This window comes from Emys orbicularis, chromosome 2 (assembly GCF_028017835.1).
Source record: "Emys orbicularis isolate rEmyOrb1 chromosome 2, rEmyOrb1.hap1, whole genome shotgun sequence".
In the NCBI taxonomy this organism is placed as follows: Eukaryota; Metazoa; Chordata; order Testudines; family Emydidae; genus Emys; species Emys orbicularis.
This window is the reverse complement of record NC_088684.1, coordinates 199,709,354-200,286,069: the sequence shown is the minus strand read 5'-3', so window position 1 is coordinate 200,286,069 and position 576,716 is coordinate 199,709,354. Positions and strand designations below refer to the sequence as shown.

The following is a 576,716-nucleotide window of genomic DNA, read 5'->3' as shown; positions in this document are numbered from 1 at the left end:
TCTGATGAACCTACCAACAGCAGTGTCAATTGTAGTTGTTTTGTGATGTAAGCACTTGTCTGCTGGGAGCAGGACAGAGACTATTAACTCATTTCAACTCAGCTGCCAAACAAGTGGCTAGTTTCTCTTGTTTTTTTTTTTTAAAGTTTCACGTAGTTAGGTTTGAGTTTGTTTCTTGATTAGACTTGTCTTTATAACATTGTCCTTCTGTAATTTTTAATTCTTACAATGTCAAGTCAAAAAGGAAGAACAAAAGACACGGGTGTCTTGATCAATTTTTTGGCTCCACCACTGACCTGGTAGGTGACCCTGGGCAAGTCATTTCACCGCTCTGTGCCTCAGTTTCCCCACCTGTAAAATTGGGACAATAGGCTCCCATTTGTAAAGCACTTTGAAATCTACTGATACAAAGTGCTGTTTAAGAGCTAAGTATGGGGCTGGTGAACCAGCAAAACAGTCATTCAATGCTTTTTACTTTGGGGTGAAGAAGCCAGAAAGGAGGTCAAATCACTATCGTTCTCTGCCTGATCCCTGTATTGTGAAACAGAGAGAGAGAGACAGAGCTTATGTGCTTTACACAAAACTAACTAGATTAACTTTATGGAGTGATGGAGCAGAAAGATGGCAACACATTTCAATGCATATACAGGCGAGTCGCATCATACGTGCATTTAACTTACGCGAATTCAACTATACGCGCTCGGCAAAAAAAAGAAAAACAACAAGATACCTGCAAATAGTGCGGGCGATTCCACCCAATGAGCGTATGCCCCGGAGTGAGCGTGAGATGGGAGACGTGAATCTGCTGTTCCCTCAGTCGGTCTCAGTTCCCGCGTGCCTCTCATAGTGTGAGCATCTCGCCGCGCTGAGTGTGATTCCAGTGTTTAAAGATACGTATTTTTCATACAACATGGCCCCTAAATGCAAGCCAACTACTTCATCTGGTGCTCAACTGAATAAACAGTGATCTGTTCCAACGCTGGAGGAAAAACTGGCTGTGTTGGACTTATTGAGAGATGGTATGTCGGTCTCCAACGTGGCGTGTAAATATGGCCGCAATGAATCTAGCATCGTGCCATCAAGATTCAAGAGAGAGAAATTCGTCAAGCCGTGGCATCAAGTGCTCCAATAACTGCTAAGGTGACGAGCCAGGCGCGTGATAAGACTTTAGTGAAGACTGAAAAGGCATTAAACTTATGGCTGGAAGACATGAATCGTAAACGTGTGCCTATCAATGGCAACACATTGCGAGAAAAGGCTCTTAGCCTCTACGCACTGTTCAAACCTCCTGCCAAAGAGGGACAGCCTTCTGATGAGAAGAAATTCAAAGCCAGCCAAGGTTGGCTTAACAGTTTTAGGAACTGCTTCAACCTCAAAAATGTGCAGACTACTGGTGAAGCTGCATCTGCCAATGAAGAGGCAACAAAAGCCTACCCCGAACTTAATTTAAAGAAAATCATAGAAGAAAAGGGCTATCTTCCGGAATAAGTTTTTAATGCTGACGAAACTGGGCTCTTCTGGGAAAAAATGCCCGACCGCACTTACATTTCGAAATCAGAAAGACAAGCCCCTGGCTTCAAAGCAACTAAAGACCGTGTGACTGTGTTGTTTTGTGGCAATGCGGCTGGGCATTTAATAAAGCTGGGCTTGCTCTACAGGGCTGCAAATCCCCGTGCCCTAAAAGGCAAGAACAAAAATCTCCTGCCTGTGTTCTGGCAATCAAATAAAAAGGCTTGGGTGACGGCAGCATTATTTCTGGATTGGTTCCACAAGTGTTTCATTCCAGAGGTCAAGCGGTACCTCGAAGACAAAGGACTTGACTTTAAAGTGTTGCTGATTATAGACAATGCTCCAGGCCACCCTGCGGCACTCCGGTTTAAACATAATGACGTTGAAGTCGTCTTTCTCCCCCCCCCAATACCACCTCCATCCTCCAACCTCTCAACCAAGGCGTGATTCGCTGTTTCAAGGCCACGTACACGAGGCTTATGTTCTCACGGATACGTAGCACTATGGATGTTGATCCCAATCTTAATGTGATGGAGTGTTGGAAGTCCTTCAACATTGCTGATTGCATCACTAAGATTAAACAGGCAATGGATGAAATCAAGCCTGAAACAGTCAATGCATGTTGGCGAAACCTATGAAAAGAATGTGTGAATGATTTTAAGGGTTTCCCGACCATTGACAAAGAAGTGAAACGCATTGTTCAGGTGGCCAGGCAAGTGGGTGGTGATGGCTTCGTCAACATCCTTGAGGAAGAAATTGAAGAATTAATTGAAAGCCATAGAGAAACATTGACTAACAAAGAGTTAGAGGAACTGATAAAATCGTCTACAGAAGACGAAGATGATGATGATGAACAGGAAGAGCCAGCGAGTTGGAATCTTCATAAATTTGCTGAAGTGTTCCAAGCAGCAAAACACTTGAATGATTTAATTTCTGAATACAATCCCTCTATGGAACGAAGCCTCAAAATCACACGTAGTATTACGGACGATTTGAGACCATATCAAGAAAAGTTTGAGCAGCTCAAGAGACAACAGCGACAGTTGCCGATCACCATCTTTTTCAAGGAAAAACAGCCAGCAGCAGATGAGCCTACGCAATCAACTTCTCAAGCTGAACCAGAGCCAACCTCTTCATCTACGACTCGCTCTCCATCACCCAAGCTCTTTGTCACCTCCGTTTCCTGGATCGACATCAAGCCCTGATGACCCCCTGTAATTATCCCCTGTAATTACCGCCTGTAATTAAAAATACAGTACTGTAAAATTATATTTTGCATATGTACTCTTTATTATATAGTGTACATTACTGTATACATTATACATTTATACATATTACTGTACAGGGTTATAGACACAAAACCACGTACAGTGTACTGTACTTTATGGGCAATTTAAGGGATTTTCAAGGGTAATTTTGACTATACACGATTTTCGCCTTACGTGCTGAGTTTAGAACCTAACCCCCGCGTAAGATGCGACTTCACTGTAGTATGCTGAAGGACTACCCAGGCTCAGATCCTGAACCTCTGAGCAGACAACTGTCCTCAAATCACATTGAATTTAATAGGAGTGGAGGGCACTCAGCACCTCTCAAAAGGTACTCAGCATCTTGCAGTTGTCAATACCTGTTATCCCACTATTCCATACGCTGACTCTACTTAAAGATGCCTTAAAGAATTGGAATGAAGCCACTGCATTATTGTAACTTTCTTTCTGGGACACTGTCTCCTTCTGTTTTGTTTGTGGATCTCACTACCAACTACCAAAACATTAAGCTACATTGAACAAGTGAATTAAGGATTTTGCACAGAAAAATAGAGATTTGAACTTCTGTAATGTTCAGGGGACTGTGCAGACTCAAGAGTTTGGGGCTAGCTTTCTATTTATTTATTTATATATTTTTAAAAAAATCTTAAACTACAGATGTGTGAAATTTGGTGGGTTTAATTTTCAAGGGTTCTGCAGCCCATACTCATGTTGGTGAGCACTTATTTATGCAAGCAGTCCCACTGGATTTTAATGGAGACTACTGTACTTGTGGGAGTAAACATTGCTTATGACAAATAAGTGTGGCAGAGTTGCGGCCTGGGTTATCAGCATGAGTTATCTCAAAGCTTAGTGAAGCTTTCAGTAAATCTGACAAAACCTGAAACCAAGCAAGTTTTGTCTGGTTTGGGATTTTGTTATGAAATTTTCTCACTGTTCTAGTTTAATCCTGGTTCACATCCCGGCTCCCAAATGAGTTAACACTAATTTTTCAAAAAATGGTTTAAAAAGAGGATTCATTGACATTGTTTACAGGCTAAAGAGAACTGGCTGGTAAAACATCTATAACTGCATGATGCCATTATTTTGCCTAAAAGCAGGTTGAACCACGGAAAATTTCTGAGGTCAAAAAGTGTTGGGTGTTGCCTGATACACATGTAAAGGGGTGATGATCACAGGACGGTAATTTCAGTTCTCACAAAATGGTGTGAGATCTTGTAATATCTGCACACATGGCTGATACAGATTTTTGCAGGATAGTCCTGATTTTGGCCCCACTCTTGCCCTGAGCTCTGTGTGGGTGGACTCCTGTGCTTGTGCAGAGACCCAACGAAGTCAACAAGGCTCTGTGTGGGCACAGGGGTCTTCTTGCACTAGATCAGGGCCTCTGTAGGGACTGTTCCCTATCCTGTGAGCTCAGAGCCGTATCATGTGAAACGAGTGAATAACAACGTATTTAAAAAATACCAGCGTATAGTTAAATTTCGAGGCCCTATTCTCGGGTCTGTAAAGCTGGCTTTGCACTGGTCCGCTGGTGCAAAGGAGATTTAAATTCAGTGAATCCAGCTCCGCAGTTGTAGTAATTCCTCCCCCCCACTACCCCGCCTCCTCAACTCCTGGCTGCTGGCAACATGGAAACCATATGATCTAAACATACTGGAGAATTTGCAGTAAAAAAAAAGAGATTTAAAACCAACCTCACATTTCCAAGTGAGTTGGAGGGAAGAAACAAAATAGAAATCTCTACTATTTAGAAAATTGTCCAGCAGAAAACAGTTTACATCAGTCATTCTTAACATCCCAATCTCAGAACCAAATCTTTGCTGGAATGAAAAAAAAAGTGATTTGTTTAATAAATTATGAAGAGCAGCTTGATTCAATACTCAGCTCCTTCATAGTACTTGGCAGAGCTACTGCTCGTGAAGATATCCTTAATGCATTTGCTACTGAATAAGTAACAGATTTGTGCAACACAAATGCACCCTGTGCTCAAGTAATTTTTCTTGAACATTCAGACATTCTTTTTGAAATAGCAGGTTTAGTTTGTTGAAATGATCAATCTTGTATCAGATCTCTTTGTATTTCAGATTAATCAATATTGTGTTATCTGTTTGATGGACAGAAGGTAGGCCCTGATCCAGCGAAGCATTTAAGCATGTGCTTAACTTTAAGCACTTCTATTCTATTGAAATCAGTGTGACTGCTCTTATACTTAAAGATAAGCACAAGCGTAAGTGCTTTGCTGGATCTGGACCATGCATCTGTTAAGATGGAGGGTATTGGTAGCTGCCAGCAAGGGTATCTTTGATCTGTGGGGAATTACAGGCTTCACTGAAGCTGATGGGCATATTAGTCGCTTTTCATCCACCCTAAATGAGGGAGCAATTAAATGCCCCTTTGTTTTCATGATAGCTGACACAATAGACACAACTACCAAAATCGCCTCAGGCCAGAAGGGCAACATAACAGAAAAATCCAAGGCCTTATTCTCACCTCAGTTACACTTGTAGAAATCAGAAATAATGTCATTGAAGTCAATGCCACTGCATCGGTGTAAAACTGGCGTTAGTGATATCAAAATGAGCGCCCCTGTGTTCTAAAATAGCCAGCGCAGCCACCAGGGTGCCAATACGTTAATCTAGGACTGGTCTATCACGGGGGTCTTCTGAGCCAGGGCAGTGCCAACCATTTATAAATAAAGCCTGTCGGGGCAATCACCTGTACTCCTCCCTATCATCTCACCCCAACCCCTCAGTCAGCCTACCGTTAATGCATGGAAAAGACATCACTCTCGCAGCGTTACTAACACAGAGTCTCTTTCCAGTCTCTGCTCTGGCAGCCTATTCTTGGATTTAAAAACCTGTGCTTAAAGACACACACACACACACACACACACACACACACACACACACATAATTTTTATTATTGTAAAAATAACAATATAAAAGGAAGTATATACAGTATGTACACAAAGTAGTGCTCTCGAGGGGTGAGACAAAGAAGTAGGACACAGGACTTCTCAGCTTCTTTCCTAACTTTGCCACTGGCTCTCTAGGTGGTCTTTAGCAAATCACTTAGGCCATAATTTCCAAACTTGGATGTCTGAAGGTAGGTGCATATGGGCCTGATCCAATGCCCGTTGAGGTCAATGGAAAGATGCCCATTTGCTTCAGTGGGTGTTGGATCAGGCCCTAAATAAATGTATAAATAAGAATCAGAGCCACAATTTTTGTAAAACACTTTGAGATTCTCTGATAAAGCTGCTATAGAAATACCAAGGGTTATTTTGTAATGAAATGAGGTAATTTATCTGCTAGCCAGGTTCTATAAAAATCAATGATTTTTTTAAAATGGATTTTAAAATTTAAATACAGGTTTAGTTTTTTTTTAATTATGTAAACCTATTTAAAATTAAATTTGAAATTGACAACCTGTGTTAAGGCCTACACTTATTATAACCGATTAAAACCATTTAAATTAAATACAAATATTAAGGAGTACGCGCTTGCAAGTTTTAAAAGAAAATCAAACCACGGAACTGTTGGATGTCATTGGCTAAGCACCTGGAACCAGAGTTTGTTGAAGTGCTAAACCAGCCTTTGACAGCAGTAGCCTCTTCTGCAAATACATGGAGAATATTTTCTTCTTTTCAGCTTATTCAACTGGTCCAGTTCAATGACTAGTTGATTCAAAGTTAAGAAACTGTTTGGGAGTTGAAAAAGCAGGCAAGCCTATATTCCTCTCCAATCTATGAATAAAATGAGATGTGAGGGATGAGATCTACTAGTTCTAAAATCTTGAATGAAATGATGACCAGCAACAATCAGTTCAATTCACTAATTAAAAATATACTTCTTTTGTGTAATAGATCAGTTCATTTTAAATGCAAACCAAAGCTTCCTGCTGCTTTAAATTGGAATTAAAATCAGTGATTTAAATTAGTCCATTCTGCTGCTAGCACCACACTGCTGTCCCTGAATGGAAGAACAGGATTCTTAAGAAGTGCTGTGGTATTAGCTGGTTCATTGCACTTCCCATGTTGTGAATTCAGGTCCATCTGGGCCAAATTCATCAGGTCCATCAGGTCCATCTGGGCCTAATTCATAGTTCAAGGGATGGACCCTATTCTCCTGCCGGGGTCCTTAGCCTGATGATGTGAGCTGGCCCGAAATGAGAAATCAAGCAGAAAAAAGTGACACCTCCTCAATACAATAATCAAATCCCCAGTTCAATGGCAGAGCTGAAAAAACACTGCAACACAACTGAAACAAAATGGAGCCACATAATCATAGGCTGGATGGAATACACCAGTTTATTTAGGAGGAAAATAAAACCTGCCTTCTGACCAGACAAAACCATATCCAAATGGTTCTTCCTCTCCTTCTAGCCCAATACGCATGAATATAAAAAGGGAAAAATAAAGCTTTCCAGCCTTGTCCACACATGGGGTCCATTTTCTGTGCAGTGTGTGGGATAATAGATGTTGAAGAGACTGTTAATAATAGAGTTGTGCACCTAATTACCTCAGCACAGCACTAAATGTTTACCCACATTGTCAGTGCATCTGTGTTCTGTTTTCTAATTAGAACTTGCTGTGTGTGTGTTTGTGTCTTTCCCCTCCCCTCCCAAATTCTCTTTCATTTATCTAAAATAGGAGCTCAGGAAGTGAAATGACAACAAGCACATTAAGTACTGACATGTCATGGCTCTCCAGGGAACACAGATGGGGGCTTCAGCTGCAGCAGGTGCTGTGGTGATAGATCGCAACTCAAGCACAGAATTATTGTGAATCGTCTGTATGGGCCTATTGTCTAGATGCCTCTAACTTGGTCACACGCTACACAGGGCAGTGGTGGTGCCGATGGGGGATAATTCAGTTGATGCTTTTGTTCTGGGAAATGAAAAGGATGTTCTTCCATCACTTTTCTTCCATAATGCAACACTCACTTATAGCTTTCACCACCAGCTCCGCAGTCAGACTGTGTTTGTGTAAGTGGGGGTGGGAGATAGGCAGAGGAAATAGCCTGATTATTATTCTCTTAAATATATTTTCTAACCTTCCAAGAAAACACTGTTCATTTAATTGAATATAAAAGAAAGGAGCCAGGTTCTAAGGTTAACAGCTATTGTTGTACATGCTGTAATCTGAACAATATTTTTGGCTGTGTTAATTAAAACTAGACTGGAAAAAGTACTAGGCAATAATTTGCCCTGGTAGGGGGATGTGTAAAATGGGCCAATTGGTGTTTTCCATCTAAAACTTCCATGAATTAATTGTTGAAATAGTTCACAGCACACATCCCCCAGAGTCCTTGGAGGAACTCTGGTGGCCAGTGACATAAAAGCCACAATCTGGGCCTAAATTAATAGGCATGGTTTAAACCCTCCCCCCCCCCCCCCCCCCACAAACCCCTTTAAATAAATAATAATACTTTTTAGTTTCGTCAGTTAATTGGTTGTAAATGGCTTTGGAGTGAGACATATCTTGGGTCATTAATTTTTTTTGAAGAAACTTTAAAGTAGCAGCATTTTAGACCAGCTTATGCTTAGCAGATGTACGAGATATGGGTTACTATGAATAGGAGAAGAAAGATGAATGGATCATGTTATTCAACCATGACCCAATCTGGACATGTGGTGGGAAAGAGAGGGATAAATTAATTATTGAGGAGGGTCAGAGGAGAGGGAGGGATGATGTTGTTTGCAAAGATGGAGAAGGGAAGTTTTAGGAGGGAAGATGAGAACGGTAACTATTTTTGCCATGTTAAATTTGCATTGATGGCAGGGCATCCAGGAATTAAACAGCAGAAGATAAGAGGTCAGGTGCAGAGGTAGATTTGGGAGTCATCAGCACAGAGATTCTATTTCAGAAGATGCAGTAATGATGACATAATTTTTTTCACCTAAAAAGAAACATTTAACATTGCAGGAGAAAATAATAAACTTTACCAATATTCTATGTGGTTTCTCTTAATTTTTCTTTTTAAATTTTATTACTGTGCATCCTCTTTTTCCTGAGTGATCTTAAAGATTCTTGAATAAAGAGGGGAGGAAAGATAAAGTAGCCATTAAAAAATAGTTACTTCAAATTTCAGTCAGCTGTGTAGTACTGGCTCACAGAGAAATGAACGTTGAGGTGGAAGTCAATCCTTCAAAGGACAAGCATGTAGCAAAGTAATCCTCTAGAAGAGTGTCTTTAATCCATCTGGCCTATACCCTAATCTGGTTTGCCCTATAGTTGGTTTGTAGGGCTGGTTTTAAAAAAATCCTCATGAACAGTTGTTTAATTCTCCAGAATTTCAGAGTAATTCTTTAGGGCACTAGCACTATTCCTAGAGAACTCCTTTGTAATCCTGCACTGCTGTTCTTCTATTGCAAGCTATTGACATCAAACCAGTAGACTTTGTACAGTATGTGAAGATGGGACAAAAAGTCTCTTGCTTTGCTCTTCCACTGCCAGACTTATATTTTTGAAGCTATTTTGTTGGAGAGAGGGAAATGGTCAGCCTGTAAAAAGCAGAAAGAAAAGCCCCAGCTATTACGCTAGTGCTATAGATAAAATCTATTTGATGTTTGCGTCTTATTTCCTTATTTAGAAGTCTTACAATAAAAATTACTTAGAAACGCTGACCTTTTGCTTTCCACAGGTTGAGTTCCACCTTGACTGAACATCCCAAGGACTGGATATTTATCTCAATTGTCCAAACATCAGGAGGTTCCTCATGGCACTACTTCCCCCACTCTCAATGGGTCCCAGTATCCCCTACCCCATATCATCTTCCTCGGAGGAATTTGAGGTCAGCTAGCCCCAGCCAGCCTCTTCAAGTGCCAATAGGATTAGCTTCCTTTCTCCATAGTGCAATTTAGGAATGGTGTTGCACACTCCTTCCCACACTCTGTCTACCAGTAAAACAGCCATTCTTGTAGTATTTCAGAACATCCATTTCAAGGCCTGGCTGAGTATCAGAGGTGAAAATAATATATCTTAATATTTCAGATCCTCAAAAGTTCAGTTTTAAATTTGGTTCTAAAATTGGGCAAAATCCACAAGGAGGTGGATTTGGGAAAGACAGGCTTCTTAATGTATTCAAACCAGTTTGACCATCTCTGCTTAGCCTCTACTTATGGTAGAGAATAATCACAGTTGTTCTTTTCCCTTCCATGCCTCAGCACTCTAAGGTTACAGTAACGTTGCTGAATTCACTCATTTATCCTCTTACTGATAAAGAGAATGATATCCTCCCCACTGCCCTCTTTGGAGTGGAGCCTGGATTTTGAAGATTACTTGGATGTCAGCCAAAGGACATCTGTACAGGGTAACAGAAGAGTCCTATTGGCTGTAGTTAAAAATAGGACATTTTGCACATGTAATTAAATTTATGCTAGTGTTTGATGCATTTCTCATTGTAAGTGTAGGGAATGCTGCCATTAACATTGCTGCAGAGGTGCAGTAAATGTCTGATAACCCCACACAGTGTGTTCAATTGTATGACATGCTTCTGAAGGATTCCCATGATATATATGTATAGAATTTGTGGGTTCTGTATCTAGTCTTGCAAAAGGTACCTCTACTTCCTCCAGGCTTAGAATGCAGTCCAGCTGCTCTGATGCAACTATTTTACAGGATTGCCTTCTTTATTGCTTATGTTAAAATTGATCATGACACTACAATTATCTTTTAATTGCTGACTCAGGCTAGCATTTTTTGTTCCTGTGAAATGGGCTGGTTCAGTTATTTCTAATTTAGACACAATATTCCCTTAAGTAATCAAGTTGTGCATGATTCCAGATCTTAAACTAATCCAGACCTGTGCTTCTCATGATTGCTGTGTCTAGATTGGGCTTTTTCTAAATATCTCCCACTGTTGCTGTTGCACCAGTAGAGTGCCACTGATTCTAGCATAGACTGCCTGAAATAGATTTTACCATTGTATTACCTACCCCGTCTCACAGTAGGTCTAGATGATGGTGTGGTACAAACACTGGTGACCAGTCTATCGTGTTCCCAGACTTGCTAACACTGAGCTGAACTAGTGCTATAGTGATGGTAGGAGATTTTCAGAAAAAGTTCCTTGTAGACAAGGCCTCCTAGAGGAGAGTCCCAGGCACTGAAATCTCACTTGGTTCCTTCATCGATGTAGCATGATTCACTAAATATGACTGCAGAGAAAGCAAATTATTCTATGAATTTTGCAGGAACTGGATGGTTATTGGCAAAGGGGGTCTTCCACTTCTAAATCACTTCTTTGACTCTGTCCCACAATGGTAGCAACCAAATTTGTGCAGTGGCCTTTGTGAAAGTCAAGGTCAGTCAAAACTAAAAAAAAACCCAAACTTTAAAAATTAAAAACTCCAGCTGCAATTTAAGGAAACTGGTTGACTAACTTACTGAACCAGTGCCAATTATTTTGGAAAGTCATGGAGATTTGGGGAGTTACCAGAAGATTAGAGAAAAGCAAACACACTATTGCTTTTCAATAAAGGAAAGAAAAGTGATCCTGGTAATTATCTCAAATATAACTTCTATCCCTACTATATGTAGTGGAACAAATATTTGGGGGTGGAGGGTGGGAGAGAATTCAACATCTAGAATAATGAACAAAATCGTTTTATAAAGAATAAATCTTGCCAGACAAATGTACCTGTAATGTTATGATAGAATTTTAAAATAAGTGGACTTAATATAATTGGATTTTAGTAAAGCATTTAGTGTTGAGTATCTTGAAATGTTGCTTAAAAATTGGCTTGGATGGGAACACTTAAGTGGCATGAAAACAAAATGAAAGGCTGTAAACAAAATAACGAAATGGGAAAATAAGCTGGGGGACGGTGTCTAGTGGGATACGTCTCCTATTTTAAAAGGTCCATTGATGGCACTGCATGGTACTGAACCTCACTTTTTAGACAGACATACAGGGGACTCACAAACTGGGTTTTGGGGTAGCAGAGATTAATTATTTCCCTACTAAAACAAAGTTGTGCCAAATTACTGTAGCATGGTCCAAAGTCAGCTTTCCAGATTTGGTACTTCTAATATTCAAAACTGTCATTTGGATCAACTCTTACATATCTGTATGAATACAACCTGTAACCAATTTAACAGTCACTATGAAATTTCTGCAGAGAAGTACATATTTCACAGAGGGAGGAAACACGTGGTGATGTGAATTATCATGGGAGTTTAGCTAGATGGCACTAAAGCTTACAAATGTATTGCATGCTATTGTGAGTGACTTGTTTGTTTGGTACAATTTTTGTTAAGAAATTTCTGGAATAAAGACTTAAATTATATATGATGCTGTTTATTCTTTCCTAATTAGCGATTTGTTTATCTGTGTCTTGTAGCAAAAGTGATCTAAGAAGACCTAAAGATTATGGTTACATTTGATAGCGGTTTCTCTTTTTGTGCACTAACATGCTGAATCATCTGTTCTCAAAATGGAGCAGGGGGAGGGAAGTAAATTCAAAGACCAATCAATAAATGATACACTGCTTTTATCCCTTAAAAATAGCCTGTGGAGTAAGGAAGGAAACCAGCAACTGTATTAATGAAGGTTTCAAAAGACAAGAGTTCATAAATGGTACAGCAGGATAATCTTATTAAATGACTCTGGCCATGTGTAGTATTTCCCCTCAGAACTAGAATTTTTGGTCATGGACAGCATCAGGGGAATTTGAAAGGATTGCACGTGCTTACATCAGATTAGTTTGGGTTCTTTATGAAGGATTTGATTGAACTACTGATTCTTTTAATGCAACGTTGCTAACAAAAAATCTCAACATACAAGTTTTTGGGTTTTTTATCCCACTTATGCCAATCAAATTAGAAGGACTCAGAGCAGAGAGATTTCTAACTTACTTTGCCACTGGCATGTCACACCTTCACATATGTTACATGCTTTTCTAGGGACATCCCACTGAGACCAATTATACTATACCTTGCTTAAGAAGACAGAGCTGTTTACTTTGATTGTCTTATATTGAAAAAAAAATGTACCAGGTGGCATGCTGCCATCAAATACCAACAGATGTCTTGCAGGATATTTGCATGAAAGTTGGTGCAGTGCTCAGCATCATTAAATTTGACTCTTTCTGCACCTTCTGAGAGAGGTGGTGACTGTACAGGTCTGAGTGGAGGAGCCAGTTGCAAATGTACACCTGGAGTCTTTCCAATGAAGCCAATGGATTTACACCAGCTGGAAATAATTTTCCTAATAAGTTGATTGAGGTTTACCATTACTCAGTTTCCGTACAGTCCTTTATTAGTCCAAAGGCCACTTCTTGTTTACATCCAAAATACCAATACAAGTGTATATACATGCTTATATTCCCACCCTCACCCCCCACACACATGCTTATATTCTGTATCCTAGCAACAATAGGGTTATACACATTGGCCAAAATCCTTACAACAGGATTGGGCATGGGAGACACCTTGCCAACATGGTGTGACTCAAGAGCGGTAAAAAAAGCTCTGGCAAAGAAACCTCTAAAACCCTTGCCCTTTTTATATGCTATAACAAACAAGGGATGACATAACAGTGGTATTTCAAGTATCACATAAACAATCCTTCTTTCTCATGATCTTATGCTTTTTAATTACATACTTTGGGCCTATCACTTCTGCTAACATCAGAACTCAATTTAAAATCATAGTACACCCAGGTCCAGTGCAGGCCTATATTCCTACACCAGTGCAAAATTGGTGTGAGTGATATCAGAGTCAGGCCCACTTAGATTATGAGCAAAGCATAGGCCAGTACTAAATAGGATATGTTAGAAGGCAGGATACTCTTGTATGATCAAAGAGAACCAAGTTTATTACAGTATTTAAGATTAGCAGTTGTTTTTGTAATTTGTTTTGCTATGTAACTCAGGAATTAGTTTGGCCAGCATTTGCCCTTATGTGGGTGCAGACTAGAAGGCCCTAAATTAAGCAGAACACTGTGATATCTAATGCTGATCCTGCACTGAGAACCATATAGATGGATCCCTGTACCCACATGGTTCTCAGTTCAGGACTGGGACTTTAAATGTATAAGCAGCATGAGCCCCTGTGCAGTTACAGCTTGTTCCCAGTAAAATATATACAGTAACTCCTCACTTAAAGTTGTCCCGGTTAACGTTGTTTCGTTGCTGATCAATTAGGGAACATGCTCATTTAAAGTTGTGTAATGCTCCCTTCTAATGTTGTTTGACAGCCACCTGCCTTTCTTGGAGCTGCTCCCCGAGACTCCTGCTTGCTCTGCCGGGGGGGCTAGTGTCAGGGTGTCCCCCTCCCCCCTGCTCCTGCACCCTGCTTACCCCATCTTCCATAGAGCAGGGCTCAGGACTGAGGGAGCTTGCAGCAGCTGCAGTCTCAGCAAGCTGATCTAATTAACAAAGCAGTGTACTTAAGGGAAATGCGCATATCTCCCTCCATTCCTGCTGCCTTGCAGAGTGAGAGGGTTAACCCTTGAGGGCTCAGCCAATTGCTAGTTCATCATTTAGCAGTAAGGGAAATATCCCACCCTCTGACTCCTCCACCTCAACCAAGCTTCACAATCTTTTATTAAATTAAATTGTTTGTTTAAAACTTATACTGTGTGTTTATATATAATATAGTCTTTTGTCTGGTGAAAAAAGTTTCCCTGGAACCTAATCCCCTCATTTACATTAATTCTTGTGGGGAAATTGGATTCACTTAACATCATTTCGCTTAAAGTTGCATTTTTCAGGAACATAACTACAACGTTAAGTGAGGAGTTATTGTACTTTTTTTTTCTTTTTCTTTAAAAAGGTCCTTGTAACATGGCACAGACTCACCACTGTGGCACCTACTGCTGATTGCTCTGGGAATTAGCTCCATTCTAGCCATGGAGCCCCCTCTGTGGGTGGTGGTGTATCACCCATTGCCTGCTCTGCTGTGCTGTATGGGACCTACGTTGCTCCCCGGCTTGCAGCGTCCTCTTCTGGACACAGCCCTCCAGCTGTGCCCCCGCTTTATTCTCCCCCCTTCTGGGGGTATCAGCAGTCCTCAGTCTGTGCCTGCCCTCGTGGCCAACTGCAGCCCCAAAGTCTAGCCCCTTGCCTCAGGGGCAAGCCACAGTCGGTATTGGGCCAGGCTCCTCCACAGCCAGGTGCAGTGTAAGTGGGGGACCCAGGCCCACCCACTACTCTGGGTCCTGGCCCAGGGACCCTCTGGCAGCAGCCATGTCCTGCCCTCCTTCTCACCCCTCTACTGCTTGCACTCCCTGGGCCACTTTCCTTTGGCCCTTGCACCTTCTCGGCCCTTTCTTTCAGAGGCCTCAGCCTGGCAGGTATCAGGCTGGAGCATTCCCTCTGCTCCCCTGAGCCTGCTCAGCACTGCTCTATCCCTAGGAGCTAGTCCTCCTCCCTTGCTTGTCAGGGAAAGACTCCTATCACCTCTGCTTTGCAGCCTTTATATAGGGCCCAGCCTGGCCCTGATTGGCTGCCTTTCTGCCCTTCTCTGATTGGGTGGGTTCTGTGCAGTCACTCCAAGGGCTGCTATTAACCCTTTGGCTGCCAAAGTGGGCAACTGGCCCACTACAGTCCTGTATCTCTGTAGGTGGAGATCAGTCCTCTCTTACCATTAAAGAGAGTCCCAAAAAGCTAATGATACAATCTGGCTATATTCTCCCTCTTTCTATAAATATTAGCTATCATTTTTTGTGTTTTAAAAAAAAAGCTGTTACCTCCTTAAGCAGTTGTATCCACTGATTGTTTTCTGGTGTGTTGTGTTGAACCATACCCTGGCTTAAATAATAAATGCTCTAAAGTGGATGAAAGGTGTCAGGAAGGTCATGTTATTTAAAGTAGTTAAAAGAAAGCACAGAATAGTGACTCAAATGGTGTGAACAGAGTTTTTTTCTGATGTAAACAACCTGTGAATTAGGGGTTTTCAAGGCTGCTAATGTAATGACACCGTGACCAGAGCTGGAAGATTTTTTCTCCCCTAACAAAGTCCCTGCTACAAAATCAACACCCTAATCTACAATGGAGGTTGCAATACAATAGGAAGGTTATTATACAAAGTGGAGCCCCTGAAACAAAAAAGCATTCACAAATAGCACACTACCATTATGATCCCATGGATGTGTCCTCCCAAACAACTCCTGAGATAGGAGCCTTAAAGTTCCTATTATTATCCCTTCCCTACTGAGTCACATTTTGTCTAAATGAAATGGGGCATTATTTTAACTGAGGCCTGGTCTACACTACGAGTTTAGGTCGAATTTAGCAGCGTTAATTCGAATTAAGCCTGGACACGTTCACACGACGAAGCCCTTTTTTTCGACTTAAAGGGCCCTTTAAACCGGTTTCTGTACTTCACCTCCGACGAGGGGATTAGCACTAAAATCGGCCTTTGCGGGTCGGAATTGGGGTAGTGTGGACGGAATTCGACGTTATTGGCCTCCGGGAGCTATCCCACAGTGCTTCATTGTGACCGCTCTGGACAGCACTCTCAACTCAGATGCACTGACCAGGTAGACAGGAAAAGCCCCGCGAACTTTTGAATTTCAATTCCTGTTTGCCCAGCGAGGAGAGCACAGGTGACCACGCAGAGCTCATCAGCACAGGTAACCATGATGGAGTCCCAGGATCGCAAAAGAGCTCCATCATGGACCGAACGGGAGGTATGGGATCTGCTCGCCATATGGGGAGATGAATCAGTGCTAGCTGAACTCCGTAGCAGTAAACGAAATGGCAAAATATTAGAAAAGGTCTCCAAGGCCATGAAAGACAGAGGCCATAACAGGGACGCACAGCAGTGCCGCGTGAAAATTAAGGAGCTAAGGCAAGCCTACCACAAAGCCAGAGAGGCAAACGGAAGGTCTGGGGCAGAGCCGCAAACATGCCACTTCTATGCGGAGCTGCATGCAATCCTAGGGGGTGCAGCCACCACTACCCCAACCGTGTGCTATGACTCCGTCAATGGAGAAACACGCAACAGGGAAGCGGGTTCGGGGTATGAGGAAGATGAGGATGAAGATAATGTAGATAGCTCACAGCAGCAAGGAAGCGGAGAAACCGGTTTCCCCAACAGCCAGGATATGTTTATCACCCTGGACCTGGAACCAGTAACCCCCGAACTCACCCAAGGCGTGCTCCCAGACCCTGAGGGCACACAGGGGACCTCTGGTGAGTGTACCTTTGTAAATATTACACATGGTTTAAAAGCAAGCGTGTTTAATGATTAATGATTAATTTGCCCTGCCAATCGCGGCCAGTACAGCTACTGGAAAAGTCTGTTAACGTGTATGGGGATGGAGCGGAAATCCTCCAGTGACATCTCCAGAAAGCTCTCCTTCATGTACTCCCAAAGCCTTTGCAAAAGGTTTCTGGGGAGGGCCGCCTTATCCCGTCCGCCATGGTAGGACACTTTACCACGCCAGGCCAGTAGCACGTAGTCTGGAATCATTGCATAACAAAGCATGGCAGCATATGTTCCCGGTGTTTGCTGGCATGCAGACAACATCCATTCCTTATCTCTCTTTGTTATCCTCAGGAGAGTGATATCATTCACGGTCACCTGGTTGAAATGGGGTGATTTTATTAAGGGGACATTCAGAGGTGCCCGTTCCTGCTCGGCTGAACAGAAATGTTCCCCGCTGTTAGCCACGCGGTAGGGGGGAGGGGTGAAGTGATCATCCCAGAGAATTGGGTGTGGGGGGGGGGTAGTTGGGTTTGTGCTGCATGTTAACCCAGAAACCGCAGCCCCTCCTTTTACATTGCAAACCCATTTTAAATGGCCAAACCAAGGGGTGCTTGGTATTGGAAATGAGGGTGCTAGTGTTTGAAACCATTCCCACATGTTAAGAAGGTTAAAAAAGCCAAAAGACTGTGGCTTACCATGGCTGCCTGCAAGCCGAAATCTGTTGCCTGGCACTGCGTGAGTGATCTCTCACACCAAACCGGCAGGCCCTCAACATAAGAGGAAAAATGCGACCTTGTAACGAAAGCACATGTGCTGTGTAATGTGAACAGCAAAATTTAACGTGAAAGAGTGTACCCATTGTTCTCTAAAATGTGTCTTTTAACCACCTCTCCCTTCTCCTCCACCAGCTGCAAATGTTTCTCCTTCACAGAGGCTAGCGAAGATTAGAAGGAGAAAACGGTGGACTCGGGATGATATGTTCTCAGAGCTCCAGATGTCCTCCCACGCTGACAGAGCACAGCAGAATGCGTGGAGGCAGTCAATGTCAGACTACAGAAAAGCACAATATGAACGAGAGGAGAGGTGGCGGGCTGAATCGCGGGATGAACAGAGCGAGTGGCGGGCTGAAGATGATAGGTGGCGTCAGCTTGCAGACAGAAGGCAAGAGTCGATGCTCTGGCTGCTGGAGCATCAAACTGATATGCTCCAGCGTATGGTTGAGCTGCAGGAAAGGCAGAAGGAGCAGAGACCGCCGCTACAGCCCCTGTGTAACCAACAGCCCTCCTCCCCAAGTTCCATAGCCTCCTCACCCAGACGCCCAAGAACACGGTGGGGGGGGCCTCCGGCCACCCAGTCACTCCACCCCAGATGATTGCCCGAGCATCAGAAGGCTGGCCTTCAATAAGAGTTAAAGTTTTAAACTGCAGTGTGTCCTTTTCCTTCCCTCCTCCCCCACCCATCCCGGGCTACCTTTGCAATTATCCCCCTAGTTGTGTGATGAATTAATAAAGAATGCATGAATGTGAAGTAACAATGACTTTATTGCCTCTGCAAGCGGTGCTCGAAGGGGGGAGGGGAGGGTGGGGTGGTTGGTTTACAGGGAAGTAGAGTGAACCGGGGGGGGGGGGGGGCGGAGGGTTCATCAAGGAGAAACAAACAAAAGTTTCACACCGTAGCCTGGCCAGTCACAAAACTCGTTTTCAAAGCTTCTCTGATGCGCACCGTGCCCTGCAGTGCTCTTCTAACCGCCCTGGTGTCTGGCTGCGCGTAATCAGCGGCCAGGCGATTTGCCTCAGCCTCCCACCCCGCCATAAATGTCTCCTCCTTACTCTCACAGATATTGTGGAGCGCACAGTAAGCAGCAATAACAATGGGGATATTATTTTCGCTGAGGTCTGTGCGAGTCAGTAAGCTGCGCCAGCGCGCTTTTAAACGTCCAAATGCACATTCCACCACCATTCGGCACTTGCTCAGCCTGTAGTTGAACAGGTCCTGACTCCTGTCCAGGCTGCCTGTGTACGGCTTCATGAGCCATGGCATTAAGGGGTAGGCTGGGTCCCCAAGGATCACGATAGGCATTTCAACATCCCCAACGGTTATTTTCTGGTCCAGGAAGAAAGTCCCTTCCTCCAGCTTTCGAAACAGACCAGAGTGCCTGAAGACGCGAGCATCATGTACCTTTCCCGGCCATCCCACGTTGATGTTGGTGAAACGTCCCTTGTGATCCACCAGGGCTTGCAGCAGCATTGAAAAGTACCCCTTGCGGTTTATGTACTCGGTGGCTTGGTGCTCCGGTGACAAGATAGGGATATGGGTTCCATCTATCGCCCCACCACAGTTTGGGAATCCCATTGCAGCAAAGCCATCCACTATGGCCTGCACGTTTCCCAGAGTCACTACCCTTGATATCACCAGGTCTTTGATTGCCCTGGCAACTTGGATCACAGCAGCCCCCACAGTACATTTGCCCACTCCAAATTGATTCCCGACTGACCGGTAGCTGTCTGGCGTTGCAAGCTTCCACAGGGCTATCGCCACTCGCTTCTCAACTGTGAGGGCTGCTCTCATCCTGGTATTCTGGCGCTTCAGGGCAGGGGAAAGCAAGTCACAAAGTTCCATGAAAGTACCCTTACGCATGCGAAAGTTTCGCAGCCACTGGGAATCGTCCCACACCTGCAACACGATGCGGTCCCACCAGTCTGTGCTTGTTTCCCAGGCCCAGAATCGGCGTTCCACGGCATGAACCTGCCCAAGTAACACCATGATTTGCACATTGCTGGGGCCTGTACCTTCTGTGAGGTCTATGTCCATGTCAATTTCCTCATCACTCTTGTCGCTGCGCTGCAATCACCTCATCGGCTGGTCCTGGTTTTGCTTTGGCATGTCCTGGCTCTGCATATACTCCAGGACAATGCGCGTGGTGTTCATAGTGCTCATAATTGCCGCGGTGATCTGAGCGGGCTCCATGATCCCAGTGCTAGCTATGGCGTCTGGTCTGAAAAAAGGTGCGAAACTATTGTCTGACGGAGGGAGGGATGGAGGGGCGAGTGACGACATGGCATACAGGTACAGGGAATTAAAATCAACAAAGGTGGCTGTGCATCAGGGAGAAACACAAACAACTGTCACACAGAATGCCCCCCCCAAAGATTGAACTCAAAACCCAGGGTTTAGCAGGCCGTTGATTTCATGGAGGGAGGGGGAAGCAAATGAATACAGAACAAATCTATTTTTTACATCTTAAGCTGGCAGCCGACGGTGCAGCATGACTGATAGCCCTCGGCATCTTCTGGGTGCTTGGCAGAAAATACTGAGTGCTTGGCAGAAAATAGTGTACTATGACTGATAGCCGTCAACATCATTGGGAAGGCAGCAGAATATGACTGGGGGACATACGGAGTTTCAGCCATCATCCGATCGAACTGCAGTATGACGATGACGGATACCAGTCGTAATACACCATCTACTGCCAAAAGGCAAGGGGCTGCTGCTGTGTAGCAATGCAGCCCCACATCTGCCAGCCCCACGTCTGCCAGCACCCAGATCGCCGATGAAGGCTACCAGTCATACTGCCCCGTCTACTGCCAAAAGGCAATTAGCTGCTGCTGTGTAGCAATGCAGTACCACGTCTGCCGGCACCCAGATGACATATGGTGACGGTGAGCTGAGCTGAGCTGAGCAGGCTCCATGCTTGGCGTGGTATGTTGTCTGCACAGGTAACCCAGGTAAAAAGGCGCAAATCGATTGTCTGCCGTTGCTCTGACGGAGGGGGAGGGGCCTGACGACATGTACCCAGAACCCCCTGCGACACTGTTTTGCATCATTCAGGCATTGGGATCTCAACCCAGAATTCCAATGGGCGGCAGAGACTGCGGGAACTGTGGGATAGCTACCCATAGTGCAACACTCCAGAAGTTGACACTAGCCTCGGTACTGTGGACGCGGTCCGCCGACTTAATGCACTTAGAGCATTTTATGTAGGGACACACACAATCGGCTGTATACAACCGATTGCTATAAAACCGGCTTCTATAAATTCGACCTAATTTCGTAGTGTAGACATACCCTGAGAGTGTGTCCTTTAAACTGATTTAGATAAACCAGTGCAAAATCCCTGTGTGGACACACAAATCAATTTAAACCTTGGTTTAACTCAATTGGCTTTGAATCCAAATTTTGGTGCAACTGTGTGTGTAAACATGGTTTCAGTTTTCTACCCCCATCTTACTCTTCCTACCTCTTTGCTTTCTGTCTGATAAGGCTCCACCTTAGCCAACCAGGAAAAATCTAACCTTACAACATTTTGTTGTGACTGGCTTGATCAGCAGCTCTTGCTTGCTAGGAATGGCTAACTGTATCATGGCCTGTGTGATGTACCATGTGGTCTTCCAATAACTAAGCTGTTAACATCAGAAACCCAGACTGCATTTTCTGCTCTCAAGAAAAAACAAAATTGTATTTTAACAACAAAACCTAAGAGCTACCACCTAAAGCTGGCACTTTTTTCCCCTCAAAAACATTTGATACCATTTGAGAGACTTTCAAACAAGGGATTTTCCCTTTTCAAATACTCTGTGAAAAGCCGAGGCCCTATTCAATGCCTTTTAAAGTCAATGAGAGTCCTTCCATTGATTACAATGTATGTTGGATCAGCCCTCTAAAGAGAGGGAGTTTGAAATTAAGATTTACTTGATTTTTTTTTTATGTCAAATGCGTTCACCAACTCCTTTTCTCTCCCGTCTCTTCTTTACTTTTTGTCCATTTAATGTGTGTTCTTGTTTGGTGAGAGAGAGAACCAAGTTCCTGGCACCAGAGCCCTAAACCCAAATTATTTTTAAAGTTATGACAGACAGAAAGGTAGAAAATATAGTAACTTAATTATGAGCCTACTGAACCATTGCAACGGATGCTATTTCCTGAACAAAAACGTTGTTTTGCTATGTGAATTAAGAGAGCCAGCAAACCTCTCTTCTGTTTGGAAGAACTTCCTTCTGAGCAACAAAACAGTAAGATCTTTGGGGCAGGAGCCATCTTGTTGTTCTGTGTTTGTACAGTGACTAGCACAAAGGGGTTCTAGTCCACGACTTTGGCTCCGAGGCACAACTGCAATACTAATAATGATTCAGAAGGAAAAGCTTCAGCTTCAAACTCATGAAATCTTCCACTTTTTATTTATTTAATATTGCTGTTCCCTGTTGCCAGAAATCCTACATCTGAGGACATGCCCGCCATGGATCAATGTAATTCCAGGAATTGTGTTCAATTCTTAAGAAATTGGAAGCCATGTTAATACTAAAACTAAAATGAGGCCTATTGTAGTGCAGGCAGAGACCAACACAACACAGCTTCTGTGCATGACTAAACAATATTTTTCTAAAGTTTGACTTGCCTGTTACCCTTTTCAGTAGTTGTTACAATGGGAGAGGGGATAATAATGTTTACTTGATTTTAAAAAAAAAAATGTTTGTGATGTGCTGTAACTAGGTTGGCTACAGTGGGTCAAGGCTACTAAATATAAAAATAATCTTAATCAGCCCTAATCTCTCAGATGGAAGTGATAGTTTTAATGAACTGAGCCTGTCACTATGATAAGTCACATTTTGTCAGATTCAAAAGAAAAATTTTGTGTAATTTTGGCTTGATGCAACCCATGGAGCCAGCAAAAGTAGAGTGATTATCTTTGACTTTGATTTTGTCCAACAGCAGATTAGGAGTCACAGCATGCTGTGGTTGCCCATTACAGATACATCAGATTTGTTTTCTTATATCCGCAAAGATGGAATGATTTCCAAGCTTCATTTAGGAAGTGAGCTTTTAAAAAGTTTGTTAGAGTGTGAAATGTAGCCACAACATTATGGGGAGAGGGACGGGGAATGATTTACTGGATCCTACAATGTCAGTTACATAGTTTCCCTGTATCTTCAAAGTGTGGGGAGAATTGTTTTTTAAATGAAGCAGAAATATAAGAGGAAACGGTGTAGGCTGCAAATCAGCAATTTGTTGTGCATTAAACCTTTAGTGTAACAGTTGAGTTTTTGAGTTAACTGGTTTCTCATGTACTAAAGCCTCCAGAAGTGCTGACATGACCTCCTTGACAGAAATAAACAAAAGCCCCCCAAAATAATATAACATATGAGTCTGCTGTTTATAATTAATGTATACTGTAGTAATACCTAGAGGCACCATTGTACAGTCCCTGCCCCTAAGAGTTTACAATCCAAGTACAGTATATGACAAAAGATGGATATAACAGGGAGAAGCACAAGGAAACCCTGAGACAATTATGACTAGTATAATGAGGGCACCAGCTGCTTTTTTACAGAACACATGATTTTTAAGGAGAGACTTGAAGGGTAATGAAGTGATTTTGCTCATTTTTACATGGAGTCTCCTCCCATGCATACTGAGCAATAGAGCAGCAACTGAGCAAATTTCCAAATTGCTTAGGAAAAATTGATTCAAGGACAATAAATGCTGGCTTTGCTGGCAGAGCGGAGGTGGGAATGAACAGCTTAATAGTGTATAAGAGCCCTGCTCTACCTGTATCATCTAAATTACATAACTGGTGCAACCCCAATAATTCAGACATCTCAGGGGAAAGCAAAAACCTTTAGATAAGTGCAAGTTTGGCTGACAGGTAGCCTCTGAAGCTCCCTAATAGTGCAGGGAAAAAAGGTCCTGAAATCAGTTCAGTGGAAACATGTCAGGCTACTTAAAATGCCTAAAACTAGGTCCACACTATGGATCCAATTGGTTATAAAATCTGATTAGATGAGCTGGTTTTGAAACAGTTAGAAAATGTCCACACCATAGACAGGCCCTTAGAATCCAAAGATTTTGAAGAAGCCACCTGGTCTTTGATTCTCTCAGGAAGTGGTAACAGTTTCTGGAGGGCTTGCAGATTTGTAGGATTAGGGAACCTTATAGGATTATTCTTTTGGGGGTTACGCAGTCCTGCCCAAGACATTATTGGTAGAAAAGATTACTGTAACACTTGTTGGCTGTGTACAGCCTTTACATTTAATTCTCGTTCTTTTCAATTACTTTGTGTGAATGGATATAAAATCCTAGCAAAGTGAGATATGGCGAGATTTTCTGAAGTTTAGTTGCCACTGTTCCAGGGCTTTGGAAAAGGGCTTAGGAAATTCAGTTTACCTACTGTTTTAAATAGTGTCTCATTATAGGAGAGTGTGTTGGTACCCCCTATTATTAAGATTGCTTACCACTTCCCATTTATAGGATCTGTTTTGGTTGCTTATGACTTTGCCAAACTTTAACTGTTTGGACTGAAACATTTCATGCCATGTGTCTGCATCTGGCTGAATTTTTTTGGAAACTTTCAGCCAAAATGACTCCGATGTTTCCAAGAACCAGGGTAGGGGAAAATACATAGTTTTGCCCATGTTAAACATTCTGGCAACTTTTTCTTTAAACAGCAATAGTGCCCCCATGCTTTGCAGCACGGGCTTGAAATTTGGCAGGGATATTTGTGTCAGAGATGTGTCTTTGCCATCCCTGGGAAAACATGCCCAAATTTGGCCATGTTGTAAGCCTTTCAAAAATCTCAATTCACACATGCTCAGTAGAGATGTCTTTGAGTTCTAGCAGCTAAAAGCACTGAAAATTCCATCCTCACTGAGCATGCTTGAGCCTCTCACAGCTTCTCATGCTGACCAGACCGTGCATGCACCATTGCCACTGCGTAACTGAGTGTGTTCCATCCCCTCACAGTTCCTACTTGTGACCAGCCTGTGCATGTGGCAGTGCTATCCCCACAGAATGACAGCATGCTCCAGCCCAACACTACAGGGGCAAAGCTGGACTTTTCTTATAATTGCTGCTGCCAGTTCTCTGGACCAGGGTTGACCTGGCCACTGGGAATGACAGCAGGAAGAGTTTTGGCACTCAGGCAGTATGGAGGAGGAAGCTGCCTGATCTGAGTGCAGAAGGAACAAAAGCTGGACATAGTGAGAAGGAAAGGTGTAGACTGGGACAAGGAATCTGGAGAGACTGGTCTGGAGTGTGTGGGGGAGAAACTGGGATTGGATGGGAAGAAGGCTGGGGGAGAGACTGAGACTAGTTGGACTGGGAGACTGGGGCTAGTTGGGCAAGGTGGCTGCAACTGGGAGCTGGAGGGGAGACTGGGACTGGCAGCTGGCAAGGGAAATGGGGGAGTGTGAGCTACTTGGCTGGGGAGATTGGATGAAGAGGGGGGGAGATGTCAGCTGACTGGAATGAGGGCGATTTAGCCTATTGGCGATGAAAGGCAGCAGGCCGTGCTCAGAGCTGTAGTCAGGCATCAGGAGCGAAAGCCAAGGGTTAAACCAGAAGGCAGAAACTGGATACCAGTGCCAAGGGTCAAGCTGGAGTCCATAGTCAGGAGCCAGAGCTGAGGGTCAAACCAGAGGTCGGGAACTGGAGTGAGCAGCGTATCAGGCAAGGAGAGGTTCAAGGCAGGGGCAGGACAGAGGCAAGGCTGGGTGCAAGGCAGGAGCAGCAGGAACAAGGTAACATAGGAGAAGGCACAGTGGTGGGCATGTGCTTTGAGTAGCCTGCAAACTAATGCTGCTGCTGGTTTAAGAGCCAGCCTGCTGGTCTCTCCAGACAGTCAGGTGGCATGGCTAATCAGGCAGCCTACTGCAGGCCAGCTGTACTGATGAGGCTGCCTGGAGACTAGCTCTTGTGCAGGCCCTGATTCCTGCAGGAGAAGTGGGGAGACTGTGACTATGAACTAGTGCAGGGGAGAAGAACAGGAACAGGGGAGGGGGAGACAGATCTGACAAGCAGTTAGGGTGTGGGGAGAGAACTGGAACTGGGTGGACAAGGAGACTGGAGGCAAAGAATTGGAGAGGGAACTGTGACTGGCTGGGATTGAAGACTGGTACTGTGGTGGTGGTGGGGAGGTGGAGAGTGACTGGGTCTCAGACAGTGAGTCTGGAGTGGAAGAGGAGGGTTGTCCTGCTGATGAACCATGTGAATGTCAGTATGTTGCCACATGATGGAATTTGCTTTTTCAGTTTGTCTTTTAAAAACCTAGGAAATTTACACACACTCTCTCTCTCTCTCCCCATTAAAAGAACATTATTAAAGTTCACAATTTCCTAGCTAGCCAGCCCTAGTCTCCCCTTCTGGGTTTGCCCTCAGAGTCCCAATCTCCTCTTGACTCCCAGTTTCTCCCCTCTCCTCACATTCAATTCCAGTCTCCTTGCCCAGCCAGTTCCAGTCTCCTCCCCCTCACCGTTTCCTTCAGTGGCTCCCACTCCCAGTCATTCCATCAATTCTCAATCCCAGTCTCCTTGCCCAACAAACCCAGTCTCCTCCTCCAACTCCAAGTCACAGTCCCCGCTCCAGTCTCAGTCTCTCCAGATTCCTTGTCCCAATCTATTCCTTTCCCTCCCCTGGGTTCAACTTTTGTCCCCTCTGTGTTTTAATCAGACAGCTTGTTCCTCCAGGGTGCCAGCAAGGGGTCACTGAGACCACAGAAGATACAGGCTACTTGTTCTCAGTTATGGTGCCCAGCCCAACCCTGGCTAAGAGCAGCCATTACAGGAAAAGTCTGGCTTCACCCCTGTAGTCCTGGGCTAGAGGAAGCATGCTCAGTATCTCCATGAGGATGACACATGCACAGTCTAGTCACACGTAGGAGCTGTGAGGGGATAGAATTCAGTGTGAATGGAATTTTCAGTTATTTTAGCTGCTAAACTATAATGTGCAAACTGTGATTCCTTCTCACCCTCACCCCCCACACACAGCCTAATAAGTTGGCCAAATGTGGATGGATTTTCGTGGGTATGGCAAAAGGCACATTCCGGACCCAAAGGCCACACCCTACCAAATTTCAATTCCCTGCTCCAAACCATGGGGGCACTAGAGCTGTTCAAAGGAAGGATCTCTAAAAAAATTTAACATGGGCAAAACAAGATTCCCCCCCCCCCCCCCCCAGCCTCATTCTTAAAAACAGCTGAATCATTTTGGCTGAAATTTTCAGAAAAATTCAGCCTGAGGCAGACACCAAGGGAAAATGTCAGCCCAAGCAGATAAAGTTTTGACAGTCATAAGCAGATGAAAACAGGGACTTATAATGGGAAACGTCAGGCAACCTTAATAATATGCAGTGTTACTGGCTTGACCAATAATAAAAGAACAGGCCTAAAAAAACTCGGGTTTTCACGTGGGTGGGAATGGGTTGCAACTCTTTTGTACATATGAACTTATTATGCCAGTTAAACTGAAAAAAAGCAAAGAAAAGTACTTTTAAAATTATATTAAAAAGAGAGAGAGAGAGTGAGATAGCGAGCTTGGAGTAGGATTGTTTTGTTCTTATTTATGATGGCAGCTTGAAATTTCAAAGCCATCCTGCCTGTGGCATTGAAAACTTTTTTATTTCCTGGGGCAATTTAACAACTTAAGTTTAAGTGAGATGTTGCTGGTGCACATAATTTTCAAGAAAGGAAAAAAGTTGTGAAGTCTCAGTTTTTAATTAGATACAATGCTTACTGCTTTACATAGTTTAGTAGGCCCTTGCAGCAGTCTGCTGGTGGGTTTTGTTTTTGGTGGTGGGAGACCCACAGGGATAATTATACTTATTATTTTCATTGGCATGTGTACAAATCCTTGATGTTGATTTAAAAAAAAAATTATTTACACGAATATAAACTAGACCAAAATTGGAACCATGTGTCTGACCAATCCACACAGTTTTCTTTGTTCAGATAATTTGAGATGGATCCAAGCAGCAAAGTTTGAATTCAGGTCCAGACTTCTCCCAAGTTAGAGAGAGTTCAGAGCCAATGTTCTTCTGGTAATTCATCTCCAGCTTATAAAGTATCTGTCAGTGAGCGCCGCCATTTGCCATTGATCATGATATGGTCAATCTGGTTCTTAACTCTGCCATTTGGAGAACACCATGTCGGCTTGTGAATTTCACAATGTTCAAATAGGGTTCCGCCAATGACTAGGTCATTCATATTACAGAAATCAACAAGCCTTTCTCCGTTTTCATTCATAGTGCCACACCCATGTCTTCCCATTGCTCTGTTTTGTTTGGGTTCTCTTTACCAACCTTGGCATTCAGGTCTCCCATGACGATAGTTAGGTCATGGTGTGGTACTCTCTCTAACTCTGCCTGTTGTGTAAGGTAGCGTTGATCACAGTGAGCTCAGTTTTGATGTCAAAACAGGAGTACATCAGGGATGTGTCATGTCTGCAATCCTCTTCAATATTGCCATTGACTGGGTAATGCAACGTACAACAGAAGACATGCCAAGAGGTATTAAATGGACACTCTTCTCATCCCTTGAAGACCTGGACTTCGCAGATGATGTCGCTCTCCTATCACATACCCAACACCAGATACAAGAAAAAACAACTCGACTCAACACATTCAGCCAGCAAATTGGACTGAAAATCAACTACAATAAGACATATATCATGACCTTTAATATTGCCTCACCATCACCAGTACGGATAGAGGATTATGTTCTCACCAATGTAGAAACATTCACATACTTGGGCAGCACCATAAGCCAGGACGGTGGAACAAGCCAGGACATCCGTAACAAAATCAATAAAGCCAGGAACACCTTCAGGAGTTTAAATACAGTCTGGAAATCATCAAAATCCAACATCAAAACCAAACTCAAGATTTATCAGAGCTGCGTACTTTCAACAATACTTTATAGTGCAGAATGCTGGGGAATGAGAAAGTATGACATGTCCAAACTGTCTTCATTCCATACAACCTGCCTCAGAAAAATCCTCCATATCTTTTGGCCCAGAACAATCTCAAACCAAGATCTACTGACACAGTGCAGCCAAGAGGATCTGAGCACCATCATTGCCAGGAGGTGTTGGAGATGGACTGATCATGTGCTTCGGATGGAAACTGATTCCATCACCAGAGCAGCAATAAGATAGACACCTGAAGGCAAGCAAAAAAAAATGTCGAAGAGCTGTGGAAGTTGAGCTGAAAAACCTGGGGCACAGGTTTTGAACCATTGAAAGACTTGCCAGAAACAGACAGGAGTGGAGGAGCTTCGTCACTGCCCTAAACGCCATAATAAGAACATTATGATGATGATTATATAGTATCATAATTAAGCCTCCTTATCAACTTGCTCTTGGAATCCTCAGATCTGTCCGTTAATTATGTGAGGAATGACAGGCATCAAAACTATGATATAGACTAGTCCAGGGGTTCTCAAACTTCATTGCACTGCGACCCCCTTCTGACAACAAAAATTACTACAGGCCCCCAGGATGGGTGACCGAAGGCTGAGCCTGTCTGAGCTTCATCACCCCAGGAGGGAGGGGTGCAAATCCCCACTTCCCCAGGCAGGGGGCCTGTAACCTTAGCCCCGCCACCTGGGCCCCAGCAAGTTTAAGCCAGCCCTGGTGACCCCATTAAAATGGGGTCATGACCCACTTTGGGGTCACGACCCACAGTTTGAGAACCACTGGACTAGTCACATTTGGAACTAGTTAGAAGCTCACAAGCTGACTAGTCTTAGGACCTCAGAATGAGTGAAACAGCTTGATTTAACAGATATCAGGCACCCCTCTCACAGAGCCTAGTCCTCATTCAGCAGGTTCTTTTTAGAATTGTAATATATGCAACCCCACATGTCTGGCTCTATCAGGTCAAACCATCTGTTCTCTGCCTTAATCCTTTATCCCACCCCTGTCCTTTGATATGACACCGGTAACTAGTAATACAATAAGACGGGGGGGCTTTGTGGAATATGCTCATGAGAATCTGATGATATAATTAGAAAGGATGTGTTTTTAAAGGCTTGGCTTTATGCAACAACTGCCAAACATGCCTTCAAGCCATAATTGGCTTTAATAAAGCTAATAGACAACAAAGATTTCATTGGAAGTTTACTGCTTTCATAGTAAAAACAAAGAACCCCAGCTACGTTTCAGTGTGTCCCTTGTTTTATTTGTCTTTAAAGCAATAATGGAATTTTTGGGCGGGCAGATCTATGAACCTGACTGTCTACTTTTTCAGTGCCACTTGCTGCTGAATGGCTCAGTCAGCCATAGTGCTATGATCTGTGCCATAGCTGCCTAATACAGACCCGATCTGCTACAAGAATATCAAGGGAGTCAGGATTCAGACAATGCTGCCCAGTGCCATGGAAGACAATAATGCTGCTCTGTCATATGTTCTAGTATGTGGCAACACAGCACCACAGAACACACACTGCAACACTGAAACGCAGTGACTGTTACAGAGGACAATGTCTAAAAGCCTAGCTGAAAGGCTTATCTAGGCACTTACCACATGGCCTTTATTGTTGTAGTCTCTGGGCACCTCACAGTCATTATCCTCATAACTCCCACCTCTGAGGTGGAGAAGCATTATCCTCATTTTAGTGAGGGGGAACTGAGGCACAGGGTATTCTGAGTGACTTGTTCACCCAGGAAGTCTGTGGCTAAGCCAGGAATTGTACCCAGATCTCCTGAGTCCCAATCCTGTGCCATAAATAATAGACCATCCTTCCTACCTTCACAGATGTCCAGTCGCGTCTATAATGCCTTCCTTCTTGACATATACAGCAATACCATTCACATTTATATAACTAATGGTCCGCTACCATTTTAATTTGGGTCTTGATTTTGAGGTTTGATAGCATGGGCCTAAATCAGTTCTGCCCCTCCTGCCATTTCCTTTTCCCCTCAGAAACATGTATTTTAGTTCTAGAGATTAAAAACCCAATTTCAAGGTAGTTTTAATTGAAATAAAAATAAAATTAAGACTCTCAAGTCAATAGTTTATGATCTAATCCTGTGATTATTTGTTCCTGGGCATAGTGCTTACTACTGTGAGCAGTTCCATCGCAGCAACAATTGATTTCAACTTCATGCAGGTCCAGCTTCTTCTGCTACTCAAGTCACAACACAGTAGAGGGCTAATGAGAGGCAAAGCCTTCGCCTAAAGGAATGCGCACCCAAAATGCAGTTATCACACCAACCTGTTCAGTTCCTGCAGTTCTGTTTTGGAGGTAGACTACTGATGACTATCCCCAGTTATCATTTGGGCTGTTACAAAGCTGATGAAATCCCATCAGCTTGAAAGATGGAAACCCTGACCATGGCTTTGAAGAGACATTCTGGAAAATATAGCTTGCAGTGAACACCATTAACCAGAGTCAGAGCAGCACTGTATAGGGAAAGATGTTCAGACCAGTCCATTCCTCCAGTCCAGTTGGTCATGCACAAGCACAAGGAAAGATGATTTGGCTAATTGTAATGTATCCTACTGTAGTATAATGTTTTCATGAGTGGCAGCAGCTAGTTTTGAGAAGTACATTCAGTGTTCATCTATTTTTCTGACCAATTCTGGATTGCACGGATCACTTTCCAAATGATCAATAAACAGAACCTCTTCCCATGCCTGAAGCACTTTCTTCCTTAAAATGTACATATCTCTGTTCCACAAGATCTTTATTGACTGATCTGTTGCCAGTGAAAACTTGCATGTTTATAAACTAAAGTAGCATCAGTGATTAAACCTGTGGGTACTGAGATGTAATGTGCACTCAGAAACTAAACTTTTTTTGTGTAGTGCTATTGTTTTGGATGAAACTAAGAATGTACATCGTGCCACTAGATGATTGCTGCTTTGCTTGGCGTAAATCATACACAGGAGCAGTTAAGGATGCTGCTGGGCCAGCGTATGCAGTTCCAAAGCAAAAAACAAACAACTCCCTCTCCTTTTTGCCAGCCAAAACTTGTGAGTCACCGTCTGATAAAGACTCAGTGAGCAGATTCTGCCAACCTGCAAGCCTCATGAGAGCCGGCCAGGCAATCGGACCAACCCCAAGGGAGGCAGTCAGCCAGCCAAGCATCCGATTCAGCCTTGAGGGAGCCAGCAATTTATACCAAGGGAGATGCTAACATTCAGCTCATGCGGAGGCAACTTCTTAACATTGTAGTTCATTATCATAGCTGATTCTATAGTTAGCTAAGGAAAGTTAAACTGGAGGCTCCCTGCACAATTTATTTTTTTAATTAATGTTTCTCATACAGAGGATCAGCAAATGCTCTACAGTGAGGGTCAATCCAATGCCAGGGAGAAAAGGAAAATATTGAGGCAAAATGTAAAGTGATGAAATGACTCAGTGCCTTCCTGTGTGTGTGGTAAGTCAGGCAGATTGATTGGTGTTGGGGAAGGTTTTCGCAGTTAGCTGAGTGACTCAGGTATAACAGTATCCATCTTACAGAGACAAGGTGAGTGAGGTAATATCTTTTATTGGATCAACTTCTGTTGGGAAGAGAGACAAGCTTTCAAGCCACACAGAGCTCTTCTTCAGGTCGCTCTGTGTAAGCTTGAAAGCTTATCTCTCTCCCTAACAGAAGTTAGCCCAATAAACAATATTACCTCCCTACCTTGTCTCTCTAACATCCTGGGACCAACACGGCTACAAGAACGCTGCATACAGTATCTATCTGGTAATTTGATCCCCAAACAGGAAAAAGATTAGATGTAATGATTCTTTCTCTTACCTCAGTAATCTTCCCTCAGAGCTAAAAGGGTGCCGTTCCAGATGCAAGCAGGGTCTGAATGAGTTCTCCCCTCACAGCTAGTTCGGAGGCGGAGAGACTTCAGGAGAAAACTGTACTTACTCTGCCAAGATATCCAGCAGATAGAGCTGTGTTGCTCAAAGTGATCGACTTTGGCTGGTGGTAGGTTACAAATCATTTTAATACTGATTGCAGAGGTAGTGAAATGTTGTTATCCATGTTGTTGTCTTAATAGTATGAATAAAAGAGAGCAGAACTGTGCTTAACTTGTCCTAAATGAGGGGCTCACCCTCAGCTGAAAGGACCTTGTTAAGCCAGGGGCTCAAATGCCAGACCCCTCTGAAAGTAAGAGGGGTGGGGACAGGTGTCCCATCCAGGAGATGTGGAGCCTCCCTCAGGGGACCTGCTCTGGTTTAACCTGTTCCTCCCCACTGTTCAAAGATAGAGCTAAATAGGCTTCATTAGGAGCCTTTTGTTATTTTAAAGTGCTCAAATAAGAGCTGAAATCACTTGTGCTGGGACAGCATTTCTGCCCAACCTTCAAAGAGCTGAAAATCACTAAGAGACTGATGCAGAGGTCACAGCAGAGAGGCAGGTGGCAGCAGAAGGTGAGAGAAGACAGTCTTTCCTAGCAAGTGGGCAAGTAGCCATTTCACAAGTAGTGGTCCAGGTCTTCCCCAGTGTCATTAGCATGTCCTTTCGGGGATAAGCCCTGTTTTGATTTTTCTCCTCTCCATTCTGACTCCACTTTTTCATAGCAAGAAAGGCTACCCCAGTCTTTCTGGATGTTTTTTTCTGTGAAGTAAAATGCAAATGCTTCACAGAGGGCAGCACTAGCATTGTATTTTGGAAGTGGGCAGTATAGGGCCAGATCCTCAGCTTGTGCTAAACACTGTAGGAATGATTTTTTTGGAGCTACACTGAATTGCACCAGCTGAGGATCTGGTCTTTAGACTATTAAGTCTGCCCACGCTTTAGAATAGTATTGCTGGTTGTGATTTTGTGGCTCTGCAGCAGAGGAGCTGAAGGACCTCTTGGTTTGCCTCACACCCACACGAAAGCAGAAATTCCTCTCTCTCCCTTTAAGCGATCAGGTTCAAAGATGGCTTCCAATCTTATTTGGTGGGTTGGGGTGGAAATGAGGACATTCTGCACCATAATATAATAATTTTTGTAGTATGTCAGATATTTTTTGGTCCTAGACTTCTTGATTCCCTACAGTTTTATATTTACCTTTCTAAAGGGAGTCATGTCTGCTTAATGTCAACATCAATTTGGGCAGATGAGTTTGACATTATCTAAGGTTTTCCAAAGTCTGCCTTAGGCTGAAAATGAAATTGCCACAGCAGCTACACATGTTCAAGGCAAAAGGATGCTTAGTTCTTTCACTTGGGGATTGTGCTCAGTCCCAGTGCGGGAAGTGCATGTGTGAGAGTAGTGATTCTCCTTGTACTCTCTTCCCCCACCATACTTGACTTAAGTATTGGATTCCACATGCCTTTCTACCTGACCTTGCCTCCTAATCCCGCAGTGAGCTCTGTGTGGGCAGAACATGTGCCTGCCAGAAGCGCCATTAAAGTCAATGAAGCTCTTTGGGGCGAAGACAGATGCAACTGTGCAGAACAATTTGCAGCATGGGGACCTTTATTTGCTACATGCCTAAATTATTGATTATAGAAAATCTTTCCTAATACAGCTTCTCCAGCTCTCCTACAATTTACTTTATGTTAAAATATTTTTGGTGGAAATACGTCTAATGTTATCCCCATTGAAAAATACAAGTGGATTTAATTCATTCTCATCCAAAAGAGTTTTGTACAAGATGATCACTGTTGTAATTAGCAGCATAGTCAAAATAGTGAATGGGTACATGTAAGTATGTATTTTGCAGCTCTGCAGTAATGCTGTGTTATGTATTGCTTGTATTACAGTAGTGCCCAGACAACTCAAACAAGACCAGGTCCTCATTGTGCCAGAAACTGTATATACACGTAGCATGAGAAAGTCCCCACCCCAAAGCAATTATAAACAAAACTGACAAGACTGACCTTTTTCTCCCAAGGCTGGGAGGAAACAAATACATAAGAATGGCCATATTAGGGCAGTCCATCCATCTCAGTATCCTGTCTTCTGACAATGGGCAGCACTAGTTGCTTCAGAAGAAATTAACAGAAAAGGGCAATTATTGAGTACTCCATCCTTTGTTGTCCAGTCCCAGCTTCTGGCGGTCAGAGGTTCAGGGACATCCAGAGCATGGGGTTGCATCCCTGACCACCTTTGCTAACAGCCATTGATGAACCTATCCTCCATGCACTTATCAAATTTTTTGAAGCCAGTTATACTTTTGGTATTCACAATCAGGGCTGGCTCCAGCTTTTTTGCCGCCCCAAGCGGCGAAGAAAACAAAAACAAAAACAAAACACAATTGAGCTGCCGCCAAAGTGCCGCTGAAGAGGAAGAGAGGGAGTGAAGGACCCACCGCCAAATTGCCGCCAAAGACCCGGACATGCCGCCCCAACAATGGACGGAGTGCCGCCCCTTTCTATTGGCCACCCCAGGCACCTGCTTCCTTCACTGGTGCCTGGAGCTGGCCCTGTTCACAATAGCCTCTGGCAACGAGTTCCACAGCTTACATTTTCTTACAACAGCTTCTAGATCCTGGGTCTGTAGGTTACACCAGCATAGGCTCCCTTACACATCACTAACTGAGTATAAGGAGTCTAAGTGAATCTGAGCATAAGCGACTTCAAATTTCAACATCTTACCATCACTTCTGGATGTACTTTACAGACATGAGTTTGAGCTACAAAGTTCAGCTTTGGATCCAAACACTTCCTCTTTCCTGAGATCAGTGTGGCTCTCCTGGGAGCCATAGGATTTGGGGGGTGAAACTATTTTAAAACTATTTAATTTTTCATACCATATGCATCACTCTGGTATCAAGTGCTTTATTCAAACAAGCTTCCAAGGGAGGTTGTGGAATCCCCATCACTGGAGGTCTTTAAGAACAGGTTGAACAAAAACCAGTCAGGGATGGGCTACATTTACTTGGTCCTGCTTTACCACAGGGGGCTGGACTTGATGACTTCTCGAGGATCCTTCCAGTCCTACATTTCTGTGAATCTATTCCAAGAGGGCTATCCCCTGCCCCCATTTGGATCCATGGGATAATAAATCTTGCTAACTTCCTTCCCAAAGGAACAATCCTCTGAGAGGGGATTTCAATAGGAGCTGAGGTGCTCAATATATCTCAAAAGGTGCTTGGCATCTTGCGGGATTTAGCCTATAATAAACAAACAGTGGTTTGGATTAAAATCAATATGTCCTGTATAGTTTCCCAGCAGTCAGTGCAGTCTTTGTTCCATTAGCTTTCTCTTCTGATGTCTGCCCACAAAACCAACACTACATCTGCCTGGGCAAGTAGTCTGACCTTGAATGAGAGAACTCTTTTGATTAGCTACTGCAGCAGCATGGACTATGAGTACTCCAAACTGCCTACCCACTGCTAAATGTAATGTAATATCAATGAAGTAAACATAGTCAATGTTATCAAAAAAGAGAAGGCCAAGAAAATACATTTTCTCCTGATATTACAGCAGAAGATGTTTTGACTTGGCGTGGTGCACCACATTGAAGATTACCTTTCTGACAGCTTTCTCAGCAAGTGAACCAAGGAGATCAGCTGTCAATAAAATAGCCACCTGGAAGGCTAAATGTGTTCAGAGTTAACATTCAATGGTGGGTCTGATGAATGTGGGAATTTTGGTAATATTATTTTATTCCTATACATGCCTCAGTTTCCCGCTGTTCTTTGCATTGCTATGCACGGAGTGCAAGTGGTTAAAAAGCTGTTCTTGGGACAGAGCAGGAGATATGATGTGTTGGGTCACATAACTGCCTGGGATGGTATGAATGGGTCATTAAAAGAGTAGCTGAAACCAACCCATAACAATGGAGGATCCAGAAACACAATGGAAACCCAAATGGCCAGGACATTTTCGCTAACTTGGCTAACAGCCAAAAGGAAGAAGATTCCTCCCACCTTTCTGCAGGGAAGCAGAGCAAAGGCCCTGAGCCAGAGAGCAAAGGCGAAAGGTGTCAGGTGATGGGGTTGAGCTGCCTTCGGAGAGACACAGAAGCTCTCACCTGAAACTGACTGGCAGAGACAAAATGGATTCTGTGGTGGTGTGGCTGCGTAGAGCCCTGACGTTAGCCAGTCTGGCCTCTCTTAGCCTTTGCTTCTCTATACTAACCTAAGGACTTCCTAATGCAGTATTCCAGTGGACTAATAAACCCTACTCTGTTTTGAAAAGGGTACCTAATGTGGCGGCAAATATTTGCTGAGGTGCATTGATCCCAGAAGAGGGGGAAAAGTCCCTGAACAAGAATCTATCTCAGTTGGACTTGCTGGGCAGAGCTCACAATTTGAAATAGGAGTTCTGGAGCCCAGAGGCTCAGTCTCAGAGGCATTGAGACTGCATGGCCTACCCTTAAGGAAGAATGGGACTCCTTGGGGGTCTGGCACACAAAAGGGGTGCCTTCAAGGAACTTTTTAAAAGCTGGGGTTGTAGCACAGGTCCTGTGGATCTGTGACAGAGGGCAACTCTTGTTGAGAACAGCAAGATCTGCAGCTACAGTACTTCCCCTTTCTTTCTCTACTAAATTAAAGGGTATGCTCTTACCAGTTTTGCTCTTACTGCAAGTGATCTTACACTGCTGGAGATGAAGATTGGATCTGGATTTGTATACAGAGAACTGGAGTCTTGGGAAAAGGCCAAAGTGTTGGCTACTTTTTGCTGTGGTGCCTAATAAACAAGGAAGAAAGCAAGTAAAAATAATTACTTACATCTCTTTCCAGTCTTAGCTTTATAATGCTAATAATTTAACTTCATATTCAAGTTTAGAACTTAATATTGACTTCTCTGGTATCCCAGTGGATATTTCAGGAATTGCCTCCATGTTAATACAGAGATAATAGGGTATGATATTTAATTAATAAATGTACACCAATTCAATAATTTAAAATGTGCTTGTGTGTCTGGGTTGTGGCTCAGTCTTAGGTGCCCAACAGAAACAATATTAAACATCAATTGCCACTAAAATGTACTCTTTTATTTTGTTAAAGTGCATTTGGTACTGTCATGAGCATCTTATCACTCTACTAGCCAAAATTAATTGCTTTTAAATTTGAGTGAATACTCATAGAAAATATTTTGCAGTCAATTTCTACTTGCAGCAAACTTAACAAGCTTGAAGTGAGGATATCACACTTTGCTTACAGAGGTCAGGATATGCATTTCATAAGATCTGTACACCCAGCTTGAGTGAATAACTTTCATAAGCTTTTGTCATAGAGGTGATATTGGTAGTCAGGAACCTAGAAACTATATGTTCAGAAATAATTTTGACAGTCAGGTGTCTGAAAATTGCCTTAGCCACACTTGTAGTCTTTGCTTTCAAATATAGACTAACTGTAAGGTGTACACAAAATTGTGTCTCAGCTTTTTAGGTATGAAAACTATATGCAATGCAATATTACAATCTGTAGATTTGTCAACATTATAGCAAAAACATCGTCTTTCATCTTATCCAAATCCAACACTGCAGCTGTAAGAGAAAATTGCTGGTGCAAGTTGCTGGAATATGGAAGATACTTACTCATAGTTAGGCACAAAAATTAATGAGAGTTTCTTCCATGGTAAAAGTTGTTGGACTGTCTCTGATGCTAAAAAAGACATAAGGGTGAAAGTGGGCATTAAATTAGATGTGAGTTTGGAATGTTGGGGGGAGGGGAATCACTGACTAGGAAGGTGATACTCTCTATATGATTGGTGAGACGATGCCTGGAATACCACATTCAGTTCTGTTACTTCAGTATCAAAAATATGCTGATAAATTAGAGGGTGTTTAAAGAAGAACAAAATAGAACTTTAAAAGACTAAAAGATTTTATAAGGAAAAATTAAAAGCAGCAAATATAGATGATGGCTTGGGCAGATGGCTAAAGGAGTAATGAGATATTATGTATCCGTATGTGAAGGACGTAATCATTACGGAGGGAGATTAATGGTTTAGAGTGGTACAGGTAATATATCTAGGAGAGAGGGGATGAAATTAAGTAAAAGCTGTTATCAGTGAGTCTTCCTGCTAGTGATATCTATAAAATGTGAAATAGACTTCTAAGGGAGTGATAAAAACCCCATTGCTTAGGACGGTCATTTAAAACTGGATTGTACACAGCATTAGAAAAAGAAATCCTGTCACACCACTGTAAATCCAGAGCAACTCCTATAAAATCAAATGGGTCTGGCAAATATTCAGGTTTAAAAGTAAATTGGGTAAATGGGCATGCAAATGACCAACTTGCCCAAATCCTGCCCCACTGATTCCATTAACATCTATTTGATATATTAAGGTATAATGGACACAACATTTTTTGAGTGCAACAATAAGTCCATGGTAGCTAAAGTAACATTGGTAGAATAGTAATGTAGATTCAATCACTTATAGAAAGAGAAACATTAAAATGACAGTGTTGCCAAAACTTACTTATGTTATCAAACAAACAAACAACATGGCATCCCCTCCTCCCACAAATATTTTCCCCCAACCCTAAGATCAGGTCAGCTATTACCTCATTTCTCTTTCCAAACTACAACCTCAGAATTGACTATAATGTGTTAATGCATTCAGATAACATAAGTTGGGTCATGTCAAATACAGTATTTATCACCACTAGCTGGTAGTACAATTGACTCATCTTCCATTGGGACACCTGCAGAAAAGGTCATTATTTCTAGTCTCTTAAGGTAATTCTGGAAAAGGGAAAAATCACTCTCTCATAGTCATACCTTTTAAAAAGATATATTTTTTAAAACCTGCATGTTTCAGCACTCTGACAGTATATGTATCAAAGCCCTGCAACACTTAAACATCATAAACTCAGAAAATCCAGTTATACTGTAGTCCATCTAATTATATTTAGAGGTCCCATGCAAATTAGAACTTTCCATTAGTTAGTTCCAATATTTAAAGTTACATGACTTTTTTTTGGTCACTGTAGGCATGTATGGCCGTTCCTCCCTATTAATCTCAGAGGGAGGCCATGTGCCCTCACTCTCAGGTCCCTCTCTAGGCAAAGATTGGTGCGGGATTAGCAGTCTCTAAGGCCCTGGCCCTCTAAGTGGGGCCAAGTGGCAGGCAGTCCAGGGCCCTGACCGTAGGCAGGGAAAACACCAAACAGCCCAGGGGCTCAGGCCCTTCGGCAGGGCAGAACACCAAACAGTTTGACATCCTAGCTCTGGCAGACGGCAGACAACACAGGCCTCTTGGCCTAAGGTGGAGAGGTTGGCAGGGGTGAGGTTGGCAGCAGGGAGTAAGGGGGACCCAGGCCCACCTTACCTCACCGGGTCCCAGCTGAGGACCCTATCATTGGCAGAGTGTTCTGCCACTGGGTCAGCGGGATCCACCTGAAACACACTGACCTGGATTCAGGCAAAAACCCCAACCAGACTATTATCTAGTGTCACTGGGCTACTTCCTATGACCCCTTCATTCAGTACCTCAGTTCCATTGGTGTCCTCCATCTCCCCGGGGTAGACAGCCAGCGGCAGTCACAGCAGCTCTTCGACACCCTGGTCAGCCAGCAGCTCTGGCAAGCCCTCAGCACTGCATAGATCCTCTTCAGGCTGCAGCCCCAGCAGCGGGCAGGAGGCATCTGTCTCCTCCAGCAGCTCTAGCCCAACTGAGCTGCAAGGCCTGCCTTTTATACTTCCCACCTCTCTGCTTCCAGCAGGGTAGGCATAGGTGTCCTGGCTCTGCCCACTACGCCCCCTCACTATAGTCACATAATACTTAGCCGAAGTTCCTGGTTGCTAGAAAACACTCTCTAATATTCAGACTCTTCACAAAATCTATTACTGTAATGTTTTGTTTGATTGCATGGGTATAAAGTTGTAGATAGTAGCCCTGAACCAAGGAAATTATTTCATTAGAAAAAGAGCCAGCTTTAATGGTGATAAACTCACTGTCTAAAAGAATTGCACCACAACTATGAATAAGCATTTATCCAAGCTATAACTACCCATACAGTTAAATAAAAATTGTAAGACTATCTGAAATATATCTCTACTTATAATGTCATTGTCACAAACCAAGAAGGGTCAGAATAAAAGAAAAATGTACATTAAATTTGACAATATATTCTCTTACATAACCATTAGGGACTTGAAGTTAATGGAATTTCTGGTTCAAACATGGAAATCTAGATTAAACCCCACTTGATTCCATAATTGTATGCTTGAGCTAAAAATCTTAAAAATCTGAAAAGAAATATTTTAAGTGATTGGTAAAATTCACCCAGATGGTGGCACAAGATTTCCAGCAGTGGAATGTCTGCTTGGGGACTGCAGCAGCTCTCAAAGAAGACAAGCAGGAGTATTGCCACTCTTTCATTAACAATGAGAAAGGTGGCAGACAGGCAGAGTTGTAGGAAAGAGATCTTTATTAAGCATGACGCGTGGACAGTGCTACATGCTGAGGCCTGCAAGTTTGAGCACAGGTGTCCTAGCTTATATTTCTGAGCCATTGGTACCACTGGTGCCGCACCAAATGAGGTCCCCCCTCAAACCTGACCCTTTTTTCTCAGTTTCACTCATCATATGACAGCCACTGGTGTCCCTTAGATTAGTCACCATGGGGAGCAGCAGGCCAGGCTGTCGCAGCAAACGGCCATTTTGGTCCTTATGTGCCAACAAGAATGAACCACCTTTGGAGTTGCTAGTAGCTCATTTGATAATCATACCATAATGGCCTTTTACAGCCAATATATTGTTAATAAGGCCAAGGAGATTGTGTCCGCACAGTTCAGAAGAGGAGCTGGTTTTTACAAGGACAAAATTTGATCCATTTAAAAAACAGTCAATAGAATCTCTTGGGAATTGGATTTAGCCGCAAAACAAGTGTATAGCTACAGTTAAAAATGGATGAAATCTGAAGAATCACTAGCAGCTGTGAATCTCTGTCCTGATTTGGCCTTTCCACAGTATGTGCTGAGAGAGAGAGAGAGAGAGAGAGAGAGAGAAAAGTATAAGAGCAGTATGATCTGGTATATAGCATATTCCTTCCTACTTCAGCTTTGTAAGTAAGTGCAGTTTAAGGCCAGTGTTTTATTTTGGAGAAAAGCCTGATCTATGAAGAGGACAAAGTTAAAGCTAGATGTCTGTGAGTGCTGCCTGTCTTAAAGTGAGCTCAAACCTGAATTCCCCTGCCCTGAATGTGAGAAGGGAAAGAATGTTTGTACAGGATAATCTTGGCTGGTTTAGTCAGTCAATTAAAAAGTAGAAAGCTGCCAAAAAAGGCATTAGGATCTTTTATTACTTATAGATGTATACCTCACAGATGTGACAGGAACATGTGCAAATAAACTCTACCATTTTTCCCAAAGAGGGAGATACTTACAAAACTACACGCTCACTGTTTTTGAAGTCAGTTATAAATTGTACCTAACCCAAACCCAGATTACATTCTAACTGATTACCTTTACCACCATGAGAGCTGAACAAATTATCCCTGGCCCATAAATTATATTGAACTCACCCAGCTGTCCATGAATTTGTCATTCATAAATATTTACCAAATAGTATAGATGAAGAGTTTTCAGCCAATGGGTGGTACATGAGCTGTTCACTCTGACTATTCCCCAATAGTTATTTGTGGTAGGGCTGTACATCTGAGTCATAAGGCATGGTTTCCACTCCCCGACTGAATGAATTATTTTGTAAAACAGGAGAATAGGTAACAAGTGAGAAATAGTGAAATGAAGAATACTCTTGCTACACACAATAATTTCCTTGTTTGTATGTCATTACAGACATTTGCATGAAGAACAGCCCAATCCCAAAACATTCATGTAAACAAAAATCTAAGTGAAAAATTGTTTGTTGTTAATAAATAAAATAAATAATAATAAATGGAACAAATATGGCAGATTCATAGATTTCAAAGGGACGATTATGCTCATCTAGTCAGACTCTTGCATAACACAAACCATTGAGACTCACCCAGCAATTACTGCATGAAGCCTATTTCTATGTGAGCTATAGCATGTCTTGATTTAAAGACTTCAAATGATGGAGAAATGCTACCTGCCCACCACAATGGGTGGTGGAACCTGATGGGGCTGGAGGTGAAAGGGGACAGTCCCAGCAGTGAGGGGGGAGACACTCGCTGAGGGACACCAGATAGCTCCTCCCCACCTGGGGAGTCTCTGACATCCATTAGCCAACTGGTGCTGATTGGCCAGCATTCCCCAGATCCCAAGATTTAACCTGGAACAGGGGCCATGTGGAGCCTTTTTTGGCTCCATTCCAGCAGCCCGCCTTACCCATCCTCAACTAGGAACGGGAACCTGTCCTGACAGATGCAGTGGGTCTAGCTCATCACCCTTTGGGGGGTCAGGCAAGATTTTTTTCTCCCATGGGGCAACTGGCAGAAGACCAGGGTTTTGTTTTTTGTTTTTTTGCCTTCCTTGCAGCACCTTCAAGCTGCAGTGGGTTAAGTAGGAAAGTGTTTAGTACCTAACTGTATAGTTGTTAATTTGTTCCAACATGATGGTCAGTTTCTAGAGTGATTAAAAGGATAAAATGAATGGTTCCCAGAGGTAAAAAGGCTGGGATTTTGCTCATGGGCCTTGGGCTCATGGGATAAGGTAAGACCTTGTGGTCTTTGTGAGATGAGGTCAGATCTAGTGGCCTGCTGTCTCCACCCCAGTGCTCCCTAACACCATAGTTAGGTCAGAATTGACCCAAAAGAAAGTGTGCTGCTTGCTGAATCACTGCCTGCAGCAACCTGGGGTTTCCTTGGAGGTCACGGAGAACAAGCAGTAACAACCAACTAGTAACATAGGACCATGGGTTCTTGACTACATGAGATACATGGATATATGGAAGTGACTTCCGGGGTAACATTTCTGCTTCTGGTCTCCTTGGTAAGCAAGTGACTGCACCTTAGACTCCTTTAAACATTAGTAAGTTGATATAAGTAGGTGGAAACAGGGCCGGCTCCAGGCACCAGCGGAGGAAGCACGTGCCTGGAGCGGCACATGCTAAGGGGTAGTACATGCTAAGGGGCGGCATTCTGTCCATTCTTGGGGCGGCAGAGACCGAGCGGCGGCCCTGGGTGGAAATGAGTGTTGGTGGCAGAGAACCCAACTTATACAGTATCAGCTTACATATTCCATCTGAATTTGCCCCAGTGAGATAAAAATCATCAACATGATGAAGCCAAAGGGAAAAAACAATTACATGGCACCAAAACCAAGAAAGACACTCAAGTAATATGGCTTAGATAGACAATGTTGTAAAAGCCCCAGATACAATGAATGTATTTATCGCTTGGTATTTTTTGAAAATTCCTTTAATTTTGTCCAGCAAATATATCCCGTGCTGTTTCAGTCTTTGTTTGTTGCAGTATTCTTGAACAAAATTATTAGTAGCACTGCAGTAATACCCCCCCCCCCCCCAACATGTCAAACCAAGGTGATACATGAAGCCAGGTATGCATGTGGAATAATCTTTCACTCTCCTGTAGTGCAGAATGAGTTTGAAGGCCAAAATATACTACTTTTGCATCTGCTGAGAACAGCTGAATGAAGCAGTGCCAGAAGCTGATCCTGCACACGAAGAGTGGAAAGCTGTTTTGCAACATCTCCTGTAATCATGTTTGGAAAGGATCAACTGAGAAGCATTGGAAATTGATGTCATAACACCAAGGAACATCGAATAAAAACAGACAGTGACAGACTCACAAGCTAAAAAGCGGGCTGGTATTTTGTCTTTGCTCTTACAGCTCTTGAATAATACTCTCATGCAGTGTAGATGCTACATATTTCTAGTAGGTAATCAGTTTATGGCTAATATGAGAGAATCATAGCAATCACGCCTTACAGGTCATCTAGTTCATAATCAAGTCCACAATATACAGCATCTTTAGTTAACACTGACATGCAAAGCAAAACAAAAATTAGACTTTTAGGTGTTCTGTTCTTTAACACCTAGGTAACTAAAACGCCTGACAAACAGAAGAAAATATATCTCTGTTAAATATCAAACTTCCCATACTTTTCAGTTAAGGGCTGAGATTTTTCTCTTCCATTTATCTGGGTCTTTCACATGAAACTTGCAGCAGAAACAGGGATGACAAAAGATGTTTCTGCTCTTTCCAAGGAAGGAAGAAACAAAGCGGGAAAATATTATTTTATAAATACTCCTAGGCATACTTTATAAAGAAGCAAAAACAAAAAGACAAAGCCTTTTTTCCTTTCGTCACATTTAATACTCTTCAGAAATGAATAAGAGATGTTTCTTTGACTGATGTGATAAACTACAAGGCCCAATCATGTAGGCACTTCTTATGTTCAACTCTCATTGAGATCAGTGAGAGCTGCATGCAGATTGCTAGCAGGATTGGGCCCACAGAATGTTTTTATAAGCTTTCACAGGCAGAAATAATGATTAACAATAATGGCTTGCTTTATGTTCAGGAGCAGAAGAACAATGTCTTTGGTTATGGGGTGGCAATGATCTAAGATACCATCTCTGTACGATTTTATAGCATCTAATTTATTGCTCTCCAAATAGGTCTGGATTCTGAGCATGCATTTAGTAGCTTTGAAAATCACAATATTCCAAATGCTCATAGCAGCTTCTGAGTAATTGCTTTTCCCTCTCTGAATGCACAGGCGGTTTGTTAAAATACTATAGTGGAAATGTGTTTTTTAAAAACTCTCCAATTTAGCTGAAATGAAACTAAAAAGTTTTTTCTTTTTCAAAAGCCAGCGGAGTTAGACATTCCCAGAAGAGTATATGTTCTTGTTCTTGAGCTTTAGAAGTAGAATCCTTAAAGGAGGGAATGCTACAGTCAAGTTTCTCACCCCAAGAGACCAAATGCTGCTTTCTCTTCTGCATTTTCCTCCAAGGTTTTACAGCACCAGCTGCTCTCTCCATTTTCATTGCCACACTTGCTAACGATAAGTAGTTTAACTAAAGCAATGAATCATTCATGGTGTTTTTCCAAAAGCCCATAGTTATTTCATGAACTTCTGATGTATTCATTTTGAAGTTGCTTCTTCTACTGCAAGTATTAATTTGAAAGAACTACAGTTAAATCAGGACATGGACACAGCCTGCTTTCTTTGTTTCTTAAAGAAAAATACAGGTTTCTTATTTGAACTCCAATCTGGTAATTTACTATAACATGAAATATACTCTGATGCAGGAGAAAGGACCCTGGTACTTGCAACGGTATGGTACAATGGAAGTAAATTTAAGTAATGGAATAAAATACAAGCTACTTACAGTAACTCCTCACTTAAAGTCATCCCGGTTAACATTGTTTCGTTGTTACGTTGCTGATCAATTAGGGAACATGCTCATTTACAGTTGTGCATGTTACCTCGGTTCCCCTAAAAACCAACCCAGGATCACACTTGTATTAGTTTTATTACGATGCCACTGTTGGGTCAGATAGAAAAAGAGATGGAGCTTATTCATACAGGCACACATTCACCGCATTCATACCCTCATGCACCCACACATTTACACGGGCGGAGAGTTACCAGAGACAGCATGGAGACCGAGAAGCCGAAGCGTGGTAGATCTGGTGTGTCCGCCTGCAGTCACGAATCCAGGCTGCTGAGCAGGTCAAGAAGCAGGGGCTTGTGTGCATGCCTTCTTCCTCTTATTTTGGAACTGGGCAGCTCCTGTCACGTACACTGAGTTTCCTTTCTGTGTCCGTCACCGAGAAGCATTCCCAGACCAGTTCCTTTCATGCATACCAGGTTCTTCTCTTTACAGCACTCTGTGATTGCCTTTTCAGGGCAGATTATACTAGACACACCTGTCTCCTGTCTCTGGGCTCCTTTCTCCTTGCAGTTCCTCTCCGTCCAGTCCCACATACACTTCCTTGTTCACACTCCCTTATCTTCCCCACACACTCCCTTGTTCACACTCTCTCTGATTGTGTGATGGGATATTACACAGCTTGGAAGTTCATACAAGTGGTAACTTGAAAAGGTTAAAGAGCTTGCAAAGGTTACAAAACAAAAGGCTATGCTAACAATAACTGAAGTTACAAAGTCTGCAAAAAGGTTGCAGAACTTAATGATACAAGTTACAGATCTTACAATCGCATTTGAGCGGAGGCTTTACATAACATTTCCCGCCCCTTGGTCACCCCAAATTGTGGTGACCATCCAAAGGGGGACGGCGTGCCTCCGCTCATCCATGCCAGCGCTTCAACTGCCGGAACAATTCCGATTTTCATTACACGTAGCATGTCCACAGTAACAGAAATACATATCAAAATATTGACCGGAGGATGTAACAATGAGCGTCAAACAGCCCTTCTCATGTACAACATTTAGATGAAAATCAGAACATTTGGTGGGAAGGTAAACAATTGGTAAAGGGGGTAGTTCTCACAGGCTTTTGGACAGAGGTGGCCACCATGGGGATAGGTATGTGACTGACAATTGGCAGGAGACGGAGGGGTAAGGAGAGGGAGGGGTCTAGTTGGAGTTAAAGAGGGCTGTGAGAATGGATTGTTGCTATTCCTTGCCTAATACGGTATCTTCCCTCTTCCCAAACACCATACACCATAATGCTAGCAATGAGACAAGCGCTACAAGACAAACATAAAACATGAAACATAAAACACAGAACATGAGACAACATAGAAGTTTTGTCGCGACGATGCACCATGGTATGTTTCAGTTGTTCTTCAGCTGGTACCAGCTCTTTCTGGTGCTCTAAAAAAAACAGAAGCTGCAAAAGGACTTAAACATTGTAAACTGTAGGCTATTGTAGAGAGGAACATGGAGTCGGGGTCATCCCCCCTACATGCTTGAGCTGTCCCCAATGGACCCACTTCCCATTACCAGGATATTATCCACATATGAGACCACCCACCCCTTATCCCCTGCAGGGAGATGCTCTAACATTTGGGTCACTACCTTATGCGCAATAGTGGGGGCGCTATGAAATCCCTGGGGTACGCGAGTAAAGCAATACTGTGCCCTGTCCACGTGGAACGCAAATTGGTCCTGTGATCCTTCCTCGAGCGGGATAGCAAAGAAACAGTTAGACAAATCCAATACAGAAAATCTTTTAGCTTCCCTTGGTATGTCTTGTAACACCTGGGTCATGTGGCAAAACACCACATTTATTAGTAATACATGTATTCATTAACACTGTATCATATGCATATCATACATATATATATATATAGTACACACACACACACACACACTCCGTCTTGTTGTTGTTACCAATTAGTTGCTCCCCTTAACTGCACTGGCCAGGTGAGTTAGAAGGGGGAGGAGGTGGAGCCGGGCTTCTGCCGATCTGGATCGAGGCTCCCATGTTGACAAGACGAGACCCGGGGTCCTCTGCAAGACACCTCACTTTTATAGCAGCTTCCCTCTCATGCAAATCTGTACCAGATTCAAAGTCTGTGTTGCATGTTCTGTGTCTGTCTCTGGTGGGTGTCCTGTGCTAGCATTGGGTCCAGAAAAACAGGGAATACTATACTAGACAGGGTAAATGTATTTTCCTTTGGTCCCCAATGCATCAGGTTTATTTATTTTTTGTTAGGTTCTCTAATAATCATTTTGTTGTTGGTTTTTTGTTATTGATACATTTGTATTGTTAGTTACATTTGCTTGTATTATTAATTCCACACTTTCCTCTATGCACCCTGGTTCTACTTCCCCATGTCCTGAAGGGTAGTTCTTGGGCCCCCATAACCTGTAAGACCTTGGCCCGTGATTGTAGGGCCCCATGTTTCAGGCCCCCAGAAACCTCTTGAGAACAACTGTTAGGAATAGGGGATTCTGCAACATTTTAGCAACTGAATGTTAGTTTAAGTCCAAATCAGCTTAACCTTGCATGACAACTGTGGTACACCTACAAAATCTTATTTGTTGTGTGTGCTTAAGGAGGTCCTGACCTCAGTGACTTTTATTGTTTGATGGCTATTGCAGCATCAAACTTGGGCCTCATTTTGTTTGTCAATGTACCCAATTATTGTAATGGTGATGGTTCTATTGTATTCCCAATTATTATGATTGTTTGCATTTGTGTTTATGTTATATCTGGAGTTTAGTCAATTCTAATGGTTTTAGTTATATTCACCTGGTTATGATTGTTTGGTTTGTTTGCAACAGATACAGGAGATTTATATGGTGACCACTCAAGAATTGTTCTTGAGAGGTCAAAAGGGGGACAATGTGGATAAATCTCTGATAATTTTCATATGACTTTACATTGTACCTCTTCATATAACCTTGTAGTGGGTCTACCCACGTGTGACCTCTGTTTTCATGAAACTTTGTATCAAAGCCTCATATAGAAACTTTGCATTGAACCTTGGTATAATGTTATAGCCCTTAAGGACAGAATAAGATAGAAGAAAAATGTCTTTTTGCTAACAGTAGAACAAGATCTCTCCCCCCACACACTCTTAATCAATTGCCCTGTTGAATGAACGAGGTGTGAATGAGTAACAGCATGGAAGGCAAGCACCTCCAGACAGCTGCAACCCTTGGAGAGGGGATGGAAGCCAGACCCAAGGACAATCAAACTTGTCAAGTGGGCTCATTAAAGAAGAGCAGACATACTGACGGCCTTGGGGGTTAGAAGCAAGCACCTTCTTTTGGAAACACCCTCTTTGCAGCATTGGGACAACACCCAGAAGGAAGCAGCACAAAGGACCAATGGACACAGACACAGATTTTGAATCTGGTACAGATTTGCATGAGAGGGAAGCTGCTATAAAAGTGAGGTGTCTTGCAGAGGACCCCGGGTCTCGTCTTGTCAACATGGGAGCATCGATCCAGATCGGCAGAAGCCCGGCTCCACCTCCTCCCCCATCTAACTCACCTGGCCAGTGCAGTTAAGGGGAGCAACTAATTGGTAACAACAACAAGACGGAGTGTGTGTGTGTGTGTGTGTGTGTGTGTGTGTGTGTGTGTATGAGTGTACTATATATAGTACACTCACATATATATATATATATATATATATATATATATATATATATATATAGTACACTCACATATATATATATATATATATATATATCATATGCATATGATACAGTGTTAATGAATACATGTATTACTAATAAATGTGGCGTTTTGCCTTATTCCCCCTGAAAAGATCCTGTGCAGTACTTTAAGTACAACAGTGCAATGCTCCCTTCTAACGTTGTTTGGCAGCCGCCTGCTTTGTCCACTGCTTGCAGGAAGAGCAGCCTGTTGCAGCTAGCTGGTAGGGGCTTGGAACCAGGGTGGACTGGCAGCCCCCCTATCAGCACCCTGCTCCCCTAAGTTCCCTTCAGCTGTCCCTCCCCACACTGTCATGTGCTGCTCCTGCCCTCTGCCTTGGAGCTGCTCCTGGGAGTCTCCTGCTTGCTGTGCAGGGAAGGGGGGAAGAGGAGGGCTAATGTCAGGGTGTCCCCCTCCCCCTTACTCCTGCCCCCCCCCCCCCGCTTACCCTTTCTCCATATAGAGCAGGGTGGGGACAGGACAGGGTTCAGGACTGAGAGAGCTTGCTGGCCGCAGCTGCTGTCTCAACTTTAACGGCAATGTACTTAGAGTGGGGTCAGCATACTTAAAGGGGCAATGCACATCTCTCTCTCTCTCTCTCTCTCTCACGCAGGGGGTCTGTCTCTGTCTCTGCCATACTTTCTCCCCTCCATCCATTCGTGCTGCCTTGTAGAGTGTGTGGCTACATTAACAACAATGTGTTAACCCTTGAGGGCTCAGCCAAATGCTAGTTCATCATTTAACAGGAAGGCATTCCCTGGGAAATATCCCACCCTCTAACTTCACCACCTCAACCAAGTTTCACAATCATCATTGCTGTGTACAGTATTAAATTGTTTGTTTAAAACTTATACTGTGTGTGTGTGTGTGTGTGTGTGTGTGTGTGTGTGTGTGTATATACATCGTTTTTTGTCTGGTGAAAAAAAATTCCCTGAAACCTAACCCTCCCATTTACATTAATTCTTATGGGGAAATTGGATTTGCTTAACATCGTTTCACTTGAAGTTTCATTTTTCAGGAACATAACTACAACGTTAAGCGAGGAGTTACTGTATATAATGGCATACTAAAGTGTATTATATATTCAGCCACTAGGTGGTGCTGCGTATAACACCTTATTTATGCTATCCTCAGCCATAGGGGGCAGAATGTTAAAAGATCTTATACCGAACACATCTTGGCTATGGGGGCCAAATCAAGGCATTGCCTTCAAAAAGATAAATTATTTCAACAGCTCAAGTACTACAATGTGAACAAACTCACTATGATCAGTGCGGATGCAATGGCCTAGGTGGTATATTGTTGCAAAACATGGATCTGAGTGGAAGCCAGTTGCATTTGACTCTTGCACATTCACAGAAGCAGAAAAAATGCACAGATTGAAAAGGAGTGCCTGGCAAGCACATGGGCATGTGAGAACTTTTACAGATATCTGCATGGATTGGACTTATTTATACTGATAAACTATAAACCACTTGTAACCCGCATCAATGGAAAAGGCCTGGATCAAGCATCGTTGAGATGCCAACATCTATTGATAAGGTTAATGCAATTTAACCCAATTGCTAAATATATTCCTGGGAAATATCTGGTAGTAGCAGACACTCTGTCACGGAGCCCAGCATTGCAGTCAATTACCCATACTCTCAAAGATGACATAAAGGTGTACGTGGATGCTGTGGACGTGTACAGACCAATGTCAGAAAATCGACTATACCAGCTCCAGCAACCTGGCACAAGAACCTAAACAACACAATGAAAGTGACAAGAGACTGCTTTGAGGTACATGAACAATTAAGTGTGTCAAAGGGACTCATGATTAAAGGCAACCGCATTGTGAAGCCAAACAAAATGAGAGGAGAAATCCTAAACCTCATCCATAAAGGATATCAAGGATGAACTGTTGCATCTGAAGAAGTGAGGTTCTTACCCACGAAAGCTTATGCTCCCAATACTTCTGTTAGTCTTAAAGGTGCCACAGGACCCTCTGTTGCTTTTTACAGATTCAGACTAACACGGCTACCCCTCTGATACAAGGATTAACTAAATGCCATGAGCAGGCCAACCAGTCAGCGTGGTGGCCTGGCGTGGCATCAGCAAGGACATAAAAAATAAAGTACCTGCATGTAACCATTGTAGAACTAGCAGACCAACACAACACAAAAAAACCTTTAACAACACCTCTACCAGATAGACCTTGGAAGAGACTAGCTACAGATTTATGCACATTCAGAGACATTACCTGGTCATCATGGACTGTTTTTCCAGGCATATAAAAATAATGTAATTGGAAAGACATAACATGTCTCGGTGTTAGCATGAAACCAAAGTGCACTTTTACTCATTTTGGTATTCCAGAACAATAAATTGTGATGGACAATGCACCACAATTAACGGCAACAGAATTTAAGACCTTCAGAATGAAATATGATTTTGATCATATTACTTGCAGCCCACATACTCACAAGTGAAGGGAGAGGCTGAGAGAGCTGGACAGACAGCCAAGAAAATCTTATAGCAGGAAGATCCATTCCTTCCTCTTCTGAGCTACAGATCAACCTCAGCAGTGGCTACTGAATATCGTTCAGCAAAACTCCTGATGGAAATACCACTCAGAACTACTGTTCCAATTTGGGAAAGGAATCTATCTCCAAAACGGCTAGACATAAAGAGCATAGCCAAATCAGATAAAAAGCTAAAAGCTTATGAACACTTTTATAACATATGTCACACAATTAAAGAACAGATGGGTCTAGAACCTTGTGACCATGTTCATATCAAACTAGATGGAGAAAAAAAAGGACAACTCCAACTGTCGTAAAAAAAAAATTAGTGCCAAGATCATATGTGATCAAGACTGATAGTGGAGAGTTCAACAGAAGAACAGTCAACCAAGGCACCTCTACAGATGGCAGATGCAGCAGAAGAAGATGACGACGACTCAAGGATTCCAAACTGACCACAACCAGTTGTTGTAACTTATGGACAGCCAGATGACCAAATTGTTATGCATCTGGGTCATGTAATCAGAAAACTAGTACGATTCAGAGATACTTAACAGACTGATCCATACTGAACTTCAAAGATCGTGTGATAGTGTAAATTTTGTCAATGGTAGGAATGTAGAACTTAAAGGGGGAGACATAATGGAATGCTAAACCATATTATATTCTGCCACTAGCTGGTGCTGTGGGTCACACACCTCATTTAAACTATTTAGATTTAAACAGATTTGGGGCAGAACATTAAAGGATCTTATAGTGAACACAGCTTGTGTGTACCTCTCTAAGAAGGAAATTCTGTAGTCAGTCCATATCTGATACAGAAGCCTGACCAGTTAGTAGCAGCCTGCAACCTATGATGTACAAAGTGTACATGATAACATAATCAAATTGGAATACTCTTTCAATTAATTCTCTCTTTTTTTTTTTTTTAAGTGGGAATTTTAAACTCCTTTATAGTGTGTCAGAAGCAGGCAATAATCCCAACTGCATTAGTATTGGGATCAACTGTTTCAAAAGTTAACAAAGGCAGCATAGTAGATGTCTGCAGGCCAGGTTTTCAATACAGCCATATATAGTAACAGCCCTCTAGAGCAAGCTGTTTGAAAAATGTTACATCAAATTTAAAATTAAAGAAATCCTAAATTTTAACTTGTAGTTAATAAATCATTGGAATGGGAGTTGGGAGATTGGAGGGCCAAATCCTTATGCCACGGAAATCCATAGGAGCTTTGGTCTGAGCTTCAGTGGAAGAAAGAAATTGGACCCTGTATTCCCAGGTCTGCTCTGTTTCCTGTATAACATCAGGCAAGTCATTTGACTTCTCCACGACTCAGTTTCCAATAGGGGAAATATTGCTCCCTCTGAGAGAGCAAAGGGAATGAGAGAGCTTTCTGCATGAGATCTGAAGCCTGGAGCAGGCTTGCTAACTGAGACACCTGGCCCAGGGAAGGACTCTCAAACAGCTGGTTCCTTATAATAGAGCTGAAGCAGCTGTAGGGGGAGGAGGGAAAAGGGGTTGACTGAGAAGCTGTAAGGGACTCAGCTTGGGCAGGGCAACTGATAAGAGAGGCTCTGTGAGGGATCCATTTTCTGCTTCCCCCAGGCTGCAAGGTAAGAGCTATGCCCTGGGTCATATTTTTGAGTTCTCTGAGGCTAGGTCTACACTACCCGCCTGAATCGGCGGGTAGAAATCGATCTCTCGGGGATCGAATTATCGCGTCTCGTCGGGATGCGACAATCGATCCCCGAATCGACGCGCTTACTCCACCAGCGGAGGTAGGAGTAAGCGCCGTCGACGGGGAGCCGCGGAGGTCGATTTTGCCGCCGTCCTCACAGCTACTATTCGCGTAGCTGAATTTGCGTATCTTAAATCGACCGCCCCCTGTAGTGAAGACCTGCCCTGAGTAACTGGGGAAAATTTTTTTTTAAATTTTTTTTTAAACTTTATTAAAAGAAAGAGAAAAGAAACCAGCCCCCAAGGAGGGCTGTGATTGAAGGAGAAAGAGTTTGTGGGGTTTAAGGAGCCCTGAAGAAGGGAAAACAAGGTGGGGCATGGCAGATGCTTCCTGGCCATGAGGGGGTGCTCAGGTAGTGGTCCCTGTTCCAGTCCCCTACTACACTTGCATGTTGTGAGGCTAAGTTAATTAATATTGGCAACATTCTTGTAGAGTCTCAGACAAAAGATGTGACAAGAGTGCAAAGCACAGTTAACTTTTTAATCTAAATAAAAGAGGACAGGCTTTGGTCAGTACGTTTGACTGAGCAGAAACCTCTGGATTTGGGCCAATAATATCTTCCACTTTTCCAGTATCTTCCATATAATAACCTCAAACTCCTTTAGAAGAATTAATGAATTAGGCTTCATATCATCCCCACTTTACTGATGAGGAAAGCAAGACACAGAGAGGCTAAGTGAGGTGCCTGAGGTGACATAGCATGTCTGTACCAGAGCCATGAACAAAATTCAACTCTCCCAATTCCTAGTACTGCAATGAGCAGTGTGCTGTCATTGATTTTATATGTATGCATATGGGTAAATATGTAGAAACAGGACATCTTGACTGCTAAAAATCTGAGGGTTTTTGTTGTTGTGTGGTTTGTTTTTTGTTTTTCTGGAAAAAGGAGTAATGGTATATTTGGTCACTTTCTCAGGTACCATGTTGGGGTCTGACCCTGCAAATGCTCACGTGAATGGGCCCATTGAACCACTTCATCCCTAAATCCATAATTGTGGTGGTTTGTACTTAATTGGCTTCTAAGTGAATAGATAACCATGCTGAAATTCGGACTTTCTATAATCTTCTACATGTACTCTACGTTCCAATGACATCGTCCCAGGGGCTTTCTGGGTTTGAGGTATGTGCATGCACACACAGTGTGAATCCAAACTGCTACTTCCAGGTCATGCAGCAGTAAGGAATTTAAAAACAGCTATGATATATCTGTAAATCATGTTCACAACATCCATGTTGTAAGTGAGTATTAATTAAAGCTATCATTTGCATGGAACTGGAGTCAGAACTCAATATTTACTGATGCCATAACTATGATGATGATATATTTTCACTGAGAAAATTAAATTATATCAGCTGTCAATACTAGAATAATGTCTTCCTGCATGGTGATAATGTAGGGCCTGATTCTGCAGACCCATCCCCGGATCCTTATTCAGCTCAATGGGACTACTCACATGCAGGAGTGTTTACAGCAGGGGTCGGCAACGTTTGGCACGTGGTGCTGGCCGCGGCTTCCCGCCGCCCCCATTGGCCCGGGACGGCAAACTGCGGCCAGTGGGGGCCGCGATCGGCCGAACCTGCCGCGTCAGCAGGTAAATAAACTGGCCCGGCCCGCCAGGGTGCTTACCCTGGCGAGCCGCGTGCCAAACGTTGCCGACCCCTGGTTTACAGGATCAGACTCTTTGTTCAGGCAAGAGCTGGTTTAAGAACTTGTTACAGTATAACCAGAGATGAGTATAACCAATCACTTTAGCCCCAGTTAGTGATATGCCAGTGGCTGTTCATGGGCTGGCAAGGTCTGTGGGCTTATTTACGCATCAATGTACCTTCACTGGCAGGTCACGTAGTTCAAACTGGCTTCCAGAGTTTGGGCCCAATCCTCCCACCAAAACTCCAGCTGTCTTTAATTTTGCCCTTTATATTTACCCTCCTCTTGCAATAGAGCTGTGTATTAGAGAGTCCCTTAGGACAGTCTTAATCCATATATATACATACACACATCCCTCCTTGCATTTTTGGCAGTTACTCTTTTTTATTCATGATACTCCCTTACCTCCGTCTACCAAATTCCTTTTATAATTCTTTGGATTTAACTGCTAACCTACAACTAAAGAGCAAAAACATATCTATAATGGGGAGACACACCCACACACACCACAAATACATAATAGTATAAACCTGTGGTCTTGAAGCTGTCATCACATTCCTCACTAAACACAATTCTGCTTAGTCTTGTCATCTGGACTTTCTGGAATAGGAAATCTCTGATTTCAAAGTTAGCCTAGTATCTTTATTTGTGTAATCTTGAATGATCTTTATATCTGATGTATGTTCTTATAACTATTTCAATATCCTCTTGGTTTCCTGCTCTTTTTTTATGTGCTGAATATAAAAATGGATAGCAAATAAAGACATAGGACAGCAATACACTGGACTGCTGGTTTTCAGGCTTCGTAGCTAAGGCATGTTGCAATTTCTGACCGATTGCATTAATGTCAACTTCCAAGGCAAAATGGATTTAAACTTTCTTTTGTATATATGCCATCCACAGCCCAAAAGAACACGCATGTTGCATTTCCAGCCACTCCATTTATTGTGGAGCAGTATCATATTGGGGAGGATATTTTTCCTTTTCTAATGTTTTACTGATTCTGCTGACTGAGGAGAAATCAAATGATAGGATTCCTACCACTGAGTGCATGCCCCTCCCCAGCCCCACTCTTAAAATTAATTTGTTTTTCCCAGCAAGTGGCACCATGCAAATGGCAGTCGTAGACTTAAGTGCACAGATTTACCTTGTCATGAATTAAGGAATCTCAAAGCGCCTATTTGGACATAATGGTTAATATAATGCTTAATGTTTGGAATCAATTCAATTTTTTTAAGCAAAGGAATGTCAACAGCAAAACCAAGCACTCCTCTGTCACTGTGCATAGCTCTGATCTATTAAGACACAGGTACAAACTAGAAAATTAGTTGCCATGATGTGTTATGTTTTGGCAGTTCTTACTTGTTTCTATCCAAGATGAACACATCAAGCTCCAGTGTTTTAATTACCCCCATGCAATAGATTGAGATAATATATCTTCTAGTTACTAGGGCCATGATCCACAAAGCTACTTAGGTGCCTAAGTGTGGGGTCTAGACTCTTAAGTTCTAGTTTTAGAGTCCATTGTGATCGACAAAATTCCAGCTGAACCGTGTAGGCACAAACTCACTCAGTGCCTACATTTTCAGGGTAAAAGTTCCCTCAGAACCTATGTTCCTGCCTTTGGGCATGCACACTGCTGCTTTGGGTGACCAGTCTAGGTGTCCATATGCCTACCTCCCACCTAAGCCCCAGAGTAGCAGTAGTCTATTTATTTATTTATTTATTTATTTATTTTATTTTTTAAGGTCCAAATTGCTTGGTCAAGGTATAGTCAGTCCCCGACTCCAGAGAAAATATTTTTTTTTTAAAAAAAAGATAAGTAAATAAATAAATAAATAAATTAGTCCATGGTCTGCCTATTGACTACCCCTCCCCAGAGTGATTCACAAACTGGAGAAAGTTAGATGGGTGGATGCCTATATTGTAGGTGGGGCCCAATCCAGTAGGCATGCTCTGAGGAAATCCAGGTTCAATTCTCCTCTCTGATGGAGGGGGAAAAAGACTTGAACAGAAGTCTCCCACCACCCAGTTGGATTCCTGAGCCACTGGACTACTGAATCATTCTCATGCTCTCACCCAATGATTAGAAGTATTTATTCTGAGTGGAACAGTCATTGGGCCAGAGAGAGAATGACTCTGTAGTCCAGTGGTTTAGGAAACCCACCTTCGGAGAAGGAGACCCAGGGTCCCTGCTCCAATCACTTTCACTATTTATCCAGGGCTTTGGAGTGGAGCCCAGAGCTGGAGCACGGACCAGTAGGTTTTTGCCCAGAGCTGGAGCGGAGCCGGAGTGGAGCAATTCAAAAATTTGATTGCTCCAAATCCCTGTTTTATCTACAGTGACACAGCGTCAACAGGAGAGACTGAGGGAGCTCCACATCAGGCTATCCCATAGCTCAGTGATTAGAGCACTCTCCCAGGAGGTCTCTTTTCAAAGCCTTTCTACCCTCCAGGCAGAGGGGGTGAATTGAACCTTTGTCTCCTCCACATACTAAGTGAGAGCTCTAACCACAGGGCAAAAATTTACAAGGCGGGCACCATCACCGCCTCCTGTGGCCATTTTGGGTGGAGTGAGGCAAGTTCAAGAAACTACTCAGGCGCCTAAGCCACCTGATTCCAGGAGATGGATTCCTGTTTGTAGATAACTAAGCAGAGATAGGTGCCTCCCTTCAGCCCAAGCTTTAGGTATGTCTATACTTGCAGTGGTGTGTAGACTACACATGCTGCATGCCCAACTAGCACCAGTATAAATGGCAGTTTAGATGGTGAGGCAGTGCTTAGGTGGGTAGAGTACAGACATGCCAGAATCCTAGGGTATGTACCCTACGCGCCCAAGCAGTGCCTCCTCCCTCTCCAATGCTATTTTTAGCAGTGTAGTGCCCCGCTGCCTCACTCCTGCCAGAGTCTTTCACTGCCCTGTCTAGCTATACGTATCCTACACATCGCCATCAGTGTACACAAGACCGTAGGCATTTATCTCTGAGAGATCTCCTGTTGGCTACCTTAGGTAGCTTGCCAACTAGCATGCTGGCTTTTGTGGATCACATTCTAAATCTCCTATCTCTCCCCCGTTTGTTGTATAGGGGCCTAAGTGGTGGTCCTGTGATTTATTTATTTTAAATAGGCACCTAAAATTTAGATGCTGTGATGTTCAGTGCTGCAACACTTAAGCCCCTTTGTGGATCTGGCCTAGATTAGGATATACTATTCTGCAAGCACATTAACATACAAGCAATAGCTTACCCAAAGTTACACAGTAATTCAAAACACCCATGCACTTTGTACCTTTTAAAAACAAAACAAATTAAGGTTAAATCCTGCTCATCAGATGCAAATCTCCCACTGAAGATGAAAGAAGATTTTTGTACTGCACACAAGGTATGGAATGATACTTCCCCCCCAGAAATATAGAAGGATAAATTTTAATCCAAAATGTTATAAAAGTTTGTGGTGTAGCATTTGAGTGATGATAATTTGGGCAATATAACACTCTTAACTCATAAGAGTAAAGAGAAAAGTGTGTGTACACATAAATACTATCACTCTGTGTATATTTTGTGAATAAGGGGAGCATGACTTGGCCCCAGTCCCATGGACAGTTTTCTATTTCTTTTTGGTAAGACTTCCTTGGGAGTTATTGTCAACAATAGCATCTCTGTCTTCTGTAGAAATTGATTCAGCCCCAATAACTGGCAAAAGCTGCTGACCCTCTGCATTGGACAATGAGGGGAAACAAATTTTCCACATCAAAGCTTTCAAAAATAATTAACTGAGGTTAAGAGATCGCCACTGAGTGAAATTCTTAAGAACAGCTACTTGGGATCCTGCTTCATGTTTCTCTGGAAGCAGATTTAAAAATGTTGCTCTCACCTTAAAACTGATTTTTAAAATTCTGGTAACTTAGATATTTCCACATTTTTCAATTTGTTAAATACTTTTTATTTCAAGTGGTTTAAATTTTTATTTAATTTGTTTCCCAACCCCACATCTTGGTAGGAGACAGGCCCTGTACTATTACTACTACTATCAGGACTGCAACGGCCAGAAGGAGCATGTGTGAGAACCTGACTTAGCACATTGACACCATGAATAATTAGTACCCAGGGAAAGGGCAAGTGGGAGTTCAGATTGCAGGGATCGAATGAGTAACCAACTGCCCATAGACCTTACTGAGGAGCTGTATCCACAGAGCAGCAAACAGAAAGAAAACATGGTCAGAGTGTGTTTCCTACCTTGTCCAAGAAAAGGGAAGTATGATACTTGCTTAGTCCTATGTGGTATCAATTCACTCAAGGCAAATTGTATTTGTTCTAAGGTGTTCTGGAGTCCATTTTTTTTTAAAGGCAAATTTCCCCCTTAACTTGAATAACTAAAAATAATGACAATACAAACCATGACAGAATTTACTGCAGGGTATAAAATCTGCCATTCACCACCATGTAATAATGAGTCAGACAAGACTGGATCACTCCCCTTTGCTTGCTCCTGATGACTAAGGTCTCAATCCTGCCAACATTTACACATATGCTTAATTCTATGCACAGGAATAGACCCATGGTCAGCAAAAACAATCAGTAAAGATGGTCAAAAGTTTTCTGACAATAGTTTTCTATTGGAAAATCTGATTTGATGGAATAGAAATGTTCTGGGGAACCTGTTTATTCTGTCCAATTTTGAAGAAGACACGTTAGGGGGGGATACCATCTGTGACATTGTCACACCATCCCACTGGGATTCCCCATTACTTGGCACTCCAGTTGCCCCAGCTCCCTAGACTGACTGCTTGCTCAGCTCACTGGCTGCCTGGCCAGCGAACAGGGAAGTCAGTCTGGAATTTTTTTTAATTTTTAAAATCTGTGGAAAATTCTGTATTTCTGACTTTAAGTTCTAAATGGGAGCAAAAAATTGGGAATGCAAAATTTTCCATGGCACAGAAATTCTAATTCCTCCACAGCTGTAGTAATTAGCTGCATACGTGGTCAGTAGGAGCAGGGCCTCAAACTTGTTTTAAGTAGAAGTGGTTATTGTAGACATCTGTTAGCCACAGATATGCACAGTTACACCATTGTCACGGATAGAGTTCAGTATCCAACTCTATGATCATCTTTCACTACCTGTGTTACACCCTCACTGACTGTTTTAAGACACATACCCTCCAGCAACAGGTGTGTTGTGAGCAAGACACCAGAAGTCATTCTTCCGCTCTACTCTGCGCTGGTTAGACCTAAACTGGAGTATTGTGTCCAGTTCTGGGCACCGCATTTCAAGAAAGATGTGGAGAAATTGGAGAGGGTCCAGAGAAGAGCAACAAGAATGATTAAAGGTCTTGAGAACATGACCTATGAAGGAAGGCTGAAAGAATTGGGTTTGTTTAGTTTGGAAAAGAGAAGACTGAGAGGGGACATGATAGCAGTTTTCAGGTATCTAAAAGGGTGTCATAAGGAGGGAGAAAACTTGTTCACCTTAGCCTCTAAGGATAGAACAAGAAGCAATGGGCTTAAACTGCAGCAAGGGAGGTTTAGGTTGGACATTAGGAAAAAGTTCCTAACTGTCAGGGTGGTTAAACACTGGAATAAACTGCCTAGGGAGGTTGTGGAATCTCCATCTCTGGAGATATTTAAGAGTAGGTTAGATAAATGTCTATCAGGGATGGTCTAGACAATATTTGGTCCTGCCATGAGGGCAGGGGACTGGACTCGATGACCTCTCGAGGTCCCTTCCAGTCCTAGAATCTATGAATCTATGAATCAAGCAGAGAAAAGCATAACAAGAACCAATGGCTAGAAGCTGAAGCCAAACAAATTCAAATAGAAAATTGGGAACAATTTTTTAACAGTGAGGGAGATTAACCACTGGAATTAACCACCAAGGGAAATGATGGATTCTCCAACTCTTAATGTCTTCACATCAAGACTGGATGCCTTTCTGGGAGATATGCCTTAGTTAAACACAAGTTACTAGGCTCAGTACAGAGGCAATTGTGTGAAATGTAATGACCTTTGATATACAGGAGGTCAGAGAGATGATTTAATACTTCCTTCTGGCCTTAAACTCTATGAATCAATGAATCATAACCGCATGCAAGTTCTCTCAGAGAATTACGTCTCTATGGTGCTGCCTTTATACTAGTGTCACTTTTCTACCATCAATACAGCCCCAATTTTCTCTATACTGTTCTAAAAATTTACCTTTCAGGGACTATTAATGGGAAAGTAATAAAAGCAGACAATCCGAAAGGAAAGAATCAGTCTATCCACTTTTAAAAAACAGTCATGAATACACTGGATAAAGCCTAGAATTCCCCAGGTTTCTGGAAGCTTAAGATGGCCCCACTAATTCATAGCCAATGAGACTTTGCCTCAGTGTGAATGAATTGCTAGCTACACACTTCTATATCCTGTCAGATGGCTGTCATTCCAAATAGAGCTGGATTGCATTATTCCTATTCACCGAATATTCTAAAGCAACAGATTCAGTTTTCTGCTCTATTTATCAGTTAAGATATACTGAACCAAGATAAAAAGTTGGCAAAAGAATATTAATTGAAGATGGATTTTTGAAAATAAAAGGATTTCAAAGAACTAATCCAACATGCTTTAAGCTCCAGTGAGAAAAGGTCTTCCTTTGAGTGGTATGATCAGGAACAGGCAGACACTAAGACCTATGTGCTCATTGTAATAAAAGTGATACTCTCAGGAGTTCTGGTAGGTAGAGAATACAGAACTTCTAGGGCCTAGGCCCAGTCATCTGATCCAGATCAAGGTTGCAAAGGATCACATTCCAGCATCCACCCACACCAGTTGTTCTTGTATATTCACTTCAGTGGGTTTTTTTTCTTTTACAGTAACACCTCAAAATGCAAGTTGGTATTGCCAATTTTGTATATTGGGCCAGATTAAACACTGGCACAGTTCCACTGAAATAAATGAAGTTAGTTACTCTGGTAAAAAATCTGGGCCATTTCAAGTTTAGAAATTACACCTGGAACTTTCTCGCTTGGCAATTCCAACAAATATGGAAGAATTAAATACTGCTCCTCCACCTTTCCTCCAGAAAGCAGCCAAACTCTGTGTGTGTGTGTGTGTGTGTGTGTGTGTGTGAGAGAGAGAGAGAGGGGGGGGGGGGGGCTGACATACCATAATGCTTCATCATGCAGCCAAACTCTGTGTGTGTGTGAGAGAGAGAGAGAGAGAGAGAGAGAGAGAGAGAGAGGCTGACATACCATAATGCTTCATCATTTCCCTTTACTTTGTAGTTACACAGATGGGGAAGGAAATACCACTCTGCCAAATCTGAGACCAATGGTCAAAAGAAGATTCCTGGCCTAAGGATTCTTCCCATCTTTTAATGTAATTTATTATTAAGCAGTTACAGTAGCACCCAAAAGTGACACTTCAGATCAGAGCCTCATTATGCTAAATCAGAGGTGGGCAAACTACGGCCCACAGGCCCCTCCTGCCAGGCCCCTCCCCCGCTGTTCCCCTTCCCCTGCAGCCTCAGCTCACTGCGCCGTCGGCACAATGCTCTGGGCGGCGGGGCTGCAAGTTCTTGCCAAGCAGCGCAGCTGCAGAGCCGCGGCCTGACCCGGAGCTCTGTGCTGTGCAGTGGCGTGGCTGGCTTCAGCCGGGTGGCAGGGCTGTCTGTCCTGGCGCTCTGGGCAGCGCAGCTGTAGTGCCGCCAGCCATCAGTGCTCCAGGCAGCGTGGTAAGGGGGCAGGGAACAGGGGGGTTGAATGGGGGCAGGGGTCCCTGGGAGACAGTCAGGTAAAAGGGGTGTTTGGATGGGGCAGTCAGGAATGAGAGGAGGGGTTGGATGGGGTGGTGGGGGGCTGTCAGGGGTGGGACATCCGGGGGCGGTCAGGGGACAGGGAGGGGTGGATGGGGCAGGGGTCCTGGGGGAGCAGTCAGGGGACAGGGAACGGGGGGGGATTGGATCAGGCAGGAGTCCCGAGGGGGCCGTCAGGGGGTGAGAAGCAGGGGGGTCGGATAGGAGGCGGGGGAGTTCGGGGCTGTGGATAGGGGGCGGGGCGGTCAGAGGGTGGGGAACAGGAGGGTTGAATGGGGGCAGGGGTCCCCGGGAGGCAGTCAGGAAGGAGACGATGGGGGGGGGTTGAATGGGGCAGCGGGGGACAGTCAGGGGCAGGAGTTCCAGGGGTGGTTGGATGGGGCAGTCAGGAATGAGAGGAGGGGTTGGATGGGGCGGTGGGGGGCAGTCAGGGGCGGGGCATCCGGGGGTGGTCAGGAGACAGGGAGGGGTGGATGGGGCAGGGGTCTCGGGGGGGGGGCATCAGGGAACAGGGGGTTGGATGGGCAGGAGTCCCGGGGGGGCCGTCAGGGGGTGACAAGCAGGGGGGGTTCGATAGGGGGCGGAGGCCAGGCCACACCTGGCTGTTTGGGGAGGTACAGCTTCCCCTAACCGGCCCTCCATACAATTTCAGAAACCCAATGTGGCCCTAAGGCCAAAAAGTTTGCTCGCCCCCATGCTAAATGCTGTATAACAGTGGTTCTCAAACTAGGGCTGCCGCTTGTTCAGGGAAAGCCCCTATTGGGCTGGGCCAGTTTGTTTACCTGCCGTGTCCGCAGGTTCGGCCGATCGCAGCTCCCAGTGGCAGCGGTTCGCCGCTCCATGCTAATGGGGCTGCGGGAAGCAGCGGCCAGTATGTCCCTCGGCCCACGCCGCTTCCTGCAGACGTGACAGGTAAACAAACCGGCCCGGCCCGCCAGGGGCTTTCCCTGAACAAACGGCGGCCCTAGTTTGAGAACCACTGCTATATAATACATACACCCTGAACCTCCAACTGGATCAGCATAGGCACATCTCTGGGCCTCATTGAAGTCCATAAGAATACTCAATATGCCTAAAATTAATCATGTGCTTAAATCTCTGCCAAGTCAGTGGCTTATTCTCAGCCTTCTTAAACAGCAATAGGGGTCAAGTTCAGATGAGCAGTTTGGGCTCAATCTTGTGGAACTCTGATTTGTATGTGCAATATTTACTCACATGAGCAGTTTCACTGACTGCAATGGGACTACTTTTGTCAATAAGAGTGGCCATATCAGGCCCTTAAACCTGACTGGATGGGAAAATGAGCCTTAGGGCTGCTGTACACTGTGGCCAGTCTTCAAAAGTGTTTCTATTTCTATGTTCCATAAGTTGGATTGAAGGGTTCAAAAAAGAACTAGATAGGTCCATCAATGGCTATTAGCCAGCATGGGCAGGGATGGTGTCCCTGGCCTCTGTTTGCCAGAAGCTGGGAATGGGTGACAGGATGGATCACTTGATGATTACCTGTTCTGTTCATTCCCTCCTGGGCACCTGGCATTGGCCACTGTCAGAAGACAGGATACTGGGCTTAGATGCGCCTTTGGCTGTTCTTATGGTCTTACTGAAATATGAATATCACAGTATTGCCAAATCTAAGAATTCCAAAATCCTGCAGGAGGCCTCAAAAACTGAGGTGTGTGTTTTGTTTTGTTTTGTTTTGTTTTTTAATACATTTTAAATTATTTTTATTTGCCTTCTGTTTTCTGAGCATTTAGGGTGCACTTGGGTCATATTTTCAAGCTTTTATTTTTTAAAGCAAGTTTCAAGCCCTCATGGCTGCAGGAAAAAACAAACCCCCCTCAAAATATGACCCAAGTGAAAACAGAACGCAAATAAAATTGAATAAATGAGATAACATGGGTCCTTGAGAAAAAACACAAAACATTGTGAGACTTGTGAAAAATCATGTGAGTTGGCAACACTAATAGCAGCCACCCACATGACTACTCATCTTCTACAAATATAAAATAACTAAACTATATATATATATGTGTGTGTGTGGAAGGGAGGAGACTTGTAGCTCCTTGAGCCTTCCTTGCATATAATGGTCTACCACAGTCTAAAGAATTCTTGGTGGTCTAATGGGATTATGAAAGCTCGGCTGGAAGAGGCAGTATTCTCCTGCTGCCTTTGAAGTCACTGACATGCATGTAGGGGAGGCACTCAGTAGGCTTTTAAAATAGATTTTAAATCTACTTACAGCCAAGCAGCAAAGAGATTTAAGGGCTATTTTTAAAATCAGCTCTTCTTCTCCCCCCACCCACCTTTCCATTGGGGGCTGCTGCAGACCCAGTGCCATGCGCTTGGGAAGCCAGCTGTTTGGGACTGAGTCTGAAACCGTGGGCCAAATTCTGCTCCTATGCCATGCCACTGAAGTGGATGCTATGCTTGAGTGCACAATTTGGCCTTAAAAGTGCAGGTTTCAGGTGCCTCAGGGGCTTTATGATCCTCACTGCCTAGAGCCTCTAGTCCTCTTATTTATTTTAGTGTTAAATGTTGATATTTACAGAGTTTATCCCATACTCGAAGGGCCTGAGGACACCTGGCAATCATTAATTCCAGTTGGTCCTGCAGGTGCTCAGTGCTTCTGAAAATCATGCTCTCAAAGATTTACAATTATTTAAACAAACTTTCAGATCAAAATTTAAATTGATGGTGTTTTAAATGTAACCCCCTTCACTACACATAGTAGGGAAAAATCAGAGTATTTCTCCCCCATTTTCCTTCCTGCCTTTATTTTTTTTTGGTGTATTATGTAGCCAAGTAAGTTCCATTCCAGCCTGTGCATATGTTACAACACAGTGGAATTTTTTCAGTCATTTTATGAGGCTTCCCTACCACCCACCCACCCTTTTTTCCCCCTGCCCTAGTTTATAAGGCTTAATGTTCTCTTTCCCAGAAGAAATAATTCACATAGGAATATCGCCTTGATCTTTTTGTCTTTTTGGATGGGAAAAGAGCTTCCTCCCTATTCTTAAATACAAAAGGCTTCCCTAACAGACACAGGGATAGTGAATTAATATGGCAGATTAGAGTTTACCAACTGTGTAAGGCAGGCAGATTTCCACCTCCTGTTTGCATGTTGGGTACCAAGATTAACAGTAGGAGGTTGTCCATCTCTGACGACAGCCTGATAATTATGCACAACACATTGTTCTTAATCCTGGCTGGAGGGAAACAACCACAATCTCTTAGGAATGCTCCTGGATGGAAAGGAACATGTCTAGATAGATGAATGGGCAAATTTTCTCAAGTCGTTTTATCAGCCTGGCCATTCCTTCTGATTAGAAGAACTGTTGAATATAATTTTCCATGTAGAGGATGACATATGTACAGTTTACAGAAACAAGAAAAGACTGCTACAATTTCCATAACAAATGCCAAAGGGGTAGGAGAGATTAGAGTTCCCTACTGTTTCAGAGAAAGTGGTCTTCTGTATTATCTTGTCCACCTTGGGCAAGTTGCATTGACATTGTATTGTAGGTGAAGTAACTGTAAAAACAAACAGCTTATGTCCCAAGAAAGGTATACCAGACCTTCTGAGGCCCCCTGCTGGCAGCCTTATGGCCTTGCCACACCCTGCCCCAAAAAAGGGCATTGGAGAGGGTCCTCCAAGCTGCCTAGAGTGGTTGTGTGGGACACAGCCAATCAGGGCCCACCAGCCTAGTATAAGAAGAGGGAGTTCAGTTCCTTCCTAGAGCTCTAGGAGTGTGGCTGGCTGATGCAGCTACAGAACACCTGACAGGGCAGTGCTGTCAGAAGCCAGAAAAAGTGAGAAGGAGCCCTGAGTTGGTTGCTGGGACTCCCTTAGGACAAGTCCCTGAGGTAATGGTGAAGATGGCTTGGGGCCACGGGAAAGCGGTCCAGGGAATTAGAGAAGCCATGCAACATAGTTAAAGGGACACAGCAGATGGCTATGATCTACAGGGTCCCTGTGCTGGGACTTGGAGTAGTGGGTGGGCCTGGATCTCTTTCCCTGCCCCCACTCCCCCCCATTGGCCACTGAGGCACCCCAAAGAGGGAACTGAACCATAGTGGCCCAGCTGGAGAGCTGTAGCCAGGAAGCCCCAAGATGGTGAAGACATTGTCCCTGTTCTGGGATAGAGCAGTGCCCCAAGGCTCCCTCCCTGGAGACAGTCGAAGAGAGAGAGAGTGCAGGCGGCATGCACTCGGTGAAGGAGGTGCTCACAAGAGGAGAATACACTCTGTAATGGGGTGCATCATAAATGATTGATTGATTGCCCTTGAGATTGAAGAGCAAAATATAGCTGTCATATGCACTGTGGCTGAAGAAAGGTTTTTTTTTGTTTGTTTTTGCCCCAGCAGGAGAGGAATTGGATAGCTGGATACAAAGACAAGTCATAAATAAAGGATAATCTAGTATCCTACCAAATACATAAAGAAACATGATAAAAGGGCATCAAATTATTTGCAGAGGATAGGATAAAAGAGCAAATCATTTCTGGCATTGTTCTGGCTCACCATCCATGTTGGTTAAAATCATATATCATAATGTATTCATTCTGTAGCTAATCGTTCTATCTATTAATCCTGGCATTGTGGAGCCCACTCTGGGGAAGAGTAGTGTGATTGCACACTGGACCATAAAGTAGCTAATATTAGCCTTATTCAGCAAAGCATTTATATTTAGAGCTGGCTGAAAAATGGGGAACATTTTCATAAAATCTTGTGAAATTCATAACTTTTTTGTTCAAAAATTTTCAGAATTTGGAAAAAATTTTACCAGCTCTCATAATATGTAATTAGAATAACAAAGTAATAACTCAGGTGTGGATCCATGCTGCTCCTCTAAGAAGCACAGCACAGCTCTTGCATCTCAATGGGAAGGTGGAGAGGGTGGTTTTAAGCATCCTGCCTATCCTAGGCTGCTGTGGGGACTGGAGAGGCCCCTGGTATCACTCAGAAAGCCATGCAGGCTTGTCTGAGTTACAGCAACCTCCCCAGGCTGCGCTATGAGCTGCAGTGCTGCCTGGACTATCCTCAGCATTGCGACCTGCACTGAGACACAGCTTCAACCCTGTCCCCAGCATGCCAGGATTTGCAAGGTGGTTCTTGGAAAACAGCCTTATGGGCTTTCCTCCACACTGCCTGTGCCTGGGAGATTCTCCCCCAGCAGGAAACAAGTCTTTTAAGGCCCCTTCAAACCACTCAGGCCCTTCTATCCAACATACAGGGAAGACATGGGGGTGATGATCTCACCCCCCCTGTGTTCTCATGGGTAGTAAGGGCACTGCGCTGTCTCAGACATTCATATTTTCATGTGTAGCCACATTTAATCTAAGGGAATCACCTAAAAATAAACTATGATTTAAAAAAAAACACCCTGATCTGTTAACAAGAGCTCCCCACCAATTAAACATTTAAGTAAAAAAACATTCGAAATAGAACATAAGTAGAAATGATTATACTAAGTACTATATTGAAGCAGTAATGCCCTCTCTAGAGTATAATTAATAACCCTATACAAAAGGCAAGGTTCTTACTTGCCAAACTGGTCTGTAATCCCTGATAATGTCTCCTCTAGAGTGGTTACTAAGCGATTTGTCCAATGCAGTGTTTGTAAAGCCCTATGAAATCCTGTGTATCTGAATGGTTCCATGAAAATGGCTCTTATTAAAATGAGACCTCACATTTAAATAAGCTTTCGTTTAAAAATCTGCACAAATATTTTACTTTTGACTTAAGTCCACTGGAAGGCCAGTCACTGTGACTTCTGGAACTTGTATACAAGGGAATTTATTTATAACATACAAGGGAAAGGTCTTCGGTGGTAAGAAACCTGCCATGCTTATACCATAAAGTGACCTGATTTTATCAGAATTTAAAATCGGGTCATCTGTTGTTTAGCAGGAGGGATGGGAAAAGGAGTGATGCCTCTCACAGCTTTATAAATAAATTAAAAATGTTGATCATAGCCCTAATAATACTCCCATTATTAAGATAAAATTGTTTGACAATTTTTCTTTCACACTTAAAATTAATCAAATACAGTATTGCTGATCCCAAGCATTAAAAAATCATGACTTAAAAAAAAAAAAAATTTGCCTTCTGGTGTTTTGAGCCTTTAGGGTTCACATTTTTAAGCTTTTTCTTTTTTTAATCAGTAGGTAAGTGGAGTGTCTCACATGACTCCAGAAGCTGGGGCTTCAAAAAAACCACCAAATATTGTGAGCCTTGTGATAAAATTGTGAGAGTTGGTAACTCTGCAATAACAAATATAGCATCAAATGTAGTTTTAAAAATGTAACCTACAATTCAAGTTAATAATCCTAAAATACAAAATAATTGTCAATTTCTTACCCTTTATTTTCTAATCCCTTTCCCAAGTCAAGTGGCTGGCGTCTCTCTCCCCCTCTGGCCCCAATAGGGAGACAAGTGTTTCTGCTCCCATGCTCCACAGTGGGAACACTGTTCCCTATAATTACCATCTCCACTCACGTCCTGGGTTAGTGCTGCAAGTGGCTGGGCCCAGCTCCTGCTGGCCTGGCTGATGCCAATGCTGCTGCCGGTGCCCGTACCACCAGCAGCCTCTTCTGGGAAATGCTGCTGCAGCTGCATGCCCATAAGGACAAGGGGAATGGCTTCCCAGATGCCTGTAGGATTGCTCTCTGCTGGGAAAGATGAGCTAGGGTCACTGCTGAGCGTAAACTGGGACACTATAAGGACTTGATCCTGCAGCAACTTTTGTGGGTGTGGAGCCCTCTAGCCATTCAAAGCCCTATTGAAGTCATGATGCAGGATTGGAGCATTAGGTGTCTACTTTAAGCCTCCAAATTTCCAGCATAGATTTGAAAAATGAGCCTGTTCTGGAGAAAATGGGGCAGCTGGTCACTCTTGTAGTGTGGTTGTTTGTTTTTTTAAATCTGATACTTCAAGTGCTCAAAAGAACTTAATAGCTGTTCAGATTATTCCTTTATTTGAGGATACCCCTTTTCTAATGATTCTACCCTTTATGTTCTGGGAAATACACAACTAAATCTTACTTCCCATTTGTGGTTGTGTTTTTGATTTCAGTTGCCATTTTGACGTGGGGCTTTGGATTTCAGCTTAAGTGACGAGTTTATATAAAGGACTTTCTGATTAAAGCCAGACTTCTTTTAATCAGAGCAGACCACATGTTTGTAAGTCATTGATGTTAATAGCTGCCCTTGGGCAGTCATCGTATAGAACTCTTGTAACAATCAACAGACTTATGGGAATTCAGGTGCTCAGCACGTTGCAGGATCAGAATTTAGGGGATATATTTAAATAATCCTGGACACACGGTGAACCTTCATAAATTACCTGTATGATTGGATCAAATGGGAATGCTATGTTCTTGATTCTTGGACACTGTGTAGCTTATTTTCTCCTCACTTGGCTTGTGGTGGCTAATTCTTGTTTTTTGTTTTCACTAAACATCTTTCCATTTTAAGCTTTGTTCACACACAAACTTGCACCTGTTTAATTAAACCAGGGCAAACCCCTGTCTGGATGCTCTGGCTTCCTTTTGACAGTGGTTTATTTTGGTTTTTCTCTGTTCCTAATCAACAAACTAAATTGAAACAAGCCTGGTTTAAACTAAAATAAGTGTCCACATAGCCTTTTGAAAGACACCTTAAGTTAAGCCAGTGCAACTCTGAGTTAGACAAGCCCTTATTCAACCCTACTTTGTGATCTTTGGCCAGATTAATCTCTGAAATAAGTCCACTGATAGCAATGGGGCTCACAAAATAAGGATTGAGCCCAATGGGCCTAATTCTCATTAATATTAAGTAACCTTTCTCTGGCAGTATAAAGGTGCCTTAAAATGTGTATTAATTATGCTTGCAACCTCTAAGTCTCCTTTATATTGGCGGACTTGTATAAAGAGGCCTTCATGTAAATGAGAATCACGCCCTATGTAGTCAATGAAGCCTGACATCAGTCTTATTTGGTGGTCATGATTTATAATGTAAAACTATTATTGGATTGAAAAGATGGCAAACCTTATCTGATGGGATGGAGAAATCTTAATGCTGAAACATATATAGGCTGATAGTGGGGAGCAAATTGGACACATTTTGCATTGTGATATAGGAGAAAAAAAGCCAATGCAATGTCATGATCTATGTGTATATGGAGAGGAATCACATCATGGGACGTCTCTGTAGAGGTATATCAAATCAGGGGACAGAGGTTATGGTTCATTTCTATAAAGCTCTTGTGCAGCTTCACCTGGAATATTGCATTCACTTCTGGTCACCTGATTATCAGAAAGACATTGACAAAGTGGAGGGAGTTGAGAGCAGAGTAACACAAATGATTTGGAGGCTGAGGGAATGACTTATGAGGAAAGATAATCTTAGTTAAGTGACTTAAGGGGGAAACATAACAGTCTACAAATAGTTGAAGAGTGTAAACATCAAGGATGGAGTAGCAATACTGAATATAATCAAGAGGGTAGTGGGAGGCTAAAAAGAGGGGAAATGGGAAGTTTCCGGAGGGGGGGTGCAAATCTAGTATGAATATCAGAATAAAGCTTTCTGTCAGTAAGATCTATTAGCCTTAGATTTACTCATAGACTCTAAGGCAAGAAGGGAACATTGTGATCATCTAGTCTGACCTCCTGCACTTTGCAGGCCACAGTACCTCACCACCCACTCCTGTAACAGACCCCTAACCTCTAGCTGAGTTACTGAAGTCCTCAAATCATGATTTAAAGCTTCCAGTTACAGAGAATCCACCATTTGCACTACTTTAAACCTGCTGCAGGAGAAGGTGGAAAAACCCCTGGGGTCTCTGCCAATCTGACCCTTCCCAACCTCAAAAAATGGCGAATGAGGGTCTGACCCACCAGCAAGACACCTGGGGAAAAAATTCTCTGTAGTAAGTGAGAGCCCTCCCCATCTAGTGTCCCATCACCGGTTACGTGCCATTGTAGGGAGTCTCGTTATACCACACCATCCATAAACTTATCAAACTCATTCTTGAAGTCAGTTAGGCTTTTTTGCCCCCACAACTCCCTTTGAAAGGCTGTTCCAGAACTTCACTTCTTTGATGGCTAGAAACCTTCATCTAATTTCAAGCCTAAACTTGTTGGTGGCCAGTTTATATCCATTTGTTCTTGTATCCACATTGGCACTTAACTTAAATAACTCCTCTCCCTCCCTGGTATTTATCCCTCTGATGTATTTTTAGAGAGCAATCATGTCATGCCTCAACCTCCTTTAGCTTAGGCTAAACAAGCCAAGCTCTTGAAGTCTCCTCTCATGAGGTAGGTTTTCCATTCCTTAGATCATCCTAGTAGCCCTTCTCTGCACGTGTTCCAGTTTGAATTCATTTTTTTTTAAACAGGGGAGACCAGAATTGCACTCAGTATTCCAGATGAGGTCTCACCAGTGCCTTGTATATGGTATTAACACTTCCCTATCTCTAGTGGAAATACCTCACTTGAGAATTGAGAAATGCATGGCAAGAGACTGTTTTGTAAACGATGTCCTAAATTCTGTTTTCAGCTAAACTATCTCCGTTAATGGAACTGCACTGGTGTAAAAGAATTGGGCCTAATGTTTCAGCTCCATTCTTGATTGCCAGCAAAAGGGGAACACTGCTATCTATTGTAAAGTCTAATGATGAACCCATGACTAGTCCTCCTTTCAGTGAATATAGGAGATTTCCCACTACACTTGAATTCTGAGCCAAGCTATTCCATCACTGAAAACTTCCCCTCACAGCAGCAACTGTTAGAATAAATCTTTTCTTTTTGCGTGAAACATCCTCTGGCATAAATATTCCAGACATCAATTGCATAAGCACGCATGTAAGCTGTCTTTTTATTAATCAACCCCAGGTACCTAAAAACTGGGTTACTCTGTTCCTGAGCTGCAGAAAGACCACAGCTACTCTCAGTGCTATGAAAGCAGCAGAAGGTCACTGGCTGAGTCAGGCAGGAATCAAAAACCATCTCCAGCAGCATCCTGCCACTCTCAGAAGTATTGCTTTTTGCAGTCTACAGTTTTAGAAATAACCAAAAATAAACCCTAATACTGTAATAGTAAACAAGGTGACAATGACAAGATACAAAATGAAGCTGTAGGTGTTTCCAAACAACCCTGTGTTTATATGTATAATCAAACATAATGAAATTACATCTACTACATTTTCTGCTAGACTGTCATCCAGTGCCTTTTAACGTGCAAGACAATTTCAAGTATGATGTAATCCATATGGTTGTACTTTAAATACACTGGAACTGATTCTCAGTAGTATAAATCAGCATAGTTCCATTGGCAATCAGTGGTATTAATAAAGCTAGGCCACTAATTGTCTAAATTGGAGTCTATATATATAAATAATGTGGTGTCAAGGAAGGAGTTGCCTAATTAGAGCTTTTCTTGTAACCCATCATGACTGAAGATCTTGTCCATTACAGGAAGACCCATCAATCCATTCTAGGCTGGCTCCAGGCACCAGCGCAGCAAGCAGGTGCTTGGGGCGGCCAATGGAAGCGGCGGCCGTAGAGCTGCTGCCGATCGCGGCCCTTTTTTTTTTTTTTTTTTTTTTGGCCAGTTGGGGCGGAAAAAACGCTGGAGCCGGTACACCGGCCCTGATTCTAGGCCATGAAGTGGCATTGTAAATGACAGGTAACTTTATAGAAATATAGCTGAATTATCAGAATACAAGGGCTGAAGAAGGATAAATAACTACAGTGTCAACAGCAGAGCAATATGGTGGGTAGTACTCTTACAGAGAACTTAACTAAATTTAGCCTACTTTTGAAAATGTTAAGTTATTTGGTGCCTCTATCTTTGAATTGAGGTACTGGGCACCTGAAAATCAGGCTCCTGCATAGTGGCGCCTCCCCCTCCCCCCAGCAGCCAGCCTGGTGGGGAGCAGAATGGAGCTGCTCCCGGTCACCGCTCTATGCAGCGTAGCCAGCTGCCTGGGAGACAGCCTGGCTGGGGAGGGGTGGCAGTAGCAGCCCGCTCCATGCCCGAGCTCAGCTTCCAGGGACAGGGGCCGAGCTTGCCAGGAGAGAGGGGGGTCTCTGGCTCACTTGTCTCTTCTCCCCAGAAGCCGAAACTTGGTGGGGAGGGGGCAATCTTTCCATGCTCTACCAGGCAGCTGCTGCGCTGCACCTCCAGGCAGTGTCCCAGGAGTCAGAAGAGGCTCTGGCCCTGCTCCTTCCGACCCATCTCTGGCCCCACCCCATCTGCTCCCTGCCTGGGTCGGCAACTGGGGGGGTGGCACTTGACTTGCATGCCCCCCTCAATGTGTTGCTTCTACTTTAAAGTGTAGGGCACCCAAAAATTTACACACCCAAAATCACTAATCACTTTTGAAAACGTAGGTCCTGTGTTTGATGTATAAGGTTTACAATGTCTGCTTCTGACATAGCTTTTCTTAGCAATCTTTTGTATATGAAAGGTTTGTAAATAGGAAATTGCATTCCAAAAAGGAATATTGTAATAGCCCAGAACATGCTAGTGTCACTATTATCAGATATATTGCTTTGTAGTTCTAATGTAAAATACATCCTTATTTTTAAATACAAAATGGACTTTTGAGGGGCAATATCATAGAATCATTGGACTGGAAGGGACCTCGAGAGGTCATCTAGTCCTGTCCTCTGCACTCATGACAGGACTAAGTATTATCCAGAGGCAACAGTATTGTCTAACCTGTGCTTAAAAAATCTCCAAATGATGGAGATTCCGCAATCTCTCCCTGGGCAATTTATTCCAGTGCTTAACCACTCTGACAGTTAGGAAGTTTTTCCTAATGTCTAACCTAAACTGCCCTTGCTGCAATTTAAGCCTATTGCTTCTTGTCCTCAACTCAGAGGTTAAGGAGAATATTTTTTCTCCTTCCTCCTTGTAACAACCTTTTATGTACTTAAACTGTTATCATGCCCCTACTCAGTCTTCTCTTCTCCAGACTAAACAAACCCATTTTTTTTCAATCTTCCCTCATAGGTCATGTTTTCTAGACCTTTAATCATTTTTGTTGCTCTTCTCTGAACTTTCTCCAATTTTCCCACATCTTTCCTGAAATGTGGTGCACAGAACTGGACACACTACTCCAGTTGAGGCCTAATCAGCATGGAGTAGAGTGGAAGAATTACCTCTCGTGTGTTACTTACAACACTCCTGCTAATACATCCCAGAATGTTTGCCATTAGTTATTTATTTATTTTTTGTAACAGTGTTACACTGTTCACTCATATTTAGCTTCTGATCACTATAACCCCCAGATCCCTTTCTGCAGTATTCTTTCCTAGGCAGTCATTTCTCTTTTTGTATGTGTGCAACTGATTGTTCCTTCCTAAGTGGAGTACTTTGCATTTGTCCTTATTGAATTTCATCCTATTTACTTTAAAGACCATTTCTCCAGTTTGTCCAGATCATTGGGAACTTTAATCCTATCCTCCACCGCACTTGCAACCCCTTCCAGCTTGGTATCATCCACAAACTTTTTATAAGTGTACTCTCTATGTCAGTATCTAAATCATTCACACATATTGTAGGAGACCACTAAAAATGAAGTGGGCAATTAACACCTCTGCAGTCAGAGGACAATGGAGGGTTACTTGAATGTAACAGGAATGTTTCCTTTGTTTCATAAACAAGCAGATTTGGCTAGGAAGTATATGACAAAAATACATGCAGCATGCCAGTGCTGTGAAAAATGTTTAACTGGGAGCGAATGTATTTGCTCAGAGGTCTGAGGGAACTTGTGACTTGTTAAAGCGGCTCTTGTCTGAACTGATTACTTGTGACTCGTACACATTAGAACATACTACCATGTACAGTGAATGGGCCAAATTCAGTTTGTACACCAGTGTGAGAGCAGAAATAGTCCCCTTAGCTTCAGTGAGGTTACTCAGTGTTTGCATTGGAGTAACATAGAGCAGAATTTGGCTCTATGTGCCCAGTACAACATTACACTGATGTTGCACTCCATATGCTTTATGGAAATATGCTTAGGAGTGTGAATATGATGTAACTGGAATATGCTTTATGCAAAAGGTCTTTTGTAAGGTATCGTTACAAATTTATAATCTACTGAGTATGTTCATCTTATTTGTATGAATGTATATTCTTGTATCTGAAGCTAGAAATATGAAGTATAACTCTGAGGTCCTAATGTAATTATGCAAAGTGTGGGCCATTAATGGTGGTTTAGACTCTTGACCTAGGACAATTGGTTGTAAATGGCTCTGTTTACTTGAAAACCTTCCTGTGTACATGTGGGCCAGCTCAGGAAAAATGGAGGCTAGGGTCTCACAGGACATGTGATCATGTCACCTGATACTGGAATCCATCTTAAATCTGGTACTTTTCAATTTAGAAGGAGGGGTGGGAACCCAGAGAGACAAAAGATTCCCGCCTTGTGCCAAAGCTTAAAAAAAGGGGTGGAACAGAACAAAGGGGCAACCAGTCATGAGAACACGCCTGCTTTCCACCTAAGATGTCTTCTGAAACTAACAAGGACCGTACCAGGGAAAGGGATTGGGCCCAGACTAGGAAGGAGTCTAGTCTGTGAAAGAAGCTTATTGGAACATCTCTGAGGGTGAGTTTTACCTGTAATCAGTTTCTTAATGTATTAGGCTCAGACAGGGCCGGCTCCAGGCACCAGCCTGGCAAGCAGGTGCTTGGGGCGGCTGCTCCGGGGAGGGGCGGCAGGTCCAGCTATTCTACAGCAATTCGGCGGACGGTCCCTCACTTCCGCTTGGAGCGAAGGACCTCCCGCCAAATTGCTGCCGCAGATCGCGGCTTTTATTTTATTTTATTTTTATTTTTTTTGGCTGCTTGGGGCGGCCAAAACCCTGGAGCAGGCCCTGGGCTCAGACTTGTGAGTTTTTGCTTTATTTTGCTTGATGACTTACTTTGTTCTGTCTGTTATTACTTGAAACCACTTAAATCCTACTTTTTATACTCAATAAAATCACTTTTGTTTATTAGTAAACTCAGAGTAAGTGATTAATACCTGGGGGAGCAAACAGCTGTGCATATCTCTCTATCAGTGTTATAGAGGGTGGACAATTTTATAAGTTTACCCTGTATAAGCTTTATACAGAGTAAAATGGATTTATTTGGGGTTTGGATCCCATTGGGAACTGGGTGTCAGGGTGCTGGAGATAGGTGACCTGCTGGGCAGTTTTTGGTTAGTCTGCAGCTTTGGGAGCATGGAACAGACCTGGGTCTGTGTTGCAGCAGGCTAGCGTGTTTGGCTCAACAAGACAGGGTTCTGGAGTCCAAAGCTGGCAGGGAAATCAGTCTCAGAGGTAATCTCAGCACATCAGGTGACAGTCCCAAGGGAGTCTCTGACCAAACCCATCACAGACACATCTCTTGAAAAGCCAGTTCATACATGAAGGTTTCTATTATTGTGCCTTTTACAAACTGCACTGGTGTGGGCTGCCCTCCATCATTCCCAGAGGCAACGGAAGTTCTCTAGAGATGCAGCATACACATCAGAAGGTGTAGTTCCCCTCATCTGCCCTGCTTATGTGCCTTAGGCCTGGTCTACACTAGCACTTTTGTTGATATAACTTGTGGGGGACACACCCCTGAGCGACATAAGTTACCCAACAAAGCACCGGTGTGGACAGCGCTATGTCGGCTCCCACTGACATAGTTGCCGCCGCTTGTGGAAGTAGGTTTATTATGTCAACAAAAGAGGTCTCTCCTGTCGGCATGGAACAGCTATGCAAGCAATCTTTAAGTGGAGCAGCTGCATCGGTACAGCTGTGCCGCTGTAGGATCTCTAGTGTAGACATGGCCTTAGCCCTTAGTCCTGATCTGGAAGGAGTAACAATGGGGGCAAAACGGTTCCAATGTCAATTCAGTCCATGACCCCTCTGCTGAGACTGCAAACCAGGGTGCTAATTAAACCAATCTGGGGGTGGTGACGAATTGTGACACTTTGTGACCTGGAAAACTGTCCACTTTGCTGAGAGGCAATTAGAATTCATACTGTCTTGATACACCTGTAAGCAGTGATGACTCTTCTGTATCACTTCTAAGTTTCTCTGTTTTAGCTACATAGGCCTCTCTGTGCTCCAGGCTTTTGCCTGCACCAAAGCATATTCACTAGGAACTGTTTGTATTTAAATGCAGTGACTTCTTAAAACACACGACTTTGCATGATGAATAAATTGAAACGAAATGAGACCAATATTATGCAAACTTTTGATTTTTGTAAGTATCATTCTCTTAAGAGACACTTGGCTAGCAAGACAGCACAATTTTTTTTTCAGCCCACCAAGCCATTAGAGACACATACAATGACAGCAATGGTAGGTGCAAAGCCTACCACTCTCCAAGATGTACTGCCCCTAAGAAATTTAAAAACTGCACCATGACATAACTTATACTTACACCCACACCCTACATTTCCTGCTTCCTGATCCATCCAGTGGATTATTATAGCGCACACTGTTTTTAATAAAAAATGCCCTTGGCTTCTTGAAACAAATCTCAAGGTCAGTTAAAAGGGCAATTGAAGTAGTTTTACCACATCTGTACTGTTTGTAACACCTATAGTACTACTTGGGTTTGGGCTATTGTGTGGGAAGAGAAAGACATACAATTGCGGTATTCGTCTCTTGGTAGACAACATTGCCCAAATTTAATGGGCCAGCTTTGTGTTCACGTGCAAACTTTGCATGTATACCTAGAGTTACCATATTTCAACAATCAAAAAAGAGGACGGGGGGAGCCCCACCCTAGCCCCACCCCCATCCACTCCCTCCCACTTCCTGCCCCCTGACTGCCCCCCTCAGAACCCCCAACCCCCCTGCTCCTTGTGCCCTGACTGCCCCCTCCTGAGACCCCCCCACCCTAACTGCCCCCACCATGTTCTCTGTCCAGACAGCGGAGGGGCAGAGGGTTGGTCCCACACCGCACAAGATGTGGCAGGATCCAGTTTTAAATTTACCCCCTGCCCTTGCTTCACTGAAGGGGGGAGGGGAGAGTTGCTCTTGACTTGTGTGGGGTACCAGGGAGTGGAAGCCCCGACCCCACCTGAAGTCACTGGTGCAACCCCTCCCGCTCCAGCTGGGGAGCTGCACCTGGCCCTAGGGGCTGCAGGGTCCGCCACTCCGGGAATCTCCCTCCTTCCTGCCGTGGCTGCGGGAGGCTCCCTTGTCCCGCTCGCAGCCTTGGCGGGCGTGATGTGGCAGCCAGAGGGGAGGGGAGGAAACCCCCCCGTTTCCCTCCCCCCTCGCCAGGCAGCCTCCTTTGTGAGGGCTCGGCCCTGACGCGCTGCCCTGCCCGATCTGCAGCCGCACCAGAGAGTGTCTGAGGGCTGCAGGCAGCGCCGGAGCTGCCGGAGGATGAGTTGGAGCCAGCCCCGCACCAGCGGGCTGAGCAGGGAGTTGGCCCGGGAGAAGTTTCCCTGCAGGCTCCGCTCCGGCCGGCAGAAAGCCAGGAGCCCGAGGGCGCCCGTGCTGGCGGCGCCGCACGGAGGGAGGTTACAGGCTTGGGCGCTGCACGGAGGGAGGTTACAGGCTTGGGCACCCAGGGAAACTTCTCCCGGGACAACTTCCCGCTCAGCCCGCTGGTGTGGGGCCGGCTCCGACTCATCCTCCGGCAGCCCCGTCGGCTCCAGCGCTGCCTGCAGCCCTTGGATGCTCCCCGGCGTGGCTGCAGCTCGGGCAGGGCAGCGCGTCAGGGCCTTGGCACTCGCCACCCGGGGCTGGGGCCGGGGGGCCCTGGATGGGTCCGGGCTCAAAGAGCACCCAGCTGTGAGCGTGGCGTCGAGCTCAACAGAACCCCTAGCGGCTCCTCGGCGAAGAACCTCTCCGAGCCCTGCAGTCCCTGGGACGGGTGCTCAGAGGCTTGCTCGGGCAGGGTTACCATACGTCCATATGCCGGCCGGCTGGGAGGGATTTTTAAATATCGAAAAACCCGGGCGTTTTTAGATATTTAAAAATTCCTCCCGGACGGCTATTTAACAACCAAAAAGCCGGACATGTCCGGGGAAATCCGGACGTATGGTAACCCTAGTATACCTATTTGCATGCAAAGTATAACCTAGATTTATATGAGCAAAGAAGCTAATTGTGTCCCTAGTTGTTTAAATTGCAAGTGAACATATTCATCATCAGCAATATTGCATGCAAACAAGTTCACATGCAAATGTAACAAGTGCATAAAATGGAAGCCCTTTTAAAATTTGACTCTATGGCCCTAAAATTCCACTTGATTTGAGGGGCTTGTCTATTGACTACAATGAGCTCCTTTTTCAAAAAAAAAATAAAAAGGGACAGCTGAATTGTTTTAAAGCTCCAGGGCTGGATGCGTTTCCAAAAGAGATCAGATAAGTTTTCTAAAAAAGCTCAGATACAATATCCTGGAGGAAAAAATACTTACTGTAGAAAACCATTAAGATATGTAGCTCAGAACTTTTATTAACTGCTTGTCACATATCAGGTTGCAAAATCAACCAGTTACATAATTTTCTCTAACCAACATTATTGAGAAGTTTTGGTATAGATTATTGTAAAGATATTACCAAGGAGCAGGTTCATGATCTTCATTTTATAATATTCCTGTCCTCTGACTATCAGAGGAAAACCACATGTCCATCAGTAAATAAACCTGCATAAAGGGTGTAAATTATTAGCTATGGTAATCTGGTTAAACAAATGAAAAAAGATTAAATAGATTCTGCCTAATCCCTGTCCCTCCACCCAAAAAGTTAATAAATTGTGGTTGTAAATGGAAACATAACCAAACACAGAAGTTAGGACCTTTTATCAATTTCCCAAAGTGCTTTAAATATTGATTTTCATTATGATCTGAAAAATGGAGGCAAGCTTAAAACAGGACACCACTGTCTTTCTTTCTCCTCTGTATTCCTACTGTCCATTTCCATGTGGATTTTAACTCCAGCTCCTGCAGTAGCAGTGTTTTTAGTGCATCTATACTAGGCTAAATCCTATTCACCATGATCACATCAGTTCTCATAGTCTTATTGACGTCAATGCAGTATTCATCCCATTACATTGGTATAAGATATGTTTTTATTTCATCTGTTTTCAGACATCCACCTATCGTATTACAAGCTGGAGGTAAAACAAAAAATGCCCTACTTACACTCAGCAAGATACTGTATGAAAGACTCACTCTTCTCTCATGCTGAAGAGAATAAACTACATTCGAAAATGTTATCAGCTGCCTGATTTAAAATGATGAATGCAGGGAAACTGAGAATTGTCCCAGGGGACAGAGAATTAGGACTCCCTGGTTCTATTCCAATTTCTCCACTGACTTTCTGCATCACCTTGGGAAAGCTACTGTATGTGCCTCAGTACAGTCATCTGGAAAAGAGATTAAAAATCAATGGCATCTTCAGCTCAGAACTTGGTGATGCACTGTAGATTGCCCTACCTTAACACATGTCCATTAATTTAGTCACCCAAGATTTTGTGTAGTGGCTGATAGGCTGTTCTGTGACTGTCTGCTGTTTTGTTCTAGAACCCCTACTGGAATATAATCTCATGCTCTATGCAGTCTGGGGCACCAGAGCAATTCCCTCCTATAGTTCCTTCAAATGATTAAAGTAAAATTTTTAATCCTGATTACTTTCTGTTTTGGGAAGTGCCCCTATTATAGGGGGGCGGGGACAACACTCTTCTGCACATAGCTGCTGAGGGTTTTGTTATGGGTATAGTGCTTTGAGATCATCACACAAATGGTGCAACGCAAGTGTGAATTGTAATTGTCATGTTTTCTCTGCTACTTACTGCTGGTGTAGCAAGAAGCCATTGTTTCATTTTACTAAATAACAGAGTGATAATATCACGCGCGTATGGGATTTGTAGCTCTCACAACAGTGTGAAAGATCACGTGCTTTGCCTTGCTGTACTGTACAGAGCATCCTCTAATAATTTAACATTTATATAGAACATAGTGCTTTTTCAAGGGGGAAGTTCTCTAAGCATTGCAGAAGTAAAAGTTGTGAATTAAGGATGGAGTTACAGCTCTGTTAATCCTTAATTTTCTTGCTTTGGGTTGTTAAAATCTCACAACTGACACTTCCCTCTAGTTTTCATGTCTCTCCTTTGCTTTGGGCTGCTGATCCTTCAAACCTGATATTGAGTGAATGCAACTACTATAGTTCCTCCCATAATAATGTCTCTTATCGTGTCCCCCTTTTTCAAGAGTTTGAAATGTATTACAACATGCATTGTTTTAAAATGTGCAAAATGCCACCCACCCGCATCAACAGATGAGGGAGACTGATGGGGCCGGCAATGAAAGGGGGACAGTCCCAGTAGCAAGGGAGGGAGACACTTGCTGAGGGACAATAGGTAGCTCATCCCTTGGGACTCTCTGGCACCCATTGGCCAGCTGGGGGAGACAGGTGCTGATTGGCCAGCATTCCCCAGCTCCCAGGATATAGCCCAGTGCAGGGGCCATGTGGATCCTCTTTTGGCTCCGTTCCAGCAACCCACCTGAACTAGAAATGGGAATCCAGCCTGACAGATGCTGTGGGTCTAGCCAATTGATTGTTCAGGGTGTCAGGAAGGAATTTTTTCTCCCATGGGTCAATTGGCAGAGGACCATGGAGTTTTTTGCCTTCCTCCTCCTTGCCTGGGTTAAGTAGGAATGCACATGGTACCTAGCTAAGATACTGGGGTGGTGTTGCTTACATGTCACAACTCGCGGCCAGTTTCCAGTGCAGTTATGAGAATAAAATGAACAGTTCCCAGAGGTAAAAGAGCTGGGATTTTGATGGTGGACCTTGGGTTCATGGGATAGGATCAGACCTTGTGGCCTTTGCAGGCTGAGGTCTCCACCCTGCTGCACCCTCTGTCCCCCTCACACCAGGGAGGATGCTAGGACTCAGAGAGCTGAGTCCTGGAGGGAAGATTGAGGAGAGTCTACCCCGCATTATGGGTTATATATGGTAAGGAGCCCTGTAACCAACATAAGAACGGCCATATGAGGTCAGACCAATGGTCCATCTAGACCAGTATCCTGTCTTCCAATAGTAGTCAATGCCAGGTGCTTCAGAGGGAATGAACAGAACACAGACAATCATCAGTGATCCATCTTCTCATTCACTCCACCTTCTGGTAATCAGAAGCTAGGGAAACCCAGAGCACGGGGTTGCATCCCTGACTATCTTAGCTAATAGCCATTGATGGACCTATCCTCCATGAACGTATCTAATTCTTTTTTGAACCCTCTTATAGTTTTGGCTTTCACAATATCCCCTGGCAGCAAGTTCCATAGGCTGACTGTGCATTGTGTGAAGAAGTACTCCTTTAGGCTTGTTTTAAACCTGCTGCCTATTTCATTGGGTGACCCTTGCTTCTTACGTTATGCAAAGGAGTAAATAATGCTTCCTTATACACTTTCTCCACAATACTCATGATTTTATAGACCTCTATCACATCATCCCTTAGTCGTCTCTTTTCCAAGCTAAAAAGACCAAATCTTTTCAATCTCCCCTCATATGGAAGCTGTTCCATATCCTTAATCATTTGTTTTCCTTCTCTGTACCTTTTCCATTTCTAATGTCCTTTTTGAGATGCGGTGACCAGAACTGCATGCAGCATTCAAGGTGTGAGCATTATATTTTCTGTCTTCTTAGCTATTCCTTTCTTCATGGTTCCTAACATTGTTAGCTTTTTTGACTGCCACTGCACATTAAGCGGATGTTTTCAGAGAACTATCCTCAATGACTCCAAGATCTTTCTTGAGTGGTAACAGCTGATTTAGATCCCATCATTTTGTATGTATAGTTGGGATTAAGTTTTCCAATGGGCATTACTTTGCATTTATAAACACCGAATTTCATCTGGCATTTTGTTACCCAATCACTCAGTTTTGTGAGATCCCTTTGTAACTTTTTGCAGTCAGCTTTGGACTTAACTATCTTGAGTAATTTTGTATCATCTGCAAATTTTGTCACCTCACTGTTCACCCCTTTTTCCAGATCATTGATGAATATGTTGAACAGTACTCATCCCAATATAGGTCATTGGGGGACACCACTATTCACCTCTCTCCATTCTGAAAACTGACCATTTATTCCTACCCTTTGTTTCCTACATTTTAACCTGTTACTGATCCATGAGAGGACCTTCCCTCTTATCCCATGACTACTTAATTTGCTTAAGAGCCATTGGTAAGGGACCTTGTCAAAGGCTTTCTGAAAACCCAAGTACAATATTTATCCACTGGATTACCCTTGTTGACCCCTTCAAAGAATTCTAATAGATTGGTGAGGCATGACTTCACTTTACAAGAGACGTGTTGACTCTTCCCGAACAAATCATGTTAATCTGTGTCAGAATTCTGTTCTTTACTATAATTTCAACCTATTTGCCTGGTACTGAAGCAACTACCACACTGGAACCAATTAAATGCCTCGGCTAGGTGAGTAAGTGTGATGGGCGGGTAGTGCCCCTCTCGTGTTAAAAATGTAATAAATTGCGGCCTACCACTTAGTTCCACAGACACATCCATGCTCATTTTGCCATTGCATCCACATCAAATCCCAGCAAGTGGAAGAGCATATAAATGCTTTGTATTCTTACTTGCAGTGTTATAATTCTAGCAATACATTTCTGGCATTTTACTTAGGATAATATGTCTTGTGTATTAAAAATGGAGGCAAAGGTTGAATTGTTCATGGGTCTAGATAATATTTGGTCTATAGATTGACTCCTCCCCTCCCAGACAATGATCTACAGTGATAGGTTCTTTAGAGCTCCCAGATAGGCAGAAGGAGAACATTGGTCCTACTTCCACCTTCACAATGTCCCACAGTGCAGGCCAGGAGCACGTGGGGTGGGGAGCAGGCTGCACTGTGCTGAAGGATGATAGAACCTGAGTTTGCACAGAGATTATGCTCTGTAGTATGAAATTTGATTACCCCTATGTTAGCTACTGTATTTACACAGATCTGAAATGATCTTGCCAACTATCTTATTCTAATGCCATGCTGGGGGTGGGGGGGAGGTCTGCAGAATGATTAACAAATATAACAATTATAATAAACCCAACCTAGCCCCCAGATAAGCTGGGAGGAAGATAATTAACTTGTTATAAAAAGTTGTTCCCAATCCCCTTTATCCCTTCTTTCCTCCCACCCCACAATGCGAATTGATATTAATAATCAAGAGACGGGATTATTAAATGCTTCTATAACTGTGCTAGTAGGTTACTTCCACTGGATGATCCTGAAATGTAGATAAACAGACCTCAGTGGGGACCATCTGGAACAAGGACATGGCTTTCCATCCATGTTCTCTCCCCTCAACTCTCCTTTGTATTCTTTACTTTTTCTTTAATATCTTTTCTATATCTCAGAGTGACTCACATGAATGAAAACCTGGTTTGTAAGTGACTCAACTTCTTAAGGAGAGGAGATCTGAAGCTTTTTGTCTAAATCCCATCTTTATAAAGATGGAATTGCAGCATAGACCTCTGCCCAGTGAGAACTTGAGAAGGACAGAAAATTCTCTCAGAAATGGAACAGTGATAGAACACAAGGCCCAAATTTTAAAAAGCAACTAGTGACTTTGAGTGCCCAATTTGAAACACTTTAAAACACAGAATTTCCAAGAGTTGTACTCAATGTTTTCAGAAAATCAGGTCATTTTAAGATATCTCAAATTGGGCACCTAAAGTCACTAGTCACTTTTGAGTATCAAAGGGGTAGCCATGTTAGTCTGGATCTGTAAAAGCAGCAAAGAGTCCTGTGGCACCTTATAGACTAACAGACGTATTGGAGCATGAAGAAACGGGTATTCACCCACGAAAGCTCATGCTCCAATATGTCTGTTAGTCTATAAGGTGCCAGAGGACTCTTTGCTGCTAGTCACTTTTGAAAATCTTAGCCTAACTGTGCAGAAAGGTCAGTCCTCTAACTAGTACTCTGTTTATATTCTTTAAAAAAAAATCCATTATTTGTTTTAACTGTTACCTCCTATAGACCAAGAATTATTAGTAGCAATGGGAATTTTGCCTGAATAAGGACTGCATGTTTACAACATGAGTCACTGCTAATGTACTAGAGATGAGCCAGATTAGATTTAGTCAAAAATTTAGGCTAATGTACTGTTCTGTTTTGTATTCTTGTACCATCTCTTCCAAGGCCAGCTGTATTTGTGAATACTCCCACATAAAATATTTCATTGGAGAAGAGTAAATATACACAGCAAGTTCTAGAATATACTGTTCCTCTAAAGACACCAATGTCCATCGAGACTGGATCATTGAATACATTCTTGGAAGCTATGGGATCAGGATGTAAGATGGTGTGTGAAGCCAGGCTGTACTGTACCTAAGATACCATCTTTTTTTCTCTGACTTCTGATTATGTAGAATTTGCTTTCTATTTATTTTAAATGAAGTCATGACTATGTTAAAGGTCCCTCCCTAAACAACCTTCACCAAATGAATATTCAAGTCACCCATATCGCTCCCTCAATTTTTGTCATATGGATACTTTACCAGTAATGGGGGTGGGGATGAGGACGAAAATCAGTATGGTCATCTTAGACTATTCTTTCTCATTTCTGTCCAATAACTAAGGGGGATAATGAGAATGAATATATTTGAGAGGGAAGACTCTCTAAATATGGCTAAAGTGCTCTTAGATCATCAGTGATCTACGTTCTGGTTGTGATCTCTTACCAGCTTTGACAATGTAATTCCATTGACTCAAAATGAGTTACTCCTTACTTAGGCCCTGGTTCTGCAAAACACATGAGTAGTCCTATTGAATTCTGTGGAACTATTCATGTTCTTATAGTTAAGCATGTGCTTAAATGCTTTGCTAAATCAGGGTCCTAGACTGGTGTGAGAACAGAATCAAGCCTTGACATTATTCTGATATCACTGTGCAGTTCACTTGTATGCAACATTTAATGTGATTTTATTCCAGTTTTGCTGGAACAGTCCCAGTTAGAGCTGGTGGAAATTTTTTTGATGAAACGTTGTTGAAAAACGCCAGTTAGTCAAAAACAATGTTTTGCAGAAATGTATCAGTTTCAATAAAAAACATTTGGTTGAGAAGTTCTCATATTTAGAACAGGTGATGGAGGAGAGGCTATCCTATATACTAGTGGGTAAGGCACTCCCCTGAGATGTGGGAGACCTACTAGCTTCTATTCCCTACTCTACCTGACTGATATTTGATTATGGGTCTCCTATCCTTCAAGAGTGACCAAACCACTGGTTACTCTGGGGTGGGTGTCTGCCTCATTTTTTCACAAAAAAATTTCAAAGCACCTCCATTTCATTTGCATCAGAATAAAGCCAAATTTCAAAAACCTCAAATTTTTTCATGGAATTGAATTGTTATTTTCTGGCCAGCTTTAGTCCTGGTTTTCCATAGGACATCCCAGAATCTTCTTTTGGGACACCTGAAATGTCCCAGTTTTTCATTTTCCCCAATCAAAATGTCTGGTTTTATAACAACAAAATGTTATACCAAGTAAAAAAAAAAAGTTCCATTTAGCAGGAATGGTTTAATGGAAAAAAAGATCAGTCTGATGAACAAAGTTTGGAGTGAACAGAAAAACGTAATGGTCAAATACTCTATCAAAGCTGTTTTGGTTCAAAGCAAATATTAAGTACACTTGTTCTGCATTTCATGATCAAGTCATTCTGAACACTAAGACACTGGTTAAAATCCTCCAACCCTAGGAATATATACATCACTGCTGAGTTAGAAGCTGGCAGTAGTGACTCCAGAACCCATTTAATATTTTCTAAGTGTACCTTTCTCCCTTGAATGATGATTTCTAAACTCTTACAAATGTCACTGTGGCAGGCCTGGCACCTTACCGTCCCTTTGGGGTGGGGGGATGGGGTGTCGGAACCTCACCATTCCCAAGTTTGCATGCTCACCTCTCTGTGGGCGGCCTGATGGCCTCCCTCCATGCAATCACCCCTTAGTCAGGGTAATGGGCCCTAGCGGCCGGAGTCCACGTAACTCACTCCCAGCGTCAGAGTGGTGCAGCCCAGTGGCCAGAGTCCATATAAAATCCCCTCGCAGACGAGGTAGTGTGGCTGGAATTCATATAATCACGCCTCACTGGTGGGATAGTGCAGCCAGAGTCCATATGATCCCCGTGCTGGTAGTGGCAAGTTCCCCTTGTTACTGGCTCGGCAGGGATCCGCCCAAAACACGCTGAGCCCCTGCGCAGCTCTAATGCCCCTGGGTCACTTCCTACCAGAACCTCCCTTCCCTCAATGTCGAGGGGTCCTCCGGGCTGTTCCCCTGCAGCAACGTGCTCCATCAGGGCACGTCCCAGCTTGGCTGGCTTCCAGATCCTGGAGCACAGGCTGTCCCTCCTCAGGAGCTGGCAGCATGCCTCCTTCCCCTCCAGTGGTCAGCCCTGACTGAGCAGCTTTGCAGGCTTTTATACCTGTTCTCCAGTTGGAGCATGCCCAGCAGAGCCTCAGGGGTGGGGCTTCCTCTGCTAGGAAGGAAGGGTTAACCCCTGCGGTACCAGCGCGGGGGCGCTCTGCCCCATCACTCTCACCAATATAAGTGTGCTGTGTTTTGATTTGGAAGCTAGTGTGACCTTAATATTTATCCCTGTATCTTGAACAAACTTCATAGCTACTTTGTGGTCATGAATAGTGAATGCCTTTTCAAGTGTAAGTATACAATGCTCCTTTCTAGATGACACATTGCTGCAGAAGCAAAACAATGACTGTAAATTTTTTTATACAGTGAATGACTATAATGTGGATTGTTTTTAAAAAAAATTGAAATCCTAATTGACAGAACACTCATCAGAACTTTGTGGAGCAATATTCTGTCCTCATTATAATACAAGCTCCACTTCTTATCAGCAACCGTACTCAAACTGCCTTTGCACAACAGCTGTAGTGTTTTGTTCTCAAGGGCAGCTCTTTTAAGAGAGTGTCATTCTCTAACTTGGTCTGATTTGACTTTTCTAGGACAATATATTATCTACAAGAATATAATGTAGGTAGGAAATGGCATCCACATCTTTTACCGATGAACTGGAAACTGTCGAATTAATAAGTAAAAAGCAAATGTCAGGAGATTCAGACAATTCAAACTCTTTCAGGGCTAATAGACCATGAGGACTGAAAGCAGAGCTGTAAGCATGAAATTGCTAAGTGATTAAAGAAACAATATGGAACACAAAAAAAAGTAGGACAGCAGTAGTCATCTCAAAAAAAGATGTGGTGGGTCCTCAGACTGGATGCTGCATTTACTAGCCATAGGGAAGGATAGGAGAGAGGTCCTGGAGGCCAAATTTAGGCTGCTAGGTAAGAGATTGAAGTCCAGGACCTCCATGGTAGCATTCTCTGAGATGCTCCCAGTTCCACGCACAGGGCCAGTTAGACAGGCAGAAATGCAGGGTCTCAATGTGTGGATAAGACGATGGTGTAGGGAGGAGGGGTTTAGATTTATTAGGAACTGGGGAAACTTTTGGGAAAGGGGGAGCCTATGCAGGAAGGATGGGCTCCACCTAAACCAAAATGGAACCAGATTGCTGGCACTTAACATTAGAAAGGTCGTAGAGCAGCTTTTAAACTAAGGGCTTGGGGAAAGCTGACAGGTGCGGAGGAGCACATGGTTCGGACATCCCTTAGGGGAGGATCTATTAATACAGAATCTCTATGTCCTAGTGACGACAAGAGGATGGAAAATGATAAAATACAGGCAGGGTCTGATCAGAAACAGTCAAATAAAAAAGGAGTCCCATTTAATTACATTGTGTAATGGCAGACAGCTAAAAGGAGACAAGTTTTTAAAGTGCTTATATACCAATGCTAGAAGTCTAAATAATAAAATGGGTGAACTAGAGTGCCTCATATTAAATTAGGATATTGCTATAATAGGCATCACAGAAACTTGGTGGAATGAGGATAATCAATGGGATACAGTAATACCAGGGTACAAAATATATCGGAAGGACAGAACAGGTTGTGCTGGTGGGGGAGTGGCATTATATGTGAAAGAAAGCGTAGAATCAAATGAAGTAAAAATCTTAAATGAATCAAAGTGTACCATAGAATCTCTATGGATAGAAATTCCATGCTCTAATAATAAGAATATAGTGGTACGGATATATTACCAACCACCTGACCAGGATGGTGATAGTGACTGTGAAATGCTCAGGGAGATTAGAGAGGCTATTAAAAAAAACCTCAATAATAATAATGTGGGATTTTAATTATCCCCATATTGACTGGGCACATGTCACCTCAGGATGGGATACTGAGATAAAGTTTGACACCTTAAATGACTGCTTCTTGGAGCAGCTGGTCCTGGAACCCACCAGAGGAGAGGCAATTCTTGATTTAATCCTAAGTGGAGCACAGGATCTGGTCCAAGAGGTGAATATAGCTGGACCTCTTGGTAATAGTGACCATAATATAATTACATTTAATATCCCTGTGGCAGGAAAAACACCACAGTGGCCCAACACTGTAGCATTTAATTTCAGAAAGGTGGAACTACACAAAAATGAGGAGGTTAGTTAAACAGAAATTAAAGGATACAGTGCCAAAAGTGAAATCTCTTCAAGATGCATGGAAAAGTTTTAAAGACACCGTAGCTAAACAACAAAGTAAAAGAAGCAGTGAGAGGCAAAAAGGCATCTTTTAAAAAGTGGAAGTTAAATCCTAGTGAGGAAAATAGAAAGGAGCATAAACACTGGCAAATGAAGTGTAAAAATACAATTAGGAAGGCCAAAAAAGAATTTGAGGAACAGTTAAGCAAAGACTCAAAAAGTAATAGCAATTTTTTTTTAAGTATATCAGAAGCAGGAGGCCTGCTAAACAACCAGTGGGGCCACTGGACAATCGAAGTGCTACAGGAGCACTCAAGGATGATAAGGCCATTGCGGAGAAACTAAATGAATTCTTTGCATCGGTCTTCACAGCTGAGGATGCGAGGGAGATTCCCAAACCTGAGCCATTCTTTTTAGGTGACAGATCTGAGTAACTGCCCCAGATTGAGGTATCATTAGAGGAGGTTTTGGAAGTAATTGATAAATTAAACAGCAATAAGTCACCAGGACCAGATGGTATTCACCCAAGAGTTCTGAAGGAACTCAAATGTGAAATTGCAGAACTACTAACTGTAGTCTGTAAACTATCATTTGCATCAGCTTCTGTACCAGATGACTGGAGGATAGCTAATGTGACGCCAATTTTTAAAAAGGGCTCCAGAAGTGATTCCGGCAACTACAGGCCTGTAAGCCTGACTTCAGTACCGGGCAAACTGGTTGAAACTATAATAAAGAACAATATTGTCAGACACATAGATGAACATAATTTGTTGGGGAAGAGTCAACGTGATTTTAGTAAAGGGAAATCATGCCTCCCCAATCTACTAGAATTCTTTGAGGGGGTGACGTTATTGACACAGCTTCGTTACAGGGGGTCAACAAGCATGTGGACCAAGGGGATCCAGTGGATATAGTGTACTTAGATTTTCAGAAAGCCTTTGACAAGATCCCTCACCAAAGGCTCTTAAGCAAAGTAAGCTGCCACGGGATAAGAGGGAAGGTGCTCTCATGGATTGGTAACTGGTTAAAAGATAGGAAACAAAAGGTAGGTATAAATGGTCAGTTTTCAGAATGGAGAGAGGTAAATAGTGGGGTCCCCCTGGGGTCTGCTCTGGGACCAGTCCTATTCAACATATTCATAAATGATCTGGAAAAAGGGGTAAACAGTGAGGTGGCAAAATTTGCAGATGATAAAAAATTACTAAAGATAGTTAAGACCCAGGCAGACTGCGAAGAGCTACAAAAGGATCTCTCAAAACTGGGTGACTGGGCAACAAAATGGCAGATGAAATTTAATGTTGATAAATGCAAAGTAATGCACATTGGGAAGCCTAATCCTAACTATACATATAAAATGATAGGGTCTAAATTAGCTGTTACCACTCAAGAAAGAGATCTTGGAGTCATTGAGGATAGTTCTCTGAAAACATCCACTCAATGTGCAACGGCAGTCAATAAAGCGAATAGAATGCTGGGAATAATTAAGAAAGGGATAGATAATAGGACAGAAATATCATGTTGCCTCTATATAAATCCCTGGTACGCCCATACTTTATGCAGATGTGCTTGCCCCATCTCAAAAAAGATATATTGGAAAAGGTCAGAAAAGGGCAACAAAAATGATTAGGGGAGAGATTCCGTATGGGGAGAGAGTAATAAGACTGGGACTTTTTAGCTTGGAAAAGAGATGGCTAATGGGAGATATGATTGAGATCTATAAAATCATGACTGCTGTAGAGAAAGTAGATAAGGAAGTGTTGTTTACTACTTCTCATAACACAAGAACTAGGGGTCACCAAATGAAATTAATAGGCAGCAGGTTTAAAACAAATAAAAGGAAGTATTTCTTCACACAATGCACAGTCAACCTGTGGAACTCCTTGCCAGAGGATGTTGTGAAGGCCAAGACCATAACAGGGTTCAAAAAAGAACTAGATAAATTCATGGAGGATAGGTCCATCAATGGCTATTAGCCAGGATGGGCAGGAATGGTGTCCCTAGCCTCTGTTTGCCAGAAGCTGGGAATGGGCGACAGGGGATTGATCACTTGATGATTACCTGCTCTGTTCATTCCCTCTGGGGCACCTGGCACTGGCCACTGGCGGACAACAGGATACTGGGCTAGATGGACCTTTCATCTGACCCAGTAGGGCCGTTCTTATGTTCTTAAGTTTAGGAAATGCTACTAATCCTCAAATGCTAGAGAGAAGGAGAAAATCCTATATACTGTGTACTGCCAATTGGAAAAATAGTTAAGAGTTTTTCTACTTTCCACATGATAAATCCACTTTGGATGGATCCATGAGTCATACCTTATTTGCTTTGGGCTGAAACTTGCAATACAAAGTCTCAGCCTGGGATCTCTCTCTTTAAATTGTAATAGTTAAAATCTTTAGTTGTATTTTTTAACAGCACTGTATTAAAAATAGTAAATTTTCTAGGCAGGTTTTACTTTTTCAGAAAAAAACTTCCTTTACAAAAGGATATTTGTGAACTAGTTAGAAATGCATTAAAAACCTCCCCCCCCCCCAAAACACCCTTTGAACCTCTAAGAATAATTTTGAAATTCTAAATCTTTTTTTCCCTCTTCATTTTAACACATCTTCACACTGTAGATTGTGAATGAGATGAGACCAAAAGTGTCAAAGTAATTCAAGAAAGGTAGCATTAGGTCTAAACCAAAGCCCCAAATCTGAGCTTCCCCAGCCTGGGAAAATTTGGATCTAGATCCAAACTTTGGTTCACATGTATGTCCTTAAGCTGTTTTTACTGCACTTGTATGTCTTAAAAATATGGCATTTGACCCAAATGTATTTCAGATAAAGTACTTGTAAATTTCCACTTTGGATTAATCCTGAAATAGGGCATTCCCTGATTAGAGAAGAAAAGTAGTATCAGCTGTAGGCGATTGAGTAATAGCAGTAACAATGGATTAAAGGGGCTGATGGTTTAGGAAGAGTATCTATATAGAATGTGTGCTGTTAGCTAAACAGCTGTCCAAGAGTATAGAAAACACATGTCTAGGGATGTTTTCAACGAGTGACCTGACTCAAGGAAAGATAATTAGACAGACATGCCATGGAATAAAGTGAGAAATAATTCAAATATATGGGCCAGATTCTGCACCCATTCACAATGGTGCAATGTGTTGAATTCAGTGGGATTGCATTTAATGCTTTTTTTCTTACTGATTATTTTCCATCAGAGGTATGGGGGGTTGCCCTCAGCAGATCAACCCATGGGTCCAATCCCTAAATGCCACATAGTCTTTCCTTCACCCAGGATCTGCAGGGGACTAGAACTATCTGCTCAGTTTTGTGCCTCTGCCCTGGTTGTCTTATTCCAGTGTCTCCACCCATATGAACCCTGGCAATGTGGCTTCCTTGAACCCATGCTTCAAAGTTTATGCAGCCAGAAGCTGTCCCCAGAACCCCTTAAGGGCAGGTTTTTTGTTATGGAGAAGAGGCCACAGAAATGTAATGTGATCTAAGTCTGTTTTGCTTTTGTGGGAGAATATCTGCAAGCCAGATTGGGGACCTGCCGCAGGACCCTGCCCATGGGATCTGGGGGAAACGTTTGGGGAAGAGTCTGGATCAAAATGGAATGATCAGGTCCCGTGCACAGAGAATTTGGCAATGGTTATACATGCATAGTCCATTATGAAAATGTAGTTACCTGTCACAAAATATACTCCCATATACTGTATACAGCATTGAGATGATATTTTCAAAAGAACTAGTCGTGACTAGGAGATGTCTCACCCCAAGGAACAATTACACTGACATCTGTTGGTCTGCTATACACAACTGTGCTGTGGGGCTTTCAGAACATTTTTATTTTGGATGAACATCACTATCCAAGTGGGACTAACTTCTGACCTCATCTGTGCAACCCAAATAGCTTCAATAGAGTTGCATTGGATTATAGCTGAATGCAAGATTTTGCCCATAGAAACCAATACAGATATAAATTGAAGATTTCTGCATCAGTGATTTTCCTGGCTTTGTTTGAGCCTGGGTTTTAGCTTGTTCATCCTTTTCAGTTAAAAGAGTTCTACTACTGCAATAGAAAAAGAAAAAGGATAGTTTTTGAGCTATCATCCAGTTCTTAGTGATGGATTTCTCCTTACATAGGCCAAATTCTCTCTTGCAGTGATATCAACCTGGAATAACTCCAGTAAGTCAGTGGAGTTTACTCTGGATCTGCACTGGTGTACTTGGGAGGAGAATTTGATCTTATTCTCACAAAGGGCTCTGCGACAGGTAAAATGAACATAAATCATACAGTTCAAACTACTAGATATTCTCTGATAAAAGTTTGTCTTTGGGCAGCTATTTTTGTCTTTAAAGTATTTTTCTCTTCTTATGAGAAGCAATCAGAATATACTTTTTTTGTCCTTGGAACTTGCTGCAGTTTAGCATTTCATTTGACAAAACATTTCCCCATTTTAATTTTCTTATTATGTAATTTCAAGTGTTAGGTCAAAACCAACTTACCGAGGAATTGTAATGCAAGCACAGAGAATCTGATCCAAGCCTTAGCTCTGCCCTCTACAAAATTCTATGCAATTTACTGTATGAGTTTAGACGTTGAAAAACTGAGGGCCTGTCTGATCTGCCTGGACAATTAATGAGCCCATGTTATTTATATCAAGTAGGGGTTTACCCTGATGTCCTTGACCAAAATGTCAGCTTCTTCTATTGTTGGGCATGACACGCTGTGCAACACTTGTTTGTTTGTGTCCTTAGGTACCTATATGGTCCTCATTGCTGTAGTATCTCAGTGCCTCACAATCATTACTGGATTTTATCCCCATGCTACCTGTGTGAGGTAGAGAAGTATTAATCTTATTTTATTGATGAGGAACTGAGGTACAGCGTACATAGCAACTTGCACGAGGTCACATAGGAAGTCTGTGACTGAGCCAGAAATTAAACTTATGTTCTGAGTCCCAGTCTTGTGCCCTATTCCCTAGGCCTTTCCTCCTTTGCCTGTCATCCTCCTGTGATTCAGTGCTGGGTGAAATAACTTGTGTATAGGGCCATATTCTGCTGTGTTACACTGCTGCAAATCCAAAATAATTCCATTACTTCAGATCCACCCTGGAGGAACTGAGATCAGAATCTGGCTCATAACTTGTAAATCCTTTGGGGATCTTTATGTATCAGTAGTAGCTGAAAACCCATGCTGTTGCACAGGTTTGGCAGTTGGGCCAAGTAATCCACTATCTGTGCAATCTCTCTTAAATAACTAACGAAATGGTTGCATTCAGATCAGCTGTAGAGTAAGGGTGGTGGGTTGTTGTTATGTATGATATCACAATGGTCCTGGACTCTTGGCATGGCATAGATAGATACATGCCATGCTGTAGCTGTACACAGCACTGTGTAACACAAAGTCAAAATGGCTGAGAGTTTTAAAAGCTGGACTGTAACAGTGATAGCTGTGAATCCCAGTGATGATTGAACCTGGTCATATTCTCTCTCACATGCGTGTATGTACACACACAAATCTTATTAGATAGATAACCTTTCTCTCCTGTACTCTTATTAAACAGCTTTTAGTTTTGTTTACCTTGATTGATCAGAGATTATTGGAGGTCACATTATTTTTTGCAAAAGCTGAAAATGATCAGAAACTGTTCAAACTAGAATAACTCAAGGGAGAATACTTGGATATACAGTTCCACTGTGTGGAATAATGAATGAGCTTTTTATAACTATTTGTTATGGAGTACTTAAACTCTATTTGTCTTTCCAAAGTAGGGAACTTGTTATCACAGAGGTTTTACAAGAATATAACTTTGTGCCGTATAATACTATAAAACTGAAAAAGGAAAAGGATAACAACTTTATAGCAAGTATTTCAAGCAGGTAGCATAACAATAGAATTATCTGAGACACATAAGACAAAGTATTTAAGAATATTTCTAACTACAGGGAAGGGGATTGGGACAGTAAAAGAAAAGAAGCAAGAGAAGCCCTAGCTAGGGGAGAGACTGAAAGAGACCTGCTCTACAATGGCCTATCTAAAGCGAGTAGAAGGTTGCTGGTGTACATTGCTACAGCCAGCATCACTACTGCCACCCTTGCTGGTAATCTCAGTGGAAAATATCATGAGCTAAATGGGCATGGAGATTATCTCCATTTTAGATGTAGTCCCTTCAGATCAAGGGCGGGGTGGAGAGGGGAAAAATCCTGTACTGCTCATCCATCTGGTGTATTTCCCATTGTGGTTAGAGGACTTCACTATGTTAAGCTGTCACCATAAACAAACAAACTAAAACAATTTTGCTGAGTGAATGAACTCCAGTTTCAGGTGGTGAAAAGCACATCCCTTTTACAACCCATCCATGCATTACATGGTTCCCATTGACATAGAACTGTAAAATCACAAGTAGCTGGAGGAATTTATGACATATTGGGTCACCTGGTCCAATCTGCTAATGCGGGATTGCTCCTGATAGTAAAGCCTATGAAATCACTGTGGTGCTCTTAGTGTGCCCAGTAAGACACCTACTTCCAAAGGCAGATACTTGTCCCCTCATGTGCACATTCATCCCTTCAGCCCAAATTTATGTTCTTCCCTCTAAAATGCCTCCCTGATGAAGAAACCAAATTCAGGAACAAACTATGGCATAGACACTACAGGCCTGTACTTAAGCCCCAGCTTCCGGAGTCACGTAACATCAATCTGTTTTCATTTTTAAAATAAATGTTTCTAGTCCTCATCTTTCCACAGACCATATTAAAAAGGTGCTCTGAGCATAAATACCACATGGCTTTGTTTCGGAGTATGCAGAGATCCTGTAACAAGAGCTCTGCTGTGTGAACTATCCCATTCATCTAAGTGGGGTATTAACTCTGATACCACTGCTCCACAAGGCTCTCGTTGACACCACCGCAGGAGAAGACGCGACGGGTATGTCTACAATTCAGCTAGGGGATGTGATTCCCAGCTTGAGGAGACTTACCTGGGCTAGCTTAAGGAGAGCTAGTGTGCTAAAAATATCAATGTAGCCATAGTAGCACAGGCAGTGGCTCGGGCTACACACCCAAGTACATACCTGTGAGGTCTGGAGAAGCTTGTAGTTGGGGTAGCTATCCCCTCCTGCAGCTAGCCGTGCTACCATGGCTATACTACTCTTTTTAGTACTCTAGCTTGAGGAGAGCTAGCCCAAGTGTTTCTACATGAGATGGAATCACGCTTCCAGCTCCAAATATAGACATACCCAGTGTGCAAGAGGGCCCTCACTTCCCATCATGGCTCTGCTGCAGTGCTGTTCACCAAGACCTTCCCCCCACACACACACATTCCCCTGCTCTAGTGGGTGAGGACTGAATCTTCTGTCCTCTGGCACAGAGCGCAGCCAGCCTGGAGCAGTGGTAGGGGAAGGGAGAAGCCCCAGCCTGCCTAAAGACAGAGAAATCGAATTGGCAAAGTTGTAATGCACGTGTTTTGAGACCTCCTCATTTCTGCAAGTACTCTCTCATGCCCATGCTTTCCTGAAACAGGACTGGAACGCCTGCTGTTGTATCAGCCACTGGAAATGAATCTTTTATCCTAATCAGGAAATTAAGCTTCCTTTTTTTAAATTGAAAAATATAAGTTTAAGAAAAAAATTACTGTAAAATCAGTTTTCAACAGGATAACTGTAAATAAAGTAGGACACTACTAAACTAGGAAGTGTTATGGTAGACTGGGTTGGGCACTGGACTGGGAGCTAGCTGATCCAGATTCTGTTCCTGGATGTGCCTCAGTTTCCAATGCTGTAAAACAGGGAACATGGTACTTTCATTTTTGACATGCTTTAAGATCGATGGATAAAGAGTGCAACAGAAGTACTAAGAATTATTATTCCTTATTATTACTACTACAGCTATTTTTAAAAAATAGATTTTAAGACACTCTCAATGAGCAGATCATCACCAAAATAGAAGGGAGTTCTTCATGTCACGGAATTAGAAGAGGCTTAGCTGAGACAGGATGGCATTGACTAAAAGGAGCCATGATTTTCTCTTTCAAACAGCAGGCAGCTTCAATAAACCTGTGAAATTGTTTTAAAGCTGACCCCTGGAAACTCCTATGTTACAATCAGACCCTTTTCCTCACATTAAATCAGTAATCCTAACCAGGAGAGCAACACCTTAATGTCTTTAATCTGCCACACAACACCACTGGAACAAATATTTATATAGCTTGGAAATGGGATACAGCATAAGTATTACACCCCCGTTCTCGACTGCATTTGTGAACTCTTTCTCCTTGTGAACAGCAGATGCGAACGGGCTTTCTTTTATTAGCAATATGTTTACTGAGGAAGAGAAGTGAGAATGGCATAAAGGTTCAGACTATACATTAAAGTCTGAAGTAATGTATAAGGAGCTCTGTATTACAGGGAAATCTATATCCAAAAAGACTTCCATTACTGAGCTATTACAATGAGAGCTTTTAAGCATAAGGGCCTCATGCTATGAAACCTCCATTAAAGACATTTCATATTAAAAATAAATAAAAGGAACCACTTTTTTTTAAAGCAAACTGATCCATCACAACAAATGAGCCGCATCAAGGGTTATATCTTCCTGTGGCACCAGTCTCCATATTTTGGAGCAGGAGGCAAGGAAAAATATTCTTGTTTTTGCTGGTAGCAGTCCTTAGGCCCCCAGCTCCTTACCCTCCTTCCAGCACCAGTTTCTCTTCATCAAGCTCCTTTTGCAGCATAAATCCCCTTTCCCCATTATACACTCCTTCACCCTTATTGTATTGATATCCCTGGCTGGCACCAATCCCTTTCTACCCTGGGTTTTTCTCCTGGCACTAGGAGGGAAGGGCTCAGAGCAAGAACCCAGTCACTAGTCTAGGAGAGAGAATCCAGCAGAGACAGTCTTGTTTCCTTCTCCCAAGGCGGGGGAGGGGAGGGGAAGAAAAGCAGTGTGTCCGGCTATAGAGTTTTCCTGCCCTCTATACACTAAGAGCTAAGGGGCTGATTCCGAGCTTGCATAGACTTACTTGTGCTAGCTCTCATTGAGCTAGTGTGCCATAGTAGTGTAGCCATGGTAGTATGGGCAGCAATGAGCAGCGGCAAGGGCTAGCTGTGCCAAATACGAACCCGTGGGCTCATGCAGGTTTGTAGTCCGCATAGCTAACCCATGCTGCTCCTCACTGCTACTGCAGCTACACTACAGTTTTTAGTGTGCTAGCTCAAAAGCTAGCATGAGTATGTCTACGTGAGCTGGGAATCACACTCCTAGCTCTTACTGTAGACGTAGCCAAAGAGAGGAAGGGGAAGCTCAATCAAGAACCCTACTTGCTATTGGGAGGAGTGAGACAGTCCAGGAGCAGCAACATCAAGTTTGCACAGCCTGAGAGCCCACAACAGGTGCCCTACTACCTTGTCTGCCTATTCCTGGGTAGAGAGAAGTCTAATAGGCAGGCAGAGGTACTGGAGCACTTATTGTACTGCTTTATGCTGCTGAAAATGGACTAAATCCTAGACGTTCTTGTGGTGTCTGGCCCACATGGCTGGCTGAGTGACAAAAAACAGTTTTTACAGCATTTTTCTTCTGTTAGTCCTGCAGAGCCAGCACAGTGGAATTAGAAGGCTGGTGCCTTACCAACAGAATCCTTCAATACATTGTGAATGAAGAATCTTCACTGTTGCTGATGAGTGAGCTAAAAAGAGAGTTTGACTTTCAGGTCTTAGACTGAATGTGGTGGGCTGGCAGGCAGGAAATGTTTCAACTTCAACTCTGAGCAGATTTTATTTGGAGTCATTGAGAAACAACAAACGTGGAATCTGACCATGCTGTTTTTCAGATTAGAACCATACTTTAAAGTTGCCTACTGTAAATACAGAGGGAAATCCTAAACAAGAGACAAGCTTTCAGCCAAATCAAAATAAGTGTGGGAAATGCTCCATACACTGAAATTTGGTAAAACACATAGTTCAACTAGTAAGTGGGCCAAATTCTGCTGTTACTTTGGTATATCTGAGAGCAGAATTTGAACCATAGATTTCAAGGAGTATTGCACCTGTGTAACTGAGGCATAAATAATAGACCAATATATATAGCCCCTCTGCTTGTTTCTCTCAACCACCAGCTTTCAATACCACACAACTGCAGTTAAGGCAGCAGAACAAGCCATTAAAGCCAAAAGAGTACGCTGTGCTTGATATCAAGGACAAGAGCATTGTTTGGTGTGATTTCCAAGCTGACCTTTCTCTTACAACAGCTGATATGTTATCCAGATCTGATGGAAGTTCTCAGTGTCATTTATGCAGCTTAATCACACACAAAAAAAACAAGATAAATTACATTTTAGATCTTCAGAGCCTTTTTTATAGCAGGAATTCCATGTATATGGAATGACTATCTTTGTTGTTAGGAGGGATTGAACCTGGAACTTCAGAGCATAAGTCTCTGCAGCCTGAGATAAGGATAGGCATCTAGGGGGATTATCTGCATTTTTGGGTGTCTAAGTGTATTTGTACTTCTTCACAATGCAGCCAAGAGGATCTGAGCATCATCATTGCCAGGAGGCATTGGAGATGGATGTGCTTTGGATGGAAACTGATTCCATCACCAGAGTAGCAATAAGATGGACACCTGAAGGTAAGCGAAAATGAGATTGCCCAAAAACAACATGGCAAAGGAAGCTGAAAAACCTGGAGCACAGCTGAGGGACCATTGAAAGACTTGCCAAAAACAGACAGGCGTGGAGGAGCTTTGTCGCTGCCCTAAACGCCAGAGGCGTAATGGGAACATGATGATGATGATGAAGTGTATTTGTAAATCGGTCCCCTCACATGGAGCTGCAGTAGATTCATATCCTCTGTAGATCAGGCACAGAGGGGAACGAATACTGAACAGTAGTTTACACATACCCAGAAAGCACTGTAACTTAATGGCACTATTTTGCATTGCTGCTTAGATGATTTCAGGTTTGGATACAAATTCAGGACTTCTATTCTTATTCACCAGTGGAAAGAAAAAACTTCATGGGAGATGTTCTGACTCTGGTTGGAGGGTGCAAGTTACACCAGTACATGTGTACTTCTTGCCCTCCTGTTGGTAGGATAGAATGACATTGGGTTCATGGAGACCAGTGAGGCATTGTAGTGGCAATTGAGCATAAGAGTGGAAGAATAGGAACACGCATTTCAGTTGTAGTGAAGGGATTGGGGAGAATTTTGAGGAACCTTCTGAGTAATGGTCATTGAACTGTGATTAAAAAAAAAAAAAAAACAACCTATGATGAGCCCATGCCCTCAAAGTCACACAAGTAAGAAAAAAAAATCTTCCTCATGCAAATACATATTTTACTCATTTTTACTTCTTTAAAATCATTGTAATGTGCAAAAAAATGTGGCTGATGTTCATGAAGTAATATGACATTGGAACAATACGAGCAGAAAATTTTTTTAGATGAGACATATGGCCTAACATGCTGGCCCATTTTTGATTGATCTTTTTCCAACCTTCCTGCTTTCTCAACGTACCCTCTCAGTCCCTCCCTTCTCCATAAAACAATCTGCCTTCATCTGTTAAATCAGCCCCTCCATTTCTGCTGAATTAACGGTCAGCCACATACACATGGAGCCTGAGCTCCTGTCACCCTGAAAGGCTGTTCCTCTGGGTCAGGCCAGGACTCCTGCTCATTGACACATCCATGTTGGGAAGCTCAAATTGCTGCTGACTTCAATGGGAGTGTTGGGTGCTCAAGGAAAGCAGGATGAGGCCAGAACACTGAACGTCTGACAGCTTTGAAAATCATCCACATAATGAATAAAACAGCAATCTGGTTAACCCCCATGCTGACCAGTCGATGTGCATCAACCCTGTCTTGACTAGGGGCTGGTCTACACTTGGGGGGGGATCGATCCAAGATACGCAACTTCAGCTATGTGAATAGCGTAGCTGAAGTCGAAGTATCTTGGATCGAATTACCTGGGGTCCACACGGCGCGGGATCGACAGCCGTGGCTCCCCCGTCGACTGCGCTACCGCCGCTCGCTCTGGTGGAGTTCCGGAGTCGACAGTGAGCGCATTCGGGGATCGATATATCGCGTCTTAACGAGACGCGATATATCGATCCCAGATAAATCGATTGCTACCCGCCGATACGGGTTTGGGGCTTGATCTTTCACTGGGAGTTTTCCCATTGACATGCCTGGGAGCAGGATCAAGCCCTAGGACTCCATTCTAGCAAGGCACACCAGCACATGCCTAATCTTAAGCATATGAGTAGTTGATTTCTCTTGGCTGATAAGTAATAAGACAGGAAGGGGGTTGATTTTAACAGGAAGGTAGTTGTTAAATTCCAGAAGTTGTGGCTTCTCTAGTTATCCTTATGGGCAATTTATTGTAATTGTTTGAGGTTTTATTAAATCTGTCACATCATAAAGTGCTAAAAGTTAGAACACCAATTAAATCATAAATAAATACATATGCTAATTAAAATAAATCAATTGTTGGCCTTTCTGCTGAGCTTGTCAACCAGAGTGTCCATTTTTGCCAGCTGTGGTGGTATCTTTTGAGATACAGGTCTCTGACTGCACAATGAGGCTTCTGAAACCATTTAAGTCACTGGAGTTTTGTGATCCAGGATCAAGCTTTTCACAAGCATTAATACATTGTTCAGTAAGAAAAAACTATTTGTTTTTTAATAAATCAGATTTTTTCCCTAGAGAACCTGATTTATTAATAAATAAATTAAATGAAATAAAAGAGTTGGGCTATTTTAGTGTGATTATTTCAGGCTATTAACAAAAACCCCGGTAATATGTTTACCCATGTCAAATAACATTTTATGTAAATCTGTGTAGTTTTTTGCCAAGCATGCAAATAGCTAACTGCTCGTTGTTCTGTAGAGCACAGGTATGCAGCTTCACAAGAGTTAGGGGGACAGAGACTTAGAAGGAGGAATGTGAAACCAATGTGTATCCACATATCAAACAAGTAGAAAAACTGCAAAAAGTAGGCCATGCAAATTACTGCAGCCCTAGGGCTGGAATTCTTTTGATCAAGATGGGTAAGTGCTCTAGTAATTTAGTACTCATGTAACACGCTCACATACTTATTCGTTTTGCCCTTGTTTCATTCTGATTGTGAATAAGTTATATAATGTTACATTTTGTAATGAAAATAAGTTTAAAGGTGGATAGCATTCTTTCAGAGGTGGGAGATTCTGATCTCTCTTTCTCTCTTCTGATCCCTGTTTACTCTAGCAATAATAATCCTTGGCCAGATTATCCCAGTTGGGAGGGCTTTATCATACCATCAGATCCTTGGACATGTTCAGTTTGAGGCAGAAAGCCATGGCTGAGGTTTCAGTGAGGTTGGGTGTTTACCCAACTGCTGTAAAAGTGGAGCCTGAAGCACTAACACGTAGCTGATGGTCCAAAGCATAGCTGTCAGGTGAGTTATATGAGATCCCAATAATGCAATGCAAAGATATAGTGACAGATATTAGATAACATCAGTCAGGCGCATTCTTGCAGATAGTATGAATGTGTCAAAGTGTGTTATGCGGTTCTGAATCCCAGTAGAGAGAATAATCTATAACAAGAGATCACGTAAGCAAGATATGAGAAGATCTGGACATTCCACTTGGACATATGTGCAGTGTCGAGAAATTGCTGCTGTGTACTATGTCTAAGTTATTCACAGCAGAGTGCGTATATTCCAGTCATCTCTAATCGTGTTGTTGTTGTTGGACTAGTTGGACACTGTTGAATGGTTTATACACAATAAAAAAGGCCAATATCGCAGCAAAGGGCAAAGCAGTTATATCCATAAGACATCCAACACCATCAGAGATTAATCCATTACAGACACAGGGCCCCTCACACTCTAACATAAATCTGAACAGTAAATATCCCACAAAGCCCAGCACATCTTGCCAATATGGCCTCAGTGACATACATATCACAAACGTAGTATTTTCAGTTTGTCACCAGTCCATTCTGCAGGTACAGATTGTCTGCCAATGAAAAATGACCCCACAATGGCAGAATGATAGCTACAGTCTCATGTTTGGAGGATTAAAAGTGCAACATAAAGCTTAAGCCACTTTAGGTTGCTCACTTATTTGTTGTGCTTTAGGACAGAAGCATGCTGAGTTAGGGAATAGATGCTGACGACATCTCCTCTGGGGGAGGCCAGGCCTATTTTTTCTACAAGTGCAAGAAAAAATGAAAGAATAAGCCAAGTGCAGCACATTTCACCCCTCCCCCACAACCCACCTAGCTCAAGACAAGAGTGTAGCATCACAGAAGGTAGCATCCTTTTTTCCTGTAACATTAAAGTGACCTTATGTCTGAGTTTTTCATATAATGTCCAGGTGTTTCCTAAAATCTTAGGACACCTGAAATGGCCCAGTTTTTCATCTCATTAGTCAAAAAGTTTGAGGTTTTTTTATAACTACACCACAATGGTTCAAAATATATTTATTCTGTATCTCTCAAGTAGAATTTACTTTGTGTTTACCAGGAACAAACAAGCCTGTGGAATGAGAGTTCAGTGTGATGAATGGTGTTTGGAGTGAAGAGAAAAGTCAAATGAGCGTAAATTAGGGTGACCAGATGTCCCGATTTTTATAGGGACATTCCCGATTTTTGGGGCTTTTTCTTATATAGGCGCCTATTACCCCCCACCCCAGTCCCGATTTTTCACACTTGCTGGCTGGTCACCCTCCAGTAAATGCTATCAAAGCTGTTCTTTCACTCAGTGAGTGTTAGTGACACTTGATCAGTGTTTCATGGAACATTAAGTTAATGGGGGGAAAACCTTCAATCCATTAAATATGCATATGTTGCTGTTAAGTCAGACACTGGCAGTAATGAGACCACAGCAGCACCCATTTAAAAAAAATAAAGTTCTTTTGTACAAGGATTTCATGAACCCTAAAAATGTCATTCAAAAGTGCCCCATTTTTTTATTTTGAAAAGCTAGTCACCTTTTTGCAATATACACTCTTTTGGAGAAAATATGTCAGAACATAAACCCAATTCTGCCCTCTGTTACCCGGGCCTAACCCCCATTGAAACCTGTCATTGAAGTAATTTCCCTTATGGGCAATTTATTCCATATATGTGAAACTTCTTGCACCTTCCTTTGAAACATCAGGCACTAGTCACTGTTGGAGACAAGATACCAGATTAGGTGAACCACTGGTTTAATCTGGTATGGCAAATCCTATATTCCCATATTAGGATATGTCTCCAGAAAGGAGAAATAATAAAAAAGGACCCAGAAAGCATTGAAATAAGGGCAGGAAATAAAATGAGTTTCAGCCTGGAAACGTGCAAGCTAATATGTCTGGAAGAAACAATCTCAAACATCTAGTGGAGTAAGAAAGTTCCCCAGATGTGTTAGCTTGATTTTTCCATGTTGAATCTCATTTTATTTCCTGACTATATTTTGAGGCTCTCTAGGGGCTTGTCTACATGGAGATGTAACACATGGCAAGCTGGGCTGTGAATCTAGAGCACTGTAGTCTGCTGCACAAAGTGGACCCTGCTACTGTTCACTAGAAGTTCTGCAGCGAGTTTTGACTTACTGCTGGCCACACAGCCATTTAACACACAGCAAACTAGTGTGCTGTAGATTGACACCCTGCCTTGCTGCATGCTAAGTCTCCCTGTAGACACGCCTTAGGACCTTCTTTCAGCTGCCAATAGTCTCCCACTTCCCCAGTGAGAGAGACCCTCATGCCAGTCAAAGCAGATATCCAAATTCTACAGTACATCAGGCACACAAATACACTCTGGGGGTGTAAATGAGGAAACCTTACAGTGTACTGTTGTATTAATTGTGAGAGGGTGGCATACCACACCTCTGCTTCTTCCACAAACACAAAACTGCTTCTGCGACCACCTTTCTTATAAATGTCTCTGGGTAGTTTACTTGGTGTTTTAATCCTTCCACCAAGTACACCGCAGTATTTCTATATCTTTACACATTATGTCTCAACTTTCTAACCCTTCTCCAAAGGCAGGGGAGAGCTGTACTCAGGAGACCACAGACCAGACCCCTTCATCAGACTCTCCTGACCTTCTATTGCTCTCTTTCTCTCTCTTTTTTTGTTTCCCCCCCCCCCAAGGAAGCCTTCCTGTGCCCTTTTATACAGCTTCCGCAGTAATGGGCTAATTGGTTCATTGACTCACTAGCCCCAATCTGCCCTGATAATCAGATACACCTCTGTCCAATTAGGCCTTCCCCAGGGGAACCTAATTAGTACTAATAGTGACCAGAGTGCTGGCTCACGTGCTAGTCCTCAGTCACAGGAATATTTGAAGCTGTCAGGAGGCTAGGGGCCAGAGTCAGAAAAACTAGGTATTGCATCATGAGAGTTGCGAAAGCAGAGTGAGATAATGGCAGAGGAGGGAGGCTTGAGTCTAAATTTAGACCAGGAAGCTTGCAGGGTGGGAGAGGGGAGTTGAGGTAAGTAAGCAGGCTAGAAAAAGTTCAGCAGCTCACTTAAAATTCAAATAAGCATCTGAACTATGAAACTTTTGTCTGTTAGTTTTAAAGCTGCTTGCTCATTAAACTACTGTTTCTCCTTTCCTTTTCAAAGCATTGTTCCTGAGCAAATAACATTGTTCCCAACATGGTGGTGGTATTCCCTTCTTACAACTAGAAGACCCAAATTAATCTGATAAGTATTATTTTATTTTCTGCATCACTTACCACACTGCTACATTTGAAACTGTTTGCAATTTGACTGTGTATTTACTAGGGATGGCCATGAGACACACAGTTTGTAGCCTGAGCTGGTTTTTGGACTCCTCAGTTTACTCAGACTCTGTCAATGGACAATCTGTTAAGAGTTGCCTGTTTCTGGGGATTTTTGTAAGCTACTTATATTTTGTGGTGATGAGTATGGTTTCAATGCTTAGATTACATTAGGGTAAATTGAGGTCTATGCAAATATAAAGGACCAGATTCAAAATTCTGATCTGGGCCCAGATTGTGAACTCTAAAAAAAATGTGAGAGCCTTTGGACAGCATATGGAGTTTAGTCCTGTATGAGACCCAGAATGAGTAAGATTCATTCCTAGACTAGACACACATTTTCTATACATAAAAATGTCTTGATCCTACTATCCTGCAACCCTGTAGAACTAGAAATGAGAGGCTCCCTCTTTTCCACTGGGGCCCACCAGCACTTGATTCTGTGCCTTCCAAAGCCTGAGATTAGTAGTGAGCATCATGAATCTCTTTGGAACATCTTCTCCAGTGGTTGAAAGCTCGTCTAGCTTTTGTTCTAAGAGATGAGTCAAAAGATATTTAACCCTAAGCTTATTGTTGCTGTAGACTGAATCATTTCTATCCTTGGCCTAATTTTGAGGAGAAAATTCCCAATTTAAGAAAAAGGCAGAAACATTTTTGAGACAGGGGTTTTTGTTACTTTTAGGGCTGTCAAGTGATTAAAAAAATTAATTGTGCTGTTAAACAATAATATAATACCATTTATTTAAATATTTTGGATGTTTTCCTCATTTTCAAATATATTTGATTTCAATTACAACACAGAATACAAAGTTGTACAGTGCTCACTTTATAATTATTTTTGATTACAAGTATTTGAACTGTAAAAAAACAAAAGAAATAGTATTTTTCAATTCACCTAATACAAGTACTATAGTGCCATATCTCTTTATCATGAAAGTTGAACTTACAAATGTAAAATTATGTACAAAAACCCCTACATTCAAAAATAAAACAATGTAAAATTTTAGAGCCTGCAAGTCCACTCAGCCCTACTTCTTGTTCAGCCAATCGCTCAGACAAACAAGTTTGTTTACATTTGCAGGAGATAATGCTGCCCACTTCTTGTTTACAATGTCACCTGAAAGTGAGAACAGGTGTTCTCATGGCACTGTTGTAGCTGGTGTCACAAGATATTTATGTGCCAGATGCGCAAAAGATTCATGTCCCTTCATGATTCAACCACCATTCCAATGGACATGCGTCCATGCTGATGACGGGTTCTGCTCGAAAATGATCCAAAGCAGTGCGGACTGATGCGTGTTCATTTTCGTCATCTGAATCAGATGCCACCAGCAGAAGGCTGATTTTCTTTTTTGGTGATTTGGATTCTGCAGTTTCTGCATTGGAGTGTTGCTCTTTTAAGACTTCTGAAAGCATGTTCCACACCTCGTCCCTCTCAGATTTTGGAAGGCACTTCAGATTCTTAAATCTTGGGTCTAGTGCTGTAGCTATCTTGAGAAATCTGACATTGGTTCCTTCTTTGCGTTTTGTGAAATCTGCAGGGAAAGTGTTCTTAAAATGAACAATATGTGCTTGGTCATCATCCAAGACTGCTGTAACATGAAATATATGGCAGAATGCGGGTAAAACAGAACAGAGGACATATAATTCTCCCCCCAAGGCGTTCAGTCACAATTTAATTAATGCATTATTTTTTTAACGAGCATCATCAGCATGGAAGCATGTCCTCTGGAATGGTGGCCAAAGCATGAAGGGGGCATACGAATGTTTAGCATATCTGGCACATAAAAACCTTGCAATGCCAGCTACAAAAGTCCCATGCAAACGCCTGTTCTCACTTTCTGGTGACATTGTAAATAAGTGTGCAGCATTATCTCCCGTAAATGTAAATAAACTTGTTTGTCTTAGCGATTGGCTAAATGAGAAGTAGGACTGAGTGGACTTGTAGGCTCTAAAGTTTTTTGCATTGTTTTGATTTTTGAGTGCAGTTATGTAACAAAAATCTACATTTGTAAGTTGCACTTTCACAACAAAGAGATTGCACTACAGTACTTGTATGAGGTGAACTGAAAAATACTATTTCTTTTATCATTTTTACAGTGCAAATATTTGTAATCAAAAATTATATACACTTTCAATTACAACACAGAATATAATATATATAAAAAAATGTAGAAAAACATCCAAATATTTAATACATTTCAATTGGTATTCTATTGTTTAACAGTGCAATTAAAACTGCAATTAATCATGATTAATTTTTAATTGCAATTTTTTTTAGTTAATCATGTGAGTTAACTGCGATTAATCGACGGCCCTAGTTTTTGTTTTTTGTCTTTTTTTTTTAATAAACCATTGGCAGTTGTTCAAAGCGGCTTTGTGATTTGAAATGTTAGAAGTAGACTCAGCTGGATGGATTAATGGTCTGAGTGCAGATGAAGGGGTCAAAGATACATGATAAATGCGATTTTGCTAATGTATGTATTTTGTGTCAATATGAACGCATGTACCTTTTCTCTCGCTTACATGTATGCAAAATATGGTTCTGTTACACTGGTGCAGCCCCACTGACTTCACTGAAATTGCACTGGTGTAACCAAGGACCGATTTTGGCTTTATATTGTTTTGGTCTATAGACTTTCTGAAGGTTTTTTGTTTGTTTGTTTTGTCTTTGCCTGTTCTCTGCAATGTTGTCTCCTTATTGTCAGAAGTGCAGTTTTCCACACTATTGAAGAGCATTGAATGGATTGTATGGGGTTAGGGCCATTATCAACCCCAAAGTGTAGTCTAGAAGAAGTTGGCTGGCCATGGAGTAGAATGCATGGCGTGTTCCCTTAAGAGGTATGTTTCTTCTGTATTCCAAGGAACTTCGGAAGGCACTGTGCTTTGCGGTGCAGTGTGGCTCAGCCCTGCCCCTGACATTAGGCTTGCCTCTACAAGGCAGAATTGAGTGCTGAGTAAGGATTGCTGGATTTAGCAGTGTGTATTTTAGAGCACTTGCACTATTGATTTCTCCATATTGCTAATTTAGAAACATAGAACTGTGCCTGCTGTGAAATTTGTGCTCATTTCAGGTGTCGACCACAGGAATTGGTATAACTGGATGAAGTTTTAGGTCTGTCTTGTCCACTTTACAACTTTTAAAGGTTGCTGGTACTGAATGATTCAGAAAGTGGAAAAATAAGATACTCCCCATGTCCCATGTGTGATGGTAACATGAGGAATCCCTGCCTGACCTTGAGGCATTTACATTTACAACTGGTCGAATGGGTGTACTATAGGCAGGCATGTCTAGTATAGCACAGCACACAACTTTCTGGGAGATCATTAGGTTTAATTATTTCATTGCTAGATCTCTAACTAACTGCACCCACTGTGTTAGGGATCATTCTGTGTGTAATGGCCAGTTTGGTTTAGTGTTGGAGGAGGGGGTTGAGGTGGCCAGAATGTGTGTACGTATTTCAAATTGCTAGCCATATCCCTGCCCTCAGACATGCAGCCTGATGTCCCTTGCATCATTGCTTTGGCTTCCATAGTTGCAATGCTATTACTGCTTCTAAAATATTCTTTGTATTAAACCTGCTGCATATTCATTTCATTGCGTGGCCCCTGGTTTCTGTATTGTGGAAAGGGGTAAACAATATTTTCCCCACCCAATTCATGATTTTATAGATCTATTGCACAGGTTATTTAATCCCCCTAATTTAAGGGTGATTAAAATATTGAACCATTTTTTCCCAAACTTGGCTTGAATTTCTTTCGTCGGTGAGGACTATGCTCATGCCAAGTTTTAACTTTATTTCTACTGTTTTATTTTCTTTTTTAAGATAAATGAGTTGAAATGCCACAAAACAGTCTTTTCCCATTGTGAAAAATATTTCAGAAAAATCTTTAACTAAAAAATAACTAAGCTGATTGATTTCAAGCCTTTCCTAAGAAAAACTACCCTTGGGGTGATACCAACCAGGGTAAATTTCAATCCTGAAAGAATTTATACATGATTTTTAAAAAGGGGCTTTGAGAAGTGGTTTCGATATCTACCTTGACCATGAAGTAAACACTACTGGGAACACCTGTGCACATTTTTTGTCACTTCCTCAGAATCTATTGCTTCAGGTTACAAATTAAGTTCTATGTGAGCCTGGCAAAATTGCCATGAAGATTTGCCAGTTTAATCAAAAAACATACTCACCCACTCTTCACCAGGATGAATAAAACACTAACGATATTTTACTTGCTTATTTAAAAAAAATACTTTTTTGGGTTGAGTGGGGAAGGAGAATTTTAGAAGGCCGATCTATCTTTCGTCTATTCTAGCCGAAACCCAAAGCTAATGTTTTGCGGAAGTGCCTTCCTTCTTTTCCTTCACCAGATGGATACATATACAATACCTTGTCTGTGGATGCTCGCTGGAAACTCCCAGCAGCATTCCCTGTCTATTTTTGGTGAGTTGATTGATGCAGGAGTTTGATGCTAGTACAAATGCGGAACCTATATGGGAGTAATGAGTGCGTGGCACCTTTACACAGATCATTAGCTGTGGTTTGCAACTCCCCGTTCCAGCTGGAGATCACCTTTCTTTGTCAAGAAGTACAACTCGTAAAATGCTCTCAGTACGGGGAGAGTGGGGGAGGAGAGAACGCAGAGATCCCCAATTAGATAGGAAGGAAATTGAATGGTGCGTGGTCCCCAAGAGAGGGAGGTATAGCTGCTAAAGCGGCAACGGTGCCTTCCCGGGCTATCCTTTCAGATAGGTCTCTTTGTGTGAGAGAAAGAAATTGATGATGAGAGCCCATGAGGATAACGGGCTAGGGGAGAGCCATTGGGAGGGATCTGAAAACAATATAAGGAAATGGAGAAGGCGGCAAGTTGGACTCATTGGGCCTGGTGCTGCTCTCACTTACATCAGGTTAACCCCTTTGATTTCAGTAGTTACTCCCCATTTATGCCAGCGTAGCCGAGAGCTGAATCAGAGCCTGAATGTGTATGTGAGGTGGATGGAATCCGAGTGTGCATTTGTTGGATTCCGTGTGTAATCCTGTGCGTGCTGCATTAAATGAGTGCGTCGGGGATTCTGTGCGTGAGGGGGGCGGGGAGGTGATGAATTCCACGAGGGAATTAGGTGTGCGTTGGACCTTATGGCTGCAGGGGTGGCGGGTGTGCACAATTCCATTTGTGAGGGGGAAGGGGTGGCCGTGAACTACCATGCTCGGGGAGAAAGGTGTGCTTTGGCCTCTGGATTGTGGGTCTTGGATCCCAAGTCCGAGGTGTGTTACAACTCCACACACGGAGATGTATTCCATAGCGGTGTCAATCCTGGAGGGTGCTGGACCACGACACGCGTCCATGCAGGCGTGTGAGTGTGCTGGAGCCGATACGTGTGATGGGGGAAGACTCAACACACGCTTGTGGTGTGTGCGCGCGGGGGGAAGGTGGGCTCGGGCTGGGGGGAGGTGAGCAGCAGCAGCAGGTCTCCCGGATCCGTGTGTGAGGGCGGGGGAGGAGGGGCCGGGTGGCGCTGAGCAGTGCGAGCCGCGGCTTGCGGTTGGCTCCATCCGCCTGGTACCCGGAGAGAGGCGGAGGGGAGGGAGGCTGGAGGTAGGGATGGGGGGGAGGAGGAGGGAGCAGCGGCATTAGCGTTGCAGGCGTATCAGTGCGGCTGCCGGTGCTGGACTGTGGCGCGTCTCCGCCGAGATTGACACCCCTGGCGCTGTGGGGACACGGCGCGAGCCGGGCGCTGAGCTCTCCCGCTGCACCGGACTGCCGCGCGCCTGGCCATGAGCCGCACGTGTGGGATCTAAAACCTGCCCTGGCTCCTGCGCGGGGGAGCATGATCTGTGCCCGGGCCGGCATCCTCCAGGTAGGGGGCTGCTGCCTTTCCCTCCCCCCCTCCCCCTTCCCCGGGCACAGCCGCTCGCGGCGGGATGGGCTCTCCTTCCCTCCACTCTTAGGGAAAGAAAAGGCCCTGAACGCCCCTGGGGAGGTTTAATTTTACTCCTGGCATAAGTCGGGGAAGGGGAGGGGTAGCTGCCCCCCCCCCCCATGACATCTTGTCTCTGCAACCCGGGCTGTGTGGGGTCAGATGCACATCCTGGGTGTTGGTAAATGCTCACCGTAAAAAGGCAGCAATAACGTTCATAGCTTGCTTGGGCTTGGGAAGGGTGGGCTCTTGTCAATTAGGGAAAGGAGGACCCGGTTGTCTATTAAGACGTGGGCCTTCTTGTAAATGGTCCATGCTGCTGGCTGTACTAGCGTGCAGGGGCTGGCAGGTCATACAACAAAGAAGCCCCCCTTCCCCCCGGGCAGTTTGTTTTTTTGGACTGAAACAGGTGGAGATGAATGGCTGAAGGGGGATGATTGGCCTCACCCGTTTGACACAGGACTCAAGATGCAGTGGTAGGGGTTGAGTGTGTGTGTGTGTGTGTGTGTGTTCGCTCCATGTCATTTGTTTCAGAGCATCTTTCAGTCCTACCACTGGTTTGGGTTTGCCCGATCTGGGAAGGGAAATGGAAAGCCATATGTATGTTGGATGCTTGTGTTGATGGGGAGTAGGAAAAGGTGGTATGGATCTTGTTCTCAGGACAGCATGTAGGATGTGTTTGATTATTTGCTTAACCGTTGGCCTGTCATCTGAATTTCACTAGCAAGCAAATAATTATTATGAGCTACATGCCATCAGTAGTTGGCCTTGCTTTGAGAATGTGAACATAGAGGTTACAATAAAGAGTCCCATACTGGATTTTTGATTATTATTATCTGGGCTTTTTTTTCCCTTTCAGTCCCTGCCTCCTTGACAATGCAGCACATTTTTAAACATAAACTGTGCTTTTTTTCTCTATGTTGTTCTGAGATAATCTTATAATTTTATATCTTGGTTACTACATTTATTTTTGTTGTTACATCATAACATTTTAAATCTTTTATCACTTGTCATAGGCAGTTGAATTGTCACAACTTATTTTAAGTATGTTAAGATAAATGGCATAGCTATAAATAATATAGCGTGTAAAACTGTCAGATACTGCGTTTATCATTTAGCATAGCATATATACATACAGTTAATTTGGTTTCAATTTGCACCACAGCCCGTGTAATTTTTTTTTATAGTTGCAGAAAAATAATTTGGCCTGGATCTAGTTTTTTGTATCCTTCAATTTAGAGCTGCAGTAGTATCTTTTTATGCTGCACTCAGCTGAAGTGCGTAGAGAGGCTGTACAACAATCACTCAGACTAAAGGAGAATTCTTCTGCTACCCTCTTGTTCATGCATTTAATAACCTGCCATCTGATTCAGTGGGGCACGTATCCCTATATGAAGAGAGCAGCAATTAGGGGATATGGAACTGCTTTACCAAAAATGTCACACAGCAGGTGGTCAGTTGTGCCTTTCTGATCAGTGATCATACTAGGATTGTAGTTATTACAGTAATTCATTTTAGATTGGGGATTCATTTTGAAAATTTGGATTTTCCACTAAGAAGGGATTATCATTCCTCTGTCTAGTGTTTGTTTTTTGTAAATGGAGTACAACATGTATTCCGGCTGCAGTCTGTACTTGGCTTGTTCCTGTCTCTGAAATACACACATCACTGGGATACATAGGTGCTATGTTTATTTACATTTGCCAGCACCAGAAATAAACTTAAAAAGCACACTTCTTTTTGTCAATGTACAACATTAATCCTGTTATTGAATTCCCAATCAGGTATGGGAAGAAACAGTATGTCTTTCCAGAGGAACTATTAGTTCTGTTTGTTTGCTTGTTTGTTTTCAGTGTTCTAGTTTGAAAATATTGAATTGAAGAGTTGGCTAAAATCAGAGTTTTTGCACAGTCAGGGCTTGAGAAGAGCAGTAAATGAACCAGGATGTGCCATGCACGATCTCTTGTATCACATATTAAAGAGTGTGTTGCAAGCACACACTTAGATTTGGACTCTTAAGCAGGCAGAAGGTTTTCAAGTATCATTTCAGCTTTTTGTTTATTGGAAAACAAAGTGGCTCAGAGTGAGAAGTGTTTGGATCAGTGACTCTAACAGGAAATGTCAACATATGAAGGTGGTAATGATTTATTTAATAGCAAATCATATGATTATATCCACAACAGCCCAAATAACTAACCAATACAATCAAATCAAATCACATGTTCCATATTTAAAATTGCCTGTAATAAATAATTGGCTAGTCATTTCACAGTCATTGTTTATGTTGTGTGTGTATATGCAGTCTGATCCGCATTCCTTGCAAACCCAGGATGCTTTGGTGAAGTTTTGGAAATACTACTAATGACACCAAGCAGCACTCTCATGCCAGCTAGAAGCCAAATGTTGCTCATTTTACTTTTGTGAGTAGTCCTAATGAAGACAATGCAATTACTTGCATAAGTAATACAAGTAGGATTTGGCTTATCCACTCCTTTTTTTTTTTTTTTAGCATTGGGAAAGATGTGTGTGTCAGTGAAGGAGTGGAAAAAGTTCCAAAATGGGGGAGCGACTATACCAGACAGTTTTTGGTACTGGACCACTTGTAAACAGACTTTGTCATTTATTCCCTAAAATTGTTTGAAATCTTTGAAAATGTGAATGCATAAGTTAAAGTGGCTCCTAAGTAGCTTTTACTCAAGCAAAAGCTGTTAAAAATAAATAAATCCAACCCTAATTTGGACATATCAAGAACTTCAGACTCAAAGACTTTTATTATCCTAAATCCACTTAAAAAAAAGTACATATCCGAAACTAAAAATTCCAGTCCATATGATAGATTTTTGCCAGCACTACTATGTTCTCATATATTGACACAGATGTACAATTTATCCTGCAAGACAAGCACTTACAATTTAACCGGCTTTTCTTCAAACTTAGACATGAAGGTATTCACTTATTACCCATTTGGTTTTCAACATCTATATAATCTGGCCATTTTCAAGAAAGATCTCACTATCCATTAATATCTTAGTTCCCCAACGTCATTCTTACAGTATCTTAAGGTAATGATGGATCAAAGGAGCTTGTAACATTTCAATTAGCGTTTTTAAAAAGTCCCCTGCAGGACTAGAGCATGTGGAAGTGAAGAGCGGGGAATTAAACTGTCAGGCTTAAAATCATATAGGGGCAGTTTTCCCCCTCCACTATTGCAAGGGAAGGAGTGCAAACAGCAGTGGATTTGAGGTGTGGTGGGGGGCACAGAAAGAAGGAATGCCGGCTCTGTAGGATTCTCTCCCTCCTGATCACAGAGAGGCTATCCTTCGCAGGAAGTAGACTGCAGATGGGGAAGAGGGGAGCTGGTAGAGGGAGGGTTAGTGTCCGGGTTCAGCAACTATTCTTGGCAACGTTTTGCCACTCCATCTCTAACTCCATGTGGATCCTTGGACTAAATTAATGCTGACCCTGTCATCATTAACTAACACAAGTTCTTCCTGCACAGCAAATTCCCTCCCCCTGAAAGGAGTGGCCATCCAGAAGGCATTAGCAGAATGGCTCCTGAGGAGGCTATGCTGCCATGGAGGTCAGAAAGCAGCATGAAGGCGAAGTGGATCGGCCAAGATCTTGGGAGATCTATCTGTTTGGAAGTTGAACTCCTTCCAGTTCTGTGAGGGGCAAACACTCCCACTGTGATGGTAATACTAGGTGGAAGCTCCTTAGCCTTGTCTACATTAGGAATGAGAAAAAAATCCCACCAATGACCGTTTCATTGGGAGCCCTAGTGTAGAAAGGGCTCCCACCGCCACATCTATTTCGACTGCCATGTTAGCTAAACCAGCTTTTCAGTAAATGTAACTAATGTGGTGGTAAACACACTGGAAGTCACCAGAATCTTGTCTACACCAGGGCTTTTGTTGATGCTTTCACTGGTTGGATTTATTTTGTAAAATTCCCTAGTGTAGGCATGGCCAGAGAGTCAAAACCTAGAAAAATAACCCTCCTAGAGGATGATTTGGCTTATATTTTAAAAATATATACCTAAACTTATTTTCTCATGTGTGATCTATAGCATATCAATCTGACCATTAAAATTCAAAGAATTTGAAACACCTTCCTATTTTTTTTGCGTGCTACTTTTGCCAACTGTTTACTTTTAGTATCTCTCTCAGTTTTGACAATAAAGAGAGGAGTCAATTTCACTTCTCTTTAAAACTTCTGTTTGGTTTTAATTTTTGGTCCATTTTACTATCAGGTTTCCATGTACCAGCACCATCTCCTAAACATTGTGTGGCAAATACTGCAGGCAAGTATTTATTTTCTTTTTAAAAAACCTCTACAAATACATTGTCATTTGGTATCAGATTTGGTAAACATTTATTGTCATTAAATTTAGAATTTGGGCCAAATTTGACATAACCATTACCTTTAGATTTATTCTTAAATAGAAAACAGGATATTCTTGTGTGTCTCTCTATGCAGATCAGTGAAAAACACATGCTGATGTGTCCAGAAAAAAGTAAAAAGTACAGACATTAATAATAAAAGGCATACTGGCCACATATTTCAATAAATGATGTACAATCAAGTCTTGAGCTCATCAAGATGTTTTAAAATTAAGAAGAAAAGCTAGCCAGTTCTTTGGCTTGTTCAGGCCAGGGTCATCTTTGTCATACTCCATGAATGGTAGCCAAATTGCGAAGGAACGGATTTATGAGTCATTCCTATAGTGTGTCGTCTTTTCTATGGCTAGGACATCCTATAATTGAATAATTCATTTATTCCAGGTGGGCAGTTTCAGGTTATGCCATTCTGTTGCATTGACCAATGAGCAGCTGGCAATAGATGACATTTAGGCATCATTCTTTACTGTGTTGCACCATGTATACTCAGTTACACCTCTTTGCAGTCAGGTCAAAGTCGGTGTAAAACACTATCAAATGTTAGCATTCAAACCCATTTTTGAGAGGTGTAAATGACCACACGTGGTGCAAGTAGTGGAAAATCAGGGCCACCATCCGACCCCAGTAAAGAATGCATAGGGAATTTTCGATTGACTCTTCATTCTTTTCTCATATAACTGTCCCATTGGTGTCAACAGGAGTTTTGGCTAATTAAGAATTGCAGGTAGATCCCGTGGGTAGAAAAAAACACCTGTTTGTATTCATTTGTTCAAGCAAAAAAGGATGTGGATGTATTAGCTCAGCTGAAGTAGCCCGGATTAGGAATTTCAGCATGGGCCATGCTGTGCTTAAGCATTTTGACTCCCCATTTCCTTGAAATCCTATGCCCTGAGTACTTCTAGAGGCTGTGAACAAGATTCTACTTTTCTTTATACTGGTTCTGTGGCAGGGAAGTTACTCATGATTTACACCAGTGTGAGATATGAATCAGGCCCTCTTTTTGTGATTGAATGAATACCATGTAAAGAGCTAGCATGATCTAGTGGATAAGGCACTGAACTGGGTATTGGGTGATTTGGATTCTAGTCTAGGGGCTGCCATTAACCTTCTGGGTGACCTTGGCCACTTCATCTCTCTACGACTTTGTTTCCCCTCTCACCCTTTGTCTAACTTTTCTATTTAGATTGTAAACTTTTCGGGGCAGAGACTCTCTCACACCAGGTGTTTGCCCAGTACCTAGTACAATGGTGCCTGAACTCAGGTGGGGAATATAGCAGCTATCATAATACAAATAATAAAGTATGGTACTTCTGCATATACTTTTTTTATGCTGTTTCATTACTTGGCTAATAAGGGGGAACCCTCCTGTTCCTGTTTTGAGATTTCAAAATAAATTATCAGCCAAACTCACCCTAGTTATCAGGGCACAGTAGTATATCACAAAGTTCTTTGAGAACTCTGTGCAGTCAACATTCCCTTAATGGAGAACATAAGGTTGGTGGGGAAGAAAATGTGTGCAAACCCTCAAAAATGCTGCTGTTGAGACTTTTGCTGAGGTTTCATTTTATGGATTGAGTAAAGCCGCCTCTCTTACACATGTTCTGCGTAGGGGCAGGCCTATGCCATTCCCAGAGGTACCGTGATGTCAGGTATTCTGGGCATGCATGAGTGGCCATGCTACTGGTAGACCACTGACATTTGGTTAAAACCTGAAGTAAAATTCCCATCTAAGTCTTTAGGTTGAAATATATGTATTTGTCCCAAAATTAAAACCCATTTAAACTTGAGAGTTCTTAACTCCTAAAACAGTAATATGTACAGAACGTATCCTGTACTGAATTGCCTGTATTTAGGTAAAACTGAACTTGGATTAAATAAATGAATAATTTCTTACATGTAGTCAACACAGACCTTAAAGAGATCTGATAGAGTGATTTGTCATCCACCAGCCTGTTCAGTAGTCATCTGGGAAAATTAAGATGCTATTATGTTATATATTTTACATTTTTAAAATATTGTTTAGTTAACAATAAGATCTTGAAAACTAGAAACTGAAATCTGTCTTCCTACTGAATTGATTTTCCACTTTGCGACCACACACTGGGCTGCAGAGCCAGATTTTTGGGATCTGGGAAAACTGCAGCTCAGTGGAGTCTAGGATTTATTGGAGGGGAAATTTATGTGGGATAATCCCAAATTTCACATGGAGCTGTTGTCTGGATGCACCGATCAATGCACTTCAGTCTTTGCCAATATTAATTTCAAACGGCTGTGTGCTATCATGGTATACTTTTGCAAAAGGGAAGATCTGTTACTGTTCCTTCCAGCCATGGGTGGGTGAGGAGTAAGACTTTCTAGCTTTTGTTATTTCCCCCTCCTTCCTGCCATGGGGGAGGGAGAGAGTAAGAAGGAGCAATTGTACATTGGTGCAATTCTAAGAGAGTCTGAATTGAGAAGAGACTAAAGGGGGTAACCCGTCCCCAAATCCTAAATGTGCTGCTGTGCTGGTGGTGCTCTCCTTTTTCCCCAAAGGGAAAAAATCCTACTGAAGCATTGTTTTCAAACATGCACCTGTCACCACCGGTGTAACATAAATTGCAGGGACTTTGCTAACACATATAAGAAGCAATAAGGAAGGTCAAATTGGGACATGTCAATACTGATAGTATTCCTTTAAGAAGGCATGTGATTTTATTTTGCAGCCAGTATTCTATTGCGGACTCAGCAAAATGGCAAACTGTTGTTTTGTCACATTTAATGCAGCACATCTATCATTTATTGGGGATGCAATATTTGGCTTGCATCATTAATTATGGGTAGAAAAGATGCACAAGATACACACATCATTTTGACTTTACATAGAAATGCTTTCTTTTTTGCATATAAATATGTTTGTTGGAGGAGGAGCATGCAGCATATGCTGTGTGAAGCAGCATATTGTAAATGGCAATTTTTTGTTGCAACTATAAGATGCAAGAGAAAAAAGACATCCTGGCAGTAGATGAAATATTTAATTCTGACCCTGGAACATCAGATTTCTAAGCTGATACTGTTCAGGCTTCATGAAAGGCCTGTTAGCCATTAAGATATATGCTGTCTGGGTTATGGAATTGTACATGATATGTAGAGATTATGGATGAGATTCTTTCACAAAGCTAAATTATGTAATGTGAATGCATCATATAATTTTAAATAGTAGGCAGTGCTGGGTCAGCACCATGACTCAGCAATACTACATATATGTACTGAGTCATAGCAGTAACTTGAAGCCAAGATGGAAAGACTATTATTAAATCAAATTCCATGGTCTAAAATTGAGCAAAGCTCCTACTATATATATTGGGAGTTTGTTCAATTAAAGACTGCAGAATCTGGCCTATTTTTACTATCTATCCAAAACTGAACATCACAAGGAACATGGGCTATTGTTTTGCCAGTCCCAAGCATTGAAACTTCCTTCTAATCACGCTAACATCAGAGCCAAAGCAATAGAAATATATGCTGTATTGCCCACTCAAACATTCAAAAATAATGAGTTTGACCCCCACCCCCCAAATCATGAGATATTTTTTAATGGTTGGGTTCTTTCTATCTATTTCTGATTCTTGAGTCTTTATAATACCTTCTGGTCGCATTGTTAAGCTTTTTTTCTGCAAATGTGAGAACTAGAAGCATACTTAAAAAACAAACACCACCGCCCTCCCAAAAGCTGAGATTCTCACGTAATCATATAACTCCACGAGCTGGGATTTTCGATAAAACATCAAATATTGCATTACTTGCAATACAATCATGAGAATTGGCAACACTGTATATGAAGGCCTAAGTTCATTCTCTTTTTATTTTTCTTCTTTTTTTTTCATTACTTTATTATTTCATTAAAAACAAAATAGTAAACTAAAAGGGGCACTGTCCACCTAGACATTACAATTCTTTCTGCACTTTCAGTAGTGTCTTGGATCATTAATGTAGCATTTTGCCACAGTGCCATATTGGGAGAATAATTTTTTTTATATTCTGTAGTGTATTTATAAGGCCAGTAAATCTGAAATGGGAGGTGGCAATGGCATTCTCTCCTTGCTCCTTCTCTTTCTAGCTGTACCTGGGGCCAATATTTGTGCAGACATTTGTAAAATTAACTCAAGGGATGATGCAGAGAACTGGGACCCCAAATTAAAAAACATTCCGGAGAATGGCTTCATCACACAAGCAGACAGTCTCAAGGTAGAGCTCTTCCCGAGTCCCGAGTGCTGCCACCGACTGTTTACAAAGAGTATGCTGTCTGAACCTCTCCTTCCTAGCCTATTTTTCTGCATTCCATACTGAATTTTACCTCATTTCAAAGTGGAGGCAAGCCTGCTGTGCTTACTCAGGTAAAACTCCCATTGAAGAGTGAGAGTTTTGCCTGAGGAATGACAAGATCTTTTGTCCCGATCCAAATCACAGCCTGTTGTTAGTACAGACCCACTATCTGCTTCTGAAAGTCAACATGGAATTTGTGCTTATTTCTCAAATCATTTATTGGGCACCATGGTTCCGCCATTGTGATTTTGCTAGGGGTCTTCCTCTCGACACGCCAGTTTCCATTCTCTTAATAGCTTTGATTTAAAAAAAAATGGGTAATTGCAAAATGCTGTGGTTACCTGCACCATAGCTCACTACAAATGTAGCAATTTCTAGCCTATGCAGTCTTTTTATGTCTCAGACAATAAAAACATGGATTAATAATTCTCTTAAACTAAGATGTTGTTTTGGTTGCACCTAAGAGTGTGATGTAGGCAAAAAACTTAATGTCTGTATTTGAGCAATTATACTAGGACAATCCTGACAAATTATTAAAATATATCATCTCAGCATAAGTGTCTGAATGCTAAAGTATCTCTAGCTTGTGTGTCCAATTGCGTAAAACGAAGAAGCAGGTGCAGAGAGATCCCATATCATAAAGTGTCTAGGCCAGGCTAGCAAATTATGGTGTCTCAAACACTGGATTTTCATATCACTGGAACGGAATGGGAAAGACTCGGGCATGGTTTCTGCTTCCCCTTAGTAATGAACAATGACTCTGAAGGAAATGTAGGTGGGACTTTAATGGAGGTACAGTAGAATGTTATGGGCCCTTTTGTAGTTTCGCTTGCCGCCTCCTTGCTGCTAGGGTTCAGAGGAGGGGGAAGAGGAAGGGGCTAGTGACAATTCCCAGAGAACATAAGCAGGAAGAATGCCTCCAGGAGGTCTGATTTTAAAGAGCGGGTCCTAAATCTCCATTTTGGAGTTATAGGGTCTGCCTGCTGCCCTATCCCTCTTCGGGTGTTTAGCACAAACATTGGTGTTCTGGATGCCTCCAGGTAGGAGTCAGGGATGGGGAGAAGGTTCTCCTGCACTTTCTTCTCACCGTAGTACACCTGCAATAGAGAGCCAGAATCTGATGTGGTAGCTGTACATTTCACCTCCACGTGAATATGACTTTTGGATGCTTAGAATTGGGTTGGTTGCCCAGGCTGGGGTCTCTGAGTGGGGTTGGAGTATACCTTGGTGTTCCCCCATTCTACAAAAACTGCTTCTCCTCTGACTTCTGTGGGAAGAGGGGGTAGAAGTGATATTCCAAAAGAGGCTACAGGAGGAGGTGGCTGGACTAGAGGAAAGGGCGTCTTTTGTATTTTCAAACTCTTGTCAAAATGGGAATGAGAACGTGCTGTGGGAACCCTCCAGATTTGTTTAAAAAGCAATTCATGAATTTTGAATATCATAAAGTTCGCCCATCCCTAAGAACCACCAGCCTTTTAACATTTCGCCAAACCTGGTGGAGCATTTCATAAAATACATGTCATGTCCTTTTCTTCTTTGTGCACATCATAATGCACAGCTAATAGAAAAATGTATTTTAGCAAGATGTCTCTTTGTACAAGAAAATTAATCTCTGGCAATAAAAGTTGGTGATGGGTGGTTGGGTTATGTGTGTGTGCAGGTTTTTATTGCAATATTTTTCTAATGATTGGAAATAAATCAGCTGATGCAAATTTTCTTTTGTAGGAATTATTTGTTAGCAAGGTATGATTCTGAATTTTGACTATAAGTTAAATATGATAATTGCAACCTTTTTTTATTCGTGACCCAATTCTGCAAGTGCTCTATGTACATATATAACTTTACTTGCATAAGTAGTCCCACTAACTTTACTCACTTGAGTTGTCTTATTGAAGTCATGCACATATGTAAATGTTTGCAGGATCATGGATTATATGAGGCCAAGTTGTGCTTGCTTTCTTCCATTTCCCTTTTCAGCATGGCGAGAAATAGACAGAGTGGGTAAGGCATGATGAAGAAGAGTGCTGATTAACAGTGTATCAGCTAGTAGCTCGGACAGGTTCATCATGATTATAATCAGTCTGGTTGATTTGTGACCTCTTTGATCTACTGTCTCTCTCAGAATCATTATAATCTACTTGCTGGCCTTCTATTAACTCACAGATTGGTGACCAGACATCCTGATTTTGTCAGGACTGTCCTGATATTAGGGGCTTTGTCTTCTATAGGACCCCATTTCCCCCCATAATGATTTTTCACACTTGTTATTTGGTCACCCTATTCACAGGGAGACCAAGTTCACCTTGTTTAGTTACTAACTCTTTGAGTTTTGGTAGGATACTTCTGCTCTTTTTTGAGATCTGAATTGGTCCGTCTTGATGATGTCTTAATTGGAAGAAACAGGTTCTTGTTAGGCTTGGTTAATGCAGTAGTTTTCGGATTTCTGGTACTATTCTTGGTATGGATTTTGGTGGCTAAAGCAGAATATGGCAGCTGTGAAGTACACCTCTACCCTGATATAATGCGACCCGATATAACATGAATTCAGATATAACGCGGTAAAGCAGTGCTCCGGGGGGAGGGGGGTGGGGCTGGGCTGCGCACTCCGGTGGATCAAAGCAAGTTCGATATAACGCGGTTTCACCTATAACGTGGTAAGATTTTTTGGCTCCCAAGGACAGCGTTATATCGAGGTAGAGGTGTATCTGATGAAATTTCCTGTGAGAACACACATACATTTAGGGCCTTATCCAGCAGTCTTTAAAATATGTAAAAATACCCTTCATTAAAATGGAGTTATGTGCAATAACTATGAGTAAAGACTTCTAGTTTCCAAATTATGATGAGAACTTTCCCTCATATTTTTGATACTTAAAGTCAGATTGTACTCTGAAAAGTGACTGTGAAATAACTGTGGGGTCCCACACTTACTGTGTCCTGGGGATTTCCAGTTAAAATTTGCTAAGCTTATAAATAAGTTGTTTTCCCCCCTAACTGCCAGCCCTTCAAACTCAGCCAGGGACCTGAAAGTCAAGCTGTGTTCTTACTAGCAATTGTTCACAACCCAGAAACAGTGAATCTCTAGGCCAAATTCCTACTCCAGTGCCACTTTATTGTCTTCACATTTTGCCTTCAGTTACACATGTAAACTCTATCGCTTTCAGATGTGCTATACAGGTGTAACAAACAGAAGGCATAATTTGAAGATGTTTGGATGACACAGATGGCCCTCTTAATGGAGTTTAGTTGACAATTCTGTTGACAATGAATGAGGAGGATGAGAATTTAGTTCCCTCTCAAACTTTTTTGGTTCTTCTGCAGGGCTGACAGTAATAGAGGAAAGTAAAATCTCTTGTCACTGAAGTCAGAGGGTAAACTCTGAATACATCACAAGTAGCAGAGCTGCTGACTAAAAAGGAGCCATTTTTACATAATTGCTTTTTGGAGTGGAACTGCATTTTAGTAGAGAAACTCAGAGCTGATGAGCAGACATTCTTAGAGATAGTGAACTAATTTTTTACTGTGATGTTCCTTTTCCATCCTTCCTTGTATTGCATTTAAGTTCCAAAGTTCTATCCTTTGAAAGGTTGCTATTGGACTAGTCTTCCTTGTTCATCTTTTACAACATTGCATCTTTGCACTGCTGCACCTGCTCCCAAGTCAGAGCTTGCAGGTAGCTGTATTCAGGAAGCAGGGTTCAAGAAACCCTGAAAGGTCTTAGCCAAGTGCTAAGTCACAAAACAGAATGTAAGATAGAGGCATTACTATGATCTATAGAGAATCCATGAATTATGTATTTAAAACAAAAGACATGGCAAACTAGGTGCACCTCTGAATTGTTGAAAAAGGTTATTTGATATGGCAGTTGCTAAGACAGTGTAATTATTATGTATGTTTTTTCTGAATACTAAAGTAAAGAGCTGAATTCATCTCCATGCAGGCTACCCTGAGGCTGCCATAACTCTCGTTTTAAAAAATGTCTCATTACGTCCATTTTCTTGAATATATGTATTATTATGCATAGATGCTCTGATCACCCTAGCCAAGTTGCTGAAGACTCCTTTCCTCTCTCTGAGTTGCTCATCTCCCACACAGAAAGGAAAGAGAACCTGGCAAAAGCAGTCTGATGAAGTGCAAATATGAAACAATTATTTATATGAAGTGCTGCAGTATATGTGCATGTGGGGAGAAGGGAATCATCTAACAGAGCTGGTGGGAAATTTTCCAGTGGAACTGGTTTTTGTTGGAAAAAGCTGTTCTGATTAAATCAAAATATTTCATTAGGTCATATCAAATTTGTCTACTTTTTTTTTATGAAAAATTATAAAAATGTTTAATTTTCATAAGGTTGAAATGCTTGTTTAGACTGTCATATGCTAATATATTCCTTTACATTATAAATTGTAATAAGTATAAGTCAAAAGTCTAGAGTTTATACAAAACACTTTGACCTTATTGAAATGCAACACTTTGGTAAGGTTGTTTTGATATTTTGGAAATTAAATTTTTCAGAATTTTTATTTCACAGGAAATTTTGACGTTTCTTTGTGATTCAGGATGAAAGAAAGAACAGAAATTCTGGCTTTTGCCGAGCTCTTTTTAACAGGGATGAGCGTGTAAAATTACAACTGTCTTCTATGCACCCTCCCCACCTCCTTTTTTTTTTTTTTTTAAGCCATGGGTCCAATCTCATGCCTGACCTAAGTACTGGCCTTACACTCGGGATGCATTTGGCTAAAGAGGTCTAAAATAGTTGTGAAAGGTTGTATTATATTTTCATGGGTTACAGGTGAATGGACTATGGGGTTGAAGGCCATAAAGAACTTCTGCTAACATTTCTGTAACACATTCTTTTAAGATTGAGATACCAAAAGAAAACAATAGACTCATAGACTTTAAGGTCAGAAGGGACCATCACGATCATCTGACCTCCTGCACATTGCAGGCCACAGAACCACATTGCAGGCTACACAACCAAGTTAGCAAGTTAACTTGTGGGAGGAACAAATCTATGTTTTATCATTCTGAAGAAAAATGATTATGGCTAAACAAAATCATTTTAAATTAGGCCCCTGCTTCCTTTTTTATTTTCCTTTTTTCTTTTTCAATGCATGTAGCCTTAGAGTGTTCTTCCAGATTTCTGCAGATATTTTTTTGTTGTTGAGACCAAACATTTCACTGCTAGAATCCTTTCATCATTATATCTTGCCTCCCCATCCTCATCTCCTCCCCTCTTTTTCAAAGCACCCTGCTAGTGGAAGCTGGCATTTCCTTTTCCCAGTACCATGCTTGCATGTAAAACATTAAAACATTTTGGGTTAGAACCTCAGCTCGTGTAAATCAGCATCGCTCCATTGCTCTGGCCCTTTGTTTCCATCTGAAATTGGGAACTTCTTATGTTCAATTGAAAAGTAAAGATCCACATTTTAACACAGCTGTGCTATGCTCTAATGCAGTAAAGGCAAGATCGCTACAGCAGCGTGCTCAAAAGTGGGCTTAATTAAGGAGGAAATGTACTGTTTTGACTTTACATCTACCATGAAAGTGAGAACCAGACTTATAAATGGAGATAGCCTATCTCCTAGAACTGGAAGGGACCTTGCAAGGTCATCGAGTCTAGCCCCCTGCCTTCACTAGCAGGACCAAGTACTGATTTTGCCCCAGATCCCTAGGTGGCCCCCTCAAGGATTGAACTCACAACCTTGGGTTTAGCAGGCCAATGCTCAAACCACTGAGCTATCCCTCCCCCCCATTTTATTGAGCAGGAGAATGATAGCCCTTACTAAACAAAAAACATTTTAAGGGCATTTTGCTTTCTACTTTCCATTTCTATGGTGAACAATCTTAAACAAGATTTTTTTCATATGCTTCCCTATAAGTCATTCTCGTTATATTATTGCAAGCCCTTATTTACATTGCTTAGTGTATTGAGATTTTGATGTGGAAAGATTGCATTTTTCTCAGTGTGTGAGTTTGTTCAGTTATTCATTTGTTCATTGTTCAGAGCACATTCTTCTGCAGCAGTAGCATAGTTTCATTGTTCTCGTCTAAAGATGTAATGTCTAAGATAATGAAAAAAGAGAAGGCTAATGGATATTTTTTATTGTTCTAAGAATGGTATTTCTTATAAGAAGTCTGTTCTGTTCACCAAGATATGGTAGGCAAAATTTCAGGAAGGTTAATTTCTTTTTATGGATGATTAAAATCAACTCTTATAGTGAAAATCTATTTAAATAAGTAAATTCATACTTAAATAAGGAGCTGGTTTTGTTGTAGTACTCTTTTGTCTTCTGGATAAGCATAAGTTTACCACTGCACTACAATGTGATTAGTTTAATGTTTCGCCATTTGGTCTGGGCACTGCCCCAGCAGCATACCAGAGCTTGATGGATACCTGCTGGAGGGGAGTTGGATAGACCAATCTCTCAGTTATCACCTTTGCCACCTTGTATCAACATCCTCAAAGTATTCAAGCTATTTTGCCATACCTGTGTTATGTCATTCTTATTCAACCTGTAAAGTGCCAGCGTTGTGGCAAGTTTTCACCTGTTAAATGCAGTGAAGCCAGAATCAGATACAAAAGGGGGAAATATCCTCAGTAATGGTTATTTCTTAAAAGCATAGTTCTGTATTTCCCCAACTTCCTCCAGGCAATGTTGTTATTCGGAAAGTGTCAAGACTTTTTATACAAGTAGGGTTTATATAGAGTGGGTAACGTTAAAAAGTAATAAATACTATACTACAATCTTGACTTTAATTCTGGTATTACCAAAAATTAGAATGTATATTGCAGCAAGCTGCTTATATTACACCATGGGTAGGGCCAAATCCTTATGGCAGAGTGCAGCCTGAGTAGGCAAATAAGCGAAATGAAATCCTCCGCACCAGACCTTGGAATGTCTGTGGAGCCACTCTATTGAGTCCCCTTTGGCATAGAGGCCCCCTTGTTGCCCGTATGTGTCCCTGCTGTGTGGTGATAGACTGGGCTCTGTTTCATAGTTACTTTTTACACTAGATGCACCAAGAGAAACAAAAGGGACTAAACTGACCTATTGGCAGTGGTTACGGAAAAGATACAAAGCTACCAAAACTCAGGAACTGATATATAGCAAAGTGTCTCGCAAAGTCCAAGGATCACTTGTATATTCTTATTCCACTTGAACTGTCTGCAGTTGTTGACACTGCTGATTACTTTCTTCTCTCAATTTCTGTGATCTGTTCTTTCCTGGTTCCCTTCTTACGTAACTGACCTCTCTTTTGGTATCTGTTTCGGTGAATCCTTATCCTCTTTTCTTCCTTTATCTTTGGCATCTCTGTGTTTTGTCCTTGGTCCCTTCCTCTTCTGACTCTTTACCACCACATCCACTCTTGTTTTTTAAAGACACCATCTCTGTGCTGACACTCAAAACTACTTTTTTCTTCCTCCAATCTCAGCTCCTTTGTGCAGTTTTGTGTCTCCACCTGTACTCCAGCTCATAGATGCTCCACAACTATTTCAAACCTTACTTCCTCCTTTCTGTGTTACCATTGACAAATTAATTTTTTCCCCCGGCTTGCAATCTTGGTGTCTTCTTTGATTGCTCCTTTTACAGTCTCTTAATTCTTTCTAATGTCACTAAAAGTTTCAGTTCCTCTCTATCCCCAGTACTAAAACCTTTGTCCATGTCCATCTCTAATCTTGCCTACTGTTATCTTCTCAGTTGGACAAACTGGCAGGGAGACCAAACATTCCTGCAGCATTGTCTTTCTTCTCTGTCACTCTCAGCATGTCACTCCATCTTTGAATCCCTTCACTGCCTCCTATCTCCTTACTATATCTAATTCATGCTCATTTTCACCTTCAGGTTCCTGCATAATGTCATTGCCAGCTACATCTCCATTCTTGTGTCCTCCCACTTTTTGCTTAGTAGACTCTGTATCCAACTGCTCCTTTCCTCTCCTCCCTCTTTGTGGCATTGCAAAATTTTTAATGCTACCCCCTCTACTTGGTGGACAAAAAGTAGGTGACTGCTTGAGTGACTCCTTTCTTTCCTCCTTCAAATATTTCTCTACAACCTACTTCTTCTGTGAATAGTCTTTCACAAGTCATCTCTTCACTCCCCTTCTTACCTGAACTGTTGTGCTGTATTTTATCTTGTCTGTGTAAGGCTTTGGGGCAAGGACTGTGACTTATGTTTTGGAAAGGACCAGAGCAGCATGATATAAATTCTTATTGGTCATACTTTGCATAATGTTAATATACATATTCTATTAGATCTGGTGACACTGTATATTAGTAATAAGCATGATACTTACATTTTTCTAAAATACAGGAAAACCTCCTTATCACACCCTTGAATTAAAATGTTCTCGCTGAATAAGCTACTGTTCTTGATGCTGCTCTGCAACACTTTTAGCATTTTCATTCCTGTGGGGTATGTGCCTATAGTATCACTCATTGATAGGATATTGCTGTTTTCCTTTCCCTGTCTACTATGACTTTGTTTTACTGCTTTACTGATTGATATAGCATTCAATGGAAGGATGTGACCAGCAATAATCATACAGATACAGTCACTAGCACATAATTACGTAGGGGGAGGTTTTTACGGCTCACAGGGCAGTTGGGCACCCACTTTCCACAGTGTTGCCAATCCCAAGAGCCAACCCTCAAAAAACATGAGTTGGGCTCTTCAAAAATCATGTGATTGGCTTAAAAATAATGAGATTTTTTTTTAAAAAAAAAATCACAATTTGGGGTTTTTTTTTATTTGTCTTCTGGTGTTGGGAGTGCTTAGGGCAGGGGTTCTCAAACTCGGGGTCGGGACCCCTCAGGTGGTCGTGAGGTCATTACATGAGGGGTCGCAAGCTGTCAACCTCCATCCCAAACCCCGCTTTGTCTCCAGCATTTATAATGGTGTTAAATATATTAAAAAGTGTGTTTAATTTATTAAGGGGGTCGCACTCAGAGGCTTGCGATGTGAAAGGGGTCACCAGTAAAAAAAGTTTGAGACCCACTGGCTTAGGGGATGTGTTTTCAAGCTCTTACGTGCAGTCACGAGGCCTAAAAACCTATTTTTTTTACAAAATGAAAGCTGAGATTTGCCCATTTCCCCATGAATACAGGAGCTGCAAACTTAAGAAAAGCAACAATTATTGTGAAACTCACAAGAGGTAACAAACTGCTTCCATTGAAACTCAATGAGAGTTGGGTGCCTGACTCCCATTTGTGCAGTTGAGTCTCTGTCCTGTAAAATTTGGGATAGGAAGCAATGTTATTTTCTGGGTTTTTTTTTATTTGGCCCTATCTTCACTTTCCTTGCAATCCCCTGATCGTTGTTATAATGAGATTTTTTTTTTACTGAACATGAATGTTCTATACTTTTAAAAACACATGTCTTCTCTGAGGGTTAATTGGAAGGAAATCTTTGAAAGCAGAGGGAGAGTCTTTTTTGCTCAGGCTTTCTGCTCTTAAAATATTAAATAAAGGAATCAAATGGAAATAATCCCCAGTGATTATACCGCAGGGAAGGCTTAATTAAGAAATGAAATTGCATTAAAAATGACCCGTTGTGGACTGCCAAAAAGCCAACAGAAGATTGAGAAATTTGTTAGCAATGTCTGCCCATCAGTAAGAAGTTACACAGTGTGCAAAATCTGTGCATTTTGACACTGGGCAGAAAGGTAGAAAGAGATTTTTAATTAATTACTCGTTTTAAGGCCAGGTTTTATAATCAATATCCCAGTAGTAGTCTGTGAAGTTTTTTTTTAAAAGCTCAGTGGGTCAGGCTGATAATGTCAAGGGACAAAGGCCACCGTGGGTCTATATACATGCTTTGTACACTAGGCTACATGATATTTATTTAATGATCACAGGAATTTTGAGAGATTGGGCCATATGCATCGATGGTATAAAAGGCAACTGTTAATAGTGGAAATTATTTGGAGGGTGCAATTAGAAGCGTAAGTGTTTGTTAAAAGCCCAATCTAAACCCCACTGAAGTAGATGGCAAGACTCCTGTAGATTTCAATGGACTTTTAGTCAGGGCCTATATCCCTTTAATCAGTAGGCACCAGATTCTTAAAAGATTTTCATGCTTACACGGGCCAAGAGTGGGCACGGCCTGTGAGTCTGTGACACTTACCGTGTTGGCTATGTGTGTTCATTTCTGCACCAAGCTCTGCCTCTCCTTTGTTTGGAGGTGAAGGGGCAAAGAATTGGCTGGCAGGAAATCAGCAAAGGATTAGAGTAGATATCTTTGTGTGGGAGAGGATATTAAAAACAGTAGCAAAGGCCTTCTGCTCCTCTTTTTTTCCTGTTGCCCGGAAATGCATATAGAGAGAGGCACCCTGGTGGGTCTACACTGTAGCTCGGAGAGTGCCTACCAGCCCACTATAAATAGCAGTCTAGCAGGGTGGACATTGCATGGGCAGCAGCTTGGAGCTCAGATCCAAGGGTTTGTGCAGGCTCGGACTCAGGCAGCTAACCTGAGCTGCCGCCTGTGCCACAACGTCCACAGTTCTGTTTTTGGTTTGCTACCTCGAGCAGAGCTAGTGTGAGTCTGTCTACCTGGGTTGGGAGGCACGCTCCCAGCTGCCATGTAGACATACTGACATACTCCCTCTTCTGGGCTCTGCGGCTTAGTGTGGGGTAGTGGTTTAAGAAGTGGCATTGGAAGAAATCGCTCCTGGATTCTGTTCCCAAGTATGGAGATGAAGATAATCTAGTGGCCTGAGCTGAGGGACTGGGAGACAGGACATCTGTGTTCCGGAGCGGCGACAGCATGGACCTCTTTTGGGGGTTAGAGACTGGTTTCTCTCTCCTCCTGAAGGCTGCATTTCTTTGCTGCCTTTGTCCTGTTCCACAGCACTGAGAGGAATTAATGGGTAATATTGAGGACCCTTTATCAGCTGATGGCTCCCTTTAACCAGGACCTGCTATTTTGCTGTCTGCAATACCAATAAAAATAGAACCAAACTATCCTTCAGGTCTGCTGTCTGGTACGAGACCGTTTACTTGATTTGAGTCTCTTCTGGTTCCAGGCTGCCCTGTACATTTTAGCTGTGGGCTGCAACATTCTCCGACAAGATCGGGAGCAAAGCCTGACATCTGATCCAAATTGATCAGCTAATTTTCTTGCAATTAGCTGTTCAATGTGGAGAGAGCTCACACATGAGGTCTCTAGTTACACTGAAGATAGCTACATCAAAGACCAAATTTTGATCTTTGAACCACTGAGACGCTTACACTTATCAGGGACAATGCAGATTAAAGAGCACAGGACAAAGCACACAAGAGCAGGGGATCAAGCTTTCTTGGCCAAGGGGGTCTGGCTATGGAACAAACTTCCAGAGGAGATCAGGGGAAGCAGAATCTACATGTGTTTAGGAAATGCTGCAAAACTACTTCTTGGAAAAGGCCTATCCACCATAAGAGTGATAGGCACAACATTCATAGATTCCAAGGCCAGAAGGGACCATTGTGATTATCTCATCTGACCTCCGGTATAATACAGGCCTTAGAACTTCCCCAAAATAATTCCTAGAGCAGATCTTTTAGAAAAACATCCAATCTTGATTTTAAAAATTGTCAGTGATAGAGACTCCACCACAACCCTTGGTAAATTGTTCCAATGGTTAATTACCCACACGGTTAAAAATGTACATCTTATTTCCGGTCTGAATTTGTCTAGCGCCATCTTCCAGCTTTCTCTGCTAGACTGAAGAGCCCATTGTTAAATATTTACTCCCCACATAGGTACTTATAGACTGTGATAAAGACACTCATTAACGTTCTCTTTGTTAAGATAAATAGATCCAACACTTTGAGTCTGTCACTGAGGCATGTTTTCTAATACTTTAATCATTCTCATGGCTCCCTCTACAATTTGTCAACATTTTACTTGATTTGTGGATATCAGAACTGGACTCAGTATTGCAGTAGTGCTTGCACCAGTCCCAAATATAGAGGTAAAATAACCTCTCCGCTCCTAGTTGCAATTCCCCTGTTTATGCATCCTGGAATTAGCTCCTTTGGCCACAGCATCACACTGGGAGCTCATGTTCAGCAGGTTATCCACCACAGCTCTGACATCTTTTTCAGAGTCACTGCTTCCCAGGACAGAGTCCTCCATTGTATAAGTAAGGCGTCCATCCTTTGTTCCTAGATCAGTGGTCTCCGCCCGCAGGCCACTTGCGACCTAGTCAGCACACAGCTGCGGCCCATGTGACATCCTCAGGGCCATACAGATAATATATATATTGTGTGGATGCAGCCCACAGAATACATTGAGAGCTGTATATGCGGCCCACAATGGTAAATAGATTGAGAACCGCGGTCCTAGATGTATACATTTACATTTAGCTGTATTAAAACACATACTGTTGCTTGTGCCCAGTTTACCAAGTGATCCAGGTCACTCTGTATCAGTGACCAGTCCTCTTCATTATTTACCATTCCCCCAATTTTTGTCATCTGCAAACTTTATCAGTGATGATTTTATGTTTTCTTCTGGGGGGGGGGGGAGGAGTGATAAAAAATGTTAAGTAGTGTTTACACATTTACACCTCTGTCCACTCTAAAAATCCCAACCCTCCAAAAAACTCCACCCCAAGCAGTGGGATTTTTTTTTGTTTTTTTTTGGTTTTTCGGTTTTTTTTATCCCAGAGAAATGTCAGAGACTCAGTGAAGTCCAATAGGGAGGGGCTTTGCTATTGATTTTATATGGAAGGCGCTCAGATACTACATTAATGGGCAGAAATATAAAATGCCAAGATAGGTAGATGGATCAATAGGTCTAATGCCACTAGATTAGTTACTCAATCGTTGCAATTTGCCTGTGTAGCTTCACTGTTTCTGGCCACATACCTGTCCGTAATGTTAATACCTTAAGGAACAGTCCATGGAATAGTCTCTAATGAATGGGCATTGTGGGCAAATTTAGCAGCACCCATGAGGACTTACACCAAAATGTACCCAGCCTAACTGATGTCCCACCACCAATGGGTGACATGAATGAACTATACCCTCCCTGGGGTCCAGTAGAAATGCAGTTGTATACTTTAGTCACAGATTAGATGCTGAGAAATGAACAGGGCCTTTTATTTTGCTATACAACCATATTGAAAATGACAGAATAAAATATTATTTCCCCTTCTTCTGACCCCAGTGTCACACCGTCCCCCACACCCCCAAGTGGTAGTGGACGTTTAGGGCTTTACAAATTGGCTCCTCACTGAAAGGGAAATCCATGTCTGGGTATACTCTAAGGGTAACTTCCTTTATTTACACACATAAACCAGTCCTGAAATGAGATGGTCAAACAGCACACAGGGCAATCCCTTCCTCCAGGAATTTCAGCCCAACACCAATGTCCAGTTCCTAGGAGGTAACTCTGCTTCAAGAACTGACTCTAATCAAAGCCCAGTGCAGAGAGTAAGCTCTCTTGCTGCTACCACAGCTCTCTTTCTGCTGAAGCTGTTTCCTCACAAAACCTTACATAACCTAACAGCAACAGCATGTCTTCCCAAGAGTCAAAACTTGCTCAAACACCAAGAAAATGACCTTGGAAGACTGGGTGATTCTAGTCATGACACTATAAAAAGCACATATATAACAACTATAGAATTCAAAGTCTCTCCCTTAGTTCATATTAAGATTTACCGGAGGTGCAAAGTTTCATATGAGCCCAAAAGGACTTAACTTCATTTTCTATACTTTAAAGTTAGTGACATTTTTTTATCCTGCATAAAGGAACCCTGGATTGGCCCTTATTCTATTCACTTTTTCTTTAAACAAAACACTGAACAGCAGAAGAATTTTCCTACATTTAAAAAGAATTCTCCTAAATAGAATGTCTCGTTTACTAAGTAAGTAAGTAGGCTTTCACAAAAACACAGAAAAAAATGTTTCAGCATGAAGATTTGCAAGAACTTTTTAGTACTATGAGGAGAATACCCTGGTGGTCATTGTGTTCAGTCCTCTGTAGTTAGTTACTTGTAGTGCTCCTTTTATGTATTATTATTACAATAACACCTACAGGCCTCAACTGATATATCAGGACCCCATTGGACTTGCGACTCTATAAACACATAGTAAGACTCCGTGTCTCTGTCCCAAAGACAGACAAAGGGTGGGAGGGAAAACAGAATCTCAGAGTGGTGAATTGATTTTCCCAGGGTAACACAGGAGGACAGTAAGCAGAACTAGGAATAAAACCTAGTCTCCTGACTCCCAGTTCAGTGTGCTGTCCACTTGACCACGTTGCCTCCCCTTTCTATAGCTTATCTTGACATTAACGTGACTTTTAGTCAGGGCCGGCTCTAACTTTTTTGCCGCCCCAAGCAAAAAAAAAAAAAAAAAGAGCACTGCCCCGCCGAAACAAAAACAACCCCCCCCCCAACACTGCCCCGCCAAACAAAAACAACCCCCCGAGCGCAGCCCCGCCGAAACAAAAACAACCCCCCGAACTCCGCCCCGCCGAAACAAACAAACAAACAAAAACCCGAGCGCCGCCCCGCCACCCAAAGATTGGCCGCCCCTTACAAGGTGCCGCCCCAAGCACGTGCTTGGTCGGCTGGTGCCTGGAGCTGCCCCTGTTCTTAGTACAAAAGATGCAGTGCCAAAGGAGATTTTTGTGGAAAATAATTTGATAGCATGGAAAACTAAAAAGATAAAAGTAAAAAGAAGTCTGAAAATGTGGATCAATTCTGTTATTTCTTTGAAGCAATATTTGGAATGATTTTTTTCTGGTTAGACGTGTTATTGAAAACTATTTTTATAGTGCCAGATACTCTCATCAGTCTGCAGTTATGTGAAATCCAACACAGTAAAGAAGACTCTGGACCAAATCTGCAGCAGTCCTTACTCAGGCAATACAACCACTGAAGTTTTGCCTGAATAAGAACTGTTGGATTTGAACCTTCAAATTTAAAACAGGAAACTTTATGTGGGAAGAGTACTGTGGGGAGGAAGAGGGCTGTAAGGGACCTGACCCTACAGTCCTTACTCACATGTATAATCCTTTAGACTCAAGTAGTCCCAAATAAAGCCAATGGACTACACATGTGAGTAAAGGCTGTAAGGTTTGGCCCAGTGTCTGAATGGTCTGTCATTTTTTATAATTCAGCAGTCATTGCTGTGTTTGGGAAAGAGCGGGTTCTATCACTACCTCTGAATAATTTGTGTCCCCAAAGATCTCGCTCAGTGTGGTCTGTGTTAATTATGCACACTCTCCCACCATTAGTGTAATGGCTGTAAGGAAATTATTTCTCTTTGCTCTGAGGGGCTACTGCATCCATTATCCTTCTGCATTAAACTAATGGGTGACTTTTGTATACATCATTTTTCTCTCTATTACAAGAGGGAAGAAATGCAAGGGGGGTACTTGTCATTGCATTCCTCCATTTGTCTTTTTATTGCATATGCAAATATGAGACTCTGACAAGAAATTGAATCAACTGTCGTCTTCTTTGACTCTCCTCCCTTCCTGCTCTCCTTACTAGTGAGGTGAGTCATTGTATGCGAATAATAGCAAACCCTAAATTAAAAAACAAACAAACATTTGATCACTTTAGTCAAAGGAAACTCCTCAGTCACTGACTGATACCTAGTTTTGTTGCCTTATGGTCAGTTTGTCTTGCTTCACTTCTCTATTTTCCTATAAAACAGCTAATATATATTATATTTACAGTGGCCTGGTTACAAAATGGAGTGGTTACTTTCCATCTTCTATTATGTTCATCATTTCAACACCATCTTCCAAGAGACAGGAAACCAAATTCTGTTCTCCATTTACATGGATGTAACCCCCACTGCCTATTTGTTGTATAGTAGTTATTGTTTTATAAGGCCATCTCATTTTCTTTAGGACAACTTATCTAAAACATAAGTCCTAGAAATACATATCTGTTTTCCTGCGTAGAAATGTTTAAAGAGCACAAAGTATTATTTAGTATTTGTATTATGGTAATCCCTGGAGGCCACAGTCAGGATGATGGCACCTGAGTGCTAGCATACTGTCTAGCTCTTATACTAACACAGAAGTAGACATGAATCCCTGCCCCTAAGATGTTATATTCTATGATGGGGCTAGTAGTTCTTTCCTAGCTCTGATATTTAGGTTCAGAAATAGACAAAGATCTTGCACATCTAAGAATTGTTCCTTGCACATCAGGCTGCTATTCCTGGGAGGATTTGAGGGGACAGAGGAAGAGAAGTCCTTCCTGTTCATCTCAGGAGCCCCATCCAACTCTGATTGACACAATGTAGGTTTCTTGGGGAAGAAGGAAACCAGAAGGGAAATGGAGGACCCCAGAGTTCCAGGCCCCATGCCTTCAGGAAGCATGCACCTAGATATATATATATATTTTTTAAATTAAACCTATCCTCTAGAGGAATGTACAAGAGCTACAGCTTGCTCGGCTCCTTCTCAATCTCCACCACCAAGTTGATGGTACTAGCCCCAACTGTTTATTCTGGAGCTACTTCCACCAGTCCCAACATATCTAAGGCTTTGGAACTGCCTTGCAGCTCGTAATAGTAATACCACACTAAGAAACTGTAGGTTTCAGAGTAGCAGCCGTGTTAGTCTGTATCCGCAAAAATAACAGGAGAAAGAACTAAGAAACTGTAATGATTCATTTCTTGTTACTTTGCTCCTCTCTTGAACTAGTAAAATCTGACCCACTCTCAAATCTCTTGGGACATCTCCTGAGAAAGCTGAAAACTGCTGGAAGGATTCCTTTTTTATTTTCAAGTCATTAAAGAGCTCCTGATGGAGCCATATTGCCCTCTTACTATTCTTCCTATCTTTCTTTTGAATAGGGATAGTTTGCATTTGTATTAAGGAGTATCATGGTCAGGGGAGCTGGAGTCAGAGGACTCATAGTTCCTGGGGGAACTGTTATTGAGGGGACACCAGTGAACAAGGAATGGGAGAGTTAGACTGGACACAACTAGCCACATGGATGGAGCAGCCCACAGGGTTTAATGAAGTTCCTCTGGTTTAACTTAACCTGTATTCATCTTCACTCTTCGTGAATGAAACAGTCTTTAGGAGCCAGTTCAAACAAAGCATTTAAACAGAGGCTTAATTTTAAGCACATGATCAACCCCATCCTTATTCCCACTCACATGCTGAAAGGCTTTGCTGGATAGGATGCTTTATTGAATTGGAGACTAAATGCTTATGGCACCATAATGATTAAGGCCTGGTCTACACTAACCCCCAAATTCGAACTAAGGTACGCAACTTCAGCTACGTGAATAACGTAGCTGAAGTCGACATACCTTAGTTCGAACTTACCGCGGTTCAGACGCGGTCCACACGCAGCAGGCAGGCTCCCCGTCGACTCCGCGGTACTCCTCTCGCCGAGCTGGAGTACCGCAGTCGACGGCGAGCACTTCCGGGATCGATTTATCGCGTCCAGACCAGACGCGATAAATCGAACCCGGAAGTTCGATTGCCAGCCATCGAACTACCGCGGTAGTGTAGACCTGGCCTTAAAGCAGCTTAAATGCTTGTGCAACCTCAAGTCCTTAAAATAATTTAATGGTGGCTTTTTGTTCTTTTTCTTTATAGAAAGCCGGAAAATTAAATGTAAAAAATGTTGATAAAGTTGCATAGTTAAAATTTTATACAGGTAGGAAATGAGCATGAGGTTTCCCTATCAACCTTCGGCCCTGATTCAGGAAAGCATTTAAGAACATGTTTATGATTAAACACCTATTTAATGCTTTTTTGGATCAGGGCCTTAATTTGGCCACATTGCATGTATTTTCCTATCTGTTTTTATTAAATGTATACATTTTATGTAAATTATGAATGTGTGGGTCTTGAACTTGGGTCCACATGTCTTAAGGCAACGCCTGTTTCCCAGCTGCCATTTGGCAGCTTATAGGTAGCTTGTGGGCTGAGTGGCTAATGAACCCTAGCCCTAACTCAGGCACCGTCCCCACCTGGCCCCACCCATTGGTCCAGCAGCGCTGTCTAAGCTAGAAAGAGACTCAGGAAGTTATCCGTGCAGTTGGTTGAGTTCCTGTTAGCTGCTACTTCGGATGCTGCCTTCTTTCCTGACACCTGAACCCTGCTTACCTGACTTGTCTCTGGTTCCTGTTTCTGCCTTACTGCCATGGTCCTGAACCCTGCCCCTGTTCTCTGACTCCGATTCTGACTTTGACCTTCAGCTAGGGTGACCAGACGTCCCAATAAAATCGGGACCATCCCAATTTTTAGCTGTTTGTCCCGCGTCCCGACCGATCTCTGGTCGGGACGCAATTTGTCCCGATATTTTGCTCCGCAGCTCTTTTTTTCTTTTCTTTTTTTGCTCGGCCGGCAGCACTTGGCTTTTTCTTTTTTTGCCCTCCCCCCCGGTGTCCCGATATTTTATTCATCTCATCTGGTCACCCTACCTTCAGCCCTGGCATTTGGCTTCTGACTTCAGTTCCAACCGTTGGCTCCAATTTCTGACTTTGACTCTAGTTCTGACCCTTGGCTTCATTTCCTGGCTCCTTACTTCTGCTCTAACCACAAGGCCAGACCACCCATGTCCTGGTCCCTAGCAGTTTACATGGACAACTTCCTGTTCCTCTTTCTGACTTAAATAGTGCATCCAGACCAATTGGTGGGGCTGCCAGGAGGAGGTTAAGGATGAGCTGGTCCAAGTAGAAACCCCAGCAGGTTTGGACGCCTTCATTGACTTTGCTGTTCAGATTGATAATCGGTTGCGCAAGTGGCAGGAGGAGAGAAGAGGCTCATCACAGCCACCTAGGCCACGCCCCCTGCTGTCAAACCCAGCTTAGCACACTGAGTCCGTGCTGGTAGACCTGGTCCATTGGCAGCTTACCCCTGAGGAAAAGGGACAAGGACAATTCCTCAACTATGCTTCTATTGTGGTGAACCAGGCCACCCCATCTCCATCTGCCCTTTGTGCAGCCCAGCCCAAAGGGATCCAGGAAATTAACCAGCCCAGGCTTGGTAATGGGGGACTGGCCTTGGCATTGCAACAGAGTATATCCTGAAGTCTTCAGCCCTGGAACACATGCAGGTGCCCACCAATTGGCCCCCCAACTTCATGTACCAACATATTCCTGGACAGTTTCCCAACAAATTCCTATGCAGTGAGCACTCAGTGACTCAGGAGCAACTGATAACTTTACGGACATGGCAAAAGCTCAAGCTCTGCAAATCTTCCTGCGGTCCAAGTCTGCCCTAGACTTGGTAGAAATAATTGATGGGTCCCTCCTATCTTTGTGACCAGTGACCACAGAAACCATACCATTGGCCGTTACCATTCAAGGGCACTGGGAAATGTTGCAATTTAGTGTGACCCATTCCCCATGGTTTCCCCTGGTCCTAGACATCTCCTGGCTGACTCTCCACAATCCTTTCATCCACTGGCAGGAACAAAGGGTCAGTTTTTCCCTTGGAGCTTTACCAACAGCAGAGTCTGCTTAAAGCGGGTTTAACCGTCCTCAGGGGGGACTCAAGTGGGGGTGACTGCCCTGGCAGGGCTGCCCACTGACTCTGCACCCCAACTCCTTTCTAAATATGGTGACTTTCTGATGTATTTGAAAAGAAAAAATGCCGATTCTCTGCCTCCACACAAAGACTATGAATGCCCTATAGACTTGCATTCAGGGAGTGACAAATCTGTTTGGCCACATTTATGCCATGTCAGAGCCTGAGCTGGCCACACTGTGCACATACCTCCAGAAAAAAATGGCCAAGGAATTTATTTGCCAATACACCTTGCTCTCTGGGGCACCAGTCCTCTTCATTTATAAAGGGTAAAAAAGGTAGGCTCTGCCTCTGTGTTGACTATTAAGTTCTGAACCAGATAACAATAAGGAATAGTTACTTGCTACCCCAATCCCCGAACTGTTGGGTCATGTGAGGGCTGTCCGAATATTCCCGAAACTGGACTTCCAGAGAGCATATAAAAAAATCAAATATAGTATACCTGTGACAACCTCACATCCCTAACCAATCAACCAGCCACACAATTCAGTTTGGCTGGTCTTTCCAATAGAGCATAAATTAAATTAGGTGTTTTTTTATGTCAAATGGTGTAAAGGGACCTAAAAGCCCATGTTCCAGTCAGGGGAGAATTCCTCCAGCACAGACACTGCAGGAGACAGCTGTCAGAATGCCTCCTGGGGACCTCTTTGAAAGTCTTGTTGTAGGGAGTGTTCTGGTAGGTGGGACTGTGGACACATGAGGGGGTATTCGGGAGGGAGTGCTGCAGCACAGAGTGCTCTGGCCCATTGGGTAGCCTGGGGAGGTTTCCTTAACTTATATACTCCAGCCCCCCAGCAGTATCCATGTTACATTGTGTGCATCCCAGCCACTGGAACAGTTCAGGATTGGAAGGGTGCTAAGGTGGCTTAAAGTCCCATCTCTCTGGGCTAAGAGGTCTCTTAGAGGGCCGGCATAGAATCTCACTCTGAAACTTTAATCCTGTGAGCAATGCAAAGGATGTCATCATCAGGGCTGATGGGTAAGGCTGAAGTTTTGATATAACCGCTGCATAGCTCTGCCACTACTGAAACCCCTTAGGGCTGCACAAAGATGTTTTCATTGTTCGGGATATCCACAGCCTTGCACAGTGCAGGAGCCAGGTGGAAAGGAATTTTTATTGATTGTAGCTTTTAGCGTTTGACAGCATTTTTTATTTTATTTTTAGCCACGGGAATGCACAATGGGAGCTTTTCTCTAAAACTAATAACACCCTAGAGAGATTTCGCTGGTGCGTTTTGAGAGACAGCCAGAACTAGGCGATAACACTCCCTGGAGGGCAGCAGTCCCAAATATAGTATGTCAGGTAGGACAGAGACAAGAGAAACTGAGATCTCTGGAAGAAGAAAAAAATACTAGCACCAAAAAGGCTCAGTCAGAATGGAGGCTCTGTTGTGCTAGGCACTGTCCAAATGCATAGGAGAACATTGTCCTTGCCCCAAAGAGTTTACAGTTTGCTTAAAGTTCAGACATAACAAGTGAGTGTAATGAGCAATAGGAAGGAAAGAGAGAGGTGATGAGATCAGAGTTACACAGGCTAGCCACCTTCACTTAGCAGTAGAGCAGGTTGTGAGTTTTCAGTTGAAATAATTTTTGATGAAAAATGCAATTTTCACAAAATTGATACTTTTCATGGAAAAATTTCAGTTTTGTCCATTTTTTTCTTCAGTTTTTGATCTGAAAAATCAGAACAAAATTTTTAGTTTCAGGTTATTTCATCCTAAATTGATGTACTATGGTTTGTTGAACTGAACCAATATATTTCATTTTGAATCAGTTCAACATTAAACTACATCTTGCCATAGTGCTGTGATGTCTCATGGGACGTGTAATTTGGGTGTTTCATATGAAGAGGATGTTAAAAGCAGTAGTGAAGTTAGGCATTTTTAAATAAGCAGGTCTGGATAACTTGCATCTGAGAGTTTTAAAAGAGCTGTCTAAGGTGCTCTCTGGATTATTAATGTTGAGCCTTGAAATTGAAAAGACAACCAACAGCCAATGTAAGGAATATAGTGTCTACACAGACACTGCATCACCCTAACTACACCAACATAAGATCTACACCTCTCGTAGCGGTGGAGTAGCCGGTGTAGTAGGGCACTTACATCAGCAGGAACAAGGCTGACATAGTTAGGTTGACATAAGCTGCCCTGTGTTACCTCATTGGAGTCACTTGAGGCAGTGTACAGTGGAAGATATAGTCCAGTCAGGGAGGACAGACAATGGGGAAGAATGAGGGTGTGAAGGACCCATACTACAACTCCTCTGAGACACTGTGGCATCTTTTGGCCAATGCAATTTAATTTTGAACTGACTCAAAACAAAACTTTGATTCATTTCAAGGCACTAAACCAAAATGTTCAATGTTTGAAATATTTTGTTTCCAACTCTTTTTTCCAAACATTTTAGTCCTCAAAAAAATTCAATATTTTGACATTTGGTTCCAAATGAGGATGAAAACAAATATTGAAATATAGGAATTTCCTGTGGGAGAGAAATTCTGCTTTTGCTCAGTGTACTTAGCAATTTGCTGTGAGGGCTAGAATCACCTGTGGCTTATTATGACCTCAGATCAGCAAGGTACTTTAATCCCATGCCTAACTTTAAGCCCATGACTTCAAGGGGACTACACAGGTGCTTAAAATTAGGCACATACTTAAGTACTGTGTGGAACCAGAGCATATTTCACAAAATCAGCTGCTTCTCTTTTTCTCATACTCTGTGTGTAACTAGGCTGACAGGGCAGGTGACATATTAGCATCTTGAGACAGTACAACATGTACAGGGCAATGAATATTAAGTATGAACACTTAAAGGACAGATAACAATGAAAGCAGCGGTGCACCTTTAAGGAGCATGAGAGCTAGTAGCTATAGAAAGAGAGGGGCTGTCAATCCTCTTAGGTTCTGTTGGCTTCCCTTGTGACCCGCTGTGTAAAGCTGAGCCAGATCCCTTCTGGTCCTAAAGGGAGCATGAGAAACTTCTACATGCCCTTATGGTCCTGTCTGCAGTCTGTCTGAATGGTACCGGGGAGTGCAGATGTAACGGCCACCATCCTAAATTATGTTAGGAATTGAACTGGGGACATCCGCAACTAAAAGCATAAGCCTCTCCAGCTTGAGCTAAAGATCTAGGCTCTCAACCAGTGAGCTATAACAAACCTATATCCTCTGTGGATTGGCCACTGTGGAGGGGGGAGGTTTGTAACACACAGGGGCCAATGGATTACACAGGCACGGTACTAGGCTACTACTAGCATACTGCCAGACATAGCTCATACTGTAGCTTTTTATAGGCGTCTAAAAATGTAAGGTTTATTGTGTGTTAAAGAAAAAAAATGGAAATCACAAGCAGCTCTAAATTAGCTGCATGGATTTTTAAAAAACGTGGAAGCCAGGAATGCAGTAGACTCTTCCTAATTGGCACACACCCCGGTAGAAACAGAAATGTGAAAATTAAGTGGCTGCCCTAATTATCACGGGCTCCCAGGAATACATTGTGCTGGGAGATATTCATTTGCATTTCATGGATTGCTTTAAAAATAAGCATTGTGCAAAGCACTAGAGCAGTCTTTTAATTACAAGCCTCTGCCCACACAGCAACTTTTTGCCGTGACACTAGCTGGTGAGTTCTGTTAGGGGCAGGCTCAAGGCTGAAATCAACTGCTTTTGTGTCCACTAAGCATGCTGCTATTAATCTGTTAATAACTAATGAATCTTAATGGTGTGTTGCTACAGCTAGTTTGGTTCTTGTTCTTGTTAGCAATTTGCATGGCAGTTTTGGTGTGTGGACAAACTCCTAAGTGTGCATTTGTAACCTATAAATTAAGACCTCTCTTCTCCCATAAGTCTGTAGTTACACATCCCACAGTATACTTTCCCATGTGTTCAGGGTTGCACTCTGTGCCTGACTTTTGGGTATTCTATCCCCTGTGCATACTGAACTATATAACTTGAACAGGTTAATCGAACTGTGCCTCTAACAGATGACAAAATCACAGTTCTAGCTGTTGTGAGAAGAGGGACTCATAGGGATGATATTTACCCATTTATCAGCCACAATGTCTCAGCAAAGCAGTGTACAGTGGATATAAGGTATGTGTAGTGAATGCTGGGTGCTGTTAATGACTGAATAAGCTTGCAGTCATCTCATAAAGTATGCCATTTAAACAGACTAGGTGTGCCATTAATTGATTGTTTAAGGTCTTTGAAATGTTCCCTGCATCTGTTTCCTAACAATTGTCCCAACTGTTTGCCCATTAAACATATTTTAGTGAATGTACCGATTTTCAATTGTATAAAAATAAGGTAATTAATGTTTGCAGAGCCCTGTCCTTATACGGTATTGCAGGCATGTACATGTACATCTGATCCAAGGGCTAAACAGCAGAAATATTTTGCCCAGGAGTTTTTGAGTGTCTAGTCAAAACTTTTCTTTTAGGGTGGGATTTTCAAAAGCATAAGTCTAACTCTGCTTCCACTGAAGTCAATAGAAATTTTAAACATTGACTTCAGTGAGACCAGAGTTAGACCAATGCTGAGAACTTTTGAAAATCCCCAGCCTTTGTTTTTGGTATGACTATGTAATAACCTACATCCTGACACTGGCACCTGCTGCAGTTGCAATGCAGAAGCACAGAATGCTGTCCGGGAGGGAGGGAGGAGAGCCAGTGAGAGGGCATCTCAAGCTGGGGAGGGGGCTTGGAATCCACCCATAGGGGGCAGTTGGAAAAAAGCTGTGTGAGAAGGAGAAGAAGCTAGATGCTGAGCTAGCGGATGAACCAGAGCTGGGGTTGGGGGAGAGGTGATAAAATAAAGGAAGAACAGGAGAATAAAAGTAGGGGACTGGGAAGTGAGCAAGAGGAAGGAAGGAAAATAGGAAAGGTTTCAGGCCAGGAGAAGCAGAAAAAAATAGACCTAGGTATGTGAGCACGCACTATTAAGGAAGGGAAGTGGAGGGAAATAAAATCTACAGACTTACCAGAGAGAGAGTGAGTATCAAGGGGGGGGGGGGGGGGAATGAAAGGAAATAGAATTGGTGAAAAAGGGAATTGATCAAAAAGCTAGATCAGATGAAAACAGATCCTAAACAGTAAATGAGAAGCCCACCCACAAAGGAGCTACAGTATATGACCAGAGAGAATGACTGTTTGAACATTTATTGATGGAATACAGTTCAAAGGTGCCTAATGAACAATTGAGGGATCATTAGGTGAAGAAATCCCACTTGTGGATATACTCAGTGAAAAGAGGTAAAGCCACAGGAACATCTAATCTAGAGGAGCTCTTCAAGCTGAAAAGAATCAAAGAACAGGTTAGCAAGAGTGGAGGTAGACTTACCGCTAAGGAGAGGAAAACTTGATTTTTCTCTCAAGTGACACAGTATACTGTTAAGTAATTTCTTTTGTTCTTGTTAATAACAATGCCTGTGGCACTAACTGAACAGCATGTACAAGATCACAAAGGTTAATAAGTTGGTAACCTATAGTTTATTATAATCAGTAGTAAGTCTTTGGTCATGTTCTATATCATGTATGTTCCTGGTACAATTTTGGAGTTTTCCCTTATTAAATTCTAAAAATTTAAAATTATCCCTTTTTGTTTTGCCTCTGCCTCTCCTCATAGTTAGCCTACCCTAGCCTAGACAGGTCACCACAACTATAAATGTATTAGTTGTGCCAGGACTTCTGGAAAACCAGAAATTTTTGGATTCACACAATAGGGCTATTACTTTTAGGCAGAGAAATGTGTAGATACAAAAATAAGATTATCTGTTTTATTTACTGTATTACTTACACACACACACACACACACACACACACACACACACACACACACACACACTCATGCTCAGATAAAACACCTAAGTTAAAAGAACATTACTAAGGTTACAAGGTCAAGCACTCAAAAATTAGGAAATGCCAAAATTAAAGTTGCTTGTGCCTGAGGCATAGAAATTTTCAGCCCAAATGGTTAAAGTTTGGCAAAGTTATAAACAACTGAAAACAGGGTCTTATAATGGAAAGTGTTGGGCAACCTTAATAATAGTTGCTGCTACCCGCCCGACCTTATAATACTGTACATTGTTCCTGCTTTAAAATGAAGTTAATAACAACACCTGGGCTTATTTATCACAAAGCTAAAGTAAAAACTAAGGGCCTATAAATCATATAAATAAAACCCTATCAAATAACCTGATTAAAATATGGGTACCTCCATAATCTGATTACAATATGTTCCAGTTTAATATGTAGCCTGGACTATAATTGTGGCTTGTAGCCAATCTGAAACTGTCCAAAGCAGAGTTTCAACCAGCTGTGTCTTAACCAAATAAAAATGTCACCTAGAAAGTTTGATAGCTGAGACATAGGCAATGCCAAGATGAAAGAGGAGGATAGAGTTGTGTATCATCAGTGTACTGATAATACCCTGGGCCATACCTCCATATTATCTCCTCCAGCAGCTTCACAGCAATCAGGCTCTCCGAGCTGCTTTCACAAGAATATATGTTCACTCTTTTTATTTTGAAATCCTCAGCTTGTGCATTGAGGTTTTTGTGCATCAAACATGGTCAAAAAAGTCTGTATAATGAGTGATATTTGGCCCTTATATAGTACCAATGCTACATAATTCTTTTTCCTCCCAGAACCTTTTATTAAATCTGATTTCCACCCTACCCCACCTCAAAGTAAGGATATCCAACTGTATTACAAGCTGCAGAGCCCAATTCTGCCTGCTTCTATATGGATATGACTCTTACTGACTTCACTGGGAGATTTACCATTGTACCAAAGGGCAGAATTGGGACCCAGGCTGTTATTTTTCTATACTTGATGCCTGGTTGTCAAAAAGTAATGCTTTATGATTATAAAAAAAAAACGTTGCTTGTCATAGCATACTTACAAATCGGAATAAACAGTTTTAATGAGCTGAAGAACTCAAAATATAATTGCATGTATGATGAGTTTATGTAGTGCCCCTGTCAATTTCTGGAGCTGTTTGACAGACTTTTCAGAGCTTTCTGAAAGAAAACAGAAAAGCTTTCTCTGTTATAATAATAACCCTTTTCTTTCTTACAGTGAATGCAGGGGATTTCAAATATTATAAGTCAAAGGACATTTCAGGTTTCCTGCATTCTGCATCTTTCTAAACAATAATAATAAGAGAGCTGCAAATCGTTGTGGGATGCCACAGAGTGTTCCTGATACATAAACGTCAACTGAAGTCTCTTGTTAACACAGATTCATGTTATTTGCATAGCATGAAAATTGAGCTAGAATCCACTGCAGTGAGACAACAGCAGACTGTAATGTAAGGATTTCCCCCCATCAGTCTTAGAAATAACACTGACTATGATAATAGAGAAAAACTTTTAGAAATACCATATTTCAGACTTTATTCCATGCATTGGCCTGACCTTCTAGTCTCAGTATAATGATGACACACGCAAGATATGTGGTGTACATATGAAAAGTCCAGTTTGCCTCTCAACCAATGTTTTGTGGAAAACTATGCTGATCACTTATATTCTATCGGTTATAATACTGTACCTGTGCTGATTGGCATGTTTAATTTTAGAGATGTACTTATGAGGTATCTGGTTTCTGGTCCTGGGAGTAGGTGATAGGAAAATCTATATTCTGTCCATTTAAAGTCTTGCATTATGGTTTGACTCTGTAGTGATTTTTTTATTGTAACAGAAGCCGCGATCAGTTAATGGCCTGGTACTGTGAGGTGCCCAGTACCTTCAATTCCCATTGACCAGTGGGAATTAAGAATTCTCAGATTTTCTCAGGAGATGCTCTGGTCAATACTAGATTAAACCAAAGTATTCCAGTAATCTTAGGGAGGCTCGATACATCAGAGAGTCAGAGTCAAATTAAGATACTTTCCAGGGCATGCAACTAGGAGAGCAAGATCAAGGAGCCCATGGGTTGGAGGTGGAGGTTATAGAGGAAGAGAATACTTGGGGAAGGGGGACTGAGAGGAAGAGTTCATTTAAAGGGATGTGAGAGGAGGATTAAAAAGACAGAAAGGAGCTGAGAAGAAGTCTTTTGGGGGGGGGGGGCTGAGAGGATTGGAGATCTGAATCTAGGACCCCTTTTTGGTCTTATTCTGCTCTGGCAGAAGCTAAGCTAATTATGCAGAAATGAAAGTCCTTGGCTTGTCTGATTTAGCTATTGTTTTTCTCCCAACAATGAAGCCAGCCTTCTGGGAAATACAGATTTCTACAAGGTTAAAAATAAAAAATAATAAAAATATTGTTCTGTAAAGTTTATAACAGTCTAATCAGTCCTCATAATATGTCACTAGAGCCTTGGGAGAAAAATTGAACTGGGACCATAAATGCTAGATTCTTCTTCCTGAGAGTCAGATTTTAATTATCTCATTCATTTGTTTGCTCAATCAAAGGTTTATATTTGTGTGCCTCACCAATATCACACACACATCAGTGTAAGATGACAACAAAACTACTGTATCTAGGGTCCTATAGTGAATGTTGAAAAGATGAATGCATGGTATTTGAATATATTTGCAGAAGCAGGTGGAAGATAAAAAAGTCCATGAACACATAAGGAACAAGTGACAGTTTTTTTTATTGTAGAGAATATTCTTCGCTTGAATGAGCAGCATTTTGTATTGCAGAAGATAACGTACTATGGCCTTTTGAGATCTACGTTAAAAGCCAAAGCAGAGTTGAATTAGCAAATTACACTAGAGGTTTTGTTTCCTATCTGCTTTCAGGATAAACAATATGTTGCTTTTAAGATGTGTGTTCAGTATTAATACTTTTAAACACAGGCTTTATTATATTACCTTAAGAGATTTTGTGCTGAAAAGAGATACTTTTTTTCTAACAGGGACATATCCTGCAGAATTTAGGCCTTATTCAGTCAAAAATCCCATTGAAATTAGCAATATTTCAGCCTGAATGAAGCATAAGGGCTCCAGGATTTGGCCCACAGAGTCTAAAACATGGTTTAGATATATATTATTATTAAATTTAAATATTAAATATATTAGAATATTTTTTCTGAGGATAAAGAGCAATTTATGTCTTAGGCTTGGTCTACACTTGCCCCCCAAGTCGAAGTAAGGTACGCAAATTCAGCTACGTGAATAACGTAGCTGAATTCGACATACCTTACTTCGAACTTACCGCGGTTCAGACGCGGTCCACACGCGGCAGGCAGGCTCCCCCTCTCGTTGAGCTGGAGTACCGCAGTCGACGGCGAGCGCTTCCTGGTTCGATTTATCGCGTCCAGACCAGACGCGATAAATCGAACTCGGAACTTCGATCCCCAGCCGCCGAACTAGCGGCTGGGTGTAGACGTACCCTTAGGCAGAGCACATGGGAGCCATGATAAATTAAGGGAGTGTTTCTAGTGAATTGAGAGGCTTACTGTACTTTGGTATCATGGCAGAGCCTAGTTTGATCACAAAAGGCTTAAAAATGTGGGATGAATTAAATGTTTTTCAAAATCTCATTTGTAATTTGCATAACAACTTGAGCAAATTTCAAATACTCTCATTTTACTATTTAGAAAAAAGAAATACCATTCAATATTTATCTTATATGGTAGGTATAAATCAACTTGCCTCTATGTTGATTGTATATTTTATAAAACAATGCAGAAAGTTAGTGGCTGTATTATAAAACATATGAAATAGCAAATATGAATGTCAACATGTTTGGTATCAGAATATTTAACAGTAGCATTATTAGAAAAAGCACAGCTAGTTTTGCAGCCCATGGTCAGCATATTTCCAGTATGCACACCTATATATAGGAGTTTTACAACTTGGGAATATTGAATATGCTTGGTACCCGAGATCTCAGCCTAAAAACGAATTTATTTTGCTAACTTTCAAAAAACTGGCTGAGTTTGATTTATCTGCACATTGTATAATTTAATGTAATTTAGGCCTATTCTTGAGTCATGCTGAATATTGCAATCCCTATCAAAGTCAGGATCATGCCCTCAAATTTATCAAACCAAACTGGATATATATCTAGCATGAAAACTACCCAGGGCTCACTTAATATGAATTCACTTCACCCTGTTGTGATTCAGTATGGATATTTAATCCTCCCCTGAAAAGAAAAAAAAAAAAACAGCGAAGTGTTAGAGTGGAAATGGGCATAAACTATGGTCCTGATCCTGCAAACACTTTTTTTCACACGAGCAATTTTTCCATATAAGTGGTCCCATTATTTGAGGAGCAAGCCTGTGCCCATCCGGCAATCTGACCAGCTAGACTAATTTGTGTATGTTTTACGCTGTTGTGCTCTGTTCCATGTACCTAGAACTTAGGTACTCTGTGTGCCCATCCGGCAATCTGACCAGCTAGACTAATTTGTGTATGTTTTACGCTGTTGTGCTCTGTTCCATGTACCTAGAATTTAGGTACTCTGTGTGACGTTGCACTCTATAAAAATATGCTTATGAGTGTAAATATGATGTAACTGGGATATGCTTTATGCAAAAGGTCTCTTGTAAGGTATCATTACAAAGCTTATGATCTGCTGAGTGTGTTCATCCCATTTGTTTGCATGTATTATTTCTATGTCTGGAGTTACGAGAATAAGATATAAACTTGTATTACTGATGCAAACATATTAAGTGGAAGTCATTAAGTGTGCTTCAGAATCATTGACCTGTAAATGGCTTTGTTTACTTGCAAACCTTCCTGGGTACATGCAGGCCAGCCCTGGAAGAATGGGGAATGAGGTCTTACAGTGACATATGATCATGTCACCTGAACTGGACTCCATCTTAAACCTGGTGCTTTTCCATTTAGAAGGGGGGTGGGAATCCAGAGAAACACAAGATTCCCACCTTGTGCCAAAGATATAAAAGGGGGTGGAACAGAACAAAGGGGGTCCCCGTCAAGAGAGAGCCCCTGTTTTTCACCTAAGATGCCTGCTGGAACTAACAAGGACTGTACCAGGGGAAAGGATTGGGCCCAGACTAGGAAGGAGTCTAGTCTGTGAAAGAAGCTTATTGGAACATCTCTGAGGGTGAGATTTACCTGTACTCAGTTTCTTAATGTATCAGGTTTAGACTTGCGTGTTTTGTTTTATTTTGCTTGGTAACTTACTTTGCTCTGTCTGTTATTACTTGGAACCACTTAAATCCTACTTTTTATACTTAATCAAATTACTTTTATTTATTAGTAAGTGATTAATACCTGGGGGAGCAAACAGATGTGCATATCTCTCTATCAGTGTTATAGAGGGTGGACAATTTTATGAGTTTACCCTGTATAAGCTTTATACAGAGTAAAATGGATTTATTTGGAGTTTGGATCCCATTGGGAACTGGGTGTCTGGGTGCTGGAGATAGGTGACCTGCTGAGCAGTTTTTCATTAAAGTCTGCGGCTTTGGGGGCATGGACCAGACGTGGGTCTGTGTTACAGCAGGCTAGCATGTCTGGCTCAACAAGACAGGATTCTGGAGTCCCAAGCTGGCAGGGAAAACGGGCTCAGAGGTAATCTCAGCACATCAGGTGACAGACCCAAGGCGGTCTCTGTGACCCAACCCATCACACTCTGATGGCCGACGGCCTCATCTGAATAATGATTTTTTGGTACTGTTGCAATGATAGTGATTCAGAGCTACTTCAGGGACTAACCTCTGCATGAATATGCACCTTGATCTGTGTGCATAATTCCCACTGACATCAGTGGGAGTTCAGTGTATGGACTGAGGGCAATATATAGCAGATGCATCAATATGCTAGATGTTCCTAGCCCTAAAAGCAGACATGTACATTTTAATGATGATAGTATGTGTGTGTGTTTTCCAGCAAGAAGGGAGTTAATTCTTTTTTTAGACCTCATGCAGGTGTATTGTGTGGAACAATATGATATGGGTGGAGTCTGACAGCACAATCAGACTCATGAAGGATGTACTGGAATCTATAAAAACAGCCACTTGATAGTTAGAAGGGAGTTATTGGGGAACACTGGGAGGTCAGAACATTGCACTTTTTTAAGACTAATATATTTTAAGGCTAGAAGGGACCATTAGATCATCTAGTCTGATATCCTGTGAAACACAGGCCAAAAAATTTCACCCAGTTACCCTGTTTTGAGCTCAATAACTTCTATTTGTTATGGGTCCTGACTGTGGTCAGGTTGGGTTCATTTTCTAAACATTTTGGTTGCCGCTGTTGTAACCAATGCACTCTAAAACTCCAGGAATAAAACTTTTAAAGAGGAAAACTTTCTGAGTGGAAGAAATGGTTCATCGTAGTGCTGAACCAGCTGGTCTACTCCACCAACTTAAAAACCATTTACCAACCTCTTTGGTTTTCGATATTTGCCTGAGAAACCATTTTGTTTTATTGTTTCTGTGGAGAAATATTATTACGAAAGAAATTAAATTCCAAATGTGTAATATGTCTTTCATCTGTGTCCAAAACAACACTCTTGGTAATGATCGCTTGTGACACTTAGTAGAGAGAAACGTGATAGTTCTTCACCTGGCTTTTCTATATTTGCTAGTTTACACCAGTTGAGGACTTGTCCCAATGTCTGTAAATATCAATCAAAATGTAGTCATTTACTGTATATCCTGTGATTCAGTAGACGGCAGCAGCTGTAAACCATATCTTCCAGGTGAATTGATAAGATTTAGCTGAATTGATACTAGATGTGCCAATTATACCATTGAAATATGTTGTACATAACATATAACTATTGTGAGAACTTCTGGAAATCACAGTTAAGGTTCTTCATGTGTTGCAGCTAACTTGAGAGAAACTATTATTCTATACCTAACAAATCTAATTCAAAGTTGATTTTTCAGCATTATGTGGAATGTCCATTTCTTTGTTGGCAGCCAGTTTTATAACATGGTGAAGTTTAAGCAAAGCAAACCGCTCATTCCAACTCTTTCATTGTCAGTTAGTCAGTCCAGTCTGGCTGCAAAACAGAAAAGCTGGGATAAAGAAACCCTACATGGTTTGGTGTGGGTATGGAGCTGGTAATAGAAACCTTTGGATTTGGTTTTCAGGGAGAAGAAATTAATCAAAGACATGGGTCAGCATGGTGCCCACTTAGTGAACTATATGAAGCCCAGCTATCTCTCTACAGGATCTTGTAATCCCCCTCAGAATTTTTCTCTCTTATTCCCTGGGGGGCTGTTGGTCTGATTCAACATGCTCACCTGAGGGCAGTGGCCTTTTCTCTGGAAACTTAAGGATCTCAAATGGATGCTCCATCTCATCTGTGGGGGAGTAGCGCACCAGATAAGAGCCACTGCAATAGTCAAAGGCTCCTTAAAAGTGGGCCGGAAGGGAAAAAGGGAAAATATCCTCTTTCCCACTGGAGCCAGCTGTACAGTGAGCACAGGGTGGATACATCACCCTGGAATCCCTAGAGCAGTAGATAAAGAACCCCTGGGATTAGTTATCACCTATTGGCTAGAGATTATGGACCATCCTAGTTAGTGCATGGTTTCTGGAAAACCCTCAGTGGTTCCCTAGCAAACATGCAAAAGATTATGGGATGCTGTCTACCGATGTTCTCTGTGTAGAATGGCTGCAGCCCACTGCCCTGTGTGTATGTTGGATGGAGTCAGGCCACTTCTTGCCCAACTAGAAGAAAATTGTAGATTAATGAGCTAGATTTACTTTCTGTAGAACAAGATATAATATCCAAGGATGTACTCTGTGTGCTGCTACTGAACTGACAATGACTGCTGTTTTCGTCCTAGTCATTGTGCTTCTATTATGTAATTTATTGCTTGGTAAAACCCTGTTCCTTGTGTCTGCTCTAGTGTCTTGCCACAAGTTGATAACCAATTAGTGGCGCGCACACATCACACACACCCATATGGTGATTAGACTCATTATTTGTACATCCTGTACGCTACAGCCATTGAGGATCAAATTGTGACCCTTGAAGTCTGCAGGGCAAAAGGAAATTCCATTTGCTCAGGCCTGCTAAACTTGCCTCAAAAGCTGCCCATTGCATATTTTACACTTTGAAGTAGAGTCCGGCTCAGGACTAATTTTTAATCTCGCTCCCATCCCGCCCTGCAAAACCCATACGAGAGACAGATTCCCACATGCTATTAAATAAAAAACAACAACAAAAATGTTTGGTTAATATATATACAAACAGAATTCAGACACAATTTTTATGTGCTAAACTGATGAGATTTAGTGTTTTTCTGAAAATTACTTCAGTCTTTTTTTTGGCCTTACCCACTCCTGCCCTTAACGAAGTTCATTTGACCCCTTCCCGCTATTATGGCAGCAGGTCCTGTGGGACCTGCAGGATCCCAGTCCCGCTGCAGGCCTCTATTTTGAAGAATGAAAGTTGCTAGGTGTATGCTCTTTGGGGGCAGGGACTGTTATTGTTTGTGCAGCTCTTACAATGAGGCTCCAACCTGGTTGAGGGGCATCTATGTGTCGCTGCAGTATAAGTGTTAAATGCTAAAAGTATTGGATCTAAATCCCCACTTTGATGAAGCTCAAATCTGAAACTGAAGTTCCCTTTGATGGACCTGAACCAAAACACCAGAGCTGTACACCCTAAAACTTTCCCAAAGTTTGAAACTGGATCTGGACTTTGCAGCTTGTGTCCATCTCTAGATAGAGTTAATTCTTTCTGCATATAAATTGGCACTAACAGAAACTATTGAAATAATTCCAGTTTTTTAAGATAATTCTGTTCCTAGATAAAACATTTTTCTTGTACTTTAGATGCAATTTACACTATTTCAGATGCTATTGTAGTCAGTGCCTTGCAATTCCTGCTTTCATTAAAAGAAAAATGCAGTTTTGCCACTATCAGTCACATTTTTTTAAACCAGATGAGTTACCGAAAGCTGAACAAAGATGGGCTTTCTGTGTTTATGCATTTTAAGCTTAGAATCAAAGACGTTAGTGATGGAAACGACCTGTTAGGTCATCTTGTCCATCATGCTGCCAACACAGCCTTGTTCCCTACAGCTACCTCCAGAATATTTTTTAGTTCTTTGTCCATCTTTAAGTAACTCGGGCAATGGGGTTTCTATCACACAGATTATTTTCCTTTGGATGTATTAATGTTCGCTTTTTCAGGCTGAGTCTCACTTGAGACCTGATCTAAATCCTACTGAAGTCAGTGGAAAGACTCCCATCGACTTGAGTGGGCTTTGGATCAGACCCTTAGTTATCTGCTATCCAAGGCCCCGTTTCAGCAAAGCACTTAAGAATGTGCTTAACTTTCAGCCCATGAGTAGCTCCATTGACTTCAAATTGTGATTCTCTCAGTCTGCAGGACACAAACAGTTTCCAAGTGCTCAGGGATTTCTTGTCTCAATGGGTCTACACGTATACTTTAAGTTAAGCATGTGCTTAAGTGCTTTGCTGAACTGAGGCCCAAATTTTTAGCTGCTGTAGATCTGTTCGTATTCTTTCTGTCTCACTGGTATTCAGAGCACCTCTCAGTGTAGTGGTAGCGTCAGATTGAATTAATGTCCTGTTTAGAAGAGGGATAAATTATTAATAAAGATGTTAAACAAAAACTGAGCTGAATACCAGTCCTCCTGGCATCCCCATGGACATTTCCCCACCACTTGAGCCATGTGACAGTGCTCAGATCCAATCCTATTTGAATTAATTTTTTTCACTTAAGATTTTATGAGGCTTTGTCGCAAATGCTTCAGTAAAGCCCCAATATTTTATATCAGCTCCATTTCTTTTGTGCTGTAATTTTGTAATTCAGTACAAAAAGTGGTCAAATTTGTCTGGCAGGATTTGTTCTTTATAAAACCCATGCTTCAATTAAGTGAGAGAAACTCAACATTTTCAAAGTATCCTAGGAAGCAAAGGGAGACCTGGGAAACCACCAGAATTGTTAACTGTGTATTTTTTTTATAATGCACTGTTAGATGGTGTGAGACCGATTATGGTCAAAACATTTATCTTGTGATGTACAGTAGTTAAATGCAGAGGGCCAACTCAGTGGCCTCTCACGAGTCCCCTTTGTATCACTGCATTAAGGCAGCAACTGGGCATTTGGGGTCAGGTTAGGGCAGAGAGGGACAATGTGCTCTGGTGTTCGTGATCAGAAGAGTAACTATTTGGCAGCCATTAACCAACTAAGAGTAGCTCTGAGGCTGCATTAACTTTTATGGAGGGCTAGTTCAACCTCCAGCTGTCCCCAGGATTTTGAAAGGAGAAGATGGAGGAAAGTCATCTATGTCCCTTTTCCCCATTGGCCCTGAGTTTTATAGTTAAAACTCTGTCCTGTGGATTTCCCAACTTAGCAAAGCTTAGTTGTTTCACCTGTCAAACATTCAAGGTTTTTTGGAGACATGCTAGATCTATTCTTTAAAAGGACTTACTGGATAGTAATGGGACTTCTGCTTATTCCAAAAAAAGAAATAAATGATTCTAGTCCCAACAATCAAGGTATAATTTTGCACGATATTCTAAAACCAGATTCAGATTTCCATTCTGATGCTCCTTTTAGTCTAAGGTTCCAAAATGTCTCTCCAGAACCTCAATTATGATAAAATTATTAAGGTTTTAAGTGGTTATTTTAAAAATGGTTTTGTATTACAGGTAATCCTGGGATTTCTGATTCTACATAGTGTACTTCCTTTAAAATTCTAACTGCATCCTTCACAATGTTTGGGAGTCAACCATTGTTTCACTTGAGTGGATATATGGTTTTTCAGGAAGTCTAAACTAGAGAAATAAACCAAAGGGGGGGAGGGGGGGTTGCTGCTAACCTTCTGGATTCCAGTGCAGCCATTTAGGTCCTATTCAGCATGGTACTTAAGCATGTGTCAGTGATGGCAGCCTTCAGTGCCCACATTTTACATTTTCAAACAAGCACTTTTGTGCTTTCTCCCAAGCTGCCCTTCATGTTTGGGAGGAGAGGCCTGTAAAAATCCACAAAGCTCCCTCATTGTCCTCCTTAAAACTCTCCTCTGCTGTGATGCCTACAAAAAACTTGACAATGGTTGGGCTGCTGGTGTTCTGGGACCACTGCCCTTCATGCTGACCGTTATTCTCTTATTGCTTCCTTGTGCTTCCCTGCCTGTGTCTGTACCCACCTGTTGTCTTTTGTTTGTCTTTTACTTAGATTGCAAACCCCTTAGGTCAGAGACTATCTTTTTGTTCTGTGTTTGTACAGTGTCTAAAACAACAGTGTCCCTGACCAGTCTAGGCACTACTGCAAATACAATAAATAAATAAAAATAATAACTTTAAGCACATGAGTAGTTGTGTTGAATTCATTGGGACTATGTTTAAAGTTAGGCATCTGCTTAAATACCTTGTTGAATCAGGACTTTAAAAACTAGTTTCTTTAGGACTTTGTTTAAGACAAGAAAATAATCCTCCTATAGAATCATAGCAAAATCTTGATATATGTCTTCACCTTTTTAATTGCTAGATTGTTGTTGCTTATTTTGAATAACTACTGGAGTTATGGGTTTGGTAGAAATTACCTTGGCTACATAAGCAATGCTCTGCGGTTAGTTTCCTCCTACTGTTTTTCACAATAAGAAGTTTTCATAGACAACTCTTTGTTTTTTCTAGTCTAGCGGATTTAAGTTTCCACAGAAGACCAGTTTGGTATCCCCATGGCACATGGGGAAATCCAGCTGTGTTTTCTGGTCCTATTGAGGGTGTCTGAACTGAGCTTTTTTCTGTAAAATTTTTCATCATTGCTAACAATGGATCAGCTGGTGAGAGCATTAGCAGAGACCAACCAATGGCACCTGAAACATTCTGTCTTCTCAATCTACTAAGAGCAGGTCTCTGGGCCTGATTTTCAGATATCCTGAGCATCCACAACTCCAGGTGGTGTCAAAGGAGTGGGTGCTCAGCACCTCTGGAAATAAGTCATTGGTGATTAACACACCATTAGCTAGCCAGTATCTTGTCTACTGTGATGCTCCCACTGTTTCTCCTCCCAGTGGAGTTGAATCAATGTGTAAGCAGTGGTGGGAAATTTTAGGATTAATAGTTTAGGGTAGAGAAGGCTGTTTTCTTGTTCCAGGTCAGCACAGCCTGAGAGTGTTGGAAGGAATGTGGAGGTTTGGGGGGGGGAGGGTCAGCAGTAGCCATCTTCTTCTACAACTAATGAAGACGCCAAATCCAGCAGTTCTCACTCATGTATAAACTATCTCTTCTACCTTCTTGAGCAGAGGAGATGAAAGCCCAGACGATATGGGCAGGGATGTGGAGGGCACAGAAGAGAGTGCTGCCTTTGGAGCATTATATCCCTTGATCCTGCAAAGCCCTTTCTCAAGGGACTCCTTGGCTGGGCCGAGAGCAGGTAGGAATGGGTGGGATTAGGGCTGGGAGAATGAGGTGATTCTAGCCTGAAATATTGCTGAGCCTGTTCTATCCAGCTCTTGCTCAGAAGGATGTCTGAAGTCCAGGACTGGTCCCAATTAGTGCTGCTGGTGGGTGAGCTCATGACCTCATTCCCCTTTTCACATCAGCCACTAGAGCAGACTGGCCATGGAATGGAGTGCACACTGCAGTGCCGGAGATGGAGCACAAAGGCTGCAGTCCCTGGGAACTCCAGGAGGAAATGCATCTTTCTGAGGTTCACTGTTTCTTGTAGTTCCCATTAGGTCATAACGGTTCCTCACTACCCCCAATGCAGGGCTGAAGTTTAAAGCCATAATGATATCCTAAATGGTTCAAAGCTGCAAGGAAATAAACATGTGGATACAGATTTAAACCAGTGGAAAATAGTACAATAAAAGTGTAACAATTTTGAAATGATTTCCTGGATCGTGATGTGACTTGCTCTCTAATCTAATTTACAATCAAAGCTCATGTTTGTTTTGGATTATTATTTTCTATTGCTGTCACCTCAGTGGTTTGTGGGAAGTACTTAAAGAGCTCATATTAGGTTTCTGACTTTATTTTTTTTTCTCTGTTTGTAGTAAATCATGTTGGGATAATAAACAGTTATCTCTTAAAATAGTGACTTTATACTGGCTTTATTGCCTGTGATGTTCTAAAAGGTATCGGATGAATTTTGTGGTGAAGTTTGTAGAAAGTGCTTTAAGATGGAGGTGCATGAGATCACCCACCAGGGCGATATAATCAATCTGAGAAATTCATCCCAGTGCAGAGAGACAGCCCAAGACCTAGGCTTCCCACCACTGTTCAGTGATGAATTCCACTATGTAGAGCTCAATTATGTGCAGAGTGCTCTGTTGCTCCCCTATATAAGCTAGCCACGTCACTGGAGCCAGTGTGGTGAGGAGAGCATGCAAATGGATGAAGATTGGGTGGCGCCATGGCTTCCCCCCACCACTACCACCCCACCAGGCAGGGCAGATGGGAAATGCCGGAATGGGATTTTCAGAGTCACAATTTGGTTTGTGCTCAGCTCCTGAATCAGCCCAGCTATATGTTGACCCTTACTCAGGCTAGAATGTAGAGTTACAGTTCAGTTTGTAATAAGTAAAGTTTCTGGGGTTTTGTTTAGGCCTCTGTCTCCCTCATGCGCAATTTTGTTAGTGATGATAATGAACATTTAACAAAAACCAGGTCAGGAATTCTGATTGTTAGTTTATTTTTGTGTTATAACTTGGGATCCCTGTCACATTAGAGCTATTTGTAAGTAACTTGGAATCTAAGACTGTAAAATTACCAGCTTCTTGTTTTTTCATTTCCAGGAATGTGTTCTTTATTCCCATGAAGACATGCAAATCATTCCCTGTGCTTAAAAAGAAACAAGGATAGTGATGTTGCTAATCTAAGTGTTTTGTGTATGTGAGAAAGTGATTATATGGTGTCTGCAAGTTGTAATTTAAAGAAAAAAGAATCCTTAATGTTTTGTAACACTTTTATAGAGACAAGAGCCTAATTTTTGTAATGATCCTTAAATATATGGAGAACTTGGGCCGAATTTATCTCTATAATTTCATTGACTTCAGTGAATTACACCAGGAATGAATTTGGCCCAGAGTTTCTCCTTGCTGGTCACCCCTTTAATATAATCTAAATCTGTTCACTGTTCATGTCACTTTAAAAAGTGGAATAAATTAAGCTGATTTTTGTCAATCTTTAGTAAAAAGGGATTTCAGAGGTAGTGTTGCTTGCTGAGGGGAAAAAGTTCTGTGGGTATCCTACAGCCATCTTAAATTGGATAACCATAGTTTGGCAATGAAAGCATCTTCAGAAGCAGTGGCTGTTGAACCTTATTCGTCAAATAAAGTGAGAGGTGTTACATCCAAGGGCAATTACCACAGTTATATATGGAGATATACCTATCTCATAGAACTGGAAGGGACCCTGAAAGGTCATTGAGTCCAGCCCCCTGCCTTCACTAACAGGACCAAGTACTGATTTTTACTCCAGTTCCCTAAATGGAACCCTCAAGGATTGAACACACAACTCTGGGTTTAGCAGGCCAATGCTCAAACCACGGAGCTATCCCTGCCCCCTATCAGTTCTAACTGATACTGAGGACAGTCTACAAAACTGCTTGAGATGCATAAGGACTTGGCGTCCAAGATAGGGAAACATAAACTCCGGCAAGAGATTCAGCATGAGTTATAATAAAACTAGCCCCAAATCCATACATGATGCAAATGGGAGACCTGGTATAAAACCACACAGTAGCTACAAAAAAGTCAAAGTGCCTTATATGGATCATTAGCAAGAGAGCTCTAGCTTCCAGTTGGTGTCAGTATGTAGATCTTCCTACTGCATCTAGCTACAGAATCAACATTGAAATCTCTATACCTTTTCTATGTGCAGAAAGGCCTTGGAAGAACACTACATGCACTATAGGTGACTGGCATAGCCTACCAAGCTGCCATCCCTGGCAGGTAACCTAAAAGCCTATGAAGGTTCTGTAGTTTGCTTAGCCTTGATTAGAATACCGATATGCGACACATTTTTCAAAACATTCTAATGAGCTGTAATTTACAATAGATGGAAACAACATATAAAGAGCCGGCATGGTTTAAAAATGTTAGCCAGTTTTGCACATTGAAACTAATTCTCACAGGACTCAGTGTGGGCTAGAATCAATTCTGCTATTTGACACAGTGGGAGCAAGTGGGGCAGAGATGTGAATTATAAATTGTACATTGGCATAATTAAAGCATATGTCAGTGTTGCTGGACTGTTAAGACAGTCAGCAGAGATTGTGGAGTAAGTGCTATGTAACCAAACTTTTTCATCATCATCCACATTACAGTACATATGATTAGGTGACATTTTGAAGAAATGGTGGGTGAATGTCTCTTGAACACATTTTGTGACTTTGTGGGTTTCGAATATAAAAATATTCAGCAGATAATGGGAATTCCCAAGACACATGTGACAAGCTGCAGTAGGTATTTTTCCAGTGATATTTGTTTCTCGTCAGGTTTCACCAGAATTTCTCTCTGATTTATATAGGCTTTCAGAAGTCCTCTTTCTATAATTCATTTTTAGTCTTTAGAGAACTAGTAAGGATGGTCTTGTGGTTAAGGCAAATGACTGGGATTCCAGATGTCTGGGGTAAATTTCTGGCTCTACCCCAGATTTCCTGTGTGTCCCTGAGCATATTATTTAATCACTCTCTTGCACCGCAGTTCTTCATCTATAAAATAGGGCTAATATTTCCTTTCTCTTACCCTTTGTCTGAATTGTCTATTTAGATTGTAAACATTCTGGGGCAGAGATTGTATCTTACCATGTGTTAGTACAGCACCTAGCTTAATGGAGTTTTGATCTCAGCCATAGCTTTTAGGCACTGTAGTACAAATTAAAAATAATAAATACAAAGCATGTTTAGTCTGTTTATGCATAGATTCCAAGGTCAGAAGGGACCATTGTGATCATCTAGCCTGACCTCCTGTGTAACATTGGCCATAGAACTCCAAAATAATTCCTGAAGCATTCTATTAGAAAAGCATCCAATCCTGATTTAAAAATTGCCAGTGATGAAGAATCCACCTTGACCCTTGGTAAATTGTTCCAATGGTTAAATACCCTCTCTATTAAAAATGTACACCTTATTTCCAGACTTAATTTTTCTAGCTTCAACTTCCAGCCATTGGATCATGTTTTATATTTCTCTGCTAGATTGAAGAGTCCATTATCAAATATTTGTTCCCCATGTAGGTACTTATAGATTGTAATCAAGTCATCCTTAACTTTCTCTTTGTTAAGATAAATAGATTGAGCTCCTTGAATCTATCACTATGAGGCATGTTTCTAATCCTTAAATAATTCTTGTGGCTCTTTTCTATACCCTCTCCAATTTGTCAATATCCTTCTTGAATTGTGGATACTAGAGCTGGACCCAGTTTTCCAGCAGTGATCACACCAGTGCCAAATTAAGAGGTAAAATAACATCTCTGCTCCTGCTTGAGATTCCCCTGTTTATGTAACCAAGGATCACATTAGCCCTTTTGGCCACTGTGTTGTGCTGGGAGCTTGTGTTCAGCTAGTTTTCCAGCACAACCCCCATGTCTTTTTCAGTCACTGCTTCGCAGGTTAGAGTCCCCCTCCTGTAAGTATGGCCTACATTCTTTGTTCTGCATGTAGCTGTATCAAAAAGCATATTGTTTGTTTGCTTGCACCCAGCTTACAAAGCGATCCAGATTGCTCTGTATTAGTGACCTCTCCTCTAAGTTATTTACCACTCCCCCAATTTTTGTGTCATCTGTAAACTTTATCAGTGATGATTTTATGTTTTCTTTCAGGTCATAGATTAAAAAAAAAGTTTAAATAGCGTAGAGCCAAGAACTGATTCCTATAGGATCCCACTAAATACACATGCTCGATGATTCCCTGTTCATGATTACATTTATTTTCAGACCTTTCAATTAACCACCTTTAATCCATTTAATGTGTGCCATGTTAATTTTATACCATTCCGGTCATTTTTAATCAAAATGTTTTGCAGTACCAAGTCAAACATGTTACAGAAGTCTATTACATCAACTCTATTACCTCTATCAACCAAACTTGTAACCTCATTAAAAAAAATCAAGTTAGCTTGACAAGATTTGTTTTTCATAAACCCATGTTGATTGTCATTAATTATATTACACTCCTTCAATTCTTTATTAATCAAATCCGGTATCAAGCACTCCATTATCTTTCCAGGTGTTGATGTTAGAATAACAGACCTGTAGTTACCCAGGTCATCCCGTTTGCCCTTTTAAATATTGTCATGCCATTAGCTTTCTTTCTGTCTTCTAGAACTTCCCCAGTGTTCAAAGACTTATTGAAACTCATCATTATAAAATAAGACCCCAGCTTGTTCATGATCACAAGAAATCTGCACAGGAACTTTTCCAGTGTTCTCCATACATGTTTTCTGTAAACCAGGTCCATGTATGACAAATATTTCTTAAATAACTGGATAATTAGTGGTGAGGAAAATGAACAAATTGCATAGTAAACAAGTTGAGATATTTTTGCCACAAGGGCTCCTTTTGATGTCTATATGCCAAATGAGCCTCTTTTTAGAAGTCTGCTGCTTATGGCTATTCATCACAAATTAATGAGTAATTAAAACTGCTATTGGATAGAAAATCATGAAGCTTTTGCCCTTGGAAACATTGTGCATGTTTTTCTTGCTACAAAAGTGAAACTTATATAAATGTAATGGGTCTGATTCTCCAGTCCACTACATCAGTTTTACGTTGGTGTCATTCCAGTGGTTTCAAAAGAATGTGAAACTGGTGTAGTGGAGAATCAGCCTGATAACTTTCAAAGTAAATGTATTGACTCTTTTTTTTTTTTTTTTAAAGTAAAAGTATGGCATAATTTGAGTCGCCTGTGCTGCCTGCAATATAATTTGAAAATCTATAGCTTGGACATTTTTGGTTGTATAACTGCACCTTATGAATGCACCTGCATGATTTTCTTCTCTTTTTCAAATGCACTGTTCTCACTATTACTTTTTTTAAATGCCTGACCAAGTTGGTTTCAGCATGTGTTCATTAATCAAATGTTGTATAGATGTTGTGCTTAAAAAATAAATCTTCCCTGGATACATTATTGAAGAGATCTTGAAAGGCAAGTAAGTGTAGCTGAAATTGTAGCAGTAGTTAGTAGCAACCCCTATATTTAGGTTGCTTATCACTTTCCATTGTAAAAGAGTCTTGCAGCCTTTTTTTAAAAATGTTTTAACAACTCCATTTTTTTTTTTTGCAGCACATTTTTGAAACTCAGCAGGGAGAAGGCCCTCAGGCTAGTGAAATGCCTTTTCTTTACCCCATGAAATTATGTTCATGTTTACCTGAGTTAGGAACAGTGAAAAATTGCCATTTCCCTTCTCTCACTTGCATTCCTCAGTAAAATTTTGCCAGAATGCCTAAATAATAGTTGAACAAGATCATTCTAAATGGCTGAGTCCATGGTGCTACCAAAGCAACAGCAGCACATACTGCATTGGGAGTGCCTAGAAGCTGCTTATTGATGGGTAGTTGAGGGAGAAGCTGGCTTCTCATATGTCCCCAGTGTCCCATCCCCCCTTTGTGGGGCAGGAACTTCCCAAACTAGGATGGGGGGGTATAGGGGAAAGGGGAGAGCAAGAGCTGGACCAGTCTCTCAGCATAACCCCAACCTTCAACCCAGCACTTGTTCTCTGCAGATCATCCCACTCTAGTAGCACTGTATGGGGCAGGAGCCCCCCCATCTTCTGGATATGGTGAGAGGAGATCGCCGAGCCAGGCTCCCCTTGAAAACCCTACAGACCCAGCACATGGTGCAGGTGGCCCATTCCTGCTCTGGGATAATAGCCTCCTCCTGCTAGCTGTTGTAACTCAAGAGGTAGATGTCTGTCTGTGCTGCAGTGCTGAAGGCTCAGGGATCAAACCATGCTGGTGATGCACAATAAGGGGGATGCTGCAGTTGGGCATAAAGGAATTTATTTTTACCTTTTCCTTTTAAAACACACACACACACACACACCCCTAGGCGCTCATATAAATTAAAAGAAACTTACTAAGGTTGCAAAGTCAAGCACTCAAATGTTAAGAAATGCCAGTTTTACTGTTGCTCATTCAGCCCTAATTCTGACCCCATGTCCATTTCCATTATGATACAGTTATTATTTACGTGATCACATACTGTTTTTTCCACAGGACTCTTGCCACATTTAATGCACAGTTTATACACACCAGGGAGCAGAATTAAAGTTTCACTGGAAAATCTAGAATGCAGTTGCTGCTGCTAGATGTTCTCCCCCCCCCCCCCCCCCGCTCCTTGTTTAAAAAAAAAAAAAAAAAAAAAAGAATGAGGTTATTTGCTCATATTAGTCAATGATTTCAATGAACAGTTAGGCCAACACTGAGTGCTTTTGAAAATCTCACTGTACTGTTTACTCCCCTTCCTCTTGCAAAGTCATCTTATTCATAATAGCAACAATTAAAATATTGAACCAGAAATTCCAAAAATAAAGTTAAAATTTTTCAATATTTTTCATTTTTAAAACTGAGGGTGTAGTATTGTCCATGTGTGTTTACACTACATATGAAATAAGTAAGCAAGAGGGAGAGATGACTTATACATATCGATTCTTTGTTTTCAAAGGCACTTTTCTTTACCCAAGTGATTGAAATAGGTCAATGTCCTGGATACACTTGTCTTTAAGATGAAATTTGCTGTACATATTATGTATGTTCAAGTCACTTTTTTGGAATTAGGGAGCGTTCCAAGAGACTGAAACTGATCCTGTGGGGATATGCGATTTTTCTATTTACGAGTTTTATGCTGCCATCCATCTCTAAGGTATCAGAGCAGAACTATAACAAAATACGTAATGGACTTTGTGGAGTCTCTGCCATGTCTCTCTTCAGGGTAATTAATGTACTTTCAAACATTATCTGATAAATACATATGTTTGTTTTTAAGCATACACTATTCAGCAGATACACTATAATAGCTTCTTTGTCAGGTGAAAAAACTATAAAACTATTTAAAATATCTAATTTTACACACACACACACACACACTCACACACAAAATAATAGATAGTAATGACTTCTTAGCTGTTATTATTAACTTGAATATGCAAATTTAGGGACAACTCCTGCTAGCTTTACTGACCTGAACAATCCTATTGACTTCCACAATCCCAGGATTTCACACTTGGATTATATCCATGGATTCAGGCTGAGTCTCGCAACACAGAGAGAGATTTTATCCTGCCATCATTTTTTACACAAAACTCTCATTGAGTAATCCCGTTGTCTTCAGTGCATAAAGTTAGGCGTGTATGTAAGTCTAGGTGCCATTGGGGCCATATTGTCTACCAAAGTTTTAAACAACTCAACTTGGCTGCTTTGAAATTTGAGAGAAGAGGCAGAAGGGAAAGAAGCTTTATTTCTTCTTGTCTAATTAAAAATGAGTTGCCATATTGTGCAGGCAATGGGAATCTTCCATAAAAATCGATGGCAACATAAGGCCCTTGGGGGAATATCTTCTTCCACTAAGCTCTGCGACCCAGCTTGTGACGACGGTTGTAGAGCACATGAAGTCAATGAGACTACTCACAGGGCACAGAGTTAAGTATGCATGCAAGCCTTGGCAGGTTCAGGGCTGATCCTGCAAACTTTTATGCAAGCAAGTGACTTTGCACACATGCACGTGTGTGAGTGTTTGCAGAATCAGGACTACTATTTGCTCCCTTCCTGAGACTTTGTTTGTCAAGTTTCAGCAAGAAGTTATTTTTCTTGCAATGGAGTTGTTAGCTTCTGAAAATCCAAAACAAGGTTGCAGAGAAAGAATGAGGTCTATTTAAAAACGATTATCTAAATATATATATCTAAGGGACGGTGGCTTACTGTTTTTCTCCTAATTCTTGTGTCATCTTATCTTTATGTAAAGATAATTTTATTCAAACTCTCTTTCTCAGGTGCCAGACGTCTTGTGAATTGTCTTTCCTTGTTGTTATGATAGATAATTAAGTAAGAAACTTTGTGCTGCCTTGATGCTGCTTGTGAGAAAGGAAGCAGTTAGAGGGTGGGCACTTCTGCAAATGACAAACATCTTCAGGGCTTCTGGCCTGTGGGTATGTCTGCACCTTGAGTGAGAGGTGTGATTCCCAGGTTGAGGAGACATACCCTCACTAGCTCTCATTGAGCCAGCATGCCAAAAATAGAGTGTAGCATAGTGACTAGAAGGGCTGCTCACCATGAGTACTTAATGTTTCGGATGAGTATGTAGTCAGGGCAACTAGCCCACCCTCCATTCACACTGCCATGGCTACACTCTATTTTTAGTGCGCTATCTTGATCAGAGCTAGGATGGGTATGTCCCCTAGAGCTGGAAATCTCACCCCCAACTCAAAAGGTAGCTGTAGCCCATGCCTTTCTCTTCTCTCATGTCTTGTCTCCTTTCTCTTTCCTGTGTGTCTTTCTGTTCCTTGTGCATAACTTGCTTATTTCCTTTCCTTGGGTGACTGTTTTACTTTCTCTATTTATTTACTATGGCATGGTGTGACGTGTTAGATCACAGAAACCCCCTTGGGAGCTGCCACCTGATGTGCCAAGACTACTTCTGCCCCTGCTTTCCCTGCCAAGCTCGGGACCCCAGCACCCTGTCTTGCTGAGCCAGACACGCCCGTCTGCTCCAACACAGACCCAGGGTCTGAATTGCTTGCCCCAAAGCTGCAGACTTAACTGAAAGCAGCTAACAAAAGTGTTCCTGTCTTTAACACTCAGATGCCCAACAGCCAATGGGGTCTAAAACCCAAATAAATCCGTTTTACCCTGTATAAAGCTTATACAGGGTAAACTCATAAATTGTTCACCCTCTATAACACTGATAGCGAGATATGCACAGCTGTTCCCCACCCCCAGGTATTAATACATACTCTGGGTTAATTAATAAGTAAAAAGTGATTTTATTAAATACAGAAAGTAGGATTTAAGTGGTTCCAAGTAGTAACAGACAGAACAAAGTGAATTACCAAGCAAAATAAATTAAAACACGCAAATCTAAGCCTAATACAGTAATACAACTGAGTACAGATAATATCTCACCCTGAAAGATGTTTCAATACGTTTCTTTCACAGACTGGACGCCATCCTAGTCTGGGCACAATCCTTTCCTCTGGTATAGCCCTTGTTCCAGCTCAGGTGGTAGCTAGGGAATTCCTCATGATGGCTCCCCCTTTTCTCTGTTCCATCCACTTATATCTCTTTTGCATAAGGCGGGAATCCTTTGTCCCTCTGGGTCGTGTCCCCCCCCGCACTCTCAATGGAAAAGCACCAGGTTAAAGATGGATTTCAGTTCAGGTGACATGATCACATGTCACTGCAAGACTTCATTACCCACTTGCCAGCACACAGGTATACAGGGAGACTTACAGGTAAAACAGAGCCATCTGCAGTCAATTGTCCTGGTTAGTGGAAGTCATCACGATTCCAAACCACCATTACTGGCCCACACTTTGCATAATTACAATAGGCCCTCAGAGTTATATTTCATATTTCTAGTTTCAGATACAAGAGTGGGACATTTGTACAAATAGGATGGTCCCACTCAGTAGATTATAAGCTTTGTAATGATACCTTACAAGAGACCTTTTGTATGAAGCCTATTCCAGTTACATTAGCATATTTTCATAAAATCATATAGAGTGCAATGTAACACATGGATTTTCAAATAAATCTAACTCTCCTTGGAAGTCAATGGAATGTGGGTGCCTAACTCCCTTAGGCTGCTTTGAAAATCCCAGGCCTTGTAGATTGTTCTTTCTCCTGTTTGTCTCTCTCCTTCTTGGGTTTCTGGTCTTATTCTCCCTACAGTCTTTGTATCCATGTGCCTGTGTCTGCATGCCTTTTTGTTCCCCATGTTCCCCTTTTTGTCTCCCTTTCTGATTTTCCTCCATATTCCACTTTTTCATTAATCCAGAATTATCAACCCCAACCACTCAAAAAATGGAGATTGCCTTAGAAATCATGAGATTTGAAAAAAAAATGGGTTCTTTTTATCTTCTGGTTTTTGAGTCCTTAGGGGTTCACATTTTCCAACTTTTCTCTGCATCCATGAGGGCTAGAAACTTTGAGAATTTCAACTTCCTTTTAAAATAATCATGTGACTCCAGAAGCTAGATCTATAAGAAGAATACCACGTATCACGAGACTTGTGATGATATCATGAGAGTTAACATTGCCATTTATTTTTGCTTTGCTTCTTTTCCATAACTCTGAAATTAATAACTGCATTTTCAGTTAGCCAGGTATGTAAAATACTATATTGTCTCTGAATAAACATCTCTGAACAGAATGCACATAAGATATAAGGAGCATACTTCCACTTGGGTAAAACACATTGCAGAGGTTAAAGAGCCTGCCTAATATAGCACAATGTCTATTATCAAGATTCCTGTGCAAAATAAAATAATACTCAGAAATGCTGCATTACAAGAAAACATTTTAATTTTAAGTGCATTTAATTTAAAATTATCTTTAGATTGTTTATTAATAAATTGTTTTATTTTAATGTGTTTTGTCCCATGCTGTAAAGAGAGGAAAATTGTCTTTAAAAATAAATAAATAAGTAAGCTGACTGTCATGAAACCTGCTAATGAAAATAATTTACTTGTCAAAACCACTGAATTATTACCAGATCTTAGCTGGATCCTTGTTGCTGTAAAGAGAGAAAATGCAGATTAAAGCAACTACCTGCTACCCATTCCCTAATACATAAATAATTAAGTAAAAAAATTCCTAAAATCTGAAAATCAAGGCTAATATCTAAGGCTTTAATCTAGCAAAAAACCTAAACGTGCTTAATTATAAGCTCATGTGTAGTTCCACTAACATCAGTTTACAAGTTAAGCATGCATTCAATTGCTAAACTGGGAACTACTTCTCAACAGTGTTGCTCTTTGCATAGTCATTTACGACTGTGCAAAGTGGATGCAAAACTGTATCAAAACAGTATGGAAGTGTTTTACACCCACTTTGCTCTGAATTAAAGAACTTCACACTGTACAAGACAGTGGAGAATCTGGCCCATAGTCTACTGCTTGAATGCTGGATCAATGGCTTTGCACAGACCAGTTCATGAGAGAGATCCTCATTATATATATATATATATATATGAATGACTTCCCCTCCAGCCCTCGACTGTCCCCAAGTCTCCTTAAACCCTACTCTTGCTTCCATTGAAATCAGAGCAAATTTGATTGACTTCAGTGGATGCGGAACTCAGCCCTCTGTAATAGTGGTCTGTGGATCCTAATTTGCAAATCACCATCATAAGTATTTGGATTCTAAACCCTAGAAATATATCTTTTAGGAAATGAAATGCTGAGATTGGCTACAATGAAATACGCTTTCAAATTATAGAATTCTCTTTTCATTCCTCTTGCTTGGTTCTCAACCAAGGGTCTGAGGCACCTTGAGGGTCGGGGAGGGGCACGAACAGGTTTCAGGAGGTCCGCCATTAGACTTGCTAGAGCCCAGGGGTAGAAAGCCAAAGTCCTGCCACATGAGACTGCAGTCCAGGGCCCTGAGCCCCCCCACCCGGGGCTGAAGCCAAAATCTGAGCAACTTAGCTTTGCGGTGCCCCCTTTGGTGTGGGGCCCCAGGCAATTGCCCTGCTTGCTATCCCCTAGTGTTGACCCTGCCTTTTATATGCAGAAAAACAGTTGTTGTGGCACAGGTGGGCTGTGGAGCTTTTATATCATGGAGGGGGTGGGAGGCTCAGAAAGACAAAGGTTGAGAACCCCTGCTTTATAGTAAAATATTTGTTCCTGCATTTAATATTGTGTAGCAAAGAAAGAAAAAAAAATACAGGAGGTGATGTGTTTGCCCATCGGTGGGAACATGATAGAAACCACTTTAACTATATGAAGCTTTGTGAAAATATTAATGGTTTCCTCTTTCTGTTCATGCTGGTCCTATTTCTTGGACTGTTCTTGTCAGTCACACACTTGATGGTCATTCTGCATGATTTCCAGACTGCTTTGCAATGAAATGTAACAGTCTGGGAAGCCAGTCAAGCTGTAAATTTTAATGTTAGGAGGAGAGAGGTGTTCTGATAAACAACATGGGCCTGTGTTCCTGCATAGATAATAGCATGAGAGCTGCAAAGAGAGAGAGAGAGAAAAAAAAGATGACTTTCTTTGTATCATAGCTTGATGTAATTTGCTTAACGTATTATTCCATGTTGAGAGCTTTCCCTTACATATGTGTATGTTGGGTTAAGATACGTAGTGTTCATGTGGTTTATCTAGGTGTAATGTGGTCACATCTCTAGCATTTCAGCATTAAATATGCAAAGCTACAGACTGGCTTGTAGAAGGAATTTTGAGCTCTGTGCATTTAAGCACAACACCCAAACATAATCATAATGAAACACCCTACTTATCATGGTTCATTTTAGATTGGTTATTATGTTTATACAACACTTATCTAAAATATATACTGATAGAAATTACATTGTAGAGGGCGAAATAATTAGGTTTTGAAAAGAAACAGAAAATTTTGTAGTTGAAAACTGATAAATCATGTTGTAATTTTTAACTATAAAAATTGTGATCAAGTTATCTCAATAATGTCAATTTTATGCACAGTGAAGGAGATATTAAGATAACTTGCTGTTACAGCACTTCTCAAGTCAGATTTGATAAATGGAGTTACACAGGAATTACTTTGGCCCTAGATATCTAAAGTAGCACATACAAATGACACATGCACAACAAAGAATTGTGTATTCATTAGTCAGTTGTGCACTCAGATAAGCATTTGCATGCAAAGTTAGCCATTTGGAATTGGGGCCCATTATTGTTAGAACTAATACTGTGGGACAGTTCCAAGATCTGGCCCTCTGTGTGATATAGTAACATAATATACATTTTTTTTAAAAATCCAACTTTTGCAGGTATTCCTTCTGCAAAGGCTATTGTAACTGATGGCAAATGGCTTTGGCAATAGCAAATACCATCAAATAAGCATGTAAATTGGAGATAAGAGTTTGATGCATAAATTAGAGCTGTCATCACACAAATTTGGGCATACTGATTTGAAGAAATAGGTTATGCTCTATGAGAGGGGAATAGGTGTCACTGGTTCAAGAGCCTCTCTTTCTTCAATCTGCTTCACTCTATACTTTTGAGTAGTGGCCGTGCAAATCAGGAGCCACAGTGAATTTCCAGCTGACTTGGGCTCGCGGGAGGTCAGGCTAATGGGCTGTTTAATTGCAGTGCAGACATCCAGTCTCAGGCTGGAACATGGACTGTAGGACCCTGCGAGGTGGGAGGATTGCAGTGTGGCCATACCCATTGTCAAGGCTCCTTCCCCACTCTGAACTTTAGGGTACAGATGTGGGGGCCTGCATGAAAACTTCTAAGCTTAACTACCAGCTTAGATCTGGTCCGCTGCCACCACTCCCAATGGGCTAACTCCCTTCCCTGGGTAGCCTTGAGAGACTCTTCCACCAACTCCCTGGTGAACACTGATCCAAAACCCTTTGGATCTTAAAACAAGGAGGAATTAATCATCCCCCCCTCCTTACCTTTCCCCCCACCAATTCCTGGTGAGTCCAGATCAATCCCCTTGGATATTAGAACAAGGAAAAATCAATCAAGTTCTTAAAAAGAAGGTTTTTAATTAAAGAAAAAGGTAAAAATCATCTCTGTCAAATCAGGATGGAAAATATCTTTACAGGGTAATCAAACTTAAAGAGCCCAGAGGAACCCCCTCTAGCCTTAGGTTCAAAGTTACAGCAAACAGAGGTAAACACCCTAGCAAAAGGTACATTTACAAGTTGAGAAAACAAAGATAAAACTAACACGCCTGGCCTGGCTGTACTTACAAGTTTGAAATATGAGAGAGTTGTTTAGAAAGATTTGGAGAGCATGGATTGATGTCTGGTCCCTCTTAGTTCCAAGAGCAAACTCCCCCCAAAACAAAGAGCACACACAAAAGCCTTCCCCCCCACCAAGATTTTAAAGTATCTTGTCCCCTTATTGGTCCTTTGGGTCAGGTGTCAGCCAGGTTACCTGAGCTTCTTAACCCTTTACAGGTAAAAGGATTTTGGAGTCTCTGGCCAGGAGGGATTTTATAGTATTGTACACAGGAGGGCTGTTACCCTTCCCTTTATAGTTATGACACCCATAGACTGCAGAGTGGCATTGAAGCTACTCCGGTGGTTTCACTAGGTTTACAATCGCATCTGCAGCAATTTGACTCCAACCTCTCTCGAATGGGCAATGGCCTGGATCTACACAACCAGTCCAGCATTCATTCTTCCCCAGCCTCGCCCTCAAGCTCCCTGTGCACTGGGGTGCAGCGAGCTGCTGTGGAACGAGGCTCGTGGAAGGGTTCCTAATAAAATGTTTCCCCTGCCCCCTCCCTCTCTCTCTCTGTGCATAAAGGAATCACACCAGTTCTGCTGTGGTGAGGGTCCTTGGTGACTACAGAGGGAGGAGTAGGATTTTCCCATAATTGATTAAGTCTCACAGACACCCTTGTGAGGAGAAAATTATCCCATACTGACAGATGGCAAAACTGAGGCTGAGAGGTCAAGAGACTTGTTGTGGTCACACAGGAAGTCTTTGGCAGCACAAAACTAGACCCTACATATATTGTCTCCCAGTATTGTGTTTGAACGAGAAAAAATTCCTTCCTCTGTGGTCTTTAAAAATAAATTCCTTCTCAGCGTATCTCCTGCATTACAAACATTTAGATTTTCAGAAAGATTTTAAGGCCAGGGAGGTACTATTACGATAATCTATTCTAATCCCCTGCCTAACACAGGCCACAGAATCACAACCAGTGGTTCCTGCAGCTAGCCCAACAAACTAGGCCATATCTTTTAGTGAGATGTGTTGTCTTGGTTTAGTGACTCAAGTGATGGAGAATATCCCAGTTTATAAAAGTGAAAGGTGTAATTTATTTTTCTGAACACAGATTTGGGGTCCAAGGATTCCTGAGTTCTACTGGCTCTGACACTGACTCCCTTTGGGCAATTCACTTCCCCTGTCTGTCTCACTTTTCCAGAACAATATTCTGCTCTCTCACTGGTTTAAATGCAGAGTTAGTATTTTAAAGCAATGAGATTTAAACCAGTGCAGTGAAGATCAGATTTTGCCCTGTTTGTAAACTGGAGATAATATTTACAAACTTCAGACAAGCATTTTGAGGATCGTCAAGTGCCAAGTATTATTCTAAGAAAATCTTGTACTGTTATGATCAAGCCACTGTGGTTTTTTGATAATATCTGTCAATATTCGCATATGTCATCAGCTGCTTTCATCAAAAGGCCCAATTCTGTAACTCTAAGCCAGATACCACAGAATGTGCTCTGAGGCGAAAGTCTGGGATACACACCGTAAGGCATTTAAAACCACCTTCACCAAACAAGGACACTCCACCAGAGAAGTAGATTGCATCATGGAAGGACCACCCAAATATCCCAAGAGAACATGCTTCAGTACAGGGACAAAAACCTCCTTCAACTGCACAGCCCTAGTTGTAACCGGTCACCCCACACTGGAGTTCATAAGAGGTATCATTAAACAATTACAACCCATACTCGATGGTGACCACACCCTGAAAGAAATCTTTCCCAATGCTCCTAGCCTTCAAACAATCCCCTAACCTCACCAACCTCGTCATCAGAAGCAAGCTCCCCACAGAGTAGGACCACACCAACTCAAAGTGCCACCAGCCCCTGCCATAACAGACACAAAACCAGCTGCTATATCTTCATTGCTATGGTGCTCAATACTCACCACAACATACCTTTCAAGATCCATGGGTCCTACACATGCCTATCACAATATGTAGTGTACCTCAGCCAGTACATTAAATGCCCCAATAATTATGTGTGTGAAACCAAACACTCACCATGCTCTCAAATTAACTCATACAAAAAGTGATAGAAGACAAAAATGCCTTATCACCTGTGGCCAGACACTTTTCACAAAATGATCACTCCATATCTGCCCAATCAGTCCTTGCCCTCAAAGGAAACCTGCATAACAACTTCAAAAGACGAGTCTGGGAACTGAAATGCATAACTCTGCTAGACACCAAAAATCACAGATTCAATAAAGATACTGGATTTATGGCTCATTACAACACTCTGTAACCCACTAACCCTTCTTTGTACTATGACTTTAGAAGTGTTAACTGCCCACTTCATCTTGAATGGTCTCTTATAACATATATTAACTCCTTATCTGTTCCACCCTGGTGTTTAGCTGTTACAGTCTGAGTACCTTTCCCAGACCTGGCAAAGAGCTCTGTGCAAGCTTGAAAACTTGTCTCTCTTTCACCAACAGAAGTTGGTCCAATAAAAGATATTACCTCACACACACACCCCGTCGGTCAAGTATCTTGGGACCAACAGCTACAACAGCACTGCAGACAGCTCTTATTCACGTTCAGTAGTACTTTGCTGCCTGGTTAGTCTCATTGGTTACAGTGGGATATATTTTTGGAAGAAGGTACTACTTGGTGTGAGTAAAGATGGCAGAATTGGACCCAGAAGGTTAATTTGCTGTTTCTTTCCAGGTGTGTTTTGGCTAATTTGTACACAATAAATCCTTTCTAGGTCGTCTTCTATTTCTCAGAATTGCTTTGCTGTTGGTTCCCGCTACATATGCACTGCCCCCGAAGCATTTTCCCATTAGATTAATTTGTTTATCCTGTTCTGCACTCACATCAGTTTTTCTTCACCCTGATCATCTCCCCAATTGGAATATTATCCCACAGGTGAAATCTGTCTACCCTTAGCAGGGTTTTCTGTTCCATCTCTTTTGATACAGGAGGATATAGAAAATATCCTTCTCTTGAGAAGCAAACTGAGTTAGAAAACCATGATGGCATTATTCTGTATTGTAAACTTTTTTAAAACCGCCACAGTCAGCAAAAATAAATAAATCAGAACAATAGAAATGAGAGCATTGGAAACTTCTAAAGGTCAAGGATATCCTCTTCTACCTTCTACCGAGATTAAAAGGTCTCTATGTGCAGAGACTGTCATGGGGCCAGATTTTCAAAACATTTCAAGGACCACTTCCATTTATTATTATTTTTATTTCTTTTTATTACTGTAGCACCTAGGAGCCCTAATCATGGACCAGGGACCCATTGTGCTAGGCACTGTACAAACACAGAACAAGAAGATGGTCCCTGCGCCAGCACGCTTACAATCTAAGTATAAAACAAGAGACAACAGATGGATCTAGATAGCTAGGGGAGGACAAGAGAATAATGAGACAGTATTGGTCAGCATGATAGGCAGTGGTCTAAATACGCCAATGCCTAACCAGGCCAGATTTTCAGAACTTTGCTTCCATATAGGCACCTAAATATGAGCCAGATTTTCAGAAACGTTCAGAATCTATTGCAGGTGATGAGCTATTTAGAAAATAAGGTCCATATTTTACACAGTGAGACCCTCTTATGTTAAAGGTTTGGGTTTTTTAAGTGTCGGTTTATTTATTTTTTTACAGTATTGGTCCAAAAAGCAATGGAGTTCTGCTGATTTACATCAGCTGACCTGGCCCACTATTTATATGCAGTGGTTCACTGTAATTGCAGTTTGCACATTGCAATGCATTGAAATAATTTGGGACTTCCATTCTCATTCACTGCAAATGACAGATGGGCCTGAACCAGCTCTCCAGATTCAAAAGCTCATTCCTTATAAACATATGAACGTTTGCAATCTTTGGCTTTTTTATAATTGCAGATAAAATAAATGCCAACTAACCCAATCTGCCCCCTTTCATTCAATTGTTAATTGGCTGATTTCTTTTAGGAAAAGTAGATTTTAATTGTATCAGAGTTGACTAGAAGGGAGGTCCACAGTATATTACATACAATAGTTCATGATTTATGTCCCAGAGAAGTTTTATTTTTTTAATAGATACCTTTTAACTTGGTTACAAGGAGATGAACTGTGGAAAGAACTGTCAGTCTCCATTCACTTTGACACAGTGATTCAGTACCGTCACTTCCACAACTTGAAGTCAGTTTTTTGTGTGAAGCTTTCTTCTGAACTGGAGCTGTCGAATTTGCTCCCCAAATGTGAAGGAGGTCAGTCTGTGGTTTCTAACAAAAATCATAACATTTACAAATCCTATCATTACCTCTGTCTATGACAGCAGAAGCTGTAAGTCTAATTGCAAAGTGATTCTGTAACCATCAGCTAGAGAATAACGGCTTGATCTGAAGCCTTGACTTCAGTGAGCTTTGGGTCAGGCCATAATAGCAGGCGTTGAATGCAATGTAAAGGTGCAAAATCTGACTAATCTACTCCAGTAACTCCTTTCTGCCAAACTCTGGTAGTATTTTTGTTGACTTCTCCTGTAACGTTTACTGTTTTGACATTACAAAAACAACTGATTTGCAGAGGGGATAAGTGTTTTAGATAAAATAAGGAATAATTCCATTGAAGTCAAAGGCAAAACTCCCATTGACTTCAATGGGTGCAGTTTGGAGGCTTTGGTCTCTTCTTCATTTTTTTTTTTTTTTTTTTAATGAATATTATGCTCTCTGGACTGTAATATCAGTGGTTGAAATCCTGGTCTGAATTTAAGTCAGTGGCAAAACTCCCACTGACTTCAAGAGAGCCAGGATTTCACTTTGATTTTATCTTTGTCCTACTACCCCACTTTTTGCTATCATGCACAAAACTCCCATTGAGTTATTGGGAGTTCTGTGTTCAGAGGGCTTGCAGCAATTTAGAGGTTTGTCACTTAGCAGACCAAACACTTAAGGTGTAGTGACACTGCTGTAAGAGGAATTTTACTACCAATGATGAAATTTGCCCATAATTTTCAAATGGTTTTGAATGCATTTGCAATGTTCTATTATTCTGCATGAACCTAGCTATTTCTGAAATACTACAGTCACCCACATTATTTATTTACAACCTACAACAAGCAGGTCTGTTTTAAACTTACCTGTTACTTCTCTCCACACTGAAAAGTTGATTTTCCTTTCACTTACACCTTCTGCTTCCTGCTCCAGAGACCTGATTTACAAACTGTGCAACCCTATTCACCTTTGAGCAGGTTGTACGGGGTATAAGTGATGGCAGAAAGTGGTTCCATTTTTAAAAAATGTTTCAATTGCATTCTCCCTCCTGTACACACATTGGGCCAAATTCTACTTAATTTCATCCTATGTAAATATGAAGTAACCAAAATCTGCATAGTAACTCTGAATTTACGCTGGTGTAATTGAGGCATAGGTGCTGGAACTAGGGGTGCTGCCGCACCTCCTGGCTTGAAGTGGTTTCTATTATATACGGGGTTTACAGTTTGGTTCAATGCCTCTCAGCACCCCCACTATAAAAATTCCAGCACTTCCAAGGAGCAAATCTCTACCCTGATACTAGCCTAAGAGGCTAGTCTGAGTACTGAGGAGATGCCCAAGGGAAAGGGAGGGGCCTCCTAAACCTGTGGAGTGGCTCCATAGTTATTCTGTGGATGTTACTACAGCCCTGTGAGGTTGTGGGTTAATATGTGTTATACCCTAACACAACTGGGTCATATTGGGGAGCCCTGGAGAATCCATGCAGTGCTAGTTTTTGGCCACTCCCTCATCGTCTCAGTGGATGCTACCATTCAGGAAGCACCCCTTGCATAGTCTCGTGGAATCTAGGCCCCTCCTTTGCGCAGTGGATCACTCCACTTTTTCTGCCTTGAGGAGTTTCACATTCATGGAGGTGGGGGCTGGATTCTCCACTGTAATTTGGCCCACTGTTTTTTGTAAATCAGTCTTTTGAGCAGGGCAATATTATCAGCAAATCTGAACTACAAACACTTAATATACACTCTTTCACTTCTGTCTGCCAGTTTGCTTATATACCCAAAAGAAATCTATCGGATTCATTTAACATGTTATTTTGGCTATCAATCCATATTGACTTTCCTTTCACTGAGTCACAGCACACAACAGTCTTGCAAAAGGTACATTGTGTTCTTGGCCAAAGTGTCCAGAATCTTACCCTTAGCCATTTCCAGTAGGCCTACAGGCTGACCAGCATTTTGTTCTCTGAATCCTTGTTTGAATCTTTCCTATATAAGGGACCTGCTTTTGCCACTGTTACTTCCTCCCTCCTGCCTGGCAAAGCCTTTTCTCTATACTTTACTATATTTGTCAGGTGTAATTCATCATAACCAGCATGCTAATTTTTCATAGTTCCAGTTGTTTAATAATTCAGTTCAGATGCAGTCGTGAGCTGTTTAAATTTTTCACTTTACCAAGGGAAAAGAGCATTTGTTTGTCCCAAAATGTAACTCTCAACTTCTTTTGTCAATATGGATGTTGGACAGAATTCCTTTTGGCTGCCGAGTGTTGTTTGAGGTTGAATAAGCTCAGTTTTCATCACAGGGGTTTAGTCTAGATCTTAGAATCCCATTTAAATGAGAATCATTAAAATAAAATGCATGCTGGGGTACTGCCTCTCCCTCAGGTGACAGGAAGTAGGAGCATAATCAAAGGGTGCATGGAAAAATAGGTTCCAAGACTGAGAGTGCCATATAGTCACTGAAGAGGAAAAGCATTGCTACATGGGCATCTGCTAAATCCTGCTGCTAATGCAGCTGGAGAGATGGTCTGAGTGCTGCCATGCAGGTTTAAGAGGGGTAGATAAGCTCTATGAGACAGTACAAGTCACAATGGTGAAATATCTCTGTTTGGGGTGAAATTTAGGAAAGAGGTGTGAAAGAGTGTCCACCAAAGTAAGACAGACAAGTGACGTGACTGGAGGCAAGGAGCCGAATATATCAATCAGAGATCCTAATGAGAAGGCCTGGTAAGCCCAGATATAGTAGGAAGTCCAGAGCAGGAAGGAAACTTTGCAGTATGATGCAGAGGAGCTGGCAAGAAGATTCTGGTATCCATTAGTAACTAGTGAACATTACATGACAGAATTAACAGAACAGACAATCATCAAGTGATCCATTCCCTGTTGTCCACTCCCAACTTCTGGCAATCAGAGGCTAGGGAAACCCAGAGCATGGGGTTGCATCCCTGACTATCTTGGCTAATCGCCATTGATGACCTAGCCTCCATGAACGTATCTAATTATTTTTTTGAACCCAATTATACTTTTGGCCTTCACAACATCCCCTGGCAATAAGTTCCACAGGCTGACTGTGCATAGTGTAAACAACCATTTCCTTTTGTTTGTTTTAAACTTTCTGCCTATGAATTTCATTGGGTAACTCCTGGTACTTGTGTTATGAGAAGGAGTAAATAACACTTCCTTATTCACTTTCTCCACACCATTCTCGATTTTATAGACCTCTATCATATTCCCCTCTTAGTCATCTCTTTTCCAAGCTGAAAAGTCCAAGTCTTTTTAATCTCTCCACATACAGAAGCTGTTCATACCCCTAATCCTTTTTGTTGCCCTTCTTTGTACCTTTTCCAATTCTAATATATCTTTTTTGAGATGGAGTGACCAGAACTGCATGCAGTATTCAAGGTGTGAGCGTACCATGGCTTTATATAGTGGTATTATGATATTTTCTGTCTTATTATCTATTCCTTTCCTAATGGTTTCTAACATTCTGTTAGATTTTTTGACTGCTGCTGCACACTAAGAGGATGTTTTCAGAGAACTATCCACAATGACTCCAAGTTCTCTTTCTGGGGTGGTAGTAGCTAATTTAAATCCCATCATTTTGTACATATAGTTGGGATTGTTTTCCAGTATGCATTACATTGCATTTATCAACATTGAATTTCATCTGCCATTTTGTTGCCCAGTCACCCAGTTTAGTTAGATTCCTTTGTAACTCTTTGCAGTCAGCTTTGAACTTAACTATCTTGAATAATTTCGTATTGTCTGCAAATTTTGCCATCTCACTGTTTACCCCTTTTTCCAGATAATTTATGAATATGTTGAATAGCACTGGTCCCAGTACAGATCCCTGGGGGACACCTCTATTTACCTCTCTCCATTCTGAAAACTGACCATTTATTCCTACCCTTTGTTTCCTGTCTTTTAACCAGTTACTGATCCACCAGAGAAAAATTAAACCTGGTTCCTGTCAGGTGAGGCCTGAGGTTAGGGTTGCCACCTCTGAGGTACAAAAAACCAGGACATCTGGGATGATCCTGTGCCCATAAAACTGGACAGCTTGCAGTGTATACTGAGCACCCTTACAGATTTCCCAGGACAGCTACCTCAAAAAAGGGACAATCGTTGGAAAACCTGGACAGGTGGCAAACTTACCTAAGGTATGTCATTAGCAGAGATAATCAAAGGTGTGACTTTATACCTGATAAGTACAAATAGTTAATTTATTATAGCAAAATGTAAAAAAGGAAAAGTAAGGGGAAGAGGCAAAAAAGGGGAACAGGGAATGTAGAGAAAGAAGAGAGAAAAAAATCTGAAAAATGAATTTTTTTTATTTCCCTCCAAAATGTTCACAGAAAATTCTTACCTTTTAGATTATTTCCAAATTAGTAGTTCAAGGATCCAGTGCAGGTAAGCATGTAGAAGTTTTGATACTTAAATGTAACTGTCAGAAACTCTTGGTTCTGTACATGTAAGAAAAGAAGAGACATTTTCTTATGGTTTCTAGTATTTCTTTAGGTTCACCTGGAAATATGGCAAGAGCAATCTTTCTTGTTGTACAGTATGTTGGTAAATCATTTCAGGTCTCTAAACAAACACCAACAGTGCAAAGATGCCAAGATTCCACAGTGGCAGGTGTGTGAGAAATACCTAGACAGTCAGATATGTGAAGATAAAGAATTATTTGAATTTTATGAAACCTCAAAAAAGACTTGGTTTGGTTTGAGTTGTGGATGAAGGTTCAGGAAGTGCTATTTTTGTGTCACCTATCAGTAGTTAGTACAACAAGCCCAAAATATGACATAAACAATATTTGCAAATTCCACATACTTCTTAAATTGTTTACTAAAGCAGGTAAAAATGCAGAATTTTTTGGTGAAAATATTTTGAATTGTTTTGGTGAAAATTTTTCCTTGAAATTTTGATTTTTTTTATTATGACCATTCTATAAGATGGTTGAAAAAAACTGCAAAACAATTTAATTGAACTTTTGAAAGTTTTAACATTTTTGACCAGCTTTAGTGGTCACCATTAAAAAGTCAGTAGTTGACAACAGATATCACACAGCTACCACAGTTATTTCCTATTTGAGGTGTAGGGTGAAACTTTTGTATCTCAGATTCCACTTCATGCTAACTGCTGGAAAATGCTGACTTTAATGCTGACAACTGCATATTATTTTTTATTTATTTTCCAAGCAAATTCTTCAAACTTTTTTGAAAGCATGAAACAGAAAACTCCAAAAAAGGACTAATGTGGCACCTGTGAACATTTAATCGTTAACCAACTAGAGAGTCTCCATCATAAAGTGTTAAAAAACCTAACGTGCTTGGCACTATCTCTTTAAAAGGAAATGCACTTTGTCTACTGTGAACCTACTTACAATTGCACTGGTTTCTAATGATTTTTAGTGGGATATTTACACACCTTGATTTGCTATATAGTTACATGTTCCACACCCATGTTGCAAATTAGAATGTCAATAGACATTATTTGTCTATTTCTCAATCTACTATAAACAAGATGCTGTAGTATGCTAAAATGAGATGTAAAAAGAATTTAAGAATAAAACAGAACTGGAAACGATCTTGTCTAATTAGTAACATGATTAAAAGGGGATTAGCTCCTGCCTGTTTTTATAAGAGGTAAAGGAGAACTGTGCTTCTGTGAACCATTTTTTTCTAATAGTGTAATACTCTTCCGTTGTGTTTGGCAGCTCTGCTGTGAGAGATTTTGGCGTCAGCTTGAATACTGATCCTATTACTTTAATCAGTAATTTACCACACAAATGAATGCATCAGAGTTGTTTTTTAAATCAAAATATTTATTGAAGTTCCATCAATTTAAAAATAAGCAAACACATAAACCCTGTGTATACAATGGAATCCACTAGTAGTTATGATAGTCCAAAATAGTATTGGCATGTCATGTGAAACTTTTAGGGTACGTCTATACTTACCTCCGGGTTCGGCGGTAAGCAATCGATCTTCTGGGATCGATTTATCGCGTCTTGTGTAGACGCGATAAATCGATCCCGGAAGTGCTTGCCGTCAACACCGGTACTCCTGCTCCGCGAGAGGAGTACGCAGAGTTGACGGGGGAGCCTGCCTGCCGCGTGTGGACCCGCGGTAAGTATCTTGTAGTTCGAACTAAGATACTTCGACTTCAGCTACGTTATTCACGTAGCTGAAGTTGCGTATCTTAGTTCGAACTGGGGGGTTAGTGTGGACCAGCCCTTAGGTGTGACAGACTTGAAAGAAAAAACACAATAAAATGCACGAATAGGTAAATATTGGGTAACTGGATGCTTAGTTTGGTGAATACCATTTTTAAATGAAACAAACAAATAAAAACTTGTATTTATCAGTGTTAGAGACTAAGGGCTAGATTATGATTTTACTTGGATGAGAGGTAACATTTAGATGCACTGCCCCAGGAACAGTCTAAGAAAGAAACTGATTTGAACAGTCACAGTTCCTCCCCTGGTTTCCTCTTCCTGGCTTATTTCAGTAACAGAACATTTTTTCCTCTGTGCTGGCTCAGCTAGTGTGCTGGGACTCTGCCCATTGCCTACTCCTATCTGGCCACTGCCTGCCAACCTACATGGGAAAGGGGAGTAGCATCTCTGTGGGGGCTGCCCTATCCCACAGAACACAGACCAGGAAGGCTGCGCTCCTGCAAGTCACAACCTTGCCCTAAGTACTACCATTGATCTTTATGAATAGTTGAGATGCTTAATTTACTATTTTATTATAATTTTATTATTATTAATAGAACAGACTAACAGGACACTGAACAATTTTTAAAATTTTGGCCATGCAACTGAGATGGAGGGAATTTTAACAGTGGTCAAATGGATAATCCAGCTTGAGTATACAAAACACAGATAGAATAGTCATTCTCCAATTATTGCCTCTAGATCACCAGGCTTTGAAGCCCCTTCCTGGTGGAATGAAACATGGTGAACCTCAAACATTGTGGAAATGGGGTGCTGCTAGAGAGTGGTGTGTGTGTGTGTGTGTGTGTGAGAGAGAGAGAGAGAGAGAGGATGCGATGTGCAGAATGAAATACTTGGAGAACAAATGAGAGAAAATGTCAGTGGAATAACATGAAGGAAATTGCTCCAGGACCCGCAAGTATTAGAAGTTGAAAACATGCCGGCAGAATGGCAGTATTGCAAATTGCAATCTTCAGAAATCTTTTTTTTCTTAAGGAAATTTTTTTTCCTGTGTGGTATTTATTTCTGCTCCACAGTGATATGGTTTCTAGGCTGATATAAAATTTCTCTTTCTTATTGGTTAAAAACCTGTATGTCTTTGCAAGCTGCTCTGACCAGAATGTCATCCATAAAAATATATATAAATATACTCCCCTTAACTGAGCCACTACCCACACCAGAACCTTGGTGAACTCTCTTGGAACCAGTAATTCAAGGGATAGTGACGATTGAGGGATTGGGCCACATATTTGTAAGGAAATCTTCTGAATCTTTGGTGACATAATCTTATTGGTACATGACAGCATTGTATGTTTCCTATATATCTAGTGATGTTAAACAGTCCTCAGGAGAACCTGTGGTGGGAATTGATTAGAGTTTCTTTGTGAAATCTGAATTACATTATATGTTTGTTTAGACTTTCTGAGCAAACAGTGCTCAGACTCTCCCGGAACTCCCCAGGGTTACACAAATAATAAAATGTGATCCTATGTAGTGTGTATATATAAATTATCATTGTGGAGGAGACTCCACTTCTCTATCTCTAGAAAGTGTTCTGTGCCTTATTAGATCTTGCTTTGCTTTTCTGTCCTGTGTGAAATTGGCTGCATGGGAAATGAGGTGAAATACACACTCCTGTGATTCAATATTCTTCTTTTATTACCTCTAGGACCCACTTGTATGAGAAAGTTCTGTATCTAATGGATAAAGAACTACCTGTCTCTCAAGGATGTTACATTTCCTTCTAACCTCTGTCCTGCTTTTAGGAATAAGACTTGGCTGTGATTTATTTTTTACCTCTAAAATGAGCTGCTGTCTAATTCTATCTGATTTGACTAATATTAAGGAGTGTTTAGTCGCCAGGAATGAAATCCTGGCCTATAGAAGTCAATGGCAAAATTCCAATTCACATCAGTGGGAGCCGGTATTTCAATCCTAGACTTTATTATTTACAGGGTCTATCCAAACAACTGTTCTGCTGGGTCAGCTTGCCTGAGAAAAGAATTCACTTCAAATATCAGTTGATTTTCTGTGTCTGATATAGTCAGTGTCTTCCAGATTACATAGTCAAAGCCATTTAGATACTCTAGAGAAAGACAGCAATGAAGCCAATGTGACCTTGTATAGAGTGAATTTCAATATTTTACCTACAGAAAAAGATATTTAATGCAGTTCATTGCATCTACAAAATGCTGCCAAAGCAAGAAGATGGGGGATAGCTATATTTGAAGAGTGTCCTATGCTACTTCCTATTTTCTCACTGAAGCCCCATCTTTAGAGCTGAACATTTCCTTGCAAATAAATAATCATCTCCTCAGATGTGTAGCAGGCATCACTCTGGGGCCAGTAGGTCTAGTGGTCAGGCCATGGCCAAACAGTCTCTCCGAATCTTGGGGCAACTCTTCCAGGCAGTCTGGGGGCCCTAGCAGCCAACACCTAGTTTATCGCGCCCCCCACTCCTGCCTCCAGGATCTCTCAGGCGACCAGTGGGAGGAGGGAAGGGTAGAGGGACCTCTCCCTCTCCACCAAGTCCTGGCACAGGACCCAAGGGGGGAGAGGCCAGGGATGGGTCAGTCCCTTCTAGCTGCTGCTCCAGGTTTTCTCTTCAGTTTCAGGTGTAGCCCCAGCTTTTCTTTGCACAGTCTCAATAATTTAGAGCCCCACTTGGGATTGGTGGGCAGCTTCCCACCTCACTCCCAAAGTCCAGTTGTTCTCCCATAGTCAGGAAGAAGGGAGGAAAAAGGGCAGGACTTTGGTCTGCCAGCCAAGTCTTACTCACAGTCCCAGTGTTCCCCCTGTAGATTGCTCTGCTTCAGCAGCTACCCTTGCAGCCAGTCTCTCCCCTAGTCTGCCTGCCAGAACTGCCCTTTAAGATGCTCTTCTACAGGGAGCATGCCTGGCAGCTGCTGAAGAGCATGGCCTTCTTGACCCAATACCGTCCCACCGTTCCTTTAACCTTAGTGTGGGATCTATAAATCTCATCACAAAGTGACTATGTCCTTTGATACGGATGCCCAGATCATATCTACTTCAAGCATAGAAATATCAACTTTACTGTGTTGCCTTTTATAAAATGTTATTTCCTGTCTGCTTAGTGTTCTGCCCTCATTAGGATGTCCCCATTCTGCCTTTAATAACTTCCACAAAGGAAGGAATCAAGGGGAATGGTTGTCACTTTTTTAACCTTAGAGAGAATAAATCTTCCTTTTCTATTGTATTTTTACACCTTGTTCTTAAAGCCCTAAATGCCTCCACTACCCTTTTATAATCACAGCACTAGAAAATTCTCCTCGGAATAATCTGTCACGCTGATCTTGGTCATACTGTGCTGATCCAAAATCTGACGACAACTTCCATCTTCCACGGAGAGAAGATTCAGTGAATAGCTCAGGGATTGATAAGCCTGGAAAGTGAAGTTCTTTGTTTATCCACAAAACAGGTTTGGCCATGGTATGCCATGTATAACCTTCATGATCTGATTTTTTCCAGCACTTTCATAAGCCCCCAGAGCACCCTTGTTTTTCTTTATAATGCTGAATTCGACCACAGAATCATCTAGCTTGGACTCCTATGCTTTTTTTAAAAGACACTAATTGATTGATCAGTTAATCCCATCCTACTGTATTCTACTTTCTGAAGTGTTCATGAAAGCCCAAGTCAATGTATTTTGGCATTCACAACTAGAGTAATTAAAACTCTCTTGATACTAAATTAATTTTCTTTAACAATTAAGTAAGTACTAGATATGGGCAAAAATAAAGACGGTTTTGGAGTTGCAAAGCCTCATTAGCTAATATTGGTTTAGCAAATCCCAAATCAGGGTAGTTTGGATCTGGGTCCCATTTTGTCTGTCTGTGAGATCCATTTTATCTAACTTATCCATGGTATTTCTAGAGAGCAGAAATTTACTGTAGCTTATCCAGCTGCCCACAGTTTGGGTGGGTGGGTTGTTAAATAAATAGTTCCAGTGCTGGCTAGTCTTCAGTAATGACCACATCTTGTGTTTAGGATTATAGAACAGGACAATAATTTTTTTTTTAAACCGCAAACTTCTCCCCGTCCTCTGCTGTAAATCTAGATTGACCTACCATCTTACTGCACTTCTGGAGGACACAAGTGTATTCACTCCAAATGGACACTAATCCTCTTCAGAGAAAAATGCTATTTTTACCCTATTACTGTAACAATGGTGGGGGAGGGAGGGTCAGTCCCAATCCTACAAATGCTTACTCACATGCTTAAGAAAATTGGTGAAGGCAGGGGCGGCTCTATGATTTTTGCCGCCCCAAGCACAGCAGGCAGGCGGCTTTCGGCAGTGCGCCTGCGGGCAGTCCGCTGGTATCGCGGATTCGGCGGCATGCCTGCGGGAGGTCCGACGGTGCCGCGCCATTGGCGTCCCCGCCACCGAATTGCCGCCGAAGCCGCGGGACCGGCGGACCTCCCGCAGGCATGCCGCCGAAGGCAGCCTGACTGCCACCCTCATGGCAACCAGCAGGCCGCCCCCCGCAGCTTGCCGCCCCAGGCATGCACTTGCTGCGCTGGTGCCTGGAGCCGCGCCTGGGTGAAGGTGACATTTGCCAAACTGCTTTCAGTCTTAAGCATTTTGTTCAAAATATGAGCAAAAATTCATGTCAGTCCTTATGATATTGAAACAGTTCATGTATCCATAGGCAAGTCTATCCTTTTAGAAAGAAGCCATAAGCTACTTCTGTGTCACGGGGCTACTTACTTTGTTGTGTCTGCTGTCCGAGCACCATAGACATAGCACATGAACTTTAACTGCTAATAGATGGATTAATTAGGTAAGGTTATTTAAATGTATGTTCCATCAAAAGAAACCCTTAAATAGCGTAAATATTTTCCTTGAAGAAGGCCTTGAAATATAGGACTTCAAGTGAATGTAATGCATTTTGGGGAAATCTCTATTTCTCAGTACTAAGTTTAGGTTGTGCTACTGGAACTTGTGTTGGCTCTTATTGTACAGCCTATTTTTAGAAGTGGGTTAGGGAGTCATACGTCAGTGACAGATTTTTTCTGTGGGATGAAACTTCACATAAAAAGTTCATCCTAGCTTGACTAATTGTATTTATTACCAATTGATTTGATCATTTGAATATATTAATAGTACTTAGAATTTATATAGTGCTTTAGAGCCTCAAAGCGCTATCTAAAGTTTAATCCTCATTACAACTAGAGCTAAATGAAAATCAGCAGATGCAGTTTAATGTCAAACTGACTCGAAATGAAAATTTTGTAGATTGGGAATGTGAGACAGAGAAATTACCATTATTTATTCTTATTGTTATTGTATTAAACATCACTTATCATACTACACATTTATGTAGCATCTTAGAAAAATACAAATATTTAGGGGTGAATTCAGCCCCTGTATTGCTGACTGTGAATTCCCTGTAGCATGAAAATGTAAGCTGGGGGCTGAATGTGAGGAATAGATAGGCAGTATATCATGGGCTATAAATCAGGACAGAATTTGTCTAAAAGATCCCACTTCCATAGCACAATTGTCTTTCACATAAACATTAAAGAAAGTTTCAGCTTCTCTAGATTTTTCTATTATTTACAGCTGGCAGAGGTGGCACTGGGTTGTCAATCTTTCACGTCCACTAAGGATGTTCTGTGAGGCATATTACAATAACTCAGAGAGCTTTTTTATACAGAGCAGAGTGGCGGCAATCAGTCAGCTGAGATTCCTGGTGTGGTATCTTTTCCCAGCATAGGACTTCCTTTTTTTGGAAGCATTTGTTCATTTTTGTATCATCCTTTAATATTAACCATACACAAGCTGTCTTGAAGAAGTGAATGGAGCAACACAAGTGATATCGACTACTAGTGTTTACTGTGCCGCAAACCTTAGACTATGTGTTTTATACACGTGTCAGAAACCAGTGAACAAAATTATCATGTCACAACATTGAGCAGAGAATCTGACCCACAGCTTGTAAAATTCTTTGAAATAGAAGGTCCAAATTCTGAACTTGGATGTCCAAAATAGCATTTAAGAGTTAAAAGTTTTAATTTTTTAAACAAATTTGTTGTTCATAATTAGCATGTGAATGACCAGTTAAAGGCTTTATTACTCAAAGTGGGGCACAGAGTGTTTCCATTGAAATAGTAAGAATGTTAGGTCCTGTCTGGTAAAGTCAGCAGCAGTGAAGTGGTTAAGTGTCATGACAATGGGGCACTGGAAATGTAAGGGCGAGATTTTGTACAAACAGGAGGCATTCTGAGTGTTTTAGGGATGAGAAAAAAAACCTTAGTTACAGCAAATTTGGACAGGAGCTTTCTTGCATTTTATCTGTACCGATTAGAAGCTTTTCTCTCAATTTCTTTCTCTCTCTCTTTTTTTGTGTGTAAACAAGAAATGTAAACGTGTAGGCTGCAGATACCAATCATAGCACTGAGCAAGGGGTGTAGCATGGTCTTTGTGCTGCTAATAGATACTTGGATGTTCTTGTGCCACAGTTCATCAGATAAATTGGGGAGATTGCCAGCTCCAGAGAAATGCAGCAATAATTTATTATACCTGAAGCAGACTGCTTTGCAGACACAAGCTTCCTGCTTTAGTGGCTCATTGCAGTCAGAGAGAAGTAATGGCATTTAGGCAGTGCTAAATAAAGTTGTCTATCTTGTACCTTTTCCTGTCTGAAGTCTAATAGCTTTAACATTCTGCTCTAATACAAGATACCATAGTAGTTTACTATATCACTGTCATACCCCTTATTAGTCCAAGTCTTATTTTCACTGCCCTCATCTGCACTTGCTGCTCTGACAAAGAGTTGCTTGCCCAGACACTCCAAAATTAAAGTTGCAAATACAATATCCAGCTTTTATGGGACTTCAAGATGAGTGATGCAGACATCAGTTCTATTTTTGGGGAGATGTTTAACTAGCATTCTTTTGCTTAATATATATTGCTTATTCTGTCTTAGACTCCATTATTTGTTTTTGGTAAATATTCAATTTGCTAACAGGTATAAATTTACTATTGCTCCTTTATAGCCTACCCGTCAGATTAACTCTCCACCACACCACACCCACACCCACACCCACAGCCAGAAGCCAATTAGTTAATTACCTCCCCAGGTGCAAAGCATGACTGATTGAGTGCTTTCACTAGCCTTGTAGGTGATGGGAGTTAAGTCCCATCATAATACCCAATAACATTTATGCATTGATTATGAGATATAGAAGAATTGCACCACTTCCAGCATCTACACACTAGTGATGACCACCAGATATATTCTCAGCATAAGTCAGCAATGACATTTTTCTAACCTCCTCCAGAAGTCTATATTCACACAACCCCATTTAGCATAATTCACATGACCACACTGAAAGTCAAATGGAATCATCTCTGCAAATGCATCAAGCTCCATTGACTTGTTATCATCTCTTTTTTGTTTCTATGAAATCCATTAGTAGTTTTCCCAGAACAGAAATATATCTGAACAGGTTTTTTCCTTGGTAACATAAGTGTCCATGAGCTACTGGAGTGATTGGGTGCTGTTCATGAAGTCTGCCAGAGCATTTTAAACACAGAAAACATTTTATAATTCGGAGGCAGGGTCGTCTTATCTGCATAACTTCATAAAAATAGCATTCAGAAAAACTTTTCTCAAATCAGTCCATTCTACAAATATTGACAAATATTTTGATGTATGACATGGTACAAACAAGCTCATACTGTTGTGTGACTACAGGCTTTTGCTATAACTGATGGCAAAAGAGAATGGAAAAATGCATAAACTATATCACCTGGGGCTAAGGTGTCTTTATGTCCCAAACTTTCCTAAACAGTACCTTTTTTGAGTATACAGTTGCATTATCAATTGTATTTAGTAGATTTCTGCCAATGTTGGTCAAAATTAAATTATGGTTCTACAAGTTTATGGCCCTTTTTGTTATTTTATGATTTTTTTGGATTGGATGCCCAGTAATGGTTAAACATTACATGATATAGAAAAACGGCACCACTTCCAGCATCTACATCCACCATGATGATGACTACCTGACATATGCCTAACATGGGGTAGCAATGAAATTGTTCTCACTGATGGATTACCCCTTAGTGCCCAAAATGGGTCTAGGCTGGTAGACGTAGGTCACAATTCAGATCCCGTCTATTTCAGGAGCAATTGGTGGCCCGTATTAAAAAGTTTTTGTCTCAGTCATCCCTTTTCTGGTAGTCGAATGTCTACATTACAAGAAAAATCACAACTGGCACTCATTGTCAGCCTTTTTGGGAGAGGGACCAAAGACTTGAGGCCAAATCTTTAGCTGGTGTAAACTGTGATTGCTCCATTTAAATCAATGCTGCTATGATAATTTATATCAGGTGAAGACCTGGTACCTGTACACTTAGCTACCCTATCAAGCTAAATGTGGTCTGGGGTCTCTGTCCAGGTCAGCACTGAGACACACTAGTAGAGCAGTGTGGGGAAGCTTGTGCTACCATTCTTGTAATTGTTCTGTGGTTAAGCATAGGACTTTTGTTTTCCGGGCTTTCATTCTGGCTCCTTTCCCCAGCACTAAATTCACACATTAAATACAAAACAAAAAGTATGCAAATGAAAAATAAACAGAAGTGTAGATTCTCACAGCAACTCTAATTAAGCCTTTTCTTACATATATAATAATTCATATTACTATTATTTTAGTTTTTATTGAGAACTGTCAGTGTGCATGGTGTTGTACAAACACAGACAAAGATATGGTTGCAGCCCAAACAGACTTTACAATCTAAAGACCTACAGACCAAAACCATTGTGTCAGCTGAAGTCATTCATAACTTCAGGTGCACAACATCTCTGAAAATCAGGTCCCAAGTGTAAGTTGAACCCCCAGATTTTGTAGACATTTTTGAAACTGCAGGTCCACAAACCTCTGTTTCTTAGTTTGTAAAATGGGGATAGTAATACTTATCTAGTTGCAGTTTGAAATAAGGATTCCTTTATTAATGTTTAGAAAGATATTTATGATGCTCCGAGGCATACCACTATTTATAAGTGTACGGTGAATCTTATGATAGTTCAGGATGAAGCAGATTCTTGGCAGCGACAAAAATAAATAGGCCTGATTCGTTTATGGGAAGGCCTGGTTACATCACTCTGAATTTCAATGAGACCCACATTAAGGTCTTTCTATATTGCCAGAGAAGTTAAAGGTGCATTACGGTAAATAAAAAATCTTTCCCTGTGTAACGCCCCTATTCTACCCAGTTACCTTCTCTGGTGACACTCTTCTTATGGTTTGATGGACAGGCCTGGGTTCTTCTGGGTCCCGCCTCGAGCCTCAGCTGAGTGTTTTCTTTGTATTATGCTGATACACAAGTACTTGGCGATACCTCCACCTCCCACACTCTTTCCTGGCTAAAGTACCAGTGGTGCTGCTTGAAAGGAAAAAATTCTAACTACCCTCTAACCCTGACCCAGACTCAGGTCTGATAGACTTCCAGGGAATAACATAGGGACATACAGTAAATCAGACAAGGTAATTGTATTAAACAAATGATAAATATTAATTAACAATGCAGACAAATACTCTTAGAGTCTCTGGTGCCCAACCTCCGACTTACATCAGAGGGGAATAAGACTGTAATGTCCTGTTGGAATGTGTACTACGTTGGGGCCCTGGTTGGCTGGTGAGAGCTGTGTATTCAGTAGTAGCAGACAACAAATTATCCCACCACTTTAGGACATAGTCAGTTCATAGATGTCTTCCAAACAATGTCCCTGACTACCAAAATAAGGGTTGATACACTCACAAACCCATGACGTGTATGATCCTCTGGTTTAGAGCCTGATTCCCTTAGCAGACTCAGGGGCAACGTGTTAGAGGCAGAGCAGTGAAGTGGGTAGCACGTGTGAATGAGTGGTGCCCTCTGGTCACCCACCAAGGTAAGTTAAGCTACCTCACTTGGCAGGAATCACAACAGAGTCCTGCGTCTGACGAAGTGGGTATTCACCCACGAAAGCTTGGGCTCAGTAATGGGAGGAATACAACAATCCCTCTAGGAGAGCTCAGGTGTTGGGGAATTTGGGGTGGGAGGAAGAATCTGTCTTGGAAAACTCAAAATGTTGGTGGATCCAGGCTCATTTAGACTTAAATTCATCCCTGTGTAGGTCTAGATATCTAGGACACCATTTTCCCCCAACATGCTGCTGCTGTAGCACTGCTAAAGCCTGAGGATGGGTAGATCCATGCCTTCTCTGTTGAAGAGCAAATGAGCCTGTAAACCTTTACATACACATACAGGATCCAGAACGAGTTGGGCCACTGGAATGCAACACCGTTGCACACCATCTAATGGGGCTTTGGAGACAGGGGTCTTAGTAATACCAAAAATAACTAAGAGATTTTCTTTCCATCCAAAATCGGACAGGGTAAACATTTTGGACATGAGAACTTATCATATCTCATCAAGAACAAAGAGATGCATACCATGGCATACCAGTTGCGATAGCTTGCACGCAACATGTAGTGTTGGCAGTAACATATATCAGTTTTCTCTGGTAAAGGCTTCTTCCCCTTTCAGCATTAGAGACATGTAAGCATTAGAGACATGTAAGCACTTGGCTCAGAGACATTTTGAGGGGTGGGGGAAGATAGCTGATTAATTTTAAGACCTCAAGGTCAGATTATCTGCTGCAGCCAAGATCTGCACTGCACAGTAGGGAGATGGAGTGTCAGGGAGCGGGTTATGCATCCTGGATTCTTCGTCCAGCTTCACCCCCGCCTTGGCTCTGACTTAGGTTAGAGCAATCTAAGGTCTATTTCCAGCTAGGAATATAGCCAGTAAAACTCACATAGGAGGAGTGTGGATAGTGAATATGTATTCTTTCTGTTTCTTATAAGATATGTCAAAATCTGATTGATATAGGAGATCAGTGCTTGCTTTCTTTTTAACCTTCACCATAGACAACAGAAATTCAGTGGTTTTCTGTGTGTAGAAAATGCTGTTGTCACTCAGCTCCTCCAGTCGACACCAGGGACCCAATCCTACACAGTGCTATGTACACTCAGCTCCCATTAACTTAATCCACATGCAGCATTTTGCAGGACTGGTCCTATACTAGGTGTACATCATTTATAGGCCAGGCTGTGGCTCATGCTACATGCCATTAGAAGTTAGTAAAGGGCATAGCCCCCTCCTCCCCTTTACGAACTTGCACCAGTGCTTTCCGTGCTAGAGGGGTAGCAAGTTCCACAGAGAGGCTACAACCCTCCTCACACAGGTAGGTAGGAGGGGGCAAGGAGGGAGCAGAGTCATGATTCTCCCCCCTCCAATGTTCCTGGCGGTGAAGCTATGCTGGCATTTCAGGGAGTGTACACTGTGCTAAGAATAGACCTAATGTAATTTTCTCCCTCCCCAGAGCAGTGTGGATATCTCCTTCCCAGGCTGCCGCAGGGCCAGCACACCAATGCACCACACTTCCTATGGACAAGATTGTAATGTCACAATCTAGCCCTGTATTAATATTGTCTTTAATAATTTATATTAGAGTTGTGCCCCCAAATGTGTGAGATGTTGTATTGGCACATAAGACAACATTGTCCTAGCCCTGAAAAGTTTCCAAACTAGAAAGAAAGACAAGGTGGGGAAAAGGGATGAACCACACAAACACAGTAGAAACATACCTCTCAGAATGCCAGAGCCCAAATGTGGGATGCAGTGTGTGACAAAGACCCAAAATGAGGGCCACAAAAAATTATGCATGCAGGAAACTTAAAATACTGTGGGATTAACTCCTTTGGGGTGGTAAATACATCTCTCTCTAAGTTAGGGGGTCATCCTACCCTATTTCCTTTATAAATAATTTTCCTCAATAAAAGAGAGAGGAAACAAAATGTGTATGGAATGTATAAAGCGACAAAGAGTCCTGTGGCATCTTATAGACTAACAGACGTATTGGAGCATAAGCTTTCATGTGTGAATACCCACTTCGTCAGATGAATGTAGTGGAAATTTCCAGAGGCAGGTATAATTATGCAGGCAAGAATCAGTCTAGAGATAACGAGGTTAGTTCAATCAGGGAGGATGAGGCCCTCTTCTAGCAGTTGAAGTGTGAACACCAAGGGAGGAGAAACTGCTTTTGTAGTTGGCTAGCCATTCACAGTCTTTGTTTAATCCTAAACTGATGGTGTCAAATTTGCAAATGAACTGAAGCTCAGCAGTTTCTCTTTGAAGTCTGGTCCTAAAGTTTTTTTACTGTAAGATGGCTACCTTTAAATCTGCTATTGTGTGTCCAAGGAGGTTGAAGTGTACTCCTACAGGTTTTTGTATATTGCCATTCCGAATATCTGACTTGTGTCCATTTATCCTTTTACGTAGGGACTGTCCAGTTTGGCCGATGTACATAGCAGAGGGGCATTGCTGGCACATGATGGCGTATATTACATTGGTGGATGTGCAGGTGAATGAACCGGTGATGTTGTGGCTGATCTGGTTAGGTCCTGTGATGGTGTTGCTGGTGTAGATATGTGGGCAGAGTTGGCATCGAGGTTTGTTGCATGGATTGGTTCCTGAGTTAGAGTTACTATGGTGCGGTGTGTGGTTGCTGGTGAGAATATGCTTAAGGTTGGCGGGTTGTCTGTGGGCGAGTACTGGCCTGCCTCCCAAGGCCTGTGAAAGCAAGGGATCGTTGTCCAGGATGGGTTGTAGATCACTGATGATGCGTTGGAGAGGTTTTAGCTGAGGACTGTAGGTGATGGCCAGTGGAGTTCTGTTGGTTTCTTTCTTGGGCTTGTCTTGCAGCAGGAGGCTTCTGGGTACACTTCTGGCTCTGTTGATTTGTTTCCTTATTTCTTTGTGTGGGTATCGTAGTTTTGAGAATGCTTGGTGAAGATCTTGTAGGTGTTGGTTTCTGTCTGAGGGGTTGGAGCAAATGCGGTTTTACCTCAGCGCTTGGCTGTAGATGATGAATCGTGTGGTGTGTCCGGGATGGAAGCTGGAGGCATGAAGGTAGGCATAGCGGTTGGTGGGTTTTTGGTATAGGGTGGTATTAATGTGACTATCACTTATTTGTACCGTGGTGTCTAGGAAGTGGACCTCCCATGTAGATTGGTCCAGGCTTAGGTTGATGGTGGGGTGGAAGCTGTTGAAATCGTGGTGGAATTCTTCCAGAGTCTCCTTCCCATGGGTCCAGATGATGATGTCATCAATGTAGCATAGGTAGAGAAGGGGCGTGAGTGGACGAGAGCTGAGGAAGCGTTGTTCCAGGCATATTGTGGGGCCATGCGGGTGCCCATAGCGGTGCCACTGGTCTGGAGGTATATATTGTCACCAAATTTGAAATAATTGTGTGTGAGGATAAAGTCACAGAGCTCAGCAACCAGTTGTGCTGTGGCATCATCAGGGATACTGTTCCTGACACTTGTATTCCATCTGTGTTTGGGATGTTTGTGCAGAGAGCCTCCACATCCATGGTGGCTAGGATGGTGTTTTCTGGAAGATCACCAATGTATTGTAGTTTTCTCAGGAAATCAGTGGTGTCACGGAGATAGCTGGGAGTGCTGGTGGTGTAGGGCCTGAGTAGAGTGTCCACATATCTGGACAGTTCTTCAGTGAGAGTGCCAATTCCAGAGACGATTTCATTTGCAAATTTGACACCATCAGCTCAGCTAGCCAACTACAAAAGCAGTTTCTCCTCCCTTGGTGTTCACACCTCAACTGCTAGAAGAAGGCCTCATCCTCCCTGATTGAACTAACCTCGTTATCTCTAGACTGATTCTTGCCTGCATATTTATACCTGTCTCTGGAAATTTCCACTACATTCATCTGACGAAGTGGGTATTCACCCACGAAAACTTATCCTCCAATACGTCTGTTAGTCTATAAGGTGCCACAGGACTCTGTCGCTTTTTACAGATCCAGACTAACACGGCTAGCCCTCTGATATGGAATGTATGTAACTTTGGGACTAAATTGAGTTACATCGCTCAAAATGAAAGGCATTTGAGAAGGGTAGGCAGAAGACTGGGCAATATCTGTTCTTTTATTTTATTTTATCTGTTGTATTTGATGTCTTTTATATATTTTGCAGGTAGTTTTTTTAATATAGGTGGAATGTAATCAAATGAAATTATTTTATAATTAAGGATGTCTGAAGACTGTACTTTTCCTGCTGAATTATTATTTTTTCCATCTGTTTTCCTTCTCTTGTTCTTTTTTGTGATTTGTTGAATTAACATTTTAATGGTGGTACATTTGGTGTGCCGAGGCTCTTTTGTTCATGCTGTTATGAAATTTTATTCTGCCTAGGCAAGCTTTCTGAGTCATTCTTGAGCACCCTGAGGAAAAGTAGGGATAAGTATGAATTTTAGTTTGCAGGGTGACAGACTCAAGAGATGCACAGATTAAAGAGTTATGGGAGATTATTATCATCTTTTTGTGTGAGGATGTTTCTAGATGTCTATATGCTTCTATGGTAATAAAATGAAGAAGCTATAAAAAAAGCAAGAGAAACAGAGGGGCTTGATTAAAGTTGCAAAATGAAATGTAATGGCCATTACTAAGTATTAAATATAGGTTGAATTAAAATGTTACTAATTTTCTTGTACTGTGGGTTCTTGAAAGTTATATTTATTTTATTGGGAGATATTCTGCAATCCTTAGGAATTTTGCCTGAGTAATGACAGCTGGATTTCACCCATGGTATGACTAAGGCTTTACAGTTTAGTATTTCATGATTATTCCTCTCTGAAGTTTTCCTAAGATTCAAGTGAATAGCTGCTTATGGTTTATAGGAAGAGCAGAGGTTCCTCATCATCATTCTTTACTCCGATATTGGACAAAGTGTAAGCAGAGAACACAGCTGTGATTTTCGTGCCTTTGAATTGTGTTTGATACTAGGTAAATGCAAGTACAGGGCACTGAAATTATCTTCCTTTGCAATGGAGACTCACCTGGCACCACCACTACAAATACATTGGTGGTTTAAATGGAAATCTGGTTGACTGTTGTCTATCGAAACTCTTTCAATCTGACCAATTTCTTATGATGATGCCTAAAGAGCCAGTACTAGTCTGTGTTTGTCATATCTGAGCTGGACGTTTTGTTTCATTTCCCTTTTGGGCTAAATGACATCTGATGCTTAATCTTCGATAGTCTGAAACGTTTATTATACCTAATTTAAATAATTTTTAAAAGCATCATTCACTGTTGTAGCATCCAAGTCTGCTGTATCATAATAATATCTCTCAGTAGAAAAGAATGTACAGTTAACATATGAATTACTAAGTATCAAAAATTTAAGTAAATAAATGAAATATTGGCATATGCAAGATATATTTTGGTAGAAAACACAATGTTCTGTATTTTATGTCACTTGTGTTGGTTTTGGGATACATGCTGAGTTAATCTCATTGAACTTTTCCCCAGGAATTGATGCGCTTACAATTGCCGGGTCATTATGCTGCTCCACCTGTGTAGTGTTAAGGTCAGTGTGTTTTTCTGATTATAAAAACCATCCATACCATTCCATTATAAATTCACTACCATTCATAATGGAATGCGCCATAGCTCAGAGCTAGTTGCAGCTGCCCCCAGTATACGTTTAAATATCAAACAAATGAAGCTTAGGCAATTTGAGATCCCTTTTCAGCTAAACCTGACAATGCTACATTTGAAGTAATCTTCTTTACATGTTAAGTTCCCATACAAAATTGTTTTTAACAAGCCCTGCACAAGTATATTTATTTTATTCAACCACATCATGGTAACCCTTACAAGATGATCCCAAGGAAGTCCTGGGAGCAGCAGGCAACTGTAACATTGCAGTTGCTCACCTTCATACTTAAACAAAACACAGAATGCATCAGTCACCCACAGTCATGGGGCATTTTCTGAAATTCACAGATTTTAACCTTGAAGTGATTCAAAGTAATCAAAACACAAATATCAGTCATCACAGTATATACATGATGTGAAACTCAAAAGTATATGACTGACACTAGCTGTATAATAGTTGAATCTGTGAGATGCTGGGCATGCAGTAACATACTGTTATTGTATTATACACCTTTCTGAAGAGCTTGGATTTTCTGAAGTGCTGTACGTTCATAAAAAGAGCCAGAATGTGTGTGAGTGCCTTGCTAGTATTATTTCCATCACTGAAATAAGCGCAGTCTTCTGTTATTTACCTTTACATTTTTCTTTGCTGTTGAATCCACAGAATAACTTGAATTCCTGGAAAATACAAAATACTGCCTTATATGTAACCAGGTCATTATGTTCTTCCAGTTTTATGGGGACCTGTTCTCTGTGCATTGAATTTTGCAATTTATGGTAGTCAATAAAGGCCTTAGACATTAATTATCTTGCTAGGGGGATATTTGTTGCTTTTTCTGTGTGCAAATTAGACAAAGCTCTAATTGCTGAGGACATATAAGCAGTCATCATAATGACTGGTATCTTTATGTAAATATTGTACAGTACTGATGATTTGAATTCCCTGTAGTTGTAAATATAATGGGATTCTGACTGTGCTTCTACAGCATTTGTAATACTGACAAAGTGGGAAGGAAGATGCAATTAGTTTTAGGAGTTAAAATAAATGGATTTTTTCTTTCAAATGGAGAGAATCAGATGGGAGAGATTCTTTAATAACTAAAAGATATAAGAGTAATGTGTAATTATTGTAAGCCAGTAATAGAGTCTTATATGTGGGTACATTTATAAGAATTTAAAAACAATAAACATCACTTGAGCACAAGACCTATCTGCAGGGTTATCAACTCTTATCCATTGGTGATAATACAGCCTTTCCCAGAAAGTGACCCGGAAAACAGAGAAATAGATTGCATAACTGCATCTTTAACTGCCTCCTAATATCTTTGCAAACTTGTGCTCTGGCAGACCAAAGGAGTGACTCCTAGAGCTCAGGGTTCACCACCAAGAATTCTGCCACCTGTCCCCAGGAGTTCTACCTTACGGATAGATAGCAAGAGCATTCGAGTAACTCATAACTGATATGCTGGGGCAGAGTGGTAGAGGTAGTCTTTGAGGCACAGTGGTCATAGTTTATACTTGACAACCAACAGCTTAGATTGCACAAGAAGGGAATTGGGAGCTTGTGCAGAGCCGAGAAACGCATGTGTTGCGTGATCATGTCAGCTTGCTACATTTAAAAGGAGAGTGAGCCACAGTCTATGCTAGCTAAAGGTCCTGAGTGACCTTCAAGGGTAGCCCTTCCTAGAGCTTATTACAGTCATTCAACCTGGAAGTGGCAAATGGTCAGGTTCACATCTCAGAAGGGTTAAAGGAAGGGGTTGCTGTATCCTATTAGTCAGAGGAGATATGATTTTCCAAAATATTTAAATATGATGCACTACAGCTTACAGCAGCTTCCTGTGTTGCCTGCAGCTGCAAAGAACTATATTTAAGTATACAATGCCTCCTCTCCTCCAGAGATGCATCTTTTACATTTCCTTTGGGCCTCAACCTTCCAAAGTAGTGATGGATGTTGGTGTCAGAGATCGAAAGCCCTGGTATTTTTTAGACATTTCACCAATAATTTTTTTAAATGCCATTAAGTGAAATAAAATATTTTGCACAATTTCAACTGCTGACCTGTCACTGGGACACTTCTCACCATATTTTTCCAAATGGAGGGAGGACCTATTCTTAGATTCATAGAATCATAGATTATTAGGGTTGGAAGGGACCTCAGGAGATCATCTAGTCCAACCCCCTGCTCAAAGCAGGATCAATCCCCAACTAAATCCCCAAATGCCCCCTGTATAAGTAACAGATTAGAGCAAGCTTACACTGAAAATTTAAAAGTAATTCACAGCTGCCACTGCCCGCTCTTCCCTTCTGTCTCTGGAATTGTCATTTTTCAGTAATGGTGCCTTCCTGTCAGTCAGTGGAAGGACATCTCTGGAAAAACCATAACAATGTATAATTAATCCGTGTAAACAGAGAGGTAGCAGGTACTGAGCTACACTGCATATATGTAGAATGGGGTATGAAGCTCACAAAATTCTCCTCCCAACACACAGTCCTTTACTATTTGAGCTAAAGGAGAATCTTTGTTAGTAGCATTAAGACTAACAGACATAGAAGGTGACACGATTCCAAACAGGTGAGTAAATCCCATTATATCCAGTAGAGGGAAGAGGTACACATCCACACAAGCTGATATATCGCAGGTGCAGTAGGAACAACTAATTTGCAGATTGTGTGGAAGTGTAAGGATTACATTTAGAAGGAAAAAAACTAAGTCTCCTCTTCTATGCCAACATCACGGCACCTATGTTCTTTTGAAAATTATGTTTTATCATTAAAATGAATAAATACCTCTAGACTAATAGACTTTCTCTTCTTTCACATCTAAGATGGCTTTATTTATTTATACATTGACTTATAACTATAGCTATAGCCTCTGGGTGTGTCAAGGCTGTATCCCCACTTTGAACTTTAGGGTACAAGCGTGGGGGCCTGCATGAGGACTTCTAAGCTTAACTACCAGCTTAGTTCTGGTCCGCTGCCACCATTCCCTTCCCTGGGAAGCTTTGAGAAACCTCTCACCAATTCCCTGGTGAATACAGATCCAAACCCCTTGGATCTTAAAACAAGGAGAAATTGACCCTTCCCCCCTCCTTCCTTTCACCAACTCCTGGTGAATACAGATCCAAACCCCTTGGATCTAAAAACAAGGAAAAATCAATCAGGTTCTTAAAAAGAAGGCTTTTAATTAAAAAAAAGGTAAAAATCATCTCTGTAAAATCAGTATGGAAAATAACTTTACAGGGTAATCAAACTTAAAGAGCTCAGAGGACCCCCCTCTAGCCCAGGTTCAAAGTATAGCAAACAAAGATAAACACTCTAGTAAAAGGTACATTTACAAGTTGAGAAAACAAAGTAAAACTAAGATGCCTTGCCTGACTTTTTACTTACAAGTTTGAAATATGAGAGACTTGTTTAGAAAGATGGGGAGAACCTGGATTGATGTCTGGTCCCTCTCAGTCCCAAGAGCGAACAACAACTTAAACAAAGAGCACAAAACAAAAGCCTTTCCCCCCCCCAAGATTTGAAAGTATCTTGTCCCCTTATTGGTCCTTTGGGTCAGGTGTCAGCCAGGTTACCCGAGCTTCTTAACCCTTTACAGGTAAAAGGATTTTGGAGTCTCTGGCCAGGAGGGATTTTATAGTACTGTACACAGGAGAGCTGTTACCCTTCCCTTTATAGTTATGACACGCCCCCCAAATTACAGATAGTGTTGGACGTTCGGTTCCACACTGGCTGTGATTTCTTCCTGGAGTTCTAGGAAAAAACAGAGTTAATAAGACACATGTACCTTTAGACATACTACTGATTATATTCTAATCAGTTTCATTAATGAAACTAATCCGTTTCATCAATGAAACTAATTGTTTCATTCCAAGAACAATTGTTAACCAGTTAACTCTGGGAAACTTTCCCGGGAGAGTGCATCAGCCACTTTGTTAGAAGCTCCTGAAATGTGTTGTATTTCAAAATCAAAATCTTGGAGAGCTAAACTCCACCGAAGAAGTTTTTTTGTTATTCCCCTTGGCGGTATGAAGCCACTGTAGCGCAGCATGGTCTGTTTGTAGTTGGAAGCGCTGTCCCCAAACATATGGGCGTAGCTTTTTCAGCGCGTACACAATGGCGTAGCATTCCTTTTCGCTGATTGACCAGTGGCTTTCCCTCTCAGACAGTTTCTTGCTGAGAAACACGACAGGATGGAATTCTTGATCCGGTCCTTCCTGCATTAAAACTGCTCCCACGCCCCGCTCGGACGCATCTGTGGTTACTAGGAACGGTTTGTCAAAGTCTGGGGCCCTTAGCACGGGGTCAGACATGAGTGTTGCCTTAAGCTGGTTAAAGGCCTTTTGACACTCATTAGTCCACTGAACTGCATTTGGCTGTTTCTTTCTGGTTAGGTCTGTCAGCGGGGCGGCGATTTGGCTGTAGTGTGGTACAAATCGCCTATAATATCCGGCCAAGCCTAAGAAGGATTGGACCTGTTTCTTTGACTTTGGAACCGGCCACTTTTGGATAGCATCCACTTTGGCCTGTAGGGGATTTATAGTTCCTTGACCCACCTGGTGCCCCAGGTACGTCACTCTGTTTTGGCCTATTTGACACTTTTTAGCCTTAACAGTTAGTCCTGCCTGCCGGATGCGCTCGAAGACTTTTTCCAGGTGCTCCAGGTGTTCTGTCCATGAATCAGAAAAAATGGCCACATCATCGAGGTAGGCAACTGCAGATTCTCCCAATCCCACTAGGAGACCATCTACAAGTCTTTGGAAGGTGGCGGGTGCATTTCGCAACCCGAAAGGGAGTACATTGAATTCATACACCCCTGCCTGGGTGACGAAGGCTGACCTTTCCTTAGTGGGTTCATCTAGTGGTACTTGCCAGTACCCTTTGGTTAAGTCTAAAGTAGAGATGAATTGGGCATGTCCCAATTTCTCCAATAGCTCATCTGTGCGTGGCATTGGATAGTTGTCACGACGAGTTACAGCATTTAGCTTACGGTAGTCCACGCAAAAGCGTATTTCCCCATCTGGTTTGGGAACTAGAACCACTGGAGATGCCCATGCACTGTTAGAGGGGCGGATTATACCCATCTGTAGCATGTCCTGGATCTCCCTTTGTATAGCAGTTTGGGCATGAGGTGACTCCCGGTAGGGTGGGGTTCTAATTGGGTGAGCATTACCTGTGTCAATGGAGTGGTATGCCCGTTCGGTCCGTCCTGGAGTGGCTGATAAAATTGGTGCAAAGCTTGTGCACAGCTCCTTGATCTGCTGTCGCTGCAGACGTCCAAGGGTCGTGGAGAGGTTCACCTCTTCCACGCCACCATCCTTTTTTCCTTCGTAGTAGACACCTTCAGGCCACTCCGCGTCATCTGTTTCCTGGGCTGTAAACTGGCAAATGTTTAATTCTCTGGAATAAAAGGGCTTAAGAGAATTAACATGGTATACCTTAGGCTTTATGTTGGAGGTGGGGGAGGCTATGAGATAGTTAACAGCTCCTAGGCGCTCCTGGACCGTGAATGGTCCTTCCCACGACGCTTCCATTTTATGGGCCTGGAGCGCCTTTAAGACCATGACTTGGTCTCCTACTTTGAAGGACCATTCTCTGGAATGTTTATCATACCAGGCCTTTTGCTCTTCCTGAGCATCCTTTAGGTTTTCTTTAGCAAGGGCTAAAGAGTGTCGGAGGGTGCTTTGTAGGTTGCTTACAAAGTCTAGAATGTTAGTTCCTGGAGAAGGCGTAAACCCCTCCCATTGCTGCTTCACCAACTGTAATGGCCCCTTAACCTCGCGGCCATACACAAGTTCAAATGGTGAAAACCCTAAACTGGGATGTGGTACAGCCCTGTAGGCAAAAAGCAACTGCTGCAACACTAGGTCCCAATCATTGGAGTGTTCATTTACGAATTTACGTATCATGGCCCCCAAAGTTCCATTAAACCTCTCCACCAGACCATTGGTTTGATGGTGATGAGGGGTGGCAACCAAGTGATTCACCCCATGAGCTTCCCACAGGTTTTTCATGGTCCCTGCCAGGAAATTAGTTCCCGAATCTGTAAGGATGTCGGAGGGCCACCCTACCCTGGCAAAAATGTCTGCTAATGCCTGGCACACACTTTTAGCCCTGGTGTTGCTTAAGGGTACAGCTTCCGGCCATCGGGTAGCAAAATCCATGAAAGTCAGTACGTACTGCTTTCCTCTGGGTGTCTTCTTTGGGAAAGGACCCAGAATATCCACAGCTACTCGCTGAAATGGGACCTCAATTATGGGTAGTGGCTGGAGAGGGGCTTTAACCTGGTCTTGGGGCTTTCCCACTCGTTGGCACACCTCACAAGACCGGACATAATTAGCAACGTCCTTGCCCATTCCCTCCCAGTGGAAGGACTTCCCCAACCGGTCTTTGGTTCTGTTCACCCCAGAGTGGCCACTGGGATGTTCATGGGCTAAGCTTAAGAGCTTTACCCGATACTTAGTGGGAACTACCAACTGTCTTTGAGGATGCCAGTCTTCCTGGTGCCCACCAGAAAGAGTCTCCTTGTATAAAAGTCCTTGTTCTACAACAAACCGGGATCGGTTAGAAGAGCTGAGAGGCGGTGGGGTGCTCTGTGCCGCCGCCCAAGCTTTCTGAAGGCTGTCATCTGCTTCCTGCTCGGCCTGGAACTGTTCCCTTGATACTGGAGACATCAGTTCCTCCTTGGACTGTGGACTGGGGCTTGGTCCCTCTGGAAGCGATGCAGGTGCTGGGGCTGTTTCCATTGACTGTGAACCGCTGTCCGCTGGTGCACTATGTGGTATTTCAGGCTCTGGCTGAGCCTCTTGGGTAGGGTTATCTGCTGCTTCCACCAGTTCAGGCTCGCTGGTGCCCTCTGGCGTTGGAGTTGTAGACGGGTTTGCAAGCGCTGGACTCAGTGCTGGCAATGGTTCTGGTGCTGGCTGCGTTGCCAGTTTCGGTTCTGGGACTGGCTTTGGCTGGGCCTCTGGGATTGGATCCACTACGGCTGTTGCAGTCGTTGGCAGGGGATCCGGTTCCACCACCTTTGTTTGGGTCTCTGGTAACACAGACGGGGCCCTGGTGGACGGCTCAGGAACAGGGATGGGGGTGAAAGCTTGCTTAGCCTGGCTGCGGGTGACTATTCCCACCCTCTTGGCTAGCTTTACATGGTTGGCCAAGTCTTCCCCCAGTAGCATGGGAATGGGATAATTGTCATAGACTGCAAAAGTCCACATTCCTGACCAGCCCTTGTACTGGACATGCAACTTGGCTGTAGGCAAGGTTACCGACTGTGACACGAAGGGTTGAATGGTCACTGGATGCTCCGAGTTGATGAGTTTGGGGTCCACTAGGGATTGGTGGATAGTTGACATTTGTGCCCCAGTGTCCCTCCAAGCGATAACCTTCTTTCCGCCCACTCTCAAGGTTTCCCTTCGCTCCGAGGGTATGAGAGAGGCATCTGGGTCTGGGGATCTTTGGTGTGATTGGGGTGTAATGAACTGTAATCGGTTGGGGTTCTTGGGGCAGTGAGCCTTTATATGCCCCAGTTCATTACATTTAAAACATCGCCCTGCTAAGGTATCACCGGGGCGATGTTGGTTGATGGAGACTGGTGTGGTGGGGTGAGAAGGCATCTGGGGTTTCCCTTGGGATGTGGGTGGGGCCTTGGGTTGTCCCCGGTGATAAGGTTTTGTTTCGGCTTGCCCCTTCTGATATTCGCTCCAACTGCTACTAGCTTTTTTCTTTTCTGTCACCTCCACCCATTTGGCTCCAATCTCCCCCGCCTCGGTTACAGTTTTGGGCTTCCCATCTAGGATGTACCTTTCTATTTCCTCAGGAACACCCTCTAAAAACTGCTCCATTTGCATTAGGAAGGGCAACTCTTCCGTAGATTTAACATTTGCTCCTGATATCCAGGCATCCCAATTTTTCCCAATGTGGTAGGCATGTCGGGTAAATGACACATCGGGTTTCCACCTTAGGGCTCTGAACCGTCGACGGGCATGCTCGGGTGTTAGCCCCATTCTGATTCTGGCCTTGTTTTTAAAAAGTTCATAACTGTTCATGTGTTCCTTAGGCATTTCAGCCGCCACCTCTGCTAAGGGTCCACTGAGCTGCGGCCTCAGCTCTACCATGTACTGGTTTGGAGTGATGTTGTATCCAAGGCAGGCCCTTTCAAAATTTTCTAAGAAGGCCTCAGTATCATCGCCTGCCTTGTAGGTGGGGAATTTTCTGGGATGGGAAGTGGTACCTGGAGAGGAGTTGCTAGGATGGGCTGGTGCATCCTGCCTAGCCCTTGCTACTTCCAGTTCATGCTTCCTTTCTTTTTCTCTCGCCTCCTCTTTGGCTTTTTCCAGCTCCATCTCTCTCTTGTGGGCCTCCTCTTTGGCTTTCTCTTCTCTTTCATGGGCCTCCTCTTTGGCTTTTTCTTCTCTTTCATGGGCCTCCTCTTTGGCTTTTTCTTCTCTTTCTTTCTGCTCCCTAACCCTCTCATCAGCTTCTTTCTCGAGTTTTTTAATTTGAAGCAGTCTCTGATGTTTTTTCTCATTTTCTTCTGCTTCTAGTCTGGCCAGTTCTATTTTGTTAGCTACTTCTTTGGTAGTCATTTTCCTGTTTTCTTGTGCTGGGTCACACCCCTCTGCAGTTGACTGAAACTGGGATGCACTTAGCTCAGGCTGCTGCTGAGTTAACAGAGACTTTCTAACTAGCTACTCCCGAGGATGTAAAAAGAAAAAAAAACAATTCAGCTTGTAAATTCCTTTTACCAGTCAAAGTTTGCTCATTAATTGAACCCTTCTCTTAACAAAGGCTCTTGTTAAAAAAACTTAACACCTCTGCCTTCAGGCAAGGAGAGATAAGATATGCATCTACCTTCAGCTCTGCTTTCCAAGCAGCTAAAAGGAAAAAAAAATCTCTTACTGGCTTTTGGGTTTAAAACGATCTCCACCGCTCTGCCACCATGTCAAGGCTGTATCCCCACTTTGAACTTTAGGGTACAAGTGTGGGGGCCTGCATGAGGACTTCTAAGCTTAACTACCAGCTTAGTTCTGGTCCGCTGCCACCATTCCCTTCCCTGGGAAGCTTTGAGAAACCTCTCACCAATTCCCTGGTGAATACAGATCCCCTTGGATCTTAAAACAAGGAGAAATTGACCCTTCCCCCCTCCTTCCTTTCACCAACTCCTGGTGAATACAGATCCAAACCCCTTGGATCTTAAAACAAGGAGAAATTGACCCTTCCCCCCTCCTTCCTTTCACCAACTCCTGGTGAATACAGATCCAAACCCCTTGGATCTTAAAACAAGGAGAAATTGACCCTTCCCCCCTCCTTCCTTTCACCAACTCCTGGTGAATACAGATCCAAACCCCTTGGATCTAAAAACAAGGAAAAATCAATCAGGTTCTTAAAAAGAAGGCTTTTAATTAAAGAAAAAGGTAAAAATCATCTCTGTAAAATCAGTATGGAAAATAACTTTACAGGGTAATCAAACTTAAAGAGCTCAGAGGACCCCCCTCTAGCCCAGGTTCAAAGTATAGCAAACAAAGATAAACACTCTAGTAAAAGGTACATTTATAAGTTGAGAAAACAAAGTAAAACTAAGACGCCTTGCCTGGCTTTTTACTTACAAGTTTGAAATATGAGAGACTTGTTTAGAAAGATGGGGAGAACCTGGATTGATGTCTGGTCCCTCTCAGTCCCAAGAGCGAACAACAACTTAAACAAAGAGCACAAAACAAAAGCCTTTCGCCGCCCCCCCCCCCCCCAAGATTTGAAAGTATTTTGTCCCCTTATTGGTCCTTTGGGTCAGGTGTCAGCCAGGTTACCCGAGCTTCTTAACCCTTTACAGGTAAAAGGATTTTGGAGTCTCTGGCCAGGAGGGATTTTATAGTACTGTACACAGGAGAGCTGTTACCCTTCCCTTTATAGTTATGACAGGGTGTATTTGCAAAATTGAAATATAATTTGAGCAATAAAGCATACTGTTATAGGCAGCAATGTCCCAATATCTGCCCATCACTTAAAACTACTTACACTATATATCCAAAACACAAGAAAATACTTGAGTAAATAGAGCAGTCATGCTCTGTTGTGTTTGTCTTTTCATATATATAAAACAAAACAAAAAACCTCCATTAACACCCACCCCAAAAAAATAAACAGTTGAAATTTGAATTTGCTCAGTGACAATACTGTATTTTCCCATCACATCATTTACAAAACTCAAGCCCTTAAAAGCATGGAAATGAATAGTTAAGGACATCCTAAATCTTACAGTGCCAACATCAAAGCAAACACAGTATTCTTATCAAGTATAAAGAAAAGCATATTTCATCTCAACACACTATGATTGTCAAAGAGGGCACTTAGATTTTAACTCTGAACTATCTGATATTAATAGAATTGCCATTGCCATTACTGTGGGATAATCCCAGTTTTGTTGCTCAGTTTTTGATCCCCTTGGAGGACATTGAACAATCTAAAAATATCTTTCTTATTTGCACCACATAACGACAACGTTATGGATATTATGGCTTCATGTGACATAATGTGTGTCACAACTTGCAATGCAAATGCCAATGTCCTAGTGCAAAGGAACAATACAAAAAGGTGGGAACTCGTCACAAAAAAGAAGAATGTACAAATCTACAAGAGGATATTACTGTACACAAATGAGGGCGTTTCATTTGGAGAACTTTGCATTTCACTCTAAGATAAGCCTTTTGGTTCCAGATAAAATAATCTGTAGTTCTTTTGAGGTGTGGGTGCTTTAAACAACTATGTGATGATTTATAAAGTTTCCTCTAAGCTTTTAATTTTTTTTTAGATCTTATCCAAATTAAAGGAAAGAACACTTGCTAACCTTTCAATGGGAATCCTGCATTTTTAAACTTGACCCTCCGTTGGATAAGAGGGTTTGCCTCAATACTGTACATATCTTATAAAACCAGCCATTGCTCTAGCTTTACAGTATATGCAATGGTGTTCACCTACCAACTGTATCCATAAGCAGCACTGATCACATACTTTTTATAGTACGCTATGTGATTGTACTGTGATAAAAAAGTATTCGTTTAAAAAAAATAGACTTCTTAATTAGGCAGTTCATCACATGCAGAGATGATCCTTTTAATCATACGAGTTAGAGATTGGGAAAAAATTGTATTTCTAATGCAACCCTGTGCCAGTATAGGATTGTTCCCTACAGAATATTTAGGATGCAATGTACAAAATAAATTCAGGCATTCTTTTACAATGTAGTTTTTCAGTAAAATTCTCTCAATCATTTAACAATCACAGCTAAATCTCTTATAAAACAGCACATCAGCATACACAGATGCATGTGCCATGACTCAAATAGAGGCATTTTCTAGCCTAAAGCATTCTTATGAATCAGGATAAAAACATTTTGCAACTTTCATTATATTAAAACTGGATTGTATGTACCGCTGCTGTCTCTCATGTTTTCTGATAATGTGGTAACTAGAGAGGTGTAAAAAGTTACTCTGTATATGGGTGTGTGTGTATTTAAAGTTTGGAGCCCACAGTCACATAATAGGATTATAGATGACAGAGATGGAAAATAACTAGGATCCATCAAAATTTGTCTATCTGGGTTGGTGTTTAACACTTTGAGATGTAGGCATGTATCCATAGAAAGGAAACCACTAACCCTTTCTTCAGAGCCCTTAGATATAAGCTAGCAATCCATGCAAAGTCAGTTGTGGCTCTAAGCAGGGGTGGGAAGCAGTACCAGGGAGCAGAGCCAGTGCTAGGCATAAGCAGACTAAGCTATTACTTAGTCCCCCAAGAAGCTCAAGCTTCCCCCCCCCCCCCATTCACTTTTTATTATAAGAACTTGGCTGTTTTAGTATTGTCAGGGGTGGGGAGGAGACAAAATATTCCTGCTTAGGGCTCCCAATGGACTAGTACTGGCTCTGGCAGGGAGAGAAGGAAGGATTTTTGTCAGGCCTGTGAACTGAAGACCTTGCTCTCCTAATTTCTAGATGCTCCAATTAGTATAACAAAAATATTAGTTAAGATTACAGTTATATCTTAATAGAGAAAAACAGATTAATTCTTGGCACAAATGTCCTTTCTGGTTTATGTCAGCCCCTGTTTCTTTAATTAAATTGTTTCTAGAAATAATACTCTGTTCTTTGCTTATTGTCCCACAGCCCTATAGCAGAAGGAACAACCATAAATTTGGTAAGGCACAGAGGGATTGGGGCACTGGGTCGCACACTAGCAGAAATTAAGAAGACATGTTGTGATGCTCACAATGGTGACACAAAAGCATTAGTACCAACCTCAGGGCAGACTATTACAAACCAGGGCGCAAACCCCAAGTTGGTTGTGAGTTCTGAACTTAGATTTCACCAACCAACTGCACCAAGTGCAAACTCCGCAGGCACTTTAACAGCCTTAACATGGAGTCACAGAGGATCCCCTCGGGTACTCCAGTCTGTCTTGCCATTCAGGTGAGGGTATCTCTGTGATAGATGGCCCCTTATACCAAGAATCACTGTAATATTCAGGTTCCTCCTAATCCCAAAGGACCAATCACTTACCTCAGGTCAATTGTGCTTTAGGTATCACACCAAAGACAATGCTTGTAGCTGATTGTATAGTAGACTGTATGAAGATTTATTAAATAGAAAAGGGAAATTAGAGAGAGATTTACAAGGTTAAAGCGAGCAAACATAGACATGCCAATGAATTACAGTCTTAGGTTTCAAATGGTAACAGATACTTCTATAATCAGCAAGCTCATTACACATAGAGAAATTTTGCTTATTTCAGAGTAAATTGGTCTGTAATTGTAGATCAAATAACTGGTTGATGGCATGGCAGTCATTAACAGCTTCAGGCATTACAACACCTCCCATCTCAGCTATGCCCATTGTCCCAATAGAGATTAAAATGTTGAAACCCTGAGCCCTGGTCTACACTACAAACTTATGTTGGTATAACTACGCTGCTCAAAGGGTGTGGAAAAACTAAACATCTGAGTGATGCAGTTATACTGGCCGAACTCCCAGTGCAGACGGCCCTATGTTGATGGGAGGGCTTCTCCCGTCGACGTAGCTACCACCTCTCAGATTGACTACGCCAACGGGAGACGCTCTCCCATCGGCATAGGTAGTGTCTTCAGCTACACTGTTGCAGCTGTGCTTCTGCACAACTGTAAGTGTAGACAAGCCCTAAACGACTAAGGGTATGTCTATACATATAGCACGGCAGTGGCGCTGCTGTACCGATACAGCTGCACCACTGCAGCACATCTGGTGAAGGCGCTCTACGCTGACAGGAGAGAACTCTCCTGTTGGCATAAATAAACCACCTCCGAGAGTGGGAGAAGCTCTCCCGCCAACATAGCACTGTGCACAGGAGCACTTATGTCAGTGTAACTTCTGTCGCTTAGGGGGTAATGTAGACATAGCCTTATATCACAGACCAAGATAAAAGAAATAATAATGGTGGAGCAAATGAGACCACACAGAGCCTCTGGTATGTAGGAAATGGGAGAATGAGAGGGGGCACACAGTGCCCTTGGCATGACTAAAAACTCTTAGCATTTAAAAAATTCCTCCTTGCTCTTTCTTCAGGGAGCAGGGGGAGCTAGAGAGAGAGAGAGGAAAAGGGACTTTCTTCCTTCCTAGTGTTCTGTCTCCCTAAAGCCTGTTCCATGGTGTGAGGGAGAGAGAGGGTACCAACCATCTGCCCGTCCCTTCAAATCCAGGGGGAAGAAAGGTACTTTGGAGGGGGGAGAAAAAGGAGAGAGAGACAGAGTCCCTGACATGGGGGGGAGGGGGCAGAAATCTGCAGATCCCTGGGTATGGGGGAGGAGAGTATGGAGGGCACACAGAGCCCTGGGTATGGTGGCAGGGGAGTATGGGTGGCATACAGAGTCCCTGGCATGAGGAGAGGGGGACAGGTTGCAGGAAGTTGCTGAAGTAGAGGGGGATGGGAGGGTGGCACACAGAGAGCTTGTGGGGTGGAATGGAGGAATGCAAGGGGCCTATGGTGTGTGCAATGCACTTGGCCTGCAAAAGCAATGAAGTTTGTGACCTTCTACATTTAGTATAAATCCGTGTGTGTGAGAGAGAAGTGGGTGGTGTTGGTGGTGGTGGGAATACAACACAGATAAATTTGAGCCATAAAGACCAAATTCTCCTCTCTTGTAAACCCACACAAGCTTTGGGTTTCCAAAGATTCACTTTTCTATCTGAAGGGTTTTAATTAATATTAATAACTTAACTTTTGATTTCTGTGCAGTATTTTTGTTGAAACTGGAGCATTATAAATAATAAACGATGTCCATAGTCTACATGCTATATTATACAATGCTATTTTTGAGTCAGGGTTCTAATGGTGGTATGCACAGTGCATATCACTTGAGCTTTGTTCTTTTGGCAAAGAGGTTGTCATGAATGGAATTTATAATATATTGCTACACAGAGGTTGTCACTTGGAACTCTCAAGTTTCCTAAGGAGCCAGATTTACTTTTCTGCAGCAGGAAACTTCCAAAAGAGCCCTAGATTCTCTGTTTTATGAGAGCAGAGAAATAATTGTAGCTGATACTTGTGGAAAACATTCTAAATTGGTGGAATTTTGTTTGCACTCATGTACCCTGCATTCATTTTTAGTTGGAGACTTGCAAGTTTCACAAGACTAGTTCACAGCTTTTCTTGTGAATTCCTGCTGTGTTTTTGTAGATGGCACTGTATCTATGTTTGAATACAGACTGCTCAGTAGGCCAATTTTGCTTTCTCTTCAAAGGCTATGGACAGGGTAATTACCACAGTAATAAGGCATCCCACAGCTCTGTCTAATCAAGCACATTTATTCTTAAGGTAAAAGCATCAGAGAGAAAACATATTAAAACAATAAAAGAACCTACTCAGATGTTAAGTTTACCAGAGATCAGTTCTTGACTCCAACAAGGGCTCTACTGGTGAACAGTCCTTCAAACCCCACCAAGGGGTTTTTCTATGGTCACAAGTTCATAACAGCTGTCAGCTCAGAACAAGCACACCCATGAATATGTGAGTTTGGGCCTCTGGTCTGGTCTTCATGTAACAGCAATGGGTTTTTCCAGAGCGCAGCTTCAAAAGGATGGGTCTAGAGGTGAGAAGCTGCCTTCCCTGCCTCCCAAATATTTCCTAAGAATCCCACTTAACTTTGTTTGTCTAGCACATTGTTTCAAAGAGTCCTTTGAAGCTCACAAAGCTTGCCAGGTTTTAAATTAGTCACATCTCCTAGACACGTTACATACAATCCCACAATAACACATAAACATTTGCATTTTTAATACAATGAACTCCTAAGATTCTTAAACTTAATTCCATACAGTTTAACTTAATTCAGTAAGGTTTGTCCAGGATATAGCAGAAAATTGCCATATCTGTCACAGGGGCCATCTCATTATTCACCTTTAAAACCGCCCTCAAAACCCTCCTTTTGCCAAAATGCCTACAAAACACTTGACCACAGTTAGGCTGCTGGTGTGCTGACACCACTGCCTATTATGCTGACCAATATTGTCTCATTGTTTCCTTGTGTTCCCCAGTATGTCTGTATCCATCTATTGTCTCTTGCCTTATATTTAGATTGTAAGCTTTTTGGGGCAGGGATGGACTTTTTGGTGTGTGTTTGCACAGCGCCTAGCACAATGGGGTATTGCCCCATGACTGGGGCTCCTAGGCATGATGGTAATACAAATAGCAATAAATAATGACTCTATTTTTGTGTGTGTTTGCAAAGCACCTAGAAAAATAGGGCATCAGTTGTGGCTGGGGCTTCTAGACACTATCAGACTACAAATAATAAAAAATAAACATAAAATTACATCAACAAAATGTCAACAAAACTAAAGGGCTCTCCCTCCTCAACCTCTAGAAGAAAAGAATACCCGCATCCTGCTGTAACCACTCCCTCGGGAAAACATGAGTCAATAGATAGGCAGTGTTCCCTGAAAAACTGGCTCTGCTGGGAGAGGCAGTCTGCTGATCAGACACATCAGACTTTGAAAAAACAAAATGACTGATATGGTATGCACATGTTTTTCACAGAATTCTCAGACTGAGATTGATGTGTCTTTCAAACAACAGATCAAAGAAACCACCCAAGAGGGACCTTTTTTTAAGCAATAGCTGTTTGAAAATACTGTCTTTGGAAAAAAAGAGATTGTGAAATAACACATTTGACCTTTGGCATCACAATCTCTGTGACTTTTCTACTGTGTAGTCCTTAGGCAATACTTTACTGCTGTTACTTTAAACATTCACTTGCAAAGGGGAAAGTGGTTATGTGTCCTTTTTTGTTCTTGTTTTTTTTTTTTAAAGGCCCCAACATATTTTTTATTTAAAATATTGTTCCGCTTACATTAGAAATTTAGGTCTTGTTTAAGTTTGAAGGCTTTTGTGGAGGGAGAATTGGTAGGGTTATGACTCCATGAGTACCAAGGAAATAAAACCTGATTAACACGGGAAGAGTAATTGTCTTATTCAGCCTGTTTAAAACTCTATTGATAGTTTGTTAACATCTATTAAGTTAAGACTGAGGGCTTGTCTACGCTTAAAAAATGGTACAGCAGCAAAGCTGCAGCTCTTCAGTATAGACACTACTTAAGCCAATGAGTAGGTAATTCACTTCCCTGAGTGGTGCTAGCTAGGTCAGAAGAATTCTTCCACCTAGCATTGCATACATGGGGACTTAGGTTGGTTTAACTACACCACTCAGGGGTGTGGATTTTTCACACTCCTGACTGATGAAGTTAAACCGACCTAATTTTCTAGTGTAAATCAGGCCAGAGAAACACTTAGGTTTAAGGACATCTTTATTAGAGATTGAATATTCACTGCCTTTTCACTTAAGGTCATAGTTATTGCACATTGCACCATTGGGGCTTTGATAAATTCACAATCCACATTTCTGACACCTCCAGCAAACCTTCCAAAATAAATAGGGAAGACCAGATTTCACATTCCTCATATTGCTAAGTAATAAATAAATAAATTGCAGACTTTCTTTATACTGTGCATTATAAAACAGCAAACAAAAGGACCCAAACATTTTTCCCTTTAAAACCAGTCAGTATTTAAAAATATATAGGAGTCAAATAAGATTATATTATTGAAATATGATTGTCATGTAAGAGTACCAGCATATTCATTTATTTAATTGGGGGCGTACATTACCAGTTCATCCTTAGTAGGTAGAGTGTTCCGATTTTAGTTCTAAAACACTAAAAAATTCAAGGGCACATTCTCATGTTACCTGTAATGTTTGGCCATTTTAGTGTGCATGTTCCAGCTGTATAATAAAGATGTCTGACTCTGTACGCAGTATAGAGGTGTTGCCCACACAACAGATTCATTCTAAGACTCCAGTTAAGTTACTCACAACAGCAATGTGAATTCCACAAAACTGCAAGCTAGCTCAAAGTGATGGAAGTAGACAATTTTAATACAGTGGGCAAACCAGTAGGCTAAATAAAAATTACAGTGGGGTTGGTGCCATAGTATAACAAAAGTCCCAAATTGCAGGTTGTCAACCATCTATAGTTCTTGTCTATATGAAAGAAGCACTTGGAATCAAGTTTCTTTTCTAAGAATGTCATTGCTATAACTAGATACTGTACTTTTAAATAGTCCATGATCACATCCTTTTAAAATGTATGTTCCTCCTTTTCTACCATTGTCCCATATCTGATCTTGTAGTCTCGTATGTATATTTATTTGTATTTAATATGCCATCCAACATTACTTTCTAAGGCTTAAATTTTCAAAAGTGACCAGTAATTTTGTGTGCCTCCGTTTTTGAGTGCTCAACTTGAGACACCCTAGCACTTTTCAGAAAGAGCTAAGCACACACCCTTTGAAAATCAGGTCCCTGTAAGTTGTCTCAAAATATATAGCCCATCTTTTATCTATCTTGTATGGTAATTACAAGGTAACTAACTTAGTTGTGCTCTATCCCTAACCGTTTTATAGTACTCTTATATTCACAGCCTTTGTAAGATGTGATTTATCTACCTGCGTGTCTGTTGTTTCTCTTGTTTTATTACGCATATGTAGTTATAAATGATTTCTTGAGATTGTGCGGCAAGTTTTGAAATATTTATGTCTTTGGTTACAGTATTTCTTTTTGTAAGAAGAAGGAGGAGTACTTGTGGCACCTTAGAGACTAACAAACTTATTTGAGCATAAGCTTTTGTGGGCTAAAACCCACTTCATCGGATGCATGCAGTGGAAAATACAGTAGGAAGATATATATACACAGAGGACATGAAAAAATGGGTGTTGCCATACTAACTATAACTAGAGTAATCAGTTAAGGTAGGCTATTATCAGCAGGAGTAAAAAAAAAACTTTTGTAGTGATAATCAGGAAGGCCCATTTCCAACAGTTGACAAGAAGGTGTGAGTAACAGTAGGGGAAAAATTAGCATGGGGAAATAGGTTTTACTTTGTGTAATGACCCATCCACGCCCAGTCTTTATTCAAGCCTAATTTAATGGTATAAGGTTAGAGCAATAAGGGCCAAATTCTGCCAGCAAATACTGGTGCATAATTCCCACAGCTTCAGTGGGAGTTGCTCATACAAAAGCAGTAGCATTTACCAAAATTGATGATGGCTTCAGAAATCACAACCTAATAGAAAATGAACTAAAAATATCTAATATACTGAAGTGATTAGACTGATGGTATGTGTGAGTTTTATTGGGGGAGAGGGGTGCGGTAGGGAGTGGGTTGATCATGGTAAATGAAAGATTATATGTATGCAGTTGCTTGATTCCAGCAGCTGAGGTTTTAAGAAAAACACCATATATCATGAGACTTGTGATAAAATTGAAAGAGTTAGCAACACTAGGACAGGTAACAAACTGTTCACATATCCCTCATTTCTAGGGACATTACTTAGTATAATCTGAAAGTTCCCTCTTAAACTATCATTTGAGCAGCTAAAATTGAAATGAAGTATAAAAGTGTGTCTACATTGGTGATAAGAGGGATTTTCCATGGATTTCAGCTAGCTCAATTGAGCTAATCTGATTAAGAAAATAAACTTATTTTCCTAGTCTAAACAAGGCCTAAGTGTCTGGTTCAATCCAGTGCTTTAAAGATCATAAAGAATTTACCCCCCAACTCTTGAAAACCTAGCTCATTCTGAACTTCTGCTTACAAGGATTACATAAAGGCTAAAGAGTAACTAGGGTGACCAGATAGCAAGTGTAAAAAATCGGGACGGGGGTGAGGGGGTAATAGGTGCCTATATAAGAAAAAGCCCCCAAAATCGGGACTGTCCCTATAAAATCGGGACATCTGGTCACCCTAAGAGTAACACTGTTAACCAATGATCATATTAGCTATAGTAATCTCGTACGTGCGCCTTATGGCTATACCCATTATCAATAACTTCATTTATATTATGCAGAACTTTAAATCTAACATTTACAAAAATGAAAAATGAGGTAACCTAAGGTTTGTGTGGCACAGAGGTCAATTTGGAATGTTCTCATAATGGAATATTCTCATACTGAGGGAGAGTTGAATACTATGTCACAGTGGGAAACTGGGGGAAAGTTTGCAATGAAAGTTGTAGGGAATTTCCCCATTTTGACAGGAAAATTGTTGAGAATTCCAGTTTTTGCCAGACATTTTGGGAATACAGCACCTTCCATATTCCTATAGTCTAGAACTGGATCCCAATTCTTCTAAGTCAGGGATCAGCAACCTTTGGCATGCAGCCCATCAGAAAAATCTGCTGGTGTGCCGGGACGGTTTGTTTACCTGCAGCGTCCGCAGGTTCGGCCAATCGCAGCTTCCACTGGCCACGGTTCGCCGTTCCAGGCCAATGAGGGCTGAGGGAAGTGGCGGCCAGCACATCCCTAGGCCCGCGCCACTTCCCGCAGCCCCCGTTGGCCTGGAACGGCGAACCACGGCCAGTGGGAGCTGTGATCGTCCGAAGCTGTGGACAGTGCAGGTAAACAAACCGTCCCGGCCCGCCAGCGGATTTCCCTGACAGGCCACAGGCCAAAGGTTGCCGATCCTTGTTCTAAGTCAATGGGAGGTTTGTCATTGACTTCAATGGGAATAGAACTGAAAGTGGAATTTTGGACTTCAAATTAGTTTCCAGCATCCCTTAAGCAAATTCTAGTCTCAATACAGTAGACGCTCATTAGTAGCAACATATCAATGCCCTTTTGCTATGTTGCTCCTAAGCAGCTATTGCTGTTATGGGGAGTGTCGACAATTCACAGTAGGGAAAGTGTTCCCCGGGGAAATGTTGCTCGTAAGCGACGGCTGCTATTAGAAGGTGTTGCTGCAAACAAGCACCTACTGTATTTCATTCTGTACTCTGGAAAGAACACAGAGAAACTTTTTATGTTTAAAAGTATACTGTAAGGACACTTTTATTATTTCTGCATTGTTATCCCTCACAGATTTTATATTTTAGCCATACTGCTCAAATACCCTCTAATCATGCACCAGAATACATCTTTTAAGGAAAGTATTTGCAATGTTTTCCAGTCCTTGTGTGATAGCAGCCAAGCTTCTATGACTGCTCATTACATTCACTTACTATGTTGCCTAATTGGTGAGAAGATATAGGTCTTGTTTTACTAATCTGAGGAATATTAACAAATTAATCTCTGATATTAGCTGTGCTCTGCTGCAGAAGCCTTCCTAGTGTTTCATTTGGAGCACTTATGATTGGATATCTGTGTGCATGAGTGCAAAGGTCCTGAATGTACGTTTATTAGAAACTCGGGATTAAATAGTCTACAATGTAAAACCTTGCAGTGATCTCACTTAAGGAACAATAAAATGTCATCTTTGCATAGTGCTATTTGCAATGGTGTAACATCAGTAGTTTCATAAGAACAAAATTAAATTCTTAGATTCTTTTATTTGGAAGTGTAACATATGTATGTTTCAGCATGTGCCATAAAGAAAACTAACTATAATACTAGTTAGTTTTCTTTATATATATATATTTGGTGGGGAGTTTCTCACTTCCTTTGCTGAACTCCCAGGATTTGTCTCCTAAACATTCAGTCCAAAATTCTAGTTACTATCTATTGTGGCCCAGGAGGATAGGTTGAAAGTCCCATCAGAGACAATGAAGAGTGCTCATGATTGGCAGGCAAGATGGTTGTTGAGTGGCATGAGCTGTTGATTTTCTTTGCAGCTGTTGAGAGCACCACCCCGTAGCATTCCTAGTCTTTGCTGCCTGAGGAATAATATGCCTGTGTCAGGAATCAGTCCCACTCATCAGCACAGAACCTTGCCAATTGACCACAAGGCCAACCCTTTCATTTTGCTTCTAACTTGTACAATTATTCCCATCAGTGAAGTTAAATGCAATAGGATACATTAATGTACAATAAAACTACACTTTTAAATGCACAAAGGTCAGGAAATGGAAAAATAAAGGTCCTAGTCACATTAATTTGCCCCATTGCACATATATACTAGCTTTGATATATGTACCTAGTGGGGCAAATTCTGTTTCAGACAAGAGATTCCATCCCATTTGAAGTCTGTTGTACATTGTTATATCTCTCTGAGACAGTCTCAGTTTCCTTATAAATGTCTCCAGTAGCAGCATTTCCACTTTCCTCCGTGTGGTGTGTCACAGGGAAGTGGGGTCATTAGATTACTGAAACCCTAATAGTTACCTGTGACATGCTGAAAAGTGATTCCTTTTTTAATCTCAGAACTATTTTTCAACTGTAACAACTAGTTCTAGTGACATAGATACATATGGAAATAGCTGCACAGTTTCTTGAAGTGGTGGTTTTCTTTTAAATAGGTGAATTTGTAATTGTCCCTAGAAATAATAGTTAAAACCACACTGAAGATGAAAAAAAAGTATCCATTTATTAAGTATTATTAGTGTTACATTTGAAAGAACACAATGAGTAAGAATGCATACCATATAGCCATTAAAATTCAGAAATGAAAAGTATCTGCAGAACCACTGTTCCTTAGAGGAATTTGCCACAAAAAATAAAATAGCCTTTGAAACCACAGACCTATTGATTAATGTATTATGAGTTAGCTAGCTTATGCTAATGATGCATATTTATCTGGAAGAATGAGTAGAGCTGATTGGGAATATTTCACCAATATATTTGTTGTTGGAAAATTCCCATTTGCCAAAATTGAAACTTTTCATGGAAATATCGGTTTCAACTAAACTTTCTTCAGGTAGGTTTCTCAGATCCAGGATAGAATTTCTGGTGAGAGAGAAACCTCAGAACAGTCCAGTAGTTAGGACACTGGTGAACAGCTAATAGCCTGGTGATTGGGGTACTTACCTGGAATGTGGACGATCCAGTCTAAAGTCTCTGCTATGCCTAATTCAACTTGGGTCTCCAACATCCCAGGTGGGTGCCCTGACTGCCTAGCTATTCTGGGGTTCTTTCTCAATAACCCTGGTTGGAACTGTTCCCTCTGTATAAACAATTAAATATTATTTGGGCAAGAAAGAGACTGACTCTGGGATATGGGAAAACCAGCTTCAAGTCCCTACTCTGACATATAAATATCCCTACTCTGAATTAGGCTGACTATCACTTGGGTTTTGCATATCCCAACAGAATGCCCTACCCACTAGTCTATTGGCTATTCTGGGGTAGGTGGATCACTCTCTTTTTTCTGCCAACGTTTTTGAAAGGTCTCAGTTTTGTCCTGATGAGGAACAAATGCAAATTCCAAATCCTCAACATATTTGGGGAAACAGAATTTTTCTGGCCATCACTCGTAATGAGCTTGAAACTCTTGGTGTTGGTGTCTCACCATCACAGACGTGATTGTCTCAGGTTGTGCCATAGTTACAGCATATGGATCCTACGGTGAGTGACAGAAATCTTTATTGGGTTTAAGTTTATTGACTGAAACCTAGTAAATATCATCACCTTTCCAGGAACTACTCAATAGGTTAAAAATATTGTTTATTGCATGTGAGAAACTATAGCTTTTTTTATAGCGAAATGATGCATTTGCTAGTTACACATTCATAAATAAAATTAGATCCAAGTCCTTTTTTGGCCTTGCTGTATAATGGTGTTGTTATCCTCACAGTAAGGGCTGTTTTTACATTATGAAGTGAACACACCTTCCTGTTAACATAAATAAATGAATACAACTGTTTAAAAATAAAAAAATCCAAGAGACTAAGCAACCAGTAAACTGTTCTCTGTATTCCTTCATTCCTGCCCACTTGTCTAGGGTTACTGTCATCCTCCCTCTGCTCCTGCTTTTGTAGTCCTGTCCTTTGCCTCTATTTTGCCTTCTGTATTGTAGATTTAGGGCCCAGTCCTGCAAACGCTTACTATCAGGAGTAGTGTCCACGCCTGTGACTGATTATAGTATTAAACACTATGCTCTGTAATAAGTGTTTGCAGGATTGGGCCACTATATTGTAAGTGTTTGGGGGCAGGGTATGTAAAGGGATTATCATACTTTGGGTGTTATATAAACAATAAAACTGCAAACTCTTCGAGGCAGGGACTGTCTTTTTTGTTCTGTGTTTGTACAACACCTAGCACAATGGGGTCCTTGTCCATGACTAGGGCACCTAGGTGCTACCACCATACTAATACTAATAATTAATTATCTTGCTGTTTTTCCAGTCATTCAAAGAAAGTAGTCTGTCTTATTAGTAAATAAAATATCTTTCATACCGTATTGTACCTATGGTACAAGGCTGTGAATAGGATTCAGAATTAAAATACTGCTTTTATTCACAGAACGTGTTTTTTTCCCCTTAAACTTAAAGCATTTCAGTTCAAATGGATTTGTCTCCTGATCATGTGAAAAGGCCCTTCTTATGGCAGAAGAAACTGCAAAGAGCTCTCTGGTGTTGTATCAGAAGAGCTGGACAGCATTTCTGGAGACAGGTGGATAATGAGAGGAATATATGAGGGACTGAGTGATTTGAATGGCAGAGCTGCTTTCTTTTGTGGGAGAGGGGGTGAAGAGAAATAGCAAATGGTGTCTGAAAGTAAAACAACAAGCAGTGTCTCACACTGGGCTTGTCTTCACTGCAGATTTAACTTGAGTTATAACACAAGTGTTGCCCCTGTCCTGAGTCCTGTCCACACACACAAACCCTTCATTCCAGTGCGGTGGTGCTTTTCACTTGGGTTGGCAGGCCCGAGACCAGGTATAGGATAAAATCAAGTGAGAACAATTTGCCAGCTGCTAGCACAACCATTCTGCAGTCTGGACACAAGCTAGTGCCACTGGAGTGCTGGTAGTCCTCCAGGCCTTCCCACAATTCTCCTGTGTGCCCAGAAAAGACAGACACACTCTCCCACAGTTACTAGGAAAATATTCAAAAAGCAGCTCATCTTACAGCAGTGCTGGGAACCCTGGGATGTGCCCTCTGAAGTCTTAGTGCTGCACACGAATGAGTGCAGCACCATGGTAGGTGCAGCAGCTCAAGGGTCATTTCACAGTGTGGCTGATCTGACTCGAGTTAGGCTAATGGAGAGAAGTAATTCCGTTTACTCTGCCACTAATACATATCCATTATGGCAGAAGGGGTCATTCCTTTTTGTGGCAGGAGTACTTTGGATCTCAATCTGGGAGGAGAATTTCTTTTTGAACACTGGCTGGTGTCTCAAAGTGGTGGAAATTGTTCTTTATGTGGAGCATGAGCTCAAATGTATCCCTATGTAAATTCCACTGGAAATTACCTCAGCGATGAATCTAGCTGATGGTGTCTGAAAGAGGATGGTGTTTCTATTAATTTAGAAGAGAGTGGATCTCTAGTAGTCTTTGCCCCATCCCCTGGCCCTGGAATGTATGTATGGGTGTGTAGAGAAATGAACCACCATCTGTTTCTCCACAAAATCCCTATTACAGAAGAGCCTGGTGGCACAGGGGAACCTCCTGTCTATCTTGCATTTACAGCTGTCTCCATAGGCATGATTAATCAATACAAAGTTTGATACACGATATGCATCTCCTGCAGAAAAAATTTCTGTTTCTCTTGTTTCACAGTCATGTATGAAGAGACTGTGTTCATTCATTGTTTTCTCATTCCAGTGCAACTTTTTCCCCCCTTCTAAGCTGGCATATAAAATTCAACAAAGTGCATTCTAAATAATATTCTTTCCTTTCTGCCCCTTCACAGAATCTCTACCAAAACAGGTTCCTAGGCCTGGCTGCCATGGCGTCTCCATCTAGGAACTCTCAGAATCGGCGCCGGTGTAAAGAACCACTCAGATACAGCTACAACTCTGACCAGTTTCATAACATGGACATCAGGAACAACTCCCATGAGATGGTAACCATTCCACGGTCCACCAGTGACACTGACCTGGTCACTTCAGACAGCCGATCTACTCTAATGGTCAGCAGCTCGTATTATTCCATAGGACACTCACAGGACCTAGTGATCTATTGGGATATAAAGGAAGAAGTAGATGCAGGGGATTGGATTGGCATGTATCTCATTGGTAAGTCCTGCCTGCCTTTGCATTTTCAATTGCTTTTATTTTTTAATTTTGAGTGTATTCGTGAACAGTAAAGTAAGGGGCTTACAGAACTTTCTTGGTCTAACATAGGCAAGCTTATATACACAATTCTTCAAAAGCCTCTTTGTCCTATATTGTCACACAGTCCTGAGCTTCTTTTGCCTGAGTAAGCATTAACTAGGATCTTTATGGCCCTGTCTACACTGTGGACAGTTTCCCAAAATTTCAAGCTAGTTTGATTTTAAAGCAGTTTGAATTTTTGGGGAAATGTCCCCAGGGTAGACAAAGACTAGGATTCCAAGTGTCTACCACTGCAAGTGCTTACTCACCTGAGTAGTCTTTACTGCAGTAAAACTACTCGCATCATTAAGCATTATGCAAGCATATAAGGTTTTGCAGAAACAGAGCCTTAGCCCTTTGAAAAGCATTGAGCAGAATGTCTTTTCTCTGTATAACCTAAGAATATTTAGATATGAGTAATAAAAATTAGTAACAACGGACACTTACCTAACTTTTTTTCTTCAGTACAAAATTAATATTTTTAAATACTTCATTTTAAAAAAATAGTTAGGAAATTTAAAATCTTTGGGCAGGATTCAGAACAGGTGCCCTGAGGGCTTCATCCTCCAATGTGCTGAGCACTCAGATATGATCCAGTGACGCACATAAGCATGTGGTTAAAGTTAAGCACATGAGTTGTCCTGTTGGCTTCAGTGGGGATACCTCACAGAGTCATAGAAATGTAGGGCTGGAAAGGAACTTGAGAGATCATCTAGTTCATCCCCCTGCGCTGAGGCAGGATCTAGTATACGTAGGCCATCCCTCACAGGTGTTTGTCTAACATGTTCTTAAACTCATGTGCTTAAAGTTAGATACGTGCTTAAGTGCTTTATTGGATACGTCCAGAATGCTCAGCACCTTGAAGGAGCAAGCCCTAAGAAACATACCAGCACAAAAAACAAATGGTCACTTACACCAAAAATCACACCACAGGCAGGTTGCTTCCAGTCCCAAGAGACCAGTCACTAACCCCAGATCAACTGGTAACCTAGATCTCATATCAACGACAAGACCTGTAGCCAATCCTGTAATAAACTACCTAAAGGTTTATTAACTAGGAAAAAGAAATGAGTTATTTACAGGTTAAAGCAAGCAAACATATGCACACAAATGAGTGATCATCTGAATCCTAAGAGTGACAGAGTTGTAGTGATCTGTCAATTCAAAGTATCTTTCAGGGTGGACGCAGGGGTAACCCCTGGGGATCTCTGCTTCATTGTCACGCTGTCTGGAGTGGCTCACAACTGTGAGTGCCTCCAGACAGCCTGACACAACTCTAACAGGATTATGCCACTACAGCACAAGAGGCTGTCTACTCTGCATTTAATACAGCAGAATCCTGGCCAGCAGAGCTGTTTAACATAGTGCACTGGCTAATCAACCCAGATTCCATAGCCCCGACATTGGACCCAAGCATCAATCACTGTGAAGAGCTGTCAGTGTACCTCGCTGTTAAAATCAACCGAATATATATGGAGCTAGTTGGGAAAGGAAATTCTACCCATGACCAGATTGCATTATCCACCTCACCACCCCTGACTGAGTTAGGCCCCATCACACATTCCAAAGGTCAAGACGCTCTGAAAATATTACAGCCACAACGAGTTAAACAGATCCATGCTGGATGCCAGTACTAATGGAAATGGTCAGTGGCTCCTTCAGAGCACACCTACCAGATTCCTTGAAAAATGCAATAGTTTGTCCAGGGCTCAAGAAGCTATCAGTCAACCTTGAACTTCAACTACTGTTCTGTCTCCAACCTCCCATTTCTGGTCAAAATAAGTTGGAAAGTAGTAATCACCAGAATATCAAAACCCTACCCCAAGCAGAGTTTTCGTCCCCAAAAGGGAAATGTGCCAGAGACTCCCTGAAGCTTGCCAGGAACTGCGCTATTGCTGTTCACTTTACATGGAAGGTGCTCAGATACTGCAGTGATGGACAGCAATATAAAACCCTAAAACACAGAGATTCTATGTACATAGTACAATAGTGCCGGGAATGTGTTCTTGTATACTTTGAATATGAAACATAGAATGGTACATTTTTCTGGTACAACCACCTGACAATTACCCTTGTAGTAGCCAGTAAATTACAAATTAACTTGTTACACAGTTAATCCATGGGAGGGGAAAATCCATGGATTCTTGTGGAATAGGTTTTCCCCAGATTTGTTCAAAGCTTTTTAGAATCTACATATCTATTTAAGAAGAAAGTGTCCTGGCCCTTCTGGATATGAAGGTAACCTTCACAATGTAAAATGATATATGGCTGTGTTTTTGAGTTAGCAGCCAGCCAGACTGGAACAAGAATACCAAAAAAACTGTGTGCTTCCCCAGTCAACTCAGTAGGGGATTAGCCTGGAAGCCTGTTATCACCACTTAAATGACAACATTGTTAACTATTTCCATGTTGATGATCATAACCAGAAATGGTCAGTTAATGTGGTTGTGTGTTTAGCTAGGGGGTGGTGTTATATCCTGTTATATTCTTTTTCATTTGAATTCATGGGAATAAAGCAGAAAGTTTTAAACATGGAAATAGTTTAATGTTATGTTGATTCATGAGATAACTGAGAAACTGTTTGTGCTCCATGGTGATCATGCAGAGTGTTGTGGTATTTTATTGTTGTTTTTTAATAAAGCTTGGTCCAGCAGCATTAGTATTATTATTTACTGTTTGTGTTATCTAGGACCTAGGAGCCCTAGTCATGGATGAGAAGCCCATTGTGATAGGCGCTGTACAAACACAGAACACAAAAATAATCCCTGCCCCAGAGTTCACAATCATTTTCATTTTAATAAATTAGGAAATATCCCTATATGTTCTCGTTGGGTCCTGGTGTTGAAATGTATAAGGAACACCAGCAACAATCACAGAGAAATTTTGGAGATATCTGATAAACCACAAACTTCTAAATAAAGATAGTCCAAACCTCGAAAGGACACAGCGTTTGGCAACAAGGCATATCTGGTGGGTAGAAGATATATTCTGATGAAGAAGGTTTCAAGAAGAGAGAAGAGTGAAAAGGACTAGATCATAGTGGACAAGTATTTAGAGAATGAGACCCCTGGATGTTTTTGTGAAGGAATATTCCTATTCAGTGGTTAAAGTAGATTGAAACAGGAGAGGGGGTGCTCTCAGCATACCAACCAAGGATGTGGGGAAATTCAGGAAGAATGTTGCTTACTGAAGCCCGGGAGAGAAGTAGGAGTGCTTCCTCTGCTTTTACAGAAGGGGGAGGAGGGGTTGGTGCTCTCCCCCCCGCCTTACTTGAATCCCTGTTCAGATATTAGCTGATGGCAAATTGGGAGCTCATCTTTATCTAAAGCTGGTAAAAGATAAGTTTAGAACTGATAGCAGAGTTAATGTCCTTCTACAAAAAGGGATTGTCATCCATGAGGAGAGGTTGTACAGAATAAGTTAAGAAAATGATGGTCATGTAATTAGTGTCCAATAATACTATTGGGTATACCTGTTAAAAAAGCTACATGGATTCCAGTGATAACAGAGTGGAGAAGTTAATACATCCCCACAATCAACAGCTGATTTTGTAAAAATGTGTGATAGAAGAGCATTAGCAAAGTTCATCACTTTGAGAGAAAACATGAACATGGAGTCTGTTAAAATATAGACCTTGTTTATCCAATCTGCTTTGCGATTGGCAATAGCTAGGCAGCAAGAACATGTGGATTCCTCTGACCCAAGAATGTGCCCTCCGAAGAATATAAAAGATATTCTGCCTATGGAAATCAGAGTTTTGTGTTGTTGTTAAGCTTGATCTTGAAGCATTGTAACTTCCCCCAAGACTTGCTTCATATGGTCCTTATTTCACTCATTTTTAGCATCAGGTATCAGCTGTAAAATAAATTGCTAGCTAGGTGTAACAGTTTTCCTAATGTATCTGTTTGTCACTTCTCAGGAGAACTATAACATTTCTAATAAACACAATCCTCCAAAAATATGTCCTCAGTCAAAAACACATGTAAACACTCAAAAGTGAGAATAACTACCCTGATTACACAACTCACTTGATGTTTAAAATCTCAGGGGCTGATGAAGGTTTCTTAGCAAAAAAGCTAACAGCAAAATATTTACTCTTTTTATGTGAAACCAATACAAATGTCATTTGTCTGAATAGCTAAGATTTACGTATTGGTATTTCCTATATAAATAAAAATGTGTTTTATTGGAAGTCTTGCAACAGGTAGAATATTTGCAGTTACTTATCTGATGGTTTTGTCTTCCTCCTTCACCTCATTTACTGTTAGTATATGTTATGGTACAGAGCCTCTTAGAATTAATGTGGACTTCTGGCAGCTGTGTATAGATAAAGAGCTATCTTCTAATTACTGCAGTTACATTTCAGTCGCTACTATATTTCACTGCTCTCCTCATATCAGTATCTGCTATTGAATGGCTCATAAGAAGTGCCTAAACTAGACTTGATAAAGAAACTTTTGGCCTGGTGCCTATAAATACTGTTATTAGTCAGTGAATCCATTCGGAGCTAATATTGTGCTTTACGTACCAATAGACAATAGACTTTCTTCTTTCAGCAATTTCTTTAGGGAAAACAAAACATTTTAAAAGTTATTTAATAAAAGTTCTTTATACACAAACACGTTCCGGTCCAATTTCCTGTCCATATTTTCTTTTCAGTCAATCCTTTTCAAGTTTATATGTATATAAAAAGTTCTTGACCTAATTAGTAGTTGAAATTTAGCTTAAAAATTTATGATTTTTTCCCTCTGCTCTAGTCTTTGATTTTATTTCCCCCCAAAAGGCAATTCTTGCTTCAGTCAGACATACCTCATTTTTTAAGGATTTTGATTAATACATTTTTACATTTTTCAGATTAATTTGATATTCAGAAGGCCTAATATTAAGCCTATTGAAGTCAATGGAAAAACACTTTAATTAACTTAAAAATGGGCTTTGGATCAAGCCCTGTTTGTACAATAGTTTTTCCATACATGCAGCGTGCGCAAGCAGATGATGTAACCCAAGCACTGTACTACCAACAGCAAAGAAGAGAATTACTTGTGTGATCTAGTGACCTGCATTTAGGATTGAGAACCACAAATTCCTAAATTTAATTCCCACCTCTGATATTGGCTTCATCTGTGCCCTTGGTGTAGCCACTTAACCTCTGTGCCTCAGGGCTGATCTACACTAGGAACTTACATCGGTATAGCTATATCGCTCCTGGGATGTGAAATATCTACACTGTTGAGAGATATAGCTATACCAACTTAACCCCCGATGGAGACAGTGCTAGGTCGATGGAAGAATTCTTGCATTGACCTAACTACTTCCTATCAGGGAGGTAGTACCTACATAGGTAATGTCTACACTGAAGTGCTACGGAATCGCAGCTGCAGCATTTTAAGTGTGGACATACCCTCAATGTTACGATCTGTAAAATAAGACTAATCACAATATCTGCCTTGAAGAGGATTAATTAACTAATATTAAGGGAGCTAATTAGCTAATGTTTGGAATTTGCTAAGTATTGTTAATATTATGACTAGCATTACATCATAAACGGATAACGCACTGAAAGAATGCAACCAGTGTGGAGGAGTTTTTGGCTGCTAGCTTTTTTCTCCTGTAGTTTATGTACATGGTAGAAAAATCATCACCAGGTACCCAAATATGTCCCTTTTAAGAGTATGTTTTCCCATGAAATAATATTCCAGACACTGTGAATCTCTTTGATGGTGTGTGGGACAAATAGGTTTTCCAGGTCCAATGCAACAGTCGCCCCATAACCAAGAGAAGGAAACAAAGCAGGCAGGTGGGACTCTGGCTGCAGTCTTTACCATGAAGCCAATGGATCCCCACCTCACAGGGATGTTGTGTGGGTAAATATATTAAAGATTGAGAGGTGCTCAGCTACTACAGTGAAGGGAGCCAACCAGATAAGTGCCCCAAAATAGATACTGAGGCCAATATTGTATACGTAACAATCACTCATCCAGTGATTTGCTGATAATTCAATCAACTGAAGAGACCTGTGAATTGGAAGATGGACCATGGCCATGCTTAACAGTACACATTGTGAGTAGCCCATTGACTTCAGTGGGACTACTCACAGTAAGTAAAATTAAGCATGTGCATAATTCTTTGCAGGATCAGGGCTTAAGACAATCCATTTCACATAGGTTGTCAAACAGCCTATGTATTTTTTCTGCTATGCAGCCTTTAAGTTCCCTTTCTCCATTTCATCCCATTACTCCTAAACCAAACCAAATAATTCCTTTCCCACCTCAGTGTTTACACATTTTAGTTATTCTTAGACTTGTAATGTTCTTCCCACACACGAGTTGTTGCATATACATTGAGCTTTCTTAATTTTTCCTTATCAGTTGATCCCTCTGGCCCCCAAATTACTTTTGTTCACTGAACACCTTCCACTTTGTTATGATTTGCGGTGGTGAGGTGCCCAGAACTGAATGCAATATTCTAAATACAGTCACACTGGGCTCTATAAAGATGCTTTGTGTTTTGATGCCTCTGTTAACTCAACCGTTTTCTGCTGCTATATCACATTGCAAACTTCTGACTAATTTGCTGTCCACTGTCACCCCTAAAAAAACAATGAGGAGTCCAGTGGCACCTTAAAGACTAACAGATTTATTTGAGCATAAGCTTTCATGGGTAAAAAACCCACTTCCCCTGTGGTCTATATCTTTCAGCATTGCTGCATCTTAGTTTTCTTCTTGCCATCGAGTATATATGTTTCACATTATTTCCCCCTTGCTATTTTAGTTAGCATTTTTACCCAGCTGAATCTTATTTCTTGCCCATATTTAAAATCTTTCAGTGTCCCTTTATATATTATATTTCTATCCTATGTGATGTTTGCATCTCCTCCCATTTTAGTATTCTCAGCAAATTTCAATAGTATGCTATTGCCTCCTTTTAAGGTCTGATCCAAAGTCTATTATAATCAACAGAAAGAGTCTCATTGACTGCAGTGGCTTGGATCAGGCCTTTGATCCATTTGACCCCTGTGGTACCCCACTGTACATTGCCCCCTCCAAAATTCAGTATATTGTTGTGTAACATTGCTCTGTGCCTGCATTCCTTCCAGTTTTCAGTTCATGTGATAGTGTTCGTTATCCAGTCTGATTTTAGCTATGTTTGGAATAAGCTATTGTGAGACACTTTACATTTTTAGCAAATGCTCTGCTAAAAACCAGGCATATTACATCTACCATATCAGTAAAGGCAATTTTGGAAATGCAGGAGCTTTAGAGCTGACAATATTTTCAGTATGAACCTGTAGCTGGGGCAGGGATGTCTGGGGGCTGCTTAGGCTTCACTGTAAAAAGAAACCATGGGCTGGCAGTGACACTGCAGCCAATTCAGAATAAGAGGATAAAGGTTTCAAAGGAAAAACAGAATTTGCTGTAGGTTGTGACATACTCAATCTGGAGAATGACCATCAGGGTCCCTTGGATTTTCTGTTTGCTGGTTTTCCTACCCTGGATCAGGTGATTCAGGCTCCAACTCTATCACTACTGCTCTTTCCATTGCCTATATCAGCTTTTCTTAAAATAGAACCCTTGTGAGGTGGCCAAGAATTGCTGTAATCATGCTGGCTCTGTTTTCTCCAGTTCCCCTCCCCCAAGTTTTCCTCTCCTCTTCGTCTTTTCTCCAGTCTTTATCCTCTCCGCTCCGCTCGTTTTATTGTCTCTCTTTTCTCCTACCTTTTCCCTTTGTGTTTCTTCCCTCTCCTCTAACCTCCTTTTTCTCTGCTATCTAAGTGGTGTAAATGGGGCTACTCATGCTCAAAGTTAAACATATACTTAAATCTTTACTGGATTGAGGACAGAGTGCTTGTAGAATCAAGCCCTAGTTCTTCAAAACGCTTCCCTGTAATAATCTTTGAGAGGACAGAAGCTTACTGTAAATACCAGCATTGTAATTCGGCCTGAGAATATGTTGTTCTTCGAGAGAAGTCCCTGCGGGTGCTCCACTCCAGGTGCTGGTGAGTCCCTGCGCCTTCACTCGGAGATTTGTACAGCAGTACCTGCACGAGCAGCGCATGCGCAGAGCCTGCCTCACGCGCTGCTGGTGCCTTAACAGCACGTGCGTGGCCATGACTCCTCAGTTTCTTCTCTACCGTCCCCGGCCTGAGACGGAGCTCAGCGGTCCCGCTTAAATTTTTTTTTCACTTTAGCATAGTTAGTTAGTTGTTAGTATAGTATTTTAGTCAGATAAGTTTTATTTCTTTGACCCTTCCTTCCCCCTCCCCCGCAAAAAAATTATTTTTCCTACCGTTTTTCCCTCACGGTTAGTTAGTGACTTTGCATGATGCCTGGCTCCCCAGGCTTTAAGAGATGCACTACGTGAAGAGAGGCCATCCCCATCTCTGATGGCCATCCTCAATGTGTCCGCTGTTTGAGGGAATCCCATGTCCCACAAAAATGTGCCCATTGTAGCAAGCTCAAAGCCAGGGCACAAAAGAACAGAGACCTCAGGCTCAAGTTAATTTTGATGGAAAAGTCCCTCAGACCTCACCTCTGATCCAGGACATGAGTTCTCCTCAGGACAGAGCCCTCCTCAGTCCAACCAGGACAAAAAATCCACAAAAAAACAGCCAGCTTTGTCACCTCTGTTCTGTCAAACTCTCCCCGAGCAGGTCTGTTTAGTCATGTGCTGAGCCGCGGTGCGGTCAGCACAATGATGCTCTGGGCACCTTCGGTGCCGCTCGTACTCTGGCTGCCACCAATATGCACCACTCTGGCTTGAAGTTGCCTTCCTCTTCTTTCACAGCACTGCCCGGCACCACAAAGGACTCGGCGCCACTTCAGGTGCCCTTGTCTGTGCCGCACACGACCGCTAGTTCAGCCACAGCACCGACTCCTCAACCACCTCTGGCGATACACACAGTGCCACGCTAATCTGCACCAACCGACCCTGTGGTCCCATCGCTGCACTCGGTGCAATACCCATCAGTGCCATCGACATTGGGGATTTGCTTTTTTGCCAACCCCGGATTCTCCCTTACTGGGTACAGATCTCTCACCGAGAACGTCGGCACCATACTGACAATTATCCCCTCTCCCCTCTTACTTTTCTAGTGGGGAGGATGATGAAGTGGAGGGAGTTTTTTCACCACACCACTCCTTCCCAATTGACACACCTACTAATGCTGGACCAATAAGATCAAGGTCCTCATATGCCAGGGACTTATCACCCTGGTATGGGCACCCTTGGATGGGACCACCCATGTCCTTCTCTGGATAATGGCATTATTGGACCCCATGGGAGTCCTACAGGAGACATTACACCAGTTGACACAGCCCATGGAGAGATGACACCAAATCTCTTCCTCAACCCTCACACACCTCTGTGTTGTTGGTACAAGAGGAACCTGTAGTGGAGCACACAAAAGAGGTACCACCCGATACCTCTCCAAATAACAATAACCTATCTTCCTCACCTGATGAGGCTATTATGCTGCCACCACTGACAACGGCAGATGATTTCACCTGCTTTCAAGACCTATTTAAAAGGGTGACTAGCGAACTCAAGATCACTATGGAGGAGGTGTCAGACACTCAACACGAACTGACAGATACCTTGCAACCTGCGGTCTCCTCCACGATTGCCCTCCTGATCAACGGAGCTATCATGGACCTGGCCAAAAATATCTGGCAAACTCCAGCCACTATAACCCCAACCTGCAAGAGGGCAGATGGGAAATATTATGTCCCCTCCAAGGGCTCAGAGTTTCTTTTCACACATCCAGCACCAAACGCTGGTAGTGGAAGCAGCGAACTAAAGAAACAAGCAACAGCATTTCTGGTCCACTCCTTCTGACAGGGACAGTAAAAGAATGGATGTATTTGGCCGCAAGGTTTATGCATCCTCCACACTGCAATTCAGGGTGGCAAACTATGCCCCCCTCCTAACCAAATATGACCACAAAAATTATGGGAAATCCATGGAATTTATTAACGATATTCCAGAAGAAAAGGGACAACAATTCAAGGCAGTGGTATCTGAAGGACAAATAATAACTCCAGGCTGCCCTTGATGCTGTGGACACTGCAGCTAGATCCACTGCGACAGCTGTTGTTATGTGCTGGGCTTCATGGTTCAACTCTTACTCTTTTCCTCGTGAGATACAGAACACCATGGAGGATCTCCCCTTCGATGGTGAGAAATTATTTGCAGCAACGACCAATGGGGTGCTGCAGACCATGAAGGATTCCAGGGCTACCCTGCGCAATCTTGGCATCCATACATGCCCTATAGAAGGAGACAATATAGGTATCAGCCTTACCATTGCCCGCAATACCTGATATACACTCAACAACAATGACCATATGATCATCAACAGCATCAACGCCAGAGACCTAGGCTTCAATGCCACTGCCCCCTACCTAACAAGCAGACTTGAAGCCTTGGTCGAGGTCATAGAAGACCTCCCACACACTCCAGCGCTCATACTAATTACTCAACCCATTGGTCACCGTTTGCTCCCATTTTACGACCACTGGTGAGACACCACTATGGGCAGATGGGCTCTAGAGGTTATCCGATCAGGCTTATACCATCCCTTTCCTGTCCATATCTCCCACCCACCTCCTCTCCCCGTCCCTCTTCAGGGCCCCCTCTCATGACCACTTGCTCCACCAAGCGGTACAACATCTTCTGCAAATAGGACCAGTGGAAAAGGTACCGATCAGCACAGAGGAAAGGGTTTTTATTCCCACTATTTTTTGACGGAAAAGAAAAGTGGGGGATGTCAACCCATTCTCGACCTCAGGTGACTCAATAAGTTGTTCAAAAAGCAAAAATTCAAAATGGTTACCCTAGTGACCACTATTCCAGCGCTGGAGCAGGGAGATTGGTTTTCAGCTCTTGACTTGCAGAATGCTTATTTTCACGTAACTATATACCCTGCCCACAGACGCTTTCTCAGATTTGTTCTGGGAACAAACCACTACCAATACAGGGTTCTAGCCTTTCGCCTTTCAACAGCACCCCGCATTTTCTCCAAGATCCTCGCGGTGGTTACTGCACATCTCAGGGTAAAAGGAATAATTTTCCTTTACCTGGACGATTGCCTCCTCAAGTCGCAAACTCGCAAGGAAGCCATCCGATCCACACAGATGACCATCAACTGCTTTCAGGGCCTTGGCCTGCAAATCAACACAAACAAATCCACATGAATCCTTATTCAATGTCTGGAGTTCATAGGTGCACACCTCGACTCCACAACTGGCATCACATCTCTTCCAACCAACAGATTCATCAACATAAAGAATCTGGTCACCAAACTGCAGAACAGCCCACAGGTCACAGTTAACGATTGTCTACAACTTCTAGGCCACATAGCCGCATGCACTTTTGTGGTCAGGAATGCACTCCTGTATCGCCGATGCCTACAAGGTTGGCTAGCCACAGTCTGCAAACCAAATGTACGCAGACTACACAAACTTCTCACCATGCCTACCAAGATCAAGGACTCACTCATATGGTGGACTCGACCACACAACCTCTGTTCCGGGGTCCCATTTTTACAGGAATCCCCCTCAATTATAATTACTACAAATGCATCCCTCACTGGTTGAAGGGGCACACATTGGACACTATACCACTCAAGGACTATGGTCCCCCACAGAGACCTCACTAAATATAAATCTTCTAGCGCTCTGAGCGGTCCACAATGCCTGCCTCCACTTTCTCCCACTCATCAAGAACCAAAAGATCAGAATCATGACTGACAACATTGCTTCTATGTTTTATATAAACAGGCAAGGGGGAGCCCGATCCCATTCACTTTGCACCGAGGCTATGAAACTTTGGAATTGGTGCCTCCAACACAACATCGATATATCCGCCTCGTACCTGCCCGGTGCACAAAACACCACAGCGGACGAATGGGACATAAACAACACCATCCTACACAACATCTTCAAAACCTGGGGTTATCTACAACTGGACCTCTTTGCAACCATGACCAACAAGAAATGTCCCAGATTCTACTTCAAAGCAGGTCTGGGGCAACATTCCACGGGAGACGCGCTTACGATCAGATGGAATGACAACCTACTATACGCATTCCCACTGATACCACTCCTACACAAATTAGTATTAAAGATACAAACAGAGAGGGCCAGGATCATACTGATAGCCCCTACATGGCCCAGACAGCCATGGTACCCACTTCTAACACGAATGTCCACCTGTCCGCCAATCTCCCTTCCCCCCTTCCGAACTTATTGTCCCAACGCAGGGGCCATCTACACCACCCAAAAATAGCAATGCTCCACCTCAAGGCATGGCTTCTCAATGGTTCTCCCATGAAGAACTAGGCTGCCCCGAGCAGGTGCAAACTGTGCTATTACACAGCAGGGCACAATCTACACGCACCACCTATATCCATAAATGGTCTAGGTTCAGGGCGTGGTGTTCTGCCAGACAAACCACTCCTCCTTCCGCACCTCTTCCAGTCATACTGGACTACTTCTGGAGCTCAAACAATCTGGGCTCTCCTTCAGCTCCATAAAGATACATCTGGCAGCAATCACAGCATTTTACCAGAAGATCGACGACACCATTATCTTCGCCCACCCTATCACAAAAAGATTCCTCAAAGGCATCCAGACCCTGTACCCGGACATCAGACCACCAACTGAACCATGGGACCTCCAGTTGGTGCTCATATGTTTGACGCAAAAGCTGTTTGAACCGCTAGCATCCTGCTCTTTACTACACCCATCAATGAAAGCTGCATCCTTAGTGGCAATTACATCCACCAAACGCGTAGGAAAACTTGGAGCTCTCATGGCTGACGCACCTTACACTATCTTTTTTAAGGATAAAGTCACTCTCCAAACGCATCCCAAATTTCTCCCGAAGGTACATTCATCCTTCCACCTTAATGAACCTATCCATCTACCAACCTTCTTTCCTAAACCGCATGCGAACTCTTTTGAAGCAGCCATGCACACACTTGCTGTGTGCAGAGCATTGTCCTTTTATTTGGATAGGACTAAACCCCTAAACTTTTAATCTCAATCACAGAGCGATCTAAGAACAAATCAATGTCCAGCCAGAGAGTATCCAATTGGATATCAGACTGCATCCATTTATGCTACCAACTAAAGAAGACACATCCTCCAACTTCTATTAAAGCACACTCTACCAGATCCATCTCAACATCTGTTGCATTCCTATGTAGACATCTGCAAGGCTGCCACCTGGGCTTCGGAATATACCTTTGCCAAACACTATGCCCTTACTCAGGGACCCTTGACTGACACTCGAATGGCTCGAGCCAGGCTCTCTACAGCTTTCTTACCAGATCCGAAGTCCCTACCATACTAGAGATACTGCTTTTCAGTCACCTGGAGTGGAGCACCACAGGGACATCTCTTGAAGAAGAAGAAGAGGAGGTTACTAACCTGTGCAGTACCTGATGTTCTTCGAGATGAGTGTCTCTGTGGGTATTCCACTACCCATCCTCCTCCCCTCTATTTCAGAGTTCGGAGCGGTCTCCGTTGTAGAGAAGGAACTGAGGAGTAACTGCTGCGCACACGCTGTTAAGGCACCAACAGTGCGTGAGGTAGGCACTGCACATGCGTGGCCCGTGCGGGTACTGCTGTACAAATTTCCAAGCGAAGGCACAGGGACGCACCGGCACATGGAGTGGAGCACCCACAGGGACACTCATCTCAAAGAATGCCAAACCTCCTCTTCAGTGTCCTTTTGGGATTACAGCGTATCTCTGCAGCAGACATTGTGAGTTGGGAAAAAATATAATAAAATTTGTATTTTTAAAGTAGTGAAACAATTATTGCAAGATAGGTATCATGTAAGCACTTCCCCTACCAAAAGTGTTACATAGATAACAGCAGAAATTTACAAACAAATTAATATAGAAAAGTTTTGATCCATGTTACTGCCTGATCCCGTGCTTATTTAAGTCGATGGAAAGACTTGCATTTACTGTTATTATAATAGGTGTAGGACTGTTTGGACAGCTGACAAAAAAGAGAAGAAAATTGGTAAACAGTAATATTGATATTCAGAAATATTTCTTATGTTGCTCTACTTTTTTGGATAAATGTTTTATATTGTTCATTTGTTCATTTATATTATTATTCAACAAATAAGTATCATTCTTCCACTTGCATTACATATTAGTAGCTCCTCTGTTAAAAAAATACCATCCACTTTTATTGTAGAGTTTTTTTTAAATATGTGCAGACATCTAAGAGCTATTTTTTTTTCTACACTAATGGTCTGCAAAAGGGCACTGATGGCTAAAAACGGACATATTCCTACATAGCTCCCAACCGACTGCCCTCCTGAAGTGTACAGGCTGTCCTCCTAATGTTACGCTTTACTTAGGATGCTGCTAAATATGGTCCTAATAGAAGAAATATTGGCTTTAGGAAGCTTCCATGCACTGTACATTTGTATTTCTTGCAAAATGTAATTTTATTTCGTTGGTAGTTCTTACTTTATAGGGTTTTTGTTTTTTGTGTTTTGTGTTTTGTTTTGTTTTTTTGCTACTGCTTACTATGCAAATTGCAAAATAGTTTAACTACTGCTAGGCCAATTTTCAGAGAAAAGATCTTTAATAGCATTCTGCTAACTCTATTCATATGTAATTATAACACAGATGTACATAATGACCAAAGAACTTTTAAAATTCAAGCTAAAGCAAATTTGTTCAAATAAATACCATTAGGCCTACCATAATTTCTGTAGTGCAGCATTTTTTATTCATAAGGGATCAAAACATAAAATGGAGCCTCTATTTATATAGTGGTAACCTTAAGTTTCCATAAAATAGGCGGTGTACATCAAATGATGAATCAAGCTAATGTAGAATATGAGTTTTGACTGGTGTATGGAGTTCAGAAAATATTTTGCCACCGAGTTTGTGTCCAATTTGTGTAATTGGGAATCAATGTAACCTTGCAGCCTATTCTGTTCCTAAATTTTGTTTTTTAGCTCATTATTCTATGGAAAGGTGGGTGATTTCCCAGCTAGACAACCCATGTTTTCTTTTATTTCCTCTTAACTAAAACCACACTGACTGAAAAGGCTGTTAAATTACAGGTATTTGTAACATTTTTCTGTATTGCCTGAGTCCTTCCAAGAAAGACAAATTGAAATATCCTGTTGTTTATGCTGTTTGGGACTTCTGGGGAAGATCTAAAATACTAAGGTCTTCCCTGCTTAGTGTAGAGTGTCCACAGCCCGTGAAGTTCCCATGGCACTTTTTACAGGACCTTTTTGCTGGGTGTCATTGCTCAAAACTCCTTTCATGGATTGAGAACTTCCTTTCATGGATTGAGAAGTGGTTTAAGGACAGGGAACAAAGGGTAGGAATTAATGGTAAATTCTCAGAATGGAGAGGGGTAACTAGTGGTGTTCCCCAAGGGTCAGTCCTAGGACCAATCCTATTCAATTTATTCATAAATGATCTGGAGAAAGGGGTAAACAGTGAGGTGGCAAAGTTTGCAGATGATACTAAACTACTCAAGATAGTTAAGACCAAAGCAGATTGTGAAGAACTTCAAAAAGATCTCACAAAACTAAGTGATTGGGCAGCAAAATGGCAAATGAAATTTAATGTGGATAAATGTAAAGTAATGCACATTGGAAAAAATAACCCCAACTGTACATACAACATGATGGGGGCTAATTTAGCTACAACGAGTCAGGAAAAAGATCTTGGCGTCATCGTGGATAGTTCTCTAAAGATGTCCACGCAGTGTGCAGAGGCGGTCAAAAAAGCAAACAGGATGTTAGGAATCATTAAAAAGGGGATAGAGAATAAGACTGAGAATATATTATTGCCCTTATATAAATCCATGGTACGCCCACATCTCGAATACTGTGTACAGATGTGGTCTCCTCACCTCAAAAAAGATATTCTAGCACTAGAAAAGGTTCAGAAAAGAGCAACTAAAATGATTAAGGGTTTAGAGAGGGTCCCATATGAGGAAAGATTAAAGAGGCTAGGACTCTTCAGTTTGGAAAAGAGAAGACTAAGGGGGGACATGATAGAGGTATATAAAATCATGAGTGATGTTGAGAAAGCGGATAAGGAAAAGTTATTTACTTATTCCCATAATACAAGAACTAGGGGTCACCAAATGAAATTAATAGGCAGCAGGTTTAAAACAAATAAAAGGAAGTTCTTCTTCACGCAGCGCACAGTCAACTTGTGGAACTCCTTACCTGAGGAGGTTGTGAAGGCTAGGACTATAACAATGTTTAAAAGGGGACTGGATAAATTCATGGTGGCTAAGTCCATAAATGGCTATTAGCCAGGATGGGTAAGAATGGTGTCCCTAGCCTCTGTTCGTCAGAGGATGGAGATGGATGGCAGGAGAGAGATCACTTGATCATTGCCTGTTAGGTTCACTCCCTCTGGGGCACCTGGCATTGGCCACTGTCGGTAGACAGATACTGGGCTAGATGGACCTTTGGTCTGACCCAGTACGGCCTTTCTTATGTTCTTATTAAAATTTCCCCTAATTTCACTGTTGCCTGATTTTTTCAGCTGGTTGTTGCCTTTCATTGAAGAGGTAGCTGTTTCAGTAGTGATGTCTGTATATATTACTTGTGAAGCACTTTGAGATCACTCAGGATGAAAGATACAATGCAAAATTATTAGTAGCAGTAGTAGTAACTAATGTCTGGATTTGGCAATTTTTCAATGCTTTTTTCTCATCACTTACAACCTTTAAAAATGATAGCTTCGGGGATGAAACTAAAGCACAGAATGGTGATGTGCTGACATGAAGCCATAATGCAAGCCCAGCTGTAACTAAAAAGGATCTTTCATTTATATCCTCCTCCTCCATTGAAAGAGACCTTCACGGCCACTCAGATTTGGGTTAAGGCTTTTCAAATATAGTGTTTCTGTCTGGACCTGTTTTTAGAACTGCACAATATGGGCTAAACCTTAGCCCCATTGAAGTCAATGGGAATTGTGCCACTGATTTCAATGGGTTCAGGATTTCACTGTATGACTTTTCAATTACATTTCCTTCCCCAGAATAGGACAACCTTTGCTTGGCTCCCATTTTCAATCACAGCAAGCCAGAGATAGCTATCTTTACTCATCGTCAATTAAAATACATGCCTGTACTGTCTTGATGCCAAATTGCCACTGGCAAGAAGTTTTGCTGAACATTACAAGTTCCCTTAAGGAGATTCAGAAAGTTTTCCAGGCCATCTAGAAGGTTGACTTGGTTGTTCTATCATATTCCTGATAGATTCAAAGAAATCAAAATTAAGAATCCACAGGGGGAAAGAAAAAGTTATGATTTGACTTTTACCCACTTGGAAGTGTTAATTAACTCTTAGAACATCTTGAGAGGTGCTCTTTTCATGCATAAAGGAATCCCATACATACACACTCACCAAAGTAAAAAGCATGCGCTACATTTCTGTTAGTTCTCTAAAAGTTGGTGGTTGTACTAGTTTGTTAAGCCATAGTTTCAAAACTTATTTCTTTCTTTCAGAAACAGGACAGAAAGCCACTGTAAATTCCCAAATTGGGTATACTGTGTTTTAGATGATGTAGGCCAAGATTTTCAGAATTGGCAAGTGATTTTGGATTCTTGATTTAAGACATCACAAAGAAGCCTGATTTCCAGAGTGGGTGGTCAGCACTTTTTGAAAATCAGATCCATTTATGGTGTGTCAAGTTGGTTACCCAAAAATTAAGGTGCCCGAAGATATTTGTCACTTTTAAAATCTTGAGCCTAGTCTAATTAAAGAAGCTAATAAGATTTTTGTCACATGAAATTTTGTTATATTATGAGTATATAAAGAAACACGATGCTCTTAAGATGTTAAACAATATTCTGGCAGTGGAGTGTATGTTTGGGTAGGAAGCAGGGGGCACCTTCAGATGTTGATCAGAGCCCCACGTGATGAAGGCTTTGTATGAAGGTTGCTATCTTCCCAGCTGAGGAAGAGTTAAGGAGACTTCCTTCAGATGTTGCTAAGGCCAACTGGCCATAGAAGGCACTCCTGAGTAACTGAGCAACACAAAGCACCCCATCTCCATATGGCTTCACATTTTGCTTCTGCAGCACCTCCAAAACCCTGTTGGCATGGAGAAGAAGAGACCAAGATCGGGAATTTAATCATGGCAGTGTAGAGCACTAACACTTGGTTGCCTGCTTGTGGATTACTTTTAAAAGTTGGAGTTATACCCCATTCCTTTAGGCAAGACAATTATGTTTGTCCCTTGCTACACCTGGCCCAAATAGGCTATATAAAGACTATCTCCTAGCCCTTTACTCACGATCCGATGCGTTTTTGATGCTCATCTCCCTCCCTCTTAGACAAATGCCTCTCTCTTTTGCTGATGCTAAGGCCTATCCAGCTCTGCTGAATGACCAGCAGAGAGACATCTATGCATCTGAAAAGTACTTCAGCCAGAAGTCCAGAAGATACCTCCATCACCTTCATAGAGTGAGAGAAATTAGGATAAGCTATATTCTCAATTTTTTTTAAAAAGGAAAAGGGAGTGCATTGTGATGTTTTATTGGAAAAATGTCAAAAGCAATTAGCATCTGGTTAAAATACATGAAAGACAGAAGCATTAACTCTGCTATGTATTTTGTATGGAGCTAAATTGAAGTATTTCACCATTTACCTTGGGGAGGTAAAGTATGTTGTGTGCTTTAAGGTCACTTCACTTATTCATAAGGTTGCTCAATAGAAAGGTAAAGTAGTGGGATTTGTTTTCCCTTACACAAATAATCTTCTTAAAAATATATTTCACTTCCTCAAATATTTCTCTGCTAGGAAACATTTTCTCCTCTGAACCTCCCCCCCCCCCCCAAAAAAAAAATTACTCCTGCATGAAGGCAAGAGTGGGCAAGATTTCGTTCTGGACTAGTAACTGCTTTTCTAGACATAAATATGGTGTGCCTTTAAAATCCAGTATCTTCATTTCTGCTGGGCTAAAAATGAGTTCTCCTTGAATGGGGGAGATTATCCACCTTTTTCACAAAGGGACACACAGTGCTTACATTTAGATTTTGAAAAGCCCCAAGATACTGGATTTTAAAGCCATGACATTTGCACCTCTAGAAGAGTCATTTGAGGTCATAATGGACTTGTTTTACCTTTATTAGTTATTTTTCTCTCCTTCTTGCTCTGTACAGATAGACTCATGGCAGCAAGGCACATGGTTTTACACCCTTAGGGATAAAATATTCCAAGAATTTTTTCCCTGTAACATACATGACATATGCAAAATATATGATGCTGTGGGGTGACTATATTGGCATTTGTTTGGGATGATCTGCATAGTTTATAAGTGCTGATCTGATCATTCTAAACTCATGTTAATACAACCGTCCTACTATGCCATCATATATTGTAGATGTAGATGGAATACAGTTTATAAAATGTACATGCATACACATACACGCAAGCACACATTGCCCGACTTCACTAGAGCGGGAGTTGGTAGTGAACCCTATATTTAGGTTGATAACACTTACTATTAGAGTTCATGCAACATTTTCTTTGAGACGCTCTCATACCTCCATCATCTGCAATGGGCCTTTCCTATTCAGCAAAGGGAGTCCCCTTAGGCTACAGAGGTGTCACTTCTTTTCTTTTTGTTTCCTCGTGGAATTTCAGCCAAGTCTGATTGAGATACGAAGTGTTTAAAATTGTCATTTCCCTTCTTTCATTTAAGAGCCTCTGGACATTTTTGGCAGCCTGCAAAAATCACTGAACATTCTGAGGCCGGGTTCCTGCAGTAGTGCAGTTACACTGGGCATGGCAGGGAACTGCTGGGGCAAGGAAACGAGAAAGCCAGGTCGGACTCCCTTCCCTGTGACCTCCTGTGGCAAGTGGCACATTTCCCCTCCCCCAGTCATACACACACAGGGGCACTAGAGGCAGCAGAAGCTTCCCCCAACATCAGGGAGGGGAGAGAGAAAGATTTGGGCCAGGCTCCCTTCATACACCCCCTGACACCAATGACCAGCCCCCCTACACACACACACACACACACACACACACACACACACACACACACACACACACACACACATCCCATCTGGAGGCAACACATGGGGCAATAGCTCCCCAACTCCTGGGGTGAGGGAAAGAGAGAGCCAGGCTGGAATTCCTGATCACACACCTGACCTAGCACCTGGACCCAGCAACCCATCCCCTCTCTTGGAAAAGAGACTTCTCTTGCTGCCCATTAATATTAGTCCTGTAGGTTTAGTGCTAGATGTCTGTACTGCAATGTTGAAGGCTCAGGTTTCAAATAACTCAGATGATTCATGAACAAGGGGAGGGTTGATACTCACACCTAATCAAATTTGTTTCTATCTTTCTCTTTACAAAAATTTACATCTTGGGATGGGGTGGGGGTCATTTTTGTTTCTAATATAAATTTGAATAGTGAAAGGGGTCAAAAATGGAAATTGTAAATGAAGAACGAAAATCATCCCAGAGAACATTATGCTACTTTTACTGGGGAAATTGCAGGTGTACCATGGAAATGTAAAATTTTAATACATTGAAAAATCTCCATTTCCATACAGTGCATGAAACTGAGCTAATGAAATAATTATGGGTAATTAGCAAATCAGCAAAGGGAAAATGTACTGTAGATGGCATTGCCTTTTATAAATATCCATTGCAATCATTAATGACCTCTTTAAAGGGATTTCCTTTGTAAATCCCTCAAGGGAATGTCACCAAAGAGTTTACAGTTGGTAGCCCACTTATCTTGCTCCTTGCAGAACTCTTTTGCATAAAACCAAAGAAATAACACTGGCATCTGCCCTGTGCTTTATCCTTTCGGTAAAAGTTTAGTTCTTCTTTGAGTGATGTATTCCACTCGAGGTGCGCATGAGCTCCATGTGCTGGAGACCAGAAGATTTTTCTCTAGCAATGTCAGTTGGTCTGTGCTTGCACCCCCTATGCTGAGGGCATAAGGGGCAGTACGGACTGACTGCCTCTCCAGTTCATTTCTGCTGCCCCTGGTCTGAGATGAACCTCTTCAATGTTCACAGCTTTAACTAGTGTTCTTGTTCACCGGGGGAAGGAGACCAAAGCCCTGAGGTAAGTGGGGAAATGGGATACCGGAAGGAAGCACGAGCAGGAGAGTGTAAGAGGGAAGGACTCCTGTCTCAGACTGAGAAAGCAGGACAATCAGCGAGTTATCTTAAGTGCCTATACACAAATGCAAGAAGCCTGGGAAACAAGCAGGGAGAGCTGGAAGTCCTGGCACAGTCAAGGAACTATGATGTGATTGGAATAACAGAGACTTGGTGGGATAACTCACATGACTGGAGTACTGTCATGGATAGATATAAACTGTTCAGGAAGGACAGGCAGGGCAGAAAAGGTGGGGGAGTTGCATTGTATGTAAGAGAGGAGTATGACTGCTCAGCGCTCCGGTATGAAACTGCAAAAAAACCTGAGAGTCTCTGGATTAAGTTTAGAAGTGTGAGCAACAAGGGTGATGTTGTGGTGGGAGTCTGCTATAGACCACCAGACCAGGGGGATGAGGTGGACGAGGCTTTCTTCCAACAACTAGCAGAAGTTACAAGATCGCAGGCCCTGGTTCTCATGGGAGACTTTATTCACCCTGATATCTGCTGGGAGAGCAATACAGCGGTGCACAGACAATCCAGGAAGTTTTTGGAAAGTGTAGGGGACAATTTCCTGGTGCAAGTGCTGGAGGAACCAATTAGGGGAAGAGCTCTTCTAGACCTGCTGCTCAGAAACCGGGAAGAATTAGTAGGGGAAGCAAAAGTGGATGGGAACCTGGGAGGCAGTGACCATGAGATGATCGAGTTCAGGATCCTGACACAAGGAAGAAAGGAGAGCAGCAGAATATGGACCCTGGACTTCAGAAAAGCAGACTTTGACTCCCTCAGGGAACTGAAGGGCAGGATCCCCTGGGAGAATAACATGAGGGGGAAAGGAGTCCAGGAGAGCTGGCTGTATTTTAAAGAATCCTTATTGTGGTTGCAGGAACAAACCATCCCGATGTGTAGAAAGAATAGTAAATATGGCAGGCGACCAGCTTGGCTTAACAGTGAAATCCTTGCTGATCTTAAACACAAAAAAGAAGCTTACAAGAAGTGGAAGATTGGACAAATGACCAGGGAGGAGTATAAAAATATTGCTCAGGCATGCAGGAGTGAAATCAGGAAGGCCAAATCACACTTGGAGTTGCAGCTAGCAAGAGATGTTAAGAGTAACAAGAAGGGTTTCTTCAGGTATGTTAGCAACAAGAAGAAAGTCAAGGAAAGTGTGGGCCCCTTACTGAATGAGGGAGGCAACCTAGTGACAGAGGATGTGGAAAAAGCTAATGTACTCAATACTTCCTTTGCCTCTGTCTTCACGAACAAGGTCAGCTCCCAGACTGCTGCACTGGGCAGCACAGCATGGAGAGGAGGTGACCAGCCCTCTGTGGAGAAAGAAGTGGTTCAGGACTATTTAGAAAAGCTGGACGAGCACTAGTCCATGGGGCCGGATGCACTGCATCCGAGTGTGCTAAAGGAGTTGGCGGATGTGATTGCAGAGCCATTGACCATTATCTTTGAAAACTCATGGCGATCGGGGGAGGTCCTGGATGACTGGGAAAAGGCTAATGTAGTGCCCATCTTTAAAAAAGGGAAGAAGGAGGATCCGGGGAACTACAGGCCAGTCAGCCTCACCTCAGTCCCTGGAAAAATCACGGAGCAGGTCCTCAAGGAATCAATTATGAAGCACTTACAGGAGAGGAAAGTGATCAGGAACAGTCAGCATGGATTCACCAAGGGCAAATTGTGCCTGACTAACCTAATTGCCTTCTATGAGGAGATAACTGGGTCTGTGGATGAGGGGAAAGCAGTGGATGTGTTATTCCTTGACTTTAGCAAAGCTTTTGATACGGTCTCCCATAGTATTCTTGCCGGCAAGTTAAAGAAGTATGGGCTGGATGAATGGACTATAAGGTGGATAGAAAGCTGGCTAGATCCTCGGGCTCAACGGGTAGTGATCAATGGCTCCATGTCTAGTTGGCAGCCAGTTTCAAGCGGAGTGCACCAAGGGTTGGTCCTGGGGCCGGTTTTGTTCAATATTTTCATTAATGATCTGGAGGATGGCGTGGACTGCACTCGCAGCAAGTTTGCAGATGACACTAAACTGGGAGGAGTGGTAGATATGCTGGAGGGTAGGGATCAGATACAGAGGGACCTAGACAAATTGAAGGATTGGGCCAAAAGAAACCTGACGAGGTTCAACAAGGACAAGTGCAGAGTCCTGCACTTAGAATGGAAGAATTCCATTCACTGTTACAGACTAGGGACCGAATGGCTAGGAAGCAGTTCTGCAGAAAAGGACCTAGGGGTTACAGTGAATGAGAAGCTGGATATGAGTCAACAGTGTGCCCTTGTTGCCAAGAAGGCTAACGGCATTTTGGGCTGTATAAGTAGGGGCATTGCCAGCAGATCGAGGGACGTGATCATCCCCCTCTATTCGACATTGGTTAGGCCTCATCTGGAGTATTGTGTCCAGTTTTGGGCTCCACACTACAAGAAGGATGTGGAAAAATTGGAAAGAGTCCAGCGGAGGGCAACAAAAATGATTAGGGGTCTGGAGCACATGACTTATGAGGAGAGGCTGAGGGAACTGGGATTGTTTAGTCTGCAGAAGAGAAGAATGGGGGGGGATTTGATAGCTGCTTTCAACTACCTGAAAGGGGATTCCAAAGAGGATGGATCTAGACTGTTCTCAGTGGTACCAGCTGACAGAACAAGGAGTAATGGTCTCAAGTTGCAGTGGGGGAGGTCTAGGTTGGATATTAGGCAAAACTTTTTCACTAGGAGGGTGGTGAAGCACTGGAATGGGTTACCTAGGGAGGTGGTGGAATCTCCTTCCTTAGAGGTTTTTAAGGTCAGGCTTGACAAAGCCCTGGCTGGGATGATTTAGTTGGGAATTGGTCCTGCTTTGAGCAGGGGGTTGGACTAGATGATCTCCTGAGGTCCCTTCCAACCCTGATATTCTGATTCTATGATTCTAAATCTGTAGAGAGTTGCAAATAGTTTTTAAAACCTGTTTCTAGATAGGGTAGTTTAGCCATTTTTAGGGCTCTGGGAGTCCCTCCACAAGACACTCGTATGTCCAAGATCTTGGGATTCAAGATCTGTGTGGCCTGTCTCTGTTGCCTCAGGGAAGCTCGTACTAGCTTCTAATTGCAATATCTACCGGCCCCTTCCTCACGGAACCCATCAATTCTGTTAATTTAGATTCAGAAGATTCCTAATGGACTGCTCAGTGAGAACCCAGTCCAGTCCTGGTCCATCAGACCCCCTTGTATATCTGGCTGAGGCCCCTTTGAGCACAGTGGTCTCCATAGCTACACAGAGCAGGATTAAAAACTCTTCCAAACAGAACAGACGTGAGGAGGGTAAGAGCAAACACTCTTGTAAGAAATGGAAAAAATCTCTCTCCAAATCCTCAGAGAAAAAGAGGAGCTCGTCTCTGACACCCTCTGAGTCAGGTGAGACTCTACATTGCAGTATGACTATGTCAGGAGCTCTCTAGAGCATGGTACCAGTTCCTTGTCACTGAGAACCAAAAGTGCCCTGAAACCATCTCTGGTCAAAGGGGCAGGACCATCCTCAGTACTGATGAGGGAAAGAAGGGAGCAGTACACCAACAGTACTGACGTGCAGAAAAAAGGAGACCTTGGTAGCAAAAACTATTCCTGTCTGAAGCCAGCACTACCAAGAGACAGAAGTCCAGTCCACTCTACAGCTTCATGGAGCTGAAGGACTTTAATATCTATATGGACCTGGAATCACTGATATTCCCTGGTCAGTTTGCCACTCACTTAATCAGACCACCGGTATCAGTGGCACCACCTATGGTATAGAGGCCTTTTTCTCCTCCATCTAACAGATGGACAACAGACCTAGAAAAGTCATGCTCGGAAGCAATACAATCCATCCTTAGCAATAGTAGAAAAGATTCCAAAAGAAAATGCTACACAGCAAAATGGAAAAGATTCCCTATACAGTGTCAGCATAGTCGACTACCTCCAGGGGGTTCTGAGATCCCTAGTATTCTCGATTACCTTGTCTCTCTGAAAATGTCAGGATTGTCTCTCAGCTCCTTGTGAGGTGCCCTTGGCAGCCATTAGTGTCTTTTACCCTCTTCTGGACAGCCATTCAGTTTTTGCCCATCAGATCATAGTAAGGTTTCTGAAGAGACTTGTCAGATCCTTTCCTCTGGTGCTGAAACCTGCCCCAATATGGGGCCTCAGTCTAGTCCTGTCATCATTAATTCCCCCATTCAGACCTTTAGCCTCATGTTCTTTTTCTCATCTACCTATGAAGCTTGCCTTTCTGGTTGCAGACACCTACCCAGAAGAGTAGGTAAGCTGCGAACCTTTATGGCAGACCCACCCTACATGGTCTTCCATAAGGACAAGGTCCTTATCCTAAACTAATTCCAAAAGTAATCTTGGAATTCCATCTGAACCAGGTCATCCACTTACCTGTCTTCTATCTGAAGCCCCATGCCGCCAGATAGGACAGGAAGCCCCACTCTCTGAATGTCCGCCAAGCTTTAACTTCTCTATAGAGGATTAAATCCTTCAGAAAATCTCCCAAAACTTTTTTTTCCTTTGCCAAATGCAGGAGAGGGGAAGCTATGTCCTCAGAAAGACTGTCCAAATGGATACTAGGTTGCATCCTGATGTTTGAGCTGATGGCAACCCCTCCCCCTCAAGATACGAGGCCCTACTCAGCTTGTGCCCAGGTTATATCAGCAGCTTCGCTTTGAGATGTCCCTCTCCTACACAGTTGCAGAATGGCAATGTAGGGCTCCATCCATATCTTTGTGAGACATTATGCCTTGGTTCAGGATTCTACAGCAGACACATTTTTTTGGGAGAGCAGTCCTTCAACCTATCATATAGCACGGTTCCTCCCACCCTCATCCTCAATGAATTCTGCTTGAGAGTCACCTGGAGTAGAATACAAGTAGGGACCATCACTCAAAAAAGAAAGAAAGGTTACTTCCCTTGTACAGTAATTGGGGTTCTTCAAGATGTGCGGTCCCTATCTGTATTCCACTGCCTGCCTTTCTTCCCCTGTGTAGTGGAGTCTTATTCGAGTGCTATTCATGGCAGAAAGGGGACTGGAGAGGTGGTTGGTGCACATCACCCCTTATGCCCTGGATTTGGTGCATAAGAAGAGAGGGGTGCAGGTGCAGGCCAACAGACACTGCTAGCAAAAATCTTCCAGACTCAGGCCCTGGAACACATGTGCACCGCAAATGGAATACAGCTAGGGACCACACATCTCAAAGAACTCTAATCACTGAGCCAAGTAAGTAGCCTTTCTTTTCCTTTCTATTTAAAAGAAGTCTAATCTCAGTTCAATCTTTGTAGAATTTTTTTTTAAATAATATTTATCTTCTTCTTTATTTTTGCCCTTTGTGTACTGTTTAATAGCATCATGGGAGCTTAATATGCTTTTATTGAGTTACTGTGAACAAATCTAGTATTAGAGTTCCGCAGCAGCTCAATCCTTTAGAATGCTGACTTAAGTCCTATCAAATAAGTTCATTTTTTTAAACTTTTATATCCATATATCATATATCTTTTTCACTCCTTTATTTCCACTGAAAGAAATATCTGCTATTTGGACCTAATCCTATGAGGTGTGAGCACCCTTGACTCTTACTGGGAGTTGAAGGCACTTAGCACTCCCTAGGACAGGGACAGGCAACCTTTTTGGCTTGAGGGCCGCATCAGGTTTCCAAAATTGTATGGAGAGCCGGTTAGGGGAGGCTGTGCCTCCCTAAACAGCCAGGCATGGCCTGGCCCCCGCCCCCTATCTGATCCCCCCTGCTTCTTACCCCCTGATGCCCCCCCCGGGACTCCTGCCCCATCCAACCCCCCGTCCCTGACCGCCCCCGGAACCCCTGCCCCTGATTGCCCCCCACAGCCCCATCCAACCCCACCTCTCCTTCCTGACTGCCCCCCTGGGACCTCTGCCCCCATTCAACCCTCCTGTTCCCCACCCTCTCACCGCCCTGACCCCTATCCACCCCCCCGACCACTCCCCGAACTCCCCTGCTCTCTATCCAACTCCCCCCCCCGCTCCCTGCCCCCTTACCGTGCTGCCTGGAGCACCGGTGGCTGGCGGCGCTACAGCCACGCCACTGCGCAGCACAGAGCACTGGGTCAGGCCCGGCGGCGCAGTGAGCTGAGGCTGCGAGGGAGGAAGGACAGCAGGGGTGGGGCCGGGGGCCATGGGACCCTCCTCCCAGGCCAGGAGCTCAGGGGCCGGGCAGGAGGGTCCCATGGGCCGGATGTGGCCCGCAGGCTGTAGTTTGCCCACCTCTGCCCTAGGATCAGCCAACAGATCTGTTCTTTTGGTGATGAGGTTTCCTTACCAAAGAACTTTCTAAACTTGATTTGTAGGTCACAGAATTGTTGTAGACGATGTTTCAACCACCTTTTACTCCTGGGAGAATTCTGTCCAACTGTGCATGCGCAGAATTTATGTCCCCTGCAGATTTCTTTGCTTCCCCGCAGAAAAATGACTTTCTGATGGGGAAGCAAAGGGAAGCCACAAAAGCAGTCATGCAACCCTCCCCAGGAGTAAGTTTCTGGTCCTAGGGCAGCCAGCAGAGAGGTAAATCACTGTGGGGCAGGAGGCAGGACTGGGGAAGACCTGGCTGCTGGCTCCTACCCTGCTCCAGGCTCAGCTTCTAGTCCCAGATGGGCTGGGGAGGACGGGACTTCCTCTTCCCCTGCATGGCATCCGGGGCCAGGTCAGACCCACCCTCATATTTCTCCCCCAGCTGCAGGAAGCTCTGCAAACTCCCCCCCCCCATTTCCTGCACCCATCGCACCTCAGCTGGAGGCAAAGGGATCCCTCTACAGGGAGCTGCTCCCCCATCCACCCAACCCCTTGTGCATCCAGACCCCCTCATACCCAGACCCTCCCACTGAGCCTCACCTCCCCCGTACTCAGAATGTCCCACTCCCCTGCACCTGGACCACCCCAATGAGCCACTCACACCCGGATCCCCACCCCACCAAGCCCCAACCAGCTGCACCTGGATCCCCACTTCCCAGCATCTGGACCCTCCTACTGAGCCCCCCGCACCCAGACCCCCTGCTGAGCTCCAACCACCTTCACCTGGACCCTCCTGCAGAGTCCCATTACTGTTACACCCAGAATCTCCCAACAAGCCTCTGTGCATCCAGATTCCCCCCACACCTGGATCCACCACTGAGCTGTCTGCACACAGATTGCCCCTCACAGAACCCTCTCAACCCACACCTGGATCTCTCCACACAAAGTCCCTCCATATTTGGATCCTGCCTTGCTGAGCTTGCCTGCCCATACCTGACACAGAGGGGCAGGGCCCTGAGATGTTTCTGGGCCAGGCCTAGTCCTTGCGCTGTGTCAGAGTTGGGTGCGGCCTCACCGCTGAGTACGTGTCCCGGGGGGAGCTGCACAGTGAACTCCCATCTTTGTGCAGCCAATGGCCTGTGCTCCAATGCCATGCTGGAGCTGCCACATTTATTTGACAAATAAAATTTGCAGAATTTTAAAATATTGTGAGCAGAATTTTTAATTTTTGGCACAGAATGCCTTCAGGAGTAACCTTTGTATAATCATCATGTGATGTTTACTAGTCCGAGGTCTACAGCTGCTTCACCACTTAGGTCTTCACTTGGGAGGCTAGATCCTACAGCCACCATTGAAGTCACTGTGGGGAGTTCTTCAAATGAAGCAGCTGCATGACGGACCCTTGAATAACTGGTAGTGTTGCACACTTCTAGTGATCTGTCACTAGAAGCTTGTCTTGATAATGACATAAGCTTGTCTTGTCAAATGTCTACTCCTTATTTGATAATTTACAGTATGTATTTAGTTTAGTTCAATTCGGACACAATATCTAGTTTTCCGTGGCGTCTTCCTCTTTACTCTGTTTTGCAGCTGAGTTGACCCAGGCAATAGCAAATCAAATGGTTTGCCTGAGATCACTCAGTTAATGTGCTGAATTTGAACCCAGGACCTTATTGGTGCTCATCTTCCCACAGCTTTTGCCATCACCATTAATCAACTTAGCCTTTGTCAAACTAAAATTTAAGTACCCACATAAGTACCTTCAGCTGTAAGAGCCACTTGATTAAAATACACGTTTAAGAATTTACTCAAATTAAAATTAAAGCTACTTATTCGTTGCTGGAAAAGAAAAATACAGGAAGGTATTCATTGGTCCCTGTTGATGGAGAACTCTTCTTCCCACTAGGAAAAATATTTAGACAGTTCACAATTCATTCCATTCACAAAAAGTTTGAATAATTAGGCCAAGGCATGGGGAAGCAGCACAGCCCATCCGTTGTCCTTACTTTGGCCTCTGCATTCCTGGACACAAGTGATTGACACAGGCCAGAGCCTAAGCTTGTTATTGTTCTCTAATGGTATGCACATAGTTTCTGGTTTTCACTGAGAGTGAACTCAGCTAGCAAACAATTTCTATTAATCAATTAATAGAAATAGAAATACATGCAAGATATTGTGGCTGTATGTTATTTTTTAATTTTAAAATCAGTGTAAATGGATATGCAGAGTTAGGGGTTGTGGCCCTGAGAGTCTTGGGAAGTTCCAAATGTGGCCCATTGAGTCCTATCAAGTTGCCTACATGGCCCTCACTCTCTCAGCGTTTTAGGTAACCTGCAATAGATTACTGACACACCATTATTCTAAAATGACCTTGATAGTCTGGGACATGCCATGTCTTTCAGTGAGCCATAATTACAAGCAGTGGACAGCACTTAGCTATCAATCCTTTGATTTAAATGGGAGGGACCTGGGTGCTATCTGTGGAGAGACATCAGTTTTTGTAATCCCTTGTTCTGAATTAACTCAAACGTAACTTTCCCTGCTTGTTGTAAGAACCACCTACACACCTATTGGATATAATGGTGATGCGTGCAAATGCCTATACAGATCTGTTCTCCATGTTTTGGGAGGAGGGATGAGTGCTAGGGTATTGTTTTTGTTCCCATTCACTGTCATTCAGCTGGTTGGTTTTTTTTAATTTGGGTGTGGTTTGATCCAGGTTGAGTCAGCTGTTGTAATTTTTAAGAGTTTTGTATGATTGTATATTTTAAATTATGTCCAAACAAAGCTAGTGTTTTAAGGATAGGTGTATTTGCTTAAAACATAAATAATGGATAAATAAAAATAAAATATAAATAATAAATACATAACACAGCTAATTTATCTATATGTGCTGGCAAGCTATCAGATATAGCACACTCTATGGAGTGTAAAACATACTTTGGCCTCTCTCTTCACTTTCTGTGCTGTGCTGACAGTCAGCTAATGAGGTCATTTTGTCTGTGTGTAGATGAGGTCTTGTCTGAAAACTTTCTGGACTACAAGAACCGTGGGGTCAATGGCTCTCACCGTGGTCAGATTATCTGGAAGATTGATGCCAGCTCTTACTTCGTAGAGCGTAAGTACTTTTTCATGCTACTACAGTGCAATTCAGTGAATGTGGAAAGAAGTGAGCTGTTTTAGGCTGTGCCCGTGGTCTGTATGTCCTTCAGGAAGTTTCAAGCATGATACATTTATACAGGGGTGGCCAAATATTCTGACCCTCCAAGCACATGTGACAATCTCAGAAGTTGGAGAGCCAGAGCACGCCTGCTGGGGCTCGGGTCTTCTGCCCCACTCCTGCTGAAGCCCTGAGTCCCAGCAGGTGCACCCCGCCGGGCTGGAGCCCCAAGACCCCTCTCCCCACTGGTCAGAAGCTCCTACCCCACCACCCTGCTGCAAGGCAGAGGTCCCAAGCAGGCTGATTCCCCCGATTCCCTGGAATCGGGCCCCGTGGATAAGAGGGCCCCGCGCCTTAGGCTCACCCGGCGGTGGTCTGCTCTGGCGGCATTTCGGCGGCGGGGGGAGGGGGTCCGCTCTGGGGTCTTCAGCGGCATTTTGGCGGTGGGGCGGGGGTGTCCGCTCCGGGGTCTTCGGCGGCATTTTGGCGGCGGGGGGTCCTTCAGTGCCGCGGAAGACGCGGAGCGGACCGACCGCCGCTGGGTATTCCAATCGGGCCCCGAAGGTCCTAAAGCCGGCCCTGGTCCCAAGCTTCCACACCAAGTCTGGTAGGCGGAGAATGCGGGGCGGGGGAGGAGCTCCACAAGCTGCACTTTAACTGTAAAAAAAACGCATGTGGCTCGCGAGCCACGGTTTGGCCACCCCTGCATTTATACATTAGGATGATCCAGAATGCTTTATGGAGTGGTGAACAACGGTGCCTACTACGTCATGAATACTGTGGATATTGACTGATTCAAACTATTTTCAGGCTGATATAATTAAGCATTAAAGTCCACTTGGCATCATATAGTATGAGTTATACCATCAGTTAGGATTTACATCAACGTGTTGTGAAAGACACCCCAATGGGCCTAATTTTAAATTGTTTAATCAATCCTCATTTAAAAAAAAACAACTCATTGACTTCATGAGTTGACTGGAGGACTTTACGTGTTGCTCACTGCCTCCAGACTGCTCTTTTGCTAGTTTTATAGTGATGCAACTACATTGACGTCAATTGAATTACTTCTGATTTACATCTATGCAACTGAGATCTGAATCTGGCCCAGGGAATCTAAAATAATAGCTAACCTGTTTTTGAGTCCCCTGAGCATGTACGTCACACAAACTTTACACACGGGTAGAGTAGTGTAGATATAAGGGAGTCTACATTGGCATAATGGAGTCTAAGGGCTTGAACCTGCTCCCACTGAAGTCAATAGCACAACTTCCACTGAACTCAGTGGTGTGGAGTAGGGCATAAGTGAGGGTAGAAGAGTCTAACATACATCAATTTACATGTCACCTCTGATTTTTTTCCAATAATCTCCCTTATACTGTTTAGCCAAAATTCAGAGATGATATGCACGGTGTAAGTGGGTATCAATCTAAGGTTGACTGGGTTTAAGGCAGTCTAGGGGACTCAGACTCAGGTGGTATAATTTACATATGAAGGGGGCTGGAAGAGATGTGTAAGTTAGCCATCTTAGACTCATCCCTGAATTTGACCTAAATATCTGACACCAGCAGGAATTTATTCTGCCACCTGCAGGTGTTCTGCAGGTATTCATAGTGTTACAGGTGGGTTGATCAGAGTTCTCTTGCAATGTGAGACTGCAGGCCATGTTCTGTAGTGCCAAGTGGTAAGTTGACCAACAGATGGCTGTCTCAAAGAACTGAAGGGGTTCTGTTGATATTTCAGTTTTATAATCTTTTATGTTTATAAAAAATGCAGCTGAGGGCAGTTACAGCAGCCTGACTGTGATGTGGTGACAGTGGATGTTACTATTAAGATTTTAATGCTTCTAATTTCTGAGAGGAAATATACTGTAGTATAACCCAAAGGTTCTTATTTGAAACTGCTTCCTTGTGCTACAGCTACTAAGCTGTGAAGCTGAAACTTTGTTTTCTTTAAATGGTAAAACAGAGTTGGGGAACAAGAGACTTAATTTCCCAAGACCTGCACTTGTAGAGGTTCAGCCCATCATGAAGGAGATGCCTCCAGTCTCTTGGGGGGAGAAGGCAGTGGAACTGAGCTAGAAGTATCTTCCCCATGTGATCCATAATGTGAAACTAAATAACTGGCGGTGGGCTCAATCCTGGCTTGGCTGAGGTCAATGGGAGTTTTGCCATTGATTTCAGCAGCTCCTGGATTTCACCGGATGCATTCCCCTACCCACTCATATAGGACAAGTCATTATCCTGCCTACCAATATCCAGAGGAAAAGGGAGATAAATACATAAGGGGCAGTACATAATAGTACATGATGATATTGGTAACCAAACTTGCTTAACCACTGAGGTATGAATTTAAAGTAGAGATACATGTTGTGTGTATGTGTAGAGATATACACATATCTACATTATATTTAAGGGATACTGCTCATTATTGAGGATATATGGAGGCTTTGTGGTTGCTTAAGTGAAGCTACAGTGTTTGACAGTCTCATGTATTTGATAATCGAAGAAGCCATTGTAAGCCACTGGCTTCCAGTTTTTAAGTTCTTTAGGGCAGGGATCTTACCTTCTTTTATGTTTGTACCGCATCGTGGTGTGTTCTACTGAAAACAAATAATAATATTAATTTAACAGAGTAGCAGTATCAGAGAGATCTGTTTTATTATTTTGGCCATGCATTAAAGGACTTTTTAAGTTCATTTGTCCTTTTAAAAACTGGGGAGACGGAGGAGAGGGAGAGAGAGCACAATGATATAGCAAGTCACTTACAAAGTCCCCATTTTTAAAATATATTCTGTTCATTTTGCACTTCCCTTACATTTGATGCTGGTTTGGAGTCTTTATTTTAGTAATAGCAGTAACTTGTAACCCATATTAGCTCAGCTACAAAATCATCCTTTCATTTCTGCTTTTGCTAGTTTTTATGCTTGCATTTATTTGTATATAATTACTTTTTAAGCAGCCTGTTGACCCAACTGTGATACAAAATATGCAAACTTATAGATAATACAGTACTACAGAACAGAGACAGCCAGTGCTGCCTGTCAAATTGCCAGGAACAAAAACAAAATGAAAAACAAAATGTAACCAAATGCTAAATAAAATTAATAATGCCTTATACAGGAATCTGAAGGCTCCCAAACTTGGGCTCCACTGCAGAATAAATTTTGACTCTAGTCCTTGAAATAAAAAAGTACTGAATTTTTTTGTTGTTGTTGTCTGGGGTAAAATGTACTTAATAGATTTTAAGGCTAGAAGGGGCCATTATAATCATCTAGTCTGACCTCAAAATTAAATGTGTTTCTCTACTGCCAATAGGACTGCCATGAGATTTAAACCCAGGACCTTTCACATAACAGCCAGGGTACTTTTCTCTGTGCTAGCAGCTAACTTTAAGTAAAGAAACATGCACATTAAAGTTTGGGAGTTTTGTGAATAATAAAAATTAGGAAAGGTGAATTGAAGGGTGAAAATAAGTAAATGGGAATACATTGCTACTTTGCTATGTTTTGAATATATAGATATACATTGGATGTCTGGGAGTGTTTTGTACAAAATCCTTAATATGCTTTGAGCAATTATGATAGGAACTGAACCTTTCTCTCCAACATTTTAGGCAATTAATGATAAGGTGACACATGGCATTCTAGTTATGTAATCTCTAACCATTGTACCTAAAACACTGCTAAGGCATTAAACAGAATAGAAAGTGGGGCTCCACTTCTGGTAAAGGTTACACTAGTTCACTTGCAGTGGTCTGGGAGTTGAAGTAGGAGCATGGAAGGACAAAATTGATGGTAAAACACACTGTACACTTTAGCAAAAAACACTGAACCATATTTCCAGATCACCTCTGTAGGTGGTGTAAATCTCCAGACAGATACAGCTGATGATGACCATAATCATTGGCAAAGAAGATAGCCTGAAATGGAGTTCAAACAAGGAATAAAGCATAATTTTTCACTGTGGTCATAAGAAACACTAATAGAGGGATTTGGTGCTATTGAGTTTTAAAGTTATGGGTATTGTAGATATATTTGTAGAAGTATACAGGAAAGGAGGGCATGGGAAGGAATGGAAACCATTTTTCACAGAAATTACACTATACATCTTTACCAAATTCCACAGATTTCAATCATGTCAGCTATTTTTACATTGTTTAATCTGTGGTTCCCTGATATTCTCAGCATCACCTGCTTGGTCTGAGTTACCAAGGGCTAAGTGGACAGATAACTTTTAAATTGCACTAAAGGCAATAGAATTATTTCTGTGCTATGATTCTATGACAGCACAGAATAGCTCTCTCTCCTTCAGTGGTACAAGTTTCAGCACTCGTAGGGCAGGCGTTTAACATATACCCTGCTTTTGAATCAGCTGATAGCCTGGTTTAGTACAACTGAGACAATCTTGACATCTGGGGGAAAACAAAAAGCATAATTTGCAGTGATCCGAATGGGTACAGAACTATTTTTGGACAGGCTACTGTGATGCCCAGAGATGTCCTCCTTTCTCGTTCCATTTGATGGACAAAATTAAAAAAAAAAAAAAAAAAACCCCAAACCTATCAAATCAATACTAGTAACAGAAAAAAAAGGTTTAGTGTTTTTTTTAAACTTAGAAAAAAGCTTCAGATTAACTGTGCAGAGATACAACATGCAGCAATTTAGAGCAATCAGCAATCTCTCCCACGACTGCTTAGTTCAGGCCAGGACAGAGAGAGAGAGAGAGAGAGAGATCCTGTGTAGTATCACTACCATACGAAGCACAAGTTGTGTCAGTTTAGGACCCCAAAAGCACTACAGAGTCAAGTCTTTGACTTGTGGTTTCAACAATCCCTTTTGTATTCATTACAACCAATTAGTAGTTGTTATTATTATTTGCATTTATAGTAGCACTGAAAGGCCCCAACTGAGATCAGGGCCCCATTGTGCTAGACGCTATGCAGACACATGGCAAAAAACAGACCCTGCCCTGAAGAGTTTGCAGTTTAAATAGACAAATCATAGGATGGGAGAGAACAAGTCCTCTTACACATCTTACATATAGGGAACTGAGGCACAGAGAGTTTAAGTGACGTATTCAAGATCACTGAGGGAAGACTGTGGCAGAGCCAGGAATTGCACCTAGGACTCCTGAGTTCCAATCCACTACCTTAACCTTCTTCTCAACCAAGTTTGTCTCTTTTCTATCAGCAGGGACAGTACAATAAACAATCAATCAGCTTCTTTATTACCCTTTTGTTATCTTTAATCCTCTGTTTCCCATTTACTCTGTTTCTATCCCAGTATATTACGTATAACTGTGGCTATTTCTGTACAGTAAGCTGAGTGCATTCATATTACACACACACACACACACACACACACACACACACACACACACACACACACACACACACACACACACACACACACGTAACATCACACATTTCTATAGCCATCTGCAGTTTATATTTATTCACAGCTAAAAAAAAAAGATTAATTCAGTTTCCTAGAGAACTTTGTGTCTTTGCACTTTTTATGGATCGCAAACTTACAATATAATGTTCATAGAATCATAGAATCATAGAATATCAGGGTTGGAAGGGACCTCAGGAGGTCATCTAGTCCAACCCCCTGCTCAAAGCAGGACCAATTCCCAACTAAATCATCCCAGCCAGGGCTTTGTCAAGCCTGACCTTAAAAACCTCCAAGGAAGGAGATTCCACCACCTCCCTAGGTAAAGCATTCCAGTGCTTCACCACCCTCCTAGTGAAATAGTGTTTCCTAATATCCAACCTAAACCTCCCCCACTGCAACTTGAGACCATTGCTCCTTGTTCTGTCATCTGCCACCACTGAGAACAGCCGAGCTCCATCCTCTTTGGAACCCCCCCTCAGGTAGTTGAAAGCAGCTATCAAATCCCCCCTCATTCTTCTCTTCTGGAGACTAAACAATCCCAGTTCCCTCAGCCTCTCCTCATGTGTCATGTGCTCCAGACCCCTAATCATTTTTGTTGCCCTCCGCTGGACTCTTTCCAATATTTCCACATCCTTCTTGTAGTGTGGGGCCCAAAACTGGACACAGTACTCCATATGAGGCCTCACCAATGTCGCATAAAGGGGAACGATCACGTCCCTCGATCTGCTGGCAATGCCCCTACTTATACAGCCCAAAATGCCGTTAGCCTTCTTGGCAACAAGAGCACACTGTTGACTCATATCCAGCTTCTCGTCCACTGTGACCCCTAGGTCCTTTTCTGCAGAACTGCTACCTAGCCATTCGGTCCCTAGTCTGTAGCAGTGCATAGGATTCTTCCGTCCTAAGTGCAGGACTCTGCACTTGTCCTTGTTGAACCTCGTCAGGTTTCTTTTGGCCCAATCCTTCAATTTGTCTAGGTCCCTCTGTATCTGATCCCTACCCTCCAGCGTATCTACCACGCCTCCCAGTTTAGTGTCATCTGCAAACTTGCTGAGAGTGCAGTCCACACCATCCTCCAGATCATTAATAAAGATATTAAACAAAACCGGCCCCAGGACCAACCCTTGGGGCACTCCGCTTGAAACCGGCTGCCAACTAGACATGGAGCCATTGATCACTACCCGTTGAGCCCGACGATCTAGCCAGCTTTCTATCCACCTTACAGTCCATTCATCCAGCCCATACTTCTTTAACTTGGCGGCAAGAATACTGTGGGAGACCGTATCAAAAGCTTTGCTAAAGTCAAGGAATAACACATCCACTGCTTTCCCCTCATCCACAGAGCCAGTTATCTCCTCATAGAAGGCAATTAGGTTAGTCAGGCACGACTTCCCCTTGGTGAATCCATGCTGACTGTTCCTGATCACTTTCCTCTCCTGTAAGTGCTTCATAATTGATTCCTTGAGGACCTGCTCCATGATTTTTCCAGGGACTGAGGTGAGGCTGACTGGCCTGTAGTTCCCCGGATCCTCCTTCTTCCCTTTTTTAAAGATGGGCACTACATTAGCCTTTTTCCAGTCATCCGGGACCTCCCCCGATCGCCATGAGTTTTCAAAGATGATTGCCAATGGCTCTGCAATCACATCCGCCAACTCCTTTAGCACCCTCGGATGCAGTGCATCCGGCCCCATGGATTTGTGGTCATCCAGTTTTTCTAAATAGTCCCGAACCACTTCTTTCTCCACGGAGGGCTGGTCACCTCCTCCTCATACTGTGCTGCCCAGTTCAGCAGTCTGGGAGTTGACCTTGTTCGTGAAGACAGAGGCAAAGGAAGTATTGAGTACATTAGCTTTTTCCACATCCTCTGTCACTAGGTTGCCTCCCTCATTCAGTAAGGGGCCCACACTTTCCTTGACTTTCTTCTTGTTGCTAACATACCTGAAGATACCCTTCTTGTTACTCTTAACATCTCTTGCTAGCTGCAACTCCAAGTGCGATTTGGCCTTCCTGATTTCACTCCTGCATGCCTGAGCGATATTTTTATACTCCTCCCTGGTCATTTGTCCAATCTTCCACTTCTTGTAAGCTTCTTTTTTGCGTTTAAGGTCAGCAAGGATTTCACTGTTAAGCCAAGCTGGTCGCCTGCCATATTTACTATTCTTTCTACACGTCGGGATGGTTTGTTCCTGCAACCACAATAAGGATTCTTTAAAATACAGCCAGCTCTCCTGGACCCCTTTGCCCTTCATGTTATTCTCCCAGGGGATCCTGCCCATCTGTTCCCTGAGGGAGTCAAAGTCTGCTTTTCTGAAGTCCAGGGTCCGTATTCTGCTGCTCTCCTTTCTTCCTTGTGTCAGGATCCTGAACTCGACCATCTCATGGTCACTGCCTCCCAGGTTCCCATCCACTTTTGCTTCCCCTACTAATTCTTCCCTGTTTGTGAGCAGCAGGTCAAGAAAAGAAAGATAGATGTTGAAAGATAGATATGCAATTGGTGTGAGCCTTAGAGAGTTTGCTTCCAAATTACAGCATGAATGCAAGACAGAATACTCAGGAAATAAAGAGTATTAATAGATGTACAGGCATTGTCACACTACAGCCGGTTTTGCATTTCTGCAGCAGACTGGCAATTTGGTTTTTATGACATCCAGTGATAAACAGTAACTGACCATAATAAATATGAAATGGCTGTTCTTGTAGGCTTTGTGTGCCACTAGGGAAGCATACTTTCTCTGTGTTGCAGCTTGGAGGGCACTGCAGTGAAATAACCAACCTATAATGAGTTTTCCAGGAAAGGAAGCAAGCTTTACTTCATTAGAATTTCTGGCACATTTTTTGGCCTATACAGCAATACTCGGTGTGAGAGACCATTTGTTCGAGGTGTAAAGCTGCATCTTCCCATAAACAGTACATCAAGTTAGCACATCCCTAAAATGGGGGGAACTTTGAGGCAGTTCAAATTTCACTATCTTTAGCATAGTAGCTGAATGTGCAGTTGTCTTGTTTGAGTGGGTTACTTTTGTTGCCACAGGTTTAGTAATGACAAAGGCAGGAGACACACTTCTTGCAGATATCAGAGATAACAGAGTTTTCTGTACCACTGTTGAGCATGGGAAAATAGCAGAAGACTTACAGTCTGAAGGTCATGCAACTGAACTAGTCAGAGATCTGAGGCAACATGATGCATCTGCCAAAGAGACTGGGAGTATTGTAGCCTAGTACATAGTTAATGTTTAGTACAAATCCCTTTGTTTTTGGAACATAAGCATAAATGTTCCAAAATCAATGTACTGAAATGTCCCAACCAAATGCATTTTTTGGAGGCCTTTCTGAAAGTATCCCTTTAATTACTTTAGGAAGTTGCTTTAAAGGATATTGTCAAAGTGAGGATAATTAAAGTATGTTGTAGCACAAGGGCTTTCTAAATAAATGAGAGAAAACCGCACTGTCAAAAATCCAAAAAAGCTGTAGTGCAGGCAGATCTATTGTGCAGCAGTGCCTCTCACTCTCTGATTGAAGTTGGCCAGAGGCTCTACCCCCTAAAGAACACTCAGTTTCACTTTCAAGTCCCCCAGCTTCTCTCAAACCACACTCAGGCCTTGTCTACACTACGAGAGTACTTCGATTTTAGTTAATTCGACTATGTGGAATCGATATTACTAAGTCGAACGTGTGTGTCCACACTAAGGACAGTAATTCGACTTTGTGAGACTTTGTGAGTCCACACTAACGGGGCAAGCGTCGACATTGGAAGCGGTGCACTGTGGGCAGCTATCCCACAGTTCCCGCAGTCCCCCCTGCCCATTGGAATTCTGGGTCGAGCCCCAAATGGCTTCTGGGTAAAAAAATGTGTCGAGGGTGCTTTTGGGCGCCTGTCGTCATCCGTCAGTCACTCAAGCCCTCCCTCCCTCCCTCCCTGAAAGCGCCGGCGGGAAATCAGTTCGCGCGCTTTTCTGATTACTGACAGCGCGGACGCCACAGCAGTGCGAGCATGGATCCCGCTGCGACCATCGCTGCAGTTGTGGCAGTTCTCAACGCCTCGCAGCTTCTCCTCCACCTGTACCAGAGGCAGCTGCAGATCAATCATGAGAGGAGGCTACGGCACTACCGTGACGGCATGAAGTCGGACACTAGCTCCGACCTCTCTGAGAACATGAGACCCAGCACCCAGGACATCTCGCTGTCACTGGGTCTTGTTAATACTGTTGAACGGCGATTCTGGGCCCGTGAAACCAGCACGGAATGGTGGGACCGCATAGTGCTGCAGGTCTGGGATGAATCCCAGTGGCTGCGCAACTTTCGCATGCGGAAGGGGACTTTCCTCGAACTGTGTGAGTTGCTGTCCCCTGCCCTGAAGCGAAAGGACACCCGGATGCGGGCAGCCCTGACTGTCCAGAAGCGAGTGGCCATAGCCCTCTGGAAGCTCGCAACGCCAGACAGCTACCGGTCCGTCGCTAACCAGTTTGGCGTGGGCAAGTCTACCGTGGGGGTTGCTGTTATGCAAGTAGCCAGGGCAATCGTCAAGCTACTGCTATCTAAGGTAGTGACCCTGGGAAACGTGGAGCTCATCAGAGATGGCTTTGCCGAGATGGGATTCCCAAACTGCGGTGGGGCTATAGATGGGACTCACATCCCTATCCTGGCACCGGACCACCAGGCTAGCCAGTACATCAACCGGAAGGGCTACTTTTCCATGGTGCTGCAAGCACTGGTGGACCATCGGGGACGTTTTACCAATATCTACGTTGGATGGCCTGGCAAGGTTCATGACGCTAGGGTGTTCAGGAACTCTGGTCTGTGTAGACGGCTGCAGGAAGGTATTTACTTCCCGGACCACAAAGTAACTGTTGGGGATGTGGAGATGCCTACAGTCATCCTCGGGGACCCTGCATACCCGCTAATGCCCTGGCTCATGAAGCCCTACACTGGCGCACTGGACTCAGGGAAAGAACTATTCAACTACCGGCTCAGCAAGTGCAGAATGGTGGTGGAGTGTGCTTTTGGCCGTCTCAAGGGCAGATGGAGAAGCCTACTCACTCGCTGTGATCTCAGCGAGACCAATATCCCCATTGTGATAGCTGCTTGCTGTGTGCTCCACAATTTGTGTGAGAGCAAGGGGGAGACCTATATGTCGGGGTGGGAGGTTGAGGCAAATAGCCTGGCTTCTGATTACGTCCAGCCAGACAGCAGGGCGATTAGAAGATCACAGCGGGACGCACTGTGCATCAGGGAGGCTTTGAAAGTCAGGTTCCTGACTGAACAGGGTCTCCAGTGACTTTTTACTTTGTGGACACAGATGCTGAACCTGCCCCCGTTTCTTTACCCAGTTACTGTTGACTATCCTTCCAAGTTACATACCCCCTTCCCCACCTTCCCAACAAATAAAATCTGTTCTGTTCTGTTAATGAACAAGGTTTTCTTTTTTACTGTTTTCGCGGGAATGTTTTAAACCGGGGACGCAGACTGTGGCGGGGGGCGGGCTTACTGTTTTGATGCAAATGATGCTTCTAAAGTCCGGGAATGACAGGCTCCGCAGTGCTGCATTGGTTGTTTCAACGCAGCCTGCCAGCAGTCCTGGGCGGGACTGGATGTATGTGTCAGCCAAGTGACTTTCTGGCAGGGGGCGGAGGGTAACAGATCCCCTGCTGCGTGGCTCTGTGATCCAGGATAAGGACCGCGGCATAGGATCTCTAACTGCCCTCCCCCGACACAAAGTCACAGATCAATCCCCCTCGCACCCCAGAACAAGAAAACCGCCTCCCAGACTGACCAGGGTAACTGGTGACTGTGCTGTGTATGTGTCCTGATGCTGGACCTGCCCCCGCCTCTGTAGCCTGCTACAGGTGACTGTCCTGTCCAAGTAACAAACCCCTTCCCCCCCTTCAGACAGAATCCCCTCCAAAAGACACTCTCGGAAACAGTACTTAACAGAAACCGATGTTTTATTACGAACCGCACATGAAAAGGGGGGGGGGGGAAGGAAACTTGGACATGGGCTAGTGTGAGATGGGTAGGAAAGGACTTTTCAAACTTTGGAACGAGAGCCTTCCATTGCTGCAGCAGTGTGCAGTGGCCGACTGACAGTTTTAACGGCCCTTGCCGCCCCTCCTTCTTTGTACTTTTGGTGAGGGGGGTGTGGGACTTGGTGGCGGGGGAGGGCGGTTAGAGATAGACAGCAGCAGTGCTCTGTCCTCCTGCCTCCGGTCTTGCAGAACATCCACTAGGCGCCGGAGCGTCTCCGTTTGCTCCCTCATTAGTCCAAGCAGGGTTTGAGTAGCCTGCTGGTCCTCCTGGCGCCACCTCTCCTCCCGTTCCATGACTGCTCTGTGCATTTGTGACAAGTTCTCCCTCCACTGTGTCGTCTGGGCTGCCTGCTCTCGTGAGCACTCCATAAGTTCATAAAACATGTCTTCACGAGTTTTTCTCTTCCTTCTTCTAATCTGCGCTAGCCTCTGGGAGTGTGATGCCAGGCTGGGTTGGGAGACGGTCGCAGATGTGTCTGTTGGAATGGGAAAAAGGGAGTAAATTCCTGAGACAGATAAATGAAGTTGCTAACAAAGAGCATAGTCTTTCTCTGTGAACAACACCATGCACTGCACCTTTCACATGCGCACTCAGGACAAGGTCGAATTTTCGGCCCTCGCCTTATGTGTCTGGGGTCCTGCAGTTGCGATCAGAGAAGCGTTGCAGGACACCTCTACTTCTGCTGCGGGAAAACATGGTAAGCCGTAGACTTGTGGCAGCTTAAACATGTAATAGTAGCACTGGGCTCCTTTCGCACTGAATGCAAGGCCACTCTCTGCTGGCAGCAATCAGGGAAGCATGAGCTCTGCCCCTGTCCCACCACCTCGCGGCTGTCCCCGGGAAAGATCCCTGTATGCTGCCCCTCTGCCGCCTCCACCGCGTGGCTGTAAAGCAGTCCAAATACTAACATTCCCCTCCCTAATTTAAAGCAGGGCGTCATGTGTGACATAACCCTCATGAGGATCTCGGAGACCGAGAGGGGAAGGATGCTGCGTGAATGCATGCAGAGGCCTGGGCCATATGCCGCCATGCTGTGCCGCGCACTGATCCCCGACTACCTCATGGACTCATGGCGTGGGAACGTGTGCTACCACGGGGGACCAAACAAGATTGCCCTGCCGTTGAACCTCGTGCGCATGCTGGAGCGGTACCTCCAGGAGAGCTATGCGGAGCTATCACAGGAGGACTGTCTGTCCATTCCCGGGCACATTGACCGCCTTTTCCTTTAAGTTGAGCATAACGGACTACAGAGTGGAGGGGCCGTGTTGTGGACTAATCATGAATATCCGGACAGTACTTGATTTTCTATACATAGTTAGTAGAAAAAAGTTTACTAAGCCAACTAAATCATGAACAACAAATTACTGATATAGTTATTATTCCTGTTTTGTTATTAATAAAAGTTTCTATGTTTAACTGAGTGACTGAAAAGCCCATTCTTAACAATATAAATATTCCACTTATGTTAAAATGAAATGTTTAGATGTTTAAAGCACTCACTGCTTGATCCTTCCCCTGATTCGGTGTCCGGGGTAAGGGCTGTGGACGGTTGGTAGGGGATCTCGGTAAGGGTGATGAAGAGCTCCTGGCTGTCGTTGAAATCAGCGGTGCAAGCGCTGTCGACTGCCTCGTCCTCCTCATCTCCTTCCTCATCTTCCCCGTCACCTAACATTTCCGAGGAGGAACCGGCCGTGGACAATATCCCATCCTCGGAGTCCACGGTCACTGGTGGGGTAGTGGTGGCGGCCGCACCTAGGATGGAATGCAGTGCCTCGTAGAAACGTGATGTGTGGGGCTGGGATCCGGAGCGTCGGTTTGCCTCTTTGGTTTTTTGGTAGCCTTGTCTCAGCTCCTTGATTTTCACGCGGCACTGCGTTGCATCCCGGCTGTATCCTCTCTCTGCCATGGCTTTAGAGATCTTCTCATAGATCTTTGCATTCCTTCTTTTGGAGCGCAGCTCTGAAAGCACGGACTCATCGCCCCACACAGCGATGAGATCCAAGACCTCCCGATCAGTCCATGCTGGGGCCCTCTTTCTATTAGATTGCACGGCCAACTCCGCTGGAGAGCTCTGCATCGTTGCTAGTGCTGCTGAGCTCTCCACGCTGTCCAAACAGAAAATGAGATTCAAAGTGGCCAGACAGGAAAAGGAATTCAAATTTTCCCGGGGCTTTTCCTGTGTGGCTGGTCAGAGCATCCGAGCTCAGACTGCTGTCCAGAGCGTCAACAGAGTGGTGCACTGTGGGATAGCTCCCGGAGCTATTACCGTCGATTTCCATCCACACCTAGCCTAATTCGATATTGCCATTTCGAATTTAGCGCTACTCCTCTCGTTTTCGAGGATTACAGAAGTCGAATTTAAAAGAGCTCTATTTCGAACTAAGTAGCTTCCTGGTGTGGACGGGTGCAGGGTTAATTCGATGTAACGGCGCTAAATTCGATATAAGCTCCTAGTGTAGACCAGGCCTCAGCTAGGTGTGTGGGGAGAAGGCCATGACAATATTGTTTTCCTTACTTTTGTGCCCAGTCACAGAGTTCAAGGCAGAAGGGACCACCAGATCATAGTCTGACCTCCTGTGTATCACAGGCCACCAACACTACCCAGCACACTCTACTAGACCCAATAACCAAAATTAGACCGAAGTATTACAGCCCACAAGAGACTAAACTATTATGTGTCACAGGCAGTAGGAGAGACTGAGGTGCAGCAAGACCTGAGGCCCGCTGCCTCCGCAATGCCAGGGAACTGATTAAGTGAAAGATACACAGATGATCCTAGCAAATGACCTGCACCCCACCTTGCAGAGAAAGATGAGGAAAAAAGAAAACCAAGGTCACTTCCAATCTGACCTGAGGGAAAATTCCCTTCTGACCCCACATATGATGATCAGTTAGACCCTGAGCATGTGAGCCAGGCAAGCACCTGAGAGAGAGAATGCTCAGTGCCACTTCAGAGCACTGACCCCCCAATGTCCCATCTCTAGCTGTGGCCATCTCTGATGTTTCAGAGGAAGGAACAAGAAAACCCCCCAAAAAATACATTGGGGGGGGGGAGCATCCCTTCCTGACCTCTGGAGGTAACCAGCTGAAGCCCTGAAGCATGAGATTTTAAGAATATTGGACATGAACCAGACAGGACCCCCAGGGGTGCCTGTTATCCGAGGTTACTTACACCCAAATCTCTCAGTAACTTTACTCTCTGCAAGGTGGTATCAGGAAATAAACCAAGGGAGATGCAGCACCTCTGTCTGCTATATGACTGGCATAAATCACACAAAATGCTTTTACTTAAAGCCTTCACTTTATTAGTTTCCAGCACTCTCACCAGAATGCCTTTACTCAAAGTCTCTGCTTTGTTTAGTCTCAAGTACATACAAACAGAGTAGGCTATAGAGCACCCTCAAACAATCGTTACCCGCGGTCTGGAGGGGTCTCAAGTGGTCAAATGACAAGGTTCCAGTGCCCAGCTATCTGCCTGTTGCTGGGGATTCCAAGAGATGTCCAGAAGATCAAATCCAAATTCCTCAGACCTGGCTACCCCTTTTAAGTTAGTAACTGCTACAATTACATCAACAACATGTCAATCAAACAAAAACCATTAAGCAAGCACTTTTAAGCCCTTAGTTATACAGATGTGTTTTTGCAGAGTCTGCACTCTCATGGGTCCCGACACACACACCAGAAGTCAAATATAGATTGACTTCCAGTTTTTCACAAACACTTACCCTAGCATATCAGGGAGGATGCAGTCAGTCCCACACTTCATGATCGCTGCCTCCCACCAACCCCATCCCATCTTTGCCTTAGTGATGCTAAGGCTGGTACAGAGGCCTTACAGGTACTACTCTTGGCAATAAGCAAAATAATCAATATTCCATCCCAATAATTGGCAGTGGTTTGAGCACCTGGCTGGTTGCTAAAAATGCCCCTCATCATGCCCCGCCCTACCGCACACCCTCATAAGTAACCCCATCATACAATCCCCTCATAAATTTGTCCTGCTCTCTCTTAAAACTATTTAAGTTGTTTGTTTTCACAACTCTTAGTGGGAGACTGTTCCAGAACTTCACTCCTCTGATGGTTAGAAACTTTCTTCTAATTTCTAGCCTGAATTTGTTTGCAGCCAGTTCATACCCATTTGTTACTGTACCAACATTGTCCTTTAGCTTAATTAACTCTTCACCCTCCTGGTGTTTATACCCCTGATGTATTTATAGAGAGCAATCATATCTCCCCTCAGCCTTCATTTGGCTAGGCTAAACAAGCCAAGCTCTTTCCGTTTCTTCTCATAAGTAGGGCCCTACCAAATTCGTGGCCATGAAAAAGGCATCACGAAGCATGAAATCTGGTCTTTTGTGTACTTTTACCCTACACTATACAGATTTCACAGGGGAGACCAGACTTTCTCCAACTGGCGGTCCCGACCCAAAAGGGAGTTGTGCGGGCGTCGCAAATTTATTGTAGGGGATTGCGGTATTGCCACCCTTACTTCTATCCTGCCTTCAGAGCTGGGTGGCCCAGAGAGTGGCAGCTGTTGGCCAGGTGCCCAGCTCTGACAGCAGCACTCTGCCAGCAGCAGTGGAGAAGTAAGGGTGGCGATACCATACCACTCCACCCTTATTTCTGCACTGTTGCCTTCTGAGCTGGACAGCTGGAGAGTGGTGGCTGCTGGCTGAGGGTCCAGCTCGGAAGGCAGACGTGCAGAAGTAAGCGTGGCAATACCATACTGTGCCATCCTTACTTCTGTGCTGCTGCTGATGGCAGCACTGCCTTCAGAGCTGGGCTCCTGGCCAGCAGTCGCCTCCTTCCGGCCACCCAATTCTGAAGGCAGTGCTGCCGCCAGCAGCAGCGCAGAAGTAAAGGTGGTAACACCGTGACCCCCCTACAATAACCTTGTGGCCCCCCACAATCCCATTTTGGGTCAGAACCCCTAGAGTTACAACGCCATGAAATTTCAGATTTAAATATCTGAAATAATAAAATTTATGATTTTTAAAATCCTATGACCATGAAATTGACGAAAATGAACTGTGAGTTTGGTAGGGCCCTGCTCATATGATAGGCCCTCCATTCTCCTGATCCATCCTAGTAGCTCTTCTCTGCACATGTTCCAACTGAAATTCATCTTTCTTGAACATGGGTCATACAAGATGCAGAATGTCTTCACTTCCCATGGGTTTAGTGGGAATTGAGGATAGAGCTGGTTAGCAATCTTTTTCCCTGCCACAGAAAGTTTTGACGAAAATGGAAAAAAAGATATTGTCTAAATTTTCTATGGAAAATTGTGAGTTTCTTGTGAAAGTTGTGAAAAATCAAAATCAAATATTTTGACCCAAAACTGAAATATTTCCATTTTGAAGTATCACTGTGATGCCTCATGAGTTTTTTAGTCAGGTGCTTCATGCTTCCCTTCTTCTCCATAGGCCTTGTTGGACTATATCTCCCATGCCTGGGGTGGGTGCATTATGGGAGATGTAGTCTGGCTGGGGAACCCAGCCTATGGAGTGACCCTGCCAGCAGGTAGGGGATCTTGGGGGACAACTACTGCACTGGTGGGGTGCAAAATAAACTTTATTAAGAAAATGCAAAAACAGGGAAAATTCAATAGTGAGGGGAATGGGGTTTGTTAAGGTAGACAATTGGGGAGGGGTTTCTTTTAGTAAATAGGGTAGGGGGTTTCAATAGTGGGGTACAATACAGTGGGGTACAATACAGTTGGTAACCAATTAACACTGAAGTATAAATGTAGCAGGTAGCTAACAATTTCTATGTAAAGAGTGTGTCACAGCAGCATATAACCAACTAACAGTATGGGTAAAATGTGTTAACTAACCAACAACTTTAGGTAAAAATGTGTTACAGTGGTGTAAATGTAAAATGTGAGGTGTGTTAGAGAGAAAAGGGGTAACCAATGGGGTTTTATGCTAGACTTTAGTAATACAATTGAGGTTTGGCAGCAGTAGGAGCAGGGTGAGCACGTGGGGGAAGGGATTAAAAGAGAGAGAGAGAGAGAGGAAGAATGAGGTTGGGGGATGGGGAAGAGGAGCACGTGGTGGAGCAGAGAGCAGACAGGCTGCAAGTTTAAACAGCAGAGAGACAATTATACAGAACACAGCAAAATCTTATCTATGATGTAACTTAACCAAGACTACACAAATTAGCAAGTAACAAAACACAATGTAACAATTCTTTAAGCCTAATTTACAGAGTACAATGCAAGCAATTTTCTAAACCTAACTTAACTACAGCTATGCAAAATGAAATCACAATTTATCTAGACTAAAGGCTAAACCTAACCTAATGGGTGCACCTTATACTAGGGGTAGTTTCAAAGGGCAGAGTGGTGTGTGCCCAGGATACAGCTCCAAGGGGGGGGGGGTAGTTGCAAGCAGGCTTATTTCTAGCAGCAAAGGCGCTGCGGAGCTAGAAGCAGATTACAGATACAGACCAAGGAGTTAGCTTGGGTCTGCCTGCTGGGGAAAGAAAGCCAGCAGCTAGAACAAGGGGAGTGTGCAAGAGGTTTTTCCTTACCAATCCCCAAAGCAGCAGCAGGAACAGCAGTTTCAGCATCAGAGGACTCAATTCACTTACAATAATCAGGAGATCTCCAGGCACAAATTCGTTGTTCGTGGGAGGGGAGTTTAAAAACGGGGGTATGCTCAAAACCAAACGAGAGCGGGGAGAGGGCCCCCCAAAGACCCCTAGCTGATCAGACCAGGTGGCAAAGCAAGGACCTTCTCCAGGGGTCTGATCAGAAAATGTTTGGTTTTAAGGGCAAACTCAGGCAGTTTCCCGCCAATAACTTTGATTGGTTCCCCTTAATCCAGGGGAGGAGAGAAGGCAGGGAAAACTGCAGGTAGGCACAGGACATGTCTGGGCAAGTTCTGAGTCACAGGTATGACTCTCATGCTCAGCTATGTGGCCACTTTAGGTCTTGCATACCTGGGCAGAGCACCCTACACCGAGCCGGGTCCGAACAAAGAAGCTAGATAAAGGAGCGAAAAGCCCCCCCGCCCTGAGCAGAGCAATGGCTCCAGTCAGTCTGCACAAGCCATTTCCATGAGCAGGGCCAGGCTGTGACTTTGGTCAGTTCCATGGCCGGGGGGGCAGCCACTCAGCACAAACAGAAAGGAAGGGGAAAAAAGGAATCCAGCAGGGGGACAGCTGTAACAGACATGGAGGAGAATGTGAGCATAAGGCACTTGAACTGCAATTTCCAGGAGGTACTGCAGTGGCATTTCTTAATCAAAATATTTCAGTTTCTGGCTGAAAACCAAACAATTGGGGGGCTTACAGGGTGTTTGGGTTTTTTTTATGAAAAATCAAAATTTTCTAAAAACCAGGGGGGAAAAAACTCACAAGAAATTGTTTTTGGCAAAAAAATTTTTCCTTTCTGTGGAAAATTTTGATCAATCCCTTTGTTTCTATTACATTGTATGAGCTTAATGAGTCTTTGCAAATCAAATTTCTCTCTCTCATGTATACAGCTTGTTTTGACACTTATCTCTGTGCTTATGCTGTGCAAGTCCATGGCATTTGTTTATATTTGTTCCTGCACATGGAAATGGCTGCCTTTGTTCCTGCATGTGTGCCTGGTGACATCCTGCTCAGGCAATAGCAGTTTAGATCCCATGCTACGTGCACTCTCACTTTTGTGGTAGCGCCTTAGGCAATTAAAAAGAATACTCTTGCTGTACGTAGCAGAGATTATATTGCAGGCTCTAAACATTGGCAATGGGATAGGCTTAAAGGCTAACTGATATGCTTTTAAAGAGAAATTAAGGCCTGATGCAAAGCCCATTGAAGTCATTGAGAGTCTGTCTTTTTACTGACTTCAGTGGGCTTTTGTTCAGCCCCAAATCGAATACTTTTTAATATCGTAAACAATTAATCCAAAACAAAGTGTAGCCTTAATAGTGAAGACAATGGGAGCTTGGAGTGTTTTAGTATCTTTAAAAATCAAGCAAACAATAAATACATTTTAAAAGTAGAGATGGGCTCTTAACCAAGACCCCTACATCTGACCACTGTGAGTTTTGGGAAAGTTTGGATACTGTCTGGATATGGATCCAAACTTGATCCAGAAGCCTATGATTATATTTATTTACCTTCTAGGAGCTGAGTTCAGATTTCTGTTTCTTCTCTTGTGACAGTTGGTATCACAGGGGCCTAGAGTGAAACAGAGAGCTGCATTCTTTACCAGGCTTTAGGTGTTAGAAGTGTCATCAATTCTTGCCAGGGAAGATCCCTGAATTCCGACCTTGGAAGTTAAATAGAAGAGGAAATAATTTTCAAATATTTTGCTTTATAAAGTATTTACTTGTAATTTTTAAACTTCTCCCATATATTTTATGGGGGGAAATTCTAATCCCACTGAAACCAGTGTCAGAATTACATGAGGCCAGGATTTGGCCCTCAGTGATATAGGATCTTAAGCAGTTTTTTTGTATTTATTTATTTATTATTGTATTATAGAAGCACCTAAAGGCTCCAACTGAGATCAGAATCCCATTCTGCTAGGTGCTGTACATACATATAATATGAGGCAGTCCTTGACCCAAAGAGCGTACTGCCTAAATAGACAAGACAGAAAAAGAGTGGGAGGGGAGACAGAGGCACAGCCAGGTGAAGTGACTTGCCCAAGGTCATACAGCAGGTCAGTGGCAGAATTCAGAATAGAATCCACATCTCCTGACTCCCCGGACTCCAGTGTCTTATCCACTATTGTAAAAGCATTTCAGTCCACTCGCAAAACCAAGTGTGGATATTCATTAAAAGTTGCTGTATGATTTGACGTGTTCACTGTATAAATGGGTGTTCCTGCACCTATTCCTCATCTTTTCCTTTCACTTCTTAAAGAACAGTGTTTTTGACAGCTGTACTGATTCCTACAGCTGGAGTGGGGGAGAGGGTTTGCGTGTGGTGGCTGTGCCTTCATCAGATCATACAAATGTCAGAAAAGGTTTTCCTCTCATTTCTATGAGGCTTTTATTTTAAGCAAACTGTGGGCAGAGTAGATCCAGAAGCACTCCTGCTCAGTGAAAGAACAAATGCTAGCCCAATTGTATCTTCTTCCTTCCCAGACACCAGCTCAAGAAGCAGGACATGAAGTCTGCTCCCCTCCCAATCCTTTGGGAATCCTGTGCTGGTCCAACCTTCTCCCAGCTGCTTCTCTCCCTCTGAAACAAATAACACAACACTGAGCTGTTCTCTGCCTCCCTCCCATTTGTTGCTGCCACTCTCCTGGTCTCCTCCTCCCTCCCCCGACACACACACCTTTCTTCCTCATATGATTCAGTACAACAGTCACAGTTTCTTGCTACTGCTCAAGCCCCAACTTGTAGTGCGGTTTGGGGTGGCAGCAAGAAACTGTGACTGGTTTGGGATGCTTGTTAGAGACTTTTTTGGGCATGAGGAAGGAGGATTAGTGAAGGGGCCACTCATTCCAGCTAGCTCATGCTTTGGGGTTAGTGCTTATGGCCTAACTTCCGCTGCAAGATGCAGATGTGGTTTATGGGGCAGACTGTGATGCTTGAGCCACCATTTGCTGTAGCAGGTGGCTTTGGAGATGACCGCAAAGAGAGTAACATCACTCACTGTCTCCATGGGAATCCTCCAAGAGGGTCTGCTAGTGTCCTGAACTTCCCTCATCCCCCCATATTTGAATTTGTGGGCAGTTGTAAGTGGTTTGTGCCCATTCTCTCCTTCAAATGCTGCTGAAATCTCGAGGTGGGGCCCAAAGGGTCTGATCCTCCACTTAAGTCTTCTGGAGACTCAGGTTTACTGTTGGTTGTCCATTTACCCCAGAGAATGGAAGGATTTAGGTGATCACAATGGCTCAATGCTACACCTAGGAGGTTGATGCAGCTGTGAGCTGCGCACTTGCTGGCATTCATGCAGAGTGAGTATATGACAATGTGAGTTCTACGTGCTCAATATGGATATTTAGGATTTTTTTCTATAGGCACTCAAATTTTAAATGTTGGTCTACATATATATCTATTTTGCAAAGACCTGCTCAACAAGTCATACCAGTGATATCCTAATAGTGAAAATTGATGCACTATGTATCAGTTTTTGATCATGAATTCTATTGTGCAAGAGATTCATTTTTACTTTGGCTTCAGCAATCAGGCTTTCAGAGCAACTCAGAGTTCAGTGTTCAGAGTCTGCAGTTGTTGTATAGAAACGAGAAGAGGTTCTTGACATCCAAACTATGCTGGTAGTGTGGCTAATGCTGTACTTTTTTCATGTTTTAAAAGTGTAATCTGTTCCTTGAAAAGTCTGTAAATGAATGCTTATGGATTGTCTTCCTCATTAGAGTTTTTGATTTTAATATTCTGCACAGTGGATGGTGCAGTCAATATTAATTTGTATTAATGGATCAGGAAAACAAGGTAACTCATTTGATGTTGTTTTGCAAATGGTGACATTTCTGCTATCAGAGGCACAAGATTATAGCTTCATCTACTGTTTGTGTGTTAGCCTTTGCCACTGTTAACTAAAATCTAGTGGAAATTCTGTTTTGGTCTGTGCTATCCAGTGCTTTGTTGGAATGTACTTCAGAAGATACAGCCTCTCTGTCTGTTTCACTGAACAAGGAGCCATAGTCTGCCCTTGGATACTCCCATTGGGCCTATTTCTGAAGCAGCTGAGAGCAAACAATTCCCACTGAAATTAGTGAGAACTGCTTGCATGCAGCAGCTGCAGAATCAAGCCCATTGACTTCATTGTGTACCCAGGTGCAGTGTATCCAGGTGCAGAATTTGGCCCAAGTGGTTTTAACTATGTAGAAAAAATATGAAATTGCATAGGATACAAACACAAGGGGAATGGGAAGATGCATTGAGTGACTGGAGTGATGTCAGCACATTTATAGCAAGGTCATTTTTCCTCTGAAAGGTGATTGGGATACCAGCTCTTGTTTCAGTAGTTTTATTAATAATTAAATACAATGAGAACTCCCTGCATCTAAAAAAAATAAATAAATATGGGTCTGACCTCAACTCGCAAATGCAAAGTAATCCAGAGGAATGGTTGCCATGCCTGTCTCAGTTCACCTCTTCATACCCATGCATTGTCGCTGGATACGGTGGTTGATCTGGGAGGGTCAGAACAGTGGGTAGTCTTACGTCCCACATGAAACAAGAGATCAAACCCCAGTGGGCTTCTTTAAGGGCAGAGTGTTAGACATCACTCTCTTATTTCAATGTTTAAGATAATAGTACAAACAATTTGTCATGTTAAATTTTGGTGGTTTTATGTGTTTCTCATTTGAAAAACCCTATGAAAAGTTGCCATTAAAGTAATATGACAAGGCATGACGTATAGTGTGTGCATTGACAATAGCATGTTATTGAGCAATATGTAAATGTTATTAGTATGCAGACTATAAACTTGATTCCTGTTTATGCTAAGGTGCTTTTACACTACTCTTTAAAGAGGGCATAAATGATTTATGCTGCTTCAAGGCTCTTTTTACATTGCCAGAGTAGTGTAAAGGGGTTTTAGTGTTGATGAGGATAGGCCCCATCACTTAATTATTACAGAAACTTTGTAGCATTCTAGAACTGTTGGGTTCTAGTCCCAGCTCTGCCATTGGCTGTGTGATCTTGGGTAAGTCACTTAATCGCTTTGTGCCTCACGTTACCTATCTATAAACTAGATATGATAATACTTATCCACCTCCTGAGTGGTGTTCTGAGGATTAATTTGTTAGGACCCGATCCTACAGTAATTACACACACAAAATTCAGTTGGATTTCACTGAGAGTTTCGCCTGAATGAAGAAGATAGGATTGGGTCTGCAAGCAGGTGGTGTACCCACTCAGTTCCAAATAAAGTGTACATATATTGTGTAAGGGCAAACTCACCCCCTTGCTGGGGGTTGGCTTTATGAGCAATGTATAGCTAATAAATGCAGCCCATGCCTTCTCCCCTGGCTCGGCTGTTCCTAGGATTCCGGACACAGAATCCTAAATCCCTCTGACCAAAAGATCACTTTCCCCTCCCAGAGTGTAGTGAAAGAGCCAGACCTGCCACACTGGTCAGCAGGAATCAGTCAGCATCTCCCTGGAGGGTTCCAATATCTGTTTAGAGCAAAAGCACCCTATTAATATTGGTATAGTACCTTGAGAGCCTCAGATGAAAGGTTCTTTATACATGCAAATTTCAAACTTTTTAAACTTCCTAAAATTCACCCATCCCATTAGAAATTATAATTCCCTCTCAAATCTTATTGCCAGATTCTTTTTATAAAAATAAACCATCTTAAAATAGATAATTCTGCTGTGATTGTTTCTTAATTAAATTGCTCTAATGATGCTTCTGTCCACCTTTCGTCTTTCATTTATAGTATCTACCCTGATTTCATTAAGTTCTCTCCTCTTAAATGATCTGTCTGCCTGTGAATTATTCTGACTCTTCAATGTCTAGAGCAGCAGCCTCAGTGAGTCCTCTAAATTTAACCTGCACTATTCCCTAGTAATCTTTCCATCTCCCTTGCTGGTAGGAGCTAGCTGACATATATATGCTTGTTTCGAAGAGGCCTGCGCTGTGGTGTAGTGAGATGATCAGTATCTTTGCTTGTCTGGGGATGAGCTGTCACTACATACTTGTGACTGTACTGCTTGTGTGCTATGGAATCATCCCTGCAATCATGAGGATAAATACCATGGGCCTGATTCTCGTTTACATTAAATCCATTAAAATTGCTTTACATGAGTAGACTGTGTCTAAAGGTAATCTACTACCAGAAAGGTGTTAAGTGTTGTCTTATTGTAAATGAGAGTCAGACCTCAAATGTAGAAGTAGGCATTTTTTTTTTTAAATCCCTCTTTTTCTATTTCTTGTACTGTTTTTGCCCATGCCTGTCACTTCTCACTCTCTCTGTCTTGCACCGCTGAAGCCTTATAAGTTTCATAGCACCAGCATTACTTGTTGGAAGCCCCAAACCAGAGAAATCGCTAAAAAAGGACCTTAAAAAAAAAAGTAAAAGAAAAAAAATCTCCTTTTGTGTTATAAGTATAATGTACAAAAGTACAAGGTGTGAAATGGAAAAAAAAATCACTTGCATGATAAGAAAAGAAATAGGGTTCAGTTATAAAGTACACCTCTGGAATGGCAAAAGCCTGGGGGGTACTGGAGATAGAAATAGGATGGGTGATGAATGGGTTCTGTAACTGAATTTCAGCTGTAAATATCATAAATGGTTCTGCAGTGTTCTCCCTGAAAGCAAGAGACTAAATGGCAGGAGGAATGTGAACCAAGAAGAGAGGGTAAAATCATGGGGAAGGAAATCTCAGTATAACTGCACTTGTTCTTAAAGTACAGGAGCTCCACAATCTGCCTGTGCTAACGGAAGGGAAAGTGTTATGGATCCCTTAAATTGTGGCACCTTACAAAATCCACAAAAGATTACATTAAAAATAGTGTAGTGGGGAGAGAAGTGTTGTTATAGGAGGGCAAAGGGATACAGTGCCTGCAAGTGCGGAATCAAAGGTGCAGGAGACTCACTGTGCTGCCAGCAGCGCTGGTTTACCCCAAAAAGAGGATATGGTCGGGTGGGGTCCTGACCTGAGATGAGTGCTGAAGCAGAACGTTCTTTGAGAGGTTGTAGTAATTGCTTTTGGGTTCCTAGTGTCCCTGTAGACATTTTGCCTTCTTCTGTCCTCCAGCAACAGAATGTCTGTAGGAACCACTTCTGGTGCAGAGCACCTCTTACACCCCCCCCCACCCCCTTATATGGCGCTGGCTTTAGAAGTCATGCTCTGTCTAGAAAAGTCTCACTTAATAGTGTAAACGTTTGCTTTATAGATGTATGGCATGGCACAGAAAGACAGTTCTGTTTTTCTACCGTATGTATATTCTTTTAAAGTAATTCTACAATTGGGGGTATATCAAGTCTTTTGCATTACGGTGAGGATGTAGCAGAACAGGCTCTTACAGACATTTTTTATTTCATCCGTCACAATTTGTGCAGTGAAATTTCACAGACCCATAGAGAATCAAGGCTTTTACGACTGTGTTAACAGTTGGCAAATTTCGGTCTTTCTAGTTTAGATCACCTTTGGGTGCTGAGATGTTTGTTTATACTTACTTGCTAGCCTGTCAGCAGGCACATGCTTTTGAGGACCAGCACCCAAAGATGATCTAAACTAGTAAGATGGGTGCTGGTCCTCAAAGGCAATTGCCGCTGACAGGCTATCTAATAAGTATAAACAAGCATCTGGAGTTGGGTTTTGCCATAGGCCCTTTCTAATTCAGGGAAAACTTTTCTGTTTCCTGTTTTGTTTCCTGTGGGTTCCCACTTCTTTCCCACATGAGTTTCACTCTGAGTTGGGGATTAAAAGAAACTCAGAATTTTAAAGGAGAAAATCAGCTGAAACAGTCATGATTTGCCTGGCCACAGGACAGGTGGCAACCACATGAAACCACCAGCTTTCACAGGATTTCCCCCTTACGCCACAATTCAGCCCAGAGTTAATTAAGATCTCAGCCTGGTAAACCCTGACTAACTTTCAGGTTTCCAAAAAAACCTGGATCTTGTTAGAAAAGGTTCCCATGACTCTGATTAGAGCTTGTAACAACTCACTGGTACTCAGTCAGTTTGTAGTATGGAATTCTTATAAGATTAGGGCCCCAACTTTTGCTTCTTAGGCTTGGTCCACACTGGGGCGGGGGATCGATCTAGGAAACGCAACTTCAGCTACGAGAATAGCGTAGCTGAAGTCGACGTTTCCTAGATCGAATTAAGTTTACTTACTGCGGGTCCACGCGGCGCAGGCAGGCTCCCCCGTCGACAGCGCTTCCTCCTCTCGGCGAGCAGGAGTTCCGCAGTCGACAGGGAAGCGCTTCTGGGATCGATTTATTGCGTCCAGATGAGACGCGATAAATCGATCCCAGAAGATCTATCTCTACCCGCCGAATCAGGCGGGTAGTGTGGTCCTAGCCTTATTCTGGCAAAACTGCTCTTGGCTTCCACGGCAGTTTTGCCTGGGTAAAGAGTGAAGGACCATACTAGTGTTTCCTAAAATGTGGGATGTTCCCCTCTAGAGCTACAGAAGAATTAACTGAGTGGGGCATGGACACATATCCCAATTATTATCCAGCGTCTCCTGGAAGGTAGGAAGGGGACAACAAGTATTTTTTAAGTATTACAAAATATTTAATATAGAGAAACAAGAAATGGTAGGCCAGCTCTTACTAATTGTTTCTCTTACCACTTGTCACCCACTAATAATAAACATGGTTTCTGGCTAAGAAGGGCTATCTTCCTGACATTTGGCTTGTCTTTGGATGACAGCAGAAACTTACTGCAATTTCTTTAGCCACCCTGAACATTTATTAACATAACTAACTGAAGCATGCACACCTATTGTTATATTTTCAAGCATCCTGGCTATAACATACTTGGTGCTATAGCTTAATATTCAGTAAAATTTGTAACAACTTAATATTAAAAAAATAGAATAATTTTATTAATATCATTTTTGCATCAATATGGAAGTCTGTCCACCACACTTAACTTTCATTTTTAAAAAGCCTCTACTTTTTGAGAAGAAACCCTTCGAAATGTGAAGCAAGTATGACTGATGCCGAGAGGTCTTGAGTCTGTAGAGAGCCTGGATCAATAGCTCTGTGAGGTGTGAACTGGTCTATTGATTCCAATGGTTATTAACCTGGGACACATCTACATACACATGTTGCACTGATTTAATTTAAATTAGCTTTTAAACAGTGTTATTTAAATCAGAGCAAACTACTGTGTAGACATTTACTTTGTGTTGTGTTTGGCTTATTTTAATTTAACTTAAACCTGTACCTAATTCCTTTAAGCTAAATTAATATAAGTAGATTTCAGAGTGTCTACACAGCCTTTTGCCCTGTTTTAAGTAAACTGATTTTAAATTACACCTTTACATAAACCACTACAACTGTGCATGTAGGCAGATACCAATGGGGATATATTAAATGTGAACATTGTTAGCTATTTCACTGCTCAATAAAGCATGTAAGAAAGGAGAGGAAGTAAAAGATCTACACAAGTGTTTTCCAAAATGGGGTGCAAAAGACTAGCCTTAGGTGTATATACAGTAACTCCTCACTTAAAGTCATCCCGGTTAATGTTGTTACGTTGCTGATCAATTAGGGAACATGCTCCTTTAAAGTTGTGCAATGCTCCCTTCTAATGTCGTTTGGCAGCCGCCTGCTTTGTCCACTGCTTGCAGGAAGAGCAGCCCGTTGCAGCTAGCTGGTGGGGGCTTGGGACCAGGGTGGACTGGCAGCCTCCCTATCAGCTCCCCGCTCCCCCAAGTTCCCTGTGCAGCAGCTGCCCAGCAGGCTAGCAATTGCAGCTGTCCCTCCCCCCACTGCCATGTGCTGCTCCTGCCCTCTGCCTTGGAGCTGCTTCCCGTGACTCCTGCTTGCTGTGCGGGGGGGAGGGGAGGAAGAGGGGGGCTAATGTCAGGGTGTCCCTCTCCCCCCTGCTTCTGCACCCCGCTTATCCCATCTTCCATAGAGCAGGGGGGACACATGACAGGGCTCAGGACAGAAGGAGCTTGCTGGCAGCAGCAGCTGCGGTCTCAGCAAGCTGATCTAATTAACAAGGCAGTGTACTTAAAGGGGAAATGCGCATCTCTCTCTCAACACACAGTGTGTGTCTCTGTCTCTGTCTGCGATGCTCTTTCCCCTCCCTCCATTCCTGCTGCCTTGTAGACTCTGAGAGTTAACCCTTGAGGGCTCAGCCAATTGCTAGTTCATCATTTAGCAGTAAGGCATTCCCTGGCAAATATCCCACCCTCTGACTCCTTCACCTCAACCAAGCTTCACAATCATCATCTCTGTGTACCAGTATTAAATTGTTTGTTTAAAACTTATACTGTGTGTGTGTGTATATATATATATAAATAATATAGTCTTTTGTCTGGTGAAAAAAAATTCCCTGGAACCTAACCCCCTCATTTACATTCATTCTTATGGAGAAATTGGATTCACTTAACATCGTTTTGCTTAAAGTCGCATTTTTCAGGAACATAACTACAACGTTAAGTGAGGAGTTACTGTATTAAGATCTGTAGTCATTTAACAGCACGTTGTGGGGTTGAAAGATAGGAGGAAAGGATCCATAATTAGTTTAATTTTCCTGAAGAGGGGATCAGCTTTCTAAAGTTTGGGAAACACTGAACTGGACCCAGAAATATGGAGCTGTTTGATGTTTATTAAAAAGGACACTTCACATTTCATCAATGTTGCCAACTCCTATGGATTAATCACGTGTCACACAATTCAGCCTCTGCTGCAGGAACTATAGTGAGAAAGTGAAGAGCTTCAGCCTGCTCATTATTTTGCATGCATTATATTCATAGGATTCAGCTCAAGGAGTTGCAGGAGTCTGTGGGACAGGTAGGAGGCAGACCCATCTTTACTACAGCCTCGCCAGCCATGCTCTGATTGTGGGAACACAGAGCGCACAGCTCTGAGAGCCCCACTGAAGAGAAACATACTCTGGGGAAAAGGGAGTAGAGTGGAGCAGGTTCAAGGTCACAAGAGGGAATGGGAGAGTCCAGGAACACATGCACCAGTGAGCTTAGGCATGGAGCTTGCTCAGGGCAGTGGGAAAGGAGAGGATGTTTAGGGAGAAGGGTTGGGGAGGGCTTGATGGCAGGGAGAGGGAGAAGTGGGGGGAGTTGGGGAACACATTTTTGGGGAAGAGGGAAGGTATCATGGAGCAGGTGGAAAGCAAGGTCTGGAGAGGTCAAGGAAAGGATTATTTAGTGGTTTATTGGGTTAATGTTTGTTGATGTACATATTATAGGTAGCTCCACCATTACTAAGGTTGCCCAACACTTCCTATTATAAAACTTTGTTTTCAGTTTCTTATAAAAGTTTGCCAACCTTTAACTGTTTGGACTGACATTTTCCATGCTGGGTGTCTTCCTTGGGCTGATTTTTGTGGTTAATGTTTTTTTAAATTTCTGCCAAAATGCTTCAGCCATTTCCAAAAACAAGACTAGGGAAAAATATGGTGTTTTGGCCTTTGTATCAAGGATGTGCCTTTCACTGTCTCCGTGAGAATTTGGCCTTTGGAAAACTGCAGTTTGCACATGTTCAGTATAGACATGCTACAGCTCAACAGCTAAATTTCCCAAAGATATTATCTGCAATGGGTAACTCTAGCCTGGAGCTGAGCATAACTTTCCCCTGTAGTTGTCTGGCCACTGGAATTGAGATCAGGGAGCCTGATTTTTCCCTCACCTACACTAATGTAACACCATTTCCTTAAGAGGAGCTACTGCTGATATGCAGTGATGCAAATGGCAGGATAATCAGGCCCAAACAGGCCAGCTGGATCTGGTTCGGAATTGCTCCATACATCAGAGTGAAACCTTGGCCCTAGAGAAATCAGTGGGAATTTCACCCACAGTGTTCAGATATGAGGTTTTGTGTTGAGTTTATACTATGCATTAGTTTTAAAAATAGTATTTTACCCCATTATAAGAGCACAAAAGAGCATCAGAATTGGTATAGGTCACGCTGTCCGTAGTGGCTCATGAGCATGAGTGACAACCTCTGGGCAGACTGTCAAAAGCAGGGCAGACACCCCAAACTGGTGGTATGTTCTATAATTTAGATTTCACCAAACCAGTAACTGGATCATTGTAACAGTCTTAACATGGAGTTACAAATCATCCCCTTGGGCTCTCCAGTCTATCTTGCCACTCAAACAAGCTGGGATTAGTGATAACTGGTCACTTACACCAAAAATCACAAAATATTCAGGTTGCATCCAGTCCCAAGAGACCAGCCACTTACCCTAGATCAATTTGTACCTTAGATATCACACCAGAGACAAGGCCTGTAGTCAATCTTGTAATAAACTAACTAAAGGTTTATTAAATAGGAAAAAGAAATAGAATTATTTACAGGTTAAAGCAGGCAACATATATGCACCATGTGTTCAGTCTGTGTTTCTAAAAGGTGAATTCATTCAGTATTGAACATCTTTTCAGGGCTTAACCCAGGTTAGCCCTGGGGAATCTCTGCTTTTTTGTTTAACTCCAGCCCTTCCAAGAGTCCAAACAGCAAAGAGATGAAAAATCTTGGTGATAGCTATTTTTATTTCCCTCTTCCAGCATTCAAATCGATGGGACGAGGCCTCCTGCATGTACTTCTCCATGGATGTTTGGGGCAATTCACAAATTTTGTCCTGTGATGGCCCACTTAATTTTTGATAGTCCTCCTGGATGGGCAGAAGGAACCACTCTTCCCATCTGAGTTCGCAAGTTCAGAGAAGGCATTTTTACAATTATAAAACAAACTTATTTTACCTTGTGGCATGAAATACAGACATTACAAGGGAGCTTAAAAAGCATGCAGCAAGTTGCAAGCTTTTCACAGAGTCTAAATACAGTCTTATAAGACTAATACCAATATTGAACAAAATTAACATGCAGGCAAGCTCATTTGGTTTTTAGTTATGAGTTTGTCAGTTCCTAATTAACGCCTATGGCATTGGCCAGAGCTGGCACTTGGTTTACCAACGTCACAGCATAATTCTTTTTTCCCTTTTACTTTTATAACGGGATAAATATCTAAATTAAAAAGATAAATATATCGCTCCTGGTTTGAAATTTTCTGCACCTGACTGAAAGGCAGTGCAGGCATATTTTGTGGCTGAGCTACCAAGCCATGAAAATTGGGTTAATAATGGAACCCCTGACACCATCTTAAGAGTTGCACTGCTAGCAGGTACCTCTGTAATTACTGTGTCATTGTGAAGGCTTTACTGAGTGTGCAGCGCCTTCTATGATGTATGAAAAATCTCTGATAGAAAATGATTCAGTGGAAACCCTGTAAATGCATAATGTGTGCCCTGATAGCATTTCTGCCTCTGAACTACCCTATTGTGGTTTTTGTGCAGTTTGGTGAATAGAATCTGGTTTTGCTTTGGTAGATTTGTTTCTTTTAAAAAATTCATTATACATTTATTGCATTCTAGATGCAATATAATGCTAAATAATACTTCTAGGACATGCATTAATGGTTTAGCTGACCAAGGCATATATTACATACTATACGGTATAAATACAATCGCTGACATAAAGTATTTAGCAGATTTATTTCTTTAACCAAGTATTTTAAAGCAGAAACACAGCACAGCAGAAATAGAAAAGGTGTGGAGAAGGGCAACATAAATGATTAAATGCTGGGTTTGGAAGAGAAGGATTTCAGTTGAGGCGACTATTTCTTTTGCAGAGGAGATGAATAAAGGGAGCTATGTAAAATAGGGCCCAATCCAACTGCTGTTGAAATCAATGAGTCTTTCCATTAGCTTCAATGAGAGTTGGATCAGACTCCAGATGAGCTGGTATAGAGCACTCTACTCAGATCAGAGGGGTAGCCGTGTTAGTCTGGATCTGTAAAAAGCAACAGAGATGTTGCATGTCATCCGACGAAGTGGGCATTCACCCACGAAAGCTTATGCTCCAATACATCTGTTAGTCTTAAAGGTGCCACAGGACTCTCTGTTGCTTTCTACTCAGATCCTAGAAGATGTTTTAAAACAGTGATTTACACTTATATTTTCTAACGCTTTTGTCATGTCATAGACTATAAATGGCTTGATCGGAATGCTTCAAATTTCCTTCATTTTAGAACCCATGGCAAGATCTAGTTCATCTCCTTTAGTTCTTATGTTGCGAACTGGACAGACTACGGGGGTATATGTGACTCATATTGCCAATGGAATAGATTGAAGGTGTACAGTTGTCTCAGGAAATCTGGTGGAGGTTGTGCAGGAATTTGGGGGCAGATTTAAAGTTGTTCAGGGTTCCTTCATTCCCAAACTTTCAAATATTAATTTAAAGTGTCCTGGTTTTCTATTGTTTGGATTTTGTAGACCTACCATGTTCTAAAAGGGTTCTTTTAATAAGTTATTGTTGGGAATTTACAGTCTTAACTCTACATATCCACACCTGGACGGACGGACGGACGGGGACACACACACACACACACACACACACACCCCTCTGGATACTGAAACAGATACACACACACACACAGATACATGGAAAGATACTGAAACAAATTATTAAACCATCAATTTGTAACCACCTAGAGGATAATAGGGCTACAAGGAGTAGCCAGAATGGATTTGTCAAGAACAAATTATGTCAACCCAACCTAATTTCCTTCTTTGATGGTGTTACTGGCCTAGTGGATGGGGGAAGCAGTAGATGTGATATATCTTGATTTTAGGGAAACTTTTGACATAGTCCCACATGACATTCTTGTAAGCAAACTAGGGAAATGTGGTTTAGATGAAGTTACTATAAAGTGGGTGCAGAACTTGTTGAAAGACCATACTCAAAGAGTAGTTATCAATGGTACCCTGTCACACTGGGAGGGTGTAGCTAGTGAGATCCCATAGGGGTCAGTCCTGGGACTGGTACTGCTCAATATTTTCATTAATGACTTGGATTATGGAGTGGAGCACATGTTTATAAAATTTGTGGATGACACCAAGATGGGCAGGGTTGCAAGCTTTTGGAGAACAGGATTAGAATTTAAAATAACCTTGACAAATTGGAAAATTGGTCTGAAATCAACAAGATGAAATCAACTAAACATAAGTGCAAAATACTACACTTAGGAAGGAAAAATTAAATGCACAACTACAAAATGGGAAATTACTGATTAGACGATAGTACTGCTGAAAAACATCTGGGGGTATAACAGTGGACCACAAATTGAATGTGTCAACAATGTGATGCAATTGTAAAAAAAAAAAACAGGCTAATTTTCTGGGGTATATTGACAGGAATGTAATTGTCCTGCTCTACAATGTACTGGTGAGGCCTCAGCTGGAATACTATCTCCAATTTTTTAGGAAAGATGTGGATAAAGTGGAGAGCATACAGAGGAGAGCAACACAAATGACAGAAAACCTGACCGATGAGGAAAGGGTTAAAAAAACTGGGCATGTTTAGTCTTGAGAAAAGAGACTGACTTGGGGGACCTGATAATAGTCTTCAAATACATTAAGGACTGTTATAAAGTGGAGGAGGATCAATTGTTCTCTATGTCTGTGGAAGAAAGACAAGAAGTAATGGGCTTAATCTTCGGCAAGGGAGATTTAGGTTAGATATTAGGAAAATCTTTCTAAATATAAGTGTAGTTAAACTCTGGTTAGGCTTCTAATGGAGGTTGTGGAATCTCCATCATTAGAAGTTTTAAAAGAACAAGTTGGACAAAAATGTCAGGGATGCTCTAGGTCGGGGTAGTCAATTATTTTTTGTCTAGATCCAAATTTCATGGGCCAGGTATAGTCAAGATTGAGACTCCAGGGAAAATAAAAAAAAATAACAATAATGATAATAATAAGTAAATAAAAAGCATCTGGCAGTCCAGATTTGGTCTATGGTCTACTCATTGTGTACCCCTCGTCTAGGTTTACTTGGTCCTGCCTCAGCAAAGAAGTTGGACTTGATGACCTCTCGAGGTCCCTTCCAGCCCTACATTTCTTTGATTGTGTGTGTGTGTGTAGTCTGAGAAAAGTTTCAAAGGACTTGATTTTTATATTAATAAGCAGAGCATCTGCAGTGACAACACCTAACCTAAAAATAAAAGGGCTATCTATCCCCATGATTCAAGGCTCAGATTGAACAGCTAGTATGTGTACTCAGGAAGAAATGCGCACAACTCCCGCCTCCCATCTCCCCTCCCCTCACACACTGTGTAATAATGCACAGTGCAGGGTCATTTTGTGCCTTCCTCTAAAAAATCTCTGAAGTGTTGATCAGCATCTGAGAAGTACTGGGTGCCCTCTTCTCTCATGAACTTAATCAACCATTAGAGGCCAATTGGGAATGGGTAGACAAAGCTGATGTAAAGGTGCGTGTTCAGAACCAATAAACAGCATTGGGGAAGAGATCATGATCTATCTGGCAAGAAGGAGGTTGCAGGAATATCTTGATTCTGGTAGGCACGTTCTGGTTCACCAAAGAATGTCATATGGAGTCTTAAATGAAAGCTGGTGTCACAGTGATTATTCATATAATAGTGAAATGTATGCACAGATACTATGTGTAAGGAGTTATGTATATGTACCGAAAATATGTTTTTAAAGTTTGTATCAAGGCAGAGGTGAAAAGCAGTTTTTCCTTCAGACAGGAGGTACAAGACGTACATCTCTCTGGTGGGTGTAAATTAAGCGCTGTAAGCTAACACAATGGATGCCCATTTACATATGAAGTCAAAGGTTAGCAAAGGGATGTAAGTCAACAGGGAAGCAGCACACAGGAGAAGCAAGTCCTGAGTGGTTATCTTGGCTGTGTGCCAAGACAATGGACTTTGGGGATATATCTATAAGGCAAAGAAGATACCCCTCATCCTGCACCTATGAAGTAAGCAGGAAATGCATTTACATTCATGAAAACAGGATCTCAGCCAGCCCTGGTTGAAGACACTGCAAAAGACTTTGGGTGAGGTAAATTTTGTTACACAGGAGGTTAACTTGATAGTTAAGTTTAGTCTCTAGAAGGCATGTCATGATTTTGTTTTATATGTAATCATTTGTTTCCAATACAGTAGAACCTCAAAGTTACCAACACCTTGGGAATGGCGGTTGTTCGTAACTCTGAAATGTTTGTAACTCTGAACAAAACGTTATGGTTGTTCTTTCAAAAGTTTACAACTGAACATTCACTTAATACAACTTTGAAACTGTACTATGCAGAAGAAAAATGCTGCTTTCCCTTTATTTTTTTCGTAGCTCTGAGGTTCTACTGTATCCTAACTCACTATCTCCTGAATCTTTAGTCTTTGATAATAACTAAGGCTACGTTTTAGTCACAGGTATTTTTAGTAAAAGTCACAGACAGGTCACGGGCAGTAAACATAAATTCACAGCCCGTGACCTGTCCATGACTTTTACTAAAAATACTGGTGACTAAAACTTGCAGGGGCGGTGTCCTGAGCGGAGGCAGCACGCAGAGCTGCCTGGCCATGCCTCCACCTAGCAGCTGAGCGAGGGGGATGTCGCCGCTTCCAGGGAGCCCCCCAGGTAAGCGCCGCCCAGAGCCTGCCTCACCCCGTCCCATGCCCCAACCCCCTACCCCCTCCCACCCCCAAACTCTTCTGCCGGGGGGGGGGGAGGGGCGCAGTGGCCCGAGACTGCCCCAGCAGCAGCCGGTGTGCCTGGCGCCGGGGCTGCCCCTGAGCCAGGTGCACTGGCCGCTGCAAAATCATGGAGGTCACGGAATCTGTGACTTCTGTGACCTCCCTGACAAACTTTCAGCCTTAATAATAACCGTATTCGTGTTTTTGCCAAGTGCTGTGATATTAAGTAAAATGCTGATCCTGAGCTGAATTATACAAGCTGGTGTGTATACTGTTCCCTTGGGGACAGCAGACCTGGTAATTCTGTGAGTAGCCAGTGACAGGGGCTGGATATCACAGGGGAATGCTTCAAAGAGATTCAGGGACTGGGGTGCACCTGTTGTTACACTGCAAGGCAAAATAAGGGCTGACATTGTCCAGAAGAAAGTGCATAGGTGGCTAACAGGCTGGTGGTGTCAGGGAGCTGACATCCAGTGAAGCACAAGCAAAACTCACTCACACTGTAGCAGGAGGTAAGAAAGTGATTCGCAGTCCTGGGTAGCCCAAGTACCATCACAAATACCTACCAGTCTATCTTTAGGAGTCTACGCTAACATTATAGTAGATATGCTGTACAGAATACAGTATCCATTAACAAGAAGGTAAAAAAGATTGGTAATGCTATCAGATAATAAAAGTGAAAACAAATTTTAAGTCTTCTGGGGCCTTAATGGGATATCCAGCTCCTGCATTTTGATGTTCAAATCAGCACCAAGGTGCATATGGTAAAATTCACCCTTTTGCAGAGGGATAGCATAATACTTATCTACCACTTTAGTCTCAGATAAACTTTATTTTGAGGACGTAACTGGTACTTAAACAGTCTTGTGCTGTCCCTGAGTACCTGTGTAACAGACTGAAGTGCCCACTTGAGAGTTCAGGTGAGGAGATGCCCTGTGCTAGTAAAGATACACACATTTGAACATAAGGAGTCTGATATTTGGAATCCACATAGCCCTATTTAAGTCAATGGAGCTATACCAGTTTGCAGCAGCTAAGGATCTGGCACAGGAATTTCACTCTCTAAACTACCTCCCCCCAACAATCCACTGCAGACCACTCTCTGAATCACTTGTCCCACCCCCAACTCCGCTGGCTAGAATCAAATAGTCTGAACCTCGTAGAGCACTAAGCAGTGACTCACTGAGCTCCTTTCCTAGCTGATCAATATTTCATTTATAGTTATGTTTGATTCCTGTTCTTTTTCAGTTGTTAAAAATAAAATGCCAAAAAGGTGAGATTCTTGCCAGTTATGCCTAATAATAGTGAGAACTTTGTACTCATTTAATGTAGTAGAAGAATTCTGGTAAGAACATAAGAATGGCCTTACTGGGTCAGACCAAAGGTCCATCTAGCCCAGTATCCTGTCTTGTGACAGTGGCCAATGCCAGGGGCCCCAGAGGGAATGAACAGAACAGGTAATCATCAGGTGATCCATCCCCTGTCGCCCATTCCCAGCTTCTGGCAAACAGAGGCTAAGGACACCATCCCTGCCCATCCTGACTAATAGCCATTGATGGAGCTGTCTTCCATGAACTTATCTAGTTCTTTTTTGAACCCTGTTATAGTCTTGTCCTTCACAACATCCTGTGGCAAGGACTTCCACAGGTTGACTGTGCGTTGTGTGAAAAAAATACTTCCTTTTGTTTGTTTTAAATCTGCTGCCTATTCATTTTGTTTAGTAACCCCTGGTTCTTGTGTTATGAGAAGGAGAAAAATAACACTTCCCTATTTACTTTCTCCATACCAGTCATGATCTTATAGACCTCTATCATATCCTCCCTTAGTCGTCTCTTTTCCAAGCTGAAAAGTCCCAGTCTTATTAATCTCTCTTCATATGGCAGCCATTCTATACCCTAATCATTTTTGTTGCCCTTTTTTGAACCTTTCCAATTCCAATATACCTTTTTTGAGATGGGGCGACCACATCTGCACGCGGTATTCAAGATGTGGGTGTACCATGGATTTCTATAGAGGCAATATGATATTTTCTGTCTTATTATCTCTCCCTTTCTTAATTATTCCCAACATTCAGTTCTCTTTTTTGACTGCCGCTGCACATTGAGTGGATGTTTTCACAGAACTATCCACAATGATCTCTTTCTTGAATAGTAACAGCTAATTTAGAACCCCTCATTTTATATGTATATTTGGGATTATGTTTTCCAATGTGCATTACTTTGCATTTATCAACATTAAATTTCATCTGCCATTTTATTGCCCACTCACCCAGTTTTGAGAGATCCTTTTGTACCTCTTCACACTCTGCTTGGGACTTAACTATCTTGAGTAATTTTGTATCATCTGCAAATTTTGCCACCTCACTGTTTACCCCTTTTTCCAAATCATTTATGAATATGTTGAATAGGACTGGGCCCAGTACAGATCCCTGGGGGACACCACTATTTACCTCTCTCCATTCTGAAAACTGGCCATTTATTCCTACCCTTTGCTTCCTATCTTTTAACCAGTTACCAATCCATGAGAGGACCTTTCCTCTTATCCCATGACAGCTTACTTTGCTTAAGAGCCTTTGGCGAGGGACCATGTCAAAGGCTTTCTGAAAATCTAAGTACACAATATCCACTGAATCCCCCTTGTCTTGTTGACCTCCCTCAAAGATTTCTAGTAGATTGGTGATGCATAATTTCCCTTTACAAAAACCATGTTGACTCTTCTCCAACAAATTATGTTCATCTACGTGTCTGACAATTTTGTTCTTTACTATAGTTTCAACCAGTTTGCCCCGTACTGAAGTCAGGCTTACCGGCCTGTAATTGCCGTGATCACCTCTGGAGCCCTTTTTAAAAATTGGCGTCACATTAGTTATCCTCCAGTCATTTGGTACAGAAGCTAATTTAAATGATAAGTTACAGACTACAATTAATAGTTCTGCAATTTCACATGTGAGTTCCTTCAGAACTCTTGGGAGAATACCATCTGGTCCTGGTGACTTATTACTATTTAGTTTATCAGTTTGTTCCAAAACCTCCTCTAATGACACCTCAGTCTGGGACAGTTCTTCAGATTTGTCACCTAAAAAGAATGACTCAGGTTTGGGAATCTCCCTCACGTCCTCAGCCGTGAAGGCTGATGCAAAGAATTCATTTAGTTTCTCCGCAATGGACTTACCGTCCTTGAGTGCTCCTGTAGCATCTCGATCGTCCAGTGGCCCAACTGGTTGTTTAGCAGGGTTCCTGCTTCTGATGTACTTAAAAAAAAATTGCTATTACTTTTTGAGTCTTTGGCTAGCTGTTCTTCAAATTCTTTTTTGGCCTTCCTATTATATTTTTACATTTCATTTGCCAGAGTTTATGCTCCTTTCTATTTTCCTCACTAGGATTAAACTTCCACTGGAAGTTAAATGCCTTTTTGCCTCTCACTGCTTCTTTTACTTTGTTGTTTAGCCATGGTGGCACTTTTTTGGTTCTCTTGCTATGTTTTTTAATTTGGGGCATACATTTAAGTTGAGCCTCTATTATGGTGTATTTAAGAAGTTTCCATTCAGCTTGCAGGGATTTCACTTTTTGTGCTGTATCTTTTAATTTCTGTTTAACTAACTTTCTCATTTTTGTGTAGTCCCCCTTTCTGAAATTAAATGCTACAGTGTTGGGCTGCTGTGGTGTTTTTCCCATCACAAGGATGTTAAATTTAATTATATTATGGTCACGATTACCACACGGTCCAGTTATATTCACCTCCTGGACCAGATCCTATGCTCCACTTAGGACTAAATCAAGAATTGCCTCTCCTCTTGTGGGTTCCAGGACTAGCTGCTCCAAGAAGCAGTCATTTAAGGTGTCAACAAAATTTATCTCTGCATCCCGTCCTGAGGTGACATGTGCCCAGTCAATATGGGGATAAGTTGAGATCTCCCATTATTGTTGAGTTTTTTATTTTAATAGCCTCTCTAATCTCCCTGAACATTTCACAGTCACTATCACCATCCTGGTCAGGTGGTCGGTAATATATCCCTACTGCTATATTCTCATTATTAGAGCATGGAATTACCATCCATAGAAATTCTATAGTATAGTTTGGTTCATTTAAGATTTTTACTTCATTTCATTCTACGCTTTCTTTCATATATAGTGCCACTCCCCCACCAACACGACCTGTTCTGTCCTTCCGATATATTTTGTATTCTGGTATTACCGTGTCCCATTGATTATCCTCATTCCACCAAGTTTCTGTGATGCCTATTATATCAAAATCCTCATTTAATACAAGGCACTCTAGTTCACCCATCTTATTATTTAAACTTCTAGCACTGGTATATAAGCACTTTAAAAATTTGTCACTTCAACTGCCTGCCATTACATGATGTAATTGAATGGGACTTTTTTTCATTTGACTGTTTCTCATCAGATCCTATCTGTATTTTATCATCTTCCATCCTCTCCTCCTTACTAGGACATAAAGAATCTCCATTAATAGATCCTCCCCTAAGGGATGTCTCTGTCTGAACCACGTGAGCCTCCGTGCTTGTCGGCTTTCCTCCAGCCCTTAGTTTAAAAACTGCTCTACGATCTTTTTAATTTTAAGTGCCAGCAATCTGGTTCTAATTTTGTTTAGGTGGAGCCCATCCTTTCTGTATAGGCTCCCCCCTTTCCCAAAAGATTCCTCAGTTCCTAATAAATCTAAACCCCTTCTCCCTACACCATTGTCTCATTCACACATTGAGACCCTGCAGTTCTGCCTATCTAACTGGCCCTGCGCGTGGAACTGGAAACATTTCAGAGAATGCTACGATGGAGGTCCTGGACTTCAATCTCTTACCTAGCAGCCTAAATTTGGCCTTCAGGACCTCTCTCCTATCCTTCCCTATGTCATTGGTACCTACATGTACCACGACCACCGGCTCCTCCCCAGCACTACACATAGGTCTATCTAGATGTCTCGAGAGATCTGCAACCTTCACACCAGGTAGGCAGGTCACTCTGCAGTTCTCCCGGTCATCACAAACCCAGCTATCTATGTTTCTAATGATCGAATCACCCATTACTAATACCTGTCTCTTCCTAATAACCGGGGTTCCCTCCCCCGGAGAGGTATCCTCAGTGCGAGAGGATACCACAACATCATCTGGAAGGAAGTCCCAACTATGGGATCGTTTCCCTCTGCTCCGGTTGGATGTTCTCCTTCCCTGAAACTTTCATCCTCCTCAACAGCACAGAGGCTGTCAGACTGGGGGTGGGACCATTCTTCTATGTCCCGGAAAGTCTAATCTATGTACCTGTCTGTCTCCCTTAGCTCCTCCAGTTCAGCCACTCTGGTCTCCAAAGCCTGTACACGGTCTCTGAGGGCAAGGAGCTCCTTGCACCGAATGCACACATATGCCATCTGCCCATAGGGCAGGTAATCAGACATGCTGCATTGGGTGCAATAAACTGGATAGACCTCACTCTGTTGCTGGACTTCTGCCTGCATTCTCTTTTAACTCCTGAAGCTTGTTCCTTTGTTGTTCCTTTGTTTTTATCAGGGGGTGTTTTGGGCTTTAAGTTTAAAGAAGTTTAAGGAATGTTAAGTGTATGTAGCCCCCCACACACACACCCTCGCTCTAATCTCCCTCGCAAAACTCCCCCGTTAGCTACTTCTAGTTAAGGGTTGATGGGTGCTAAAGGGCTTAGGGATCAGACCTCGTCAAGAAGCTCTCAGCCTTGCCTAGTAGGAATCTGGAATCTGTAACCTGCAAATACTGTACAAGAAATATGCTCTTGGGTAGCACAATTAGTATTTGAGCCATAATAACACCACCTTCAAGGAGCATGAAGCTTTGTGGCATGATTATCTGGATGGGTGTAATAGACTTGAAGGGCCAAATTCAAAGCTACTGTAAGCAGGTGCAACTCCATTGAAATCATTAGAACCAGCTCTAAATTTGGCCCAAGGAAAGCTGTTGTTACACATCATCTTAATGCATTTATGATGCATTTTATTGCAAATGCAAATTGGGTATGTGTGCAGGTATGTGTATATTTTCATCATTAATGATAAATCACCATGTACGTTCCTGATAGCCCTGCTTGCATAGCGATGACAGCTTCCTTACGAATGTGTTCTGTATATCGCTTATACTCATCTGTAGTCACCCAGTCAGACCAATAACTTCCAGTGACACTAACCAATCCTTCTTTTGTTGAGAGCTTGGCAATGTGCCGGATGTAATGCTTCAATGAATGCCACACCGTCTCTGTGGGATTTCTCATGTTGTGGGTTACAGGGTCACAGTCTGGTGATTTTTAAAACACACCGTTATACATGATTTAAGAGGAAACAGTTACACGAGACATCTAAATAAACTGAATATGAAATGTACTTTTTGATCTTGTATACCTGGCTGGTGTTGAGGCCTGGTTGAACCCTAATAAAATAATACATACAGCCAAATTCTGTGCTGACCTACACCCTCTCAATCCTATGGGATCAGCACAGAAGCCTTACCTCTGTGGACCCCAAATTCATCTACAGATGTAAATTAAAACTCACAACATCCCAGTCAGGAAGTTAACTATTATCAGACCTTATCCTCCTGCTGTGCAGGTGAATAGAAAGTCCTATTAAAGTCTGTATAGATTTTGACCTTGAATATTACTCAGCAGGAGTTTACTGGTATCCTGTGGTAGAAGACTACGTCAAGTTATTATTTTACCCTGTGTATAAGAGGGGCAAACTAAGATCCAGATTATTCTCTCATCTACATTGACGTAAGGTAAATGTCATCTCATTTTGCAGAAGAGGAAACCGAGTCACGGAAGGTGAAGTCATTTTCCCACAGTCATACCGCAGATCTCTGGTAGAACCTGGAATGGAACCTAGCTCTTCTTATTACCAGGCCAGTGCCCTGTCCACTGGACCACCTTTGTGAGCTAAGTAGGTATAGTTATTTCTGTTTTAGAGATGGGAAGCTGAAGCAGAGGGTTTAAGGTCACAGGCAGAGTCAGTGTCGGTGCTGGGATTAGTTCCTACTATCCGTTCCTGTGCAATAACCCTACTAGATATTGGTCAGACCACTTGATGAGCCACATCACTGTCTATGTTTTCTCCTCACAGAGTTTGCTACAGGGCCAGCTCCAGGCATCAGCGTGGCAAGCAGGTGCTTGGGGCGGCCACTCCGGAGGGGGGCGGCAGGTCCAGCTATTCGGCGGCAATTCGGCGGACAGTCCCTCACTCCCGCTCGGAGCGAAGGACCTTCCACCGAATTGCTGCCGCAGATCGCGATCGCGGCTTTTTTTTTTTTTTTTTTTTGGCTGCTTGGGGCGGCCAAAACCCTGGAGCCGGCCCTGGTTTGCTAAAGCAAATTCCAAGGGAGTTGAGGGTGCTCAGCATCTCGGAGGATCATAGGGTGACCAGATGTCCTGATTTTATAGGGACAGTCCCAATATTTGGAGCTTTTTCTTATATAGGCTCCTATTACCCCCCACTCCCATCCTGATTTTTCACACTTGCTGTCTGGTCACCCTAGAGGATCAGGACCTGAGCCGCAACTGAAAAGGGACATTTCCTCTCTTTACCTGTTTATGTGGCTACTATAGTTTCAGCTTGAATGAGCTTCAGCAAACTCAAAGATGTGGTTATTAGGACAGTAGCACAAGGCTTGCAAATGTCACTGCTAGCCAATGAGGCGCACATCTCACCCTTGTGTTGTGTGTCTAGGTAATAAAGAGAAAAGCCAGAGGGACTGAAATAGCTGCCAGGTAGAGATTACCAAATGATTGATATACAGCTCTTTGCACATCTGATTAATCAACTCTGTGAAAAACAGAGCATGCATCTATACATTGGTGTATTTTATTAGAGAATAAGGTCTTGTTGCCAGCTCTGTGGTAGACAATCTAGGCCAGTTACAGTTCCACATCAACTTGCTTGTGTTAAAGCTATAGCTTCCATCTTGATTGTCACACTACATTTTCATTCTTATATGGAAATATAGGGCCAGATTCTCACCTGGTGTAAATTGGTGTGGAGCTATGTTGATGAACACCAGCTGAGGATCTGGGTCATAATATTTTCACCCTTACCATTTATACATCTATTCACCTTAAATATAAATTGCACTCTTTCAATGCCTTCATTATTAGTTTCTCAAGTTGAGCAGTCTTTCTAAGCTAAGTCTATTATATCTTGGCTCTGTTGTATGCATTTAGATGAAATGCATGGGGGCAAAGAGTTAATATGACTGTCACTGAGTTCGTAAGAGAGTGATGAGAGAGAGATTGAGAGTAGCTAACCACAGGTGCAGTTACTTTTTCTTTAGCAGTTTTACACAATAGTACTTGACTTTTTTCATCTTAATTGACATCTGTTTCCCCGAGACTTCCAAATTAGCACTGAAATTGGCATTGGGAGTAACATCAGTGACAGCTAAGCAAAACAATCTTGTGAATAGAAATTCTCCAAATGCCTAGCTGCAGCAGGTTGAACTCCTTAAGCCCGAACATAAGAAATAATCTACTTTAGCCTAATGTACCAACAGCTACAGATAACCTGCTATCTAAATGCCAGATCACTTTCCCTTTCTGTAGCCTAAACTGTAAAGAGAAGTTGCAGAATGTATTGCATGGTAGTATAAACAAGCAGCCAGAAGACAAGCAATAACTGAAGGGGTCTGTCCTTGCCTCTCAAAAGTGGGAGGAGTGGAGAGACTCGGATCTGTATCCGAAGATCCAAAGATTTTGAATCTAAGTGGAATCAAAAGCAGGAGAGATTTATTTTATGTTTCCAGTTAAGATGTGTCAAAAATCTCATGAATACACCCGTTCTCCCACCATTTCAGACTGAAAAGGGAGAATTCTCATAACAGCTCTTCTCATGAGTCTCCTCATTCAGCATGGAACCATCCTGAGCAAAAGTCTTATGAGAACCATGTGAGATTTGATGGCTTTCAAATCTAAACCTGAACGCTAGCCTTAATTCACCTTTGAACCTGAACCCTAGCCTAAATCTCCAATTGGGTTCGGATCCTGATCCCAGCAACAGCTGCACAGCCTCTCCCATTATAAACACATCTTGATACCTTGGGCATGATCTTGCAATTCCTTTGTATGAAATACTCCAGCTGAAGAGTTTGACACAAAAGCACAGAAGCCTTGTGGGTTTGAGCCCATTGTTTATACTGTATATGGTATGTTAATATATGCAAGCCATATCAGAATATGCTACTAACTATAATAAGCTGTTAGCATTGTTGGCCATGTATCATCTGCAAATATATGAAAATATACTGAAAACACAACCACTCTTTTCTACAAATGTAACCAGACTTACTGCTGAACATGGGCCTGTCCTCTTCACTGTCATATGGGGAAAGGAATATATATATATTTATTATAAATATATATATATATATTTCTATATAAAGAAATAAGGGCAGAATAGTCCCAGAACTTGTGGAAGGAGCAGAGCCAGTGCTACATGATTCTCATCAACTCCTCGGACAGGAGAGAATGGCAGCACAGCACAAAATCTAAGGCAGTGATGGAACTCAAACTGCAGTGTGTGGGCTGCAGTCATGTGGTATGTGGGTTGGTTTGCAGTATCAGAATAGAAACCATTATAAAACACTGATTAAAATGATGAAGTTAGTATGCCAAGTACTTTGGGGGTTTAGATGTAATGTGCTAGGTATTAGTCTGAGTACTGCTGACCTAAGGGATCTGTGCACACATGGAGAAGAGGGAGGCCTGTGAAAAGGGTTGGCAGTGGCATGTCCTGCAGAGGTCCTGGGATATGCCCACACATCCTCAGTTTACTCAGCTTTTGAGTTTGTGCTCCCTGGCTCCTTCGCAGGCCTTTAAATCTCTCCCTAGAAGGGGAACATTTGATTAAAATCCATGGGCCAAATTCCCCCTCTCATTGATGTCAGTATTATACCACAGAGGAGTTGAGTTCTACAAGTTTAAAACTGCAGGGCCAAAATTTTATCTGGGGTAAACAAGTACAACTTCCATTTTTACAAAGGCATTGCACCTATGGAGTTTCACCAGCTTGCAATCTGGCTCAGTGATTTTCTGTGGGAGCTCATCTCTTCCTAGTGGTGTCTCTGTGGGAAGGAAGAATATAGCCTCTGGTTTTCACAAGACAAAGGAATTACAAGACAAAGGAAGGGAGAGGAAAGAAGTATACCTAAGAATCATCATTGACACTCAGCTCTTATTTAAGGACTAACAGATCTAGGTGAGCAAACACAATTAATTATGAGTGTTTCAGTGGGGAAAAAAGAGAATTGCTTGCTACTGCATAGACTTAAAGGTCTATTTCCCTCTGGTTAATTAATGGTAATAGGAGTTACCCAGGTAAATCTCCAGTGTACTGAGAAGAAAATAGTCCTCTAAGAATGCAGTTTTCCACTTGGTGGGTAGGAAAAGAATGAATAACCGAACTCTAGGGAATTCCTGTCATTTGATAATTACAGTGCAGAGTTACTTTTTTATTCACTGGTGCTTGTATTTAATAATGTAGTAGGTATTTAATGATGGAATTAAAATATTTCAGTTTGTTGCCATTTATAGTGGCAAAGCAGCAGGATGGCAATGTGGAGAGGACCCAAAATGACGACCATATGAATGATGCCACAAATGCCAAAGGGGGACCTGAGGCCAGGTCCATGAGACCAAAGTTCTATAGACCTCATTCTCCACTACTTTGCACCAACTTTCTGCCGTGTCTCTTCCTTGCTTTCAGTGGAGTTACACTGCCTTAAACTGGAGTAACAGAGTTAATCAGACCTTAAGACTATGTCTCCACCAGAAAATGTGGCAGACTTAGAGGTATTTTGAGTACTAGTCAGAAGGAACCCTGAGAAGAAAATAGAGGCTTACACCCTTCTTTTGAGCCTTAAGCATTGCACTAAGGTTTGGTAATTCTCAGTACAGTCTCTCTGTCACTAACCCTTCAGACATGTACCTAGGGTATTTGCACCTGTCTTGTCTGCCAGGCCTAGTAAAGAACTTTCCTTCATTTACCTGGAGGCAGAGCCTGGAAAGCCCAGAGTTTGAAGCACCTACAACACTTACCCTCAAACTCTTGATACACAGGCAATATTAGCAAGTATCTAAAAGTGTATCCCAACACCAGTCAGTGTTACTCTGCAGTGGTGGTCAGTACAGTATGTTAAGGAGAGGAACAATCATCAGCCCTAATGTGATCTGTGTTAGTAATTTCCCATCTCCTTTGATTTGCATTACAGTATTTGTAATATGACAGCAGTGAACAGTCTTTGTTGTGTGAAAACATAATGTGCACATCTCTTAATCATCCAGAATCAATTCAACTTTGATCATAAAAAATAACAGCAACATAGAACAGTATGGTAGTGTAATGGGTAATTGGGAGAGAACTTAAGCATTTGGAGCCTACATCTACTCCTGTCTTGAATTCTCAGGCTACACAGTTCCAACACAGCCTTCTTCTCAAATTGACCATTCCTTTCATTGTTGTCATGGAAATATTAGGCTAAAAATATCCTGAGATGTGCAGCTGAGATAAGAAACTTGTGCATATTGATTCTGAAGTGTGACAAATATATTTTAAAAAAAACCCACTGTGATATAATGAATAATAGAGCTAACTTTCTGGTATTTTTTGCTTTTCTTTTCAAAAGCAAAGAATTTCTTATTGATAATATTGACACCTTGTTGCACAAGGCTTTAATTACAAAACCCCCCTGCAATGAAATGTAATATAGAGTTTAGTGACTGTAACTAATTCCCAGTAGGAACTAAATGGTGTATTTTTACACTACACATTATGATTACAAAACACAAGAAAATGTTTAAGTATTTTGCTGCCACCAAAGTGTGGTAGGCACTTGAAAAAAATGAACAGACATGGCCCCTGGTCCAAAGAATTTATAATCTAATTTGAAAATTGATGTAACAAGTGAGGTGGTGGAGTGAGAAAGGATGAAGGGGGACCATCATAAGGTCAGATGGTTAGTCAATTGTGGCATGTATACATCTTGAAAAGGAGACTATTAAAAACAAGTACTGACTCTCAGGGACATTTTTTGTTCCTATCCAAAACTCATTCAATCATGCCTTTTACAGTTAAATGATCAAAGGACCAGACTAGGAGATTATAACAGGAAAGGTAGGATTGAGTCTTGGACTACACATCTGTAGGGGAACAGGATTAAGAACCCTCTTTAAATCCTTGCTGGGGCTACTGGAGCCTTGGGTGGGCAGGGGTAAGCAGGTGCTGTGTACCTGCTTTTGCTCCCTCTCAGAGCAGGTGGGCAGGGAATAGGTAATGTTGGTCCCCCCAGTACATCAGCCAGCACGGGGGTGTCATACTTTGTTGCTGTTATAGCATTTCTAGCAGCAAGTCGTATCTTCACCCCTCTTTCCAGAGTGAGAGGAAGCAAAAGGGAATTGTGACTCAAAGGTGTATCTCTGAGGCACAGGACCTCCTAGGGCTGCTCCTGAAGTGGGGCAGCTGATGCGGCCACAATTGGCCAGGGTTGTGCCTAAAGGTTGTATATGTATATTTTTAATTGTGGTTTTAAGCCTATTGTAGCACTGGGAGAAGTGAAGAGGGACTGCACAGTGGCTGCAGCTCTAGGAGGCATTTAGCTTGAAGTAGACACTATACCTGGGGGAGCTAGAAGGATCCTTATCAATATAACAACATGCTGAGTGCACGCACTGTCTGTCTGCATCTTCATCATGGGGGAGTAAAGAGAGGACAGATCTAAGGCTCTACCTTTTCCCAACCCCTTTTGGGGGTTTCTCTCTCTGTTGGCCATCTAAGGGTTTTATTTAGTTAGTTGATTTTATTTTTTACTGTCACTGTAGTATCTGAGCGCCCACTGTAGTACCTCTGGTAGCATTCAGAGCAAAGCACAAAGCTTGTCTTTTTGGCAAGAGCCAAATTCTGCCCTCATTTACTACAGTGTGAGTCTGGAATGGCTGCACAGAATTACTTTGAATACAGATTGGTTTAACTAAGAGAAGCTGGCTGCAAACCTTTGCTGGAAGATTCTGAATTAACCCTTTGATACAAATTCCTGCACATGATGATACTCAATGGAATTACTCTAGTGTAACAGAGTGGAATTTGGTCCTGATTCATTGAAATATCTTGCATTTAATTTATCTGCATATCTTGCTGGCTGCGTAAATTGGATTTTCTGGTGTATTTGAAGGGATGTAATCTACTCAATTTAACAACAACAACAACAAAAGTAGTTTCATGACCTTCACCTGCCACTGAAACTCTTACCAATTTTAGTGATTTTACAATTACTGTATTTTTTTAAAGCCTATTTTTCCATGTTATGAGTAAAACCCACATAACCCAGGAAATTGACTAACCTAACTGTGCAGGAGAGATAGTGGAACAGATTACACACAAAGTGCTGTGTTAAATCAACACAATGAACAAACAGAAATGCAAAGATTTTTTTCCTCTCTAAACTCCTTCAATTATTGTAACCTTAGGAATTACTTGTGACAAAGTAGGTAAACAATTTCCAGACAGAAGAGTTAGTTTAAATTTAATCTGCTTTAATTGTTTCATTTTGTAAGCTGCTTCACTTCATCTGTTGTCACAAGTAGATTAAATTGGGTTAGGTTTTGTCTTGTACAGTGTTCATGGAGTTTAGGGGAGTACTTAGGATCATTGAGCCAAGTTTGGGCTTGTCTATTATCTAGTCAGCTATCACACAATTACAAATGCTCTGCTGACTTCATTTTTCCAGAAAATAAATTGCCTGCTCAGTGATGCTGACAGTGAAGAACTCATAGTTAAGCTGATTTGCATAAGAAACATTACACGCCTATTGGCAATAGAATTTCATTAAACTCAGGATTTCAGCACAGCCCTTGTAGTTTGCTCTTTGTAATGAATTAAATGTCTCTCTCGAGTTGGTGATTACTGGAAAAAAAGTTTTCATGCCTGTCAGCACTCTGCGCTGCATTGAGTAAAGGGAGACGAATAGGTAGATATCACTGAAGAGTTTGAATTTAAATAAATAAATGGAATTCTTACTTGTCTGAGGCCACATTCTGCCATCCTATCTGATGCTGAGTGAATAGTTCCATTTATTTCAGTGGAATAAGGTATTATTCAGTGTCAGCAAGGGTAGCTGAACCTGAGTCCTTTTCATCTTCAAATTTCTGCTAAATTTCTGGGAAATGAACGACTCATAACAAGCTAGATTCCAATACCTTTATTCATGTTCCTCCACAAAAAGTCCTGACATAAAGGTCTCAGAATCTACCCCAATGTAAATAATTAGTTCTGCTCTTATTTATACATGGGTTAAAGGTCTTTCTGTTTAAAGAGATGTCTGCATACTTAATATTTGTGAAAGGTGCCAGATAGACAGCAGGATTTCCCTACTTATCCTACTTATTCACCAAGCAGAAACCAGCAGTGCAAGTTACACCTCACTCATCCCTGCCTCACCTTAGTTGTGAAACTAGGTGCCAAATACAATGTTTGGGTTTTGTGAACTATCCACTAGAAACTGGACTGAAGCAACTTTCATCTTTCCCATGGTTCACTGATGAGGGCTTGTCTACACAGCAAGTTACTGCGCAGCAAGCCAGGATGTGAATCTACAGTGCACCAGTTTGCAAGGCAGTAATGTCCTGTGTGGACACTGCCACAGCGCAGTGAAAGTCCTGGTGTGTGGATTAGGGCATGGCTACACTTGCAGATGTAGAGTGCTGTGAGTTAGATCAGCCCTCAGAGAGCACAGTAGGGAAAGCGCTGCCGTGTGTTCACACTGCCAGCTGCAAGCGCACTGGCATGGCCACATTTGAGGCACTTGCAGAGGCATTGGGAGTGGTGCATTAAGGCAGCTATCCCACAAAGCATCTCTTCCCATTCTGGCACTGTGGCTTGTGGGAAGAGGCTGGGGGGGTGCGGGGCATTCTGGGTCCTGTCCCAACGCCCCATGATGCATTGCTTCGCATCCCAGCAATCCCTGTGCTTCCGTCCACATTTGGTGCCATCTTTCAATGTTTTTTGTACTGCGCGCTCTGTCTTCCCTTTCGGTCTGCGGGAATGGATCCCGAACTGCTGAGGAATATGCTGATGGGTCTCACCAGCACGTCACGAATGGCAGTCGAGTTACTCCTTAAGCTACAAACTGACAGTGAGGAGTCCGACGATGGTGTCGACTCACATAATGCTTACGACACGAGATTGCTTGTGGCATTCATGGACATGCTCACCGCAGTGGAACGCCGCTTTTGGGCTCGGCAAACAAGCACTGAGTGGTGGGATTACATCAGGCCTGCACAACATGCGGCCCGCGTGGGCTCACTGTGCGGCCCGCGGGGGGTGAGTAGGCAAGCAGCGGGTGAGGGAGGGGGGCTGAGGAGGCGGGCGGGCAGTGGCGGGGGGGCAGGTGGGCCGGCATCGGGGGCAGGCTAAGGAGGCAAGCAGGCGGGCAGTGGTGGGGGGTGAGTAGGCGAGCTGGGGGGCTGAGGAGGTGAACAGGCGGGCAGTGATGGGGGGTGAGTAGGCGAGCCGGGGGGCTGAGGAGGTGAGCAGGCGGGCAGTGGCAGGGGGGCAGGTGAGCCGGCGGCTGAGGAGGCGAGCGGGTGGGCAGTGGCGGGGGGGCAGGTGAGCCGGGGCGGTGGGGGGCTGAGGAGGCGAGCGGCGAGTTGGTGGCTGACCTGTTCTACTGATCTGGCTCCCAGCCCCTCTCCAAGGGTTGCAGCTGTCTGGAGGTGCTGCCTTCCCCACCTTCCTCATTCACCCCTCATTCATTCAACAGGGCAATTGACTACAAAATGGGAGGGGGGGGGAGATCTTATTCTACTTCTAGCAAAAAGACAGTTTTCTTTTACCTTAATTATACTACCTTAGGGGCCCGCTATAACATATTACCAAGGTTCAATACCGCTGTTTCGGTAGGGCGGCGCTGGGGAAGGAGGGTTTGTTTCCGTGGGGCAGGCGGCGCTGGGGGGGGGTGTTTCGGCAGCTCTGGGGGGGTTGTTTCTGCGGGGTGGGTGGCGCTGGGGGGGCGGGTTCGGCGGGTCGGGGGGTTTCGGCCCTCAGCTGTTTTCTTTGGAGTAATATGGCCCTCGCCGCTTTACGAGTTGTGCAGGCCTGGATTACATTGTCATGCACATCTGGGATGACGAGTAGTGGCTGCAGAACTTTTGCATGAGAAAAGCCACTTTCATGGGAACTGTGGGCTGAGCTCGCCCCCATCCTGCAGCACAAGAATACGAGATTGAGAGCTGCCCCGCCGGTGGAGAAGCAAGTGGCTATTACAATCTGGAAGCTGGCAACTCCAGACAGTCGCTAACCAGTTTGGGAGTGGGAAAGTCAACTGTTGGAATCGTGTTGATGCAAGTTTGCAGGGCCATTAATCACATCCTGCTCAGAAGAACCGTGACTCCAGATAACATGCAGGACATTGTGGATGGCTTTGCACAAATGGATTTTCCTAACTGCGGAGGGGCGATAGATGGGACACATATTCTAATTCTGGCACCAGCCCACCTAGCCTCCGAGTACATAAATCGGAAGGGGTATTTCTCTATGGCGCTTGTGGATCACCATGGGGGTTTCACTGACATTAACGCAGGCTGGTCCGGAAAGGTGCATGACGCACACATCTTTTGGAACACAGGCCTGTTCAGGAAGCTGCAAGCTGGGACTTTCTTCCCAGACCAGAAGATCACCGTAGGGGAAGTCAAAATGCCCATTGTGATCTTTGGAGACCCCGCTTACCCTTTAATGCCGTGGCTCATGAAACCCTACACAGGGAGCCTTGACAGCAGCCAGGAATGGTTCAACTACAGGCTGAGCAGGTGCTGAATGACTTTTTGATTTTCATTAAGGGACTGCTGCATTACTTCATGCAGCATGTCCTCTTTGCTTCTACGTGGCCACTTCCTGATTCTTTGGAGTCTTTCAGCCGTTGATAACAAGGACGGCTGGTATCTCACGGTTGCATCTGTAAAGCCAAAATGCAACACTTAACAGAGGCAGCATTGTTCACACCAGACAGAGCAATGATTCGGCCATACTTCAAGACAAGCACAGTCTACACAATAGTAGAAATTGTCTGTCCCAAAGCAAGCTCACATAACCTACAGGAGCCCCAAAATGGTGAGTAAGCACAGGGGCAAAGGGGACTGATTGTTTCATGGCCGTACTGTCCTCTGGGGTTCTGTGCCTTGGGGAGAGCCAACAGCTGCAGGGGGCCCCTGTACTGAACACTTTCCCCACATTTTCTACAGGATGAGTTTGTCCTGGAAGATATCTCGCTGCTGAGGGTGACCTGGGAAGCAAGGGAGGGTCTTCTACTACAATGCGGCTTCCACCCTGGCTCATATGCAGCTTGCCTATGTGCAGCAATGGTCCCCCCACCCCTCACGGCACAGTGGCTTGGACATGTTAGCCTTACTGGGACAAGGAGCACAGTAGCTCTGCCAAGGAACCTGTGCAAGTGGATTGCCCAGCTTCTGCATGAGACCTTTGAAGAGATCACTGAGACCGATTACCGCGATGTGAGAGAGCACATCAGTGCCCTATTTCGCATCTAGGAATGCATGCAGCCCTAACCCTCCTTGTCCCAAGAGCCCGCACCGAACAACTTCCTTCCCAAAATAAAAGCCGCTTACCGGGCACCACCTCTGGTGTTTGTTCTTCCCCAAGCACCGTCTACTGCGACTGGCTACCTTCCTCCTGGCTTGAGAACAGCTCCTGGCTGCATGCATCTAGGAATGCCGGGCTGTCTTCCTCCTCCTCAGCACCCTCGCACACGCTTTCCTCCTCCTGCTGCCTTGTTGAACTGGGCTCTGAAGTGTCCATGATGGTCTTCGGAGTGGAAGTGTGGTCGCCCCCAAGTATTGCATCCAGCTCTTTGTAAAAATGACAGGTCGCGAGGGCAGCACCGGAGCGGCGGTTTGCCTCACGGGCTTTGTGGTAGACATTCTGCAGCTCCTTCACTTTAACCCTGCACTGCAGTGCATCCCGGTCATGGCCCCTTTCCATCATGTCCCTTGATATCTGCCTGAAGGTATTCCTGCAGCTGGGACTGGACTGCTTCCTTCCCCCAAACACTGATGAGGTCCAGCACCTCGCCATTGCTCCATACTGGGGATTGCCTGGCACGTGGAGGCGTGGTCACCTGGAAAGATTTGCTGAGAGCACTCCACGCCTGGCTGAGCAAACAGGAAGGGGATTTTCAAAATTCCTAGAGAATTTAAAGGGTGGGTCCGACGGTTGATCACCTGAGGGCAGGGCATGACCAGTGATGACCGTAATGGCTAGAACAGGCATTGTGGGACACTTCTGGAGGCCAATCAGAGCCTATTAATAGACCAGGGCATCCACACTGGCGCCGTGGCACTCCAGCCGGGGCACAGCAAGCGTTATGCTTCTCGTCAAGGTGGATTACCAGGAGCGCTCCAGCCGTGGAGTCTGGGCACTCTACGTGACTTGCCAGTGTGGACATGTCATGAGTTAGGGCACCCAGGTCTGCTTTAATGCGCTCTAACTCGCAAGTGTAGCCAAGCCCTTAGTGACTGCACTTTCAAGTAGGAGTACCCCAGACTGCACTCTGGGACTGTCATGCTGTAGCAGTATCCACATGGGATGTTACTAGACAGCAAGTTGGTGCACTGTAGATACATACCCCAGTTAGCCACACAGTAACTCATTGTGTAAACAAGCCCTGAGATATTAACAACTATTAGTCCCTACCATCCTGAACTGAATATGAATCAGCAACCTACTCCACATCCCACAATTGCATGTTACCTAACCACTCACTAACTTGTGTTTCAGAGTAGCAGCCGTGTTAGTCTGTATCCGCAAAAATAACAGGAGTACTTGTGGCACCTTAGAGACTAACAAATTTATTAGAGCATAAGCTTTCGTGGGCTACAACCCACTTCTTCGGATGCATCCGAAGAAGTGGGTTGTAGCCCACGAAAGCTTATGCTCTAATAAATTTGTTAGTCTCTAAGGTGCCACAAGTTCTCCTGTTATTTTTACTAACTTGTGTTGTATTTCTATCAATACACATTCTGTAATTATCCCCATTTGAACCATGTGTCAACATTTTAGAGAAGAGAAATAATGAATCTCAATTAATTTCCTGTTAGCACACTGATGAGTCTCAAAGTCATCATGATTTGTCGAAGATGGCTTATATGAGAGACAACATGACCCAGTAGATAGGGCACTGAACTGGGACTCAGGAATGCTTGCTTTAATTTCTGGTTGGTTCTTTTATTATCTTGTTGGTGATAGGAAAGGAAGAGGCTTTCTGTGCATTTTCAGCTTTTCAGCATACATGTGGAAGGGCAACAAGAGTCTAGCATTCTAGTAATTTATTAATAATAAATATTCGCTAGTGCTGGGCAGGCAATAGTTTTCCTGTTCTAAAAGAGTTTGAGATTTTGAAAAATTTTCTATCCCAAATCATGGGGGGAGGGGGGGGGGGAAGAGAGAGCTCAGTGGTTTGAGCATTGGCCTGCTAAACCCAGGGGTGTGAGTTCAATCCTTGAGGGGGGCATTTAGGGATCTGGGGCAAAAATCTGTCTGGGGATTGGTCCTGCTTTGGGCAGGGGGTTGGACTAGATGACCTCCTGAGGTCCCTTCCAATCCTGATATTCTATGATGACAGGTAAAAATCTCTCAAAATTTCACTAAGCAATCAAAATTAAAAAACAAATTGAACTGAGTCAATCAAAATGTTTCATAATAACTTCAAAATGCTTTGCTTTAACTTCAGCCTTTTTAATTTCTATTTTTAAAATATTTTTTACTATACTCTAACATACATTTCAAAATGAAAAGTAATTTTTACCTGAAAATTGAACTTTTTTGTTTTAAAAAATGTCAAAAGACCACATTTCAACAATTTCAAAACTTTTTTTGGCAAAATGTTTTTGTCAAAACCAACCCTTTCCCCCACACAGTTTTGTAAAAAAAAAAAAAAAAAAAAAACCTCCCAAATGGATATAATAATCACTCTGTGAATCTTAAAGACTATATCACAATGCATACAGAAAGAGAAACCCACCTTTCTTGTGCCACCTTAATTCTGGCATTTCCTAACTTCCGAGTGCTTGACTTTGCAATCTTAATATTTTGTTAATGTGACTGTGTGCATGTGTGTACATGTGTAATTTCCTAGGTTTTTAAAAGAGAAGACTGAAATCAGAAATTCCATCATGCAGCATTATATTGACCCCCATGTGGTTCATCATCAGCGTCGGAACCTTTAGATCCAGCACACAGACCTCTGTCACTTCAGCTACCAGAGAAACTGATAGCAGGTGTAGGTGTTTGTTCTCAGTGGACCAGAATTAGAGGGGGATGGGAAACTTTGCCAGTCGGTTTCAAAGATATTTGCTGACAGTAGAGGAATGGCGAGACTCAGGAATCTTAGGGATCCACTACAAGCTGCTGAGGGAGTGTGCTCTAGTGGGTGGAGACTCTTCTGCTCATTCCACCCAAGCATGACCCATTGTGGTGTGTCCACCTCCAACCTGGACCTGTCTCAGTCCTGTCTCTTCCCCACGTCTCATTCCTTGTCCCAGCACCATTCTCCTCAGCTAGCCAGTGCTAGTCTCAACTCCTCAGGCCTCTCGTCGCAGTCATCACACTCCTTGTTCCTAGTCTTTTTGCCTAGCCAGGCCCAATTCTCTCCTCTCCGCTGTTCTTCTGATCTGTGTCTCTCCCTCACCGTAGCCTATAGTCACTCCTCCCATCCATGCTCCCTGTCTCCAGTGGCTCCCAGTTCCAATCTCTCTCGCTGGCCTCCTCCTCCAATTTTTCCAATCCTACTTTCCCTTTGTGGCTCCTCATCACAATCTCTTTGCCCAAGCAGCCCTGGTACCCCTGCTCCTCATCAGATCCTTCTCCCTTCTGATTACTCCACTCTGTGGTCAAGTGTCCTTATAAACATGCTATTTGGTCTCAGTTCCTTTTATTTACTGCCTCTTTCAGTGGTATTTTGCTAACTTGATATCATAAGCATGCTTGATTGGAAACAGTAGCCTTACTTCTTCACTTTATCACTTAAATTAAAAGAAGTCAATAAGAATGCAACCCCCCTTTTTTTTTCCTAACAGGGTTGCCCATGCAATAAAATCTGTAGTTGAAATTTACAGCATTTTGTCCAAAGCTGTATCACTTATAACTTACTTCCCTGTTGTATACATTATAATTATAATTTTAGATTCCATCAAGTCCTCCATTTTACTATTGTATCTTGCACATCATAATATCAGAGTTTGATAGTAATTTAATATGATTTTTTCTTCATTCATTCACAGATGGGGGGGGAGGGAATGGAAGTTTCTTTAGCTGCACCAGCAGCACAGTTGCAAAAGGCTGCAGCAACTCTCAGTTACCTGAGACTATTGAAGAAATTTAGCCATTAGATCTTGAGTTTTTATTCTCTTAGCCCTTTGTTTTTTTATCTTTTTCAAAGACTTTGATGTCTGAGCAGTTCTTAAATAGTAACAGCTCATCATTTTAGAGCCTTAGTTACTGCACAGTTCCAACTGTAATGATCACTGGCAATGACTGCTGTAATTAAAGGCCATACTACGGTAACCTGATCAAACTAGAATATCACAAGGTTGTGTACTGTACTGATTTTATAGGACTTCTACGGTGAATTGCTTTTGTGTGTCATAAAACAGTTTTCCTTCAGTTTTGTATCTCTGATTAGGTTCAATCCCTCCCTCCTCCCCACACTTCCCAGGGACAGCCTATTTATCATCACTTTTGATACCATTAATATTTTATGCAACAACATAATCTGTCCAACAACAGCCACAACACTTCTTTTGGTAAGAGATTAAATTGTTCATCAATGACTGGTTTTTAGATGCTGCCCTTTCCCCCCTCTCTTTGGCAGGTGCTATATGTTCAGAAATGCTGCTGCTTAACTGAAACAGAAAATGTCATTGGAGTAAATGGCAGTCAGATTGTTGAAGTGTCTCTTGTCTATCAAACTTCCCTGTCAAGCAGGAATGAAAACACCAAATAGTAAAGCACAGTGAGATTCCCTGTCTCCCTGCAGAATACTGCTGCTTAGTCGTTCCTAGCAGTTGAGTTTAGGAGGTTTCGTAATCTAGCAGGGGAAACCGGATTAATCCGAAGAAGTGGGCTGTAGCCCACGAAAGCTTATGCTCTAATAAATTTGTTAGTCTCTAAGGTGCCACAAGTACTCCTGTTCTTTTTGCGGATTAATCTTGGCAACATTACTTTTTATATCCAAGAGAATAAATCTGCTCTTCTAGTGGAAGTTAAGCTTCTGAAGTCAGGATGACCTTTGAGCAAGAGAAGAATAGAGGATTATAAAAATGAGTGAAATTCTGAGGGAAGAAAAAAAGGCAAGCTTAACAAATAAAACTAAAGGAATGAATGAACACAACAAGAAAAGAGGATATTTTAAAGGGAAGGGACATTAAATTATACCCTTGGGAACAATCCTACTCTGGCAGGATAGTGATGGTGGTGGGGACTACGTGACCTGACAGATCTTTCCCATCTCTAATGTCTTGTCCTTCCCTGATACTGAAGTTAGGTTTATTGGCCTCTAATTGAAAGATTGCCTATGGAGCCTTTTTTAAAAATCGGTGTTACATTAGCTATCTTCTAGTCATCTGGTACAGAAGCTGATTTAAGTGATAGGTTACACACCACAATTATTAGTTCTTCAATTTCATATTTGAGTTCCTTCAGAACTCTTGTGTGAATACCATCTGGTCTGGGTGACTTATTACTGTTTAATTTATCAATTTGTTTCAAAACCTTCTCCATCTGGGAGAGTTCCTCAAATTTGTCATCTAAAAAGAATGGCTCAGGTGTGGGAATCTCCCTCACATCCTTTACAGTGAAGACTGATGCAAAGAATTCATTTAGTTTCTCTGCAATGGCCTAATCTTCCATGAGTGCTCCTTTAGCCTCTCGATCATCCAGTGGCTCCACTGATTGTTTAGCAGGCTTCCTGCTTCTGATGTACTGTACTTAAAAAAAAATGCTGTTAGTATTTGAGTCTTTGGCTAGTTGCTCTTCAAATTCTTTTTTGGCCTGCCTAATTATACATATACAGTTCCTTTTAAGCCTGACAGTGTCTCCTTAATTTTTCGACAGAATCGTCGATGTATATGGTAACCGACTGCCTACTAAATTTAATGCTAGGAAACCAAAGCCAGGTTCCCTGCCATGAAAGCTTGATCATACTCATACAAACTACTGGAGAAAATTATTTTTCATGAGCTAATAGAAAACGTTTATTTATTCTACCTCTAGATGTTCCATACAAATTGTATGTAATAGTCTCCAGGGGAGAGAAAAATCAAAATTTGAATAATTGGTAGAACTGGTATCCTATTTGTATGTGTGGCAGTTCTATTGTGATATTATCAACTTTTGCTGTCTGCTCAGTAAGTAATCAGTTTTACTGCTGAGCTGTTAAAAATCCCATAGAGAAAATTACAAATTGAGAATTCAGTCTGGATTTGCAGTTTTTCAGGGCGATATACTCAGCCCCACTTTAACACTCTCTAATAAAAACTACTGCTCCCAAATACATCATAAGTGATAGCTCTTCAACATAAATGACTATCTCACTGCTGTTCCAATGATCAAGAGTCAGGGATACTGTGGCAGGTCTATTAACTCTTAAAATTGTCCTATTAAAACTATGGCCTCAATCCTGCATACATGCATGTGGTCAACTTTAAGCCCTCCAGTAATGCCTTTGAAGTCACTAAGGTACATATGTGATGTGATTGTTAATTGGAGGGAATTCTGTATGTAGTCAGGGAAGAATGTAAAGAGGGAAGGATGGTCTCCTAGCTATAGTATAGGGGGAGTCAGAAGACCCTGGTAAAGATTTCAAAGTGCCTTTGGGCAGTGGTTCTCAACCCAGGGTACGCATACCCCTGCGGGTGCTCAGAGGTCTTCCAGGGGGTACATCAACTCATCTAGATAATTGTCTAGTTTTACAATAGGCTACATAAAAAGCACTAGCGAAGTCAGTACAAACTAAAATTTCATACAGACAATGACTCGTTTATACTGCTCTATATCCTATACACTGAAATGCAAGTACAATATTTATATTCCAACTGATTTATTTTATAATTACACATCTACCCCGATATAACGCGACCCAAACACGAATTCGGATATAATGCGGTAAAGCAGCGCTCCAGGGGGGCCGGGCTGCGTGCTCTGGCGGATCAAAGCAAGTTCGTTATAACGCGGTTTCATCTATAATGCGGTAAGATTTTTTGGCTCCCGAGGACAGCGTTATATCGGGGTAGAGGTGTATATGGTAAAAATGAGAAAGTAAGCAATTTTTTGGTAATAGTGTGCTGTGACACTCACGTATTTTTATATATGATTTTGTTAGTAAGTAGTTTTTAAGTGAGGTGAAACTTGGGGTTCCCAAGACACATCAGACTCCTGAAAGGGGGACAGTAGTCTGGAAAGGTTAAAAGCCACTGACTTAGGGTATGTCTAGACAGCAAGCAGGATTCTGTGGCAGCGAGCCTCAGAGCTCAGGTCTATGCTCAGGCTCACTCTACAGCACTAAAAATAGTTGTGTGGCTGTTCAGGCTTGGGCTGGAGCTGGCGGAAAGGAGTGCATTCAGAGCTGGAGCTCCAGCCCGAGCCTAAATATCTACACAGCCAATTTTAATGCCGTAGCACAGGTCCAGGCTGTAGACCCAAACTCAGAGACTTGCTGCTGTGGGATCCTCCTTGCTGTGTAGATGTATCTTAAGTGACTTGGGAACCTAAATCCCATTGACTTTTCAATGAGACTTATGGTCTTAAGTGCCTAATTCACTTTTGAAAATGGGATATTTTAGGCTCCTGAATAATTCAGGTGCTTTTGAAAATTTACTCCTAATACTGCCTCGGTAGCACTAAAACACTGTCATTTAGGTATTGTTTATTTATATGGGTATTATGTGTATAGCACTCATAACTGTGGTATCTTAAAGGAGCATTTCTGGGTTCCATAGAGGCCCATAGATGGCAGCAGTTGCTGGCAGCAAGACAGTTAAATGAGGAGGTACCAACAGTCTGGTGCAGAACTGGAATTCCATTTTGCCCCATGTACCTGTGTGCTAGACAGCACTGACACCATTATATGATGTTTGTGGCATGAGATGTTTCTAGGGCCAGTGAATACACATCTGTGGTAGAATGATTTCTCTTTGTTCAGGTGAGAAACTGTAATGCTTTGAAAGTGGATGTCATCTCTATTATAATCACTGCAATCTAAGCATGAAAGAGTCTGCACTCAGAGCATACAGAGCTCCTGACAACTTCAGTGAGGGTCCTGTATACAGAGATGGCAGAATTTGACCCAGAAGTGTGTAAGGTGCTGTACAGAACAAATAGAAAAAAAGGTCTGTTTCCCAAAGAGTTTGCAGTCTAAAGGCCTGATCCTGCAAATACTTGCTACCAGGCACAGTGCTTGCTAATATGAGCAGTTCTATTGATTTCAAAAGTACTGTTCATGGCAGTAAGCACAATGCCTGGTGGTAAGTGCTTGCCGGATTGGGCCAAACAGTCAGAGAAGGAATGAGGTATGATAGGATTTAAGCAGTATGTTATTTTGTTCCCACTTTGGCACCTTGCAGTGTACAAAGCTGTGTACTTATATGGTCCTTAATACCATTGTATCTGAGCATTTAGCACTGCAACTACAACTGTAGAAAGGACTGTGTCAAGTAATTGTTGGAAAAAAGATATTAAGAAAAACTGATCCTGAAAAGCCCATTCCACTACAGTATGGGGTTGCTGAAGGGCAGAGGATAACCACAGTATTCTCCAGTCCAGTGAAAACATATTTGTAAGGTGCTCATATTGGTATCTATCTGGGTCCAGTGGAAGACAAGAAAATTTAGCCATCCTTTGGGCTCCAGGATGAGTGGAAGGTACTCCACTCATGTAATAGATCATGTGATGGATCATACAGCAACCATTAAAAGAGAAGCTGATTTCTTTTCTTCCATGTCTTGATTCAGTAGTCGAGATCGGCTTCTTTTAATTAGTACATTCAGCTGAGAGACAACAAAAATGGAAAGAGTACACTGCTAATCCCTAGAAGATTATCGCTTGCTAATGTTCCTGCCAGTCAGAGGCGCCCACTTTCTAATGTGCCGGAGAGGAGGTTACTCCCTCCCAGCCCTGCCCTAGGCCCTGCCCCCACCCCACCCCTTCCCCAAGGCCCCACCCCCACCCTGCCTCTTCCTGCCCCGTTCCGCTCCCTTCCCTGAGCATGCCCTACCCTCCCTCTTTCCCCCCCAGCACCTCCTGCACACCATGGAACAGCTGATCCACGGTGGGCAGGAGGCGCTGTGATGGAGGGGAAGGCACTGATTGACAGGGCCGTTACCAGGCAGGAGGCTCTGGGGGGAGGGGGAGGCACTGATAGGGGGCTGCCGGTGAGTGCTCAGCACCCACTATTTTTTTTCCGTGTATGCTCCAGCCCAATGGATGCTCCAACCCTATGCTGCCAGTACTAGCACAGTTCCTAAGGGTCTGATCCAAATCCCATTGAAATCAATGGAAATAGATTAAGAAAAGATATGGCTTAGCACTGTTTGTGAAAAATGCTTTAACAGAGGAATTGTTATACCAGGTCAGACCAGTCATCTGTCTAATCCGGTGACTTATCTCTGACAGTGGCCAGAACCAGCCTGCTTCAGAGAAATCTTATAATGTACAAATATGGAATAACCTGCCCAGAAGTGAAGTTTCTCCCTGACCTCATCAATTAATAGTTGGCTTAGCCCCTGAATCATGAGGGGTTTATCCCTGTTTTTAGTTTGAGGAAATCCTTATCACATTTTGCAGACTTTAGACATATTTTTACACAACTGGTAACTACTGCTCAGAGGAGGTTGATGATTAATCTCTCGTGTAACATAGGGACCAAATAATTTTTATATCTCATGCAAGACAACATGGGAAACCAGCATTTGAAGCTATCTGCAGTATCTTAGCCTGACCATCAGATGGAGACAAATGGCTTTGATTCATCTGCCCATTAGCCCTCATGAGTGGACATGATGCGTTCCAAGTGTAACAGATTATAAAACTTCTTCCTGGTAATATTTCTAATGTAAAATCATTTTCTTTTTTAGCTGAAACAAAGATCTGCTTCAAATACTACCATGGAGTGAGTGGAGCACTACGTGCTACGACCCCCAGTGTCACGGTGAAAAACAGTTCTGCTCCCGTAAGTTGCTCCAGCCTTTTCTGCTTCTCTATTATCTATTTCCAGCTATTATTGTGCAATTTATTGCTTTCCTTGCCTGTCCTTTGTGTTTTTGTGTTAATTTTGATTATGACTTTCTGCTCTTAAATTCTCTGGAATATACTAAAGGGATATCAATCCTGTGATAGTCTGAGAGGAACTGGAATGTCAGCTATGTAACATGCCATGGTTTATAAGAGTTAGTAACACACACTATGTAACACACACTCAGTTTATAAGAGTTAGTAACAATCAGAGAATGCAGTACTTCCACAGCCCCTCCTGACTGACTTTATGCTACAGATTTAAAGAAACAGCACACACATCCTTACACATCATGACGTTTCTTCTTTCAAATGTAATTATAGATTTAAAAAAACCATGATCTGTCTTTTTTTAAATACCAGGAGCTACGCCCTGTGTTCTAGAGGGGGGATGTCAACCTTTTCCCATCCGGGTCGCAAAAACATCTACTTCAATTTTCTACCATCACCCTATGCCCCAGAATCATTTGTGTTCATATCCCAGGATCCTTTGCAGGCTTAGAGTCAAAAAGACCAACAAGTTGTAACACATCATCAGTTCTTACATTCTTATCTGTTTGTTGTATGGTATGTGACACAATAATGCATAATATGTTCGAAGCATAATAATGGAACAGAATAGCTTAATACTAAGTAGGAGAAAACAACCAAACAAGTTGGACATTGTTTACCTCAATAGACTTACCATATTGATGCATCCAAATAAAGAGAAAAAAGCATGAGAAAAATGTAATGTGTAGATTCTCCATTACCTGTGAACCTCATACCTCCAGTCACTGCTGAAACCACCACTGTCAGCTCAAACTTCAACCCCATCCCGTGTCTTCTATGCCTTTAAATTGGCTGTAGCTGCAGCTGAAACTGGAAACTCAAAGAAACCAGCTGTTTGAACTGAAAACACCCATACACCTTTCTAGTGCAACTTAACAGACCAGAAAGCTCATTCAGTCTGGAAAGGGTTGGGTTTTTTTATATTTTAAACTAATAGGTTTCTCAGAGTTGTGAAAGAAGTTACAGCCCTCACCCTGTCTACTTCAAAGACACCCCTCACCCCTACTTTGGGGCTGGAGCTGGAAATGCTGGTGTCAGCAGAGACTGTAGGGTTGAGGAGCCCAGTGATCCCAGATAGATTAGAACAATAGATCAGTCTAGCTAGTTCTCTCATTTTCAGTTAACTGATTTTTTTTTTAAAGAAAATGTGGAAAAAGAGAGAAAAGAATTTACCAACGTAAGGTTTAAGACATACACTCTTTTAAAAAGATATGCTCATGAAATGGCTTTCAGAAATAACAATTAACTATTCGGGATCTTATCCTCCTGCACTTACTCATCATGGGTTGGAGTGTAACTTTACATCAGCCCCAACTCAGGGGCAGCTCATAGATGCACCACCCAGGAACAGACCAGAGAATGAATTGTGACTCAGAAAGTCAAGTTTTCTTCCCTTCTTGCCCCTCACTTAGCTTACTGCCCATTTTGTATGCAGTCAACTACTCGGGCTGGTAAGTAGCATGTGCTCAGCCAGGAATCATTCTGCTCCCTGTCTCTCTAACCCCTCCCTGTCCATTTGTTCACCAGTGAGGTGTATCTGGAGAGTAGCTCCTACTGTCCACGCCATGCTGGAGTCACAATCTGAGCAAGAGGGTGCCCTGCTCTCCTTATTCCCCTGCATGGCCAAGTAAGGACTGTGATTGTCTAGCTTCATATGTAGTCTGACTGAAGTCCACCAGACTACTTATACAAGCAAGGACTGATGGGCAGGGCCCTTCTGCTTGACCAATGAATTAAATTCAGCAGACCAGATTCACCAGTCTGATCCAGTTGCTTTGTGCTGTTCCAGTGTCACAAAGCAGCCAATGAACTAGGCCACAATACAAGTGAAGGCCCCAATCCTCCTACAGCAGCATGAATGCAGACATTCTGCCCTCATGGAATAGCTAATAGGATCACGGTCTAAGACTTGTACTCACGTTCTGTTTTGCTTGTGATTTCTGTTCCTGAAGTCCCTGCTCAGGAATTATTCCCTTTGAAGTCAATAGGAGTCTTACCAGCAGTGTGGGCTAGACCCCAAGTGCAGTGTGAGAAACAATCCTAAGCAGAGAAGATTGCCTACCTTATATGTAAAATAGGTACTAGAGATAGAGTTCTGTGAAATTCTGCTTTCTTTGAAGTCAATGGGAGTTTTGCCATTGATTTCAGTGGAGTCACAATTTCACCCTTAGTCTCTGGAGCTCAGCAGGATCCTAGTGTGTCATTGGAGGCTGCTTATTTTAGATGAATAGACTTTTTAAATTTGGCACAGCTTGAAAAGAAGATCACACAAGAGTGTATGACCATCTAAAGGCATTTGGATACAGGTTTCCTTCTGGATACAGTGTTTACAACTAGCATACTCACATGCTGACTATCCCAAGCAGATTGTCTTAGAGCCTTCCAGGTGGTATTCAGTACAAATGCTGCTGACAGAACCAAAAGTTTTTAAAAAAAAATCTGATCCCCAAAGAGGAAGCTGTTCCTATGCTAGTTGGACATCATTACTTCACGTGTCCATTGACTGTACTTTAGACTTGGTGACTTCATATTTTTATACTGTGTATGTTTTATTACCTTTGAACTTATCACCTCACACTCCAACCCAGTTATTGTATTTTCCTCTGCTGATTCGGATGCCCTGCAGTTCATCTGCCAATTAAAAGTCCTCCCACTCCCAGGGTGTATCTCCTGTGAGTCACCATGATGAGTCTGAATATCTAGGATCCAAAAGCTATATCCTTCGCCCAGTTCACACACAATGCAAGCTCTACACATGGATTTAGGGCAGCATAAGGACCCCAGTTAGTTGTTTCAGCTTCGATCTGTATAGCTAAACATTTATGCCATGCTCATTATAATAGTATGTGTGAGTTACACTCAGTAGAATAGAACAACTTGGTGATATCTGTAATATTCAGTATGTTGTTGCTGCTATTTTTTAGTCATAATGCTGTAGCTGTACATTTGTCTTTACATCAGGTACCATACTGGAAAAATGGACATTTGTTCTGTCAGTTAATTTTTGCTCTGCTCAGTGATTTAAATCATGTTTTTAAAGCCACTCAAGAGCAGTTATTTCAAGCAGCAGGAAAGCTGCATCAGGCTAGTGGCAAAGGCTGAGAATGTGACAACTATTTAACCTAATTATGGGTCTAGCCCCTTTTGCATTAAAATAAACAGGCACCACAATGAACAGCATGCTACACAAAAAAGGAAATCCTTTTCCCTAAGAGTTCACAGTCTGAAGACACAGATCGGATCCATCACAATTAAACAAAAAGTGGTGTATGGATGTATAACCTCAGGATGAATCCACCTCTCCCTTAAACTGGTAGAATTCATTAGGTACATACTAGATACATAGAAACGCTGTTGACCTAACCTCTAGAGCTTTAGTGCCACAGTTCTTGTCTGCATAGACCCCTCATGGCATTAGTCAAACACACTTAGCATCAGGGCAGAACCATGTAAACTGGAGCTGACTATTGGGAGAGACCTTCTGAATGTTGTGCTGGTGCAGAACTGCTGCCTCAGCTGTCTTTCCCACGGCAGGGATTACTGTTCGATAAGTTAACTGCCATTTGATGGTGACTGATCATTACTGAGGATTTCCTGCTGTAAATATTTGGATTATTTGCTGTCATGTTGAGTGTGGGCCGTTGATGAACACTAGATAATGAACCGTCCTGTTTCATTTCTTTGTGTGCTTTGGAAGACTAAGCTCTAAACCAAGTCTTTATGATAAAGTGAGTTTGCATACATGAAGGGACAAGTTTCTCATTCTTTCCCTTGTTTCATACGCCATTTAAACACTCTGGTTTGCTTTTCATTCTTCTTCATGTCTTATTGTATAAGATGTGGGTTCCCTTAATAATAAAACTAATTAATAATACTTACCTCTTCTACAGTCCTTTTCAAAGCACTTTACAAAGGAGAGCAGTATCATTTTACAGATGGGGAAATTGAGGCAAAGAGAAGGGGAAGTGACTTCGGAGCACAGGTTTAAAATTCAAAATGACCTTGCCAAATTGGAGAATTGGACTGAATTGAACAAGATGAAACTCAGTAAAGACAAGTATGAAGTACTTCATTTAGGAAGGAAAAATCAAATGCACAACTACAAAGTGGGGAATAACTAGCTAGGTGGTAGTGCTGCTGAAAAGGATCTAAGGGTTATAATGGATCACAAATTGAATATGAGTAGTCAATATGAGGGAGCTACAAAAAAGGCTAATATGATTCTGTGGTATATTAACAGGAGTATTATATGAAGACACATGAGGTAATTGTCCCAGCTGGAGTACTGTGTTCAATTCTGGGCACCAGAATTTAGGAAGGATGTGGGCAAATTGGAAAGAGTCCAGAGGAGAGCAACAAAAATGAGAAAAGATTTAGAAGAGTTGACTTTTGAAGAAAGTTTGAAAAAACAGGGCATGTTTAGTCTTGAGAAAAGAAGACTCGGAGGGCTACCTGATAACAGTCTTCCAATATGTTAAGGGATGTGATAAAGAGGATGGTGGTCAATTGTTCTTGTCCACTGAAGGTAGGACAAGTGATGGGCTTAATCTGCAGCAAGGGAGATTGAGGTTAGATATTAGGAAAATCTTTCTAACTCTAAGGGCTCGTCTACACTACCAAGTTTTGTTGACAAAACTTAAGTCAATGCCCAAAAGTCGACAAAACAAAAATCGCTAAAGGGTGTTCACACTTGCTGCCTCTGTCGACAGATCATGTCCACATTGGGGACACCATCATCGACAGGGTGAGCAATGCACCGTGGGTATGTATCCCACAGTGCAGTGTTGTGGGAAGGAAGAGCTGATTGCTGCGCGTCTTGGGACTCTCTCCGAGTTCTCCCACAGCCCCCTCAGCTGCTGAGAGCAGCATCATGAGTATCTCTGTGAGCTCTCCGTGCTGAGGAATGGCAAAGCAGCACAGCAGTCTGTCCCCCTCCCCCTGCAGCAGCAGCAGTCGTCTGCCTGATGCTGTGTTCCTAGCGCAGGGCAGAACAGGAGCATTTCAATTATTTGCTCTTTGTTTGTTCCCCAAAGGGAGCAGCGCACAGATACTTCCCTGAGCTTTGAAAGGGGAGGGCGCATGCCTGCAGAGCAGCAGAGATCAAAACACTGAGCAGAGCAATCAGGCAGGCATTGTGGGATACTGACAGAAGCCAGTTCTGTCGACAAAACAATCAGCAGTGTCTACACTGGCTCTTTGTCGACAATATATGGAGGGGAAAAGACAAAAATCTCTCATGGGGTGGAAGTTTTTTGTTGCCAAAACTGGGCGTTTTTCGTGACAATAGTCCCATTGTAGTGGGTACGCTCTTGCTGCTTTGTTGCCAAAAGGCAGTTTTTGGCGACAAAACTTGCCAGTGTAGACAGGCCCTAAGGGTACTTAAGCTCTGGAACAGGCTTCCAAGGGAGGTTGTGGCATCCGCATCATTGGAAGCTTTTAACAACAAGTTAGACAAACACTGGTCAGGGATGGTCTAGGTTTACTAGATCCCGCCTCAGTGCAGGGGATTGGACTAGATGACCTTTTGAGGTCCCTTCCAGCCCTACATTTCTATGAGTTGTCCAAGGTCAGCAGCAGGCCAGAACTAGAACCCTAGTCTTCTGAGTTCCAGCCCAGCGCGCTACCCACTAGACCATGCTGCCTCCCTGCAGTTTCATATTAACCATAGCAATAGTAAGTCACCAGTACATTTTTCACAGGACAGCTATAATAATAATAATTAATAATACAGCATCTTTCAGAGCAATAGGTATAGAAGCATAGGATATGGAGGCAAGAAAAGGAGATTAACTTTCTAATAGTTATGACACAGCTCAACAGTTAAGGTTATGTAAAAAGGCTTGTGTAAAATACATTATCAGGGCATTACAATTAAGCACACAGAAGAATGCAAGTCAAGCATATTTTTTAACATAACTTACAAATACAAGGCCAAATTATGCCTCTTACAAGGTTCAGCCATGCTGGGAAAGAGAAGTGCTACTAGAGCAGCTATGCCTGAGGCATTGTGCCTACTTAAGCCACAAGGGATATGAGAGAACTTAACAAGAGGGGCCCTTTTCTATATATTTAAAAAGTATAGCCAGAGTTCTTCCTGCTGCTGCCAGTTTGACTTGCAAGGTAAGTGGCATCAGAGTACCCCTTACATCCAGCCTGTTCCTTTTGCAGGTGCACTAATGGGGAGTAAGGGCAAAGAGGCTGGTGTAATTTCCTCAGGTATTAAAAAAGAAAGGGAAAATTAAAGGAAAAAAATAATTAGAGCTAAAATAGGGTTACCATATTTCAGCAAGCAAAAAAGAGGACGGGAGTAGCCCCGCCCCTGCCCCTCCCACTTCCCGCCCCCCTCAGAACTCCCAACCCTCCCCCCGTTCCTTACGCCTCCTGGGACCCCTGCCCCTAACTGCCCCCCAGGACTCCACCCCCTACCTAAGCCTCCCTGCCTCTTGTCCCCTGACTGCCCCCTCCTGAGACCCTCCCCCCATCCTAACTGGCCCCCTAGGACCCTACCCCCTACCTGTACCCTGATTGCCCCAACCCTTATCCACACCCCCACCCCCAGACAGACCCCTGGGACTCACACGCCCCATCCAACCACTCCCCACCCCCTGACAGCCCCCCCAGAACTCCCGACCCATCTAAACCCCTCTGCTCCCTGTCCCCTGACTGCTCCGATCCCTCTCCCCACCCCTGCCCCCTGACAGCCCTGCCCCCAGAACTCCCAACCCCCCCCCCCGCTCCTTGTCCCCTGACTGCCCCCTCCTGGGATCCCTGCTCCTAACTGCCCTCCAGAACCCCACCCCCTATTTATGTACAGGCGTAACTACCTGCCCTTTCCTGGTTATTATACGCGGCCAGTCCGCATCCACATCCAGTAATTAAAAAAAAAAAAAACTAATAATTTAAATTGGAATTTCATCCATTAATAAGTATTTATCATATAATTAAAACCATTCTATTGAAGGACAGATATTAAATAACACTAAATAAATTAATGTTCAAAACAATATTAAAAATTAGAAAATTTAGAGCATGGAAACCAAAATAGCTAAAATTTAGTTTTGGCAAGATACACGGAATGGAAACTCCGGGATCGTTACCTGTCACTGAATATAGCCATCATACCAATAGTGGAATATAAAACAAGTCTACATATACTCTCCTTAAAATTTTTACTTCTGTCCATTCCCAATAATTGTAACAAATCATTATTACCTTCACTCCACTTGCCACGCGCCCCAAGCACAAAACCAAAGAAGTGAATATTTTTACCTCCCGTTAAGTTTTTAATTTCTTCCTCTAACTCAAGATAATAAGCCACCTTCTCACTGTGGGCTTGTTCCAAACTTCCGGCATTATCCTCCCATCGCACTGTAACATCAACCACCACTGCTGTATCTCCTTTTATAAATATAATATCCGGCTTTCTTAACTCACCCTTACTATTTCTCAAATGGGGCTCTATCATTGCCTTCCACCCTAATTTACCAACCTTATCTACAACTGCAGACACTACTCTATTATGCCTTTTTATCCTAGCATTCTTAGTCTTATAACATTGTCCTGAGATATGGGGAACAGTCTCCCGCACTTTACCGCACCATCTACAAAGAGCATTCACACCTCCTCTTCCTCTTGCTAATGTCTCCCTAGTAGGAAAAATATTTGCCCTAAGCTGCAATGCTGCGATATACGCTGACGATTTAACTTTACTAGAGTTTCTAAAAATCGAATTACTAATTAAATCATTTTTAAAATATTTTATCCCTATTCCCTGACATCTCAGTTCCGACCATCTTAAAAATTCCTCTTCCCTCCATTTCTTGGGATGAGATGTTACTGCACTAAATGACAATATTTTATCCACAAGATTTTCTCCTGCATATAGATAAGATAGGTCCATCCAATCATCTCTCGAGACAATATGTCTCCTCCATTTACGAATTAACATATTTGGGATTTGCACACTAAACTTAGTGAGAGCTAAACCACCATCCCTACCTCTAGAATAAAATATCCCATCTGTGGTACACTGAGGTAAATGTAGAATCTCTTTAACTATTTTTCTAACTAACACATCAAGATCATCTAAAAGATTAAAAGGGGGTTCTATTAAAAGAAGATTATAAAATAGCTTCGGTAAAATATATGTCTGTAAAATTAATATTTTTTGGGCCGGTTTTAATGGGGCCTTAATTAAATTCTCACTCCAATCTTTCAATTTTTCTTTAAGTACCGGTCCCCCTACACCTATCCAGGGATCTATTCTAGCTCCTAAATATTTTTCAAAATCCCCTGGTTGAACATATTCAATCTCCTCTGACCCTATCTGCCAATTATCCTTAGGATTAACTACATAGGTTTTATGCTTAGTTAAAATATGAAAGCCTTTTGTTTTCTTCACATTAACAGAGAGATTAGTATTTTTACAAAACTCCTCTAAGATACCCAAATTTTTAATCATTCCTTTATATGAGCTACTTAAAATTGCCACATCATCGGCAAAAGCCAATGACGTGACACCATTGCCCTTAACATAAAAACCACTTCCTTCTACTTCTAATCTAGTTAAAAGGGGATCCATAGCAATATTAAACAAAATTGGGGACAACGGGTCACCCTGCTTGACCCCCCTCCTAATTAAAATAGACTCAGTAACTTCATCACCCACCCATACCCTAGTTGTGCAATTATCATAAAGGTCCCTAATAATATCTATAAAATGTTCATCTATACCAAATCTTCTCAACCCGGCTATTATATGTCCGTGTCCCACAGAATCAAAAGCTTTAGCCAGATCTACGAACACTATTGCAATTTCATTCCCATTTCGTTTAGCCCCTTTAATCAAATTATCTAATATAGCAATATTTTCCTCACACCCAGGGGCGGATATAAACCCTTTTTGTCTACTACATATCTTAACTGTTTCCACCAGTCTTTTTGCTAATATTTTGGTATAGATTCTAATCCAAACTGACCCAATTGTCAATGGTCTCCAAGATGTTAACTTCTTCATTTCCTCCTCATCTTGTGTCTTTGGTATTAAAATCGTTCTATTTTTCTTAAATTCATCTGGTACCTGTCTATTTAGAAACCATATATTAAAAATTTTTGTAAGTATTAAGGAGTCTAAATTAAAAATATCCCACAAATTGCTCACTTTTACTTTATCTGGGCCAGGAGCACTATCTTTTCTTATTTCTCTTAAAGCTATTCTAATCTCATCCACAGAGATCGGACTCATTAATATATCATTATCCGCATTCTCTGTGGATGATGGCCACCCTATCATATTACCATGTCCAATTGTTCCCAAAATATTCACATAGTATTCCTCAATTTCTTTCATAGGGATAGCACACTTAGCCTTATCTGGCTCTCCCATTATAATGCGAGTCAATCTTCTTCTATCCTTATCAAATAATTGTTGATAGAATTTATACTTAGCTTTCTTTGTAGCATATCTCCTAATTGCATTAAATTGCTTCCTTCTCCCCTCCTTTCTCATCTTCCCTTTTCCTTTATTCCTCAACTCTATTTGACTTTCATTTCTAGGGTCCTTTCCCTCTACTAATGAATAACATAATTTTTCCAACATTGCCCATCCGAGAGCTTTTGTTAAATCCTCCTTTAATAATCCTTCAATTTCCCCTAAACTATTTATTATTTCTCTTCCCTCCCTACTTTGTTTTCCCCGTTTACATATTTTCTCCACTAAATCCACTTCTGGATGTCCTTTTAGTGGGAAAATCCTCTCTCTTGGGGGCGGAATTTCTAATATATTTACTCTAATGTCCTCTACCTCAGTCACTTCCTCCCTATCTCCTGTTACCACTAACTTCTTCTTTGCCAATTCTCGTCTTTTATCTGATATTTGTTTATTCGTTTTGGTCCTCATCTCGCTCTCAATACATTTATTTATATTCCTTTTCCCAATATATTTCCTTTCCAACTGTATAAGCTGCGCAACCTCATCTTTGGTCCATATACGAGATCTAGTCGATCCCTCTTTGATCTTACTTTTAGCAGCCATATCTTCTTTTCTTTGCTCATTCCTCACAGCAGGGTGTCTATGTCTACAGTGTTGGCTCAATCCAGATCTAGTATGAAAACCAAGCCCACAGACCGAGCACGTATGGCTCTTCATTGGGGTATCCGCCTTCTTGGGTATGCACTTGGGGTAGTGGCAAGCTATATTATGATATTGAGAAGATTTTCCACATTTACTACATACAACTCGTATGGCTTTACTTTTATGAACCACATTAATGTGTTTGGCCCATTTACCAAATGTTGGTAATATCTGGGGACATATTGGACAATTAAAACTATCAACGGGATACTCTAAATAAAAAACCCCATCCTTCCACGAACTACTTTCTAATATATTTATATTACTACCAGTACTGTTAAGATCCTTATTACGATCCCTATTAAAATCAGTACTTGGTCTAAAACTATTTAATAAACTAGACCCATTAACTAAATGAGCATTAAGATATCCCGATTCGCTAACATATGGATCATCAAATGTACTTAAATACTTAAAATCTGGATTAAAACTTTCCATAGTTAAATCATTAAAAGTGTCCCTTGTAAAAACCATCGGTAAGATAGATAAAATCTCCTCACCATGATCATCACAAACAGTCTCCTCTACCTCCTCTCCATGCTCCACTGGGAGGACTTGATTCTCACTCTCATGCTCATGAGACTTCATTATAGTCCACACCATTTTATCCATTGGTCCAGCGACCCTAATCACACCCCTAATATATTTAACACTGTCAGCCGGGGCATCAAAGCCAACAGCGGGGGCGTTATTAACCCGGTCCAGCGCCAATCCGGTATAAAAATATAAATTACTTTTTTCCATAGCTAAAAGATTTACCCTTCTCAGGGGGAAACTAACCCTTTCCAGGGGGAAACTAACCCGTACCTGGGGGAAACTTACCCTTTCCAGGGGGAAACTAACCCGTGCCTGGGGGAGACTACCCTTACCAGGGGGAATCTAACCCTTACCAGGGGGAGTCAACCCGTACCTGGGGGAGGCTACCCTTACCAGGGGGGCATCCATGTGGCACCATATGGGGCTGCCCAACCCCGTCCCACACCCCACTGAATGTGGGATGTGGGTTCGTCCTCCGCAATCCGCCTGACTATCCAAGCCAGTTACCGACTCTCACCACGAGGAGGTAGCGGTTGGACTTGCAATCCAGAGGCTTTCCTCAAAGAGGGGTCCCAAACAGCATAATGTCGAGCTCTAACGGGCGTGTGAGAAAAGGCTCAGATCTTGGTAGGGGTTGCCCCTATTGACCGGGCTCACGCCCACCCCCACCTCACCGATAACCCATTCTCTCACTACCCTCAGGCAATGTTTCCGTCCAAGCCCGACAGCTGAGAGGGTCCAGAGACGCATGGAGAGCCATTAAGAGAGCCTCCCTGTTCCTTGTCCCCTAACTGCCCCCTCCTAAGACCCTCCCCCACCCTAACTGCCCCCCAGGATCCTACCCCCTACCTGTACCCTGACTGCCCAAAACCTTCTCCACCCCCCCCAAAAAGCCCCCCCCCGAACTCCCGACCCCCCCCCCGTCTCTTGACTGCCTCCTCCAAAATCTCCCTGCCCCTTCTCCTGCCCCCTGGCCCCCTTACCCTGCCGCTCAGAACAGGGTGTTGGGCTCTGTGCGGAGCCGGACACGTGGCTGCACTCCCCAGCGCAACACACAACCCGGTCCTTGCCCCCGCACAGTGCTGCCGGAGCGAGGGAGCAGGGGAGAAGGAGAAGTGGGGGGAGGAGGAGCTGCCCAGGCCCGATGCAAACGGCCCGGCAGGCCGGCCGGCTCAGAATGCGGGGGGGGGGGGGCGGCACGGGGAGGAGGAGCTCTACAGCTGCTCTGGAGTCCAGCCCGGCAAGCTGCGGGGGAAGGGCTCTGGCTGCCAGAGCCCCATGCGAGCAGCTGACTTTCCTGCAGCCCTCCCAGCCGCGCCTCGCTCTGCCTGGGGGGGAAATCCCGGACATTTTTAGTGATTTACAAATTCCCCCCCGGACGCTATTTTTAACACAAAAAGGAGGACATGTCCGGGTAAATCCGGACGAATGGTAACCCTAGCTAAAAAATGCTTACTTGGCTGGAAGGGTAAGTGGCTGCAGCAGTCAGATACAAAATGGCACCTATAGGGATGCAGCAGCTTGTCAGTCCAAAATTTAAAAGGCCAGCAGGCAGAAAAATATGCTGTGAATAGTTTCTATGAGAAGGTGAACTCCCATATTGGGAAGTTTAAAGGTAAGACAATTAGTTCTTAAGAACGGGGCTGTATTTCCATTTTTCTAAGGCTTGGAAAACTGAGTGGAAGTTCCCATGATCTTAAAGCCGCAGTCTGGTGTGTTGAAGTAGTCATGCCTTTTTGTTTTCCTTTGATATTATCTTTCTTTAACAATAGTTGCAATGCTTTTATAGTCCCTCTACTGCATTGTAACACCATAAAATGGTACACCATAAAAATGCGTGCTTCTGGAATTAAAGTAGTTACTAAACTGATTGTAGAATTACTTTAGAGGGTTTTTTGTTTTATTTTGTTTTTAAGTCTCTTTGTCAAAGGTTTTCTGAAAGTGCACAAAGAACAATACAGGCAGGCATCTCAAAAATGGTTTATGACGTCTGGAATTAATAAGGTATAAAATAACTTCATAGTAAACTGATCTGAAGTAAAAGAAAGAAGTACAGTAGGACTTGACTAGGCAACACTTACTACTTAAGTACTAGGGAACCCTTACTCAGTCACATGAGTAGTCCCATAATGGTTTTGCAGTTGAGCCATTGGTGTAATGTAATTACACTTTGTAGTTATGCTTTTCTATATTCTTGTTACCACTGATTCCTATAACCTGAAGGTTAACTCCATGTCCATATTACTTATTATTACCATCTTGGTAATACATGAACTTTTTAGAATCCAGATACATAAATAACATTATATTGACACCATAATCACTCTGTCAGACAGTGTACCTTCCATTTATATGGATTGGTGGAATCAAATGGCATAACTGCAATGTAACTATAGTCTCACTGCATTATTAATAATAGCCTTGTTTCCTTTTCTGTGCACTTCCCATATTTTAAATGGGGGAAGAGATTTTGCTTAAAGGTTAAGAAAACTAGTTTCTATGGTATTTGTCCTTTTTGTTTGTTTTCACAGATATTACCAGTTCCAGCAGTATTTTGGTCCTGATTCAGCAAAGCACCTAATTACCAATTGACTTCTATGGAAAGCATAGGGAATATCTCTCAAATTCATAGAATCTTTCAAAAAAGAAGAAAATTAGTAAGTGAGATCACTTACTAATGTAGCATTGTATCTAGCTGTGTATAGCACTGATATACAGTAAATTAAAACGTATCAACAGATAAAATGACAGGTATACCCAGTTCTGATTAATCTTTTTTTCTTTTTGGCCAGTTCAATTCCATGAGGCCCAAATGCCTGTCGTTATGACCTTGTGTTATCATACAGTCGTACCACTTAAAAGAAGCATGTATGTATGTTTTAATACAGAGCTATCTTGAACTGGTGGAATGGAAATACAAAAAGTAACCTCTTTCTGCATCAACAGTAATTTTCTTAGTTACAGTTTAGGAAAATGTAGACACGGGGCTGTCTCTGTGGTTTTTTATTGTTCTTAACTAAGTGGAATATGCCTCTGATCTGCAAACTAAAAAGTCACCAAATATTTTGCTACCCTGAGTAACTTCCTGATCTGCCAGTATGACTTTTATCGGAAAAAAAAATGTTCCAAATTTCAAACTTGAGTACCTAAGGTTAGGTGCTAAGAAAGGGTAATCAAGCTCCTAAATATAGATTTAGATGTCTTACCATCTACATTTGGGCCCAGTAACAATTTGCATTTATATCACATGACATCTGAGGAACACAAAGCATTTAACAACCCTTAATTAAACTTCAAACGACCTACAGGAAACAAATCTAATCTGAATTGGGTTTGACTGTGGTTTTAGATTTTTGATGTATTTTAATTTAGGTAAATGCTAAATACCATCCTGTACTCCTAACACACTAAACCACTTGAGTATTTTGTGTGTCGCTTTGAAGACTGCACATCTGAGAAGGATGGAAAGAATAAGGTGCAAAGTGTTTGTGTGTAGTAAATAGGCACCTTTAGTTAAACAGTCTGTCTGTATCATCAGGATGGCATGACACGTTATTTCTCTATCGTGATTTCTTTTCAGTGTTGCTCTGAGGCACACTGATTAGACCTCTTTGAAACAATTGGCACAGAGCATTTGTGTCAAGAGGCAACTTTATTAATACAGATGATGCGCTGAATGTCAATGCCTTTTTGCGTCCTGGGATGGATTCTGGGTAATATATCAGGGAACAAAAGAATTAGCATGACACATCAGATGTGTCTCTGGCTAAGTACCAGCTACATGCAGTAAAGAAAAGCCTTATGCCCAGGGAAATAGGACAGTTGGTATGCATAGAGTATTTAGTGTACTAAAAATCAGTGGAACATAATTAATTTGAAATTGAAGCTCTGGAAATGGAAGACTTCCCCCAGTCCCTTAGAATTGTTGTTCCAACACAGGTTCCACTTGATTCTGGTTAATCACCTGAAAACTTCATAATCTAAGTTTTTGTGATGAGGATTACAAACCCCACACTGGAGAACAAGGGGTTAAGGGCCCAGGTATCCCTGCCCTGCCACATCTGCAAAGCCTGCACAAGCTGGATGCAAAGTTTAAAAAAGAGAAACAGAGCAGCTCAGAGGGCATCAGACAGTGGAGGGGAACAATTTTGTGCCCTGAGTTCTTGAACAGAGGCGGATTACGGTGTTGTGGGGCCCTGGACCAGAGTAAGTGGGGGCCCCTCCCTACCCCTTCTGCCTGTAGTCCCCCGCCCCCTCCCCAGTATTCCTGCTGGGGAAATGGGGTTGGGGTGCAGGGGCTTCCCACCACTCCCCGCCCAGCACTCCTGCTTGGGAGTGAAGTCAGGGCACGGGGGCTTGCAGGAGCGCCTGGCGGGTGGGGCCCCACAATTGGCCAGGGCCCCTGGGCATGGACCCAGTTGTCCCAGTGGCTAATCTGCCACTGCTTTTGAAGGTCAGAAACTTTAAGTTTGTGTTCAGTTTTTTATTTTGCCCTGTTGCAGGAGGGAACACTGGTAGGAAGTGATCCAGGGAGACACCTGCATAGCACCCCAAGGACCGATGGTGCTTGCCTACCTCTGGGTCCTGGATCGGAGCCAGGTGAACAGGGTAGGCCAGGGCTCCCTTACCAACCCCTAAAGAGGGGACAATGACAGAAGGCTGTCCCTTGCGGGGGCCCTTGTTAGGGAAGATCCTGAAAGTGAAAGGGTCCAGACCCCAACATCCTGACCCCAACCTCCTTGTTCACTTCTGAGGGTTTCCACATCATTAGACTCTTTTTGTGTATTCCAAAAGGAGTGCACTTCAATGTGTGACCTGGCCAAATGGCTGAGTCGCTAAAAGGACAGACCTCACACAGTGCGTCTATAGTGAGAAAGGGGAACACCCAAGAGGAAGACAACCTTCCGCACCCTGACCTGACCATTAAATGGTATTGCTGACAAGTGTTCCCCTTCCCAGGCATAGGTGCCGGAGCTAGGGGTGCTGCAGCACCCACTGGCTTGAAGTGGTTTCCATCACATACAGGGTTTACAATTTGGTTCAATGGCTCTCAGCACCCCCACTATACAAATTATTCCAACACCCCTTTTCACAGGGGTGTATTTAGTACATCGTCCCCTGCCATGGAGATAACTGCAATAGAATGAATAAATAAGTAAGGAGATCAAATAGGAAAGGCTTCTCTGTGCTAAATTATTAGATCAAATAATTCTGTAAACATTCATTTATCTAACCCATTCATCTTATGTGAGGTCAGGCAAGCACGGCTGACCAGGTCACACAAAAGACAGGTTTTGGATCACATTTTACCCTCAGACCATTCGCACAACTCCCAAGAATGTTGTACAAGCTTCCTGCCTCCTCCTTGGCATCTGCAGGAGCTGATAGCAAAACTACTGAGCAACTGCTCTACCCTGCCAAGCCCACTGTCCTGATTGGCCTCAAGATCAAGCACGCCATTTCGGAGTTCCCCTTTGTTGTAATGAGGGCTCTCCACATGCCCTCCGATTTTGCTCAGTAAGAACACTGGGTAGGTAAACACTGGGGGGTCGGATCGTCAGGTCAAATTAATTGAGTTAATCTAGTTTACACCTGCTGAGGATCTGGAACTATATTTAGTTTAACATGACAGTGATTTTAAAGTGATTTAGTTGGTGGTGTTACAATGTAGCACTGAGTTGAAATAAACAAATAGAAGTACAAAAATGTGAGGGAGAAAGTGGGATGATTTTGCCAGTGGCACCAAGGAGTTCATTATACAAACCATTTATTTGTTAATGGGTTGCATACGTGTATAATATTTCTCAGCCACCGTTTTCCAAATGTTTCCTATTATGGTGACATAACAGTCACACTAATAGTCTGCACCTGATATTATTGCCTTCTATAGTTTAGCAAATTATATAATGATATGTGACTGTGCAACACATTGCACTAGTGTAATCATCTTTGCATCAGTATGTACTGTTAACCAGATTCTGATCTGCAATACACCAGTGTAAATAAGGCATGAATCCTTTGACTTTCATGGAGTTACTCCTAAGTTACACTAGTCTTACAGATCAGAATCTGGCCTGGCACATTCTTGCATGTTATATCTATGGGTGGAATTCTGCCTGTGGTTACACCAGTGCAAAGCAGGGACATCTTTGAGATTATACATTGTAACTGAGGGCTGATATTTGACCCTCTAATGGAGGTAAAGTAAGGAAGACCTGCCTTCTCAAATTTGTCAGATCATAAGCGGTAAATAGATTTCATTTAACATTGCTTTATGAAATGGGTAGTTTCTGCTATATTCCCCTTATTTTATCAGTTAGTGTGACTGCATATCAATCCTTGTATACATTGATTTAACTGTCCTTGGATATGCTAGAAGCCTGTGAGCGAAATGATGAAGAGTGTGTTGTGTCCTAGCCATTTTTTCTTGTTTGACTATCACTTGATCACAGCACCGTTTACATTTGGTTGATCTTGTACATTAAAACAATTCAACTAGTTTAAATGAAAAAACAGGAATATAGGAATTGCCAGACTGAATCAGACCTAAGGTCCGTCTAGTTCAGTTTCCTGTTACTGACAGTGGCCAGAACCAGATGGTTCAGAAAAAGGTGCAAGAACCCTGCAGTAGGTAGTGGCAGTGGGCTGTTTTGGGATAACCTGCCTCCACAAATTGGCTTCACCTAATAGTTAGGGATTGGCTTAAGCCCTGAAGACCAATGTTTAATATCCCTTCCAAAATATTTGTTGGCATTCATTATAACAACGCTGGATATTTTTTATGTCCGTACAAGTGGCAAGTTCCTTTTTGAATCTTAAGTTTTTGGCCTCAATGACTTCCTGTAGCAATGAGTTCCACAGTTTAATTACATATTGTGTAAAAAAAAGTGTTTTGTTTTATCAGTTTTGAATTCCCACTTTTAATTTAATTGAATGTCCCTATGCTCTTGTGTAATGAGACAAGGAGAACAGAAGTTCCCAATCTCCCTTCTCTGTACCATTCAGTAATTTACACTCGTATCATGTCCCCTCTTATTTGTCTCTTTTCTAAGGTGTTTTTTTGAAATATAAATAAATTATGTTAGCCAATTCTCCTTTGCTCAAAGAATTCCAAATTACACATTATTTTTAGAATAGGTAAGATCAGTGTAGCAATGTAGTTGCTGCTTGTTACAAACTGCTGGGTAACACAGTAGCACTTAAAGAAATATTCACACTGTTTGCTGCGGTGCTGTCAGATTTTGCTAGCCAAGGGTTTGATCATGATAACATTTAGGAGCTGCCCTGATTAGGGAATGGAGAGGATCACAGTGCAGAGAAAGTATCCAGGCCGCATCATCTTTTAGGCCATGGGTGGTCAGGGCCTGAATCTCCTCTTATTTCTAACCCCTTTAAAATGGTGCATGTTTTTTGTGGGGGCGCAGAGGGGGAGCAGGAACTCTGATTGTCCCTGGCTCTTTTCCTTTTGTTCCCCCCCAACCCAGTCCCCCAACACACACACTCCCTTAGTGAAACCAAAGCAGTAGAGGTTCTAGGCTCTGTGTTGCTGAAGGTATCACATTTTCAGTAAGATGTAAAACCAGTGTCCTGTGGTCATTACAATCTCCATGACACTTTTCTCAAGAATAGAAATGTTAATTCCGGTGTCCTGACCAAATTCTAGCTTAGATGACTGTGTTCTGTTTACAGAGCCACACTTTCCCTGCAATTTCAACTCAGTACAGCATTCTTGTCCAGCTTTACTGTAGTGTTGCTATTTAACAGCACCGTGATGAGAATTAATTAATGTTTGTTAAGTGCTTTGAAATTCTAAGATGAAAGGTGCTTGTGACAGTCTTTAATCTGACAATAAATCCTATTACATATAGAAATAAAACGATGAGGGAATTATAAAAAAGATTTAGCCCTGCCTGTTTAAATACAGACTGACCTGATTTCAGACTGACATGTCCAGCTAGGGCAATAAGAATGCCAAACCGTGGTCATTGGGTTAGAATAAAGAATAGATAGCTCACAGTGGGGAGAGATGCAAATAGGATCTGAGAAACAACTATTTGTGTGGACATGCCTTCAAAAGAAATGTAATAAATTCTAAAAGGTTTACAGGAAAAAGAGGAACTCCAGTGTTGTTTATTCAAATCAATGAATAAAATCCTAAATGACTTTGTACAAGCTTACAATGAACATGGCAAAATAGATGGACTGGAAAACTCAATTTCTATAGAAACACCGATATTCATTTTTGTGGCATGTGTTTGGTATGAGAATAAGATATCAGAGAAATCTGAAAATTATAGCATTGCAGTAGGGTTGCTAGCTCATGGGATTTTTCCACGAGTCGTCTGATGTTTGTATTAATTGAAGCCCAGCTCCTGGAGCAATATGAGTACATGAGAATATCAGCTTTTATTTTTGTTTAGAAAGTAAGTTTCTAGCCTTTGCTGTTGTAGAGGAAAGCTTGATAACATTAATCCTGAAGGCTCAAAAACCAGGCAAATAAGAATATTTTTAAATATCTCTGCTCTGTGAAACATCTATGCTTTTTAAACCAATGTAATCATTTTGGGGGCTGGACTCTTGATTTTTTTTAATGCTTGAGGTTAGCAATACAGAGAATGACACCTACCTAGAGATTCAGTACTTGGTTTCAAACATGCTGCACAGAGAAACAGAAGGGGGAAAAAACCCACAAGCTGAGGGAACGAGAATGCATTGCCTAGAAAGAAATTATTTTGCTTCTTAGCTCCAATCTAAATAATTATAACGATCTAGAAGCCTGATCCAAAGCCCATTGAAGTCAATGGAAGTTTTCATATTGACTTCAGCAGGCTTTGAATCAGAACCTACATGAGCTTTTGCAGAATTTAGGACTAGATATGATTTGCATACAATTTATTTTGTTTTAATCTGATTTTGCCTGGCTATTCTAAATAAATCTTATTTTGCTACAACCTGTGTAGTTTTAGACTGTTTGGGAACTTATTGAAACCATCCAAGTTTAAAAATAATATTAAAGGAGGTAGGGAAGGAAAAGTACCTTGAAACCAGGGGCGGCTCTGTTTTTTGCCTCTCCAAACACGGCAGTCAGGCGGCTTTCGGCGGCGCGCCTGCGGGAGGTCCGCTGGTCATGCAGATTCGGTGGCATGCCTGCAGGAGGTCCGCCGGTGCTGCGCCTTCAGCGTCCCCGCCGCCGAATTGCTGCCGAAGCCGCGGGACCGGCGGACCTCCCGCAGGCATGCCGCCGAATGCAGCCAGACTGCTGCCCTCACAGCGACCGGCAGGCCACCCCCCGCCCCCCGCAGCTTGCTGCCCCGGGCACACGCTTGCTGCGCTGGTGCCTGGAGCCGTCCCTGCTTGAAACTTACCTCATTTGGGATTCCCAATACAAAGGGCACTGACTAAGCAGTCCTCTTCTCTAAGGTGGGTTGCAGTCAAGCATTTCCCATATGTCTGAAAGCCTACAGCCCTAACACCCATGGATGAGAAACAAGTTTAAGGGGCAAAAGTGACATTGCTATACAAAAGCAAAGTATGCTTTGTGTAGCTTAAATGCTGCAAGTCATTTTTTTTTAAATCACATTTGAGAAAGCCTGAAAAATGTTGCATAGATAAATGAAAGTGGAATGTTTCTGGCAATGGTGTTGCAGATGTCTCACACCAATCAGGAGCTGCGTGATCATTCACTCCCTGTTACTGTTTGGAGATCAGGCCATATGTTGGGAAAGTAAAACACCGAGGGTGAAATTCTGCCCTTCCTGGAGTCAGGGAGAGTTTTGCCATTGGCTTCAATAGGGCCAGAATTTCACCTCTGATTTTCAGGAGTGGAAAGGGAAAAGCATAATCTGTTTTGTTCCTGAAACATCTTTCATTCTTTTCCTCCTTCTCTGCCTCCTTCCCTGAGAAACACTTTGTGTCCTAGCCCTGGGGTGGAGAAAAAAATGTTGGGGAAGAAGGAGAACTAAGTAGGTGAATATGAAGGACAAATGGTAATTGAAGAATGAAAGGGTGTAAAATAGTCCACCCACCCTCAATACCTGCGGAAACCCACTACGCAAAAGTCACGCGTACGAATGCTCTATTGGCTGCATCGTGTTTTCAGTCACTCATAACTTTCTGACTCTCGATATTCAGGCAGCAATTGCCAAATGTCTGTGTCAAAGATGCAATTTTTAGTTTTGTATTTTGGAGGAGTCCTTTTAATGACTTTTGAAGGTGTGTCAATGCAGTAGCTGCATTTCAGCTCATATTTGCCTCCTGCAAAACTAAGATTATAGACAAAATAATATGTTATATTTGGGAGGGGAAATATGTGATCATGTAATTAAAGAATGTATCGTAATGCATATGCACCAGGAGCCAGGGCATTGGATGTATAGACATCCATTTGTTTAGCATATCTTTACTTCTAAGTCCTGCTCTGTATAGTCTTCATGTTCACTTAACATAGTTTTTGTGATAGTTATATAATATTGAGTATTTTTCTAAATCTATTTTCCAGTAATCATTACTTACTGAATGGAAGATTAAGAGCAGAAGATGCTCAAGTGGGGAATTAATGTAGGTCAGTGTGTTTCACGTCAGCAAAGTATGTAAGCATAATAGAAGCTTTGAATTCTTTGTGCATTTTTAATTCTTGGATCTCTTGGGGAAACTTTTTTTACCCCTTTCACTGAATATCTGTCCGTCTGTCCCAGCTCTTAACTAAGAATTTCTAAATGTATCAAAAGCCCAAAGTTCCTCCTTGCTTGGAATCTCCAGTTTAAGAGGAGGCTGAAGAGCCAGTATTATTTGTGTAATGTAAAATATGATTGAAAGCAACTCAGCCCTTTCCACATTGCTTCCTTTTAATTCAATAGGCCTCATTCTCATTTACACTAGGCCCCTGTATACCTCTCCTGCAATGTAAGGGGGTGTACAGTGGGTCTAAATATAAATGATGTCAAGCAGGGCCTGTGTCATTCTTCTGAATCCACCAGCTTCGTTTCAATTTTCTGAATGACCTTGGGCAGTTGTAAAAATTGACCTGAGGTCACAAAACTCATAACAGGTTAAATCATGTCAGGTACAAATTTACAGTGAGTTTATGGCATTGGGTCCAGTGGGCTTGAGCTGAACTGTGACAGTGATCCCAGAGGTGAAAGGTTTTGAGTGTTACTAACATTTAGCACTGTGCTGCTGATTTAACGCTCTAATCTATGGCATACCATTCAGAACAGCTACGCCTACGTACCAAAAAAACTGCAGATGCCAACACCACAAAGAAAACCCTTGCCTAAACACCAGCTGTGGACATGCTTCCCTCTGTGGCTGTGACCACAATGGGATATAACCCATGCTAGCTACAGTTGTGTTTTTAAAATGTTGTTCTTAGCAAATGGTTCTAGCAAAGTTTTATTCACTAATGTGGAGCAGGACTTTTCGAGAACTGGGGCATCAGAGGTGAGAGGAATTTCTTCGCATATTCCTATAGATGGGAAAATTAAAAATGTTGGAAGAGAATCATATTCTCACGGCACAGACCCCAACTTCCTCTATCCTGTTCCCTTTCTCTACTCTTCTCCCACACATTCCTGTCTTTTCTCTTCCGCTCTTTTCTTTTTTTCCTTTCTCTCTTCTTCCCCCTTTCCAGTCCTCTTCTCCCTTCCCTTTCTTCAGTTCTCTGCTTCTTGGGCATGAGTCTTCCCTCTGCAGTGCTTGGAAAGCCAGGAGGCCTTCTGGAGCTGCTGCCACAGACAAAATGCTCTGACTTTTAGAGCTTTTCCCTCCTGCTGTCTGATTGTTCCATTGGGGCTGAGGAATGAATAAAGCAGCAAGAGGGGTGGGGAAAGCTACCAAACTCTGCTCTTATAACAGCAAGTTCCTGTTACTGTGATCCATGTACCATTAATATATAGGTATTTGTAAGACAGCTTGGGCTTCCCAGTGGCTGCTGCTTAGTGCTCTACACTACTGCATGGAAGAGGTTAAAACCACATTGATGTCAATGGCAAAAGTCCTTTTGGCTTCAATTTCACCCCCAGATTCAATAGCCATTCTTTGTCTCTCACTCCCCAGGCTGGCCGCACTGCCCAGGCAGACTTAGCTCTTGGGAGAGGAAGGAAGGAATCACATTGCTCCTTAGTGCCTCTCCTGTTGATTAAGAAATGGTTTTGACAATGCTGTGAGGGGCTGGGTGGATGGTGGCTATGATGTAGGATGCAAGTGTATTCTCTAGGGCACTATGTTATGTTCCTCTAGGGCAGTTTCACAGGTTTCCCTGAAAGGTTTGAAACATGCCTTTACATTGAAACTGATACATACAATGAAAAACATTCACATACCTGATAAGTTGTAATTTAGTTAATAACATATACAAGAAGTAAATCATCATGCACTCTGCAGCTAATGCTTTCTCAGCAAAGACAGGACTCATGCCTATATCTGACATTTCTTTTTCCCACTGTCACACTTAATGACTCTTCATTCAAAGCACTCTTGCTTCTGATATTCAGCATGTCAAATGCTTCCTGAGGGGTTCAGTGATACTTAGGTTACTTCAGCAAACTGACTTGCTAGAGGAGATTGGGTCACTGTGAAAAGGTCTCTCTTTGGAGTCCTTGGGCCAAATTCATCCTTCGTATAACACCCATTGTAGTCACAACCAAAGATGAATTTGCCCCCTTCTGTTTTTATCAAGTTCCTTTAGATGGCATTTGGCATTATGAAGACTCTTTCCCAATGCCCATTTCACTGTGGAATTATCCACAGTCGAGATGGGCTGCGGTAGGCAGCACTCTCAGAATTGGAAAGCAGTGCTCAGGGTTTAGAAACTTTGGTAAGAAAACAGTCGATGCTGATAGGAAAAGCCTACAAATAGGAAGCATAGCTGCTTCTTTAAAAGGAACCTCCATGGGCTTCTTGAAATGGGACAAACGGTGTCTTATCCATCTGGTGTGTCTGTAAAAATATGTGAATGTTAGAGTAGAAACTGTAAGTATGAAGAAGGGCAGCTTTAATTACCAGCTGGTAGAAAACATAAAAGGAAAATACAGATTTTTCTTCTTCAGAGTTTTCCTCAGTAGTGGCATTTGTTGGAAGATTATGCTTGTGTTGTCCTCCAGGTCTGTATGAGCTATTACGGAAGATTGTAAGACATTTGGAAGGAGCAAGGTTATCAGTTCTGTCTCCTTTTATCAAACTAGATTCTACAGTCTCCCTGGTCTCCTCAAGTCTGATTAAGGTAGGGATCTGGGTGAAAGCAAATTGGTTATGACTCACCCAGTCAAGATGGGTGTATTAATATTTGGAGGAATGCAGTTAGAAGAATAAGCAGAAGTGATGTCTGCATCATTGATTGGCCTGCTTTTTCCCATAATGCTGTGCAGCATTAAAGGAGTATTGTGTCCATTGTTCCTCCTAGGGTATTCGGTAGCAGTAGTGGCCTATCATGCCTTTCCTCTACAGCTCACCAGCAGCCTGTGATCATTTCTCACTAATATGGACGTTAGTCATCCACATCTTTATCCCCTCCGTGCTAGACTAAAGTAATGTGGTGTTCCTATACCTGCTCTTGAAGACTGGCAAGAAGCTCCAACTGGTGCATAATGCAATTTCCTGCCTCCGTAATGGGGCGCTTCTTTGTGATAACATAGTGTCTGCCCTCCAGTCTCTGCTTTGATACTTCTGGCCACTTTGGGGTTCAAAGGGAAGAGATATTGGTGGTAATTTTTAGCCCCTGAAAGATCTGTGTCCAGTTACCTGAAGATGACCTCTAACCATCACCAGTTCTGGCCAGTAAGCACTTGTTGGCAGTTCCTGGGACTGAACTCACCAGGACTGACTGCAAGGTGTTCTCACCCAAAGGTCCCTTCTTTTGGAGTGTGACAAGCTGATCCCTGTCATGGATTTCCCCTCCCACCGAATTTTGAATGGATTTACAGCAGTGTAACAGAGCGCAAAATTTGTCCCTGAATATCTAAATCAATGTGTGTTTAGTATGGCCTGTACTGGTATCTGAGGCCCCAAGAGTTCAGCATCAAACTTTTGTTCTGTACAAGCCACCGCGTGGGCCAGTATTTTAACCTTCTGCTGTTCAAACCCTGGGCCTGATTCCCCCTGTCTTATGCCTTGGGGAGTCGTTGTCGCCAGTGCAAAGTGGGTGTAAAATACTAACAAACCAGCGTGGCAACATTTTATTGTACACTTGTTTTGTACAGCTGTGCAGGTCTACTCCAGGGAAAGGCAGTAAGAAAATAGATCCTATTCAGCTTAAAACCCTATCACTGCCTCTGGAATTCTACATATAGCTTCTACTGTCCATAGATGTGACCAGGTTGCCCCTCTTTTTCTTGGCCCATATTAGACCCTGACGTGTCATATACTTTTACTCTTCCCTCATTTTTATGCCAAGTTACATCTGAATGACTGCAGGATGGGTTTTTTCGTATGAGTTAATCTGCTCCTCACATGATGTAATTTAGAGGGTTAATGACTACCGTACAGCAACTGGAGGTAAAGCCACTGTAGGTGTTTAGCCAAACATGGTGTTAATTGAAGAAGGAGAATGGGCTTGGTGGGTAAGTCACTGGGTTGAGTCTCAGAAGACCTGCTTTCTGTATGGCCTTGAGCAAGTCAGATGGCTAACTTGTCATAGCCCTTAGTTGGCCACACAGGAGACTAAGGGGACGTTAGATCCCTTTCACATCTCTGCTCAGCTTGCAACTGGCTGTGGGAAGGGGAGGCAGCAGGGAATGGAAGGAGCCAGGTCTCCTCCCTCCCCTTGCACTTGCCAGCCATGCCACGCTGGACAGGTGCACAATGAAGAGTAAACAGCTCCATGGACCATCACAATCTAGCCATTAATCTATGAGAAAAAGGGATAATAATTCTTCAATACTGCCTAGTAGTTTTGAGAGGATACATTCATTTATATATGTGAAGTGCTCAGACTATGGTGCTGAGTGCCAGAGAAAATCCTATGAATAAAATAATAAATAAATTAGTTATCAGATAGATGCAAATATGGGTTAGAGAGGATATAGAAGGAGGATTTGTTGTGGCCAAATGGATAGTGTGTGACTTTGAGCGCTGTAACTTTTTTCTTTTCTTATCTTGTCTTTGTCACACCTGAAGTCACAAGACTCTGTTAGTGATGTCATAATCATCTCCACAGCAAAAAATTGTGGTATCGCCCTGGATTGTAACATTAAGTGGCAGATAAATCGCAGAACCTCCTAATAAACCAAAATCCCCTTTTCATGTAAACATCGCCAGTAATAACAATTAAAAACCAAACACACATACATAAACACCAGGGAGAGAAAAATATAGAAAGTATATAAATCTATAAGTTGAATCCTTTTCTGTGTAGAATATGTTTCCAGGGTTTCCACAACACCTCAGCAGCACTTCAATGTAAATATCTACTTTACCTCTGAAGGCCAAGATAGTTAACTAATTTCGGCCAAAACAAGGAAAATATATTGCCACCCACCTGAATAGATCAGGGCATGTGAAAGCCCATTTCTGAACATAATGCAGTCACTTCGTAAAGTGGCCTGCAAAAAGTGGGAGGTCTGTTATAATCTGGGAGCAGCAACTTTGGTTAGACAGTGCTTGAAATGTGCCTTTCAGTGATCCAGCTTGATTAAAACAATTAGTTGTTTTTGTGTATGGTTATTTTGGCATGGGTTTTGCTGACTATATGACCCCTTTCAACCCACCCTCCATCCTGAGCACAGAATGCAGTTGAGAAATAGCCTTTACCCAATGAATTGGTCAAACATTATTAATTTACAGAGTCCTTCTCCACATGTATTATGATCTTATTATTATCAGTAAGACAGCAGACTTAAAAATGACAATGCAAGTACTCAACTTAGATTTAAAACAAGAATGAGAAAATTGCAGCAGCAATAACAGAACCCACAAATGTCATGAAGAGGAATTTCTGACATTAGCTATAGCTAGACACTGGTTTAAATCAGAAGCTCCTTTAAATGATCAAAAAGAAGAAAAACCAATTGACCCGAGAAGTTGCATTTACAGTCTATGAAGACAGTCTATGGAGACAGGCAGAATTATTGGCTGTGAGCAATTGCCCATTAGCCCTATCTTACCCTCCAGCTTTTTCAAACCATGGGCTTGATCCTCCTCTAATGGAAGTCAATGGCAAAACTCCCACTGACTTCAGCAGCAGTGGGCACCATGTTAGCATATTCCCGGAGAATACGTTTTAATAAACAATTATTGATATTAAAGAGTTCTTGCTAAAACTGGTTGAAAACAGTGTGTAGATGTGGCCCAATGGCCTCTTTGCTTTATGGACCAGATGCTGCCTTGCATTAAGGCAGGTTTACACTGCATTCCTGATGTAAAGCTGCCCTTAAGCCAGGATAGTTAGCCCCAGGGGCCCTCTACTGTACAGTGGCATCCTTGGATAGCCTAGAGCTCCTACTTCCCTGCAACTGGGAAAGGGGATCCCTGTGCATTGGTAGTCCTTGGATGACCTGTTGGGTTTGTCAGCAACTGGCACAAGATGGAGCACCCTTTGAAGTGTTCTGACTTGTGCTGGGAGACTGTCTCAGTGCAGAGTAGCCAGAATCGAGGAGTCCGAAAGGTGGCTTAGAGCTGCCTTTGAATCCCTCATTGCCAGCTACTCCAAGAGCTCCTTGTCCTGAGTGGAGGATCTGGTTTACAAATATAACTACTCCAGTGCACAGTTGTCTGGCGTGGTTAGGGCCATTCCTGGTCTAACACGCTTTTTTTTTCTTGATAGTGAGGATGGAACAATGTAATTATGAAACTGTGACAGGAAACTTTGCTAAAGCCTGTGTTATAAAATGGTGTTAGCAGTGGTAGGTCCCTTTAAAATTCTAAGGAATAACAAAATTTTATAAACACAATTATACATATATCATTTAAAAAATCTGCCTGCAACATTTTTCTAAACTACAGACCCTATCCAGCAAGCTTCTCTGCTGACCCCTGTGTGGAGCACCATTGACTTCATGGGGGTCTGTATAGGCACAAGGGTACACATGAATAGAGTAGCTTGTAGTATGTGGCAAGCACCTTTTTTGTATGTACCACAGAAAATAGTCCACTAGAAAGTTTGCTTCATATCCAGAAAACAGTGCAGTTTTTTTAGAAACAATGAAGTGATCCACCCAGGAAGCACAACCACAGCCTTCTATGTGTTCATAGGTATTCTCAGTACTTAATTTGTGCCAGGGCTTGGCAGTTCAGAGCCCCAGCTCCTCTGGGCTTGGCAGTTCAGAGCCCCGGTATCTCTGGGCTTGGCAGTTCAGAGCCCCGGTATCTCTGGGCTTGGCAGTTCAGAGCCCCGGCTTCCCCATCAGTTATGAAAGTAAAAAAAATTGCTCGAGCCCCGACACCTCTTTCATTACAAATTAAGCACTGGGTATTCTTGTGTATTTCTATATAATAATACATAGATTTCAGGTTTCAAAGAAGGAAGGAAAGATCAAGGTCTGTGGTTAAAGATTTTTCTTAGGCTGCTGAAGTATGGTTGGAGTCTGTTAAGAGAACTGCGGACACCTTATAAAAAGCTGAACAGTTTATAGCTTGGAGGCAAAAGATGTTGAACTCCATGGGAAACATTACCTCAGTTCTGTTTTAATTTAAAGTGGTGCCCATAATTTCCTGCTTTTAGCTGCTAGTTACGCTGAAATTCCATTCTTTCCTCCCAGGGTAGACTGAGAAATGTAAAATACTTTCATCTTGGAGACTGAGTTGTGCGTGCCTCTCTGTGCAGGCAACCATTTAATTCCCTGCTGTCGTGAACCAGTCAATCAGCTGTCTTCTACAGGACTTTAATGATGATGCTAAACAGCAATTGTGTCCTGTAATTAGGCTGGCTTTGAGGGTTCATAATTAGGCAGATATCTGGTGAAAGAATTAATAAAATTATCATGGTAAATTAGGGTTTGAGAAAGAGGAGGTTTTGGAAACAAAGATCTTCCCTCTTCTGAAAACAGAACTTACTTAAATAAAATCTGACACCAGAAGCAGCAGGCTCAGCCCTTTGGAGTCAGGGAAGGAGTGCCACATGTCAGTAAACAATATGTTCTTTCTCTGACTGAGCAGGGGCATTGGTGAGGGCTAGTCTTCCAAAGCTAGAAAGGTGATGTCCACAACATAGAGCCTGGAGTGGGGTTGGGAATCAAAGCAAGGAAAAATTGTGAGTGTATGTGGTAATGGTCCTTCTGGGTGTTGAACTGGTTGTGGAGAACTACTAGAGAAGGAAACCTTACCTAATATAGAAGTTGGCTCTGTAGTATTTTGGATCGCCTAATGGAACAGTATTACAGTGCCAGCACAGCAGCTTAGCAAGCCAGCAGGATAAGTGGACTATGTTCCGTTCAAGAGATGGATTAATTCCATTGACGGGTAACAGAGAAAGGGTTATAGCTGAATCATTGCCACTAATTAGGGATAGATTTTCAAAATGGCGCAGGGGATTATAGCCATAATACTTTCAATGACTTTGGGAGTCCTGAAGCAAACCCCCCCCCACACACACCCCATTTGCTTCTTTCAGAATTCACCCCTCAGTTCCCATGGCTCTAGCTTGACAGGTAAGGAAGAAAGAAAACATTTATCCAGTCCACCTTGTTTTCCAATAACATACCTTTTAAAAAAAAACCTGGAGGGGACGAAAGTATCAACCATTTGCAGGAGACCTACTAATAGGAAATTAACTCTGAAGAGTTAGCCACAAGCTGACGTTTGAACTCATAGAGACTGAGGCTACGTCTACACTACGGGGGGGGATCGATTTCAGATACGCAAATTCAGCTACGCGAATAGTTTAGCTGAATTCGACGTATCTGATCCGACTTACCCCGCTGTGAGGACGGCGGCAAATCGACCGCCGCGGCTCCCCCATCGATGGCGCTTACTCCTACATGGGCTGGTGAAGTACGCGCGTCGATTCGGGGATCGATTTTCTACCGCCGATCCGGGCGGGTAGTGAAGACCAGCCCTAAGTCTTCTTACTTTCTTTTATCCTGGAAAGACCTCTTCACACCTGGTCTCCATATGATACTGTGTACACTACTCTGTTAATTTCAAAAGTTCAGTGAAATTAGCAAGGGAAAAATAAAAGAAGGCAGAACAAATGGATTACGGGAGGGAAGTCAGGCAAGGAACTTTATTGATTCCTGTACACTTTATTGATTACAACACAGCTCTGTTAAAATAACAGTAATGGTCTGACTTAGACTGATATCAATAAAGAAATTCACAGTGAAGTCTGGCACTCTGCCTTTATCTCACTCTTCTGTGCCTGTGCATTGTCAGGCTTTCAAAACAGCCAGTGATCGTCCATCCCAGATGAACTGTTAGATCCAAATAGAAACTGGTGAGCAGAGGACAAAGTGCCATTTCCAGCTCCTTCCTTTTCTGTGTCCATTTAATTCAGACTCTTAAGCTTAGCTTTATTTATTTCATTTTAAATTTGTGAGCCAATTTTATGCTCTTGAAAAGTGGAGAAAGATAGCACAAGCGGGAACCAAGCATAGTGCAGGCTGCCGTTGGGCAGGTTTCCCCCTTACCCAGCAGTGCCAATAATACATCTCAACCCTCACCTGCCATCACACATTTTATTTCTTGTTTTCTTTTGGAGATGTGTAAATTGGGATTGAGTTAAGACTACCAAATGCACTTTTTACTTGTGACAAAAATTAGGATTTGGGTGTGAAAATCAAGTTATTGTAATTATCACTTTTGTAACTAGTTTTTGGCTCTTAAGGCACAGAACTGTTTTATGAAAAGAGTAAGCAGATCATAGATTTACTGTTGTAATTTCTTGTGCTATATTGAAGTTGAATACTTTGATATAGTCTTAAAACACTACTGCATAGCTTGAAACAGAGACTCCTGAAAATATGCGTCCAGAAATATTGAGCTATGTGACAGACCAATGTAAATGGTGACCACTATATGTAGCAGTCTTACTATATATACACAACAGACTGCCTCCATCCAGACACTACAATTGTCAGAAGGAATCAAACTTGGAATCACCAAGTTTAACACCAAAACTACATCTCTCTTCCACTTGAGCTAAAACAGTTTCTTTAGCTGCATGTAACTAGGGGCCAAATATGTTTCTCTAGAGAGATATGTATATTACACACTGATAAGCTATGCCATACAGTTTCCTTTAGAGTCATTATGGCCTGTGGTGTGAGTGTGTAGGAAAAATATTATGCCGTGTTATTTTGTAGTTCTGGATGTATATGTGTATATATAGATATAGTCATGTTTCAAATAAATATTAATCCTACTGCATGCCAATGGGTCTTTTAGAATTACTATGATGGCCACACAATATACAAAATATAGGCCATGTCTACACTACCGGCTAAATCGGCACTGTAGCGATCGATGCAGTCGTGTCGATTTAGTGGGTCTGGTGAAGACACGCTAAGTCAATGGGAGAGCGCTCTCCTGTAGATGTCTGTACTCCACCTCCCTGAGAGGCAGAAGCTATGTCGATGGGAGAGCGTCTCCGGTTGACATAACGCGGTGTAGACACTGATGTAAGTCATCCTAGGTTACGTCGACTTCAGTTATGTAATTTACATGACTGAACTAGCGTAACTTAGATCGATTTACAGTGTTAGTGTAGACCAGCCCATACTAAAAGCAGTGTGGGAAATACTATAGGGAGATGCTGTTATCAGTGTGTGGGATGAAAATGGAAAACTTTTCTTCAGTTTACACTGCTAATACCATATTTCTAACCATGAGGGCCTATCCCACAAGGATCTGTAAAGAGGTATTTTAGAAAGCTTTTGAAGTCTGTAATTAGGAGCTCAGTTCAGTAGCCCTTACTCAGACAATACTCCCATTGATGTAATTTGAATTTTTTTCTCAGTAAGAGCTGAAAGATTGGGCCCTAATGTGATAGACCAGGAGTTTACAGAATTTGGTTACATGGAAGAATAATATTAGGAAAGTATTTAATGTATTTTTAGCTTCATTGCATCTCCTAACTCCCATCTGCTCTCTTTCTCTCTCAGCTAGAATAATGGAGAACAAAAACTAAGGACTTGGCCCCTGACCTTTTAAAATTATTACTCTCTGCAGGCCATATCTATGCTATCTATTTAATCAAACTTCAATGCGCCCATCACTGTAGTTTCTAGATATGTTGGATAAATTTTTCCAAAGTATTTAAGTACCATTTTAAAAAGTGCTCCAGGGCCACATTTTCAAAGGTATTCAGACATCTAGTGGGGTTTTCAAAAGCACTAAGGTGCCTAATTCCCACTGATTAGAATGAGAATTAGGCACCTAGGCACTTTTGAAAATCCCTCTGGGTGCCTCGCTGCATCTTTAGATGTCTACATACCTTTAAAAAATCTGGCCCTAAGTCATTAAGAAGTTTAGGTCCCATAGAAACTCAGTGGGACTTAGGCTCCTTAGAGCCAGATTTTTAGGGTATTTAGACATTTAGATTTAAAAATGTGGCCCATAGTAACTTAGGCTCCTAAGTGACTTAGGTGCTTTTGAAAACTATTTCCTATATCTAAAATATTTCTCTAAGATAGAGTGAGCTGGCAGGTGGCTATGGGACACATTTTTGGACTCATCAGGTTTTATTTGTCACTTTGAGACATCTTGATTTAAAACAATTGCCTTGAAAACCAGTTGCACAATTTGTCCATGTGCATACTTATGTATGGAGGAAATGACACACAGACCCAAAAGAGTAGCCTACAAGCATTGCCTGCTGTTGCCGTTTGGGTCTGGTGAATCCGTATTAGGGATTCAACAGGATGGGGAGAAAAGGGATTGGCTTCTCACAAGAGTCATTCATGGATCTTTGTGAAATGGTTTCCAGGCCACATCTGGATTTTATTCTCTACAGCTCAGTTGAGTTCAGAAACCAGATCTGAGAACTTTTGCAGCTGCTGTAGTTTAAATAGCCACTTACAATGTTGTCCAATAATATGCCCTTAAGAGGAAAATTCATAATTCATAAAATTCAGCAATATTTCCCATTGAGTTTTGTATCCTCTAAATGAGCTGACAGATCTGTGCAAATGCAAAACAGTATCACACACAATCATAAGCAAGAAATGTGGTTCCACCTCCATCTTCAATATATTCATAGCAGATTATTAATGTCTAAGAAGAACTACAGAGGCACCAGAGAGAATCTGGCCATAGAATCATAGAAATGTAGGGCTGGAAGGAACCTGGAGAGGTCATCTAGTCCAGCCTCCTGTGCCGAGGCAGGATCAAGTACACCTAGACCATCCCTGACAGATGTTTGTCCAAACTGTTCTTTAAAAACCTCCAATGATGGGGATTTCACAGCCTCCCTCGGAAGCCTGTTCCAAAGCTTAATTTCCCTTATAGTTAGAAAGTTTTTCCTTAGATCTAACCAAAATCTCTCTTGCTGCAGATTAAGCCCATTACTTCTTGTCCTACCTTCAGTGGACAAGGAGAACAATTCATCACAGTCCTCATTATAACAGCCGCTAATATATTGGAAAACTGGTATCAGGTCCTCCCGCCCCTCTCAGTCTTCTTTTCCCAAGACTGAACATACCCAGTTTTTTTTAATCTTTCCTCATAGGTCAAATTTTGTAAACCTTTTATCATTTTTGTTGCTCTCCTCTGGACTCTCTCCAATTTGTCCACATCTTTACTAAAGTGTGGCATGCAGAAATTGGACATAGAACTCCAGCTGAGGCCTCACCAGTGCCACGAAGAGTGGGACAATTACCTTTGTGTGTCTTACATACAACAGCCCTCTTAATACACTCCAGAATAATATTAACCTTTTTTACAATTGCATCATATTACTGACATCTTCAATTTGTGATCCACTATAACCCCCAGATCCTTTTCAGCAGTACTACCAGCTAGCCAGTTAATTCCCATTTTGTATTTTGCATTTAACTTTTCTTTCTTTCTGCCATAGCAGTACGAAACAGTGAACCTGAGCCAAAGCAATGATTAAAAAATATTGTTAATGTTTTTTAACCTCAAAATTTTGACTGACCTTGGAATGTTTTACTTGTTGGTTTTCAGTTCCCGAGATGCCCAGTTTAGTCCTCTGAAAACATAACCTTCAGTCAGACAGAAATGCAAACAAGAAGAACATGACTTGCCAAACAATTGAGAAAAGAGCACTTGTGTGCACAGCTTTGTTTATGTAAGCAGCTAAATCAAGTCATGCTTTGGATTAGGTTTTTTCTCTCCATTCTCACTTCTTGAAAGATCTACTTAAAAAAAAAAAAGTATTCCTCCCACCTTCCTAGTACTTTTTTCAATGTATATCTATGTGATACTAAACAATTCATATCGGGTGGTATTTATCCCATGTGCAGAGGCCAGCATGAAGACTATGCAACACCTAAAGACCACAAAATAGTCCTTTTATTGTCCCTGCACAGAGGGGTGGATATCACCCATTTAGAAAAAAATGTTCAGGTTCATTTAAAATGTCTTGACAGATGAGAAGGTAAACTATATCAAAATGACTGTTGTACCAAATCTCAGAAGTTTATATTGGGATAAACTATGGAGTATATAATTCATTTATATAGTACTACTGTTTCTTAGATATAATTTTCATATTGTTGCTCATTTAGTTCTGATAAGTGAGGGCCTGTTCCTGCAAACAGTCACACATGTGAGTAGTTCTACTGAACTCATTGGGACTATTCATGCGAGTAATATTACTCTCATAAGTATGTGTTTGCAGATTGGGATCTAAATGTATCAGTGTGTGAATATACTGTATTTTCTGACCTTTTAAAAAAATCCTTGGACATCACAATTAATTTCTTTCTTTCATGACCCTGGAAAATATGAGATGATCAAAAGGAAATATTATGTTTATTGCATGTCTAACATGCCCCAGTCTAGCAAAATACACCTCAGTGCAAATGCTTTTTTTTTCTATTGAAATTTTGTATTGGGAAATGACACATAGTGAATGGAGAAGTTGATAGTGATGAGTATAAGTCAGCAATTAGGAAATGCAGACAATTGATAAGGGAAGCTAAAGGTATCAGTGAGAAATCTGTGTCCAGAAAGATTATGGACAATAAGAAGAAAATATTTAAATATATCAGGAACAAACAAAATCCTAACAATGGTATGGGTCCAATACTAGATAAGGATGACAAAATTGTCTATCACAGGGGCCAGCAACCTTCGGCACTTGGCCCATCAGTGTAATCCACTGGCGGGCCGCCAGACATTTTGTTTATGTTGACCGTCCACGTGCCGAAGGTTGCCGACCCCGGTCTATCATGATGCAGAGAAGGCAGAAGCATTCATTAAATATTTCTGTTCTGTATGTAGAAAGAAGCAGGATGATGTATTCATATTTTACAGAGATAATGAAATACCTTCATTCCACCAATAACTAGAGAGGATGTTAAACAGCAACTAAAAAACTTAAACTTTTTAGAATCTGTGGGACCACATAACTTGCACACAAGAGTATTCAAAGAATTGTCTGAGAAGCTCTTGGAATCATTAATGTTAATTTTTAACAAATCTTGGAACACTGGGGAAGTTCCAGATGATTGTGGGGGGAAGCCTAATGTTGTGCCTATATTTGAGGGTAAACACGATAAGACGAATAACTATTGGCTGGTTTGTCTGACACTGATCCTGGGAAGGCTGTTATGGGATGCAATGAGTGAAGAATTGAAGGAAGATGTCATAATTAATGCAAATAAAAATGGTTTTATGAAAATTAGATCTTGTCAAACAAGCTTGGCATCATTTTTGATGAGATTACGTCTTTGGTTGACAAAGGTAACTCTGTTGTCCTAATATACTTAGTCAAATGCATGACAGAAGTCTTAGACCCACATGATATTTGATAAGAAAAAAAAAGGACTATCCAAAATCAATGTAGCCTATCTTTAATGGATTTAAAAACTGGTTTAACTGATAGATATGTAAAAGTAATTGTAAATGGATAATTGTCATCCAGTGGGGGTGTTTCTAGTAGGGTCCCTCAGGGATGTATTCTCAGCCCTGTATTATTCAATATCTTTATCAGTGATGTGGAAGAAAATATAAAATCAATTCAAATTTGCAGCTGACACAAAAATTGGTGAAATGCTAAATAATGATTGGGACAAGTCAGTTACATAGACCAACTTAGATCGCTTGGTAAGGTGCACTCATTCAAACAGCATGAGTTGTAACACAGATAAATGGAAGGCCATACATCAAAGAAAATAAAAGGGAAATGGTAACCTAGAATGTAGTGACACTGGAAAGGACTTAGCGGTCACACTAGATAACCAGCCCAAACATGAGCTCCCAATGCAATGTGGTAGGATCATCAAGTAGGAGTAGGGTGGGGTATCACAGCATTAGCGAGACCATTTACTGGAATAATGTGTCCAGTTCTAGTATTCATATATCAGGAAGGATGTTGAAAAATTGGAAAGCATTCAGAAAAGGGCTACAAGAAAGATGTGGTTTGGAAAACATGCATGATAGTGAGAGAGTTAAAAGTTTCCATTTATCCAAGAGAAGGTTAAAAATATGACTTGATCATGGTCTGCAAGTATTTTCATGGGGAAGATATTTCTGATAGTCAGTTCTTTAATCTAGTAGAAAATGGCATAATAAAAGCCTGGGTTTGGAAGCTGAAGCTAGACAAATTCAGACTAGAAATAAGATGCAAACTTTTAACAGTGAGTGTAACTAAGCAATGGAACACCTTACCTAGGGATGTGATGGATTCTTCACCACTTGAGATGTCTAAATCAAGTCTGGATGTCTTTCTAAAAGATATGCTAGAGCTCAAATAGAAGTTATGGGCTACATGCAGAAATTACTGAGTACGGTTCTAAGGCCTGTGTTGTTCAAGAGGTTAGACTAGATTATTATAATGGTCCCTTCTAGCCTTAAAATCTATGACTCACTTCACTCCGATTCCCGGTATGTCTCTGGAGGAAGGTGAAGGAGCTAGATGGTGTGTGGAACATGCTCCTGCCACTGCGCTGAATACCATTCCAAGGGCTGAAGCCATTTAAGGGGGAGTAGATACCATTCTGAAGATCAAAGGAGAAGTGGCCCGGTGGCCCAACCTGCTAGCAGCTCCACTTCCAGTGGGCCATCCTGCTAGCAGCTCAACTCCACCATCTGCTCTACTTGTCTGTCAGTGGGCCCACGTCTCCCAGTTTTTTCAGCTCATATTTAAAGACCTCCAGTCAGCAGATTGATTCCCCATGCACATATCTTCCTCCTGTGCTTTCCATAGCTTGATCCAGAAAGAGATGGTAAAGGATTTATTTTCTTTGCTGTGACAATGTCCCCGTTTTTAGCACCAGCTGGCAAACTACTCTGTTGTGCCCTGAGCATAAAGTCAGCAACAGAGCAATTCCCTTCTCACTTGCCACTGACACACTTCAAGCAAATACAATCTTTTAAAATTAAAACAGGAGCAGTTCAGGTTCGTGAAGAAAAACCCACTATTGTCTAAAATGTATAGATGGGGTTGAGAAGGAGAGAGTTATTCCCACATTCAAATCAGCGGTGTGCAAGAAACATGCTGATCCTGGCCAAAAGTCAAGCCCAACAGGGCCCACTTTTTAAAGATTCTGTCTATTAAACAAGCTCAAATGATCATATACTGTAGCTCTTGCTTCTTCAGACTTCCCCTGTACATTTGTCACCGCAATATTTCATAATTGCTACTTTTTTCATGGGATTAATAATCATGTTTTATGTAACCCGTAAATGTAAATACAGGTTCCTGGCAGTCAGCTGGAGAGTCACTAGAATAACTGAACTACAGAGATTTACATTTCATTTTGTTGAGCTCAGAATTTGCTATTAAAATGAGGGGCAACATAACCATCCTTATGAGCTGCATTCATTTTTTGTTTAATAAGCAATTACTGTTTACAGATATTCCACTGAGGAAGTACTCTTTTTATTAACACAAAACACATATAAGATTACAGTAATTTCTTCCATAGTTTTTCATTTCCGTGAAAAGGAGCTCCCTTGTGGCTGGTTTCGTACTTTACTGGTAAAATTTTTTTGACCGATAGTTTCCTAATGAAGGCATGTAATTGATTCTCAGTTGATGACGACAGCAGGAATAACAGTTATTAAGTCAGTTTTCTGTTCAAGAATCATTGGAGACAGCTATCTCACCATTTTCCTTCTTCCAGCAGATTTTTAAAAGCATCACCAGTGAAGATCCGGTCCAGGGTCAAGGAAGTCGGAGACTGATCAGTTTTTCACTCTCAGGTATGTCTTTGCTTGAATGCATAAAGCTATGAGACCAGAGGGTAGGACTGGAGATTTTTAAACCATGAAACAACCCCAATAGACCGTTTAGACGTAGCTTTGAAACTTTGAGGGCCAAAGGTTTAAAGAAGAGAGGCACAGGTTCACCTGGAAAACATGCATACAGGTGTACCTGTAATTGAAAGCAATTTTACGTCTGTAAAGTGGGGGTAATAATACTGACCTCCTTTGTAAAGCTGATTGAGAGCTACAGATAAAAAATGCTAAATAAGAGTGAAGTATTATTATTAATTGCATGTGCAAAAGGGCAGTAAGGTGTCCAGCTATCCATTTGTACTTGCAGTTACTTAAACTTACATGCATAATTGTGGCAACTGCCTATACAGGCCCCAGTTCAGGAAAGCATCCCTTTTCATGATAGCACGTACCCACGTGATTAACTTTATGCTTATCCTTAAAGTCTGTTGAAGTCAATGGGACTTCAGCACATCCTTAACTTTAAGCACATGTTTCAGCGCTTCTCTGAATCGGGCCCACAGATGTGCGTAAACAGGAGCTTGTGCATGCTTGTCCTTTGAGCTCACAGAGGCTTCTACTTTTCTAAATTTGCCCTTAGATATTAGTACGCCTTCATCTTGACTATCATTCCTGTTTAAAAATTATTATTAGTAGAGTGTTGTGGTAGTGTCTAAGAATCCCAGTCATGGACCAGTACCCCATTGTGCTAGGCGCTGTACAAATCCAGAACAAAAAGACAGCCCCCGCCCCAAAAAGCTTGCAGTCTAAGTAAAACTATAAAAAAAACAAAACAGGACTCTACATTTTAGAGGAATTAAGTAATGTAAGTAGATAAATAAAAAAAAATACCATAAAACTAACATCCTGGAGCCAAATCCCAGAAACTGCCATACTGGATCAGCCCATCTAGCCCAACGTATCCTGCCTGCTGCAGTAGATAGTACTAGATGCTTCAGAGAAACCCTATAGTGGACAATTATGGACTACCTTCCCACAGGGAAAGATTCTTCCTAATCCCATGTAGTTTGTGGTTTATATGTCCCTTATTTTGTATCCTATCTGGGTAGATTTTAAATGTTTATCCAATCCATGAACATTTACTCAGGCTAACTTTCATTTAAGTCAGTGAGAGTTTGCCTGAGAAAGTACTGAATAAAAACGGAATAATAATCATTGAGTTCAGCGGAAGTTAGCCTGACCAAATGTTCCCAGATAGGATAAACACTTATAACAGATACAAACTCTCATGTTTCAGGACATTAGCCAACCACTAACTATTTGAGATCAGAAAGAAATGGGAATTTGAGTTACTTCAGTGGGAATTTTTCTCAGTATTCACTTATTTAGGGGATCAAAATTTGGTCCTATGAGAGGTTACCTCAAGCCTTAACTGTTCAACAATAACACCAACAGTTATGGCTTTTGTGGCTTTTTAATCTTTTATGTGATTATATTAGTATAATTATTGAATGTTTTAAAAATTTAAAAGAAATATTAGGGGCCTATTTACTTAGACTTAATATAATCTATTTTAAAACTCCAACGCAACTCTGTAATTAGCTTTCAAAATAAAATAATCATGACTTTTCCACCTCTCTGAGAGGAATGTCACACTTCAGATTATAGACAGCTGTAAGTGTCTGAGTTCTTTGTCATGTTGGGTGCAGAAAGACGACATGCACTCAGGTTCTCATAATGAAACAGCCACTTCATTAGAAGGCAGTTCATGGTCCAGTGACAGCATAACATATTTGCTGAAGGCACTTTGGCCTATTCTGCTGGTTGATGGATAGATTTTACTGTCACGAGGTTTGTGTGAGATTCCACCTCTATTTTTCCTTTCTTAATTTCAGCCTATCACTCCTAGTTATAAGTCTGTGCATCACGTTCAATAATTTTTCTCAAGCTTTAATCTTTGCACACTTTGATACTTATACACTGTTTACAGGGTTTTCTATGGCACCAATGACCATAATATTTAGCATCTCACAAACATTAATGAATTTATCCTCATAACCGCCTTGTGAGGTAGAGAAGTATTATTACCCCCATTTTACAGAGATTAAGGACCAGATACTCAGACGGTATAAATCAGCACAATTCATTGAAAATCAATAAAAATTGTTTAGACTCCTAAAACACTTAGGGCACTTATGAAAATTTTAGCCAGAAGCGGCAAAATTGGCAGATGATACAAAATTACACAAGATAGTTAAGTCCAAAACTGACTGCAAAGAGTTACAAAGGGATCTCACAAAACTGGGTGACTGGGCAACAAAATGGCAATTGAAATTCAGTGTTGATCAGAGCAAAGTAATGCACACACTGGAAAACATAATCCCAACTATACCTACAAAATGGTGGGGTCTAAACTAGCTGTTACCACTCAAGAAAGAGATCTTGGAGTCATTGTGGATAGTTCTCTGAACACATCCATTCAGTGTACAGCAGCAGTCAAAAAAGCTAACAGTGTTAGGAACCATTATGAAAGGGATAGATTAATAAGGTATAAAATATCATAATTCCACTATATAAATCCATAGTACACCCACATCTTGAATACTGTGTGCTGCTCTGGTCTCCCCAGCTCAAACAAAATATATTAGAATTGGAAAAGTTTCAGAAAAGGGCAACAAAAATGATGAGGGTTATGGAACAGCTTCCATAAGAGGAGAGATTAATAAGACTGGGACTATTCATTTTTAAAAAGAGACATTTAATGGGGGATATGATAGAGGTGTATAGAACCATGAATGGTGTGGAGAAAGTGAACAAAGAAGTGTTATTTACCCCTTCATATAACACAAGAACCAGCGGTCACCCAATTAAATTAATAGGCAGCAGGTTTAAACAAAGAAAAGGAAGTACTTCTTGACACAGTGCACACTCAGCCTGTGGAACTCATTGTCAGCAGATGTTGTGAAGGCCAAAAGTGTAACTGAGTTAAAAAAAGAATTAGATAAGTTTATGGAGGCTAGGTGCATCAATGGCTATTACCCAAGATACTCAGGGATGCAACCCCATGCTCTGGGTGTCCCTCAACCTCTGACTGCCAGAAGCTGGGAGTGGACGACAGGGGATGGATCACTTGTTATTTTCTCTGTTCTGTTCAGTCTCTCTGAAGCATCTGACACTGGCCACTGTCATAAAACAGTATAGTAAACTAGATGGACCATTGGTCTGACCCAGTATGGCCATTACTAAGTTCTTATGTAATCAAATGCTTAACCAAAATCCACGTATACTACAGTTTGAGATTTTCAGAACAGTCTTTGTATGAGATTTGGGTGACCAATTTTAGTGGGAATTAGGTATCCAAATCCCTTAGGCACCTATGAAAAATCTCAGCCTATATTTACTATATTTCATTTATTCACTAATTTTGTAACACACACACACCCCTCCCAACCCCAATCAAACTAAGCTGTTAGGATGTATTCTTTATAAACGCAAGCTGTTTACTGCTCAGGAGTCTATTACCTTTCCAGAGTTTCTGCTGGGATGGAAGTGACTTTCCATCACCTCCAAAACAGGTTTGTGCTTCCAAGGCACAGCCCAAGATTCATAGACTGTAAGGCCAGAAGGGACTGTTAAATCATCTAGACTTCTGTATAACAGAGTCCGGAGAATTTCACTCAGGTACCCTGTGCTGAGCCCAATAACTTGTATTTGACTAAAACATGTTTTCCAGAAAGCCACCCAGTCTTGATTTGAAGACCTCCAGAGATGGTAGTTTGTTCCAGTGGTTAATCAGCCTCACTGTTAGAATATTCAGACTAATTGTTCCACTTTCTCTTGTATTTTTTTCTCACTGAAGACAATTAAAAAGTTCTGTCTTGCAGCCATTTCTGAATAATTAATTTATTCTCATTTCATTTATTAATAGACCTGCATTTTCATTAGTACTACTTCTGCCTCTTCCCCTATATAAATAAAAAGCTCTTCTAATTCTCCTTAGTGCCCTTGGCTATCATGAATTCATTTACCCCTCCCCCCCTTTTTTTTTTCTGTCCTTAATATTTTCCCTGCAAGCCTGCTATCACTGGATTCTTGTTTGCTTACCTCTCCACTTTTCTACTTTTTAAAATCTCAGGTCTTTAAACGCCTCCTTGTGCAGCCACTCTGGCCAATTCTTATTTCATGGATTTTTGTTTTTTAAGAGGAACTGGAGTCTGTTCATAGATTCATAGATTTTGAGGCCAGATGGGACCATTATAACAATTTAGTCTGACCTCCTGCATAACACAGGCCATACAGCCTGACCCAGTAGTTCTTGCATACCCCGTTGGCCCTTATATATAGGATCTTTTAGGATTCCTTTGCCTTATTCTGCACTCTTGGATTTTAATACTTTCTGTCACTTTACCTTCCTCATAAGATTTCCTAATGCCTTAATATTTGCTCTCTTGACATCAACAATACAGCTGCACCACTGAACCCTTTCTTTACTATGCTGAGTTCAAGAACCTCATACCTGCACTCAGAGCTTGTCTATACAGCAAGCTAATGTATGGCAAGCTGAGGTGTGAGGTACAGCACACAGGCTTATTGCACACTAACTAGCCAAGTGAACCCTGAGACTGTGCACTAAACATTTCCTAGTGTGGTTTGGTCTACTGCTGTTTGAAATACTGTAACCCACACACCTCCTGGGTGTTGTGTTCTGTCTCATCTAGTGGCACCGAGACCACTTAGAGAAAGAGGTTAATGAATCTGCTCTACAGCCTAAGCTAACAACCAAATGGCTTTTAGCTCATGCAGTAGAGGCTCATGCACTAAGCTCCAGAGGTCCCAGGTCTGTTGGCATTACAATCCCAATAGATCAAAGTGCACTGCAGAACTTTTAGTGTATGGTGGCAGGGTCCACACGGCGCGTTAGAGTGTGCCACAGTAACATGGGATTAGGAAAATGCACACTAATTCTGCTCAAGCTAGAGTGTTAAAAATAGCAGTGTGGCCACAGCAGCACAAGCAGTGGTTCAGGCTAGTCGCCTGAGTATGTACCGAGGGGGTTGGGTGGGATTATACTCGGGCAGCTATCCCAAGTTGCCACCCATGCTGCCGCTGCCACACTGTTATATTTTAGTGTGCTAGCGCCAGTAGCTCTACTGCGTGTCTGTTTAGAAGGGCACTTCCCAGCATGGATAACTGCTATGTAGACATACCCTAAGTGCGTAGCAAGCTTGCGTGCTGTAGATTTACACTCTGGCTTGCTACACGCTAAGTCTCTATGTAGTCAAGCCACAGCAGATCTGCTAAACTTTTACAAATGTTCTGTGTTTGCTCAGCTGAGAGGCAAGACCCACACAGAGGCTTTTGAATCGTTAAAAAGCAGAGTCAGGGCTCAAATATGTTTTTCAAATTAAAAATGGTGGTGTTAAGGATTAGAATTCCAAACTATGGTCTCATGGATTGACAAATGACCATGGTGACAGCAAGTTGATTCTGTTATTGCCTTCACAGGATATCATATTATGTACCCAATGGCAAAAGTTATCACTGTCCAAAAGTAACCTCCGCAGCATGGGGCAGGGGTCGTTTGCTGGAGGATTCTCTGCGACTTGAAGTCTTTAAATCATGATTTGGGGACTTCAACAGCTGAGTCAAGGGAGAGAATTATTCCAGGAGTGGGTGGGTCAGCTTTTGGGGCCTGCATCATGCGGGAGATCAGACTAGATGATCATAATGGTCCCTTCTGACCTTAAAGTCTATGAGTCTATGAGTAAGAATTCAATTGATTATGAATTTTTTCCATTAATTTAAAAAAAAAAGTATCCAGAGGTGAGAAGAGCATGATTTCCCTCTCTTCCCTATTACCATTCCCCCCTGCCTGACTACCTAAGCTTTTCACCTTTGCTACCCTCTCCTCTCCCCACAGTATCTTACTGATTCCTTCTTCTCCTTTTACTTACCTGCTTTTTCTGCATGTGTTTAATCTCTGATGAATTATTAGCAGCTTCATCCATGCTTTGGGATCATTCATTCTCCAGAATTGTTTGTATAACTACTAGGGTGATCCCTTTAAAGAGTCGTGGCAGTTGAGAGCTGGATACTGGGGCAGTTCTGGGCCATGCCAATTCCCATTGCCTTGCTCAGCAATCTTCCTCAGAGCTGGAATTTTCTTTTCCACAAATAGCTTTGTAATTTCCTGAGAGAGAATGACTCCAACGGGTGGAGAAATGTAGTCCCTAAGGAGAGCTTTAATGAATTATAGGTTGAATTATAGTACATACTGTTCCATTGACCTGGCCATGCTTGTGCAGAATCTTTGAAGTGGTGTTAACTAGTTTATAATTTCCAGTTGTAAATGAAAGTATATAGAATTGAAAGACTCTGTTCTCCCTCTCTACCTGGATTCCCTCCTGCTTCCCCCTGTCATTTTCCCAAGTCTTGGCCTGATATTTTCAAATTGATTGATGTGCATAATGTCTTTTATAGAAAAGTATGATTTATGAATAACCATAAACTGATATATGGTATATTAATGTAACTTCTAATGGGTTGAATAATTTTTTTTAAAAAAGCATAGATGAGTTATTGTTAACTTCATTTCTCCAGACTCCCAACAAATGCATAAGAACATAAGAATGGCCATACTGGGTCAGACCAATTTTCCATCTAGCTCAGTATCCTGTCTTCCAACAGTGGCCAATGCCAGGTGTTTCAGAGGGATTGAACAGAACAGACAATCATTGAGTGACTCATCATCTGCTGTCTACTCCTAGCTTCTGGCAGTCAGAGGCGAGGGACAACCAGAGCATGGGGTTGCATCCCTGACCATCTTGGCTAATAGCCATTGATGGGCCTATCCTCCACGAATTTATCTCATTCTTTTTTGAACCCTGTTATAGTTTTGGCCTTCACAACATCCCCGGCAACGAATTCCACAGGTTAACTGTGTGTTGTGTGAAGTAGTCCTTTTGTTTGTTTTAAACCTGCTGCCTGTTAATTTTATTGGATGACCCCTGGGTCTTGTGTTATGTGAAGAAGTAAATAACACTTCCTTATTTACTTTCTCCACACCATTCCCGATTTTATTGACCTCTGTTATATCCCCTCTTACTGGTCTCTTTTCCAAGCTGAAAAGTCACAATTTATTTTTAAATTTTTACTTGTATGGAATCTGTTCCATACCCTTAATCATTTTTGTTGCCCTTTTCTGTACCTTTTCCAGTTCTAAATATCTCTTTTGAGATGGGGTAACCAGAACTGCACATAGTATTCAAAGTTGGGCGTACCATGGATTTATATAGTGACATTATCCCTTTCCTAATGGTTCCTAGCATTTTGTTTGCTTGTTTTACTGCTGCTTCAGATTGAGCAGATATTTTCAGAGAACTATCTACAATTACTTCAACATCTCTTTCTTGAGTGGTACCAGCTAATTTAGAACCCATTATTTTGTATGTATAGTTGGGATTATATTTTCCAGTGTGCTTACTTTACATTCATCAACATTGAATTTTGTCTGCCATTTTGTTGCCCAGTCACCAAGTTTAGTGATTCTTCCCAGTCAGCTTTGGACTTAACAATCTTGAGTAGTTTTTATCACCTGTATATTTTGCCACCTCACTGTTTACCTCTTTTTCCAGATCATTGATGAATATGTTGAACAGCACCGGTCCCAGTACAGATCCCTGGGGGACACCACTATTTACCTCTCTTCTTTCTGAAAACTGGCCATTTATTCCTACCCTTTGTTTCCTATCTTTCAACCAGTTACTGATCCATGAGAGGACCTTCCCTCTTATCCCATAACTGCTTACTTTGCTTAATAGCCTTTGGTTAAGGACCTTATCAAAAGCTTTCTGAAAGTCCAAGTACACTGTATGTTGGTTGACCCTCTGAAAGAATTCTGATAGATTGATGGGGCATGATTTCCCTTTGGAAAACCAGTGTTTACTCTTTCTCAACAAATCGTGTTAATCTATCTGTCTCATAATTCTGTTCTTTATTATAGTTTCAACCAATTTGTCTGATACTGAAGTTAGGCCTGTAACTGGTAAATGCATTATAAAACTGTGCTGTACTGCGGTATAAATCTAAGCCTTCTGTAATTCATTGATTTAACCAAAGGATTAGACCCAATTATTCCTAAACCATCACTTAATAAATATTCAGTGAGAATATTTTCAGAACCATTTTGATTAGAGGGAAATATTTCCATTTGGGAAAGCATAATGGATTCGGATACTATGCTTCTATAGATATGATAGAAAGGACCACCAAGTGCTAACACACTAGTAGGAACTTGCCTGAGTTTTTGGATTGTTTCCTGAGCCTTTCATAGGAAAATTACACTTCTCACAAATATTGCATGTCCCATTGCAAATAAAATAGGAATCTGTCAGGTATCTACCAGTGCCCAGATAATTTTCTGCAGATCTTCCCTATTGTATTTTTTGATGACTGTAAGAACTTTGTGGGGAGATGTGATAATAATGTTGGAATATCTGTCCCTTAAGCAGCTGATTGTGCAACCCTTATTTACATGAATATCATATGGAAGTCATGGGGACTACATGCATAAGGATTATCTATTTATCAAGGTTGTGATATGGCTACCATCATTAAGCACTTACATGAGTGAGGATTGCAGGATCAGGCCCTGACACAGCCATGAAGACTGCTCAGGACTATAAATAGAGAGGATCAGGGAAACAATGTTTTCTGCCCATCATACATGTTACATAAGTCTTATATAAGAAGCAAAAAAGTGCTCAGATTGATGTGCTGTCAGATCAAAGGTAGGGTCTGGTCCTCAAATTATTAAGGTGCCTTCATTCTATCTTGTGTCAGCCACTGCTTCTCTCACAGACTTAGTTGTATTCACTGTATCGTTCCTCCATGCTTCCATTAACCTAGTGCAGGGTTCATATAATAGTAAGGAAAAAGAACTCTTCAAAATTGTAGGACTGATTCTCCATTCCATTCCACTGCTTTTGTGGTGGTTTGAAGCCATGAATTTTAGTGCAGTTACACCACTATAAAACTGGCATACCAGAGGAAGAACCAGGCCCTGTATTTGGTGAGAGTTAAAATATAGTTAACCTAATAGTCGGTACTTCCACAGCAAAGAGAGAAATAGCATCACACACACAAAGACAAGGTGCAGTTGTTCACCGAACCCAATCCCAGGCCTACAACCCCTCTGTGACCTTTGCATGGAATGTTGGGGCCACTAGTGCCATGTAAACAGACCCTCTGACTATTGCAACTTCCCAACATTGACACAAGCGTAGGGTTACCATACATCCGGTTTTTCCCGGACATGTCCGGCTTTTCAGCAATCAAATCCCCGTCCGGGGGGAATAGCCGAGCGCTACCGGCTTCGGGCAGCCCCCATGCCTCCGGACCCTGCGCCGCCGGAGCCCGGGAGGGGAAGTGCCCGGCTGGGGGCGCAGGATCCGGAGGCATGGGGGCTGCCCGAAGCCCAAGCGCTACTGGCTTCACGGTTTGCCGGGCAGCCTCCAGACCCTGCGCCCCCGGCTGGGCGCTTCCCCTCCCGGGCTCCAGCTGCGCTGGGCAAGCGCCGGCCGGGGGCGCAGGGTCTGGGGGCTGCCCGGAAAACCGTGAAGCCGGTAGCGCTCCGGCAGCCCTTTCCCCGTGGCTGGGAGTGGGAGGGAGGAGGGGGCGGAGTTAGGGCAGGGAAGGGGCGGAGTTAGGGTGGGGGTGGGGAAATGGGCGGGGCCAGGGCCCGTGGAGGGTCCTCTTTTTTTATTTAATAGATATGGTAACCCTACACAAGCGCCTCTTCCCTTCTGTTAAAGGTTTATAAGCTCTCCCTGTTTAATGCTGACTCAGGGAAGCATGGAGTACCACAGAACAACTTCTTTTTTCATGTGGAAATAGCAACATTTACAAGTTGATAGAAAGGTCTGAAATCCATTACAGGGCTTCAGGCGATGCAGAGTGCAACTTTGCTATACATCCTGGGAATGTAAAGATTGGGCACTGATTCGCAATGAGCTCAATGGTTTGGAGGTCTCTGTATTTGCACTGTGTTGAATCCTTGCTACTCCGTTTGCGCATCAAGTGCACACATCTTCCATGTAATGCCCTAATACAGTTGGTTGTCCACTATCTTAGGCAGAGTAGGAAATCAGGTGGTTCAATGATGAGATCATCTATGATATGCTTGGTAAATGCCAGGGTCTGCCCACTGCATCTGCCAGGTGTCTTCTCGGTTGAAGTTGGATGACAGACTTGCTTCTCCAGCTGCCCAGAATGGTTGGCGGGACATAAGGCAAGTGTGAGACAGGTGAACAAGGTTGTCATGGAGCAGGAGCTTTTGGTTAGCGAGAGCTTTCTTGTACTCGCACATCATAGCCACCTCTAACTGTATGGTTGGAGGAGGGATGTTTTTGAGGACTGGAAGCCAATGCAGCAAAGTGGATTTCAGGGTGCCAGTTACAAGTCTGATAGCCGCATTTAGCAGGATAGCGATGAGGTCTGTGTATAAGTTTCTTCCCTAGAAAGCTGTGCAGTACTTGGCTGTGGAATAAACTAAAGCCACTGTTGCCATTCATAGTATTCGAGCAGCGCAACCCCAGCTAGAACCTGCTTGCTTTTGGAAGATATTATTGTGACTCTTTGTTTTATGGGTCACCTGTTTCAGATGTTGATAGATAAGGTTGCAATGAAGAGTGACTTCTAGGTTGCCGGGGTTAGGATTGTGGGCGATTGCCTTGCCATAGAAGTTTATGTTCAGCATCCTCTTAGCTTCAGAATTGCTGAGATGGAAAGCTGACAACACCATTTTTGATGGATTGGGTTTGAGTTGCCAGGACCGAAAATAGTTTTCCATCTTCTTCTGATCAGCATTAAGGGTGTCTTCAGTTTTGCTGGATGTTGCGGCCTGTGTCGTTAGTGACAGATCATCAGTATAAATGAGCTTATGTATAAGTTAAAAAGGGATGGTGCAAGTACTGATCCTTGTGGAAGGCCATTGTGCAACCTCCACTTTTTACAAACCTGATTTATAGATGGACACGGAACTTTCTTCTTTGAAGGCATTGACCTAGTGAGTTGAAATGTCTGGCCGGATTGAAGCAGGTTGGATAGCTTCAGCTCTAGGCCCTTGTGCCAGACAGTGCCATAGGCTGATGACAAGCCAATAAAAGCTACGGCCATTTTAATCTTCCACTGAAAGCTGGCCTCAATATGTGTGCCACAGAACTAACTTATGTGCACTAAAACTTCAGAATTACCACTGCTGAACAAAGGGCTTTTCAAAAAAGATTTTTTTTCCATGTTGAAGTGCCATATCATGCAACTTTCCCCAATACATGACATTGAGAAACAAACTATCCCATATAGTGCCTGGCTGAATTGTTCCACTTGTACTTGGACAAGTATCTGGAAGATTATTAATGAAAGCTGATTTGTTTTTTTTAAATACTGAGTACTATGGTCTCCATAGTTTATTCCAGGTAATAGAATTAGACTGGAGGGTCATTATAGTTACCTGCTCATAAAGAACAATGAGCAGGTAACTATAATATCAAGTGCTAGATATTTTCATTCCTATCTGTCACTAACCCATATCATTGGATAACAACACGGGCAATCTTTTCTCTAAGGGAAAAATGTAGAAACATATACAGCAATAAATATTTCTGTTTGAGAGTCTTTTGAGGAGACATCAGAGAAAACAAAATCAGTTCTCAGAGGCTTTTCTCATACTTTCTCATCCTGTGGCTTACATTACTAGCCTCATTCTGTTATTCTGCTCCGGCCCTGTCCTCAGCATCCCTTTTTCAATCATGGTTTGGGCTTTCCTGGAATGTACTGCTGACAGTGCAGTATTCACTGCAAAACCAGTTGATCATAATGGACTTCAGCAGAATTGGGAGCCAGACTTCATTTGAAAGGTGTTTTGTACATAAGAACCTCACACTCAGGAGGGGCAGTCTATACAAGCTTCCCATTTTTTTAAACCTTTGTACAACATAAGGTTTACAGTCTGAACCAAAACATTTTATGTGTGTAATGGTGCTACTAAGAGCATGACAGCACACACTCTCACAGAAGTACTTTCTAGCGGAGTCTTCTTTCTCTTAAGCTGTTTTGTATTTGATTAAGAGTATTTGACAGATGTGAGAATGGGATTATTAAAATACAGCATGTTTATAATGCTCACATGTGCGACACCTTTTGAAATCTCTGCCTGATGAGCTGAGTATCCCAGGTGCAGAGGAGCACACAGTTCAGGCAGAGACATCCCTTAGGGATACATTTATTAAAGGGGGAACTCTATATCCTATTAAAGGGAAAAGGAAAGAAGTTGGTAAAGTACAGACAGGCGCTAGTGAGGAACAGTCCAACAAAATAGAGTCACATTTAAATATAACACATGAAGGCAAGCAATAAATATTGACAAAATGTACAAGCGCTATATACAAATGCTAGAAGTCTAAATACTAAGATGGATGAACTAGATAGAGTGCCTGGTATTAAATGGGAATATTAATATAATAGGCATCACGAAAACTTGGTGGAATGAAGATAATCAAATGGATGTGGTAAAACCAGGCAGCAGGTTTAATACAAACAAGATAAAGTACTTCTTCACACAATTAACCTGTGGAACTCATTCTTATAGGATGTTGTGAAGGCCAAAAGTATAACTGGGTTCAAAAAAGAACTAGATAAGTTCATGGAGGATAGGTCCATCAATGGCTATTAGTCAAGATGGTCAGGGATGCAACTCCATGCTCAGGGCAGCCCTAAACCTCTGACTGTCAGAAGTGGGAGGGGGAAGATGGGTAGATCTCTCCAAAATTGCCCTGTTCTGTAACCCCCTGAAGCTCCATGGCCACTATCTGACACAGGATACTGAGCTAGATGGACCATTGGTCTGACCCACAATGGCAATTATGTCCTTAAAAACAACCACAACAAAATTATTTACTCTTTCACTTGGGACTATCTTTTATTGGGTTTTATCATAAACTGTCTAGTGAAGCAAAATATTTTTGCCTAGCTCTGTAGAGTTTCTGATCCTTAGCCCCTACTCTTTGACACAGCTGTACTCTGACATACACTTTGTGTTCATTTGCAAAGCATTCCATTAGGAGTTCCAATCCATCCAGCATATCCTCTTATTGACCCAATTGTACCATTGTTAATGGGTTTTAATTGGTCTCATCTAACCTATTGGCTCAGCTGTCTCATCAGGTTTCTGTTAAAGTATTAAAACTGTGTGATAATGAACATGTGTCAGATTATGACTTTTAAACAATCCTCAAAGAGAAATGACACTTAAAAAATATTTAGAAAGAATCTCCAAAATTGGTTGAATTTATCTTCCCTAACATTTTACATCTCTTTAAGACAGTGACAGAAAGAAGCAAAACTGCTATTTATTGCCTTTGTTTCAATATGAAATAGAGTTTTAAATGAAAGGGGATGAAACTCTATACAAATAGCAGTTGAAATAAAGAATCACACACTGAAGTCATTACAAGCAAGTGGTTTCACGTTCCAAAGGAAGCTAGAAATGCATCTGGAAAAAAGAGATTCAACGGGTACAGGCACTAGCTGCTAAGGAGTCCTGAACTAATGAGATACAAAACAATCTACAGGTATTTCATGGGCTTCAAAAAGACAAGCAATAATGGGCTATGTGGCCGCCTTCAGGACCTTATGGGTAAATTTGAAAAGAGGCACTTGGGGGTTCCATCTGCATGACTCACAATAAAGCCCCTGAGAGTTGTGTAGCTAAAAATCCTGCTCTAAGCTTTGAAATGGTAGGCAGGTACTTTCCTAGGTTTGCTTAGAAGAAGCTCCACCAGTACAAAGAAGCAGACTTATTTAAAGTGGGGGGAAAAGCTCCCATTAAGCAGCAATATTTTAAAAACCATATGGTATCATACAGCCAAAACTTCCAAGCCCAGTTGACCAAATGTGGGTGCCTGAAGCCATATTTAGATGAACGTTAGATTTAGGAACCAAATTTTGTGTTTGAAAATTTGGACTGTATTATATACTATACAAAAATAAAAAACAATGCATTGCATAATAAAATATTGCAATAAAATTAATGTTGAACAATGATGCTTTTATTGTAAAAAAAACAATAAAGCATTATATTCTAACATACAGGATTCAAATGAGTTCCAGCTTATCCGTGCAAGAGAGCATCAAAAATATTTACAAGGAATATTTCATATAAGGAATATTGTGCATTTCACCTACTGCAGCTTAACTGAATGTATCAAATAGAATTAAGTGAACCTTGACAAATTTAGCTTCTCCTTTTGCCTGTGGAGTATCTTTGAGCAGATCATGATTTTCCTGAATTTGTTCATTAGTCAAATTCAGAATTTTTTTTCCTCAATCAGTTGATCGTGAGTGTTTGAAATTAAACTTGGTTGTGATTGGTTAGATAATTCACATGGTATTAGTTCTGTTCCAAAGTTAGATGAATACACAAGCGCTTTAAGTGTGAGTATTTCCATGTGCAAATCTAAAATTCAGTTTCCGCAAATTCTAAAGGATGAAACTGAGGTGTTTTCAGCAGAAACTTGCCAATCATCAATTACTCAACTCTCTCTCTGCAGAAAGCACACCCAAAAGGAATGTGATCTTGACTAAGGATAGTTCTTTTAAAAATGTAAATAAATATGCACAGAACACTTTTTGAGAGAGAATTTATTGGGAACCTTTTACAAAAGGAAAATGAATTCTCAAAAGGTGACATTTTGGCCTCATTGAAGTCAATTAAGAGTTTTGTTTCAGTGGGGTCAGGATTTCACCCTAAGAATTTAAGTGACTTGCCCTTAATCACACAAAGTCTTTGGCAAAGAAGGGAATTAGAACTCTTTTATTTTGACTCCCATTCTTGTGCCTTAATTACAAACTAATTTTTACTTGCTCCATAGATGGGAGGATTAGTGCTTGTACTTCAGTTTTAAAGTACTTTATAAATCCTAGGTGTTATTGAAATTATTTGTTATGGTTTGGTTTTATGTTACAATACAAGTAATGTAGAAATAATGTAGTAGAATTTTTCATGTTCCTCCTTTACTTTTTAATTTGTCATTAGTTCCCCGTGTAGTTCTGCTGGCTTCCCAGTGCACTAATTGGAATGTGATTGCTAATCAGAATATTCACCTTTTTGCAGATTTCCAGGCTTTGGGTCTGAAGAAAGGAATGTTCTTCAACCCAGACCCATACCTGAAGATTTCCATTCAGCCTGGAAAGCACAGCATCTTCCCAGCGCTTCCTCACCATGGACAGGAGAAGAGATCCAAGATCACATGTAATACTGTGAACCCTATCTGGCAAGGAGAGGTAGGTAGCTGAGTATCTCCCATTCTCGAGACTGCTCTATTCTTTTTTACCCCTTTGTTTATAACATTTTCTTAGAACCTGGAAATAAACTTGATGATATCTCAAATCAACAGTACATTAAAAAAACAAAACAAACAACAAAAACACCCTAGCTTCTTGTTTGTTACCAATCAGGGTTTTATTTTTTTAAATGTAATAGACCTTAAATCAGTCAACTTGATCAAATGTATTTTAACTACTGTTAGTGCTCAATAGAAAAATACATACCCAGAAAATTTATATGTAACCTCCTTTTCAGCCTGAGTCAAACAGCTTGCTCTATAGTCTCATTTTGTTCTAAGGTTAACTTACAGTTTGGTACAATTATAGGACTGCATACAGTTTCATCTTCACTTATTTTCTCTTTTTCACAGACAAATATATTTTACCCATACATTTCCAGTGTATTTGAATCTGTTTATTTGTTTTGTACATCAGATTTTTGCTAACTTAAGCGCCTGCTATTTGTTTAGTACAATACCAAAATACGTATTCCCTAGTTAACGATTCTTGACCCAATCATATCTAGCAGGCTAGCATTTTTCTTGACATGACTTCGAAAGCATGATGGGGAAGTCTGGCTCAGAAGCACTCCATAAGCCTTATAAAAAATATCTGGCCCATAGATCAAATGTGGTTAAAATTGTGATTTAACAGATTGTTCTTGTTCCATGACAATCCTAAATTTATTAATGCCAAAGGCCTAATTTTCTACGAAGATGAATGTTAGATTAGTACTTTCCGTACATATTGTATTTTAAGGCATTTTTTATTGTATTTTTAAAAATCATTATTGAACATAGGCATCACCCAGCATTGAAAAATATAATTGGTTGTTTTTGAAAACTGCTGTTAGACTGATCGAAATCGTGTAGTTATGAAAATAGAGAGAGAACATTGTGTGAGGTACTATAGTTGCAGCATGCAATCAAAAACGGATGTGTGTGATTGAAAAATGTCAGTGGTAATGTAAATTAGAGGCAGATTTGCCCATCACCTGGAAGAAATACTCTGAAGTCAGCTGCACCTGCTTGAATGGATTCAATAGGCACCAGTGAGAACTTAATGCATTTCACCGTTGCCAGCTGCTTTTAAAGTACACCTGAAACGGGCACTAAACACAAAGGGCCTGATTTACCGGTGTTCCCTATTGGGCCAATTAGTTCCATTTCAGAAAAATGGTAAAAAAACCCAAAACAAATAAATGGATCCAAATTAAATATAAACTGGAAAATAGTTTTGGACTAATCTGTGTTGAATCCTATGCCAAAGGTGAGGGGGAAGAGATCCAAAGAACAGTGACTGCACGCTCCTGCACAGGAGATGTGTAGCATTAGGGATCACAAGGACTATGAGTATAGCCTTGATACCCCAGAGGAGTGGACAGGGACATGGCCTGAATCCTTCATTCGGTATTAACTGGTGCAGCTGGCAACACTTGGAGTGGAGGCACATGCTGTCCCTGTGCAAAGAGTGATGAAGTGGCTGTATCATGGAGACTGAGTGGGATTTTCTGAAGCATTCAGTTCAAACCTAACTCTGCTCCCACCCAAGTCAATACAGTTAAATATGATTTACTTTTGCTTTTAGGCCCCTTTGCATTACCAGAGCAGTATAAAATGGCTTTAGTGTAAATGAGACACAGGCCCTCTGAGACTGGCTGCTGCTCTGACAGTTTGTCAGCGCTCCTTCCTCCAGTCATGCCGGGATGTCCGAGTTTGCTCAGTGACATTCCAAAATTCTGTCTGAAATGGAGTGATGGAGGAAAAACAATGAGATGGTCTAATTGGGGCTTGAACAAAAAATAAATAAATAAAAGAGCACAGCGGCTTCAAACTTCTTCACTCAGCCCCATAGTTCTCTTGATGGCATGAGAGCCCCCAGGCTCTCATCTTTAGTACTGTTAGCCTGCATGACAAAGAAATTCTAATCAATTGTGGTGTCTGTCGGCATACTCCGTTCCTGCCTTCTCTGCAGCCAATATGAAGACATTTAGCTGCCACAGACCAGTAATACATTCTCTGTTCCCCAGGCACCAGTGACCTGAAATCTTCATCCACTTGTCCATGTCTTAGCAATGAAAAACCAGCATCACTTTCCACTGACTAAAAGTTATTGGGCGTGATTCTCCATTGCCTTTCACTTTGTGTAAGGAGAGCTGGAATGCTATCAAACCAGAATGGCAGCATTTTATACCAACTCTGTGTCCAGAAAATCAGGCCCACAGTACATAAAAATCAGGTGTGGGTTTTTTTCCCCATGAAAATGTTTTAGGTCCTGAATTCATTTGAGAGGGATTAGTTTTTATAAGGTGCACTGTCATTGTGTAACTGCTTTGTGTAAATAGCAACCAGATGATCCTTTTTATTAATTGAATTACAAGTCTAATTTGGGATATTTGCTCACCTCACCTGAAAATTCAGGGGTGGGGGTTGAGTGAGGGGAAGAGGACTGTGCAGTCATTATAAATGTCTGCAGACTGGGGTCTTAAGTCTGCTCTGTTATGCCTGGCCAAACTCATAACTAACCAAGAGCAGAAATTGGCTCAAATTTTGTAGGTGCTATCCACCATAGTAAAGTCATGCAGAGTGTGAGGAAATGATTCATTCACTGCCTTACATTCATGTACCCTAATGTTCCCTGGATATATACTATGTTGTTCCATATATTTAACCAGTATGCTTAGATTTCATACAGTATAGCACCTTCCATACTTCTTATATCCCAGAGCACTGTGCTCAGTGATGAATTAAATACTGGGCATGTAATTCACCACAGCTATAGACAACTGCAACTCTGAACTTGAGAGAGATTGCAACCACTGTGAATTTGGCCTTGATAATATGCTGCTTCGCTAAGAAAATGAGATAGACATTTTGTGATCATCATTAGCTCACACACAGACTGGTATTTCATCATGTGTTCCTGGTGCAGGCATTGTTGCTGGTGGTCCCGGTTCTGGCGTCCCAGTTCCGGAATCAGCTGCTGCTGTTGTGTCCCAAGCTGCTGGACCAGTTGCTGCTGCTGCTGGAGCTGGGCCATGGCCTGCTGCTGCTGCTGAAACTGGGCCGCCTGCTGCTGCTGTTGGCTCTCCGCTAAGAATTTAATAAGCTTCTCCATGTCCATGGTTGCCCGGGCACGTCTCCTCAGAGGGATCAGGGGATCTAATCCCCACTTCTGGTACCACGTGTAAAGGGGTTTGTTAGGGTCGCCCCTCTCTGGGACGGGTGGGAGCCAGGCCGCCACACTACTGAGGTCCGCTGAGTCAGGGAACTAGCCGGGTGAGGCACAAAACAGTCAAGGGCTCAGGCAGGGGCTGAGCAAATAGTTCCAGTATCAAGCCCAGGCCCTGGGTCAGGGCGGGGCAACACACAGTCTGGAGCTCAGGCACAAGCCCAGACTCCAGGTTCTGGCGTCTGGGGCGAGGGGGAGACTGCCACCCATAAGTGGGGTGGCAGGGGGGACGCAGGCCTGCCCACTCCACTGTGTCCCAGCCCGGGGCCCTAACAGTGGCAGGCAGCCTGCTGCTGTGTCAATGGGGATCCTGGCCGCAACACACTGACATCGGCTCTGGGTGTGCTGCAGCCAGACTAGGGTCGGGTGCCCCCGGGCTACTTCCTACTTCCCCCTCTAGCAGTACCTGCGTCTGGTCGGTGTCCTCCACGGAATCAAGCACCATGGGCTCCTCAGGGTACTCGGCGAGCGGTAGGCTTGGCAGCTCCTCTGGGTCGCTTCTCTCCAGTAGACTTAACAGCTTCTCCGGGGTCTGGTCGTCCTCAGGCCTTGACTGGTATGGCCAGTCCTCAGGTCGGTCACAGGCTGCAGAAGTCTCCCCAGCGGGAGCTAGGTCCCCAGCGTCTGGCTTCTCCGGCAGCCAGGCAGCTTCTGAGCCCTGGGATGCAGCTTTTATACTTCCAGTCCTGTGCTTTGACCTTTGGGAGGCGGGCGCAGGCTCCAGTGGCTCCGCCCACTTTGGCATCCAGAGAGGCTCGTCGCTCTCTGGGGCGGCTGGGAGCCAGGCCGCCTCATTACACTGGCTTTAGCCAGGTGTTGAGAGTTACCTTTTAGACAATATTCATGGGATCTTCAGCTTTCATCTGAACAGCCACTAGAGAGGCAGAAAGGACCTTGGTTTAATTTCTCTTGCAAAGGTTGCACCCCTAGTGATGCAGCAATCTTTCTGGTCCCCTATTCGTATGCTGTCAGCTTTAGCTTTGAGTCCACGTCCTAGTGTGAATTTTTTTCCCCCAGTAGCTTCTAGCTTAGAAATAAGAATACTACAGGCAGAGATATACTTGCAGCTATGTGTCTGGTTAATGTGAGAGCTATAGCACAGCACACATGAATGGGAGTCTGGCGATATGGATTATATTCCCAATTTTGCTTTTGTGCTGATTTTGGATAACGTTTCTGGGCCTCAATTTAACCATCTATATTATTAATATTCTGATAACATTGACACATCCCAGTCAAGACACGAGCTCCATTGTGATTCACGCTGTATAAACATAAAGAGAGAGTCCCTGACTGAACAGTTTACAATCTAAACGGCAGGACAGGTAAATGGTGATAGGAGAAAGAAAGTAGTGTTACCTCATTTTATAGATGGAAAATTGAGGTACAGAGAAATTAAGGCCAAGATTTTCAAAAACAACTAATGATTTTAGGAGGCTTAAATTTGGGGTGACCAGCAAGAGACATCATAAAGGGGTCTGATTTTTTTCAGAGGATACGTGCTCAGAACTTTGTGAAAATTAGGCCCCTTTAAGGTATCTGCCTTTAAACACCCCAAAATTGAGGCACCTGAAATCACCGGCCACTTTGAAAAGCTTGGCTTAAGTGATTTGCCCCAGATCACACAGGAAACACGTAGTCAGGTCAGGAATTGAACACAGATTGGCTAAACCCCAGTTTAGTGCCTTAACCACAAACCTATTGTTCCTTTTTAACAATGAGCAAAATTATATTTACCTACCTTTGTAAAATGCTTTAAAGTCTGCATCTGAAAAGTGGCAATAATGATTATATCTAGTGTGCCGGTGCTTGAGTGTCTCAAAAAAAAAAGGAGTAACTTCCTAAAAAGTGTGACATATCAGCCTTATATATGAGAAATTCCCATAGTCTACTCTGTTGAAAACAGAATAGCTGTGTCACATTTAATGAGTGCAGGAAATATGATGTGTTTTCTGGAATAAATAATTTAAAGGGTGTAGTTAGGGGGATTTCTCTACTTAGTCTAGATTTTATGTATCTGCCATTTAATGAGCAAGTCTAAATGTAACATGGAGGGACATCATGTGTTAAATTTGTGAGAGCTTTTGGTTCCTAAAGTAATAAATGAATGGATAAATAAATGAATTTTCCATCTGTCTCAGACGTAATATTGATAATATTTGTTATTCCATATTTCATTCAAGAACCATTCAGCTCAAGTTACAGATAGATATGAGTTGGAAATTTCTTAATTTGATCTGCTTTGCAGTGCTTTACATGAGAGGGCACAAGCGAATGGAAATTTCTTATTAAAATATGAGAGTAGTATGCAGCATTTTTACACCTGCAGTAGGGCTCCGAGTGAAGTGAAAGAGTTTTCACACATGGGGTTGTCCAGTGAGGCATCCTACAGCCAAGGTGACATCTCTTGTCACAGCTGAAAAGCCGATTTGTGACTTGTGTCTTTACATGTTCTCAGAGGCATAACATGAAATGCTGCTACTGCAGTATTTTGCACTGCAGGAGCAGCATTTCATGTTATGCCTCTGAGAACAGGATTATGGGAATGATGGTCAATTATTAGTGGTAAATATGCCCAATGGCCTGTGTTGGGATGTTAGATGGGGTGGGATCTGAGTTACTACAGAGAATTCTTTCCTGGGTGTCTGGCTGGTGAGTCTTGCCCACATGCTCAGGGTTTAGCTGATTGCCATATTTGGGGTCGGGAAGTAATTTTCCTCCAGGGCAGATTGGCAGAAGCCCTGGGGGGGTTTTGCCTTCCTCTGCAGCGTGGGGCACAGGTCACTTGCTGGAGGATTCACTGCACCTTGAAGTCTTTAAACCACGATTTGAGGACTTTAATAGCTCAGACATAGGTCAGGGGTTTGTTAGAGGAGTGGGTGGGTGGATTCTGTGGCCTGCATTGTGCAGGAGGTCAGACTAGACCAGCGGTGGGCAAACTTTTTGGGCTGAGGGCCACATCTGGGTGGGGAAATTGTATGCAGGGCAGGGGGTTGTGGTGCGGGAGAGAGTGCGGGGTGTGGGAAGGGGTGCGGTGTGCAGGAAGGGGCTCATGGCAAGGGATTGGGATAGAGGAGGGGTGCATGAGAGGGTTCAGGGAAGGGGGTTGGGGTGCAGAAGGGGTGCGGCAGGGGGCTCAGGACAGGGGATTGGGGTGCGGTGTGCAGGAGGGGGCTCAGGGCAAGGGGTTGGGGTGCAGGAGGGGTGTGGGCTCAGGGCAGGCGGTTGGGGTGCAGGAGGGGTGTGAGGTGCAGGCAGGGGGCTTAGGGCAGGGAGTTGGGGGGCAGGGTGCAGGAGGGGTTCGGGCTCCAGGGTGGCAGTGGCTCCCTGCATGCCTGCCCTGTCCCTGGCCTCGCACCGCTCCAGGAAGCATTGCGGCCCCTGGGGTTGGGGGGGCGGAAGGGTCCGTGTGCGCTGCCCTTGCCATGCCTCCAGGTACCTTCCCTGAAGCTCCTATTGGCCGTGGTTCCCCGTTCCCGGCCAATGCGAGCTGCGGGGGGCAGTGCCTGGAGGCAAGGGCAATGAACGGAGCCCTCTGCCCTTCCCCCCGCCTGAGAGCAGTGTGGGGCCTGAGGCTCCACAGGGGGGCAAGACTGCGGGCCGGATTCAAAGCCCTGAGGGGCTGGATCCAGCCCGCGGGCCGTAGTTTGCCCACCCCTGGACTAGATGATCATAATGGTCCCTTCTGACCTTAAAGTCTATGATTCTATGATTGCAACAATGCAAATGTTGGTAATAGAAATGTTGAAAAAAATCTTATATCTGTATTGTCATATGTAAATAACCGTATTAATTCCCACTTCACTGGTGCTCATATTTAAAAACTCTGTTCATCTCTTCCTGCTTCTCAACAAAGATTTAATAGATATAATAGCAGAGACTGTCATGATTTGCCATATTTGCACCCGCGGAGGATCTGGCTTTTCGTGTACTATCCTATCTTGTAAACATTGTGAAGTCATTGGCCCCAAACCTGCAATAAGCTCTTCTCCCCCTCCTTTTTCTCTCAGCTCCCCTTTCAGGCAGAGAGATGTCAGTCGCAAGGGCGTAGCAAACATCCTTGCTGAAAGGGCTGAGCCAAATTTATCCCTAGTATAAGGAATGAGGTCAAAGCCCTGTTTTTCTCAAAAGTCTTTATGAACACCAGACACTCCTATATTTGAAATCTTGGCGATTTTTTAAAGTGTTTGGTTAAGACAGGAAATTGCCTTTAGGGTTAGTTAGTCATAAGTGTTGGTTTCACTGTATATGTTGTATTTAATCCTTGGGACATCAAAGGCTTGATTCTGATCCATCACCTGGTTCACACCATTGATTTCAATTGACTTAAACTGGTATATAATCAGAATCAGGTCCCATGTAAGGTCCTGTACATGTCCCAAGCATGAAGCTACCTGGTAGCCTGCAAAGTTCCATGGCACTAATGGTTAAGTGATTCCACCACACTAACAGTATGTAAAATGGAAGGGAAGCCTGTGGGGGGAAAACCCTGAAAATTGGTCTAAAACCAGCAAGATGTAATTGAATAAAGACAACTGTAAAGTATTACAAGTAGGAAAGGAAAAAAAATCAAATGCGCAACAACAAAACAGGAAATAACTGGCTAGGCAGCAGTACTGTTGAAAAGAGTCTGAAGGTTACAGAAGTTATAAATCCATGGTACTCCCACATCTTGAATACTGTGTGCAGATGTGGTCGCCCCATCTCAGAAGAGATATATTGGAATTGGAAAGGGTTCAGAAAAAGGCAACAAAAATTATTAGGGGCATGGAACAGCTTCCATATGAGGAGAGATTAATAAGACTGGGACTTTTCAGCTTGGAAAAGAGACGACTAAGGGGGGATATGATAAAGGCCTATAAAATCATGATTGGTTTGGAGAAAGTAAATATGAACGTGTTATTTACTCCTTCTCACAACAAAAACTAGGGGTCATCAAATGAAATTAATAGGCAGGAGGTTTAAAACAAACAAAAGGAAGTATTGCTTCACACAACGCACAATCAACCTGTGGAAGAGGATGATGTGAAGGCCAAGACTATAACAGGGTTCAAAAAAGAACTAGATAAGTTCATGGAGGATAGGTCCATCAATGGCTGTTAGACAGGATGGGCAAGCATGGTATCCCTAGCCTCTGTTTGCCGGAAGCTGGGAATGGGCAACAGGGGATAGATCACTTGATGATTACCTGTTCTGTTCATTCCCTCTGGGGCACCTGGCATTGGTCACTGTCAGAAGACAAGATACTGGGCTAGATGGACTTTTGGTCTGACCCAGTTTGGCCGTTCGTATGGCTCACAAATTACATATAAGACAATAATTTGATGTAGCTGAGAAATAGGCAAATATGATTCTGGGGTGTATTAACATGTGTCATATGTAGGACACAGCAGGTAATTGACCTACTCTACTTGACACTGGTGAGGCCTCAACTGGAATATTGCATCCAGTTCTGAGTGCTGTACTTTAGGAAAGATGTGGACAAATTGGAAAGAGTCCAGATGAGAGCAACAAAAATGATAAAAGGTTTAGAAAACCTGACCTATGAGGAGAGGTTAGAAAAACTAGGCATGTTTAGTCTTGAGAAAAGAAGACTGAGGAGGGACTGATATTTTTTAGGGGCTGTTATAAACAGGATGGTGATCAATTGTTCTCTGTTTCTGCTGAAGGTAGAACAAGAAGTAACGGGCTTAATGTGTGGCAAGGGAGATTTAGGTTAGAGATTAGGAAAAACTTTCTAACTATAAAGTCAGTTAAGCTCTGGAATAGACTTTCAAGAGATGTGGAATCCCCACCATTGGAGGTTTTAAAGAACAGTTTGAACAAACACCTGTCAGGAATAGTCCTTCCTCAGTGCAAGGGGCTGTACTAAATGGCCTCTCAAGATCCCTTCCAACCATCCATTTCTATGATTCTATGAAAGAATGTTCTTTTCACAAATCTTCTCTCCCTACTAGAATGGAAATAAGGTGGGGTGCATATTGATTATGTTCATCTCTCCTAATGAGATGCCTCTGGCATCATATTCTCTGTATGAAGTCCTTTCAAAATATGTTTTTAATGACAGCAAGCTGTAAAGTAGCCCATCACGCAGGCAGTACAAATCTTACTGCAAGATTTAATTAAAACCAAGTCCCTATGTCTGCCTTCATTGACCTAATTCTGAGGAGCAGTGGCACCAGGTTTTTCAGTGACAGAGTTTTTATTTTGTTTTCAAAGGACATGGACTGATTGGGAATCACAAGCTTCGGGGGGAGCGAGTGGTAATCCCGCCTCTCTATGCCTACGTCTGTTCCCCCCGCCCCCGTTAGTCAGCACAGTGTGGCCCAATGGCCAGGGTCCATATACTGTCTCTCCCAGAGTGGGGTAATGCAGCCTAGCAGCCAGAGTTCATGCAATGTGCCCCTTGGGCAATGTGTCCCAATGGCCAAAGTCCACCTAATTCTCCCTCCCTTGGTGGGATAGCACAGCCTAGCAGCTGGAGTCCATGCAATGTGCCTCTAGGGTAGTGTGGCCCAATGGCCAGAGTCCATCTAATTCCCCCTCCCCGGTGGGATAGTGTGGCCTAGTTGCCAGAGTCCATGCTTCCCCCTTCAGAGGCAAAACAGGGGTCAGGTAACCAGGGCCGTCGCAAGGGGACGGTGGCTCCTGGTAGGGGGGCCCAGGCCCACCCAACTCCACCGGGCCCTGACCCAGGGCCCTGCCCGAGGCAGAGAGGTCCACCACAGGGTCAGCAGGGAATCCTACCAAAACACGCTGACCTCATAATGGTGGGCAGTACCACTCCCTTACCTTCCCTGGGTCACTTCCTACCAGTTCTCCGGCAGCAGTAGTCCATATGGCATCTGGGTCTCCAGGTTCCCCAGCACCAGACACTCCCTGGGGTTCCAATAGCTGCAAGCCTCTGGTCTAGGTCTCTGGCTCCTCAGCTCTGGGATGTCCAGGCTGCTCAGCACCCATCACTCCCTGGGCTTCTGGTAGCATCAGACCTCTGGTCCAAGTTTCTGGCTCTTCAACTCTCATGGGTAAGGGCTGGAGCCTCTGCCAAGCATCCTACCTCCTCGGCAGCCAGCACTGACTGAGCAGCTCTGCAGGCTTTTATACCTGACTTCCAGTTGGAGCATGCCCAGCAGAGCCTTAGGGGTGGGGCTTCCTCTGCTAGGAGGGAAGGGTTAACCCCCTCGGTACCAGTGTGGGGCCGATCCGCCCCATCACACTGCTAAATATCTTAGTGAAGTTCAGCAGATTGTTTCCTTTTTATTAAAGGCATACAAAAACTGTGAGCTCCATTAATAATTATGGGTGAGATTTTTAAAAGCATCTACATGACTAAAGAGCAAAAGTCCCCTTGAAAGTCAATGGAATTTATAGTCTTAAATCTTTGAAAATCCCATGCTATGTCACCCAGTGTGCTACAGACCGTACTACAATGAAACCCTTATCACATAGGGGCTTGATCTAAAATCCATCAAAGGCACTGTGACTCTTTCAGGCCCTTAGTCTTCTTATTGACACCTCTTTGGGGGGGGACAGCGTTCCTATTTATTCTGTGATTCCCTGGCACAGAATTTGCTGTGGAGTCCAAGAATCTACCCTGGCCACAGAATTATGCTCCAGAATCTAAACTTTAATTTAAAAAAAAATTATGAGCAAAATTGTCAAATCTAGATGGCTAAATTAAGTTTCTAAATCCATAACTAGACACCAAAATAAAAATTATGTGATTTAAATCTGTTCAGCTCCCATTGACTTTCTGGGATTTGTTGGCGTTCAGTCCTGCTGAAGATCAGGCTATTTCTACTTAGGTGCCTAAATATGGTGTTAAGAGTCTAATTTTTGCATCCTGGTATGAAAATTTTGGTCAGTGTTTTTAGAGCTAATGGTGATAAATATAACCTTGAAAATGTGATTCAGGTATAAAGTATTGTTATGTTTTCTTTCAGACAGCCTGGGTTTCAAAGGTTTGAACTGCCCCATAGGATGTTATCACCTACAGATGCCAATTAAAACATCACATAATTTCACTGATGATCACACATTAGCTAGCTAATGTGCTTATCTTGCCATCCCAATCAGCTTCCCAAAGCTCCAGGGTGCTGACAGCCTTCAGCTTCTTCATCTTGACAACTTCCACAGTGTAACCAGGGGCTTGTCAGTACAAATATCTACAGGATTTTGCCTTCTGAAAATGTTGGGATGATGTAAATTAAACTCAATTTAATATCTAAGGTCCAGATTGTGACTCCCTTATTCACGTTGACAAGAGGTTACTCACAAGAATAATCCTAGAGTGAGCAAGGGATTTACAACATGGCCCTAAATAAATAACAGTGGGGATACTGTACTGATTAAACTGTTCATTTTGTTATTTAATTCAGCTAATCACTCCATTTTAAAATGTAAATGAATCTGTTGCAGAACTTTTTTCTGCCATAGAAACTGAAGAACTTTACCCCACAGAGTTTAGGTCCAGCTTCTACACAAGGGGTGAAATCCTGATTCCACTGAAGTCAATGTGAATTTTGCCGAAGGTTTCAATGATGCCCTGATTTCACCCAGCATACACAGAGCCTTGTGTATAGTAGCCTCATTATACAGCACTTGCTAAAAAACAGCCAAGCAAAATGGAAAAGATCCAAAATGTATTCAACTGTATGCAAAAATTGTAGTGTGTATAGCTGTCATTTTCTGAATATCTGATGATAATTGAAGTGTGAAGGCCCAAGACAGCTCAGATTTCCTTCAGGAACTGATTAAAAGCAAGAAGTACGGTAAATACACTAGATTGCTTTAATATATCATTCTGCTACATATACAATTTAACTGCAATTTCTGTTCCCCCAAAAAGTATATAATTCTTGCTAGTCTCACACTTCAATGCCCATAGGAGTCCTCAAAGTATTTTTAATCTGTGCAATACTAATAAATATGTAGGCACTACATGTAGGAATGAAAGAGAAATCATAATTAACTGTGGACGTGGTGTTTGAAATTGACGTTTCCATGAGTTCTTTTAAATTGTTAATGGCATTGTCCTGAAATTTGCTATTAATAAAACAAGAGAAGACTTGTTAGACTATCTAAGCCTCCAAAGAAGAAGAATTTTTAAAGAGTCTATCAACCACTAACTCAGAATTTTGTAGAACACATGAAATTAATGTAAGGGGAACTTTTTCTATTTTTCGTTTCTACAGCATGCTCATTATAGGCATATAGCAAGTCTGTGCCTGGAGGCTCTATCCAACTTTCAAGGCAGTCAATGGAAAAATTCTCATTGACTTCAGCAGGATTTGAATCAGACCCTAGAACAGCAGCACATATTCAGATATACACTGGGAGATTCATCCAGTGAAAAAGACATTGTGCTTCAGGATAACATAGCACTGTTGGGCTGGCTCAGTTGGCTGAAGGGCACTCTTTACTGCTGCTGAATTTGGGAGCAAAGTGTCCTCTAGTAGATCCTTTATATAAGTACTATAGTATTCTACAGTTATTGACCAACACTCTGCAGCTTGCAGTAGTGATGCTGCAATGCTTTGTGTTGCTATTGTTTAATACTGTCGTATTTTTTAAGCAGTTATGGATGTGTTACGATTGCATTTATAGTCATTGTTTTTCCCAGATACTTTACACTTCCTGATATAATGTACATTTCATTATATTCACAATATATAGCTGCTAACACAATAGCGGTCACTACTACAGGATCCCATATCTATCCACATTGGCTCACAAGCAGCACAGTGTGCATTTTGCCATCTTTCCTCTTATGCGGTCACGTAGGAACAAGCAGGATTTAGCCCCAGCTGCTTAAGAAACAAAAATTCCCCATGAGTTTGTATAGTTCAGACAAATAGTATAGTATTAGGCAATAATTACAAGCACAGGAAGTTTTTGAATGGTGGACATTTCTGTGTCCTTAAATAATGGAGATAGCGAATGTTGCGGGGCATTAAAATGTAATTAACTAACTATACTATTGGAAATTAAAAACCTAGTGATGAAATATTCAGCTAAAAGACTAAATCTGTTCTCACCCATCAAAACTAAATTATAGTCTTTTAAGTTTTACTTCTTACATCTTCCCTTTGGTATGATAGATATCTCAGATAAAATTTCTGTTTAATTATATTGCGTATTCAGCTGCAAATCAAGAGCCTCATTCCTCCTGTCACCTATGTTTTAATTTATCTACTCATCATCAGCTACACTGACAATCTTTTAAAAGAACTAATTTGTACATAAATCCAATCTAATCAGGGTTAATGGATTTATTCTGATTTATTTCAAATTTCCTTTATATTATTGTTAGAAGCCTGTCTCTGTGATTCTCCTCTTTTCCTCCCATGATGGTTTTACCATGTTTATTCAGATATGAGAATAATGTTGGTGAAAAATACAAACGAGGAGTTAATCATCAAAATCAGCTAACTTAATGTTATAATTATCTTGAACCCCTGGAATGGAATGGAATGTCCCTTTTAAATGGGTGCAGATGTATTCTGCAAAGGCAGCATTTAACGTGTACCATGAGTTCTGTACCATATGTGAGCAGCATGCACAAAATCCCCATGCAATCCATTTGTATGAATAATTTGTGTATGCACAAACCATTGTTGGGTCAGGGAGCAGACATGAAGTAAAATGCAGGTTACAGTCTTGAACCCTGAAAATGACACTTGCTACAAGGTGTCTGCAAAGTAGCCTCTCTCACATGTTTTAAGGAAAGCCAAGTTTAGGGCAACTACTGTAAACCTAGAATGATAGAAATTTAGGGCTGGAAGGGACCATGAGAGGTCCACTAGTTCAGCCCCTCATACTAGGCAGGACCAAGTATACCTAGACCATCCCTGACAAGTGTTTGGCTAACCTGCTCTTAAAAACCTCCAATGATGGGGATTCCACAATTGCTCTTGGAAGCCTATTCCAGTATGTAATTATTCTTCGAGTTAGAATGTTTCCCGCAATATCTTACCAAAATCTCCCTTGCTGCAGATTAAGCCCATTACTTCTTGTCCGGCCTTCAGTGGACATGGAGAACAATTGATCGCCATCCTCTTTATGACAGCCTTTAACATATTTGAAGACCATTAACAGGTCTCCTGCTCAGTATGTGTGTGGATTAGCTGGCATGTACACATGAATCTCCCAGTAGCTGACACACTGTGCTTCATTCTGATTGAAGTTTCAACAATGTGAATCTATAGAAGCCTGAGGAATAAAACCAGTGCAAGTGACAGGAGAATCAGAACCCTAGTGAGTATTTTAAAGTGTCAGTTTATGTCCTCAGATCCATCCAAGATCTGACTGTCATGTATGATCGAAAAGATCTTCATGTATACAATAAAAGGTACCCCTCCTTTTTAAATTACCGAGGAATAAACTACTACTGTACATTTCTTGGCAGCAGAACAGTGGAAGAACTTGAAATCTTCTCAGTTTTTCTAAGTTAAATAGATAAGTTTACCTCAGTATCCACAATATCAAATTGTATTTCCCCATGTTCACTATAAGAAATATGTTAAATATTGAGGTAATGTTAATTTCTTATCTTAAGAAAGATGCCCTGGACTGAATAGACATTAAGATAACATATGGAGTATAAAGTACATATCAATAGAGATCCATTAATAAATATGGGAATAAGTTGGATAATGACTATATTTGGCAGAGGCACCGATGTGGAAATATTGCCAACAGCTAAATCCATGCATGGAGATCTGCAATGGCAAACACAGCTATGGTACAAGTGTTGTACCGTGGTGTTTAGAAATACAGCACAATGTTTTTTATTCTAGATATTCATTTTATGTCGCAGGCTGTCCTTGCCTTCTCCTCCATTAGATGGTTGATTGAATTGTCTCTCATCAGTGTCCTGCAGTTATAGGTGCACACTGAGAGGACAGTCCTTTTTCTGGCCCCTGAGATTCTTAACAGCCTCTTGTCGACTGAACTCCCCACCACTTTCGTAGAATAGATCGAGGCGCGCACAAGGAGTTGGGGCCTGTTTATTTGTGTTGTTTTAGCCATTTCTTCATCTACCCGCTGGCTATGCCATCAGTGGCGCGTTTACCTCCTCAATTTAACTAGCACTCCTCCTCAAGGAGGAGGACAGCTGTCCTCTCCCTGGGTTGGTAGTCTGACACCTTAAAAGCATGGTTGAACCTCCTGAAGAATACACTCTGCTATCCTCGCTGTCAGATAAGCCAGGGTCACTGCTGCACCACTTTGAGGCATTGAGGTAGGATTTTGCAGCAGGGTCCCATTAGAAACCATCAAAATCAGATGGGTGCAAAATTGTTTTAAAGAACAGTATTTTTTAATGGTTTTTAAAATTCCCATGGCTTTTTCAGGGGGAAGATGTCATGTTGTTCCCCCAGTGAAGACCCATACAGTGTCCATTTACATCCCTTTACTCCAAGAGCCCCAACCACATGCTCCTCATATGGGGGGGCTTCCATGGGTACGGGAGGGAATGATGCCACTTGGGCTCTGCTTCCCTCCCTTTGATGATTGTGCTCGTGGCCAGTGGAATGGCATTTCTGTTTCTCCTACCCCCCCTGCGCTATCCAGCTGGGGGAAGGGCAAGACAATCCTGTAACACTGAGATGGCAGCTCTCACCAAACACCAAATCTGCAATAGTAGTCAATATTCCTAAACACTTGTTTTAAATATGAATATATTTATAAGCAAATTACTTCTTTAGCTCTCTGGGGGTTAAACCATCTCTCCCCTGATCCCAAGAACACAGAGGGTCCTACATGGTGCATAATTAACACCGTTCCATCATGGCAGCTTGTGATGATATCACACAGAGCACTCTGCTCTCCTTGCAGGCCATTGCATCCTGGTTTGGTTTAACTGGGCCAGATGCCTCCCGAGCACCCCCTCATGGCCAGGGATCACTCTGCAGGTGACCTGCTTCACTTTCTCCTCTCACCACAAATAAACTCCAAAAAGGCTTTCATGAGTTCTTTGACGACAGCCCTCCTTAGGGTCTGGTTAAAAAATAAACACACAACTCTCCCCCCAGCCTTAAAGTGGGCACATTTCCAAACTCCCTTGGTGTCTCAGGGTCCTTTCTGCCTTACCAGGCTACTCGCAGCCCTTCCTAGCTGAAGCAGTTCCTCTAGTCTTAGGGTCTTCCCTGCAGCAGCCTTTTTCACTTTCTACAGTCTCTACTGCTTCCTTTCCTTGAAGCTTCCAGCTGCTCTATATAGGAGAATCAAACTATATACCCAGACTCCATCCCAGGTGGCTAATTAGATGGGTGCTGGCCAGCTCCAGACTTCCGACCCTGGAAGGGGCAGGCCACCCCATCACACTCTGTAGCTGCTCCCTCTGTGGAAAAGTGGAGATGGATTTTCAAGTCAGTCTCCATATCCCTCCAGTCCTTATCATCTCTGGTGAGACTGCCAACAAAGGTGCTAATTAGTGCTAGTTGCAGTGGTGATTTTTGTGATATAGGTCCTTGTGCTATAGAAGCCAGACAGACCACCAACTCATTTTACACCAGTCCCAATACAGCCATCAGCTCATAATGTCTTTCACTTATTACTGCCCTGAGCCAAATTAGAACAATATACTTTTGAAGAGCCAAATAAGTTTCATATGTGATGTTGTTCCCCCTGCTCTGGGGTTATTTTTTCTGATTTCCCCCTCCTACTGACTTGTACATTTCTTCAGGAGACAGAAAAGAAGTGTCTAAAGAATCAAGCATGAACTGAACACATTTTTAAAAAACTGCACCATCTTTGCTTAGCAATCAGAGTTCTGCAGAGATGCAACCCCATTACCAAAATGGAAGTAATTGCACTAGACATCAAAGAACAAATCTATCAACTTGTTCTGCAGTTCCAGCTTTTTAATGTGCCCACATATTTCACCCAGTTGTGTTTAATACTAATTTTGCAGCAGAGGAAGGGGAAAAGCATAACTCTGCCGTGGCAATCTGCCATGTGCCTTGCCGAGGGTGCCCATCATCTCAAATTGCATCAGTCATTTTGCATTAGGTCATACCTGATATGACATGTAAAGCAACGCACCGTGACTGACACAACATTATGGGTAATTAGTGGATCAGGTTAATTAGAACAGTGTAGATTTTATTTCCTGCTTGCTATCCACTCACTCACACACACCAGGTAGTGGCTATATTCACAGGGCCAGCCTTCAGCACAAGTGAGACAAGCAATCCCTTTGGGTCCCATGTAGCCTAAGTAACTTTTCTTCTAAGAAACTAAGTAATTTTCTTCATACTTTGTAGAGCAATGTTTACTGGAATCACATGACCAACAAACATCTGAGTCCATGAGTTCTTACTGAAGTCCAGATTGCTCTATAGAGTGCAAAGTAAAATTACTGTATTCTAGCAGTGATTTTAAAATCTTCCTGGTTCCTTTACAAATGTCCTCCATTCTTCTGTGTCCAAATCAATAAACAAATCATTTTCCTGGCTTTTTTAACCCCAAGTCTGCAGCTGTGTTTCATTGTAGTGCTGAAATCTGTGACTTCCCTTGAGCTTTGCTTCACTGATGTAGTACTGACATTGTTTCACTAAAATCACAAGCAAAATCCATCCGGCCACTTTTGAATTACAGAATAAAGGACGGGGAACTGTTTCTTGTTTGGTTGGTTGGTTGGTTTGGTTTCACTTTTTGGAAAGCCTTAACAATTTGATAAAGCTGTATCTCAAAAACTTCATGGTTTAGTAATTTCCCATTTGCTTTGTGCATTAGTCCTGGAGAAGGTATATAATTCACCCTCCCAATATGTGTCAGAAGCCTCACCAGCAATATGCTTATAAATATCCATTTTCTGATGTATTCTACATACACTGTCCACAAACTACCGAGCACCTCATCCTCTGAAACAGAGGACTGTGGAGACCCGACACGAGCATATGCATTGCTATTTCCTTGTTAAAAATGTGCTTAAAGTTAAACATGTGTATGTTTGCAGGGTCTGACACATAATAAGTAGCTCAATTGCTTTTCACATAAATAGGCTTATTGACTGCTAGGTGCTTAAAGATCAGCATGTGCATAAGTGTTTGCAGGATCTGGACGGAAAGCCTCAGTCCATTGCAGAGTGCAGCAGGATCTTGAGGCAGAAAAAGGGTGGTGGAATTTTAACACAGAGTGTCCCAGTCTTTTGGACTTTTGTTCTGCAGTGTTCTAATGAGATTCTTTTTTACGTTATTTACAGCCTTCACTCTGTCTTGATGAAGATTTTATTTCGGTACAGTCCAAAGAGCTACATAAACATTCTAAACATACAAATTCAAAAATGAAAGGAAGTTTTCATAGGTATAAACACCAGTAGTTTGCTACAAAAATGATGAAATTCCTGCAAAAAGCTGAGTTTGCTGGTGGAAATGGTGAAACTTTGCCTTAGGTCAAACTTATGAATATCACCAGAAGAAAATTGTTGGGTTTGCACAATTCTAATTGCTTTGAATGTTTGTTTTCTAACTCTGTTGCTTGTGTATAACCCAGCACTCACTGTGCAGGTCAATTTCCATAAATCACAACAATATCAACAAGGAAAACAAGACTCAGCTCTTACTTTTCTTAGCAAGTATCTATAAATAGACTACTCAAGACAGATTCAATTCACAACAGACATTCTGGCCAAAGGTCTGTGTTGTTTTTTTAGCTCTATCCATTTTTACCTGTTTGTAAAAGGCCTTTGACTGAAATGTCCCTAATGAATGTGATTTGAGTAGTGTATGGGTCTAATCCTGAGGCTCCAGTAGTGACTGCAGAACAGATGGATACTGCTTCACTCCTTGAGGGGATAAGTATTCCTTCCTCCATGCTAGACCTTCCCTTAGCTGGCAGTCAGGCTGTGAGCTAGAATACAGATTTTCCCATTCACTCCAATAGCAAATATTGACTGTTGTTTTCTTTGTTGATATGATTGAAGGAATGGAGATTGTTTAGCAAAGGGGTGGCTGGGAATATGTGCGGGCAGCAACCATGGACAATACAGGCTATATTAGCATTTCAAGATATTCTGCTACATTTGTAAAAATGATTTACATTGTGATTTGTAGATTTGTATAGGTGGGATCCATGAAAGCACTTAGGCACTTCAACACCAGATTCGGGGAGCCTAAGTCCCAGTTTTGGCTCTCTGCAGCCACGAAGGACAGAAACTTACTATGAAAGCAGAGATTCTCATGTAACCACGTGACTCCAGGAGTTGAGGCTTTAAGAAAAGCACCAAATATTGCGCAATTCACAATAAAAATTGTGAGTTAGTAACACTGAAGATGGCAAATGAAATATTCTTACAATGAATCCCTTCGGGTTATAGTTGAAGTTAAAAATGGAGCTGTTTGTGGGCACATGTGGGAGCAATATTAACCGACATCTTCCTACATAAAAAGTCAATTTTTATTTCACGTTGTGATCACATAGTTGCCTTCTCTCAGCACTCTTGGAATGAATTATTCATTGCAACATCATTCAGTGTGCACCCAAGGGTACCACAGAATTCATAATCAAGCTCTTTTTTATTCATAGATATGCAGCCTATGCTGTCATCTTTGCTTCACAGAAAAAGCAGACTAGCTGCTCTTGTGTGACAGTTTGCAAATACTAGACCAACAAAAAGACATCATGCTTATTAAAGCCAGTAGCAGTTACTAGCATTTTATATTGGTTGATAGGAGTTGCCTTTTGAAAGAGACCACAAAACTCACTGTCCTTTATGCTCTTCAAAGACATTAAGGACCAGTTTTGGGGTAATGCAAAACCATCCCATCTTAGGGGTTGCAAGAAAGGTTACCAGCTAAGACAAGGATGGGCAAACTTTTTGGCCCGAGGGCCACATGTGGGTATGGAAATTGTATGGCAAGCCATAAATGCTCACAAAATTGGTGGTTGCGATGCGGGAGGAAGTAAGGGCTCCAGGGTGCGGCCAGAAATTAGGAGTTCAGGGTGTAGGAGGGGGCTCCAGGCTGGGGTTGGGGTGCAGTGGGGGTGAGGGTTCTGGGGTGGGGCTGAGGATGAGGGGTTGGGGGTGCAGGACGGTGCTCTGGGCTGGGACCGAGGGGTTCAGAGGGCAGGAGGGGGATCAGGAGTGGGGCAGGGGGTTGGGCACAGGAGAGGGTCAGGGGGGACAGGCTTTGGGCGGTGCTTACCTCAAGTAGCTCCCAGAAGCAGCGGTATGTCCCCGCTCCGGATCCTACGTGGAGGCGCAGCCAGACGGCTCTGCGCTCTGTCCTGTTCGCAGGCGCCACCCCTGCAATTCCCATTGGACGTGGTTCCCGCCCAATGGGAGCTGCAGGGGCAGCACTTTTGGCGGGGGCAGCGTGCGGAACCCCCTGGCTGCCCCTATGCGTAGGAGCCAGAGAGGGGACATGCTGCTGCTTCCGGGAGCCGCGTGGAGCGAGGTAAGCCCCCGACCCCGCTCCACAGAGGAAGCTCGAGGGCCGGATTAAAACGTCTGGAGGGCCGGATGTGGCTCCTGGGCTGTAGTTTGCCCACCCCTGAGCTAAGATGAAGGGGTCAGCATTTGTAGGGTGGCAGTAGTTAAGAATAGCGTGTAAGTTAGGATTTGGTAGTGTTATATTTCCAGATCCAAATATGCCAATCATGTCTTTAATTAAATACCTTTTAGGGCCCAAATTTTCAAAAGTGATTAGTGATTCCAGATGTCTCAGTTTTTAGGGGCCCAACTAGAAACACCTTAAAGGGGCTGATTTTCAGAGGGAGAGTGCACAGCTCTTACTCAGGGCCGTCCTTAGGATTTATGGGGCCCTACACAGTATTATTAAACTGGTGCTCCTATGCCCGACTTGCTCTTAGCAACACAAACATAAGCTTACGGTATTGGAAAACTTGCCACATGCACTTTATTAAAAACGGTTTAATTGTGCCACCTTCTCTCCCACCTGTGCCCCCAAATCCAGGCCTGCGCTGCCAGCGTGCCCCGCCATACCACCCCCCTGCCCAGTACCTCCACTTCCTTATGCCCAGCAACCCCCATGCCCAGTGGCTCCTCACCCAGAGATCTCCACCACAGATCCCTATGCCCAGCGATCTCCCACCCACAGCACCCCCCCAACTACCCAGCACCCCATTTTCAGCACCAAAAAATTAAATTCTGTGCACAATATTTTAAAATTCTGAAAAGTTCTGCAAATTTTGTCAATAAATAAATGTGGAGGCTTCAGCATGGCAGTGGCAAACATAGGCCACTGGCTGCATGGAGGTGGGAGATCACCCTGCAGCCTTCCCTCTCCCCCCTTCTCTCCCCCCCTCCCCTCCTAGGATAGGGACTTGGCAGGAAGATACCTCTGTGTGCATGTCAAAAGGCCACAGGGAAGCATTTTACAAAATCCGTTTGAATGACGAAAAAGAAATAGCTGATACCAATGGCTGAGTCCAGCCCTCATCCAGGCCCTTGTCTGCCACCGCTCTGGGCCATAACTCCCAAATGGCCTTTCATTCTCCCTAAAATAGAGCATTTCCCTCTAATCCTGAAAAGTAAAGAGGTGCTTGGGATGTGCATTTTAATCAGAAAAGGAATTATATTCAGGCACCAGTCTTTTTTTCTGCCCTGATTTACGCACCTGGTTGCCATACACGGCTCAGTGGGATTGTACTGGGTATAACTCAGCACGCAGTTTCAACAATGCTTCAACAGTGGGGCTGGAGCCATAACCAGCCAAGTCTCATTTGAACAGTGGCTCTTGTTTTGAATTATTTAACGCCATTTTTAAAGGTCTTTCCCACAGGTGAGGAAGAAGGTGCTGCATTCTTCAAGGGACCTTTAAAATCCCACTCAACGCTGCACTGTTTAGAACTCTCCCTAATTCAAAATGCTACCAGCTTGAGAGGCAGCCCTGGAGATAGTTGGCTCCACAAGAAAAAAAATCATGTCCCTTTTCTCTAAACAAAAGTTTTCAGCTACTCCAGCCTTGTCAAGCGTGAGTCCATCTTCCTCCCCAGCTAAGAGGTCGTTCCCTCCCATGCATTCTGCAGCCCTGATTGCTGCTTTTCTGCTCCAGGTACATCCCCCTCCTCCTTTTGTTTTAGTGTCAGTTTCCTCCTGTTGACACCGGAATATTGTGAATGGGCAGGAAAAGCAAACGCCACCTTCTTTTATTTTCCTTTAACTTTCCCTCCTCCCCAGCCAGGTTGTGTGTGTGCCTCTCCCTCCTCCCAGCCCGCGTCTGCTGCTGATCCCTGCTGGGGAAGGGAGGAGAGGAAAAGGCGATGGTCCAAAGGGGATCCTCGGCATCTGGGCTTAGACTTTGGAGAAGAGGGAGGCGGAGTGAAAAGGAGACTAGAAGAGAGATTGCAGGGAGTTGCCAGTAGGGCAGGGCATGTTGGCAGAAGAGGGGAGAGGTGCAGGTACAGTGTGGGGCTGCTCGGTGAGAACAGCAGCTCTCCCCAGGGGCCACCAGCCTGCTCCCCAGGAGGCCCTAGCGTGTTCGCTGCTCACTTACTGAGCCAGACAAAGACACACCTCTGCTCTTTTCCCTTCCTAGCCCGGCTCCCCGCAGCCATCCCCAGCCCGGTTCCTCCTCCTCCCCCACCTCACTTCCCGCAGTCCCGTGCACCGCTCTACCTCCCAAGCTCGGCACTCCAGCTCTCTTCCCAGCCTCCGGGTTTTCCCCCCACTCTGTTCCTGCCCCCCCTTCCCCGGTCTGGCTCGGCGCCCCCTGCTCACTCACATGCAAACTTTCGTTCCTGGCCCCGTGAGGCTCCACCCGAGCCAGAGCCCTGAGCTGGCCTGCTGAGGAGTGAGTGGGTGGAGGGGAGGGGCCGTGCCGTGGCGTCAGGGAGAAGCCTGTCAGCCCATCATGGGGGAGGGGCTTGAGAGGAGAGGAGTCTTCCTTGATGCATCCCACTGGGAGACATTCACAGAGAGAGAGGACTGTTATCATGGGATGAACTCTACCTGAATAGGGAGGGAAATAAACTTCTGGGATGGAAGTTGGCACAATTGATTAAGAGACCTTTAAACTAGGGAGATGCTCTTCTAATTGTCACACCTGGTTCTTATGTTGAGTGGAAGGAAAATCAAGTAAAAAAGGCTACAGCAATGGAGAAAGGAACAAGAGAGGGTAGGAGAATGGACAACAAGAGGCAAGACAGTAACGGTCAGGTAGGCAATACTAGTAGTAAAACGACTTCACCTAGTTGTGTGAACCCAAGCAGAAACAACTAAAATGTCTCTACACCAATGTAGGAGGCTGGGTAACAAAATGGAGGAAATAGAATTACTGGTGCAGGAAGTAAAACCAGGTATTATAGAGATAACCAAACATGGTGGAATAGTACTCATGTACATGTGCTGAAGTACAGGTATTGAAGTTTATGTGCTGTTCAGGAAAGACAGAAATAAAGGTAAAGGTGGTGGAGTAGCACTGTATATTAATGATGAAGAAGACTGTAAAGAAATTAGAAGTGATGGAATGGATAAAACAGAATCTATTTGGATCAAAAATCACTTTGGATAAGAAAGGTAATAGAGGCCTTCTGGAATAGTTCTTGGGGTCTGCTACAGACCCCCAGAATCCAATCTTGATATGAATAGAGACATCTTTAATATTTAAATGAAATTAATACTACTGTGATTATGGAAGACTTTAATTTCCCAATTGTTAAATAGCAAGGACCTCATAGAAGAATTGGTTGTAGAGGACAACCTTTGTGTGAGTGGTCATAAGTTAGTTCATCTGAAACTAAATGGAAGAATAAATAAGAATAGGTCTGCAACTCGGACCCTATATTTCAAAGGGCAAACTTAAAAAAATTAAGGGAATTAGTTAGGGAAGTTGGGATTGAAGAATTCAGGGATCTGAATGTAGAGGAGGCTTGGAATTACTTTAAGTCAAAGTTGAAGAAACTATCTGGAGCCTGCATCCCAAGCAAGGAGGAAAATCATAGGGAAAGGTTGAAGACCAAACTGGATGAGCAAGTATCTCAAACAGGTTATTAAGAGAAAGCAGAAGGCCTACAAGGGATGGATGGATCAGAGGTCAGAAGATGTAGGGATAAAGTGAGAACTGGCAAAAGCCAGCAGAGCAAGACCTTGCAAAGGAAATTAAAACCAATAGTAAAAGGTTCTTTAGCCATATAAACTAAAAGAAAACAGGAAAAGAAGAAGTGGGACCTCTAAGTACTGAGGATGGGGTGGAGATTATAGACAATCTAGGTATGGCCCAACACCTAAACGAATATTTGCCTCAGTTTTTAAGAACAGTAATGAGGAACTTGGGGACAGTGACAGGATGGCTAATGGAAATGAGGATATGGAAGTAGAAATTGCCACATCCAAGGAGGAAGCCAGACTCAAATAGCTTAATGCAACCAAATCAGGGTGTCAGGATAATCTTCATCGAAGAATATTAAAAGACACATGAAATTGCAAGCCCAATAGCAAGACTTTTTCATGAATCTGTGAACTCAGGGGTCATACCCTATGACTGGGAAATGCAAATATTGTACCTATATTTAAGACAGGAAAAAAAGTGATCTGAGAAACTACAGGCCTGTTAGTTTGACCTCAATTGTATGCAAGGTTTTAGAACACATTTTGAAAGACAGAGTCATTAAAGACGTAGAGGTCATTGGGATAAACTACGAAATGGTTTTACAAAAGGCCAGACCAACCTGATCTCTTTCTTGAAGAAGTTAACCAATTTTCTAGACAAAGGAAATGCAATAGATTTAATCTACCTGTATTTCAGTAAAACATTTGATACAGTTCCACGTGGAAAATTATTAGTTAAATTGGAGGAGATGAGGATTAATATGAGAATTGAAAGGTAAGTAAGGAACTAGTTAAAGGGGAGACTACATGCTGACAGGTCAACTGTCAGGCTGGAGGGAGGTTGCGAATGGAGTTCCTCAAAGATTGGTCTTGGGGGGAAAAGGGGAAATGTGTTGATAAAATTTGCAGATGATACAAAATGTGGGAGGTATTTCTGGAAGGGAAGAGGACCAGAATATCATACAAGAAGATTTGGAGAACCTTGAAAATTGGAGTAATAGTAATAGGATGAAATTTAATAGTGCAAAGTGCAAGGTCATGCACTTAGGGACTAACAGCAATTTTTGCTGAAAGCTGGGGATTTATCAGTTGCAAATGACAGAGGAAGAGAAAGACCTAGATATTGGTCAATCAAAGGATGACAATGATCTGCCAATATCATGTGGCTGTGAAAAAGACTAATGCTATCCTAGGGTGCATCAGGGGAGGTATTTCCAGTAGAGATGGGTAAGTGCTGTTACCATTATACTAGGCACTGGTGAGACTTCATCTGGAACACTGTGTGCAATTCTGGTCTCCCACGTTTAAGAAAGATGAATTCAAACTGGAACAGGTACAGAGAAGGGTTACTAGGGTGATCAAAGCAGGGGTGGCTCTATGTATTTTGCCGCCCCAAGCACGGCAGTCAGGCAGCCTTCGACGGCATGCCTACGGGAGGTCCGCTGGTAATGCGGATTCATCAGCATGCCTGCGGGAGGTCCACTGGTCCCGCGCCTTTGGCATACCCGCCACCGAAACCGCGGGACCGGTGGACCTCCCGCAGGCATGCTGATGAAGGCAGCCTGGCTGCTGCCCTCACGGCGACTGGCAGGCCGCCCCCTGCGGCTTGCCGCCCCAGGCACGTGCTTGGTACGCTGGTGCCTGGAGCCACCCCTGGATCAAAGGAATGGAGAATCTACCTTATGAAAGTAGACTTAAGGATGTTGGCTTATTTAACCTAACAAAACAAAGATTGAGGGGAGATATGATTGCTTTCTATAAATACATCAGAGAGGGAGAACAGTTATTTAAGTTAAGGGCCAATGTTGACACAAGAACAAATCGATATAACTGGGCCACCAACAAGTTTAGGCTTGAAATTAGAGGAAGGTTTCTGTCAGAGGAGTGAAATTTTGGAACAGCCTTCCAAGGGAGCAGTGGGGGCAAAAAATCTAACTTGTTTCAAGACTGCGCTTGATAAGTTTATGGAGGAGATGTTATGATGAGATTGGATACAGTGGCATGTGGCCCATCCACTATTGCTATTAGCAAATATCTTTAAACGCTGGAAATGGGGATCTAGATGGGGAGGGCTCTGAGTTACTACAGAGAATTGTTTCCCAGGTGTCTGGCTGGTGGGTCTTGCTCATGTCGGGGACTTTTTAACCCAGACGGCAAGGTTCGTTGTCTGACCGCAGAGTGAGAGACAGGCAACACCAGCAAGGTCCAATACAAGCTCTTTATTGAAGAGTGCACACAACAATAGAGAGCGGCCCGTCTCCAGAGAGAACCAGCCACGATTACAATAACTAGTGAGATTATATAGACAGTTCCGTCGCGTCATAGTTAAAACAACCCAATCCCCCCCCTTTACTAGTTAAAAGCTTCTAATATTCATGCATATCTATCCTTTTGACAGTACAAACAGTTCATGATGCCTCAGTAGCTTCTTATCAGTTTTGTCGTCATGCACCAGAGACTGGGAGAAAAGAGGGAGTTGAGTACAGATAAAAAACAGAAACAGGGAGTGAAGACTGCAAGTCTCCATCTGTCCAACAAACTGTTCCTAGCACTTCTGGTACAAGAATGCGGCCCCCACCTCCTATCTTATCCCCTGCAGCTTAAGCAAGCATGCCCTCAGGTCTTACAGAGAGGCAGGAATGGCCTAGCAACTACTGTTAGCCTGACTTTGGCTAAGCTGGCCAAACAATGTTCTATACTCCATATTTTTGGGCCTAACACTCACAAGCTCAGTGTCTAATTGATCACCATATTAGGGAGGTCAGGAAGGAATTTCCCCCAGATCAGATTAACGGAGACCTTGAGAGGGTTCACCTTCCTCTGCAGCATGGGGCACAGATTCCCTGCTGGTTTAAACTAGAGTAAATGGTGGATTATCTGTAACTTGAAGTCTTTAAATCATGATTTGAGGACTTCAGTAACTCAGCCAGAGGTTATGGGCCTATTACAGGAGTGAGTGGGTGAGGTTCTGTGGCCTGTGATGTGTAGGTGGTCAGACTATATGGTCTTCTTGCCTTAAAGTCTATGAGTCAGAAGAGGCCCTCAGTACGGCAACTACAGTCATGCCAGGGGACCAGATTATGGCATGGTTGTCCCCTAACATGATCAAAATATTGTTTGATCGATGAGACTTCACTGTATCTTAACTTTTTCTCAGACCAGTGCCTGTCCTTGCAAATAGAGTTACTTCCCTGGGTTGCTTTCAACACATCTTACCCAACACACAATGGCCCAGATCCTCAGAGGTATTTAGGCTCCTAACTTCATTGCCTAACCTTGCAAAGCTACTGATAATGTGCCTGTACAATGTTAACTTTCCTCCTTGAATAAGAATGGAACTATCAGGACTGGTTCCACTCCAAAGTCAAAGAAATATATTTTCATGTTAATTCTGATTTACCTCAGATTTACATGATATCACAAAGGGTTAATGATGAGGGGATCATTTAAATCATTAATGCAGTTTGTACTTTCCATTTAAGAATGATTGATCTTTATTTTGCATGTGTGCACACATGTTCTAATCCTTGGAGATTTTTTTGTACTAAAAGTGTCAACAGCCTAATCATTTACAACTTTATTAAATGACAAATTGAGGCATTTGCTATAATGTCATTCATCTACTGGTTAATTCCCCTGTTCTGAATTCCTTATGAGTGTCATGGAGCAGCCAGTTGCCTTGGGGCTATATCAATCTGTTACAATAGTAATAATAATAACAAAGACACTATACAATTTTCAATATGCCTGGAATCTGCTGCTCTCTGCTTTGCAAAACTTACTCTCTTTTCTAATATATTGCAGAAAATGTGTAGAAAGTGTGGACAAAAAGATGTGTTAGCACTTCTTTTAGTTTTATTTCTCAGCTTACTTGCAATTCTTGCCAAACACACACTGCAGTTTTGCAGATCAAACATCCTGGCTGCTCACTTGTGAGTAACTTGAAGACCTCATTTGCGGAGGTGCAGCTCCCTTTGACTTCATTAGGAGTTGTAGGTACTCAGGCCCTAATTCAGCGCTTAACTTCAAGCCTTAATAACCTGGATTGCCATTGACAGTGGGAGTGTTAGATAATTATTTCAGGCACCTTAGGACTCATTTAATACACCACTTTGATACTGTGTGGATAGTGGTCTTTTAGGTGAAATCAAGCAACAGTCCCATGTTCATTCAAAGTCATTTACACACCTACGTGAGATTCCTTCCCTTAGTTTATAACTCACTAAAAGCAGTAAATCCACTTGGAGCAGAGGTGCAGTGGGGCAAGCCACCATCAGCTCCCACATTGGTAGAGACCCAGAGCTAGGATCTACTGCCCCAGAAGTGAATTCCAATATCCAGGAAAGGGCAAAGCCAGCCCCTCCAGGAGACGTGCTATTGGGTATTCCTCCTGGGCAGTGTCTGCTGTTAGGGCACCGACAGAGCCTTGACTGTTTTTCAAAGCTCTCCTTCACAGGGGCCAATGTCCCCTCTGGTGCAGCTGCCCTGATTGTCCTAAGGATGGAAACTGTGCATGCCCCCTTGTGCTCTCTAGCTTGAAGTTTACCCCCCACTCTCAAGTTTGCATTTAGCACTGTCCAAATGCTTTTTACAGTGCTATGTACATGTGTAAACGTGATTGAAAAATATGTAGCTGAGCACCCTTCTCTTTGAGATCACTGGCTCAAATCTGGCCTAGAGAATTAATAATATCCAATGGCTCTTGGGGGGCCAGTGTGAAATAAGTTCATGGTATCACTCTGGGTCCTAGACAATGGTCCATAGCACAAAAGCACCACCACAATTGGCACTGTCACTGATGTTGCAGTCTTGGCAAAGAGATGAAACACTGAAGGGGCATGAAAACAAATCTACTCTCTCTGCTCTGGCATTGTCCTGCCAATTCAGGGCTCAGGCAGGACAATGTGGAGGCAGGTTATGTGGAGGTTGTGTCTCTGCCTGTTCTGTACCTGTCCTTTGGATAAAATGAAGACTACAGATACTTGGGTGGTGAAGCCAGCACGTCGAATTGGGATAGCGTGGGAGACACGATGGGTTTGTGAGTAAATTGCTATCATCATTTTTCACACTTGCAAAAGCAGTGTTCTTGGACATTATACTATTACTAGATATCTTACACCTAGATATTCACATTGTTTGTCAGCAGAATTGTATTTACTTGCAACTTCTTTTTTCTTTTTTTTCTGGAAAGTAAGGGCTTCGCTGGGACTGAATTTTTGGAGAAATGCAAAATTTGGCCCAATGAGCATGACTGGCATGTAAATAATGAAGGTATTAATGTGCATAATTCCTGCTAGTATCCACTTCCTGCAAACTATAGAGGCCTGATCCTGCAAAGTGTTGAGCATTTCCTGTGAGTTGCTCCTACTCAGCCCCTCTGACTCAGGGCTCAGTATCTTACAGGTTTGGACCCTGGGATCCAAGAGGTCTTGTCTGTACAGTAATTTAGTGCATGGTAAGGTGGGGTGTGAATCTACAGTACACCACACACTAAGTGGACCTTACTCACACTAAGTGGACCTTGGTACCACACACTAAGGGCAGGTCTACACTAACCCCCCAATTCGAACTAAGGTACGCAACTTCAGCTACGTGAATAATGTAGCTGAAGTTCGAAGTACCTTAGTTCGAACTTACCTCCGTCCAGACGCGGCAGGCAGGCTCCCCCGTCGACTTCGCGTACTCCTCTCGTCGAGCTGGAGTACCGCAGTCGACGGTGAGCACTTCCGGGTTCGACTTATCGCGTCCAGACAAGACGCGATAAGTCGAACCCAGAAGTTCGATTTGCTTGCCGCCGAACTACCGGGTAAGTGTAGACCTACCCTAATAGTTCTACAGTGCACTGTGATCTACTCCCTTTTCAAATAGCAGTAGGTCAAAGCACACTATTGAACTTTTTGTGCAGGGGCAGCATGATCCATGTGTACAGTTACTACGTGTCAGGCTAGAGTGCTGTAGACTTGCACGCTGGCTTGCCACACACTAAATCACCGCATAGACATGCCCCTAGTATTGGTTTTGTCCTGGTTCTAAGAAACTGCTTAATTGCTGAACCTTCCTGTTGTGTTAGTAAGCTTGAACTTCACATGCCTAAGCCACTTATTCCATGTTCTTTTTTTTTATCATAGCAGTTCAGCTTTGTTTCCCTTCCCACGGACGTTCTGGAAATAGAAGTTAAGGACAAGTTTGCAAAGAGCCGGCCGATCATTAAACGCTTCTTGGGGAAACTTTCCATGCCAGTGCAACGCCTGCTGGAGAGACATGCTATAGGGTAAATCTGTTATCTGTGTGACTTTTGTGTTACTGACGGATCACACTGCCACTATGAAAAGGAGAGCGAAGTCCATGGCTGAAACAGCATGATGTAATCAAATAATCTTGCTCAAATGAAATTACTTATTTCACAGGGATTTCTCTGATTAATGATGCTGGTTTAAGTTAGAATTTACTTCCTTGTTATAAACGTGGGACTCTCCAGGAAAAGACCTTGCTTAGTGCAACGGCTTTGTTTTCTGGTGAGTCCCAAACCTCGCTTTATTTTGTCTCTGTAAATGGTTCCCTGAAGCAAACAAACTCAGTGAAAGACATATCTACAAGTACGGAGACAACAAATACACAATCACCAGGTTTACATTAATACTAGGATAATCTCATTTATTTGAGTTATAAATGTACGTAAAACTACCCTGAGAGCATATGCAGCACCAAATGGAAATTAAAATGTCCTTCTCCAGAAGGTATACAGATATTAGTATTTAACACTCTTCACGCTCAGTGGTTTACAAACATTGACTAAGCTTCAGTTGGGGGCAATGAGCAGATCATCTTTTTTCTAGTTTCACTCTTCTATGGGGGGGGTTGTGGGACTTTTGGATAAAGTGTGTCTTCAGGAGGGACTGGAAGACGGAAAGGGTGGGGGCATCATGACTGCCCAGGGATGTGCTATAGGTGTATCAACGGCATGGAAACAGGAGTGGGAGGAAGACATGAAGGGGCAGTCAGTTGAGTAGCTTGAAGGGCAAAGAAGAGAGCAGAAAAGCAGGTATGGGAAGTCAGGCTGTATTGGACTTTGAAGGCAAAGCCAAAGAGCTTGAATTTGATATAGAAGGAAAGGGGAAGGAAATGCAAGAATCTGAAGAGAAGTTTGACATGGTCAGATCATCAGGCAGGGAAGACTTGCCACCACATATACCCCAGCAAACCTGGGTTACTAACTTAACTGAATCTTTCCACTGTAATTGGAGACATTGGTCCCCCCTTCCCAGCTATTCCTTCCCTCACGCACTCAGACATGCCTGCACTGCTGGTTGGAATAATACAGTGTGAATTGCCTTTGAAAATGTCAGGTGTTTGTGAATGATACAGCAGCTTTCTCCATTCACTGTAGATACTGGATGAGTTTACAGTCTCTGTAACAGTACTTGCTTTCTTACAGGGACAGGGTTGTCAGCTACACTCTGGGACGTAGGCTTCCAACAGATCACGTCAGCGGCCAGCTGCAGTTTCGGTTTGAGATAACTTCTTCTATCCATCCAGGTATTGGCTTCTTCAGGAATGCCTTATTTCTGAGAGCTGGAATTTTTGTTTACATTCTTTTCACCTACATAGGCTTGAATTCTTTTAGGGCTAGACTGGGCCTTTAGGCAGGGTCATGAGCAAAGGATAGTACATAAGCTACACCCCGCGGCAGGAGGCACAATCCCTCCCCTGCTTTCCCTTTGCTCCTAGACTGTGAAGTCATTTACTACTGACCTACACTATTAAAGGACCATCTCCTCCCCTAGAATGACTCCAGGAGAGTTAAGGTTTTGCACACTGCCACATCACCTACTCCAGGGAGAGAGTAGCTCTGCTTACTCCTATCCACCCCAATCCAAGGTGTGTTTAGCCCACATAGGGAGATAAGGGGGGGTTCCTGCTCATGCTTACTCCTTTACACAGGGTACATATTCCAAGTCACAATCTTGCCCATTAATAAGAATTTATTGGTAGTCACTCTGTAAAAATGCTTTTTCTGCAGTGTATTCCACATAGCTCACCACTAAGAATCCATTACATCAATATCAGAATAGCATAGAGAGAGTTCTTCTAGTGTTGTAGCATCAGCAAGGACTCACATTAAGCATTACTTCTCCCAACAGCCGCAAAAATAATAGCACCATATAGAGTTTCTGATTGTGTCATATCCAACCTTCAGGCACACCCAAGTTTTAGTTTTACATGGTACACATGGTTTTAGACTGATTTAGTTCTTGTGTTTGTGACCATTGTCGGTGGGGGGAAGGGAAAAGGTATTTTCCAGATTATAAAAAATTTTAAGTGAGAAATGATGGCAACATCATAATAGCAAAATAAATAAATAGATAATAATACATAACAAAACAGAGAAAGGGAAACCATGGGATGGAGGAAGGAGCTGTTATCACAGTTTTAGATCTCAGCTTTCCAGCTTTACATGCTGTATTTCATCAATCAATGCAAGTATCTTGCTTTTGTGATTAGCTATGTTTTGTTATTTGCACAGAGGCCTGTGGATTTGAGCACCCTGTGCATAAAATGTTCATTAAGAGGAGTGGAGCTGCTTGGAAATGTTCTGGTTTTGACATTTTTCCATGAAAATTTTCAGAAAAAAGCTGTTCTCATTTTTTGGCCTGCTCTAGTTATTAGGAAGTCCTGTAATGGTGGTGCCACCTTGATGCTAGATTTCAGTGTGAGGATCCAATGGTACTGCCCAGGGAATCTTTCTGTCCCTCTGTAACAGAGCCCCTGTGAGGCTATGAGTGCTTACTTTGAAAGGAAATAGTTATATTAGTAGTTGGGAAAATGTGATCCCTGCTTGTTGTGCAACACTTTCTCACCTTCAGGGCATAATTGGGCCAGTTGGGTGGTGGTGAAAGGTGCGTTGGTTGCAGCTAGGAGCCCCAGGTTTTATGTCAGGTAGGGAGTAACCCCTGGGAAGAGGTGGGGTGGGCAAGAGTAATGTCAGAAGATGTGTGTGTTGGGAGCAAGGGTTGAACCTTTTCCATAAGAATGTGTCCTGGATGGGGATTCCCAGGAAGGAGGAGTCCTGGCACAGGTTGCAGCAGGGAGAGCAGTGTACACACTACCAGGATTAGGCCGCCAATTGTTACACGCATTGTGCAGAGATTTCCTAGTGAAAAATCAAAATGTCTCAGTATCTGTTTAGTCACCTATCTGCGTAACACTGTAATGTATTATTTTAATTTTCTTGGATTTCTGTGAATGCCTGTGCTCCCACAACCTATGCCCCTGATTCAGTAAATGACTCTTGTTAGAGGACAAGGTGAGTGAGGTAATATCTTTTGTTGGACCAACTTCTGTTGGTGAAAGAGACACACTTTCAAGCTTACACGGAGCTCTTCTCCAGGTCTGGGAAAGGTACTCAGAGCTAAATACAAGGTGGAACAGACTGTTTAGTATAAGTAGATAACAAATATTGTAAGAGACCATTCAAGGTGAAGTGGCCAGTTAACACTCTGTAGTCATAGGACAAAAAAGGGGGGTTGGTTACAGTTGTAACTATTACATAGTTGTAATAGTTGTAATAAACCATAAATCCCATCTCTTTATTCAGTCCATGATTTTTAGTGTCTAGCAGAGTTATGAATTTAAGCTCCCAGCCTTGTCTTTTGAAAGTGTTGTGCAGGTTTCTCAAGAGGATGAGGACTGAGATGTCAGATATGGAGTGATTGTTTTGTGAAAAGTGTTCACCCATGAGTGAATATGGTGTTTTTGTCTTTTAATCACTTTCCTGTGTGAGTTCATTTGAGAGTGTGGTGATTTTCTCATTTTACCCACATAATTGTTACTGGGGCATTTAGTGCACTGGATGAGAGACACTGCATGATGGATGAGATACACCGCATGTTCAGATCTTGAAAGGTATGTTGTGGAGGTGGGTATTTATCATTGTAGCAGTGGAATAATTCCTTTTTTTGTTGCACGCAGATGATGAAGAAGTCTCCATTAGTGCAGATCCTGAGTCAGCGGAACTGCAGGAAAGCCCTGTGAACAGCGCTGCAGAGGAAATCCTTGGTGAGCCTCCCTGCACCGGCACAGTGACCTCAGAAAGTACAGCTCCAGAGCAGCTAAATGGATGCAATGTGAATGGTGTCAATGTTGATAGCCCTGGGGAAGTCAACCAGAACAGCTTAAATGAAGAGCTAGCAGGAAATAGGGAGGTTGATGCAGTGCCAGCAGATGCTATTGAGTCCTTGGAATCCATCCCAGGGGAAGTGCTGCCTTCCCTGAGTGCTATGGACCTCTCTGAGCAACTGGCTCTGCTGGCTTGCACGCCTCCTCCAGAGACTGAAGTTAGGGAAAATAATAAAGTCAATTCTGTTACTCAGGGACACGACTACATCTTTACCAGCATAGAAGCTCTAGATATTGATGAGGTGAGTGCAGACATACAGACTGTCAAGGACCTAGAGAAAATTCAGGATGAGGAAGGGGCTTCAGCCCAGGAGGAGGAAGACAACAAGCTGCAGCTAAGAACAACAGGGAAAAGGAAAAACAGGCCCTGCTCCCTGCCTGTGTCTGAACTGGAGACGGTGATCGCATCAGCGTGTGGTGAGCCTGAGACCCCTCGCACACACTACATACGTATCCACAATCTGCTTCACAGCCTGCCCTCAGCACAGATGAGTAGCGATGGAGAGGAGGAGCAGGGAGGCGGCGAGAATGACGAAGAGTCAACAGTCAAGGAAATGTCAGAGAAGGATGTGGTTAGCGAGTCTGAGACGCTAGCGGCAGATCCTCCTCCTGAAAGCGGAACTGATGAGTATTTCAGCCGGGGGACTGTGCCCCGCAGCACCTCAATTGAGCATCTCTCAGACTTAAATGAGCAGCTGTTGGATGGGGAACATCCCATGACTGGAAGCGAGAGTGAATCAAGTTCCAGACCGTATGGGGACAATGAGTGTGACACCTCTTGCTACAGCCCATCCTGCTACAGCACTTCCTGCTACAGTACGTCCTGCTACAGTACCTCCTGCTACAGCCCTTCCTGTTACGACAGTAACAATCGCTTTTCCAGCCATACCCGTTTCTCCTCTGTTGACAGTGCAAAGATTTCTGAGAGCACGGTCTTTTCCTCACAGGATGATGAGGAAGAGGAAAACAGTGCCTTTGAGTCAGTGCCAGATTCAGTGCAAAGCCCTGAACTGGACAGGGAGCAAGTGGATGTCTCCGCCCAGTGGCCAGATGAACTTGTAGCTCGTGGTGGGAATCCACAAAGAGCAACTGAAACTCTAGAGTCCCCAGTAGCAGGTCCGAGCAACAGAAGAGAAGGTTAGATTCTGAGACTCAATATGCAGAACAACCTTGATTATCTGGATGTCAGCAGAGGCATCAGATAATCGAAGTTGCAGATAAAAAAGGAATTCTCAGTATTATTAATAAATATATGGGAGACGTGACCGGTATCAGGTATTGGGGGGGTTGGATAATTGAGGCTGTGCTGGAAAAAAAAATCAGAGATCAGCATTTCTATTGTCAGTTTCTGTTACATAGTATAATAATAAATCAAGAATCTTACACATCAGGTCAAAATTAGGATCACCAGTTCTACCAGTGTGTCCCTTCTTCCAAGGGATTTTTCAGTTTTACATATCTTGTGTGCTACCATGTGTCTTACAAATGACAAGGAGATCTATGTGTGTTTATGAAGGGGTAGATCCAGAACTGGTGTAAATCAACTGATTTACAGCAACTGAGGATCTGGCCCACTATGTGTGTGTATGTAATATATATACACATCCATACACACAGAGAATATATTATGGAGAAGTCCTAGTATTTTCTAGTTTAGGTTGAGTGAACTTTCTGTTATAAACCCAATTGCCTAACCTTCTCCATCTACATTCAGCAAAATCAACCTCAGATTTCACATGCGACAGATCATATTTCCTTGGATGCATAACCAAGTTTCCTTGGATGCATAACTATCAAATACAGTTCTCATCACCACACATCTCTGTAGGTATATTGTATGTAGAGATATATCGTTCTCTGTTTATGTTGTCATCGTAGTTGTTTAGCTCTTTTTTTTCGTGAACACTTCAATTCCTTGTGTTCAGTTCCTGCCTAGCATCACTTGGTTTACTCCAGTGAATTTGGTCACTTGTCTTTTCTTCAGCTTGTGTACTGTTTTTTTGAGACTGAAAAAGTAAAGGCTCAGATGCTTGGCTACAGCCACAGTGTGTGCAGCAAAGGTAAAAAGAAGGGTTGTAAAGATAGTCCTTGTGTTCCCTAATCTTGTGCTAGAATGTTCCTCCAGTCTGAGTTACACCAGCTTCTCACCATGGCTGCATGAGGGATAACCGGCCCCAGCCATACCATCCTTCCCCCTACTCCAACAGAAATAGGAGGAGTGCATGAGTCACTATGCCACCAGAGGATCTCCCTACTGTGGTGAGGTCCTGGATATGCCAGTTTTGGGCCTCCTTTCAAACTTTATGTACTGCATACCCTTAATTATTTGCTCTGTAGTGCAGGATCTAGTCCAAAGAATCAAAATTCCCAGAACTACACGGCAACAGAGATGAGAGAAACACTCAGTAACATGGGCATTCTTCACTGTACATGAGGCTCTTTCGGTGTAGGCAGTATTTGTGTATGTGTGTGCATATGGGTGCGTGCGTGGCTTTTTTGTTTGTTTTGTGATGTGTGTGTATATACAGAGAAAGAGAACAGAGTTTGTGCCCTAATAAAAATGGATTCAGCGGTGCTCCGGTATTAAGCTTCAGATTTCTGGAGATGTCCCTTCAGTATATTTAAAGGGCACTGTAGAATGTTCACTGTAGCTTTACTTTCACTAGTAGAGAGAGAATACAAGAGAAGGACAGCATGACTGGTTAGTTCACCATGTTCTTCTAATATTGGGTGAGATGTTTCAATAGTTGATCACATTGTTTAATTTATTTGGTGGTTATTAAAAGTACAGTAGATATGGTCGCCTCCATCTGCTCCAAGTGACTGACACCCCATGCTTCAGCTGGCTTGGCGTAAGTAACTTGACTAGGGGGAGTCAATTATGGTGAGGTAAGTAAAGAAATGCAGATTGATAATCTGGCAATTGGTGACATAACTGTAGCAACTGGAAAATGTAAAAATTATTACAGATGTGTTTGCAGCACTGCATAGTAATTTAAAATAATTCTACTTTGTATTCAGAGAGGGGGCACATGTAACTGTGAGATGTGTCTGTACTCTTATTAGAGGCTTTAATGAAGACATTTCAGAGGGTTGTGATATCATCAGAGCACCCAGGTGCGTGTGTAACTTTACCTACATTTTGTCCAGGTAAATTTTCTCATTAGTGAATGGTGCAAGGGTTTTTTTTTACAAACAAAAGTGTTTGTATTAAATTCACATATAAAATTCCTTTCTGCCTTATTTATATTCTACATATTGGCAGTTTAAGAGGGAAAATATTTTAGATGACTTTTTAAAAAAATTTATACTTTGATGGCAAGATATAGCTCGTTTTTATAGAGTGGTAAGATTTAGACATGAAAGGTGGCTAAACCAGTCAACATACACTGAGGTGAGCTTATTTGTACGGTTCTATCCTATTTTTCTTTTTTTCAATACAGTGGTATAATTTTCTGGCAATATCACAAACATTAAAGATCACTTTGTTTCTAAGCTTACCTTGGATTTTAATTGTATCTGTTTTATACACACTGTAAATGATGTATGCTGTCTGGAGTTGAAGGTTTCAGTAGGAAAACTATTGTCACACAGCTTGAAAAAGTGACCAGCAGTGGGATACAGTATATAATTCTGAATCTGCAAGATTTTAAGAAAGGACTGGGGCAAATATTCTCTGAATTCTAGAACCCGTGAAGTGCAAAAGTATGGGTTCCAAGTGCTCACATTCAATTCTAACATAAGGAATAATGTGGCCTCCCCACAATAAGGTCGTAGTTCCTGAAGGGATTCTAGTGACATCAAAAATGCTGAGCAATTTATTCACATCACCAGGACACCAGGATGGAAATATGTACGGTTTTCATTTGGGTGTCTGTATATAGGTACATATTTAATACAATATAGTGTTCAAAAAATCTTCCTCTGCCCCATCTACAGTATCTCTCAGCCTCTTCTTCTCTTTCTGTATTTCAGGTCTCCCCCCCTCTTTATCTCAGGTTCCTTCTTTCCTGTGTCTTCTTATCTTTTGCTCTCCTCACCCCACCTTTCTCCCATGTTTTTGATCCTTCTCTCACTCTCCCCACCTTCCACTCAAACTTGACAGTTTGAATTTTGAACTGTTTACATTCTAGTTTCCATGACTTTAAAAGTACGGCAGATGCAGGCCTTCTGCATTGCAGGGACTGCAAAATCCTGCCACACCACTTCACATACACTCTTGTGGATTTGCTCTAAAGGAGGCTTTTGTAATAGCAAAGAAAGCAGCTCTCAGCATTTAGATGGAGTGAATCCAAGGTTGGAGCTGGGATTTTATGTGGTCCTGCCAAGCTCCTGCAGGAACTCCCAAAACCTTGCACTTGGTAGTATTTATGAAGTACTTCTCAGACATCAGTCCTGATTCTCCTCACTTACATTGGTGTAAATCTAGAGTAAATGAGTCCAGAATCTAGTCCATCATTTCTTATTATGTTCTCAAGCCCAAGATCTGATCCTTGTCTGCATTATTTTAATAATTATTTGCCATGTAAGTTATTATTAAAACCGTGCCTGGACATATGAATAAGCCATAGCAGCTAATACACCACATGGCTGCCTGCCCTGTTTTTTTTGTTTTTGTTGGGGGTCACTTGTTTTACAGTAGTGTATTTTAAACCACTTTTTGCCAAAACAGTGAATGAATATGAATATCTTGAATATCTTGTCCATAGGTGATTGTCCTTTACTCCATAATTCTCAGCCAGTCAGCCAGCTTCCTTCCCTGAGGCCCGACCACCATCACTATCCAACTATTGATGAGCCTCTTCCACCAAGTAAGCTTTAGTTTTTTAAATGTATTATTTTTTTCAACCTTTCCTGTTAACCTAAACAGTGTACAGGTCAGTGTGTCTCTAAATAATCTCCTCATCCCCTGCACCCACCTTGTTCCAAACCCACTTAATGTGCCCTTTTATTTTCCTTATTTGGTCCTTACTTTAGGTGTCTCCATGTCATCTTGGGCAAGACACACAACTACTCTGTGCCTCAGTTTCCCCATCTATACAATGGGGATAATAACACTTCAGTGTCTCAGAGGGGTGTTGTGAGGCGGTAAAAGTGTTTTGAACTCCTCCAATGAAAGGCTCTGTGCATAAGCATTCTTATTGTCTTTAATGTTTGTCCTCTAGCCTACTCGTTGCATCCCTGTGTCATGACATTATGGGTATGTCAACACAGAGTCTCAGAGCCCAGGTCAAGTGTGGTGGGCTTGCGGAGCTCATGCTGTGAGGCTAAAAGTAGCAATGTAGACATTTGGGTTCAGGCTGTAGCCCTGTGAGCCTGAGTCAGTTGACCTGGGCTCTGAGTCTTACTGCCACGGGTATTTTTTTGTTGTGTAGACGTCCCCTGTGTCAGCTTCAAAGACAGCTTGGGATGCTGTCTTTGTCCTTGCAGCCTTGCTTGCAATGCCAGGCATCCTCAAAATCAGGATTCTCTTTTGAAAATCAAGACAGGTAACAGTTCTTAATCAGAGTGATAAGAGAAGACAGGGACAAGGTAGGTCACATTCTAGTGACGTCACATTTCAATTCCAATGCCCCCTCTAACAGTTAATGTGAGGGTCTCTGCTCTGAAGCAAAATGACTGACTTATGGACCTACAGCTTCCTCTAGCCGCATGTTTTTGTGGTTCCATATAAAAGCACTTCTGCACTTTACTCGGGAGGATTTCATAGCTTGTAACTTGCATATTCCTAGAGGAATGCCCAATTTTTTGCATTAGCGTAATTTGTCCAGTAGAGTGCACTCTCTGCCCTACAACACATAGTGTATCATCTTTCGAGTTTAGCACATGATTTAACAGGAAAAAATGCTCAGCATCTTAAAAACTAACCACGCTTAAAAACAAAGCTCTCTATTTTCTTCTCAGCCTGAGTAAAGAACGTAGCTATGTGACCTATGGTGCCCTTAATAAAAAAAAAATCATTTATCCACCAAGTTGTTAGTATTCCCTAAACTGAAAATTCCACTCAATGCTGGCATCAGTTATACAGTAGTGGTGAATGATCCAACTGCCTTCAGCCCCATGAAGTCTTATTAGGGGCACTGTGTGGACTACCAGTGAATGATGAATTAGGAACAGTTACTTCTGTAATAAGTAAATATTTCTCTTCCCACTAATCTTACCTCACCATTTTGTGAAGGGGAGAAATTTCTAGCTAGACTACCTATTAATAAGACACTGACAGCAGCCATGCAAATGAAACTTACCCTAATCCATGCACTGATTGGAGACATTCAAGTTCAGCCCTATGGCTTGCTTAATACAGACTACCTCCCTTTTAATACCAACCTCAAAAGGTAAGTATTTTCAGCATTGCTCCTAATGAAGGCAATTATGATGGAGTTTAATCTACACAAAAGCAAAAGTACAATCATCTGATAGTAGAGTCATATTTATTTAATAGTAATGCACTCATTACTTTGATATCTACACTATATCCTACGTGTAATACATGTAAAGTATATTGTCCCTGAATATATCCCTCCTCAGTGTGCAGTGCCACATGAATTTTTGCTAAAGAAATTGAATTAAATAATTCTAAATTAAATTAATGGAGATATCCTATCTCCTAGAACTGGAAGGGACCTTGAAAGGTCATCAAGTCCAGCCCCCTGCCTTCACTAGCAGGACCAAGTACTGATTTTGCCCCAGATCCCTAAGTGGCCCCCTCAAGGATTGAGCTCACAACCCTGGGTTTAGCAGGCCAATGCTCAAACCACTGAGCTATCCCTCCCCCCCAGTACAATTGATGACATTTTTAAAGCCCATGAGAAGTACAAACTAAGGTCTGATCTAAAGATTTTTCTTTTTCCGGTGTTGCGGAAAGACCCTTTTCACTTGCTTATCACAACTAAAACACTCTTAAATAAGAGAGAGAGAGAGAATGGGGGGGCAGCTCCAGCCAGGCCAACGGGGCCACGCATGGGGGGCAAATTCCACGCCTACTCAAGGTATGTAGTTTGGGGGAGGGTCAATGCCCCCTCGTACTCCTCCCAAACCACACCCATGGAGAGAGATTGTTCATTTTAAATCAGGTTTACAGTGAACAATGTTTAGAGCTTCTAAAATGAAGAGACACTAGAGTCTGTCCATGGTTATGGTTGAAGATAATTTCCCATCATTACAAGGACAATATCGACTGAACCTTAACATTCCCATATCCAAATCCATGTCCCTGAAATATCACATGCCAGATTTTAGCTCATGGTAGAATATTTTGTGAGGTTTCAGGAAAATCAGTTAAAGGCTTTTGAGAGACCTGTAGATTCAAAAAGTGAGGTGGTTTTCCCCTTGCAGTCAGTCTTGCTTGATCATAGCCCCAAAACAATATGAATTCAAAATTTAGTTTATTCTGTTAGTCCTGATGAGGAATTTTTCTTTGACTATGTTTATTTTGGGGTGTGGAATAGAATTATTTAGATTTTAACATGATTTTTCGTGGCTGTAGTAAACTCTTCATGTGAACGTAAGATTTTAAAGCATGCATCAGGTTGCAGAGTTTGTATGGTGCAATGCCAGTGCTAATGGACATATCCAATGGTTAGTTGTTTTTACTGGTGGAAACCCTACTCTACATTTGGGTCCTAACTCTGAGCTGCACCACTTAGAAGATGTACCACAGACAGGGATGTAAAGAGGAGCAAGGTGGCTTTGTCCCTCTGGGGTTGCAGGTCTGCCAGGGACAGGTGTGGCTCATGGTGTATGTAAGAGCAGCCTCAGCGGCTGCTGTAATGTACATATGGGCTGAAGTGGTCCCAAAGGGACCATCTGGCAGTCCAGGATAACTGGAGTGCAGAGCACAGTGGCCTCACCTTCTCCTGATCCCAGGCTATCTCCTGGTGTGCCCCTGCTCTGAAGTTATAAGGGGGCTGGTGTAGGGCCATAGTGTCAGCCCTACATTGCCCAGAGAAACCCTCTGCCAAGGGGTAATTCCCACATGCAGTGATCTGGCTGTTTTTTGGACCCTTTACATCACTGGAGCAACATAAAGGGGCTGGAACAGAGCTCAAAATCACGGCCTCTGTCCATCGGTCAGTCTATGCATTTATCTGTGCAGCCATCCATTCATCTTACCACAAATTCTGTGTTGTATGCCCTTGAATTACTTACTCCCCTGTGTGATGGTAATGCTGTTTGGGAGGGAAATAAATGCACATCAGCCAACAGTGAGTTTTGTTTATATGTTGGCAAGGAATAGTCACATCAGCACACACAACTCTCTCGGGCCAGATGCTATAGCACAATGCTCTGACCCAACAAAACAAACATGCCCAGCAGATATTCTCATACACTCTCCCTGAATTTTCACTGTGTGTCCTTTATCCTGACCTTATGTTTCCACTGTGACCTCAAGCACTGGACACATCCAGCTGCTGCTAGGTTTGACTAGATGCTTTCTGCTCAGAGGCTGGATTACCACATGTATGGCTGCAGACACATTGCAACATGCTTTCTTCAAGCAGTGTGACATTCAGTTGGGTTTGTGGGTAGCACCTGCCTTAATGCATTCTGTGTGACATTGTTTTTGCTGAGGTGTGAATGTATGTGTGGTTGGCATTAGCAAGAGTACGGAGTGTGAACTGATATGTCTCAAGGAGATGTCAACTGTTATCTGGGAATTCAGGGTTCCTCAACAGGCCCTGACTGACCAAGGTCCTTCAAGAATCCCTATAGGCTGGTTTCAGTGGAGGGCACATGGTTGCCTAGGGTTCACGGATCATACACTGAGTCATGATTTTGTTCAGATTGTTATCTGGTTGCTCCAATCTGGAGTGTTGGGTGCTGGTTAGCCTTTGCCCATACTCCCACTCAGGCACCCACATGGATAAAGAAGGTATTTTTAATAACATTATGATAAGGCATGTCACCTTAGCTCTGGCCAGCACTGTCTGTCTCCTTACTGATCAGGCACAGTGTTTGGGGGAAGGTAGCTGGTTGCAGGGAGTTGGATTCCAGATGCAGTAGGAGGAAACACAGCTCTCTGTTGCTCTTGGAGGGTATGAGGGAAGGTTCACAAAGAACCCAGAACTCTTGGTCCTAAGGTGGAACACAGAGCCACAGAGGAAAAAAAGTGGACTTTACCACTCTAGGGGTACAGATGTGCTCCAGGAGGGGGAATATATATTACTGTTTAGTTGTTATGTCATCAGCTGATGGATCGTCGTGTAACAATAATGTAGTTAGCAGATCAAATTTGTGCAACTTCACTCAAGAAATTCTAAGGTTTTTTTATCTACAATTTGATTAGCTCATTCACTTCTTAAATTTCCTCTTACTCCTAACACCTTTACCAGTGCTCTTGATGCTTTTAACTACCAGTGTATTTCATGCAAGCCAACAAGCAGCCATCAGATGGGTAGGGGCTTTTGGTTACACTCCTGGCCAACTTGGACCTAATTTCAACAAGAGACGTGAGGGTGGAAGGTTCAGTATCTTGTTACCAATTTCCTCAGCTATCTGGTCCTTATCAGAGTGATAGATTTAAAAAATTTTAAAATATGCATATATTTCTGAGAATATGTCCAACCAGTCTGTGACAAGTTTTAGGTAGAGGGCCTTAAGCTACTCTGTATTATCCTTCTGAAAGCTTAAAAAAAAGCCAACCTATCAAGTTTATTCTAAAACATAACAAAAAAGTGAACATAGGACTTGCCACACCAGATTAAATCACTGGTCCACCAAGCCTAGCATCCTGGCTACCAGTGGCCAATTCCTTATGGTTTTCCCATCCACAATGAATATAGCCAGTTGTGCAATGCTGTATGTGAGAGTTACATGGAGAAATTTTTATGCTGTAAAGCATGTAATTTGATTACTCACCTCAAGAAACAGAACTATAATAGGTATTAATGGTTATAGAATTATCCAGCCCTTTTTAAAAATACAGTCACTGTGTCTCACTCATTATTGATGGCCTGTGGCAGTGAATTCCATAGGGTGACCTTAGGCTCTGTGTGAAGTAATATTTATGTATGTGTGTATACTACACATACATATATACAACAAACCTGTGGAACTTATTGCCATGGGATGTTGTGATGGCCAAAAGTATAAATGAGTTCAAAAAAGAACTGGATGGAAAATACATCTTTCAATGGCTATTAGTCTAGCCAAGATGGTCAAGGATGTGACCCCATGCTCGGGCAACCCTACACTTCTGACTATCATAATCTGGGAGTGGAAGACAGGGTAGATCACTCCATAATTGGTCTGTTCTGTACACTCCCCTGAAGCTCTGGTACTGGCCACTGTTGGAGACAGGATACTGGGCAAGATGGACCATTGGTCTGACTCAATATGCCAGCTCTGATGGTCGTGTGTATGTATCTCATGAGCATCTAGGCTTTCTGAAATTTCTCAAACTGATGGCTTCCTCCTTTCCTTTCTTTTTTAATACTAGACTGGGAAGCTCGGATAGACAGTCATGGAAGGGTATTTTATGTGGATCATGTGAATCGAACCACAACATGGCAGCGCCCCACAGCAGCAGCCACTCCAGATGGAATACGCAGATCTGGTTCAATCCAACAAATGGAGCAGCTCAATCGGCGGTGAGTAATTCTGGACTGAAATCCCAAACAACACCACTAAGAAAATGTTCTAGTTACGAGCAATGGTACTCACGTAATTCCAAACCAGCATCTGAAATGTTCCTGAAATGACTAAAACATAAATAAGCTATGAGATATATTTGAAGGTACAATGTTGAATAACAATTAGCAGGTCAGAACCTACTGCTGGTGGATGATAACCATCTTGCTTTTAAAAAGGTGACATTTTTAGCACTGGCAATTTGGGAGCCCAAAATAAATTGAAACAGTTTTCAGTGCTACTTTCAGGGTACTTTCAGGCTGGCTTTACAATTATAAAACACTGTACTTTTTAATTAGTATTTTTTATGTAGTTCCATAAGTCTATATGGTACTTTACTGCAGGAAGTAGTGTTTAAAAATAGCAAAGTGCCTGACCAAACAGATTATAGTCTAGAGACACAAAGTGAACATAGTGCATTGCACAAAGAGTGACGTGCTCAGTCCTCATCCTCAAAGGAAACCTCTACAACACCTTCAAAAGACAAGCCTGGGAACTTAAATACATAACTCTGCTGGACACTAAAAACCATGGATTTAACAGAGACATTAGTTTTATGGCCCATTACAACAACTTATAACACACTCTGCTGCCTACTAACACTCCTTTGTCCTACGGCTGCTGAAGTTTTAATTGCCCACTTCATTTTAAGTGATCTCCTACAATATGTGTGAACCCCTTATGCTTAACAATCTGTCCCACCTTATATTTCGCTTGGGCACTCTAGTTTCCTTCTCCACACCTGAAGAAGAAGAAGAAGAGCTCTGTGAAGTGCAAAAGCTTGTCCCTTGGACCAACAGAAGCTGGTCCTATCATGGCTTCCCTTCACTTTTCTCCCACCACTTATGAGAAGGATCAGTGCAGGTGGGGATGGGGAGGCAGGATTCTTCAGAGCTTCTGTGTTACCTATGAGAGCAGAGGACAGATGGTCTGGGTGAGAATATGAAGAGAAGTCAAGCAATCAAGCTCTGAATTCAGGCTTCAGCCCCACTGCTTTGAGGTGCTTCAGCTTCCAGACCTCCACTGTGCTCCTCCAGCTGCTACACCTATACACCTACCCCAGTCTTTGGGGAGCTATTCAGAGATGAGGTCAGGAAAGCAACAGCTCTAGTTGCTGAGAGCCTCCCTTTGTAATTTTTCTCCACCAGTGCTGAGGGCTGAATGTTATGGATGCTCATGCAGTTGGAATTATCATGTCCCCACTATAGCGCTCTAGTGGTTCCTTCCCAAGTGCAGCCAGGTCCATGGGTTGGGAAACACCAACATGTAGCTGTTGACATCAGCAAGGCTGACAAGCTGTGACACAGCATGAATGAGATATTTGTTTTAAATAGTGAGTGCTAATGAGTATCCCACTGAAAGACATTTCAAAGCCCTTTGCACAGCTGGAGGAAACTAGAAACACTTCCTTAAAATGAATCCCGAGAGAGGGAGTCTCCCTCCAAATGAGGCAGCTTTATCACTGATACCAATGTCTATTCAACTACTACTCTACACAAAGAAAGATTTGTTAGTTTCCTTTGTTTCCTTGTATTTCAGAATGAATTGAGGGAAGAAGAGTAAAAGAAATATATAGCTAGGCAATAATCTTACACTCTTACCTCAGAAAACATTTTCTCATCCTCTGCCCCTGCTTCCTGTAATGATATAGTTTCTTATTTAAATAAGCAAGACTGAAATTGTTATCCTCTGATTATAGGCTTTAAAATGGCATGAAGGTTGGTTTGGGTTTTTCTAGTACTTTAAAAACATCATTTGGGGATCATCAGAGCGCCAAGCTAGGAGACAGACAGAGTGCTTGAACGGTCCTTCTTTCCATGGCAGGAAAATAAGATGGGAGTTACTTAGATCCTTTGTAGGGAGAAAATGGTCGCTGATGACAGCCATCAGGGAGTTTTCCTAAGGGCTAACCAGCTTTCTGAAAATGTCTATCGTGCAAAATAGATCATAACCACAAACAGGTCCATGAGGAATTGTCCTCCTCTTCTCTCCAAACCTAGCATGCTGGGCACAGAGTGGGCATTTTATACCATAGTATAATTTTGTTTATAGTGGTAAGAACTTGCAATAGTTTGTTTTAATTATAATTTTCCTCAGAAGGTGCCAAGCTACCATATTAATTTATAAAGAAAAGACAGGCGTTACTAGAAACCCCTTGCAGTGAATTGGATAGATGTTGTCTGCAGCCATCAAGGGCTTGTGTAAATTATAGTTTTTTGTTGTGCTGTAACTTGAGTTAATTGAATACCAATTAAGCTGAGCTAATGGATACCATCGTAAATTTATTGTAGACAGTCACCATTTGTTCCATGAGGCTAATCTCTCTTGGGTGAGCCACAAACAACCAGGAACAAACGTTGGTGAGTGTCTAAACTAGAAATGACAATTGTGTTAGCTAGCTCAGGTTAATTGGCAATACCCTTAGGCCATATCTACACTTATAAGCTTACAGTAGCACAGCTGTACTGATGCAGCTGTAAGAGCACTCGTGTAACGGTGTTATGTCGATGGGAGAGAGCTCTCCTGTCGACATAATAAAACCAGCTCAATGAGTGGCAGTAGCTATGGCGGTGGGAGAGTGTCTTCCGCTGACATAGCGCTGTGCACATGAATGCTTATGCTGGAAAAACTAATGTTTTTTCACACCCCTGAGTGACAAAAGTTTTGCCAGTATAAGTGCTAGTGTAGACATGGCCTAAGTCAGTGGCTCTCAACCTTTCCAGACTACTGTACCCGTTTCAGGAGTCTGATTTGTCTTGCGTACCCCCAAGTTACACCTCACTTAAAAACTACTTGCTTACAAAACCAGATATAAAAATACAAAAGTGTCACAGCACACCATTACTGAACAATTGCTTACTTTCTCATTTTTTACCATATAATTATAAAATCAATTAGAAAATAAATATAGTACTTACATTTCAGTGTATAGGATATAGAGCAATATAAACAAGTCGTATGAAATTTTAGTTTGTACTGACTTCACTAGTGCTTTTTAAGTAGCCTGTTATAAAACTAGGCAAATATCTAGATGAATTGATGTACCCCTTGGAAAACCTCTGCATACCCCAGAGGTACATGTTCCCCTGGTTGAGAACCACAGAAGTGACATCCTTGGTTTACATTTTAGTTTTCTATGTTTTCATATAGTTTGATTCCTTTCTTGACACCTATGTTTGGTTTAGGATTTGATCATTAATGATTTAATACACTGTAATTAGGCCAATAATACTTTTGTTGCTCATCTGTATATGGGTATTTTTTTGCATTTGTACATTCAGGATATATAGTGAGAAGCGGAGGGGATTTTCATTAGTAGCGTATTTCTCCTCACTTGATTCCCAGTGGAGACTAAGCACATTACAACTGAGTAATTGTGGAATCCCATGGTTTCTTAGCACAAAAAAAGCCATCTGGTAATTCTTTAATCTCTGCTGTAAAAGAGCTCCATTAAGTAAAAATGCTGAATAGACCACCAAGTCTTTAAGAGGCTTCTCTTGTCATGCCAATGTTTGTATATGTGTAGCCATGGATATTTCCAAAAATTCCAGCAAAAGAGATACATATTGGCCATTGCAACAAACTTCACCAACTTGTGTATTTCAAAAGTGGGAAGCAATTTTAATATTTTATGGCCGTGTGAAATAGAGAAATTATCTGTCCTGAACCAGGTTTCAAGATTAGCTCATTCAAAAATTCAGGTAACTTGGATTACCAGTTTGTGAGAAAAACCTTTTCTTAAGCTGTTGTTGAAAACCACTACTTAGTCTTGAATATTATTTTCAACAACTATTTTTAAAAAGTTTTGTTATTGTAGGTCAAACCTCATTACCTGGAACAGTTTTTGTTAACTCTGCTTGAAAATCCTTTCTAGGTGAGGTATACAAAGAACTTGGATGATATAATTAAAATCAGCCTGAATTTTTGCCCCAAACTCAAACAAAATGGAACCCAAAACCTTTTGAGGTTTGAAAAAAAGCTCAGTCTACCTTCTTTTCACACAAATCTGTTCACCTTCCCATTTCCTAGATTCATCTGGGAGAAGGAGTGGAAATACCAAAATATCACTAGGAAAGCTTGCTATTTTCATCCCTGCTAAAACCATAAAGTATTGGAAATCTAGTTTTAAAAAGGAATGACTGAGAGTATTCTGTTCCAAGGGCCTAATCCTTCATTCTGTGAATACTCAGAGATCCCCAATGACTTTAATGGACATTTTGTCTATATAGGGAATGCAGGATTGGGACCTACAGTCTGGATAAGATCCAAACACCCCTATATTTTTTTTTATTAGAAGAGTCTTCCTCCTTTACTACAGCACTTCTTGCCTTTCCTCAAGTTACTGAAGCAAACAGCCAGCGCTGTTCAAATTACATGACATGGTTAACTATCCACTGTGATCTGGTAAAACTGTGCAGCATTTGTGTAACTAGACTTGTCTTTACATGAATAATAATAATAAAAAATGACACAATAAATAATAATAGTACAGTAAAAACAGCCTTTAGTGTGGTTTTTCTAAACCATTATTTCTTTGACAAATCACTTTGAAAAGGGACTGTGATTTTCAAATACATTCCCATAACTTTTGCCCTTTCAAAGTTTTTTTTACAATTACATGGGCATTTTCTGGTATTTATATAAGACAATTTTACAGTATCTAGACCAAAAAAAAGTAGCTTGTTTTTGGCATACAGCTAGCATTACTGTGTAAAGTTTGCCAGCAGGGGATTTTCTAACATCTAATTAAATTGAAGCTACAGTTACCATATATATAAAACTTTTGACTATATTAACTACTTTTTTCTGCTCTGCTGTTGCATAAGGGTGTTGTAAAACTCCTGCAGTATTGGAGTGGAAAGTTTACTCAATTAGCCTACAGTCAAGTGAATAAAAATTTTAAAAGCTTGTTATAAAATAAAGGGGGGAAAAGTAGAGGTAAATTAATGCAGTTGTGAAATCTACTATAATAATTTGCTTCTAAGGTGTATGTTTATCTAAAAACAAAAATCCCCAATTCTCTTACTTTTTTAACCAATTCTAAATATGTTATTTATTGAGCTATTAAAAGCTACATTAAAGGAAAACTTGGGAATACTGAGGAAAATGAAAACTACTGTGTTAGTCAAGTATAAATCCATTAAATTTTCACCCATTTTCCATAATTTAGCCTAAACTCCAGTAACCTGTTGAGAGTTAGTATGCTACTGGAGATGCTGTCTTTTGAATGGGATGTAAAATCAAGGTCCAGACTACTTGTCTTCAGAGATGTCATGGCACTTTGAGATATAACCGTTGGAGTTCAGGCCAGAATCTAACTTGGCATAAATACATATTTTAAAAAAAAATAAGAGAAAAATGGAGGGATACTCTTCATAAGTCTGGAGTCACACAGATGAAAGAAAGAAGAACAGAAACCAGGAAAAAGAGAGACAAAGAACCTTGGGCCAAAGATCAGATATAATCAATGAAGCTACATGGATTTATGCCAGGTGGGGATCTGGCCCATTATGAATGCTGAGAGTTAATGAAAATGAGACAACAAAAAATGTTTAAAAATATCAGGGTGGGGCAGAAGCTCGTTAAAATTATTAACAAGATAGATATCTATTATTTTAAAAAATATTTTTCATTAAATAATTTTTTTAATTTGTCACATTCTTGTCATACATTATCAGAATCCCAGTCTGGGGCCTGGTCATGAACATAAAGGTTAGAAGCTATGGAGGTTCTCTCACCCCTAGTCTGTCAAATGTTCAATGAATGAGTCACCAGTATGGCTACAGCAGGACTGACTTCCCACATTATTTATCTCTGTTTTACAATACATAGAATTAGTACTGTATACTGCATATTTTAAACATAATGAACACATAAAAGAGAACATCCTTTATGGGACTCAAACCTTCAACGTCATGAACACTGTGGCCCTGATCCAGCAAAATATTTAGCACCTGCTTAACTTTAAGCCCAAGAGTAGTCTCATTGAAGTCAATCAACATGAAACTGCCATAACAGAGAAAAAGGTTTTAAAAGCTTCACTCCACACCTGCTTCTTCTTCGTCCTCCTTGTTTCCCTCCTTGTTCTCACTGGCTCTGTCCTAGTGCTTAATTTGTAATGAAAGAGGTGCCAGGGCTCAAGCAAGATTTTTACATTCATAACTGATGCAGGAAGCCCAGAGGTGCTGGGACTATGAACTGCCAAGCCTAGAGGTACCGGGGCTGAGCCCTGGCAAGCCCTGGCACAAATTAAACACTGCTCTGTCCCCTTCAACTCTTTCCCTTCAGCTTTCCATTTAGCTTATCATCACCAAAGTCAATCCATATACACACACAAAAAAGCATGGAACTAACATGACATGTCCTGCCCTTATGTTGTTCACTCCACTTGTGTGTTACACCACTTTCCTCTACCCTGGTGTCTGTTTTATCTATTAGATTGTCAGCTCTTCGGGGCAGAGATTGTCCATTGTTCTGTGTTTGTACAGTGCCTAGCACAACGAGCCTGTTCTCGGCTGGTCCCTAGGCACTACCACAACAAACACGATGAATAATAATGATTAGTAAAAAAAAAAAAAAATGAATACTGGTTATGGAGCCAAGGCTGTGAAGTGTTGAACACATTGAGCATACTCCCATTGCAATTGTAGGGAGTTGAGGACACTCAGCACCTCAGAGGATCAAGCCCTATGTGATTGATTATGTTAACCTATGACAAATTGGGATTTGATTCTTCCCTGCCTTTCACCTTATATAGTCACTGATCCCTGTGGAATGTGGGTGATTTGCACAGGTGCAAGACAGGGAAGACTCAGGCCCATTGGTACTTTAAAAGTACATGCCGATTTTAGCAATATTTTAATTGTTCAAAAGTGTTGATTTTTCCAACTCTCATTAAGAAAGAGAGAGAGAGGCATTTTTGTGAGCAGCAAAATGCTTTGTACCATTATTCCACCAAAACGTATAGCTAAAACACCTTTTTTCTTTCACGTAAAATATGCAGGTATCAAAATATTCAGCGGACTATTGCAACAGAGAGGCCAGAGGATGATGCTGTTGTTAACAACAGAGCCGAGAGGCTCTCCATTGGAGGAGGAAGTGACTCTGAGGCAGACTTTTCCCAGCCAAACTCAGGTATGGGAGAGGAAGCTATTAACAGCACGTGGCACCAGCTGTCGCTCCATTCTGGGAAACAAGCTGGATACACCACGGTGCCCTGATGAAGACTCAGGCTTCAGTACTTTATGGCAGAAATGACTAAGTGAAAGGAAAGAGAGTATAGAGCATGAATAGACCCCTCAGAAGGAAATAAGCAAGTGTTAGGGGGCTTTTTTAATGAGTCCTTACATAGACAAAGTGTTTTTACTATATATTGGGTTTGAATGTACAGGTATTATACATGAAAATGGAGAAAGTGCCTATTTTCTCAAGCTTGCAGTTACAGTAGCTACACTATTTCATTTTGGTGATAGTGTGATTGTGACACTATGGGGGTTCACCCAGATCAGCCAGGGGTTGTGTCACTGCCTGTCCTGTAACCTTGGGGGCATCTGTGCTGTGCAGGTTTGGCTCAGAGCCCCAACAAGTAGTCTGCTCACAGCACAATTATTTCACCCTGGTTCCCACCAGCATGGTTACTCTTTGCAGGGTGTCACCAACAGCCCCTTGTCTCCCCAAAATAGGGTGACCAGATGTCCCGATATTCAGGGCTTTGTCTTATATTGGTGCCTATTACCCCCCACCCCGTCCCGATTTTTCACACTTGCTATCTGGTTTGGCTGAGGACCGATATTTTATATTAATCCACTGCACTGATATGGTTCTGTAATAAGATAAGAATAAGTTTATTAACAAAGAAGATAGATTTAAATGGTCTCAAGTAAGAATGAAAGAGATAGGAAAGATTACAAACAAAACATGCCTTCTAGTGTCTAAAACTTAATTCTAGCAAGTTACAGTCTTGGTCTAGACAAGGTGGGGGAGGTAATATCTCTTATTGGACCAACTTCTGTTGGTGTGAGAGACAAGCTTTTGAGCCACACAGAGTTCTCAAAAGCTTGTCTCTCTCACCAACAGAAGTTGGTACAATAAAAGATACTATCTCACCCACCTTGTCTCTTGAATATCCTGGGACTGACATGGCTACAACTGCACTGCATACAAGCTTGGTCTAAGCAGATTTCTTATCTATAATGACTTCTCAGAGACTTTCTCAGATTACAATAGCTCTGATCCCTTTCGTCCATCCGGTGATAGCTTATTGCTTCTGCTTATATCTTCCCAAAGTTCTTTGACTCTGTTTCAAGAGGCAGAAAGGTTTCCTGGGGATCCATCCTCCATGGAGATTGTTAAGTGGTTATCTCCCCCCACTTGCTCGGCTAATGGATTTGTTTACCTTTCATGTAAATGTCCTTTTCATTGTCTTTGGTCACACCTTGCTTAATTTACATTGGAGATACAGTCAAGCCGGAGAAACAACATTCCTTTGTCTAGAACAGGCTGGGTTTAGGCACTGTCTGCCACTTACATTTTAGGAACACATTTCAAGCACACATCTATAACTCTTTATACATCACCCACACAGACAACACACAATAATATTAATGACCGGCATGTTACCATTTTGCATATGATATCTTACACGACACCTTTTAGATACAGATTATGATAACGAGTTGGGGCAATGAGTATGTCAGGTGTGATGAGAGTTATTGTACTGTGTGCCAACATCCAGTTGGCGGTGAGGGGCTTCCTGGGTCACAGTAATTTTGATATTATGGGCCAAATTTGAAAAGGCCAGCTCTCCCTTCTGCACGCATATCTTGTGCCCATAAAATGTTCATCCACATTTTTGCACCTGCAATTGAACGACAAGTGCAAAGCTGAGTGCTTGCATCGCTAAATGCTTGATTGCAGGTGCAAGTCACCTGGGGAGAAACACAAGCACTCAGACTTGTGCCTGCATTTCACTTTGTGGACACACACAAAAAATGGGTGTGTATTTAGTTAGTTAAACTTGTGCCTGCAACACGGGCAATCAATACTCAGCCCTTCTGAAAATTCACACCTATGGCAGGGTTGACACCTGATTATGTCTATTATTACATCTATCACCTCTTTTCCTCCTTCTCCTGTGTTTGCATGCCATTACTGGCTAGTCCTTATTAGCAGGAAATAGCCTGCATGACCTATGGTTCAACTCCTTTTATGTCTCCTGGAAGAGGAAAGCCTATTCAGAGTGAATATTTAATCTATGCTTTTTTTAAAAATAGCTTTGTTAAATATTTAGTTTTGTCTATTATTAGCCTGAATCTTTATTTCTTTTTCCTTTAAAATCACTATGTCATAACCAAAAGTACTTCACATGATATATAACCACTTTTGCACTCATTTGTATTGCAATTTTTATGATTCAGTTTAACTGAACTTCTTCTGTATAGAGAATCATACCTGATCCCACCTGCTAATAGTTAATTGAGATGGAAATGGTATATGATTTGTGTTCTATTACTACTTATATTACTTGTAATATTAAGTTGGATACATATTTACAGTAGACATACAGTATTACTGTTACATATATACAGTATTACTATGGGGGGAGGGATAGCTCAGTGGTTTGAGCATTGGTCTGCTAAACCCAGGGTTGTGAGTTCAATCTTTGAGGGGTCCATTTAGGGATCTGGGGCAAAAATCTGTCAGGGACAGTACTTAGTCCTGCTGTGAAGGCAGGGGACTGGACTCAATGACCTTTCAAGGTCCCTTCTAGTTCCATGAGATAGGTATATCTCCATATAATAAATTCAAAGGTTACTCACATAATAAAATATTGAATTCATAATAATGCTGCCAGGAATCATTCACATAAATGGTGGTTGGATTTGATTTAATATGCCTTTTCTTTCCTTTTTTTTTAATAAAAAGAACTATCAACTGTGGCATGTGCCTTTTTAGTGTGTCTTTGCTATATATATTGTTTGACTGTGGAGAGAGGAAAAAAATGTAGCATTTGGTACCAATTTTTTAATTTAAAGGGAAATCCACAGGGATGTGTGAATATCCACAAATAAAGGTGCACTGTCGTATCCTCAGGTGAAATAAATCAGTTTAACTCCATTGGAGTCACGAGAGCTATATCACAAAGTCTTTTTTCACAGCCTTAAGTGGACAGAATGATAAGGTGTAATTATAGATAGAAAAGTGACTGTCAACATTATATTATGTAGTTCTGTATTCATTCTCTTGATGACTTCCACATCAGATTTGTTCAGATTGTAGGTCAAAAACTGATTTTGGTTTAAAAGCATCAGTGCTGCAAACTGAGCCCAGAGCCCAAAACCTCATGTGTGTTCTTCCCATTGTAAATTCATCAACAGTAAGAAAGATTCTACAATCAGAACTTAGCTGACAGTATTGGATCAGATCTTCAACTGGTGTAAGCTAGTAGGGTTGCATTGATTTATTGAAGTAAATGGAGCTATGTCGGTTTATACCAGCTAAGGATGTGGCCCAGAATTTATAACATACAATGTAGAAAATCATCCAGCTCTCATTCCTGTAGCTGTATTTGCCCTGCAGTGCTAACCACAGGGAAAACTTTTGTCATTCACGTGAGTAGATATGACTCAAAGACACGAAGAGAGTGGATGCCATTTTTACATAGTCACTTGGATGACCATAGCCTCACTTTAAGATTAAAAAGAAGTCGCACAATATGGTGGAGTGGTGGGGTGGGCTTTGCTGGTATTGGCAGAGGAGATAAGAATGACACTATTTGTGTTGTATTTTCTGTTATGTGTACTAGTCAATTGTTTTACTTTTATTTTCAGAAATTAGAAGAGAAGGGTCCCTTTCTCCAGTGAATTCTCAAAAAATCACCTTGCTGCTACAGTCTCCAGCTGTAAAGTTCATCACCAACCCCGAGTTCTTCACTGTGCTGCACGCAAACTATGTAAGCACCAGTATCTCACCGTCTCTCACTCCTGCCTTCTGGGTCAAAAGGAAGAGCTCTGGACCTCTTATAAGCGTGCACAGTGGGTATGTCTACACTGCAATGTAAGCCCAGGGTTCAAACTCAGGCTCCAGCCTAACCCCTCTTCCATTTACATACAAATCGCACTAACCCAGGCTCAAGGGGATGGAGGGTTAAGCCTGAGTCGAGCCAGGACCCCAGGGTTCAAGCCCTATTGCTTTGCAGTGTAGACGCAGCCCCATTGGACCCATTCTCTGGGAATCCACCAAAAGTATTCTACAATCCCATGGGTCAACTTTCTTTGTCCTCTGGACAGTCAAGTTTGAACAGTCAAGTTTTCCTACACTGCACCATGAACAAAGGGATAGAATGGCCACACTTTCAGAGAGTGCTAGGAAGTATGGAATGTGAGTGGTTGAACTCAGGCCCGCATAGTGCAGTGAAGATCCTGGAACCCCATGTTGGGACCCAAGTTTTAACAATTCCTAACCTGGGATTACAAATGAGTGTAGACATTCAAGCCCTAGGTTAACAAACCCAAGGTCTGCTAACTGGAGTTCTACTAACCCTGGGTTTACATTGCACTGTAGACATACCCAGTCCTTAATTCCCTGACTCAGAATTCAATTGTCCTTTATGTGAACTGGACCAGGTTGGATGTAGCATGCCTACACTACCCCACAGGGAACTTTTGAGGGGATTCTGCCTCAGAGAGGAATTCCCTGGCACCTCACAGGCCTGCCCCCACTACTTGTTACCTTTCAGAAGGTGCAGCCTACTCCCCATGTGTCTGGCCAGTTCTACTGTCTGGTGCAGGGGGAGCTGGGGTCCTAGCCCTGCCTCCTCCCCACCCCTTTTGCATCCTTCTGCTTCAGGTGTCCAGAAACCTCTATTGAATCCCTCTTCTCGTGGCCTTGCACAGCAGCTGGAAGGCTTCTTGCATCCTCTGCAATTTGTACACTCAAGTAGCTGGGCACAACCTAGCACTCAGTGAGCAATTACAGACTAGGGATGATGCAGCTCTCTTGGATAAAATAAGAACTGAACTGAACCTACCTCAAACCCAAACCAAACTTCTCGAAGGTTCGGAAAAGTATAGATAACTTTTCGTTCCCATTGTTGGAACGGGATTTCACTTCCTGCTTGCAACTGGGAATGAAAACAGACATGCAGTGAAAAAGCTTTAATTTCAGGCCAACTAGTAGCAGGAAGTCTGCAAAATCTCCCTGGGAAAGCCTGTTCTCCTGATATTTCGACCCCAGTTTTCTATCCCAAAGAGATTTGGATAATATTTGGATAAATATCCAAACATCACTTCTGAACCTTTTGAGGCTAATCCGTTACTAGTGCTGATGGGTCTTCTCTCAAAAGGAACTTAACGATTTTATAAGCTGTCTTGAAACAAGTCTTAGTTGGTACAAGGGACAGCTCGCAAGAAGCTGAGTCCCAACTTACTTTGTCACAAAAGTGACTAAGGCCATGGAACGCCTACATTTTGTTTACAAAGCTGTCTTTGATATTGGAGCCAGAATAGCCTGTCAACACATCTGTCAAGGCAGTCATACAAATTCCATTTGTGTAAAAATAGTGTACCACATAACTTTAGGCTTAAGGCCATTAAAACATTTTAACCACAAACTCCAAATAAAATTTAGAAGTGTTAATTAAGCCAGTGAAATCTGAGTTGGAAAATATTATCCAGCAGTGAAAGCTAAAATGGAAACACTCTTGTTTAACAGATATTTTATGTCCCTGAAGGGATAAAACTATGTGAAATTCTGGGTTTCCCTAGTGTTGCTAAGTGATACTGAAATGGTCAGTTGTAGCAGATCATGACATATCATCTGCTATGCAGTATGCTAGGACCTCAGATAGTTGCATTCAGAAAACTTTCTTAGGTTGTAACATCTTCAGGGCAGAGATCATTTCTACCTCTGTGTATGCAATGGGGCCCCTATCCTGCTTTGGGCCTCTGGACACTGCTGTAATATGAATATTAAATAATAAAAATAACATTTAAAATGCATTTAAATGCACAGAAGGAAAGAAATTCAAAGTTACTGGGTCAGATTCTGCCCTTGTTTACATCTGCAGACATCTGAAGTAATGATATTGGAGTCAGTGAGGGGCCTTCAGCAAGCCAGTATGGCCCCAAAAGAGGGTGGCATAGACAGGGAGTGGCATGGCCAAAGCAGCCTGAGGATGTACTAAGGCAGCACATTCCTTCAGTAACTTCCACTGGAGCCCCCAGCAGAAATTAATGCTGCCCTCCCTGATGAAGCCCCTAAAAGAGGGCAGGTTGCGGTAACATTGCCTGCTCTCCCTTGGGGAGCATCCTCCCTGGAGTGAAGAGTTGCAGGGTGAAACAAAGAGTTGTCATCATTACATGAGTAATTTAAACGTCCCTGTGCCATCTCCGATGAACGTGACCCATTTGGGGCCCTGATCCTGCAGTGAGATATGTACAGACAAACCCAACTGCAGGATTAGGGCCTGTGCATGTTTCTGTGAGATACAAATAATCAGTACTGAACATGTCTGCTTGAATGGTGACACAAATACATTTTCATGAATGTTTTCACATCTGTATGGTATCATAAGAACATAAGAACGGCCATACTGGGTCAGACCAAAGGTCCATCTAGCCCAGTATCCTGTCTTCCGACAGTGGCCAATGCCAGGTGCCCCAGAGGGAATGAACAGAACAGGTCATCATCAAGTGATCCACCCTGTCGCCCATTCTCAGCTTCTGGCAAACAGAGGCTAGGGACACCATCCTGGTTAATAGCCATTGATGGACCTATCCTCCATGAACTTATCTAGTTCTTTTTTGAACCCTGTTATAGTCTACATTCACACCAACAGTACATCTCTCTGAATGTGTGATCAGTGAAATAAACACAACTGCATGTATTTCAGATGTGTGATACCCCAGAGCTATGTACACTTGCACTTGTATATCTGGCAGTTTGGTACTGGTAACTACTGTGCATAGAGGTATGGAATTTTCACATTTCCAGGTGGCAATTGGTTATTTCTACGTCTTCACTTAGAACCTAAGCCAAAGCCCATTGAAATAGATGGAAAGATTGCTGTGGATTTCAGTGGGATTTGTATCAGGCCTTAAGATTGTGTGTCATATCTGCTAGCCAAACTCATTTTTGAGACACTGGAACTGATTTCCTTGTCCTGTGTTTTTCATGCCTAGAGTGCCTATCGAGTCTTTACCAACAGCACCTGCTTGAAGCACATGATTCTAAAGATCCGCAGAGATGCTCGGAATTTTGAGCGCTATCAGCACAACAGGGACCTGGTCAATTTTATCAACATGTTTGCTGACACACGACTGGAACTTCCACGGGGTTGGGAGATCAAAACAGATCAACAGGGCAAGGTGAGAGCGCCAACACAATTAATCACTGGGTGAATTTCCACATCCTGCCGATCTCACATGAGGATAGATGATCGTGAAGGGTTTCTTGTGAACTTAAAATTTGTGACTATCTGATTTGTATATCAGTGCGCACACAGTATTATTCCTGACAATAAAAACCTTTGTCTTAGGTTTAGCCCCTGGAAATGTCATTCTCTATGCTATCTTCTGTCCTCACACAAGGAGACTAAGAAGTGTGGTCTGATTCATGCTAGCGTCCAGGATTGTATAATGCTATACTAGGCATTGTTAATCTTGCACCAAAAAAAACCCCCCACTAATCAAACACTATTCAGATTTATAATATTTGACTTAATAATGCTGACTAGGAACACTCTATCTGAATACCTCTGCCTCATATTTTGGGAGAGTTCAGATTTAGAGCCACTCAGCCGCATGGACCTGATTCTGCTCTTACTTTCAGCAGTTTTTCAGCACTGTGACTCCACTGACTTCAGAAGAGTTGTATCTGATTTATGCCACTGTAACTGAGAGGAGAAATGGGCCCTGTGACTCCAGACTCAATAATGGGACTAACCAAAACATAGTCCAAACACCCACAAATGAGGTTGCATGTGGTATGAAGGCAGAACTTTCCCCTAATTTTCCAGGTGCAATGCTAAGGAGTTACCAAAATAAGGCTTGATTTTGAGGGGCTGAGCTGAAGCTCATTAGAAGTTGCAAGCACTCAGCCCTTCTTGTCATCAGGCCCATAGTGTCTAGCTCTTGGTTGTCCATTTAAAAAGAAGTGATGCTGAAATCTAAGGGTCAAGTCCTGTGTGATACTGAGCACCTTCAACAGCCACTGACTTTGCTGGTAATTAAGGGTGCCAGCACCTGGCAGGAGGCACTCAGCACCTTGTAGAATCAGGCCCATAGAGCATAATCAGTATGCTCACAGCTAGAGTTGTGCATTGCACCTAGAAATGAGGGACAAGCTCCAAAAGGGAACTGGCTGGTTTTAAATTACGGTGATACCAGCTTGAATCAATTTCAAGGAATTTGGCAAATTAGTATGATAGAAACGAGTTACTGTAGGAATACAAGGAATATTGGACTAAAACTCATTAAGCTGTAAATTGTGAACTATCATGACTGCAAAATGTGGCACATATGATACACACTATTCCCTGCTCAGTTTGTATGCTGCTTTCTCATCTCTCAACTCTTTCACCATGTTAGCTTCCTGCTTATGAATATACAGTATTCTTTTTATTACAGTCCTTCTTTGTTGACCACAACAGCCGTGCTACCACTTTCATCGATCCCAGGATCCCACTTCAAAATGGCCGTCTCCCTAATCATCTGACTCACAGGCAACATCTCCAGAGACTTCGCAGCTACAGTGCTGGAGAGGTAACTATAGCATTAAGACCCCTTCCTAAATATATGGTATATCTGCTAGGGAAGTGGTTCTGAACTGGGGGCACGCAGAGATCTTCCAGGGAGTACATCAATTCATCTAGATCTTTATCTAGTTTTCTAACTGGCTACATAAAAAGCACTAGCAAAGTCAGTACAAACTAAAATTTCATACAGACGATGACTTGTTTATACTGCTCTATATAGTACACTGAAATGTAAGTACAATATTTATATTCCAATTGATTCATTTTATAATGATGTGGTAAAAATGAGAAAGTAAGCAATTTTTCAAGTGTGCTGTAACACTTCTGTATTTTTATGTCTGATTTTGTAAGCAAGTAGTTTTTAAGTGAGGTGAAACTTGGGGTACACAAGACAAATCAGCCTCCTGAAAGTGGTACAGTAGTGTGGAAAGGTTGAGAGCCACTATGCTAGGGCACCTGATGGTTCTTATTTTTAGCTTTTGAGAAGCAGATGCATCTTAAAAGTGTTTGGAATTTCACCCCAGTAATCCCATTTGGCTATAGAAAAATCTCATCCCTGATTTACTGTTCTCCTCTCCAGGGCCGGTGCAACCCATTAGGCGACCTAGGCGGTCGCCTAGGGCACTACAATTTGGGGGGCGGCGACCGCGGCGGTATTTCGGCGGTGGGACCTTCCACCACCTCTGTGGGGGGCGGCATTTCGGGCGGGACCTTCCGCCGCCTAGGGTGGCAGAAAAGCTGGCGGCGCTCCTGCTCCTCTCAGCTCCTTAATCTTAGTCTCCCTGAACCCTGAGTTCTCCTTTTCTCCTCTCAAGTCTTCATGCTATCAGCCCTGTATCTGCCACTTCCTTGATACTGACTCTGCTGACCCACTCATTCATGATTTGTCACTTCATACCTTGAACATTGAAACTCCTTTCCCATGGCCTCCCAAAGTCACTTGTATCCAAATTCCAGTCTGTTCAGAATGCTACAACACACCTATATATTCTACCAGTATACCCAGCAGTACTTCACCCTCAAGCTGAAAACCTCCTTTGCCTCTGAATCTGCTACGGACTCACTCACCATGTGTTCAAAGCCCTTCGTGGCCATGCTCCAACTACCTCCATGATATCATCTCTTCCTATACTCTCAGCTGCTCTCTTTGCTCTGACAGTTACGGCTTCTTTCCATCCCCCTACCCACCTGTGCTTCCACTGTCTCAGCTACTGTATATAGCTCAATCTGCTCACTTCCCTCTGGCATATATTGGTCCTGATCCTCCACTGGGATAAATTGGAATAGCTCCATCACCAGGAGAAGGTCTGGACCATTAATGACAGCCCTTCACCACTCTTAATCTATTGCTCTCCTATACTCAGACACCTTCTTATTGTAACATCCATCATTGTAACTTGGGTGTGTTCTGAGGTATCTGTAGGACATCCACAAAATAAAGTGACACTTGACTGTGCAAGAGGAAGACTTGGGGGAAAAGAGAAGTACAATAAAGGCAAAGAAAACTTGAGATCACATGATGCTGCCCTAGCGTGGACAGCAGATGCATTTGGGATAGTGAAACAGAATACAGACATGCGAGGAATAACAGCACCATTTTATCTTAGGCTAGGTCTACACTGCAGCAGGGGGTTGACCTAAGATACGCAACTTCAGCTACGTGAATAGCGTAGCTGAAGTTGCATATTTTAGGTCGACTTACCTGGCTGTGAGGACGGCGGCAAGTCGACCGCTGCCGCGCCACCGTCGACTCCGCTGCCGCCTCTTGCCGTGGTGGATTTCCAGAGTCGACGGCAGAGCGATCAGGGATCGATTTTATCGCGTCTTCACTAGACGCGATAAGTCGATCCCCAATAAATCGATTGCTACCCGCCGATCCGGCGGGTAGTGAAGATGTGCCCTGACACCTGTCTTTTGCACACTTTAAAATATCCCTTATATCTGAAGGGTTTTAATAGGTTGTTTTGTGGCTTTTTATCTTTCAAAAGATAGTGGCTTCATATTTCTTTCTTGCTAGAGTATTCATCAAATAGCCTGTCAATAGCAGGATGTAGACATTTGACCTTCTCTAATACAAATCAACCAAACTGATAAGACAATGGAAATAGATTTTGAAGGAAGACGCAGTGTTTGAGGTTCCGGCCAGGGTTTAATAAAATCAAGGCATCCAATACAATTATGGCCTGACAGTTCAGCAACTCACTGTGACACTAGTATCTGATAAGATAGTGTCCCTAGCTTGTGTAGTAATGTATGCTGAGGTGTGTTTCCATGCTGCTAGATTACAGACGATAGGCTTTATGATACTGAAATCATTTCAAATAATCTTTTATCTGTTGCATGGAGATAACATTCCCCACTGCACAGAGTGGAGGGGATGACGGGAGCATAAATCCCACTCCAGGCCCAAATGATAGTGGAGGCCAGGATGCTAAAGCAGCAGCATTTCTCTCCCACCTGCAGAACTGCACATGGTAGAGGCTTTTTAGGGTTTCAGGGGAAGACGGGGGAACAAGTTGGGAGTGGGTCCCAGCCAAGGGAACAGCTGTTGTATTCATCATCCTCTCCCAGAAAACCAGCAGGAAAATTCCTAGGGGAATTAATATTGACCCTATCAATGTTAACTCCAGCAGGATCATACTGTGCCATCCAGCCCCCTTGGAGAGGCTGTTTTGGACTAGTGGATGGGATTGGAGGCAATAACAGCACTGCTCCTGAGGTATCAGTACTGGTAGGGGAGAGAGAGCACTGGAGGGTTGTGTGGATTTTCCCATCATGGGTGAATAAGGCAACATATTTTTTTTCAAATGTTCACATAAATTTGTCTATGAATTTGCTTCTGTCATGCCTACTACCCTGACTGAGTGATCGATTTCTGCCAACACCATAGCACTGAATTTTGCTGTTTGCAGTGTTGTTGTTTAGCCATGTTGGTGCCAGGATATTAGAGAGACAAAGTGTGTGGAATAATATCTTTTATTGGACCAACTTCTTCTGGTGAATAAGACAAGCTTTTGAGCAAACAGAGCTGAAGAAAACCTGACCTGAAGAAGAGGTCTGTGTCACTCGAAAGCTTGTCTCTTTCCCCAGCAGAAGATGGTCCAATAAAAGATATTCCCTCACCCACCTTCCATCTATAATTGAGTTTTGCTGCCATGCCTGGTTCACAAAAAGCAAATCTGAAAGTTGTGCACACAGTAATGCATGCTAGTGGAAGCATTTGCACTGAAAGTGCTTCCAAATTCATCCAACCAGGGAACAGAAACAATGGCATGTAACTTTCTTGCCAAACCTCACAAACACGTGCAGCTCATATATCAAGGACTGGCAGAGAACTATCCACTATAAATCCATAAAGTTGTTTAAGAGAAAGAGACAGAGGAAAAAAAACCCAGATGAAACAGTCTAATACTGTTAAATAATGAGAATAGTGTTGAATAATTAATACATTTGAGGAAATTGCAAACTATTCCTAGGGTCTGATGCCCAATGGAAAGACTCCCATTGACTTTTGTGGGCTTTGGATCAGGCTCTAAAAGCCCACTCTTTACAGAGCAGAAGACTCTAGCGCCAAAACAAATTTACCAAGAGCAAAAGGTTTCATACCATGATAGCTGTTGTTAATATGAATGGGATATGTTTTTGTCCTATAAATCATGCCCATAGGGAAATCCCAGAGACTCACTTAGGTTTCAGAGAGAAGAACAACATGTCAAAACACGCTTCCCCCTGGCCACTTGCCAGCTGCTTGAAGTTCTGCTGGCTCCTCTGCTGAACAGCAAGGAGAGCCCTCTAAACAGCAGGAGAGAAGCAAACTGGAGATTTTAAAGATCTGTCAGCATCAATTAAATAAATCAACTGTTTCTCATCCGCCTCCTCAACTTAATGAAGGGCAATTATGGTCTTTGCACTGAGAGTAAAGGATAGGGATATAATTAATGCCAGTCAGCATGGCTTTATGGAAAATAGGACTTGTCAAACAGTTCTAATTTCATTCTTTGATGTGATTAGATGTTTGATAAATGTAACTGCATAGAGGTAATATACTTAGAATTTTGTAAGGCATTTGACTTCGTACCACACAACATTCTGATTAAAAAAATAGCGCTATACAATATCAATAAAGCACACATAACATGGATTAAGAACTGGCTAACAATGACAGATCTCAAAAAGTAGTTGTCCATGGGGAATCATCATTGAATGGGGGAAGGATGTTCTAACGGGGCTCCTTGGGGATCAGTACTAGGCCCACGCTGTTCAACATTTTCATCAGTGATGTGGAAGTAAATATAAAATCACCGCTGATAAAATATGTGGATAACACAAAGATTGACGGAGTGGTATATAGTGATGAGGACTGAGTAGTCCTACAGAACGATCAGGATCACATAGCAAGCTGGGCCCATTCAAGCAAAATGCATTTTAATGCAGCCAAATGGAAAGTTATACATCTAGGAACAAGGAGTGCAGGCTATACCTAGAGAATGGGGGGGCTGTATCTAAAAAAACAGTGACTATGAAAAAGGATTTAGGGTGATAGTGGAAAAGCAACTGAACGTGAACTCCAGTGCGATGCTTTGGCAAAGAGGGCTAAATTAATCCTTTGATGTATAAGCAGGGGAGTAGTGAGTAGGAGTGGGGAGGTGATTTTACTTCTATATTTGGCACTGCTGAGACAGATACTGGTGTACAGTTCAGGTGTCCACATTTTTAAAAGGATTTTGAAAAAACTAGAAATGGTGCAGTAAAGAGCCACAAAAATTATTCCTGAGCTGGAGAAAATGCCTTGCAGTAAAAGGGTTAAAAGCCTGCAAGGTTCAATATAGTTGCCCTTGAATCAAAACCTCACATTTTAGCATCTCAAATGTACTTCTAAGTTAAGCCTCCCATATGAGATTGGAACATACAAATACGACTTCCCGATTAAGTCAGCTTTCTTCACCTTCATATGTAAATAGCATTCTCTGGAAAACTTAGAGATAATAATTATACAGCTTTTATTGATGGGTCACTATTGTTTCTAAGCTCTTCTATACAAAGCCGTACCACAACTCCCAACAGACAGACCTTTCCAAAATGCACCTTCCTCCTTAATCTGTGCCTCATATTTCATATAAAAACATATTGTGAATATTCTGGAACACGATCCTATTCCTATTCCACTCCACAAAATTGATTGACTCAAAAATTGTTCACTCATATTCCTGTTTTTCTGTTGCAATGAAGTATCTTCCTAAATTAAAGACCTTTGTAAAGGCTTTTGATGTCCATTTTTAAGCTTCTTGATCGTCAGTAGCATTATGTAGATTATCTTGTAAAACTTCTACAATTTTGGGTGCAAGGGCATCCATTTGCCCCTTTCTGCAGAGCAAAAAGGTCAAGGCTAATCCCAGCTACCTTTAAAAAACTTTATAGGCCAGATACTCAGCTAGTGTAAATTGGTGGTGTTCTATTGAAGTCAACAGCTAAAGACTAGAGGACAGTCTATGCCTAGAATCCTGCTACACCTCCAGAAATCAAAACAGATCAGTAGCAATGGTGAAGTGTCACCATTCTCTCCAGTTGGCTTCCCTTCTGGAATGGCCACTGCCATTGTATGTTGACAGGGCATACTAGAGCTTATAAATTTACCTTAAAAACAACAGGTAGGAATTTGAGCCGAAACCAGTGGCCACCCATGGTGGAGAGGCACCAGAGGGAGTAGATGGATTTTGCATTTTCACCACCTCAAACAGTGATGGACAGATGGCAGAACTCAAATGGGCAGCAGATGCACATTTCTAGCGATGACTGCAATAAATCACAAATGCAGAGTCCAAAGAAGAAAGAAGAGAAGCTGCTATGGTGGATTTGGGCACTGAAGGAGTTCTCAGCTATCTGGTTGCAATCTACAAGGGGAAACGCAAGGCTGTTTAAGGTGTATAAATCAGTCAAATTGTCCAGCACTAGATGAGTCAGGATGCTAAATCATTAGCACTGTCACTTTTTAAAACACTGGAAAATAATCTGATAATCTGAGTTAATTGATTCAATTAGAAAGTCAGGACAGACAACACTATTGTAATTAAATGATTAATTGGAGCTATTAATTGTCCTATATATGGCTAAAGACAGAAAGAGGGAGAATAGAGAAAAGAGAAGAGGAAAGCTAATTAGATTACTTCGAATTTTTCTGCTATCTAGTCATAGCTACAGATCAAATGGGACCACTTGTGAGAGTAAAACTGCATAATGTGTAAGTGTAATGTCAAGGCCCAAACATGGCAAAGCCCAACCAGTGATGGCTAAGTGATAACAATGGGAGAAGAAGAGGAGTACAATTTACACAATTGGATGATTTATTCTGTAAGGTTGCATGTGTATCTGGTTAGTTCTAATTCTTAATTTTATTTGTCTTGTATTACTTGTTTTCTCTACAGTGTTTTGTTTCCTTTTAAGTCATTTTTTCCATTCCTCCCCACCCACATGTACATCCCCTTCATCTCTTTCTGGTTTGGGAGAATAGGATCAGGTACGTGGGCTGGAGCAAAGCAGTGGAAAGCTAATAAGAGGAAGTGAATTATGAGAGGGGATATCAAGACGAGGACTGGCTCAGTAAGGCTGTTACAGGCACAGGCTGGTGAGGAAAAGACATGGTGGTGAGGCGTGAGAGGGAGAAAGAGGCAAAGGGACTAGGAAGAAGAGTTAGCAAAGCATGGGCACAAAGGAAGGAAATTGTCCTATAAATGCATGAAAATAACTTTAACAAAACTTGTTAGCTCCTGAGGAACAGGACAATGAAGGCAGAAATAGTACATTGCATCTCCCTGTGTCTTCAGAACAACTGTAGGGTTAGATAAAGTTGTTTATGATGAGAGGTGGCCATTCTTACAGCCAAACTTTTCATTACCCCTATGCAGCTTTCCAAAATCATTGACCCAATAAATGTTTAAAATAGCAACAATCCCCCACAAGATTAGTTGTTGCTTAATGTAATTACACCCTAGATGACTTCCTGCAGAGCTAAGTAATAAACTTGTCTTGAAAAAAATTTACAATATGCTGTAGCAGCAGTGTTGTGCTTTCAATTACAATACATTTAATTAGTGTGTTGAATTAGTGCCAAGGTTTTTTTCTTGTTTAACATACATATTGTCTAATGCTCGCTACCTATGTTTTATATGTGACTTGTTAGTCACATTTAGCTAATCTGTTTTCATATATAGCCACTTGGAAGACCTGATATTTGGCAGTAATACTGAAATCTGATTGGCATTGTCCAGAGCTTGGATTCAAAGCTAAGAATCTAAAATACTGGAATATGGGCAATTTCTTTCTGAAGTTATTGCCAAGCACTACAATTTGTTGAATATTAAATAAGCAACTATCACCTCAGCATTTTGGGAATTGGTGTTTTCATGCATCTTTGGCCTGATGCTGATTTCTCTCACACTGATTTGTTATCAATGTAAGCTTCAGGATAGAGTTACTTTGGATTAACACACATGTAAGTGAGAGACGATTCAGGCTCCATTCTATTTTCTCTCTTTTTTTATTATTTTTTATGGCAGAGGTTTATACATTTGTTCAGGGAGTAAGCCCTATCTCCTCTAATATTTGTCAGCAGTCTGTCAATACTTATGTTATCTTCACTATCTGAGCACCTCCCCCAAACCTTAATATATTTATCCTCACAACATCCCTGTGATGTACAGAAGTACTATTATTCCTATTTTACAGATGGGGAACTGAGATGCAGAGAGACTGAGGACTTGTCTACACAGGAACACTCAAAAATTAATCCAAATTAACTAACTATGTGAATTTAAAGTGGATTAGTTAAATTGCATTAAACCCCTATATTAGTACTTTAATTCAGAATTAAAGTGGCCTTAATTTGGTTTACATTAGAAGTGAATTAAAATAAGCCAAATTAAGACCACTTTAATTCTGAATAAGGGTGTTCATACAGGGCTTTAGTGCAGTTTAAATTCACACCTTTAATTAATTTGGATTAATTTTCGTGAATGTCCTTGTGTAGACAAACCGTAAGAACCAGATTTACAAAGGTGTTTATGCTCCTGAAAGTGCAGATAGGTGTCTAATGGAATTTACAAAAGAACCTAAGCAGGTTCCTCACTCCCATTGAAGTCAGTGGGAGTTCAGTGCCTAACTTGTCTAGGTGCTTTCTTTTAAATCCCACTAGGCATCTATCTGCATCTTTAGGAACCTAAATACCTTTGTATACTTGGCCGTAGGTGACTTGCCCAAGGTCACACAGGAAGTCTGTGGCAGAGCAGGGAATGGCTCCTCCTCCCCTCACACCTTTCAAACTGGTGTTGGAAACTGTTTGGCTGCCAGTATGGACAAACCAAAACCATTTTCAACACCACTGCAGAAAATATGATTGAAATTTTGTGAAATATGTCCTCAGTCATGCTTTTGATGGCAGTGTTTGTTATCAGCTTGTCTATGCTGGCAGCTTTTTTCAACAGTTGGAAAAAATCCAGGGCAAAGCATAGCTGACAATCACTGTCAACAGTGGGTCATTTTCCTGATGTAGACAAGGCCCAAACCAGGGACAGTGTTGGACACGTACTGCTTCTGTTTATCCACACTTTGGATAAACAGAAGCAGTGCATACGCATTCCTCTTACATATATTCATGTAAGTTACTCACATTCACTTCTGGGAGAATATTACCCCTTTCTGTTCTGATATGTCTTTTCCTCATGTTATTACAACAATAATTTCCACCCCAGTATGCCAAATGAATATTTTAGAACCAAATTAAAGAAAAGTGTCCTTAATTTTTTTACTCAAAAAATTGCACAAACACCTGTTTCTACATGTATGTGGTATTTGCATATGCAAATGTAATAATTGAATGCAAAGGCCTGCTCTACACTTAAAAATTTGATTTGCATAATGAGGTTAATTAGGGATGTGACTTTTTACTAATACTGTTATGCCTACAAAAGATGCAGCTATACTGATATAAGGCACTTTATGAGGCACTGGTAGTTTATATTGCTTTGTCGGACTGGAATAAGTTATACACCTCTATGAGCACATATTTACCAGTATAACTGCATCAACAATGGGGAAGGGAGGAATTGCTGCTCTAACTATGCTGGCATAGCAAAAGAGGCAAAATTGTATAGTATAGACAAGGACATAGTGTGTATACATTTGCAAACCCAGAATTATATGCCTCTTTGAAGCTGAACAAAAATTTGACCATCAGAGTGCAAAGCCATTCCTTTTTCATGAAAACTTGTGCTTACTTTATTTCTATGGTATTAATATGCATGTTGTTGATTCCATGTGTAATTTCTCTAGACTGGGACTATGCAGCGTATATCACAGCTTTAGAATATGATGTTGAAAACTCTGTCCAATAACAGTAAAAAAAAAAAAAAAAATTGTTCCCTAAACTGAATCAGTCAATCTCATGACTCAGATTAAAGTCACAGAAGTAAAAAGACATAATAAAAGTTGTAGCTTAAAGTCTTGTTACAACATTTCTTTCTTTCCTTCTTTCATCCTAGGCATCGGAAGTCTCCCGGAATAGAGGCGTTTCTCTGTTGACCAGACCAGGCAACAGCCTAGTAACAGCTATTCGAAACCAGCACCATCATGAGACATTACCTCTGGGTAAGTAGGGCCTTCTATTTTTTCTTTCTAGAGGGGCTCCTCGGGAACATTCAACTATCCTATCCCTTATCTAGCTCTCTACCAACTCTTCCTTAATGAGGAGCCAGGGAATATTATATCGATGGTGATCACATTGTATTACTGTGTGCTTTATTCTGTATGCTGTATTATCACGATTTGACAAGTAATTTTCAGTAGCACAGTTGTCATCATCTCCAAAAGTGTCACTTGCTGCTAGAGTAAAGAAAAGCCTCTGTGGTCTTTATCTATTCCAGCTTACAATGACAAGATTGTTGCATTTCTACGCCAACCAAACATTTTTGAGATGCTGCAGGAGCGTCAGCCAAGCTTGGCCAGGAACCATGCACTCAGGTATTGATCTGTTCCAAGTTACTATGAACAGTCTCTTTAATCCTGTCCCCTGCTCGCTTTGGATCCAGCAGATAGGGTGTTCCATGGGGCCTGGAAAGAAAGAAATCCTCTCCTTATACCACTCCATGGCCATTGCTGCAGCCAGGAAGTAGCAATTCATGATGCTGATGCTTCTGCACCACGTGCTCTGTAAGGGCACTGGCTGTAGATCTGTACAGCAATGGATCCACTGGCCTCACTCCCACTTCTCCTCTGGCCTTACCTGGCCCTACCATTCAAACTCTGATACAGGGACATCCAATGAGCTATCTTGGAGTGTTGATTCCTTTGCATGGGCTTCTCATATTCAATTCTAACCAACAGCAGAGGAGAAGGGGGGAGCAGGATTGACCCCATAATGCTTATAAAATCAACTGTCAAATAACTCTGTTTTGTCATTCACATTAATATATAGCAGTGAGAACAAAAGGTCAGTGGGGAAGTCAGTGGGACCTAGGCTCCAAAGTCACTTAGGTGCTTTGAAAATTTCACCTTTTCTGTGCACAGTATAAATGTGTAGACCCAGGTCCTTCACTATGGATGAGGAGTGTACAGTGCAGCTCAGCATTGCCCCAATCTTGAACCTGCTCTTACTATGATGGTCCCCGTCATAAACTACCAACATATCAGACAGCAGCTGATAGTGGCCCCCAGGAGCCCAGAACAGCACCCAGGGATCAGTGGGACACAGGGCAGTCCAGCCACTCCCCCTTTGCATGAATCACATCTCCAAAGTCAAAATGGGATCCTCTAAGGATATGTGTAGACTGCAATTAAAAACCCATGGCTGGCCCATGCCAGTTGACTTGGGCTTGTGGGGCTCAGGCTGTGGGGCTGTTTCACTGCAGTATAGACTTCTTGTCTTGGGCTGTAGCTTGAGGTCTGGGATCCTTCGATCTCACAGGGTCCTAGAGCCTGCAGGAGTCCCCAGCCCTGAGGTGAACCTGTTACCCCAAACAGTGTATTTTGGGATATCCCTATAATAATCTGCCTATCGGCCCCATAGTCTGTTCTTCACGAGGTATGAATTTCTGGGGTTGTTAAGGAAACACTAAAGGACACGGCTATAACCTTCCAATAGAGTGATTGACACAGGCAGTATATCTATCTTTTTATTAAAGTAACTAAAAATCCCTAATACAGTGTAATCTAAAAATTCTAAATAAGACACAGTCCCTTATTGCAAATTAAAAAAACATTCAAACCACAATAGCATATAGTTTAAATGATTCTAAGAGAAGTGCTTTGCTACAAATGGCCAGTTTGTAACAAATCTCTGACCACAGGTTTTAAATTATACTTTAAGTTTTACATAAGTAAAATACAATTAAAACACACACATTTCAAGCATACACATAATACTGTGCTAGACTACAAACACTAAAAATTATATTTAAAAACTGGCAGGCTTACTTTATAAATTCTTTGGTATTCTTCTTTAGTCACTATTGCTGCTCAGCTCTGCTACTGTTGCAGTTTATTCTCAGTCAACTCCTGTGATGGGTTGTCACCCCCAGGGTGCAGTCTGGGAGCTGTGGGAACCTCTGTGGGCTCTAACTCCTGCAGCTGGGCAGGCCTCTTTCACACTGCTTTGTTGGAGATTCAGCCAGCCTCACCAGACCCTGTTATCACCCAACACGACAGCAGGTGGCACCACACACCCAACTGAGTTACCTGAGTGCTTTACCTAAGCCACTCAAGGACATACAGCCAATTTCCCAGCTCCCCCACTTTGCACCTCTGCTGGAGTATAAACCCACAATTATACCATTTTACACTGCTCAGGGATCTGTACAATGTAAGCTCATTAATATAGTTTGCCTTCCCCTCAATGTGGGAAAGATATGCGCAAGAAGCTAGTGTTAACCAAGCTGAGATTTCCCCCCCCGACACTTCACTCAAAATACACTGGTTAAGATAAAGCATAAAACATGTTTATTAACTACAGAAAGATAGATTTTAAGTGATAGCAAACAGATCAAAGCAAATTACCTACCAAATAATCAAAAACACAAACTACCCTAATATACTAGTTAGGATTTGAATTAGCAATTTCTCACCCTGACTGAGTTTCCACCAAGTCCATACACAGGCTAGAAATCCTTATAGCCTGGGACCAGCACTTCCCCCAGTTCAGTCTTTGTTCCTCAGGTGTTTCCAGGAGTTCTCTTGGGTGGGGAGAGAGGCCCTGAGATGAAGTCACTCCCCGCCTTATATTGCTTTTCCATATGTCGGGAACCCTTTGTTCCAAACTCAGTTCCCAGTCCAGTTTGTGGAAAAATACAGGTACCAAAATGGAGTTCAGTGTTATGTGGTCTGGTCACATGCCCTTGCTTGCCTTGCTGAGTCATAGCAGCTATTACTTACAGGGTGGCTGAAACATTCCCAGGAAGGCTCACCAGGTGGGGGATAAGCTTCTCCTAAGGCCTATTGTTTCCCCTAATGGCCCATTTCCCTGAATAGGCCCTTCACAACCAGCTGTCTAGACTGGAAGCATTTTGCCTAGTGGGTGTCACCCAGGTGTAACTACATTCGAAATACAGATACATGATCAATATTCATAACTTCAGATACAAAAATGATACATGCACACAAATAGGATAATCATATTAAGCAAGTCATAACTTTTCCAATGTCACTTCACAAGACATATCTTTTACCAGATACATCACAATTGTGTTATAATCGTATCACAATCATACAACTATGAAGAATCTGAGGTGCAGTGTCACAGCTCCCTTCCTCTGTTCACAGCTCACTCCCAGCAGCTTCTCTGTCCTTTGTGCATTAGTTATTTTGTTTTAATGTTGCTGATATTGTGGCTGCTGCTGAAGCTGCTGTCTTTGCTCTTGTAAGTGCTTTTCTTCATCAGAGCTCTCCTCAGAACTCTAAGCTGTCTTCCAGTAGCTCTTCTCCTTGATTTCCAATCTCTTCATCCAACTTCTCCCGATTACTGCCTTCCTCACCGGCTCCTGACTGACTAACTGCCTGCCAGCACAGCTTTTTTTGTATTGTTCTAACACACATTACCTCATCTTCAGCTACCTGAAGAAACATCTCCAAACTGGCCCAAGTTAGTTCAGGCTGGGTCTGCTTGACCTTTCTCCCATCTCTTTCACTCTGCACATGTTCACTGTTGCTGTTTCCTTCAGAGTTATGATTCTGCCGACCTCTTCACCTGCTTAGCTCTTTGCCAGGATGCCATCTTAGCTCTCCTTGGCTCTTGCCAATTAACTGAACTTTCACCCTGTCTCAATATTCAGCATGCTCAGGGTCTGCAGCATCCATCTTAGGGTGGAGTGACCCCATCTTATTCAGGATAGAGATCAGGTGGACAAAGTGAAGGCTGGAGAAATTCTGAGGTAATAAACCTTTCATGGACAGTTATTCTGGATGTAGAACCATAATCCACCAACTGTGAAGTGCCCAGGAAGATCTTGGCCATATACTACCTCTGCACACCAAAAGATACATTTAGCATTTAAGAATGAACTTAAATGAGCTAGAGAATGGGCAGCACCAAAAAGGCGTTTAGTGCCTCTTTGCTTCAGTCTTTACAAAAAGACTTATTTTTTTACCAGATACTCAACACAATTAATATTAACAACAAGGGAGAAAGAACCAAGCCATGATAGGGAAAGAATAGTTAAAAGAATATTTAGATAAGTTAGGTGTATTCAAGCCAGCAGGGCTGGATGAAGTTCCCTGTAGGATTCTTAAAGAAGTAACTGAAGTAGTCTTGGAACCATTAGCAATTGTCTTTGAGAACTCATGGAGAATGGGGTTACTCCTGGATGCGGGCACTAAGAAGGGAAGCACAGTTATGCATTGCGGAGCCATAATTTGTACTTTAACAATCATTGGATATATTTGTAATTTTGTGGGTGCTTTATTCATTAAAAACACAAAACAATTGCAAAACTTTTTCATGTTCATATTCATCACATGTCATTCTTTGTGCTTCTCTAAAGAAACAGAAGAGTGTTTTCTCTACCCTCTAATTCCCTTCTTTTCCTTGTTCTCTTTTTATAGTTCACCTGTTGGCCTCCTTGTTTCATGTTCTACATTTCAGATATATTTTCTCTAGAAGAAGAGTCAAATCCTTGTTAGCAGGATGTAAAAAATGAAGAGGTGCCTGAGTTACAGTGGTCACCACTGAAGAGTCAGCATTTGCTAATGGAGTCCATATAGTTATAGTTATTTTCCACAGGTACCCAAGTATAGGGAAGAACTGTGGTATCTGTGGGCACACATTGACAACCCAATGGCCACTATATTTATGCCTCAATGGCAAAAACTCTAGAGATCAGATATCTCTGCTTACAATTACCATCTTATTCTTCAGAGGTCTTGGGTGAAATCCTGGCTCCATTGAAGACAATGGCAAAATTCCCATTGACTTCAATGGCACCAGAATTTCACTCTTAACTCTAACAGTAGTGCGATGGCGAGAGAAGCCCTATATTTTACAGAAACATAGGAACATTATTTACTAAATTGCACTCCCGTCTTCACTTCTTTTCTCTGAGGACTTAATAATGTGTTTAAAATTCTTTCCAAAGTAATTAAACCATTTGATGCCATCAAGGTATTTCACCTGTTCCTTTCATCTTATATGAAAGGGGTGAAATGAAAAAGAAAAAAGAATCAGAATGATCATGTTTTGGTGCTAGATCCTCATTTGGTGTAAATCAGCTTCTATCCATTGGCTTTTATGGAGTGATGCCAATTTATACTAGTTGAGGATCTGGCCCAAGGATTCAATAAATGCCACACTGTAACCAGCGTAACAAAACAGAACATCCACATTTTCCTGGTGAGATTTCTCTCTGGGAGTTTTGCTGGCCTTGATGACTAATCATTTACCTATGAAGATCAGACAAAGAGTTCTTTGGGTGTAAAGGATTAGAGCTGCCTCCAGGAAGAATGTAATGCTAATAGATTGAGGGAGAGAATGAAAAATGCCTCCACTATTTAAGATGTACATTTTTGTAATTGAGAATTTTTATCATCGCCATCAAATTATTCTAGACTTTTTTCACTTCTGTAATGTGAGTTCTTATCCCTTAGAGAACAGGAAATGCTTTTATCTCTTTTTCAGCAGAGAACAACATTGACTAATGATGGGGACTAGACAGCTTTGCGGATATGTAATGAGATTTGTAACAGGATATTGAGCCTTTCACCTCTAGGTCACTGCTTTGTTTCCACCTTAGGTCAGTAGTGACCCAAAGCTACTATCAGATGGCCGTTCACCAACTTTTGTGGAATGGGCTTGGTGATCTTAGACAGGTTCCCAGCTGACAAGTGTCCATTTCAGACAGAGCTTGATCCTGCAAGGCACCTAGCATTCTGGCCCCAATGCGCCAAAGCATTCAAACACATGTTTAGCTGTAGGCACGAGTAGTCCCATTTGACTTAATATTGGAATGAATGATGTCCCACTGGACCACTCACATGCTTAAAGATTGCTTGATCAGTGACAGAATGCTTTTCATATTGCAGGACTGAGCCCCAAACAACCACCCCTATTGGCACTAATTTACACACAAGTTTGTATTCCCAGCAGAGACCCTGGGGATTAAATGGTCATGAAGAATGATTTATTCTTTTTCTCCTTGAAGTAGTCCTTTTATATTTACATTGAGGCATAAGAACATAAGAATGGCCATACGGGTCAGATCAAAGGTCCATCTAGCCCAGTATCCTGTCTTCCAACAGTGGCCAATGCCAGGTGCCCCAGAAGGAATGAACAGAACAGGTAATCATCAAGTGATCCATCCCCTGTCGCCCATTCCCAGCTTCCGGCAAACAGGATAGGGACACCATCCCTGCCCATCCTGGTTAATAGCCATTGATGGACCTATCCTCCATGAATTTATCTAGTTCTTTTTTGAACCCTGTTATAGTCTTGGCCTTCACAACATCCTCTGGCAAGGAGTTCCACAGGTTAACTGTGTGTTCTGTGAAAAAATACTTCCTTTTGTTTGTTTTAGACCTGCTGCCTATTAATTTCATTTGGTGACCCCTAATTCTCGTGTTATGAGAAGGAGTAAATAACACTTCCTTATTTACTTTCTCCACGCCAGTCATGATTTTATAGGCCTTTATCATATCCCCCCTTAGTCGTCTCTTTTCCAAGCTGAAAAGTCCCAGTCTTATTAATCTCTCCTCATATGGCAGCTGTTCCATACACCTAATCATTTTTGTTGCCCTTTTCTGAACCTTTTCCAATTCCAATATATCTTTTTTGAGATGGGGCGACCATATTTGCACGTAGTATTCAAGATGTGGGCGTACCATAGATTTATATAGAGGCAATATGATCTTACACACAGCAGTTTTACATTGATTGACTTCCATAGAATTATTCTTTATTTATAACAGTGTCAGTAAGATCAGAGCCAGGCTCATTTGGTTTCTAGATAGGACTTCAGTCCCCAGGGCTGTCAATCAAGCAATTTTAATGAACAGTAAATTCATATGTAGCAATTATTTTAATTTTAAAATAAATAATTGTCCTACAAGTTTTATTATAGAAATCAGAAAGGCATGAATGAGGCCAACCTGGGACTGAAACGTGTAAAGTATAGGACGTACATACAACTCTGTTAAGAAAATGTTGTATATTAGGTATAGCCTCCACAGAGGCGAACTTTCATCTGTCAATGATGTCAACTGCAGTGTTACACATAAGCTCTAGGGATAAGGAAATCATCTTGCTCTCTAAAATGTGACTCCTGCTTTGGGGACAGACTGCTGGTATGATTTAAAGAATGTTGTTTTATAGGTTTGGTTGTTCAGATTTGAAAAATGTTTTCAGGCAATAGGGATTTCTATTTGCTATCTTTGTGAGAAGAGCAAAAAGGAACTGAAGAAGCAGCGAGGAAAAAATAATCCATCCCTATCTTATGGTTTGACAATGATGAGATTTCTTTCCCCCCTTTTGTCATTAATTTTCCAGGGAGAAGATCCATTACATTCGGACAGAGGGTACACATGGGCTTGAAAAGTTGTCCTGTGATGCAGATTTAGTAATTCTACTGAGGTAATCAATTTGAACAAAAACAGAACTTTGTCACTCATGGTACACAAGAAGCTGGTTAGCTGTCTCCACCCTATGTTTTTTTGACATATTTTAGGTGATTGACAGAATTTATTAAATCTAGGCTGATCTCTGCTAGGGCCCTATCATGATTACACAGGGATTCATTTGTCCTGATAGCCAGTTGGTTTTCATAATAATTCAACCACAATATATGTGTCAAATCATACTTTCCAGAAACTAGTCCCCACTGGCACAATGAACTTTACCCTCCGATTGCACTGAACGGTAAGGTTTTGGCTTTAAGGATCAGATTAGAAATGACATTTTAAATTTTCCTGTGGCATTTTGAAATGCAGAAATGTGGTTCACACCTCTCTGAAAAACAGTCAGATGCAGATTATAGGAATGTCAATTATGCCACTGGCAGTGCTATCCAGGAGGCTATTTCACATTAAGGAAGAGCTGAGCTGAGCTACAGTGGAGTGAACAACCATTACTATGTATTGGAGGCAACGCCTTAGTAATGTAGGCAGGGTCTTAGCATCTTTTGGAGCGCTAATGAAATTAGCGCTTTAGTGCCTAGGATAATTTAATTTATGTGGCTCAACACAATGAAGGATTACATTTCTCTGTTGGCCTGTGTTTACACTAAAACACATGCCACCCAACTTGATTTTGATTGGAGTTACACAGCCCAATCTATCTAATGCAAGAAGTATACGACTTGCTCCCACTACCTATACCTTGATGCAGATGGTCAGAGCGCCATGCAGTGGCTATTGCAAAATATATGACCAAGACAAATCATAGTCAAAAGGGAAACAATTTGTGTATCAATATGTATCCCCTGTTCTTGCTTTTGACCACTGGATGTTGCTACTTTTACCATTGCCTCAAACCTTGGCTCATCCATCCGATCTGGCACTGTCTTGGCATGAAAATGCCTAATGGAACTCACTTTGTTATGCTAAAATGAAGTCTTTGCTTCTTGAGACCATGCCTGGTTGGGAAGATCACTGTTTTATGCATCTGTAGGTACTGATTATTATGTTGTAAGTCATGATCAAATGAAGGGCTGCCCAAACAGATCCTTATAACAGAATTCTGCTGTACCGAATTCTTGTGCTTCTTCCTGTGTAATGAGCGTAAACAGGGCCTGTCTCTATCATTTTTCCTTGCAGCCTCTTTGAAGAGGATATTATGTCCTACATACCCTTGCAGGCTGCCTTCCACCCTGGCTACAGCTTCTCTCCTCGCTGTTCGCCCTGCTCCTCACCTCAGAACTCTCCAGGTAAATGGAGGGAAAACAACACAAGCTCTTGTGTTTGTTGTGCTTCTCCATCTGATAATCACAGAGGGGTGGGTCTCAGCTGGTGTAATTTGTTGCATCTCATTGACCTCAAAGGAGCTGTGACAGTTTATACCAGTTGAGAATTGGCCCCAGACAATTTTTCTGCTGGAGTGTTTGGTTAATACACAGAATGCTGTCACTTTCATTTGTCTCATGGGACACTGATGCTAGCAGCATGGTGGGAATCAGAGATTGTCCAAGGAGAAGAAAATATGGTCCCAGCTTCCAAATGGTTAGGGGAGATTAGACTGAGAAGGGGATTCTGTGTTCTGAGTCTAATCTATTGACATGTAAGTACATTCTTGAATATGGATATTAGATGGGAAAAGCAAAGTCCAAATCACATACGTATGACAAAGCTTTCAGAACTCCAGTAAACAACTGTAGGCCAAACTTAATATCCAACCGGACAGTGTTTCCAAGATTGCTCCTTCTCCCAAGATTCATAGATTTTAAGGCCAGGAAGGACCATTAGATCATCTAGTCTGACCTCCTGCATGTCACAGGCTAGATAATTTCACCCAGTTACCCTGTATTGAGGCCCATAACTTATGTTTGACTAAAGCATGTTTTCCAGAAAGGTATCCATTTGTAGAAGACTGTTTCCAAGTTCTGTGTATCTCTGAAATATTGTCTATGCCAAGGAAATTGAGCAGCAGGTGGCTCCCTTTAGCTAAAACACCCAACCCTAACTCAGAAGGAGACTGAATTTGCCTGCACCTCCACCATGCAACTGGTTTGATGGTCATTTTGAGTGACATCCCAGGAATATGATCTTAAATCAGTGTAGGCTATTTTCAAAGCCACCTGAGCTATTTGGACATCCAGTTCCTATTAAAGTTAATGGGAATTGGGTGCCAAATGCCCTGATGACTTTGCAAATACCAGTCTTAATATTTTTGGGAAAAAACACTGACGTCTTGTCTACACAGGGGAGATCTTTGAAAAATTTGCTGTTGTTACCTCTGGATTCACTGATTTCAAGCAGGGATAAACTTCAGTGCAAATTGTGGGTTTTAATGTCCTCAGCAGGGATTTGCACCTGTACCGACTACTGGTGTAATAGGGGCAGATCTCCAGTTTGCATGAGATTTAAACTTTTGACCAATATCCTCACTCATTGATGTGTTGAGAGACATGCAGTGGCTTTTAACCTTTTTTGTGGAAAGCTGGTAATATGCTATGATATGCCAGGGGAGGGATAGCTCGGTGGTTTGAGCATTGGCCTGCTAAATCCAGGGTTGTGAGTTCAATTCCTGAGGGGGCCATTTAGGGAACTGGGGTAAAAATCTGTCTGGGGATTGGTCCTGCTTTGAGCAGGGGGTTGGACTAGATGACCTCCTGAGGTCCCTTCCAACCCTGATATTCTATGATTGATTTGAGTGAATGTATTATTTGTTCATCTATACTACTGGTTGCAGCAACCCAAAATAACCAGTGTGGTGTAAAAAATATTCTGACAGAACAAGAGAAGCTTCACCAGGGATTCTCCTTGAATGGTATTTAAATGTGCCTTTCTGTTTTATCATGAGTCAAATAGTAATGTCCTTCTGTTGCTACAAATGAGTCTTCACAGATACTTTGTGCTTCAACTAAATGTAAAATTGTTTCCTTCTTCTGGAGGCTTTTCTGCCAAATTTCTCATAAAAGGACTTGTTTTCATTGTCTCCTCTAAAGAGACAGGGAAATGAGATTTCATGGATCCCATTCTCTAATACTGATTGCTATGATGCTCATTTACACAACAGAACTAATCGGCTGCTTTCAGAATTCAGACTTCAAAACAAAACAGGTCCCAAATTGCTGAAAATCTACTGTTAATGTGAAAATGTAAGACTTCTTGCTGACAGAAATCCTCTCTTGTTCCACAAAGGTTTCTGTGTTTATAGCTGAATGTCTTTAATATACAGAAGGTGTTTAACCCAGAAAAACCCAATTCCCAGCCAGGCCTGGGCCCCCTAGAAGTGCTGCTTTGGATTCAAAGGTTTAATCCTGCCAGATAATGAGATCTCCTGGAAGATGGTGAGGAGAGAGATTTTCAAGAGTATATAGACACCTAACTCCCATTGACTTTCCATTTAAGTCAATGAGAATTGAAGGCTCAGGAAGCATAAAGGGACCACAACCATCATCTTGGTAAGATGATGCAGCTGTCCAGAAGTGTTGGGAACCACAGAATTATAGTAACTGATGGCTGCATTAATGACAAATGGAACATGAAAATAATGAGCACTCAGAAATTCTACATGTACCAATAAAAGTTCATATAATATTTTCTAGCAAGTTGTAACTGAAAACACCAGGTGTATGAATAAGACCCTCTTTAAAAGATTTTTAAACTCTATGACTTTGCTCTTTTCCCTTCTAGGATTACAGCGAGCTAGCGCAAGAGCGCCCTCTCCATATAGGAGAGACTTTGAAGCCAAGTTACGCAATTTCTATCGAAAACTTGAAGCCAAAGGATATGGGCAAGGTCCAGGTAAAATTAAGTGAGTATTATGTCAAATGATTAAAATAATTTAACACGATGCATCTTAGTCTTGTCACTGTAGTAATGAATCAGGAGATTGATCGGATATATGTGAAGATACATCATTATCGTGGGTCAGGAATGAAACATTAGATGATGTATTTTATCCAGGAAAAGTGTGTGTACACACACACACACGTAAACAAGAAAATTGGCCAACAAGAGGGTTATATCTGGGGTGCTTTATTTCTCATGGATCCATTTGTTCCTACACTCCTCCGCTACCTATTTTAAGGAGATGTTGGTATTTCTAGCTATACCAGTAATGGTAGAGAAATAACATGTTAGACAAATGTGAATGATATTGGGCCAATACACTATTACAATTCTGAAGTAACTCCAAATCCTTTGGATTTACTCTGAGTTGACATGTCAGTGTAACTCAGGATGAAAATTTGGCCCTGATTGTTGTAGACATTGTGGGCTTGAGTACCTACAGCTCCCATTGATTTGAACTGGCAGTGCAGGTGCTCAGTCAGCACTGCTGAAAATCAGGTCCTATCAATTGCTTTCTATTCCCCATTGCACCTAAATATTAGTTAGACTAGCTCTTCATTCATTTTGTTAATATATTTTTGGGATCTGACCCTGCAATTCTCTGTCACTCAGTTGTGGAGTTCACATTCCAAACAGCCTGGTAGCTGGCTTGCCTCTCTGCACCATTTTCCATGGATAGTTATAGTAATTGGCTAAAGCACTGTATGCTTCTAAGGTATTTCCTGGGCATCTGGTTGAATTCATGCATCAGGCTGGCTTCATACCAAACCTCATGTGTTGTGGAAAAAATATCTGAAAACCAGTCAATTTATTCTAGGCAAATGTCATCATCAAACTATTCTTGCACTGTCTGAGGAGCTCTAGCCATTGGTTATCCCCTTCATAGTCCTGCCAAGGCAGACATGAAGAACATTCCAAAAGGACTAAGTATCATTACATTTCAACTATATATGAAAAATAAGAACTTCTTGTATAGAGGATATTTTTACAATGGACCAAGCTCATAAGTAATCTTTGAAAACTGGGCTATTAATTAAAGATGTTTTGGAGAGTAAATGGGGCCATTTAGTGTATATAGGTAAGGACTGATTCTGCCCTTGCTTACACCAGTGTATCTTGTGGAGTAATGCCATGGAAGTCCACTGGTGTAAATCCAGTGTGAGATCAAAATTGACACCAGGAAGGTAGAAAGGCCAGAGGCCCATCTGCAAAACTAATTTCTGTAGGAGATGCGATGGAGAGCCTTTGGGGTACAGCAAGATTTTGAACCTAACTATTACTTAGAGGAGAAATCTACCTTTCAGTCATAGAGTAAATCTTAACTAAACAAATAAACAAGAACCAATAAAAGGCCAAAAACAGCCTTTGCACAAGCAGGCATAACTCCATAGACTTCAATAGAATTGCATCCTCTTATTCCAGGGCTTCGTCTGGCCCTTTAATAGCGTCTGTTTACCTTTATGTATATTTGATAATAGCATCTCTCACTCCCCTTCTCAAGAGTTTCAGGCAGTGTTGGTTAACAAGATCTTTATTACTATGTTCTTTTGCAGGTTAATTATACGGCGTGATCACTTGCTGGAAGGCACCTTCAATCAGGTGATGGCTTATTCACGCAAGGAGCTTCAGCGGAACAAACTCTATATCACGTTTGTAGGAGAGGAAGGGTAGGGAACTATTAAATATTGTGAATTGTGAGAGAGTCATTGCATTGCGAAGCAAGTATGGCATTGGGAAAAGGCTGAATCTCTCTTGTTGTGCATTAGTTTTTACTTGTTACCTCTGGGGAGGTGGACTGGTCTATATAAAATTAAAAACAACCCAAACCTTTGTACTACTTAGTACTTCTCCATGCTGAGCACTTCTGTAGTTCCTGAGTTCTTCTAAAACATTAACTGATTAAGACTCACCGTCCAGGTGCCATGGGTATTATCCCCATTGGACAGTGGGGGAAGTGAGGCACTAGCCCAAGTAAATATCAGGTTGTTAATCCTCCTCTTTAATGAGCAATTTTCACTGCCTCTTTAAAATGAACCTTTGTTGTGGTTGAAACAATGTTTTCCTCACTCACCCTATCTGAAATGAGAAGCATAAATACTATTAGAAGAGCCATTGTTACTGTCAGCCGGAAGCAGAAAGTACTGGAAATCTCTTGAGGCATCCTTTTTTGTGAGACTTCCTGGCTGATCTTGCAAACCCAAGAAGTTCTGGTAGTTCAGATGAGATTACAGTAAACAGCTGAGTTTTTGTTTTCTTATCCAAACAAACCTTGCAAACGCCTCAGATCAACAGTTATGCTCTACATGAGGTTTCATCTGCAAACTTGAATTAAAGAAAGACATTTTGAATCTCTCCAGTGTTTCAAATACTGAAGGGTTGGAATCCTGTTTTAATTGTGTTGTGCGTACAATCTCTTAATAGAAACACAGAAAAGATTTAGGGACAAAAAGGGAGATACAGTTTCAGCTCCAAAGATGTTGGGGCAGCTGGCAAAATGCACAGGATTGAACTTGCTAACAGATCAAGTGAAGAGTTCTGTAGAGTTTAGTTCATCTGGAGATAAAATGAAAACAGAGTAAATCACCAGTCAGAAAGGGGGTTACTTTTAGTGCTGTTGATATTATGGACTTTATTAACCCCTTAATTTGTGAACATCTATGGAGTCGGTGTCATCTAAAAGTTAGAGAAGTTCTGTTATAGCAAGTTCTGTCCCTGACTCTGCGGCCACCTTACAGTATGACCAAGGGTAAATCATTAACCTTTCCTTTGTCTCAGTTTACTCATCTGGAGAATGGTTCTAATATGCTAACAATGGCCCATTTAATGAACTTTCCTAGGTATTTCCCCCTAATTCCCAATAACTTCTACCGTGTTTGGCATAGTATCCTGCAAATCATAAAAATCGAATTCATTTAAATCTGAGGCCAAAGATCCTGCTGGAGGCACCCTAATGTGGAAAGCGAGGAGGTGAACAGATTTAATGGTGCAAAGTGCCCTCAACGACCCATGTTCCTGGCAATGTGAGGTACATAGGGGGAGCCAGCACAACACATAAATTGGGCAGCGCTGGCTGTGAAGGGAATGTGTTGAATTAATATATCTCCCAGAAGCCTTCAGTGCAGGGTTCCTGTGAGGGATTTTAGAGAAGCAGGCAGGTTTAATTTATACCACCTTGCACCAGCCATAGTGAATCTAGCCCCATATCTTTATATTAATTGAGCCAGATTTTTATCCACTGATTTCAGTGGAGTTACACCAGAAAAATAATTTGGTCCAATCTCCTTCACTTTCATGGCTTTAATCTGACTGCATACTTAAGAGTCAGAGCTGCTAGGAGTTAAAGGGCCATATCAAAATGTAGCACTGAAAGTGGGCAAGACTGCCTTGTGCCTCCTTCCAACGTGAATGAGTCAGACATACAGCCACTTGCAATTATGCTACTATAACTTCAGCCTTATTATAGAGTAGGCTGATCCAGCTGCAGAATTTTCCACCTCCTTTGAATTTATTAAATGTAAAAAGTAATGCCTGTCTCAGAAACCATTTTGGCATTAAATGATTTATGGCTGCAAGTGGTTCTTTCTTATTACTGTGTGGAGGTTTATATTAGACTAACCATAAAAGCTGCCTAACATTATTGCAGGACAGTCTGTTTTTAATAAATCCATCTTGTTTGGGATTAATGCATTCATGAAGCATTTTTTAAATAGTTGAGATAATTGAAAAAGGTCTGATTTAAAAGGAGAGTTGGAAAGAAAGAAAGAAAGAAAGAAAGAAAGAAAGAAAGAAAGAAAGAAAGAAAGAAAGAAAGAAAGAAAGAGTGGCCCTTTAAAGAGAGAAGTCATAAACCCAGACAGCAAGGCTTAGTTTAAATGTAAATGCCTCTCCCCAAGATACCAAATAAACTTGAAACCACCAGAAAACTAAAAAAGCACATGTTTACCAAGTGAAAATCACCATACCAGTTTACAGGAGAGAGTTGTGTTAGGACCCAGTCATGTTCATCCTTGACTTGAGGGACCACAACCACGCATTGTAAGAAAGTACCCAAGGTTTGATATCTTGGGACTGGAATGTGCTTCAGATTGCCTACTCATGTAGGAAGTAAGAACCCTCTTTTACTCCTCTGTGTGAGCTACCCAGACCATGAATCTAGGTGTTCAGAATTAAGCAGATAGCGCCCTGCAGAGCAAGGAAATGTGAGAAGTCTTGTCTCACTTGCTGCCCAGCTGAGAGAATGGATGTTGTGCAGTAGCAAATTATTACCGCATGGAACAAAGGGGATATAGGAGAAAGCTATATTCAGGGATGTCTGTGTCATGATACCTTCCAGGAATGCTACTCGGGGAATAATGCAGCTTATGCATCATGACTTGCTGAGGTCTCTTCCTAAAATTAAAACGTAGTCCTTGGAGAGGAGAATTAGCATCAGCAAACATGTTAGAAATTATTGTCTGCAAGTAAGACATTAGCCAGTGCAGATGCAAAGCATGAAATGCACACAGCTAGGAATGAGACTCATTTTATCTGAATTTCCTTTCCAGCTTGGACTACAGTGGTCCCTCCCGAGAGTTCTTCTTCCTTCTGTCTCAGGAGCTCTTCAATCCTTACTATGGCCTGTTTGAGTATTCAGCCAATGACACTTACACTGTACAGATCAGCCCCATGTCTGCGTTTGTGGAAAACCACCTTGAATGGTAAGGTCTGCCGTATAAATGTTAAGCAGAATGAAACAGTCCAGTTGGATCCACATGATGAAGGGCACATGTGTTACAAATGCTGTCAGTTTACATCAGGTTGCATCTAAATCCCATTCCTACCATTGTCGGGGGGAGTGAGATTCTTTAGAAATGGGGCAGGAGAAGAAAGCAAGAAAGAGGGAATGTCTGTGTGTAGATAAAATAATAGGGTCTGAAAGAGGAGGAGTTAACAGGCCTTTTACTGAAATGCACTTATCACTTATCACTGCATGCTCTGACGCTAAGGCATTGTTTGTGCCCATGTGTGAGTACACAAGATTTAATAGAGTAAGAAGATTCAAGGAGCTTTCTTTTATCCTGCTCTTGCACTCCTGTGCAGAGGCCGGGTACAATTGCTGTTCTCCAAGTCACTTGAATGCAAGAACTCAGCAAGCCCAGAGAGGGCTGGGAGTGGCATGACTGTGGCTCTGCCCCCCCAATGCCAACTAGCCACCTGGCTTTGTGTCCGGACATTGAAGCCCCATATTGCTCCCCATCAAAGAGTAATATTTGTGCTTTCTTCTGCACTCCAGGCAGCACTGTGCCTGCCTGTGGCACGCCTCCAGGTGCTCCTGCTGGGATGGAATATCCCACACTGCCCACTACTGTAGGCTGTGCCTGAACAGCACACTTTAGCCCTAATTAATGCTGTAGCCTCTGAAATAGCTCAGTTTTTGTGTGATGGGACCAGTAAAAATGGGCTTTCCTCACCTACAGTGTATATGTTGAGAATCAGTTTGCTGCTTCACATTTGTTTTTATTGTGTGTCTACGGAAAGGATTCTGATCTTCTCAGTTTACTGTCTGCCTCTGCATCTCTCTGTCTTTTGGGAGTTGTTTTCCTTTTGATAATTTCAGATGTGGTGCACTGAACTGTGGGCAGCCGATTCCGAGCTTTATTTGTTCCCTATGAACAGAAGCACTTGTTGGGATTTCATCATGTTAGCAAAACATTGACATATCAATTATTCCTATTGATGTTTTTCTTTATTGAGGGAATCTCAGTAACTCACATCGGAAGGGGGTTTTTTTTAGTAGAGTATAATACATACCTCGTTCAAGTTGTGAGTTCCATATGTCCTTCTGTTCTTGTAAACACTTCCTCCATCCCATTAGCTTAGGGCAGGCAGTAGGAAGTCTCATACCAGTAAATTGTTCCATTTGGGATCTGGTATGTAGTTGCAGTGGATGGGTAATATATATATATGCCTGGGATGCAGCAGCGGTGTCTGAAATAAATGTTTGGTACATCACCACTCTCATGAAGTTGAGTACCATGGGATCGATGACTTGTGATCTGTAATACATATATCAGAATGCCTCCCCACCATCATTCTCAATGAGTGCTCAATTCAGATATTGCAATGCTTCCTATGGCTAGCCTAGTTTCTGATGGCAGAAACGCAAAGCCTTCCATCTGCTTTTTAAGCATGGCTGATGAGCTCCAGATTTCAGGGGCTGTAGCTATGAAATGTATGTATTTTGTTTTCTATGTACTGCACCTTTCCAATTTCTAAAAATTCTTCCTGTGAGAAGAGTTTAGCAGCCATTTTGTCCTCAAGTGTGATACAATACAGCCGGTTGGAGAGGAGACACACACTGTGCTCTCTCCTACTTTTCTTCTCTCTCGTTTTGTTGTCCTCTTAATATAAAATGGAGTTAATGTAGCCTGAAAGTACTTGGTTGCTCTTTGTGTATAGAAAATACATAATACAGAGACATACATGTTCAGCCATCATTGGCCAGAAGGATGAGTCAATCATGCAAAGGGAGGGCCTTGTGAGTAGCGAAAGGAGTTGTAAACCAAAATATAGGAGGTTTGCAAGAGCCAAGGGAAAAATAAACAATATGGTGGCTGTTCAGTAACAGCTCTTGAACCCTTGTGGATATAATTAGCTGAGGCCAAAATCTCATAATCAGCCTGATCAGTTTCATAGCTGGCTTTTAGTATCCAGATACATTTTCTCTTGCTATGTGTAAGGGGACTGTTGCCCCCTTACTAACATTCAGTGGGGGTGTTTTGATTGGCTTGCTCCCAGTACTAAAAGGGGAAGGGTCGATGGCAAATCAGGAGCCTGAGACTGACAGTCCCCAGGAACAATGGGGAGAGGCCAATGCTCCAGATCAGCCTGATTGACAGGGCGGGCAGGCTAATCAGAGGGTCAGGAGGCGAGGGAGGTCCCGTCCTCCGTGTGAGCTGGAATTGCCTGGGTCAGACTGAGTGGGGCCGAGCTAAGGAGAAAGCAGGGGCCCAAGCTGAGCTGGAGAGCAGAACCGTGCCAGATCCAGAGGGGCCAGAGGCGCAGCCACAGAGCCAGAGCACAGCCAGGACAGAGAGGGGCCTGAGCTAAGTTGCTGGGAGCAGAGCTGCAGCCCCAAAGCCAGAGCACAGCCAGGAGAGAGCAGGGGCCTGAGCTAAGTTGCTGGGAGCAGAGCTGCAGCCCCAAAGCAGAGTTACAGAAGCAGCCTGCAGAGCAGACCTGTCCTGGGGGCAGAGCTGTAGCAACCAGAGCCAGAGAGGCCAGAGAAGCAGCCCAGGGAGCTGGAGGCAGAGCAGCAGCAGCAGCCGTGCTGAGGCAGAGTGGAGCTGGAGCTGGGGCTGGAGCAGTCCGGAGCTGGGTGCGGTGAGCAGCTGGGGAGAGTGAGGGGGACCCTGGCAGTGGGCCCAGCGCAGGGAGATACCTCAGCCAAGAGGCCTTGCAGGCCAGACTTGGAGGGGGATCATAACCCTGACAGGGCGGGGGCGACGCTGGGAAGAAGGGTCCTGCCACCTAGAGCCTGAGAGCGTCTGGCCACCGCCAGAGCAAGTGTCCAACCCACAGCGTCCCTGCAGCACAGCCAGGGCCTGAGAAGGAGGCCCGGGACCTACAAGGAACAGACTGTGAACTGCCCTGACGTTCCAGAGACACTGCTTGTGATATTCCCTGCCTCAGAGCAGGGTGATGTGTTTCCTTTAACCTTTTCCATTTTTCCTTATTCTTTTTTAAAAGTAATTGTTAATTAAATAACTTGTATTTGCTTTAAATTGTATAAAATGATCAGTGGGTCAGGGAGGTGCCCAGTGCAAAGAGAGTACCCCGGAGTGGGGACACCCTAGCCCCTGTCCTAGGTGACCACAGCAGGGTTGGGGGTCAAGCCCCCCAGGAATCCTGGGCCCAGCCTTGTTGGGGTTTACGAGGACTCTGCCAGACAGGAGAGTGGAAGGGGAGTCCTCAAGGGCAGGGAGGCCTCTGGGTAAAGGAAGTGGGAGCGAGGACTCGGATCCTTTCGTTAGCCCACTTCACCAGGGTAGTGCAGAAGCCAGGAAAGTTCCCCACAATAGCGGGACCATTCCCCCGCTTACATAATTGGCGTCACGAACAGGATCCTATCCACAGGGTCCATCCCATTGGTTTTCTGGTTAAGTTCTAGTAGCACGGTCCGGGCCTGGTTGAGCACCCTACCATGGCTGGAATTGAAGAACTACGAACCCAGTTTGCTGAACTTCAGCGCAGATTATCAGACCAAGCGGAGGCATTACAGCAAGCTAGAACTGAACAGAGAGAAGCCTTATCGCTGGCCAAGGCAGTAATAGACCAACAGACAGCAGAAGCTAAGAAACCCCCTACTATTTATGTCCCACTGGAGCGGAAGGTCACGGAGTTTGGTGGCTTCCCGACTAGACCAGGAGACATTACAGTAGAGGAGTGGGTCAAGTCTGTGAAGGCGGCTCTGCGTGTGCTAAGAGTACCTGAAGAAGATCATGTGGACTTCATAGAGGAGCACCTCAAGGGCCAGGCCAAGGCCACAGTAAAGTTCATGGCAGTGGCAGACAAGAAAGATGTGGAAAAGGTATTTGAACTCCTCCTAAAAGTGTATGGAGACAAGGTACCTATTGGAACCCGACTAAAGGAGTTTTTTGAGAAAAAGCAGGAGCCTGGTGAAACTGTCCGGGCATACGCATATGACCTCCAGGAGAGAATGAGCAAAGTGGAGCGGCGAGACCCTCAGCGAGTTCCAGACCCAGATACGGTTCTGAAAGAGCAGTTGGTGCTGGGGCTCCGTGATGACTCCCTCCGACGTGGAATGAAAAGGAGGTTTAAAGAAGAGCCCAGTAAGAAGTTCCATGAACTCATGCAGGCTGCCATTATGTGGTCAGAAGAAGAGGAAGTTCCTGTGGCAGAGGCGGCCAAGCCTAACCCCCATACACGAAGTGGGGGCCTAGTGAATGCAGCTGCTGGGGAAAAGGCCCTGCCTCAAACAGAGCTAACATTGGAAAGCTTAAGTGAAGCTGTCCAAAAACTGGCGGTCCAACAGGGGGAAATGCTGAAAGTGATGACCGAGTTGATGAAAGAAAAAAATCCCATTAGTATGCCAAAGTATCCAAGGGCACCTGGATCCCGAAGAGCCCCACTGAAGGACGAGCTGGGAAGATACATTTGTTACACTTGTGAAAGGCCAGGACATACTAGCCGAGAATGTCCACTGAGAAGGAGAACAGAGTCCCAGGCACTCGAAACCAATGGGGCACCAGGAGCAAGTGGTCCATCTACAGTAGAAGGCCAAGCAGTGGCAGAAGGATTCCTAGGCCTGTCCTTCGTAGAAAATCCCTCTGCATACAGTGTTGAGAGGAACGTGGGCAGTGCCAGCATATCTAGCGACTTCTGTAAGCGAGCATTTGGAGACTGTCTAACTGCTGAAGTATGTATAGCAGGGGTGAAGACCAGATGTTTGTTAGATACTGGCTCAGAAGTCACCACCATTACTGAGTCGCATTTTCAAAAATATCTGAAGGACAAGGACCTGACCATGCACAGCACACGGTTTGTACGTCTAACAGCTGTTAATGGACTGGCAATCCCAGTGGTGGGGTGCCTTGAAGCAGACATAGAGTATATGGGCCAGACACTGCCAGGAAAATGCATCTTCATCCTGAAAGACAAAGCCTCAAAAGGGAGCCATGTAGGAGAAAGAGTCCCAGGGATTCTAGGGATGAACATCATTAGTAAGCTGAAGGAGCTACTCTTACCAGGAAAAGGGACCAGGAGGATGAACTGTCATGAGCATTCTACGAAGAATGCTGTGCTGAGTAAAGTACTGGCTCGAGCGGAGAGGCAGAGTCTTTCTCTGGGCCCCACAAGGCATATGGGAAATGTTAAAGTGGGCAGAAAACGGAAGACCATTATTCCTCCTTGGAGAGGGAAGATCCTTGACGAACACAGCTGTGTACCAGGAAATGAGCTGCCGGTGACGAGGGAGAAGGGAGGACGAGTTACCTTTCTTCAAGAAAGATGTGATGGGAGACTGCCAGTTCCAGTTCAAGCAGCACGCCAAGGGCTGATTCCTGCACATGTGGCTAACATAAGGGCGTTGCCAGAGAAGCATCAAGAAGTCTTTTCTAAGGATGAGGTGACCAATTATGATGACCAGGTCAAAGGTCACCATGACAGGCTGAAGACAGCCTGGAAAGTTGCTCTCAGTACAACTAAAGACACAGCCCAAAGTAGGAAAAGGACTTATGATAGCAAGTCCAGTGGGGCTCTCATCAGATCTGGTGACTGTGTACCAGTTCGTAGCCATAAAGGCCGGAGATGTAATAAAATACAGGACAAATGGAAGCCAAATCCCCACACTGTGGTCACCCACAACAATCCCGAACTGCCAGTGTACGCTAACCAGCCTGAACGAGGAGGTCCTGAGAGAGTAGTACATAGGGACCAGTTGAAATATTGCACTCTTAGTCCAGACAGGGACCATAGGAGGCGTAGATCAGTACACCCCGAGGAGGCTGAAACCAATTGGGAAATGGTTCTAGTCCCACAAACCGAATACAGAGGGGGACAGAGTGGGGCAAACCCAAACCCTAACGAGAATGGCCAGATCCTTCAAACTGACCCAGTATTACCTGAGGATAGGGAAATAGAAAATATGGGTAACGAACCACCAGTCTTAAGAAGGTCGCAGAGGGCTAATAAGGGTGTACTTCCTGTTAGACTTAAAAATAATTATGTTATTGGTTCTATGTAGTGTTTTAATAAATATTGTTATGTATGGTATTAAGAAGTAGATGTGGAATGTTAAATATGTTAAATGTTCTTTTGATAATTGTTAATGGGTTGTTGATATAAAATAATGTGGGTATATGTTGTTACTATGGGGCCCGGATGTACCGGTGTGAATATTGTGGATGTGGCAGTATTTTAGCAAGGGGGAATGTAAGGGGACTGTTGCCCCCTTACTAACATTCAGTGGGGGTGTTTTGATTGGCTTGCTCCCAGTACTAAAAGGGGAAGGGTCGATGGCAAATCAGGAGCCTGAGACTGACAGTCCCCAGGAACAATGGGGAGAGGCCAATGCTCCAGATCAGCCTGATTGACGGGCGGGCAGGCTAATCAGAGGGTCAGGAGGCGAGGGAGGTCCCGTCCTCCGTGTGAGCTGGAATTGCCTGGGTCAGACTGAGTGGGGCCGAGCTAAGGAGAAAGCAGGGGCCCAAGCTGAGCTGGAGAGCAGAACCGTGCCAGATCCAGAGGGGCCAGAGGCGCAGCCACAGAGCCAGAGACAAAGCCCAGGGAGAGCAGATCCTGAGCTGGGAGCAGAGCTGCAGCCCCAAAGCCAGAGCACAGCCAGGACAGAGAGGGGCCTGAGCTAAGTTGCTGGGAGCAGAGCTGCAGCCCCAAAGCCAGAGCACAGCCAGGAGAGAGCAGGGGCCTGAGCTAAGTTGCTGGGAGCAGAGCTGCAGCCCCAAAGCCAGAGCACAGCCAGGAGAGAGCAGGGGCCTGAGCTAAGTTGCTGGGAGCAGAGCTGCAGCCCCAAAGCCAGAGCACAGCCAGGAGAGAGCAGGGGCCTGAGCTAAGTTGCTGGGAGCAGAGCTGCAGCCCCAAAGCAGAGTTACAGAAGCAGCCTGCAGAGCAGACCTGTCCTGGGGGCAGAGCTGTAGCAACCAGAGCCAGAGAGGCCAGAGAAGCAGCCCAGGGAGCTGGAGGCAGAGCAGCAGCAGCAGCCGTGCTGAGGCAGAGTGGAGCTGGAGCTGGGGCTGGAGCAGTCCGGAGCTGGGTGCGGTGAGCAGCTGGGGAGAGTGAGGGGGACCCTGGCAGTGGGCCCAGCGCAGGGAGATACCTCAGCCAAGAGGCCTTGCAGGCCAGACTTGGAAGGGGATCGTAACCCTGACAGGGCGGGGGCGACGCTGGGAAGAAGGGTCCTGCCACCTAGAGCCTGAGAGCGTGTGGCCACCGCCAGAGCAAGTGTCCAACCCACAGCGTCCCTGCAGCACAGCCAGGGCCTGAGAAGGAGGCCCGGGACCTACAAGGAACAGACTGTGAACTGCCCTGACGTTCCAGAGACACTGCTTGTGATATTCCCTGCCTCAGAGCAGGGTGATGTGTTTCCTTTAACCTTTTCCATTTTTCCTTATTCTTTTTTAAAAGTAATTGTTAATTAAATAACTTGTATTTGCTTTAAATTGTATAAAATGATCAGTGGGTCAGGGAGGTGCCCAGTGCAAAGAGAGTACCCCGGAGTGGGGACACCCTAGCCCCTGTCCTAGGTGACCACAGCAGGGTTGGGGGTCAAGCCCCCCAGGAATCCTGGGCCCAGCCTTGTTGGGGTTTACGAGGACTCTGCCAGACAGGAGAGTGGAAGGGGAGTCCTCAAGGGCAGGGAGGCCTCTGGGTAAAGGAAGTGGGAGCGAGGACTCGGATCCTTTCGTTAGCCCACTTCACCGGGGTAGTGCAGAAGCCAGGAAAGTTCCCCACAATAGCGGGACCATTCCCCCGCTTACATATGCATACTGATTAATAGATTGCTATTAATATAAAGCCAATATTTTACCTCAGATATACACATGCAACTCCAGTTGACTATACTGGTAGTTCTATGCATCCATCGGAGGCAGAATTTGGACCCAGCATTTTAAAGTCCAAAGAATGGAATTAATCCATTAAGGGTATATAGACTAATATATCTGAGGATAGGTTATAAACCTGCCTGTGGTTGTTTGTGTGTGAGGAGTGGGACTTTTTTTTAAAGCTCTCAGCATTGTCCTAATTCGGCTCCCATTGAAATCAATGGTAAAACTCTTATTATTAAAATGTATCTATCTTAGGGTTTGTTATGGGCCCCCCCCTTACCATAGTATCTTAGCACTGGGGACAATAATAATAGTCCTCTCGCTCCCAGATTTGTTGGGAAATACCTAATTTACTGATATATGTAAAGTGGTTTGAGAGCCTCAGATTTAAGTCACTGGATAAGTGTAAAGTATTAATATTAGAGTCGTTTTAAACTTTAAAGTTTGAGGTCAGTCACAAAAATTACACAATCACAGATTGTTTCAGGTTTGGGGTTTCCTTGAGCCTTGTAACTTATTTATGGCAGACTTTCAGTAGTGCAAACAGCTTATCATTCACATGGAATCTGTCCTTGGGCCCCTTTTTCTTTTTGGAAATATTGCAAGTCCCATCAAGAGGTACATAGTGCAAAAGGCATCTTTAGCAACAGCTGTTGGAATTTTCTCTTGCAGTATGCTTAAATGAATGCTGATGAGTTTGGGATAAAACATACATTAGAAAATATTAACTGTTGTCCAGGCTGGGGGAATTGAGAAATCCACATTTTCTCTCCCAGCCAAAAAGTTTTAGTTCTCCCCCCAGTAATGACTTATTTCATGCCTTGTTCCTTGTGCAAACAACATTCCAAATCCAGAGTGAGCACATCAAAGAACAGAGTAGTCGTGTATGCCAAGTGAAAATAGAGACATAGACTGGAAAATATTTCTCATTTATGGAGAAACTGAGATTTAACATTTTTCCTACAAGCTTCCACTGAATAAGACTTTTTTCCAGGTCTCGTGTAAATGTTGTATGCACAAAACTAAGAGATATCACACATACTCATGTTTAGAAATTACAGCAATGGAAAGAAAAAATATCTGAAAGGAATCTAATTAAATCTCTCTCTAGAGTGAAGAAGTGTAATGAGAAAATGTTGGCTGTATGTAGTAGATTATACCTTGGATCCATAACCATATTGATTCTTCTTAATCCATGCAATAATAAGTCATTATATCTTATCTAGTCAGCCTGTATAGCTACCTATCTGAATATTTATAAAGCAACCAATCACGATGGTATTTAGGCAACATATAACAGCTGCGCTTGTACAGGCTTTAGAAAGTGAAGGCTTTCCCTGTCTGCTGAAAATAACACGACACACTTGCTGAAGAAGTCCCTCTTTCCCCAAATAAATTAATCAAGTCCAGTGGCATGTTTTCTCTACCATTTTGGTAGAAAGAAAATGATTGTAGGCAATGACCCAGAAAGATCCCCTCTGTGTTCTTGACCAGGTCCGTGGGACAATTGAAGTAGAGAGAGCCCGTGAACAGTCCATCCCAGGTTTTCTATCAGACCCAGTGCATGCTGGGAGAAAGGACAATTGGAAATGTTAAAAAGTTCTCTACTGACCTGCAACTAAGTTGGATATAATATTCAGTAAATCCTCTAGTTCTCTATCATAATGCTGAATTCTTAGCGTATTAATAAAAGGCTCCAAATAGCCTGTGACAGCAGCTTCTTACTTGCTTCCCTGTTAACATTCCTTGGAAAGAATTTTGAAATGGCTTTCAGTTTTGCAATAGCACTAACTCATTGGGGTCCATGGTCAGTCAATTATTCGTGAGTATACAGAGATGCTTTTGCTCTGGTGGTTTTCCTGGCTTTCTTGTGCTTGTGACATTCTAGATGATGAAGCCCATATGGGACTGGATCAAAGGTTAAAAGAGTGCAGAGAGACACAAGACACTGATATTTAGCAATAGTCATCTGAACCATCAGTGGGAAGGCATTGCAAAAACACAACCGTTGTGGTAGCTTTTAACCTTTTTTGTGGAAAGCTGGTAATATGCTAAACTTCCTCTATCCTAGGGATGGGAAAACTTATTTGTCTTATTTCTAACCCACTCAAACATTGTAAATTTGGAAGTTTAACTTAAGCGCCAAAGATTATTAGGTTTGCTTTCCATGTGGTGAAAAGTGGAGGAAGGGAACTTTCTCTCTGTTGCCCCACCTCAAGATGAATCTTCTCAGACAGAAATTTCTGCTTATTCTCTTTTCTTGTTCAATTTTGTGTATCTCGCGGCAGTAGAAAACATCCCAACTCTGCTTGAAAGGCTTGAAGAAGATTCAGTGCCTTCAGCGAGCAACTGGTTTATAATGTGGGAAATACCAAGACGCGTGCATGCGCACAAATACACACCTATAAACACACCTTGGAATCATTGCTAGACATAATGGTATAAAATAGTCAGTGCCTCTCATTGTGTTCCCTATGGGCCTGATTCTGCCACTCTTATTCAGGTGGGATTTTCCTTACTCTCTGGGTAGTCTCATGAAATCAATGGGACTTTTTAAGGAGGAAGGTTCTAGTCATTATTAGGCAGGGTTGCAGAACTAGACTGCAGTTCTGTAATCAGATCTGTGCAGATGGACAAAGATACATTTCACCAGACCCAAACAATGGCATATCAGTGCTTCTTCATTGCTCAAGTGATTACCCAAATCAGACTGCTAATGTAGCTATAATTCAGCCATAATATAATTGAAGTTCTACTTATTAGCATGGAACAATTTATCATTTCCTTAATTTTAAGAGTGGCCATTTAGTCCCCATCTCTGCTGTCAGAACTCAGTCTGAGAGTCATAACAAGGACACCCTTCTCTTTTCAGCTGCATCTGAATCAGACAGTGAGGATGTTTGCAAAACATGGTCAGATGGAAATCCTGTTTCTCTTTCTGTGTCTGTCTGTTTACAGATGTCTGATACACCCTTAACTGTAGTAACAAGGAAAATCCTAGAGACTGGGCCTGATTCTTCTCTCACAGCAGTCTCACCCCAGTGTAACACTATTGATTTCAATAGAACTCCCTCATATCACTGAACTCCGTCATATTGACTGAGAAAACTCCAGCAGGTCTAGAGGGAAATAAATGAATTTATTGCACCCAGCTTTCAGCAGCAGGATCAACTTGATTTGAACATTTTACTGTTAAATATATAGGGCTTCTGTCCCTAGATCACTTAAAGTATGTCTACATATATGGCAATGTGTAGAGTACAGACGCTGCCCAGCTAGCCCGGGTATAAATAGCAGTGTAGATGGTGAGGCAGTGCTTAGGCGTGTAGAGTACTGACATGCCAGAATCTTAGGGTATGTACTCTACATGGCTCTCTGTACACCCAAGCAGTGCCTCCCCCGTCTACACTGCTATTTTAAGCAGTATAATGTTGTGCTGCCTTCCCACTGCCTCAGTGAAAAGCTCTGGTAGTGGGGAAAGACTCTGGCGGGGGGGGCAGCAGGGAAAGACTCAGGCAGCTCCCCACTGCAGTGACTTTCCCTGCTGTCTGCCCCCTGCCAAAGCCTATCCCTGCCATGTGTAGCTACACATCACAGTGTGGACACAGTCTGCTTTTCAATATGGCATGTAGCTACACATACATTACACTCTGCCACAAATGTAGCCAAGATCTTAGTTGATCTTTTATCCCACCCGTCTCCATAATCCGTATGCTTTAGGATTTTGGTTCACTGGCGGTTTGTAAATATAAATCAGAGACAGCAATTAAAGGAACAAAAGATTACCCCATCTCTTCCCAGAGAACCATAAAATTTATATGGACAGACAAAAATCAGACATAAAATGTCATCAGGAGACCCAGAGGATTATGCTAATTTAAAACATCTTTGTTTTCAGAAAGGGTTAATGACAGCATTTTTATTGGCACGATTAGGCATTTATGGACTTCACAATTACTAGATCACTTGTGTACCTGGATACTGGTACTGCAATGCCATGGCTACTTTATAAATATTTAGAATGTGCTAGAAATACCCTAAGACTGAGTTGATCTCTCAGACAGTTCCTTGCTTTTTTTGTTAAATAAAGGCTTGTGATGGGGTATGCAAACCCCAGACTTGAGAGCAGTGGGTTAAGGAACAGCTTTGGGCATAGCTCCAGGGGAGGCAGGCAGTGGAAGGGAGCAGATGGATACTCTGAGTGGAAAGTATTGCCCAGGTGCTCATTGCCTGAGACGTGACAATGCAGACCTGAGCAAACCTCAAGGCTAGGCAGGTGACTGAGTGTGCAGGTCAGAGACTTGACTGAAGATTCTGTGATTTACTCTGAGAAGCTAAAGGAGACTGGGATAGGAAAGTGGTGGGGGGGAGGCAGCTGCTTAGCACCCCAATGTACAGAGTGTAGCTGCCCCACCATTGGGCCCTGGACCAGAGCCCGATGGAGAGTATGAGCCCCGGCTCGCCTACCCACTCCGAGAGGACCTTATAACAACAGGAGCCTTCACCATGGGTGAGATCCCAACTGGAAAAGACCTCCACTATTCAAGGGCCCAGACCTCAAAGTCCCTGCTGTGTTAAAGGGGAGGACTGGAAACCCTTGGAGTGGGAGCACTGGAGGGCAGTATTGTGTTTTCAATGGTCAGATGACCAGCCAATCCCCACCTGATCACTAGGTGTTGGTGGGTGTTCACCTTCTACAAGGCTGAAGACACTTATGTAGTGGAAGCATTCTGGAGAACCTGAGTGCTGTAAACAACCTCTGTTTGTGCAGAGATTTAAGATGAACCACATAGAAGTGGTTATGGTTTTAAACACAGAGGGCTAAGCCTTGAGCAGCTGTAAATTCACCTAGCTGCATTGGCTTCAATGAAAATAGGCCAATTTACACCAGCTGAAAATCTGGTTCAGTGTCCCTTGCTTTTCTTTTTCGAATTTGTCCATGGATGTATCCATTTGTATGAGCACTGAGAGTCAGGCTCTGAGCAAGTTTCCCCACACAACCAGTTCACATTCCCCTTAACTTGCCACAACCCTACTATTCCAGCCCTGGATTTCTCCTGATCAGATATTGCCAAGCTGTGTTGTTTCTGTTTGTTTGGAGTTTTGTTACATGGACTAACAAACTATTAGGCTGAGACCCGCAAATTCATTGCCACTAGTATCCTACCAGCCAGAGGACACAATTTTATAAATCCAATAAGTTTTTATTACAATGTTTGACAAGCATGTGACAAATTGTCTTAAGATACAAAGCCTATAAAAAAGGGCCTAAGAGGGTTTCTGGCAGGGAGTCAGATGGATTCTATTCTGGCCTTGCCACTGACTAACTTGGGCAAGTCTTGTGGGTCTATATTTTCCAAAGTGATGAATGATTTTGGGTGACCAGTTGGAGACAGCTTGAAGAGGCCTGATTTTCAAAAAGTGCTGAGTCCCCACCCTCAGAAAATCAGGCCCCTTTAAAATATCTCAAGTAAGACACCCGAAACCACTCATCACTTTTGAAAATTTAGACTGTAACCTCACTCTGCCTCAGTTTCCAGCTACAAAATAGGGATATCAATACCTAGTATATATCAAATGGATTTCAAGTTGATTAATGTTTTAAAGTGCTTTGAAATTCTCAGATGAAAGACACTATAGAAAACCATAGTATTTAGGTTACATTACTGTATACATTTTAATCATTAATTAATGATAAGTTTTAAAGCATTATTGTAAATCTACTAGACAAGAGTCATATACTATTAAAATAAATATGCAGCGACAGTCATCTTATAGGACAGTTCCACTAGCTGAGAAGTCTGTGTTACTGAAGTGCCTTGTTGCTTCCGTATTATGATCTCTCCTGTGTCCTAATGTATTTAAATAAACTTTGATTTTCCTTTTAAGGTTGAGGCATGACTGAATTACATGTAGTACTGCTGGAACAGCTTGTTAATTATATATTAAGGGTCAGGAGGAATTGATATACACAGAAGGATTAAAGGCGAATTATAAAGCAAAGAAGGGAAAAAATGTTCTTCTTACTGAGCCTTTCTGACAGCCTCAAAGATTTTTTGAAGTTTCTGCTTCATATTTACATTGGTTTTGATTCCCTCTTTTACTAGAAGAATTTTCTAAATTGTTTGGAGGACATGAATTGGTGATATTGCTAGACACTGAAACATGAGATGTGGCTGTCCTAACCCCCAGTTCCCAAACTACATTGTCTAATTTTACATATATGATGGGCAGAGGGAGGGATAATTTCACCAAAAGATGATGATGGTTTTTTGACTTAAGGTCAAGACAACCTTTTGCAGCATTGTAGGTGAAATTCACCCATTGATGAAAGAGGTCATCAAATCCCCTATAGTGTATTGCAGTTGGCAGAGCAGCAAGATGGAGGATTCCATGCTGGCTCCCTGTATACTGGAATAGAAGGAAGCATTGAGATGGGCACTGCATCTGTGCTTACATCCACTGGCCAAAACCAATGGAGAGTGGATGCAGAAGAACGGTTCTCCACCCCCTCTCTCCCATTCCAGTCCAGGATCTGGAATAGTGGAGCTGACCTGTAAGTTGTGGGGGTGTAGTCCATTCTTTTGACCCTCTTATTGTTCTGCACATTTTATTTGGGCTTTGTGTGGGGAAGGGGGTGTAAATTTCACCTTGTGTGAATAAAAGACTGAGCTTAATAAAAGAAAAGTGGGGAAATAAATTTCCAACATACAGTAGTTCAATTTATTTAGACTGAAACAGACTCATGTGCTTGTATTTAATGCAGAAGAGGCCAGAGAGGCCAAACCAGAAATTGGTACTGTCAAATGTATCAAGAAAAATACATAATGAAATACTGGAGTCGTAATGTTTAAGGTTCATAATAGTAACCAAAGGACCCAGTCTTTCAAGGTGCTGAGAGTTTATCAGTGATGTCAGTGGAAATTGAGGATGGTCAGAGATTTGCAGAATCAGGCAAAAAATGCTGTCGCAAAGTTATGCTGTATCACTAATAGTGTATCTGAGTCTTGTCATTTAGAATTCTGAAGTCCATAATACTTTGAGTATGCATGATTCTGTGTTGACATGTGGATTTTATTTTGGTTATGTTTTTAGCATTGGAAAAACTATCCATCCATACTTTCATAAAACAGGATATCTTCTGGACAAATGCATACTTGTCATCAAACTTAAGTTTTATATGTTTACATCAGTGAAGTTATTCTGAATTTACAGTGGGACAAGAGAAAGCAGATTATGGTCCTTGTATAGTAAAATACTCCTAAATAAAAGTATAATAGTGTTTACCTGCTTCTCTTAAACAGGGGGCCTTACTGTCACTCCTTGACACCCCACGCCGTCCAGAACAAACATGTCATTGGTTGTGTCAGTTATTGTGGCTTCAGTATTAGATATATATGTCAGTGACTCATTAGCAATCGAAGGAAAATGTGCAGTCATTGGCTTGTGTTTTTACAGTCTTCTTGCCTAGTAGACGACTGAATCTAAAGATTTTTCTGAGTGACTTTGACTGGTCTGTTTCAACACATGCTGAAGCAACAAAAAACAAACATAAATTATTTTGGTTATAAAATTTCAACAGTTTGCAGATTTCCAACCCCCCAATGTTCTCAGAAGTTTATGTTGAGAATGCTCTGAACAAAAATGCTCCTTTGTTGGCTTCAAAAATAGGGGGGAAGGGGAGGAGATAAACAAAAAAAACCCATATGTCATAATGAGTCAGTCCAAAATGGTGTATATCATAAACCCTGGTTGAGTCAGGCAACTGCATACTCTGTTATAGGAAGCAAGAAAGTAAAAATGTCAGATATATTAAATTAGCTCTGAAACTTTTAGTTATTCAGAGAGTCAGTTGCTACTCGATCTGCATCTTTCCTGTGGTTATCAGCAGGAATTGTACTAGATGTCCTTGATTCCCTGCTGCTAGCCCAGAGGAGTACAATTTTCACCCAGTGCAACTGAGTCCAAAAAAGGGCCTGATTTCTGAGGAACGTCGGGCATAGAGCTGAGCGAATAGTTGATTTTTTTGGTGGCTGAACTGAAAAAAAAAATGTGTTCAGGTCAAACAAAACATGTAGAATATTGATTCAAATTGACATTTTCAAAATGGAATGTCGATTCAAAAAATGTCAAAAGAGCTCATTTAATTTTGACACTTCAAAAAAAAATTTTAAGCTGAAACTATTCACCAAATTTTATCTGAATTTGTGAATGGTTTCTGAACCCCAAAAATGCACTTTTCAGTGGATTTACTATTCACCAGAAAAGTGTTGCCCAGCTCTAGTCAGATGGTAGGTGGCTGCCTTCTGTCTCAGGGTTCCACCATGGGAGGGTATCTGTAATTTGTGGTGAAGGTTTTATAGGGGCTCTGTCGGTGGCTTCCTGGGAAATGTACTGGACTAGTGCATCCACCGAGGCATCCTACTATGCCATCACCCCAAACAACAACATCCACATTGGGGACTGCACTGTCATCATTAAAGTATCTTGCCATGCCCCCTCCCTCATTAAACTGCTCTTTTTCTTTAAAAGACTGAATTTGAAATAGCTTTCCTTATGGAGATGTGATTTTGCTTCCTTTGACAGGACTCTTCTTGCAGCCTATCTTACTGCAGGCATTAGAATCCTCCATAAAGCCCCTAAAACTCTGCTGACTCATTGTGGCAGATTCAGCTTATTAACTCATCCAGGATATAAGGGATCCGATCTTTTGAGAGACGGTACCAAGGTGCTAGGACAGAGGCAGTTCTTGAGGGACACAGTAGGGACAACTAAGGTGAAGGAGGAAGCATAGGTAGAGGTTTGCATTATTTCATTGTTTTTGCATAAGCTAAGCCTCAGGAACAGCATAAGTTTGGACACTAACTCAGTGTTCATGTGATCTGTTGAAAATGTAGTGGGTACTCATTTCACATGTCCATTGTGCAGGAAAAACAGGTTTTTCGGGTAAGATTTCTCTTTAGTATTGGATTGCTGATATGTAAAGTGGTATGTAAAGAAAAAACAGAAAATAGTGCATTGAATTGGCAGATAAACACTAGAAAAGTAAAGTAAATCAAACACTGAGGGTGTACCAGTATTCCACTAGCCTTTAATGCTATGAGTATGGTTCCAGTCTGCTTTGGTAAAAAACTGAAAGTTGTGGGTCTGACTTCTAGAAATGTGACCTGTGAGAGCTAAGGTTGCTCAGTACTTATGCTGCTCCAGTTCACCACTCCGGTTTGTTTACCTGCCACTCTGCAGTTCGCTTCCCGCAGCCCCCATTGGCCTGGAGCGGCGAACCGCGGCTAGTGGGAGCCGCGATCAGCCGAACCTGCAGAAGCAGCAGGTAAACAAACCGGCCCGGCCCACCAGGGGCTTTCCCTGAACAAGCGGCAGACCGGCTTTGAGAACCACTGTTTTAAAGGAATGTTACAACTTTGTGTATAAAATACAACTAAGTTTCATAGATTTTTCCCAGGATAATAGGAAGAGAGAATATTATCAAAGCGGGACTCATGAAATACTCTCTGTCATCTTTAGAGCTTGAACAAAACACATTGTGTCTTTATGGTATACATCATCCTGATAGGGCTTGTATTTATGTGCATAGACTCCAGTATAATTGGGCAGAACTTGCAGGGATAAATTCCTGTGCCATGTTCAGCAGTTTCAGGTTCTAGGAACTTGGGTGAACCATTCCTTCCGTTTCCGCACCTCTTGAGTTTCTAAGTTTTAAGTTTGAATTAACCCAAGAACTCAAAGTGAAATTTAGCTGACTGACTTATCCATGGTTTTGACATGAAGCAGTTAATCAGTGTAGGAGTACACAGGCTCCCTCAAAAACTTAGTAAAACTTAGTAAACCTGGAATGAGTTTTGAGTTTGTGAGAAAACATAAAATGATGTGCCTTACAGTTCTGGGCTATACTGTGAAGTATGTAAAATAAATCAATGGTTATAAGAAATTGGGTCACACAAACCTTTTGGTGTGAGGCTTATTACTGTATGCCCCCTCATTAGCTTCACCTTTGGATAATCAGGAAGACAAAAAATGGTTCCTAGCATATCTAAGAAGGAGGTATAGGGACCCAGAAAAATTATCAAGTGGAACATGTGGTACTCCAATGTGCCTAGGTGCCAGGGAGACTATGGGGAGGGGCCCACAGTCAGTGTGATCACCAGGTGATACCCCAAAGATCAGAGAGAGAGCCAAGCCTACACCTATCAAACTAAGACTGTAAGACCTCACCCTCAAAAAGAGGGGTGGACTTGAAGGAGGACTGAGGGCCAGTGATAGCCTTGGTATTCCCCTTGTTAGAATTCCCCCTTAGGGCTTATTTAGGAATGAATGTTTACTGTCTTTCCACAACCAATACTTTGTACCTATGGTATGTGCACCCTTTTCTTTTTCTTCTGGCCCTTGTAAAGGCTACTCCTTTATTATGAGATGTGTGCGTGAATGTTTAGAACCCACCAAGGTCTAGAGCCAAAAGGGCATAGTGTTTGGAGTGCCTACAGTGTTTGCCTCAAGCACTGGGGCACACAGCACAATAGCAAATATGTGGATGGTTTTAGTGTACCATGACACCCCCAGGGATACCATGCTGGGGAGAGAGGGTGGTTTTACTGCTAAACTGCAAAATTAGAAGAAACAAGGAATTTAACAAATGATTATAAAAAAATTTTTAACCATGCTATGTATGTATAACCGTCCTGGCAACAGAGATTTCTGATGATTGTACAGTAGTTCTGTCACCACAAATTGAAGTTAAATATGTGTGCCAGACTAAACTATAATGCAGGCTCAGAGGTTGTGAGTTTGATCAACTGCCAGGGTTTTATAAAGATGATCACATTTACTAATTGATTTGATTTGCTGCCCACTTACTATTGTATTCAAAAATATGACCACAAGATATAATTACTGCAATAACCCACAACAGCATGTGCATTAGAGCCTATTGGTGTGTGCATCTAGTGCACTGTAAAACACCCATGAAATTAACGTGACCATATGTCCTGTTTTGGCCCGGACAGTCCCTTTTTTAAGCCCTTTCCTGACCGTCCTGAATTTTTTTGGCAAAAGTGAGCATTTGTCCTGCTTTCTCTTGCCAACTGGCTCGGGCTAGCCCCACGCAGTTGGAGGGGAGGGCTAGCCCCACGTGGTATCCCGTTTTCCCTTTGGGAAACATGGTCACCCTACGTGAAATGCAACAATCACTGACTAATCCACACCTTGCTGTGTCTTAGGAATGAGAGTATATGGCTCACTGATTTTATATTTCTTCTACTTTAAAAAAAAAACTTTAAAAATAATTGTGGGGCTATTTATGTAATGCATCCTTCTGCTCTAAAAATAGGTCCTTGCAAAGTCAAAGGATGGCAAGTGCCTTTTCCCCTACACTTCTTAGTTTTTTTCCTAACAAATTTCCCTCTTTTCCAAAAAAAAATTAAGCTCCTTGATATATTTGATCTCCTTGTATCTACTCCTACTTCCCAGAAACCTGGTTGCCCTACCCAGGAGCACTTTGCTACCCTATAAACACATAACAGACTGTACATATTTAAAAAATAATTACTGAACAAAACACTCCACTGCACATATGATTCTCCCCCTGGGAAGGAGATAAGAGAGAAAAGAACAACATGTGACAAGTGTCAGTCATGTTGCTTAATACACAACTTGGTGGTGGTTAGAATTTATGGTGATAAGGTTGGTATAAGAACTTTCATGGAATAGACATTTTGATCTCATTTTCTAGTATTTAAAACTTAAATAAGGAATGTTGGTCCAGTCCCAATTTAGTTTTTCCAGTAGAAAGTGGCTGGTGGCCTCCAAACCACTGCTCAAAGGGCAGCTTGGCATTTTGTGGGGAAGGAAACTGTCCTTTTTTCCCCTTCAGGCCCTCCTTCTATGGTCCCTCTGCACAGTATTGCCAACTCTCAAGGTTCAAAAACCCATTAGTCAGGCCTCAAAAATCACAAGATCGGTTTATAAATCATGAGATTTCTGTAAATATAATACTTTTTTCAGTTTTTTTCATTTCCTTTCTGCTGTATGAGCCATTTGGGTGCAGTTGGGTCACTTTTCTCCACATCCTTGATGCTAGCAACTTTTTAAAAAACAAATGAAAGCTGAGATTTTTCACCTAACCACTTGTCTCCAGGAGCTGGGGCTTCAAGTAAAACACTAAATATTGCAAGACTCATGATAAAATCGCAGGAGTTGCAACACTACTGTATCTCTCTATTTCCAGCATTCCATTTGCCCCAGATATCTTTGCCCTACTGCTGTGAAAATAATACCTATGTAGCTGGCTATGTCTGCTGAGTATCCTTCTCTCACAGTACAGTTGTCTAAACTTCACTACAGAAGGCCTCTCAAGAAGGCTTAAGTGCAGCCCTCTTCATTCAAGTTCTTTTAGATGAAGCCTAAAATTAATCTGTGCAAATTAACAGTCAGACAGTGTTTGACACATAAGAAATTTGCTTTACGGATGAAAACTGGTTCTTCAGCAGCAGTATAAAAGGATAAGATCATTTGGAATACAGCATGAGACATGTTACAGTCAGCTCTAATTTAAGCACTACTGTGAAATTCTCAGAAGGTGTAGGAATTTGTAGGTAACTCCTGCAAACTGGTCAAAGAGTAGCATTATTAGAAGCGAAAAGGCAGTTGCACACAATGTCCTTTTTGAGTCGACGAAGGGTGTCAATAGACAATCAAACCAGAGCAGCTCTCCTACTCATTAATTCTCTCCCTCCTCCCACCATTTCCTGTTCATTAACTACCCTCCCTCCTTCCTCCCCCATTTCCCTTCTCTGCTATAGGTATGTTATTCAGATTCAATCATTGTCTTGCAGGAGGGGAGAGAACGGGTGTTGAAAGAACAGGGTAGAATTGGGTCCTCACATAACCACACCACTCTCCCACCACTTACCCAACCTGCCTCTCTTGCTAAAACAAATCCTTACCTCTAATAAGCAATTTACACTTGCTTCAGAAAAATAAACATGTCAGCTTAAGGAAGGTACTTTGCCCTCCAGTCAGGCTTTACCTCAACACTGTTTATTCTGTAAATAAGCCTTGTTTTCTCTGAAGGGGATATCTCACCTAACTATACCATACCCTAAATCCTTCAGACTGGAGCCAGCACTATGTCCAACAATTTCTTAGCAGAATCAGAGTCTCAAACTAGGTTGTGCTTCCCTTGACATTTTACCTTCAGTTTCACGATTCCAAAGAGTTCCCACCAAAATATTGTCCTCCTCTATGCTCACCTGAGAGGGTATAGAGTGAGCCTTCTGGCAATGGAGTATAGTACTTTATGCTTATTGTATTTTGAACTTTCACTTTCAAAAATTATGATGGAGAAAGTAAAAAACCAGTTGCATCATTTAGGACAAATGGACCTGACTCTCAATCTGAAGGATTAAAGTCAACACTTCAGGCATTTTTTCCACCTTTAGTTGTCTGGCGTCCACTGTGTTTTCATTGTGTCAGCTCCCCTCTTTAATTGCTTTTTGCTGGAAACATTGCACTGGACCACAAGTGAAGTGAAACGGGTTCTAAACATTCCCAACAGCTGCCTTTTGTTGCTGGTATGGAAACAGCTGTAAGGGTCATATAATCACACTTCTGTTAATAGTTAGCTATATACCATATGTGCCTACTTTTGGCAGCAGGGGACACACAGGCGGCTCCTGTGGAGATGTAAATGCTAACTGGGACCACTGTCATTCTGTGCCCCATTTGACAGACTAAGCACTTGTTCTATCCCATGAGAGTTGACTGAACAGATATTCATTGCTGCTTTTATTACAGCAAGGCATATGTATCATTCATTTGCAAAAGGGATCTGTGTGCTTTTCCCTGGAGTGGAAGGAACGGTTTCTTGCTTTTGATATGGTTTTTTTTTTTCGGTGCTGTAAAATTTTACTAGGATGTCAATCAATTCAAAGCACCTTATGCTTAGAGTGTTCACAGTTAAGTTTTATTTTTTTTTCTTTTGGACTGATAAGCAGCTTCTTTTTTTAAAATAAAAATTTCCCATTGTGAAATCAGTCATACATTTTTCCCTCCAAAAGCAAGGTTCTAAAGCTGGAATGGGTGGAAGGTTACCTATTAAAGAGTAGAGATACAGCAGATTATCATCATACACCATAACACAAGACATATACACAAAGTAACTTAGATTTTTATAACTAGATTGTTCTGACATGCATGAACGTCATTACCAGTTTGTGGGGATAGTTATTAAAATTACAGTCTTTCACATCTAAGTCACTGATTAAAGTCGGACCCAGGTTAGTGGTGAACAAACATTTTTACTACCATTTGTTGTCTGGTAATGTAAAATGACTTGAGTGTCTTAAGAGTACTTTACAAAGGTAGATAAACTTTATGATCCCCATTTTACAGGTAGGAAACTGGCACAAAGAAGGGAAATGATTTGGCCAAGGTCACACAGCAAAGCAATTACTAAAACTCAGGTTTCCTGTCTTCCAGGCCATTCTAACCATAATGCCCAGTGGACTTCAGCATGATATACACACTCATGTTTGTCTCTGTCCTCTGGTCCATCGAAGACCACCAGCATTTTCACAGTACAGAGGAGTTCCCAGATTAAAAAGCAAACTATTTAACATACACTAAAATAGTATTACTTTTTCATAAGGGCATGTGTGTTTTACCACGGCAGCAGTGTCATTTCCATTTATTGTCAAATGCCATTTCATTTTATTTATAATTTAGTTGGCTGAAAGAGCTATGTATCGCTGCCACATTATTGCATCTATTTAAACTAGATATGGGAATCCTGAACAATTTGTAGAAAACTGGATATAGACTGTCTCAGGGGCTCAAATCATAATAATAGTCTTGGTCTACACTTAAAAGTTATATTGGTTTAGCTACATGGTGAGGGGGGTGGGGAAAAAATCACTCCTGATCGACATAGCTATGCTGACAAAACCCCCAGTGCAGACGCAGTTATGTCAGTGGCAGAATGCGTCTCTTGCTAACGTCGTTCAGGGAGGTAGTGTTACTACACTGACAGAAGAACTTCTGCTGGCTGCATCTACGCTAGGGGGCTATCATACTGAGTCTCAGCAGATCTACTGATAACAGTGGAAGGCTTATTCAAAGATCAAGGGGAAAATGTGGCCTTTATATAATAACTAAACATTTAGTTAGTGAAGTTAATATTGCATTCAGCATAATTCAGTGGGACAAAGGGATTCAGGGCACTTTTAGGACCACTGCTATTTTTGTTGTTTGCCATTTGCACATGTACTTGCCTGATCTGTGCACAGAATTGCAGTAATTGTGCACATGAATTATTTGGAAATCTGGCTGTTAAAGTGCCATTGTTATGCCTAAAAGTTCACACTTTACTAAGATGAATGGGACTGTTAACATCTCTTAAAGCTATTGTTTCAGTCTGTCTGCAGACTCAGGAAGACAGCTCTGTGTTGGTTTTGCATCAGTGACACTCAGTTCATGTTTGGAAAGTTTTCACTGCAACCATAGGGGCTAAAAACACAAATGTTTCTTAATAAAAGTTTGCTTTCTGTGGGGGGGACCGTAATCTGTTATGATGAGTGGTATGACAGGGTTCATCACTGTGGCGCCTCCTGCTGGCTGTCTTGGAGATTAGCTCCGCATATTAGTGCACCCTCTTCAGGTGGTGCCTCGCTGCCGTCACTCCTGCTCTAGGACCCACATCTCTCCAAGGACTGTGGCGTCCTCTTCAGCAACGCAGCCCTCCGGCCGTGCCACACACACTGTGCTCCCCCCTTTGGGGGACCTGCAGTCTGCTGTTCAGCCACTTCCTTTAGTGGCAACTGCAGCAAATTGTCTGGCCACTTCCTCATGGCCCCAGTATCCTCTTTGCCCTTGCATCAGGGCCTCAGCCTGCAAACCCCAGCAGTCAGCCAGGAGCTGTCTCTCATTCCCCTGTTCCCTGCTCGCAGCACTGTTCTGTCCAGGGTGCTGGCAGTTCTCTCAGCCCTCCAGAGACACAGTCCTTCCCCCCTGGGCTCCCAGCCCTGCAGCTCCCTTTTTATATGGGCCTGCTTGGCCCTGATTGGCTGTTCCCTTCAGCCCTTCTCTGATTGGTTGCCTCCTGTGCAGCCTCCGTAGGGCTTTATTAACCTCTTAGAGCCCAGTTTGGGGCAGGCACCCCATCACAGTGGGCAGACGAACATGTTAAGCAGGCCAAATTCAGTACAAGATATTTAACATATATATATATAAGCTCCTACATTGGTATGTTCTGAGTTACACATCATTTACTATGTGTTATTTGTATCCTAGGTTCAGGTTCAGTGGTCGTATCCTTGGCCTTGCTCTCATTCATCAGTACCTTCTTGATGCTTTCTTCACGAGGCCATTCTATAAAGCACTACTGAGGCTGTAAGTATATGAATGCAATCAACAGAGACTTGGGCCTTGATCCTGCCATGATCTCTGCAGAAACAAACCCTTGTGGAGCTCATTGCAGGACTGGGACCTTAGTTTTCAAGTTCTTCCACTGTTGTTTTTAGGGTAGATGGGAGGGAGATTTAATCATTTCCTTTTTTCCCCCAGACTGTGCCCTTCTTTAATATTAACAGTGTTGATTAAAGGGTTAAAAGGCATTGGAGTTAAGCACCCACTTTTGAAAATATTGGTCCACATTCCTAAATTTTAATATTAGGAAACTGCAGTCCGAACCATTTAAATGGGATATGGGTCACTGAAAAGCATATTTAATTGGACAGTCCACAGAGAAACAATTCTTTTCTCTAAACAAAATGAGTTATCTTGCATGTCACTGGAAAAACCTTAATTGCCCAAGCTCCATTGTTTGGATTTTTTTTTCAGCCTAAGCATTTATTAATTATGTTTAATCATAGAATATCAGGGTTGGAAGGGACCTCAGGAGGTCATCTAGTCCAACCCCCAGCTCAAAGCAGGACCAATCCCCAGACAGATTTTTGCCCCAAATGGCCCCCTCAAGGAGGGGGCTCACAACCCTGGGTTTAGCAGGCCAATGCTCAAACCACTGAGCTATCCCTCCTCCTCAAATGTTAATATATTAATATGGATGTAAAGCATTACAGGTTTCTTGTGGGTTTTGCTCAGCCTGTCTTACACAATGACAACCAGGAGATGCCCAGTAATGTATTATTTTTAATGCTCATTGAAATGTTTTGATATTTTAATGGATGGTCTATTGCTCTTTAATCAATTTTATGCAATAAGAAAAGCCACATAAAATATACCAAGATTCAGTTGAATGAATTGATATATATTGACAGATGATAACTCAGAGGAATGTTTAGCTGAAATGGTTGGTTAAACCATGATTTGAGGACTTCAGTAACTCAGCCAGAGGTTAGGGGTCTATTACAGGACTAGTGGAGGAGGTTCTGTGGCTGTAATATGAAGGAAGTCAGACTAAGTCCCTTCTGACCTTAAAGTCTATGAGGATTAATCTGAATTTGCAGTGAAGTCTCTTTTAATAAGCTTTTAAAATGCACATCATTCTCTTTTACTGATATTTAATGTTCTGTAGTCCACACACTTTGAGTTTGGTGTTTTAACAAAAGGTGTATGTATAAAGTCAAAAGGGCATCAGCTTTTGTCAGAGCTTTGTCATAAGAAAACACTGTACATGTTCTGAGCAGTAAACCATCATCCTGATACACATAAGGTTATATCTTCCTCGTCGTTTCTCTGTCTTGCTGTACAATTAGGCCATGTGATTTAAGTGACTTGGAGTACCTGGATGAGGAGTTTCATCAGAGCTTGCAGTGGATGAAGGATAACAACATCACTGATATCCTGGATCTCACTTTCACAGTGAATGAGGAGGTGTTTGGCCAGGTGAGTATGGCTAAGTGACAAACCATCGCAGAGTTTGAAAAACAGATTTGGAACTGACATAGTCAAACACAATGAAAATCATTCTGTTTGAACAGATTCATAGTAAATTCCTTTAACCTTTTCAATGCCATTTTCATCTCTTGCCTTTTGTTCTTATAAGCCATCTATTTCAGTGCACACATTTATTCTCAGAGTCTACCGTGTACAATACCAGCCCTGGCTTCCCTACAGGCCTCGTCAGCCACACACTGATGAACAGAAGGAATTCTCTAAAGTGGAATATAGCGCCTCTTTCTAGGGTGTAATTCAGACAGATTTGTTATTCGGTGACTGTGGACAAAGGATGTAATTTACATGTTGATGTGACTGAAAGGATGGGGGGGAACAACTAATAGGTGGCATATGGTATGGCAACCCTCATCACTACTTTGCCTTGCACCTTCCTATTAGTTGCTATTCCTCCTATCCTCACCTCCTTCTGCCCACTGGGCATGTAAATTACCCTTAGTTATGCACCCCCAGTAATTATGCTTCTGCCACTTACACCTGATTGTTTGTTTTGATTTTGTTTTTGTTTTTGTTTGTTTGTTTAACCAACTTAGGCATGAGGCCAAATTTAGTTTTGAGTTATACCAATATAAATTCAGAATAGCTCTGTTGATTTCACTGGAGTAACTTTACATTTACACTTTTGTAAATGAGAGCATAATCTGTGTATTTTACACCACCACATATGACCCCACTGAATTTGACCCAATGAGATAGTGGTGGGACATCAAAGAGGAGATGTAGGAAGAACAGCTGGAGATGGTAGACTGTACAAAAGGGGAGAGATGAGGCTAGAGAGGCAGATTTGGCAATCATCAGCATGGAGACAGTAGGTAATGCTGTGAGCGTGGATGAAGTTGCCTAGAAAAAAGAAAGAGAGGACAGAGCCCCAAGAGAAACCAATGGGGAGTTAGGGGCAGGATTAAGAGCCACCAAAGGAGATGCTGAAGGCTAAAGAAGTGTTGAAGCCGAGGGAAAGGAGAAAGTTCAGGATGAGGGTTTGACTGGTAGTCTCAAAGGCAGCAGAGAGATCAAAGTAAAATATTGCCCCTGTGACTTTCCAGGGAAGTAGTAAGGGCATAAGCCAGGCTGGAGGAGATCAAGAATAGAGTTGGAGCAGAGAAAATCTGGCAGCAGGAGTGAACAATAGGTCAGCAATAAGGATCTTGGAAGCAGAAGAGTCTGCAGAAGGGTATTTTCAAGGTTGAGGTTGAACTCTGGTGTGTCTGTAGACTAGTGGAAAGGAACTAGAGGATAGAGACTAATGACAAGGGAAAGAGGGGGAGCGAGGAAGGACAAGAGGCAAAAACAGAATCCAGGGGGCAGGATAAGGGATTACAAGTATTGGGGCCTCTTCAGAAGAGATAGGATTATTCTACACAGCCCAGCCATCAACTGTTTTCTTGGCTTTGAGCAAAACTTTGCGTGACATCCAAATGATGATGCAGTGGTTGCGCTGGCAGAAATGGCAGTTTAAAACTAATGCGTAAAGACGTAGACGGACAAACAAAGTTATGCAGATATACTGTACGGACAGATGAGTTACATGTATATTTACATTAGTAGACAATGAAGGTAAGTGAAAATATCAATGGGAGTTGTGCTCATTCATCTGAGAGCACCACCTGGCTTGCTACCTAGAATTACGCTCTTTGCAAAGAGAAGATGCATATCATTAAGTGGGATTTTGTTGCATGCTACAAATGAGATGTGTTTTAAAAGAAAAGATCAAAATATCTGATAGTACTAAACCAGATGAACAACTTAGGGCCAGATTCTGATACCATTATTCATGTTGACTAGTACCTTACTTCACAAGCAGACCCATTGATTTAGCTGGGATTACTGGTGGAATAAGGTGACTTTCATTGTGAATAAGAGCATCAGAATCTGGCCCTAATCTCCTTTTAGATTTTAAGGTTTTTTTGGGCAGAGACTGTCATTTTCTGAATGTTTGTACAGCAGCAAGCACATTGAGGCCCCAATCAGGTTGGCCTCTACGTGCTACCTCAATATAAATGTTAAATGATAAATCCATGAGAAGACTCTCATTGACTTTAATGGGTTTTAGGATCAGGCCCAAAGCTGGTCATGGGAGGAAGCAAAGGTTGAGGGCCTGATATTCAGTATTTAAGAATAACTTCTGTGTTAGCTAGATACCATTCAAGCAGACAAGTGGCAAATGATCTAGCAGAGAGTCCCAAGAATTTGGCCAGCAAAATTAGAAGATTGAAAATTGTAGACTGGTTGCCAAAAAAACTGTGTTTAAAAGAATATGGTCAAACAACAAAGATCTTGTGGACAAGAAAGTTTAGGAAATGGAAGAATGAAACCTGGAATTATATATTACTCACAGATGAGTCCAACTTTGAAGAGTTGTTGGATCATTTAAAGCGTGGGTGAACAATACTTTACCAAAGTGTAAATCACAGTGGTCGCTCTATTAATATTTGGGAGCTGCATCTCAAAGGATGGATAGGGCAAACAAAATCTAGAAGGGGCATTTGGGTGCAGCATCGGACTCAGCTCTACCCCACCAAGATTGCAGTCTTTCTTGCACCTTGCACCTGCAGGGATTGTGTGTCACTGTCCCTGTGGCAGCACACAAATCCCTCTGCAGCTCTGCTGTCACAGCTCTGTTCACTCACTCCTGAGGGTTCTCTGCACATTCAGCAGCAGGGTGGCCTCCCCTGTGTCCGGGGGCTTGTCCTCCTCCTTGCAGTTCAGCCCAGGGGTTTTTGCTCATCAGCTTGAGATACATAGGGGACAAGGAAGGGAATCAGATAATGCAGAGGATCAGATAATGAGGATTCGGATAGTATACTATATAGAAATAATAAGAAGCTGAAGAAATTAATCATCGGGAAGGCTGCATGTTTTGGGAAATCCTGCAAGAGATTTGGGACAATGGGACTCAAGCACATGCTTAAAGCTAGACATGCATAACTGCTTTGCTGAACAGGGGCTTTCATGACTCTGTCACAACTATGCACTGTCTTCAGGGATGAAATTGAGCCCTGGGGCCAAAGTCTCAGCTGGTGTAAATGAGTGCAGCTCCATTGGAGTCCATGTACACTAGCTGAGGATCTAGCCCATTATGTCTAACTTTACCCTGGTTACCCTTACTTGCTCTTACTGCTTCTCATTAAAGCTTGAGCTTGGATGAATCATCAAGTGTTTTCATAATTCATGATGCTACTCTAAGTCCCTGTCAATGGGCAGAATAATGAAGATCATATTATATATGCTTTGTATGCAATCTCTTGGACTAATAAACATATAAATCATGTATGCAGCCCATTCATTATCTATAGTAAACATCACTGCTATGCAGCAGAAAACTGAAAAGGGCATAAGGAGGTTCCATCACTTTCTAAATCATTTTTTTAGGGCTTGTCTACTCAAATATATGGTTTGTGGCAAGTTGGGGTGTGAATCTACTTGCACTAGCCTTCCGCAGACTGTCTATGTGGACCCTGCTGATGTACATTAACAGTTTGTTAATGTGTTTTCATGTAGTCCTATTTGAAATCAGGTGAGCAGCCGACATCATGATTTGTTGATTTAATGTACCCTCTCTATACACATGCACATAATACATCATTGGAAAGCTTATTCTGTCTACTTTAAGATGATGTATGATGTGACACTGACAAGTGGTGCCATTACCATAGAAATGGGATAAACAATAATACCATCCACAATTAAAACTTTGAAATATTTGCATTAGTTTCTGTTAGATTAACGACTCTATGTATTATTGCAAAACATAAAATTGCATTTCTTTGTGACCTCAAAGCATCACGACAACTATCTAAAGGATGAAACAAAATAGAATAATGAATTTGAACAAGTATAATTAAACTGTAATAGAGCTGGTGACATTTCTAGTCAACTTCATTATCATCTTGTTCACCATTATGGTCTCTATTGAGTGTGTGGTCTCCATTGCTTTGGCATGTACACAGTTCTGTGCAGGGAAGATTGTTCTGACTATAGACACAGTTGATTGTGCAGTGAGCCCCTACTGATATAGGAACAAATAAGGTCTTGTAGAAGCTCAGAAGCCACTGGGCCCTTGAAGAATACAGGAAGTAGTTCATCATCCACATTTTTCCATCCATGTTGCAGTGGTGATCCAATATCTTGTTCACCTATGTGCAAAGACATCCAAATCTTTGTTTGCCAATATGCTCTTTAGACATGCTCTTCAAAACTGTCCTCACGTGGTAGGAGTTTGGCCAGTGACTTGTCCTTTTTGATGGCTAGATTGAGGTGCAAGCTATTCAGATTTATGTGGGTGTCCTTTTCTTTCTTACGCTGGTCATACATCGCTGCTAACAATTTCCTTGCTGCAGAAATTGCAGCTTGTCTGTCACTCTCTCCCAATTTGGCAAGATCTCTGGAGCATAAAGCTCCCTTTGTTTTGACAGCATCAAACACAGATTTTTTTTCCCCAGTACCAAATAGGGATGACACAGCAGGAAGTATGTTGCAGAAGTCAGGAGTGAGTGCGTCACAAATTGCATGCACAGTATGAAGCGACACTTGTCAGTTGTGCTGATAATGGTGCCTTTTTCAATCTACATGCTATATATGTGTTCCGTTTTTGAAAAGTAGTGAACCACAAGAACCAAACCTTCTGTGTCAAGTGACCTAATTATTATGGTTACTTTGACACCGAGAGGCCCAAAAACCATATTAGCACATACAGCATGCAAAGGCGTCATTGTATCTGCTTTCTCTTGAGTACTGTACAAGTCTTGGACTTCAATACCCACTGGTGATGGACTTTGCTACTTCCCCATTGTAAAAGCCTCCAACAAGAAGGTGCATTTTGAACCATATATTCACAGAGGAATTTTACAAGTGACTGCTGTTGGATGCCACATTTAGAAACTTTTTTCATGGAGGCAAAGGGTGTCCACCAATCACCTGGTATTTTTTGCATCCAACCTTAGACCTTGTCCAGTGCTGTCTTTCTGCAGTTTTCAAAGAGTTACTGTTATCATATGTCAAAGACTCTGATTAGAGAATTAGCTTTCTCAAATCCTTTTAGGACCTGCCTCAAGTACTCAGCAGCCAATACACTGAATGTGTGGAATTTGTCTCCAGCCATCATTTGTATCACAGCGTTGGCATCTTTGATGTACACAGTGGTTTCTTTGCATATGTCTACACAGCAAAGAAAAACCCACTGCTGGTCTGTGCCAACCAAGTCAGCTCACAGGGCTCAGGCTGCAGAGTTGTTTCATTGCTGTGTAGACTTCGGGCTTGGACTGGAGTCCAGGCTCTAGGACCGTGTGGATGAGCCAGCCGTGGGTTTTTCTTTGCTGTGTAGACATATCTCTAGTTGCATTCTCTTAGCTGATGGATTCTTTCAGCTTGAGCTTCCAGCTGATGCCCTAATTCAGCTTTGTCTGTTGTTCTCATAGTTCCATCAGCATGGAAGAAGAACACAGGCACCTGTCCTCTTCGGTGACAAAGAACAGTTGCCATTGAAACATCATCTCTTCATCTTGCTAAGGGCAGGACTTTGCGGAAAACAATTGCTGGATTGATCGCTGCTGTGATTGTCCCTCCATTGTCAAACTTAAATTTGGTCCTCTTGGCCATGTCTGCAAATGTTTTGATGACTGAGTTCTTGACTAGGCTGAAGAAGCGATGTGTCCCATCAGAATCAAGTGCACCTGTCACAAATCTCTCCATTTGTTCTTCATCCACAATAGGTGCGTATGCAATTGCTGTGTAGATGCTCTTTCTTTGTTGCAAGCTTATGCTTGAAAATAGACCAAAATGGAATCACATGAGTGTGAACAATATCAATGCAATTTGGTATTGGTAGGACGTTATGAAGTAGTAGTCTTAAGAGACTCCAGAAGAGATCTCAGACATTGTTCATTTATAGGTGAGAAGAGTTTTTTTTTCTAAGTGTTTTTTTATCATGAGTCGGTTCTGGATGTATTCTAGGTTTTTCAAATACTGCACATTGCGTAAGAGTCTCTGATTACCTGGGTAGAATAAGTGACTTTTCTTTCCCCTGGGTCAGTGATATTTCTTGTGATGCTGAACTATCTGCAAACTGTTCTTCAAATACCACTCTAGCCATTGAAAAGAAGGTACCTTTCCGTCAATGCTCTCTATGCTGATGTCTATATTACTGTCTCCTTTATGGATGAGATTTCTACCAGCATGAAGGGGTGTAATTCCATTTGAAATGAACATACCCCTCTGGAGTCTTTCTACTTCAGTTTTTGCAACACTAGTGATGAACTGCCTCAGCTCATCATAATTACAGAATCCATGAAGGTACAGTATGTCAGTTCAATTGTGAGGCCCAAACTCATGGGTTTAGCCATGCAGCAAGACCTGTGTGTAGAGGTGTGATCATTTTAGAACACTTAAATACTACGCACTCTGCAACTGAGAGACACCTTCTTTGAATGTCTTCTCAAGGACGACACCGCTGGCTGAATTATCTACCAACCAAAGGACAAACTCCTGCACCAACTGGGGCACAAAAGTAGCTGCCCTCTGTAAACTACAAACACCTGACTTTGGATAACATACTGAGGCTTTCATTTTGGCTATTTCAGACTGAAGGATTGAAGCAGCATTATACAAAATCACTTGTTCATTTGAAAGCTATTCATCAGGCTCATTCGCCAGAAGAACAGCCACAAAACATTTGGATGAATTAAGTTCCTGCTTCAGATGACTAGCAGCTTGGATAGCTTTAGCTAATGTTATTGTGCTGCCTGGAACAATGGTAGATATGCATTTTCCGTGCTGTTCATAGAATGAAATTGCAGAACCATAATGTTTTTCTAATCTTGCCTATAATTTGCTACTAGAATAGCTTTCAGTTTCTACATCTGAGGGAAGTAGGGCGTTATATCTTTGTAGCAGCTTGGACAGAAGAGTCTTCTTGTTGTACATAATATAATTGTCTATCTCTTCTACCAGCTGATAAAGTGCAATTTCATAATGTGACTGTATTGTTGCAGTGCAACTAGATGGTTTTGCTTTAAGATTCTTTTTACTCAAAGAGGAAGAAAGGCATGTTGAGTGACAAAAGCAATCAAGTCTTCTACAGATAATCAGTGCAATATGTCATCATCTTGTCTTTGACATGCTACCTCCCTTAGATTGGTTGTTCTCAAATGTTCCTATTTTATTAAGTTTCTTGTCTTTCTTGTGTGGTTTTCTCAAGCAAACAATGCAACAGGGCCAATCGCTGGAGGACATGCTTGCGCTGGTGGCTATAGAAGCAGATGAACATGATGTTCTCTGATCAGATTCAGATTCTGTTTTCTTCCCTGGGTTCAGTAAAACTCTGACATGTGCAACATTCAACTTGCTTGTGTATTTCTGAAAGCAAACCCTGTGACAGAGTATTGGTGGCACATCCTCTAAACTAGAAAACTCATCCAGTAGCCATCAATACAATTCATCTCTCCTGACTTCTGCTGCCAGCATCACAGAATTCTGTCCAGCACTGATTGCTTTGACAGTTTTGTATTCTTTTGATTTTCTTGACAAATAACACATTTTTCAAAGTTTGTGAAGAGTCTTTTTCTCTTTGATGTAAACTTTAAGGGGCTTGTGTGCTCAATGTCTTCATATACTGTAATTTCTCTGTAGTGGTAAATTTATTATATTGTTAGCATTACCACCACCACTATCACCATTTTTCATTTTGTACACATATACAGACTTATGCTAAATTAGATATAAATTAGATCTGTATGTTAGTATCAAAATTACCATTTTAGAGCACTTTGATTGAAGCCCGATATGAAGCTGTGTATTGTCATCTCTAACACTAATACTGACCTGTGCATGTCACTGAATTAAAAATATTTGAAAGACTAGTACTGCATACTTAGGCAATTACAGATGAATTGCCTATATATGCAGACTACATTGTATGTACTATATTATATGTACAAATGGAGAAGCATTACATTAGGAATTCACATACATTTATATCTACCCACTATGCAGTACAAACTATGGGCACGCAATCTACTGCTACTGGTGCACAACCTTCAATATGAAACTCATCTGGTCAGCAAATTTCATTTGAAAATATAGAAAACTATTATAATCACTTGTGACACACTCTGACAATTAAGAATATGCAATGTGAAAACATTTCATGTTAGTATATTGCAATATGTTGATATTTGACATCGTTGCCACAGCTTCATCATTTCTGTTAAAAAAAAAAAATACTTGTCCATGCAAAACCAATACAAACCTTTTAATACATTATCACTTGGACATACATTGGTGTTTGACCAATGAACACCACATTAAGATGTTGAAATTAATTTAAAGAGTAAAATCTGTAGTTGTAGTCTTGTTGCAGTGTTTCTGGAACTGTGCAAAAAATGACACTTTCTCATTTTGGGTACCGTTGTTTCACCTCACCTACAGTCATATGGCACCACTTGACAGCTGCTTATCATACTTCATCTAAAAGAACATAAAATAAGCTTTGAAAGGATATGTGATGTGGGGGGAGTGTAGGTTGGGTACATTAACCTCCAAAAATATGGCCCTTTTTGGAGAATTACCACATGCCTGAATGGGACTGGATCAGAGTGCATTAATGAAGTGTAAATGCGTGGCAGCAAGGTCCACATGGACAGTTTCTCTGCAGCAGGCTACTACAGGTAGACTCTCACCCCAGTTTGCCACAGACTAAATGTTCATGCAAATAAACCCTTAATTGTTCTTAATTTCTTTAATCTATTAGAGTGAATTTGAAATTAGTTTAATTACAAAGTAGATAATTTTTTGCAACATCTGCCAAAGATCATATGCTCACTGCATAGGTTCCTAAGGCTAATTCCTTCTAATCACGTCTTGTCTGCCTCAAACTTCAGCAATCAAACCAACTAAAATTAACCCTTAAGATGCTATGAAATTCTATAGCCATTGATATACGCTTCCACTTAGCTTTACTCACAGTAACAATTTTTGCCTAAGGGAGCATGTCACATGAGAGTAAAATTTTTGAACTGAAACAGGTAAGTTTTTGAGCCAACAGTCAACCAACTAATTGCATTTCTTCTGTGAGACAATCTGACTTCCTCGACACTGGGGCAGATTCTCTGTCCTGGCCTGTTCCCTTTGCCCTGGTTAGGAAGTTTGCAGCAGGCATAGAGCTGGCATAACTGGCTCCTAAGTCACCCTCCCTGCAGCTCTTGGTGGGAAAGGCAGGATGAACACGTGTGGTAAAAGTGAGCTATGTTTTGGCTATGATCAGTTGGTCAGTGGTTTCTGGGGGACCACTGCAAGTTGGCACAAGAAGTTGGAGCATTCTCAAGGCTGATTTAGTTGGGAATTGGTCCTGCTTTGAGCAGGGGGTTGGACTAGATGACTTCCTGAGGTCCCTTCCAACCCTGATATTCTATGTTTCTATGGCTGCTGTAGCCTGTGCTGGAAAGAGGGGCTGAGCAGAGAAAATCATGGCACCTTGATGTGTCCCACTTCACCAAGTGTGATGTCGGTGAATCAAAGAATCTGAATCATTATCTGTATATGCCATTTGGAATGTGTTTTTCCCCTGTTAATTACTTTAATTTTTCTGATGGGAATGGGAGAGACACCAACATAGGGTGAGCTGTAATGATGCGATGTACTGATAGGAATGCAGAAATGTTGCTTGCGCCTCACCGTTTTGCAAAGCCTGCCTTGAATTTTGAAATACATGGTGATCTCTGCATTGCTACCCCAATATGTATTTCTATTTGATAGGTGACAGAAAGAGAGCTGAAATCTGGGGGTTCAAATACACAGGTGACAGAAAAGAACAAGAAGGAGTACATTGAGAGAATGGTAAAGTGGCGTGTGGAACGAGGAGTGGTTCAGCAAACAGAGGCTCTAGTCCGTGGCTTCTATGAAGTAAGTAACAAAGTTGCTCACGCCATCCACCACTCATGATCTGAATGTGACAAGCACAAGGGCAGCCTACTGACAATACCAGAAATGAATGGAATTCTCAAAACCTTAGCCGGCAGGGGTAGTAGCATCAGGAGATGATGTGTTTAATGTTAGTGATTAAGGGAGAAGGTAGCTGAATGTGCACTTGATTCTGCACAATAAAAAGTGATGAATGGGGAAAAAAAGAACAGGTAAACCTGACCTGCACTAATGAGATTACTGCTATCCAGTCACAACAATATTCCTATCTCATAGTAAAAGTAAAGCAGAGAAAGTTGCACATAGCTAAGCACCACACTGGTAAAATGAGGACAGCACTTAGGCCCTTGTGTCCTCAGACAATTGTACATACTGCCACTTTTTCACCATGCACACTTGCAAGTAAGGGAGGGGGAACTCAGGGTAGGCTTATTACTATCAGTGCAGAAGACCATGCCTAGCACTTGATCTCATTTGCACCCACATGAGTCTTCTACTTGCCAACCTTGTGCAGCCTGCTGTGTACCATACAAGGACTTTCAGGATCAAATCCTCTATCTGCTCAGACTACAAAATATAGTCAGTTCCCAGAGTCTTGCCTTTTCCACCACTCGTGCCTGCCAATCAGAGGCACAGAGAACTGGAAGATCACAAGCAAGGAAATAAAATAAATTGCTAAGACATTATCCTAGGTTGCTGTACCCCGCAGAAGTCTCCTTTCATTCAGATAGAATAAGAATTTCTGGCATGTTTGGATAGGATGTGTCCTGTCAAACCACATTTCACTTTCCTTGTGTATGTCATATGCTGTCCTGGCCAGAGGCTGAGTTTGTTGACTAATGAGCTACGACAATATTAACTGTTGGTATTGGCTTTGGTAACTATGAAAAAATGTCAGTCTATAAAGCATAGTGAGCCTGATTCTTCTCTCACTTACCCTGGTGTAAATCCAAATTTATTGGAGTAAAACTAGTGCAGACGAGAGGAGAATCAGGCTCAGTATATAGAATTGTAAAATGATTTTTCTTCTGTGGTTATTTCAGTTTTTCGGTTTGTTCCATTTTCCAGTCAATATTAAGCAGAGGCCATTGTTGATTATAAGACTCCTCAGGCTAGATTTTCAAAGGTATTCAGGCTTCTAATGATGCAGATCAGTTTGGGATTTTCAAAAGGCGGTATGCAGTTTAGGTGCCTGACTCCCATTGTTTCCAATGGAAGTTTGGTTCCTAGGCTGCCCAGGCGCATTTGAAAATTCCCATAGGCACGTATCTGCATCATTAGGCACCTAAGTATCTTTGAAAATCTGACCCCTAGCCACTAGTGGCTGTTCTAAGCAATAAAGGCTTTTTGAAAGATGTTGTATAAAATACTGTAGTGAAGTATGGGTTCCAAATTTTCTTCTTCTGTTGGGGGTTGGAGTGTGAGGAAGTACAGAATGAACACATGATTGAGGAGAAGAACTTTCCAGAGATAGTGAGACATACTATATCCCTAAGGAACTCATCACAGAGCGGTTTGACATCTAGCATTCTATCCTATAAACTGTGGCTAGCCCTAATATATAAAATGCTGGATCTCAAGCTTGTGTTAATGGGCACTGCTCCATTGAAGTCATTGGAGCTATGTCAATTTACGTCAGCTGAGGATCTGGCTCCAAGAGTTGCACTGTGGCAGAATTCATGAATGTGCTCGAGCGCCGCAAGAACTGACAAAGGCTGAAAAGCTGTATATTTGTCTCTATATTCCGTGTTCATCCGAGTACTGTACAGTTTGTGAAGGATTTTTTTTAATACCATTAAGATGATAAACCTCAGTTTAATCATGCATGAAGTACTAAGGCTGCTATCTTGTAACCATATTCTGACACAGACTAAAAGTAATATAGAAAAATATATCCTACATTTTGCAAATCTCATTCGCAGTTGACCATTTATATCACTTTTCAGAAGAGATGCTGTAGGAAGAAGTCCTCTGCACAAACTATTTCCTTTTCCTTCTGCTGTTCCATTCTGATCATATCTCCTCATAGATCAGCATTGTTTATAATTAAAATTCTCAGCAAATTCACAAAAGAAGACCAACTGATTTATTAGCAGGTGATTGGAATCTAACTGCTGACATGCACTCTTAGTCACAATAGGCAGCTAATCATCAGAGCCATGACTGAGTTTTTCTGAGACAATGCATCTGCTGTACCTCCAGTCAAAGTGGACTCAAGAATGGTTTGTGTTTTAGGTTGTAGACTCCAGACTCGTCTCCATTTTTGATGCCAGAGAGCTAGAGCTGGTGATTGCAGGCACTGCAGAAATAGACCTCAATGACTGGCGTAACAACACAGAATATCGTGGAGGTAAACTATCTACTCATACTTAGTAGTATCTTCATTATTATCAGGCCACATCCTGAGATGTGTACTCAGTGTTTGCTCTATTTTTCCTGAGGGAAACTCGCACTGAATTCAGACGGTTTCTCTCAAGAAGGACTCAATGAAAACTAAATAAGGACCTCATGATTTGGCCAATAGACACGTTAATACTAGAACAGGTCTTGCAGTTTCTGCTCAGATCTTACTCAGACAAAATTCCTTTGACTTAATGGGAGTTTTGACTGAGTAGAGACTGCAGAATTTAGCCTATACTTTATTTATATTGAACAATATGAGTAAAATCCTGGCCTTATTGAGAAAATGGCAAAATTCCCATTAACATCAATAGAGACAAATTCTGCTCCCAGTTACACTCTAACAAAATTCAGCGCTAAGTTAAAGCCCCCAAGTCAAAGTGTTTCACTCCTTCATTGAACACCAGCACTAAATCCCCTGCCCCGACTAGTTGGACTTGTTTTGTTTTGAACAAAGAGCATAGTGTGGGCAGGAACTGTTGAGTAATGGGCAAATGGGTTGTCCCCCCAGGTCCCTCGGCTCTACAACACAAAAGAAAACTCAATGGAGTTGACCTGTCCTCCCCCATAAACACAAGACGCAAATTTTGGCTGCTGGCTGACCACCAACTATTCTTACCTATTTGTTGCTTAAGCACTGAGCTACTAGCCATAAGGAGGGTTCCCTATAATGGTTTTCATGTTTAACTCTTCTGCATAGAGTGTTATTTAAATATAATTATTGAGCCAGATTGAGCATGGGTTCATTCTGGCTTTCACTAGCATGATCTCAAGCCCAGAGCTGTGGTGGCAAGTCTGCCAGGGAAGGGCTTGCAGCAGCCATTCCCCTCCAGATGTTGGAGTTGTACTGGCCAATACCAATACAACCCCAAAAGGGACTGGTATTGGCCATGAAGAGGGTATGTCCCCTTAAAGTGATTCATACCTAGGATGCAGGGAGCTGGGCCGGCACTTTCCTATGCTAGCTTCACGATCTGGACCATTGATTTAATTTCTTTACCCCTCTTATTACATTGTTTTAAAGAATCACCATTGAATGTTATCTGCTATAGATGTAACAATTTTTCCAGTTCTACAGCCTTGGTTGTATTTGGGAATCAGAAATGTAGCCTTTCCATCAAGCTGTCATGAGCCATATAGAATATCAACTTTAGTCATTTATGTTTATCATGGATAACCACAGTATTTGCCAAAATGTTTTGGGAAAGGGCTGTATACGTGAGTTATAAATGTGAGCTTTGCTGTACATGGAATTTTGTAGTTTCAAATTAGTTAGCTGTATTAAGTTATCCAGAGGTGAGAAGACAAGAGGGCTAAGACATATCTCATCAATCATTAGTTCAGTCCTTTGGCTGAGGTTTTGTAGCAAGAGAAGCTAATAGCTCACATTCCTTTTTGTGGAAATGTATTGAAATGGTACATCATCAGATCCAGTTCCCACTTAATTTGTATGTTTCTAATCTTTCTCTCTCAGGTTACCATGATGGGCATATTGTAATACGGTGGTTCTGGGCAGCGGTGGAGAGATTTAACAATGAACAGAGGCTACGGTTCCTGCAGTTTGTCACTGGAACATCTAGTGTGCCATATGAGGGGTTTGCAGCCCTTCGAGGGAGCAATGGTCTGCGGCGCTTCTGTATAGAGAAATGGGGGAAAATAACATCCCTTCCAAGGTATGTCTGTATTATGAATAAAATCTTAAATGCTGTAGAGAAGATGAGCACAACACTTCATTTCAGTGTTTCTGGCAGTTAATGACAGTGAATACAAGAGCAGCAAAGGACAAGTGTCACTTCATCACGACACAGCCACTGAACCTACAACTGCACTCAGTGAAGGGTGATTTCTTTTGGTATCCTTTATATTTAGAAGACTTGCATCTGAAGAAGTGAGGTTCTTACCCACGAAAGCTTATGCTCCCAATACTTCTGTTAGTCTTAAAGGTGCCACAGGACCCTCTGTTGCTTTATATTTAGAGATGGGTTGAAACCAGACCTTCACATTTGGAGTCCTTTAAATAGTAGGGAATGGTCAGGATGCTAATTCCTCAGATCCAAACCAAATCTTTTTGTGAGATTTCAGAGCTTGTGAGATTTCTCTGATTCAGCCAGATACCCATTTCCTAGCCCAAGTCCCATAGGGATTCAGATCTGAACACCTCCACTGGATCTCATTTGTTCCATTTTGTCATCCCACTATTCAGCATGTCATAGACTCATAGAGTTTAAGGCCTTAAGGGACCACCAGATCATCTAGTCTGAGCTCCTGTATATCAGAGGCCACCAACCACCCAGCATCTGCACACAAAACTTGCATAGTAATGTGTATGGGACCATTAGGAAGCTTAGTGAAGAAATGGGCTGTAGTCAGTGTGATGAGTACAGCTTAGTGGGGGGGGATAGCTCAGTGGTTTGAGCATTGGCTTGCTAAACCCAGGGTTGTGAGTTCAATCCTTGAAGGGGGGATCTGGGGCAAAAATCTGTCTGGGGATTGGTCTTGCTTTGAGCACGGGCTTGGACTAGATGAGATCCCTTCCAATCCTCATATTCTATGATACCACCCAGATTTATATATCCATTCTAATTGGCTCAGTATGTGCAGCTGAATGATTTACCAAGTTCCTAACAGATTGAAGCTTGCTCGAGAACTTGCTGAGGCTCACCCCAGACAAGACTGGAATAATGCATATAGGCTGTGGGAAGATTTTGGGAGAAAGGCAGAGGCAGTTGTCTTGGTTTAGGGAAAGTGCCTGGTGTTTATGACATAGATTCACTGCCTGGGCATCTTGTTGGATTCCACAGCTGCAACAGTGGCCAAGAATATTTGCATCCATTTGTGTCCAACCATAATAATAATAATAATACCTAGCTCTTATATAGCACTTTTCATCAGTAGATCTCAAAATGTGTCATAAAGGAGGTCAATATCATTATCCCCATTTTACAGATGGGGAGACTGAGGCACAGAGAGGTGATGTGGCTTGCCCAAGAGACCAATAGCAGGGCCAGGAATAGATCCTGGATCTTCTGAGTCCTAGTCAGTGTTCTGTCAACTAGACCACACTGCCTTCCATCTAGGTTCTGACTTCTTTTCTTGAATGTGGATGTCACTATGTCTAGCCATGCTTTTGTCTCCTTGAGATTGTACTACTGCAATGCACTCTATATAGGCTACATCTTACCACCATTAAGAGATTTCAACTAAGGAAGTGCCCTATTTGCTTAACATTCCTCATTCAGGGAAGACCTCTCACCTGTGCTTCAGGATCTAAATTGGCTTCCAGTTCATTTCCAGAAGGATATTCAAAGTGTTGTTCTTGCCCTATAAAGCCCTCAATGGCTTGGGACCTGCGTACATTAGAGACCACCTCCAGTTAAGAACAGCTGAGGTGCTCCAACATACAGTCCTTTCAGGAAACTGGGGGAATTAGCCCTAGTTTCATCTGCATCAGGAATTAGCCCTCGTTTCATCCACCAGTGACCAGACAACCATGTAAGCTGTATTGGTGCAAACCCCATTTCAAGCAGTGGTAAACTGCACTGTTGCCAACTGCAATTTACCATATCTGCATTAGGGGTTTGCTCCAGTGCAACTGTTCTGGTGGGTGGCCAGGGATGGCTGGAATCAGGGCAAATCCAAAGGGTAGACAGGCCTGGGAGGGTGCTGCTGACCTTTGATTTTCAAGGAGAATCCTTTGATTTTATCACATGCTTCCTACTTTGGTTTGACAGAGACCAAGTCTAATGACTTTCCGGGCATTCTGTAAGTCCCATTTGTTTTCCCGAGTCTTTGAGAGGTCCATAACCACCTCTATAGATGGGCTATAGAGGTGGTTATGGACAGTCCTGATTGTGAACATGAAGAATCACAAAAAGTACAAGTTCCAAGTTGTGCAGCATTTCTGTAGAAATCCATCTACATTAGACTTCTCTGTGTGAAGATGAGCGGGTTTTGTAGTGTATATAAGAAATGCCAGGCTGACCTGTCAAGGGCTAATAAGGTAATTTGCCTCATTCTGCTCTGCTTAACTTTCTGTGTTAACCTAGACATTGCTTTTGACCTAGATTCAGTTAGCCTCAAGATATTCAAGTTAACTGCCTTAAGTTTGTCCACTGATTACTCAAGTCTCACTCTCCCCCGAAGAAGCCTTCTCTCCAGGACAGAGCTACAGAACCCTCTAGAACTTTCTGAGCAATGTGATCCAGAAAAGTGAAGCAACCATTTCTGATGGGGGAAAAACCCAGATTGTTCACCATGAACTACCATCTTTATTATTTAATAATTGTAGAGCGCTGTTGAGTGCATATAGCAGTCAGAAATATAAAAAACACCAGGGCCAAAATGCCAAAAACTGGACACTGAAAATTAAGCTCCTAAATCCACATTTACTTGAACTTTTTATTTAGATGCCTAATTATGGATTTGTTTAGAGGATTAAAGAGCATCTGACCATATCCTCTAGGCACTTGGGCATAATTTAAAAATGCACACTAAGTGTACCAATTTAAGGTAACTCACTACAAATCCTTCTCCCACTCAAACAATTCCCCACCTCTACATTTGCACTTATCCCCCTCCCCCATTTTCTAATGCATGGGGAAAATAGATGACCCTTTCTATGTGCCCTAGAAGTAATCAGGTTAGATCAGTTAGGTGTTCAAATATGGATTTAGGACCCTAACTTTTGGCTTGAGTTTTTTCATGAACGCTACAAGAGTCTTAGGCCCCAGTCCACCAAAAATTATGACTGTTTCTTCTGCCATAGAAATCTGCAAAAAGTTGCATAAACCTCCAAGCAGTTGGCTTCTTCAGCTGGGCCTGGCACAGAGATGGATGTGGGGTTGCTGGGTTTTAATGGCTAGGTCTGGTCTGAACATTTCCAGATGTTTTACAGAGTATCAAGAAGAGTTTTAAATATTTTGTAAGAACCCAGGGCTCCCTCTTTGGTCTCTTCTTCCTTCTCTTGATAGCTGTTTTAGATGTGTGACTCTCCCATACACATTGTCCTTATGCTTTAGTGATGCAGTGTGCAATTGCTCCTGTTTTGTTTACCAATGAATACAGATGTAGTAATGCCTAACACTTGCCACAACATGCAGCACTATCAGCAAAGACACAGGGTGTGAATTTCTGAGGTGAAATGATACTTGTAATAGTACTAAAATTAATACATAGCACTCATGGTAGGGCTTTCTGGAAATAGCAGTGTAACCGCAGCGGCAGGAGGGGCCATCCACCCAAGTACATACCAAAGGCTGGTCTATACTGAAAACTTACCTCAGCATAGCTACTTCTCTCAGGGATGTGAAAAATCCCCCCTCTCTCCCAGGAGACAGGTGTTCAGACCTGACCCCCAGTGCAGGCTGACAGAAGAATTCTTCCATTGATGTAGTTACTGCCTGTTGGGGAGGTGGATTAACTACAGTGATGGGAAAACCCCTTCTGTTGCTGTAGTGAGTGTCTACTCGGACGAGCTACAGCGACAAACTGCAGCAGTGCAGCTGGGCCACTCTAGCAGTTTAAGTGTAGACACAGCCTAACATCTTGGAAAGGATTGTATGCAGGGTGCCTAGCCCCTCACATTGTCATGGGTACACTTCTATTTTTAATGCGGTACTCAATTAGAGCTAGCATGGATATGTATTCTCAAGATGGAAATTACACCTCCAGCTTCAGGTATAGACATATCTACAGTAGTCAGGACTTTAGAGTGGTTTGGAAGATTTGGACTCCAGGAGCTTTATTCTAACCTCACTTATGCTGGTGTGAATCAGGAATAAATCCACTGAAGTCAATAGAGCAACACTGGTGTGAAACACTGGTATAAGGACTATCAGACCCAACAAGTGGATTATTTCCATTATGCATGGGAAATGAGACATAGGTTATTTTATTCTAATCTACATCTATGTATCATGTGTACACATTAGAATAAAGGCAGCCAAAGCAGAAAACAGATCAGAGATATTGCTCTACTCCCAGACCACAAGAACGTGACTCTGCAGCAGTATCCAACCAGAGTGTGTCTAACTCCTACAGGACTCTGTCAATGTAAAACTATGATTTGTTTTTCCTCCAAACTGCTGTAGCGAATCAAATGAGATACCACAAACTAGGTAACAGAGTCCAGGCACTTAATGTTATTTATGCTGGTTTCTGTTCTTCAGGCCCCAGGTTTACTCTCCCTGTTTAATATGGAAGACTCCCCTTTGAAATGCAGCAGTTATACATTGACTCCCAGTGCTTGGTTTTTAGTAAGTTTCCCATGGGGGAAAGATCGTTCTACTGTTTGGGTTTATAGCTGGATGAAGATCTGAGAAAACCTCTTCCCATCTATAGCCTTGTTGAAGCAGGGGAAGCTCTTATCTTGTGTCATGCAGATTTTTGGCTCTCAGCCAACTCCCTCCGTCTCCCAAGAACTTGACCTTAATTCCCCACCATACTGTTGTAATGAATACCAAAAAAAACTTCTTATATTAAATCATGTAGCTGTGTCTAAAACTAAGGAAACAACTTCATCTGAAAAGTATGTGCAAAGAGAGGGGAAAACATTCTGTTACAGCTGTCTGAGAAGACAATGCCCTCTGCTAAGAGCTTGATCCTGAGAAGTGCTGAACACTTATACCTCCCATTGGGACACATCCTGAAATCCTTACTCTGTTTCTCCTTCACAGTCAGGCAAAACTCTCATTGGCTTGAAGCAGAGTTCTGCCTAGGTAAAAATCAAATAAGGACCTCAGGATTCGGCCCAGCGATTTCAATAAGAATTGCAAATAATCTGTACCTGAGAAGCCTTTACTTTCTCAATCAACATAGAGAATTAGCTGACTTTCCCTTGAAAGTGATTTTAGTTCTACAAAGTAATTTATAAATACCAGCATATTGTCTGCAGTTAGCATATGCAGATTATCAGTACATATTTGATCTTACATAAATGATCTCTCTAGGTCCTAAAATATTTATTAGGCACCTGTCATCATAATATCCAGAACTGCCATATAACAATTAAGGTACTGGATGTACAAATAACAGGATATAAATTCATCATTTCCCCCTTTCCTAGTGGTGTGTGTGTTGTTTTGTTATTTTTTTAATCCTTGGTCCTTCTCCTCCTCCTCCTCCCCTCTCTTTCCTTCTTGAGTCCCTTCCTCTCTCCTAATCGCCCTATTACAGTTCAGTCTAAGGGAGATGATTATGGGATATAATATAATTCTCCTATTCAAAGTATAGTTCCTATATTGTTGTTCTTTATATTCTCATTATGTATATGTTTGGCAAAATTTCATGCTGACAATAAAATGTTACTAGGACAGTCAATAATCCAAGGCACAAACTGATTCAGATATGTGACCCTTGGAAAACTGGTCCTCCAGTAAAGGAAGCATAAACCATTTTTGTTTAATACAACAGAAATATAACCTTAGAGCCCCAGGTCACTTCTTAAGCAAAAAATTCCCAAGAGGAACCATTGAGTGTTTCCCTTCACAAACAAAGAGGAACAAACGTAGATATGTGTATGGAAGATCTGAGAGATTTGAGGATTGTGGCTGGGAGTTAGTACCTCTCCCTAAAAAAGCAAGGTGAGAGGAACAAGTGGCCCATTTCTGTCTCTCTGGTACTGTTCTGTCAGAAAGCAAGCCTTATTACAGCTGACGGGTTAAATCCATAAGTTTGACAGGGGAGGGTTGTGTGTGCATTTGCTGCCTTTGGACTGTCAGCATTATAAAGATTAAGGGAAGTGACAAAAGAAGAAGAATGCCAAGAGCTTGAAAGCTTACATGTAACTTTTAGAGAGGACATTTAAAAGGAGAGAAGTAGCAGTGGAGACACTAAGAGAGATTTAGAGATTCAGACCCCCACAAACTACGAGGAGTTATAACTACAGACTGCAAAGAAGAAAGAAATTTAAGTTATCAGTTGATAGTTTTTCTCCCTTCAAGACAAGAGCATGATAAGTAGGTCATAGTTTAGATTACTTTATCTTATGTTTTCTTCTAAAAGTGTAGGAGTCAGTTTCATAAAGGTGTAAATACTCTGCTCTTTTGAGTTTGGGTCCTCATACTTGCTGAATATGCTCTCATAAATGTCAACAGGCTAACAGGGCTAGCTAGAGGCTTAACTGAAAGAAGAAAGCCTATTCGCAAAATGTAATTATTGTTTCTTCCCTTGCTCATGCAGCATTTCCACTCCAATACACACAAAGGGCCGAATACTGCAAAATACTGAGCCTCTCCTGCCATGTTCTGATTACAGTGACATCAGTGGCCATAGAGGCTGCTCAGCACACCTTAGGAGGTGCTCAGCCCCTTGCAGGATTGGGCACAAAGTTAAGGGACTGTGACATTACAGAAAATGTCCCTGCCTCTTAATTGACCTATGTGCTTAGGAATCACATAACATATAATATAAACAACCCAAGCGGTGAGTTGAATGCCTTTTGGTTCAGCTGGAAAAGGAAAGGGTTTCAACTTTCAGCTGCAAGAAGCAAAAGTAATGCCTTCTCAGCAATACTGAGAAGGAACAGGGAAGGCTTATCTTCCTCCTGTCTATCCCCCTCCCCAAACCAAAAATCAGAACTTGTCACTGCATTACATAAGCAGACACTTGACACCCTGGGCCCAGCACATCAAGCCTGTCCCCAGACTTTGGCCCTTGCAACAAAGAACAGGAAATGACAGCTGGCCCACTTACAACGCTGCAGAAGGTCACACGGAAAAATTTTGTTCTTAGTTACACTGGTGTAAAACTGGGCTGACTACATAGATTAATAGAACAGAATTTAACCCCATATTTTGTCCTTTGGCAATGTATGGTACCTGCATGGTAGTTAGCCTGAGAGTTTCCCTTTTTTATTTGGTTGTTTGGGGATCTTTTTGTATGACAGATACTTTTGGGTTAGAGGGTACAAATGTTTTGTTTGGATAAATGTCCAAACATCTCCAGACATTTTGAGGTTCCCTTCCCTTTTTTCCCTCCAATAGTTCCTCCCCCGTTATATGACCCTGTAATAATCTGCTGTACCCGGCTGTCCTCCTCTACATAAGCCTTTGTCCTGTACAAACCCGTAATCCGATGTTTGCTTGTATGTCCAACGAAGAGCCATTTGTATGGCTCTGAGGACACACAGTATGTTAGGTCCTTGCCTTCCATTCAAATTGTAAAGGAATGACACAAAGAAGATTCTTCTCTGCCCCTAAATGCTCTTTATGTGTGACACTCAAAAGTTAATAATGGCTTCAGTTTTGAGAGACTTTGTTTCGGAGAACTGGTAATAGGAAAACAAGTAGGTCTGTGCTCTGAATCTGTCCCAGATGAAGAGTGACTGAAAGTCATTAACATCAGAAGCTTGCTCACTGGCTTGATTGAAATGAGTTTGATTATCTCAGTCCAGTTCCTAGTGGACAGGTGTCCATATCACAGTAAACACCATTGCAGGTAGCACTAATCAGCACTTTTGCTGCTAGTCTCAGCAGAGTCCGGTGACTGAATGGACCAAGGGAACTCAACCACCTTCTAGCTCCTGAAGAGGGTTGACACGCATTGGTAGGGCTTAGTGGGGATGGCTGAGGAACACAAATAATGGTAGAAGGCTACTTATCTCTAATGCATACACCACACGATGCACTAACTTGTGAAATGTATTATAATAATGACTTTATCAAGGTTCATTTATTTCTCTAACTCCTTTATGTTCCCAGTTCATTTCCAAAGGAAATTGCTTTTATGGCATACTCTCTCAGAGAATAACCAGTTTACAATTTTTTATTCAGAAAAACTAGTAAAAGCTCTCCTAATTGAAATGCTGCAGTGCAATGGAGACTATGCCTCTGGCTGTTTCAATTTCCTGATAGCTTTTAATGATTCACCGTGGGTGCTTGATAAATCTCCCCTTTCAGTTCTACAAGTCTCATGCCAACTAATCTGCCTTCAGCCTGGTTTTTTTGGTTGGCCTAACAAATGAGCAGCAGAGGATAAGAGGGAGTCTACTTTAGGAAGGGCTCTTCTGCTTCAGCTCATAGGAAACAACATGCATTAAAGGATGAGATCTGAGAGCTGGAAGTAAAACAAGGTAATAGATTCTAAAAATACCAGGAGCCAGATTCTCATCAATCACCATAGCTCCATTGGCTTCATTGCAGCTCTGCCATTTTACAGTAGCTGAAGATCTGGCCTGATGTGGATATGAAATACCAGACATGAACAACACCCATCACCATGCCTAGGGCTTTGGGGGGAAAGGAGACATATATGTGCACTCCCTACAGAGATAGATTAAGCACAGCATGATGGATTACTATTTAGCATGGTTTTGAGGCTGTTGGGGATATTTGTAAAGGTCAGTGTGTTTCAAAACTAAAAAGCAAATAGCATTTTTATGCTGAACTGACTGGAACAATTTTTGTTAGTAATTTAGGATTAGCCTCCCGTTCTTGGGGCCTCCTCCTGCTCCCATAAAAGTGTTTTAAATCTTGAGGATTTTTGATCACCAGGGTTACTACAAGAAAAGGAAATAGTAAAAGATTTAGCAAAGCCGGAATACAAACGGAAATCTTTCCCCCGATTCAAGCGTGATTTAAAACTAGAATTGGTTGGAAAATGGGGATATTTTTCATGGGAAATGTGTCCCGTATTTTGTTGAAAAATGTATCAACTGGCTTAAATTGTAAATTTTTTGTGAGAGGGACATCTTGTCTGTGTTTGTACGATGCCTAGCCCAATACATAGATTCTGACCTGCTGTACAGCACAGGCTATAGAACTTCCCCAAATAATTCCTAGAGCAGATCTTTTAGACAAACATTCAATCTTGATTTTAAATTGCGAGTGACGGAGAATCCACCACAACACTTGGTAAATTGTTCCATTGGTTAATTACTGTCACTGTTAAAAATATACGCCTTATTTCCAGTCTGAATTTGTCTAGCTTCAACTTCCAGCCATTGGATCTTGTTATACCTTTCTCTGCTAGACTGTAGAGCCTATTATTAAATATTAATACCTCATGTAGGTACCTATAGACTGTAATCAATGGGGTCCTCATCCCTGACTAGGGCTCTGAGACGTTACAGTAATACAAATAAAAATAATAATAATATTTAAAACCCAGCCTTATAACAAGTGAGTTACAGAAACAACATTCTGCTTTCTAGAGACCTTCCTCTTTCAGGCACCCAAACCAGTTGGTTTTATAGTGTTTCCTGTGTTCCCTCTGAACCTACAGTTGTCAGTCCTGTCTTATTACTCTACTCAAAGGGCCAAATTTACCAATACATTCCAACCGTTTTATAACTGTCCTGTAGTGCAGAGCTTAACCAGCCACTTATACCGGATGTATAGCTGCTTTGCATTTCTGGAACAGCACAAAACAACCAAAGTGGCACCAGTGAATATTACTCTGTATGAAGTCTGAGGCCTTAATTCCACAGTGAACCCCACATTTGCACAGGGGATTCACCGACATGGAGCTCATTGCAGGATCTGGGCCTAATGCAGGATCTAGCCTGTCATACAGATACTTTCTGTTAATGCTTAGTTTGTCTATGTATATATATATAGTTCAAATTGATGCATGTATATTTTTAAAATATCTTCTGGCTCTTTGGATTTTAGGGGCTTTTATTTTAACACTCAGGCTTTATTTAATTAAAGCTTTTTAGCAATTTAGAGGACATAAGTGAACTTCCGTCAGAATAAGCAGTGTTTATTTGTTAAAAGTAAATGAAACTTACCACACTGCATTTTTCCATTTGCAGGGCACACACGTGTTTCAACCGCTTGGATCTTCCACCTTACCCATCTTATTCTATGCTGTATGAAAAGCTGTTGACAGCTGTTGAAGAAACTAGCACATTTGGACTTGAGTGAGGGAATTCAGGCACTTCTGGTATTTTCCTGGCTGATGATATCACCTTCCTTCCCCACCGTCATATGATCTTCGTTGTCCATGTTTTTATTTATGAAAACAAAAATCAGGATTGACAAAAGCTGTGCATGAAGAACTGCCTCCCTAAGATCTAACCTTCATGCTCTCATCCTCAGTTTCCAATGGACTCCTGTATGCAATAGAAAAACAACTGTCTCAAGGTTTCTGTATGTCTCCACATACCTCCATTATAATAATGAAAATACAAATGCAGGTTATGTTACACTTGACCAAATGTTGATAAATGTTTACTTCCACCTACGTTGATTAAAAAATAAATAACCTCATCAACCATTCCAAGCTTCTATATGCCTGTGTCTTCTAAACAAATCCACAGTTCATCTTACTTCTTACCAGTTGAATTCAGTCCTGGGAGGTGGTCAAGCGTTTCTTTCATCCATCCTTGTTTTTCCTGTACATATCGTCCATCATAGAGATATCTATGAGTAAAACTGAAATTTTTATACATGGACTCAAGATCCACATCAACCGGAACTGGCCCAGGCATATGATGCAGATAAGACATTAAAAAAAAAAAAAAAAAAAAAACCTGTAATGCAATGCAAAGTATTCCAGTGGTTGCTATGGATGGTTACTTGCCGTACTGGAAAGAACTTGCACTTCAGACATTTTGGGAGGGGCATCTCTATTGTAATGTTTACCACACAAGAAGCACAAATTTGTGCACACTCAAGAAGGATGTCTCATTATGTAGCATAAAGTATAAGGATCCCTTACCTAAATATTGTACACGACAAAGAAAAGGGGACTAAGAAGAATGTTCTGCTCTTGTTAATATCTTTGGATTCTGTTTACTGATTCTTTGTTATCTGATGTTTAAAACACATCCTTACAAATGAGAAGTATAGACAATCCCGTTCCTTATATCAGAAGCCATTTATTTCTTGTCAGGCAGGGCTAACTTCTGGTTGTTGTTTTTTCCCTTTGTTGTCAAATGCAAACCTCCATAACCTCAGAATTGGTTGTGCACAGAAGGGTTTAGACAAAGTTCTATTAAATGTGCAGCTGCAGCGAGATTGTATCTCTCTTTTGCTTAAGCATTTGTAGCAACTCTTCTTGGAGTGAAGCTCAATGACCCACATGGCCTCATTAGGTACCACCAAATTAAAGATCCAGTTCTTTTCCGGTGCTTAATTGAGACCTCAAATTCTTTAATTTTGTGGGCTTCACCTTTCAGCTCCAAAGCCAGGAAAGGCAAGGCACACAGCAGCATGCTTTTCTTTGATGCATATTGCTGAGGCTATTACAATCAAACTCACAACACTGGTTGTCTCCAACTTTTAACCTTTGCTGCCCTTGTTTTCCAAAACTAATTGTGGATTGAAAGTGTTTGTCTTAACTGGGAAAATGTGAAGTGAGCTTGATAGGGTCAAAGACTACCCATAACAAAAACTAAGTGAAATATACAGGGTAATTCTGTCTTGATAGGAGCAATAGCTCACGTGAAAAGGATGGCAGTCAGATACCACACCCATCTGTGTCTCTGTTACTATGCTCATTTTATTGTTATACTTCCAGGAGCGGCGCCAGGTTTTTGCCACCCTAGGCGGCAGCGCTCCGCCTCTGAGCATTCGGCATCGGGGGGTCCTTCCGCTCCGGGTCTTCGGGGCACTTCGGCGGCGGGTCCCGGAGCGAATGAAGGACCCGCCGCTGAATTTCCACTGAAGACCCAGAGCGGAAGGACCCGCCCGCCGCTGAATTTCCGCCGAGGGTGGCAAAATGCCGCCCCCCAAATCCTGCCGCCTTGGCGACTGCCTAGGGTCGCCTAGTGGAAGCGCCAGCCCTCTATACTTCAGAAAGCTGTCAAGTTTATAGACTAATTCAACATCCAACACATTCTGTTCTTATAAACCTACCCTTCAAAGAACATAGGCCCAGCCTTTCCATGCGTTTTTACTGACCGACATATTTAGCTATTAATACGTTAATGTGTATATGATTGTTTTCTAATATTTTTGAATGATTTTCTTCTTGATTTTAAAGTTAGGGCATGTCTTAACAGTGACAGGTAAAGACATGCTTCTAAGCAGAAATACTATATTTTGGTTTAATCAGAATATGAATTTTTAAAGTGCTCCATTAATTCTACGTCACTAATATTTGATGGCCATTTAACAGTATTTTTATTATGTGTTTCTTTTAAGTATTTATTTTAGAATACACATTGTTATTTATTTATTAAATTATTTATTAAATTATTTATTAATGTATTTGTATTATGGTAGCCACTAGGGACCCCAACTATGAATCAGGGCCTCATTGTGCTAGGCACTGTACACTCGTGTAAAAACACAGCGTCGGTCCCAAAGAGCTCTCAGTTATATAGTCAGATACTGTGGGTGTTATCGCTCACAATAATTATGTAACCTGCTTCTTTATGCATCTGTTACATCACGGTGAATTATATGAGAGTGCATTATACCAGGATTGCCACAAAGGCTCTGGCTCTGATGCTGCAGCGTGCTCAGCAACCTCAACCCCATTCAGTAGGAGCATCTCATAGGTTGGGTCCCAAAGGCCAATTTTTTGTGCAAGATTCCTGTTTCATCCCTGATAGAATCATTACAAAATAACATGCATTATATTCATGCATTATCTTCAACAATACAAGAAAATAAGCAAAGACAAGTATCCATCTGGTTGGTCCCAGGTTGGCGAAAGAAAACTGTACATCAAGAGCTGTCTCGCTAATATAAAAAAAAGGGGGGGGGGAATTCTAGCCTTTACATAACTGTATAGTTAGAATTTTTTAAAATATTAAAATATTTCAAAGCTGTATTTTATTAAAAAAAAAATAAACTATTTTTTGTAGCATAATAAAAGATATTTGTATTTGCACAGGCAGCATCTAGCCCCAGACTGAAACAAGAAAGACTCGCTCCTGAATTCCTTCTTCAGATCAGGTTCTAACATGGGCCATATGCTAGGGGTTAGAATAGGTTGTAGGCATCTACATACTTGACAGTTATCATGTCAAGCAACTTGGTGTTCTGGATAAAGAAAATATGTGGCATGGCCAGCTTCTTTTCCATCAAAATCTCTGGCAAAAGCACTCCTGCAAGTGCACGGCATGGAAATATTTCAAAAAAAGCTGTTTTCTCAGATGATTCTGATAGCATCAAAATGGAAACACCCTGCATATTCTTGGATCAAAAATAATAGTAGGGGAAACCAAATGACTCTTTTTCTGCATGTCCTCATAATCCTTCTACACATGCTTTTGCTAGACTTGTCACCAACACATTGAAACGGGGAAAAGAATACACCATATTTTATCTTTTTTTTTCTCCTCCAGAAACTTCATCTGATCCTATCTTTTTAATTCTCTTCCCCTAATAAAGTCCTTCTCAAGTAATTTTCACACATTGACATCTCTGGGATATCATTTCTTATGATGGTTTGCATAGTTAACATCTCACAACAGGAACACCCTATTCATTCTGTCTTATCCATTTATTGATCCTTTTTTTTCAAAAACACATACACAAGAGGAACTGTTTTCCCATGTTCTTCAATTCAAATTTCACTACTTATCTATAAATGAGAGAGAATTCTGATCTCTCCACAAGTCTGCACATTCATCATAAAAATTTGGGTTATTCATGAGAGCCATTTTTTCTCGGCCCTTCCCCAGGAAGGAATAAAAGGTTTTCCACAAGGAAGACTACTGTGAAGCAGATTAAAGATGCACAGAACAATCATAACCCATTCAATTCCCTTCTTAAAATTTTGTGTTCTATCATTATGCTAAAATACGATATTGGTATCAATACACAGATTTTAGGCTGCGAGAAGGAAAGAATAGAAAAACAGATAAGTGTTGTAAATGACAGTCTTTTAAGTTCTGGGGTCCAAAGGCACCACAAAACTGAAAGCAAATAGGCCAGTCTACATTTAGTTTTGCATAGAAACCATGAGTTTTGTAAAGTTCTGATGAGAAAATATAAATGTTCCCCAGTTTGGTCAAGTGCATATGAAATTTCAATGAACTGTGGTCGAATTGTGAATTTGCAACCTAAACTGAAACCCAGACTGTTTTGTTTTTTTAGGTTTCATCGTAACAAATGTTTGACATAGCCTCAGTTGGAAAAAGTTGGAGATTGAAATCATCACACCAGGTGGGGTAGGGAGTAGAGAAAAGGTCATAATTTGGAGGAGTCAGCTAAGACCTTTGAGTAAAAAATAAAAAAAGTTTTCATTATTTTCATATGTATATATACTTGAATACTTAGATATTACCTGGCAGGTTAAATTCATCCCTGGTGTTAATCCTGCTGATATAGATGGGGTTCCAGCAGGATGAATTTGGCTTTAGAATTCTTTGATTAATTTATGTTAAAATCATGAATGTTCAGCCTGTCTTCATAGCAACATGAACAGGGCTTCCCAGTGAAGATTAAACACTTTCACTCACATGCAGACCAACAAACCTTTCTACAACAAATGTGGTGCTTATTATTATTATTGCTGTACCTCGGAGTTTGTTATTAAAAATGACTGCAATATACTACAAATCTGGGATAGGTTTTCCAGCTATAACAAGATCCAAAAAATTGGATTGTTACGTTCTCCCTAATGAGTCATGTAGTCCCTTTGTTCTAGAAGACAAACAGATGCCTGTAGATAGTAGGTACTAGGTATAGTAAATATTGTACCATTAGCCAAATTCCCTGCAGCTTCCAATTTATCTAAAAGAAATGTCTATTATTGTTTTGTTAAAGACTTCATACAAGTCAATGGCAGTAAAAGTCCTCGTTATTGGACTGATTTTGCTTATATTGACAGGAAAATGTCACATGATACTCAGGCTGCGCTTTCTATTCAATCATATCACTATACAGGAATGTCAATAAAATCACTTTGTTATGGCATCATGTGTACTGTTTATTAACAATAGTTTCTTTTGTGCAAGATGCATTTTACTATAATGGGGTAAATTCATACCTGGTGGAGCTCCATTGACTTGAGGAGTTGTGTTTGCACACACCAGCGTTGGATCTGGCCTGATGTCTGCATTGCACAGTCTCTCAGGGCTTGTGTATTATCTCAGATCCCCACACGCATAGCACCAAAAAGTGTAAGTACAGAAATGACTGTGGGGTTGGCAGCAGCTTCAATGGCCTAGACATGTGCCCTTGAGTGTATGCAGACAGGGCCCCATATTCCAAGAGCACCATCCTAGGGCCAGCCCCAGCTTGGTAGTACAAAAGTTTGTTTTATTTTTTAGAAAGTATGCTGACAAATATGATGACAAAATGCGACTACTAGATAGCACTGTGTGATCAGTGGGTAAACGCTGATTTCCTAACAATTGCTGGGCCTGTGGTAAATGACATCAACTAGACAGAGAAAGCCCTGGAGCTCCTGCCATACTTTCACTAAGGTCTCTACACTGCTCTGGTTTCAATGTAAATGAAAATCAGGCCCATAGTGTTCTGTGACAGCTCGTTTAGGTTAAATACAACAGAAGCCTTTGGAGAGCACGTCAAGACTGCAAATAGCCTTCAGTGATTTTTGCAAATTATTGATGTTTTAGGGTTTCACATGATAACAGCTTATAGGAGGGATTAGACTGCAGGAATTTTTATCTAAAGTTTTATAGCTTTAAGCCACAAAACACTAGAGCTGCGTGAGAAAATTCTTAGTGCCAACAAAAAAATCACTCTTCTGTTTTTGTGAAAAGCAAGCACTTTGTGGATACACCTTGACCTTTTATCTTTTTATTACATGAAAACAAACAACTGCTTTTCCAGGCTCTTGTACGAGTTGTTTGATGCCCTGAACAGTGACCCTGATAATGAAATGAGGCAGGGGCAATGAAAAAAAAATTTAAATTGTACACTGTATTGGAGCACACTAGTTCAGTCTATTTCAAGAATGGGCTGCAGCTCATAGTCTGAGAATTGCTGGTATAAATTATTTTAATTTTTTTTAAGGTCATATTTAATTTTGCTTCAAACTACTCTTGGGAATGCTGGATCAAGTTTGAAGGATGAGCTCCTTTTGCTCATTTTTCAGTCCTCAAAGCCTTACAGTCATTTACCACCAATCTTTAGCTAAAGCAGTATAAATTATCATGCTTCCTAAAACCATCATACTCGGATAACAGCTTTTCAGGAATGCAGCAGTGGCAGCATTGGAATCTTCTGTGAGATTTTGGGTACAAGCTGTGATTTGATTTTAGTATATCTTACATGGCCTTTTATTGACAACTCTGTAACTTGTTAGTGTGTTTGTATTTCTAGAACACTGCTGAGGACAAGCACTGAAAAAAGTACAACTTTTCTGATCAGTCTGCTTTCTCTTTTGAAAATAAGCCTCATAACTGGTGATGAAAGCAGTTCATCTTTAGGACCATAGGATTTGCCTTACTTGATCGGACCAATGCTCCATTGTATCCAGCATCCTGCATCTGGCTGTGATCTATATCTGATGTTGCAGAGGAATGTGATATCCTCCCATAGTTCCCAAATGGTGTAATGTTGTATATGGGAGAAAAAATTCCTTGCTAAGCCATCAACCTAGCTATGAAGAATAAGATTTTATTACTTTTTGGACATTAAGTTAGGTGACTATAAATTCAAAGAGACGTGCTCTTGAGGCTTAAAATAAATAAAGTTATATAAATGGAAAGCATTTTTCCATCCAGTCTTATACTATAATGGGATATTCCAAGTGCTTCCTCTGAATTAAGATGGCATACTGACTTTTATATGTGGTCCTATTCAACCATGCTCACATTTTTAGTAACAGATATTTAGTGCAAACAATTAAAACAATTGTTGTAGCATTTACTTGCAGCACTCAGATTCTGGGTGACAACTGCTGCAAATAGCAATCCATGTCCAGGTGTAGGAAGAGTCCCGGGAAAGGATGTTCGTAAGATCTTCCTACAGAGAGCTTAGTCACCTGTTCCACAAATTATTCAGTTCAAACACTGTGCCAAATGAGTGGCAGTTTAGATAAAAGCTTCCACCCACGTCAAATAGTAATTCAGGAAGCTGGCAATAATGATGCAAATATGTGCCTAATGCTGCGATCTGTGCATCTTTGTTTAAACTGCAAAGCGAATGTGAAGACTGACGAAATTGCTACAGTTGTAGCTGATAAGAAACCTAGTTTCCCTGCTGTCCTCAGACTACTGAATCAGCTCAATTTCATCAAAAAACAAAACAAAAAAAACCCACAACATCCTCATGCGAACTGATTTTCAGAGGTGGTGAGCACCCACAGTTCCACGTGAATTTAGTGGGAGCTTTGGGACTCAGGCCTTACATGTTGACAAGATGAATTCAAGAGTACATGGCTGAGGTACCTCAGGTTAGAATAACTATAGTATATCAATTTAGAAGAAATAAAAGAAAACACTTCTGCATACAGCATGTAGTCAGATTAGAATTTACAGTTGCAGAAGAACATATGGTGTTACATACAGTACTATCACTAGATTAAAGAATGAATTTTATTAACATCTGAATAACATGCTGAGTTATATATGCTAGAATAAAGGATACTCAAATATGCTTCAGGTATAAACTGATCACCACGTTGGTCAGAGAAGGAATTATTTCTTTCACACACTGTTCAATTGAATATGTTCAATACTGGGAAGAGGAGGATACCCTCATCTGAAGAATTAGTCTACCAGACTGGAAGGACCAGTAGTCTGATCTAGTCAGGCAAATTCTATGACCTATACAACATTGCTTGATCCACTTCTTAAGGGCAGAACTAAAAATAGGCTTTCACTTCGGTGCATGCAGACATAAATCTAAAAGGACATTCTCCTAAACAAAGCCCGAGAGGCATTATCCTCCACTCCACTTCATTCTCTATTGCTTGCAGGCCAAGTACATCTCATAAAAAAGAATGAATTCCTAGAACATCCTACGCTGAAAGGGAAAAAATGTTGAACCATAAGACACTAATGATATCAGCAGAAACGACTGTTTGTTATGCTATCTGAGTGTAACTGAGCATAACAAGAGCTCTCCTCTAAATTATATGTGGCTAAAGACTAACACAGAGGCAAAAAAAAAGAGGAATCACACACAAACTTTCTCACTGTGCAGTAACTGTGATCAATCTAAATATATCTATTAGTTAGCTTCTAAATGGATGAAACTATGTTCACATAGGCTGAAATTCACCCCTCTGAGGATGGCCAGCACAAGGCTTATTTATTCTACACCATTTACATGCCACATAAGTCCTATTTTTTAATACTTAAGTGAGACTAAAGTGGTGTATAGGCCTTATGCTGGCCCTCTGCACAAGGGTGAATTTCACTTATGCGCTACAGTGCAGTTATATACTCCATAGTAGTACATCATGGCTGAGCCATCTACAATATATGCCAGTTGCTAGAGCTATTGTGTAGTGAAGTGGAAGGTAAATTGACTTAGTCAGTCCACAAGACAGTTAAACAAAATGGTTCTTCTGTTCACTGCCTTTCTATTCAGCAGGTAATTCTGATTAATGATGCAGCAAATCCATCTTTCTGTTACTTTAAAACATTGAACTTCAAACAGCCTTCTTTAGGCCTTTCCTACCATATGGTGGAGAAAGAGATAAACACATTAAAGAATGGCAGGAATTGGAATTTACACATTAGGATGTATTGTAGAGGTTTATGAAAGAAATCTGAGGTTTTCTGAATGTTTATCCAAACTGGAAGAACCAGTCTGAATCAAACTATGAAAAACTATATATATTGGTGTATGTATCATAATGTCTGTAACAACACGTAGGTGATGGAACTACGGTGTGGGGGGTGGTGCAGCACCCCCCCGGCTTGAAGGGTTTCCATTATATACAGGGTTTACAGTTTGGTTCAATGGTTCTCAGCACCCCCCCACTATAAAAATTGTTCCAGCACCCCATAACTACCTGTGTAAAACAGCATATACAGCAAAAACACACACCTGTGTTTTGTACTATATAGAACAGAAGTCCTGAAAGAACCCACTGCATTTGTGAGAGGACAAATATTGACCCTACTCCTCTGGGCAGATTACAATTGAGGTAATTGTATTTTGCTTACCTACATTTCCCTTGCAGTTCCATTTAGAAAACACATGTATTCACTTCCTGTTCTGAATTGTTTTGTGGTGTTCTGTGAACTACTGGACAACTGCTGTTTTGGGCTGGTTTTTCACTCCAAATATGGGTGCATTTCAATGACTGATGAATTGATAATTGTGTGTAGTATGTAACTGTTTACATTTGTAAAGTATTTGAGATCTTTCAGGATGAAAGACAAAATCTAAATAGCAGATCTACTGATACTGATGGAAAACAATGCTGGGATGTGTATGTAAACACAGTTGGCTAACTAGTTTCATGGGTATTGGTTATCCTAAAAATACCACATATAATTTAATAACAGATATTTGGAAATAAACAATAAATATTAGTGAATTGAATATCAAAGAGTATAGTAGGGACATATTCAACTCTAATTTCTACTTGCTGCATCAATAGTGAACAAAGGGTGTCAACATGGCTCACACTAGATCCTGCTGGCAAAGGACATGTTGGACAAGGAAGGCAGGGTGGAATATACAATTTACCGCTCTGTAGAAAAGGAACAATATGGACCTGTCTGCCCTATGCAGCCCACCTTGGCCATATGTGCTGTAATGTGCTCTATTTAGTTCTACCATTGAAGAGCTGATGCTTTCATATTCTGGAGTAGAATGCAGCCACTTGTCTCCAGAAATTAGGTGGAATGAACATATTACACTGGTACTTTCCTGCTCAACACTGGCTACCTATTAGCTTTTGGGTGCAATTGAAGGGGTTGATTGTGATCTTTAGGACCTTAAATGGTGTAGGACCCTGTTTTCTAGGAAACTGCAACCTGCCTGAGGTGAAAATAAGTAAAGAGGGAACATATGGCAAGAATTAACTGTTCATTTCTAGACCTACATGTTTTTGAGGTAGAAGTATTCCAGGGAAATAACACCACATTGTCTGGATGTTAGTTAACACCCCTAATGTGCACTTTCAACCTTAACAACTTCCTAACTAATAGTTAACTCCTAGTTTTTATTGCTTAATAATAATATTCTGCCCCAATTACCATTTACACAAAATTCTGTGTAAGATGTGCACTGAAAATGTCAGTATCTAACACAGCTCTGATTTCTGTGGCTTTTCAATTATTTTATATGTTGTTTTTGTAATTTATTTTTAAAAGATTTCATTTTGCAACTCTGACTTGGCATTTGCAAAACTACTCAGTCATCAATTTGCTCACTCACCCTTGAATCATCATTGATCAATGACTGGGGTGGTTTAGAATCCTTTCCTATATGTGGGGCCATTACCTCATTAATCTTTTTTGCTGCAGGCTCTGGATATTGGCAGGCAGTAGCAAAGGGTGTCTTTGTGCATTTAACCGAGACAAATGCTTTAGCAGTGTCTATTTTAAATGGTCGTGTCACAGAAGGTTTTTCTTCAAAATGTACCTAAAGCAAAATTGTAGCGCTTAGGAGTTGTTAGGTAGGATAAAAATGACCATTCCTCTAACTTCTTCCAGTCATACTCTATTTCTTACCCACTAGACAACCACACTTCCCTCCACGAGAAAACTCCAGTTTCCATAGAACTAGACAGTGAACTGGGACTGCCCTATCAAGTTAGAACATATTTAGGAGCATAGAAATTCCCTTACCAGATCAGTCCAGTAGTCCTTCTAGTCCAGTGTCCTACAATATACAGTAACCAAAAGCATCACAGGAAAGTGCAAGAAACCCATAATGAATGATTATGGAATAACCTGGTCATAGCAAAAATATTTGCCTAACCCCAGAAGTCAGTGGTTTGCTAATGGCTGGAAGAAGGTTCATAATCCCTATATTTTTTATCCTATTTAATGTAACTATATATGTTTTCATTATCCATATCAATATCTAATCCTTTTAAAAAAGCCTGTTAAACTCTTTGTTTCAATGATGTGTGACTGTATCAAGTTAATCATGGATTGTGTCGTGAGGAAAAAGTATTTAATATTAATATTTCTTGTAATGTATTGCCTTTCAGTATAGTTGGCTGTACCCTTGTCTTTGTACTGTGAGGCTAAGTAGAAGCACTCAAATTGCCTATACTAGTCAGTTTGCTGTATCTGTATCACATCTTTTTAAACAGTCCTAATGTTTTCAGTCACTCAGTGTATGGAAGTCTTTCCATGATTCTAATATATTTTTTAAAAATCTCTGGTCCCCTTTTGTTTCTGCTGGAACACATACTCCAGTTCGTCAAGTCCACTTTATGCCTGTGCAGGATATCTCTCCACCAGCAAAAAGCTGACTGAGGTAGCTCTGCTGCCCCGGTCAAACTGGCATCCAAGGAAGATGGGAGATGGCTTGTCTATTTAGTCTATAAGCTTTTTGGGGCCCTGTTTCCTATTATGCATTTGTACAGTTTAAGTAATATCTGTAGGTGCTACTGTAATACAATTAATATTGAGTAGTAATAATGTGATATTCTGCCTTAATCCAAGCAAGCAGGCCACAGTGAGTGCTAGAATCCACATATGCTGTGAGCTGCTTCTTTATATTAGAGTAGCATTAAAGAACTGCATGGGCTGTATTTGGCCTATTGACCACAGTTTGACCCTCACTTATAGCAAGCATTATGTTGCTGCATTACCGTTCTTAACAATGTTATCATGCAAAGAGGAATGGGCTGGCTTATTTATTTTCAACACAGTTCTGGCTTGATATTTTTGGCCAGGACACAAGCCCTGTTTTTTATAAACACACACACATGAGTGCACATTCCATAGGTATACACATTACACACACAGCCTGGAGTGCTCAGCATGGAGCAACATTTCCAGCGTCACCAGCCTCTTGATTTTATCCCTAGTCTTGCAATATTTGGTGCTTTACTTAAAGCCTCAGCTCCTGGAGTCGGGTGATTTCTAGGCTTCATGTTTTCAAGCCTTTCTCAGCAACCATGAAGGCTAAAGTATCAAAAAGCAGAAGACAATACGAACCTGAATTTTATTATAGTTTTCAGCTTTGTGATGTTTTAGTCAGTTGAGGATTTGGGGATGTGGCTATGAGGGGCGGGAGAGGACGCCAGGACTTTTAACAGGTGCAGTTAGCCAGGCTGCCACTGCATCTCCTTAGTTCAGGTGCTGCTGTGTCAGGGAGGCGAGGCAGCTTGTGCAGGAACGGGAGGAGGCTGCTTGGGAGAAACGCAGCACTCTCGTTTGCTTTCGTTGTGGTCCCCTGCGTGAACGGGATGAGCCCAGCAGGTGCGGGCAGGAGCCCAGGGCGAGCTGCCAGCCTGGGCTCAGGCAGGTGGCTGTCCTCCAGGCTGGGCACTCGCACGCGCGCACACACAACCCACCATGAGCCGAGGCGGCGCGTGCGGGGCCCGGCAGGTGGCGCCGCCAACCGCCACTTCAGCCCTGCCGCTTTTTTTGGCGTCGCGGCAGCCACGCCCCCTCTGGCAAAGGTGAGGCAGTGAGGGGCGGGGTTTCGCCCCGCCCCGCCCCCTCCTTTCGGAGTGGCGCGTGTGGCACGGCTGGCTGCCTGCACAGCTGCCCGCTCGGCTCTCCGGCTCGGGTGCTGCTGGCTCGCGCCTCGACGGTTACCCGCACGGACAAGGGCTGCGCTCGTGCCCCCGCTCCCCGCCATGAGCCCCGAGGAGAAGCCCCCGCCGGGCCGCTCCCGCGGGAGCCGGGCGCCACCGTCGCAACCACCCTGTGGCCGGGGCCGCCGGCGGGGCGGCTTCCTGAGCGAGATCCGCACCGCGATCCGCACCGAGCCCTTCCAGGAGCGCTACAGCCTCAGCCCCGGCAGGGAGCTCGGCAGGTAAGCGACGGGCCGACCAAACCCCTTCCCAGTTACGGGGGCAGCCCGGTCCGCGGAGCCCCCAGCCCGGTCTGTCAGGCAGCTTCTCTCCCCCAACACCCCCGGGGAAGGGGTGAGACGGTCCCGGTGGGCTCCGGTGCTGGTGCACCCCCCGACTCCGCTCTGCCCGCGCCGGACGCTCGGTGCAGCGCTCGCCCGCGCGGCGGTGCTGGGGCTCTGCCGACTCTCCCCTGATCGGTGTCACTGGCCTGGGCGCAGGTGGGAAAATGCTCCACGCAGCCCGGTATGGGGGCGCTCCCGCTGGCGCCGCGATTGGCTCTGGTCAGTGTGGTCAAGGGCAAGTCGTGTTGGGCGCTGTCTGCACGGGAGCCGCTCGCCGTTCCTGTGTCCCCCCAAACAAGAGCCAATGCAAAACACTTCTCCTTAATTTACCTTTGCGTGCGTGTGTGTGTGTGGTGGTGGTGGTGGTGTTACCTGAACTAGGTCAAATGTGACACAAGGGAAAAAAGACTATTTAAGGGAAACAAATGGTTAGAGCAGGGTGGCGAAGGCAGGTTTTTTTTTTTTTTTTTTTTCCAATTATGCTTTTCTCTCAGCGTGGGATTTTCACCACTCCTCAAAAAGAAAATAAGTTATGAAAAGTTTTGTTCTGGAAAGTGACTCTTGAATTGTGTTCCATGTTTGTGGCTCAGCTCTTTTTATATTAAGCTTCCTCAGTGTACACATACATTTTGCATTTTGAATTTGGAGACACTCATATTAAAAATAACACTTCTGTCTGAAAGTTTTACCACATCAGGGTGTTGATCATATATGATGACTGTCACTGAAAGAGATTAGAGAGAGAAGTTACTTTCTCTCTTTTTTTTTTTTTAGTTGGCTTCATTTGACAGCACTCTGTGTAGTCAATGACACATTTGTTCCTGTATAGTCAGTAATCCTTTTGTTTGCCTGGGTCTTTCACACAGCAATAGGGAAAAGAAACACTTCGTTTGGAGGGGGGCAAAATAGAGATGATTGTGACTCAGGAACAAGTATAGTTGCTGTTAACTACTTTTTTAAAACTCTTAAAAATTGTCTAGACTTCAAGTTAACTTTGGCATTTTAACAAATCTAATTAATCAGAATATCAGCAAAATATAACAGACATCAATATCTATATAAGGAGAAGGTTTCTATATAGGTCTCTTTAATGTAGCAAAGAAAGGTATAATAAGATCCAGCAACTGGCGGTTGACCCTATGTAAATTTGGGCTAGAGATAATGGACAAATTTTAAGCAACCGTAATTAACCATTGGAATAGTTTAACAAGGAATGTGCTGGATTGTCCATCTTAAAATCAAAATCGGGTGTCTTTCCAGAAAGCACACTTTAGTTCAACCATGAGATAAGGGCTTGTGATGCTGGAGTTACTGGGTGAAGTTCTTTAGCCTGTGTTATACAGGAAGATCAGACTATATGATGATCCATCCTGGCATAAAAAAATTGTTAATTTAAGGTTAATGGGGCTTCATACCTTTGCCCTGTTAATGGGGGGGACGGGTGGGGAAAGTACTGCAATAAACTTTGTATTGTATAATTAGGACAAGCAAATCTCAACAAGATGTCTTTTTACATAGTCATTTACTGATCAAAGCTGTACTTTAAGACATTTTTTTCCATGACTGCCGTGACTCTATACTTGCGATTTTCATTAACTGATCAAGTTAAAACTAATAATGCCTTTTTGGCTTTTTTGTTCTGCAATAGTCTGCAGAAATTTTGGTTCATACTGTCCCCTTTTCAACACCACAAAAGTCTCTGAGATCCTTTTTCCTCATAATATAAAGAGATCATATACTTGAGTTTGTAGATTTAATTTCTTAGCTTAATTCTGAAGATTTTTTTTTTAAAGTAGTGGAAAAACTTAAATTGTTGGATCCTGGATTCAACACTAGCATATTCATAAAGAGGGAATTTTTGCTCACTGTTGCAAAACAAATGTAGTGAAATTAAAAGGCTCTTTGCCATTTGCCACCATATTGTTATTAAAAACTGATGATAAAGCATGCTAAATTTCATCTGTGTCAGTTCATAAAAGGTGCTTTCGCTCTGAAATTGAATGCTTATTTTTCTTAATGACTTAAGAGTATGGGTTTTTTATAACACTTGTTAATGTGTCTAACAATAATTCTGCAGATGAATAGCAATCTTATTTTTCAGGCAAAAAGCATCCCTTGTGCACACAAACATGTTGTGTTTATTTTAATCCCTGTTTTTTTGAAGGAGGAATACATTAGATTTATGTGTTTCAAAAGATTGTTCAGCTACTGGGTCAGGCAGCAATCCCACCTTGACCAAATACAGCACAAGCTGGAATAAGACTAGCTCAGGAAGAAATACCAAAAGAGTTCTTATTTGTTTTTGTGCTGCCTCCTTCAACACACAGATTGGAGAAGTTCAAGAATGAGAATGATTTTACTAATGTGAAGCTTTCCATATTGCAAGTACTGTTCAAATATCAGTACTGTTGACTTTGAAAGCAAATTTTTATGTTCAGATGTTTTCTGCCATTTTAAAACTACTTGAGCTGATATAGGAGGTAGAACTGCATTGCAGACTTTATAGAAACTCCTAATCTTTTTTGTATTCCCTTGATTGGAATGCTAGTGGCAGTTTTTGTTCTTTTTATAAAATTACACTAGCATGCAACAGGTCTTTTACTTGAAATCATGGACACATTTATGGCTGTATTGTTAGCTCAAGATATAATTAAGTTTTGTCCCTAACCTCCACTCCCATCCACACATAAAAATCTCTAGTTTGAGTTAGGTGGCATCTTTGGGCTTATCTATGCAGTGCATTAGTCCACACCAGAGGGGTTTAAATTCTAGTGCACACTAGCTTGTCGAGCATTAACTGGCCCGTGTGATCGTTGCTGGTGTGCAGAAAAAATTATTTACTGTGCATTAAAGTAGGACTTTTTGAAATGGAGCTATATTAATGAATACTGGGGAACTTTTAGTTGCATACCATTATACCCATCTGGTGGAGAGACACCCTCAGATTTGGGGGTGGTGAGTTAAAGCTCCAGTGATGCTGCTGCTGAAACTAGTAATGCAGTGGGGATGCAGCAGGATGAGTTACAACTTATCTGCTAATCAAATTGTTCTGTGCTGGTAATCAGACCTCTGTAGCTTCAGTGATAGTGTGACAGTGTTTTGAAGTATGGTTGCTCTCACTGGAGGTAGGCTACCTCAAGTGGCGTAACATGAGTCTACTACCTGTTGCAATTAAGACCATTGTAATAGAAATTCCATTGTAAAATGGGGAGCAATATGCTTTTTAATAAGATTTCTTTGTAGAGATGTTAAATGGTTTTATAGCTATTACAGGTCTGAATACTTACTGTTTAGATTTTTGTCACGAGCCCATTCTATATTGTGAAGCCAAAAGCATATCCAAAAAGGAAACCTCAACCTTAATTTTCCTACAGGTTTGCTTTCTTATTTTGTCTAAAGTTCCTTTTAAAGGTGCTGACTTGCAGTGTTGATTTACATGGATCCTAATCTTTCTGCGAGGAAGAGAGGAGTGTAGCCGTCAGACTAATAGTACTTTTGCAGACAATAATATGCTTATTACATTTCTAGGCAAACTTATACAATTCTTAAGTTTGACGTTTTTGTTAAGTGGCCTGGAACTTGCCATGCACCAGATCAAAGCTCATCATCTGCTAATGTCAAAAACTGTTCTGGCTTCTCAAATTGGTCAAGTAGTGTCCACCTGACACTGTGCTGCTTTCTCATCAGAAAGGCAGTTTGTTTTAGTTCTTTCAATTGCCCTCAGAATAGGTTTTCCCTGACAAAAGATTGAAGACATATGGGACTCTAAAGTAAAGTTCTATTGATTCCCTCAGTTCACTTTTTCTTTTGAATAAAAAGGACATACTGAGTCTCAGTTATCATGAACTGAGAATAACAGGCTCTAAAGAAGCACTGAGCAGGTGGAACAGCATAATAAGGAAACTTGGTTTCACACTCTGGACATTTCAAATGTAGAGATGTGACTTCATGTGCAGACTGACACATGCTTTCATGATAGTACCCAGCTGTATAATGAACTTAATCTATCTTAACGTTGTGAGTCTCAGTTCTTGGTCTGTGATACTGGATGCTTGTTGTCCGTCTCCCCCCCCACCCCCCCAGCAATAAGAATTTGTAACTAGAACATACGCTGTATGTTTGCCACATTTTTGTCTTATGCCTCAGTTATCTGAGACCTTCTTCATACAAATATAACAGGTATGGAACAGATTCTGGGGATGTGATGGACAGAGACGGGAATGGAGAGAGAAGTTGCTGGCAATTGGACCCATCCCTTGAAAAGAAATTCTGAGATTAAAACCTTCTTGCTAAAAACAGTCTTCTCTCTTACCCGTAACAACAGAAAAAGTGTGGTGTGGGAGGAAATGCACACCAGACAAATAGCACTTGTGATGAATTAATTCTATAGCTAATTTTATGCAGTTCCGTTCCTTTCAGACAATCTCTTTTTAAGCTTTCTAAAAGATGAATATGCTCATAGAAGTCACTATTAATACTGCACCCACAGTAGTGACAGGAGGTTTTGCAGATCACTTTGAGAAAAGATTACTTAAAGTAATGTCAGATTCTCTGCTGCTCCCTAGCAGAACCCATGACAACCCAAAATGTGGGTAAACATATGATGTAAAGCGTTCTTGCTTCATTTGCAATTACTAAGACTTTTTTGTTTCCTTTCTGTAAGCCAGGATGTGTGCCAATTTAAATAATGCTAATGATGGTGGTAGTGTGAAGAAGTGACCTTGGGCTTTTTAGTTATGTGTTGTTTCAGAGAAAATGATTTTCAGTTTGAAGTAGGATTTTTATTATGAAGATTGTGTGATAAAACATGAACTGTAGACTAAAAATTAGTTTGCTTTTAAACACGTTCTTTGTCATGTTGGAGTGTGGATGTCTTTATTTCTTACCTAGTATTCTCCCCCACCCCCAATCCATTCCTTTCTAACTTTAGTCATCACAGTTACCCCCTCTCTTAATCACATGGTGCCCTGAACGATCACTTTCTCTTGGTTTGTCCCCTTGTTACTGTATTTTCAACAGTAAATTCACTTGCTTTTCAAGAATTCCCTGTTAAGACTTCAAAGTAAGACTTTGAAGAAAGGGAAAATGAGGAGAATCCAACTTGGAGCTTGTCTGAACACTTGGTAATATAACGCAATGCTTATTTTTTAAAAACCTATCCTGGTATATCTCTCTCAAAGTACAAATTTATATCAAGTTTCATAATATTGAATCAACTTCAGCTTAGATTGCCCAGCACATTTTTGCTGGATTTTTGCTCTGGAGTTGCCTCAAGCATGAATCTTACTAGTTGCATAGTAACTAGTTTTTAAGAATTATATTTGTAAACAGTCTAAATGTCTGTGTAACCTGACCCTTTTAATTAAGTGATGCATTGGGTGTCTATCTAGCTCAACTGTGCTGTAAATATGTAGCACACACTGTGTCTTATTTTCCTTCTTTGTGAATAGATATTGTATTTCCATAGTGACAAATGTTTTGGTTAATCTGGCAATACCAGTATTTATATTAGACTTCCTCTTTGCTTCCAAAACAGCTTTTGTATGCAGGTCTGAGCAGCTTCTTGTGCTTCATGAAATCAATATCTTGTTTTTAGAGAGAGATGAAGTATGACAAACTACTTTGGTCAAGAGTTTAGTGTGTGCTAAATTGTGAGTGGTATTGACTTTGTGGTAATTTGAGGAAAATTACACATTGAGATTATACAAATTGTGACTCCAGCAGTCAGTATTTAAATCATGAGGATTAGAACTTTTTACAGGATGTGCTATTAAAGGGTCAGATCCAAACCCAATGGAAGTCTTCCCATTGATTTAATTGATTTTTGGCTCTGTCACAAATACCATTAGGCCATGCTAGGTTTGTTCCTACAAAGAACTGATCTTTTGCTGCTGTAAAGGGGCAGCATCAGCCTGGATTATAACTACTTACTGTTGAAAATTAGTTTGCTGCAATACTTCATATTGTAAACGTGGCATTCAAATTTGTCAAGTTTACATGGCTTCATTTTGAAGCAATTTAGAGTCCTTTCCAATGGTTCTCTAAGCAGAGTTGCTGTCATTCATGATCAGAATTTAAACTTGAGAGCACTTTTTACTTAACCGACTATATGTTTAACATGTTATGACATTAGCTTTTTAAAAAGAACCACTATGCATACATTACTTAGCTCTTTAGAGTGTGCAGCCTTCTGATCCTCTCCACATGATTCCCATGGTATCCTTCTCTGCCTGCCCTTTGCTTTTTGTTCTTCCTTTTCTTCCCCTACCCCTTCCAAGCATGCTTTTGAGTCCATCTCAGGGTGCTTAGCACATTGGGCAGTTTTTAGTCTAGGCCCTGGGTGGCCAATTCCAAAGGTGCTGTTTGACAATGATCTTTTAAAAATAGGTGTTGGTTTCAATCTTTTAAAATATTCTTAGCATTTTTGTGGGATTTTTTTTTGCAGTGAAATACAGTAATGTTATTTTGTAGTTGAGATTTTGTTTCTTGCACAATCAAATTTATTACTGGTTCTATCAGGTAGCTTTGTATTTCCTGACACTCTGCATTTAAAAAACCATAACATTATCTTGACATATGTATTAAATATGAAGAAGTTTCTCAAGAAAATACTTACTTTGGGCCTCACAGTGCTTCAAAAACCCACATTGTTACTGTCCATGTGCTTTTGCGAACATCTGGTCAGTCTACTGTACTTCAGTTAATGTTTGCAAATGGTATATTTGAGGAATAATGATGATAAATATACCTTATTAAATCAATGGTTGCAATTAGATTATTTTTTTGGGGGGTGGGGAGCCTAAATGTCTGTGGTTTTTATTTTGTTTCACTTAATTGATTGTGAATTAGCAATCCTGAAACTGAAATACTTTAGTTTTCAAAAGGTACCGGGAGTCCACTGAGGAGCTTGCCTTTACGGTACTGAATAAATTTTTCATAAAAACAATACTTGATGCTGGAACATAATTGCTGTGCTATATCAGACCAGTGGTCTGTCTAGCCCAGTATGCAGTCTGAAAGTGATCAGTCCGTTCCCAGATGCTTCAGAGAAGTGCAAGAAACTTCATAGTGAACAACTCTGGAATAATGTGCCCTATGAGAAGTTTCTGCCAAACTCAGTTTAGAATTGATTTGTATGCTGAAGCAAGAGGAATTTTTCATCTTTAATTGCTTGTCATCTAATGCAGCCATGTCTGTTCTCATCCTTTTTACATATCTAATTCATTTTTAAGATCTTACTGTATATGTATTTGACTCATCTCACCATAGTGTCTCATCTCACCCTCCCCCCCCCCCAAGTTTTGTTTGAGGGGGAAAAAAACCTCTATTTTCTGCAACTGTAAAGAGTAGCTTGAAACATGGCAGGTTTTTTTTTTTTTTTTTTTTAACGTATGAGGGTGGGCTGGGGATAGCTAAGATTAAAGCAGTGTGTGTTGTATTTGGTTCTGAAAGCTCAGAGGGTAGTGTTAATTCTGCTTGTAGGAAATAATTCCATGGTCTAAGTCCATCTCATGACAAAGTTTTCTCTCGTGCTTTCAGTTCTCCTCCTGTTCATAGACAATTTGCTAGAGGTCATGGTCATGGGGAGAGATGCAGTTTCTTGAGGAACTAGGGTCAGGCCTGTGAGGAGCTGCTGATATTAAGAATGCGACGTTTTGAATTGGATTTTGTATTCATTGGAGCTAGTGTAATGAGTGGAACCCAGAGGTGCTGTGATCATAGTGTCAGTTGCTGAGCAGATGGGCTCTTTCTCTTACCAGTTGAAGCTCTTAGGCTGTTTGCCTTTATTTATAGGTAGGATTTGCAATAATCTAATTTGGAAGTCATGAAAACATGATTATTGTGACCAGATCAGTTTGATAGGATAGGGCACAGTGTTCTGGCCAGCTGCGAGAGAACATGGGTGTCTTTCACAATCATGGATAGCCAAGAGTACCCCAATGCTATTCACTGACTCTGCAATCTTCAGGCAGATGCATTTGACCAAGGAAGATGTCTCAAGACCTTGCCTTCTCCAAACATCTTCTCTTTTCTCTCTTGTTCGGGTTTAGTTTCAGCCAGCTGCTCCTCATCCAGGTAATTGGACAGCTGCCAAATAGTAATGTTGACATCTGAGGCAAGGGAGAGGTCAGCAATACACAAACAATACCAGCTCTACACCTCAGCCCATATGTCTAACCAGCAACTTCAGACAAGTATTGAATAAGATAGAGTACAGGATTGACCCTTGCAAGACTTAATAGGAGAGGACTCTGGACATGGAGAAACAATGGTCCAGCTCATCCTTTTGAGTTTAGTCTTGGAGAAAAGACTAAGTTTCAAAGATACCTTGGGCAAACAAGTTCCATAGATTAATCATGTTTTTTGTGGAAAAATGTTATCTGTTTTTTTAAAACTTGAAACCTTTTATCACGTCCCCTTGTTCTGTTATGAGAGGTCTGTTATGAGAGGTCTGTTTAAATAGGTCTGTTTGATTGCGTATTTAACATTCATTATTTTGTGTATCTCTGCCATCGCTTTTTAATTTGTTTCCTCTATAAATTAAACAGACCCAGTCTTTTCAATCTCTATCCATGCCTCTAATCTTTATCACCTCTTTTTGGATCTCATTTATTTCTTCTGTATCTCTGAAATACAGTGAATTTACACCCTTACCTGGAATATTGTGCCAACATTGACTTATCTAATTGCATTAGTAAATATGAGAGTGCTCAATGCACAGGGGCAGTTAAAAAAGCAGATATTTTCATCCGGGTACAGGCGAGTCTCATCTTACGTTGGGGTTCCGTTCCGCAGTTAGCGCGTAAAGCGAAAACCGCGTATAGTCAAAATTACATTGAGTTGAATGGCGGGCGAAATTGCCCGCATTACAGGTACAATATTAAAATTGTTGTTGTTCCCTTTTTTTGTTTTTGCCGACCGCGTAAAGCTGAAATCACGCATGTTAAATGCGTGTAAGATGCAACAGATCTGTATCCAGAATAACACAACGGTCTTGTTCCAGAGAGGTTAGAGGTAATTTTAAAAGCCACCAATATGTAGAAATAGTTCCTTCTGATGTGCACTCACTTTCATTAGTCAACAGTAAAGGTGCTGCCTATTCATCTGTCTTTGCTAGGTTCCTCTCGGGATTTCTTTCGTCTTCTATAGTCTGTCTTATATAAAATATTTGAAGATAATTTTATCTTCCTATATACCCTCATTTCCAGATTGTTTGTTGGTGAACTGGGACATCCCACTGTTGTTTTGGGGGTTTTTTGGTAAGGGGAAAATTTACTTTCCTTTTTGAGTTATGGTCCTTATGTGTATTCCATGGGATGGGTGGTGGTGGTATGTGCTCCATATAATTGAGATCAGAAGATTCTTGCTAACCATATCCTTAGGTCCACACCTACCCCTTTCTCTTTATGTTCCAAACTGAGGGCAAAAGGGGCAGTGCAAGACTGACCAGCTCTCCAGTTCTTTTCTGCTGCCTGTGGTCTGAGGTGGAACCTCTTCATTAGCTAGGTTCTGCATCTAACTGTAATTAACAGTAAATAGTTTAAAATGTAGTTTATATTTTTTATAGTTCACATAGTTCTTAATAGGGTTTGGTGGGTCTCTACCTACCTGAACCCTTCCCCCTCCACACCTCTCCATGGAGTGCCTAGTTATTACCAAGATCTGCAGATTCTAAAACTGCGTGTCCTGCCCTCAGGCCTTCCTGGTCAGCGATGACCACCTCAAGTGCCTCTACAGCACTGCAGCCCATTTCTGTGGATGAAAGGAAATTCTGCGCGCACAACATTAATTTCTGCAATATTCTGCATTGCGCAGTGGTGCAGAATTCCCCCAGGAGTAAGATTGATAAAATAATTTTGTGACATTGTAATACCTAATGTGCACATTAAAAACGCCACAGCAATACCTGGGGGGAGGAGGGCACTGAAGCTTGCAGCATTCTCGCAGCTCGGGGCACCGCTGGATCAGCCCATGCCCGGCAGAGAGGGCACTGCTGGGGGCAGCCCTGCAACCCCCTCCCCCCGCCTGGCTCTGCTTCTCTTGCAGCTGGCTGCAGTGGTGGGTCTGCCCAGGAACCACTGGATCTGCCGGAACATTTGGATCTGCCCTGACACTGCTGCTCTCCTGGCAGTGATCTGCCAAACTAGCCGCACTAGGCAGCACCTAGTAACTGGGATCAGAGCAAGGTGCACAGCGCTCAGCCATGCGCACGCAAACGATCCCCCAGCCCACAGTACTCCACTTCCAAGGAGAGACAGCAGGGTGCCGCCCCCCAAGCCAGGGGTAGATTGTGAATTGTTAACAATTAAACGGTTAACTGATATAATTTTAATAGTTTAAATTGGTACTCTTTTAAACAATATTTCCATCCCTATTCTTCAATAACCTCCAAGTTAGGACAGACTCTACACCCCTGTAGGGAGTTTCAGAAGCTCACAAGGAGCACGGTACCATTCTCCTGGCTCTGAAGGGCAGAAGCGCCCCATAACCAATGCTAAGTGCAGGAGCTGGACTGTCCCCAATACAGATGAGGGAATAACAAAAGTAGATTTCTCTTACTTTGATGGTACCAATGCACCATGAAAAGGAGTTGTTGGTACTGAAGACAGCAATGAGATGGCACCGCACAGAAAGACAAGCCAGTCTGTTCACTTGCATCAGGGGATACATACGAGGACCCCAAGGACATGTCCATCTATATGGACTTGGAATCCCCAATTCTGTTGGAACCTGTTCTGACCAGGAAGGTCTCCACACCATTGGTCCAGAGCATGCAAGATAGGGAGAGCCACTCACCAGTACAGTCTACCAGTTGGGGCATAATAAGGCCTCTTGCACTGACAGCACCATCCATAGAATTCGAAACTGCCACTGCTTCTGGAAAGTCTTTCTTTTGAGTAAAGTTCAGGTTTCCATACCCCTCAAATTGGCATTACTGGAGACCATCGGATCCATACATGCAATATCTTGAATCCAGATGATCCCATTGGGAAGCCAAACAACCCTTCGTTCGCAGAGAAGATCTCGAACCTCCTCAAGAACTAGTGGAGGAAGAGGAGGAACTAGATCAGGGAGAACCACCAGCCCTGATGAGATTGTCATCTTCATCTCCAGATGTGATAATTGTACTAGCCTCACCATCACTGCCTAGTGGTAACAGGCAACTTGAAGATTTACTGAGGAGGATTGCAGATGCATTCCATTCCTCATAAATTACTGGACATTTTTCCAGAAACTGGTACCATTAATGAAGCCATCTTAAAATCAGCCAAGACCATCTGGCACACTCCAGCCACTTGTGCCCCCACTCCAAAAAGAATGGAGAAGTACTTTGTGCCATCTAAAGGGCAGAATTTTTATTTATATGCCCTGCTCTGAATTCATTAGTAGTACAAGCTGTTACTGAAAGAAGTAGACAGTGTCTACCCCCTCTGATAAGGAAGCTAAATACTTAGACCTTTTTGGAAGAAAAATATTTACTTTGAGTGTACAGTTTCGCATAGCAAATTACCAAACCTTACTGTCAGAATATGATTTTATTAATTATACTAAGTTTGAGGAATTCACTAATTCCCACAAAAAGATAGGCTGCAATTCCAAGCACTCATTGAGGGTAAATTGCTAGCCAGATCATCCCTTCAAGCCTCAGTTGATGCAGCAGATAGAACGTCCTTCTTGATGGCAACTTCTGTGGTCATGCATTGGGTGTTGTGCTACTGTCCCCCTCCAGGTTCTGACCACCTCAGCCCCAGTCGACTGTGTCACAGGCACCACCAGCCAAGAGGCAATTTTGAAGATTTGGTCGAAGGTCTGATCAACCTCCCCCGACAACTAGTGTATATTACACAACCTACCCAGATGTTTGGCCACCGACTATGGCCATTTTACCAAGCGTGGGCATCCATCACCACAGATCACTGGGTAGTGGAGATAGGACATTCTAGGTATATCATCCCCTTCATCTCCATCCCGCCTACCCATCTGTCTTCCCCGTCCCTCTTTAGGGACCCTTCTCACAAGCATCTTCTACGACAAGAAGTAAACTGTCTTGTACAGCTAGGTACTGTGGGACATGTTCTAGTACAACACAGGGGGAAGGGGTTCTATTCCCACTACTTCTTTACTCAAAAGAAACATGGAGGATGGAGACCCATTTTAGATCTCCGAAAACTCAACAGATTTGTACGTACCCACAAATTCAGGATGGTCACGCTGACGTCAATAATTCCAGTGCTGGAAGAAGGGGACTGGTTTTCATCCCTCAACCTACAAGATGCATATTTTCATATCACTATACACCCTGCACACAGACAATTCCTACGGTTCGCAGTAGGGAGAGACCACTTCCAATACAGAGTGTTACCATTCGGACTCTTGACAGTTCAGAGAGTCTTTACCAAAACCCTGGCCATAGTAGCAGCACACCTACACAGACAAGGAATTATGATGTTCCCATACTTGGATGATTGTCTCTTGAAGGGTTGCACTCAAGCAGACACTTTTCCATACCTGAAGGTTACAAATAAATCAGAAGAAATCTACTCTACTTCCAGTTCAACAACTAGAATTCATCGGAGCTTACCTAGACTCGATAGAAGCCAAAGCTTCGTTACTAATGACCAGATTCTCCACAATGACCACTCTCCTATTGGTAGTCACAATCAGTCTAAGGGGCTCTGCACGCACTTGCCTATAACTATTAGGACACATGGCAGCCTCTATCTTTGTGGTCAAGCACGCATGACTACACATGCGCTGTCTCCAGGGATGGCTGAGCACAGTCTATGTACCATGCAAGCACAGTCTAAACAGACTCCTGTCACCACCACCAAAAGTCATACAATCACTACAATGGTGGCTAAACCCACGCAGTGTGTGTGCGGAGTCCCATTTCACCAAGACCCAGCATCTATCCTGATCACTACAGATGCCTCACTGATTGGATTGGGTGCACACTTGAACCAACACACAATCCAAGGGAAATGGTCTCCTGCAGAGTCGTTATTACACATCAATCTACTCGAATTACGAGCAGTTCAAAACATGTGCCAACATTTCCTACCGATGATAAACAAATCAGTAAGAGTAATGACAGACAACGTAGCCTGTATGTTCTACATAAACAGACAGGGAGGCGCTCGATCTCGTTCCCTGTGCACAGAAGCCATAACATTATAGAACTGGGGCATTATCCACAATATTACCATTACTGTGTCGTACCTCCCAGGCATGATGGCAGACAAGTTGAGCAGACAGTTTTCCCAAGAACATAAATGGGAACTGAACAACAACATCGCACAACGCATATTCCGCAGGTGGGGGTCACCACATATTGATCTGTTCGCAACATCACAAAACCGCAAATGTCCAAGGTTTTGCTCACGAGCAGGACTAGGACCGTAATTCCTAGGATATGCCTTTGTCATCCGATGGAACACGCCCATCCTTTATGCATTCCCACCGATACCGTTATTATCCAGAGTGATACACGAGATACCTGAACAGCATGGCGCTTTGCACCCCGTACACCCTTCCTCTCTGTCAGGATCTTTTCTCTCAGGACGAGGGTCACGTTCTTCACCCGAATCTACGAAAACTCCACCTGAAGGCATGGCTCCTCCATGGCTCCATCACGACGAATTAACCTATTTGGAAGAGGCTAAAAAGGTGCTGCTAAACAGCAGGAAACTTACCATGTATACCATTTACCTCCATAAATGAAAGAGGTTCTTCTCGTGGTGTCACGACAGACACATACCGGCACTTACAGCGCCAATACATTCGATTTAGGAGTACATGTTGCATTAGAAACACATGGGGCTATCTATTAGTTCACTTAAGGTGCACCTCACAACCATAGCTACTTTTCACAACAAGATAGATGCACGAAGGCTGAAAACCATCTGATTACAAAATGCTTCCTCGCAGGTATTCAGAACATGTACCTGAAGTCTGCAACCCTACACCAGCATGGGACCTAAAACTAGACCTCAGAGGCCTTACCAGAGCCCCTTTCAAACCACTTGCTACCTGTTCTCTACTACATTTATCAATGAAGGTAGCGTTCCTGGTTATGATCACTTCAGCACGTGGAGTGGGTGAAATTGGGGCCCTCATGGTCCATCCTCCTTACGCCATATTCTTTAAAGACAAAGTGACTATGCGACCACAGCCTAAATTTGTATCGAATTCATCATTCCATCTCAATCAACCTATCCATCTACCTACGTTTTACACTAAGCCACATGGGTCTACACAGGAATCTCCACACTCTAGATGTTAGAAGAGCACTAGCATTCTACCTAGATAAAACCTTTCTGTAAGTCACAGAGACTCTTAATTTCCAGCACTGAACGATCGAAGGGCGCAGCCATTTCGAAACAAAGACTATCAAAATGGATTTCAAATTGCATCCATTTATGTTACCAATAACAAAATATAGAACCCCCGACAGGGATCAGAGCCTATTCTTACATAACGTTCCAATCGGAGAACTATACTAAGCTGCTACTTGGGCTTCCATACACACATTCACAAACCACTATGCAATAACTCAGAGTTCAGAGACAGATATGATACTTGGCCTTACGGTACTAGCCTCAACTGTACAGTCAACTCCGAAACCCATCCTTCCATAATGGGGTACTGCTCCCATAGAGACAGCACTCAAAGGAGAGAGGGTTACTTACCTGGTGCAGTAACTGAGGTTCTTTGAGATGTGTTTCCCTGTCGGTGCTCCATTACCCTCCCTCTCCCCATCCCCCTTTGTTTTGCAGTTCACAGAAAGGACTCTATGGTAGAGAAGGAACTGAGGAGGTCGGGATGCATGAGCGCTAGATAAAGCGCCAATGGTACCGCAATACAGCTACTGCACACGTGCATCCTTACCAGGCACTGCTACCAAAAATCTCTGATCAGCAGCGCCAGGACGCACTGACACCTGAAGTGGAGCACCGACAGGGACACACATCTCAAAGAACCTCAGTTACTGCACAAGATGAGTAACCTTTTCTAACCCCTAGAGGAATCCATTTACTTTCAGGTCGCGCAGTTTAACAAGATTTTACTACCATTATTTAATATCACTTCTACCAAGCTGTGGCAAAAGATTTTGTTCAAAGAATGGATTAAGTCAAAGGACTTCATCAATTCATGAATTTCAGAAGCTGAAAGCACAGCTTGTTTAAAACCCACACAAGGGAGCTCTTGCATGGGGCAGAGAGTTGAGAGGAGAATATGTAGAAACTATATTAAGTATTTTTAAGGTGTTTGTGCGGAAAGATTAGCAAAGCATGTTGTATTTGAGGTGCTTTTCAATAAGAATCAAATTTAAAACTAACCAGTTTAAAGGCACTACCTCCAGATCTTGAACTTTGCCTCTTTTTAAAAAAACTTAATTTCACTGGTGGCTTTTAAAGTCCTTACTTACACTTGCCCCTTTGTATTGATCTAGTTTACTAGTTATTGCCTAGTGTAGCATTTATTTTTAAAAGCAGAGATACAAAACTTCTAAGGGTATTAGAAAATATTATCATAGTCTGAGAACTAATCAGACACTTATAGATCTGTGTTTTTTTTGTAAGAACTGTTTGTATTACACAAAAATTGTTGCATTTTATTTTATAGTTGTATACACAGGGCTTGCAAATGGATTTTTCACTTGGCGAGTGCCATCAGTTTCCATACAGTCTGAGCTTTTGTTTTAAAACAAAGGCTGTAGCTTGTCGTGTTAGGTCTTGGCCACTAGAAAATGTGTTTTCACTTTTATTTGCTTGTAACCATTTCTAACTCTATCACTTATACTTGATATCACTTAATATCCTATTTTCTTTTTGTTTTGTTTTTATTTTTAATCTAAACAAAATCAGGTCTAGTTTTGACTTAGTGATTGTTAACTCTAGTTAAAGTGATAAGCTGTCCTTTGTCTCTATATAGGAGCATACAAACCTTATTATTCCTCTGAAAAGTCGAGGAAAGGACATTGCAGAGCACATGCTTTTGGGAAGATTCGGGGAGGGGGAAGTGTTGGGGTCATCTCTACTGGGTATTACCAGAGCTCCTGTATGCCAGAGTGTGGCTGGGCTGTAGCATCCAGGTTGCTGCAATCCTAGTTACTCAGTCAAACCTGCTTAACACACATTCAGTGTATGCTTGTCTGCTGGCTGGCAGGGTACAGGCTGTGAGCCACAGCAGAATAGCGTTTAAGGCACTCGGTTACAGGGCAGGCAGTGAGACAACCTCTCACTGGGCTGGATTATGCCCCACAACATGACATCCTCCTTTATGGCTGAACAGCTGTTTCATTTATAAAGGGACTGGTGGTGGAGAAATCTTTGGATCCATCTGTGTCTCAGTGGTGCCAGATAAGAAGAAGAATTATTATTATTTATTTAGTGTTCTAAAAGAGAGCTTGCTGACACAGACCATGACCCTGAGGTTCCACCAGATGAGCACCTGGGGTGTGGCTTCTGCCTCTTCCCCTTCTGATGATGCTCCGCAGTTCTGTGACCTGGTGGATCGCATGATATCTGCATTGAATTTACCTTCAGTAGTAGTGGAGGAAACCTTCTATCTGGTGTTCGACATTCTTGGGGCTGTCTCCAAGAATAGGATGTCATTGCCAATTCTCCATGGTCTGCTGCAGCCTGTTCAGACTATTTGAGCCACTCCTTCCTCTTGTCAGCCTGTTTCCAAGACTGCAAACAAATTATATCAAATACTCTCGGGGGGCAGGGGGGTTGTATTTTCGTACACACCCTGTATATAATTCGTTGGTGCCTGCTGCCAGCAATGGTTGAGGTCTGAACAAGCATATTCCATTCCTGCTGATAGAGAGGAGAAAGAAAATTGATTCCCTAGGAAGAAATGTGTTCTCTTCTCCCACTGTTGGTATTAGGGTGGCAAATTATTAAGCAGTTATGACTCACTATCAGTTCCACCTATGGGAAATTATGCTATTGTTTGTACAAGATTTGCCAGATAATAAAAGGATGTTGGCAAATGTGATCCAAATGGGGGGTCAAAATGTGGCTAAGTATGCTCTCAGGGCTTCGTTTGACACCTCGGCCTCTTCTGCTAGAACACTGATTTCTGTAGTTACTCAGAGGAGACATGCTTGGCTTCTCTCCTCTCTTCTGGCTCTGGATACTAGAATTAAGGTGGAAGATCTTGCCTTTGATAGGGATGGTCTTGTCAGTGAAAAGACATGAATTACTGGAAAAGCTAAAGGAGACGAGATCAATGCTCTGTTCTTTAGGCTTGATTCCTTCTACTGGAAGACTTCCTACTCTGTCTTCCCATTATTAGAGACAGTATTATCCATAGTCTTCCTTGATTTATTTCTTGTCAAATCAAAGAAGACATCAGCAGGCTGTGACTTTCCAGAGCCACCAGAAGAAGTCGTCTTTCAAATCAACAATCTCAACAATCTGCTTCCTCCCTGTCATTTTCATTGAACACCAAGCCTCAGATTTGATGTGAGGATTGAGAATTGAGAACCAATCAGCAAGGAACCTTCCCTTCCTCTGTTTGGAGACAGGCTAGTCCATTTTTATCAGCAAATGGAGGTTTATTACATCCCTGAAATTACAGAAAAGGGCTATTATATTCAGTATGAGAAACTACGCACTTTCAGTTCCCCCTACCTTTCCCTTTCAGGGAACCCTCTCACAACGCTGTTCTACTTTCAGAAGTGCAGAAATTGCTTCTGATAGGGACTGTCAGGGAGGTGTCCAAACACCTTGAGGAGTCAGGGGTTTTATTCTCGATACTTCGTAGTACAGGAGAAGAATGCAGGGGGTGAGGGGAGGAAGGAGTTAATCCAATTTTAGATTTAAGGAACTTGAACAAATATATTTAGAAGCTTTGGTTCTGTATGTTAATTCTGACCTTTATAATCCGTTCACTTTAACTGTGGATTAGTTTGCGACTCTTAATCAGAAGGATGCATATTCTCATATTTCTGTCAGACAGTCATCAAAAGTACCTTTGTTTTGTGGTGGCAGGACACCATTTCCAGTACAAGGCGCTCCCATTTGGCCTGTCCATAGCACCAAGAGTATTGTACAAATTGCCTCTCTGTGATATAGCTCAGCTGAGAAAGCAGGGGATTTTTGTTTACCTATATCTGGATGATTGACTGTTGAAGGCTGCTGTTCACAAAAATCTATTAAGCCATATTGCTTATACAATCGCCCTTTTTTTCAGACCTGGAATAACTACTGAATGTCAAGTTGAATCCGTTCAACTCAACATTTTATTCTTTAGGTGCCATATTGGACTCAGAAAAGCCTTTTTACCACAGGACAGGTTTTTTTAAATAGTGCAGTATATTTTAAACTTTCAAATATGTCAGAACGCAAAGTAACTTTCTTTCTGAGTCTCATGGCTGCTACTACTTGTGTGAATCTCCTTGAGTGTCTCGGAATTAGGCCAGTGCATCATTGGATGTCCAGTTTTGGCTCGTTGACCTGAGACCATCTTCAAATGTTAGTCAACATTTCTTGAAATGTTCCGGACTCGCTGATGTGGTAGGCAGTCAGAGCTAATGTCCTCAGAGACTTCCAGTTCAATCCCCCTTCGCCATCAGTGAGGGTAACTTCCGATATGTCAAACAATGGTTGGGGGGATAGGCACAACTGAGTCATTGTACAGTTTGAAGATCACTGGGTTTCTCAGTAGAGGGGCTTGCACATAAACATGTTGGAGTTAAGAGAAACTTTGTCTGGCCCTCACGTTGTTCCTCCCTCACATACGTGGGAAGGTTGTTCAAGTAGTGATGTAAAACACAGCCGCTGTAAAACACAACAAATGGGGGTACTCACTCCGTTAATACCGTAGAAATGTGCGGTCTGTGACGATTTACCAAAATTCATGGAGTGTCGTTTCCCCCCCCCCCCCCCGGCGAAAATTATTGTGCACCCCTGCTTCAGGGGCTGATGCTAGATTTGATAGAGTAGTTTTTCAATTTCTATTAAGTTCAGGCTCTGGTTCCTCCAGGCTATTTTCAGCATTGCTTATCATACTACTCATAAGTGGGAATATGCAGAACTACTCAAAGCAGAAATTAAGGTCAGTTCAGTGTTCTTTGAGATGGCTCTGCATACTCATACGTCCCTCCCCCCAACCCTCCCCCCCCCCCCCCCGTCTTTTTGTTCTGTATTTCTGGCTTGGTGGTGGAAAGAGATGAGATGGTAGAGGGCACTGTGCCTCCTTATATAGCCTTGCTTCACAACATTCAGGGATGCTGGGGTTGGGGGAATAAGAGCACGAGTACTTTAACAGACACTGCTTGGAGATGGTTCTTCCGTTAGGCATCTTTGTGTGGCACACTACATATAAGTGGAATATGCAGAGCCATCTTGAACTCTGGTTACAAATAAGTAACCTTCACTTCCTGAGTTGTTTTTTTTCCCCCTACTGAAGGGCTAAATTTTTGTGGATACATTATGGTACAGTGAATAAACTTAAAATATATTCCAGTTTGAGGTGTTACTGGTTCCAGCAGTATCCCCTGTTTTAAATGTAGGGAATATCACTGATACAGGGTAAAAACTCTAAATTTGGAACATATTCTAAATGTTCCCACTGTAGTTTCTTTTGAGTTTTCTAAAATATTAAAATTTGACTAGTGATTTTAATACTTAAATTAAGGATCATCCATCTGATTTAATATTTTGCTTTAATTCCAGAGGGAAGTTTGCAGTGGTGAAGAAGTGTGTCAAGAAAGATACAGAAAAGGAGTTTGCAGCCAAATTCATGCGAAAAAGAAGAAAGGGCCAAGACTGTCGAATGGAAATAATCCATGAGATAGCTGTCCTTGAGTTGGCACAATGCAACCTTTGGGTCATTAATTTACATGAAGTTTATGAGACTGCAACAGAGATTATCTTAGTTCTGGAATAGTAAGTACTAATCTCATATTGTGGGGTCTTATGCTTTTTTCCCCAGTGTGTGTGTATGTGACATACTCACACACTAATTTCCTGAATTATTTGCTGAAAGTGAAAAATCTAAATAATGTGCACCCAAAAGACAAGAAATTTGAAAACTGATATTTCACTGCTGAGTTGCTATAATCATCTGGTTTTCAGATCTGGAAGAAAGAATGAGTAAATCAGGAATTACAAGCAGTTTGTGGGATCAAGTGACTATTGTGGACTATATCATTTTCCCTAACCTAGTTGAATTTATAATCTATTTGTAATAGGTTGCCCTGTTTGTAATATACTTGTAGCTTTGTGGTCATGTGATACACTAACTTCTCTAGATACATTATTTCATTAGAAAAATTAATATAATGTGAAGACACAAGTCAGGAGATTCTCTCTCTTGGTAGAAATTGGGGTGGAAGATGCCAGACATGTGCCTGCACATACATGGGCTCAAACATAAACATACTGGTTTGGCTGACTATGGGCCTGTATATCCCTTTTGAATACAACTCATTTTCCCCTGTGCTGACATCTGCCAATGGGTGCCCCTTCTTATAGTGATGTACTTTAACCACTGCCTTACAGCATTATTGCAGACAGGTTCCTAGAGAGAGCTGAAACTTCAATTATTTTTCTGTCTCAAGTAGAAATATAAACCTCTTACAGAAAAGATTTATTCATTGGATCTGCAAATCCATCTGGAGTCTCTGCCTCTTTCTTGCTAGTCAGACTGAAATAAAAGCTAGTTTGAAGGAAGAAGTTAGCAATGGCACTGTGCTTCAACTACAGCTTCCAGTTTGTATTCTGCCACTGAAGATACATGGCATCTTGAAGCCCTCCTATTGGAACAGATATTGCTGATGTCCCATTTGTAGTATGTCTTCTGCACTGGATTGTTCTGCTCATAAGACTGTTTTTTTTCCTGTGCACCAGAGAAGAAGGCAGGTTTTGTGGTTAAGGCCCTAGGCTGGGACTCTGAGATGTGGATTCAATTTCCTGCCCTGCTACAGACTTCAAGTGACTTTCCTAATGTCACACAATTTCTCTGAGCCTTAGTTTCCCTTTCTGTAAATTGGGGGTAAAATATGTGTTCTCCCCGTGCTCCCTAGAAATGTTATCTGTTTAGACTGTAACCCCCTCAATGCTGGGGCTCTTACTACATGTATATACCTCACTTAGCATAACAGAGTCTCAAGCTCCATTAAATTCTCCATCGGCTACTTTAGTACAAATAATAAAAATCCCTTCCGTTTATGCTCTTCCAGTAGACTTATTCTAGCTGAACCAATGCTAGCTAAATAACTTGTGGTCTGGCAGTTCAGTCAAAACTTTACTTCTTCTGTCAGACAGTTCTAGTTCATTATCTTCTTAAACACTAGATCAAGCAGTTTCAAACATAAGAATTCTTTAAAATGACTCTTGTCACCTTGACGCTCAAGACAACTTCTAGTCTTTAGCTCTCTGGGCAAAGTGAGAGCAGCAGCTTCAACAATTTTTTAAGATGATTTGTCTGGCAGGAACAAAAGTCTGTGCTCCAACAGTACCCTATTGGGAGAGAACCTATCAGAAGTGTGGGCGGGGAGGTTCAGGATCAGACCAGTCTGAGTAACTTGAGACTCCTTTCATCTGCCCATTCTTCTTCCCTTTTTCCACTTCTCTCCTCTCCCTACAAAAAAAATAAACAACAAAAACCAAAGTTTCACAAGATGAATCTGCAGTGACTGGAGCCTTTTTAGTCCTGAGTCTTTAATTATGTTAAAATGTCCATAGATCACTGCCAAAAAGGTGATGAAATAAATACTTGTTGCGGCTAAACTGTAGGAGTTATGGTTTCTCCCAAGCCTCTTGTTCCTCTAGATGTTCGTTAAATGACTAGGAGAGAGTAGTTATGGTGCTGGCAGTTCAGAAGCTATTTACGTTATCTGTTATTAGTATAACTCATTGCCTGCCTTGGTGAGAAGCCTGGTTTTCAAGTTTCTCAGATTCTTGTTCATAGGCTAGAATGTGGATTATATGAAATTGTGATCAGGACCTTACGCTTACCCATCCCCATCCATCTGAGAAGCTCAATTAAATTGAAGAGAAGCTGTAGAAGATTAATAGGGATTTGTTTTTAAAATAAATAGTACACTACAGAAGAACCTCAGAGTTACGAACACCAGTTATGAACTGACCAGTTAACCACACATCTCATTTGCAACCAGAAGTATGCAATCAGGCACCAGCGGAGACCAAAAAAAGCAAATACAGTACGTACTGTGTTAAACATTAAACTACTTAAAAAAAAAAGCAAAGCATCATTTTTCTACTGCATAGTAAAGTGTCAAACCTGTATTAAGTCAATGTTCAGTTGTAAACTTTTGAAAGAACAACCATGTTTTGTTCAGCGTTACGAACATTTCAGAGTTACTAACAACCTCCATTCCCAAAGTGTTCGTAATTCTGAGGTTCTGCTGTAGAACCTCGTTATAATAGGTATTTTCTAAAAAATGTCAACTCTTTTTATATATTCTTTACTTGCACTACAGTATGTAGATTGTCTATGGATTGTAATTGAGTGAGGTATAGAAAACTGGAATGGTGTCTGTATTTAGTTTATTGCCAGTGATATTTAAACAGAATAGCTAGTTTCAAAATTTGAATCCAACAGGGATGTGGTGTATGCTTAGACACCAAATCCAGAAGTAAACAATTGGGGTTTTTTTTTGTGACACATGTAATACAGAACTGCTGGATTTTTGATAGGAGGAGTTAATACTTCATTACACATACAAAGCACATTTAGGATTGTAAACTACAAAAACACACTTCCACTGACTTCAGCAAATATATCTGGACACTTTTCTAATGTCAGCATGTTCCAGTGACATGTTGAAACAAAACTGGTCTGAGTGTTAGTAAACTTCTGACCTTCTGGATTCAGGGGATTAATAAACATACAGTTTAGACTGCAAACTCTTTTTAGTGCAGGGTACTGTCTCTATACACTCTTGTGCAGCATGGTAGCAAAATGTGGCACCCCGATCTTAATTGGGGTGGTTGGACACTACAGGGGGTCCCTGGTATATGTCAGGGTTGCGTTCTTGAAAAGGGCGACAGACACCGAAATGACGGATACTGGGGAATTTTTCCCCATAAGAAATAATGGCCTGCCCCACCTCGCCTCTTCCTGCCCAGTTCTGCCCCCTCCTCTGAGTGCGCCCTGTCCTTGCTCCTCCCCCTCCCTCCCAGCGCCTTCCGCATACTGGGGAAGAGCTGTTTCGCGGTGTGCAGGAGGCGCTGGGAGGGAGGGGGAGGAGTTGATTGGCGGCCCACATGGCCACTGGCGGACAGGAGGCGCTGTCAGACGCTGGCTGCCGGTGGATGCTAAGCACCCACAGAAAAAACACACAAAAGGTGAAGCAACAGATATGCGGATCGGGACCGACGTGAATCGGAACATGTTCCCCTGTTGATGAGTGACGGATACGCGAAACAACAGATGAAGAGGAGACATGTACCAGGAACCCCCTGTACTGCAGTAAATACAAAAAAATCCACAGTATTTTATTTATTTATTTATTTATTTTATTTATTTAATATGAATAAATCCTTGTATTAAGTGGTGATTTAAATTGTTTTCTGAGGGAAGAATATTTAGGAAATAGTCTCAAAAACCGTGCCACCTCTGTCATCTATTAATACTTTTGCAGTGTCTTTGAAGGATGGGAGAGGGAAACTGTGTCCAAATCTATAAATCTTTCCTTCCTTAAGTGGTTTCAACAGCATTTTTTAACGCAAATAACAAGCTAGTTATTTCCATCAAGATATTTATAATGCACCTGTTGACATGATGCATAGGTGCCCATTTATGCCTAACATCATTTAAATAGGATGTAATTAGTTTGTCTAATCCGGAAAAAATAGATTTTAGGTGGTATAAATATAAATGTCTAGTCCACTTGCTTTATGGTGGTGGCCAAAGTGAGACCTGTTGCCACAGAGTATTTCAACTTTCACAAGGATCCCAGCAAAGTACTGAGTGCAGCTAGTTGTGAACATGTAGCATGAAAAGTTTCAAGTATTGTTTCAAGTTTAAAAGTAATAGGGTCCACCAGAGTGGAAATAATGGTATATAGTTTTCATATTTCCGTCTGGGATCTTCTATCAATGGGTACAGAGTAAACTGACACTCCCTCCTGTGGGTCATTTTTTATGTGGAAAGCAAGGCTTTTCTGGCAGTGGATAGTTTGACTTCCATCAGATCTAGTTTTCTTGTACAAAAGTTGAACTGAGGCAAATTGTGTTCACTTTGGCCCCAAATTGCTACTCATGTCTTCCTTGGATGTCACTCCTGCCAATTCATCATATCAATTTACACATGACTACCCTTATAACTATTGTAAGGGGTCCTTCTAATCTTCTCACATGAAGAGCTCTGTGTAAGCTTGAAAGCTTGTCTCTTTCACCAACAGAAGCTGATCCAATAAAATATTACCTCACCCACCTTGTCTCTCTAATATCCTGGGACCAACACAGCTGCAACAACACTGCATGCAAACAGACAGTGACAGCGAGGCTTAACTGCAGCCATTAAGTTCCAGTCAGGAGCTTCAGATTAATCACTGTGTAGCTTACACATCAGAACAGTTTGGCTACACTGTACCAGAAACAGTAATGTTATGCCAATTGTATGTCACTATGTCAGTATGGAAATGAAACTTTCTAATTAAAATACTCTGAATTATATGGCTCCTCTGGGTATATCTCTGCTGCTTCACATTGCTGTCTCTAAACAACTGATTTTCTAGAAAATATTTTTTGATATACTAGGTTGTGCTGGCTGGCTGTATTTAGACTAAACTTCTCAGACCAAGAACAGTCAATATGTGCCTTATGTAGTATGAGACTGTAGTACAGTCTTAGCACTTCATGAAGAATAAAATGAATTCATGAGAATATATCTTTTTGCGGTGCAATACACATGAAGACTGTTCTTTCATATTAAGCTGTGCATGATGTTATGAATTCATTAAAGTTTAATGACAAAATTTGCATTGTTTTAAGACACTGATAGTTACATGAATGTAAAAGGTGACATTTTTCTATAATTGGTCCTAAACACACCTGTGAATTGTGGCCTCAAATGCTGTCTTACGTTTTTAACACTATTTTTAAAGAAGTCAAAAGTAAATAAAATATCCCTTGTAGATAAAGTACAAGATTTTTTAAACTTAAAAGGAAATCCACTTTTCTACGAAGTATCTTGTAGAGCTATTTAAAATTTGACACTGCAGATTCCTTTTTTCTCTTTCTTGTACTTGCAAGGACTCCAGTAGAAATATAAAATAAGTATGATACTCATGCAGCATGGTATTTAGCTGCCGCCTTATGTAATTTGTGGGAAGAAAATAAATTCAGTACTTTTTTCATTTAAATACAAGGCATACTGCCATAGAACTGAAAACTTCCTGTGTGCAAAAAATAACCTAATACAATAAATATGTACTACCTACTATAGAAGGTGACCTTTTTATTTCCAATACAGGGAACAAGGTAACAGTTGCCTCTGATATAGGGGTTCCCAAATGTGGTATGCCTGCCCCTGGGGGTATGAGAGACCTCTCTGGGGGGTACGTGGGAGAAATTGTGAAACAGTGGATTTTACTTATTACACCTCTACCCCGATATAACGTGACCTGATATAACACGAATTCGGCTATAACGTGGTAAAGCAGTGCTCCGGGGGGGCGGGGCTGCGCACTCCGGCGGATCAAAGCAAGTTCGATATAACGCAGTTTCACTTATAATGCGGTAAGATTTTTTGGCTCCGGAGGACAGCATTATATTGGGGTAGAGGTGTATTTATTTATTACATTTTCCTAATAGGCTACTCAGGCGAAGCTTTAAAATTCTGTGGGAATTTGTTATATAAAATACAGTAATTAACTTACTTCAATATGTACCAATGAGAACACAGATATACAGAGATGCTGACGTACAGAGCCCTCACCTCCAATCACCATACAGCGTGGGTTCAGTTGTCCAGCAACTGTCCAGTCTGAGTTCAGAACTTAGGGTTTTTTTGGTTGTATATGTCACACTATAAATAGTGAAATATGGACAGATGGCTAAAGGCAGGTAGCGTTAAGAACACAAAAAGTATCAGTAATGAGACGAGTAGGGGTACGCGGGCAGCTGGTAGATTTGGAAGGGGGTACGCAATAAGAAACGTTTGGGAACCTCTGCTCTAATATAATAGGATCATAATGTTCTTCCGCATCCCTAGTGGAAAGTCCAAGGTGAAGAGGAACTATAACATATCTTCACTGGTACTATAAGTTAACCAGTAGCTGATGCTGCCTCCTTTATCTGATTAGCAAACTACATGAAGTGGTAGTTAAGGTTGAGGCAGGATACATTTCATCCATGCAAAACTTTAAGAATGGAAATAAGTTAATGGGGGGAAAATTGTATGTTCTTTTCTAGCTTCATATAGTCTACAACAATATTGACAACGGACATGAAAACTACTCCATAAGGCTTTCACTTCTACTTCCAGCAGATAACACTGGAATAGAGAAATGTAGGTTGTGTGTTGGGAGATGGGAATTGATATGTGACTAATGTGCCAGTCAGCAGTCTCTCCATTCTGATTATCCATGCTGTTGCATTTGTCAATTGTAAAGAGAAATGTCCCTTTGCTTTGTATTGGTCTCTGTCACCTCAGTATATAATGATCTATAATAAAGAAGTGGGGAGAAAAGTTAGAGTACCAATGAATGAAATTATGCTTAGAATTCAAATGAGCTCAACAAAAGATGTTGAAATCTTGTGTTAGTCATGGAGGCCAAAAGAACTTCACCATCATAGTGCATTTTGAAGTCCCAACCACCAGAATTGTTTTGGGTGGTACACAGTGTAATGAATCTTCACCACTTTGATACAGAGTAGTGTTTAGACTCATAAACTTTAAGACCAGAAGGGACCATCATGATACATATTAAGATTCTGTCACAGGTATTTTTAGTAAAAGTCAGGGACAGGTCACGGTCAATAAACGAAAATTCACAGAAGCCTGTAACCTGTCCCATATTTTTACTAAAAATATCGTGTGTGTGGACAAAGAGAGCGATTCTGGGGCTTGCAGCTGCTCTAGCCGTGCTGCTGTTCCTGTTCCAGGGGCTGACTTCTGCTGCTCCAGCCCCAGGGGGGATGACCCAATCCCAGCTGCTGCTCTGGTGGGCCTGGGGACTGCTGCCCCAGAAGTAGTCATGGAGGTCCTGGAAAGTCAAATAATCTGTGACAGAATTGTATTCTTAATCATGATAATCTAGTCTAACCACCTGCACATCACAGGGCACAGAACCTCACCCTCCTGTAGTAGGCCTTTATCCTCTGGTTGAGTTACTGAAGACCTCTAATCTTGACTCAAAGACTTAAAGTTACACCATTTACTCTAGTTCAAACCAGTGGGTGAACCATGCCCCACACTGCAGAGGAAGGTGTATTCCACTCTTACTTGATTTTCCTCCCACTCAGCATTAGAATCAGGTATGGAGATTACATGAGCATCTCCCAGCTGTCTTCCCCAGATTTCTAGTTTAAAGGTCTTTTAATCAATTGTGCCAGTTTTTATCTCAGAGTACAGTCCTCTGTCTGTGAATGCCTCCCAGTGGTCAATGCCCTCCTTACAGCACCATTGCCTGAGCAGTCTGTTGATTATCATAATCTTGTCTCGCCTTCACTCTCCTCTGGGGACAGATAGAAAGCCACTGAAGATTATCCGACCTTCCATTTCTTTAAGTATCTTCCCCAGCCTGGCGCTGTCTTCCCTGATGCATTCCAGCGAGAATCTAGCAGTATCACTTATTCCAACGTGAAGGACAATACCTGGATTCTTTCCTACTCCCATTAAGATCCTCTTTAGCCTCGGATCCAAATTCCATATCTTAGCTTCCTCCAGACAGCACACCCTTCAGTTTTCTTTGTCAGCTCTGGTGATAGCCTTGTTGCCCTTTTCAATAGGGAGTCCCAATCACATAGACCTGTCTCTTCCAGGTGTTGGTGTAATTCTCCAGCGTTCCCCCTTCTGTTCTTTCTGGCTGCAAGTCATCTTGTCCTCTTCTTGGAGTCATTTGCTATCCTCCTGGGGCTCCAAACTCTGGCTACCTCCATTGACTCTTCCCCTCTTCTTGTAGGACTAGTCACTCTTCTCTTCTTCCTTGCCTTCCCATCTTCTGTTACTGCTTGTCTGTCTCCTTCATTTTGCACCTCAGCAAACCTGTTCCTCAGCTCTGTTTCTCCTTCACTAGCCAGTCTTTTTTTCTGCCTAATTCTCATAATCACATGCTTCCACTGGCCACTTTCCTCATCCAGTAGTTTACCCTCACAGGCTCATTAATAAAATTACTTATTTGATCAAGATTGAAAATCTGTAATGGCAGATGTGTCAGGGAATGGAGGAAAACAAGACATATGCTTTGATTTATTTGGCTCACTTTACTCACTAATCAGAGGGGTAGCCATGTTAGTCACCCACGAAAGCTTATGCTCCAATACGTCTGTTAGTCTATAAGGTGCCACAGGACTCTTTGTCACTTTTTGCTCATTAAGGTTCTGGAGCTACTTGGTGAGTTCTGTGCACTGACCTTGATTTAGACCTATGCCATCTTAGCTGTTAAAATCTTGTTGACATTGGATCAGTTATTCATTTTGGAATGTTGCTTTCCAAAAGGGAAATTGTAACACCAGGTCAAGAGCTCTCTTTAGGGTGATGCCTGATTGGATGGGAAACAGGAGCTTGAGGTTGTATCAGTAAACCTTACTGTCTGGGCTATGGGGAGAAATGGAGTTCTAGCTCCACAATCCTGCCGCTGAAGGTACTTGGCCATATCTGTGCTGTTTTCTCTTAGCAGGGGCTTTTCTCTCCTGGAGAAAAATAGTTGATTTGCAGATTTTTGTAAGAACAAGACTTAAGGGGGGAGCTCAGTTGGACAGGGATGATCTGATTCCAGTTGATTAGTGGGACTAGATCCAAAGTTGAAACAAGTATGTGAATCCCATTTATCTGTATTGTTGAATAGGAGAGTACAGAAATCATCTTTTGGAACAAACTCTCTAATCTTTCTATTTTGAGGGGGGAGGGAGCTACTGACAAATTGTGGTGGGACAATTCTGGCAATACCTTGAGTCCTCAGACTTTCTTGCTCTGTTTCACTCTAGCTTTTAGGACTGGGTATGTATATGGAAACTGCTGGCCTCATTCAGGTAAGAGATGAACATTAGATTTAGCTTCCTTTTTATACTCTTGACCCCAGTGAGTGTTTGGATACTGGTAGAGATAGATGGAGTTGCACTAGAATGACACACTTTTTCTTCTCTGAGAGGTCACCTAAATTGGGTAGTTATCTGCAAGGCTCTGATGGACAGGGTACAACAGACTTTTGTTGTCTCCCTTCCTGTTAATTGAGTGTATGAGCCCACTAACACAAAATGAGATGGTTCGTATTGTGATGCTGTCAGTATGCTGATGAAATTGTTTTCCATCTATTTCTTTGGACCTGGATACTGTGATCATTCAGATTTTTGCCTCTGCTGACATAGCTGGTTGAAGCTCTGACTGGATAAAATGTGTTGGTGGGCTGTGGGAAGTTACAGAAGTGATGCATGACTTCTCTATTGGCAGAACAAGATCTAATGGATGGAAGCTGAAGCAAGACCATTTCAAATAGGAAATAAGATGCAAATTTTTGCAGGTCAACATACTTAGAGATGTAGATGCTTGAAAGCTCTTAAATGAAGATTAGATATCTTTCTAGAAGATACTCACTCCAGTTTAACCATAGATTGAGACTGATCATGAATTACTGGGTGAAATTCTATTCCTTTGTTTTGTATGAAGTCGAGACTAGCGGATCACAGTGATAACTTCTGCAATTGACTCTTAAATTTGAGTCAATTGCATCGTGATTGTCTATTTAAACTAAGTTTTTTGCAATCTTGAGGTCATGTTGTATTCTTGGCTGATTCTAGATATCCCTGAATGCTTTCTTTCCTTATGCCATCTCATCAGATGCAGACTTCCCCCAATTATATACTTGTCTCAGTCATCTTCAGACTACTGCAGTGTGCTGTATGAGGTTACACCTAAGGAACACTCACTAAATGTAGCTAGTATAGAATGCAGTTGCCTGCATACTTCTAAGGGTCTGTCTCAAGCACTTATTGCTCAGCAAATCTACAGCATTCCACCATGCTGCGCATTGTCAATGTGGACCCTGTGTTCTTGTAGAGACATACGCTAAGTGATGTGAGGATCATGGAGCACAGACTCGTGCGTTCTAGAAACTACATGGATTTCCAGTTACCTTCCAAGTTAAATTAAAGGTGGCTTTTGGTCTATTAAAGCTTCTTCTGGATCCTTTGCATCTTACAGACTATCTCTTCCTTTGCAACCTCACCCAGTATTTAAGACCAGGGTGGGATACTTGCATTGATGTTCCCTAGATTTGTAGACTTGAGGCCAAGCATTTCTCAGTGGATTGCCCTGTAATCTTGCATTGCCTTTACTCTCTTGTGCAACAAAACCAGAGTTGTTTAACTTTCCAAGTACATTGAGGCATATTTTATTAATTCAGTCTTTTTCTGATGGGATGGATTAAACAAAGGATCTCAGTATATTGTGAGTTAGGAAATGAGTTTAGTCCCTTTTTTTACATTATTGTAAATTTTATTAAATTCTGATCTAGTGCACTGTTAAAATGTGGTGGTGGGAAAAGTAAGCACATTCCTTGGCTGAGTTTAAAGGCAAAAATGTTTTTGATTTGTAGCCATAATCAGTGATACCTTTAAATTTTTAGTTCTTCATTTCTCACTGTTAAACTGACTACATATTTACATTTTAGTAATCATTAGCAATAAGGTTTCATTTGAAATTTCAGAAAAAGTACTGGTTGGTACTTACTTGTCTCTACTATACTGCCTTGTTTATGAAAGCGACTCCAACTGCTATAGCTTTTATGTTTTGAAAAAGACTCACCTCTTGAGTTCTTCTTCCTCTGAGCCTGTTAGTTAAATTACAGGTGTAGTGTTGAAGACATAAGCATCCAAAACTTGTGCTTGTTACTCTTTTTTTTTTTTTTTACTCTATCTAAATTGTATGTATAACACCAGTAGTTATGAAGATTCTGCTACACTGCAGTCTGTGCTTTGTTTTCCCATGAGCATTTCTTGTGGAGGTAGATGAGGGGGTTGGGAGAAGCTCCCAAAACTGTAATTCCATAATGACTCTTCATTCAACAAGCTGCAATTTAATAGGCAGTTAAGTTCTTGAAGCATAAATGTTGTTGTGATAAACATTTCAGTATGTTAATTGGGTATATGGTACTGTTCTTAATTATTTTTACCAACATTGAGTGGACTTAATATTGCAAAATAAGGTGTAAATCTATCAGTGCTTCATTAAGTAATGATATTGTGATCTTGTTAATTCTACTTCACTTTACTGCTTTGAAACAATGATTTACACCATTTTGTACCAATAGAGCCTTTTTACATAAGAGAATAACTACCTGTCTAAATAAACCAACTTATGGGGTTACACCATGTCTATAGTGTAGACATTTATAGTTAGGAACTGAGTACGCTTTATCCTTGTAGGGGGTCTTGCTTTAAATAGTGCTTTAAAGTCTGAGTGTAAAAACTTTTTACCTAGTGAAACCAAACCCCTCTTCTCTCCCCCCCCTCCCCCCCCAATATATATATCCTGGAACATTTATTTGTTAAAGACAGTGAAAAGGTTATACTGTCAATCTGGTTGATTGGTTGAAGGTTAACTGTCAATCTGGTTGAAGGTTAAACTGAAACAAAGCAAAAAGACTTCTCCTCCCCACCACCAAAAATAATATATACAAGATGTCCCCGTTTGCTTCCGTATCTCAGCAGTGTCTATATAAGTCGTCCTGTGTGTTTAGACCATTTGACTTTTGAAGTATACGCACATATACTTACTGAGAACCATGCATGGATTTCTGAGCTTTGTGTGGCCTACTTAAATTGTAGGAAAAGAAAAGGAAACTCTCTTGTTGGAAGTAAGAATGGGTAAATGTTAATACTGGATTCAAGCAACTTTATTTTTATTTAGGAGATGTATAATGAATTCATTATAGATATATATGTGCAAATTGTGTGATGTTATAAATTAGCTATGATAATAATCTGACATTGCTGTAAATTTATTTTAAGCATACTATTGTTTTTGCTTCCAAAAAACGGAACTGTAGTATAGCTAGGAAATACGTAAAACAATGTACTGTAGTGCAGTTGGCACAACTTGGCATGAATAGTCAGTAGACTTTTGTTGGAGTTCATTATGACATTGTACTTCTAATGACTTGTGACTGTGTTGGCTCATGGCTAGCAGACTGTTTTTGCTTAAGGGCATCATTATGCTCACTGTGCCATAATGATACACACAACAGTCTTGCAAAAATTTCTCCTCTTGTATTTCTGTAAAGGGTCACTAGTTATTTTATTCAACAACACATCACAGTGTGTTTAAATTCTATACAAATATGTCACCACCATATTCAGAGAGTGAATTGCCTGGAAAAAGTTGTCCTCTTTCTGTCCTCTAAAGAGCAAAAATTAGTATTCAAGAAAAGCTTTGTGAATTTTGAAAACATTTCTGCTTCATATTTGCAACTGCTCTTTTATAAGACTTCTGAAATTATATAGCGTGTCCAAAGTATAAGAGAAAATCCCAGCACATTAGGTTTTCGTCAGATACTAAAGGCCAGATTTGAACAAGTATTTAGGGACCTAAAGATGCAAATAGGTACCTAGTGTGATTTTTCAAAAGCACGTAGGAGCCTAACTTCCATTGTGTTCAACTTTTAAAAAGTATTAGGAAGCAGGAGGGCTCAGTGTTCAAAAATGTATCTGAAGCACAAATTTTAGCTGGAGTCTTGAACTGCATCTTTACATGAAAATAGTGATAATTTAAAATAAATGTGTTTTAAAAAAAATTTGCACCCTCACTTACATGCCTAGCTGAACCTCTGAGGTACTGACCTGCACAAGCAAAATCAGATTTCAAATATGTTTTTGTCCATATGGTTGCACTCATATAACATTTTTTTTGTTAACATAGTTTGCTTGTTTGTACCTTGAGGTAGACTCCAATTTCTACCAATTCCTACAAAGGGGGGAGGGGAAGCAGCTCTATAACCAAAGAAAATTTGTAGCAATTGAAAACTTACTCCCCTTAAAGTTGGCCTGCCCCTCAGTGACTATTCATGGGTCAAGTCCATTCGGTGAGGACTTGCAGCAAATCCGAGATCTTTCCCAAACATCACAGCAGATGGAGCTGACTTTTCTACTGTAGTGTGCTTACTCTGCTGCAAGACAGCCAAGTAACTTGACTTTTCTTGCTTTATTCACCAATACATTTTTCTGTCTTTTGATTTGTTTAAATAATAAATGAGTTTCTGGGTTTTGTAACTTTTGTGAAACTTTGAATATTTTTAACTTATAATCCCACTAAAATTCAGCCACAGCATAGTTTATTCCATCAGATCCTTCTAGTGATGGCAAAATACGTTGCAAGTCCAGATATTATGAAAAATGTGTAGTAGTGCTGCAGCTTTGACTCAGGGTGTTTGTAGTTTTTTGGTGTATATAAGGTCCTCAAAAAGGAGGAAAGGAAAGCCTAGACTCCAAAGGCAGTTCTCAGAAAGTGGTATAATTCTCTTCATTCCCCTCATACCTCCTCTTCTGCAAATAACAAAACATCGGGAAGATGCAAGAGTGTAGATTACCAATCATGCCATTTGTATTCCCCCTAATGCAGCTAATCGTTGAGTGCTCTGGTGCCCTTGGTACAATCAATCTTCATCTCAGAAGTCTGAGGTAGAAGGCATTTTTAATGTTTCTTAGAAGTCTTAACATGTAAGTACTCAACGGTTGAGAAACTGGTGGACATAGTGTATTTTAATATTCCAGCATCTTGTGCCTTTCTTCATAATTCAGCCCATCACTATGGCTGACCCAGAGATGTGCCATCAAGACTTTCCTTTCCAGGGAAGGCATTAGGACTGATCAGTTCCTTATGTGTAAAGGCCCAATCCATCTCCCACTGAAGTAACAGAAGCCTCTGTATTGACTTCAAAAGGAAGTTGGCCTAGGCCCTTAATCTTCTGCAAAGCAAAGAAGTAATTTTCTAAAGAGTGGTCTTATGGATGGTGCTGATGGAAGGAAAGGAAATGGTGCACTTCAAAGGGTATGTCTACACTTCAAGCGGGGGTGGGGGGGCTGAGATTCCTAGCTTGAGAAGACATATTCAAGAGCTAGCTCTCATCAAGCTAGCATGCTAAAAATAGAATGTAGCTGCGGGAGCACAAGCAGCCGGAAGGGCTAGCTGCGCTGCGTACGTGTCTAGCATCTCTGATAGACACTCATTGCTATTTGCACTGCTGCAGCAGTATTCTATTTTTAGCATGCTAGTTTGACAAGAGCTAGCTCTTGAGTATATCTTCTCAAGCTGGGAATCACACCCCCAGCTTAAAGTGTAGACATACCCTACAAGGAGCCTGGTGCATCACTGGATTTTCACTTTACATTAATATGTTGAGAGCTCAGACTTTGAATATACTAAGATGAGAAAATCTAGCTTTTTATGAAGTTTTCATATTCTAAGATTACCATAACTTGGAACCTATAAAAATGGCAGAATCTAATAAAACAGGTCTTGGGTTTAAGTGCTATAATTGCTCTACATTTCAGTGCAGAGATCTTTTTGTGTGGAAATACTCTCTTAATAGAGGAGGATTTTCATGTTAGTATAACTGCAATAAGGGGATCTTTCTCCCAGTGCCTCAGTTCCTGAACCTGCAACCTTCCCCCCCCCCCCCCGAATGTAAAAGACAACTATAGTAGGTGGCTAGTCATTTTTGATGACCATATCTTTCCTACTACTTCACTTTCTTTTCTCTACAGTTTAGCTGACAACGCCAGCAAACAGTATACTAACCACTATATATAGGGCCCTACCAATTTCACGGTCATAGGATTTTAAAAATAATAAAATTCATGATTTCAGCTATTTAAATCTGAAATTTCATGGTGGTGTAATTGTAAGGGTCCTGACCCAAAAAGGAGTTGTGGGGGGGTTCGCAAGGTTATTGTGGGGGGAGTTTGTTACTGCTACCCTTACTTCTGCTGGCGGTGGCACTGGCTTCAGAACTGGGCAGCTGGAGAGCGGTGGCTGCTGGCCGCGGGAGCCCAGTTCTGAAGGCAGAGCCGCTGCCAGCAGCAGTGCAGAAGTAAGGATGGCATGGTATGGTATTGCCACCCTTACTTCTGTGCTGCTGCTGGCAGAACTGGACCCTTAGTCAGCAGCCGCCACGCTCTGGCTGCCCAGCTCTGAAGGCAGCAGCACAGAACTAAGGGTGGCATGGTATGGTATTGGCACCCTTCTGCTCTGCTGCTGGTGGGTGCTGCCTTCAGAGCTGGATGCCCGGCCAATGGACACCACTCTCCAGCTCTGAAGGAAGTGAAGTAAGGGGGGCAATTCTGCTACACCCCCTAAAATAATCTTGCAACCCCTCTGCAACTCCCTTTTGGGTCAGGACCCCCAATTTGAGAAATGCTGGTCTCCCCTCGTGAAATCCGTATAGTATAGGGTAAAAGCACACAAAAGACCAGATTTCATGGGGGAAGACCAGATTTCACGGTCCATGAAGCATTTTTCATGGCCGTGAATTTGGTAGGGCCCTAACTATATATCGTAAAATTTTGTGAGAAACCTATAAACAGACAAAACAGAATGCCAAGAATGGTCTGCATAAATCATGGTTTAACAGGATTTGCTTAAGCCTGTCATCTGCTAGTTGGTGATACTCTCATACAGAGCTCTACATTAGTTCTTGTAAGTCCTAGTATGCAGTTAAAGATTTTTAAAATCCTTTTTTTGGTTTGTTTTTATGTCTGATAAGACTTGATCTAGAAATTAATGGCTTTAAAGGCTCATTGTAGACTAACTTGTCCCTCTTTTATTTTATAGTTCATTGACCTTATCAGTTGTGTAAATTATGTATGTTTTTAATTCACATTGCTTAATCAGATGTACATTTTAATCTTTTAAAAAATAATTTTCTATAAAGAGAACAAATTAACTTTTTAATATTATAACATATGGCACTTAATGTAGTCAGATATTTTTTGAATTTGTAGCCTTATTTTGAAATATAAATCTTGTACTAATAATTATCGTTCCAGATTGCTCAGTCCAGTTGTGAATAAAGATTTTTTTACAGGAAAAAACAGAGAAAATGTCAATGGAGTAGAAGAACAGTATTGTAGAACAGTAATTCCTTCTTCTTGAGTTCCATTGCTATTACACTGAGAAGACTAGAATTATATGGTATTAGGGATTTGTAAACACTTGACATTTTTACTGATGTATCGATATGTAATTATCAGGGAAAATTTGAGCCTATGTACAAAGTTCATTCACTCACTCTTCCCATCTTTAAATGCTCACACTATGGTGAGCATGCTGTTGATATTGAAAGATGATACCATGATATTGAGAGAATTTGCTTGCCAAAATTGCTTGCTTTAGGCAAGCAGAACTTTGTAAGGCTGATGTGTAAAAGTCATTCATTCTAAAGAACAGTAAATAGTACCATAACCAGAATAGAATGAAGATTTCGACACAGTGTCATTTCTTTTGAAATTAAAATAGATTTTTTTCTTCCGTAGTGCTGCTGGAGGTGAAATCTTTGACCAGTGTGTGGCTGAAAGGGAAGAAGCCTTCAAAGAAAAAGATGTTAAGCGGCTTATGAGGCAGATTTTAGAAGGAGTTTCATTTTTACACAGAAATAATGTGGTACATCTTGACTTGAAGGTAAGTGTTTACTTTTCTCATAGAGTATGTCCACACTGCAATAAAACACCTCTGGCTGGCCCGGGTCAGCTGACTTGGGCTTGCATGAGGGTCCCAGAGCCCAAGGTCCAGCCTGAGCCCAAATGTCTACACTGCAGTTTTATAGCCATGCAGTCTAAGCCCTATGAGCCCAAGTCAGGTGACACAGGCCTTTGATTGCAATGTAGACATATCCATAGTTACTTGTTAATATATGCTGACTCAGTGCTATAATGCCTTACTAATGCTAATTTATAAATAAAAACAAAGTTCATATACGTCTATGTACTTCCCAAAGCACAAAATTCACCTTTTGGGGATACAGTAGAGATTAGCAATTTTTGCCTCACATGATAACTTTCTGAAAGTTACAAAATGTCTATGAAATATGGACCTTAAATTGCTAATATGTTACACAACCAAAGGGATGAAGTTTCTGTCTTACTGTTGTTAAAAACAAAACTAAGCTTCATGCAGTGTTCCCTCATTAAAGTGGAATTTAAGTATATTTTTGTGCTCTAGTAACATTTTTAAAAAGTAAATTGGCATTTATATAGACCTGGGTGACAGTTTGTGCTTTGTGACATTTGGAAAAAATTGGTTAAGAAATAGTTAAAAATTAATTGAACACAGCATGCTGTAACTGCACTGAAAATAAACTTACCATTCCAGTATTAAGTGCTCACAAAAGGCTGCTAAGCAGCTGTACTTGGATGCATATGGACTGACGCATTTTATTATGATACTGCATTTGACAACTTAGTATTTTAAAAAAAAAACTTCAAAAGCCACTTAAGTCAACATTTGCCAACTGTTGCCATTCATTAAGCAGAGATTGAAGTATAAACTGTAGTAACTGCTGGCTAAGGCTGACTTCAGGTTGAATAGTTCAACCATGTGATAAAACCTTGACTGAGATTAGGCTTCTTTGGTCAGGAAACTCATTTATGGTTCCCATGGCAATTATAAGCTGGTACTTTTTCTGCATAGGTAGTATCATTTTGCATTACTATATGCAGTCTGGTGCTACCTATTTATAAGAAGACTTATTTCTGTGGGAGTCTTAACTTAAAATTTCTTGAGTTTTCTGCACAATTTTTAATGATGGAATTCATTTTTCAATGGTGGAAAGTTTTTTTTTGTTTTTGTTGTTTTTCAAAATAAATATAGTTACTTGTCTGGTTTTATTGAGATTATTGTGGGTTGTTGAGCAATATAATCTTTAAGTACAGAATGATAAAACTACTTGGCAAATCCGAATGTAGAACTACTATAAAACTACTTCCAGCCTACCCTGAAGTAGCCTAGTTACCTGCATTTATATATTATGCATTCTGATAGGCTTAACTTGTTTACTGTACAGCAAAATCTGATATAATTTGTTCTGGGGATAGCAGCCAAAAATGACAGGGGAGCATGAGAACTCAGGAAGATTAGTCAAGGAGATTATTGGGTCCAAGAGATCTTGCCATGTCAGACAAAGAATCTGTCCTGGCATACACCTTGAATGAGTACCATGCTCTTTTAAATTCCTAACAGAAAATAATACATTTGATTTTGTTAAAAAACAACAAGGAGTCTGGTGGCACCTTAAAGACTAACAGATTTATTTGGGCATAAGCTTTTGTGGTTAAAAAACCTCACTTCTTCAGATGCAGGTTTTTTACCCATGAAAGCTTATGCCCAAATAAATCTGTTAGTCTTTAAGGTGCCACTGGACTCCTTGTTTTTGTGGATACAGACTAACACGGCTACCCCCCGATATTTTGATTTTGTTGACACCTGGCTGATGTGTTGCCTAACCTTTTGTCTCTGGGGAACTGGTTTGAGACTCTTCCCCAGACTCAGAACATGTCTTTAGTAATATCCTACAGTAGAATAACTTTAACTTTGCATACAGTGTTGCCACACACATTTTACCAGAACAATAATGATCAGTAAATTATGAATTTTCAGATTATTCCTAACAAGGCATACTTTTGTATGAAATTTATCATAATCTTGTAAAAGGATTGAACATAGGGGTGTACAGGCTGTCACACATACTAAGTTTTGAAATCTTTTAAAGCAAAGGAAATTTGATGACCTGATCTCAGTGACATGGATGCAGAAACAGTGCGGCCACATAATGTGGTTAAATGTGGAGGCTGCATCTTATTTACCAACGATTGCCTAACTGGCATACCCACCTCAAACTGGCTGGTAAGGTTGTTCCAGTGTGGGTCTCAACTGGAACCAGTGCCCTCTAAGTCCTCAGCCCAGCCAAGGGACCCTGCTGGACGCCTGAGTCCTGACCCACCTCCTCTCTTCCATGCCAGAAGTAGAGTGGTTGAGATGAGATGAGTCACAAGTTGTGCACGACAGAGGCATACAAAATTACTATGCAATGTGACTGCCCAGCCCCAAATCCCAAGCAGCTACTGGGTTACTTAAGGCTCTCACACCACCAGCTGCACTGGAACCTGCCATAGTTGCAGCAGTTGTAATTTAAATCCCAAATCAGACCTTCTGGATGTTGGATGGAAGGTGTAAAAAGTCATTTGGCAATCTGCCATTTTTGCCATATGGGAAAAATATGCTTTCAGACCGCAAAACTGGTGAACAGCCTAGTCCCCAGCATCATAGGAAATCCAGCAGACCAGTTTAAGTGTGGGAAAGGTGGAGCTGAAACAGGGAGCAGACAATGGCTACCCTACCCAAGTAGCAAACTGTATCATCCACCAAATGGGAGCCAATCACCTGATCCTGTTCCACCCCCACCCCCCAGTAGCATTGGGCAGGATGCTCCCTAGAATCTGGCCCAGATGACCTCCCCATACCCTATGGCACAAGGAAGTGGGGGAGGGGAGGTGGAGAAGACCAGCCTTCAAACAATGAGGGTGAAGGAATGGTGGGGAACAAAGGGGAGGGGTCACGTGGAGCACTTCTTTAGCTGCTCCCTTTGGAAATCGTTCTCTTCCCCCTGCCACAGTCTCCACTGCTCCTGGCTCCACAAAAGCCCCACCCCCAAATGAGGGTGAGCATTTATAGCACCATGTAAATCGAACCCAAGTGAATTGGAATTTTTGAGACTTGTCTACTTGTTTATATCTAAGTGAAGCAGCAGCATAAGAATACTTTAAAAATCTCTAGTGTAAACATCTGCTGATGGTTTGTGAATGTTGAATATTAATTTTTCTGCTATATTCTGTTGCTGCTGATCTTGTTTATCTATACCTTATTGCATTTTGTAAGTAGTGCTACCAGCAGATTTAAGTCTTAAACTGAACAACATTGAACGCACAACGCCATCTGGAAAACTAGTTTATCAGCTTAAGCAGATGTCTCACAATATTTACTATCAGAGATGCGTCCATAGGGCTGTTTGATCCTGGCCAATCTGATTTTCTTTCTAAACCTTTATTCAATTTATCTTTGGGTTTGTGTTTTTTGTCTACAGTCCATTAACTCAAAACTCTAATCCCAAATATAAAATAAGTCATCTGTCCCAACAATTATTCACTGGATACTTCTAGTAATCAGCAACAACTTAAAGAAACAGTTTCCTCTCTGATCTGTGTTGTTTTTAGAGTTTTATAAGACTCATAAGGACTGATCAGGTGAGTATATTTACACAAGATATATGATCCCTCTGTTATTTTTGCATGTGTAAGCATGATATTTGGCCATACACAATACAATTTGTTATGTCATAATGTGACAAATTATGTAACATCACGATGGGGGGTTGTGCATCTGAACCCATAGTGTGGCCCAATGGCGAGAGTCTGTGGGGCCAGCAATAGGGGAACCTGGGCCCTCCCTGCTCCATTGGGTTCCAACCCAGGACCCTCTGACTGGCAGCTCAGATTTGTTGCCTAGGGCCAGAGGCAGATTAGTGAGTAGCTAATAAATAAAAAGCAAGAAGAATGCATCACAAAATTAACTTGCAAGTGTATTTGAATTTTAATCTTCTAGTACACTTCTAGTAAACTCCTCTTTAGCATATTTTGTGAAAGTAGTGAAGTCTTACTAACATGGATCCTTTTTACAGTCTAAGTCAAGTCTTTGAAGGGGGAAAAGACCACTGTTCTGACTCCTTTTTTGGAGAGCCCAGTAATGTCTCATTTAATAATATTGGCCAATGAGCTCTAGGTTAGGTTAAAAGCTAACAAAGCAGTGTGTTTGAAGATCCATTGACACCTTTTCCTTTGGATGGTAACGGTTTCCTAAGGGCATGCAGGATAGTCCATTTTACAAGGTACAGATCTGGAAATCAAACTTGAGTTCTGTTCACTGCTGTGCTGTTGATTACCACGTGACTTTGAACTCTTTCTTCCTTCATCTTGAAAGTGGGAACGATAAGCTTATCCAGTAATTTAAAACACTCTGAGATTTATTAAGTATTACTAATTTATGTTGGCATTTGGGAGGCTTGCTTGCACAGAACATATTTGGCAAGCAATGTGTCTAACTCCGATGGCCAAAGAGTTAATGAATCTGGCCTAAAATGTTTTCCTTATTCTAACACTAGTTTCATTTCTTTTGTCTGGACCAAACAAAGAGCTTTAGAAAGATCTATCCAGCTTTTTGTGGTGGTTGACACCTCCACATTAGGTCAGACTACATCCAAAAGAATTAAATCAAAACAGTTGTCTATATGTGACTGATATTGTTACAGTTTAGAAGAATTGTCTTATAAGAATCAAGTTAAACTCTATTCAGACCAGTCTATGGTACTGACAGCCTCCTTCAGACCATGTCTGTCCCATGATATTTGCAATACTTCCACTGTGAGAATAAATGCTGTTGCATTTTACACTGTAGAAAAGTCTAACTTTGAGTTGGCTTACCATGGGTTCAGAGTTGCCACATGTCCCTCTTTTCCCCTGCAGGATTTGTCTCTTGTCCCACTGAGTGGTTATCATATCCTGACTTCAGTAGAGGTTTTCTGCCTTTTTAAAAAAAGCAAAATGCAATGATGCAGTATGATTTTATTGACTTGAAATGAGAGTAAATAAATTGGATCACAAACGTAGAATCAAACATCACAACATTGCTGTACTGCTTTTATTTTAATCTGGAGTTGATGCATAGGTTTAGGCTGAAGTTCTTTCACTCCCTCTCCCCTGCACCCGAGCCCATTTATGTTGGATAAAAGAGCCAGAGTAGTTTATTTTATATTGGTGTTTGGTTGATAAACTTAATCTCTGGGTGTGGGGATGTTTTGGGGGAGGGGAATTGTGAATGGAGAAGCACATGGAAAAGAGAAAATGTAGGGAAGGAGGAAGAGAACCCAATCTGTGGAGGCGGGGGGAGAAGGGAGTAAGAAATAAAAACATAGGAAAAGATGCACCATTTATCTGTAAGAAAGAAATGAGAAAGCGGAGTGAAGTCAGGAAGGAAAAAGGTCAAGTAATGCTCCACATGCAGCACCATCCTTCATCCTGTTTATCTACTTCTCCTGTAAGTGCTTGGGCACCTTCTTCTCTGCATGAAATGCCCTCCCCCAAAACAAAAATTACTGCATTCTTCACATCAGTGCTGCAACTCCATTCCTGCTATGTCTACCGTAAAGTGTCTAATCAGTCTCTTAGAATGATCAGATAACTACATGAAACTTGAGTTCTTAAGGCTGAATGCATCTCTCTTAGATTAAAGGTAAAGCATTATACACATGTTGTAATTATCTCAAAAAACAAGCACTAGAAACTCAAGTTCACAATTAAGGTTAAACTTAAAAGAAATTAAAAATGTAAAGTTTGAGGATATGAAGAAGAAATAAATTTAATCTGGGACTATATGACTTTGTGTATAATAGTTTTAAATTATTTAGTAATAGCATGGCATCACTACAGGGTAGAATTAAGGTTATATTGGTACCCTACCTGCATTTCCATTCTTTTAAGCATAACCTTAACTCTGAATTTCTTGAGTTTGCCATGTTTGTGTGTTTACTCTTGAGTGAGTGATGTGTAATCCACTTTATTGCCAGTTCAGTGTAGTCTTTATCTAGGAAAAGCCTTGTTTTTTCTTTTGAATATTAAAAATTTCATAGATGAACATGAATCAAGAAGCCCCCATAGAATGTTTACCTGTGATATTTCTAATTATTTGAAAATATATATAGTATCAACATTTCAATCTCCTTTGAACTTTTAGGGCCAGATTCACCAGTACACTTTGCTTTACTCTGCTGAAGCAATGCAAAGTGACCAGGACATACTGACAGGTTTTCCCCCAATTCCTGACGTCCATGTTCCCCTCCAGGCTCTAATTTGTACGTTGTTCAGGATTCACTGTCTTCCCTGAGACAGCTTGGCTTATCTCTGTTTTGAAAGCGGGGTCTTTGCTATGCATACTTCTAGCTTCATTCCCATTGAGCACAATAATGGTCTTCTCTGTAGAAGAATGTTATTCTTCAACCCCTGTCAAAGTAATTTTCAGTTACAAAAAATGGCAAATTAATAACCATTTAATCCTTAATATTCAAATGTAACCAATGCACAAGATTTGAGTTGTAACCATAGGGGAATTTTGAAGAGTCTGCATTATTCTGTTAAGACTCTTTGGGGCAAAGCAATGGTCTGACGGGGTGCTTAATTTATTAAAAGGACCAATTTTTAAATTTTTGACTAAATTAATAAACTAATTTCCCTGTTAACACTCAAATTTTGCATTCAAATGTTATGAGTTGGGGAGGATACACTTCATTCTTCATACATAAGTGGTTGAATCCCTGCTTTAAGTGCAAAATTCAACTTAACCTTAACTATGGAACCATGACAGACGCTGTCATAATAAATAACAATGAAAGCAAAACTGCATATTATGTGCTTGGCTTATCTACATTACCATATATTCCTACCTTTCCTACCTTTTTCTTTTTCCCCACCCTCTGTGTTGTAAGCTATGCCCATCTGTTGCATCCTGTCATTATTCATATTGTAAACTGCATAAAACCTATTTCAGTCCTTTTAATTGCAGGGGGTTTGGCCTTTGGGGAGGGGAACACTTGGTAGTGCGGGTATTTTTCACCTTGCGCTGGCAAGCTCTTCAGTGGATAAACCTTTTCAAACTCAATCAGTGTTTTAAATACAGAAAACAAGTTGTGCGAAAATTAGATGAAAGCATCTTGTAGAAAAGAGAATATATATTAAATTATTTACATTAAACTTGAATTGTGACTTAAGAGCAGACAAGGTCAAACTCAACACTACTTTATTTGCCTTAAAGAACTCATACTGGACTTTGAGAGAGCTTCTGACTTCATTAGAAGCCAATGATGCCTTTTCAAAAGAGCTTGGAGTTAATTGATATTTCAGTAAGACTTAATTAGAATTATGATTATTTTTAACTTGTTTTGTGGGTGCATTTCATGCTGTGTAGCACAAATGGTATGTTGTCTATTGTGACAAAGTTCCTCCTCTATCTTGGTGGGTCCTGCGCTTATTGGCGGATTTTCTTGCCTCAGAGATTCACCATGTGGGTTGGGGAACAGCCCAGAGACCTTCCCCTCTGGAAGAACCCTCAGTCCAGGTCAATTGGGAGGTTTGGGGGGAACCCGGGCCCGCCCTCTACTCCGGGTTCCAGCCCAGGGCCCTGTGGACTGCAGCTGTCTATAGTGCCTCCTGTAACAGCTGCATGACAGCTACAACTCCCTGGGCTACTTCCCCATGGCCTCCTCCAAACACCTTCCTTATTCCCACCACAGGACCTTCCTCCTGGTGTCTGATAACGCTTGTGCTCCTCAGTCCTCCAGCAGCACACCCTCTCACTCCCAGCTCCTCACACTCACACCACAAACTGAAGTGAGCTCCTTTTAAAACCCAGGTGCCCTGATTAGCCTGCCTTAATTGATTCTAGCAGCTTCTTAATTGGCTCCAGGTGTCCTAATTAGCCTGCCTGCCTTAACTGGTTCTAGCAGGTTCCTGATTACTCTAGTGCAGCCCCTGCTCTGGTCACTCAGGGAACAGAAAACTACTCATCCAGTGACCAGTATATTTGCCCTCTACCAGACTCCTGTACCCCACTGGTCTGGGTCTGTCACACTATCTTGAGCAATATAACTGTATCCTGTTTGTAAAAAGCAATGGATGTCATTGAAAAGTTAGCTTATTTTGGCAACTATACCTCACTTACTAAAATCCTGATGACTTTTCTTATAAGGCTTACAGTTCTAATGAAACATTGCCAGTAAAAACTTCTCTCACTTAAATGTTGCTTTCTCTGTTTTCCCTTTCATATATCAACTCAGTTGCCCACTAGGAGGTATGTCTAAGGATATGTCTACACTGCAATCAGAGGTGTGGCTATCGCAGTGGCTCTCAACCTCTCCAGACTACCCCTTTTAGGAGTCTGATTTGTCTTGCATATCCCCGAGTCTCACTTCACTTGAAAACTACTTGCTTACAAAATCAGACATAGAAATACAAAAGTGTCACAGCACACTATTAATGAAAAATTGCTTACTTTCTCTTTTTACCATATAATTATAAAATGAATCAATTGGAATATAAATATAGTACTTAAATTTCAGTGTATAGTATATAGGCAGTATAAACAAGTCATTGTCTATATTAAATTTTAGTTTGTACTGACTTTGCTAGTGCTTTTTATGTAGCCTGTTGTAAAACTAGGCAATATCTAGATGAGTTCATGTACCTACATAAGAACATAAGAAAGGCCGTACTGGGTCAGACCAAAGGTCCATCTAGCCCAGTATCTGTCTACCGACAGTGGCCAATGCCAGGTGCCCCAGAGGGAGTGAACCGAACAGGCAATGATCAAGTGATCTCTCTCCTGCCATCCATCTCCATCCTCTGACGAACAGAGGCTAGGGACACCATTCTTACCCATCCTGGCTAATAGCCATTTATGGACTTAGCCACCATGAATTTATCCAGTCCCCTTTTAAACATTGTTATAGTCCTAGCCTTCACAACCTCCTCAGGTAAGGAGTTCCACAAGTTGACTGTGCGCTGCGTGAAGAAGAACTTCCTTTTATTTGTTTTAAACCTGCTGCCTATTAATTTCTTTTGGTGACCCCTAGTTCTTGTATTATGGGAATAAGTAAATAACTTTTCCTTATCCACTTTCTCAACATCACTCATGATTTTATATACCTCTATCATGTCCCCCCTTGGAAGATCTCTGCGTACCCCTGGTTGAGAACCACTGGGCTACACTGCTGAGCTAGCTTTTTTTCTAGCTGGCTTGAATAACAGTGGCAATGAAACCATGACAGGCAGTGCAAGCCCGTATGGGACCCTGGGTACATACCTGAGTGGCTAGCCCATGCTACTGTGCTGCTGCAGCTTCCCTGTTGTCATTTGACCTTGCTATGTCAAAGCTAGCTTGTGTACATCTACACATGTTGCAGCCACACCTCTGATTGCCATGGCATGGAGATCAGTATATTTGTTTTTTTCAGTACAAATTAGTACAGAACAAACCAGAATTATAAAATAGGCTCCTGTACAGTGCCATAAGCTTCAGTGTGACAACCAAGTGCCACTTGGTGAGAAAATTTACTATTGATATATGCAGTTAGCATGCTCTATGTATTTCCTTCTTTGTGACAACTCACTTTTGCGAGAATGGAGGAATTTATTAAGGCTAGTACAGTATTTAAAACTTCCTAAAGTGTCCTAAAAATGTAGCAGGCATAACTGGCCTGAGTATTTTTAAACGTGCTTGCATAATACTTTACTTTCCTACCCAATAACATAGAATCATAGAAGGTGAGGGTTGGAAGAGACTCAGGAGGTCATCTAGTCCAACCCCCTGCTCAAAGCAGGACCAACCCCAACTAAATCATCCCAGCCAGGGCTTTCTCAAGCCAGGCCTTAAAAACCTCTAAGGAAGGAGTTTCCACCACCTCCCTAGGAAACCCATTCCAGTGCTTCACCACCCTCTTAGTGAAATAGTGTTTCCTAATATCCAACCTAGACCTCCCCCACTGCAACTTGAGACCATTGCTCCTTGCTCTGTCATCCGCCACCACTGAGAACAGCCTAACTACATCCTCTTTGGAACCCCACTTCAGGTAGTTGAAGGCTGCTATCAAATCTCCCCTCACTCTTCTCTTCTGCAGACTAAATAAGCCCAGTTCCCTCAGCCTGTCCTCATAAGTCATGTGCCCCAGCCCCCTAATCATTTTCGTTGCCCTCCGCTGGACTCTCTCCAGTTTGTCCACATCCTTTCTATAGTGGGGGCCCAAAACTGGATGCAGTACTCTAGATGTGGCCTCACCAGTTCCGAATAGAGGGGAATAATCACTTCCATCGATCTGCGGGCAATGCACCTACTAATGCAGCCCAATAGGCCGTTAGCCTTCTTGGCAACAAGGGCACATTGCTGACTCATATCCAGCTTCTCATCCACTGTAATCCCTAGGTTCTTTTCTGCAGAGTTGCCGCTTAGCCAGTCAGTCCCCAGCCTGGAGTAGGGGACTCTTCCGTCCTAAGTGGAGGATTCTGCACTTGTCCTTGTTGAACCTCATCAGATTTCTTTTGGCCCAATCCTCCAATTTGTCTAGGTCACTCTGGACCCTATCCCTACCCTCCAGCGTATCTACCTCTCCCCCCAGCTTAGTGTCATCCCCAAACTTGTTGAGGGTGCAATCCATCCCATCATCCTGATCAATAATGAAAATGTTGAACAAAACCGGCCCCAGGACAGACCCTGGTGCACTCCGCTTGATACCAGCTGCCAACTAGACATTGAGCCGTTGATCACTACCCATTGAGCCCAATGATCTAGCCAGCTTTCTATCGGCCTTAAAATCCATTCATCCAATCCATACTTTAACTTGCTGGCAAGAATACTGTGGGAGACCGTATCAAAAGCTTTGCTTAAGTCAAGGTATATCACGTCCATCACTTTCCCCATATCCACAGAGCCAGTTATCTCATCATAGAAGGCAATCAGGTTGGTCAGGCATGACTTGCCTTTGGAGAATCCATGTTGACTGTTCCTGGTCACCTTCCTTTCCTCCAAGTGCTTCAGAATGGATCCCTTGAGGACCTGCTCCATGATTTTTCCAGGGACTGAGGTGAGGCTTACTGGTCTATAGTTCCCCGGATTCTCCTTCTTCCCTTTTTTAAAGATGGGCACTATATTTGCCTTTTTCCAATCGTCCGGGACCTCCCCTGATCGCCACGAGTTTTCAAAGATAATGGCCAATGGCTCTGCAATCACATCAGCAAACTCCCTCAGCACCCTCGGATGCATTAGATCCGGCCCCATGGACTTTTATATGTCCAGCTTTTCTAAATAGTCCTGAACCACTTCTTTCTCCACAGAGGGCTGGTCACCTCCTCCACATACTGTGCTGCCCAGTGCAGCAGTCTGGGAGCTGACCTTATCTGAAGACCGAGACAAAAAAAGCATTGAGTACTTCAGCTTTTTCCACATCATCTGTCACTAGGTTGCCTCCCCCATTCAGTAAGGGTCCCACACTTTCCCTGACCTTCTTCTTGTTGCTAACTTACCTGTAGAAACCCTTCTTGTTACCCCTCACATCCCTTGCTAGCTGCAACTCCAATTGTGCTTTGGCCTTCCTGATTACACCCCTGCATGCTCGAGCAATATTTTTATACTCCTCCCTAGTCATCTGTCCAAGTTTCCACTTCTTGTAAGCTTCCTTTTTGCCTTTAAGCTCACCAAAGATTTCTCTGTTAAGCCAAGCTGGTATCCTGCCATATTTGCTATTCTTTCTGCACATCTGGATGGTTTGTTCCTGTGCGCTCAATAAGGCTTCTTTAAAATACAGCCAGCTCTCCTGGACTCCTTTTCCCCTCATATTAGCTTCCGAGGGGATCCTGCCCATCCATTCCCTGAGGGAGTCAAAGTCTGCTTTTCTGAAGTCCAGGGTCTGTATTCTGCTGCACTCCTTTCTTCCTTTTGTCAGGATCCTGAACTCGACCATCTCATGGTCACTGCTGCCCAGGTTGCCACCCACTTCTACTTCCCCAACCAATTCTTCCCTGTTTGTGAGCAGTAGGTCAAGAGGAGCATGGCCCCTAGTTTGTTCCTCCAGCACTTACACCAGGAAGTTGTCTCCAACACTCTCCAAAAACTTCCTGGATTGTCTGTGCACTGCTGTGTTGCTCTCCCAGCAGGTGTAAGGTTGATTGACGTCCCCCATGAGAACCAGGGCCTGTGATCTGGAAACTTCTGTTAGTTGTCCAAAGAAAGCCTCGTCTACCTCATCCTCCTAACATTTTTCCACCACGACCATACCACTGTACAGAATTGGCCTGGAGATTTTGGAGAAGGTTATTGTGCAGATTCTAGAACCACCAGCAGTTGGTTGGCTGATGCTTGCTTCTCTCTTTGTCCCTACAACCTTCCCAATTCACAGATAGATGGAAGGTCTTCCAGAAATATAGGAACCTGTAACTGTGTGGATTTCGTAGGACCCAAAGATCAACCAGATGGGGACTGAATAGTATGTGATCTTTTGGAAATATCAGTGACAAACATAAATTAATCTTTGCAAAGAAAAGAGAAAAACTTATGAAAATGAGTATTCCTGACATACTTAGGTCATCAAAATCCTGAAGATCCATAATTTTGGTCTTCATGGTCCCCTAAGACTGACTCTGGTAGTACTCATAATATTTTACCATGGAGCTTTTTTAATGATTACAAACATAATTTTCAAGGATGACACACAAGGAATTCAGTACTTCAGGAAAAAACACAAGTTTATCCAAGGTTAGCATTTGACTTGCATGTTGATTCTTAAAGTAAACAATCCAAGTGCCTGAAAAATAGGTGTTTTGTTTAACACTTTATGTTCTTGTAGATGGTAACAAATTTAAATGTTCTAAAATAAAATGGTTTTTAGTTCTAATATCAAAAGCAGAATGGAGGTCAGACACAATAGATAAAATTGCTGTATTTCAAAACAGACTGTCCAAAATAACTAACATGCTTTTTTTATATCTTTAGAGTTGAAGACATTGAAATAAAAAATGGCTTAAAATGTCAACATGTCTTCTAATAAATTAGAGCTCCACAGTAACAAAAGCAAGTATGTGATGGCAAAACTATTGATGGAGTTTCCACATATAGATGGTGTTAAACTGTAGGTACTGGTGTATTTTCATAAATAGTCTGAGAATGGCAGACGTTTGATTTCTCAGCCATACAGATGCATCCTACTGTTGGTCTTTTTTTTCCAGTGTAAGTCCTTGACTAATGGAGTCTTTAAAAAAAAAAAAAAAAAAAAGTGCTTTTTTTTTTTAAAATGTACTGGAAAATGCATCCTCTTTATTTTTGTGCTCAAAACGACACTGCACTCCTACAATACTATAGTCAAGTGTAGGTTTGAGTGCTTAAAAAGCCTGGTCATTTGTTTGATTCTTTTGTTTTTCAGCCCCAGAATATTCTGCTAACTAGTGAATCTCCTTTGGGAGACATTAAGATAGTTGATTTTGGCCTTTCCAGAATACTGAAAAGCAGTGAAGAGCTAAGAGAAATTATGGGAACTCCTGAATATGTGGGTAAGTACAGTAGAATCTCAGAGTTGCAAACACCAGAGTTACAAACTTACCAGTCAACCACACACCTCATTTGGAACTGGAAGTACGCAATCAGGCAGCAGCAGAGACAGAAAAAAAGCAAATACAATACAGTAACTGTGTTAAATGTAAACTACTACAAATGTTTAAAAAAAAAAAAAAACAATTTGACGTGGTAAGGAAACTGTTTTTGTGCTTGTTGCATTAAATTAAGATGGTTAAAAGCAGCATTTTTCTTCTGCATAATAAAGGTTCAAAGCTCTATTAAGTCAATGTTCAGTTGTAAACTTTTGAAAGAACCTCCATAATGTTTTGTTCAGTTACGAACAACCTCCATTTCCGAACTGTTCATAACTCTGAGCTGCCTCTTTGGATTTGGATATTGTCTGGATGTAATATTTACAAAAGAAAGGGAAAACCTTCAACTTTAGACAATCATAATCATACATTACTCTGTAACAATACAAAAGATGGATGCCTTTACCGTCTATACAGATCCAAATGCTAGAAGATAAAATGTTTCTGTATGGCATCATTAGACATTAAGAAAAGTCCAGTACAAATACAGGACCATAAGAAAAATCTTAATACATTAAATTATAGCTTTAAAATGAAATCACTGGAGCCACTAACACCCTTGCCCTTAGCATTTAAAAAATATAACTTGAACTTACACTGTCAGAATTATTTGGAAATAACTTATGTTCTGTGAGTGAAAGAAACATTTGTCTGCTTTGTTTGCAATCTATAATATGAGCTGGTCCCTGAGTTTCCTGCAGTGCTGTGGAAGTGGGGGGACAATTGACATCTGGCTGTAGAACGAATATCCTTCTGGGAAAATGGCTTTTCTACCATGTTCAGTAGTGAGATCCGCACTGCTATTGGTAGCATACTCATTAATGCTCTATTAACTGATCCTGGGCCTGGGTGGTAGAACCACAATGTGGATTTTTAGAGCTGTTCACTCCACCACAGAGTTGAGAGTGCCTGCCAAACTGACATGATAGGAGGTAGCTTTGTAAAAGTCTTCCCTTTCCACAGGAGTGGAGCTACCAATGACCACTCACATTCTGAATCATTTTAGTTGCTAGTAGGAAAGATTAGCCAGTCTTAGGTATGCAGAATAAAAAAAAAAGTAAAAATCAAATAATCGTAATCTGTGTTAGATTTTTAAATTTAATTTGGTCCAGATTTTCTTTCAAATGTTCTCGTCATGTTCCAGATTATGCAAGATGGGTTGCATTGTTAAGTCTTCGAAATTGCCTAGTTTTGAATTGTAATACTGGCTTGTAAAGTATGACTTTGCATATAAATGAGTAAATATAGATTAGTTCTATTTTGAACAAATAATAGAATCTACCTTATGCTTTTTTTCATAACAGCGCCTGAAATTCTGAGTTATGACCCAATCAGTACAGCAACAGACATGTGGTAAGTGTAGCCTTTAATATTTACAACTTTTACAAAATTGAACTTAAAAAGTCTTTACTTTACTTTTTTTTTTTTTTTTTTTTAATTTAGGAGCATTGGAGTACTAGCATATGTCATGCTAACAGGGATATCGCCTTTCTTGGGAGATGATAAACAAGAAACATTCTTAAATATAGCACAAATGAACATAAATTATTCCGAGGAAGATTTTGACCTTATATCAGAGTCTGCTGTGGACTTCATCAAAACCCTTTTGGTTAAGAAACCTGAGTAAGTTCAGTAAAAAGCAGTCTGTTCCAGAGACTAAATGAGTTCTAAATACTGCTACCAACTAAAGCATTGTCTGAGTCATTCATAGATTAGAGATAGTGTAGATGAAGACCTGCAGTAGAACATTGTTAATTTGCACTTCATTATGTATAACCATGTTTTGTGTCTACAAAAAGACACATTTCCCATTTCTCATAAATGAATGCTGTAATGAGTCTTGTATTGCTAAGACTTCATTATTATTTTTTTTACAAAATACACTACATAAATTGTAGTAGCGGTAATTTAAATAATTAAAACTGAACTTTACTTGTCAGAAACTAAATGAATAAAGTAAAATGTGTGGTGTAGTATCCTTGCTCTTTTGCATTTGTTCACTGACTACTTTTGCAAAGTTAGTGAGTTTGCAGTTAACTTCCCAGTCTGTGGATTAGTGACGTGTTTTACTGTCTTTTGTTGGGCTGACTGTTATTAAAATATATTTTTACTTGTGAACTGAGCAGATTTGACCTGGTTGCCATTGGGAGGCAAATATGAAGCCCCACAATGCTGCTTCTGTTCTGAAAAGTATCTGTAGTATTTTATTTATTCCTCCCTTTGGCTCAGCAACTGTCTGCATAGTTCCATAGGAAAAACAACAGTGAGCAATATCAAGGATGCAAGTATTTCACAGCTTGGTATAAATCATTATGTGTATAATTAGACTGCTGCTCTAAATTTTAGATTTCATAGGATTTGATAGTTAGCAAGGTATATAAAACAAAGAGATTAGAGGATTTAAAACCCTCAGCTATTTTACTGGGTAGCTGTTGCTCCTGATTTTTTTTCTTTACAATTGATGTTTTGTTTTGTTAGTTCCATAATTGATCGGTCCTATTTAATGCAAAGTCATATCCCTAGAAGAAGCTCTTAATCTTTCTAGTTCTTATCCAAGTTCTTGAGTTTAGTGTTCCTCTTTTGACACTTCTGACATTCTTTTGAATGAGCCTTCTTTTCTCCATAGGGAACGGGCAACAGCTGAAGAATGTCTGCAACACCCATGGCTAGCACAAAGTGATATTCCAGACCCTGTGTGTAGCATTAAGAGTACAGCAGATGAGGTAAATACTGTCATCCAAAAAGATGGAGATTCTGCCTCTGAAAATTCTACGGATGCTGAGAAAACTGAAGGAGAGGAATCAATAGTGACAGAGGAACTAATTGTAGTGGCTTCGTATACACTGGGACAATGTAGGCAGTCAGAAAAAGAAAAAATAACTGAGCAGAAAGCCATTTCCAAACGATTTAAATTTGAAGAACCATTGCTGCAAGAAATACCAGGAGAATTCATTTACTGAACTGTATGGGACTTTGTAGCTGTAACTTAAAGGGAATCATTCCTACAAAAAAAAAGTTCATGTCCAAGTGAATCTCGCCTTGATGTGCAACAAACTTTCTAGGTAAAAAGGAAAACGTTGATAAAAGGCAGCTAAGAAAACTATGCCAAGCTTTTAACTTCATAGGATGCTTAAACAAGATTTCCAAGATGGCTGACAGGAGTGCAACAGCAATAATGGCTTACTTTCTGTTAGGGAAGGTGGGGAGTTTATACTGTTCTTGATTGATTCATTCAAACGTTGTCTTCAGATAGTAGGGAATACTTACTAGCTGTTCATGTTCTGGAGAAGCTGATGGTATGAGGAGTTTCATCAATGACAAAAGAAATGCTAAAAGACTCATTTTTTGATTAATTTTCCATTAGATGTAAATACACAGGGCCAGATTTGCCTCTGACATTCCTTTTTACATTGATATAACCCAGTGATTTCAGTGGCTAAGTTCTGATTAAGAATGGTGTCAGAAGAGTCAGGCCAACTGAATCTACACTCAATTTTTTTTTTTAAATTCTGAATTTTGGAGTTGGGGTTCTCCTGGAAGAGTCATTGTTGTGACTTCTTCTCATTCCTCTAATTGCCGTCTGTGGAGGAGAGAAAGTCCGTAGACTCAGTTGACCCCTTTCTATTTAATGTGGTTGTAATAAAGCAGGGAAGAGATGTTACATCAGCTGAGGAAGGAACTCCCCATTACCTGAATAGAATAAATTGAGGTCTGGGAAGCACCTATCCTTCAGATACCAGGGTAAGGTGGTATATCTATGACTGGACAAAAAGTAGGATTGGGCAGCTGTATAGATGTGACACAGTTGTCAGTGAGGATGGTCCCTCTTTAGGATAATTTAGGGACCAACTGGGCAGCAAACTTCTGACAGGTTCTATGATTTACAAATGCCAGGACCTCAGATTGAGCCCTTCGTTTTCTGAGATGTTTCAAAATCAATGCAGTTCCAGTTCCAAAGTTCCATTTTTGTGTAATTGAAGTTACTGCTATTATCTCATGTACTGTTAACTGTTCAACTATTTATTTTGTTTCCCCATGTTAGTCACAATTCCTTGATAATAAATCCTTTATAAAGTTTTCTTGCTATGATACCACAAATAGGAACTCTGCTAAATTAGATTCTTCTTCACTTCCACAATACTCCAATT

General features: G+C 42.0%; 2 protein-coding genes across 2 annotated transcripts; both read left to right on the top strand.

The window, feature by feature from the left end:
- Positions 1-225,538: 225,538 nt before the first annotated feature.
- Positions 225,539-509,128, top strand: HECW1 (HECT, C2 and WW domain containing E3 ubiquitin protein ligase 1). The gene is made up of 27 exons (XM_065398899.1): positions 225,539-225,857; positions 256,356-256,463; positions 319,194-319,288; positions 357,253-357,328; positions 372,474-372,643; positions 403,061-403,203; positions 404,368-404,468; positions 406,902-408,245; positions 411,818-411,919; positions 417,547-417,697; positions 424,741-424,871; positions 428,567-428,688; positions 431,918-432,103; positions 433,364-433,498; positions 443,025-443,130; positions 443,406-443,502; positions 450,506-450,589; positions 451,771-451,880; positions 454,309-454,429; positions 456,021-456,134; positions 459,012-459,164; positions 483,330-483,428; positions 484,754-484,883; positions 494,700-494,846; positions 497,100-497,214; positions 498,739-498,937; positions 509,017-509,128. The coding sequence occupies exons 1-27, from the start codon at positions 225,569-225,571 to the stop codon at positions 509,126-509,128; spliced, it is 4,740 nt and encodes a 1,579-aa protein (XP_065254971.1). The 5' UTR covers positions 225,539-225,568.
- Positions 509,129-521,858: 12,730 nt separating this feature from the next.
- Positions 521,859-575,528, top strand: STK17A (serine/threonine kinase 17a). The gene is made up of 7 exons (XM_065399741.1): positions 521,859-522,037; positions 541,831-542,043; positions 558,817-558,961; positions 572,346-572,472; positions 573,873-573,921; positions 574,012-574,191; positions 575,195-575,528. Exons 1-7 carry the CDS (start codon positions 521,859-521,861, stop codon positions 575,526-575,528), a joined length of 1,227 nt encoding a protein of 408 aa, XP_065255813.1.
- The last annotated feature ends 1,188 nt before the right edge of the window (positions 575,529-576,716 follow it).

Coding starts and splice junctions, on each gene's coding strand:
- HECW1 (XM_065398899.1), top strand. CDS start 225,569: ATGGCGTCTCCATCTAGGAACTCTCAGAATCGGCGCCGGTGTAAAGAA. Junction 408,246..411,817: donor TCCGAGCAACAGAAGAGAAG/GTTAGATTCTGA, acceptor TCTTGTCCATAG/GTGATTGTCCTTTACTCCAT. Junction 459,165..483,329: donor GTGGAAAACCACCTTGAATG/GTAAGGTCTGCC, acceptor TTTGTATCCTAG/GTTCAGGTTCAGTGGTCGTA.
- STK17A (XM_065399741.1), top strand. CDS start 521,859: ATGAGCCCCGAGGAGAAGCCCCCGCCGGGCCGCTCCCGCGGGAGCCGG. Junction 573,922..574,011: donor AGTACAGCAACAGACATGTG/GTAAGTGTAGCC, acceptor TTTTTAATTTAG/GAGCATTGGAGTACTAGCAT. Junction 574,192..575,194: donor CTTTTGGTTAAGAAACCTGA/GTAAGTTCAGTA, acceptor TTTTCTCCATAG/GGAACGGGCAACAGCTGAAG.